The 576,716-nt window shown below is 43.7% G+C and overlaps 4 protein-coding genes across 22 annotated transcripts; 2 read left to right on the top strand and 2 right to left on the bottom strand.

Moving 5' to 3' along the window:
* Nucleotides 1-190,982: 190,982 nt before the first annotated feature.
* Nucleotides 190,983-261,035, bottom strand: MAP2K6 (mitogen-activated protein kinase kinase 6). Of its 2 annotated transcripts, XM_056550202.1 has the most exons (13): nucleotides 260,647-261,035; nucleotides 243,866-243,907; nucleotides 238,800-238,863; nucleotides 235,758-235,806; nucleotides 220,393-220,506; nucleotides 209,692-209,811; nucleotides 207,872-207,988; nucleotides 207,708-207,759; nucleotides 206,081-206,208; nucleotides 201,808-201,885; nucleotides 200,193-200,332; nucleotides 195,817-195,862; nucleotides 190,983-192,607 (listed from the first exon to the last, which is right to left on the bottom strand). In XM_056550202.1, the coding sequence occupies exons 1-13, from the start codon at nucleotides 260,666-260,668 to the stop codon at nucleotides 192,530-192,532; spliced, it is 1,050 nt and encodes a 349-aa protein (XP_056406177.1). In that variant the 5' UTR covers nucleotides 260,669-261,035; the 3' UTR covers nucleotides 190,983-192,529. The 2 variants fall into 2 exon arrangements, with proteins under 2 accessions (XP_056406177.1, XP_056406178.1); XM_056550203.1 differs by lacking the exon at nucleotides 243,866-243,907 and having other exon boundaries at nucleotides 190,984-192,607.
* Nucleotides 239,677-442,981, top strand: ABCA5 (ATP binding cassette subfamily A member 5). Its single transcript, XM_056550216.1, has 41 exons — nucleotides 239,677-240,335; nucleotides 241,752-241,886; nucleotides 282,348-282,460; nucleotides 331,363-331,475; nucleotides 335,612-335,810; nucleotides 352,406-352,558; nucleotides 353,286-353,374; nucleotides 363,228-363,457; nucleotides 365,357-365,498; nucleotides 367,797-367,985; nucleotides 378,209-378,356; nucleotides 386,181-386,349; nucleotides 389,195-389,253; nucleotides 391,103-391,213; nucleotides 394,234-394,409; nucleotides 395,226-395,345; nucleotides 396,444-396,582; nucleotides 406,628-406,718; nucleotides 406,797-406,936; nucleotides 407,556-407,675; nucleotides 408,917-409,115; nucleotides 411,885-412,054; nucleotides 413,679-413,806; nucleotides 414,119-414,256; nucleotides 416,380-416,493; nucleotides 416,948-417,118; nucleotides 420,052-420,165; nucleotides 428,397-428,534; nucleotides 429,632-429,703; nucleotides 430,412-430,503; nucleotides 430,600-430,717; nucleotides 431,215-431,332; nucleotides 431,423-431,514; nucleotides 433,004-433,176; nucleotides 434,283-434,358; nucleotides 434,448-434,542; nucleotides 434,708-434,827; nucleotides 436,345-436,494; nucleotides 437,700-437,779; nucleotides 438,197-438,252; nucleotides 441,121-442,981. The coding sequence occupies exons 4-41, from the start codon at nucleotides 331,374-331,376 to the stop codon at nucleotides 441,223-441,225; spliced, it is 4,896 nt and encodes a 1,631-aa protein (XP_056406191.1). The 5' UTR covers nucleotides 239,677-240,335; nucleotides 241,752-241,886; nucleotides 282,348-282,460; nucleotides 331,363-331,373; the 3' UTR covers nucleotides 441,226-442,981.
* Nucleotides 442,982-488,440: 45,459 nt separating this feature from the next.
* PGS1 (phosphatidylglycerophosphate synthase 1) lies at nucleotides 488,441-558,577 on the bottom strand. 9 transcript variants are annotated; one of them, XR_008849597.1, is made up of 12 exons: nucleotides 558,452-558,544; nucleotides 556,125-556,293; nucleotides 517,463-517,658; nucleotides 515,522-515,599; nucleotides 514,752-514,839; nucleotides 513,690-513,879; nucleotides 512,076-512,254; nucleotides 510,314-510,808; nucleotides 507,375-507,523; nucleotides 501,375-501,501; nucleotides 495,089-495,255; nucleotides 488,442-488,580 (listed from the first exon to the last, which is right to left on the bottom strand). XR_008849597.1 is itself a non-coding variant. In XM_056550189.1 (11 exons), the coding sequence occupies exons 2-10, from the start codon at nucleotides 556,220-556,222 to the stop codon at nucleotides 501,382-501,384; spliced, it is 1,593 nt and encodes a 530-aa protein (XP_056406164.1). In that variant the 5' UTR covers nucleotides 556,223-556,293; nucleotides 558,452-558,544; the 3' UTR covers nucleotides 488,441-488,580; nucleotides 501,375-501,381. The 9 variants fall into 9 exon arrangements, 8 of the variants coding, with proteins under 8 accessions (XP_056406164.1, XP_056406162.1, XP_056406168.1 ...); XM_056550189.1 differs by lacking the exon at nucleotides 495,089-495,255 and having other exon boundaries at nucleotides 488,441-488,580; XM_056550187.1 differs by lacking the exon at nucleotides 488,442-488,580 and having other exon boundaries at nucleotides 494,979-495,255.
* A 361-nt stretch (nucleotides 558,578-558,938) lies between these two features.
* Nucleotides 558,939-573,210, top strand: SOCS3 (suppressor of cytokine signaling 3). 10 transcript variants are annotated; one of them, XM_056550205.1, is made up of 5 exons: nucleotides 558,939-559,150; nucleotides 560,441-560,531; nucleotides 561,322-561,417; nucleotides 570,388-570,816; nucleotides 571,693-573,210. In XM_056550205.1, exon 5 carries the CDS (start codon nucleotides 571,767-571,769, stop codon nucleotides 572,361-572,363), a length of 597 nt encoding a protein of 198 aa, XP_056406180.1. In that variant the 5' UTR covers nucleotides 558,939-559,150; nucleotides 560,441-560,531; nucleotides 561,322-561,417; nucleotides 570,388-570,816; nucleotides 571,693-571,766; the 3' UTR covers nucleotides 572,364-573,210. The 10 variants fall into 10 exon arrangements, with proteins under 10 accessions (XP_056406180.1, XP_056406184.1, XP_056406187.1 ...); XM_056550209.1 differs by lacking the exon at nucleotides 560,441-560,531 and having other exon boundaries at nucleotides 558,939-559,105; XM_056550212.1 differs by lacking the exon at nucleotides 560,441-560,531 and having other exon boundaries at nucleotides 570,691-570,816.
* The last annotated feature ends 3,506 nt before the right edge of the window (nucleotides 573,211-576,716 follow it).

The raw sequence follows: 576,716 nt of genomic DNA, 5'->3' as shown, positions 1-576,716 counted from the left end.
CATGGGCAGTAGGGGCAGTGGAGGAGGAGTGCGTCCGCAACCAGCATGTCTGACCGCGGCGCGACTCCTAACAGTACCCCTCCCCCTTTAGGTCTCCCCCTCTTTTTAGGCTGGAGAAACCTGAGCACCAGATCCTGGTCTAAGATGTTCTCCTCAGGTTCCCAGGACCTCTCCTCCAACATGAAGATGTTTTTGCTGTTCCGGCCTCTTGCAGGGGTAGAGGGAGTGGAGCAAGAGAGAAGACCCTGATGTTTCCTAATGGAAAGCCATTGCAAGCTGGCTGCATAGCTTGCCCCTATAAAAATCCAATTTAGTCTCTTTCTCAGAAGGTGAAAAAAAATTCCTCCATTCTGGCTTTATGCTGAGGGTCTAAGAGTTTGGCTTCCAGTACTCATCTCTTTCTTCATGCACCTAATACACCTGTCAGTTTCAGCAGGGAGTGGTGGACTAGTGGTAGAGATAGCCAAAGGACAGCTGGCTTTGGAGGGCTAGTGGACAGCAGGCAGTAGCATAAAAGGGCTAGTCAAATTTCACTCTTACAGCTAAAAATGCTGCTTTTTATTAAAAAAAATAAACAGATGAACCCAAACAGATGAACCCAAACTGACACTCCCAATATTTACCTCTCATTATATAATATGAGTTTGTATCATGAACCTATAAATGAACCTACAGTGGAAACTCCCTCAAAATATCACATACAACCAAAAGAAAAAAATGTAGTTATAGATACTACTTGTGTTAATATCATGAATCTTTATTGAAAATATACGTTACATGTTAAAAATCACTCTCAACATATGGATAAGGTGAATACAAGAACAATGCCTGGACTTCTGCAGAGGTACAGTATTGACCAAATTTGAGCTGAACAAAAAGCTGAACTCTTACTAGCATGTATTTGTCAAATATACAGAATAGATGTCTCATGCACTATGAACCATGTAACAATAGTACTCAATCATACACTCCCCTTACTTTCTCAAGGGGCTGCCATCTCCTTAGATGGAGGCCCTTTGAGAAAGTGAGGTACGAAATGGCGTTGGGACACAGAGGCACGCTGACAATATGGGTAAGCACTTAGGCACTTTCTGACATGTTTATATATAGCACCTTGACCAGTCCTATGTTAACATGGTATTTGATAAGCAAGGCATACAGATACTAGCAGGATTCATTTTATAATATTGAGCATTGTAGCTCTCATTCTTACCTGAAATTTTCCTGCCCTATATTTATTGCCGGGCTCTTATTATTTCAACATGGGAAGTGTATGATTGAGTTCTATTGTTACATGGTTCATAGTGCATGAAACATCTATTTTGTGCATTTGACAAATACATGCTAGTAAGAGTGTTTGTTCAGCTCAAATTTGGTCAATACTGTACCTCTGCAGAAGTCCAGGCATTGTTCTTGTATTCACCTTATCCATACGTTGAGAGTGGTTTTTTACATGCAATGTATATTTTCAATAAAGATTCATGATATTAACACAAGTGGTATCTATAACTCCATCCTTTTTCTTTTGGTTGTATGCTTTTCATTAAACCGAGTTAGAGATGCTCTTTTTCTGATAAAACCCAGAAAATACGAGTAACAATGCGTAAAAAGCCTAGTCAGATTCCATTCTCTTAGCTAGAAATGCATTTTTGTGTTTTTTATTTTTGTGAATCCCAGCAAGAAATACTCTATTTTTGTTTTAACGCAAAAAAATACAGGTACTGTGGCATAACAGGCACAGTGAACTTTGACTCTTCCCTGCTACAAATACATTTTCTTTTTTTTGTTGTTTTGTTTTTGTTCAACCCATCTAGAAATGCTCTATATTTACTCAAACCCAGAAAATACAGGTAACATGGTGCAACTGTCCATGGCTCTGTGATTGATAGAGCCTGGCTAGACCAGGCTTAAAGGACATCCTCAGGCATCATCCTGAACTCTGTCCTCCCTCAGGCAAAACTCCATCCATTCTCCTCCCTCATCCAAAGCTCCCTCCTCCCTCAGCCCAAACTCTTTCATCCCTCAGGCCAACTTCTTTCCTCCCTCAGACAAAACTCCGTCCTGCCTCACACCTGGGAGTTGTAGTTTTGCAACAGCTGGAGGCACTTTAGGGCTGCCTGCACTGCCAAAAACTGAGGGAGGTGTATGTGGCCTCTTTCACACTCTGCAGACCCCTTTGACTGAAGGAGGAGGGAGTTTGGCCTGAGAGAGGAGGGGGTTTTGTTTTAGGAAGTCTTCTCATTTTCATCCTTTTAGCCTTTTTAGCTTTTGTATTACCTGTGCAGAGACAGCACCACTCTTGTCTATAGTTTGTGTGTGGTATCATCAATATCAAAGGCTTTTCTGCCACAATATATCAAGATCCTAAATTGTAGTAGTGATTCTGTTTTAGTGAATCCAAACGTTTGTAGATGGATACAGATGAATACACTGTGACATATATCTGGATACAGTGGATAGATATAGTTTTTGTAATCCATGTCTTTACTAGAAGGAAAGGAGCCCCATCTCTTCTTCCATCTGTTAGAAGGTCATGTAATGTTTCCAAGTAACACAGACAAAAATAACATTTGGATTGAAGGAAGTTTTGTAGTCTGATAGACTCCAGATTCACATATGTCTTGTTGTGTCATTATAATCAAAGGGATAATTCTTCACATATTATCATATTAGTTATTAAGTCATATTCATGAGCTGCCCAAGTTAAAAGAACTTACTGCAGCGGTAGAAGACAAAGTTGGTGATGCATCCAAACATATGTCCTCATAAGATATATATACCTCAGGCAAGGAAACATCACTAAATATTTCTTGTAGACACAAAGCCCTCCAAGATTAAAGTGTATTTCAAAAGATTTACAGGCAACCCTACCATATTACCTACTAAACTTAATTTTCTATGAAAGAAAAGCAATGGATAAAAAGAAGCAATGTGCAATGCCTATATATCTATGCGTAAAGGATGCGTAGGTCGGTTGGGGAAAAGTAGGTCGTTGGATAGATAGGTTAGATAGGATAGATAGGTTTTTGCAGTAGGCAGTTTTTACACATTAGGTGGGTGCCCCGTCCCCGTGTGACGTCACGCTCCGCCCCTCAATGCAAGCCTACGGTAGGGGGCGTGATAGCTGTCACGCCCTCTCCCGTAGCCTTGCATTGAGGGGCGGAGCGGGATGTCACACGGGGGCGGAGGCGTGACGTCACACGCCGCCGGCCCTGTGGTCGTCGGTAATCAGACCCGGAGCGAACATGCTCCGGGGACTGATTACAAACGGGGTGCCGCGTGCAAGATCCCGGGGGTCCCCAGCGGCGGGACTCCCGCAATCAGGCATCTTATCCCCTATTCTTTGGATAGGGGATAAGATGTCTAAGCACCGGAGAACCCCTTTAAAGAAAAACTGTCAGCAAAGTCACATACACTTGCATACTTGGCTTGTCAATGTGGACATTTGTTTTGAATAGAAAGAATGAGCTGCTGCCAGATTGGCTGGTGGCTCATCTTCCATGAGTACAAAAAGATTGGGTATGTTGAAGTCCCGATCTTTCGCTGCCATTATATCTTCCGTCAGATGTATGGAGGCCCCCATGCACACTAGATGGTTTAGCGATCCTGATGAAAATGTCGGGTTTGGTCAACGTTAAAGGGGTTCTCCTGTGGAAAGCATTTGTTATTTAAATCAACTGGTGCCAGTAAGTTAAACAGATTTGTAAATTACTTCTATTAAAACATCTTTATCCTTCCTGTACTTATTAGCTGCTGAATACTACAGAGGAAATGATTTTCTTTTTGGAACACAGCTCTCTCTGCTGACATCTCTGTCCATTTTAGGAACTGTCCAGAGCAGCATATGTTTTCTATGGGGATTTTCTCCTACTCCTGACAGTTCTTAAAATGGACAGAGATATCAGCAGAGAGCACTGTGCTCGTGATTCAGCAAAGAGATCTGTGTTCAAAAAAGAAAAGAATTACCTCTGTAGTATTCAGTAGCTAATAAGTACTAGAAGGATTAAGATTTTTTAATAAAAGTAATTTTCAAATCTGCTTAACTTTCTGGCACCAGTTGATTTAAAAAATAAAAGTTTTCCACCGGAGTACCCCTTTAACCTGAGGTAATCTTTAGCCTACATAATAAGCTGCCTTTTTAGCTGACAGCTATTTTTCCCAACCGTCTTTTACAGCTAAGACTCCATGGCTTTTCATTGAAGAAGGGGGAATAAACTGCTACCGAATGCCTCTGAATTATCTTATGTAATGTAGCAAAAAAGGTATAGGCATGTTTTTTTGCAGTTGGGGAAGCTTAAAGAAGAATGGGGCAGAATCTATTTGGTAGGAGTACCTTTACATTAAGTAATTTAGATCTGGAACACAAACTATTGCTTGAGCATGACATTTTGTATAATAGTTGGGGGTCTGGGCCAGAGGCCCACCAGCAATGACATGCAGGATGTGATGTTCACAAGAATTCATTCTTCCTCTAAGTGTGATCTGATACCTATACATTGGTTACGTAATTAAATCCACTTCTCTACTTAATACAGAACAACTGTGCGGTCGCAGTCTTGAAAATTCATCCACAGCATGTTGAACAGCCTCCTGTTGCCATAGAAGTTTCAGCTTCCAAGTCTGTTGAGCAAAATGTTCCCTCAGGGCCAGTTACTGCTTCCATATAGCTTTTTATTATAGACACATAATGTATATGGAAAATAGGACTCTTAGCATTTCCACTGATAACTAATCTTCTTGAAAATGACTCTCATATCCCTTATAACCTGGATATTGACTGTATTCCAGATGTGCCATTTTATTTTTAGAATGTGCTAGCCAAGTTTTTTTCCCTTATTCCCATAAAGAATATTTTCCATGTTCTTCCCTCCACCTCTTTTTCCATTGACATATGTATAGCTTGAACTTCTCTCATGTGTGATTCTATATCCATATGATACGGATACAAGGCATATTGCTGCCTGGCTTTCATGCTAGTCGAATTTCCAATCCAGTATTTGCTATGAGTTAAATGCCATTAGCATTAGCATGCCTCCTTCTTCATTTCCATCCTGACCCCCTTTCAAATGCTGCCACCCCTTATTATGTTACAAGACATAATTCTTACATACTCTAAATTAGATAGGGAAGATTCCTCTGCGAAAATAGAAATAGCCACAGCCTTTCTTGTCTACTTCATCCAGGGAAAAAGATATTTGCAGAGTAAAAATAGAATTGTGATTTACTCAGAATACTATATCTGAAGAGTGGGTTTTGTGATAAAGTTATTCATATAACAGTTAGGGTATGTTCACACAATGGAATTTCCGCACAGAATTACGCATTAGAATTCTGCACGGATATTTCGCAGCAGCAGAGTCCCATTGAAATGAGTTTCCGCTGTGCTGTGCACAAATGTTTCTACTGGGGAAATCCCGATTTCGGAGTCCGCATAAAGAATAGACATGTCTGCTCTTTCTGCGGAGTCCACACAGAAATGCGTTGCTGTCTAGCATGTTCTGTGGCGCTCCGCTGTCGGTGAAATGTCTGCATGTAAATTTACTGTGCAGGCATTTCACCAAAAACAAGCACAGATTGTGTGGCTAGGTGTTAAATGTTGTTAGTGGGCAAACCCCTTTAACAGATGGGAGGTATAAGGTGTTTCCAGGATTAGAAATAAAAATGGTTGCTTTTTTTACAAAAAAAAAAGTGCCACTCTTGTCTACAGGTTGTGTGTTATAATTCACTTTAATGGAGTTGAACTGTAATTCCAGACCCAATCTATGAACAGGTGTGGTGCAGTTGTATGGAATAAAGAAGCTATGTAATATAAGTACTGTAAGATGATATTGAATAAGTGTACATGTGTTCAATGCGCTGCCCATTGTGTTGGATTGTCAATGCAACCCTCTTCTCCCACTCTTCACACACTGATAGCAACACCGCAGGAGAAATGCTAGCACAGGCTTCCAGTATCCATAGTTTCAGGTGCTGCACATCTCGTATCTTCACACCATAGACAATTGCCTTCAGATGACCCCAAAGATAAAAGTCTAAGGGGGTCAGATTGGGAGACCTCAAGGCTACTGGATATGCGAAATTGCTACATGATGATGTGTTTCCCTCTTTATGCACTGAAGCTGGCACGTTCCCTGAGTTTTTCCAGCAAGATGGTGACCACCACAATATGGGTGTCAGGTCCGAGCATTCCTAGATGAACAGTTTCCTGGAAAGTGGATTGGTCGTAGTTGGCCAGTTGAATGGCCCCCAAGGACTCCCTATCTGACCCCCTTTGACTTTAATCTTTGGCGTCATTTGAAGGCAATTGTCTATGCTGTGAAGATACAAGATGTGCAGCACCTGAAACTACAGATACTGGAAGCCTGGCTAGCATTTCTCCTGCGGTGTTGCCATCAGTGTGTGAAGAGTGGGAGAAGAGGGTTGCATTGACAATCCAACACAATGGGCAGCACATTGAACACATTTTATAAGTGGTTAGAAACTTGTAAATAACTCATGAAAGAATAAAGTTATGTTAAAACCAAGCACATCATTGTTTTTCTTGTGAAATTCCAAATCAGTTTGATTTGTCACATGACCCTCTTCCTATTAAAAAAAAACAAAAGTTGAATTAAAAATGGCCGACTTCAAAATGGCCGACATGGTCACCACCCGTCTTGAAAAATGTCTCCCCTCACATATACTAATGTGCCACAAACAGGAAGTTAATATCACCAACCATTCCCATTTTATTAAGGTGTATCCATATAAATGGCTGTTACGCCGAGCGCTCCGGGTCCCCGCTCCTCCCCGGAGCGCTCGCTACATCCTCGCTACTGCAGCGCCCCGGTCAGATCCACTGACCGGGTGCGCTGCGATACCGCCTCCAGCCGGGATGCGATTCGCGATGCGGGTGGCGCCCGCTCGCGATGCGCTCCCCGGCTCCCGTACCTGACTCGCTCTCCGTCGGTCCTGTCCCGGCGCGCGCGGCCCCGCTCCCTAGGGCACGCGCGCGCCGGGTCTCTGCGATTTAAAGGGCCACTGCGCCACTGATTGGCGCAGTGGTTCTAATTAGTGTGTTCACCTGTGCACTCCCTATGTATACCTCACTTCCCCTGCACTCCCTCGCCGGATCTTGTTGCCATCGTACCAGTGAAAGCGTTTCCTTGTGTGTTCCTAGCCTGTGTTCCAGACCTCCTGCCGTTGCCCCTGACTACGATCCTTGCTGCCTGCCCCGACCTTCTGCTACGTCCGACCTTGCCTTTGTCTACTCCCTTGTATCGCGCCTATCTTCAGCAGTCAGAGAGGTTGAGCCGTTGCTAGTGGATACGACCTGGTTACTACCGCCGCAGCAAGACCATCCCGCTTTGCGGCGGGCTCTGGTGACTTAGAACCGGTCCACTAGCACGGTCCACGCCAATCCCTCTCTGGCACAGAGGATCCACCTCCTGCCAGCCGGCATCGTGACAATGGCCCACCCTGTAGATTTGTCTTGTAGATTTCCCTGCAGATTTCTGCTGATTTGCCGTGAATTAGAATTTCTACATGATATCTACATGTAAACTTATCTTATTTGTTTAGTTGAGTTTATTTTGCAATACTCCCTGTAAGATTGAAAGTTCACTAGAGATAAGTTAGGTAACCTTATTTTTCCTACAGTGCTCTTGCAGGCAAGTTAAAACGTTATCTGGATTCTTTACTTAAAAAAAAAAAAAACTTGGGGTCTCAGTGCACAGATCTTAGCAATCAGGAGAACAAGTGGTAAGAAGCGTACTCCTCTGCTCAACCTGATCTCCAGCCCATTATGGAAGTCTATGGAACGCTCCAGAAAAGCTGAAAGGAGATCACTGTGAGCCATGGAGTACTTTTTGCTCCTTGACATGTCTCTGCGACAGTTTATTTTGTTTTTTTTAAATGACAGGGATGCTTTAACCCAACTCTATAACTCAACATGCCCCATAATAGTGATTTTTAACCCCTTGAAGCTATCAACTATTTTTTGCTCTTGATTGACACATTTTCATAAATGTTACATTTTCTCTGCATTCACTTTCTTTTTAATTAACTTTTTTCTTTTTTATAATAATTTAATTTAGAAACTTCCACGTCCACATTACTTTTCCATTAACATGAACCAACTATCATGTTGTCTTGCATGTAAAGTATATACGCACTTCTTACCCTTTTGAGGTTAGGTTATTCAGATGGGTGGGTCCGGCACAAATACCAAGCCGAGATCAATGGAAAGAAATAACTTGTTTTTGTGTGTGCGCAACATAACATCTGAATTTTTGACGTTTGGAGAACGTGGAAAGTAAGGAAATGAAATGAGAACTAAATGTAATTATCCCTTAATACAGCGACCCATAGAAATGGGATGCTTGGCGGAGCCTTGCTCACGGCAAAATGCATAAACCATATTCAAGACACTCGAAGCCAGATGTACATTCAGGTCACTTAAGTCTGAAACATAAGAGTTGACATGGGAATGTTGTGCCCCGTTGACCATTGCCAGCATTGTGTGTGATCAACTAAACTGCCTAGTTTTTTGCATAGTAAAGTCGATGGAAAGGGAGGCAAAATTATTATTTTTTTGTATGGTTATGGTTATAAACTGATACTAGATGATGTTGACTTACTGTAAAGGGAGTCTTGAATGTGTTTAGGTTAAATTTAAATTTGTGATAATAGACAATGCTATACACTTCTATGCAAATAGTAAGCCTCAAATCATAAGTGTCAGGACAGCTTACGTAATCTTAGACATACAAATGCATCAGCCTGCAAATTAGGACTTTAAATTGGATAATGCCATGCGTGATAGCTAGAGTAGGCATGTATTTATGCAGTGTACATAATACTCCTTAAACATGCTAAAAAGAATATTTAGTGCAACCTCTTTCAACACATACTAATTTAATAAAAGTGCAACTACTATAGTATATTAATATTAACCCTTTAAAGTGTACCTGTCGTTTACAATTTTTTTTAATCTAATGTAGATAATACCATTATATGTATATTTGTAATATACATTGGTTAAAAAATGTGTATATTTTTGGGTGAAAAAATGCTGTCTCTGCAGCAATTGCCTGTGTGTCTCTGTTAAGAGACTAGTAGTAAGTAAGGCTCTGTGACGGTGTGAGGTGCAGAACTGCGTCCTATGAAGTTCTGCGTTCGCTCCTCCCCTCAGCTGTCCGAGGAGTGACGAAGATACAGCGAGGGAGGGGAAGGCAGAGCAGGCCAGGACGCAACTCGGCACCTCCCTCAGCTCTGTACACAGCTCCCTCAGCTCCTTTCTTGTGAGCGGTCATGACAGGAGGGAAGCACAGTGGTGTTCATAAATGCGTCCTCCTGACATGAACACTACTGTTCATATCCACATCCCTACCTCCCTCAGCTCTGACCAGCTTCATCATACAACTTTCATGACAGGAGGGGTGTAGATGTGCACAGTAGTGTTCATATATACGTCAGCTCACCAGCTTCATTGTGCAGCCCCGATCCTGTCAGCGGTCATTGTGTAGTTCTTGTCAGGAGGACGTATATATGAACACTACTGTGCATATCTACGTCCCTCCTGTCATGAACTACACAATGGCCGCTGACATGAGCGGAGCTGAGGGAGGTGCAGAGTTGTGTCCTGCGCTGCCTTTGCCTCCCCTCGCTGTATCTTCAGCAATCTCTGGACAGCTTAGGGGAGGAGCGAAAGCAGAACTGCATAGGACACAGTTGTGCACCTCACACCGGCTCCTGGCTTGTCAATCATCCTGCTGTGTGAGTCGAGAGCATGTCAAAAAGCCTCTCCGCACAGAGCCCTGCTTGTCCACCCACAATTTCTGTATTTGGTCTCCTCACAGAGACACACAGGCAATAGCTGCAGAAACAAAATTATAAGTTTTTTTTAACCCATGTATATTACAAATATACATATAATGTTATTTTCTACATTATATAAAAAGTTTTGCTAATGACAGGTACACTTTAAGGACACAGCCCATTTTGACCTTAACCTCTTAAGGACCCTTGACGTACGCGTACGTCATGACACCCTGGTACTTACGCGTACATCATGGAGAATTCCGGCCCCCGCCGCACGCCTGGAAATCATTCAGCAGGCATCCCGTGCAAACGCCCAGGGGGGTCATCAAACTCCCCCATGTCGGCGATCGCGGCAAATCGCAAGTGAATTCACACTTGCGATTTGCGCAATTCCGGGTCATTACGAGTCTATGGTGACCCGAAATATAAGGGGGATCGCGGTTGTCTAAGACACCTACGATCCCCCTAAAGGGATAGGAGTGAGGTGCCACCCCTCCTATCCCTGCTATTGGTGCCCAGAAGCGACGACCAATAGCAGATCGGGGGTGGGGGGTTAACTTTCCTTTTCCCAGTCCTGCCCACCCACAATAGGCGGGGCAGGACGGGAAAACGACGGGGACGGGCGCCAAAGATCCACTTACCCTTCCTGGCGACGACGGAGATCGGCGGGCGGCGATGTCGTGCGGCTTGATCGTACGGAAGCCGGTGAGTTGCCTAGCAACATCTGGAGGGTACAGTTTGAGACCACTATACAGTGGTCTCTAACTGTAGACCTCCAGATGTTACAAAACTACAACTCCCAGCATGCCCAGACAGCTGTTTGGGCATGCTGGAATATGTCGTTTTGTAACAGCTGGAGGGCTACAGTTAGAGACCACTATACAGTGGTCTCAAAATTGTAGCCCTCCAGATCTTGCAAAACTACAACTCCTAGCATGCCCAAACAGCTGTTTGTTGTCTGGGCATGCTGGGATTTGTAGTTTTGCCACAGCTAGAGGACCACAGTTTACACGCGCACCAATAACAAATGGGGGAGATTTGCCCACATTTTTCACAGACATCTTTAACAATTAAATAAGCAATCTGATTGGTTGTTATTGGCAACTCAGCAACTTTTCCTCTGGACAGGTTTTAATAAATCTCCCCCAATATGTTTATAATTTTTTTTACGCTTTGTGGCGTAAAATAGGAAAAAGGGGCCATTTCATTTTTTATTGGGGGAGGGATTTTTTTAAACTATATTTTTACACTTTTTATTTCTCCATTAGGAACTATTTAAAGGGGTACTCCGGAGGAAAACTTTTTTTTTTTTTAATCAACTGGTGCCAGAAAGTTAAACAGGTTTGTAAATTACTTACTATTAAAAAAAATATTAATCCTTCTAGTACTTTTTAGCTGCTGAATACTACAGAGGAAATTTTTTTCTGTTTGGAACACAGAGCTCTCTGCTGACATCATGACTACAGTGCTCTCTGCTGACATATCTGTCCATTTTAAGAACTGTCCAGAGTAGAAGAAAATCCCCATAGCAAACATATGCTGTTCCTAAAATGGACAGAGATGTCAGCAGAGAGCACTGTGATCATGATGTCAGTAGAGAGCTCTTTGTTCCAAAAAGAAAATAATTTCCTCTGTAGTATTCAGCAGCTAATAAGTACTAGAAGGCTTAAGATTTTTTACAAATCTGATATAAAATTAATTTATTTGTAACATTGATTTATTAGTGTACAATTGATAGAAAAAATGATATTAATAAATAGTAAATATTATAGTGGTCTGTGACCTACAGGGCCCTTGTAGGTCAGCTAGACTACAATTAGTGTAATATAAAATCAGTGTATATATATATATATATATAATGGGGATATACAATGGTATAAATTAGTATACATTAGTATACATAAGTGCATATAAGTGTCCACAATAATACAAGTGACTTCAGAATTGTACTCCTGGTATAATTAATTGTAGTCCAAGTGAATACACTCTTCTCTCATTGCATGTAATAAACATAAGTGCCAATTCTTACAAATACCAATATACTGTAAACCAAGTGTGGGTATAGATCAGCAAAGTACTTTCTTTTTATATGCAGAGCGCAACAACACAAGTTGCAATTGTATCCAACTTATAGTAGTTTGTTTCAACTTTCAAGATAAGTGTAAAGTGAGCTTTCAAAAATTGATCCTGGCTCCTAGGCAGAGAGCCCGCTGCCGGAGACTCAGCCGTCTCACAGTGTAGCAGCGGTAAGTGTAATAGACAGTAGTCACGGATCGATGTGCAAATGTTTAAGATAGAATTTGTACCTTGTTTACATGTGTACTGGTCTCGGTGCGATCCCGACTCTAGCACTTGTAGTGGTAGTTAAGACTGGATGCGTTTCAGGTCCTCCTTAGGACCTTTCTTCAGCAGCTAAAAGTGATAGTGGAATGATCATTTCTTAGGATATATATATAGTTCTTACTCCTCCCTTTTTTTTGTGTGGGGGGGGCGTCACATTCAATTAGTTGGAAAAGGGTGTGGAAAATGTGGAATTGATTAGGCAAACTGAGTGAATGAAAGTGTAGATGTTTAATGAAAGGTCAATGTTTAGAGAAAAAAATATAGACTGAACATAGGGAACTAATATTTTGAATGATATAAAAGTACAAATTGTGGCAAGAATGGAGACAGAAATGGGAAAGTAAAGTTGGCTCTATTGCACATGAGCGCCAACATCAATAATTGAAATGTTATAATTGTATGCTGCAATATGGCAATAAATGAGCAATAATAATAATAAAAGCAAACAATAAAAAATAAATAAATAAAAACTAGATATAAAATGGATAAATAAAATATGAAAAATGTAAAAAATGGAAGCATATATAAAAATGTATGTACTCAATTTGATTGCAAGAATAGTGTAAGAATAGTTGGATTGCTTGTGAATATGGGCTTAATGAAAAATAAATGTGCATAGAAGACAAGCTCAAAGGCAAAATATCCGCGCTCACCATTAGGTTAACGGCAATCGGCTCCAGATATGTGGTAATTAGACCAGAGGAACTGGGACCATGCTGTACAGGCGCTCAGGAGTGAGGCGATAACCGGTTATTTCGCGCTATATGCGCTTCATCTGGCCTCTGAGGCCGGATGAAGCGCAGAATAAAGAGAAGCTGTAATTTTTGCCAAAAAATGTATTGCGTAGAAACAGAAGCCCTGAAAAGTTACAAAATTGTGTTTTTTCTTCAATTTTGTCACATAATAATCTTTTTTCACCGTTTCGCCATAAATTTTTATGTAAAATGACTGATGTAATTACAAAGTAGAATTGGTGGCGCAAAAAATAAGCCATCATATGGATTTTTAGGTACAAAATGTAAAGGGTTATGATCTTTAAAAGGTAAGGAGGAAATAAATGAAAGTGCAAAAACTGAAAGACATTTGGTTCTTAAGGTGTTAAGGAGTTAAACAAGTGAACAACTACTGATAAAAAAGCGTCACATTCCTTTGTGCCTAAAAGATTGTATTATATTTTGAATCACAGCGGTACGTTAAAGTTTCCAAGTTGTTTTCATGTTACTCAAGTGTCTGGAGTACTAATTTTTGCTTTTCACATTATGGAGAAAACTTATTTGACAGAAGTGTTGTTGGGCCTATAAGGTTTGTTACACCCTACCGTGTGACATCCCCACCATTTGGCCTCCGGAGACTATTACTCCCAACTAGCCTGTACCACAGCACCTAACATCTCTGTCACGGCTGCGCTCCGGCCATGAGCACAGTGTCCCGGGGTCCCCGTCTGTCGGCGGGGCTGGGATTAGCATCATGGGACGTGCCCGCAGGCGAGTCCCAACCTGTCATTTACCCCGCTCTGCTGCCTCTGTAACTCAGCTCATCCCCATCCCCTAGGGCGCGCATGCGGCAGAGCTCTGAAATTTAAATGACCAGTGTGCCCATAATCAGTCTTGCACCTGTCACCACATTATAAGTTCCTACACCTCCCACACACCCCTGCCGGATCTTCAGTGAGTATTGCCTGAGAGAAAGCGATCCCTATTGCCTGTTGCCATACCCATGTACCCAGACCTTCCTGCTATGGTTTTTGACTACAAACCTTTGCCACCTGCCTTGACCTTCTGCTATGTTGACTACGCTACAGCCTCATCCTTCTGTACCTCGCCTTGCCCAGTTACCTGTGTGGTTGAGTCCTGTCGGGGGTAGCGACCTGGGTGTCGTCTGCCGCAGCAAGCCCATCCTGCCTTGCGGCGGGCTCTGGTGAAGACCAGGGGCACCTTAGACTCTGCTCCCCGATACGGTCCGAGTCATCAGCCACACAGGTAGAGGATCCACATCCTGTTCCAGACTGCCCGCATTCAGGTGCGTGACAGCAAGATCCGGCCATGGATCCAACTGGGGTTCCTCTGCCTGATTCGGATCTTGCATCTGTCGTGGCACTCCAGTCCCAGCAGTTGGCCCTGCAGGCACAGCAGCTTAACTCCTTCAGGACGAAGGGCGTACCTGTACGCCCCTCGCCTGGTCCTTGTGTTATAAACGGGATTCACACCGTGACCCTGCATCACACCGGGTCGGTCGGTAGCCGGGACCCTGGGCTAATATCGTGCGTTACCGATCGTTCTGCCGCGCACTATTAACCCCTAGACGCGACGATCAAAGTTGATCGCCGCGTCTAAGAATGAAAGTAAACGCTTCCCGGCAGCCCTATTCCCATAAAAAAAACTGTGTAAATAAAAATAAACATATGTGGTATCGGCACGTGCGGAAATGTCCAAACTATGAAAATATATTGTTATTTAAACCGCACGGTCAATGTCGTACGCGCAAAAAAATTCCAAAGTCCAAAATAACGTATTTTTGCTCACTTTTTATATCCCGAAAAAATGAAAAGAAAAACGATTAAAAAGTCCAATCATTACAAACATGGTACCAATAAAAACTTCAGAACACTGCGCAAAAAATGAGTCCTCATACCGGCCCGTACCCGGAAAAATAAAAAATTATAGGGGTTAGAAGATGAGAATTTTTAACGTATACATTTTCTTGCATGTAGTTATGATTTTTTTCCGAAGTATGACAATATCCAACCTATATAATTTGGGTATTATTTTAACCTTATGGACCTACAGAATAAAGATAAGGTGTTAGTTTTACCAAAAAATGCACTGCGTAGAAACTGAAGCCCCCAAAAGTTACAAAATGAAATTTTTTCTTCAATTGTGTCGCACAATTAATTTTTTATCAGTTTTGCCCTGGATTTTTTGGCAAAATGACTAATGTCACTGCAAAGTAGAATTGGTGGGGCAAAAAATAAGCCATCATATGGAATTTTATGTGCAAAATTGAAAGCGTTATGATTTTTAGAAGGTGATGAGGAAAAAATGAAAATGCAAAAACGGAAAAAGCCTGCGTCCTTAAGTTGTTAACCAGCTATCCACCATGATGCAGCAGCTGCTATCTGCCCAGCAGAACCCGCCACAGCCGCAGCCTCCTCCAGCTCCAGTACAGCCTCCCGATGCTGCAGTTTCCTCCAGATCAAAACTCCGTTTGTCGCTTCCTGAGAAGTTTGAGGGGGATCCCAAGTGCTGTCGGGATTTCATGACGCAATGCTCCATGCACATAGAACTCATGGCAGACCAGTTCTCCACAGAACGAGCAAAGGTGGCCTTCGTCATCAGTCTCCTGTCTGGTAGGGCCTTTGCCTGGGCTACTCCACTATGGGATCGCAGTGATGCTATCACTACTAACCTCCAGGCATTCCTGATGGAATTTCGCACAGTCTTTGAAGAACCCGCCCGAGCTTCCACCGCTGATACGTCTTTGCTGAGTCTTTCCCAAGGAAACTCCACTGTGGGGGAATATGCCATCCGGTTCCGGACCCTGGCTTCGGAGTTGTCTTGGAATAATGAAGCTCTCTGCGCTACTTTCAAGAGAGGATAATCAAGCCAAATAAAGGATGTCCTCGCTGCCTGGGAATTGCCATCTAATCTGAATGAACTGATACAATTGGCATCCCGGATTGATATCCGTTTCTCTGAGAGACGTGAGGAACAACGTAAAGAAAGAGAATCAGCACAACCTAGTCGCTTTCCTCGCTTGGCACCAGTCTTCCAGCAACCACTGCAACCTTCTACTTTGCCTCACGCAGTGAAGGCTATGCAGGTGGATCTGTCTCGCCTGACTCTGCAGGAAAGAACTGGCCGACGAGCTGAGAATCTGTGTCTCTACTGCGCCAGTGCCAATCATTTCCTCAAAGATTGTCCTGTACGCCCACAGCCACAGGAAAACTCTCGCACCTAGGGTTTGTAGGAGAGGCCTCGGTAGGTGTGAATTTCTCCTCTCCACGCTTAAATATGACGATTCAGCTTCTTCCTTCTAAAGTGAACCTCTCAGTTTTGGCCTTCCTGGACTATGGCTCCGCTGGTAACTTCATTAATGCCTCTCTAGTGCACAAGTATCTTCTGTCAGTTCTACGCCTCCCGAAACCGCTGTTCATCTCCACGGTCAATGGAGAAAAACTGGACTGTACCGTGCTATACCGCACAGAACCTCTGTTGATGCAGGTCCTTCAACGTGCTTCCACACTGTACTTTTCCTCTCTTGCTAGGTCTACCTTGGTTGCAGCTCCATGCCCCACAGCTGTATTGGAAAACCATAGAAGTCCTTCGCTGGGGTCCGCACTGCAACAATCATTGCATTCATGGGTGACAAAGTTGGAACCATCATCTCGTCCACTGCCCGGTTTGCCTTCCTTTCTTCTGGATTATGCTGATGTCTTCAGTGAAAAGCAAGCCGAAGTGTTACCTCCACATCGCCCCTACGATTGTCCTATAGACCTGCTGCCCGGCACCACACCTCCCCGGTCAGAATCTACCCTTTATCTGTTCCCGAAACTCAGGCCATGTCTAATTATATCCAGGAAAACCTACAGAAGGGATTCATCAGGAAGTCCTCCTCCCCTGCCGGTGCTGGTTTCTTCTTCGTAGAAAAGAAAGACGGGTCTCTATGACCTTGCATCGACTAACGTGACCTGAATAAAATCACTGTAAAGAACCGCTACTCTCTTCCTTTGATCACAGAGTTGTTTGATTGTCTGCGAGGGGCCAAAATCTTTTCTAAGTTAGATGGTGCCTTCGTGGTGCCTATAATTTGATACGTATACAAGAAGGGGACGAATGGAAGACTGCATTTAATACTCATGACGGAGATTTTGAATATCTGGTCATGCCTTTTGGACTCTGTAATGCTCTGGCAGTCTTCCAGGAGTTTGTGAATGACATTGTTCGTGATCTCGTATAATCCTGTGTAGTTGTCTACCTAGATGACATTCTCATCTACTCGCCCGACCTCCATACCAATCGTTCTCACCTCCGCCAAGTCTTACAGTGCCTCTGAGACAATCATCTCTATGCAAAACGTGAAAAATGTAATTTTCAGAAGACCAGCCTTCCGTTTCTGAGGTATATTGTCACCAGTCAAGGTCTGTAAATGGATCCTAACAAGTTATACGCAGTACTGGATTGGCCTCGACCTTCTGGCTTGAAAGCGATTCAGCGCTTCCTCGGCTTTGCCAATTACTATCGGCAATTTATTCCGCATTATTCCACCCTGGTACCCCCCATCGTCTCTCTTACAAAAAAAAACGCTAATCGGAAGGTCTGGACTCCAGAGGCCGAAGAAGCCTTTAAACAGTTAAAATTTGCCTTTGCTTCTGCTCCTGTGTTGTAAAGACAAGATCCAGTCAAGCCATTTATTTTGGAAGTGGACACTTCTTCTGTTGGTGCAGGTGCTATTTTGACACAAAAATCATCCAAAGGAAAAACTGTAACCTGCGGTTTCTTCTCTGCAGAGAGAAATTATACAATAGGAGATTGTGAGCTTTTGGCTATTAAGTTGGCCTTGGAAGAATGGCGCCATCTCTTGGAGGGCTCTGCACATCCACTTATTGCTTTATCTACAAACTGCTCATCGTCTCAACCCTCGACAGGCCCGTTGGTCCCTGTTTTTCTCCAGATTTGACTTTTTTATTCATTTCCGGCCAGCAGAGAAGAATTGTCGTGCTGACGCGCTCTAGATCCTCTGAAGTACTAGATCAAGATTCACATCATCAGCATATTATTCCTCCCGATCGTCTCATTTCTGCAGCTCCAGCAACTCTTCAGCACCTGCCTCCTGGGAAGACCTACGTTACTCACCGCCTAAGACTTTGAATCTTGAAATGGGGTCATTCCTCTCTTTTGGCCGGCCATGCCAGTATACGTAAGTCCTTGCAACTCATCTCCCGAATGTATTGGTGGCCAACTCTGAGAAAAGATGTCGTTGACTTTGTCCGCTCTTGATCGGTCTGTGCCCGGGACAAGACCTCTCGTGCCAAGCCTGCTGGGCTACTACAACCTTTAGGTACACTACTGTGGTAGATGTAACAATGACATTGGCTAACCCTCAACACTGATGTTAAAATTGAGACATTAGCCAGTATATCCTTATATGAAGGACATACCTGAGCCCGCAGACCAACGCCAAGGTTTCTCAAGTGGCACGGGACCTAGCACTAACCTACCTGTGCCTGATAAGCAAAACCAGGGGCCAGTGGGCAATCACGGCAGCATTAGGTCCAAATAACAGCTTGATCCCAGTTACCTCCAGTGTGAACTGGGCACACAAACAATGGGAGGAGGGAGGCAGGCTATAAGCCTCACCCAAGTGGCTGAGTATGTATGCCGACCTCACAGGCTAGAGTGGTAATAAAGGTGCATAAAATGTTGAGTTTTACATCTCCAAGTATAAGACTTAAATAACGACAAAGAGTGATAGTCTCAACTGGCAGGCAGGAGGTGCTCATATAAGTCTTATACTTGTAGATGTAAAACTCCACATTTTATGCACCTTTATTACCACTCTAGGCTGCATTCAGGTTCACCTGTGAGGCCGGCATGCATACTCAGCCACTTGGGTAGGGCTTATAGCCTGCCTCCCTCCTCCCATTGTATGTGTGCCCAGTTCACACTGGAGGTAACTGGGAGCAAGCTGTGAGTCGGACCTAATGCTGCCGTAATTGCCCACTGGCCCCTGGTTTTGCTTATCAGGCACAGGTAGGTTAGTGCTAGGTCCCGTGCCACTTGAGAAACCTTGGCGTTGGTGTGCGGGCTCAGGTATGTCCTTCATATAAGGATATACTGGATAATGTCTCAATTTTAACATCAGTGTTGAGGGTTAGCCAATGTCATTGTTACATCTACCACAGTAGTGTACCTAATCCCTGTATGTTATTATTCTAATTGTTACACATCTGCACCGCTTATTTGGTGTTGGATGTTAATGTGGCGCTTGTAGTCTGTTGCAGGCATCCCCCACCATATGCATTTTTATGCTGGGGATCACCCTTAGCAACAGACTACAAGGATAGGATCTGCTCCCCCCTGTATATATGCACAACCGCATGTGGGGTTGAGCACCTCCTGCCTGCCAGTTGAGACTATCTCTCTTTGTCGTTATTTAAGTCTACTACAACCTTTGCCAGTTCCTGAGTTGTCCTGGACCAACATAGCAATGGACTTCATCACCGACCTTCCTTCTTCCAGCGGCAACACGGTCATCTGGGTTGTGGTTGACCGTTTTTTTTAAATGGCTCATTTTGTGCCCTTGCCAGGTTTGCCATCTGCACCGCAGCTTGCCAAGCTATTCTTCGCTCACATCTTCCGTCTCCATGGATTGCCTACCCATATTGTCTCCGATCGGGGGGTCCAGTTCGTCTCCAAGTTCTGGAGGGCCCTCTGTTCCCGTTTCCAAATTAAACTGGACTTCTCCTCGGCTTACCACCCTCAATCCAATGGTCAAGTCGAAAGGGTGAATCAGGTCCTGGGAGACTATCTTCGCCATTTTGTCTCAGCTCGTCAAGATGACTGGACCGATTTACTACCCTGGGCCGAATTTTCTTATAACCATAGGAATTCTGAATCCACTGGCACTTCCCCCTTCTTCGGCCTTCATCCTCGTCCACCTCTTCCCTTGTCTTCCTCCGGATTACCTATGGCTGACGAACTGGTTCGGAATTTCGCCTTCATCTGGCAGAAGACTAGTCACTCCCTCCTTCTTGCTACGAACCTTATGAAGTCACAAGTGGACAGGAAAAGATGTCCTCCACCCGAGTTCTCTCCTGGTGACAAGGTGTGGTTGTCCTCCAAGTACATCCGCTTTAAGGCACCTTCTTATCAACTAGGTCCATGTTTTTTGGGTCCCTATAAAGTCAAAAAATGACTTAATCCCATGGCTTATTCCCTCCATCTGCCCTCCTCTCTCCGGATCCCGAATTCCTTCCATGTCTCCCTCTTGATGCCTGTCATCCACAACCAATTTTCTCAAAAGGACATAACACCTTCCTCCATCTCTGGTACCTCCGATGTTTTTGCTGTAATGGAAATTCCTGGCTCCAAGCTGGTCAGAGGGAAACGCTACTTCCTTGTGAATTGGGAAGGATTCGGTCCTGAGGAGAGGTCTTGGGAGCCTCAGGTCAATATTCTGGACCAAGATCTTCTTTCTGAGTTTCTGAGCCTTAAGAAGAAAGGTAGACCAAAGGGGTACTGTCACGCGCTGCGCTCCGGCCACAAGCTCTGGCCGTGAGCGCAGTTTCCCGGGGTCTCGGTCTGTCATCGGGGCTGGGATTCGCATTGCGGGACGCGCCCGTAACTTACCCCGCTCTGCTGCCTCTGTAACTCAGCTCCACCGCGCTCGTTTCCTAGGGCGTGCACGCGGCGGAGCTCTGAAATTTAAAGGGCCAGTGCGCCCCCATAATCAGTCTTGCACCTGTCACCACATTATAAGTTCCTGCAACTCCCACACCCCCCTGCCGGATCTTCAGTGCCTATTGCCTGAGAGAAAGAGTTCCCTATTGCCTGTTACCATACCCGTGTACCCAGACCTTCCTGCTACGTTTTTTGACTACGAACCTTTGCTGCCTGCCTTGACCTTCTGCTACGTTGATTACGCTACAGCCTCATCCTTCTGTACCTTGCCTTGCCCAGTGACCTGTGTGGTCGAGCCGTGTCGGGGGTAGCGACCTGGGTGTCGCCTGCCGCAGAAAGACCATCCTGCCTTGCGGTGGACTCTGGTGAAGACCAGCGGCACCTTAGACTCCGCTCCCCGATACGGTCCGAGTCATCAGCCACACAGGTAGGTCCGCATCCTGTTCCAGACCGCCCTCATTCAGGTGTGTGACAATCTCTACACCTAAATAGGTGAAAGCTGTTTTGTGGCACCAGAGGTACCTGCACAATATTTGGTGGGTGGTTGTAAATGTTTTATCAGAACGGTGTATACCTCTGTATATAATTAGTGGTATAAGTTGAGCATGCACCAGATGACCAAGGGTTAATGTACTTGGATTTTACCTGTGACCATGTCACCAGTTACAGCAAAAAAATGCAGCTTTAGTTCACAAACGGCTACTAGAAAAATGAAAAAGAATAAAAACAAGAACATCAGAATAAGAACACAAAACCATCCATAAGCACATGAAAGTTGTATTATTTTGACACAACTTCTGATATATCATTAATATGCTTCCTTTCAGCAGGGGCTACAGACACATTTTGAAGCTTTATTGTAAAATAAATCTACAGGGTGGGCCATTTATATGGATACACCTTAATAAAATGGGAATGGTTGGTGATATTAATTTCCTGTTTGTGGCACATTAGTTAATGTGAGGGGGGAAACTTTTCAAGATGGGTGGTGACCATGGCGGCCATTTTGAAGTCGGCCATTTTGAATCCAACTTTTGCTTTTTCAATAGGAAGAGGGTCGTGTGACACATCAAACTTATAGGGAATTTCACAAGAAAAACAATGATGTGCTTGGTTTTAACGTAACTTTATTCTTTCATTAGTTATTTACAAGTTTCTGACCACTTATAAAATGTGTTCAATGTGCTGCCCATTGTGTTGGATTGTCAATGCAACCCTCTTCTCCCACTCTTCACACACCGATACCAACACCGCAGGAGAAATGCTAGCACAGGCTTCCAGTATCCGTAGTTTCAGGTGCTGCACATCTTGTATGTTCATAGCATAGACAATTGCCTTCAGAAGACCCCAATAATAAGTCTAAGGGGGTCAGATCGGGAGACCTTGGGGGCCATTCAACTGGCCCACGATGACCAATCCACTTTCCAGGAAACTGTTCATCTAGGAATGCTCGGACCTGACACCCATAATGTGGTGGTGCACCATCTTGCTGGAAAAACTCAGGGAATGTGCCAGCTTCAGTGCATAAAGAGGGAAACACATCATCATGTAGCAATTTCGCATATCCAGTGGCCTTGAGGTTTCCATTGATGAAGAATGGCCCCTTTATCTTTGTACCCCATATACCACACCATACCGTCAATTTTTGTGTTCCAACAGTCTTGGAGGGATCTATCCAATGTGGGTTAGTGTCAGACCAATAGCGGTGGTTTTGTTTGTTAACTTCATCATTCACATAAAAGTTTGCCTCATCATTGAACAAAATCTTCTGCGTAAAGTGAGGTGCCTGTTCCAATTTTTGTTTTGCCCATTCTGCAGCACCGGAAACTACGGACTACTGGAAGCCTGTGCTAGCATTTCTCCTGCGGTGTTGCTATCAGTGTGTGAAGAGTGGGAGAAGAGGGTTGCATTGACAATCCAACACAATGGGCAGCACATTGAACACATTTTATAAGTGGTCAGAAACTTGTAAATATCGTATTTATCGGGGTATACCACGCACCGGCCTATAACACGCACCCTCATTTTACCAAGGATATTTGGGTAAAAAAAGTTTTTTACCCAAATATCCATGATAAAATGAGGGTGCGTGTGTGCGCGTGTATACCCCGATATACCCCCAGGAAAGGCAGGGGGAAGAGAGGCCGTTGCTGCCGGCTTCTCTCCCCCTGCCTTTCCTGGGGTCTAGAGCGCTGCTGTCGGCCCTTTTCACCCCCTGGTTATCGGCGCCGCTGCCCGTTCTGTCCCCCTGACTATCGGTGCCGGCGCCGATAGCCAGGGGGAGAGAAGCGGCGCCGACAGCCAGGGGGAGAGAAGGGGCAGCGGCACCCATTGCCGGCGCCGCTGCCCCGTTGCCTCCCCCCATCCCCGGTGGCATAATTACCTGAGTCGGGTCCGCGCTGCTCCAGGCCTCCATCGTGCGTCCCCAGCGTCGTTGCTATGCACGGCGCGGCGCTCTGACGTCATGCGCCGCGCCCTTCAGCGCATAGCAATGACGCCAGGGACGCACGACGGAGGTCTGGAGCAGCGCGGACCCGACTCAGGTAATTATGCCACCGGGGATGGGGGGAAGCAACGGGGCAGCGGCGCCGGCAATGGGTGCCGCTGCCCCTTCTCTCCCCCTGGCTGTCGGCGCCGCTTCTCTCTCCCTGGCTATCGGCGCTGGCACCGATAGTCAGGGGGACAGAACGGGCAGCGGCGCCGATAACCAGGGGGTGAAAAGGGCCGACAGCAGCGCTCTAGACCCCAGGAAAGGCAGGGGGAGAGAAGCGGGCAGCGACGGCCTCTCTCCCCCTGCCTTTCCTGGGGGTGTATCGGCGTATAACACGCACACAGACTTTAGGCTAAAAATTTTAGCCTAAAAAGTGCGTGTTATACGCCGATAAATACGGTAACTCATGAAAGAATAAAGTTACATTAAAACCAAGCACTTCATTGTTTTTCTTATGAAATTCCCAATAAATTTGATGTGTCACATGACCCTCTTCCTATTGAAAAAACAAAAGTTGGATTCAAAATGGCCGACTTCAAAATGGCTGCCATGGTCACCACCCATCTTGAAAAGTTTTCCTCCTCACATATACTAATGTGCCACAAACAGGAAGTTAATATCACTAACCATTCACATTGTATTAAGGTGTATCCATATAAATGGCCCACCCTGTATTTACTGCAGCTGACAACTCTTCCTACCCCCTATTTACAGCCCTGACTGGTTCATGAGCACCAACCTATCACATGACATTTATGATACTGCGCTCATTTTGTTTTTTAGAGGGGGTTTGTCCCCCATAAAACCCAGGAGGGACTGCAGCCACTCCACAATTACACAGTTTCCCTTCTATGGTTCAACTGTAATGGAACTACAAAACAGATTTGTTTATGCAGATGCTTTACTATTACGATTTATGCACTATTTGTGGAAGTATCGGTTGCCAAACCAGGATAATTTTACTGAAATTATGAGCATTATCTCCAAATATTTTTGACATATTATTATTTATTTTTTTTCAAAATCCAGACATTTCACAAGAAATAGCATTTTGAAAATAGAAGTGGTAATATAGAAGAACAAACAGTTGATCCATTTACCACACGATGAAAGAATCTTCTGTGGCCTGTGAGAATGATCCTCGCTCACTTGCAGTCATCCTTGTTCTAATTAAAGCTTAGTCATCGGCATAGTTGGGGTTTCTAAATATTGTTTCTTTGTCTTTTGGTGCCAGTATGAGTGTACAATTAAAATGTAAAATATGTAGGAATTTTGCCAATTTGTCAGATCTAGCACATTACAATTTTCCAACAACACCCATGGATTTGCATGTTTAGGTTCAGAGAAGCTCGATCAACAGGAAAAGGTGGTTGAGACGAGTGAGTAATCCAAATTTTAGAGTGGCTTTGAAATTGTTACTTCATTGGTAAAATACGATTATTATTATCATTATTATTACTACCAGAAATTGGCAGAGTGTCTTTTATGAAAGAATGTGCATTAAGATGTGCCAGATTCAATTGTGAATACCATCATGATTTTCTTAGTCATAGCATTATTATATTATTAGTCCTTGTTTCTTTGCAAGGGAAAAGCACCTCCTTGTTGACTCTATATTACTTCCTCATGGGTTTCCTGAACTTGGATAGAAACCTTTTCATAGAAACCATATTACCAAAGAAGTTGATGCATTTGAACCTGCATAGGGCTCCTTCTTTTCACAGGCATTACATTAGCATAGAAGTGTGGGGTAGGGAGGATTGTTAGAGGGCCCCACCAAGAATTAAAGGAAGAAATTCACAAACACCAGATCTAGCTATCCTGCTGTGATAGTAGAAGCGCTGGTGTAAACTGGCACCAGGAAAAAGCCCTGTTCATTTGCTATGTATTCCCTTAAATAACCACTGTCATTTGGAAAAATTATGACATATCCTAGCGACATGTCAAAAGTTTGGATTGGTGGGGGTCTGAGTGTAGAGTCATGTTGGTTCCTCACTTCAAAGAGCAACTGGTTCCAGGCCTGCTGATAAACCAAACTTGCCTGACACACCCAACAATTGATCTACATGTTTCAGGAGACCGGAGATGACTTAGGCCTTTTTCTGTTACTTGTTACTTGCTCCAAGCTGGTTATATGGGTAGAAACCTACTTCCAGTGGCGTAGCATGGGTTGTCAGCACCCGGGGCAAGGCAAGTAATTTGCGCCCCCTAACCCGTGGATTTTAGCACTCGAGTCTCTTCCACTGGATTAGTTAAAGAAACCCTTACCCCCTAAGCACATGTATTGTTTGTTATGAAAATACTGATGTAATTAAAGTAAACATAATATTTATTCACCTTCATGCCTATTGCCTTACTCTTTCAGCAAAAAAAAAAAAATTAATTAAAGGTTGCTAGACCCACTGGCTTACATCAATTTATGTTGAGCTGGAGCAGCTACACATGGTTCCAAATCTGTCTCGTCACTGTTGAACTAACCAAACTTCAATCCATCAGGTCAGCTCAACATGCCAGTCTTGACCTGCAGACCGGGAACATCCCAAACAAAGTTTTGGAGATGCTCTGCTAGCACTACACAGCCAGCCCACTGAGCCCAGTACTACTCCAGTCAGTCCTGACTCCTGTCACTCGTGACTCCTACCGTATATGCCGGCATATAAGACAACTGGGCGTATAAGACGACCCCCAACTTTTACAGTTAAAATGTAGAGTTTAGGATATACTCCCCGTATAAGACTACCCCTCCTACCGTGATGTACGGTACCTTGTAGTTCCCCCCACATTAGGTAGGCAGTATAGTTCCCCCCACATTAGGAAGGCAGTATAGTTCCCCACATTAGGTAGGCAGTAAAGTTCCCCCACATTAGGTAGGCAGTATAGTTCCCCACATTAGGTAGGCAGTATAGTTCCCCCCACATTAGGTAGGCAGTATAGTTCCCCCACATTAGGTTGCAGTTCCCCCACATTAAGATTTCAGTTCCCCCACATTAGATTGCCAGCTCCCCCACATTAGGTCGGGAGTTCCCCCACATTAATAGGCAGTTCCCCCACAATAGTAGGCAGCTCCCCCACATTAGGTCAGCATTTCCCCCACAATAGTAGGCAGGTTCCCCACAATAGTAGGCAGTTCCCCCACAATATTAGGCAGCTCCCCCCCACAATATTAGGCCGCTCCCCCCACATTTGTAGGAAGCTCCCCCCCCACATTAGGTCAGCAGTTCCCCCAAAATAGTAGGCAGCTTCCCCCCACCCCACAGACATACAGCTTCCAGCCATATACAGTGTATGGCTGGAGGCTGTATGACTTTACTGCTGCCCCCAGTGGCGTTGCGACCCGGGTGCGGGGGGTGCGGCCCGCACCGGGTGACACCAACCTAATGGGGTGACACCAAGACGCTCCGCAGCACCCACACCCCCTCCCCAGCTACACTGACACCCCCCTATGTGCCCGACCGGCCTCCCATCCGTCAGCACACCCCCCTGTGCTGTGTGTGCGGTGCACCCGTCCATTAGCAACCCCCCCCTTTCAGTGCGCCCGTCCGTCATCACGCCCCCCCTCTCACCTTCACCAGTACTGTGCCCGGCCTCCGCTCCCACGTCTGCGCCGGCCTGACGTCATACCGCATGGCCGCGCAGGGGGACGTCAGTTACGTCACTCGCATTGCGCCCGGTGAGAAGGATCACTGCGCTGGATGGGTGAGTGTGTGTGTCTGTCTCTATCTATGTTTGTGTGTGTGACTCTGTGTGTGTGTGTGTGTGACTCTGTGTATTTGTGTGACTCTGTGTGTGTTTGTGTGACTCTCTGAGTGTGTGTGTGACTCTGTGTATTTGTGTGACTCTGTGTGTGACTGTGTGTTTGTGTGACTCTGTGTGACTGTGTGTCTGTCTGTGAGTGTGTGTCTCTCTGTGTGTGTGTGTGACTCTGTGTATTTGTGTGACTCTGTGTGTGACTGTGTGTTTGTGTGACTGTGTGTTTGTGTGACTGTGTGTGTGACTCTGTGTGACTCTGTGTGTCTGTCTGTGAGTGTGTGTCTCTCTGACTGTGTGTGTTTGTGTGTGTGTCTCTCTGTGTTGTATGTGTTTTTTTTTTTTTTTTGTGTGTGCGTGTGTGGGGAGACTTTGACGCATTGTGGGGAACCTGCAAGGGAACCTGCGGCCTAATGTGGGGAGTCTATGCTACCTAATGTGGGGAGTCTATGCTACCTAATGTGGGGAGTCTATGCTACCTAATGTGCGGAGTCTATGATACCTAATGTGCGGAGTCTATGATACCTAATGTGCGGAGTCTATGCTACCTAATGTGGGGAGTCTATGCTAGCTAATGTGGGGAATCTGTGCTACCGAATGTGGGGAAACTGATACCTAATGTGGGGAATCTGTGCTACCTAATATGGGGAAATTGCTACCTAATGTGGGGTAACTGGTACCTACCTAATGTGGGGAAACTGGTACCAAATGTGGGGAATCTATGCTGCCTAATGTGGGGAAAAGATGCTACCTAATGTGGGGAAACTGCTACCTACCTAATGTGGGGGAACTGCTGCCTACCTAATGCTCCCCCCCCCTGGCAGTAGCACCCTCATCATCCGCCAGCAACTAACCCCCCCCAGCGGCACCTCCATCAGCAGATCCTGATGGTGGATGATGGCGGTGCTCCTGCCAGGAGGATGATCCTGCCGATGGATGATGGGGGTGATACTGCCAGGGGGGATGGCCATTAGCACCCTCATCATCCTTCAGCAACACCCCCCCCCAGTAGTAGCACCCCGATCATCCACTAGCAACACCACCAATACCCCCCTCCCGTGGTAATAGCATCAGCTAACGGATGTTGAGGGGTGTTACTGCGGTTGTGGTATTATATTCAGAGGGTGCACTGTATGGCAACGTTATATTCAGAGGGCGCAGTTTGTGGTAGTATTATATTCAGAGGGCACAGTGGGTGGTAGTGTTATATTCAGAGGGCACAGTGGGTGGTAGTATTATATTCAGAGGGCGCAGTTTGTGGTAGTATTATTAGAGATGAGCGAACTTACAGTAAATTCGATTTGTCACGAACTTGTCGGCTCAGCAGTTGATGACTTATCCTGCGTAAATTAGTTCAGCCTTCAGGTGCTCCGGTGGGCTGGAAAAGGTGGATACATTCATAGGAAAGATTCTCCTAGGACAATATCCACCTTTTCCAGCCCACGGGAGCACCTGAAAGCTGAACTAATTTATGCAGGAAAAGCCATCAACTGTCGAGCCGAGAAGTTTGTGACGAGTTGAATTTACTGTAGTTTGCTCATCTCTAAGTATTATATTCAGAGGGCGCAGTGGGTGGTAGTAATATATTCAGAGTGTACAGTATGTGTTGGTATTATATTCAGAGTGTACAGTATGTGATAGTATTATATTCAGGGGTACAGTATGTGATAGTATTATATTCAGGGGTACAGTATGTGGCAGATTTATATTCAGAGGGTACAGTATATGGTAGTATTATATTCAGAGGGTACAGTATGTGATAGTATTATATTCAGGGGCACAGTATGTGGCAGATTTATATTCAGAGTGTACAGTATGTGTTGGTATTATATTCAGAATGTACAGTGTGTGGTAGTATTATATTCAGAGGGTACAGTATGTGGCAGATTTATATTCAGAGGGTACAGTATGTGTTGGTATTATATTCAGAATGTACAGTGTGTGGTAGTATTATATTCAGACGGTACAGTATGTGGTAGTATTATATTCAGTGGATACGGTGTGTGTATATTCAGAATGTACAGTGTGTGGTAGTATTATATTCAGGGGTACAGTATGTGGCAGATTTATATTCAGGGGTACAGTATGTGGCAGATTTATATTCAGAATGTACAGTGTGTGGTAGTATTATATTCAGTGGGTATGGTGTATGGAAGGTTTATTATCAAAGAGTATAGTGTATAGTAGTATTATATTTAGAGGATACAGTGTCTGGCAGGTTTATAATAATAATAATTGTTTTCATATAGAGGATGAGAATGCGCTGACATAGTGAGGAGACGTCTGGGCGTCACATTCTACAGACAAAAGTTTTAGCTGGACCAGGCGGTATGTACCATCTGATTTAGATAAGGGAAGACTGTAGAGAAGACGTCACCTGTAGTCACTGATATCATTGTGTATTCTCCTCACTATAGAGAAGACGTCACCTGTAGTCACTGATATCATTGTGTATTCTCCTCACTATAGAGAAGTCACCTGTAGTCACTGATATCATTGTGTATTCTCCTTACTATAGAGAAGACGTCACCTGTAATCACTGATATCATTGTCCTCTCTATGTCCTATCAGAGCTGTAGTCGCTTGTCAGTTCTACAGTTATGGTCAGTGAAACTACAACTCCCAGCATAACCTCACCATTGCATAAAGGGGTACTCTACTGGAAAACATTTTTTTTAATCAACTGGTGCTACAAAGTTAAACAGATTTGTAAATTACTTCTATTTAAAAATCTTAATCCTTCCAGTACTTATTAGCTGCTGTATAAGCGATTCACAGGAAGTTATTTTCTTTTTAATTTCTTTTCTGTCTGACCACAGTGCTCTGTGCTGACACCTCTGTCCATGTCAAGAACTGTCCATAGTAGGAGCAAATCCCCATAGCAAACCTATCCTGCTCTGGACAGTTCCTGACATGGACAGAGGTGTCAGCAAATAGCACTGTGGTCAGATTGGAAAGAACTACGCAACTTCCTGTGGAGCATACACCAGCTTATAAGTACTGTAAGTATTAAGATTTTAAATAGAAGTAATTTAAAAATCTGTTTAACTTTCTGGCACCAGTTGATATAAAAGTAAATGTTTTCCAGTGGAGTACCCCTTTAAGTAATTCTGGGAGCTGTATATTTAAATGGTGAAAACTTCTTTAACACTTTCCCATTCTGTGGCAACTGGTATATCTGATTATTATACTGCAATTTCTCACAATGCCCTACAACAGTGGTGTCTGTCACAACAGGCTAAAAACTTACTGGGGGGAGGGGGGAGGTATGGGGGTGACACCATTTTCTACCGCACCGGGTGACACCAACCCTAGCAACGCCACTGGCTGCCCCCACAGTGATCCGGTCACCACTCCTCCGGCCCGGGGTCACATCTACTGCTATGGCCTATGGACCATAGCAGTAGGTGCCGTGACCAGGGGAGCGGTGACCGGAACACTGAAGAAGATGACGCGCCGCCGGTCACTTACCAGGCCCCGGCCAGCGCGCATCCTCCTGCGAGGATCCTGCGGTCCTCCTGCGTCTCTATGGTTGTACACACGGGACGTCAGTGACGTCCCGTGCGTACAACCATAGAGGCGAAGAAGAGAAAGACCGAAGGAGGACGCGCTGGCTGGGGAATGGTGAGTGACCGGCGGACATCCTAATGTCCCAAAAAGATTTTTCCGGTCTGGGCATGCTGGGAGTTGTAGTTTCACAACAGCTGGAGGCCCCCTGGTTTTTAGTACACAGTATTAGTTTTTATAAGCTCTCGCCGCCCCTGCAGCCACACACAGGAGCCGGCCCGGGCACATAAAAAGAAGTATTCCTATCCCAGAGAGCGCGCCCCCCCAGATGTTGCGCCCGATGCGGCCGGCCCCCCCTGCACCCCCCACGCTACGCCTCGGCCTATTTCAGCTTTGCTCATCCAACTTGCCTGATTTTTTCTTGCCTGATTTTCTCCTCCTGACACCTATACACATTAGATGATTGGTTAAAGTCAGAGGGTTAGGCCTCTAACATGTATATGATGTGCACATGTCCAAAGGGGCACTGTGACATATCTGACTCACTGACATGCTTACTACCGTCAGACTACCAGAAGCAAGTTAGCATTGCTTTTCAGCTGTTTCCTGAGAAATGAAACAGCATCCAGAACACTGGAGGCAGCAACTATCTTAAGCACCTTGCACCATTTTGACTCACCTACTTAATATTGAATGCACTTGCACTTTACTTATATGTTTCAAGTGCTCATTTGTTTAACCCCTTAAGGACACAGCCCATTTTGACCTTAACCACGCAGGACGTATATTTACGTCCGACGCCGGCTCCCACGATATAACGCGGGGTCTCGCGGTGACCCCACGTCATATCGGGTCGGTCCCGGCGGCCATAAATGGCCGCGACCCGCGGCTAATACAGGACATCACCGGTCGCGGTGATGCCCTGTATTAACCCTTCAGACGCAGCGATCAAAGTTGTCCGCCGTGTCTGAAGTGAAACTGAAAGTATCCCGGCAGCTCAGTTGGGCTGTTCGGGACCGCCGCGATGAAATCACGGCGGCCCAAATAGCTTACAGGACACCGGTAGGATCCCTACCTGCCTCCTCGTTCCGATCGCCGAATGACTGCTCCTCACCTCAGACCCAGGCAGGAGCAGTCAAGTGCTGATAACACTGATCAATGGCATGTTAATGCATGCCAGTGATCAGTGTAAAAGATCAGTATGTGCAGTGTTATAGCCCCCTATGGGAGCTATAAGATTGCAAAAAAAAAAGTGAAAAAAAGTGTTAATAAATGTGATTTAACCCCTTCCCTAATAAAAGTTTGAATCAACCCCCTTTTCCCATAAAAAAAAACTGTAAATAAAAATAAACATATGTGGTATCCGAACTATAAAAATATATTGTTAATTAACCCCTTAAGGACTCAGCCCATTTTGGCCTTAAGGACTCAGACAATTAAATTTTTACGTTTTCATTTTTTCCTCCTCGCCTTCTAAAAATCATAACTCTTTTATATTTTCATCCACAGACTAGTATGAGGGCTTGTTTTTTGCGCCACCAGTTGTCCTTTGTAATGACATAACTCATTATATCATAAAATGTATGGCGCAACCAAAAAACACTATTTTTGTGGGGAAATTAAAACGAAAAACGCAATTTTGCTAATTTTGGAAGGTTTCGTTTTCACGCCGTACAATTTATGGTAAAAATGACGTGTGTTCTTTATTCTAAGGGTCAATACGATTAAAATGATACCCATTATTACATACTTTTCTATTATTGTTGCGCTTAAAAAAAATCACAAACTTTTTAACCAAATTAGTACGTTTATAATCCCTTTATTTTGATGACCTCTAACTTTTTTTATTTTTCCGTATAAGCGGCGGTATGGGGGCTCATTTTTTGCGCCATGATCTGTACTTTTTTTTGATACCACATTTGCATATAAAAAACTTTTAATGAATTTTTTTTAAAAATTTTTTTTATAAAATGTATTAAAAAAGTAGCAATTTTGGACTTATTTTTTTTTTTCGTTCACGCCGTTCACCATACGGGATCATTAACATTTTATTTTAATAGTTCGGACATTTACGCACGCGGCGATACCAAATATGTCTATAAAATTTATTTTTGATGCTTTTTGATGTATAGGACATAGAACAGATCAGTGTTATCGGCGATCTTCTGCTCTGGTCTGCTCGATCTCAGACCAGAGCAGGAGACGCCGGGAGCCGACGGAGGAAGGTGAGGGGACCTCCGTGCGGCGTTCTGAATGATCGGATCCCCGCAGCAGCGCTGCGGGCGAGCCAATCATTCATTCAAATCGCGCACTGCCGCAGATGCCGGGATCTGTATTGATCAATGGCGGGATTAATGGCGGACGCCAGCGAGTTCGCGGGCGTCGGCCATTGCCGGCGGGTCCCTGGCTGCGATCAGCAGCTGGGATCAGCCGCGCATGACACGGGCATCGCTCCGATGCCCGCGATTATGCACAGGACGTAAATGTACGTCCTGGTGCGTTAAGTACCACCACACCAGGACGTACATTTACGTCCTGCGTCCTTAAGGGGTTAAACCACACGGTGAAAGGCGTACTCGTAAAAAAAATTCAAAAGTCAAAGTCATTTTTGACCATTAAAAATGAATAAAAAGCGATCAAAAAGTCTAATCTAAACAAAAATGGTACCGATAAAAACTTCAGATCACAGCGCAAAAAATGAGCCCACAAACTGCCCAGTATGCGGAAAAATAAAAAGTTATAGGGGTCAGAAGAGGACATTTTTTAACGTATAAATTTTCCTGCATGTAGTTATGATTTTTTCCAGAAGTACGACAAAATCAAACCTATATAAGTAGGGTATCATTTTAACCGTATGGACCTATAGAATAAAGATAATGTATCATTTTTCCAAAAAATGCACTGCGTAGAAACGGAAGACCCCAAAAGTTACAAAATGGATTTTTTTCTTCAATTTTCTCACACAATGATTTTTTTTCCGTTTCACTGCAAAGTAGAATCGGTGGCGGGAAAAATAAGCCATAATATGGATTTTTAGGTGGAAAATTGAAAGGGTTATGATTTTTAAAAGGCAAGAAAATGCAAAAACTGAAAAACGCTGAGTCCTTAAGGGGTTAAAGGTGTACTCCGGCCCTAATACATCTAATCCCCTTTTCAAAGGATAGGGGATAAGATGTATGATCGTGGGGGTCCTGCCACTGGGGACCCCCGCAATCTGTCATTACGTACCCACCTTTGTGACAGCCATCACTCCCCCTCCCATAGACATGCATTGAGGGGGCGGGGAGTGATGTCACACGGGGCGGAGTCATGACATCACAACACTCTGTCCCGTGGTCGTCACACTTCACACTCTGAGCCTCCAGCGCTGCGGAGAGCTCGCAAAGGTGGGTGCGTAATGACAGATTGTGGGGGTCCCCAGCGGCGGGACCCCCGTGATCATACATCTTATCCCCTATCCTTTGGATAGGGATAAGATGTATTAGGGCCGGAGTACCCCTTTAAGGACGCAGTCAATTTTATTTTAGCATTTTGTTTTTTTTCCTCCCCGCCTTCTAAAAATCATAACTCTTTTAAATTTTCATCCACAGACTAGTATGAGGGCTTGTTTTTTGTGTGGCCAGTTGTCCTTTGTAATGACATCGGTCACTTTACCATAAAAATGTATGTCAAAATTAAAAAAATACTATTTGTGTGGGGAAGTTGAAAAGAAAACCGCAATTGAGCTAACTTTGGAAGGTTTTGTTTTCACACTGCATAAATTATGTTTTCTTTATTCTGTGGGTCAATACGATTAAAATGATACCCATGATTGCATACTTTTCTATTATTGTACCGCTTTCAAAAAAAATTCAAACCATTTAACCAAATTAGTGCGTTTAAAATCCCCCTATTTTGACGACCTATAACTTTTAAATTTTTCCGTAAAAGCGGTGGTGTGAGGGCTCATTTTTTGTGCCGTGATTTGCACTTTTTTTATACTCTATTTGCATATATGAAACTTTTAATTAATTTAGTTTTTGTTTGGGAATATTATGTGATAAAAAAGCATAAATTTGGGACTTTTTTTAAAATATTTACATTAACGCCGTTCACCTTTCGGGAATATTAACATTATATTTTGATAGTTCGGACATATACGCACGCGGCGATAACAACTATGTGTATAATTTTTTTTTTACACTTTCTGGAGTAAAATCGGAAAATGTGATGATTTACATTTTTATTGGGGGAGGGGATTTTCCTTTTTTACTTTTATTGTAACTTTGTTTCAAATTTTTTTTTTTTACACTTTAATAGTCCCCATAGGGTACCATCAAGCAATCACATGATTACTAATACTGTTCAGTGCTATGCATAGGGCATAGCACTGATCAGCACTATCGGCGATCTTCTGCTCTGGTTTGCTCGGTCTCAGACCATAGCAGAAGACCCCAGGAGACAGACAGAGGCAGGATGGATGATCAGATCCCCGCGGCAGTGCTGCGGGCGATCCGATCATCCATTTTAGTGACCGCACTGCCGCAGATGCCATGATCTGTATTGATCATAGTATCTCAGGGGTTAATGGCACCCATCAGCTCAATCGCTGATGTGCGCCATTACCGGCGGGTTCCTGGCTGCAGATAGTAGCCGGGACCTGCCGCACATGACACGAGCACCACTCTGGTGCTCGCAGTCATGTACAGGACGTAAATGTATGCCCTGGTGCGTTAAGTACCAGGGCACCAGGATGTACATTTACATCCTATGTCGTTAAGGGGTTAACTATGTCATTTATTTTGTACATATCATGTTGGTACTTATATACCTGCCCTCGGTAACTACTATTACTTATCATTGTTAGGTGTTGAGTACAGAGCACCTATATATGTTTACTTTTCAGTGCCGTAATCATCTACCTCTATGTTTATATGTATTTTTCAATGTATACCCAATTGAATGTTATATTTTTATTTGATAACTGCTGCAATGTGTGTGTTTTTGTAGGTTTAAAACAAATATCAAGTTATACAAAATCTTTTGGCTATATCAATTTGTTCATTCCCTCGTGTTATATAGCATGTTACCTTTAGATTATACTGCATTTTCAACATGACAGGTTCCCTAACAATAGGATGATGACTTGTGAGCACATTTTTGGTGGATCTATCTACATTTTAGGATAATACCCTAGTAATAAACATAGCCTATACTTTATATTATGTACATTGGAAGGGCTGAAGGGAAAGAACGTAGTACTAGTCCTGTCTTGCTCATATTTGCACCGTCACATGCCAAGGACATCTTACAAGCGTTTAAATATTTTTCATACTGAGAACATCCCGCAGACTTGAACGACATCTAGACCACTATTAAGAATCTTTGTTTTGGCAAGAAAGCTGTAAAACAGGGAAAAAAATCTATCAGACGGAAAATGTGCGCTCTTTCCTGCTAATTGTCCCAGTCTGATGAACTCTACTACCTCTTCAGAGTGTAAAAATCCTCCATGGGAGGCCATAGACTTTCTAGCTATTAGCCCAGACTTAACCACCTCTTAAACAACTTCCGAAAGGAACTAACCGCTTTATTGTCCGTCCAGAAACTTTTCCAAGGAAGGGGAGACTATACACACCCAAATTCCTGCAGGTTAGAGGACGGAAAATTCATCTTTCATTGCTCATTTTGGAAAAAGTTATTTTACTGCCTACAAAAATAGATGCTTTTCTTGCTTGAAGGCGCTGCAACTTCTTTGCTAGGAGCTGGGGATGGTGGAAATATTTAGAAGGCAAAAAGACACAATTTTCATCAAAGAGCTTGATAATAATCAAATGAACATAGCAGATAAAAACGACCGCTCCCATTCATTCCAGCTTTTTTCCTATCTGTATTAAAGACCTCAGAAGTTGTTTGATGTTTTATTTTGTATTACTAGCTCATGGCAGCAGCAGCACTATCATAGGTATGTGCATAATGCTTTATAACAGAACAAATAGAAGTCTCTCCAGATTATTGTATCACGCAAGAGTCATACTAGTATATTTCAATGAGCTCTGACAATGAAGGGGCCATCATTGCAAAAATCATAAACAGAGCATGCCCTCTCAACCCACCATCCCAGAATGACCTAGTTCTGCTTGCAAGAGTCTCTGGTCATTGGGAGAATTTTTCTAAGGATTTACTTTGCACAGCATATAGGAAAGCGACATAAGGATTACCTGAGTTAGGTCCTCTTCTCTTGGGAACCAAAGCAGCAGTCTTTATGTACAAAGGTTCCCATGAGCAAAATTGTGCTTGTTATAATGTCCTTTGATGCGCCTTTTTGATACCAAGTATATATGTGTGCTTTTAATCTTTATACTGTGTGACCTGTTAACAAATTGTACTAAAGGGGTTTTTCACATTATTACCTATTCTGCCTCTTGAAGGTTGGGTCTTGCCTTAGTGGCTGCCTCCATTGTGGTTGTGCATTCCACCCATTCCCCTCTGTGCTTTTAAGGAGGGAATAGCTGGATCCTATGTGCCTAAAGTTTGTAGTCTTATTGCTAAACCAGAAGTAGGATTTCTATAGTGTAGTGACCATACCAAAATGAGATCACCTTACCATTGGGGTATGGTACACACTATGTGGCCAAATGGTAGGCTAAGAACCTCTTTTTTTTCTTTATATTAGTTATTTTTCTGTTTGCAGGCTTCTGTTTGAGACTGTGGTATAAATCAACATAATTACCGGTATGTCAGTTATCTCGGGTGCAGTAGTTCTTGATATATGTCACGTGGCAGGGTGGTGTAGTTAACCCATTCTTTCCTATGACCATGCTATACTCTTTGTCAATGAAACTGTTCCCATGTGTAAAGTGAAGTAATGAGACCTGTGGACACTAGGATTCTGTCAAACAACCTGTAGAGTTGACTTCTGGTGCAATTCCAATTAAATGCAGTTGCTTTGGTATGAATTGGAATGTTACAGCTTTACAGCTAGAAGAATGGATGTTTGGTTACTGCCCCTTTTATTTAGTGCTTTTGCAATAGCTTTACTGAACTTAGAAATCAGGATGAATATGTAGGAAATCAGCTCACCCAAGGTCACGCCACTGTGCAGGTGGTCAATCGAAATTAAGAAAGTAGTCCAGCGCTAGCAGTAGTGTTATAAAAACTTCATCTTTATTCCAAATGCTGTAAAATCAGCCAAATAGCAAATACAGGTACCAAGTGCAGGAATATAGCTTGACATGTTTTGTGGTAGCCCACTTTATCAAAAGCATACTGCACAAGTGAGTATAGCTCCTAAAATAGTGCTGACACACCTGCAAAATTTGCAAGCGGAGAGACACCAACTAAAACCAGTACCACAAGTGCACCAAACCTGATGAACACAGATTAAGGACTGTAAGTATTTTTTGACAGTAAGCATAAAAATAAATACAGAAAAAAAAATATATAAAAGGGAATTATTTAAATATATACAAGAAATCTAACCTAACACAGTGGACAAAAATATACTACTGAAGAACCTAATATATTTTTAAAAGTATAAAAATATAACATATGCACTGGGTACTATGTATATGTACAGTCATGGCCGTAAATGTTGGCACCCCTGAAATTTTTCTAGAAAATGAAATATTTCTCACAGAAAAGGATTGGAGTAACACATATTTTGCTATACACGTTTATTCCCTTTGTGTGTATTGGAACTAAACCAAAAAAGGGAGGAAAAAAAGCTAATTGGACATAATGTCACACCAAACTCCAAAAATGGGCTGGACAAAATTATTGGCACCCTTAACTTAATATTTGGTTGCACACCTTTTGAAAAAAATAACTAAATCAGTTGCTTCCCATAACCATCAATAAGCTTCCTACACCTCTCAGCCGGAATGTTGGACCACTCTTCCTTTGCAAACTGCTCCAGGTCTCTCTTATTGGAGGGGCGCCTTTTCCCGACAGCAATTTTGAGATCTCTCCACAGGTGTTCAATGAGATTTAGATCTGGACTCATTGCTGGCCACTTCAGAACTCTCCAGCGCTTCGTTGCCACCCATTTCTGGGTGCTTTTTGACGTATGTTTGGGGTCATTGTCCTGCTGAAAGACCCAAGATCTCGGACGCAAACCCATCTTTCTGACACTGGGCTGTACAGTGCGACCCAAAATCCATTGGTAATCCTCAGATTTCATGATGCCTTGCACACATCCAAGGCACCCAGTGCCAGAGGCAGCAAAATAACCCCAAAACATCATTGAACCTCCACCATATTTCACTATAGGGACTGTGTTCTTTTCTTTGTAGGCCTCATTCTGTTTTCGGTAAACAGTAGAATGATGTGCTTTACCAAAAAGCTCTAACTTGGTCTCATCTGTCTACAAGGCATTTTCCCAGAAGGATTTTGGCTTAAGTTCATTTTGGCAAAATGTAGTCTTAGTTTTTTTATGTCTCTGTGTCAGCAGTGGGGTCCTCCTGGGTCTCCTGCCATAGTGTTTAATTTAAATGTCGACGGATAGTTCACGCTGACACTGATGCTCACTGAGCCTGCAGGACAGCTTGAATATCTTTGGAACTTGTTTGGGGCTGCTTATCCACCATCCGGACTATCCTGCATTGACACCTTTCATCAAACAGTGCTTGATAATATTTCGCACTGTGGACAAAGGCAAATCTAGATCTCTGGAGATGGGCTTGTAAGCTTGAGACTGTTGATATTTTTCCACAATTTTGGTTCTCAAGTCCTCAGACAGTTCCCTTCTCCTCTTTCTGTTGTCCATGCTTAGTGGGGCACACAGACACACAATGCAAAGACTAAGTGAACTTTTCTCCTTTTTATTTGCTTTCAGGTGTGATTTTTATATAGCCCACACCTGTTACTTGCCCCAGGTGAGTTTAAGGGAGCATCACATGCTTGAAACAATCTTATTTTTCCACAAATTTTAAAGGATGGCAATCATTTTGTCCAGACCATTTTTGGAGTTTGGTGTGACATTATGTCCAATTTGCTTTATTTCCAATGTGTTATTGCAATCCATTTCTGTGAGAAATACTTCATTGTCTAGAAAAATTTCAGGGGTGCCAACATTTACGGCCATGACTGTATGTATGTATATATATATATATATTTATATATATATATATATACTGATCTAATATTCCCAAAGGCCCCACATATATCAGTTGTACACTGAACACTGAATGAACACTAAATCATACTCTAAACACTGATCTTGTATGTGTAAGATAACCATAATGTAAAGTCCTAACTATCACTATTTATAAACGTGCCACAACAAAAAATCTAATGTAAACAGGACTCTATCCAGGGATGACATCTCACATATGTATTTTACATATCTTCTTCAGGTGTGTCAGCACTATTTTAGGAGCAATACTTACTTGTGTGGCAGGCTTTTGATAAAGTGGTCTACCGCGAAACGCATCAAGCTATATTCCTGCAACTGGTACCTGTATTTGCTACTTTGCTGATTTTACTGCATATGAAATAAAGATGAAGCTTTTATGCCACTACTCCTGCTAGCGCCGGTCTACTTACTTAATTTAGAAATCATGAGGTGCTTCTTAGCACATGTATATGTAATGACTATTGCAGATGTATGTGCTCTCTAGTTATTACATTCTCAGTTCAAAGTTACTGAAACTACTGATGAGTATCTATCTACAGGTTGGTTCACAGTGCAAGGTGCAAAATGTAGACTTCATTCACTCTGTGATACAATACTTTCTGATATGACAGGCAACACTTACTCTGATTGTAGGCCAACAAAGAGATTAGTGTCATTTGGAGAGGCCTTTTTCAGCATTCTCCTCTCTTAGAGACAAGAATTTTGTAGAGCAATATCCCGACAATGTGATCGGAACAGGAGCAGGAAGATTGGCTTGATTACAGACAAGGAGTATATAGGTTAAGACATGTGGCCTGGGTGTACGCATACCTAGCAATAGCATAACTAGCATAACTAGGAGAGACACATATGATAGTGGCTAAGCCCAGAGCCAGACTGGTTCTAACAGATTTAGGTCCACCCCTTTTCCTGAGATAGAGATGTTGGACTAGGGACTTTCTCCTACAATGATTGGCAAGGATTAGCATGTGACCAAAATATAATTTTTCTATGTACAATAAATGCAAGAAATGTTAACTCTTTACACTTTGGGTTGCTTCAGTGTATGCAATAATGTAATACATTAATACATTTGGAAAACTCTCCAGTACCTGATAAACATGTTATGCACAAAGCAAACTTTTAGGCACTCTGCCACCCAACAACCATCTTAGGAGGTAGCTGGAACAGTCCTACTGTGACACTGCACAACCTTACCCTGAATCAATTTATTTCTACAGGCTGTGGCTGTCATGTTAGTCTATATATTATTATTATGGACATGCAACTATTACATAAGTCAGTGAATTCCTATGTACTGTGATCTGTTTCATATGATTTGTACCTTCTTGTTTGGATCTAGAAGGTGGTTTATGCTGTCTGTGGCGCTATTTGTCATACTTTAACACACATTTAACAGACCTGACCATTCATCCACATGTTGTATTCATACTTTAAAGGGTTACTCCGCTCCCATTGAGTTCCTTAACGCTTTGTGCGGGCTTCCGTGTTCATGCCCGCCCCCTTGTGACGTCTGGCTATAAAGTAATCCATGATTAAAGGCATGCCAATTTCTCCAGGAAATAATATAACTACCATTCTTTTATAATTATATGTCAAGGTACATATGCCTCTCAGGGCCCTGGAAAAGCTGGGTGACAATCCAGATGTCATGATGGTCATTGAAACAGGTGTTTCCATGTTTGTTTTATTTTATTTTTCTCTGTAAATTATATATACCATGCTCATAAAGCTGGATTCTGCCCACACCTGAACTCATGTTATCCGTTTTTTTTTTCTTTTTACATGTGATGCTCATAAAGTTGACGCTGTTGACACCTGAACTCGTGTCATCTGGTTATTTTCCTTAACTTGCCTCTGGGTAACCTTGGCACTCTTAATCCAGAAGGGAAGAAAAGGCTTCACAGAATAAACTATCAAGGAGAAGGTTAAAGAAATAAGTCTTTTCCTAGTGGAAATACATGAAATTCCTCATCAAAAACCATAAGAAACTAATCTTCAGTTTTATCGTATTTTCCTAGCAGATTTTATGCCGCCTTTCATGTTATTCCAAGACAGGGAAGGAAGCTTGTCTGCTGCGGTAGAAATGGCAGGGCATGAAAACAGCTTGTTTCACTTCGAGATCTGCTCCGTGATTGTCTTGTCAGTAGTCACCTTTTAGCGGAACGCTTTAATAGGATATTCTGGTTTCAGCAAACAAATTCTATATATTCTTTTTTTATAATGAAGAGGGTATACAATTTTTTTAAGTTTGCTTTACAGTTTACCTGTATCAGTTTTCAAGATCTCTGCCTGCTGTAGTTAAATGGAAATCTTTCTTGGTCATGTGACAGACACACTGGTGTTCAGCTTTTATTAAGACACGGTTCTGATAAGTGTAAGGATATGTTCACAAGATTTGTTCTGACAAGATTTGTGACACGTGAGTACGCTTTATTTGTGAGCGATGGACATTGATTTTAGACCATAGGTCTGCATGCTGTGCGAGAGCTTATTTTAACCATTTTGGTTTAGATACATTTTTCTGAAATATGATGTGACTGAAAATGTTTTTTTTTTTTTGTTTGGTGTTTTTTTTTAACTTTTTTTTTAAAGGAAAAACAAAAAAACTGAAAAAAAAGTTTAGCATTTTTCTTAGTTTGTTTTTATATTTTTAGAAACCTTTTTTTTAGTCCCACTATTATGATATGTATATCACTATAGTATTACATTGATCCATTAGATCGGTGCTCAGATTGGTAACTGCAGTCACAGGGGCCTAGTGCTAACCACTACTCCCCCTATGATTCGTGCCAGTAATGTTTAAGTGAGCAGTGCACTCCAGTGTCTTTTTTGCTCCCATAGAGAATGCAAGGAGCACATGATGACCTGACTTTCCCCATGCAGCTGGGAGATTCTGGACCCCGTTCTAAAGATTGGGGGGGAAAGACACTTATTCCCTTTCCTGTGGATATGGGATAAGTTGTTTAACCCTGGAGCAGCCCTTTGTGACTTTAGCTGCAGGAAGATTCATGCAGGATGGAGGCGTGGTGCCAATATTTCTAAAACAGCTGCACTTGTTGGCTGTTCCCAAACCATGGTATGGAAAGTGTACCAAGACTGGATGAATTATGGACAAACATCAAATAGAAGATAAAGCAACAACATGCCACAGTGAACAGGCTGATGCAGCAGTATAATATAAGGAAAGACAAATTTCAGCAATAACCATACAGCATACCTTGTGTTAATTCAGTGGTCAATAGACAAAGACCCCACATCATTACAAATAACGCCTAACATGGGCCAAGGAAAGTTGTCAATGGACCTTGGACACATGGCGGAAGGTTGTCTGCAGTGATGTCCATAGCTGGCATAAACGGCATGAGACTGTATCCTGTGAGTGCACCATTGGGGTTATACACTGTCGTGGTCTGGGGATTGTTTTTTCAGCATGCCCTAGGACTGTTGGTCATCATACTGCTATTTTTTATGGTGAATGCTATTAATTGACCATCTGAACCAATATCTTCAGATCTTCAATAACAACAGTGCCATCTTTTAACAGGACAATGCTCCATGTCCTTGGGCTCAAATCACAAAGAAGCGGTTGGCCCCCAAACTCATTGGACTGTGACCCCATGCTGAAACAGGCTGCAAGATCTACTCCCACTCTTTAAAAAAATGTGGACCAATGTGAGCTGATGTAGCAGGCATGGGTCAGGTTGAATTTAAAGGATGTTCACAACGGTATGGAATCTGTTCCCCAATGTCTGCAAGCTCTGACCACTTAAAAAAGGTGGACCCACCCGTTATTGCGTAGGTGTTCCAAATGCAGTGGTCGTTCATTGTAATATTTTCTTACAGCCTGTAGGTAAGTTTTTATTTATCTGGTATATACCCTAGTAAAGGGGTTGTCAGGTTTAGGCTATGTTCACACAATGGAATTTCCGTGCAGAATTCCGCAATGGAATTCCGTACAGAGATTCCGCAACAGCATTGATTGCAGTGGGATTCTGCTGCGCTTTTCACAGAGTTTCTGCAGACACCGGAATTTCATTTTCCGTGCCAGAGGTTTCTTGTGCCGAAAATCAAATACCAGTGTCTGCAGAATGGATAGACATGTCTATTCTTTCTGCAGACTCCAGGCTGAAATGCATTACCTTCTATGAGACAGCCTCTTTCCAAGCAGTCCTAGCTGCCAGGGGAATGTCCTCACAGAGATTTTCCGTGTGTGAATAAAGCCTTAGAATACAGAGCAGCTACAAGCAGCAGCTTTAAAAAGCTATGTACCATACCTTTCCCCTTGCTCACATTGTGTGAGCTCATGGTGTGAGGTGCAGAACTGCATTCGCTTCTCCCCTTAGCTGTCAGAGGATTGCCGAAGATACAGAAAGGGGAAGGGAAGGCAGAGCAGGGCAGGACACAACTTCAGCTCTGCTCCTGTCAGCGGTCATTGAGTACTTTATGACAGGAGGGACGTAGATATGCACAGTAGTGTTCATAACTATGTCCTTTTGACATGAACACTACTGTGCATATCTACGTTCCTTCTGTCATGAACACTACTGTGCAACTCTGCATCTCCCTCAGCTTCGCTCCTTGCACCTCCCTTAGCTCCGTACATGCAACCCTCAGCTCCATCTCCTGTCAGCGGTCATTGTGTAGTTCATGACAGGAGGGATGTAGATATGCACAGTAGTGTTCATAAATATGTCCTTCTGATATGAGGGAGGTGCAGAGTTGCGTCCTGCCTGGCTGTGCCTTCCCCTCCCCTTGATGTATCTTCAGCAATCCTTGGACAGCTGAGGGGAGGAGCGAATGCAGAACTGCATAGGACACAGTTCTGCACCTCACACCGGCAGGAGAAAGTGGGGGTTCCCCAGCAGGCGCGACCTCACTAAAGTCTGCAAGAGCTGTGCCTCGCCATGCCCCGCATGTACTTCCTGAGTTTGATCTCATGCCAGGCCAGGAGGAGACCAAATTAGCTATTTGACTTGTGGCAGGAAATAGTACAGAGTCACCTATTGGCCATTTTTGTCAATCACATTAAAAACATTTAAAGGTTGAACATTTTAACAGCAAGTAAATAACAAAGTGTCTTATAATTACATAAGGAACAATATATTGAATGATTAGTTTAGTGACAGGTACTATTTAAAGACTTTTCTGTTGTGTTTGAAAAAATTCTTGGAAAATTCACCAAGTCCACCAATATCTTTTAAACTAGATCCAAATGTAACACCAATACGCATGAAACCATGACCAAATCAATCGCTTGGTGGCACAAGGTTCATTAATTGGAGTTACACACCCTACTTGGACGACACCTATTGTCCCTTTTTTAAAACCAAATGGTGAAGTCAGAATTTGTGCTGATTATAAATGTACAATTAACAAAGCAATACAAGATCATCCGTATCAGATGCCTATTGTCAGTCAAATACTTCGTACCTTAGCTAAAGGAATAATTTTTGCTAAATTGGATCTAGCAAAGCTTACCAGCAACTAGTTGTCGATGATGCGGCTACTGATGCCCAAACAATTATTACATACAAAAGAGCCTTTGAGGCCACTCATTTGAAGTTTGGAGTTTGAATTGCTCCAGGACTTTTTTAAAGTTTCATAGATAACCTACTAGCTGGACTTCTAGGAGTTGTTCCCTATTTTGATGATGTTCTTATTGTTGCTGACTCAATAGAAGTATTGGCTGATCAGCTAGGGACAATATTTGAGAAATTTAAAGATGCTGGATTGAAACTTAAAAAAAGAAAAAATTTTGTTTGAGGTGCCTAGTGTTGAATTCCAAGGCAGGGTTGATGCATTCGGAATTCATCCAACAGACAAAAAAAGTCAAAGCAATTGGTGAAGCCCCAATTCCCAGAAATAAAATAGAATTACAATCATTTTTGGGTCTTTTTTATCATTCATTTCTAAAAGATAAAGCAACTGTTGCTGAACCTCTTCACAGATTGCTGAATAAGAATGGAGTTTGGAAGTTTACTCAAATCCATGACAAAGCCTTCGAGGATGCCAAGAAATGATTGTCATCTGAGTGTATTGGTGCATTTTGATATACACTTACTCTAACCTGTGATGCATGCCAATAGGGAATTGGGGAAGTTTTGAGTCACACTATTAACGGAGGACAAGAATCACTAATTGCTTAATATTCAAGAACAATGAATACTACAGAAAGAACTATGCACAAATTGATAAGGAAGCTTTAGACATTGTGACAGGAATAAATAAATTTCATGAGTACTTATATGGAAGACATTTCACTATTATAAGGAACCACAAGCCTCTTTTGAGTCTGTTCAAAAATAATTGGCCCACCCCTCAGATGGTATTGCCATGTATGCTTTGATAGTCTTTAATGCTAAATAAATATGATGCTGAGCTCCAGTACTGGCCAGGGAAAGGAAAAGTCATCAACAATGCTGATGCTCTTAGCTGATTTTGTGGTACCTGCTAAATTCTTATGCTGGAATAACTATCAAATCCTCCATAACAAGCTACTGATATTGCTTTCATGACTTCTAAAGATCCAATTTTGGCAAGAGTATTGAATTGGGTTTCTAAAGGGTGGCCACATTCAAATTTAGCAAATGAATTTAAACCTTTTGAACAAAAGCAACACAAACTCTCTGCCTACAATGGTTGTCTGGGGTAAAAGAGTGATCATTCTCAGAGCTGGTCAAACCCAAGTGCTTAAAGCTCTGCACGAAGGACATCCTGGAATTGTTAACATGAAAGCTCTTGCTAGAAGTTATGTATGGTGGCCTAAAATTTATGAGCATATAGAGCAATGGGTAAAGAAATGTACTCCTTTTCAAGCCACACGCCATTCTCCAACAAAAGCTGTGTCACGTTCTTGTGAAGTGGCCAGAAACCCATGGTCTAGATTGCAGGTCCACTTCAAGTACAGACATTTTTCCTTGTTGGTAATTCCTTTTCCAAGTAGCTAGAAGTTGTACCAGTGTCCTCTGACACCACAGGTACTGTCATGCAAGTTTTAAGAAGGCTGTTCGCAACACTTGGATTACCTGATAAAATGGTGTCAAACAATAGGCCACAATTTACATCCTCAGTGTTCAAAGTATTCATGGAAAACAATCTTATTCACTAGGTTACAAAAGCTCCATTTCATTCATCTTCAAATGGACAAGCAGAGCACATGGTTCAGACTATTAAAGATGCTTTAAAAATAATTGTTGTTGGAGATTCTTGGAATCAAGGACTGACAAATTTTCTACTACAACATGTGACTCCATTCTCCAGTACATGATGCAGCCCTGCAGAACTGAAGATGAACACAAGGATCAAAACCTGTATGGACAGATTTCATCCTGATCTCAAATCTAAACTGCAAAACAAGCAGGATGTCAGACTGTCTAAAAAATGCAACTCCTCATCCATGTGTTTTTTTCAGGAGGGGGATAGTGTCTATGTTAGAAACTATGCATTGGGACCAAGATGGATACTAGCAACTGTAGTGGAAAATGAAGGATCTGTGACTTATTATGTAAGAACTACTGATGGCCATATTCTAAGGTGGCACATACACCAACTAAGAAGCAGAGTGGATGAGTGTGTCTCATCTGCTACTGGAGGGGAGCCAGCACTTAGGGCACCAGTAGTTCGAAGTGATGACCTACATTCCACTGACCCTCCTCTTGTCCAACAAGTGGAATGGGCGAAGCAGTCTTCTCCACCATCAGATGTGACACTTCAAAAGAGACCTCTTCCTCATGTTCATCGGACCGTCCAAAACGGGTTTTTCATTGCCCCCGTTATTTAGATAGTTATGTTATCTAAGAAGGGAGGATTGTTATATATTGCCTGTATTGTCTGTTATATATGTCTGGTACCACAGAATGGCTCTGTGGCTGAGAATTTCTGAATTAGTATAGCAGTGACAGTTATTTTTGTCTTGTTTGTCATATGTAAAAGTCTCTTGGTTTCTGGCTCAGTCTGCATTTTATTTGACCAGACATAAACCAGTGCTGTCACATCTTAATCATTAATTATCAACAAACAGTTGACATAACAGAAACATTGTAGCAAACAATGATTACAGTGTAAAAGTTGTTAAGCTTTTTATTGCACTGTGTTTAATCTTTATCTAAAGACAACTCAGACTACACTTTTAATTCCAATTAATTATTATGCATAGAAGAAACAAGGAAATGGAAATTCAACTCTTCTACATCTGTATCCTTCCAATTTTGTGGGACTTTGCTGCAGCAGCTCTGTTGGACTCAAGAGTAACTTCAAAAAGTGCTACATCACTGAGCCGTGTACATCTCATCCCCTGTCCATGGTACTGACTGGAACTACAGGACATGCCATGCCTGAGCAATTATACCCTAGTAACAGGTTGTTTCATCTCCATAGTCAGAAGAGACCCTTTACATGAAGAGCATCACCTGATAAAGTGAAAAATCAGACAACTATGTACTGCAGTTTTGTGGATCTCATTTGAAAACCATCTAATAAAATGAATGATGACTTGATGTGTAATTCCAGTGTATCCTCTGCAGTGATATCAAATAAAGGCCATATGTCTAATGCAAGCAATTCAGACTGAGAAATGGTTAAATGTTGATTTCCATGCCCCTCAGTCAGAATAAAGTTCTTATTTGTCCTTTGTTCACCATTACAACTATTTTTGTATTGTCCTAATGCATCTAAATTAAGAAATGAACAGACATTTGATTAGGTTATATATATATATATATATATATATATATATATATATAAAACATACTAACCTTTTTGTTGCCGAAACTCCTATACAGAACAATCTCCATAGTAACAGACAACAAACAAAACCATGTGTAGTCTGATCCTGCAGTTATACTCCCTTCTATCTGTCTTATACTTCTTGCTAACTTACAAAACATACATTAGACAAAAGTATGAGACCAATGGAAGGAACTACTGTATGACAGCAGGATTAAACTAAACAGGGTTTGAATTTATTATGTTACCATGGAGACACATAGGTATTAATAATAGCTCCAGATACAAAATAATAGGACAAGAACCATTAAACTATTAAATAACTATTTTTCATTGTAGAGCCACAGTAAGCATGTAAAGCTGACTTTTCCTTTTTATTTCTCTTCATTTTTAAGATATCTGCTTGCTATTAGAGAATGATCAAATTTATTATTTAGATGTAGGGGTGAAAACTAGTCCTTATAATGACACAGAACAAGTAGAGAGCTGTGATACTTTGTAAACAGCTATATTTGACATTCTCAAAAGTCTGGTCCTTATTGATTACTAATTAGTGTTTTTTTTTTATTGCCATATAACATTTCTAGTTTGTTTTCTCTCATATTCATAAACATAATTTTCAGATGTTGGGAACTTTTAGCGCATTGGACATGCCCTAAAAGTGCAACCAATTGACCAAACGAAAAATGTTTTTTATTTTTATTTTTTTACCTCTCTCTCTTAGAAGTAAATGCCAAAAACAGGTCAGAAAAATGTAATAAAGGACTCGTGAAATGAAAAAAAGTAGAAAGCTATGCCCACATTTAGGATAAATAGTTGAAAGTGATGACTCCTTCAGAAATACCCAAGTCCATATTTTAAATAGGAACTGTCTTATTTTATGTGCAAATAACTTTGAAGAGCTTTAACCCCTTAAGGACGAAGGCCCTTTGGCCTTAAAGGGGAACTCCACCACAAACATCTTATCCCCTATCCAAAGGGGATATCCCCTACCCACTGGGGACCCCTGCTTGCAGCTTCCACGTTCGTGACGCCACGCCCCCTCCATTCATGTTAACGGGAGGAGGCTTGACGGCTATGACGTAACCATCACGTCCCCTCCCATAGAAGTGAATGAAGGGGGTGTGGCGGGCACATCGCCAGTCATCGGGCATTGAGTGGAGTTCACTCTGTGCGCCGAATGATGGGGTGCCGCGATCTAACATCATATCCCCTATCCTTTAGATAGGGTATAAGATGTTTGCGGCGGAGTACCCCTTTAAGGACCAGGCGATTTTTTGCAATTTAGTTTTTTCTCCACCTCTTCTAAAAATCATAACGCTTTCAATTTTGCACCTACAGAGCCATATGAGGGCTTGTTTTTTGTGTCACCAATTGTATTTTGTAAGTACTTCACTTATTTAATAACAAAATCTGCAGTGAAACAAAAAATACTTATTAGTGGGGTGAAATAAAAAAAACAACAACATAATTTTCAAAATTTTGGGGGCTTCGGTTTCTATGCAGTGCACTTTTCGGTAAAAATTACATCTTATTTTGAATCTGTAGGTCCATACAATTACAAGGATAGACAAATTTATGTACGTTTTATTTTATTTTACTTTAAAAAAAATCCTAACTACAGGCACCAAAATTATACAAACATAGAGTGTGTTGGCAGAAAAGAACCATTTGGCCCATCTTGTCTGCCCAATAATCTGAATCCTATCATTAGTCCCTAGCCCTATCTTATATGAAGGATAGCCTTATGCTTATCCCATACATGTTTAAACTCCTTCACTGTATTTGCAGCGACCACTTCTGCAGGAAGGCTATTCCACTACTGTCTCCTGATATTACTTTTAAACCTTTGCCCCACTAATTTAAAACTATGTCCTCTTGTGGTAGTTTTTCTTCTTTTAAATATGCTCTCCTCCTTTATCGTGTTGATTCCCTTTATGTATTTAAAAGTTTCTATCATATCCCCTCTGTCTCTTCTTTCTTCCAAGCTATACATGTTAAGGTCCTTTAACCCTATAACTTTATAATTTTTTACCATTCAGGGCTATATGAGGGCAAATTTTTTGTGCCGTGGTCTGTAGTTTTTATTAGTACCACTTTTGTTTTGATGGGACATTTTGATCGCTTTTTATACATTTTTTTTTATAGAATATGAAATGATCAAAAATGCACAATTTTGGACTTAAAGAGCTATTCCGGCGCTTAGACATCTTATCCCCTATCCAAAGGATAGGGGATAAGATGCCTGATCGCGGGGGTCCTGCCGCTGGGGACCCCCGTGATCTTGCATTGAGGGGGCGGAGCGTGACATCACATGGGGCGGAGCCGTGACTTCACAATGCTCCGTCCCCGTGATCGACAGCAATCAAACCCGGAGCGAACACGCTCCGGGGACTGATTCTAATGGGTCACGGCGTGCAAGATCATGTGGGTCCCCAGCGGCGGGACCCCCGCGATCAGGCATCTTATCCCCTATCCTTTGGATAGGGGATAAGATGTCTAAGCGCCGGATTACCCCGTTAATTTTGGGGGTATTTTTTTACCTGTTCACCATCGACCATGTGGTTTAACTAACCTTATATTTTAATAGTTCGGCCATGTACGCATGCGACGATAACACATATGTTTATTTTTGATTACATTATTTTATTTAACAAATGGGATAAGGGGGTGATTCAAACTTTTATTAGGGGAGGAGCTTATTCACATTTATTAAGGTTTCTCCAGCCTGCGGAGGCTGGAGGCAGCAGAGGATCACTGATTGGAATGCCGAGGAGGCAGGTAAGGGTCTTCCTGCTGTCCTCTCAGCTGATCAGGATGTCGCGATGGTCCTGATCAGCTCCACTGAGCTGCCGGGATTGTCTTACTTTCATTTTAGCCACCACAATAAACATTGATTGCGGCATCTAAAGGGTTAATGCCAGGCATCATCCCAATCAGTGATGCCCGGCATTAACTCTGGGTCCTGGCTGCAGATACCGGGTTTAAAGCACACTCAGTCCGTGAGCATACTTTAAACAATGGTAACGGGACCAGGGTGTACAGGTACGCCATTGGTCCTTAAATACAAGGACGCAAGGACGTACCCATACACCTTTCGTCCTGAACAGGTTAAATAACATAAGGACTTGAGTACTTACCTGCCACACAGTAATGGACATGCTTATGAAGGATTCATGCTTGTCTTGGGGCTAAATGGCTTTTTGTTGTGAGTCCACTATAACGCTGCTGCTTTCTTTTTGTGAAATGGTTATTTTCTGTTGGAGTTCCCTCCCTCCAACTACAAGTCCCAGGATCCCTTGTTTGTAAGTGTGAGGTCACTTTTCTACCTCCCATACATCAGTCACCCCACCCTTTGCATTACAGCTGAGCTATGCATGCTTTTAATGAAACTACAATTCCCTTCAGCCCTTTGAAGAATGATTTCCCTCACTCCCAGCGGTCGCTCCACCCATTGAAGCAGGCAGGCTCCCTTTATTTACTTGACAAGTAACCTGAAACAACACTAATTTGGTATGCTACTAAAAATGAACATCAGGGTATGGATCAAATAAAAATTGCAAGACCAGCCATCAAACACAGGTACAGACACTCTATTATAAACTACACTAATGCTACAGTCTTTTTAAGGATGTTAGAGGGCTCAGAAGTTTAGCAGAAAATTTTCATGACAATTTCTAAAAACTATTCTTTTAAGGGACCAGTTCATTCTTGAAATGGATTTGAGAGGCATGAAACCCCACTGGACCAATTTTCATTTTTACATTTTAATTTTTTCCTTCCTCATCTAAAGGGTTAAATGCTGGGCAGGGCCAAGATCACTGTCCGTCACTGATAGTAGCCGACACTCACTGCTCTTAAGTGAGTGCACCTTCTGCGCTTGCTTCAAAGCCACTTAAGGATTAGGGGCTTACAGGTACACCCTTGGTCCTTAACCCCTTAAGGACTCAGCCCATTTTCACCTTAAGGACTCAAAACAATCTTCGTTTTTGCACTTTCGTTTTTTCCTCCTCATCTTCTAAAAATCATATTGCGTTAAATTTTGCACCTACAGACCCATATGAGGGCTTATTTTTTGCGTCAGCAATTGTACTTTGTAATGACATTACTTATTTTATAACATAATCTGCGAAACAAAACAAAAAAATACGTATTTGTGGTGTGGAATGAAAAAAAAAAAGCCATTTTGCAACTTTTTAGGGCTTCCGTTTCTGTGCAGTGCACTTTTTGTTAAAAATTACACATTATCTTTATTCTGTAGGTCCATACAGTTACAGAAATACCCAGTTTATGTAGGTTTAATAAATTTTACTACTTTTAAAAAATGATAACCTCATGCACCAAAATTAGTATGTTTAAAATTGTCATCTTCTGACCCCTATAACTTTTTTATTTTTCCGCGTACGGGACTGACTATATGAGGGGCTATATACCATTTTTGTTTTGGTGAAACTTTTTGATTGCTTTTTATTCATATTTTTATGGTATATGAAGTGACCAAAAATTCACAATTTTGGACTCTGGTATTTTTTTTACATGTACGCCATCGACCGTGCTGTTTAGCTAACCTTATTTTAATAGTTTGGACATTTACGCATATGATTATTTTTTTTATTACATAATTTTTTTTTTAAATAGGAAAAGGGGGATGATTCAAACTTTTATTTGGGGGGCTTATTCACATTTATTCTCTTATATTTTTTTTACCACTTTTTATTTAATTTTTTTTAGCACCCTTAGGAGGCTATACCATGCAATCTTTCGATTGCATACACTTTCAATGCTATGCCATAGCATTGATCATTGTTACCGGCGCTCGTCTGCTCTAGCCTGCTCTACAGGCATGGAGCAGTAGATCGCCAATCAGATGACGAGGAGGCAGGTGAGGACCCTCCCATCGTCCAGTAAGCTGATCGGGACATCGCGATTCTGTTGGGCTAGTCCCGATCAGCTCTGCTGAGCTGCCAGGATAGTTTTACTTTCAGTTTAGACGCTGCAATCAACTTTGATTGCGGCGTCTAAAGGGTTAATGCCGGGCATTGGCCCCATCAGCGGTGCCCGGCATTAGACGTGGGTCCGGGCTGCCCGTAGCAACCGGGACCCTCGGGGTTTAACCGATTCTCCGCTTGTGAGAACGGTTTACACCCCGTTAGCAGGATCAGGGCGTACAGGTATGCCCTGAGTCCTTAAGGACTCGGGAACTGGGGTGTACCTGTAAAGTGTTAAAAGGGTACTCCGGCCCCTAGACATCTTATCCCCATGGGAGGGACCGTCACGTCCCCTCCCATAGATTTACATTGAGGGGGCAGGGTGTGATGTCACGAGGAGGAGGAGCAGTGACGTCACTATACTCTGGCCCCGTGATCGTGAGTCATCAGACAAGGAGTGATCTTCGCTCCTTGAGGCTGATGATAGGGGGTGCTGCATGAGAGATTGTGGGAGTCCCCAGCGGCGGGACCCCCATGATCAGACATCCTATTCCCTATCCTTTGAGGTACTCCGCTGATAGACATGTTATCCCCTATCCAAAGGATAGGGGATAGCATGTCTGATCATGTGGATTCGGCCACTGGGGATCCCTATGATCTCTGCCACAGTACCCCAGTCATCTGGTGCAGTGTGAACTCTGTGCAGTGCCGGATGACTGGCGAACACAGCCGCCACACCCCCTCTAGTCATGTCTATGGGAGGAGGCGTGACGCATTGTACTAGCCATCATTCCCCTCCCATACACATGAATGAAGGGGGCATGGCGTGACTTCAAAATCATGGAATGCCCCAGGGTTTCGTGACCATAACGCTGCAGCGCCGGCCTGGAGATCGCGGGGGATTCCCGCAGCCTGACCCCTCACGATCAGACATGTTATCCCTTATCCTTCGGATAGAGGATAACATGTATAGGGGTGGAGTACCCCTTTAAGTACTGCGACACAAGGGCGTACCTGTATGCCCTTGGTCCTTAACAGGGTAAAACTGTACCCCTCAAAGAATTTACAATGGGATTTTAAAACTTGTTAACTCTTTAGGTGGTTCCATTTTATCAGGTATTAACAGAAAAAATTTACTGAAAATGTATAACCTTAAAAATGCAGTTGATAGAAATATCCCATAATACATAGAAAGAGAGGGGAGGGGTAGTGAGATTTTGACCAAAACAGTTGTTTCATAGAATTTATTGAAATTAGGCCATAAAAATGAAAATTACTCCAATATTATGTAATTGCAGGGGAATAACTACCCCAAAATCTTTACGGTAATACCAGATATGTGATCATAGGCACCTCCCCTGTCAAATCCTATGGATGCAGTGGTCAGTACTGACCACAACATATGTAAGGTAAACTGCTGAGGCCGGCGAAGAGCATGCCTTTGATTGACAGCCAGCTCCTGTGCGCTCTGCTTCTGGGCACACAGGAACCCCATGACTTAAATATATGTCATGGTACGTAAAGTTACTGCTCACCATGACATATATTTATGTCATGGTGCGTGAAGGGATTATAATGGATTTATATTAAACTGATTTGAGCAAGTTTTTTATGGAAAAAGAAATGAACTTCTGAACCACTTCTAACCCTCCCCCTGAAGTAATTTTCTTAGAAAGCTGATTTATTAGGAAATATTGCTTTTTCCAAGTTTATATATAAAAAAGTGCATATTGGTGAAAGGTTGTAAAATCTAATGGCAACCAGATTACATAGTTAGCAATAGACTAAGCACAATTAAGCATCACATTCCTTTGGAGCTATAAATAACCTCCAGTTTCCTATTCGTGTCTGTGAATTTCATTAAAAGAGGCTACAGAGAGCAGACTCCATCACTCAATCAGAAACTTTGTTCTGCTTGGGGGGTGCAGAACCTAAATGCTCCTTAGTCCTCAAACCATCACCTCCCTCCCTTCTCACAGCCATGTGCGTTCTCCACCAAGTGCAAATCTCCAACAGATGACTGTGGAATTCACCTGCTGAAAAAAAAACAACACTCGACTATGCACGCCATCCTGGCCGAGTTAACCTGTTAATAGCTGCCAGGGAACCGAGGAAACAGAACAGTGTGTATACAAATACAGAAGTCGGCCATAAATTTAAAAACACCTACCTAATATTATGCAGTGGCCCCAAGATGTTACCAGCAGTTCCATTTAAGTGTACCTGTCAATTAAAACATTTTTTAAAGGAGAACTCCAGAATATAAAAATTGTCCCCCATACTGCCGGCAGTAAAAATATAAAAATGTACATACCTTCCTTTTGCTCCCCCGGGGCCTCTGGTAACTGGCTCCAGTCCCCTGCGCGATCCTCTTCCTGGTTGCTGGTGGTTGGCGAGTCATACTGCGCTCAGCCAATCACCGGCCGCAGTGAAGTCCCGACTTGGCCGGCGATAGGCTGAGCGGCAGTGTGAGAACACTTCAGGACACACAATTCTTCACTACATCGGCACCTGCTGCCGGGGCTGAAAACGTCACACTGCCGCTAAGCCTATCGCCGGTCGAGTCGGGACTTCGCTGCGGCCGGTGTTTGGCTGAGTACAGTATGACTCCATGACCACTGGCAACCAGGAAGAGCTTATAAGAGATATATTTTTTCACTCATATTTTTATTTTAAATCAGTTTGTGATAAGAGCAGCATTTACTACGTCCTACAGCCAAATGTAGCACACTGATAGTATAAGGAGGCAGAGCATCTCTTCCTGGGAGAGCTTACCTCTCAAGGCCCTGTATCTACGTCAGACATCAGTGCACACACCATATCCGAGCAGCCAGGGAGGGATATTCTAGGGCAGTGGAGTCACTGTCTTCAGGAGGAGCAATGGTGGATCAGAGGTGCATTTAATGATCTGAAATGTAAAGGCATACTACCTATACAACAGTTACAGTATATAAAACCATCATTGGAATCACCTCTAATGATGATTTTATGTAATAAAATTGTTACTTGCTATGTGTGAGGCAAGGGGGCAGAGCAAACAGTGTGAAGGAAAGGTGGAAGGGAAACAGCCAGTGCTACAGACGTGGCAGTCGGCGTGAGATAGAGGGGCAGGACAAACAGTCATTTTTACAGAGGGGGTAGTCAGTGGGAGGAGTCTAAGGTGTAAGCCACCTTTAGAAAGGTATAGTCTCAAGACAACAACCAAGTTTATTTTGGAGGTAGGGCCAGAATGATATTGGCTATTATCCATACCTTCACACCTCTAGGATTAAGGCTTCTCAAAAACATCATAGCCATTATTGTTGCTTTCAAAAAGCAGCATACTTACTGACAAATGTGACATCTGCTCTAGCTAGTCTTCACCTCCTATGGCCAGGAAGCCAGACATTAATTTTTATGACAGTTATTTTTTTTTTTTTAAATACGTTTTATTGAAGATTAAACAAACATCAGACAAATCGCCTCACAGAGCAAAATGGATAAAGCGGAGTACACAATTAAAAAAAAGGCACTGAGAACATATACAAGTAAGCAGGATGTAAACGACATAATATCATATAAAGATCCGGCAGTAATTAGTGCAGTGAGGGCACAATCTGAGGGGAACCAAGAACAACCAGTTGAGAAACCTTAACACAAAAAGAGGGTGAACAAGGTGAACGAAAAAAAAGGGAAAAGAAAAGGGGGATGGTATTTAACATAAAATCGGCAAAATAATATTGAATAGAGGCCGTAGTGTAGAATTCAGCAGATATCGCCACATCTAGTCACGAGTGCCAAGCATAGCGTTTCTAATGTTAATGTTAAAGCAGACCCATGCGTCCACAGAGGGGAGGGAGCACACACATCCAGCACAACATCTTAACACACATAAATCAAAGGGGTACATACAACCACATCTAGAAAGGGAAGGGCAGTCATGACCTTAAGTCCCCACAGGGGTTGCAGAGTATGAACATTGGGTCAATGGTGAGGAGCACCAGGGACCCCACACAGAAAGAAATTTACCAGGGCATTTTCTATTCTTATAAACAAGATGGGAGAAGGGTATCATAGCATTAACCAAAGCTTTCCACTGAGACAGGGAAGGCGGGCCAGGGTCCATCCATTTGAGGGCAATCGCCTTCCTAGCAAAAAATAAGGATTCTCGCAGTAAAGTGCGCACGTAATGTGGCCACACTTCCTCATCCAGAACTCCAAATAAACAAATCAGAGGGTCACACCCCGGGGAAGGTTGGATAATTGTGGCAAGAAGACCAAGGACATCCTGCCAGAAGGATCTTATATCAGGGCAAGCCCAGATAAGATGCCAGAAATCAGCTTTAGCCGCACCACATCGATGGCAGGCGTCCGAGTCAGAACGACCCATTCTATGCAAACGAACGGGGGTGATGTAACTATAATGTATAATATTCAATTGAATCAGTTTATTATTAGCAGAAGGAGACACCACCATATGTGAGGAAAGCATCTCCTCCCAATCATCTTTAGTCAAATTGGGAATATGAGATTCCCAGTGTCGGACAGCCGGCAACCGGGAACGGGAGTTCTTGGCCTGAATGAGGTACGTATATAGGATGGACACCAGTCCCCTAGGACCCTGCGATTTTAAAACACCAATAAGCGGGAATGTCGATATGGGTGCACGTCCAGCAGGGAACTGTGTTGACAATGCATGACGGAGCTGTAGGTATTTAAAGAAGCAGTGTCGGGGTAAATCATATTCTGATTGCAATTGCTCGAAGGAACACAAAACATTATCCCTATACACATCGCCCAGAGTGAGCACACCAGCATTCATCCAAAAAACCGAGTCTAGAGTCTCACCCACATGGATGAGAAAGGGGTTGTGCCATATGACAGTTATTTTAGTAAGGAAATGTTACTGATGGCTATTTTGTGGGGTCAGTCAGGTACTTTCACAAAGATGGGTCATTTCTAAAAGGGTATTCCTATTGCATTTACAGCATTTATAACACATGCACAATATAAGCCAAAAATGCATAATAAGAGAAACAGCCATCTCTGGGGCCTTTAACTACCAAGACCCTTGTTACTGTGATGGATATGACACAATGATTTTAACTTGCACCTTTCAGGCATTTATTACATGTATTGTGAATGTGCCATACACACTTTGGATGGGAATACCTGTTTAATGTTATTATTTTGGATCTCATTAACAACTTAACCTCAATTGCTGCTTGTCCATACTTGCACTGTTATAAGGCATACTACAAAGTCACACATTACTCAGTTTCCTCATGAAGTTGAAAAAATAACCCATATGGCTTACTTCTATAAATCACCCAAAAACAGATTAATAAAGCGGAAATTAAGAGAAAGCGCTGCGTGGCTTTATAAAAACTCAATCCAAGACACTTAAGGTGTCAAGATACAGAAAGCAAAGGACAAATTGGAAAAAAAAGGTCTCTAGCAGAAACCTGAGCCAACAGCAGATCATCGCACAAGAGCCCCAATAACGCCAGATCTGATGGAGAAAGTAGATTTAATTTCCGTAGGCTTAGTACTGAAGAAATGTCTGTCACTCACCACCAACCTCCCTTTACCAGATGCAAAAGGCTCCCAAAACTCAGCACAATATTGGTTTACTTCATAAGAAAGACAAACTGCTTTATATCTGTCAGCAGCTTTCCAGTGGTGGTTTTACTCTGAGACACCATTCACTTCTAATAAACAAGGGAGGCGCTGTCAGTACATGGTGACATGGCTCAGAAATACTGTACACCCTTGCACGAACCACATGGATACACACTGGAACGTTCATGAGGCCCTCCCGGCATGATAGAGCCCTTGTACAACATATTGGCTAAGATGGCCTTGATCCACAGGTAATCCCCAACATTAGTATTTAATTAAAGATTTTCACTTCCTTGTTGGGAAGCTTTGCAACAAATCAGTTGTTTTTTTCCACGTGAGAAGTTGATATTCTACATACTTAAAAATTCAATAACGTCACTCAGCTTCTGTACAGAAATATTCAGTAGTGTTGCTCGCGAATATTCGCAATTCGAATTTCGCGAATATAGCGCTATATATTCGTAATTACGAATATTCGTTTTTTTTTTTGTTTTTTTTCTTCACAGTACACATCACAGTGATCACCCCTCTCTGCTTCCAGCTTGTGTGGTGTAAAGAAAGCTGTAATACTACTGTGTGAGACTGGCGTGCGAAAATTAGCATATGCGAAAATTAGCATATGCTAATATTCGCATATGCGCATTTTCGCGCGTGTTAATTTTGTATGGGCCGATATTCGCTTATGTTAATTTTCGCATACGCGAAGTTTCGCATATGCGAAAATAAAACGAGAATATGCGAATATTCGCGAATATATGACGAATATTCGTCCATATATTCGCGAATATTCGCGAATTCAAATATGGCCTATGCCGCTCAACACTAATATTCAGCCATATGTGGAAGGGATTTGTTAAAAGTGACATGCTCAGTGCCCCTTTTAGCATGAAATACAGCCCCTAAATGCATCGGCAGCAGGAGCTGATCTACTCACTCAGAAGATAATGGGGGACATTTACTAATCTAGTCTATTCTGGGTATGCTTATAGACCAGCGTATGTGGTAGTCTCCTGTCTATTGTGCTCCTAATTTATCAAAGGTCTCACAGCCCTTGATAAATTCTGTGCTCAGACTTCAGGGTCTACAGCTTAAACTGCATTTAGACCTGCTCCAACATGGTCTGACATTTCAGCGTATTTTGGGCAGATGCGACTTGTCGCACAAAAGTCGCACTTCATAAATTCAGCACCAATGCATTTTCCAATGCATTTCCGTCTAAAATAGACTTGCATGCATCATGTTCTAAAAATCCTCTACAGCAAAAGTCGCAGAAAAGTCGCACATATTTAGACTGCGACTTTCTGTGCGACAAATTTAGACAGGAAAAACCAGTCTAAATCCTTTGATAAATCTCCCCCAATGACTTTTATGCATTAGAAAGTGTACCAGTGAAAACTGTCAACAAGATGCTGTTGATAGTACAAAAAGAGAAAAAGATGTGTAGTTCACTTAGGGCTAAGGAATATGTACCCAAGGTTACTGGTGATACCTTCACCCAAAAAGGCCAGAACTGTGTAGGAATTGGATATAAAATTAATTATATAGACCAGTCCTCAAAGGTGCATAGAAAAATAGAATAAAAATAGAAGATGGATCCAGTAATATTGAAATAACAATTTATTATGGTATATAATGACAACAAATAAATTAGCCTCTTGTCGCCCAAGCAGGGCCCTTGCATCGGGCGAAGGGGCTCAGCAAGTGGATATGTTAGAGATCAAAGATATAATGTAATCAAAATGTTGGATAAAAACAAAAATAAAATCAAAGTTCTGGCGTGCATACCAACTGGAATGATTAGCAGCTGAATTAATGTAGAATAATATGCAATAATAAAGTGCACTAGTTTATGGAATAGTTCATTGATGGTACCATGCAAAGTTCAGCAATTATGTGGCAAAGGCAAGTTCCATTAGTGATGCACAATTGTTGGTGATATAATCGCACTTGATTAGCAGCTGAATTAATGTGCAATGATAAGAAAAAATAAAGTGCACTAATTCATATAGTTCATTGGTGGTACAGTGCAAAATTCAGCAATAATGTGGTAAAGGCAAGTTCTATTGATGATGCATAATCGTTGGTGATATAATGACACTTGAATGACACAGGGTTGGTGCACGGCAGCACTCACCGACCAAATGGAGTATGATGGGGTATGCAGTCCGGGCTGGAACGGTAGCGTCCAGCACTAGGGATTGTGCCTGTCTGCGTGATGTCACAGAATCTCAGAAGCTCCAAGTCGTTCAGCAGTCTTTGGCTGGCACGGGATAACGTCCGTCCTGATGGAGGGTGAAAGGATGATAGCCGTAGCTGACACGTGGAGACAGTGGTGAGTCCTGTGCTGGTACTGGAGTGCAGACCGGCGTCCGTGTGTCGGTGATGCGCTGCAAGCGCACGTGTGATAGTGGTCCTAAAATAGGGGGCATCCAGCTGCTGCAAGTGTAAAGTCCGACTTATCAGTTGGTAAACAAGCTGTAGGATTGCAGGGTTACGTGGCTATAGATGCTAGACACGTTTCAAGGCCACAGGCCTTTTCTTCAGTAGCGAAGTAAGAGTTGATGGATGAAAATTATGTACAGTACAGACCAAAAGTTTGGACACACCTTCTCATTCAGAGTTTTCTTTATTTTCATAACTATGAAAATTGTAGATTCACATTGAAGGCATTAAAACTATGAATTAACACATGTGGAATTATAGACATAACAAAAAAGTGGGAAACAACTGAAAATATGTCATATTCTAGGTTCTTTAAAGTAGTCACCTTTTGCTTTGATTACTGCTTTGCACACACTTGTCATTCTCTTGTTGAGATTCAAGAGGTAGTCACCTGAAATGGTTTTCACTTCACATGTGTGCTGGTGTGGAGGAGGAGGTGTGATGGTGTGGGGGTGCTTTGCTGGTGACACTGTTGGGGATTTATTCAAAATTGAAGGCATACTGAACAAGCATGGCTACCACAGCATCTAGCAGCGGCATGCTACTCCATCCGATTTGCGTTTAGTTGGACCATCATTTATTTTTCAACAGGACAATGACCCCAAACACACCTCCAGGCTGTGTAAGGGCTATTTGACCAAGAAGGAGAGTGATGGGGTGCTGCGCCAGATGACCTGGCCTCCACAGTCACTGGACCTTAACCCAATCGAGATGGTTTGGGGTGTGCTGGACAGAGTGAAAGCAAAAAGGGCCAACAAGTGCTAAGCATCTCTGGGAACTCCTTCAAGACTGTTGGAAGAACATTTCAGGTGACTACCTCTTGAAGCTCATCAAGAGAATGCCAAGAGTGTGCAAAGCAGTAATCAAAGCAAAAGGTGGCTAGAACCTAGAATATTACATACTTTCACACTTTTTTGTTACGTCTATAATTCCACATGTGTTAATTCATAGTTTTGATGCCTTTAGTGTTAATCTACAATTTTCATAGTTATGAAAATAAAGAAAACTCTGAATGAGAAGGTGTGTCCAAACTTTTGGTCTGTACTGTACTTTATATAGTCTCAGTATGATGATGCGTTAAGTGGAAAGTTGCGAAAAAAATGGAAGGGAACATCGGAATGGCACATGTAATGATGATGCTACTGGATCCAATAAAGAAGGGGGGGGGGGAAGGGAAAGGAAAAAAGGGGTAGAATGGAATATGGCGGGTTGGATGGTGAGGAAATATGAGGTATATTATAGACGCTAAATTCATAATAATGATATATTCAAAATTATGTATAAATATATAACTCCAACTTTTAATAAGCTGGGAAAAGATGCTGGAGAGGTGGTAACTTTATTACTCGTATGTCCAAGGCTGAATCCAGGAAGTTTTTCGAGTTCGACTCACCGATACCAAGAGGACTCATGTTACTGAGCTGGATGTGGATCCTCTAACCTGTGTGGCTGATGACTCGGGGAGCGGAGTTTAAGGTGTCGCTGGTCTTCACGGAAGCCCGTCGCAAGGCAGGATGGGCTTGCTGCGGCAGGTGACACCCAGGTTGCTGGTCAAGGCGCGGTACAGAAGGAAAAGGCAGTAGAGTAGTCTGAGGTAGCAGAAGGTCAGGGCAGGCGGCAAAGGTGCAAAGTCAAATAACATAGCGGGAAGGTCTGGAACACGGATAAGGCAAACAGGCAAAATGGAACGCTTATTCTCAGGCTAGTGGCACTGAAGATCCAGCAGGGAAGAGAGGGAGGTGCAAGAACTTATAGACAAGTGTCAGGTGTGTAACATAATTATCGGCGCACTGGCCCTTTAAATTCCAGAGCTCTGGCGCGCGTGCGCCCTAGGGGATGGGGACACGTGTGCCGGAGCTGAGAAGCAGCAGCGGAGGAGTCAGAGTAGCATGGTAAATTGATGGGCTGGGACTCGCATATGAATCCCAGCCCCGCCAACAGCAGGGACAAATCGCTTACGGCCGGCGTGTGCGGCAGGAGCGCAATGCTTAAAGGGGTTATCCACCATAAGGTGATTTTAGAATGCACCTGGCAGACAGTAATGAACATGCTAAGGAAGAATCTGCGTTTGTCTTGGGGCTAAATGCCTATGTTGTGAGATTACCATAAAGCAGTGGCTAGCTTTTTGTGAACTGGTATTTACTGTTTTAGTTTTCTTTTTTTGACTATAAATATCATAATTCCATTTTCCTCCCTCCAAGACATCAGCCACCCCCCCCCCCCCCCCACTGAAACATAAATGAGCTGCATCCATTCAAAAGACCTGTGGTCTACAGCTGTTGCATTAGTTGCAGATTGATCTCTCTCCCACCAAGCGATCCCTCCACCCATTGCAGCAGACAGGCTCCCTGTCATCAGCTGACTAGTGAGTCAGGTCTCGGCTGCATTGCAACCTGGGAAAAATCTGAGACAACAGTCATTTTGTATGCTGTTAAAAATAAATGTTGGGGTGAAATTCACAGAAGAATTGTGAGAAAACCATCACACACAGGTACAGACACTATATTATGAACTACACTAACTTATCAGCCCCTGTAGCAAAGTCAAATAAAAAAAATCCTGGGATACCCCTTTAACAACTCAATGCAGAACTCAAAATCTTCGGGTTTCTTTAAAACCAATCTTGTCTTGGGGTTTGGCTCTGCTCCACGGCCCGTCACTGGCTGGTCGAATAGCAACACAGTGACGGTCCCTTGAGCTTAGCCGACCCAAGTCCATCTCCGGACATTTTAGGGATCCAGCTTATTACAAGTTGGAGTTATATATTTATACATAATTTTGTATGTTTCATTATTATGAATTTTGCGTCTATAATATACCTCATATTTCCTCACCATCCAACTTGCCATATTCCATTCGCTCCCTTTTTTCCTTTTCCCTTTCTTTCTTTTTCCCCCCTTCTTTATTGGATCCAGTAACAGCATCATTAAATGTGCCATTCCAATGTTCCCTTCAATTTTTTCCAATTTTCCACTTACCGCATCATCATATTGAGACTATATAAAGTATATCATTTTCATCCATCAATTCTTATATCGCTACTGAAGAAAAGGCCCGCTGCCTTGAAACGCGTCTAGCATCTATATCCACGTACCCCGGATATCCTACTGCTTGTATACCAACTGATAGGTCAGACTTTACACTTGGAACAGCTGGATGCCCCCTATTTTGGGACCACTGTCACACGCACGCTTGCAGCGCATCACCAACACGCGGACTCTGGTCTCCACTCCCGTACCAGCACAGGACTCACCAATGTCTACACGTGTCAGCTACGGCTATCATCCTTTCACCCTCCATCAGGCCGGACACTATCCCGTGCCAGCCGAAGACTGCTGAACGACTTGGAGCTTCTGAGATTCTGTGACATCGCGCAGACGGGCACAATCCCTAGTGCTGGACGCTACTGTGCCAGCCCACACTGCATACCCCATCATACTCCATTTGGTCAGTGATTGGGGCCGTGCACAAACCGTGTCATTAAAGTGCCATTATATCACCAACGATTATGCATCATCAATAGAACTTGCCTTTCCCACATTATTGCTGAATTTTGCACTGTGCCACCAATTAACTATATGAATTAGTGCACTTTATTATTGTTTATCATTGCACATTAATTCAGCTGCTAATCAAGTGCCATTATATAACCAACGATTATGCATCATTAATGGAACTTGCCTTTGCCACATAATTGCTGAACTTTGCACTGTGCCATCAATGAACTTTTCCATAAACGTGTACACTTTATTATTGCATATTATTCCACATTAATTCAGCTGCTAATCATTCCAGTTGGTATACACGCCTGAACTTGTATTTAATTTTTGTTTTTATCCAACATTTTTATTACATTATATCTTTGATATCTAACATATCCATTTGCTGAGCCCCTTCGCTCGATACAAGGGCCCTGCAGGGGCGACAGGAGGCTAATTTATTTGTTGTCATTATATACCATAATAAATTGTTATTTTAATATTACTGGATCTATCTTCTATTTCTATTCTATTTTTCTATGCACCTTCGAGGACTGGTCTATATAATTAAGATGCTGTTGATGTATCTGTTATTTTATTTTTCAAGTTAGTTCACACGGATCCAGTTTTAGCTGGATTTCATTGCCCTTCTCTATTAAGTATCTTCAGTGCATAATGGGGAACTAATAAGAGTGGCCTGTGGGTCGATGATGCATTATTTATGCCTGCCGCATTCGATATGCACATAAGGTATTTATATTGTACGTAAATCAGACTATTGGAATGATAAAAAGTTAAAAATCATCAGGTATGCAAAAGTCAAATGTGTTTTTGAGTCAGGACAACTCCCACCTCTTTGCCGTCCTTGCACATATGGACAATATGAAGGAAGCTTTCCTGCTTGGTACCCCCTCAATATTGTACTTATAGTGACCATTAAATATGGAAAGCTACTCCCACTTCCCACTTACACTGGAGATCAAACTGAGAGAACAACACACAATTTCCTAAATGTCAAGGTCATTGTGTAGTCATATGTGAATATATCCTAATATACGTAAAATAGCACTATTTAAGCTTATTTCATTATCTATATTTATTCTAAAGCACAAAATAAACCTTTAAATGAGATAATTGAGAAAGAACACTGATTAAAATTAGATAACACTTTCAGATACCTGCAAGTTATTGGTGTTAATCTGACAATTTGTGCTAATTTCCTTAATAATCTGACAAACTGGCAGCCTAACTTTCCAGTTTTCACTGACTTTGCCAAAATGGTGTGCCGTTCCAAAGTGACTTAAACCCTCCAGCAGGTTGTCTAGATGAAGGCCAAAGGGGTGATCCTATCATTCATAGCAAGAGAAGTTGGTCGTTCCAAGTCTGTGATTTCTAGAATATTGCATCTTTACAACATCACAAACTCATTTAAGTCCTCCAAGAAGGCTGGTCGCCCTCAAAAGGCAAATGCAAGAGAGGACAGGATAATGCAGAGAATCTCCATGGGTTATCGTTTCAACACTGCAGCTGGAATTGCTCGCCAGTTCAGCACTGAACAGGGTGAGGATCTGTCTTGTCATACAGTGTCTTGACGTTTAAGAGCATTTGAACTGAATGCCCACTCTGCAGTGACCAAACCTCTCATTAGCAGAAATAATCAAAAGACTAGACTCACATTTGCTGAGGAGCATGTTGTGTGGATAGAGGAGAAGTGGTCGAGAGTTAATTTTAGTGATGAAAGCAGGTTTCATTTATTTAGATTCAACCTGAGAAAAAACAGACATGGTCGCACATCCACAACATGCTCCTTGATCTAATGCTTCTCAGCAACATTTATTAAACTAACAGGTTGTTAGTGTACTTTATGATCATGAAGTGCAAGCCCCTTAGCCACGTCACGGCCACATGTAAGTAGTGGGTCCCTAGCATCCCTAGCATAAAATGGCGCAGCACTAAGTGGTGACCACCGCCCCAACACCAGTGCCCACAGGGGGAACAACCCAACTGGCAGAGCAGCCCCAATGCCACTCAAACCAGTCCCTGGGCCGTGCCACCCCACAGACACAGCGCCGGGGCAGCAACGGACGCCAAACAGCACCGCACCAGGGGGAACAGATGTAAAAAGCTCACTCTCCATGTGCTCCCAGTATGAGACTGGGAGGCAGCCAGGAGGAATAGGGCCCTAATACAGCTTCCTGCCAATTATATAGGCCTGGGCTGAGGGGGAGGGGCAGAGTGCAGACCAAGCAAAAAAAAATTTATTTAGGTCTGATGGGAAACATTATGTTCATCGACAAATTGTGGAAAGACTGAACCCAAAGTGTGTAAAGAAGTCAGTGAAAGGTGGAGGAGGAAGTGTCATGGTTTGGGGAATGTTTTCTGCAGCAGGAGTTGGACCTCTCATAATGCTACATGGCAGAGTAAATGCAAGTGTGTAACAGAACCTTCTTCAACAACACATGGTTCCTTCCTTCATTCAATCAGCCAGCAATTTTCATGCAGGACAATGCCCCCTGTCACACAGCAAAACAGGTAAAGCAGCTCCTTGAAACTGAAAGCATTGAAACAATGAAATGGCCAGCCCAGAGTCCTGATCTAAACCCATTAGAAAACCTCTGGAAAATCCTTGGTGACAAAGTTATGGCCAAGTAACCCACAACAGCCACAGAACTGTAGAAGTGACTGGAGGAAGAGTGGACCAAAATTACACCAGAGCAGTGAGAGACTAGTGATGTCCTGTGGGCGCAGATGTGCTGAAGTCATTCGAAGCAAAGGCCTGTACACTTCCTACTGATTGGTGACTGTTGTAACCTTCAGAAAATTTAGTTAGAATCTTTCTCTGTGCTACAGTCATTGCTGTTCTCTAATTATGATCATCAAATTTTTTGAAAAATAAGGGTTTTAAGTTGATATACTTTGGTTATTTTGTAAAACACTGTTCTAATGGCATGGCGTAAAAATCCTTCAAATGATGATCAATGTAGATTACATTATTTCTGAAAAAATCAAGTGTTCATAAATTATTCTCTAATTTTGATCTCCAGTGTATATGTGTTCTAACTATTCACACAAGCCATATTAAGAGCTGCAGAAAGCAGATTGTTGGTGGTTTTTAGTCGAATAATTGGCTATTTGGCAATGCTATCATGTCTGTTATAGTAAATACTTGTATTACAATTACACATGGCAGGTTTACTCGCCCCTCCAAGCTCCTGCACCCTTATGTCTTATGTCACATTTTGTTGCTAGGCAGTGCTCCCTGCAAATATTTTAATTGTATTCCTATTACATGTGACCACACCATTCTTCCTTTTTGCTAGTGTTGTTAAAGGGGTATTCCAGTATTAAAACATTTTTATATTCTGCTGGGGTATGATAAAAATAAAAAAATAAATTATACTTACCTCGGTGCTCTGTAGCTCCCATTCCAGGAAAATCCATGACCAAATGTTGCTACTACAAATATTCTCAGCAGCTATGCCAATTACAGTGGTTCCTCAACTTACAATATTAATTGGTTCCAGGATGACCATTGAATGTTAAAACCATTGTATGTTGAGACCATAACTCTATGGAAACCTGGTAATTGTTTCTGAAGCCACCAAAATGTTATCCAAAAAATAGGAAAAAGTGAGGATTAAAGAAAAATAAGTATATAATACAGATAAAGCAAATCCTTACATATAAAAGTAAGAAAGAGCAGCTGGAAGCTGTAAATCAATGTCTATGTAGAGGACAGGAGCTTCTTCAGGGTCCTGTACAGTACAGGCAATGTCCTAAAAAAGTCAAATGGAGCTGCCCTTACCTGGTGTCCAAAGGAGCAACTAACCGTGGCACAGGTAAAGAGTAGTACAGAACATGTAGTACCACCCTGTACTGTAGGGAGGCACTACCAGACAGCCAGTCAGTGCATGCACTTCGGTAATACAGGTGTTTTACCAGTAAAATGCCCATTCTGATTGGTGAATCTGGATTGTCTGTAGCATTGTATTTTGAGTCTGGTTTCAAGTTACAATGGTCCAGAAAAGACCATTGTATGTTGGAACTATTGTATGTTGAGACCATTGTAAGGTGGGACATTGCTGAAAAAGTACTGTAGAAGCAAGAAGTAGGAAGTGGGTGGTGATCTGAAGTCACCGACTGCTGCTGTGGACCGGGGTAAATGAGTGTCATTTATTTTTTATTTTTACTTCATCTCCAGCAACACATGAAAATTGTTTTGCATATTAAAACATCCCTTTAATTTCTGCTGTGCAGTTGTCTTGCAGTCTCTCTTAAATTGGCTAATTCTGTGTGAGGTCATCTCAGGTTGCTATATATAAGTTAAGCATGTCTATATTTATTTCCCTAAATGTCAAACCTTTACCTCTAGCCTGCTATTCTCTGATATTGGTGGCCTAAGCTTGGACTCTGCTTCTGTATTTTCTGCCCAGTACCTATTGTTGTATACCCATATTTTGACTTTGGTTTACTCCTGTGGCCATGTTGTCTACATTGTATGTGCCTCTTGACTTGGACCTAAGTTGGTCACTTGCAAGGTGTATGGTTTCCAGTGCTGCCTCTTTACTTTCCTTTAATGGGGCAGATGGAAACTAACGTATATATATATATATATATATATATATATATAACGCAACGTGTGTGTGTGTATGTATGCATGTATGTGTGTATGTTCCACAAAAACTTCCAAACGGCTAAAGATATTAACATGAAACTTGGCACACATGTTACTTATCTGTCAACAACAAACATATGATAGGTGATTTAACCCTTACTCACCCCCATTTGCCAGGGGCGGGGTTTATGTTTAAAGTCCCATACAAGTCAATGGGAAATATATGTGACTGCATAACTTCCAAACGGCTGGAGATATTTCGATAATACTTGGTCACATGTTACTTATATGTCCACTTAAAATATAGGATAGTTAACTTAACCCTTAACTACCCCCATTTGTGAGGGTCGGGGTTTTTGTTTAAAGTCCCATGCAAATCAATGGGAAATGTATGTTCCCACACAACTTCTGTATGGCTGGAGATATTTCAGTACCTTGTACTCATCTTACAGGTCGGGATATGAGGACGGGATGGGAGGTCGAGATAGGAGGTCAACATAGGAGGACGGAATGGTCGGGATAGGAGGTCGAGATAGGAGGTTGAGATAGGAGGACGGGATAGGAGGACGGGATAGGAGGTCGGGATAGGAGGTCGGGATATGAGAACAAGAAAGGAGGACGGGATAGGAGGTCGGAATAGGAGGACGGGATAGGAGGTCTGGATAGGAGGACGAGATAGGAGGACGAGATAGGAGGACGGGATAGGAGGTCGGGGTAGAAGGTCGGGATAGGAGGACAAGAAAGGAGGACAGGATAGGAGGTCGGCATAGGAGGACGGGATAGGAGGTAGGGGTAGAAGGTCGGGATAGGAGGACAAGAAAGGAGGACAGGATAGGAGGTCGGGATAGGAGGTCGGGATATGAGGACGAGAAAGGAGGACGGGATAGGAGGTCGGAATAGGAGGACGGGATAGGAGGTCGGGATAGGAGGACGGGATAGGAGGACAGGATAGGAGGTCGGGATAGGAGGACGGGATGGACTGGATGAGGATGTGATAGGAGGTCGAGATAGGAGGACGAGATAGGAGGACTGGATGAAGACGGGATAGGAGGTCTGGATAGGAGGTCGGGATATGAGGACGAGAAAGGAGGACGGGATAGGAGGACGGGATAGGAGGTCGGGATAGGAGGTCGGGATAGGAGGACGGGATAGGAGGACGGGATAGAAGGTTGGGATAGGAGGACGGGATAGGTGGTCAGGATAGGAGGTCGGGATAGGAGGTTGGGGTATGAGGACGGGATATGGGGTTGGGATATGACAACAATATATGAGGACGGGATATGAAGTCAAAAGCTTTCTCCTTTGTTGATCCGGGCAACGCTGGGTATTCAGCTAGTATATATATATATATAAAACTCAATGGGGGACATGTATCATTTCAAGTGTATAATAGAAGTTTTTTACCCCACTGCCTGTTGTCTAAATTTGGCGCAGCTGCGTTAAATTTATCATTCTTGCGCAGCTACTTTCTTGAATTGCGTTTAAATGTAGAATTCTCCTCAGAGCATAAATTTACACCGCAGCTCTATTTAGTAGGAGCTTTGTCTGCAGCGTATCTGCACCTAAACAGTAAATGTGTCCTCGTTATTAGTTTTAGAATTTTTTTTCTTCATTATGTAGAGTTTTAATCTCACAATAATACCACTTTTTGCACCCAATTATAACACATCAATAATACCAATGTCCTTATTCTTCATTTAACATCTGTGACACCCCTGTGCAAATCACCTCAAATGTACATGGTGCACTCTACCTTATGGGCCTTGTGCGCCCGCAGAGCATTTTGCGCCCACATATGTGGTATCTCCGTACTCCGGCTAAATTGTGTCCCAAAAAATGGGGATCTTTTTTCCCATTTACCTCTTGTGAAAATGTAAAGTATGCGGCAACACCAGCATGTCAGTGTAAATAATTTTATTTTTATACACTAACATACTGGTGTAGACTCCAACTGTTCCTTTTCATAATGGGTAAAAGGAGAAAAAGCCCCCCAAAATCTGTAAGGCAATTTCTCCCGAGTACGGCGATACCCCATATGTGTCCCTAAACTGTTGCCTTGAAATACGACAGGTCTCCAAAGTGAGAGAGCGCCATGTGCATTTGAGGCCCAAATTAGGGTTTTGCATAGGGGGGGAACATAGGGGTATTCTATGCCAGTGTTTCCCAAACAGGGTGCCTCCAGCTGTTGCAAAACTCCCAACATGCCTGGACAGTCAATGGCTGTCCGGCAATACTGGGAGTTGTTGTTTTGCAACAGCTGGAGGCTCCATTTTGGAAACAGTGCCGTACCAGACGTTGTTCATATTTATTGGGAAGGGGAGGGGGGCTGTGTAGCAGTATGTGTATATGTAGTGTTTTTTACTTATTTTATTTAAGAGTAGTGTAGTGTAGTGTTTTTAGGGTACAGTCACACGGGCGGGGGTTCACAGCGAGTTTGCTGCATCTCAATCTTGCAGCACTCCCTGTAAACCTCCGCCCATGTGAGTGTACCCTGTCCATTCACATTGGGGGGAGGGGGGTGGCAACATCTAGCTGTTGCAAAACTACAACTCTGAGCATGCCCTTTGGCTGTCCGTGCATGTTGGGAGTTGTAGTTTTGCAACAGCTGGAGGCACACTGGTTGCGAAACACGGAAACAGACTCAGTGTTTCGCAACCAGTGTGCCTTCAGCTGTTGCAAAAACTTAAAATCTCAGCATGCAGGGACAGCAGAAGGACATGCTGGAACTTTGGCAGTCCGTGCATGCTGAGGGTTGTAGTTATGCAACAGCTGAAGGCACGCTGGTTGCAAAACACTTGAAAGTTTTTTACTTAACTTAGTGTTTCCAAACCAGTGTGCCTCCAGCTGTTGCACAACTTCAATTCCCAGCATGCATGGTCAGTGCATGCTGGGCGTTATAGTTTGTAGGCACAGCTGGAGGCACACGGGTTGGGAAAAAGAGTTAGGAAACGAACAATGTTTCCCAACTAGTGTGCCTCCAGCTGTTGCAAAACTATAATTCCCAGCATGGCCAGACATGCTGGAAGTTGTATTTCGGCAACATCTGAAGGGTCAGATGTTGACGAACTACAACTCCCAGCATGCTTGGGCAGTCTGGGCATGCTGAGAGTTGTAGTTTTGCAACAGCTGGAGGTCCACAGTTTGTAGACCACTGTATAATGGTCTCCAATCTGTGGTCTTCCAGATGTTACAGAACTACAACTCCCAGCATGCCTCGACAGAGTGGGCATGCTGAGATTTGTAATTTTGGAACATCTGGAAGAGCACAAATTGGAGACCATTATACAGTGGTCTCCAAACTGTGGCCCTCCAGATGTTGCAAAACTACAACTCCCAGCATGCCCAGAAAGCCAAAGTTTGCAGTTATGAAACTCCCACAGGCAGCAGTGAGATCGCTTTATACGGCGATCTCACTGCTGCCAATGAAGATGCCACCCTGCTGCTGCAAACTCACCGCGGGGACGAACCACCCCCGGGACCGCCTGGAGGACGCCGCTCGCGCCGGGACTGCTCGGGGCACCGCATAGCCGGGTAAGTGACGCCGGGGGACGGGTAAGGGACACTTAGCAGAGCGGTGTGTGTCCCGATCCCCGTGATCCGGACTCACACACCGAGCTGCTAAGTATTCTCATAGCGAAACGCTTGACTAGCTGATAGCAGCGATCGCTGGGGGGGGGGGGGGGGGGGATGAAACCCCCCGTGGTCACATGGTAAGATAGCCAGCATCTTACCGGGCGCTGGGGAAAAGTATAACGGAAAGCTGTAAATATTAAAAATAAAAGGAGAATGATCTACAGTGTTAAGTGGATTACAAAGCTATTTTAATGTGATGGAGCTTGTTCAATGATAAGTAAGCTATCAAACATTTCCTATGTAAATGTATTAAATTGTTGGATCATAAAATAACAAAACCAATATACAAGTGATCTACTGAATAACTGAACTGTAAACAAATATTCTATATGCAAATTATTTTAAAAGTGCTTTGGAATAACCAAGGAGTAAAAAGCAATATAAAGCAAACCAAATGAGGAATTGAGATAGGAAAGTTAAAACATTCTGGTGGTTCCTTAGTAGAACTTTCCTTCAGAAATAGAAAGGATTGCTACGTGCAGTTAAAGTTGGCTTATATTTACGGGGAAAAAGACGCACTTGCGTCAAAATTTTTGGTGCAAAGGAAAAGTACGCAGGTAATAAATCCATGTGTACTATATATGCAGCTCCAAAGTACCCCGTTTCGGCCACATCTGGACGACATGCTCTACCAAAACGTGCGCAAAAATTTTGCGCAAAAAAATACCCACAAAACAGGGGTAAAATCTTTGATACATGTCCCCCAATGTGTGTGTGTATGTATGTATGTATGTGTGTATGTTCCAGCATCACGTCAAAACCGCTGAAGATATTAACATGAAACTTGGCACACATGTTACTTATATGTCAACAGCAAACATAGGATCAGTGATTTAACCCTTACTCACCCCCATTTGCCAGGGGCGGGGTTTATGTTTAAAGTCCCATACAAGTCAATGGGAAATATATGTTACTGCATAACTTCCAAACGGCTGGAGATATTTCGATAATACTTGGTCACATATTACTTATATGTTCACTTAAAATATAGGATAGTTAATGTAACCCTTAACTACCCCCATTTGTGAGGGTTGGGGTTTTTGTTTAAAGTCCTATGCAAATCAATGGGAAATGTATGTTCCCACATAACTTCCGTACGTACACATATTACGGTTCGGGATATGAGGCTGGGATAGGAGGTCGAGATAGGTGGTCGGAATAGGAGGTCGAGATAGGAAGACGTGATATGAGGACGGGATTGGAGGTCGGGATAGGAGGTCGGGATAGGAGGTCAGGATAGGAGGTCGGGATAGCAGGACGGGATAGGAGGTCAAGATAGGAAGACGTGATATGAGGACGGCATAGGAGGTCGGGATAGGATGTCGAGATAGGAGGTCAGGTTAGGAGGTCGAGATAGGAGGTTCATATAGGAGGTCAGGATAGGAGGTCGGGATAGGAGGACGGGATAGGAGGACGGGATAGAAGGACGGGATAGGAGGTCAAGATAGGAGGTCAAAAAAGGAGGACGGGATAGGAGGTCGGGATAGGAGGACGGTATATGAGGACGGGATAGGAGGTCGGGATATGAGGACGGGATATGGGGTTGGGATAGGACAACAATATATGAGGACGGGATATGAAGTCAAAAGCGTCCTCCTTTGTTTATTTTCCTCCCCTTCAAGGATTGGGAAGGAAAAACCGGGCAACGCCAGGTACTCAGCTAGTATATATATATATATATATATATATATATATATATATATATATAAAGTTGTATTTCATTTTCTGAAACCAGGTTTCTAGCACAGTGAGTCACCTCTCAGGGTACGTTTACACATACTGGATCCTGCGCAGATTTGATGTGCAGGATTTGTAACTGCCGATTAGAAGCTGTGCTCAGTCATTTAGTTTACATTGAAATCTGCAGCAGAAAATCCTGTGCATCAAATCTGAGTACGTGTGAACGTACCCTCAAACCTAGCTATTAAATTACAGATCACCTACAAGCACTGCAGTTGTGTGTGTGAAAGAAAATACAGCACCACCGCCTACCCCGAACTCACTCATTACGTCATGATATTATTTAGACTTCAGCAGCCTATTCATGCCATTTTGACTCATTTTACATTACAGTAGCTCTTCAAGGCTAACCTGTAGAGCCAGGGCTAGATTAAGGCTGCCTGGAAGATGGAGTACTTCAGTATGATGGGGCCCCCAAACAATCCCCCCAAGACAGTCCTCCCCTCCCACTGAGACTTGTTCCCCTCCCGCTGAGACTTGTTTCCGGCTAGCAGTGGTGGACTGACAACCCATGGGGCCCCCCTTGCACTCACACCCACATAGATGCCCTGCCCACAAACAATAAATAAATGTTTCAATTCATAAAGAAAATATAGCAAAATAACACAATTTTGCAAAGTTTTTGGGGGTGTGGGTTAGTTTCTACGCAATATATTTTACGGTTAAAATTATACATTATCTTCATTCTGTAGGTCCACAGATTACAATGATTAATGTAGGTTTTGTTATATTTTTCTTTTTGTGAGAAAATTAACATTAACAAAATTTTCCCATTCTGAACCCTATAACACTTTCATTTTTCCGTATACAAGGCTATATGAGGGACCATTTTTTATGCCATGATCTGTAGTTTTTATTGGTATCATTTTTTTTAGGGCATTTCTGATCGCTTTTTATACATTTTTTTTATGGTATATGATGTGACCAAAAAGCAGCAATTATAGACTTTTTTTTTTTTTTTTTTTTTTTACATATACGCCATTTACTGTCATCTCCTAATCTCACCACTGAATGCTGACTGACATCACCCCTGATATCACCACTAAGTACTCACTGACATCAACCCCCAACAAGTAATGTAATGTATGTACACAGTGACCCCACCAGCAGAATAGTGAGTGCAGCTCTGGAGTATAGTACAGGATATAACTCAGGATCAGTACAGGATAAGTAATGTAATGTATGTACACAGTGACCCCACCAGCAGAATAGTGAGTACAGCTCTGGAGTATAACACAGGATATAACTAAAGATCAGTACAGGATAAGTAATTAATGTATGTACACAGTGACCTCACCAGCCTCCAGATGTGGCAAAACTACAACTCCCAGCATGCCTAAACAGCCTTTGGCTGTCCAGGCATGCTGGGAGTTGTAGTTGTGCAACACTTGGAGGCACCCTGGTTGCAAAACACTGATATACACAGTGACCCCACCAGCAGAATAGTGAGTGCAGCTTTGGAGCTCACATGTATATACTGTATATTAGTGTCTTCCAACCAGGGTGCCTCTAGCATGCTGGGAGTTGTAGTTCTGCAAAAGCTGAAGGCACCCTGGTGAGGAAACACTGCTGTATACAGTGACTTCACACCAACAGATTGCAGGAATAACTCACCACATACACTCTGCTCTCCTGGCTGTTTCCTGGAACTTTAGCTCCGCCCCCTTCACATGATTGTGACATCACCACGGGTCCTCAAAGATACCATCCCCTCCAGCATTCAGAAGGTACAAAGCAGGTCCTGTTGGGGCAGTCACTGCCATTATGTTCTATGTTGAGATCCCTGTTTGTAAGTGACTGCCGACCAGGACCTGCATGATGCAGAGGGAGTGAGGCCCCCTTTCTTTCCTGGCCTTGCAGGGCCCGGAGCATGTGCTCCAAAAGCTCCAATGATAATCCGGCCCTGTTTAGCGCTTATTGCAGTAAATACTCTAAGTCACACTTCATCTATTGTCAGCCTTGTTGTTGTGGAGTATATAAGGATTAAAAACATGCAATTGATTTAAATATACACCAGGGGCATATAAATCATACAGGAAGACCAGACCCTCTGCTTTTTCCAATCCTTTCGCTACACAGAGATCAGAATTGTGCAGAATACCTCTTTCCAATGGAAAAGAGGAATTGTCTCGTGTTATGGAAACCCATGCCCATAAATCTTTGGTGGCAAGTTCTGCTTCTACTGTAGTGGCTGCTGCAGTTGAAGTATGTGCATATATTCAGCCTCTTTTTTTTTTTTGATTGCCAAAGAAGGGAGAAGCTGGGCCCATGGTGATTAGCTGATATTAGAGGTATACTCTGGTGGAAAAACATTTTTTTTTTAAATCAACTGGTGCTGGAAAGTAAAACAGATTTGTAAATTACTTCCATTTAAAAATCTTAACCCTTCCAGTACTTATCAGCTGCTTTATGTTCCACAGGAAGTTATTTTCTTTTTTTAATATCTTTTCTGTCTGATAGGTTTGCTATGGGGATTTGCTCCATCTCTGGACAGTTCCTGCCTGCTTATTAGATGATTAAAAAAATTATGTTTTCCTCCCAAGCTCAGTTGTCAAAAAGAGCCAATGCTGAGCTGCAGCATGCAAGCATCCTCCTTCTCCCACCCCTCCCTGTCTTGCATGATTGATGTTTATGGATCAATGCTGGAACCCAAGCAGGTGGATGGGGGAGGGATAAGGCTTGCATGCTACAGATCAGAATGGCCTATCAGCTATCTGTCCACGTCTGCAGCTCTGAACAAGACAGATTTCCTTTTAATCAGGAATGTTCGGGCTTCATCCAGTTCGAGTCCCCCCCCCCCTACCTAAATCTGTAAAAAGGACCTGGCAATGGGCCTTTTCTATATCTCATGTGGCCCAGGCCCCTGACTAGTACTGCCTGATGGTAGCTCTGCATGGAACCTCAGGTACTGACAGGGCCGGTTCTGCCAATAGGCAAAGTAGGAAGTCACCTAGAGTGCCCTCTTGATGGGGGCGCCGCTCTGCCCAGTGCAATAAAGTTAGTAGCCAGCCAGCACAACTGTCGCACACACCACCCCCAACCACCTCTCACCCCGGTTACCGTAAAAATCTGCATTCTTCATCCTTCTGTTGGAGCCCATTGCCACCTCCGAGGCAGACAGGCGGGTCAGGTTCGTCCAGCATCCTGACTTTTCACACGCCTCCATGCATCCGACCGATCCCCCCCCCCCCCCCTCTGCTCCTGTGCGATCACGTCTGTCTGCCTAGGAGGAGTACTCCTTTCAGCGGCGACATCCTCCTCAGAGGCAGACAGGTATGACCGCTGATGTTCTCCGTCTCAAGACATCCCAACTCCGTCTCCTCCCCTCTGCCACTGCTCGGGCTATAGAGGACAATAATGGCACTACTGACAGCCCATGGGGGCTTGTGTGTGGATTCTTGTGGAGGTTTTTTATAGTGTGTCACCCCAGTAGTAAGGAGATTATATGAGGAGTGTGTTTGTTACAGTATGTCACCCCAGTAGTAAGGAGATTATATGAGGAGTGGGTTTGTTACAGTATGTCACCCCAGTAGTAAGATAATTACATATAGAGGAGGGTTGTTACAGTGTGTCATCCCAATAGTAAGTAGTTTACATGAGGAGTGGGTTTGTTAGAAAATGTCACCCCAGTAGTAAGGTAATTACATGAGGAGAGGGTTTCTCACAGTGTGTCACCCCAGTAGTATGGTGGGGCGTGTCAAAATGCAGAGTCAAGGGAAGGCAAAATTAGCTTTCACATAGGGTGGCAAAAATCCTTGCACCAGCCCTGGGTACTGACATCCCAGCAATAATAATATTCTTATTTTACCTTATGTTTCTCAAAATGTGTTGCCTTTTTTTACTGTAGGTCACATTGAGCACTGCAGGAAACACTGTAATATCAGTTAAAGGTTTCTGGTAAGAACAGAACAAAATTACAGCTCTTCATGTTTTGTAATGTAGTATAAAACTAGACCATAAAAAATACCAGAGCACAGGATTTTATAGCACTATAAATTAATACGCCCCATTCTCTAGGGGGGATACATGTGGAATCTATAATATACCTGCAGTTACCCCAGGCACGCAAACTGGCAGCTGGAGAGAGAGGATTGCAGGAGATTTAAGGTGAAGCCTGAGAATCAGAGAACACCTCCTGATGAGGTACTGGTGAGTCACATCAGAGCTGATGTTACATCCGTGCCCTTTTAGCATATCCCTGCGATCTTTCATCTATCACATAGCACTCGCAGATTAATTGGTAATCATTGAAGAGCATTGGAGGCCATTTATGAGATTCACAGTATGAGGGTACAGGGGAATTTTTATTTTGTGATAATGCATCCAGTTGACTGCTCTCGCACATAAAAAGAGCTTGTTCTTCACATTCCAGTTTTGCTATGTACGACTTTTTTTTATTTTTATAAAGGTAATAAGAAAATAAGTTGCATTTTTTTAAATTCCATGCACGGATTCTGGATTTTAAATTATATTATTTATGGGGGATTTTCCTCTTATATTGTTATTGACACTAAAACCTGGTAAGTTATTCACTAAAGGAAGTCTCTTTGCAGAAGGTTAAATTGCTGTCACGATTCGGCTTACAGGTTGTGGATCCACTGTGTCAGCGAGGGATTGGCATGGACCGTGCTGGTGGACCGGTTCTAAGAGGCTACTGGTGTTCACCAGAGCCCGCCGCAAAGCGGGATGGTCTTGCTGCGGCAGTAGCAACCAGGTCGTATCCACTAGCAACGGCTCAACCTCGCTGACTGCTGAGAAGGCGTGGGACAGAAGGACTAGGCAGAGGCAAGGTCAGACGTAGCAGAAGGTCGGGGCAGGCGGCAAGGTTCGTAGTCAAGATGGATAGCAGGAGTTCAGGTAACACAGGCTTTGGACAACACTAAACGCTTTCACTGGCACAAGGCAACAAGATCCGGCAAGGGAGTGCAGGGGAAGTGATGTGATATAGCCAGGGAGCAGGTGGAAGCCAATTAAGCTAATTGGGCCAGGCACCAATCATTGGTGCACTGGCCCTTTAAGTCTCAGAGAGCTGGCTCGCGCGCGCCCTAGAGAGCGGAGCCGCGCGCGCCAGCACATGACAGCAGGGGACCGGGACGGGTAAGTGACTTGGGATGCGATTCGCGAGCGGGCGCGTCCCGCTGTGTGAATCGCATCCCCGACGGCCATGTCAGTGCAGCGCTCCCGGTCAGCGGGACTGACCGGGGCGCTGCAGGGAGAGAGACGCCATGAGCGCTCCGGGGAGGAGCAGGGACCCGGAGCGCTCGGCGTAACAATTGCTCTATGTAACTGTAAAATAAGTGCAAATAAATTGAAATATGCATTGACCATCTGCCATGTCCAGGCATTAAAATAGGCAGCATGTGTTATGCTGCTAAGAATAAACATTTGGGTGTACATAAATGCCAAGCAACCACCTAAGAGAATGTATCAATATATTTCACCCATGTTGCTGCCTTCCCTAATACTGTATGCTATGCCAACTTTGTATCTGGTCGGCAAATAAGAGGTTAACTAGGGAGTAGCATATTTTTAATTAGTGATATTGCATAAAGGGGCACCAAATGTTTTTGGCAACCCAGAGGGAACACAGCATAGGGGACAAAGTCTGTAGCCTGGCTGGACCGTGTGGTGCCAAAGACAGTTACAGAATGGCCAGAGGATGTCCACATGATAATCCTATGCTCTGTAGGGTGGTCCAGTGTAGTGGGAGAGGTACATTCAGTGATGTATGTGATAATTCTCCTGGGTGTACTGACAGTCTAAGCTAGACTAGACTGAACTTCCTGTCCCTATTGGAAGTGAAGCTAAACCAGGCAGACTCTTCTGCTTTCCGTAAAATTTTTCATATTGAGCATGGGACAGTGTAGTGGTTCCTTTTTCTCACAGAAAGTATGGTGTAACACAGTATGTTACAGCATAATATAACAAAATGCATAGGCATTAAAAACATTATAACACAGTATAGATTATAATTAGAAAAGGCAACTCAGCTCACTCACCACAGGGTCCAAATGTAGAAAGACTTGCTCCAGGTAAGAAGTGCTGGAGCTCGGAAGTGGAGGACCGCCTGCCCGTATTCACATGGACACAATGGAGGGTAAATCCGGCTTCACCTCAAAAACTGCTAAAATCCAAACTTTATGTAGTTCATTTAAAACATGGAAAATAGAGAAAAAATTTAATGTAGAAGACATGCCGAAGCATTTCGGGCTGGATGCTAGCCATTAGTCATGACTAAGAGCTAGCATCCAGCCCAAAACACGTCGGCGTGTCTTCCACATTTAAATTTTTCTCTATTTTCCATGTTTTAAATGAACGAAATAAAGTTTGGATTTTAGCAGTTTTTGCTGTGAAGCCGGATTTACCCTCCATTGTGTCCATTATAACACTGTAAAATGATAAAATGTGCAATAAAGCTTAATACTTTAAAGTTTTGGAAATGTTGAGGGCAGTGTCCTCCAACCAGGAATAATATGCAGTGGGTGACCACAAAGCACTGACACAATGAACCATAAGGCATAATAGGCCATTAAGCTACTGGATAAGAGGAACCAGGAGAACCTTATCATAGATGGTGCCTTATGCAGTATATTGCTGTTCTTCAGTGTAAGAATAACTACGATTAATGCTTAATTATAAGCACCATATAACTATCAAAGAAAACCAACATACAATGACCAAATAATAGCTCCACAGATGTCTGAGGTGCAAGGTCGTCTGTGATGCCTCGTTCAGCAGGATGCATACCTCTAAGGATGTTGCTATGAACTGGGCCACTAAACCACTGGACACCACCCATCATTAAACACCAGGAATTAGAGCATAGATTAATATACCTCAATCACATCACACTAAGGATGGCAACTTCTGGACACCACGGACTGTGGCAGTAGACCAGTGAATATTAGGACCTGGTTCATGTAGTCTCTGGATACCAGGAAGTTTTGCATTAAACATCAGAATATCTAAAATTGCAGAAGCTAACCAGTGCCAACAATCACTGGCACACTGGACACTGAAGTCAAGAACATGGGCACCAGACCACTAAACATTAAAGGGGTACTCTGGTGGAAAACATTTAAAAAAAAATCAACTGGTGCCAGAAAGTTAAACATATTTGTAAAATACTTCTATTAAAAAATCTTAATCCTTCCAGTACTTATCAGTACTATGCTACAGAGGAATTTCTTTTCTGTTTGACCACAGTGCTCTCTGCTGACACCTCTGTCCATGTCAGGAACTGTCCAGAGCAGGAGAGGTTTTCTATGGGGATTTGCTCTAGGCAGTTCCTGACAGGAACAGAGGTGTCAGCAGAGAGCACTGTGGTCAGACGGAAAAGAAATGTAAAAAGAAAAGAACTTCCTCTGGAGCATACAGCAGCTGATAAGTACTGGAAGGATTATGGAGAAGATTTATCAAAACCTGTGCAAAGGAAAAGTTGCCCATAGCAACCAATCAGGTTGCTTCTTTAATTTTGCAGAGGCCATGTTAAAAATGAAAGAAGCGAGCTTATTGGTTACTATGGGCAACTCAGCAACTTTTCCTCTGGGCAGGTTTTGATAAATCTCCCCCCTAAGATTTTTAATAGAAGTAATTTACAAATCTGTTTGACTTTCTGGCATTAGTAGATTTAAAAAAAAAAAAAAAAAAAGAAAGTTTTCCACCGCTTGGGAATGCTGCCTGGGGCACTTTTGCAGTGCTAAGGACAGGATCCTTAAACCACCACCAAAAATAAATGGCAATAACCCTTTCAAAATGGATGCAAGGGCAATAGAAACTACTGTAAGTTTACTCCTGCAGCACTCCAGAGTAGTGATGTATGCTGCTGTGTGCTCATCCATTGCAGGCCATTGCAACTCTGTTTTTCACATGTAACAATTTTCAGGAGACCTATTGTAGGTTTATTTTAGTTTTATATTAAATGGCATATCGGCACCAATTATATAATTTTTGTTTAAATCCCAAAATATCCATTCCTAGCATAAGAAGGTTTATTATAACATGAAATTGTCACACATCACCACCTGCTTTCAATATCTAAACAGATGGTCGGATGGGTCACAACACCTAAAAAGAGAATGATGTCATGTACCATCTTACATGCGATGACATCACATACAGCATTTATTTGTACTGAGCACTTCTGCTACCAAGCTGCTCCCTTCTTACTCAATTGCATTGTGATAGGAGACAGAGCATCAGCTCCAAATTCCATCTTTAGAAGCTTTTTAGAAACAAAGATTCAGGGAAAATGCTATTTTAGGTAAGGATTTCATTTAGCGAAATCATATATCTCAGTACATGTGTTGTATAATAGTTTATTGGGTTGTGCAACACCACCTTAATTGAAGTGACGTACATAGAAGAGGGAGATTCAATTATAAAGTATCCCGGTGTTTGTTTCACCCTGCTTGGACTTTCCATGACCCTCGGGTCCCTTTCTTTGGTAACAATGAAGCTAGTCAAGAAAAGTGTATCAGACCAAAAAAGGCTGCTCTTTATGCATCCCATAGAGACTGTATGGGCTTTCTTTATGGCATGTATTGGTATACTAATCATGAACACAAGCTCAACTGGCTGGTGATTGGGTGCAGATTGTCACTAGCTTTTTTCATACATTGCTCTTGCTAGCCCCATTGGAAGGCAAACCTAGGTTGGTCACAGCTTCACTTCAGTGTCACCCCCCCCCCCCCCCCCCCCAACATCATTGTACTATGTTTAAAATAGAGGTGGACAAAATTCAGCTTTTTAGAGCCAGGTTTACAATTACTTGAACCATTTTTGGTTGTATAGAATCCATATAAACAAGATAAAAATAATAGAAAACAATCCAAATAGTAAGAACAGGTTTATCAATCACATGGCTTCAGCCATGATTTAGAACAATAATATGAACACTTTTAGAACATTTTCTAACAAAGAGATGATGACTGATTACTCATGCTTTCCCATTGCCATTTTATGATCCTGATCTCTGCTAGTGAGTCAGAGGTGTTGAGATTCAATGCATGGAGAAAAGGTCAACATGAGATAAGCCTACACAACCTCTGTGGAGCCAACTCACCAGCATTATGTTGGTGCTTTGGAAAGACTGAGAGAAGTCATCAGTCTGACTCCGGCACCCATCCGTCGGAACTTGCTTCAAAAGTTTTTTCTGTCAAAATTTTTGCAAAAACAAATACCATATGGTCTGAGCAAAACACTGCAGTATGTTTGCACTGACTAAGCTCCATTCCTACCAGTGCTTCGGTGCATGACATTTTTTCCTTGTTCTTTCAGTTGTAAAAATCCTCTACAATCTTATATCCATGTTCGATGATTTTAACAATTTATCAGTATAACCCAAACCATGTCTTCTATGTTCCTACTACATGTAATGAAATGCAGTGTGTTTCAATTAAATTTGGGAAAAAAACATGTCCTGTATTTTTTGCACGGTTTACTTCACATGAGGAACGTTCCAACTTTTTGAGAAAATGATCTGTAAAGCAGTATATAAAACATTTACAGTCCTAGAGAAGTAAACCACAGCGAGTTTATAAAGTGATGTGTTATATACAATCCCCCCCACTACTTCCACATTAGAGGCATCTTGTCAAACAGTCCCCCTCTCCTGTGTATTGTGACTGGAAATATAATTTTATCAAGAGAGAAAAAAACTAACATTTTCCATTTTTACAGTAGGAATTTTATTTTGTGGCTAGAGATGGAAAGTAGGAGATTAATTTGTGCAGCCATAGGAAAACCTAAAGTCGTATGAGGACAGTTTAAATGCTAATCTCATAAGATACAAAGGTCACCCACCCAGAAAAGAGATTCGTCCTTAAAAACATGAACATTTGGAAGCTGGTTTCCATAACCTGTGGTTATATTATTGCATGCTCCTGCAGAGAAGCCAAAAAGGAAAACAAGATTGAAGCGTTTGATGTATCACGCTTTGCGCTCCGTCTGGGATCTCTCTCTCATGCCCCCCTCTGTTCCTGGCAGTGCCGCGGTTCGCATCACGGGACGTGCCCACATGCAAACCCCGGACTGCCGCTCACCTTCCACTGCCTTCTCCTCTTCCTCCGGCCGTTTCCCTCCTTCCATTGCGGGGTGCGCTCGCTTGAGAGCCCCGCTCCGTTCTCCTCCTGCCCATTTCTGCTGGGGTGCGCGTCCCGCCTCCTAGGGCACACGCACACCAGCTCTTGTAAATTTACAGGGCCAGTGCACCAATAATTGGTTCTTATGTGAAACAGTCCCTATTTAGTTCCGGCACTTCCTGCGGCTTGCTGCCGGAACTTTGTGCCTAGTGCTTCTGAGAAAGCCTACCTAGTGTTTGCCTACTGTGTTCCTGACCTCCTTGCTAGTGACCTTACCTTGCTCCTTTGCCGCCTGCCTCCTGACCTCCTTGCTAGTGACCTGACCTTACTTCTTTGCTGCCTATCTCCTGACCTCCTTGCTAGTGACCTGACCTTGTTCCTTTGCCTCCAGCCTGCTGACCAATGCTACGTCCTGACTTACATTTATCTCCAGTCCCAAGTTTCATCTGGGTAACCCGTGTGGACAGATCATGCCAGGGGTAGCAACCTGGGTGTTGCCTACCGCAGCAAATCCATCCCGCTTTGCGGCAGGCTCTGGTGAAGACCAGCGGCACCTTAGACTCCGCTCCCTGGTATGGTTCAGTTATTTTCCACACAGGTCAACGGATCCACTACTCAGCCGCTTACAGTAATATCTGGCCATGGATCCAGCCCAGGTTCCTCTGCCGAGTGCTGTCGACCTCTCTACCATTGATGCACGGCAGTCTGTGCAGATTGAACAACAAGCACATCAGTTGTCGGAGATTTCTACACTTATGCAGCAGTTCCTCGCTACTCAACAGCCTCACCTCCCCGGGGAAGAGTCTACCCGCTGTCTGTACATGAGATGCAATAAATATATTCAAGAAAACCTACAAAAGGGTTTTATCCGGAAGTCCACCTCTCCTGCTGGGGCTGGATTCTTCTTTGTAGGAAAGAAGGATGGATCCCTTGATCCTTGTATTGACTACAGAGGTCTTAACAAGATTACGATCAAAAATCGCTACCCTCTGCCATTGATTTCTGAGCTTTTTGATCGGTTTTGGGGAGCCAGAATTTTCTCTAAATTGGATCTGCGGGGAGCATACAATTTAATTCTAATTCATAAAGAAGATGAATGGAAGACGGCCTTTAATACCCGAGACAGTCATTTTGAGTACCTAGTAATGCCTTTTGGTCTCTGCAACACTCCCGCAGTCTTTCAGGACTTGGTTAATGACATCTTCCAAGATCTGTTGTATACCTGTGTGGTGGTCTATCTGGATGATATTCTGATCGTCTCTCCCAATTTGGAGGTCTATCTGTCAGAACCTATAGTGTTAAAAGGTTCTGACAGGTTCTTTGTTTGTTTTGTTGCCTGGTTACACCTAGCTGTCTAGCTGGTCAGCTGACCGCTTGATGAAAGCACCTGTGAAAGCACCTGTGAGGAACTGTCTTCGTGGTTACGGACCTGTCGTTTAGGGTAGGGATAGGGGACACCATATTTTCCATGTCTGGCAGGTCCTGCAGTGTCTCCGAGAGAATCATCTGTATGCCAAGCTTGAAAAATGCCTCTTTGAGAAAACAAGCCTTCCTTGTCTCTCATCAAGGTCTACAGATGGATCCTGCCAAGCTTTCTGCGGTTTTAGACTGGCCACGTCCTTCTGGTCTACGGGCTATCAAATGATATTGGGAATTGCCAATTACTACCATCAATTCATTCCTCACTATTCTTCCTTGGTTGCCCCAATAGTAGCCCTTACCAAAAAGAACTGTAACTCCCAAGAACTGGACCCGTGAGGCTGAAGAGGCCTTCTCCCGATTAAAATTTGCCTCTGCTTCTGCACCCATCTCTCAAGACCAGACCCTGAAAGGCCGTTCTTTTTGGAGGTTGACGCATCGCCCGTAGAAGCTGGCGCAGTTTTAATTCAGAAAACTCCAAAGGGCAAGAATATTACCGGTGGCTTCTTTTCCAAGACCTTTTCTCCTGCATAAAGGAATTCTATTGGCGACCGAGAACTCCTCGCTATAAAACTGGCCTTGGAAAAATGGTGTCATCTTTTGGAAGGTTCTACTCATCCAGTTAGCATCTTAACAGATCACAAGAAACTCTTATATCTTCAGTCTACGCAACATCTGAATCCCCGGCAGGCAAGATGGTCGCTTTTCTTCTCCAGGTTCAACTTCTTATTTCATTTCCGTCCTGCCGATAAGAATATCAGAGCCAATGCACTTTCCAGGTCCTCAGATGTGGTCGGGCAAGATTTCACTCGTCATATTATTCCACCTGATTGTCTGGTCCCTATAGCTCCTGCGGTCATCCAGCAAGCTCCTTCTGGAAGATCTTTCGTACCTCCTCAATTGAGACTCAAAGTACTGAGCTGGGGTCATTCCTCCCTGGTAGCAGACCATTCTGGTGTACAGAAATCTTTTCAATTAATTTCTCAGCATTACTGGTGGCCACACATCAAACAGGATGTTCCAGACTTTATCAGCTCCGGTGCTATTTGTGCTCAAGAGACCTGCTGGCCTCTTACAGCCTCTTGCCTTTACGGACACTCCTTGGACTCAAATCGCTATGGATTTATCACCGATCTTAACCCATCCTATAACAATACGGTCATCTGGGTGGTTGTTGATCAGTTTTCCAAGATGGCTCATTTCATTCCGTTGCCCGGTTTACCATCTGCTCCACAATTAGCCAAACATTTTCTCCAGCATGTCTTCCGCTTACATGGAATCCCGTCTCACATCGTCTCAGACCACGAGGTGCAATTTGTTTCTAAATTCTGGCAAGCTTTATGCGCCTGTCTAAAAATAAAGTTGGATTTCTCTTCCTCCTATCACCCGCAATCTAATGGGCAAATAGAGAGAATAAATCAAATTCTGGGAGAATACCTTCTTCACTTTGTTTCTGCCTGACAGGTCGATCTCTTGCCCTGGGCGGAGTTCTCCTACAACATAGAGACTCTGAGGCCACAAAGTCTTCTCCATTTTTTGTCATCTACGGTCTTCATCCTCGCCCTCCTCTCCCTCTTCCAGTCACCTTGGGTGTCCCAGCTTTTGATTAACTAGTTTGGGATTTCACGTCCTTCTGGCAACAGACTCAGCGCTCCCTACTTCAAGCCTCCTCCTTATGAAATTCCAAGCAGATAAGAAAAGAAGACCTCCTCCATTTTTCTCTCCTGGTCATAAGGTCTGATTATCCTCCAAATGTATCCATTTCAAGATTCCCAGCTACAAGTTGGGCCCTCATTTCCTGGGTCCGTTTGAGGTTATAAACTTTGTCTACCTTCTTCTCTTCGCATTCTGAATTATTCCCATGTCTCCCTTCTCAAGCCAGTTGTGATCAATCGGTTCTCTCAAAAAAATGTTGTTTCCACTCCTGAACTCCAAAGAGTTCTTTGCTTCGAAAACTGTAAGAGGGAGACGTTATTTTTTGGTGGACTGGAGAGAATTCGGTCCCGAGGAGAGATCTTGGGAGCCGGAGGAGAATATCTTGGATCATGACTTACTTCGGGAGACCCAAGGGGGGGGTTACTGTCACGCTTTGTGCATCGTCTGGGCACTGTGGTCGGGAGCGCTCTCTTATGTCCCCCTCTGTTCCTGGCAGTGCCGCGGTTCGCATGGTGGGATGTGCCCACATGCAAACCCCGGACTGCCGCTGACCTTCCATTGCCTTCTCTTTTTCCTCCGGCTGTTTCTCTCCTTCCATTGCGGGGCGTGCTCGCTTGCGAACCCCGCTCTGTTCTCCTCCTGCCCGTTTCTACCATCACGCGCGTCCCTGCCTCCTATGGCTCGCACGCCAGACTCTTCTAAATTTAAAGGGCCGGTGCACCAGTAATTGGTGCTTGTCTGAAACAGTCCCTATTTAGTTCCAGCACTCCCTGCGGCTCACTGCCAGATGTTTGTGCCTAGTGCCTCTGAGAAAGTGTTCCTAGTGTTTGCCTACTGTGTTCCTGACCTTGCTAGTGACCTGACCTTGCTCCTTTGCCCCCTGCCTCCTGAACTCCTGGCTAGTGACCTGACCTTGCTCCTACCTACCTGCTGACCACTGCTACGTCCTGACTTAATTTATCTCCAGTTCTAAGTTTCATCTGGGCAACCTGTGTGGACATATCGTGCCAGAGGTAGTGACCTGGGTGCGGCCTGCCGCAGCAAATCCATCCCCCTTTGCGGTGGGCTCTGGTGAAGACCAGCGGCACCTTAGACTCTGCTCCCTAGTACGGTTCAGTCATTTTCCACACAGGTCAGCAGATACACTACTCAGTCGCTTACATGATGTAATGGAAGGACTTAAATATCCTGAAGAGAAGTCAAAGAGACAAGGCTGGAAGTAGACATTGACAAGTAGACAACTACGGTCTTTGGCATTATTCATCATTTACTTCTCATTATAATACATCTCTGGTCCACTTTAAGTGTGCATCAAAGGTAAGGACTATTATGGCAAGTACCCCTTGTGCAGCATGGTTAAGCTTAGGCCCACCATTGAACATCAAATATTGCTTATTTGATCTTGGATAGTAAATTTCCTCTGACCTCTGCTCTGTGCCCCCCCAAAAAGAAAAAAAAATAGCATCATAAATTGAGTTTCTGTCTTCTACCACCCTGGGGACGTATAATTCATAGAAAAGTTATTTTGTGGTTAGTGCTAGAGATCTGCTTATTCAGGTTCGGTTCATCCTTCGTTTATATTACACTCCGGTTAGGCTGTTCTGTATGGTTGTCTCTTCTTCAAATGTTTGTTTTCGTTGTCATGCGAATGTGGGCTCTCTTCTACATGCTATGTGGAATTGTCCTTGTGTGGAACCCTTCTGGAGGGAGTTGCTGCAGTTCTTGGCGGACCACTTGGAATTTCCCTATGTGTTTTCCCCTGTTTGTCTGTTGGGTGTTATTGATGACTTAGCCTCAGGCTCTCCTAGGAGCCTTCTTATTTTGTTCCTGTTGTTCTGTGCTCGGAAAGTTCTGATTATGGCCTGGAAGGATACTTCCCCTCCCCCCATTGCATGGTGGTTCAACTTAGTTAACAAATATGTTCCGCTGTACAGGATGCAAAAGTATTCACTCTCACGTCACTAGAACATGAGAGCCTGTTGGCGCTTGCGCCCTGCTCTCCTGCCTAAAATCTGTTGTCTGCTGAGCTTTCAGTCCAGCAACAAAACCAGTTACGGCCCAAAAGTGAGCATGCTGGAGTCACTAGCTCACTCCATCTGGCTCTTTCAAATGAATGGGGTGTGGCACAGGACCACCAGTTTTCAAATTCTCCCACCACATCCGGTTGCTGTATCCCTAAAACATGATGTGAATGCATCAAAGGAGAAATTATGTGTTTTTTTTTTGCAAAGTGTGAGTTTATTTATTCATTTATTTTAAATTCCCTGTGGGCGGCAATATTGAAGGCATACTTTGTACATTCTTTTTACAGACAGAGCAGGAAGGAGTGTGTGCTTAATAGCAAGTGCAATGAATGCAGGTTAATAGTCATGGCAGTGTCAGTAAGCTAATACAGTTTATAGGAAATGATGGAGTACATAGGAGTTACTTTAGAGCTGTAAGCAAAGCCTTATCAGTCTGTACGGTTTAGGGTGCTGCCATAGGCCTTCAGCAGTACAACAGAGCTGTCATTACCTTTTCCAAGTTGTAATGACAATGAGATGACTCTGTGCATACTGATCCAATCTGTACAGCAAAGCTGCAGAAAATAAGACACGTCAAATGTGTAAGCTTGAACTAATCTGGCGTATGTTTAAACTGTATATTCCATCTATTAGTTTGCAAACTTTTACACCAAAAATAAGCCATGTTCACTTTTGGAAATAGATATAGAGGCTCAGGGTCTTGCATTCAAGAACCTGAGCCTCAATATCTATTTCCATTATTTCTTTTCAATTGACACCGTGGGTATCAGGTGCCATTTGGGCTGCTCGGGTCATTGGGAACTAGGTGATTTAGAGCCTCTCCTATACTTTGTATTATCCATGTTCACTTTTACCAAAGCTGCACTCACTTTAAGTAGGCCAGGTCCCCTTGTCTAAAATTTGGCTAAGACATATTGAAATTTTGTGCTAGTTTAGTAAGAAAGCCTTTTGGTGCAATTTGCATAAACATTTTGGGTGCAGGCAGTTTTGATTATTTCCCCTAAAATTTACATAGATGATACAATCCCTTGATGAATAAGGCCTACTGAATATTGATGTCATTCACTCCATTGTTTAAGGAAATTAACTCTCACTAAATTCTCACTCACAAAATCTCACTAAAGATATAACTGATTATTCGTATATGGAGAATTCCTTTGATGCGCTTTTCTGAATCACTGTGGCACAACTTCAGTAAATGGTCACACACTTAACAACTTGTTAGGAATTCTTGTAAACAGTTTCACTTACTGCCCTAAATACCAAATCACAGCATGTGTCAGGCTAGGAAAACGCTGGGGTGAAAATAAACTTGCATTAAATATAGCTATATTGTTTACAGCACATGCATCACATGGGAAGTAATATACAGTATACAGCACATACATCATATGGGTAATAGTATGCAGTATTATTTTGATTATTTTAACAATATTATCAGAATACAACCAAACACCATATTTATGGACCTCCTGCTCCATTTATAACAGATAATGTACATAGGGTTTTAGAGTCTAGAGTCATGTTGAGTGTTTTAAAACAAAGGAAGAGTCATTAATGGGTCGTGCCCTTGGAAAGAGAGATTTAACCCCTTAAGGACTCAGCGTTTTTCCGTTTTTGCATTTTCCTTTTTTCCTCATCACCTTCCAAAAATCATAACGCTTTCAATTTTGCACCTAATAATCCATATTATGGCTTATTTTTTGCGGTGACATTAGTCATTTTACCAAAAAATCCATGGCAAAACGGAAAAAAAAATCATTGTGCGACAAAATTGAAGAAAAAAATTAATTTTGTAACTTTTGGGGGCTTCCGTTTCTACGCAGTGCATTTTTCGGTAAAAATAACACCTTATCTTTATTCTGTAGGTCCATGTAGGTTAAAATGATACCCTACTTATATAGGTTGAATATTGTCGTACTTCGTAAAAAAATCATAACTACATGCAGGAAAATTTATATGTTAAAAATTCTCATTCTCCGGTATGAGGACTCATATTTTGCGCCGTGTTGTGAAGTTTTTATCGGTACCATTTTTGTATTGATCGGACTTTTTGATCGCTTTTTATTAATTTTTTCATGATATAAAAAGGGACCAAAAATACACTATTTTGGACTTTGGAATGTTTTTGCGCACACGCCATTGACTGTGCGATTTAATTAACGCTATATTTTTATAGTTCGGACATTTTCGCACGCGGCGATACCACATATGTTTATTTTTATGTACACAGTTTTTTTATGGGAAAAGGGGGGTGATTCAAACTTTTAATAGGTAAGGGGTTAAATGACCTTTGTTAACTTTTTTTTTCACTTTTTTTTTGCAGTGTTATAGCTCCCATAGGGACCTATAACACTGCACACACTGATCTCCTATGCTGATCCCTGCAAAGCCATAGCTTTGCAGGGATCAGTCAGATAGGCGGTCAATTGCTCAAGCCTGTAGCTCAGGTTTGGAGCAATCAATCGACGATCGGACGCTGCGGAGAGAGGTAAGGAGACCTCCACCTGCGTCCCAGCTGATCGGAACATCACGATTTTATCACGATGTCCCGATCAGCCAGACTGAGCTGCCGGGAACGGTTTACTTTCGTTTTCAGACGCGGCGATCAAATTTGATCACCGCGTCTGAAGGGTTAATACGATCAGTGCCGCGCGCTATTAGCCACGGGTCCCGGCTGTTGTTAGAGGCCGGGCCCGACCCACTATGACGCGGGGCCACTCATCGAGAGCAGACTTAAGGGGTAAAGGGGTATTCCAGGATTTGTTTTATTTGATTACGCTACAGAGGCTGTAAAGTTAGTGTAATTCATAATATAGTGTCTGTACCTGTGTTTCATGGTGGTTTCACAATTTTTCTGTGATTTGTGCCCCAATATTTTTTTTTAACAGCATACAAAATGACTGTTGTCTCAGGTTTTCCCAGGTTGCAGTGCGGCCCGAGACATTACATCACTAGTCAGGGGTTTAGAGGGAGCCTGTCTTTGCTTCAGTGGGTGGAGAAACCGCTGGGTGGGAAGGAGATAATTCTGCAAGTAATTGTACTTTTGCAACAGCAGGAGGCACCCTGGTCAGAAAACACTGACGCATTGAAAGGATCACAGGTGTGGTTCAATGGGTGGGGTGGCTGACATGTGGGAGGGAGAAAAGTGACTTAAAACTTACAAACAAGGAATCATGGGATTTGTAGTTTAAGAGAACAAACTCCAACAGGAAATAGCCAGGTCACAAATATAAAAAGCAAAAATTGGTCAGCACTTCCTGATACACAACTATTGTATGAAAAAAGTATACAGGTGCATGCCTCTGCTGCTGAACTACAAATAAGAACAAGAGGATAACAGCAGCACACTGTTGGCACTAAGCTATATGTGAAAAATAGGACATGTTTTATTTTGCAATAATGCTATGGTTCTTAGCTTACCATTTGGCCAAATAGTGTGTACCATCCCACCACGAAGGTGATCTCTTTTGGGAGGAACCTTACACTATGAATATGCCAATCCTAGGCTAGCACTGAACCTCCAATTTCTGGGCATGTAAGATCTAGCACATCCCTTATTTACAAACCATTTTTTTATATAATACCCATAAGATTTTAATAAACTATATACATTAATAATAAATGTAAACTCCCTGGCCCAGTTGCAATATCAAAAATGAAATAATTGTGCAAAAACCAAATACCAGGATGAATAATATATAAATCAAGACAAACTAAATAGCACCACTTCTTTTTTTGTTCTTGTTTCATTTTAACCCATTAGCAACCTACTAGTAAACCCCAACCCAAACAATACATACAATCTGACCCTAAGCTGGTCCCGCATCCCATGACCCAAATACATAATGACATTATGTCCATGAAACAGCCCTTTAGCCCACCACCCAACATTTTAGCTGGATAGTGCGTGCAGCTCTGGAGTCTCACCACTAGAGGGAGCATCTTCCTGTCAGACTGCTGAGTGTGGAATGTGTTGTTTGGTGTTTGTGCTCTGAGCTCATGCAAAAACATCTATGCCAGGCACCGTTCTTCCTTCCTCAGAGGGAGAGCGTGTGTTTTGGTATGATCGAGGAGAGGAGACCTCCAACACCTGCCCCTGAACTAGATACATGGGGGCAGGGGGGGGGGGGGCAGTGAACAGCTACAGAGGCAATGCCATCTGAAAGCACATGAGAGGTCTCTGGGCCAGGCGGTGCAGCGATGCAGCTCCAGCCCTCCCTGAACCCATGGTGACTAAGAGGATAGGGGATAAGATGCCTGATCGCGGGAGTTCCGCCCCCTCCCATAGGCTTGCATTGAGGGGTGGAGCGTGACATCACACGGGGCGGAGGCGTGACGTCACACGCCGTCGGCCCTGTGGTCGCCGGTAATCAGACCCGGAGCGAACACGCTCCAGGGACTGATTATAAACGGGGTGCCGCGTGCAAGATCATGGGGGTCCCCAGCGGCGGGACTTCCGCGATCAGGCATCTTATCCCCTATCCTTTGGATAGGGGATAAGATGTCTAAGCACCAGAGTACCCCTTTAAGCAGCTGAAAAATGTAATAAAGAAGCTAGAGAAAAAGAGAACTTTTATTTTGGATAATAGTATAACCAATAATGAATAACCATTCAGAGAAAAACTGTTAAATGACGATCGATTTATGAAAATAAAGAATGAAAAGGAGAGAAAGCTGAAGGGGCTTCAGCCACGGGTGGAAGAGGAAGGAGATGCTGTGGAGGCTGCTAATGGTGAACCAAATCCACCCGGGGTCTGCAACATCCGACCCCATACAGTGGGCTCCCTGCTGGGCAAGTGGCCATGTCATCTAGCAACACCAGTCACCAGGAAGCCAGGGAGGGGAGCTGATGACCCAGATACAGCTCCTTGAGTCCCCATGTCGCCTCCAGGAGTTCACATTTGGGGATGAGTTGTCAGAGGAGGCACATTGGGGAAGGAGAAAGAAGAAGGCACAGAAGATCAACCTCTAGGAGCAGGTAACATTTGTATATGAGCTGGTAAAAAAACGAGCCTGGCTGGCGAGACTTTGACATTCAGACAATGTCTTTCTATAGGTTGGTATATAGAGGTGGTGGAGGTCCCAAAAAAGAACACGGATGAATATGGCATCTGGTCAGGGGCCTGGACGTTTATGGTCAAGCTTAGGCATGGCGGGGATGAGGGGGTGCAGGAGCCAGGGAAGAAAAGTAAGCTTAAGACGCCTACCCAACAGAGGCATCTCAAGAAGCGCCAAAGGGATAGGAAGTTAAGGGAGTCATGGGCGTGTCAGACAACTGAGATGACTGAGGTCAGTCTTACTGCTGAGGCCCTGAGGGATAGTGAACTGGATGAAGAGATTTAGAGGATCCACAAAGAGGATGATGCCGTCTCCACTCTGTCCTAACATGGTGAGAGCACAGATGAGGACAGTAGATGATGGGCAGAATCAAAGCGGGATACTCTGAAAAATTTGAATAGGAGAGATATTAGATTTTCTGCCAGATGCCAAAGGAAGGTATAACTGACCTCCCTCTAATTGACCTCTCTATCTGGTTCCCGAGCCCTCTGTGACATTTCCTCTTCGGAGGAGGAGGAGGCTGAGCGTAAGGTTCAAAAAAAGCATTACGAGATTCTTCTGCCAGCTCTCAGAGCCTAAACAGGACCACTTGTACCAGGTCCTGAGGAAGAAACTTGAGCATCTTGTCTCGACTGGAGATAGTCGGGATAATATACGACGGACACGCATCTTTGGTTTTTGAGAGGGATTATGGGAAGTACCGCTTGCCTGACCCTTACAGAAACTGTCAGTGAATAGTAAAGTAGTCTCAGGACTGGTTAATAGTATGGGATTCTTGAAAAGGTCCAGATCAGGGATCCTGGAGGTCGTCAGATCCTTTTACTTGCACCTCTTAGGAAGAAATGATCTAGATCAGGGGTCCTCAAACTTTTTAAATGGGGGGCTGGTTCACGGTCCCTCAGACCGTTGGAGGGCCGGACTATAGATAACAACATGAATAAATTCCTATGCACACTTATATATCTTATTAGTGGACTACCACTTTAAGTACACAGCACAGTTCCCCCCACATTAGGTTGGCAGTATAGATCCCCCCACATTAGGTTGTAGTTCCCCCACATTAGGGTTGGCAGTACAGTTCCCCCACATTAGGGTTGGCAGTACAGTTCCCCCACATTAGGGTTGGCAGTACAGTTCCCCCACATTAGGGTTGGCAGTACAGTTCCCCCACATTAGGGTTGGCAGTACAGTTTCCCCACATTAGGGTCCGCAGTACAGTTCCCCCACATTAGGGTTGGCAGTACAATTCCCCCACATTAGGCGCAGTACAATTCCCCCACATTAGGTGCAGTACAATTCCCCCACATTAAGTGCAGTACAATTCCCCCACATTAGGTGCAGTACAATTCCCCCACATTAGGTTGGCTGTATAGTTCCCCCACATAAGGTAGTAGTTCCCCTACATTAGGTTGTAGTTCCCCCCCACATTAGGTGCAGTATAGTTCACCCACATTAGGTTGTAGTTCCCCCACTTGAGGGGCAGTATAGTTCCCCCACATTAGGTGCAATATAGTCCCCCACATTAGGCTTGCAGTATGTTCCCCCACATTAGGTGCAATATATTCCCCCACATTAGGGGCAATATAGTCCCCCACATTATGTTGGCAGTATGTTCCCCCACATTAGGTGCAATATAGTCCCCCACATTACGTTGGCAGTATGTTCCCCCACATTAGATGCAATATAGTCCCCCACATTAGGCTGGCAGTATAGTTCCCCCACATTAGGTGCAATATAGTCCCCCACATTAGGCTGGCAGTATAATTCCCTCACATTAGGTGCAATATAGTCCCCCACATTGCGTTGGCAGTATGTTCCCCCACATTAGGTGCAATATAGTCCCCCACATTACGTTTGCAGTATGTTCCCCCACATTAGGTGCAATATAGTCCCCCACATTACGTTGGCAGTATAGTCCCCCTACATTAGGTGCAATATAGTCCCCCACATTAGGCTGGCAGTATAGTTCCCCCACATTAGGTGCAATATAGTCCCCCACATTAGGCTGGCAGTATAGTTTCCTCACATTAGGTACAATATTGTCCCCCACATTACGTTGGCAGTATGTTCCCCCACATTAGGTGCAATATAGTCCCCCACATTACGTCGGCAGTATAGTCCCCCCACATTAGGTGCAATATAGTCCCCCACATTAGGCTGGCAGTATAGTTCCCCCACATTAGGTGCAATAGTCCCCCACATTAGGCTTGCAGTATGTTTCCCCACATTAGGTGCAATATAGTCCCCCACATTAGGCTGGCAGTATAGTCCCCCAAATTACGTTGGCAGTATAGTTCCCCCACATTAGGCTGGCAGTATAGTCCCCCAAATCACATTGGCAGTATGTTCCCCCACAGGCATACAGCCTCCAGCCATACAGTATGGCTGGAGCCTGTATGCCTGTGTACTGCCCCATTTCAGTGTTCCGACCACCGCTCCGGCCATAGCAGTATAGTTCCCCTACATTAGGGTTGGCAGTACAGTTCCCCCACATTAGGGTTGGCAGTACAGTTCCCCCACATTAGGGTTGGCAGTACAGTTCCCCCACATTAGGGTTGGCAGTACAGTTCCCCCACATTAGGGTTGGCAGTACAATTCCCCCACATTAGGTTCAGTACAATTCCCCCACATTAGGTGCAGTACAATTCCCCCACATTAGGTGCAGTACAATTCCCCCACATTAGGTAGTAGTTCCCCTACATTAGGTTGTAGTTCCCCCCCACATTAGGTGCAGTATAGTTCACCCACATTAGGTTGTAGTTCCCCCACTTGAAGGGCAGTATAGTTCCCCCACATTAGGTGCAATATAGTCCCCCACATTAGGCTTGCAGTATGTTCCCCCACATTAGGTGCAATATAGTCCCCCACATTAGGCTGGCAGTATAGTTCCCCCACATTAGGTGCAATATAGTCCCCCACATTAGGTGCAATATAGTCCCCCACATTAGGCTGGCAGTATAGTTCCCCCACATTAGGTGCAATATAGTCCCCCACATTAGGCTGGCAGTATAGTTCCCTCACATTAGGTGCAATATAGTCCCCCACATTACGTTGGCAGTATGTTCCCCCACATTAGGTGCAATATAGTCCCCCACATTAGGCTTGTAGTATAGTTCCCCCACATTAGGTGCAATAGTCCCCCACATTAGTGAATTCGGGTAGAAAAACAGACATGGTGCACATGTACAATCTTGTATAATGATCTGATTGCTTCTCAGCATAATATCAAAAACTAACAGGTTGTTAGTATACATTTTTGATCAAAAAGTACAAGCCCACTCGCCACGTCAAGGCCACCTATTTAGAGTGTGTCCCTAACGTCCCTAGCATAAAATGGCGCAGCACCGGGCGGCGACCACCACCGCCGCGACACCAGTGCCCACAGGGGGGAAACGACCCACTGGCAGAGCAGCCCCAATGCCACTCAAACCAGTCTATGGGCCGCACCCCCCCCCCCGCCGCAGACACGGCACCACGGCAGCAGCGGACGCCGCACAGCACCACACCAGTGTGAACAAGGTGTAATAGCTCACTAACCATGCTCTCCCAGTCAGACTGGGAGGCTGCTAGGAAAGAAATGGCCCATGTGTAGCTAACTACTACTTATATAGGGTTGGGCTGAGGGGGTGGGGAAGAGTGCAGCACATGTTAAAACAAAAAAAAAGGAGGGGATAGAAATCACAGTGTGAATTCGGGTAGAAAAACAGACGTGCACATCTACAATCTTAAGTGATGGTAAGTGAGCTATTACTCCTTGTTCACACTGGTGTGGTGCTGTGCGGTGTCCGTTGCTGCCGTGGCGCCGTGTCTGCGGGGGGGTGCGGCCCATAGACTGGTTTGAGTGGCATTGGGGCTGCTCTGCCGGTGGGTCGTTCCCCCCCTGTGGGCATTGGTGTCGCGGCGGTGGTGGTCGCCGCCCGGTGCTGCGCCATTCTATGCTAGGGATGTTAGGGACTCACTCTGGATAGGTGGCCTTGACGTGGCGAGTGGGCTTGTACTTTTTGATCAAAAATGTATACTAACAACCTGTTAGTTTTTGATATTATGCTGAGAAGCAATTAGATCATTATACAAGATTGTAGATGTGCACGTCTGTTTTTCTACCCGAATTCACACTGTGATTTCTATCCCCTCCTTTTTTTTTGTTTTAACATGTGCTGCACTCTTCCCCACCCCCTCAGCCCAACCCTATATAAGTAGTAGTTAGCTACACATGGGCCATTTCTTTCCTAGCAGCCTCCCAGTCTGACTAAGAGAGCATGGTAAGTGAGCTATTACACCTTGTTCACACTGGTGTGGTGCTGTGCGGTGTCCGTTGCTGCCGTGGCGCCGTTTCTGCGGGGGGTGCGGCCCATAGACTGGTTTGAGTGGCATTGGGGCTGCTCTGCCAGTGGGTCGTTCCCCCCCTGTGGGCATTGGTGTCGCGGTGGTGGTGGTCGCAGCCCGGTGCTGCGCCATTTTATGCTAGGGACATTAGGGACCCACTCTGGATAGGTGGCCTTGACGTGGCGAGTGGGCTTGTACTTTTTGATCAAAAATGTATACTAACAACCTGTTAGTTTTTGATATTATGCTGAGAAGCAATCAGATCATTATACAAGATTGTAGATGTGCACCATGTCTGTTTTTCTACCCGAAGTCCCCCACATTAGGCTTGCAGTATGTTCCCCCACATTAGGTGCAATATAGTCCCCCACATTAGGCTGGCAGTATAGTCCCCCAAATTACGTTGGCAGTATAGTTCCCCCACATTAGGCTGGCAGCATAGTCCCCCAAATTACGTTGGCAGTATGTTCCCCCACAGGCATACAGCCTCCAGCCATACAGTATGGCTGGAGGCTCTATGCCTGTGTACTGCCCCATTTCAGTGTTCCAACCACCGCTCTGGCCATGGGAGGACCGGTGGTCAGAACACCGAAGGGACGCGCCGCTGGTAAACACTTACCTACTACCAGCGCGCGTCCTTGCTTCTTTGCTTCTTCTCCGCTGCTCCGTGCTCGGTTGCCATGGGCGCACGCATGGGACGTCAGTGACGTCGCTGCGTGCGCCTGCACCTGGCGGTCCTGCGTGCGCCTGCACCTGGCGTCCCCCTGATCTTTGAAGCCCTCTGATGTCTTCCAAAAGTAACATAACGCGGATGCCGGCCATTACCAGCGGGTCCCTGGCTGCTGATAGCAGCCGGAACCTGCCGTGTATGACACGAGCACCGCTCCGATGCTCGCGGTCATACACAGGACGTAAATGTACGTCCTGGTGCGCTAAGTTTAGCCAAACCAGGATGTACATTTATGTCCGTGGTCGCTAAGGGGTTAAACAACACAATGTAATTCCAAGTCAGTCCCACTTCTGTGAAATCACACTGTCCACTCAGGAAGCAACACTGATTGACAATCAATTTCACATGCGGTTGTGCAAATGGAACAGACAACAGGTGGAAATTATAGGCAATTAGCAAGACACCCGCAATAAAGGATTGGTTCTGCAGGTGGTGACCACTTCTCAGTTCCTATGCTTCCTGGTTGATGTTTTGGTCACTTTGAATGCTGGTGGTGCTTTCACTCTAGTGGTAGCATGAGACTACAACCCACACAAGTGGCTCAGGTAGTGCAGCTCATCCAGGATGGCACATCAATGTGAGCTGTGGCAAGAAGGTTTGCTGTGTCTGTCAGCGTAGTGTCCAGAGCATGGAGGTGCTACCAGGAGACTGGCCAGTACATCAGGAGATGTGGGGAGGCCGTAGGAGGGCAAAAACCCTGCAGCAGGACCGCTACCTCCGCCTTTGTGCAAGGAGGAGCACTGCAAAATTACCTCCAGCAGGCCACAAATGTGCATGTGTCCACTCAAACGGTCAGAAACAGACTCCATGAGGGTGGTATGAGAGCCCGACGTCCAGAGGTGGGGGTTGTGCTTACAGCCCAACATAGTGCAGGACATTTGGCATTTGCCAGAGAACACCAAGATATGAGGAGGAGGCAACACACACTACCGAGCCTCATTGTGACTTGTTTTAAGGACATTACATAAAGTTTGATCAGCCTGTAGTGTGGTTTTCCACTTGGATTTTGAGTGTGACTCCATATCCAGACCTCCATGGGTTGATAAATTTGATTTCCATTGATAATTTTTGTGTGATTTTGTTGTCATAACATTCAACTATGTAAAGACGAAAGTATTTCATATGATTAGTTCATTCATTCAGATCTAGGCTGTGTTATCTTAGTGTTCCCTTTATATTTTTTGAGCAGTGTACATTAAGTGAGGGCAGAAAAAGCAGGGCTCTGTTCAGGCTCCTGGCTTGTCAATCATCCTGATGTGTGAGCTGGGAGTGTGTCATAGCTCCTCAATGCACAGAGCCCTGCTTGTCCACCCACACTTCCTGTATTTGGACTTCTCACAGAGACATACAAGCAATAGCTGTAGGGACAAAATTATATACATTTTTAATCAATGTATATTACAAATATACATATAATGATATTATCTACATTATATAAAAAGTTTTTGTTAACGACAGGTACACTTTAAGACTAGCGTGTGAAACGCCAGTTATAGAAAATTCCCCCATTGTATATTGGAAATAGGTAAAGGATAAATTGAGCTCTGCTTAATCCGTATGTATGCAATTCCTATAAATAGAAATAACAATGCTTTCTCTTCATAAATTGCTCCCAGTTGTCTGTACCAGATTATCAAATATGTGCTCACAATACAGTGCTTACGTTAGAGCTGTCAGAACATTTTATTTGACAGAACTTCTCCACATCTCATCATTTACAGGGCAGAATCGTAAAAAGGGAAAGTTCAGGACAATTTTAATGTTATTGAAGGGAAGCAGCTCATTTCATAACCCGAGCTGCAATGTCGTATTTTCAAGAAAGTCACATGACTCCCGGTTTCATAACCACATGTGATGGGATTGTGGACTTAATGAAAGCAAGAAATGATAGTGGGAAAAGAAAAGTCAAAACATACAGCCAAATCTGGATTTGGAAAGTAAATATTAAAAGTTAAAGGGGCACTGTCACAATTTTAGTCTTATTTCTCAGTGTAGGGAGGAAAGGTAAGTTGGTCAGTTGACTAAGGCAACCATGTGACCATACCTTGAGCCACTCTTGCAAAGCAGCACCATTACCACACCGTTAGAGCTACTGATCGCCATTTGTAAACTATTAAAATCTTCCTGCTTTGACCAGTTGACCTACAAGGCTCAGTGCTGCAATCCAAACCCCTGTATGTCAATCAAGCCGGGCGGGAAAGGAGAGAGGATGCATGCTGCTGTGGCTTGGCACTGTCCTTATGACACTTCAGTTAGTAACCAAAAGGCAGTTTTTAAGAATGTATCAGCACTAAAGGTACTGTCATTTTTACTGTAGCTCTCCCGCACCTGTCTATCGGGATCTGCAGTGCCATAACTGATACTGACAGTTTCCCTTTTACCTGTCTGTCTCTGCCTACCATGCAAACATGGTTTAGGTAAATAAGCTTTAAAACATTAAAAGACAAAAGCTGGTTTTGTTTTAATGTTGGGATTACACACTTATCTGTGTCTCATATTTATCTCATAACTATTTATCTGTCTATCTATCTCATATCCATTCATCTTTCGATCTTTCTCTCTCATCTATCTGTTTATCCATCTGGCATGTTCTAGCAGATGTGCCAAGCGTAAAGCATGTTTGCTAGTTGCAGGCTACAGCAGTGTTCAGCAGTGTTAACATGGGTAAGACACTTTTGTATGCAAGATACCACTGTATAACTCTGTATACTATACTGTTACTAAATAAAATTCATTATACAAAGACCAATATTCCTCAATACAGTGATACCAGCCCTACACAGGCTCTGTGCATTTAGTTGTGCTACCATATAGCATTAGGCCCCTCTGTGCCCCCACATGGTATTTTAGAACAAAACAAAACATAGAAACATAGAATGTGTCGGCAGATAAGAACCATTTGGCCCATCTAGTCTGCCCAATAATCTGAATCCTATCAATAGCCCGAGCAAGCAACTTCCGGTCTCCCGCTGCTCCCCACTTTAGCTGCGGATAGGTCCTGTTCTGACACATTGGCTCACAAGCAGCTACAAGCGGGAAGCAGCGGGGGACTGAAAGTGTCTAGGCCAGGAGCTGTGAGGGACCAGGTAGGTAAGTATTGTACATTTTTTATTTTTAACAGCCCCTAACATGATTATATCGTGTATGCTGTGTCACTAGATGATGGTGTAATGTTCCAGTACAGGACATGATCCTGCACTACACTTAGGCCCTGTCAGGTTGAGTCCCTCAGTGATCTGGGGGCTCTCCTGCAGTATCTCCCCTGCTGTTACTTTAATGTTATTTATTGTACTAAATGTATAGTCAGTATACTAATGTATAGACAGTATAAAGGACTTTTGGAGGACTACCGTATATACTCGAGTATAAGCCGACCCGAGTATAAGCCGAGACCCCTAATTTCAACCCAAAATCCCAGGAAAAGTTATTGACTCGAGTATAAGCCTAGGGTGGGAAATACCTCATCCCCCCCTGTCATCATCCAGACCCGTCATTAACATCCTCATCATCATCCCCTTGTCATCATCCCACACATCCCCCCTTCATCATCCCCTTATCCCACACATCCCCCCTTCATCATCCCCTTGTCATCATCCCACACATCCCCCCTTCATCATCCCCTTATCATCCCGCACATCCCCCCTTCATCATCCCCTTATCATCCCACACATCCCCCCTTCATCATCCCCTTATCATCCCACACATCCCCCCTTCATCATCCCCTTGTAATCATCCCACACCCCCCCCCTTCATCATCCCCACCCCCCTTCATCATCCCCACACCCCCCCCCCTTCATCATCCTCTTCTCATCATTCGCCCTCAGTGGTCTTCAACCTGCGGACCTCCAGAGGTTTCAAAACTACAACTCCCAGCAAGCCCGGGCAGCCATCGGCTGTCCGGGCTTGCTGGGAGTTGTAGTTTTGAAACCTCCGGAGGTCCGCAGGTTGAAGACCACTGCGGCCTTCAACATCATCCAGCCCCCTCTCACCCCCTTTAGTTCTGAGTACTCACCTCCGCTCGGCGCTGGTCCGGTCCTGCAGGGCTGTCCGGTGAGGAGGTGGTCCGGTGAGGAGGTGGTCCGGGCTGCTATCTTCACCGGGGGCGCCTCTTCTCCGCGCTTCCGGCCCGGAATAGAGGCGTTGCCTTGACAATGACGCAGAAGTACGTTGGCAATGAACGCACCTCTGCGTCGTTGTCACGGCAACGTGACTATTCTGAGGCCGGGCCCGAAGCGCTTAGAAGAGGCCTCCCCGGTGAAGATAGCAGCCCGGAACACTATCCCACCGGACCACCTCCTCACCGGACAGTCCTGCAGGACCGGACCAGCGCCGAGCGGAGGTGAGTACTCAGAACTAAAGGGGGTGAGAGGGGGCTGGATGATGTTGAAGGCCGCAGTGGTCTTCAACCTGCGGACCTCCGGAGGTTTCAAAACTACAACTCCCAGCAAGCCCGGACAGCCGATGGCTGCCCGGGCTTGCTGGGAGTTGTAGTTTTGAAACCTCTGGAGGTCCGCAGGTTGAAGACCACTGCGGGTGGGGGAGTTCACTCGAGTATAAGCCGAGGGGGGTGTTTTCAGCACGAAAAATCGTGCTGAAAAACTCGGCTTATACTCGAGTATATACGGTAATTTAATTGTCTAAAGGACCTGTGAGATGATACATGATATGTTAGCATGATGTTATCACATGTTACCCAGAGAGCACCAGCTTAACACATGACCCGCCGCTTGACCTATGGGTGGGCTTCTAGTACAGCCCCCCTTTATAAGGAAGGGAGGTGCTGCAATCTGCCTCTTTTGGCTCTCTCTCTCTCTTCTACCATCACTCTTGCTGAGGAACAGTGGAGACCAGATGTCTCAGTGCTAGTGTCCAGCTACCTGGAAGGCCTCAAATCTACAGTCACTTCCAGTAAGTCAAGTCTATGTCTGCTGTCACTGCCTACAGTCTAGTCAAGCCTAAAGTCAACTATCTAAAGTCTATTACAAGTACAACTAGTCCCAGCAAGCTGTGAGGTCCTTCTGTGTTCCTGGCCACCTCTCTGGGATTCTGGCCGAGCTGTAGAGACTATAAAAACTGTCTGACTTCAGTAAAGCCTCCGTTAAAGGAGTAGTCCAGTGGTGAACAACTTATCCCCTATCCTAAGGATAGGGGATAAATTTGAGATCGCGGGGGGTCCGACTGCTGGGGCCCCCTGCGATCTCCTGTATGGAGCCCAGACAGCCCGCGGGAAGGGGGCGTGTCGACCTCAGCACGAAGCGGCGGCCGACACGCCCCCTCAATACAACTCTATGGCAGAGCTGAAGCGCTGCCTTCGGCAATCTCCGGCTCTGCCATAGAGATGTATTGAGGGGGCGTGTCGGCCGCCGCTTCGTGCGGAGGTCGACACCCGCTATCTGGCCAGAAAGAGCCTGGCCCCCGTACAGAGAGATCGCAGGAGGCCCCAGCGGTCGGACCCCCCGCGATCTCAAACTTATCCCCTATCCTTAGGGCTACCCCTTATCCCCTATCCTGGACTACCCCTTTAAAACCATAACCTGGTCGTGGATTCTCATTTCACTGCCTAGCCATTGGGATAGCTGAGATATCGTTTGGGTGGTTCTTGATACCCAAAAAACCCTCTGGCGTCACGAACATTAGGGGTTAATACCACCTTGCCCTGGGGGTTAATACCATCTGCCCCATCCACCTACATAGCTACACCCCGTGGTCCCGCCATCCACCATGGCTCACCACAATGGTGCCAATGCATTTGTGTGTACATATGATGGAATTATGTGACCACTTGGAGGAGACTACGGGTTCCTAGTAATGAAACATCAATTCCTTTCTCTTGTTTTATCCATACAGGACTCTTGTTTGTAATGTGAACTGCTAATAAGCCTCACGACTGAAGAGGTTGCGTTGTAAGACTAAGTTTCTACTTGGTTTTTTTGTCCTGCGTTTTTTTGGTTTGAAAAAAAAGCCTGAAAAAATGCCAGTGCAATTTCCTGCGTCTGGAGTTTTTTCTGGCGTTTTTTCATTTGTGTGGAAATTGCACCTTGGCAGTTTTTTTTGCTACCCAAAATTTGTTGGGTACCAAAAAAAAAAAAAGGATGCAGTAGTGATGGATAGTGCAGAGATGCGAGCGCAGGAGAAAGCCGCTCCATCTCTGCAATAGACAGGAAGATTGCATCGGGTGTCAATATTGATACCCGCTCTAATCTGTTCTTACCTGCAGGTACTACTACTGCCAACATGGAGCGCACTCTGCTCCATGCTGGGAGCTGTAGTATCTGCATTAATAGACAGATTGTAGCGAGTGTAACTTCTGAAACCTGCTGCGATCTGTCTATTAATGCAGGTACTACAGCTCCCAGCATGGAACAGAGTGTGCTCCATGTTGGGAGCAGTAGTACTTGCAGTTAAGGAAAGATCACAGCGGATGTCACAACTGACACCCGCTGTGATCCTCCTGTATAATATATAGATGCGGGCGGCCGCTCTTCTATGGTCCCCTGCACTGACGTATATATACACATTTTCCTATTTCCTACAGAGAGCTGTGATTGGCTGGAACCATCTGGCCAATCACAGCTCTCTGCGGGAAATATGAATAGGTGTATATATACGTCAGTGCAGGGGACCATAGAAGAGCGGCCGGCCGCATCTATACATTATACAGGAGGATCGCAATGGGCGATCTGTCAATTAGTACAGGTACTACTACTCCGATCATGGAACAGTGTGTTCCATGCTGGGAGTAGTAGTACTACCTAAAAAAAATAAAGAAAAAAAGTGAAAAACACACACACTACATTTTTATTATTGTCGGCTACATTTGTAGGTCCCCGCCCACCCACATAAATTGATCCCTGTTTTAAAAATTAATAAACATTTTATTATAAAAAAACATAAATTTCGTTAGATACAATTTTTTCCGTCACTACTGTATCTTTTTTTTTTTATTGTACCCTCCGAAATTTTATTAAAAAAGGTATCTCCATCACTTTTTTTTGATCGTTAAAGTCCAAAAAAGAATAAAAACCGCCAACAAAAACGCCAAAGTTAAAATATCGTTTTTGTTGGCATTTTTTCACTCCCAAAAACGCCCAAAAAGAGTGAAAAAACACCAAAAGGATAAAAAAAAAAAACGCCAAAGTGAAAGACGCCAAGTGGAATAAGAATTTTGTGATTTATCATTGATTTACAGGTAATATCTGGCTGCAGGGTTTTTTGGACGAAAAAACGCCATGCAGCTGAATTGGAAGTGGAAACTTAGCCTTAGTCTCCTCCTCTTGTGGTCATTTTCACCTTCTCAATGCCATATGCTCTAAAACTGTCTGTATGGCCGCTATGTACCTCTGAAAAATGTACAGAAGCGCCAGATTTGTTTCAGGCACCGTCTGTTTTAGTGTATTCACACCCTACGATTCTGAGACTACTAGGCTAGGGGACAAGCTATCTCTCAATGTATTGGCTCTTTTGGGTACTATCGCTACCCCTTGTGCCAATATGTTTGCTCCCATTTGCACCTAACAGGACACACACCTGTACCAAGACACAACCACTATAGAGTGCTCCAGGGTCCACGCCTACCCTTCTATATACAGGACTGTATATTCAGGGCTGCTTTACTCATGAATAAGATTTTTTCTAGATCTTTTAAACCTCTGCTACAAAAACAATTTTAAAGTCTATTCTGAGATATAGAAAACCTTATGTATAAACTCTTATTTGCAGACTTTCTGGGGTTTGTAATATTTTTTTTATTATTAATTATTATTATTATTATTTTTTAAATACTGCAGCATTTTTGGGGGCTTTTCCCCTTAGGCTGCTCTAGAAGACACTAGAAACATATAAGACTGATAATGGAAAAAAAAACACATGTACAAATTGAAAAAAATAAGCTTGCTATGGGAACACAATAGAAATTTCTGATGTTTTTTCTTACAAGCACATTTAAAACTTCCTCATATGACCATTTCCAACATTCATAGTAATTTGATGATATAGAAATTGATGTATAAATACAACAAATGATACAATAAAAGATTACAGATTTAATTATGGGTACAGTATTTATTATGTTCTACTGTATGTATCATTTTTACATATTATTTGGTTCTTTATTTTTCTACTTTTTTACTCTAACTGCCCCCGAGTGGTAGAAAAGAAAATTGCAGTTATCTATCTATCACAATACTTACATGTCAGATCCACAATTTTTGTTCTTTTTTATTTAACTTTTTGTAACCGAATATACTTTGTGATGCTTTTCACAAATTCGCAATCAGTTGTAAATAAAAGTAGTAGTAGACTCATGTAAAATGCAACATTCTAAACTGACTATATCAACACAAAACTTAAATTTTGTCCTGTTTCTATTTGTTATACAGTTAAATGGAGACTTTTTTGTTTTCTGTTATCTGTCATTTGAAGATGGGGAGAGTCTCAATGAATTATTCTTCAATGGTAAGACTGACAACATATTCCTGTCTTATGAATTACTATTTTATGCCACGTTTCCTGTTCTGAGCACCAACTACAGTGGTCCCTCAAGTTACAATATTAATTAGTTCCTGGACGACCATTGTATGTTAAAACTGTTGTATGTTGAGACCATAACACTAAAAACCTGGTAATTGGTACTAAAGCCCCCAAAATGTCATCCAAAAATAGTGAGGACTAAAGAAAAATAAGTAGATAACTATTACTTACCTTGCGCTCCCGTATCCCTGCCGTATGCCGTCCGTATGTAATTCATTTCAATTTTGCCCCGTATGCAGTTTTCCACCGCACCTCAAACCGTGGTCGACCACGATTTTAGATGCGGTGGGAAAACCGCATATGGGGCAAAAATGAGCAGACCGGATTCAGCGTTTCACTTCGGCCGGCTCATTGAAATCAATTTACATACGGGCGGCATACGGCAGGGATACGGGAGCGCAAGGTATTAGCTCCCCCCGGCCGGATGTGGTCCCGTATTGGTAAAAACGTGATGTGAACTCAACCTAACAGTGGCACAGGTAAAGAGTAGTGCAGAACATGTAGCACCTCCCTTTTCTGTAGGGAGGCGCTACCAGACAGACAGACAATGCATGCACTTCAGTAATACAGGGGTTTTACCAGTGAAATGCCCGTTCTGATTGGCCAGCTCTTTCAGCCACTGACACAATTTGCAGATCTGGACTGTTCGTAGCATTGGATGTTGAGTCTGGTTTCAAGTTACAATGGTCCAAAAAAGACCATTGTATGTTAAAAAATATTGTATGTTGAGGCTATTTTAAGCTGAGGAACCACTGTATTAACTTCAGGTTTAGTGCTACTTGAGAGGCTCATGCACATGTATATACACTGTATGAAGATTTCTTACATTTCTGTCTTATGGAGCCATAGGCTTGCTGTGTGCTGCCATATGGGGCCACAACATACCATCATATTCTCTTGGTAAAGCTTAGTAGAGGTCATAACCAACTATGAGTTTATTGTACATTACTGCTTCCTCTGTAAATGTGGCTGCCATGTAATCCTCCATTCGAAGTAAGAAAAGATCTCTTGGTGGCCAGTATTCACAATATTTTCTACAGAGGGCATACAGTGGGGATCAAAAGTTTGGGCACCTGAGGTAAAAATTTGAATTAATGTGCATAAAGAAGCCAAGGAAAGATGGAAAAAGCTCCAAAAGAAATGGGCACACTGCAGAGTTAATATCTTGTACTGCCCCCTTTGGCAAGTATCACAGCTTGTAAACACTTTTTGTAGCCAGCCAAGAGTCTTTCAATTCTTGTTTGAGGTATCTTTGCCCATTCTTCCTTGCAAAAGTCTTCCAGTTCTTTGAGATTTCTGGGCTGTCTGTCACGCACTGCTCTTTTAAGGTCTATCCATAGATTTTCAATTATTTTGAGGTCAGGAGATTGTGAAGGCCATGGCAAAACCTTCAGTTTACGCCTCTTGATGTAATCCCCCGTGGATTTTGAGGTGTGTTTAGGATCATAATCCATTTGTAGAAGCCATCCTCTCTTTAACTTCAGCTTTTTCACAGATGGCATCAAGGTAGCATCCAAAATTTGCGGAAATTTTATTGAATCCATTTTTCCTTCTACTCGTGAGATGTTCCCTGTGCCCTTGTCTGCAATACAACCACAAACCATGATTGATCCACCCCCATGCTTAAAGAGTACCTATCATCAAAAAAAATTGATATGTTAGAGCTGATTGTATATAGAACAATTTTGTAATTAGATTTAATTTAAAAAAAAAATGCTTCCTTTTATGTGTTTTTTAGTTTTGAAAATGTGGCCACTAGGGGTCTCCCTAGCCGCAAGCTTTTCATTGATTTCAGACTCACGCCGGCCTGGCAGTGAGTCCGAAATCGCAGTGCTGGCTGAGCACGTGACCAGCTCAGCGCAGCTCCCCGCCTGTCAATCAGACAGGCGGGAGCGCTGTGCTTACATGCAGGGCACTGAACACCGAGGATAAGCGGCATTCTGAACACTGGGGACAAGCAGGCATCTGGGCAGTGAGGACAAGCGGCGCTCCATACACTGAGGACAATCGGCGCCCCATACACTGAGGACAAGTGGCGCTCCATACACTGAGGACAAGTGGCGCTCCATTCACTGGGCACAAGCAGGCATCTGGGCAGTGAGGACAAGCGGTGCTCCATTCACTGCGGACAATCAGGCATCTGGGCAGTGAGGACAAGCGGGGCTCCATACACTGAGGACAAGCGGCGCCCCGTACACTGAGGACAAGCGGCACTCCATTCACTGAGGACAAACAGGCATCTGGGCAGTGAGGACAAGTGACGCCCCTTACACTGAGAGGATAAGCAGGTACTATTCCCATGCCCCCCCCCCCCCCAAAGTGAGGGCGGAAGCAGTCCCCCCCAGCAGGCTTCAGTGACGCAGCGCCTGCATCCTCCTGCCGGGTGCTCACACTAAGTGAGCAAGAAGATAGGTAAGTTACAGAGCTTTTTAAAGCTCTTTAAAAAGTTTTTAAGGGCAGGGAAGGTGTTAGATGTAGTTAGGGAACATAGCTTAAGTTAGTGTAGAAAAGTTTATTTAGTGATAGGTACTCTTTAACAGTTGGACAGAGGTTCCTTTCATTAAATTCTGTTCCCCTACTTCTCCAAACATACCTTTGTTCATTCCGGCCAAAAAGATCAATTTTAACCTCATCGGTCCACAGAACTTGTTTCCAAAATGCATCAGGCTTGTCTATATGTTCATTTGCAAAGTTCAAACGCTGATTTTTGTGGTGAGGATGTAGAAGAGGTTTTCTTCTGATGACTCTTCCATGAAGACCATATTTGTACAAGTATCTCTTTATAGTGGAATAGTATACCACAACTCCAGTGTCTGCCAGATCTTTCTGGAGGGATTGTGTAGTCTAACGTGGGTTTTGAATTGTTTTTCTCACAATCCTGCGAGCTGTTCTGTCTGATATTTTTCTTGGTCTTCCAGATCTTGCTTTAACTTCCACTGTTCCTGATGACTGCCATTTCTTAATTACATTCCGAACAGAGGATATTGACATCTGAAAATGTTTTGCTATCTTCTTATAGCCTTCTCCAGAACCCATGGTGCTGATTGTTGGGGCAAGGTCAGATGAGTCTGGGCATTTAAAACCTTTGAGATTGACATCACCTGGTCTTCCCAGATGATGATTGAGAACAATCCATGACACTGGCAGGTCTCAGCTTTGCAAAGGGGGCAGTGCATGCTTTAACCCCTTAAGGAGTTTTTTCCGTTTTTGCATTTTCGTTTTTTGCTCCTTGCCTTTAAAAAATCATAACTCTTTCAATCTTGCACCTAAAAATCCATATGATGGCTTATTTTTTGCGCCACCAATTCTACTTTGTAATGACATCAGTCATTTTGCCCAAAAAACTACGGTGAAACGGAAAACAAAGTCATTGTGCGACAAAATTGAAAAAAAAATGCTGTTTTGTAACTTTTGGGGGCTTCCGTTTCTACGTAGTAAATTTTTCGGTAAAAAATGACACCTTATCTTTATTCTGTAGGTCCATACGATTAAAATGATACCCTACTTATATAGGTTTGATTTTGTCGGACTTCTGGAAAAAATCATAACTACATGCAGGAAAATTAATACGTTTAAAATTGTCATCTTCTGACCCCTATAACTTTTTTATTTTTCCGTGTATGGGGTGTTATGAGGGCTCATTTTTTGCGCCGTGATCTGAAGTTTTTAACAGTATCATTTTTGCATTGATAGGACTTATTGATCGCTTTTTATTCATTTTTAAATGATATAAAAAGTGACCAAAAATGCACTATTTTGGACTTTGGAATTTGTTTGCGCGCACGCCATTGACCGAGCGGTTTAATTAATGATATATTTTTATAATTCGGACATTTCCGCACGCGGTGATACGATATATGTTTATTTTTTTTATTTACACTGTTTTTTTTTATTGGAAAAGGGGGGTGATTCAAACTTTTAATAGGGGAGGAGTTAAATGATCTTTATTCACTTTTTTTTTTCACTTTTTTTTTGCAGTGTTATAGGTCCCATAGGGACCTATAACACTGCACACACTGATCTTTCACATTGATCACTGGTTTCTCATAAGAAACCAGTGATCAACGATTCTGCCGCATGACTGCTCATGCCTGGATCTCAGGCACTGAGCAGTCATTCGGCGATCGGACGGCGAGGAGGCAGGTAGGGGCCCTCCCGCTGTCCTGTCAGCTGTTCGGGATGCCGCAATTAGCCGCGGCTATCCCGAACAGCCCGACTGAGCTAGCCGGCAACTTTCACTTTCGCTTTTAGCCGTGCGGCTCAGCCGGCTAAAGGGTTAATAGCACGTGGCGCCGCGATCGGCGCTGCGCGCTATTAGAGGCGGGTCCCAGCTTCACTATGACGCCGGGCCCGCCGTGATATGAGGCAGGGTTACTGTGTAACCCCACGTTATATCAGGAGAGCAGGACCAAGGACATACCGGTACGTCCTTGGTCCTTAAGGGGTTAAATTCTGCAGGGTGCCCAAACTTTTGCAGATGCTATTTTTTTGTTTTCTGTTATTTTGAAAATGTAAATGATGGAAATAAAATCTAACTTTTGTTGACATATTATAAGAATGTCTAATCTGTAATTTGATGCCTTTTGGAGATTTTTCCATCTTTCTTTGGCTTCTTTATGCACATTAATACAAATTTTTACCTGGGGTGCCCAAACTTTTGATCCCCACTGTATTGGCTAACTGAAAAAAAAGACTCTTTACGCAATATTATTTTATTGCTTTGTAAATGAGACATATATATTTTGCCTTTTGTGTGGTGCCCAGCCCTTACTCAGCCTAACATATGATCTCATATTGTTATCACCACCAATTTAACTGACCTGTTCTTCACTGGAAAATGTAATGTCTGCAGTTTCAAAGTGATTGGGTTAAATTTAGGCAAGACAGAGAGGAAAGCCACACGCAGTTTTCGCGTGACTGTAATTCCTCCTGGGTCTCCCTTATTTTCCATTGCATAAGCATCTTAGCATGCCCCCCCCCCCCCCCCCCCAAAAAGTAAAAAAAAGATAAAATAAAAAGCAGAACACCTGCACACAAGATTATGTGACCTGATGAACTTTTTTGACGTTTTAATGTGGTATTTCAGACCCAGACAGTGGGTAAGAGGGAGGGGTGCAGCTCACATCAGGCCCCAGGATTCTGGGAAAATAAGTGGGAGTGCTGGCAGGAAGAATAATATATATAGGTCTTACAGGCCGGTATTTCTGCAGTAAAGCATAGAGTATATACATTGACAGACACATCAACAGATTAGATTGGTTTACTCTGCCAACAACAACAGGGTAAATTAAAGGGGTACTCCGTTGAAAAATATTTTTTTTTATCAACTGGTGCCTGAAAGTTAAACAGATTTGTAAATTACTTCTTCTTTACTGCAGAAATACTGGCCTGTAAGACCTAAATATATTATTGAAACATATATATTAGTCTTTATCCTTCCAGAACTTATTAGTGGCTGTATATTACAGAGAAAGTTCTGTTGTTTTTTAATTTCTTTTTTTCTGTCCACAGTGCTCTCTGCTGACACCTCAGTCTGTATCAGGAACTGTCCAGAGCAGCATATGTTTGCTATGGGGATTTGCTCCTGTTCTGGACTACTTTCTCTGTAGTATATAGCCGATAATAAGTACTGGAAGGATAAAGATTTTTAATATAAGTCATTTACAAATATGTTTAACTTTATGGCACCAGTTGATAAAAAAAATAAAAAAAAGTACCCCTTTAATGCAAAGAATAAGATATTTAAGGAATAGTTAACCTGAAATGAAAAGCTGTGCCAACATTGTTCCTCCTAAATCACTGTACCCTCTGAGCTAGGAGATTTGAAACAGAACCAGATAAAAATTGCATTCAGTTAAATCACTTTATAAAGATTACTATTGTAGACAGCATCCAGATAAATTATTTTATATCATGTCCAGATAAATTAGTGCATACAAACTTTGCATATAATGCCCAAATAAACTGTATTATACAATATTTTGATGCATATAGCATCCAGGGAAATCATTTTATACATTTACTAGCTGAGTTTCCGGCGTTGCACGGTTTTTCCTTCCTAATCCTTGTTGGGGAGGGAAAGCAATGAAGAAGAAATCCTCCCTCATATCCCTACCTTATATTTCGTCCTCATATCCTCTCCACAAATCCTGTTCTCATATCCCGTCATTATATCCTGACCCCATATCCCGTCCTCATATCCAGACCTCACATCCCGACCTCATATCCCATCCTCACATCCCAACCTTATATCCTGACCTTCTATCCCGACCATACATACTGACCTCGTATCCTGACCTTATATCCTGACCTCATATCTCGTCCTCTTTTATCCCGTTGATTTGCAAGCCAGACCGATGCTCAAAAAGGGTAGAAAACAAAAGGGGTGTGGCTTAAATGGTGGGTGTGTCTTTGCATGATGAGGCGTGGCATGCATATGCATGGAGAGTGCAGCTTGCAAGCCAGATTGATACATTCACCAGGAGATGCAAAGCTGAGCTTGTTGAGTAAGGTACCGCAAGTCCCATGTACTTGCATGGGACTTGAAACAAAAACTCCATCCTTCACATAAGGGGTAGGTTAGGGTTAATTTAACTATCCTATATTTTTATTTGACATATAAGTAATATGCGTACCAAGTATTATCGAAATATACATTCATTTCCCATAGATTTGCAATGGTCTTTAAGCAAAAACCCTGACCCTCGCAAATGGGAGTAATTAAGGGTTAATTTACCTATCCTATATTTGTAGTTGACATATTAGTAACATGTGTGCCAAGTTTCATGTTAAGATTGGGGGGGATTTATCAAGACATTTAGAAAGCTTTTTAACCCCTTAAGGACTTAGCCCTTTTTCACCTTATATGGGGGTGAAAAGTGCTCTGCTGGTGCACTACAGGTCTCAGAAGTGAAGGAGTCACATTTGGCTTTTTGGAAGCAAACTTTGCTCTGGGGGCATGCCGCATTTAGGAAGCCCCTATGGTGCCAGGACAGCAAAAAAAAAAACACATGGCATTACATTTTGGAAACTAGACCCCTCGGGGAACGTAACAGTGTTACAGTGAGTACTTACACCTCACAGGTTTTTTGAACAGTGGGCTGTAAAAGGGAAACATTTTATTTTTTTGCACTATATTGATAGTGTTACCCCAAATGTTTCATTTTCACATTGGGTAATAGGGCAAAAGGCCCCCAAAATTTGTAGAACAACTTCGTCTGAGAAAAAAAAATACCCCATATGTGGATGTAAATTGCTCTGTGGACGCACTACAATGCTCAGAATAGAAGGAGTGAAATTTTGTTGAAATTGAAGCGGGGGTCATGTGCACTTATAAAGCCCCCATTGTGCAATAACAGCAAAAAAAAAACACAAGTGACACCATTTTAGAAACTACACCCCTCAATGAACGTAACAAGGGGTACAGTGGGAAATAACACCTCACAGGTTTTTTGCAAAATTGGCCATAAATTGAAAAATTTGATTTTTTTACACTAAAATGCTGGGGTTACCCAATTTTTTACATTTTCACAAGGGGTAATATGAGATATTGGGATACAAATTTTTGAGGACTTTTTCCCCTGACTATAAAAATACATCCACATATGGGGTAACGTGCTGGGCGGGCGCACAACAAGGCTCAGAAGTCATAGAGGTCACTTTGTATTTGTGGTCTATGGCATATCAGTAGCTGACGATTACATACATTCCGAGGAAAATATAAAAAAATGAAACACCCACATGTGACACCATTACAGAAAGTACCCACCCTGAGGAATGGGTATAGGGGTAAAGAGGACATTTTTAACGCACAGGTGTTTCCTAAATTTATTTTCCAGGAATGGATGAAGGGTAGCTTTTGAAAATTGCAATTTTCAACTTATGCTCTGCTTCATCTTTCTGGGAACAACTAACATGTGACTCTGAATTGTTGCCTGGAAATACAACAGAGCTCAGCGAGAACTCTTCGCATTTGAGGCGGATGTTTGTTACGGACCTAACAGTTACATACATTCAGAGGAAAATACAAGAAAGGAACACCCACATGTGAACCTACTACAAACAGTACACCCCCTAGGGAAGGTGTATAGGGTGAAGTGGAGATTTGGAACAGACGGGTGTTCCCTTCATTTATTTTCCAGGAATGGATGAAGAGTACTATGGGGGGGAGAAAATTGCAATTTTAGTACTGATATGCCAATTATTTTCCCAGAATGATGACCCAGAGTCTGTACCAAAAGTAAAAATGATGTCCGCCCCAAACCCTATACTCTGAATCATCATTCTGGGAAGGGGATGTGTGGGGCCGTCCTTATTCTGTAACCTCAAATGCGCAACCCGCTCAGGTGGGGAGAGAGAGCGTTGCGCATTTGAGGCAACTGCAAACCTCCAATGCTGTTCATTCTGTGTCCCATGACGAATTTTTTAGGGGGAAGAAAAAAAAAGATATTGGGGTATTGGGAAAAAGGTTTTTTTTTTTTTTTTTTGGGGGGGGGGGGGGGGTAGTGTATTATGGTATAAAATTTGGAAGTCAATGTACCCTGGACTGGTACATTGGAGCCGAATTCTGGGGAATGAAAATTAAGGCAAAGGATGGAAAATTTAGTACTCCATGGAAGTGTGATGCTCCCTGAAGCAGCCTATGCAGAGGCCCGGATTATCTGGGCAAGTGTCACACTGAATGGTAGTGTCCCTCCGTCTCCCCTTCCTGTGACACAGTCTGCATTTCTTCTGGGTTCGTCCCGACCTTCTAGTGTTGGGGATCACACCTGGAAAGTTTTGGCCTGGGACGATCCGGGGACCTAAAGTTCCAGAGGTACTCTGACCCGCTCCTTGGCTGTCACCAAAGATGAGGGCCCTTAGAACTACCTCTTGGAACTGCAGGTATGTCCCTGTGTTGCCAGCGTACTTGTACAGTATAAAAGAGTTGTACATGGCAACCTGTACCATGTAGACAGCAACCTTTGTATACCATACACGTGTTTTCCGCATGGCATTATATGGCTTGAGGACTTGATCAGAAAGATCAACTCCCCCTATAAACCGATTGTAGTCCAGAATACAATCGGGCTTGAGGACCGGTCCCGGGGTACCTCGCACAGGGACAGGGGTGCTGCCGTTCCCATGAATAGTGGTGAGCATAAGGACATCCCTCTTGTCCTTATACCGGACCAACAACAGGTTCTCATGGGAAAAGGCACGGGACTCACCCCGGGGGATAGGAGCATGTAGGGGATGGGGCGGAAGGCCTCTTTGATTCTTCCCGACTGTCCCACAAGCGACCATGGATCTGGCGGCGAGGGATGTGAAGAGAGGGATACTAGTATAAAAGTTATCCACGTAAAGGTGGTAACCTTTATCTAGCAATGGGTGCAAAAGGCCCCAAACGATTTTCCCGCTAACACCCAGAGTGGGGGGACATTCTGGGGGTTCAAAACGGGAATCTCGTCCCTCATACACTATAAACTTTCAAGTGTACCCGGAAGTACTCTCGCAAAGTTTATACATCTTCACGCCATACCGCGCTCGCTTGGAATGTATTGCCGGAAGCTGAGTCTCCCCTTAAAGCTGATGAGAGACTCATCAATAGATGATTTCCCGCCACGGGACATAGGCCTCCCAAAATCTGGCCCCGAAGTGATTGATGACCGGCCTGATTTTATACTGGCGGTCATACGCAGGATCAGTTCGGGGGGGACATGCCGCATTATCAGAATAATGCACACATCTCCGAATGGCCTCGAACCGGGGACGTGTCATGGCCATACTGTAGAGGCGTGTCTGGTAAAGGATGTTCCCACTCCAGTATTGCCTGACACAGTTTTTTTTTAACTAGACCCATATGCATCACAAGGCCCCAAAAGGTCCTCATTTCGGCTGCACCGACTGGAGTCCAGCCGCCGGGTCTAGCTAAAAATGAGCCCGGGTTAGCGGCGACGAACTGTTGGGCATACAGATTCGTCTGTGTAACCATCAAATTAACAAAGTCGTCACTGAAAAAATGACCGAAAAAGTCCATTTCAGTGAACCCGACAATGTTAATTTTGATTCCTGAGTCGCCAACAAACTCAGGAGTCACAAGTTCGCCGGTACGATGTACCAGTGAACGTGGCTGGGGGGCTTCACTAGTATGAGCGCCAGGGGGACTCATACTAGCATGGGGCACATGGTCAAGGGCAGAGGAGGTTTGCGGCACCGCACGGCGGCGAGTTCGCCGCCTTTGTGGCTCATCATCTGAACTAGATGATGAGGAGGACGATGAAATAAGGAAGGTGGGGTCTTCATCGTCCTCTGAGATTCTTTCAGAGTCGGAGGCAAGTATGGCTAATGCCTCCTCCGCCGAAAACACTCTGCGGGCCATTTCCACTCTAATGTGGATACCGGTGTGTGTGTGTGTGGGGGGGGAAAAACTTTATTTGTGTATGTGCTGCGATACTACCTCCCTAACCCGCCCTAACCTAACTAAACTAACCCGCCCAAACAGAAAATAAAATAAAAAGAGGACTCTAAAAAAAAAAAAAAAAAAAAAAAAAAGATACTTCTAGCACAAAAAAAGCCCTACGCCCCAAAAAAAAAGCGTTTATCTAATCAGTGGCACTGATTAGCGCTTGTGGCGGCAGGGGGCGCAGAAGTCAGTGGGGGGTCCGCTTAACCCTGAAAAAATGCACCCACCTGAACCCCAAAAAAACGCTGATCAGTGATAAATCACTGACAGCGGTGGGACAGGCTGCACACACAGGTACGGTCCATCCACACAGTACTCGCCTGCTACTGGTGGCACGGACCGCCTATGTGTGCAAAAAAGCGCTAGAAAACATGAAAAAAAAAAGCATCGGCACCACAAAAAAAAAAACGCTGATCAGTACTACGGGACTGATCAGCGGCGGGTGGGCTTTAACAAACGGTGGCAGACCGCTCTTTTATAACTAAGAGGGTCCGCACACACGCTTAGGAAAAAAAAAAAAAAAGATCTGCGCCAAAAAAAAAAAACGCTGGCGGCAGACCGCAGCGACCCAGCAGGGCCGGGGTCACGCAGCTAAAGGTGCTACGGACCCACGGACACCCACTGAGGTACGCTGGAAAAAAAACTAAAACTATTTTTGTAACCCTAACCTGTCCCTACCTAATCTAAAGCTAACCCTGGGGATTTCTGTGCCAAGGGGCCACAGAAAGGGGGCAAAGGGCACTTTTTTTAACTGAGGGGATGGTGGGCAGCACGGGGCTTCGTCCTGCTCGCCAGATCTCTGTGGAATGGCGGGCAGAACGGAGCAACATGCTCCTAGCCCCCACCATCCCCTCCCATTACTATGTGATTGGTGGTGGTCACTTTGGCCACCCAATCACACTGTAGTGGGGGCGGTGGCAACAATGCCAGCCCCCAGTACAGCACTGATGATGATTGGTGGTGTATATTACACCACCATTCATCATCTATATCCGGGTCACAGGATTACACGTGACCCTGATGACCCGGAACCGCTGCAGAACACCGGTAAGTAGTACCCGGCGCCATGCAGCGATTGCCGGTGTAGGAGGTCCTCCGGCACACTGCCGGGATGTCTGCTGAATGAAATCAGCAGACATCCGGCTCTGATCTGGCGAGCGGCGGGGAACGTAATCGCAGCGCACCGCTCGTCTGAATTGACGAGCGATGCGCTGCAATCGCCGACATGGGGGGTCATCATGACCCCCCTGGGCGATATGCCGCAATGCCTGCTGAACGATTTCAGCAGGCATCGGCACTGGCTCCCCTCCAGCTAGCGGCGGGGGCCGAGATTTGACATGACATACTCAAACGTCCTGAGTCCTTAAGGACTCGGAAAAGAGGCCGTGTGAGTACATCCTGCGTCCTTAAGGGGTTAAACGGCTTTTTTTATCTATGTTTGGCACACAAAATGTCGTATAATGGGTCCGTGCGACTTTTTGTGCGACAATTGCTTTAGAAACGTTTCCATGATTTTTACCCATTTAGAGCACTTTGTGCAGAATGTCGTAAAATTGTCGCACGATCCCAGAAATAGATAGTTTCTCAGGTCAGTTCAGCCCTGCCCTACATTTTCTGTGCGACTTTTGAGTCAGGGTGGGTATATGCGACTTTTCACTCAAAAGTCGCATGTCCGCACAAAATCTGCATCTTTTTTAGAAGTTGCATCAGCGAAATTTATGAAAGCCTGTGTGCCGTATGATAAATTTGGCACGTCTGCAACTATTACAGCAACTTTTGTGCTCTAAAATAGTTAAGAATTCACACCACTCTTTATGAATGCCCCCCATTGAGTTTTTTTATATATAGATTGTTATATATTTATACGGCTAAATAATGAATACAGTGGTTTAATAAATTATTTTACAGTAAACTTCATTCAGATAAATTAGTTTATACATCATCCATAAAAATCTTTTATACATTGCCCTGAAAAAATTATTGGTATATACAGATAAATGTTACATACAGCTTCTAGATAAATAAATGTTATGTGGCGTACAGATGTATATAAAATATAGCTTTCAGATAAAACATTTCTATGCATAATCCAGATAAGTACAGTGATCCCTCAACTTACAATGGCCTCAACATACAATAGTTTCAACATACAATGTTTTTTTCTGGACCATTGTAACTTGAAACCAGACTCAACATACAATGTACAGACAGTCCAGATCTGCGAAACGTGCCACAACTGGAGGAACTGACCAATCAGAATGGGCATTTTACTGGTAAATCATCTCTATTACTGAAGTGCATGCACTGACTGGCAGCGCCCCCTACAGTACAGGGAGGAACTACAAGTCCGGTACTACTCCTTACCTGTGCCAGGGTTAGCTGCTCCTTTGGACACCAAGTAAGGGTGGCTCCATTTGGGACACTGTGTGTACTGTATAGGACCCTGAAGAAGCTCCTGTCCTCTACATAAGCCATTGTTTCCCAACCAGGGTGCCTCCAGTTGTTGCAAAACTACAACTCCCAGCACGCCCGGACAGCCAACGGCTGTCCGGGCATGCTGGAAGTTGTAGTTTTGCAACATCTGGAGGCATCCTGGTTGGGAAGCACTGACATAGACAGTGATTTACAGCTCCCAGCAGATCTTTCTTACTTTTATATGTAAGGATTTTCTTTATCTATATTAGTTATCTACTTATTTTTCTTTAATCCTCACTTTTCCTATTTTTGGATGACATTTTGGGGCTTCAGAACCAATTACCAGGTTTCCATAGATTTATGATCTCAACATACAATGGTTTCAACATACAATGGTCGTCCTGGAACCAATTAATATTGTAACTTGAGGGACCACTGTACTACATAAAGCCTCCAGATAAATCAGGTCTGCCCATTAAATTTCTAGACCCTGTGACAAACAGGATGTTCATTATTAATGATTATGTTGTCTTTGAGGATACTAGTTATATCCCTGGTGGTCTAAGTGAAGAAGTTAAAGGGGTATTCCAGGCAAAACCTTTTTTTATATATATCAACTGGCTCCGGAAAGTTAAACAGATTTGTAAATTACTTCTATTAAAAAATTTTAATCCTTCCAATAGTTATTAGCTTCTGAAGTTGTCTGTCTAACTGCTCAATGATGATGTCACGTCCCGGGAGCTGTGCATGATGGGAGAATATCCCCATAGGAACTGCATCAGAGTCATTAGAGAGCAGTTAGACAGAAAACAACAACTCAACTTCAGAAGCTAATTACTATTGGAAGGATTAAGATTTTTTAATAGAAGTAATTTACAAATCTGTTTAACTTTCCGGAGCCAGTTGATATATAAAAAAAAGTTTTGGCCTGGAATACCCCTTTAAGAACAACATTCTGGGAGTTTTAGTTTCTCTATTCTGGGAGTCCTACTCATAGACTGGGAACAACATTCTGGGAGTCCTACTCATAGACTGCTGTTTTAAAGCCTAAGCACTTGGATGGAAATTTGCGTGACAATTGCCACACTGAAATTTGTAGCATATAAGGTATGCCATGAATTGTGGTGATCATTTGTCTGTACTGGGAGTTGTGGTGGTATTCTACACATAGGTGCTGTAGTTTTAAAGGCTTGAGAAAGCCACAGGTTGTAGACTAATGCACTAGAGTCTAGCACTTGGTAGAAACTAAGGGTGAAAATTAGTATTGGATACAATATGTTACCACAGAGGTGGTAATGCCTACTGGCATGGACCCAAAAAAATGCTCATGTTGGTATAATTGGTAAGTTTTAAAGCTGCACTCCCAGCAGCTTCACATCTAAACAGCGTGCACATGTTGTAGTTAAACCCTCTCTGGGCACCTCATATGCGCTCCTGGATATTATTACTACAATGATAGCATACCTCTGGAATGGAAGCTATTACGTAATACTGTCTTTTAAAATACAGCAAAATCTGTTCATTACACCGCAGGACTGAAGCAGCAGACATTATCCTACACACATGTCTCAACCTGCAGCTGAGTGCATCCATAACAACCAGAAACTTGCTTACTTCAAGCAGAGGCAGACCAGCCATAGGGGCAATGCCTGAGGACCCTTGGCCTTAGTAAAATGTATCATTTATTAAATAAGTTAGGGTGTCTGTTATGGCACATTGGCTGTTATGAAATGTTGAAAGTTGTGATACTTTACAGCCATGCTGGCAGTTGGTGACTTGACAAGGCATGCTAGGATTGGCATGTTGCTAGTTATGGTTACCATCAGGATATGGCAAGCATTGTGATGGCTGTCAGTCGCTTATCCCCTACTCTGTTAAGCAATAGTGCGCATGCTCATTCATTAGTTTTGTATCCTGAAATGCTGACAAGGGTCTAGACTGTCAACTGGGTGGTCAACATCACTCAGTTCTAAATGAGGACTGTGTTCAGACTCACACCACACTAAAAACCGTGAATGGGTAACTGGCCACCACTTAATACCTCATAGAGTGCAATTATATTCTTAGGCTTTCAAAGGGGGTGGTCACCACTGCTCAATTGTCAAAGGGGCATGAGCCTAAGTGCTCTCCATATTGAGAAAATAGGGTCCACCCAGTTTACATTTTAGGCTTGCAAATGAACCATATGGCTAGTAAAAATGGTGGAGATAGAAAAAATAAAGCACCCGAATTACAAGAGCCAGTTAAAAATGTAGAATGATGACTTAAGATTTTTGAAGGAGCCACAGGTCCTCTTTAAACTTACTTAAACTCCCTACTTGATTGACAGTGGTATTACACTGTATAACATATTGGCCCTCATTTACTAAGAGTGTTGTGTAGGTTTATTTGTGGGTTTTAATTCCCTACAATTAATTTTCCACGGTATTTACTAAGGTTTCCCTACATTTTCCACTTTCCCTACACTTTGCTTTTTTTTACACATTCTCTGATCTGTAGGGGTTTCCTCAGCTGAAATCCACCACATTTTGTGTGGAAACCTTAGTAGATATGTTGGGTTTTTTGTGAAAATGTCTGAAACACGCCCCTTTTCGGAGACCATGCCCCCTTTTTCCTGGCGACCACGCCCCTTTCCGTGTTTTCTTAGCAAAATGGAGAGTTAGTTGGGGTTTTTTCAATTCTGGCACAAATTCTGGCGCAAAATCTGGCACGGACAGAATTTCTGGCGCACAACCCGACAAAACATGTCGGGTTTGCAATAGTAAATGAGGGCCATTGTGTAGATTACTGCTCACCAATAGGGGCATTTCCAGACTGTATTGCCTATAGTCACATTCTTCTCTTTTCACTTCTATGTTATTAGACCCCCCCCCCAACAATACTTGCAATTACTTTTGACTCTGTCTTTCATACTTAGGTTGCTTTCACACTATAAAATTCATCCGTCTTAAAGATCCATTTGATGTTCCGTTATGAAAACCCTGAAAATCGGCCATTAAATGTCTGTTAGAAAATCCCATTATAGTCTATGGGATTTTTACATTATCCATTATAATCCGTTATAGTCCGTTATTAATAACGGATTTTATTTTGTGATGGGAGAATGAACGGATAAAATAGTGCATGCACTATTTCTCCCGTTACTATCTTCCGTCACAAAATAACGTCCGTTATTAATAACGGACTATAATGGATTATAACGGATAATGTAAAAAACCCATAGACTATAATGGGATTTTCTAACAGACGTTTAATGGCCGATTTTCAGGATTTTCATAATGGAACATGAAACGGATCTTTGAATTTTATAGTGTGAAAGCAGCCTAAGCATCCAATTTCTTACCACTTTCTGCCACCTACACTTCAAAAACATTTCTCAAATTCACTCTTTCCTCAACCTCAAGTCAATCAAAATTCTGATGCATACAAGGAGTGAGCAGATAGCACACAGTAGTAAAATCGGCGCTTCTCCAAATGATGTACACAAAGAGGTAGAAAAACTGCTTTATTAAGTAAAAGTTGCTACGCACAAATAGAGTTTCTAGCCCAGACAGGGCTCTTCATCAGGCACGACAAAGTACAAAATAGCAAAGCATTATACATGAAAGTAAAATGCTTCCAGGTGATCTTAGTGACATCTCACAGACATACTGTCAATAACAAAATTCTGCATAAAAAGTGGTAACATACTATGCAGCTAATAAAACATAATGACATACTATGCAGCTAATAATATAAGAATATAAAAAAACAAAATAATTATAAAAATAGCATATCACTATTACCTTTTACAACTTGATAAACTAATTGCAGGGAGTAAATGGTAACTGCATCAGCAATAAAAACTTACCACGACAGGAGCACATAAAAACAGTGGTACAGGGGATACGGGAAACACCCTGCACAGGGGATACAGGAAATACTCGTCAAAGTATTGTTAACATATAATAGACATAAGGTGCATTCATAAACCAAGATTACACCTCACATTGCACAGTTATATAACTTTATCATGTGCAGTTATATAAAGGTTATTTCATTTAGCTGGAGTTCTCCTTTAATAATGGCATGTAAGCCTTTACGTAATTTCCAGTCTATACTTTGTCCTTTCCATAGAACCCCCCCCCCCCCCCCCAAAAAAAAATAAAAAAATAAAAAATAAACTATAAAACTAAGTCCTCAATACTGATGCAAAATGGACATATATATGGTATATTATTGGGAGTACTTTACTCCCAATAATACTATTGTGTCATCCTGTAATAGTAATACTATTACTATTGTGTCATCCTGTATTTTATAATTAAATGCCACTTGTTTTAAATGGTTGCAGTATTAGTCTAACTACAGGGCCCTTGAGACTTCAGAACAAATTATAAACCTATTATGATAATATAACACACCTTCAACTATTTGCAACTTTTAATAATGCAGCAATGCTACTAAAAACTTGTCACAACAATGTATCGAACACCGAGGTTGTGATATTTATATTGGATAGTGCTAGAAACATCACTTTGTGCAAAAGGAAGAACCAATCTTTCCTTCCAGTGTAAAAGAATGTGTACACACAAGGACTGCTGAATGAGGCGCTGTTGGAGACACTGCTCACATCGATGCTAGAGAAAGTGGCATTTCAATTTTTTGCGCTATTTGCTCATCAGTCGTGGTGATAAGCTGAGGGAAATAAATACATTTCTGAACAAATCTTTTAATTCATGTAATCCTCGACCTATTGGAAATTGTGAGCCCTAGTGAGCAAGATCTTTGTCTCTCTATATAAGTCAGTCACATATTTATTTCACATTTATTGTGCTTTTTATTGTCTTCTGTTAAGTACTAAAAGCCCATTTTTTACCCTGGAACTAATAGTGCTTTATATTAAACAATAATAATGATAATTTCCAGGAACATACATTTACCAGTAACAAGGCTTCAATCCTAGAGACTGTCCCTGGAACTAAGTGTAGTTGGCAGCCATAGGGAAAAGTAGCTGAATATGTCTAATACATTTCCTAATCTGCCACTTCCACTTTTAAATTGCTGGGTTTTGGCGTCTACAAAAATTCACCAAGTGTGGAAAAAGTCTGAATTAAAATGTGTGTCTGAAAATACATCGAAGTTGTTCTTGGAAGCGCTGAGCAAGCGACTGTAATTATTATTACTAGTTCTGTCCAAACTCACCCAAGAAAGCTGAAGAAAGTAGGGAAATATTATATAGCTAAAAACAAACTCATAGGAACCTGCAGAATTTAGTTGTTTATGGTAACAAATAATAATAGGAACAATAACAATAAAATATAAAACAATGTAGTAGTAAAAATCAAAACTCTAAAAAAATATATAAATAAAATAAGACTTAAAAGAAAAAACATTTAAAAACATTAAGAGAAATAATAATAATAATAATAATAATAAAACATATTATTATTACTGTCAGGATCCGGACTAGCGGCTGGTGAAGACACTGGAGGTGGATCCCCTGTACCAGAGAGGCGATGACGCGGGCCTTACTGGGGAATCGGTTCTAAGCAGTTACTGGTGTTCACCAGAGCCCGCCGCAAAGCAGGATGGACTTGCTGCGGCAGTAGCTACCAGGTCGTGTTCCCCAGTAGCGACTCGACCTCTCTGGCAGCTGAGACTGGCGCGGTACACAAGGACTAGACAGAGGCGAGGTCAGATGTAGCAGAAGGTCAGGGCAGGCAGCGAGGTTCGTAGTCAGGGGCAACAGCAGAAGGTCAAAGTACACAGGCTTGGGAGACACTAAAACGCTTTCTCAGGGCACAAGGCAACAAGATCCGGCGAGGAGACGAAGGGGAAGTGGGTTTTTATAGGTTAGGGAGTGATTGGGCCAGGCACCAATTAGTGGTGCACTGGCCCTTTAAATTTAAGCAAGTCGGCGCGCGCGCGCCCTAGGGAGCGGGGCCGCGCGCGCCGGGAGGAAGCAGACGGGGGCGAGAGGTGAGTGAGACGGGGCGCAATCCGAGGGCGGACACGAGCCGTGCCTCGGATCGCGTCCCCTCCGGGGACCAGAGAGCAGCGCTCGCGGTCAGCAATGTCGACCGGAGCGCTGCAGCCAGAGGAACGCCGTGAGCGCTCCGGGTCCCCCTGCCAATTACTATATTAAATATTAAAACTAATACTGCTGGAAGCTCTTCTATTACAACCTATTACTTGGTCCATGATCCTTTGGACCTTAAATTTATGCCTCCTAGGCATTGAAGACATGTCCCATTTTATTACTATGACATTGTTCTATGAAGGAGTACCTGGTTTATGTCTTCTCTATTTCCAATGCATTGAACTCCCAATCATTTAGTTGGTGGAGATCACAAAGTTAACTAAGGCTTAAAGATTTCATGGTACATGAGAAACTAATGATGCATATTTTACTTAAACATACATGCCACCCCCAGCAGAATTCTTAAGGAAACAACAAATTATAAATTTTCTTAGCAAAACTGTATCACAAGCTATTAAATTGGAACAGGCCCAATGTAGTCTCTTTGTTTATATAGAGCTGATTTACATGGCTTGTTAACTTTTCTGAATGTTCCCTTGAAAGATGCTCCTTCAGAACTTAATTCCCATTTATGTTCCAGTGGGAATCCGATGTGGGGATTGATCTGGCTGAGTGGAGAGAAAGGCATCCACACAATTTACCCTGATGTATCAGAGTCTTGCTTTAGGGGTTATTTGGACAGGGGCTTCAACCTCCAATCATAGTGGACCTGTAGGCCATTAGCACTTAAGACTGATTGTGCAGCAGGTGAAACTCTCAGGAAGAGCATCCTGGTGCCCTAACCCCCCCCCCCCCCCCCCGCCCCAAACCACCTACTATCTCTCCCCTGCCCCCCCCCCCCCCTCCAGAATCTCTCATCTCCCCCCACAGGAGTCCTAAACCCCTGTGCCCACACTCCACTCAAAAAATCTATGCTATATTCTTTGCCTTTGTATTATGTCCCACGTCAGACCGTGCTTTGGCGCAAATACTACCCAGCATTCAATTATATCAAGGGAACAAAATTATAAAAGTGTTCAGTGTAGTGCCTAAAATCTAACTTTTATTGGGATCATTAAAAATCACCCGTAAATGTGTTTGATTCCAGCACCATTAAAATGAATATGTACAGACCGCAGGGAGCAGGATCCTGCTTAAAGCAAAGGAAACGCTCGACCTGTGCCACAGATAAATAGTAACTATTTGTTACCAATATTGAATAGCAATGTATTATACCACCAATGTATTATACCACCGACGCGTTTCTGCCATGCGTTTCAATGGCGTCCTCAGGGAGGCATATATAATTTACAAAATCGGTATAGAAAATATACTAGATCAATATAAAAGATCTTTTATAGGTCCTTGGCATAGGTGACAGATCATCCAGCTGCAAAAGAAGTTATACTATACCTATGTTTCCTGTAGGGAACAAATAGCAGCAGATATACATAGATAGTAATAGTCTGTCCCTATGTTGTATGCCGGGACTCTGTCCGTTGGTCAACGGAACCCTGGTTATCGGGGCGGGCGCGACAACCTGCTGTGGCGCAGGGAGCTGGCTCCGTGCAGCTCTATTCACTCCGGTGAGTGAACTGTCGGCGTCTGTCCCCGATAAGACTGCTGCTCAGCCTATCGCCGGTCGAGGCGGGACTTCGCTGCGGCTGGTGATTGGCTAAGTGCAGTATGACTCACCGACCACCGGCAACCAGGAAGAGGATTGCGGCTGAGGCCGGAGCGAGTTACCGGAAGCATCGGGGGAGCAGTGGCAAGTATGTATCCCTTTATTTTTTTTACTGCCGGCAATCTGAAAGACAATTTCGACATCCCAGGATACTCCTTTAAAGAATGTTAAAAGTCTGTTATACCTCCTTACTTTGGAAGAAGTTAAATAGTTTCATACATTTACAGATTTACATTGAAAACCTTGACTCCTGCTGTCTTGGCTTTATCTGCACATGTAATATTCAGGTCACCCCAGCTGCCTTGAGCCGTGATATTGTATCAAGGTGTGCCCAAGTAAAACCTCATCATCATCAACACCTGTGCAGCCCCCTCACCTAAGCACTGGCCTTTGAGCCTCATGCTTTCCTCTGGATAGTTGTAACCTAAAAGAGCCCCTGCCACTTCATGTACCATCCTCCTTTGTCCATGCCTCACTTCACAGTGCCTTTGGGATTTTCTGCTCCTTCTAGTAACATAATCTCAGTGTAGTGGAAAATTAGTCCGGTATATGGCTCCCCTAGTACATGGCACAGTATGGCTCTATCTTTCACACCATATGTTTGTATACTGTATTTTCAGAACTGAAACAAGGCCTACAACAGATGATTTCCATGTATTATAGCTGCTGTATATGTTGGCCCCTGGATGCAATTAAACTAATGGGTTCTAGATACCTTAGTCCAACATTGGCAGGAGGTCAGACTTATAGTACACTGCTCAAAAAAATAATGGGAACACAAACTACACAATGTAACTCCAAGTCAATGAAACTTCTATGAAATCACACTGTCCACTCAGGAAGCAACACTGATTGACAATCAATTTCACATGCTGGTGTGCAAATGGAACAGACAACAAGTGGAAATTATAGGCAATTAGCAAGGCACCCCCAATAAAGGAGTGGTTCTTCAGGTGGTGACCTCAGACCACTCCTCAGTTCCTTTGCTTCCTGGCTGATGTTTTGGTCACTTTTGGATGCTGGTGGTGCTTTTACTCTAGTGGTAGCATGAGATGGAGTCTACAACCCACACAAGTGGCTCAAGTAGTGCAGTTTATCCAGGATGGCACATCAATGCGAGCTGTAACAAGAAGGTTTGCTGTGTCTGTCAGCGTAGTGTCCAGAGCATGGAGGTGCTACTAGGAGACAGGCCAGTACATCAGGAGATGTGGATGAGGCCATAGGAGGGAGACAACCCAGCAGCAGGACTGCTACCTCTGCCTTTGTGCAAGGAGGAGCACTGCCAGTGCCCTGAAAATGACCTCCAGCAGGCCACAAATGTGCATGTGTCCACTCAAACGGTCAGAAATAGACTCCATGAGGGTGGTAAGAGGGCCCGACGTCCACAGGTGGGGGTTGTGCTTACAGCCGAACACTGTGCAGGACGTTTGGCATTTGCCAGAGAACACCAAGATTGGCAAATTTGCTACTGGCGCCCTGTGCTCTTCACAGATGAAAGCAGGTTCACACTGAGCACATATGACAGATGTGACAGAGTCTGGAGACGCCGTGGAGAACGTTATGCTGCCTGCAACATCCTCCAGCATGACCGGTGTGACGGTGGGTCAGTAATGGTGTGGGGTGGCATTTCTTTGGGGGGCCGCACAGCCCTTCATGTGCTTGCCAGAGGTAGCCTGACTGCCATTAGGTACCGAGATGAGATCCTCAGACCCCTTGTGAGACCATATGCTGGTGTGGTTGGCCCTGGGTTCCTCCTATTGCAAGACAATGCTAGACCTCATGTGGCTGGAGTGTGTCAGCAGTTCCTGCAAGAGGAAGGCATTGATGCTATGGACTGGCCCGCCCGTTCCCCAGACCTGAATCCGATTGAGCACATCTGGGACATCATGTCTCGCTCCATCCACCAACGACACGTTGCATCACAGACTGTCCAGGAGCATGCCCAGGCATTGTAGGGAGGTCATACGGGCACGTAGAGGCCACATACACTACTGAGCCTCATTTTGACTTGTTTTAACCCCTTCAGGACCAAGCCCATTTTGGCCTTAAGGACCAGAGCGTTTTTTGCACATCTGACCACTGTCACTTTAAACATTAATAACTCTGGAATGCTTTTAGTTATCATTCTGATTCCGAGATTGTTTTTTCGTGACATATTCTACTTTAACATGGTAGTAAATTTTTGTGGTAACTTGCATCCTTTCCTTGTGAAAAATCCTAAAATTTGATGAAAAATTTTAAAATTTTGCATTTTTCTAACTTTGAAGCTCTCTGCTTGTAAGGAAAATGGATATTACAAATAAAAAAAATTTTTATTCACATATACAATATGTCTACTTTATGTTTGCATCATAAAAGTGACGAGTTTTTACTTTTGGAAGACACCAGAGGGCTTCAAAGTTCAGCAGCAATTTTCCAATTTTTCACAAAATTTTCAAACTCACTATTTTTCAGGGACCAGTTCAGGTTTGAAGTGGATTTGAAGGGTCTTCTCATTAGAAATACCCCACAAAAGACCCCATTATAAAAACTGCACCCCCCAAAGTATTCAAAATGACATTCAGTCATCATTTTAACCCTTTAGGTGTTTCACAGGAATAGAAGCAAAGTGAAGGAGAAAATTCACAATCTTCATTTTTTACACTCGCATGTTCTTGTAGACCCAATTTTTTAATTTTTACAAGGGGTAAAAGGAGAAAATGTATACTTGTATTTGTAGCCCAATTTCTCTCGAGTAAGCACATACCTCATATGTCTATGTAAAGTGTTCGGCGGGCGCAGTAGAGGGCTCAGAAGGGAAAGAGCGACAAGGGGATTTTGGAGAGTACGTTTTTCTGAAATGGTTTTTGGGGGCATGTTGCATTTAGGAAGCCCTTATGGTGCCAGAACAGCAAAAAACCCTCAAATGGCATACCATTTTGGAAACTAGACCCCTTGAGGTACGTAACAAGGAATAAAGTGAGCCTTAATACCCCACAGGTGTTTCACGACTTTTGCATATGTAAAAAAAAAATATTTTTTTTTCACTAAAATGTGTGTTTCCCCCCAAATTTCACATTTTTCCAAGGGTTAATAGCAGGAAATACCCCCCAATATTTGTAACCCCTTCTCTTCTGAGTATGGAGGTACCCCATAAGTTGACCTGAAGTGCACTATGGGTGAACTACAATGCTCAGAAGAGAAGGAGTCATATTTGGCTTTTTGAGAGCAAATTTTGCTCGGGGGGCATGTCGCATTTAGGAAGCCCCTATGGTGCCAGAACAGCAAAAAATACCCACATGGCATACCATTTTGGAAACTAGACCCCTTGAGGAATGTAATAAGGAATAAAGTGAGCCTTATTACCCCACAGGTGTTTCATGACTTTTGCATATGTAAAAAAAAAAAAAAAAATTTCCACTAAAATGTGTGTTTCCCCCCTAATTTCACCTTTTTGCAAGGGTTAATAGCAGAAAATACTCCCCAAAATTTGTAACCCCATCTCTTCTGAGTATGGAGGTACCCCATAAGTTGACCTGAAGTGCACTATGGGCGAACTACAATGCTCAGAAGAGAAGGAGTCATATTTGGCTTTTTGAGAGCAAATTTTGCTCGGGGAGCATGTCGCATTTAGGAAGCCCCTAAGGTGCCAGAACAGCAAAAAAAACCACACATGGCATACCATTTTGGAAACTAGACCCCCTTGAGGAACGTAACAAGGGGTACAGTGAGCATTTACCCCCCACTGGTGTCTGACAGATCTTTGGAACAGTGGGCTGTACAAGTTTTCATTTTCATGGACCACTGTTCCAAAGATCCGTCAGACACCTGTGGGGTGTAAATTCTCACTGCACCCCTCATTACATTCCGTGAGGGGTGTCGTTTCCGAAATGGGGTCACATGTGGGGTTTTTTTTTTTTTGCGTTTGTCAAAACCGCTGTAACAATCAGCCACCCCTGTGCAAATCACCTCAAATGTACATGGTGCACTCTCCCTTCTGGGCCTTGTTGTGCGCCCCCAGAGCACTTTGCGCTCACATATGGGGTATCTCTGTAGTCGGGAGAAATTGCGTTACAAATTTTGGGGGACTTTTTTCCCTTTTACCTCTTGTGAAAATTTAAAGTATAGGGCAACATCAGCATGTTAGTGTAAAAAATAAAAAAATTTTACACTAACATTCTGGTGTAGACCCCAACATTTCCTTTTCATGAAGGGTTAAAGAAGAAAAAGCCCCCCACACCTTGTAACGCAATTTCTCCCGATTACAGCGATACCCCATATGTCGCCCTAAACTGTTGCCCTGAAATACGACAGGGCTCCAAAGTGAGAGCGCCATGTGCATTTGAGGCCTAAATTAGGGATTTGCATAGGGGTGGACATAGGGGTATTCTACGCCAGTGATTCCCAAACAGGGTGCCTCCAGCTGTTGCAAAACTCCCAGCATGCCTGGACAGTCAACGGCTGTCCGACAATACTGGGAGTTGTTGTTTTTCAACAGCTGGAGGCTCTGCTTTGGAAACAGTGGTGTACCGGACGTTCTTATTGGGGGAGGGGGGCTGTGTAAGGGTATGTGTATATGTAGTGTTTTTAACTTTTTATTTTATTTTGTGTTAGTGTAGTGTAGTGTTTTTAGGGTACAGTCACATGGGCGGGGGATTACAGCGAGTTTCCCAGCGCAAAATTTGCTGCATCTCAAGATGCGAGAAACCCACTGTAAAAGCCTCGCCCATGTGAATGTACCCTGTACATTCACGGGGGTGGCGGGGCGGGGGGGGGGGGGCTTGCATCAGCTGTTGCAAAACCACAACTCCCAGCATGCATGGTCTGTTAGTGCATGCTGGGAGTCATAGTTTTGCAACAGCTGGAGGCACACAGGTTAGGAAACACTGAGTTAGAAACAGACAATGTTTCCCAACCAGTGTGTCTCCAGTTGTTGCAAAACTACAACTCCCAGCATGCCCAGACAGCTGAAGGGCATGCTGGGAGTTGTAGTACGGCAACATCTGAAGGGCCAGATGTTGCTGAACTAAAACTCCCAGCATGCCTGGACAGTCAGTGCATACTGGGAGTTGTAGTTTTGCAACAGCTGGAAGAGCACAGATTGGAGACCATTATACAATGGTCTCCAAACTGGGGCCCTCCAGATGTTGCAAAACTACAACTCCCAGCATGCATGGTCTTTAGTGCATGCTGGGAGTTATAGTTTTGCAACAGCTGGAGGCACACAGGTTAGGAAACACTGAGTTAGAAACAATGTTTCCCAACCTGTGTGTCTCCAGCTGTTGCAAAACTACAACTCCCAGCATGCCCAGACAGCTGAAGGGCATGCTGGGAGTTGTAGTTCGGCAACATCTGAAGGGCCAGATGTTGCTTAACTAAAACTCCCAGCATGCCTGGACAGTCAGTGCATGCTGGGAGTTGTAGTTTTGCAACAGCTGGAAGAGCACAGATTGGAGACCATTATACAATGGTCTCCAAACTGGGGCCCTCCAGATGTTGCAAAACTACAACTCCCAGCATGCCCAGACAGCCAAAGGCTGTCTAGGCATGCTGGGAGTTGTAGTTTTCAGACTCCTAGAAGCAGCAGTGAAGATCTTCACTGCTGCTTCTGAGGACCATATACTCACCCGTCGCTGCTCGTCCACGTGGCCGGTCCTGCCGCTGCTCCTCGGTCCCGCCGCTGGATCAGGTAAGTCCGCCGGTCCCCTCGTGTCCCCCCCCCTATCCTGCAGGTCCCCGCGAGCCCCTGCAGCCTTCGTCCCCCGTTCTGCCCGACTTCCAGGGGCGGGCAGTGCGGGGGATCTGAACTTTCACCCCAGATCACTGTGATTGGTCCACAGGGACCAATCACAGTGATCGCTGACCAGGACCATCAATCGATGGTCCTGGGGGTGAAGCAGAAGTTGTCCCCTGCTGGAAACAGCAGGACTTCTGCCAGTTAACCCGTGCGATGCTGCGCATCGCCGGGTTAACTGAATGTCATTTATAAACGCCGGGATGCGCGAACGCACTGCACAACCCGGCGTTTATATATGACATTCTGCGGGAAGGGGTTAAGGACATTACATCAAAGTTGGATCAGCCTGTAGTGTGGTTTTCCATTTTGATTTTGAGTTTGACTCCATATCCAGACCTCCATGGGTTAATAAATTTGATTTCCATTGATCATTTTTGTATGATTTTGTTGTTAGCACATTCAACTATGTAAAGACAAAAGTATTTCATACAATTAGTTCATTCATTCAGATCTAGGATGTGTTATCTTAGTGTTCCCTTAATTTTTTTGAGCAGTGTATAATTCCCCATAGTAACACCTTGTATTGTTACCATTTGATGCACCTTGCATATAGTAGAGACTGTATGCAAAACATACACCTGTAGATCCTGCTGCTCTTGGCTCACGGTCCTAATTTATTCTTAGCGCTAAAACATCGGAAATAACAAATATGTCAAAGTTTCCTGAAGGAAATGCTGCTCAGTATTGACAGGAATTTGTATAAAATCTGACCTCTGTATCACTTAGTAACCCTGTGATTAACCTGCTTTAAAATGTGGTAAATATACAGAAGCAGCAAAGTTGGGTTTATCACATTGTAATAGGACAGACTGGTTTCATTGGGCAAAATATACCATGCTATCATGTTGGGGACTGCAGGTAACCTACTACATTGTTACCACAATTTATAGAAGAAATGTAATTTAAATGGATTTTTAAATTGGTTGTTCAGTGGGAGCTGACACCTTGGACCATCACCAGAATTAGGAGCCTTTTCATTATTTGCACAGGCACAGTGGCTCACATTTACAGGTGGCTGTGACTGGTACTGCAGTTCCATTCAAGTCATTGAGGCAGCACAGCACTAATCTGCAAGGCATTTTGCATCTCTAATTTCAGGTTTGGGCATGCCCTCTTTAACATCCACTTCTGCCAGTTACTCGTTGAGCATTGTGGGACCCTCCAGCGGGACCCCCAATAATTAGTTAGTTGTCTGGAGAAGAAATTGCTGACTCTATGGAAAGAAAATTATTACATTGGATTCTGTGTTAATCGACTGTCTGCAAAACATAGGTACTCACAGCATGTTCCAGTGAGCTGGACTTTGAAGTGTCTCTTTTATCTGTCTAATAGAGGAGAGTGTCGGTCATGGCCCCTCTTTCTACTCCCAATACCCTAATAGGGTATATGGAAAAAAGAAGTCCAAAGTTAAAGGGGTACTCCGGCGCTAAGACATCTTATCCCCTATCCAAAGGATAGGGGATAAGATGCCTGACCGCGTGGGTCCCGCCGCTGGAGACCCCAGTGATCTTCCACGCCGCACCCCGTTAGAATCAGCCCCCGGAGCGTGCTCGCTCCCGCTCTGATTACTAGCGATCACAGGGACGGAGCATGACGTCACACGGGGGCGGAGCCGTGACATAACTGTGCTCTGTGCCTGTGATCGCTAGTAATCAGACCCGGACCGAGCGCCAGAGTACCCCTTTAATAGCCACTATAAGATCATGGAAAATGACTCAAACGCATGAATTCGAGTATTCAGCAGCTAATAAGTACTGGAAGGATTAAGATTTTTTTATAGAAGTAATTTACAAATTTGTTTAACTTTCTGGCACCAGTTGATTTATAAAAAAATAAATAAATAAAGCTTCCCACCGGAGTACTCCTTTAAAACTCCGCTATGCTACATCAGTATCCTGAATAGAACTGCTATAAAAACTGTAGGCCTGTCCTAGAACTCATGTTGGGGGGTGTTGTTGAGCAGGAAATTCCTGTTTTCTCCCTGTGGAGTTTCCCAGGTGTTTCTGCCGCGAGCTTCCTCTTTTGCATCTTGATGTGGCTTCCTGAACTCTATGTGTGAAAAAATATTCAGTGCCAGAAAATCAAAGAATAAACCAGGCAAACGTCCACAACAAGGGTATGTAAAAAAAAAAAATCACAGAACATTGTAATGATTTTATTCAATTCCAGGAACACTATGCGGAGCAACCAATGATGGTTTAGTGGGAAAAAACATGGCAAGAAAAATCTCAAAGTCCACAATCATCTTATCTATATGAATCTCAATGAGAGAACATTGTTCGGAAATGCTTCATAAAAAAAATTCTAATAATAATATTCCATTCACTGACAGCAAAAGGAGAGCTTAAAAAATTTTTTTTTAGTTTTTTTTTTATAAACTCCAGTATAAGCCCCCCTCGGCTTATACTCGAGTGAACTCTCCACCTATCAATCCCTTCTCATTGGTTTTCAACCTGTGGACCTGCAGATGTTGCAAAACTACAACTAGTGACTAGTGACATTGCCTTGACGACGATGCACAGGGACATTCATGCACAGGGAGGCTGCGCATGAACGTCCCTGTGCGCCGTCGTCAAGGCAACGTCATTAGTCCGGGGCAGGCGCGGAGAAGAGGGCCTCCCCGATGAAAATGGACAGCCCGGAACGACTATCCCTCCCCATCGGACGGTCCCTGCAGCATCCCTTCATCAATGGTCTTCAACCTGCGGACCTCCAGAGGTTTCAAAACTACAACTCCCAGCATGCCCGGACAGCCGATGGATGAAGAGATTGACAGGCGGTGATGATGAAGGGGGGGGGGGGGTGATGACGGGGGTCTGGATGATGACATGGGGAGATGACATGGGGAGATGATGTATTTCCCACCCTAGTCTTATAGTCGAGTCAATAACTTTTCCTGGGTTTTTGGGGTGAAATTAGGGGCCTTGGCTTATATTCGGGTCGGCTTATACTTGAGTATATAGGGTATATATAGGAACTTGTCATGATAGCTCTGTGTTTAGCACTTTTGAGCTGGGGTCCTAGGTTTGAATCCCACCAAGGACTTCAAAGACTTTATATGTTCTCCCCGTGTTTGCTAGGTTTGCTCCCCAATGAGGACAGGGACCAATATGAGTGATGACAAACTCTGCACAGTGCTGCAGAATTTGATGATAAAATATGATTATTATCCATTAATTTGTTTAAACAAATCTAGAATAAACATTTAGGGCAAAAGCTACAGTGCAGGGCTCCATCTTTTTGGAATGGATGGGAGCCCCTACAGTTCCTGGTGGTAAAACAAAAAGTGTTTTTTGTTACTCGGTCAAAGTCTATTGTAATGTTATGAATAGCATTTTATCTCTCTAGGTCCACATAAGACAGCAAGTTCTGCACACCAAGGTACACTTGGCTGAGGTATCTGGAGGATTACTCCAGACACAGATGTAAATTGCAAATAGGGTTAAACTTTACTGATGTCCTCTGTTTAAATCAATCAGCACAGGTTTGTATAGTGACAGTACTTCAGGATAAATATGTGGAAATTGGTCACAGTTCCCTTTAAACGCTTTGTTAGCAGTAATGTCTCTAGATATGCCTTTAGCACTTTAGTGTTGCTACTGAAGATGTATGTACAGTAAAGTTAGGTAAATCTTTACTGAAGAAGGCCTACACAGGTTGGAGTAGATCCTGTGGAGTAGATCCTTGAACAGACTTTACTTATGGTAAATATGACACAATTCCTTATCTCAGGGCATATATTAAAGTTAATACTGTCGTGACACCCACATAGCAACAACATTGGATGAAAGCACACAAAGGGTCAACTGTTTGCAGAAGAGTCCTTGCTGAGCTTTTCCCTCATCTGACTAGATGAATCATCCTCTCGGAGCAGAAACAGGATTTTAGGGATCTGACTCAGGTTAGACACTAGCAACTAAAACTGAATGTGGGGTGACTGGCATATCCAGAGTTTGATTACTTGCTTGTAGCAGGCATTAGCTAAAAACTGGATTCTAACTAGGCATAAAGGGGTACTCATGTTTTCAAATCAACTAGTGGCAGAAAGTTATACAGATTAGTAAAATACCCCTATTAAAAAATCTTAAATGGTTACATCGCCCCTAGACATCTTATCCCCTATTCAAAGGATAGGGGATAAGATGTCTGATCGGGGGGAGGTCCCGCCTCTGGGAACCCCCATGATTTCTCCTGCAGCACCCCCTGTCATCTGGGGCACAGAGCAAGCTTCGCTCTATGCCTGATGATTGGCGATGCAGGGGCCGGAGGATCGTCACGACCCGCCCCCTCATTACGTCATGTCCCGCCTCATTAATGCAAGTCTATGGGAGGGGGCGTTGCAGCCATCACGCCCTCTCCCATAGACTTGCACTGAGGGGGCGGGGTGGGTGTGACATTATGAGGAGGCAGGGCCATGATGTCACGATCCTCTGGCCCCTGCATCGCCAGTCATCAGGCATGGAGCGAAGCTCGCTTCGTGCACCAGATCACAGGGGATGCTGCAGGAGAGATCGCGGGGGTCCCTGCGGTGGGACCCCAGCGATCAGACATCTTATCCCTATCCTTTGGATAGGGGATAAGATGTCTAGGGGTGGAGTATCCCTTTAAGGCTATGTTCACACGGGGGAATGTCCACATGGAAAATCTCAGTGCAGACATTCCCGATAGTGGAGCATCGGCAGAACAGGACCGCTCGGAAGTGCGCCATCTCATTGAATGTCAATGCATTTCTGTGTGGAGTCCACAGAAAGAATAGATGTCTATTCTTTCTGCGGACACCGGAATTTTAATTTCACGCCAGATGTGAACAGCGAAGCAGAATCCTATTGTGGTGTGGAAATTCCATTATGTGAACTTAGCCTAAGCCTTTCAGTACTTATCAGCTGCTGTATACTCCGGAAGAAGTTGTGTAGTTCTTTCCAGTCTGACTAATGTGCTCTCTGCTGCCACCTCTGTCCATGTCAGGAACTGTCCAGAACAGGAGAGGTTCACTATGGGCATCTTCTCCTGCTCTGGACAGTTCCTGACATGGCAGCAGTTCCTGACATGGCAGCAGAGAGCACTGTGGTCAAACTGAAAATAACTACACAACTTCCTCTGGAGCATACAGCAACTGATAAGTAATAGAAAGCTTAAAGGGGTATTCCAGGCAAAAACTTTTTTTATATATCAACTGGCTCCGGAAAGTTAAACAGATTTGTAAATTACTTCTATTAAAAAATCTTAATCCTTCGAATAGTTATTAGCTTCTGAAGTTGAGTTGCTGTTTTCTATCTAACTGCTTTCTGATGACTCACATCCTGGGAGCTGTCCAGCTCCTATGGGGGTATTTTCCCATCATGCACAGCTCCCGGGACGTGACATCATCATTGAGCAGTTAGACAGAAAACTTCAGAAGCTAATAACTATTGGAAGGATTAAGATTTTTTAATAGAAGTAATTTACAAATCTGTTTAACTTTCCGGAGCCAGTTGATGTATAAAAAAAAGTTTTTGCCTGGAATACCCCTTTAAGATTTTTAAATAGAAGTAATATAACTTTATAGCACCAGTTGATTTAAAAAAAATTCCCTGGAGCACCCATTTAATCCTCTTTTTCCTCATGGGACTTAGCAGAGAGCAGACAGGCATTGCACTCTAAGGGTCTATTCACACCGCAGAATTTTAACTTCAAATTAAAGCCCATAGCCCTTTATGGGATATCGCAATTTCAAAATTTCCGCTAGCGGAATTCCGGAGGGGCTGTGGAAGTGCGTAATCTCTGTCCCTAGACATCTTATCCCCTATCCAAAGGATCGCAAGAGATCGTGGACCCCCCATGATCTCCTGGCTGCCACATCATGCCCCCTCCATTCACGTCTATAGACATGAATGGAAGGGGCGTGGCGTGACATCACAAACACAGAAACCCCAAGCTTCCGTTCCATCCGCCGGAACCCGTGATCAGACATCTTATCCCCTATCCTTTGGATAAGGGATAAGATGTCTAGGGGAGGAGTACCCATTTAAAGGAAATGTGTCATCAGAAAATAATCATATTTTTAAAGAATTGTTGGTGATGTTTCCTCTAATTAAAAATTTTACTACCTACAGTATATTATAAAATAATCCTATACCAGTACAATGACAAGACAATAGCAGCTCATGTTACCCCTACTTGTAGAATAACACAGGTCACAGAGATCATAGAGAAGTGTTTTTCAATTTTTTTTTTATAGCTTAGGACACCACTTGGCTATGTAGATTGCAGTGCTGCTATTTGCAGTTACTCACAGGTGACATCATCTCTGATCAGAGCTGTTCACTTTCCTTTTTGCATATCCAGCCCGCCTGGACTGTCATGATGATTTCTTCCAGTCACAATTCATCACTGCAGAACCTGCCAAACAATCTTATTCGGCTCTGCACTTTTACAGAATTCTCCTCCCTCTTTCCCTACCTATAGGGTCCCGAACAGTAATAATTTTGCCATTTAGTGCTAAATCATTGTAGGAAGTTTGTTGTAAGTAGTTAGAAAGTTTATCTAGGTATGACATTTGCTAGGAAGATAGGTAGTAAGTTTTCTAGGTAGGTAGTAAGTTTGCTATGTAGGTATTAAAGAAGTACTCTGGGATAGCAAAACTTATCCCCTATTTACAGGATAGGTGATGAGTTTCAGATTGCTGGGGGCCTGACTGCTGGGACCCCCTGTGATCTCCCATATGGGACCCCAGCAGTCCACAGGAAGGGGGTGTGTTTTCCCACCGCACGCAGCGGTGGCTGACGCCCCCCAAATCAGTCTTTATGGGATAGCCGGAGCGCTGCATTCGGCAGTCTCTGGCTCTGTCATAGTGATGCATTGAGGGGGTGTTGGCCGCGTCTGGTGCGGTGGTCGACACGCGCTATAAAAATTAAGATTTTCGATCCTGGATAACCTCTTTTGCTAGGTTGGTAGGTAGGTAGGCAGTGAGTTTGGTAGATAGTAAGTTTGCTAGCTTGGTAGGTAGTAAGTTTGGTAGATAGGTAGGTGGTAAGCTTGCTAAATAGGTAGGTAATGCGTTTACTAGGTAGGTGGTAAGTTTGTTAGGTAGGTAGTAGGTTTACTAGGTAGGTGATAAGTTTGCTAGGTAGGTAGTACATTTTCTAGGAAGGTAGTAAGTTTCAAAGTAGGTAAGTATATCAAATAGATGGATTTTTCCACCTGAGTGTTGTGCCATCCCTGGCAGAGTCTAACAGCACCCCGAGACGCAGTGTCACATGGGGGGAGTGGCATCACCCTGTTTGGGAATCACTGTTATACAGCATGCTTGTTTATAAGCCTGCCACATACAAATAATTGTATCCATGTCTATTGGGCTTACAGAAAAGCACATTACTTAAAGTTGTTAAAAACATTTCAGACAAAATGACTGTCCCCATAATAATGTATTATGGAAAAAAAATAAAAAACTTAATATAGATACAGATTTCAAAATAGGAATGTTTCAGTGTTGGGCTCTAATCAGTCAGTCAAAAAACTGTAGGTGCAGTACTGCATGACTGCACTGTAAAGCCAGGGGCATTACTATAGGATGAGAAGAAGCAGAAGTTGTACCCAAGCACTGGTACCTGAGAAGGCCCATTGAGAAGGTATCATAAATTGTACTTGGTAGGTGAGGGCCCCTGTAGGACATTTTAGGGAAATTTGCTCACTGGGCAAATATCATAAAAGTAAATGAGAGAAGCAATCTGATTAGTTACTATGGGCAACTTGTCGACTTTTCCTCTGCACAAGTTTTGATGAATCTCCTCTAATGTGTGCACTGCATTGCAGTACAATGACTAAGGATCGCACAGATCCGAAACGCGTCGGCGTTCTTGTCCCTATGCTGTATGTTTTTATGACTCAATAAAGCCGAAGAATTTTGCATCCTAAAGCGCTGGACATCTTCATTTTTCACTTGCTGTTTCTATTGGGCCAGGTGCGCTGCTGGCCTGTCCGCAAGCAGGTGCGGGAGATTGGAGCTGTCGAGAGACTTTACGTGTACAGCCAGACAGCGTGGACGTGCTCCTCTCCAAAGCTATCGAATTGCTTCAAGTCATATCTACCATGAACATACAGACAACTGGGAATGTGGAAGCTGCAGGGGGCAAAAATGGACAGCCCTTAAACATGTCGGATCTTAATAGAGATGATAAGGCACGTCTAGTCTTTCAGAATGCACAAAGACCGACGAAAAAAAGGCCATGACTAAGGATCACACAGATCCGAAACGCGTCTGCGTTCTTGTCCCTATGCTGTATATTTTTATGGCTCGATAAAGCAGAAGAATTTTGCATCCTAAAGCGCTGGACATCTTCATTTTTCACTTAATGTGTGTGCTGCATCCTGACACTTGACAGCATACATGGGAGCCAAAAGGATAAGTATAGCATCATTCTCCAGTAGAGACAGACTGGAAAGATAGGGTAGTATACATAGAATTTCTGACGTATACCAGTGGTTGGAGGGTTTTGACATAGGTCATGTACAAGGCATACATGGACATTTGTTGCCTTTAAGGTCTCATTAATAAATAATATTTACCTTAGAATAGTTGTTTTCTTTCTGTATGGTTCTGAATAGGAAAGAGCAGGATATGAACTATAAACATATTTGCCATCAGGAGAATTTACTAAAACCAGCGTTTCACACAAGTTAATCCCCACCAGAATCGTGAGAGGTGCACACCTGTTCAATCCAAATGCAAGTTAGTCTGCTTGTGCGTCAGCCTCAGAAACCTACATCCCCTCTGCGCTAACTCCCGCTCACTTGGTGATCGTGGTGCAGATTGGCAAAAAGTTATTACATTTTGGGCAAACTATCTGCACCAGGTGCAAAGTTTCAGAAAATTTTCCACTGGAGAAGATGATTCCTGGAAAAGACCCACCTCGCAGCCACATGACTGGTATATATTTCATTGCTTTACTATAGACATCTTAACATGCAGAGCATATTAAGAAAAAATACAGACCCCTGCATGTATTTAGTATTTACCCTCCTGACTCTTCAGCTTTCGATGCTGCTGTATTCGGGGTAATAATGCTGTCCAGTATCAGGACATACCAGTGGAAGGAACAGCCCTTGTGCACTATTTTTAAAGGTTTTGGGAAATTGAGCTCACCCTAAATACTCGGTGCCATATTTCGGTCTGTTCTGAACATTAGCGGGAACAAAGTGATTGCCCAAGTAGGTTGTAGCTTCGTTATAACCAGAATTCGTGGCACTGAAAGGAACAAGGAATCACAGAGCCAGAATACAATCCATCCGATTAAATCGGATGGATTGTATCCTGGCTCTGTGATTCCTTGTTCCGTTCAGCGCCACGAATCCTGGTTATAACGAAGCTTCTCTTTGAATATATTCTACACATGTCCAGGAAGGCTGCAGACGGTTCTTATCCAACTACACACCTTTACCACTGTTGTGTATGTTGTTGCACAACCTCCTCTGGTAAGCGGTATTGAATCTTCCTTTTGCTTTACCCTTACCATCTACGTTACTCCACAAGGAGCGCCTTTTCGCCCTTTTTATTCAAGTAGGTTGTAAAGAAAGGGAAATTGTGTTTTGTTGTCCCCAGCTACGTGGATTATGAAGCACACTGTTTCCTGTTAGTAGAGAGGTTATCTGCTTGTGGTCCAGCTGTCACCAGGGTCACATGTCATATTATTATTCTTTCTTAGAAGTGCGTGCAGAAGGACACACAAGAATGCTTGTTGCTTTCTCCTTTTCCCATTGACATCAGCTTGTCCTGTATTGGGAAACAGCTTACCTCACTTTATAATGAAACATTTAGCAACATACACTTGTGGTGTCGGACCGGGTTATGTGTAATTAACCTTATCATGATGCCAGGGCATGGTTGACCTATACACCACCTGAGGTAGGCCAGCTTCACCTGTGCCAGGCACAGGGCAAATTATCACTCTGACGCAAGGTTACGGTTAACTGGCTTGCTTTACTGAGGTTGAAAAGATGGTACAATCCGTTACAGCTCAGATCAACGTAAAGGAGATGCAGGGTGAACTTAGGGAAGCTTATCTGCTTGCTGGGACTTATAGTTGATTGTGCTGTATATGACTGATTCAACTTGAATGCAGCCCACGCTATACTTTAGGGATTTGGACGTTACTATCTTGCTGACTTGACTTGTATAATATCCCCAAGACTGTAGGCTTACCGTAAGGCTTTGACTTTCACCTTGGTAGTGGGGTTGACTTGTAGTAGATGCGTGGTTGCTGGACTTAGGCCTCCTTTCAGAATCACCTCACATACAGACTTCAACTCAGCTATAAGAACAATCTGAACCCTGAACTCTAACTACAGTATATAAGGGGACAATTTAGAGCCTTCCCATTGGCCGGATAAGTCACATGTTACCACTGCATACTCCCCTTAACAACAAGGTCCTTAGCAACAATAGATTTAAAGGGGTATTGCAGGCAAAAACTTTGTTTTATATATCAACTGGCTCCGGAAAGTTAAACAGATTTGTAAATTACTAAAACATCTTAATCCTTCAAATAGTTATTAGCTTCTGAAGTTTTCTGTCTAACTGCTCAATGATGATGTCACGTCCTGGGAGTTGTGCATGATGGGAGAATATCCCCATAGGAACTGCACAGCTCCCGGGACGTGAGTCATCAGAAAGCAGTTAGACAGAAAACAGCAACTCAACTTCAGAAGCTAATAACTATTGGAAGGATTAAGATTTTTTTAATAGAAGTAATTGACAAATCTGTTTAACTTTCCACAGCCAGTTAATATATAAAAAAAAGTTTTGGCCTGGAATACCCCTTTAAGGCAACAGATGCATAGACAATACAATACATTATATAGTGCATTATAGAGAGCTCTGAGGAGAGGGGACCCATGACGGACATTGAACAGCATCTGCCACACAGGATGGTCAGGAGTAAAGAAGAACATGTGATTCTGTACTGGGTCACCACACATTGTGTAATCAACTTCTCTCAGTTATCAGGATCACAACTAGTCACAGTTACCACAATTTTTATTTTGGCTGCATTGGAAAAACACAAAATTGTTGCAGAATCAGAACAGAACTGATGTGAGCCAGATTCTGAAATAAGTTTCATTGTAATCAGTCTCTTTAATCTGTACTAAATAACTAAATATTTCAGTTTTTGTACATTAATCTGGGAGCAACCATGTTCCATGTTGACTGAGCTTTCTGTACAGTATTTAGATATATGCTTTTCAATAGCCCCATAGACACAAGTAAGAATAGACTGGAGGGGGCTCACTGACTTCTGTGGGAGAGTTTTCTAAGCATGCCCTGTGATCTGTGCTAAGATTATTGTGCAGTTAGGAGGGAGGAGTCTGAGCTCTGTCCATCGGCTATTGTGAATGGCCTGATCTCATCATTTCTATACACTGGTGTCAATTTTCATTGTTATCCTGTACGGTGTCCATTTTAGGACAGCATCAGCCGTCAAGCTGTACCTCGCTCATCCTTCAGCCAAAACAACGTCCCACCTCCTCCCTCCTCCGCCAGGCGTCAGGCAAAACCTTTGTCATCCTTAAGTCTGTCATACCTCAGATGAAAATGAAAGTGCTGAGTCAGCAGAGCTTCGGCAGACCTGCCAGCACAGACAGTGTGTGATTGGCTGCTGCCAGCAAAGATACTGTGATTGGTTGATGGGAGCGTAGGTGTGTGCAGTCCCGCTCCACTGTTTAGACACATTTCTTTACAAACCCTAATCCTCTCATGTACCCAGCTTTCCCCTATTCCTGCAAAACAAACCTGCGCTAATCCTCTCATGTACCCAGCTTTCCCCTATCCCTGCAAAACAAACCTGCGCTCTCAGCTTTTCCCCTGTTCCTGCAAAACCTACAGTAATTTTTAACAATTCCTGATAAACCTACAGCTGACTACATAACTGTAGGTTTTGCAGGAATCGGGGAAAAGCTGAGAGCGCAGGTTTGTTTTGCAGGAATAGGGGAAAACTGGGTACATGAGAAGATTTGGGTTTGTAAAGAAATGTGTCTAAACAGTGGAGCGGGACTGCACACACCTACGCTCCCATCAACCAATCACAGTATCTTTGTGCTCCCATCAACCAATCACAGTATCTTTGCTGCCAGCCATTCACACACTGTCTGTGCTAGCAGTTCTGCCGAAGCTGTGCTGACTCAGCACTTTCATTTTCGTCTGAGGCATGAGAGAGTTTAGGTTGACAAAGGTTTTGCATGACGGAGGAGGGAGGAGGCGGGACGCAGTTTCAGAGGAGGCGGGATGCAGTTTCGGAGGAGGGAGGAGGCTGGACGCAGTTTTCGCTAAAGGATGAGGGAGGTACGGCTTAAAACTGACAGCGATTTGTCTGGGGGAGGAGGCTGGACGCCGTTTTGACTGAAGGATGAGCGAGGTGCGGCTGACGGCTGATGCTGTCTTAAAATGGACACCGTAATCCTGAGAAGCAGTCCTGAGTAGACTGCTGGAAGTTTTTTTTTTCTTCATAACAGGAAGTTAGCAACCACGCATCTTATTGTTAGTGGCCAGAATAAACCCTGCAAAATTTCAGAATTCTTAAAAAAAATATAGTAAAATGGAAAGTTAAAAAGAAATCACCAAATAAATGGTTGAAAATATGGTTAACGTAAAACTTGATTTAAATGATAGGTCATTTTCAGGTGACATAAGGTTAATTTGAAGTGGAAATTTAACAGAGTTCCAAGTCTTCCATCTTTTAATATGGAGACACATAAAAGGCATTTATGATGTTCTTATGTTGTGATCCACCAGTTGTTGGTAAAGCCACTCGAACAGCACCCTAAACTTTCATTTGGGGCACTGCTCAAAGCATGCATTAGGCTAAACATAACCTGTTTGTTTGAAAGCTATCACGGGGGCACTAAAAATCATTGCAGCCACAATCACATGGGGCCTGAGGACTGATCAGTACATGATGTAATAACCATACTGCATTGCATAACACCCATGCCATCACAATACTATGGGCATAGTACATGGAGTCTGTCTGGGGAAGGGGGCCGATGTGGAGATACTCCCTTTAAATAAATTACTATGTGGTATTATTTATAGAAACACTAGGCAGTAGTTGTAGTTATTTTATTAGATTATATTTTGTTATTTTTTCCTACTATTAAACCATCTTCTGTAGGACCTTTTTTTTACCACTGGTGTTAAATTGTGTTGATTTAAGTTTCCTTTAAAACTTATATTTGGAAACTATAAAAAAAATGGACCAGGGGCTATCTGTAGTTATAGCTCCAGGGGGAAACGTGGAAGGAGCCTGTAAGTGTTTTGGTTCTCTGAGGTGTGAAAGGAAATAATCTGACGTCTTCAGGAAGAAAACATAGGTTTAGCCCTGGCTGTGCCTCCCAGGGAGGCCATTTGAGAAAGCTTGAGAGGACACTAAAAATAGTGTTGAAAGATCTGTTTAAAGGATGTCCGGAATGAGAGCAATACTACAGTGCAAACCATTACAGGGCAAGTTTTGTGAACTTATGGGGTTCCACATAACAGACAAAAAAACTTCCAACGAATGTGCATTTCTGAAGACCATATTAACAAACCTTGAATATTCAAAATATCGATAGATAAAGGATAAGTACTATATCCCGGAAAATCTAAATTTCTTCATGCTTAAAACATCGCTTTTATTGATCATTAAAGGGAAATAATATTAAGGTACGCACTAAGGTGCGCAGAGCAACAATATCAGAATCCACAACCTAGGCAAGTGTCTAAATACAGTGCAATGTTGTTAAATACATTTTAATTCTTTAGATTTCTCCTCATGTAGAGACGTAGAAAGCAGGGTAGCACGGAATAGCCTATCCCGGGCAGTCCTCTGGTCCTAGCTTTCGCTTGTCTCCCTGCATAATCCCACAATATTGCCGCCTAATAAGGGCGATCCCGCATTTGGAACCTTATATCTAGTCCTAGCAATGAGGGATAGCCTTACTAACAGTTGAGACCATATTCCTATGCTAGTCTTCCAAAAATAACAACCTAGGATGCAGTGTTGTAATATTAGCATAGTACGGTAGAAAATTGCCACAGTGTTACACTAGAGTAGTCCATACACTTACTCAACACCTCACACTTCACCCAGTGATATAACAAACAAACGTGAAAATATACCCATAAAAAGCAATTCATAACTAACAATTCATAACCAACATGTTTCGCTGCGTTGTGTACACGACAACGCAGCTCCTCAGGGTAGGAAATTGTTGAGGGTTACAGAGGGTAGACTAATGAATAACCTTAGATGACCCTCATACCAAAATAAAGACACTAAGGTAAAGAATCTCTGCATCTACCTACAGATTCTAGTAGGTGTAAAATGAATACTGTCTATAACCTAAGGATAGCCAATACTACCATGTAGACATAAAAAAAAAAGGGCTAAATTAATTCAGGGGTCCCTGGATACCCTGCACAAATATGTTCTTACACAGTGTGATAAAAAGTTATTGCTGATCTGGTCATATATTTTGGCTGGGCTCCAACTCTTATGGTAGATCATTCTGGATCCTTAATATATCAATGTGATTGTCCATCACCATTGTATCACCACAGCTGTATCAGATAAAGTTGTGTTAGCTGCCCATAAAAGCCATCATAACAGTTCTCATAGTTAGAAGGTACTGATACCTTCACCACAGTCAAAAGATTGGGTACCAGCGAAAACTTTCTCTAATATTATCTTGTATGTACACTGTATAGCCCATAGTCTACGAGTCCAGCAACCAAGTATGCTGCAGATGTGGCTTGATAAGTATGAGCTGGGGTCTTTTAGTGCGCCAAGGCCCTGTTATGCCGGAACATCACCTGAAGATCATATTAGAATTAAATGGGTACTCTACCGGAAAACAATTTCTTTTTAAATCAACTGGTGCCAGAAATTTAAACAGATTTGTAAATTAAATATACTTGCAGATGTGTAGGAAAAAGTCGGCCACTCACCGGTCTTCTTGCTTCAGCAAATTTATTTTATTAAGCACATACTCACGAACGTGTTTCCCAGGGAGAAGACATAGATGGTAACGGACGAGGGGGGGGGCATGAGGCCTCTCAGTGGTGAACCCCCCGTCCGTCCGTCCGTCCGTTACCATCTATGTCTTCTCCCTGGGAAACACGTTCGTGAGTATGTGCTTAATAAAAGAAATTTGCTGAAACAAGAAGACCGGTGAGTGGCTGACTTTTTCCTACACATCTGCAAGTATATTTGGATTTACCTTCGTTATGGTCAGAGCACCACCTGCTTCTTATGTGTATGCCGCTATAGTGCTTACTACCCAGGGATCGCAAACTAAGCTGTGCTGAACTGCTTTTCTTTATCTATAGATTTGTAAATTACTTCTATTAAAAAATCCCAATCCTTCCAGTACTTATCAGCTGCTGTATACTACAGAGGAAGTTCTTTTCTCTTTGAATTTCCTTTCTGCCTGATCACAGGTGCTCTCTGCTGACACCTCTGTTCATGTACGGAACTGTCCAGAGAAAAAGAGGTTTGCTATGAGGATTTGCTTCTACTCTGGACAGTTCCAGAAGTGTCAGCAGAGAGCACTGTGATCAGGCAGAAAGGAAATTCAAAAAGAAAAGTGCTTGCTCTGTAGTATACATCAGCTGATAAGTACTGGAAGGATTAAGACTTTTAAATAGAAGTCATTTACAAATCTGTTTAACTTTCTGGCACCACTTGATAAAAAAAACACACATATATATATATACTCCACATACATGCATCTCTATAAATAGAGAAAAAGGTGAGATTAATAGGCTTGGCCATATAGGGAAGCAATAGTCTTATCAGAGTTTTCCTATAATCTACATGCAGTTTTTTTTACATACAAGTATGGACAGTCAAGGATGAGGATTGTAGAAATGAAGAATGTGGCTTACTGTCCATCATCTTCCATCATCTGCTTGTGTAAGCTCAGTGTGGTACTCCATAGGGATCAACTGAGCTTTCCAAGTGTCTGTCTCCTTTTCATAATCCTGTGGAAATATGGATTATGGGGCAGACAAAAGAGAAAAAGTGGGCAGCATGGGGACTTAGTGGGTTGTTAGGCACAGGCGTCAGAGTCAGAGGCTTAGTCTTGCCAGTTGGCTAAAGCTGGTCCCCATGTGAAATTTACTAGTCAGTGCAAAAATCTGTGCCGCCTATTCCCAAAATATATGTACCTTAGTTGGATTAAAAGAGTTAGTAGCAATAATATTACTGGCTGAATTGCTGTCAAGCCAAGTCATATGGATTAATGAAATATATTCCAGACAAGTACTGTGGCCAATACATTATATAAATCTACATAAATTATATAAACATATATATATATATATATTATATAAATATATATTATATACAGTCATGGCCGTAAATGTTGGCACCCCTGAAATTTTTCTAGAAAATGAAGTATTTCTCACAGAAAAGGATTGCAGTAACACATGTTTTGCTATACACATGTTCATTCCCTTTGTGTGTATTGGAACTAAACCAAAAAAAGGAGGGAAAAAAAGCAAATTGGACATAATGTCACACCAAACTCCAATAATGGGCTGAACAAAATTATTGGCACCCTTTCAAAACTGTGGATGAATAAGATTGTATCAAGCATGTGATGTTCCTTTAAACTCACTCTGGGCAAGTAACAGGTATGGGCAATCACACCTTAAAGCAGATAAAAAGGAGAGAAGTTCACTTAGTCTTTGCATTGTGTGTCTGTGTGTGCCACACTAAGCATGGACAACAGAAAGAGGAGAAGAGACATGGCTGAGTACTTGAGAACCAAAATTGTGGAAAAATATCAACAATTTCAAGGTTTCAAGTCCATCTCCAGAGATTTAGATTTGCCTTTGCCCACAGTGAACAACATTATCAAGAACTTTGCAACCCATGACACTGTAGCTAATCTCCCTGGGGATGGACGGAAGAGAAAAATTGGTGAAAGGTGTCAACGCAGGATAGTCCAGATGGTGTATAAGCAGCCCCAAACAAGTTCCAAAGATATTCAAGCTGTCCTGCAGGCTCAGGGAGCATCAGTGTCAGCGCGAACTATCCGTTGATATTTAAATTAAATGAAACGCTATGGCAGGAGACCCAGGAGGAACCCACTGCTGACACAGAGATATAAAAAAGCAAGACTACATTTTGCCAAAATGAACTTGAGTAAGCCAAAATCCTTCAGGGATAATGTCTTGTGAACAGATGAGACCAAGATAGAGCTTTTTGGTAAAGCACATCATTCTACTGTTTACCGAAAACGGAATGAGGCCTACAAAGAAAAGAACACAGTACCTACAGTGGAATATGGTGGAGGTTCAATGATGCTTTGGGGTTGTTTTGCTGCCTCTGGCATTGGGTGCCTTGAATGTGTGTGTGAAGGCATCATGAAATCTGAGGATTACCAACGGATTTTGGGTCGCACTGTACAGAAACGTGTCAGAAAGCCGGGTTTGTGTCCGAGATCTTGGGTCTTCCAGCAGGACAATGACCCCAAACATACGTCACAAAGCCCCCAGAAATGGATGGCAACAAAGCGATGGAGAGTTATGAAGTGGCCAGCAATGAGTCAAGATCTAAATCCCATTGAAAACCTGTGGAGAGATCTTAAAATTGATGTTGGTAAAAGGCGCCTTCCAATAAGAGAGACCGGGAGCAGTTTGTAATGGAAGAGTGGTCCAACATTCCAGCAAAGAGGTGTAAGAAGCTTATTGATGGTTATAGGAAGCCACTGATTTAATTTATTTTTTCCAAAGGGTGTGCAACCAAATATCAAATTAAGGGGGCCAATAATTTTGCCCAGGCCATTTTTGGAGTTTCGTGTGACATTATGTCCAATTACGGTAGATTTTTTTCCTCCTTTTTTTGGTTTAGTTCCAATACGCACAAAGGGAATAAACATGTGTATAGCAAAACATGTGTTACTGCAATCCTTTTCTGTGAGAAATATTTAAATATCTTGAAAAATTTCTGGCGTGCCGTCATTTACGGCCATGACTGTAAATATATAATATATATACAAATGCAAATCAAAAAATGTTGCAGTATCTTGTAATACCTTTTTTATTGGACTAACAGAATTTTGTATAGACAAGCTTTCGGGATTCCTCCCTTTATCAAGTCCAAAGCAAATCTTAGCTCACAATCTGTGTCTGCTTGTGAGCTTAGATTTGCTTTGGACTTGATAAAGGGAGGAATCCCGAAAGCTTGTCTCTACAAAATTCTGTTAGTCCAATAAAAAAAGGTATTACAAGAAACGGCAGCATTTTTTGATTTGCATCTGCATCACTTGACTAATACGGCTACTCAAATTTACTATATATATATATATATATATATATAATGCAAAAAATTTTTGCAGCACTACCTTAGTATCAGGTGCCAGCACTCCAGACCCAGAAAAACAATAGTTCGGCACTCAAAAAATGCAGAAAAAAAATATTGTGAATTTATTGTCTCACACTGGAACCTTTTTCAAGCTTAAAAAAGGTTCCAGTGTGGGACTGAAACGTTGCTGCTATGATGTGAGACAATAAATTCACTATATTTTTTCTGCATTTTTTGAGTGCCGCACTATTGTTATATATATATATATATATATATATATATATATATATATACACAGTAGAAAAAGGCTCAAAATTCTTCCTAAATGACCGAATACTGTACTGTACTCACTCCAGAGTGTAATTACCTGTAAAACATAATAAAAAGCAATATTACAGTAGAATTTCCTAATGCTGTTTAATCACCCCTTATCCCCCCCTTTATACCCTGTTCCACCTTATGCCTTGTGCCAAATTATCCCCCCTTACCCCCTGTGCCACATCATTTCCCCTTGATCTTCCTGTTCCATTTCATTCCCCCCTCTGTGTAAATTCATCACCCCCCTCTTTATGAAATGGCACAGAGGGGGCAGAAATGGCACAGGGGGTGGTTAGGAAGGGGTGATGAATTGGCACAGAGGGTAATAAAGAGGTGTTAAATAGCACGGGGGGGGATCAGGAGGAAATTATGTGGCACAGGGTGATCAGGGAAGGAGGGGGGGAGGGGCGAATGATGTGGCCGGCGTATGTACAGAAGCAGGAGACCACTGTTTAAACAGCGATCTTCTGCTTCTGTGCTGAAGGTTCTGCAGGGGGGTGCCAGTGCCCCCTAGGAGTCTGAGCCCCTTACTGGGGTATTGGCTGTACCCCTTGACGGCGACCCTGTGTACAAGGTAGGGTCGGCACATAAGCCTGGTTGTCCCCTATTGGGTGTGTTTTGTCCCCTATTGGGAGTGTTTTGTCCCATATTGGGTGTTTCCATGTCCACTTTTGGGAGTGTCCCCTATTGGGAGGCTGCAAATACATTAAGTCTTATGAGACTCTGCCATAGAGTTAAAAACTGTCCGCTATTGGGAGGTGTCCCCTATTGGGTAGTGTCCACTAAGGGAGATTTTACTGTGTATATATATATATATATATATATATATATATATATATACACACACACACACACACACACATATATATATATATACATATTATATATAACAATCAATTGTCTTTGTATACCAAGTACCAAGAAACTAATGGGCCTGTTGACAAGCCTGCTTTAAATACAGAGTAATAGGGAAAAACAGGGTTCATTTTATGTGATAGATAGACATCCAGTCTAGAGTCACATGGTTGACTACCTGTTGCAGTCATATGGTGAAATAAAAATGCTTTAAAATAGTATAGGTGTCTTTAGATATGTCACAGAGATAAGTCAAAAGTTTTAGTCAGAATGGTATTTAGGCCCCCACCAATTGTTAAAACGAGTCAGGAGAAGCTTATGGCGCAGCACTTTTTTCCATAGCTTACTGCAAACTATCTCTTTACAGGAGACATACTCCATAGACTTTCAGTCCGGTGCATACGTTTTAGGCAGGTATGGGGAAATAATGCTGCAAAGTTAGAATGTTTTTAATAATAGAAGTGTTTATAGTTTATTTTTATCAATTAAAAAATGGTAAGTGAATGAACAGAAGAGAAAGCTAAATCCGATCATCCTTTGTATCTTGCACAAAGTCAGAGATTTTGTAAGATATAAGTCAGGATTATGATTACCCAATTATACCAAACAGGTTATAATGATCATGATTTTCATATGTAGTCTAAAAAAGTCAGTACATTTTTTTTTAGAAAAAATATGTATATTTAATAGAATAAGCAGTAGTAAAAATATGAAGTCAAAACATTTTATTTATATACATCTCAAAGCCCCCAATCCACCACATATAATACTTTATTTAGATTTGGGACCCTCAGTCTCTGGATACTCACCCTTGGTAACAATTCTCTTACAACTAACTCCATGAAAAAGTCATTAAAATGTTAATGTCATTAAAATTAACTTTTGATGTTGTACAGCCAAAAGTTTTAATCAGCAGGGATCTGAGCATTCAGACCTCTGACGATCAAAAGAACGAGCCAGGAGAAGTCTGCGCTGCTGTGCCCTTCTCTCCCTGCTCTGTGTCTTGTGATAGAGAAATGGAAAAGGGTTGAACTGCAATACCAGACAGAGCACATGAACAAGAGTGGCACTGTTGTTGAAGAAACTATCACATTTCCAACCAATGTCTTTTATATGTGCATTGCAAATAGAGTGGTAATATCACAAGTGCTGCTTTATTCCCTATACAGCTTTCCCTCTAGTGGCACAGACATGGTTAAAGATGAGAATAATCTTCCTCTAAGCAGCAGGAAAACTTGGGATGTAGAAGCTTAGAGTGTCTTCCTCACAGGATATCCAGCCTCGAGCCCATAGCCAAACACCCCCGTTTGATATGACCTCTATTCCATATGAGGGAACAATGCACATCATTTCTGAGAGACTTAACACCTCTTGAGCCCACTCCTAATATCTGCCATCTCAAGCACTATGGCAATAACAGGTGTGCAGTGGAGACTGCGAGATAGACAGTCAGCCTCCAGGGAGCGGAAGGCAGAGGTGGATAGAGCATCACCACACTGAGTGGGTTTTACCCATTGTAAATTGGTATAATGCATTTTAATCTGCGTCTGTCTGGTCGGAAGAGTCTGTCTTAATACTAGAAACCATTTTCAAAAGATTTGGCCTCGGTTTAAGGAAATTTCTTTGTATGGGATGTTGTCTTGCTCAATAGAGTCTGAACAATAAGACTGATGTCTTGGCTTAAAGACCTTCACCACTCTAATGCCAAGATATTCTAAAGTACCAGTAAAAACATTTCTAATGCTTCAGTTAGGCGCAGCCATGTTAGAACAGCTGTTCATATAGAGGTTATGCCATTGGAGCTATAAGAATATGTTCACATCACATTTGGCCATCCTGTTGAAATCCTACAGATTACAGAAAACTTCCAAATCATGGCTTTTGGCTGATGACTTACTGATAACTGCAACTGGATCATTTTAGGAAAATGCTGTGGCACCCAATCTGGCAGCTAGCACATTGAACACATGCCCCAGTAGTCCCCCTACTTACTATGCCTCCCTTTTCTATAAGATTTCAATATCTGTTTGAAGAGAATCTGACACCCTGTTCACCCACGCTAAACCCAATGTACTGGATTATAATGAAGGTGAATAGCTTTACAAAGGGGGTCACTTACTTAAATCTGTTCATGCAGAGTTCTCTGGTGCCTGATGAAGCAGTCTTACTGTGAAACGCGTTGCATCATGGGTGATTAAACTTGAAATGCCTTTAGTCTGTGTGTCCAGCGCCTCTCAATCCCATTGCTACATTGGAGGAAATTTTAGCTTTTATGTTTGAGGTTGGATGTGTAGGGGCTGCAGGCACTCAAATTACTACTCGGTTCCATAGTTACACTTGGTGGAGTGTAATTCTATGTGGTAAGCACCACTTTTACTATACCAATCCTGGTCTTAAACGGTATCACACTACGGAGCCCTGCCTGTGTCTTATTTTAGCATGCAGAGTTCTGGCACTGTAATCTTTAGTTGTATTGTGCTTCAGCACACAATGGAGACAGGGAGCCCACTCACCCAGCCTCCTCCATATTCTCCATCTGCCCCGCCCCCATCATTATTATTATGATAATGGTTGCAGTAGGTGCTCACCTGTGGCATTCATTAGAACATTAATGAAGGGGGTGGGGAAGACATACAAAATGGAGGCAGGGGAGCTGGTTGAGCCGGCTTCTTGCCTCCATTGCACGCTGGAGCGCAACGCAGATGAAGATTACAGTTCCAGAACTTTGCCTGTACTAAACAGACTTTAGTAAGTGACTCTCACACTATATTTAGTAAGTTCACCCACATTATAACCCAGTATACTGGGTTTAGTGCAGTTGAAGAGTGTGTCAGATTCTCTTTAACATTCGCATCTATGTAATTGAATTTACATATTCTATCATACCAACATATATCAGGTATGCATGTAAACTTAAAAAAAACATGCTGCCTTGTGCTGAACAATACCCCAGGCAGAGGAGCAGACAGTCAATGAATTCAGCAGCTATTGCAAACTTGCTGTGTGGATAATCTGCTGTGTAGAGCAATGTTCTACAGCAGTTCTGGGCAGGGACTAGTTCTGATCAGGAAACTTCCAAAGGGGAGTCTTACTCAGAGGAGGCAGTGTTTAAATGTCCAGTTGGTCAGACTATCAAAGTTTAAACCTTTTGTGGGGAACAGATAAGTTTGCAATGAAATTTGTAGATACCAAAACACCACAAAAAAACATAACTATCAGCAATCAAAAAGAAAATTCATATTATTCACCAAATTTGTACAGCAATTTCTTCTTAACTAATCTGTCTTACCAGGGCTTTCATACTGAATGTAAAGTTTTGTAATTTATGAGAATACAATATTTAGCTAGGGGATAATACAAGAGTAATACAATATTGATGCGGGCAGTAGAGATGACTCATAAAACACGCTCCATCAGAACATATCAATAATTATTTGAAATCGAGAATTCTGTAGGGAATTTTCTACAGATTACTGAAAACTTTCAACTCATGACTGTTGGCTGATGACTTACTGATTACTGCTATTGGGTCATCTTAGGAGAATGCTGTCCACTTTATGTGATGAAGCGTAGCAACAGGACCAAACTAGGTCAATGAAGTACATAAAGGGTAGGACAAGCTAAAATATTAGCATTAAATGTAGCTAGGATTTAATAAATGCAGGATATACTTTTTAAATATATTTTATGTTCTCTCATTGTTCGAGAAGACTAATTGAGGCATAGGTGGGCTGGTCAAAAATGTGCCACAGTAGTATTTGTAGATATTTCTGGGCCTGTCCCTAAAAGGGTTAGCGATGTGCAGATGTGGAGTTTGGGTTGCCCAGCAGGGCTAGCCAGATGTCCGGTCGAAATCCGACTTGATGGCTTAGGTTGGCGCACACCCGAGGTAGACGCAGATGCGGTGTGGAGTTTAAAGTATTTATTTCAGGTGTAAAACAACGCGTTTCGAGTGGGCACCCCTCTTCGTTAGGTTCATGAATTCATGCATCAGTGTTGTGCCTGATCGCACCACAGAAAACGGTGAGCATCCTTTGATTTCTCTTAAAATCACCTAATCTCCATATAAACTCGATAAGAGTTTTCCACCAGAGTACCCCTTTAAGTCTAGTCATATTTAGGATCCAGATGAAACAACCTATTGCAGATTCCCTAATGATAAGCTAAGTACTCAGGGCACTAGTGTTGTAAATAATAGAAACAACAAGATAAGTACTTTTCCTGTAGAAACAGTGAAACATTATATTACAAAAGTATTTGCCCCATCTTTCTTCTCTGTGAGTAGTGTGAACCTTCATTGGCCCCCTCTCTGCAAGGACTTAGCAAAATATGTTAGGGGAAAGTAGACGAGGTGGCAGAAGCCCTTAAACTTAGCAACAGATGAGAAGGAAGATAAAAAGGCATGATACCTGCCTGTTAAAGTGCTACATTAATGTTAGAAAGGGGTCTCTATATTCCTGGTGTTTGCCACCCATATGGCTCAGTTCACTATGTAGTGGCCATACCAGGTTACTGCAGCATAGCTCTCATTGAAGTGAACATTAGCTGAGCTTCAGTAAGGGTACATTCACACCACGATTTGTTAATACGGTCACCGCATCCGGCTGGAGGATGTGAAAACCGGGCGCTCCCATACTCTAGCCGCACCCAGCCCGCATCTCATTCATTTAAATGAGCCGACCGGAGTCATCAGATAGGGAATCCGGTCGGCTCATTTTTGCCCCGTATCCGGTTTTGTGGCCGGATTGAAAACCATGGTATACTATGCTTTTCAGTCCAGTCACAAATTCGGATACAGGGTAAAAATGAGCCATTCAAATTAATGAGATGTGGGCCGGGTCCGGCTGAGCGCCCGGCTTTCAAATCCCCCAGCCGGATGCGGTGACCATATTAAAGGAGTACTCCGGAGCGCTGGTACTTAAAAAAAAAAGTTTACCTCATCTGATAGCTCTTTCAAAGACCTTTCCAACGATACCTCATTTGTCAAATTTGGCCCAGCCATTCTCTTGTAATTGCCACCTGTAGCAGTAAGCAGCCATGTCATAAAGACTACATTTCCCATGACTCCCTGCGCCAGCTTCCTGTTAGCTGCTGCTCTCTCCCCCTCCTCTCCCCCCCCCCCCAGGAAATTATAATAAATTATAATAAAGTGACGCCCACAGCTCCTTCCCTCAGCTCCTTCCCTCCTCCCATCCTCCCCCTCCCAGCTCATCAGCCCTCTCCATGTGCCCACTAGCCCACTGATCTACCCATCCATGTGCCCACTAGCCCACTGATCCATGTGCCCACTAGCGCAGTGTTTCCCAACCAGGTTGCCTCCAGCTGTTGCAAAACTACAACTCCCAGCATGCCCGGACAGCCGAAGGCTGTCCGGGCATGCTGGGAGTTGTAGTTTCGCAACAGCTGGAGGCACCCTGGTTGGGAAACACTGCACTAGCGGTGTCACAAGAATGCTGCAGCACTATGCAAATAGCGTAGGGCTAACGTAGGCAGCGATAGGAGCCTAGCGTTAGCCCTACGCTATTTGCGTAGTACTGTGCATGCGCAGAATAAATTAACTTTGGGGGAGTAGCCGACTCCGGGCGGGGAGGCCGGCACAGCCGGCAGTGACTCATGGGAGCGATGAGTCACCGGGCAAAGATGGCAGCGGATCAAGAAGAAATACAGGTCGAGCGTCATCAAAAGACCCAGATTCCGGCTGGAGAGAAAAGCGAGGAGAAGACCGGGAAGAAGACCATATGGAAAACGTGAGTATATTAGAATGTTATATAACTTTGCCTTATGCTCCAATTCCCCCATAAAAGGTTAGCTCCGGAGTACTCCTTTAACAATTCGGGGTGTGAATGCACCCTAACCTTACACCGCCACTACACAGTGAACTGAGCCACCTGCATCCAGCTCCATGCACAGTGTAGATCCAAGCACCATGGCTTTGCAGAACAGCCGAAGAGTGGGATGTCAGATTTCAGCGCCCTGCCGCTCACATGTTGATGATCTGTCCTGAGGATAGACTAGCAATATATGGACCTGCAGAACCCTGGACACAAATGCAGATCACTGGTGAATTTAATAGATGTCTTTCCTTTGAAGAGCTTTTTAGTTCGTCAGGAAAAGAAATAGCTACACAGTTAATACAGTTGAGAAAAGACATGCTGTATGTCCATCAAGTTTAACTAAGGAGGTGAAGGGTAGAGGTATGGGAGGATGAAGGGTAGTAAATGCTATGTTTCTGCATATGCATTAATATTATTTTGTTCTACGAATGTATCTAACCCTGTTTAAAAGCCCTTAACTGTTTTTTCTGTGACCAGTTCCTGAGGCAGACTGTTCCATAAATTCACAGTTCTTATGGTAAAGAAGGCATGTCTCCCCTGAAGACTTAAAGGGGTACTCCGGTGGAAAACTTTATTTATTTAATTTTAAATCAACTGGTGCCAGAAAGTTAAACAGATTAGTAAATTACTTCTATTAAAAAATCTTAATCCTTCCAGTACTTATCAGCTGCTGTATGCTGCAGAGGAAGTTATATAGTTTGTTTTTGTCTGACCACAGTGCTCTCTGCTGACACCTCATGTCAGGAACTGTCCAGAGCAGGAGAAATTTGCTACAGGGATTTGTTCCTGCTCTGGACAGTTCCTGACATGGACAGAGGTGTCAGCAAAGAGCACTGTGGCCAGACAGAAAAGAACTATACAACTTCCTCTAGAGCATACAGAAGATGCTAAGTACTGGAAGGATTAAGACTTAAATAGAAGTAATTTCCAAATCTGTTTAACTTTCTGGCACCAGTTAATTTAAAAAGATTTGTTTTCCACCAGAGTACCCCTTTAACCCCATATAATATATAACATTTAGAGATGAGCGAACTTACAGTAAATTCGATTAGTCACAAACTTCTCGGCTCGGCAGTTGCTGACTTATCCTGCATAAATTAGTTCAGCTTTCAGGTGGCCTATGGGCTGGAAAAGGTGGATACAGTCCTAGGAGACTCTTTCCTAGGACTGTATCCACCTTTTCTAGTCCACCGGAGCACCGGAAAGCTAATTTATGCAGGAAAAGTCATCAACTGCCGAGCCGAGAAGTTCGCGACGAATCGAATTTACTGTAAGTTCGCTCATTTCTAATAACATTATATCCATATAAGGCATATGTTACATGCAGGTTTTTGTTCCCAGATGCATAACTTTACATTTATCCACATTAAACCTCATTTGCCAAGTGGATGCCCAGACACTTAGTCTGTCAAAGTCAGCTTGCAATCTTCTATAAACTGAACTGTGCTACGAAGCTTGGTGTCATCTGCAAAGAGGAAACAGAGCTATTTCCTCTGTAGTATTCAGCAGCTAATAAGTACTGAAAGGATTAAGATTTTTTAATAGAAGTAATTTACAAATCTGTTTAACTTTCCAGCACCAGGCAAGAACATTTGCTGTGTCTGTCAGCGTAGTGTTCAGAGCATGGAGGCGCTATCAGGAGACAGACCAGTACATCAGGACACAGATCAGTACATCAGGAGACGTGGAGGAGGCCGCAGGAGGGCAACAACCCGGCAGCGGGACCGCTACCTCCGCCTTTGCGCAAGGAGGAGCACTGCCAGAGCCCTTCAAAATGACCTCCAGCAGGCCACAAATGTGCATGTGTCCACTCAAACAATCAGAAACAGACTCCATGAGGGTGGTATTAGGGCCTGACGTCCACAGGTGGGGGTTGGGCTTATAACCCAACACCATGCAGGATGTTTGCCAGAGAACACCAAGATTGGCAAATTCACCACTGGCTCCCTGTGCTCTTCACAGATGAAAGCAGGTTCACACTGCACACATGTGACAGACGTGACAGAGTCTGGAGACGCCTTGGAGAACGTTCTGCTGCCTGCAACATCCTCCAGCATGACCGGTTTGGCGATGTGTCAGTAATGGTGTGGGGTGGCATTTCTTTGGGGGGCCATACAGCCATCCATTTGCTTGCCAGAGGTAGCCTGACTGCCATTAGGTACCAAGATGAGATCCTCAAACCCCTCGTGAGACCATATGCTGGTGCGATTGGCCCTGGGTTCCTCCTAATGCAAGACAATGCTAGACATCATGTGGCTGGAGTGTGTCAGCAGTTCCTGCAAGGGGAAAGCATTGATGCTATGGACTGGCCCACCCATTCCACAGACCTGAATCCGATCGAGCACATCTGGGACATCATGTCTCACTCCATCCACCAACGCCATGTTGCATCACAGACTGTCCAGGATTTGGCTGCTACCTCATCAGGAACATGCCCAGGAGTTGTAGGGAGGTCATACGGGCACATGGAGGCCACACACACTATTGAGCCTCATTATGACTTGTTTTAAGGACATTAGTCGAAAACCACACTACATCAGCATGTAGTGTGGTTTTCGACTTGCATTTTGAGTGTGACTCCATATCCAGACCTCCATGGGTTGCTAAATTTGATTTCCATTGATAATGTTTGCGTGATTTTGTTGTCAGCACATTCAACTATGTAAAGATGAAAGTATTTCATACAATTAGTTCATTCATTCAGATCTAGGATGTGTTATCTTGAGCAGTGTACATATGAAACATTGTGCACTGAAGAAAACCTCCAGTCCTGCTATCCATTATCCCTGGTTACAAAACAGTGATAAAGTGTAAAGGAAAAGGTATATTTACAGGGACATTTTACTCCTGCTTTTATCTCCTCTTTTTGACTCAGTAATTAGAGAGGCACGTACTTCAAGATCCAGGCTGCAACAGAGTGGGCGCAACTGAGTCTTAGAGCTACTCTTATTAACGGGGTACTTCGGCGCTTAGATATCTTAGCGCTGGATAGGGGATAAGATGCCTGATCGCGGGGGTCCCGCTGCTGGGGACCCCCGTGATCTTGCATGCAGCACCCCAGTTAAAATCAGTCCCCGGTGCCTCAATGCCTTTATATATTAGAGCACGCCGCTACCCCTGTCCCAACATCCTTCTTTAAATCTCTTCACTCCCTTCTGCCCTCTTTTATCTGGGGTAATTCCCGATCCAAATTACCAATCCAAATTAAAACTGACCACTCTGCAACGCTTGAAGGCCCGGGTCGGTTATGCCCTCCCGCACTTCCAGGTGTAATATTTGGCGGGACAATTGAGACTGGTTCGCTCTTGGGTCAGGAATGAGCCATTGCCCAATTCGGAACATCAGTCCCATATGCGGGCTTGGCTGGATAGGCCTTCTCCTGGTGGAGGCAGGCTTTTGACTCTCCTTCGCCTGGCCTCTCAGGTGTGGAGGATTGTTAAGCAGCTTCATGACTTTAGAGACGTAAGACGTGGAGGCACGTGCAATGTCAGGATGCTGGACGGACCTGACCTGCCTGTCTGGCTTTATAGGTGGCACTGCACTCCTCCAGCAGGCTGAAGGGTGCAGATTATTTTGGTACGGGGGGGGGGGGGGGGGGGGGCTATGGAGTTGCAACGGTGGGGTTGGCTGGGCAGATGCTTCGGATGAGTAGCAGGTGCTTTGTATGCTGGCTGGCTACTAAGCAGCTGCCTATAGGCGGAACCGGCCATGCTTTTAACCAGTGTCAGTCTTAGATTCACACTTCGCATTAACAACTACTCTTTTCAACTCAGTACTTAGAAAGCTGCATAGTTTGAGATCAAAGCTTCAATAGAGCGGTAGTTGGTGACTATGGTACTTTTCTCCTTCCATATTAGAGGCAGGTGAAGAAGACCTCATCAGAAACTCCACATATCTCAGCTTACTGAACCATTGATGTAAACTGTAAAATTTCAAGTTTTGATAAAATGTAGGCTTCAATGCTACTTGGATTGTGAAAATAAACAGGAAATAGAGCAATCTTGTTTTAGATAACTTCTAATCACTTTGCATAATATAAAATGCCTGAACATGTAAGATTTCTTGTTTTTCTATTCTATAATCATCACTGCACAAATCCTACAACAGCCTGTCCAGACAAAAGCGTTCATCCATAATCTTGTTTGGTTTTAATAGATTTTTTTTTTCTTTTAACTGTGCTGAAAAAAAAAGTAATTCTGCCTAAATTCCTCCAAGTCCACTTATTTATTTAAAGAAAAAAAAAGCCCTTTCAGGTAATTACCCATTCACTGCTGAACTGAACTTCTAATAGAAATCAGAACATGTCTCAAGATAAATCCAGCCCAATCCTTCCCACCACAGGTTTCACATTTTCAGTGGCTTTGAGGACATACACTGCTCAAAAAAAAGGGGACACTAAGATAACACATCCTAGATCTGAATGAATGAACTAATCGTATGAAATACTTTCATCTTTACATAGTTGAATGTGCTGACAACAAAATCACACAAAAATTATCAATGGAAATCAACTTTATCAACCCATGGAGGTCTGGATATGGAGTCACGCTCAAAATCAAAGTGGAAAACCACACTACAGGCTGATCCAACTTTATGTAATGTCCTTAAAACAAGTCAAAATGAGGCTCATTAGTGTGTGTGGCCTCCACGTGCCTGTATGACCTCCCTACAATGCCTGGGCATACTCCTGAAAAGGTGGCAGATGGTCTCCTGAGGGATGTCCTCCCAGACCTGGACTAAAGCATCCGCCAACTCCTGGACATTCTGTGGTGCAATGTGGCATTGGTGGTTGGAACGAGACATGATGTCCCAGATGTACTCAATCGGATTCAGGTCTGGGGAACGGGCGAGCCAGTCCATAGCATCAATGTCTTCCTCTTACAGGAACTGCTGACACACTCAAGCCACATGAGGTCTAGCATTGTCTTGCATTAGGAGGAACCCAGGGCCAACCGCTCCAGCATATGGTCTCACAAGGGGTCTGAGGATCTCAGACTCTGTCACATGTGCTCAGTGTGAACCTGTTTTCATCTGTGAAGAGCACAGGGTTCCAGTGGCGAATTTGCCAATCTTGGTGTTCTCTGGAAAATGGCAAATGTCCTGCACGGTGTTGGGTTGTAAGCACAACCCCCACCTGTGGACGTCGGGCCTTTATACCGCCCTCATGGAGTCTGTTTCTGACCATTTGAGTGGACACATGCACATTTGTGGCCTACTGGAGGTAATTTTGAAGGGCTCTGGCAGTGCTCCTCCTTGCACAAAGGCGGAGGTAGCGGCCCTCCTGCGGCCTCCTCCATTTCTCCTGATAGCGCCTCCATACTCTGGACACTACGCTGACAGACACAGCAAACCTTCTTGCCACAGCTCGCACTGATGTGCCATCCTGGATGCACCCCTGAGGAAGTCACCCAGAGTGACGGAATGCATGGGGACCAAGGTTTTTTGGGGGGACACCCGCTCTCTCCATGATTTTGTGATGTATATTCATTTTTTTCCTTTGACAACCTAATGTTCCTTGATACACTCGTCTAGTTACAATTGTGCAGCTCTGTTTACATTGTTTGGGATTCAGGGTCTATCTTTATGCATAGCAATACAGTTTTGTATTGATCTCCCATTATTCTATACATGACCTTGTGATAGTTCAGAGGAGCTGCCTTTCCTGCTCATTATACATTGCACCTTATTCGTGTGGGGCTGGTTGTCTTAGTGATTATATTGCACTTTATATTGTATTGTTTTTATACGGGTGTTCCTGTTCTTGGGGGAGGAGTCCCGGACTAGCTCTGGGGTCCCTCTCCATGGCTCAAGGTGGTCAGTGGTATGGACCTCCTTTTTAAGTGTTTTTAAATGTATGTGGTAGTTTGTATAGTAAAGTATAATTTATTGATGTTTTTTTTGGTGTGCCATCTATTTTCTGCTTTGCTTGCTTCTTTATGTGATATATCCTGGATGATCTGCACTACCTGAGCCACTTGAGCGGGTTGTAGACTCCGTATCATGCTACATCTAGAGTGAAAGCACCGCCAGCATTCAAAAGTGACCAAAACATCAACCAGGAAGCATAGGAACTGAGAAGTGGTCTGTGGTCACCACCTGCAGAACAACTCCTTTATTGGGGGTGTCTTGCTAATTGACTATAATCCCCAGCTGTTGTCTGTTCCATTTGCACAACACCATGTGAAATTGATTGTCAATCAGTGTTGCTTCCTGAGTGGACAGTGTGGTTTTACAGAAGTGTCATTGACTTGGAGTTACATTGTGTTGTTTAAGTTTTCCCTTTATTTTTTTGATTAGTGTATTTTAATTACTGGATAGTGCAGCTAAGTCTGTAGGTCAGACACCAAACAGATCGCAAAACGTCACATCAATGTACAATGATCCTACCCACAGACTGACAGCTGTCTTCATATTTTATTGTTTAGTTAACCCAAAGGAATTGCCGGCATTTCTTCAGGTCAACAAACCATTAATCATGTGGACAATTTCCAAAAGACTCAACTATATCTGTAACCACGGTGTTATATTGTTGAGGTAGATCACCTGTGAAAATCATATTATTGGAAAATTCTTCTTGATTTCTTTTGTGGAGTTAGTCAGGCCAGCAAACCATTTGCTATGTGGACGATTTACATTAGGATTGATATGCGAGCCAAAAAGTATTGAATACATCTGCTATTTTGGTGACATGTTGAAGAGACGTTCTTCTCAAAGTACCCCCTAACACAAAAAGTAGAAAAGTATCATGCCACACTTTAAAAAGCACATATTAGGACAGTGTGTCCAGCAGGTTTATTGTAGCAAAATTGAGAACTTAGGTTGTAGAAGTATGCCACCTTCCCGGTATCCCTCATGAGCATACAGTGATTATGAATTCACTGCAAGATCTCTTTCACAATTCAATATCTTTAATTCTATCAAAAGTCGCAGATTTGGGGGGGGGGGGGCAAGGGCGATCGCTGCCAGCACATTTTTTTTTTTTTTTAAAGTGCTTTCTTGCAGGCACAACCCCTTTTATAAAACAAGGCAGGGCTGGAGAGGCCAGGGGTTGCTGGGAGCAGATGTGCCCCACGCAGGCACATACGTCTGCTTCTAGCCCCTGATGTGTCCCTGCCTCCAACCCCACTACATCCCTCACAGCAATCCGATCTTCAAGATCTCACCTGGTGAGCAGCAATGATCTCCAGGGGGTGAGGAGACAAGGGGGGGGGGGGGAGATAAATGTGTATGTATTATATATATATATATACACACATGTGTATGTATGATGGGCGTATGATAGATGTGTGTATGTATGATTTGTGTATGATAGATGTGTATGTATGATAAATGTGTGTAGGTATGATGTTGGTATGATAGATGTGTGTGTATAATAAATGTGTGTATGATAGATGTGCGTATGTATGATAGATGTGTGTATGTGATAGATTTGTGTATGATAAAAGTATACATCTATCATACATACACACGTCTCTCATGCATACGCACATCTATGATACATACACACATCTTGTGCTCTATTTATGAATGGGCACAGCTATAAGTAGACTATAGTGATTGGATATGATGAGTGCTAAGAACAAGACAATACATAAAGAAGAAAAAGCAAGCAGTCATGGAATACCGCACACCAACTAGGTTACAAAAATGTCTATTTCACAGATAAAACACAGAAATTTTAAATTATTTAAAATAGAATGTACTGGAAGTTCACACATCTCTGTTTTAAATACATTCCATTTTAAATGTCTGTGTTTTTCCTGTGTAAAATAACACATTTTTTTCCATTTTTGTAACCTAGTTGGTGTGCGGTAATCCATGACTGCTTGCTTTTTCTTCTTTATGTATATACACACATCTTTCATACATAGACACATCTATCATACATAAATCTATCATACCTACACACATCTATCACACATACATCTATCATACATACACCTGTCATATACACATCTATCATACATACACCATACCTAGGGGTTTGAGAGGGGGGACAGGGTGCCTGAAGGAGCAGGACAGAGGGGCCGGATTCAGGTCAACTGAGAAGAAATATTGTGTGGCAGGGTTATATTCAGAGGGTACAGTGTGTGGCAGGGTTATATTCAGGAGACAATGTGTGGCAGCATTATATTCAGAGGTTACAATGTGTAGTATGTCCATTGATTACTTTAGCCTGCATGAATTAGTTCAGATTTCTAAGTGCGCTGGTTGCCTGGAAAAGTCTAGGATGACAGTCTTAAGTCTCCTAGGACTGAATCTACCTTTTCCAGGCAACCGGAGCACTTGAAAATCTGAACTTATTCATGCAAACTAAAGTAATCAACGGCCGAGCCGCAAGGTTTGTTACGAACCAATTTACTGTAAGTTCGCTCCTCTCTGTTCAGGAGACAGTGTTTGGCAGTATTATATTCAGAGGGTACATTTTCAGGGACACAGTGGGGGTGGGAGGGTTATATTCAGGGGAGACACAATGTCTGGCAGGGTTATAATGATTATTGTCTTCATACAGAGAATGGGTATCTACTGACAAAGTGAGGATGTCCGGGTGTCAGACACTGCTGTGAGAAGATGTAGCTGGAAAAAGTCCTGGCATCTAGACCAGATGAAGAAGATCGTTGTCACTAATATCATTGTGTATTCTCCTGCCTGTTCCATCAGAGCTGTAATTTATGCAGTGATGATGGGTTACAATGTACCCCAATCAATGGCTCTCCAGCTGTTACAAAATTACAACTCTCATAATGCCTGAGGATTTTCAGATATGATGGGAGTTGTAGCTTTGCAACAGCTGGAGAGCCATTTGTAACCAGGTGATCGGTGGACGTTCCAGCAGACAGACCCCCACAAACAAAATGGGCAACTTATTGTAAAATGCCCAAGCCATTTTTTAGTCCCATTCTGGCCCGGGTGCACCGGGGTCCTTTGGTTTCCAGTTACAGCACTGATAAGTATGGCGCTAGTACACATTTTTATTTACATAACACCAATTTGTATGGTTCCTTCTCTGTGACCTTTTAACCTGTTGCGCCAAAATGTGCGACTTTTTACACATGCTGTCCACAGCCAGCTTTTAAAGCCAAGTCTGGGCAGGTGTAGATTTTCGACAAATTGTGCAAAAATTGCACATCATTAACACTCACAACCACTGCAAAAAGTTAACTAGACTACGGCATAGCTACACAATTGTAGAAAAAGCATCTAAAACTTAAGTAATAATATGTTTTTAAAGGGGTACTCCGGCCCTGAGACATCTTATCCCCTATCCAAAGGATAGGGGATAAGATGTCTCACGCCCCCTCCCATAGACTTGCATAGCGGGGGGTGACGTCACACGGGGGCGGAGTCGTGACGTCACGATACTCCGGCCCCGTGGTCGCCACTCGGCTGTTTGTGAGCTGGCACCGCGGTGAGACATCTTATCCCCCTATCCTTTTCGATAGGTGATAAGATGTCTCAGGGCTTGAGTACCCCTTTAAACATCAACTGTGACAAGTCGCACAAGAAATTAACATCACATGAAAACACAAAACCAGATAAAACCACTTATTAAACCCCCCCATAGATTTGAGGATTTGTTTGAGAATGGTCAAATGTTAAAAAAATTTTAATATTTTCCTATGCATTTAGCAATAGCTTGATGTTAAAAAATAAGCCTGGTAATCCACATCACTATTATCTTTATCGTCATCTATCCAAGGAATTTATATCAGAAATATTTCAAAAAGGTGTACATTGTGTATATATCTAAACAATTTCCAACCTAATAGGAACTTTCGGTATATTACCCCTTGGCTTTTAGTGCTTGACCCACAATAATTCCACATCTCCTCATGTAGCACCAATTTCCAGGTACTGACTGCAGTTTTGAGGTCACTGACAAGCATGATTTCTACCTTGCCATGACAAATCTTAACCTTCTGCCCAAATTCAGTCTTAAACAATGCAACTGACGGCACTGCATAAACACTGCTGCTTAATATTCACAGCTTTTAGCAGATACAACAATACCTGATGTCAGAGATTCATCATTACCTAATCTTTAATAGGAATAAGTCATCAGCGCTTTGTTTTAAGATGAAAAAAACAATAGCATTCGAGCTATGAACTGTTATATAAAGATGACTGTGTTATTTACTTAGTTATAGTTCATTCCTAGAAAATAGCAGCAACTTATAGTGCTCTGTGAACTTCAGACATCTGCATGATACCCCAGTTGCATCAAACTGGACAATAGAGTGGTACAGCAAGAAGGGTTCTGGTCGAATCTTTATGTCAGAGAACTTTCTATTAGATGTTGATGGGAAGATGCGTCTGATAAGTAGGACCAAATAGTGCAAAGTACAAATTGGCCACAAAGTAGCTGGTACTAAGAGCTTTAAAACATAGGTTTAACCCCTTAAAGGGGTACTCCGGCACTAAGACATCTTATCCCCCATCCAAAGGATAGGGGATAAGATGCCTGATCGCGGGGTTCTGCTGCTGGGGACCCCCGGGATCCTCCATGCCGCACCCCGTTAGAATCAGTCCCCGGAGCATGTTCGCTCCGGGTCTGATTGCTGGTGATCACGGGGATGGAGCATAGTGACGTCAGGGCTCCGTTCCCGTGTGACATCACGCTGCGCCCCCTCAATGCAAGCCTATGGGAGGGGACGTGACAGCTGTCATGCCCCCCCAATAGACTTGCATTGAGGGGGCGGAGCATGATGTCACACGGGGGCGGAGCCCAGACGTCACCATGCTCTGTCCTCGTGGTCGAGATGGACTCAGCCTGAGGACCTCCAGCGGTTCCGGAAGCCGCTAAAGGTGGTTGCTGCATGGTAGATCCCGGGGGTCCCCAGCGGCGGGAGCCCCGCGATCTGACATCTTATCCCCTATCCTTTGAATAGGGGATAAGATGTCTAGGGGCGGAGTACCCCTTTAAGGACCAAGCGTTTTTCGTTTTTTTTGCACTTTCGTTTTTTTTCCTCCTTAACTTTTAAAAATCATAACCCTTTCAATTTTGCACCAAAAAATCCATATGATGTCTCATTTTTTTGCGCCACCGATTCTACTTTGTAATGACATCAGTCATTTTACCCAAAAATCTACTGCAAAAAATAAATAAATAAATAAATTATTGTGCGACAAAATTGAAGAAAAAATTCAATTTTTTCACTTTTAGAGGCTTTCATTTCTATACAGTACATTTTTCGGTAAAAATGACACCTTATCTACTTACATAGGTTTCATTTTGTCTTACTTCTGGAAAAAATCATAACTACATGCCCGAAAATGTATACGTTTAAAATTGTAATTTTCGGACCCCTATAACTTTTTTATTTTTCTGCATACGGGGCAGTGTGGGGCTTTTTCTTTGTGCTGTGGTCTGAAGTTTTTATCGGTACCATTTTAGTTTTGATCTGACTTTTTGATGGTTTATTTTTTTTTTTTTTATGGTATAAAAAGTGACCAAAAATACGCTATATTGGACTTTGGAATTTTTTTAAGCTTACGCCATTGACCATGCGGTTTAATTAATGATATATTTTTATAGTTCGGACATTTACACACACGGTGATAACACATATGTTTATTTTTATGTACGCATTTTTTTTTTTATGGGAAAAGGTGATTCCGACTTTTATTAGGGAACGGGTTAAATCATCTTTCTTATTTTATTTTTTTTGCAATGTTATAGCCCCCATAGGGGACTATAGCATGCAGTACATTGATTCAATACACTGATCAATGCCATTGCATTGCATTGATCAGTGTTATTGGCGGTCGATTGCTCAAGCCAGGATTTCAGGCTTGTAAGCAGGTAAGGAACCCTTTTGATGCATCCTAGATGATCGGGACATCGCGTTTTCACCGCTTCACTTTAGATGCGGCGATCAGCTTTGCCGCGTCTAAAGAGTTAATGCCAGACATCTGCCTGAACAGCGATGTCCGGCATTAGCCATGGATCCTGGCTGCTGATAGCAGCCGGGGCCGTGCGGGTATGTTGTGAGCTCAGCTCCTGAGCTCGCTTCATGATCCTGCCGTGCCGCAGTGCCGTTTATAAACGGCGTTTTGCGGCAAGGGGTTAAGAGAACTGTAATCTCCTCATATGAATCAATCATCTGGGCAGTACAGAGGACTGAGCACCCTGCCAGAATTGATTCTTCAAATTGATGTAGATTGTACATAGGCTTTTATAGGCAATCCTCATAGCCTCCACTAGTTTAGTGTCAAGGGCATGGTGGCAGAAGATACTGTGGTTACTGTTTGCATAGTCAGTCGCATACTAAATGCTGAAGGCTTCCATAGCCGAACTCCAAGACAAATATCCCTTCTGACCCCAAAAGAAAAAAAAAATCTGTTCCAATATACTCAAAACTATATAAATAACTTTTTGGGCCTATGGACTTGTAATATCTTTGCGAAAAGAAAACTGAAGCATAAGCTTAAAAGAAATAACTGCCTACGGTGAAGCATGGCAGTGGGTTAGTGTTGTCCTGGGGTTGTTTGCTTCCTCTGGCACTGGAAGCCTGCAGAACGTGAAGGGCAAGATGGAGTCGATCAAGTATCAGGAAATCATAGAATAAAATGTTATGCCTTCTGTGAGAAGGCTAAAGCTTGGGTGTTATTGTACCTTCTAAAAGGAGGAGCATTACAAGCATACCATAAAGTCCAAGAAGAGGAAAAAAAAAACAGACATGGTCGCACATCCACAACATGCACCTTGATCTAAGGCTTCTCAGCAAAATTTCTTAAACAGATCGTTAGTGTACTTTATGAGCATGAAGTGCAAGCCCGCTAGCCACGTCATGGCCAACTTTAAGTAGCAGGTCACTAACATCCCTAGCATAAAATGGCACCGTACTGAACGACCACCACCACAATACCAGTGCCCACAGGGGGTACGACCCACTGTACGAGCAGCCCCAATGCCACTCGAACCAGTCCCTGGGCTGCCCCTCCCCACAGACACGGCACCGCAGCAGCAATGGATGCCACACAGCACCACACCAGTGTGAACAGGTGTAAAAGCTCACCATGTGCTCCTAGTCAAAGACTGGGAGACTGCCAGAAAGAATAGGGCCCTTTGCGGTTTCTCATACTGTGTCCAGAATAAGACATAGCTGTAAAGTGTACCCCCATCAACCAGGAGTACCAGTGGGGATACCCATGTACTTTACAACCTAGCTCTCAGCAATCTTTGTCTAGCTGTTCCATAGATGAACTGGAAGTAAAGTTTGCTGCCACACACACTTATCCCACGCTTTTTATCCTGATCAGGGGTCTCTGCACTATAGCCTTGATCGGTAAAAATGTTTAACATGTCTCTATATGAATGTAAAGAAAAAAAGTCCAACAGCACATAAAAAGGGTACCTGTTCCTTAACTTAAAATCATGAGATGCAGGTCAGCAAGCCATTGGCCCCACCCCACAAATACCATCAAAAAAGTTAAACTGACAGTATCAAAAAAATATTCTCATTTAGTTCATGGTAGAAAAAGATGTCCCAAAAGTTATGTTCCACCTCAGCAAAGGCCTACATGGTTGCAAAAGGCCTATGTCAAGGACAAAATGTAGCACGTACACACTAAAAACATAATTCATAATGGAATGGGGGAAAGTGGAATTTAGTTTATTTACAATTTTTTATTTATTTATTTATATTTGTTTTATTTTTTACTGTCCCACTAGGGAACTTGACACATATAATACATTGCAGTACAAATCTGTACTTCAATGTATTATGCCTGACAATGTTACACTGACACGCAGAGCAGATAAGGCTCCTCCTCGGGCTCCTCCTCTGATCGGCTTCCGTAGCCACATAATCAGAGGCCATTCGGAGGTCTCTGGTTGCCAAGGCTACCATTGAGACCCCATGATCGCATCACATTGTCTCGATGGAGAACAGAGGGAGCACCCTACCTCAGTCATCCCGATTGGTGCTGCAGTCACACTTACCAAAGCACTGACAAGGGCAACTGTCAGAATCAGAGCTCCGCTCCTGACAGTTGCAGCTGGTGCCGGGCAATACACTGCAGCCGGCTTTCCCTGCAATCACTGCCCGCTACAGCTGCAGTGTCGGGAATGAACTGCGGTGTATACACAAATACACATGTCCATTCTGATTCCTGACATCGCAGCTGTAGTGGGTGGTGATTGCAGGGAAAGCCAGCTGCAGTGTATCGCCCGGCACCCGCCGCAACTGTCAGGAGCGGAGCTCCGATTCTGACAGTTAACCACTTCAGTGCTTTAGTCAGCACCGATCGAGCACGGACGTAGGGTGCCCCCTCTGTTCTCCATCGAGACAAAGTGATGCAATCATGGGGTCTTGATGGTAGCCATGGCAACCAGAGACCTCCTGGTTGCCATGATTGTCCATTTGCTGGAAGGGGTTAAAGAGTACCTGTCACCAAACTTAACTTTTAATATATTGTTCCTTATGTGATTAGAAGACACTTTGCTATTTACTTGCTGTTAAAATTCTCAATCTTTATATGTTTTTAATGCGATTGAAAAAATGGCCATTAGGTGGCTCTGTTCTGTTCTCTGCACAAGTCAAAGATCTAAGTTTAGTACCTTCCCAGCCTAGCAGGAGACCAAACTCAGGAAGTGCGTACAGGGCATGGTGAGGCACAGCTCTTGCAGACTTCAGTGACGTTGTGCCTTCTTGGGAATGCCCTCTTTCTTCTGCTGGGAGCTCATACAATGATACGGTATGATACAGAGCTTTTTGAAGGGCAGGAAGGGTGTTAGGAGTAGTTAGGGAATATAATCTGAGTTAGTTTAGAAAATATGGTTTGATGACAGGAACTCTTTAAACACTTATCCTACGCACTCCTACTTTACATTGAAGCAGAGTGTCATTTCTTCAGGGTTGTCACATAAACATAAAATGGAGGGGTGTACTCAAATACTGCATGATCCCTGGAAAACAAGGACGAGGTTTAACAAGAAAAAAAAAGTGACCTATCCTATTTAGAACAGAATATCATCTTTAATATATTGATCACTGTACAAATTTTGGGCCATTTTGTGAATTGTGTGTTCCAAAAGGGGTGGGAAGGAAAAAGAGAAAACTAGATAGGTTTGAGAAATCTTTGCCTCCAGCATGCAGGGTTGCCATGTTTTGGAAGTTCTCCAAAATTCCTTTTCATTACCATCACATAGGAAGTACTAAAGCATCAAAAAATAAATGTCAAAAAGATGACAACAAATCCCAACATAGTATTTTAGGAGACTCTGGAAAATGATTCATAGCATTTTCCATTATAAGTTATACTATACCTCCTTGGTGCTGCTAGGAAGAGATTTTCCTGGTTAGTTATGTTTTTGGGATGTTGTCAGGGTGATTGATGCTGCCTTCCCTATTCACATCAATTGTGAGTTAACAAAAACACAATGAAACACGTTTGAAACAATGAGGTCACTACACATAGGTTTTCACAGAAAATCAAAACAAATGCCCCATCATTTCCCACTACATTACTAGATTTTTTTGTGTGCCAAGAATAGAAAATAAATTGCATACAAGTTCCGTTTGATTGTGTACTACTCTAAATTTTGGAGACAAATAACTTTTACAGCCTTGCCAGTACTTACCTTGAAATTAGCAGGATGTTCATCGAAATATAAATAAGACTGCAAAAAAAAACAAAAAAAACAACCATTGTTTAGATCAGGCATAGGCAACGTTCGGCACTGCAGATGTTTTGGACTACATCTCCCATGATGCTTTGGCAGTATTTTGGCTGTAAGAGCATCATGGGAGGTGTATTCCAAAACATCTGCAGTGCTGAAGGTTGCCTATGCCTGGTTTAGATGCTGCGTTCTTTTTGTAAACAGTTTTATTCCTAATGTGCCCCAGTGCACATAGGAAGTGGGGAGCCAGTTGGCAGAGCTCCCCCAATTCCCCCCGTCAGCCCTGCCCCCTTCATTCATATGCTAATGAAGGCTGTGGACAAGCACTTTGCTCTCTGTGCGCTTACAGCCTTCATTAGCATAATGCAGCCTTCATTAGCATAATAATGAAGGTGGCGGGCCGATGGGGGAATAGGAATGAGACACTGGAGCTCAGCCAGCCGGCTCCCTGCCTCTAATGTGGGCTGGGGCGCATTATGAATTAAACTATTACTTCAGTTTCTGGCATGTGAGGAACACAGGACTGGAGCTCCCGCAACCCAGACCTCATACCCGCGCCGTACCGCCAGGCAGAAGAGGTCCTTAACTGTTCACTGCACAACCAGAGGTCCTGGAGCACCAGGGGAGCGCAGGAGACCCGCAGCTTTCGGCCCGCAGGCAGTGGCAGCTGACATACACTTCCCCAGCCTTGCAGCGCAGAATGGAGACGCCCACGGCTCTTCTCACCGCCAGGTACTCCGTGGGACATAAACAGGGGACAGAACAAGTCCCCCATCGAGCAGCTCCATACTCTATATGCCAACCAGGTCTTCTGCTCCTCTAGATTGCAGGATATATCGAAGGAAGCCCAGACTCACATTTTAGATGACATCATAGGTAGTGAACCCCACTGCATAGCTCATCACTGCAAACCCGGGCTCATTTTTAGCTAGAACCAATGGATGGTACGCCATCATTGCAGCCAAAATGAGTACCTTTTGGGGCCTCGTGCTGCATATGGGTCTAGTTAAAAAAAAAAAACAGTGTGGGGTAATACTGGAGTGAGGACATCCTCTACCAGACCCCGCTCTACGGTATGGCCATGACACATCCCCGGTTCGAGGCCATTCGGAAAGGTTTGCAACATACTGACAATGCGGCATGTCTCCCCGTGATCCCGCGTATGACCGCCTGTATAAAATCAGGCCGGTCATCAACCACTTCGGGGCCAAATTTTGGGAGGCCTATGTCCCTTGGCGGGAGGTCGCTATTGATGAGTCTCTCATCAGCTTTAAGGGGAGACTCAGCTCCCGCGAATACATCCCAACCAAGCAAGCGCGGTATGGCGTGAAGATGTATAAACTCTGCGAGAGTACCTCAGGGTACACTTGCAAGTTTATGGTGTATGAGGGACGAGATTCCCGTATTGAACCTCCAGAATGTCCCCCCACTCTGGGTGTTAGCAGGAAAATCGTTTGGGGGATTTTGCACCAATTACTAGATAAAGGTTACCACCTTTACGTGGATAACTTTTACACTAACATCCCTCTCTTCACATCCCTCGCCACCAGATCCACGGTCGCTTGTGGGACAGTCCGGAAGAATCAAAAGAGGCCTTCCGCCCCATCCCCTACATGCTCCTATCCCGCGGGTGAGTCCCGTGCCTTTTCCCATGAAAACCTGTTGTTGGTCCGGTATAAGGACAAGAGGGATGTCCTTATGCTCACCATAATTCATGGGAATGGCAGCACCACTGTCCCTGTGTGAGGTACCGCAGGACCGGTCCTCAAGCCCGATTGTATTCTGGACTTCAATCAGTATATGGGGGGAGTTGATCTCTCTGATCAAGTCCTCAAGCCATATGATGCCATGCGCAAAGCATGGGTATGGTACAAAAAAGTTACGGTCTACTTGGTACAGGTTGCCATGTATAACTCTTTTGTACTGTTCTAGCACGCTGGCAACACAGGGACATTACTGCAGTTTCAAGAGGAAGTTCTAAAGGCCCTCATCTTTGATGACAGCCAAGGAGCGGGTCAGAGCACCTCTGGAACTTCAGTTCTCCGGATCGTCCCAGGCCAACACTTTCCGGGTGAGGTCCCCCACACTGGAAAAAAGTGTTTCACAGAAAGGGGATTCGGAAGGACACCACCACTCAGTGTGACACTTGCCCCGATCATCCGGGCCTCTGCATTAAAAACTGCTTCAGGGAGTACATTTTTAATCCTTTTCCCCAATTTTAAATCCCTAGAATTATACTCCAATGTACCAGTCCAGAGTACACCCCACCCCCCACCCAAAAAAAAGACCTCTTTCCCAATACTCCTGATAATATCTTTTTTCCCCCCCAAAAAATAAAAAATGGGTCATGGGACACAGAGTCAACAGCATTGGGGGTTTGCAGTTGCCCCAAATGCGCAGCGCTCTTTCCCCACCTGAGTGGGGTGCGCATTTGAGGTAACAGGTTAGGGACGGCCACACACATCACATTCCCAGAATGATGATTCAGAGCATAGGGTCTGAGGCGGGCATCAGTTTCACTTTCGGCCATACTCTGGATCATCATTCTGGGAATTGGCATATCAGTATTAAAATTGCAATTTTCATCCCCCCCCCCCCCATAGTACACTTCATCCATTCCTGGAAAATAAATTTAGGGAACACTCATCTGTTCCAAATCTCCACTTCACCCTTATACACTTTCTCTAGGGGATGTACTGTTTGAGGGTGTTCCTTTCTTGTATCTTCCTCTGAATGTATGTAACAGTTAGGTCCATAACAAACATCGGCATCAAATGCGAAAAGTTCTCGCTCATGAGCTCTGTCGATTTCCAGGCGACAATTCAGAGTCACATGTTAGTTGTTCCCAGAAAGATGAAGCAGAGCATAGGTTGAAAATTGCAATTTTCAAATGCTACCCTTCATCCATTCCAGGAAAATAAATTTAGGAAACACCTGTGCGTTCAAAATGTCCTCTTTACCCCAATACCCATTCCTCAGGGTGGGTACTTTCTGTAATGGTGTCACATGTGGGTGTTTCATTTTTGTATCTTCCTCTGAATGTATGTAACCGTCAGCTACTGATACGCCAAATGCAAACAGACCTCTATGACTTCTGAGCCTTGTTGTGCGCCCGCCCAGCACGTTACCCCATATGTGGATGTGTTTCCATAGTCAGGAGAAAAAGCCCTCCAAAATTTGAAACCCAATTTCTTCAATTACCCCTTGTGACAATGTTAAAAATTGGGTAACCCCCAGAATTTTTGTGTAAAAAAATCTAATTTTTCAATTTACGGCCCACTGTTCAAAAATACCTGTGAGGTGTAAGTACCCACAGTACCCCTTGTTACCTTCCTTGAGGGGTTCTTAAGGTGCTGTCTCACTCCTAAGCCCTGTTTTGCACCCACATAGAGCTTTACCGCCATATATGGAGTATATCCTTATTCTGGAGAAATTGGGCTACAAATTTTGTGCAGCTTTTTTTTCCTCTTACTATTTGGTTACTACCAGCAATTTAGTATTAAAACTCTAATTTTTCACTTTTAAAAAAACCTGTGAGGTGTAAGTACTCACTGTAACCCTTGTTACGTTCCTGGAGTGGTGTCGTTTCCAAAATGGGGTCACGTGGGGGGGGGGGGGGGGGGGGTTCTGCTGTTCTGCCATCATGGGAGGTTTGAAAATGCACATGGCCCACGATTTCAATTTCAGCAAAATTCTCTCTCCAAAAGTACAATGGCGCTCCTTCTGTTCTGAGACCTGTAGTGTAGTATGTGTTTATTTTATTTTTTTTGCTGTTCTGGCACCCTGGGGACTTGCTAAATGCAACATGCCCCCAAAAAAACATTTCAGCTAAATTCTCTTTCAAAAAGCCAAATTTTGCTCCTTCTCTTCTAAGCATTGTAGTGCGCCAGCAGAGCACTTAACGTCCACATATGGGGCGTTTTCTTAATCGGGAGAAATTGGGCTTCAAATTTTGTTGTCCATTTTCTCCTATTACTCCTTGTGAAAAAGAAAAATTTGGGGTAACACACTTTTAGTGTAAAAAAAATCTAATTTTCCATTTTCACGCCCAAATTCAACACATAGTCATCAAACACCTGGGATGTGTTAAGGCTCACTATACCTCTTATTATGTTCCTTGAGGGGTGTAGTTTCCAAAATAGTATGCCATGTGGGGGTTCTTTTGCTGTTCTGGCACCATGGGGGCTTCCTAAATGCAACATGGCCCCCAAAAACCATGACAGCAAAATTCATTTTAAAAAAAACCACAATTTCTATACCCTCTTGAGCCATGTTGTGAGCCCACAGAGCCCTTTATGTCAACATATGAGGTATTTCTATACTCGAGAGAAATTGGGCTACAAATTTGGGGGGCTTTTTCTCCTTATACCACTTTTAAAAATGAAAAAAAAAATGGGGCTACAAAAACATGTTAGTGTAAAAAATGCAGCTTTTGATTTTTATCCTCCACTTTGCGTCTATTCTTGTGAAACACCTAAAGGGTTGCCAAATTTTTTGAATATCATTTTAAATACTTTGAGGGGTGTAGCTTCTATAATGGGATCATTTATGGGGTATTTCTCACACAAAGGCCCCTTAAATCCACTTCAAACTTAACTGGTCCCTAAAAAATTTGTATTTTGAAATTAACGTGAAATTTGCTGCAATATTTTAAGCCCTCTAATGTCTTCAAAAAGTAAAAGCATGTCAACTTTCTGATGCCAACATAAAGTGGACATATTGTATTTGTGAATCAATATAAAACTTATTTGGAATATCCATTTTCCTTACAAGCAGAGCGTTTCATAGTTAGAAAAATGCTACATTTTCAAAATTTTCATTACATTTTGGTATTTTTCCCCCAAGAAAGGATGCAAGTAACGACAAAAATTTACCACTGTGTTAAAGTAGAATATGTCCCGAAAAAACAGTCTCTGAATCAGAATAAACTGTAAAAGCATCTCTGAGTTATTAATGCATAAAGTGACAGTGGTCAGAATTGCAAAAAAGGGTCCTTAACTCCTTCCCGACCTATGACATACCTGTACGTCATGAGTGGCAAGGTGTTCCCGACCCATGACATACAGGTACGTCATGAACATTTTTGCCGCTACTCACGGCATCCCGCAGCGCCCGGTAAGATGGTGGCTATCACTGATAGCCAGCCATCTTACCATGCGACCATGGGGGGTTTCATCCCCCACCCCCCCAGCGATCGCTGCTATCAGCTAGTCAAATCTGACTAGCTGATAGCATCACGGTGTGTGAGTCCCGATCACGGGAATCAGGACACACACCGCTCTGCTCAGTGTCACTTACCCAGCCATGCGGTGTCCCGAGCGGTCCAGGTGCGAGCGGCGTCCTCCAGCCGGTCCCGGAGGTGGTGCGTACCGGCGGCGAGTTTGCAGCAGCAGGGTGGCATCTTCATTGGCAGCAGTGAGATCGCCGTAAAGTGATCTCACCGCTGCCTCTGGGAGTTTCAAAACTGAAACTCCCAGCATGCCCAGACAGCCTTTGGCTTTCTGTGCATGCTGGGAGTTGCAGTTTTGCAACATCTGGAGGTCCACAGTTTGGAGACCACTGTATAATGGTCTCCAATCTGTGCTCTTCCAGATGTTGCAAAACTACAAATCTCAGCATGCTCAGTCTGTCCAGGCATGCTGGGAGTTGTAGTTCTCTAACATCTGGAAGAGCACAGATTGGAGACCATTATACAGTGGTCTCCAAACTGTGGACCTCCAGATGTTGCAAAACTACAACTCCCAGCATACCAGACTGCCCAAGCATGCTGGAAGTTGTAGTTCGGCAACATCTGATCCTTCAGATATTGCCGAACTACAACTTCCAGCATGCCTGGGCAGTCTGGGCATGCTGGGAGTTGTAGTTTTGCAACAACTGGAGGCACACTAGTTGGGAAACATTGTCCGTTTCCTACCTCAGTGCCTCCAGCTGTTGCAAAACTATAACTCCCAGCATGCACTGACAGACCATGCATGCTGGGAGTTGTAGTTTTGCAACAGCTGGAGGCACACTGGTTTGGAAACACTAAGTTTGGTTGCAAAACACTTGAAAGTTTATTACTTAACTTAGTGTTTCAAAACCAGTGTGCCTCCAGCTGTTGCAAAACTAAACTCCCAGCATGCACGGACAGCCGGAGTTTGCAACAGCTGGATGTTTGCCCCCTCCCCCCAATGTGAATGTACAGGGTACACTCACATGGGCGGAGGTTTACAGTGAGTGCTGCAAGTTTGAGATGGCGCAAATTTTGCGCTGCAGCTAAAACTCCCAGCGGCAAACTTGCTGTGAACCTCTGCCCATGTGACTGTACCCTAAAAACACTACACTAACACTAACCTAAAATAAAAAGTAAAAAACACTACATATACACATACCCCTACACAGACCCCCTCCCCCCAAAAAATGAAAAACATCTGGTACGCTACTGTTTCCAAAACGGAGCCTCCAGCTGTTGCAAAACAACTCCCAGTATTGCCGGACAGCCATTGACTGTCCAGGCATGCTGGGAGTTTTGCAACAGCTGGAGGCACCCTGTTTGGGAATCATTGGCATAGAATACCCCTATGTCCACCCCTATGCAAGTCCCTAATCTAGGCCTCAAATGTGCATGGCGCTCTCTCACTTTGGAGCCCTGTCGTATTTCAGGGCAACAGTTTAGGGCCACATATGGGGTATCTCCGTACTCGGGAGAAATTGCCTTACAAATTTTGGGGGGCTTTTTCTTCTTTAACCTTTGAAGTTGGGGTCTACACCAGCATGTTAGTGTAAAAAAAAAAAAAAATTTTTTACACTGACATGCTGGTATTGCCCTATACTTTTCATTTTCACAAGAGGTAAAAGAGAAAAAAGACCCTCTAAATTTGTAATGCAATTTCTCCCATATTTCTCTCAAATGTGGGTGCAAAGTGCTCTGGGGGCGCACAACAAGGCCCAGAAGGGAGAGTGCACCATGTACATTTGAGGTGATTTGCACAGGGGTGGCTGATTGTTACAGCAGTTCTGACAAACGCAAAACAATAAATATCCATATGTGACCCCATTTTGGAAACTACACCCCTCATGGAATTTAATAAGGGGTGCAGTGAGAATTTACACCCCACTGGCGTATGACAGATTTTTGGAACAGTGGTCTGTGGAAATGAAAAATAAAATTTTTGATTTGCACAGTCCACTGTTTAAAATATCTGTCAAACGCCAGTGGGGTGTTAATGCTCACTGCACCCCTTATTAAATTCCATGAGGGGTGTAATTTCCAAAATGGGGTCACATGTGGGGGGGTCCACTGTTCTGGCACCATAGGGGCTTCCTAAATGGGACATGCCCCCCAAAAACCCTTTCAGAAAAACTCACTCTCCAAAATCCCATTGTCGCTCCTTCCCTTCTGAGCCCTCTACTGCGCCCGCCGAACACTTTACATAGACATATGAGGTATTTCCTTACTCGAGAGAAATTGGGTTACAAATTTTTGGGTGATTTCTCTCCTTTTACCCCTTGTAAAAATTCAAAAATTGGGTCTACAAGAACATGCGAGTGTAAAAAATGAAGATTTTGAATTTTCTCCTTTACTTTGCTGCTATTCCTGTGAAACACCTAAAGGGTTAAAACACTTACTGAATGTCATTTTGAATACTTTGGGGGGTGCAGTTTTTATAATGGGGTCATTTATGGGGTATTTCTAATATGAAGACCCTTAAAATCCACTTCCAACCTGAACTGGTCCCTGAAAAAGTACGATTTTGAAAATCTTGATAAAAATTGGAAAATTGCTGCGGAACTTTGAAGCCCTCTGACAATTTTTTTATGCAAACATAAAGTAGACATATTGTATATGTGAATCAATATGTAATTTATTTGGAATATCCATTTTCCTTTCAAGCAGAGACTTTCAAAGTTAGAAAAATGCAAAATTTTCATGAAATTTTTAGATTTTTTACCAAGAAAGGATGCAAATATCAGTGAAATTTTACCAATAACAAAGTAGAATATGTCACGAAAAAACTATCTCGGAATCAGAATGATAAGTAAAAGCATTCCAGAGTTATTAATGTTTAAAGTGACAGTGGTCAGATTTTCAAAAAATGCCCAGGTCCTGAAGGTGAAAATGGGCTGGGTCATGAAGGGGTTAAAGGGGTACTCCGGTGGAAAAACTTTTTTTTAAATCAACTGGTGCCAGAAAGTTAAACAGATTTGTAAATTACTTCTATTAAAAAATCTTAATCCTTCCTGTACTTATTAGCTGCTGAATACTACAGTGGAATCCAAAAATAAAAGAATTTCTGCTGTAGTATTCAGCCGCTAATAAGTACAGGAAGGATTAAGATTTTTTAATAGAAGTGATTTACAAATCTGTTTAACTTTCTGGCACCAGTATATTTAAAAAGAAAAAAAAAAATTCACCGGAGTACCCCTTTAAGGTGAAAATGGGCTGAGTCCTTAAGGGGTTAAACTCCAGGGACTTCACCAACCATACACGACTTGTGTTATACCATTAGAACCAGGTACAATGGCGGGCAAATTGAAGTTTTTTTTTTTTTTTTTTTAACTATTTCTAGAGCCACGGAGCAGTCCTGTACAAGGATATGGGTAATATACATTTTAGGTGGAGTTCTCTTTTAATGAAGCAAAGACAATCTTTGCTATGTACAGAAGACAGGTTAGCAGTGGTTTACTTGGCAAACCTTTATATCAAGATATCAAAAGATGCCTCTTAGCCAAAAAGATCGTGATAAACTGCAGACGTCTGACAAGAAAACCTAAATCCAGACTAGAAAAATAAATATTTACACATTAAAGAAGTCTTTTTAGTCATGAGCAAGAAATGTGCAAACACAAGTTTATTTTATCTGGACAGAGTCGTCGCTGACATTTCTTGTTGCTAACTCTTGTAAAAGGTAATACACATTTTTGTAAGAGCGGAATCTCTAAAAAATGCCAGAAAAGGAGGTGCTCTGCTTACTCACGGAGGAGTCAGAAAGGGCTTTAATAAAAATACACAATGATGGGATCTCTTTGTAAACCATATTTCCAGATACATTACACTATTTTGTACAAATGGAATGTATCGTGTTTCACCGAAAATACACCCTACCCCGAAAATAAGCCCTAGCTGGATTATCGAGGTGGGCTGCAATATAAGCCCTACCCCGAAAATAAGACTTAGGGCCAGGGGTACTCAACTGGCGGACCGCGGCCGCCAGTAATTCTCCTCCACACTTCTACAGCCCCCCATCCTCCACACTGCTACAGCCCCCCATAAATAAATAAGCCCTACCCTGAAAATAATACCTAGTGTGTTTTTTGTGACTAAAATTAAAGTGGTATTCCAGGCAAAAAAAGATTTGATAGATTGATTGATAAAACAACTGGCTCCAGAAAGTTAAACAGATTTGTAAATTACTTCTATTAAAAAATCTTAACTTCAGAAGCTCATAAGTACTGAAAGGATTAAGGTTGTTCTTTTCTGTCTAAGTGCTCTCTGATGACACCTGTCTTGGGAAACGCCCAGTTTAGAAGAGGTTTGCTATGGGGATTTGCTTCTAAACTGGGCGTTTCCCGAGACAGATGTCATCAGAGAGGACTTCGACAGAAAAGAACAACCTTAACTTCAGAAGCTCATAAGTACTGAAAGGATTAAGATTTTTTAATAGAAGTAATTTTCAAATTTGTTTAACTTTCTGGAGCCAGTTGATATATTAAAAAAAGTTTTTTCCTTGATAACCCCTTTAACACAATGGAGGAGATAGACTTGCTGCAGCTCCTGTTCTTCTGCTTCCATCACCCTGCCACACAGACTAGTGCTCAGAGCAGGACCTGCTCCCTTTATCAATCACTGGTCGAGATGGCTCACCGGTTGAGATTGCTACTGCTGTTTGAAAATCTGGCACATCTTAAGGGTACATTCACATGGGCGGATTTAGAAGAGAGTTTGCAGCTGTGGCAGATTTTCCTTAGCATTATTCCGCAGCAGAAAGTCCGACAAGGAAAACCTGCTGCGGTTTAAACTCGCTTCTATATATGTGTGAATGTACCCTTAGACTGTCTAGTCTAGATTTGAACTATTACCTTCACTTTTTACGCCACAAAGAGGCACATTTTTGGTAGAAATGTAAAACTGCACCCACTTTCCGGACTTAAAGGGGTATTCCAGGAAAAAACTTTTTTTTATATCAACTGGCTCCAGAAAGTTAAACAGATTTGTAAATGACTTCTATTAAAAAATCTTAATCCTTTCACTAATTATGAGCTGCTGAAGTTGAGTTGTTGTTTTCTGTCTGGCAACAGTGCTCTCTGCTGACATCTCTGCTTGTCTCGGGAACTGCACAGAGTAGAAGAGGGGGAAGCTATGGGGATTTGTTTCTAAACTGGGCGGTTCCCGAGACACGTCATCAGAGAGCACTTAGACAGAAAACAACAACTCAACTTCAGCAGCTCATAAGTACTGAAAGGATTAAGATTTTTTAATAGAAGTAATCTACAAATCTAAAAGAAAATTGTAGGTGCAGCTCACAACTATACGCTTATCGAGGTGAAATGGGGTACACACCTATACCACGGTGTGTTGGAAATATCAGAGCCTCGTGTTTTCAGCGTCTGACGTCAGAGTTCATGGTCCGCATGAACTCGGACGTCAGACACTGAAAACACGAGGCTCTGCATTCGCTTCCTTGGTTCCATCGGGTGGCATAATCCGGGTCCTGCGCCGTCAGGACCAGCCACCACGAAGCTCTGCATCCATCTCCTCGATTCATCGGGCGGTATAACCCGGGCCCTGTGCTGTCAGGACCAGCCGCCACCTGTGCACGCCACAGCGAGCAATTGCTGACCACATAGAACTGGTAATAGATCTACATTCATTGCATCACTTGTTATAGCTTACAGTTATATTGTCTCTGGTCAGATATTCAATGTAACTACATTATAGCAACTGTTGCTACAAACTAAAGGACAGTTACATCAAGCAAATTTTGTTGTCCACATATTGTTTTTACTGGTTTATATCTTATTTGTATTTTAAATACATTTCTTCTCCCACAAGGGCCCTGTGAGAGTGGAATTTAAATTTATATGATAAATTTTAATGAAATAACAGAATAATTGAAGCACGGTCTTATTGCATTATCTTTGTAATAATTTAAACATGAGCCTTGAGGTGGGGGAAACCATTTTCTCTTTGTAGTAATTTACAAATCTGTATAACTTTCTGGAGCCAGTTGAATATATATATATATTATAATATATATATATATATATATATATATATATATATATATATATATATATATATATATATATATATATATATATATAAGTTTTTTCCTGGATAACCCCTTTGAACAAAAACTGATTCAAATGGATAACATCCATTTTTTTTGTTCTGAGCATGCTCAAGAGTAAAAACGGATAAAAAAAAAAAAACGAATGCAAAAGGATGACATTAAAGGCTCATCCGTTTTCCATAGACTTCAATGTTAAATTTACTGTATCGTTTTTTTCTTCAGTTTTTTGGACGGAAGAAAAAATACTGCATGTACCGTTTTTTCTGCCGTCAAAAAAATGGGATTTTTTTTTTAAACCGTTTGAATCCGTTTACAACCTGCAAAAAAGGAAACAAATTGGGGATAAAAAAAACGCACCCTAAGCCAGACTTTTGGTGCAAAATTAGACCAGAAAGGGAGTTATGATTAACCTCCCCAATGTCCTTCCATTGAGTCCCCCTACTCTTGTTATTTCCTCAGGAGATTAAATGCTGGGCTGCAACAGCCCAAGAATAGCTGCACCGTGATTACATCTTATTTTATTTCCAGAAAATTCAGAATGGCAATGAACCCATAACCTGTATAAACTAGTGACATCTAAATAAATACTCAAGCTGTAATGTCATTACCAATGGCAGGCCACATTGTACATGTCCATTTACTTTCCGAAAAAACTACCATGATTTTTGAACATCTTCTCTTTTAGCTCTGTTTGTGCTGCGCTACTCTTATTACTGATAACTAAATAGGCAACTAGGTGTTACCAAAGCGGGGGCTTGTTTCTATATTATCAAACAAAGCTGATGGTACCAGACTGTGTAGGGACACACAACCAACTGGTAACACCCATTTGTCTATTTAGTGATACATTTCTAGTAAGAACAACAGAGGAACAGCACAGAACTATAAGCAAAGATGCTCCAGAATTTGTTTCACAGAGAAAACAAGGATTTACTAAAACTGATGGGTCAGGAGAGACCACAGGTCCTTATGTGTGACTGACAGATTTTCTCACGGAATTTCCTGCAGCAATCTCTAACCTCCAGAGGCTGCCGTGGCATACGACATACAGCAATGGGAATGCCCAGAAATATAGTCACATCTGGGCCTGCAAGAGAACTCAGTGAATAGAGAGGTGACGTCAGCCATACCCGTGCTGTCAAATCATGCCTGAGTAGGCGTAATTAGAGGATGAATAGGTGTGATTACAGTCCGGGGCATGGCTAATAGTTCGAATAGCTACGAGCCGCAATGCCGAGTTGTGACTAATTTACATGCAGTTTGGGAGTTTTTTTTTTAGATTTTTTTATCTACTTTCTTTGACTGTTTAACACACTTCTGGCAACCGATGAGGTTGCCCATGGCAAAAATAACAAATATGACCAAATTGAAAATTACCAATGAGGCTTAGGTAAAACTAAAACGTAACTTTTACTTCAAAAAATTAATTAATAATAAGGTACACGTAAATTGGGGATATGGAAAGAAACAACGGGTACAGGTGATGCCCTACCTACCAGGCCTAATACAGAGAACATAAGTGTGCAGAGATATAGGAGGCACTCACCAGCGGGGTAACGTGAAAAATGTCTTGGCTTTATTTAGACATACAGGAGCAAAAGCGGACAAGTGTGGACGCAGTCCACCAAGTGCAGGTAACAGCCATTTCACGCCAATTAACAGCGCTTCATCAGTGGTCTGATGAAGCTCTGTTAATCGGCGTGAACTAGCTGTTACCTGCACTTGGTGGACTGCGTCCACACTTGTCCGTTTTTGCTCCTGTATGTCTAAATAAAGCCAAGACATTTTTCACGTTACCCCGCTGGTGAGTGCCTCCTATATCTCTGCACATTTATTTTCTGTATGGCCTTTGTCTTGGAGGACTGAGCACCCGACATGGGATGAACGTTTGGGGTTTGCAGATTGATACACCAGCACCTTACCTGCCAGTATACTGCATGGAACTGTTTTAATTGGGCCAAGCTGTGCCGGCTTTTCCCCATCTCTCTGTCTTTCTAATACAGAGAATCACTCCTAAATCCTAAGTGTGGAGGGGGGGGGGGGGGGGGGGTGGAGAGGAAACATTTTTGAAAAGGCATAACAATGAAAACAACAAGTGGCAGACCTCTCTTGCCAACACATTTCACCCCTTAGATCCTAGGGGCTCATCAGGGATAACAGGAAACCACATAGATCATGATAAATAGAGATGTAGTGTACCACAAAGATAAAATAAGTATAGGTAGATAGACGTCCAGAATAATGAATAAATGTCAATAGGGTAGAGGAGCCTGTTTTTTTTGTCAAAGTCAGATGAGGTCACACAAAGAAGAAGCAAAATTGAGGTATAGATCTCACATATACAATAACTGACATTAACATTAATCCATACTGTGGCATATAGCCTTTTGAAGCAGTAGATGAGCTTCGCTGGAATGAGACAATTAAAGGGGTTATCCAGGAAAAAAACTTTTTATTTTTTTTAATATATATATATATATATATATATATATATATATATATATATATATATATATATATATATATATATATATATCTCAACTGGCTCCAGCAAGTTAAACAGATTTGTACATTACTTCTATTAAAAAAATCTTAATCCTTTCAGTACTTATGAGCTTCTGAAGTTAAGGTTGTTCTTTTCTAAGTGATCTCTAATGACACGTGTCTCGGGAACAACCCAGTTTAGAAGCAAATCCCCATAGCAAACCTCTTCTACTCTGTGCAGTTCCCGAGACAAGCAGAGATGTCAGCAGAGAGCACTGTTGCCAGACAGAAAAGAACAACTCAACTTCAGCAGCTGATAATTATTGAAAGGATTAAGATTTTTTAATAGAAGTAATTTACAAATCTGTTTAACTTACTGGAGCCAGTTGATAAAAAAGTATTTTCCTGGAATACCCCTTTAACCACCCCAATATGACAATGATCTCACAGTTATTCAGGATATCATAGTTTCCTTAGTGTGATCTCAATTGTGTATAGACATCCTCAGACTCCTAATAATAAGATGCAAATAATAATGCAGATAATGATTAACGGCATATGGTATATATGCAAATGTGAGTGACCATGGCCTTTTTGAAAGGAGGATCCCTCCCTGATAGCAATTCAATAGCACATCAGCAGGTAGATGTCACAGAACACCAAGTAGGCTGGATCTGTAAGATGACAGTATCCCAACTCTGGTGCTGTCAGGCGGTGATGTGAATCAAAGGCCACGAGGATGCCGTCCTTTGACTGGCAAGATTTTGTCTCTTTTGTCAGATTAAAACACTGTCTTTATATTCTGGTTATGGCTAGAAACCAAAGAATTACACAAACACACACAAAAAAAAAAAAAACACTAACACAGACTTAGTTTGACATTAAAAAATATAATTGATATGCAAGACATTTCATTGAATTGGAAATAAAAAGGAAATTATTTCCTGTTTTGTATACTTTTTTTTTTTCTGACATGGCACAACCCTGCAGTATTCACCACTATAAGATCCATACAGCATTTCATGGCCAGAATGATCATGACCTATCTATACAAGCCCTTCAGTAATAGAAAACATTACTATTTGTCATGGATACCATGACCCCGGATACCCCTTGCAATGCATTATATGGTGCTGATAGGAAAATAAAACCAAAAAAAAAAAATTACAGTTAACTGGAAGGGCTCAGAGTAATACAGTAATTGCGTGTTTTACGAGGGGGAAAAACTGCATTGGGAAAAATTGCACTCAAAGTAACACGGTAAATAAGAAAAATATTTGTTAGCTATTATGGGCCAGAGAATAAAAATAAATAACTAAAGTGGATTTCATGTATTTATTTTTTAAAACACATCCACTGCTTTTAGGGTATGAACACATGACAGATGTGTAGCATAAATTTGTATGATTCAAAGGGGTTATCCAGGAAAAAACTTTTTTTTATATATCAACTGGCTCCAGAAAGTTAAACAGATTTGTAAATTACTTCTATTAAAAAATCTTAATCCTTTCAGTACTTATGAGCTTCTTAAGTTAAGGTTGTTCTTTTCTGTCTAAGTGCTCTCTGATGACATGTGTCTCGGGAACTGTCCAGTTTAGAAGCAAATCCCCATAGCAAACCTCTTCTAAACTGGGCGGTTCCCGAGACACGTGTCATCAGAGAGCACTTAGACAGAAAAGAACAACCTTAACTTCAGAATAACTAGTTTTAGAGACTTTATAGGACGAATTTGCTTTTTACACTGATGGGCTGAATGACATCTGCCCATTCACTGGTGGATCCAAATTGAGCAAATTAAGCGTATTTCTTATGGCTCCTGAATACACACACGTAAGCCCTGGTTTCCTGGCACCTCTATGATCTTCAGAAGCTCATAAGTACTGAAAGGATTAAGATTTTTTTTAATAGAAGTAATTTACAAATCTGTTTAACTTTCTGGAGCCAGTTGATCTATGTAAAAAAAAGAATTTTCCTGGATAACCCCTTTAAGATCATCTGTTTTGGGTACTTTTGGCAGCAAGCACATGGATCTTTGCAAACCTTATTTAAGTTAATGGGCTAAATTCACACTAATGGCCCTTACTGGTGACCAAATGCATTGCAAGTCCCTTTGTCCATACGAGGGCTCCTTTAGCAACACCCAGACTATTTAATGCATCCTGAGGAGTAAATTATACAGAGAGGATGGTTTGGCCTTTAGTACCAGTCAAACGCCAATACAAAAAAATAAACCTGCCCCAGTATGATTCTATGAGACAGGTTTCCTCTGAAGTAGTATATATATATATGCAATAATTCATCTTTAAATTACGTCCTCCATAGACTGGGTTACAATAACCTCAGACAACATGATTCTAGTGTATTTTTAGCTTCCAGGCATTAAGAAGTCAACAGTGACTATCTCACCTCGGCCAACATAAAATCATCATTATGTCAATCTAACTACTTGGCTTTAAAATGAAACACATTAGATAAAAAAGTAATATATATTATATAAGATGATGACATTTATCACACAGTCACTCCAAATTCATTGTTTAAAAAATAAATGTGGGGGAAAATTAAATATTAAAAGAAAAGAAAAAAAGAAAAAAAAAAAGAAAAAAAGTTTTCACCCTTTCACCAGCAAAACCCTATAAATATTTGCCACCGTACTTTATCCAGATCACACACTTCCTCTCAAAACGCAGACTTAAATCAGAATACAGAACATAAATATTTTAAACAAAAAGACAAAAAAAATAAACAGAAAAACATCTAGTAGCACCTAGAACCAAAACGAAAAAAAAAAAAATAATAATTTTGTCTAGAAAAAGAAACCTAAATTGCTTAAAACCCATACAGTAGCAAATGGGTGAAAAAAAATTAAAAAAATATCCCATTTCCGTAAGACGCGTCGGTGAAACTCCTGCACTGCCAGAGAGGCAGCTGTGGCAGCACAGGGGTTAGACGTTTGCATGTAAAGGCTAAAAGAAACAATATGGAGTCCAGTTTTCCCAGTCCCATAATGTGTTTCTATAGGTATTCAAGCAGCCACGTTAAGCCGCCCCACGTCCTGTAGGAAGAGAAGTCCGTGTGTAGGATGAGAGAAGGGTCACTCGCGTCCATTTATTCTCCCAGAATGAGTTTGACGAAGGACGCCACATCAGTGTTCTTAGATGCATGTAGCGTAAAAAATGGGTGTTGCTGCAGGGGAGATAATAAAAAAGGTTTTTATTTTCTTTATTTTTGCACTTTTGCTTTTTCTTTCTCGCTTTCTAATAGCTATAACGCCTTCAATTTTCCACCTAAAGACCAATACTTCATATTATCACTCATAATATCACTCAATTTACCAGAAAACCTACAAAACCCTCAAAAAATTATTTGTGGGGCCAAATAGAAAAAAATAAACACTTTGCAACTTTTGGGGGCTTCAATGGGCACCGTCAGATACAAAAACTTTTGATATGTTGTAAAGCATGCAAAACGTTTAGCAATTGCTTTCAATAGAACATTTTCAGTATTTCATACTGAAAAAGCCAGTCAAACAACTGCCCCCTCTTGGACATATACTAGTCCTGCTGTGTCCATGCATCATGGACACACTTCCTTGATTGACAGCTGTGAGTGCAGGGCTCACACCTGGGAGGAAAAATCCTCCCACTGTCAGCTTGTGTCCGGCTACTGTCAGTGAGGACAAGCTGGGAGTTGTAGTTTTGCTAATGGTAAAGGAGATGTGAGCAGACAGCATACTGAGGGAGGGGGCGGAGACCTGCACAGTGAGGCCACGCCCCCTCCCTTTGAGAGGAATTCAGACTTGTGAGCTAAATTAAAAGTGTAATAAAATAAATAAAGATGACACATAAAAATTTGATGTACATGGTCAGAATTCGGTAACGAGTGATATATTTAAAAAAAAATGTGTAATTTAGTTGGATCTGACGGGTACGATTTCAGTTTCTGTGCAGTGCAGTTTTTGGTAAAAAGGACACCATCTTTATTCTGTAGGTCCATGCAATTAAAATGATACATGATTTATATAGATTACATTTTATTTTGCTACTTGTAAAAAAACTTTTTGAAAAAAAAAAAAAAAAAAAAAAAGTATGCTTAAAATTGTTCTCTTCTGACTCCCTTAACGCTTATAATTTTTTTGGTATGCAGATGTGAGGGCTCATTTTTTTTTGCGCCGTTATCTGTAAAATTCTATTGGTACCATTTTTGATTTGATGGGACTTTTTGAACGCTTTTTATTCATTTTTTTTCCGGTATATGAAGCAACCAAAAATATGCAACCGGGAACCACTGGGTATGATGTGCGCTCAGCTCCTAAACTCGCTTCATATAACTGGAGCAGGACTAGGGCATACAGGTATGCCCAATGTTCTTAAGGTGTTAAAATTATAATAATACTAATAATTAAAAACAGCACAAGAATGTGTCATATGGCACATGGACCTAAAATAAAACAAAGAAAATGTCAGGGGCTTTGATCCTAAGATGATCAGTTAGTTCTCCTGACATAAAACTCTCAATTCTTTTTTCTTCAAACTTTGTATTGGGCCATTGCTCTGTTATTCCTCCTGGAAACACAACTAAATTGAAAACTGTGCGTTACTATTCCCCCTTCTCAATGAGGCCTGTCCCTACATACTAAAACATGGTTAAAATAGTGTGCAAGGACTCACAGAGTGGTTACAACTAGAGATGAGCGAACTTACAGTAAATTCGATTTGTCACGAACTTCTCGGCTCGGCAGTTGATGACTTTTCCTGCATAAATTAGTTCAGCTTTCCGGTGCTCCGGTGGGCTGGAAAAGGTGGATACAGTCCTAGGAGACTCTTTCCTAGGAATGTATCCACCTTTTCCAGCCCACCGGAGCACCTGAAGGCTGAACTAATTTACGCAGGAAAAGTCACCAACTGCCGAGCCGAGAAGTTCGTGACGAATCAAATTTACTGTAAGTTCGCTCATCTTTAGTTACAACCAATTCAGTCATACATTTCAAGTAACAACAGGGGAATAGAGAGTCTTAATAAAAGATACACCATATTTCTCCTTTTTAGTAAATACCTGGCTCTCCTGACATTTAGGGGTTTATTGGTTTTAGAAAATTGTATGTGTATTTTTGCAACAAATAGTTTTATAGTACAACAGACTACAAAGAAAATCCTCCGGAGTACTAAAATTATACTGGCAAGAAGTAGGGAATCAAGAAAAACGAGGATGACTGCAGGAACTTCATTCTGTAACCCTGGGGACACTTTGTTCTGTAAAGGAGCTGTAGACTGTAAGAGTAGATTATTGCTATATTAGATTGTTTGCATTTTTTGCTCTTAACCCCTTAAGGATCAGGGGCTTTTCAGTTTTTGCACTTTCCTTTTTTCCATATTAAGTCTTATTTTTTGCGCCACCAATTCTAATTTTTATTTACATTTTTTTTTTTATGGGAAAAGGGGGGTGATTCTTACTTTTATTAGGGAAGGGGTGAAATCATCTTTATTAACTTTTCAGTCAAACTTTTTTTCTGCAGTGTTATAGTCCCCTCTAGTGGCTATAGTACTGCACACACTGATCTGCTACACAGATCATTGCCGTGCATTAACATGGCAATGATCAGTGTTCTTGGCGGCCAATCGCTCAAGCCAGGATTTCAGGCTTGGAGCAATCAATCGCCGATAGGACGCGCAGGAGGCAGGTAAGGCACCCTTCTGCTGCATCCTAACTGATCGGGACATCGTGATTTCACCGCAATGGTCCCGATCAGCCCGACTGTGCTGCCAGGAGTGTATTTTTTATTACTTTAGACGCGGCGATCAAATTTGAACACCGCATCTAAAGGGTTAATATCACGCGGCACAACGTTTGGTGCCACACGCTATTAGCCCAGGGTCCCGTCTTTCATTAGCCGACGGGACCGAACCGCTATGACAGGTATTACAGTTTACTACACTTTTGTCCAAATCAATTGATAGCCGTGCCTTGTAAACAAAAGGATTCAATGTTTGGAGTGGAGTGCTGTGACCTGATTGTGAAGGGGGGGTGGGGGGGGGTAAGGAAGGACCGTGCATTGCCAGCCATCCAAAATGCACATACAGACACTCCCATGATCATGAAAGGTCCAGCAACATGACTAATCTGACTTAGCTTATTAAAAAACTTAATTTGGGGAAAATGCCTTTAGAATAGGTTCACATGTACCTTACTTACTGCAGATTTCATGGATTTAAGTGTGTGTTATCAGCAAGTTTGTGTGTGCGTGAAATCTGCACATTAAGCAGTGTATTTACTTGCAGATTTCACACAAAGAACCCGCTATTTGCATACTAAGAGATTACTGTGGATTTTCCGAAGTAATGTTCATGATAACGTACCTTAAAAGATCTCTGTAAACAGTTATCACCTATACCTACCATAAGCTCTGCGTAAGTTGGACGCTCTTTGGAATTCTTCTTCAAGCTGCAAATAGAGCAAAGTTTATGTAAGACTCACAAACAGAAAAATTATATTAGGACATTTACAATGGAGACACGGCCCAAGGTCATAACCACCAGGCCGGGTTCTTCTGACGCTGTAAGGGTGCGTTCCCACATGGCGTATATGCAGCGTATTTCACGCTGTGCAAAATTTACGGCAGCAGCGGGAAATACGCTGCGTATTCCTTGCTCACAATACACACAGGGCTTTCCGGCAGCAGCCCTATGTGTGCAGTGAGTTTTGGAGGGGAGCCGCGCGTCACAGTCCCGCCTGCACACGGCCCCGCCTCTAAAACTCACTACACACATTGGGCTGCCACCGGAAAGCCCTGTGTACATAGTGAGCAAGGAATATGCAGCGTATTTACCGCTGCTGCCGTAAATTTTGCGCAGCATGAAATACGCTGCGTATACGCCATGTGGGAACGCACCCTAAAGAGGGTTTTCTGTCCGTTTTCAAAAAAGGATCAGGTGCAAAACCACAAACATTTTCTCACTTCTGGCCCTACGTCACTGCTGCTCTGAAATGCCTGACAAAGGTGTCCGGGATACGCCACCATAGACCCTGAACACAATTCCGCAGCCACAAGCAAATGTAGGGTGAGGTTACTGGATAACGTCTGCTGGGAAGTCTAGAGAATCTAGGCCAGGGAACAAGCAGAGGAATATATATTTTTGACATATCCAGCTAACTAGCCCTTTTTTGGGAGAGAGAATTGTCCATGGGATGCAATGGGGTTTTCAGCTTCCTCATCAGGATCATTTCAGTCAGTGACCTAGTAGTTGCCATTCTTCCATCCCGGCTAGAGCTGCAGATAGGCCAGGTAACTTGCATGAAAATCCACCTCTACAATAAGTGACTGCAATAAGGTCAGGTGGGTTTCTGGAGCCAAAAAGAGCAATAGGAGGACCTCACCCAGTGCCCAGAATACAGAGACTGATTTTTAATCCAATCACCAAGATTTACTTTTCTCTTAATCATTAATATGCAGAAATTTCCCTTAATGGTTGTAAATGGGTTTGAAAACAAATACAAAAGCAGAATACTTAAAGGGGTTATCCAGGAAAAATGGTTTTTATATATATCAACTGGCTCCAGAAAGTTAAACAGATTTGTAAATTAATTCTATTAAAAAATCTTAATCCTTTCAGTACTTATAAGCTTCTGAAGTTAAGGTTGTTCTTTTCTGTCTAAGTGCTCTCTGATGACACGTCTCGGGAAACGCCCAGTTTAGAAGCAAATCCCCATAGCAAACCTCTTCTAAACTGGGCGTTTCCCGATACACTTGTCATCAGAGAGCACTTAGACAGAAAAGAACAACCTCAACTTCAGAAGCTCATAAGTACTGAAAGGATTAAAAAAAATTAATAGAAGTCATTTACAAATCTGTAACTTTCTGGAGCCAGTTGATATATATAAAAAAGTTTTTTCCTGGATAACCCCTTTAAGTATTCACACCCAATGGGTGGACATAACAGCAGCTGGACAGCAACAAGGGTCAGTGTCACAGTCACATCCGTCACAACGCGGCCTCGCCACTTCTCACTTCTGGAATAAAGTTACCCATCCTTAGTCAGGATGTTTCCTGTGATTGCTTCCGGTCCAGTGATCTTGGGGAAACTTTCCAGACAGACAATAGCAAGACAGGTTGCATCAGGCATGACCAGTAAAACGTGAGCTGTTACACTAATAATGGCCAGGCCTAAGGGTTTCCTGAAATCTATGGGGAAACTGCAGGATATACTTTTCCTGTTTCTGCTTAGTGGTAAACACATTGCTCATATTTACTAAATTAACTAGGTTAAGTTCCTACGGTATTATTAATATGTTAAGAGTACAGACCCCCCTAGTAGTGACGAATAAGGAGCCAATAATGCAACCACATCTTAGCCCCTATGCTGCTAAAGCTCTACCATCTAAATAAAAATGAATAATAATAAAATTAAAATTAGTGTATGGCATAGTTTGTTTGCTGAACAGCTGAACCACCATCACCACATCTATAAATTAAACAGGTACCTGGGGATAAACTAACCAAAAATTACATACTTATGTTGGTTTGTCAGGCAGCAAGAATGGGCATAAGACTATGGGAGCACAAAAGGGGCACAGAGCTCTCTACACCACTAATGCATTATTAATCAGATTTTCATTATCATTACTGTAGATGGAGCAGCTGCTAGACTGTGTCCATGTTAGGGGTTTACTTCTCCATTCATTCTTAAGATAGATTCCCCCAAATTCAGTGTCTTGCAGTGAATTGAAACCAATCAGCAGATTTTAGCATATATAATGCTTGGCAATGTGTTCTATACAGTGGTCCCTCAACATACGATGGTAATCCGTTCCAAATGGACCATCGTTTGTTGAAACCATCGTATGTTGAGGGATCCGTGCAATGTAAAGTATAGGACAGTGGTCTACAACCTGCGGACCTCCAGATGTTACAAAACTACAACACCCAGCATGCCCGGACAGCCGTTGGCTGTCCGAGCATGCTGGGAGTTGTAGTTTCTCAACATCTGGAGGTCTGCAGGTTGAAGACCACTGGTAGAGGAAGTTGTCCCTGGGCGGGGACTTACACTCACCAGCTCCGGTCGCTGTGGCTCCGCCCCGATGGCTTGAATGACGCCTCGCGTCATTAAGTTATATAAAGTTAACCTTATAGCTTAATATCTTCATCATCCCTGGGGGAACAAAATGTCCCCCGGGGATGGGGAGGATAATGATTTTAGCATATATAATACATTGCCAAGTGTTATATATGCTAAGATCTGCTGATTGGTTCCCTTTAAGCTTATACAGATTGTTAATTCCCAGGAGCCATTTAGTAGGACCAAACTGCAGTTTTACCCCTTGTGGACATCTTACATACAGCCTCTACAATTTCCTGTACTTTGCAGATCCTGATCCAGCATAAAAGAAATTACTACAGGATAAAAAAGGTATGGCAGTCATCGGTTGAGGTAAGACTTGATATCCTAAAGCCAAATGTACTCAAAAAGTAAACTGAAACTCCAGCATTTAAAGACATATCCCTTAACCAAAGGATAGGGGGTAGGTGTCTGATCACGAAGGGGAAATGTGGCCCGAATCATTCTGCTGCATGGGATCGGCAAATACACTCCATATATTCTCTATGGGAGCTCCAGGAATACTCAGGCGTTGTACTCTGGTATCTCCGGAGCACACATAGAAAATGCAGGAGCATTTGTCAACCCCGAGCTCCATACAGCAGGGTGATTAAGGGCATAAGGTTTTTAAACGCTGGAGCTTTAAACTGTAGCACCATATTGGGCTTACTCGTTTCTACCCCTTTCCACTCAATGACCCATCCTTTGCCCCTGGGAGTAGAGTATGGGTAGTCTTCCGTTAATGTGGCTTCTGGCCATGTCACAAAATTACAGGATTTAAATAAATAAATCATGGGTTCTTTCTTCCAAAACTGGGCCATATCTGTCTACAGGTTGTATGTGGTATTGCAGCTCAGCACAACAGAAATGAATATGGCTGAACTGCATCATAATAAACTACCAGTGGACAGCTGTGGCGCAGTTTCTGGAAAAAAGTGGGCCATGTTTTCTCCTAATCGCAAACAACCGCTTTAATTATGGCATACATAGTAAGGCAGATTGAGGTCCCCTAATTTCGAAAATTGCTGAGACTACCTCTTCTCATTTGATATGGCTCAAGACCAATCCTGCTAAAACAAATTACTATGAAGGAGTAGTAGAAACCACAGCACTGAGGGTCCCCAAGTACTGAAAAGCCCCGATCTACTAATCATGTGCAGCTTCCAATCCAGTGACATGACATTAGAAACACTATTTTCGACCAGCAGAGGGCGACTCTACAAAGATACGGTAATTTTTCCTTTAAATTGTATGAAGAGACATAAAAACTCTTATTGATAATGTCACAAGGAAAATAGTGGTAACAAATGAAATATTTTACAACACAAAATATATTAATATTTCAAATAAATATATTAAATATATTACAAATATTTCACCTCCAGAGGGAAGGAAACACAAAGCTCTATGACAGGCAGAGTCAACCTTCGGCACTGCTGATATTTTGGACTACATTTCCCATGATGCTCTTGCAGCATTTTGGCTGGACATTGACTTACAGGATGGATACCTATACATGGCAGCAGAGAGACAGTTTTTCCTTCTGGAGGAGAGCTGATCTGCCTGATAAACTACAAACACCAGCTGGATCTCCTCAAGGAGAAACTGCACCATCTACAAGATACAGACATTGCAAAAGTTTAACACCATGCAAATATAATTCAACTATTGTCACTCACCACTGTGAGGTAAAGTCAACAAAATCTGCAGAAAACTTGTCCGCAGGCAGCTGTGGAGATGGCTCCTCCACTACCTGTTTGAGTTGCTGGAAAGGAGTTCCCCAGGAGTCGTAGGGAAACCGCAGGATGGCCAGCTCAATCTAAAAAGACACAAGAGAATGACATCACAGATAGGAGTCGCATCATGGAGAAGTTCTGATGTAATAGCACTGGCTGACATATTTATACATAGATTTCTTGAAACCCCCCCCCCCCCCCCCCCCCCCCGACCTACGATGGCCCCGACATACGATGGCCTCTCAGAGGCCATCACATGTTGAAGGCAGCATCAACATACGATGCTTTTGTATGTCGGGGCCATCGCATGAACGGCTATCCGGCAGCGCAAACTGCTTCAGCTGCTACCGGATAGCCTGCATCGGCGGCGCTCTCCATCGTCGTCATCACGTCGCTGCGCACGCCGTCCTGTCATCCAATAGGAGCGGGGTGCGTAGCGACGTGATGGCGGTGATGGAGAGCGAGGATGCCATGGAAGCATGGGTCTAGCCGGAGCGTCGGGGACGCGGCGACAACGATGGAAGGCGACATCCAGGGCAGCGGTGACGTTCTGGAGCGGCGGGGACAGGAGAGTATAACCTCCAATACCAGTGGTCTTCAACCTGCGGACCTCCAGATGTTGCAAAACTACAACTCCCAGCATGCCCGGACAGCCAACAGCTGTGTAGATCACTGTCCTATACTTTACATTGCAAGGATCCCTCAACATACTTTGATTTCAACAAATGATGGTCCATTTGGAACGGAGTACCATCGTATGTTGAGGGACTACTGTATTTACTTATGCCCCTTATGTGGTATACATAGATTCTAGAAGTAAAATTATCAGCACCAAAAGCAAAGACTGTGGTTAACCTACAGTAATAACCGTCAAGAATATATAGAACTGTATGACTCTGCTGCCACCATGAGATGAAAAGTTCTAACTGCACCCTAATACTCTAAACAGCATTTCTATGGTTTCTACATCCCCAGCACCAAAGAGCAAAATTCTTTATATGCAAGTTACCAAAAAATGACACCAACGTACTTGTTGAGCGACAAGGAATGGCCAATTCCTATACTCCTATAGGTCTTAGCAGCCTAGAAAGTGGTTGCATATTACTAGCACAGTAAACTCCAACTTGTGGCTCAACTGCTGTTGGAAAACTTTACTACTCTAAGCATGCTGGGAGTTGTAGTTTTGCAGTAACTACACAGGCTGGAACACACTGGGGTAGTGATTAGAGATGAGCGAACTTACAGTAAATTCGATTCGTCACAAACTTCTCAGCTTGGCAGTTGATGACTTATCCTGCATAAATTAGTTCAGCTTTCAGGTGCTCCCGTTGGCTGGAAAAGGTGGATACAGTCCTAGGAGACTTTTTCCTAGTACCGTATCCACCTTTTCCAGCCCACCGGAGCACCTGAAAGCTGAACTAATTTATGCAGGATAGGTGCCGAGCCGAGAAGTTCGTGACGAATCGAATTTACTGTAAGTTCGCTCATCTCTAGTAGTGATATATCTACACTGTCTGGCTGCCGGGGAGATTTTGATCTAAGGAAAATCAACACTTACCATAGTAATTCCCAAACTCCAAATGTCAGACTTAACGCTGTATCCTTTCTGATTCAGCTCGGGGTTTATCCTTTCAGGCTACATAAAAGTGAAAGAAAGGTTTTTCATTATGCAGAACTTCAGGACTTCGCATAGAGAGTCTATTTTCCTATTGTATTCAGTCTCTTTCTCGTTTATTTGCTACTGTGAAAGTTAGGTAACAGCAAGTATGGCAGACAATACACCAACTATGAAGGTTATCACCCAGCTTGTCTAGACTTCTAAAAGACATACAGTCATGGCCGTAAATGTTGGCACCCATGAAAATGAAGTATTTCTCACAGAAAAGGATTGCAGTAACACATGTTTTGCTATACACATGTTTATTCCCTTTGTGTGTATTGTAACTAAACCAAAGAAAAGAAGGGGGAAAAAAAAGCAAATTGGACATAATGTTACACCAAACTCCAAACATGGTCTGGACAAAATTATTGGCACCCTTTCAAAATTGTGGAAAAATAATATTGTTTCAAGCATGTGATGCTCCTTTAAACTCACCTGAGGCAAGTAACAGGTTTTTGGCAATATAAAAATCACACATGAAAGCAGATAAAATGGAGAGAAGTTCACTTAGTCTTTGCATTGTGTGTCTGTGTGCCACACTAAGCATGGACAACAGAAAGAGGAGAAGAGACATGGCTGAGGACTTGATAACCAAAATTGTGGAAACATATCAACAATCACAATGTTACAAGTCCATCTCCAGAGATCTAGATTTGCCTTTGTCCAAATAATTTTTTTTATTCACATATACAATAGGTCTACTTTATGTTTGCATCATAAAATTGACGAGTTTTTACTTTTGGAAGACACCAGAGGGCTTCAAAGTTCAGCAGCAATTTTCCAATTTTTCACAAAATTTACAACCTCACAATTTTTAGGGGACCAGTTCAGGTTTGAAGTAGATTTGAAGGGTCTTCATCTTAGAAATACCCCACAAATGACCCCATTATAAAAACTGCACCCCCCAAAGTATTCAAAATGACATTCAGTAAGTGTTTTAACCCTTTAGGTGTTTCACAGGAATAGCAGCAAAGTGAAGGAGAAAATTCCCAATCTTCATTTTTTACACTCGAATGTTCTTGTAGACCCAATTTTAGAATTTTTACAAGGGGTAAAAGGAGAAAATTTATACTTATGTTTGTAGCCCAATTTCTCTCGAGTAAGCACATACCTCATATGTCTATGTAAAGTGTTCGGCGGGAGCAGTAGAGGGCTCAGAAGCGAAGGAGCGACAAGGGGATTTTGGAGAGTAAGTTTTTCTGAAATGGTTTTTGGGGGGCATGTTGCATTTAGGAAGCCCCTATGGTGCCAGAACAGCAAAAAAAAAAAAAAAAACACATGGCATACCATTTTGGAAACTAGACCCCTTGAGGAACGTAACAAGGAATAAAGTGAGCCTTAATACCCCACAGGTGTTTCACGATTTTTGCATATGTAAAAAAAAAATAATAATAATTTCACAAAAATGTGTGTTTCCCCCCAAATTTCACATTTTTACAAGGGTTAATAGCAGAAAATACCCCCAAAAATTTGTAACCCCATCTCTTCTGAGTATGGAGGTACCCCATAAGTTGACCTGAAGTGCACTACAGGCGAACTACAATGCTCAGAAGAGGAGTCATATTTGGCTTTTTGAGAGCAAATTTTGCTCGGGGGCATGTCGCATTTAGGGAGCCCCTATGGTGCCAGGACAGCAAAATAACCCCCACACGGCATACCATTTTGGAAACTAGACCCCTTGAGGAACGTAAAAAGGGGTACAGTGAGCATCCCCCCCACTGGTGTCTGTCAGATCTTTGGAACAGTGGGCTGTACAACATTTTTAATTTGCACAGCCCACTGTTCCAAAGATCTATCAGACACTAGTGGGGGGTAAATTCTCACTGCACCCCTCATTACATTCCGTGAGGGGTGTAGTTTCCGAAATGGGGTCACATGTGGGGTTTTGTGTTTTTGCGTTTGTCAAAACCGCTGTAACAATCAGCCACCCCTGTGCAAATCACCTCAAATGTACATGGTGCACTCTCCCTTCTGGGCCTTGTTGTGCGCCCGCAGAGCACTTTGCGCCCACATATGGGGTATCTCAGTAGTCGGGAGAAATTGTATTACAAATTTTGGGGGGCTTTCTTCCCTTTTAACACTTTTCAAAATGAAAAGTATAGGGCAATACCAGCATGTTAGTGTAGACCCCAACTTCACCTTTTCATAAGGGGTGAAAGGAGAAAAAGCCCCCCAAAATTTGTAGTGCAATTTCTCCCGAGTACGGCGATACCCCATATGTGGCCCTAAGCTGTTGCCTTGAAATACGACAGGGCTCCGAAGTAAGAGAGCGCCATGCGCATTTGAGGCCTGAATTAGGGATTTGCATAGGGGTGGACATTGGGAATCACTGGCATAAAATACCCCTAACAGGGTGCCTCCAGCTGTTGCAAAACTCCCAGCATGCTTGGACAATCAACGGCTGTCCGGCAATACTGGGAGTTGTTGTTTTGCAACAGCTGGAGGCTCCATTTTGGAAACAGTGCCGTACCAGACGTTTTCCATATTTATTGGGGAGGGGGGCTGTGTAGGGGTATGTGTATATGTAGTGTTTTTTACTTTTTTTTGTGTTAGTGTAGTGTAGTGTTTTTGGGGTACAGTCACAAGGGCGGGGGATTACAGCGAGTTTCCTGCTGCGAGTTTGAGCTGCCGCGCAAAATTTGCTACATCGCAAACTTGCAGCCTGATACTCACTGTAAGCCTCCTGCCCATGTGAATGTACCCTGTACATTCACAAGGGGGGGGGGACCTCCAGCTGTTGCAAAACTACAACTCCCAGCATGCACAGTATCAGTGCATGCTGGTAGTTATTGTTTTGTAACAGCTGGAGGCACACGGGTTGGGAAACACTGAGTTAGGAAACAGACAATGTTTCCCAACCAGTGTGCCTCCAGTTGTTGCAAAACCACAACTCCCAAACATTCTCAGTCATGCTGGAAGTAGTAGTTTGGCAACATCTTTAGAGCCAGATGTTGCCAAACTACAACTCCCAGCATGCTTGGAGTTGTAGTTTTGCAACATCTGGAGGACTACAGTTTGCAGACCATTAATACAGTGGTTCCCAATCTGTGCCCTTCCAGATGTTGCAAAACTACAACTCCCAGTATGCCCTTACTGTCCAGGCATGCTGGGAGTTGTAGTTCTGAAACATCTGAAGGGCCAGATGTTACAGAACTACAACTCCCAGCATGCCTGGACAGTAAAGGCATGCTGAGGATGTATAGTTCTGCAACATCTGGAAGGGCAAAGTGGTCTCCAAACAGTGGACCTCCAGATGTTGCAAAACTGCAACTCCCAGCGTGCCCAGATGCCAAGGGCTGTCTATGCATGCTGGGAGTTGTAGTGTAAGGGGACCAGATGGAGCAGTCCAGATCGTTTTACGGCGGTCTGGACTGCTGCAAAGGTCCCGTGCCGCCGAAGATCCACTCACCTGTCGCCACCGCCGCCGGGATCCGGGTCTTCAGGGACGAGGAAAGTACCGGGGCCGGGCCCCAGCACTCCCCCGCCGCGTCCACCGGTCTTCCTCTCGTTCTCTCCGGACTTCCAGGGGCCGGGCAGGGCGGGAGGAGGTAACTGCCCCCCCCCCCACCTGCGATTGGTCAATTAGCTAACCGAGGAATCGCAGGGGATAGGAGGAGGTGGCAACGATCGCCGACATGGGGGGGCAGACATGGCCCCCCTCGGCGTTTGCCCTGGATGCCTGCTGAAGCATTTCAGCAGGCATCCGCTTCCGATCTCTGCCCGGCAGGGACTGGAAAACACCAGGACGTACGGGGACATCCTGGGTCCTTAAAGCCCAGGGTGCGGGGACGTCCCTGTACGTCCTGTGTCCTTAAGAGGTTAAAGCACTGTTTTCCCATCATGTGACCATAAAGCTGTTGCAAAACTAGCATGCCCTAAGAGCATGTCATTTACAGACAAGGCAGAGAGTAAGTCACCCTTTAAAGTTTGTGATGCCTCCGTAAATCCTCAATCAGCAGACCTAACAAATCAAATAATTACACAATACAGCACTACCATGTCTGTGTACAGTACAGTAAGCTCAGCTGTATTCAGGTGGGTAGGGACGACGTGCACAGCTGTATGGGACAAAAGCAGCATTATGTAGCAGTGAAGGGAGTAGGATTATTTATGAATAATTTTCCCTTATATATTTACATGCCCATATTTCACCAGTCAGGGCAGCACTTACAGCCATGTACGGTTTGCAGCCAGCGTCCATCGTTTTGGCAACAGAATCTACTAAGTATCCACTGATTCCGAAGTCACACATCTTCACCTGGCCCTGCTTATTGATGAGAACATTGGAAGGTTTCACATCTACAAACAAAAAGAAAATGTTTTTAGTGAAAGGAAACATAAAAAAAAAAAAAAATACAGAGTTGCATATACCATTTAAAAAATTAATTCTAAAAAAAAAGTGATCAAAAAGTCCCATCAAAACAAAAATGGTACTGATAACTACTTTTCAGGATAAGGAGAAGAACAAGCAAACTTGCTTTTTCTGCACACTACAGAGATGATCAATTGGATTGAGATCTTAAGAATTTGGAGGCCAAATCATCCTCATTCTTGAGCAATGTTTGCAGGGTGGCTGGGGGAATTAACCTGCTACCCACTGCCCTTAGGGGATCCTGCTGCCATGAAGTCTGTACAATGTTTACATAGGTGGTCTTTGCCACCATAACGTTCACATTACACCCGCCCACCTATATGATGCAGATCGCGATTGATCATACCAAATCACCTTCTTTGATTGTTCCATGGTCCAGTTCTGATGCTCACATGTCCATTATAGGTGCTTTTGGAACCTTGGCTCAACAGCAAGCTGCAATGCCCTGTGTGTTCTGACACCTCTACCTCACGGTGAGCATTTTTCAGCAGTTTGCAGTTTTTCTGTAGGATCAGATCAGATGGGCCTGCCTTTACTTATTACACACCAGTAACCACTGGGCGCCCATGACCCTGTCACCTGTCCCTGGTTGTCTTCCTAGGATGCCTTTGGTAGGTGCTGGCCACTACCTAACAGGAACACCCCTCAAGACCTGCTGTTTTGGAGATAGTGTGTCCAGTTGTCTAGTAACCACAACTTGGCACTTGTCACAGTCATTCTGACACTTACACGTGCCCATTTTTCCTGTTTATAAAAATCTAATTCAAGGACAAACAAATTGTTTCTTTCTGCCCATTACATCCTATTCCTTAGCGAGCGCCATTATCACAATATAACAAAATGGAGGAGATGGACAACAGGAATTCCTTTGCGCACTGCTGGGACATATATAGTTAAATATGGAGATTATTCATACAAAAAATAAAAACAATAAAACCACTTTATTTGTACAAAGAATCTCCGAATTGAATTATATAGGTCCCGGCAGTGCGCAAAGGAATTTCCGTTGACATCGTTCACATTTATTTGAGTGTTCTGCCTCCATTTGCACAACACCACAAGGTGAGAGAGTTACTCATCATTCCTTCGTTCATAGATATGGATTGGTACTTGTTTATTCCGCACATGGGAGCGCTCTATATCTTTTATTATCACATTATTCATTTTACCTGACAGTGAATTTATTGTTCTAGAAGATCGGTGGAAGTTTTCTTTTGGATGGAACAGAGTTCCACTGGTTAAGTCTTACCACCAATGCTACCAGTGCACATGAAACTTTCAGAATGAGTCAGGACTTACTAGATTGTCCTGTGTCATGTGACGTAAGAATAGGAAGTTGGAAAGCAAATAACAATGGACATGTCCAGTAAGTGCAGTAAACCAGACATACCTGACACCACACGTACATGGCAAGGGGGGTACTTACCTCTATGGATCACAGAGAGTTTACTATGTAGATGTTCTAATGCTCTAACAATCTGTCAAGAGATAAAGATATTAAATTAGGACATGTAACGTATTCACTAGTAAAGTAAAGTAGAGGAAACCATGTATGCTCAGTCAATCACTAAGATGTGCCTAGCTACTTACAGAAACTGCTATTTTCCCCAGTATATCTTCTGGGATAGTCAAGCCTTTGTCTATGACATTCTTGTAGAATTTGTCCAGTGATGTGTCCATAAGCTCCATGCAGATCCACACATCTCCCTGCAAAGAAATTAACAAAAATGCATATAAAACCCCCACACCATGACAATTGTGTCACTGTGGCTAGAAAAAAAGATCTGTAATAAACTACCCTTATATAGGCCTAAATGTTAAACTGACGGGTGCTTTAAAGAGGTTATCCACCATAAGGAGAGTTTAGTACTTACCTGCCAGACAGTAATGGACAGGCTTAGGAAGGATCTGTGCTTGTCTTGGAGCTAAATGGCTACGTTCTAAGTCAACTATAAAGCTGTGGCTATCTTTTTGTGAACTTGCTATTTCCTGTTGGAGTTCCCTCCCTCAAACTATATGTCCCATAATTCCTTGTGTGTATGTGTGAGGTCCTCCTACACATCAGCCACCCCACCCACCCATTGAAACACACCTGTGCTCCCTTCAATGCAATAGACCAGTGTTTTCTAACCAGGGTGCCAAAAGTGTTGCAAACCTACAATTCACTGCAGAATGATCTACCTCCCACCCAACAGTCGCTCCACCCATTGATGCAAAGACAGGCTCTATATGAACATCTAACTAATGATGTAATGTCTTGGGCTGCACTGCAACCTGGGAAAACCTGAGACAACACATTTTGTATGCTGTTAAAGATAAACATTAGGCCAAAAAAAATAAATCACAGAAAATTGTGGGATCACCATGAAGCACTGGTAAAGATACTATATTATGAACTACACTAACTTTACAGCCCCTGTAGCATAGTCAAATAAAAAATGGAACACCCCTTTAGGTGTGTATTCACTTGTGCGGATATATAGTGTTAGTTCCATTTATACAGTATACCGAATTACACATGAAAGCACCCGAATACTTATACTGCCTATTACCGTTTACCTTTACTGTCTGTGGATCTACCTGTACTTCTACCTCATTCTACTTCGATACTAACATAAAAAATAACAGACTTTCTTTCTCTTTTGAGTGAAGGGGCAAGCACTGCCAGGCTTAAAGATGAGCTGTCAGTTTCAAAATTTAATTAAAAATAGTTTCCCTAACATAAAGCTAGGAAACTTTCCAACGTGACATATTGCGTATGAAGAGTGAATGTCGCTACAGCGAGCAGCTAGCAACTTAATACGTGAATGTGCACATGCAGCTTAATACGTCAGTGGAGAACTGAGTAATTCACACTGCAACAGCTGCTAGGGAGCATCTTCAACAGAGTCAGACGGCAATACCAGTGAAAACTAGTCATAGCAGTTCAATATACATTTACATAGGAGGTTGTATTGTAGTAGTTATGTTCTTGTACTTAAGAGGCTGTTTTATACTAGTTATATTATTGTACATAGGAGGCAGTATTATAATAACTTGCATACTAAACTGCTATGATTAACTTGTATCATATTATTGTATAAAGGATGCAGTATTATAATACTATACAAGTTATCTCTTTGTACTTAGGGGGCAGTATTATTGTAGTTATATTTTGTACATGAAGGCAATATTATAGCAGTTATATTACTGGTTAACATCAGAATGAGCCTAAAAAGTAATAACCAAAATATGCTTACTTCCACTTTTACCATGTAACCCTCAGTATAATCACTGATATTAATAACAGCTAGACCTGAAATTGTTCCTTAGGTTAATAAAGTATTCACTCAGTTATTTCCCAACTACAGGTTGTGTTCCAGCAAAAGCAAAGTTAAGATCCTTAAATCCCCTCAAATCAAGAGAAATACCTCTCTAAATAAAGCTCCGTAAAATGTGACAGTGAAATCACAGTCAACTGTGCGCATAGATATATCGAGGTCCATCAGCAGTCTCTTTTGTTCCTGGCTGTTCACGGTTGCCCTAATACGCTGCAAGATACAGAAACATTTTTTTAATAAATAAGAAAAAGAAGACAGAGCAGAGTTAAAAATCAGAAAAGTGTGTCCCCCTAAGCCTTAACATTAGTGGTGCACTGAAATGAAAATGTTGGTTGTGCTTGACAGAAAAACTAAACCAAATATGTATTGCCCCGATCACTTTTTTTTTTTTAAACCACTTAAAAAGGACCGAGGGCATACAGGTACGCCCTGACGTCCCGGAATTTAAGGAACAAGGGGGTACCTTTACGCCCGTGGGAATTCCGATCCCCATCGCTCGCTGGGCGGTGAACGGACCGGGATGCCTGCTGAAATCATTCAGCAGGCACCCTGTGCAAACCGCTGGGGGGGGGGGATCCTGAGACCCCCCCATGTCGGCAAAAAAAAAAGGGTGAATGGGGCTGCCCGAAACAGCCCCATTCACCCTTACCCAGCAGGAGTGAGGTGGCACAGGTGCCACCTCACGATCACGTGATTGATCGGTCGGAACTACTGACCAATCACCACCCTGCTGGGCGTCGATCGGCGCTGTGATCAGGGCCAGCAGGGGTCTCCTACCTTTGCCTGGCCCGGTGGGGGTCCCCTCATGAGCGGAGGCGGGACAGGAGCAGCAGGAGTAGCGGAAGCAGCAGTCCCAGCAGCAGGATAGAGTAGGAGGCGAGGCCTGTTCACCTCCTGCTGTTGCTTAGTAATAACTCTCAGCACGCACAGCCAAAGGGCATGCTGGGAGTTGTAGCTTTGAAACAGATAGAGTTCCAACAACTCCCAGCATGCCCTTCGGCTGTTGTGCGTGCTGGGGGTTGTAGTTATGCAAAAGCTGGAGGCACATTTTTTCTATAAAAAAGTATGCCTCCAGCTGTTGCACAACCACAACTCCCAGCATGCATGGACAGCCGAAGTGTATGCTCGGAGTTGTAGCAGTGTGCCTCCAGCTGTTGCAAAACTACAACTCTCTGTATGCCCTTCGGCTGTCAATGCATGCTAAGAGTTGCAGTTTTGCAACAGCTGAAGGCACACTGGTTGTGAAAAAGTTTGTGTCGTAACTCAGTGTGTCGCAACCAGTGTGCCTCCAGCTGTTGCAAAAAATACACCTCCCAGCATGCACTGAGAGACCGTACATGCTGGGAGTTCTAGTTTTGCAACAGCTGGAGGCACACTGGTTGCAAAACTCTGAGTTAAAAAGGTCACTGTCATGAAAACTAATTTTTGCTATTGCACTCCTTATGGTAAATGAAAAATATTTCTAATATACCTTGTTTAAAAAAAAATGACGTTCTATGTTTTATTTGTGCTTAAAAAAGCTCAAGACACATCTCATACACAGACTTTGGACCAAAGTCCGAACACAGCAAGTGCCGCCTGGAGTGCTGAGGGGGGGGGGGGGGGGGGGGGGAAGAGTCCAGCCTCATCCAATCAAAGCTCCTCTCACACATAACTGCCATATGCTGTTGGCTGGACACCCCCCTACCCCTCAGCACTCCAGGCGGCACTTCCTGTGTTCGGACTTTGGTCCAAAGTCTGTGTATGAGTTGGGGGAAAATGTGCTCGAGTTTATAAGCACAAATTAAAAACATAGAACACTTCATTTTTTTTAAACAAAGTATATTAGAAATATTTTTCATTTACCATAAGGAGTGCAATAGCAAAAATTAGTTTTAATGAGAGTGCCCAATTAAGTAACAAACTCTCAGTGTTTCATAACCAATGTGCCACCAGCTGTTGCATAACTACAACTTCCAGCATGTATGGTCTGCCAGTGCATGCTGGGAGTTGTAGTTTTGCAACAGTTGAAGGTTTGTCCCGTCCCGCCCCCCCCCCCCCCCCCCCCACACACACACACACAGGCAAGGGTGTACAGTGAGTTTTCTGCTGCAAGTTTGAGATGCGGCAAATTTTCCGCTGCAGTTTAAACTCCCAGCGAGAAACTCGCTGTAAACCCCTGCCGGAGTGAATGTATCCTAAAAATTTTTACACTAACATCCTGGTGTTGCCCCATACTTTTAATTTTCACAAGCGGTAAAAGGAAAGAAAAGACCCCTCTAAAAATTTGTAACGCAATTTCTCCTGTGTACGGAAATACCCCATATGTGGATGCAAAGTGATCAGCGGGCACACTACATGGCTCAGAAGTGGGAACTCACCATGTACATTTGAGGCCTAAATTGGTGATTTGCACAGGGGTGGCTGATTTTACAGTGGTTCTGACATAAAGGCAAAACAATAAATACCCAGATGTGACCACATTTTGGAAACTACACCCCTCACGGAAAGTAACAAGAGGTATAGTGAGCCTTAACACCACACAGGTGTTTGACAAATTTTTGTTAAAGTTGGATGTCACTATAATGCTGGTGTTACCCTACATTTTTCATTAACGCACATGGCCCCTGACTTCTATTCCAACCAAATACGCTCTCCAAAAGCTCAATGGCACTCCTCTTCTGAGCATTGTTGTTTGCCCACAGAGCACTTTACATCCAGATATGGGGTATTTCCATACTCAGAAGAGATAGGGTTACAAATTTTGGGAGGCTTTGCCTCCTATTACCCCTCGTGAAAATGAAAAAGTTGGAGTAACACCAACATTTTAGTAAAAAAAAAATCTAAATTTTTCATTTTCAAGTCCAACTTAAGCGGGAACTTGTCATACACCTGTGGGGTGTAAAGGCACACTGTACTCCTTGTTACGTTCCATGAGGGGTGTAGTTTCCAAAATAGTGTGCCATGCGTTTTTTTTTTTTTTTTTTTTTTGCTGTTCTGGCACCATAGGGGCTTCCTAAATGCGACATGCCCCAAAAAAACATTTCAGCTAAATTTGCTTTCAAAAAGCTCAATGGCGCTCCTTCTCTGAGCTTTGTAGTCTGCAGAGCACTTTACGTCCGCACATTGGGTATTTCCATACTCAGAAGAAATTGGGTTACAAAATTTGGGGGGCATTTTCTCCTATTACCGCTTGTAAAAATGGTAAAATTTGGGAAAAAAGCATTTTAGTTAAAAAAAATAATAATAATTTAACCATCCAATTTTACCGAAAAGTCGTCAAACACCTGTGGAGTGTTAAGCCTCACTGTACCCCTTGTTACATTCCTTGAGGGCTGTAGTTTCCCCAAATAGTATGCCATTTGTTGTTTGTTTTTTGTTTTTTTATTAATTATATTTTTTTGCGCTGTTCTGGCACCATACAGGCTCATTAAATGAGACATGCCCCCCAAAAACCATTTCTGCACAATTCACTCTCCAAAATTCTATTGTCGCTCCTTCCCTTCTGAGCCCTCTAGTGCACCCACAGAGCAATTGACATCCACATATGAGGTATTTCCTTACTTGAGAGAAATTGGGTTACAAATTTTTTTTTATTTTTATTTTTTTTTTGGGGGGGGGGGGGGGGGGGGGCTTTTTCTCCTTTTACCCTTTCTAAAAATTCAGAAACTGGTTTTACAAGAACATGAGTGTAAAAAATGAAGATTTTGAATTTTCTCCTTCACTTTGCTGCTATTCCTGTGAAACTCCTAAAAGGGTAACACAATTTCTGAATGGCATTTTGAATACTTTGAGGGGTGCTGTTTTTATAATGGGGTAATTTATGGGGTAATTCTAATATGAAGAATGCACTTCAAAATTTGAAATCCACTTAAAAAATGAATTGGTCCCTGAAAAACTCAGATTTTGAAAATTTTGGGAAAAACTGGAAAATTGCTGCTGAACTTTGAAGCCCTCTGATGTCTTCCAAAAGAAAAAACATGTCAACTTTATGATGCAAACATAAAGTAGACATATTGTATATGTGAATCAATATATAATTTATTTGGGATGTCCATTTTTCTTTTAAGCAGAGAGTTTCAAAGTAAAAAAAAATGCAAAATTTTAAAAGTTTTCATCAAATTTTGGAATTTTTCACCAAGAAATGCCGAGACAGCCATTTGCTGTTCCTGAATGCTGGGAGTTGTAGTTTTGCAAGATTTAGAGGGGGTTCAGGCTGGAGATCACTGACAGTGGTCTCTAAACTGTGGCCCTCCAGATGTTGCAAAACTACAAATCTCAGCATGCTAAGACAGCAAACTGCTGTCTGGGCATGCTGGGAGTTGTAGTTTTGTAATATCTGGAGGGCTACAGTTTAGAGACCACTGTCAGTGATCTCCAGCCTGAACCCCTCTAAATCTTGCAAAACTACAACTCCCAGCATGCCAACACAGCAAACAGCTGTCAAGGCATGGTGGGAGTTGTAGTTTTGCAACATCTGGAGGGCGACAGTTTAGAGACCACTCTCTAAACTGTCGCCCTGCAGATGTTGCTAGGCAACAGACTCTGCACACGCGGCGTCATACTTACCTCCACCGCCGCCATGATCACAGCCGCCGCCGCCGGGTAAGTGACCGCCGCTGCCGCCGCTATTACACGGTTCCCCCCGCTGTGCCCGGACACCGATGGGTGGGCATAGCGGGGGGAACCGAACTTTAACCCCTCCGCCCCCAGTCTGCTATTGGTCGGCCGCTCCGCCGATCAATAGCAGGGATAGGAGGGGTGGCAACCCTGCCACCTCACTCCTATCTCTTCAAGGGGGATCGAGGGTGTCTTGGACACCCCCGATCCCCCTTATTTTATCGCGGCGCCGCGATTGATGGGCAGGGGGAGAGCGCTCCCCCTGCAAACACCGTAGATGCTGTGATCAGAACTGATCACGGCATCTATGGGGTTAATGCTGCCGGGACCGGCGCGATCGCGGCCCCGGCAGCTGCGGTGGGACTCCGGCTGTGATTGACAGCTGAGTCCCACCCGCGATCTCCTGCGCTGCCCGCGGCAGAGCAGGAGATCGCTTGGACGTATGCATACGTCCATTTGCGCGAACGTGTAATTCGCCTGGACGTATGCATACGTCCAATAGCGGGAAGGGGTTAAGGACCCAGCCATTTTACACCTTAGGACCCGGCCATTTTTTGAACATCTGACCACTGTCACTTTAAACATTAATAACTCTGGAATGCTTTTAGTTATCATTCTGATTCCGAGATAGTTTTTTCGTGACATATTCTACTTTAACATAGTGGTAAAAAAAATTTGTAACTTGCATCCTTTCTTAGTGAAAAATTTGAAAATTTTATGAAAAATTTGAAAATTTTGCATTTTTCTAACTTTGAAGCTCTCTGTTTGTAAGGAAAATGGATATTCAAAATATTTAAAAAATTTTTTCACATATACAATATGTCCACTTTATGTTTGCATCATAAAATTTACAAGTTTTTACTTTTGGAAGACACCAGAGGGCTTCAAAGTTCAGCAGCAATTTTCCAATTTTTCACAAAATTTCCAAACTCACTATTTTTCAGGGACCAGTTCAGGTTTGAAGTGGATTTGAAGGGTCTTCATCTTAGAAATACCCCACAAATGACCCCATTATAAAAACTGCACCCCCCAAAGTATACAAAATGATATTCGGTCAGCCTTTTCACCCTTTAGGTGTTTCACAGGAATAGCAGGAAAGTGAAGGAGAAAATTCACAATCTTCATTTTTTACACTCGCATGTTCTTGTAGACCCAATTTTTGAATTTTTACGAGGGGTAAAAGGAGAAAATGTATACTTATATTTGTAGCCCAATTTCTCTCGAGTAAGCACATACCTCATATGTCTATGTAAAGTGTTCGGTGGGCGCAGTAGAGGGCTCAGAACCGAAGGAGTTACAAGGGGATTTTGGAGAGTACGTTTTTCTGAAGTGGTTTTTGGGGGGCATGTTGCATTTAGGAAGCCCCTATGGTGCCAGAACAGCAAAAAAAAAAAAAAAAAACACATGCCATACCATTTTGGAAACAAGACCCCTTGAGGAACGTAACAAGGAATAAAGTGAGCCTTAATACCCCACATGTGTTTCACGACTTTTGCATATGTAAAAAAATAAAATAAAATTTCACTAAAATGTGTGATTCCCCCCAAATTTCACATTTTTGCAAGGGTTAATAGCAGAAAATACCCCCCAAAATTTGTAACCCCATCTCTTCTGAGTATGGAGGTACCCCATAAGATGACCTGAAGTGCACTACGAGCGAACTACAATGCTCAGAAGAGAAAGAGTCATATTTGGCTTTTTGAGAGCAAATTTGGCTCGAGGGTATGTCGCATTTAGGAAGCCCCTATGGTGCCAGGACAGCAAAAAATACCCACATGGCATACCATTTTGGAAACTAGACCCCTTGAGGAACGTAACAAGGGGTACAGTGAGCATTTACCCCCCACTGGTGTCTGTCAGATCTTTGGAACAGTGGTCTGTACATCATTTTTAATTTGCACAGCCCACTGTTCCAAAGATCTGTCAGACACCAGTGGGGGGTAAATTCTCACTGCACCCCTCATTACATTCCGTGAGGGGTGTAGTTTCCAAAATGGGGTCACATGTGGGGTTTAGTTTTTTTTGCATTTGTCAAAACCGCTGTAACAATCTGCCACCCCTGTGCAAATCACCTCAAATGTACATGGTGCACTCTTCCTTCTGGGCCTTGTTGTGCGCCCCCAGAGCACTTTGCGCCCACATATGGGGTATCTCCGTAGTCGGGAGAAATTGCATTACAAATTTTGGGGGGCTTTTTTCCCTTTTACCTCTTGTCAAAATGAAAAGTATAGGGCAACACCAGCATGTTAGTGTAAAAAATTTATTTTTTTACACTAACATGCTGGTGTAGACCCCAACTTCACATTTTCATAAGGGGTGAAAGGAGAAAAAGCCCCCCAAAATTTGTAAGGCAATTTCTCCCGAGTACGGCGATACCCCATATGTGACCCTAAACTGTTGCCTTGAAATACGACAGGGCTCCGAAGTGAGAGCGCCATGCGCATTTGAGGCCTAAATTAGGGATTTGCATAGGGGTGGACATAGGGGTATTCTACGCCAGTGATTCCCAAACAGGGTGCATCCAGCTGTTGCAAAACTCCCAGCATGCTTGGACAGTCAACGGCTGTCCAGCAATACTGGGAGTTGTTGTTTTGCAACAGCTGGAGGCTCCATTTTGGAAGCAGTGGCGTACCAGACGTTTTTCATTTTTATTGGGGAGGGGGGCTGTGTAGGGGTATGTGTATATGTAGTGTTTTTTACTTTTTATTTTATTTTGTGTTAGTGTAGTGTAGTGTTTTTAGGGTACAGTCACATGGGCGGGGGGTTACAGCGAGTTTGAGCTGCCGCGCAAAATTTGCTGCATCGCAAACTTGCAGCCTGATACTCACTGTAAGCCCCCTGCCCATGTGAATGTATCCTGTACATTCACAGGGGGGGGACCTCCAGCTGTTGCAAAACTACAACTCCCAGCATGCACAGTATATCAGTGCATGCTGGTAGTTATAGTTTTGCAACAGCTGGAGGCACACGGGTTGGGAAACACTGAGTTAGGAAACAGACAATGTTTCCCAACCAGTGTGCCTCCAGTTGTTGCAAAACCACAACTCTCAGCATTCTCAAGCATGCTGGGAGTAGTAGTTCGGCAACATCTTTAGAGCCAGATGTTGCCGAGCTACAACTCCCAGCATGCTTGGAGTTGTAGTTTTGCAACATCTGGAGGACTACAGTTTGCAGACCAATAATACAGTGGTTCCCAATCTGTGCCCTTCCAGATGTTGCAAAACTACAACTTCCAGTATGCCAAAACTGTCCAGGCATGCTGGGAGTTATAGTTCTGCAACATCTGAAGGGCCAGATGTTACAGAACTACAACTCCCAGCATGCCTGGACAGTAAAGGCATGCTGAGGATGTGTAGTTTTGCAACATCTGGAAGGGCACAGTGGTCTCCAAACTGTGGACCTCCAGATGTTGCAAAACTGCAACTCCCAGCATGCCCAGATGCAAAGGGCTGTCTGGGCATGCTGGGAGTTGTAGTTTACAGGGTCCCAATACAGCAATGCATGTCGCTTTACGGCGACGTGCATTGCTGTAAAGGGCCTGACCGCGGCTGAAGATCCACTCACCTGTCGCCGCCGCCGCCTTCATCGCCTGGATCCGGGTCTTCAGGGACGAGGTAAGTACCGGGGCCGGTCCCCAGCACTCCCCCGTCGCGTCCTCCGGTCTTCCTCCCGTCCTCTCCGGACTTTCAGGGGCCGGGCAGGACGGGAGGAAGTAACCCCCCCCCCTGCAATTGGTCGGTTAACTAACCGACAGATCGCAGGGTATAGGAGGAGGTGGCCGGCTTGCCACCTCGCTCCTATATGTTAGCATGGCCCTGGCTGTCTGTGACAGCCGGGATCATGCGAAATTACCGGGCGGTCGGGTCCCAGAGACCCGATCAGCCCGGTATCGCCGCAGATCGCAAGGGCGATTTCCCTTGCGATTTTCGGCAATCGCCGACATGGGGGGGCTACATGGCCCCCCTCGGCGTTTGCCCTGGATGCCTGCTGAAGGATTTCAGCAGGCATCCAGTTCCGATCTCTGCCCGGCACGCGGCAGAGACCGGAAAACGCCAGGGCGTATGGATACGCCCTGGGTCCTTAAGGCCCAGGTTGTGAGGGCGTATCCATACAGCCCTGGGTCCTTAAGAGGTTAAGGTGAAAATGGGCTTGGTCCTTGAGGGGTTAAACCTTTTGTAGAGGATTTTATTTTACTACACCTAGTTTTGGGTCAGCTGCAGAGCTGACCCGTTTCAGAGCATGCTGGGAGTCTTCGTTCTAGTTTTAGTTCAGTTGCAGAGCCGTAGGGTTTTAGCATGTCCTGACACAGCCTATGGCTCTACAGCTCACCCAAACCAAAACTACAACTCCAAGCATGGAACATGGCTCTTGGACCAGAAACTATTGTGCACTCCTGGTCTATGATCCCCTTTGTGCTGACTAATGCCTGTTTACCAATATTTTTGTTGTACACACAGTATTTACATGTGGGTACATTACATTATTTAATGTAATACACACACATTACAGTATAATTAGCTTTCAGAAACCAGCAGGGATGGCACACAATGTCATTTTCTGGCAGGGCAGGGACAGGAGGTGACTGGGCAGAGCGGCCACCTAAGTGGTGTCCGTGTCATGGGCCCCAAGACAGAAATGATATGGATCCCTAGGCTGTAGTGTTCTGAGGTCAGTGCAGGAAGAGGCCGGAGGGGGAGACACAGCTGATTCAAAAGGTTTGCGCTATGTCCTCCTACCCGGCTCCTCCCCAACTGAAAGCCAAACCTGCTGTACACATAAGACCTGTTAACCACATAATACCTGTTAACCATAGTGACGCAATCTTGTGCTAGAAATAGCAGTTATGGCTTAATGTATACACAGACCTTAAAATAATATATAGGCAAGAGTCCAGTTTGACCATTTCCAAGCCTCCCTGTCTCAGCCTGAAGACCTAAGCAATCTGTAAAACGTGTTACTAGGAGCTTTCTGCATAAAATTTTTTTTTATTTTTTTTTTTATATACAGCAAGTATTAGCAACCTGCCTGCCAAGATAAGAGTGTTCTTAAAGGAGCTATACAGTATCAGAAAAACATGGCTTTTTTCTTCAAAAAGAGCATCACCCCCTGTCTCCAGATAGTGAACCCCGTTTAAAGGGGAACTCTAGACTTTGAAAACTTATCCATGCATTGTATATGGAAGCTCCGAAGATATCAGAGTGCTGCACTCCTATAGAGAATGCATAGAACATGTGCCGATCCACCGCTCCATGCAGTGTGGAGAGCAAAGGGCCCTGTTCTGGAGATTGCAGGGGGTCCCAACAGTCAGACTGCTCACGATTAGAGATGAGCGCAGTTACAGTGATTCGATTCGTCACGACCTTCTTGGCTCGGCATTTGCTTACTTTAGCCTGCATAAATTAGTTCAGCTTTCAGGTGCTCCGGTGGGCTCAAAAAGGTGGATACAGTCCTAGGAAAGAGTCTCCAGCCCACCGGAGCACCTGAAAGCTGAAATAATTTATGCAGGATAAAGTCCGCAAACGCCGAGCCGAGAAGTTCGTCACGAATCGAATCACTGTAACTTCGCTCATCTCTACTCACGATCAGACACTTATTCTTTATCTTGTGGATAAAGGCTACGTTTTTAAAGGAATATCTCTCATGGAGGAATTTTTTTTTTTAAATGCCCAGGCTGCAAGAAAATAAAACAATGCCGTGGCTCAATGCATCACCCTGCTTCTCGGCCTATCGCCGGCCAAGGCCAGACATTGCTGCGGCTGGCGATTTGCTGACCGGCAGCATGACGCACTGACCACGGCCAGACCAGGAAGAAGACGGCGAAGCAGAGCAATATACCGGGACAAGGTTCTGGCAGGAAAGTCCCCTTTTTTTTTTTTTTTTTTTTTTCTTGCAGCCCAGGCATTTTGGAAAAAAATATTCCTCACTAAGTCTTTTTTAAGTGCTAGATTACCTCTTTAGATTAGGTAAGGTTAGGTTCACACCTGCATTGGCAGGCAATTTTACAAAAGTATGCACATTTATGAGCACAAAAAAAAGATATTCCGCAGGGTGCACATACATAATAAAAATTGGTGCATATATGTTGAGAGAGGTATACACTATTGCCTGTAATCAAAATTTCTACCTCTGGTAACAAATTTCTAGTAATGCAATGCTATAAATATAAGTAAGGGTAAAAAAAAAGCACCTTACCTTTACTGCCATTATCTGCTCACTAGGTACATGTCGCATCTTCTCTACCACTCCATAGGCTCCTCGGCCCAGTTCTTCAATCGGTAGTAAGTCATCAGCTTTTACCTCAAAGTTCTAAGCACAAAAATATAGGAGAACATTATAAATGACCAATTGCCCATTATACAATCACTATGACTGGAATACAGTGGCATGTGTGCACTAACAGCATACACAGCGCCGCAGTCACTGTGTCGGCCAAGCTGAAGGCCCGCAGTGCCGGAGTGATTATATGGCCTGGAGGGCTGCCAATAGGGTCATTCCCATTTGAATGGCACCTCCTTCCCTCGCAGGCCAGCTGAGAATGTGCTGCGTAATTAGAAAGCCCTTGGCACAAGGCATCATCGCATGCAGCTCATGGAATGGACTTAACTAACTGCTTACGAGCAGAGCCAAGAGCAAGCGGAGTTGTGCTGTGCATGTCATTACTGTGCCAGGGCAAAAGTTTCTGCAGATACCAGTTTTTGACAGCACGTAAAGAAAAAAGAAGCCATTCGCACTTATGCTTCCTATGGCATCACACAGAAGGGTTTTAAGTCAGACTGTCGTGGTATGCTATCAAAGTTAAGCCCGTCAGGAGGATTGTACATATTTTGGCAGCTCCAGGAAAAAATGCTCCACTGGGAACACAATGTTCCATTCTTATGCCATGGGCATATCAGAAGTGACAGGTACACAGAATCAGACTTAAAATAAAGAACAGCTCATTCGCCACCAACTTTGAAAAGTTTCCACCAAGCTCTGCCGCCTGGCTCCTGTAAACTCAGCAGGTCTCCTCTAGTCGACAGATGGGATTAAGAGTGAACAGCGTACAAGCTTTTGTTGGTTACAGGTCCCATGTAGTATATTAATGAAAATTAAAAATTTCATAAGAGAATTTCTTAAATAGCAATTCCATACAATGTTATTACAGGAAATTTTCATGGTGCAGATCTGTAAATGGACACAAGTTTGTAGGCAAATGTGTGTGCCGACTGGTCTATGGATCGTAAGAAATAAAATTAAAAAAAAGGCATCAAGGAAAAAAAAAAAAAAGAACACAACTGCGAATACAACATTAAAAAAAAAAGCATTAACAAAAATGTTTTAGCCTTCATTTTGAAATACATCAAAAGCACAAGACCAGACAAAAAATAAAAGCAAATAAAAACACAAACCAGCACATGAATATAGCAAGCATAAGCTATATGAAACCCTTCTAGAAACAATAACTCCAGGGCTGAATAGGCAAAAATTTAACAAACCTGTCATAAATATCCAAATAATAGTATGTCAGTTGAATATGAGCACACAGTATAAATACTAGGTAGATCGTAAGTATAAAAAGTAACAATGATAACTGCTACTAAAGTGCCAGGTAGTAAGAGAAATAAAGAGAGCTTATACCTGTATAATACAAAAATAAACAATTACACATAAGTGCTCAAGTAAGATCCAATAGGTAAAGCTCAGTCACCAAACTGTACAAAAAAAGTCAGCCGAAAGTGACACGTTATTTCACCATAGAGCTGTCAAGTCAATACAGCCAACATGTTAAAACATAATACTTTGAAATGACAATAGCCATCTAAGTAACAAAAACATCCCCTCCAATTTATAGCTTCTTACAATTTTTTTTCAGAGGATCAGCACTGTACATAAGGATAAGATAAATCAAGGCTTCCCTCTCATTTGAACAGCAGCACTTACTGTAACCATTTCAGTGCTGTCCTTTGATTGGCTAGGCAAGTATGAAAAAGGAAGTAACTGTGTGTGTACAACTGGCAAACATCCCAGTCCTGTTACCACTCCCTAAAATGGAGATAATTAGATATATGTGCATCATTAATCAATGTACAGTAAAATGCTTGACAACTTTCTTCTGTATGTTGTATTTCAATTATTCACATTCTCCAACGCATCTGCTTGCTGGGGTGAATGAGTAAATTCATGTTAACAGCCACAGGTAAATAATCCCAAGGGCCTAATATTACTCACAATATTTGTGAACTAAATACATCAGCAACTCATATTTCTACTGTGCTGGTTGTTACAAAGTAACAATATAAAATGTATGTAAAAAAGTCTGCAGTTCAAACTGTACAGAGAGGATATATTCGTGACATGGCAACACACTGAGTAAAGGCGTCCATACACAAGAGAAAAGTCAGCTGGACTGGCCGAATGTCTAATGTGTATGTATAGGCACCTACAGGCCAGGACACCGATCGGCTGAAGGCACTGCCCACCACTGTGGCAGTGCACCTAGGGATACCGCCACTGCGGCAGCGTTGGTAACCGTGAGTAGCCACCTGAGGGCAACATTGTCACCAGGTTAATATAAGCATAAGAGTTAGCACCATTATTGCATAATCCGCATAGGTGCTCCTACTATTTACATCTTTCTATCTTTGTAATTAGTTTAATTATTGATAACATTTATCCTTGTACTGTATCTTGCCTGGTTAACCCCTGATGAACCCACCGATGTGGTTGAAACGCGTCGGGTACCACGGAACAAGGGCTATTTTTTACTACTAGGGATTTCTAGGGTGTAGTCCAAGGGGTAGATCGGGGCAGGGGTCACCCTTTCTAGGGCGAGTGCTCCGACGGTCCCTGTGGGAGCAGGGGTAGACCTCACCACATCTCCCCAACAGGGATTACTAGGGTGAACAATTATTTGTGTACCCTGCTCTTCTAGACCCTATCCCTCTATACAATACACACCTCATCTATACACGGTCTGTATTGCTTATCACAGATCTGGTGTCCAATTACCATACTGGCTTAATTTTGTTGTGGGGCCTATGCTTTTAGAACGTGTCTGATTATAAGTTATATTTTAAGTGTGTACCCCCCTGTGATTTCCATTAATTTGTTGAACTTAGACCTACAAATTTGGGCTAAACTCCTTTCTATCTGAATAAAGAAAGTTCTCCCACATTTGAGAAGTCTGGAAGAGTCTGGTTTCGTGTCGAAAGAGAGGGCCGTTTTAATATGGACAGACTCCTCACATCTAACTTGCCCACACCACCCCACTACCATTGGTCCTTCTCAGTGTAAATGCCGAGAAGGCATTTGATAAGAGTAAATTGGTCTTTCATGAAAGCAACTCTGTAAATTCGGATTCCCAAATGCCTTCCTTTCTGCAATCTTTTCCCTATATGCCCAACCATACGTTTCCTTTTAATAAAATGATTCACTTTCCCTCCTTCTCAAATAACTGATAGTACTAGGTAGAGCTGCCCGCTCCTTGCCCACCTTATGTGCTGGTAATTGAAACTTTATTACAAAAAGTCAGCCAGCTCGTGGACATAATTTCTCCTGAAGTTGTGCAGAAGCCTTTGAAGACATTAGCTTCTGCAGATGATCTCCTTTTCCTCCTCACTAAATCTGCCCTGCCTGGTGCGCCTGTTCGAAGAATTTGGCAAATATCAACAAAATCAGAACTCCTAAACCCTTCCTCCTACCATGGGCCTAGTCAACACTAAAGTATCTAGGGGTCTCAATTCCTAATGCAATCCATAAGATCTATCACTACAATTTCAAATCCCACCTCCTTGAAATTTAGTCACCTCTGGCAGTATACGAAAACCCACTCATTTCCTATCTGGGATGCCGAAATGTTCTCCAGTGCTTTGTGGTCCCAAAAATTTACTAATTACAAATACTCCCCGATGCACTTCCCTGATCTTTCTTTAAGTCTATTAGCACACTTTTCTCTAGATATGTGTGGAAGCAAAAAACACCCCAGGCTAATTGTTTACTTGTAAGGTCCAGCAAACAAAGGAGGCATTGGCCTTCCGGATATTCACGTGATTTATAAAGCAATTCAGGTGCTGAGGTGGGCTGTCTAGCCATCTTCTCCTTTCTCTGCTCTCACATGGGCCTCCAGGGCATATGGTGATGACCTACTTAGGGACTTATGGATAACCCTCACCAAGAAATATATCCAAACCAACCCTGTTCTCTTCTTACGGGCTATCATTGCTGTCTTTCCTCTCTCTTTCCTGTCCTGCCCCAATTTCCCCCTTGCTACCTTCCAGCCTTTAACCTGTAATTATGAATTGTACCTCTACTACATTCTCTCCTATGGGGTCTAAGTTGTGCCAAGTGCCTATATTCCAACTATTCCAGGATGGAAGGGTTCCCACCGAGTGAGAGCTGAAGCTCTTATTACCCTCAGAATCTATTCGTCCTACACATCGCTCATTACAAATTGTTGCTCCGATTTCCTCAAACTCCATGGAAATATACACAGCCAGATGGACTTTGAAGCTTCGCTTCTCTCTCCACCACCTAGTGCCTTCAAATTGTACTCTGATGTGACTCTGTTCGACTATTCCTACAGACTGGGTAGTATTGTTATGTGGGAGATGGAACTGGTTATCTCTCAGGGATTCTCAAGATGTGTCCACCTCAGGGAATCGCACTGTAACATTTTGTATAGATGGTACAAGACCCCCGAGTTCCTATTTGTCCATGGCCTCTCTACCTCAAATCTGTGCTGGAGATGTATGATACAAGTTGGGAATCTCACACACATCTGGAGTACTTGCCTGACCCTCAAGCCATATTGGGAAATATAAAGCAGTCTATTCATTCCATCACAGGTTACTCCTTGCCCCTCACACATGCTCTGGTCCTTCTGGGTCACTGACCGCCCATCTTTTAGCTGCAGCTAAATCACGGATTCCTCTTAAAGGTCTTCAATCCCATCTGCCAACTCTGGATGAATGGATATCCAAAGTCCACCAGATCAGTAGGTTTGAGGAAATGTCTAGAAGATCAGACAGACTGCATGATTCCTACCGAGCATGGTCACCCTGGTTAAACCCATAATTCAATGTCACGCTACATAATCTCCTCTCCAGCCCTTATCACTCTAGGTCTAGACTCATGTGCCTCAATTGTGGTTATAATGTTTCTTTTAGGCATGCACCGAAAGGGAAATTTTGGGCCAAAACCGAAAACAGAAACTGAAAATGCATTGCCCCCCCTTTTTTAACCCCTTAAGGACATAGCGTTTTTCCACTTTCATTTTTTCCTCCTTACATTTAAAAAATCATAACTCTCAATTTTGCACCTAAAAATCCATATGATGGCTTATTTTTTGCGCCACCAATTCTAATTTGTAATGACATCAGTCATTTTACCCCAAAATCTATGGCAAAACGGAAAAGAAAATCATTGTGCGACAAAATGGTAGAAAAACAATAAAAAAAATTTTTTCACTTTTGGAGGCTTCCGTTTCTACGCAGTAAATTTTTCGGTAAAAATCACACCTCTTTATTCTGTAGGTCCATACCATCAGCTGTGTCCTAGCTGATCGGGACATCGCGATTTTATCGCGATGGTCCCGATCAGCCCGACTGAGCAGCTGGGAAGCTTTCACATTCACTTTAGATCCAAGTTGATAGCCACATCTAAAGAGTTAATGCCGGACATCTGCCGGAACAGTGATGTCGGGCATTAGCCACGGGTCCTGGCTGCTGACTGCAGCAGGGACTGTGCGGGTATGATGCGAGCTCAGCTCCTGAGCTCGCTTCATAACCCTCCCTTGCCGCAGCGCCGTATAAACACGGTGTTTTGCGGCAAGGGGTTAAATATAGTTTTTGTTACATTTTATTTATTTATTTTTGGGATGTGAGGAGACCAAAATCAGAAAATATTTTTGTGTTGACGTCGTTGACAGTGCAGGATCAAAAACATAATTTAATAGTTGGGACAATTACGCACGTGGCGATACCAAATATGTTTATTTTTATAATTTTTTTATATGGAAAATGGGAAAAAGGAGGGTGATTTAAACTTTAAATATTGAAGGGGTTAATGGATTTTTTTTTTAAACTTTTATTTAACCCGCTTAAGGACCTATTTTCACCTTAAAAGGGGTACTCCTGCCCTATCCAAAGGAGGGGGATAAGATGTATGATCGCACCCACCTTTGTGAGCTCTGGAGGCTCAGAGTGTGAAGCGTGACGACCATGGGGCCGGAGTATCGTGACGTCACAACCCCATCCCTCCCCCGACCCCCTCAATGCAAGTCTATGGAGAGGTCGTGACTGCGGAGAGCTCACAAAGGTGGGTGCGGAATGACAGATTGCTTGGGGGCCCCAGTGACGGGACCTCCGCGATCATACTTCTTATCCCCTATCCTTTGTATAGGGGATAAGTTGTATTAGGAACCCCTTTAAGGGGACTTGTTTTTTCCTCCTTCCCTTCTAAAAATCATAGCTCTTTCAATTTTGTACCTACAGACCCATGTAAGGGCTTGTTTTTTGCGGCACCAATTGTACTTTGTAATGGCATCACTTATTTAATAATATAACATTCAGCAAAACTCCCCCCAAAAAAAATAAATATTATTTGTGGGGTGAAATAAAAAAAGAAACACCATTTAGTAACTTCCATTTCTATGCAGTGAACTTTTCGGTAAAAATTACACTATCTTTATTCTGTAGATCCATACGGTTACAAGGATACTCAATTTATACAGGTTTAATTTTATTACTTTAAAAATTATAAACTACAATTTGAATGTTTAAAATTGGCATCTTCTGACCCCTATAACTTATTTTTCTGTGTAAGGGGCATTTTTTGTGCAGTTGACTGTAGTTTTTATCGGTACCATTTTTGTTTTGATGGGACTTTTTGACCGCTCTTTATTAATATTTTTATGGTATATGAAGTGACCAAAAATTAAATTTTTTAAAATTTGGTATTTTTTTTAACATGTGCGTCATCGACCGTGTGGTTTAGCTAACCTTATATTTTAATAGTTTGGACATTCACGCATGCAGCGGTACCACATATGATTTTTATTCTTTATTATTTTAAAAAAAATGGGAAAAGAGGGGTGATTAACATTTTTAATAGGGAAGGGGTTAATAAATTTTTAAAGCCCCCATAGGGCTGGAGCAGTAGATCGCTGATCGGATGAGGGAGAGGCAGGGGAGGATCCTTGCCGTCGTATGGTTAGCTGATCGGGACATTGTGATTTTGTCGCAATAGATCAGCTACGCTGAGCTGCCGGGATTCTTTTACTTTTCGCTTTAGATGCCGCAATCAACTATGATCACGGCGGCTAAAGTGTTAATGCTGGGCATCGGCCCGATCAGCCATGCCCGGCATTAGCAGTGGGTCCTGGCTGCCCGTAGCAACCGGGACCCACCAGGTGTAACCCATTCTCAGTCCGTGAGAACGGTTTAAACCCGTTAAACTGGACCGGAACGTACAAATTCGCCCGAGTCCTTAAGGATTGGGGATGCAGGGCGTACAAGAGGTTAAAGGGGTACTCCGATGAATATCTTATTTTATTTTTTAATCAACTGGTGCCAGAAAGTTATACATATTTGTAAATTACTTCTATAAAAAAATAAACTTAATCCTTCAAGTACTTCTTAGCAGCTGTATACTACAGAGGAAATTGTTTTCTTTTTGTATTTCTTTTCTGTCTGTCCACAGTGCTCTCTGCTGACACCTCTGTCCATGTCAGTAACTGTCCAGAGCAGGAGAAAATCCCCATAGCAAACCTATGCTGTGCTGGACAGTTCCTGACACTGTGGAGCACTGTGGACAGACAGAAAAGAAATCCCAAAAGAAAATAATTTTCTCTGTAGTATACAGCAGCTAACAAGTACTGGAAGGATTAAGATTTTTTAATAGAAGTAATTTACAAATCTGGCACCAGTTCATTAAACTTTCTGGCACCAGTTCATTAAAAAAAATAAAAATTTCCACCCGAGTACCCCTCCAGAGTGGATTGTCCCACTGGACCACCAGCCACTGTCAGCTTTGACAGCAGCAATCTAAAGTTTTTTTTTTCTAGTCTATGAAGTGACCAAAAATACACATTTCTGGACTTTTTTTTTTTTTTTTTTTACGTTTATGCCATTGACCATGTAGTTTACTTAAAGGACAACTGTAGTGGTACACATTTATATATGCCCGTGCCTCAAAAATAAACAAACTAAACTTACCTTAACCCCTTCCCGCAGAATGTCATATATAAACGCCGGGTTGTGCAGTGCGTTCGCGCATCCCGGCGTTTATAAATGACATGCAGTTAACCCGGCGATGCGCAGCATCGCACGGGTTAACTGGCAGAAGTCCCGCTGTTTCCAGCAGGGGACAACTTCTGCTTCACCCCCAGGACCATCAATTGATGGTCCTGGTCAGCGATCACTGTGATTGGTCCCTGTGGACCAATCACAGTGATCTGGGGTGAAAGTTCAGATCCCCCGCACTGCCCGCCCCTGGAAGTCGGGCAGAACGGGGGACGAAGGCTGCGGGGGCTCGCGGGGACTCGCGGGGACCTGCGGCACACGGGGGGGAACAGGAGGGGACCGGCGGACTTACCTGATCCAGCGGCGGGACCGAGGAGCAGCGCGGGACCGGCCACGTGGACGAGCAGCGACGGGACCGGCAGGTGAGTATATGGTCCTCAGAAGCAGCAGTGAAGATCTTCACTGCTGCTTCTAGGAGTCTGAAAACTACAACTCCCAGCATGCCTAGACAGCCTTTGGCTGTCTGGGCATGCTGGGAGTTGTAGTTTTGCAACATCTGGAGGGCCTCAGTTTGGAGACCATTGTATAATGGTCTCCAATCTGTGCTCTTCCAGCTGTTGCAAAACTACAACTCCCAGCATGCACTGACTGTCCAGGCATGCTGGGAGTTTTAGTTAAGCAACATCTGGCCCTTCAGATGTTGCCGAACTACAACTCCCAGCATGCCCTTCAGCTGTCTGGGCATGCTGGGAGTTGTAGTTTTGCAACAGCTGGAGACACACTGGTTGGGAAACATTGTTTCTAACTCAGTGTTTCCTAACCTGTGTGCCTCCAGCTGTTGCAAAACTATAACTCCCAGCATGCACTAAAGACCATGCATGCTGGGAGTTGTAGTTTTGCAACATCTGGAGGGCCCCAGTTTGGAGACCATTGTATAATGGTCTCCAATCTGTGCTCTTCCAGCTGTTGCAAAACTACAACTCCCAGTATGCACTGACTGTCCAGGCATGCTGGGAGTTTTAGTTCAGCAACATCTGGCCCTTCAGATGTTGCCGTACTACAACTCCCAGCATGCCCTTCAGCTGTCTGGGCATGCTGGGAGTTGTAGTTTTGCAACAACTGGAGACACACTGGTTGGGAAACATTGTCTGTTTCTAACTCAGTGTTTCCTAACCTGTGTGCCTCCAGCTGTTGCAAAACTATGACTCCCAGCATGCACTAACAGACCATGCATGCTGGGAGTTGTGGTTTTGCAACAGCTGATGCAAGCCCCCCCCGCCCCGCCACCCCCGTGAATGTACAGGGCACATTCACATGGGCGAGGCTTTTACAGTGGGTTTCTCGCATCTTGAGATGCAGCAAATTTTGCGCTGGGAAACTCGCTGTAATCCCCCGCCCATGTGACTGTACCCTAAAAACACTACACTACACTAACACAAAATAAAATAAAAAGTTAAAAACACTACATATACACATACCCCTACACAGCCCCCCTCCCCCAATAAGAACGTCCGGTACGCCACTGTTTCCAAAGCAGAGCCTCCAGCTGTTGAAAAACAACAACTCCCAGTATTGTCGGACAGCCGTTGACTGTCCAGGCATGCTGGGAGTTTTGCAACAGCTGGAGGCACCCTGTTTGGGAATCACTGGCGTAGAATACCCCTATGTCCACCCCTATGCAAATCCCTAATTTAGGCCTCAAATGCACATGGCGCTCTCACTTTGGAGCCCTGTCGTATTTCAGGGCAACAGTTTAGGGTCACATATGGGGTATCGCTGTACTCGGGAGAAATTGCGTTACAAGGTGTGGGGGGCTTTTTCTTCTTTAACCCTTCATGAAAAGGAAATGTTGGGGTCTACACCAGAATGTTAGTGTAAACATTTTTTATTTTTTACACTAACATGCTGATGTTGCCCTATACTTTAAATTTTCACAAGAGGTAAAAGGGAAAAAAGCCCCCCAAAATTTGTAACGCAATTTCTCCCGACTACAGAGATACCCCATATGTGAGCGCAAAGTGCTCTGGGGGTGCACAACAAGGCCCAGAAGGGAGAGCGCACCATGTACATTTGAGGTGATTTGCACAGGGGTGGCTGATTGTTACAGCGGTTTTGACAAACGCAAAAAAAACAAAACCCCACATGTGACCCCATTTCGGAAACGACACCCCTCACGGAATGTAATGAGGGGTGCAGTGAGAATTTACACCCCACAGGTGTCTGACGGATCTTTGGAACAGTGGTCCATAAAATGAAAACTTGTACAGCCCACTGTTCCAAAGATCTGTCAGACACCAGTGGGGGGTAAATGCTCACTGTACCCCTTGTTACGTTCCTCAAGGGGTCTAGTTTCCAAAATGGTATGCCATGTGTTTTTTTTTTTGCTGTTCTGGCACCTTAGGGGCTTCCTAAATGCGACATGCTCCCCGAGCAAAATTTGCTCTCAAAAAGCCAAATATGACTCCTTCTCTTCTGAGCATTGTAGTTCGCCCATAGTGCACTTCAGGTCAACTTATGGGGTACCTACATACTCAGAAGAGATGGGGTTACAAATTTTGGGGAGTATTTTCTGCTATTAACCCTTGCAAAAAGGTGAAATTAGGGGGGAAACACACATTTTAGTGGAAATTATTATTTTTTTTTTTACATATGCAAAAGTCATGAAACACCTGTGGGGTAATAAGGCTCACTTTATTCCTTATTACATTCCTCAAGGGGTCTAGTTTCCAAAATGGTATGCCATGTGGGTATTTTTTGCTGTTCTGGCACCATAGGGGCTTCCTAAATGCGACATGCCCCCCGAGCAAAATTTGCTCTCAAAAAGCCAAATGTGACTCCTTCTCTTCTGAGCATTGTAGTTCACCCATAGTGCACTTCAGGTCAACTTATGGGGTACCTCCATACTCAGAAGAGAAGGGGTTACAAATATTGGGGGGTATTTCCTGCTATTAACCCTTGGAAAAATGTGAAATTTGGGGGGAAACACACATTTTAGTGAAAAAAAAATATTTTTTTTTACATATGCAAAAGTCGTGAAACACCTGTGGGGTATTAAGGCTCACTTTATTCCTTGTTACGTACCTCAAGGGGTCTAGTTTCCAAAATGGTATGCCATGTGAGGGTTTTTTGCTGTTCTGGCACCATAAGGGCTTCCTAAATGCAACATGCCCCCAAAAACCATTTCAGAAAAACGTACTCTCCAAAATCCCCTTGTCGCTCTTTCCCTTCTGAGCCCTCTACTGCGCCCGCCGAACACTTTACATAGACATATGAGGTATGTGCTTACTCGAGAGAAATTGGGCTACAAATATAAGTATACATTTTCTCCTTTTACCCCTTGTAAAAATTTAAAAATTGGGTCTACAAGAACATGCGAGTGTAAAAAATGAAGATTGTGAATTTTCTCCTTCACTTTGCTTCTATTCCTGTGAAACACCTAAAGGGTTAAAATGATGACTGAATGTCATTTTGAATACTTTGGGGGGTGCAGTTTTTATAATGGGGTCTTTTGTGGGGTATTTCTAATAAGAAGACCCTTCAAATCCACTTCAAACCTGAACTGGTCCCTGAAAAATAGTGAGTTTGAAAATTTTGTGAAAAATTGGAAAATTGCTGCTGAACTTTGAAGCCCTCTGGTGTCTTCCAAAAGTAAAAACTCGTCACTTTTATGATGCAAACATAAAGTAGACATATTGTATATGTGAATAAAATTTTTTTTTTATTTGTAATATACATTTTCCTTACAAGCAGAGAGCTTCAAAGTTAGAAAAATGCAAAATTTTCAAATTTTTCATCAAATTTTTGGATTTTTCACAAGGAAAGGATGCAAGTTACCACAAAAATTTACCACTATGTTAAAGTAGAATATGTCACGAAAAAACAATCTCGGAATCAGAATGATAACTAAAAGCATTCCAGAGTTATTAATGTTTAAAGTGACAGTGGTCAGATGTGCAAAAAACGCTCTGGTCATTAAGGCCAAAATGGGCTTGGTCCTGAAGGGGTTAAATACATACCTTCCAACGAGCCCCCGTTGGTCCGGGACAGGCCTCACGGTCCGGCAGTGCTGACGTCATTCCAGTTCCTGGGAACGGGGACGCCGCAGAGCCGCCGGCTGTAGTGATGTCCTGCCCCGGTCGGTGATAGGCTGAGCCCACTGTTATGTAAGAAGCCGGCCAGAGCTCCTTACATGACAGTGGGCTCAGCCTATCACGGGCCGGGGCGGGACATCGCTACGGTCGGTGATATGCCGACTGCTCTGCACGCCCCCGTCCCCAGGAAGTGGAATGACGTCAGCACTGCCGGACCCTGAGGCCTGTGCCGGACCAACAGGGATTCGTAGGAAGGTATTTTGTTTATTTTTGAGGCCCGGGCATATATAAATGTGTACCACTACAGTTGTCCTTTAACATTATATTTTAAATAGTTCGGGCATTTGCACACCATGTGTTTATGTACATTACTTTATTTTAAAAATGCCCAAAAGGGAGGAGATTCAAAAGGAAAGGGGGTAAAATCACATGTATTAATTTTTTTTTCACTATTTTTATCATGATCTCTTCAGATTGCAAAAGCTGTTTAATGCCGTGCTACAGCACAGCATTGATCAGTGTTATTGGCGCTCCATTGCTTCAGGCTCTCATGGCTTCCTGCAGCATTGGAGTGGTGATCAGACAGTGAGGAGCCAGATAAGGGACCTACCGCTGTCCGCTCAGCTAATTGGAAACTCCTGATTTCGTTGCGGTGCTCCAGATCAGCTCCTTGAACAAGCTAGGAACACAATTTACAGCATTTAGCACAGAATTGTTTTATTGTGGCATCTGTGTCTAAAGGGTTAATGTCTGACATTGGCCAGATCAGCTATGTCCGACATTAACCCTGTGTGACCAACAACTTTTGTCAGTTCTGATCGACATGCCAAATGTAGTTTTTAATGACCGTAACATTTTAGGTGTTGCTAGAATTTTTTTTTTTACTGGTCATCAGAATTGAGCATAAATTTTGGAATATTGGAGACTTATGTGCTACAAGAAATTCCTCCTGACAGGATTGCCGGTCGGGGCTTACCCAGAGGGTGTAGCATCAAGTATGAAGTCAGGAAGGAGTGGTCCCATGCATTACAATCAGGTTACAACAGAGAACCAGAAATCTTTACTATGTAGGCGACAAGCTGGATCAACCTTAGCTTCCAAGAAAAACGAGCACGCAATCCAGAGCAGTGTGCCAACCCCATTCCCCTTGGTTTTACCTGGTTATAATGTATACAGTCACATGCTACAGAAGTGGTCTTCAACCTGCGTACCTCCAGATGTTGCAAAACTATAACTCCCAGCATGCCCGGACAGCCAACTGTGCTACAGGTTTATGCACCCCCTGCAAAGCTTCTTGTAACCTGATATTAAACAACACTAAACCTTGTACATCATAAAGGGGATTCATGAATACCTATGAGCATTGCCAAAGGGGTTTGGCACTGCACAGAGCACATGGAATGACTGATGTGCAGAAGCTATTCCTGACTACATTTTTTTGCTGATGTTTAATGGAGAAAAAACTAAAGTGCTGTAATCAGGTCAAACATAAAGAATGTTGTCCTAAGCTCCGGGCAAAAATCTAGACAGACACCTCTATAGCTGCTTAATGGTTTTTTTTATTAATTATTGGGACGTTCAGCTGATAACGTGGTTATCGAATTTTCAAGAATTTTTTGCCCTATATATTACATCCTATATTATACTTTAGAGCTGCACTCATTCTCCTGTTTAGGTCACTCTGTACATACATTGCTTATCCTGTACTGATCCTGAGTTATATCCTGTATTATACTCCAGAACTGTACACACTATTCTGCTGGTGAGGTCACTGTGTACTTACATTACATTACTTATCCTGTACTGATCCTGAGGTATATCCTGTATTATACTCCAGAGCTGTACTCACTATTCTGCTGGTGAGGTCACTGTGCACATACATTACATTACTTATCCTGTACTGATCCTGAGTTATATCCTGTATTATACTCCAGAGCTGCACTCACTATTCTGCTGGTGGAGTCTCTGTTTACATACAGTACATTACTTTATACTGACTTACTGCTGGATGGAATTAATGGCCCCGATTAAAGAAAAACTGGATTTTTCCCACAATAACCAATCACAGCTCAGCTTTCACTTTAACTGAGCTCATTCAGATAAGAAAGCTGAGATGTGATTGGCTGTTGTGGAAAAATCTCTCCAATTTTTCCTCACAAAGACTGATAAGTCAGGGTCAAGGTCAATGTGTACCCACATTACATTTCTAATCTTGCAGTATTAGACTCAAAAGCTGGATTTACTAATCCTCAGGTTGCTTCTGGGAATAGACTTGTGGTCAGACATCCTCTGAGCCTTAGAGCAATGGTACCTGTATGTAGCATCTACTTTGGTGCAATAGTGGGGATATTTTTTTTTTTTTTTTAATAAAAAATAGTATTTTATTACTGGGCTGGGGAATCAAAGAAGCTTGGCCAGTGGTACCCTGGGCAGCCTCACCTCTCTAGCTTGCTTTCCCCACTCACACTAAGGCTGGGTTCACACCACGTTTTTGCAACACAGTTACTGTATCAGGGTTCCTCAAAACCTGACTAAACTGTATCAAAACGTGTGTACAAATTTGAAAGATGATGTCCGATTGCATCCGTCTTTTAAGAAAAAAAAAACATATTTTTTTACTTTTCACTACATTTTAAATAAAGTTTCTCTTGGTTGAAATTACAAGAAAAAAAACTGTGCAAAGTCAAAAACTGTATGGCACCATAAGACATTCGGTTCTGTACGGTACCCATTGACTCCCATGTTAAAAAAAAACAAAAAAAAAAACACCTATATGGTTTAATAAGTTTTTTCACCCGGAACAAAAAAAAAAAAATGTGGTAGACCATGGTTTTGGGTACGGGTAAAAATACGGACAAAACTGGATAAGACGCAAAAGGAACTAAAACTGATGATGCGTTTGACATATGGTTTACAATTTTAAGTCAGTCAATGCATACGGTTTTGAATACAGTTCTGTACGGTTTTTAACTTGAAACCGTATACAGGAACTGTATAGCAAAAAAAGTGGTGTGCATGCAACCTAACACTAACAAATTCAGTGGAAACGAGAAGCCTAGAGGCTAAAACTTTAGACACATTTTTAGTAGGTGACCAAGCAACACTTAAGTTTGGTGGTAAATTAGAGATTTTCCTGTGAGCATGGCTGCTGGCAGATGAACACAAATTGTGTGAAAAGTTAGTGCCCATTTAAGCTTTTGTTGATTTCCTCTATGTACAAACTAGACATTTCATAGACAACACCTACCTTCTCTCCTATCAGGATGCATGCTTTTGAGTCCAAGTCACGTGGTGGCCTAAGGAAAAGAAAGTATCTTCTATTAATACATGGTGCCACAGATCACATACTACAGACTGGTCATATACAACCCCTACTCCCCGCACAGTGATAAGCCTCACTACTGCAAACAACAAATGCACACTATAGAAATTCAGAAGGGAATTTCCACTCTGAATTCAGTCAGCGGATCCGCTAGGTTAAAGGGAAACGCCAATACATAAGTCCTTACCCCCTGCATCTCAGGCTCTCCCATAGAGAAACATGGGGGAGCATGTAAGCCACTGCATGAAGCGGTGGTCGTCAGTAATCTGAGCACAGAGCGAAGGTCACTCCGTGATTGAGGAGAGCCAGGGTGTCGGGCAGAAGATCGAAGAGGGTGCCAGGAGTCGGACAAACCGTGATCAGACACTTATCCTGTAGATAGGGGATAAGAACTTATGTAACAGAGTTTCCCTTTGTTTTCATACATAATTTGCAATGGGCTTTTCCAGGAAAAAACATTAATTCTTTTGGAGGAATAAAGTTCCACTACAGAGCTTTGAGCAGCCATTAAATGGGCACTGTCACCAACTTTTTTTTTTTTGATATGTTGTAGTACTTATGTACTACAACATATCTCTAACATAGTTTCATTAATATTATTTTTTTATTAAAATTGTTTATTTTACATGTTAAAACCACAGCCTTGCGTGACGTCATGCCTGAGTTCAGACCGATGCCGGCTGGGCAATCGGTCCGAATTCATTCAGGCTGCACTCGCTCCCTGCCTGTCAATCAGACAGGCGGGAGCGAGCACTGAGAATACAGAGGAGTGCATTGGCTCGCACGCCGGCCTCGCCTCCCTGCATACACACGCCGCCGCTGAAGTCCTGCACTCTACTCTACTACTTCGGTATGTCTTTTTTGGGGTGGGGGGAGCGCAGTGGGGAGCGGGTTACGCGGCTGTAACTCAGATACTGTTTGCACCACAGGGTGCCTCCAGTTGTTTCACAATTACAACTCCCAGCTTGCCCTGATAGACAATAGATGTAAGGGCAAGCTGGGAGTTGTAGTGGTGAAACAGGTGGAGGCTGTTTGTATAGGTAAACTAAGGGCAGAAGTCGGCCCCCCAGCAGGCATTAGTGACATTGTGCCTGTTGGGGAAATCTGCCTGGTAGTGAGAACACTACCAGGCAGACAAAATGCCATTTCTAAGATAATAAAAACATTTAAAGGCAGAAAATGGGTTAGGAATAGATGGGCAAGAGGCAGGGACAGAAGAGAAAGAAAAAAAAAGGATGGTGGGAGCTACTCTTTAAGGTTAGCAAATTAATTCTGAGCTGAAAGTCTGTAGTGTGCATGAGCCCTAATAACAAAAGATCTATGGTCTGCTGCTGTTGTCAGGGGCAGATTGGCCATATATTTTACCGGATGGGTATCTTTTTTTGTGGGCTACCAGTCCCACTGACACTGCTAAAGTAGTGTTTCTCAACCTAAAGCTGTTTCAAAACTACAACTTCCAGCAGGCCTGAAAAGCCTTTGGGGTCACTCATTTAATTTTTTAAGTGGAATCACCTATAATATTGTCTAAAACCATAAAAGTTCAAAAAAAAAAAAAAAATATGTAAGATCATATATATATATATATATATATATATATATATATATATATATGTGTAAAATGGTGAAAATCCGCCTATGGAGCACTTTGCTGAATTCTGATAAATGTGTATATTTTGAAGCAATAAATTGTAGAGGAGTCCCATAAATTGGGTCACTCTCTTGGATTATTGGTATGATCTCTAGTTTCTGGCCAATATGTAGGTGCATCTCGTGCCTACATTCAGTCAGGGGTCCCACGTACACAGTGGAGAAAGCTGCAAGAGGCCAGAGAGTAGCCCGAGCTGGCAATAATGCACAAGCAGGGGGCAACAGTGAGACATGACCAATACACAGAGAAAGTCTATTCAATCAACGGTGCTCACTTCCATTCGGTCAGCAGCTGGAATTTCAGGAATGCAACAGCTGGGGATTCTTTCAGCGGCAACTCAACTGTGATGTAAGCTCTGTGGCACCTCTGATATTCTCTAGGACAGTGGTCTCCAACCTGTGGACCTCCAGATGTTGCAAAACTACAGCTCCCAGCATGCCTGGACAGCCAACGGCTGTCCGGGCATGCTGGGAGCTGTAGTTTTGCAACATCTGGAGGTTCGCAGGTTGGAGACCACTGCTCTAGGAAGTCCCTATTGCTGCCCGGAGATAACAGCGAGCAACAAACAAACCCCACCCTCATGCACAGCAAAGACTACACTATGCAACCCTATCCACAACCACAATATGCCCAATAAATATTGGATCCTTGCATCATACTCTTCTGCCATATACAGGGTGTGCCATTTATATGGATACACCTTAATAAAATGGGAATTGTTGGTGATATTAACTTCCCTTTTGTGGCACATTAGTATATGTGAGGGGGGAAACTTTTCAAGATGGGTGGTGACTATGGCGGCCATTTTGAATCCAACTTTTGTTTTTTCAATAGGAAGAGGGTCACGTGACACATCAAACGTATTGGGAATTTCACAAGAAAAACAATGATGTGCTTGGTTTTAACATAACTTTATTCTTTCATGAGTTATTTACAAGTTTCTGACCACTTTTAAAATGTGTTCAATGTGCTGCCCATTGCGTTGGATTGTCAATGCAACCCTCTAATCCCACTCTTCACACACTGATAGCAACACCGCAGGAGAAATGCTAGCACAGGCTTCCAGTATCTTGGAACACAAGAGGATGGTTCCCCGCCCAGGGGACTACTTGTGGGCCTGCTGGGGACACCTTTCAAAGTTAATATCATCACTGTCGGCAGAAGCATCACCTGGGCCTGGTAAGGAAGAAGATTTTACCATACCCTTTAACATACTGTGTTCCAAGATGGATTGTGTCCAAAAGTAGTGAACCCCTTTTACAGAAAATTAATTAATAAAAAACTGTATATATTTTATGCATGTATTTTTTTAGGCTTACGTTGGTGGAGTGGGTTCCGGATGCTCAATCGGGAGCTTAGGCAACTTTGGGTTTTTCCTCTTCCCTTAAAATGTGAAAAAGAAACACATGAGATTAAAAAAGAGGTATACAGGTACAACATTCACATGATTATAAAGAATGCAGAAAGCAAACAAAAGCCATGAAAAGTCACAGCACACATGACAATGGAAGGACAACGTCACATAATAAAACTGTAGTGGACAGACCAAGCCCTGTGTTAATAGGCATTGTTGAATGGTTGGTCATGTGTGGGAGAGGTCTGACTACAGAAAGATGTGTCGAGGTGCAACGACTATTACAACACCATTACTCATCACTCCTGACTTGACCTCATTCCACAAAACATGTATATAGGGAGCATGCAGTACAGCCTGCACACAAAGCCTCACGTCCATAAACCGCACCACACCTGTCAATAGGTTGTGTATGGCAATGAAACTCACTTCATTGGAGACGAGCCACAATATTCCACTTTGGAAGAAACTGCTGGCTGTAATACCTGCAAGGCTGTAGTCACATAATATTGATGGCCTGCATTTGTACACATTACAGAGGCCATACAGTGGAATCTGTCACCAGCAGGATCCCATTGTAAAAAAAAATAATAATAATAATATGATAAACCAAAGATGCCAAAAGGACACTGGTATGGCCTTAATTGGGTTATATAGGCCCTATGCATCCTTGGAAAGATCTATTAACATGTTTTTGTTTCCACTTCTACCAGTAAACATCACATCCCTAGCAGGAAACAGTTTATTTTATTTAGTTCCAAAATTGTTGTAAATGGCCTCTGAAGCAAGTTAAAATATTAAAAACGGGTTGTATTTTTCTGCAGCCTCAGTGATTGGCTTCAGAAAGTCATCAGAAGACAGAGAATCATTGAAGTAAGTAAACCAAAGCACTGGAGCAGAAAGGACAACAGATGCTGGATCTGGATAGGTAAGTATTGAATAGTTAGTTATTTTACAGCTCTAGCTGCTTGACGCACCAAATAAGACAACCTCAGGAGCCGAGCTCGCTTCATATCCGGTCCTGGCTTCTATCAGCAGCAAGGAACTGGGCTTATGCCGGACATCGGAGATCAGGCTGCTATCAGGTATTTACTCTTTAGACAGCACTATCATAAGTTGCTTGTGGCGTATAAAATGCCAAAAATCTACTGCCTGTAGCTCGAAAGAGCTAATCGGGCACCCGCGGCAAAATCATAAGGTCCCTATCAGCTGATGAGTATATCCTGAACACACCTCTGAGCAACGATATATCTGATTTTCATGAAGATCAGTCTCTGAATGTAAAGTGAAAGCACCAAGGGAGATGAAAACTGAGGAATATGGGTGAGAAAAAAATAAATAAATAAAAGTATAAAACTTGGATTACCCTTTGCTTATATGAAACAACACAATTTTACCCTTTTCTCATATATGTCTTGGTTTATAATGTGTCGCACCTGTCTGTACAGCATGTCAGCTCAAAGATTGACAAGCAAACATAAATACATAAAGGGCTATACCAGTAAGTACCAAACACAGATGCTATATAGCAGTGATGGGTTAAAATATAGAAAATATAGGTGGTGCACAGCTTAAAGGGGTTGTCTAGGATTAAAGGATTACTGCAGCCATAGAACACTTCTCCCCTATCAGCAGGTCCCAGCATCCGAACCCCCAGCGATCTCCCGTATGGCGCCCCGCACCTGCCGCGGCCCTGCTCGGCTAATCTTCGTGTCCGGGACCTCACTAAGGTGTCGACAGACACGATCCCTCCATTTGACTCTATGGGAGAGGCGAGGATGCACAAATGCTGCATCTCTGCCGTAGAGATACATGGAGGGATAGTGTCTGTTACGGCATCATGCTGCGGCCGATACGCCTCCTGCATGGGGAGAGCCGCAGCAGAGCTGGGGCCTCGTACAGGAGATTGTGGGGTTCCCAGCGGTCGGACCCCCCATGATCAGGCACTTATCCTGCGGATGGGGGATAAGTGTCCTATGGCAACAGTACTTCTTTAAAAATATTCTGCTTATTTTCTGCAAAAACAGCATCACTCCTGTGCACAAAGTGTGTAGTACTGCAGCTCCGTCCTATAAACTTCAATAGAATCGGGCTGCAATACCAGACCCAACCGGTGGAGAAGTGGAGCAGTGGAAAGAAACAGTGTTTTTCTTACTCCTTACCCACAATGCAAACCACTTCAGTTAATCCATTGAAATCTGACAGAGCATTCATGAGACACTGCGCCCAATGATAGAGCTGTGTGACCATGGAGGTACAGCTGTAGAATCCTCTATCCCCTCCCTGCATTCATCCCCCATGAGCACAGAAAAAAAAATATAGAAAAAATACTTTGCGGGGCACACACTTACAGCTGCACAGTCCTCTCTATTTCCTCCCTGCACATTAACATGATCATAGAGAACTGTGCATCCATACAGATATAGTTTCACATTTGAGAGAGGACCGAGAAAGACAGAGACATGTCTATACAGTCACAACTGCTTCACTGCATTCGCCCTAGACTGGTAAGTAACCACTGTTTCACTGTGCTAGACCACCACAAGAGCTGGAATAAAAAGGTTCTGCCCTAAATGGCTATTATCTATTGCCATAGATCCTAGGCCACGCAGCAGCATCAGGATCCATTGTGCTATAGAGCAGTTATCTACCACCAGTGGCTCTGTAGCAGGCAAAGACTACTACCAGCAATGCACAAGGGGCAGTAACACAATGCATGCATGTACTGCTACAGTACAGCCTTTGGCTGTCAGGACATGCTGGGAGTTGTAGTTCTGCACCAGCTGCAGATCACTACTCTACAACAGTACATGCAAAGTTTATAAATGCGTTACTCTGAGTAACTATAGAGCAGTGATCTGTAACCTATAATACTGACTCCTTTGTACAAATCCTCATACGTTTGTTTATTTTACAGCCCCCTCCAGCTCGGACCACCTACCCCGTGACATCATTGCAGGTCCTTCAGCCACAAACTCATCACAGCTCAACTCCACCTTGACCCCTCTCCAAGGCAGCGTAGGATAAAATATTTATGGCACCTTATGATCAGGTAAGTGTGCCCATCCGTCTGGCCTCACCCTTCCTCCTTACATTTTTTTCCCTTTCACCACAATGCTGATAACCAAAAATGGAAGGGCAAAAATGGGGTTGTCTTCACCCCCCGAGTCATCACTTGGTTGAACCACCATTTACTGCAATAGTGGACTGTCTTCAGAGCTCGGATTGACTGGGCCCTTTTAAAGAATTAAAGGGGTACTCTGCCCCTAGACATCTTATCCCCTATCCATCCCATAGACTTACATTGAGGAGGCATGTCCGTGACGTCATGAGCTTCCTCCCCTCATCGCCATTCGTCCGGCATGGAGCAAAGTTCACTCCGGATGTCTGAGGTGCCACAGCAGAGATTGCGGGGGTCCTGATAGGGGATAATATGTCTATGGGCAGAGTACCCCTTTAAGACTGGGTTCATACTATTAAAATTCCTAGCGGAATTCCAATTTGAGATTCTGGTGCAGCAGAGTCCCATTACTGCTAGTAGGCTTCCAATGCTGTGTGCATGACAAAATTCCGTAACATGAACCCAGCCTCACAAGCTTTCATTTAAACCATTCCATTGGAGCTCTGGCTGTAGGTCTTGGGTCATTATCCTGCTGAAAGATGATCCTCCACAACTTTATCCCTGACCTGTTTGGACAGATCCTAGGTCTTAATGCTACTTTTTGTTCAGTAATACTCTTCAAAAACTCTGAGGCCTTCACAAAACAGATATTAGGCCATGTTCACACGTCCGAAATTTCCGTTATATTCAATGGGATTCTGCTGCACAGTGCACACGACAGAATTTCCGCACCAGATGTTTCTGCTGTGGAAATTCCAATTTCTGTGTCCACAAAACGAATCAAAGGGGTACTCCTGTGGAAAACAATTCATTTTTAAAATCAACTGGTGTCAGAAAGTTATACAGATTTGTAAATTACTTCTATTAAAAAAAATCTTAATCCTTCCAGTACTTATCAGCTGCTCTGTCCTGACATGGACAGAGGTGTCAGCAGAGAGCATTGTGGTCAGATAGAAAAGAAATTCATAAAGAAAATCACTTTCTCTGTAGTAAACAGCAGCTGATAATCCTTCCAGTACTTAAGTTTTTTTTTTTTATCAAAGTAATTTACAAATCTGTTTAACTTTCTTGCACCAGTTGATTTAAAATAAGTTGTTTTCCACCGAAGTACCCCTTTAACCTGTTCATTTTGTTTGCAGAATCCATTGCCAGCTATGAGATAGCGCATGCCCGTCGTCCTTGCACTGGAATGTTATGCCGGTGCCCGCAGTCTGTGAAATGTCCACACAGAGATTTTCCGTGTGGACATTCTGGACGTGTAAACATAGTATTTGTACCGAGATTACATATATGGCTGCTTTCACACTATGAAAATTACCCGTTATATAACGCCTGTTATAAAATAGCGGGCATTTGCGGGGTTAAAGGGCAATAAAAAATCCCTACGGACGTTAGAAAATCCCATTATAGTCTATGGGATTTTTCTAATAGACGTTTCAACCCATTATCGCCCATTATTAATAACAGCCATTATTTTGCAACGGGCTATAGTGCATGCACTATTTCTTCCGTTCAATCGCCCCTCTCAAAAATACGTCCGTTACTAATAACGGGCAATAACGGGTTAAAACTGTAGTGAGTACAGCTGTAAAGTATAATACAGGATATAACTCAGGATCAGTACAGGATAAGTGATGTAATGTATGTACACAGTGATCTCACCAGCAGAATAGTGAGTACAGCTCTGGAGTATAATACAGGATATAACTCAGGATAAGTAAGGTAATATTTTTGCAAAGTCACTTTTTATGGAAATTAAATTATGTAAACTATGAAATGATGTCCAAAAGGTGGAGATACTGTACACTAAGCATGTTTACAATGGATATGGATATGAAGAAAGCAGCTCATGTGCCATATGACATCCGTGCTCATGCACACAACATGGACAGATCACTCGCCAGACTCACCAACTCCTTTGCTTGTGGGGGCCTTCTTCATGTACCCAGGAGCTGTGTGACAAATTAAAGGAACACCTACAAATGAAAAGTGTTCAAACACCATTTCAACAAATGCTGTCCACAAACTTGTCTTTGTGCCAATCTTGGGGTAGGACATCTATGCAACCCTAAACCATGCAATTTAAACCCATATGGAAATCACATTTGCTATGCTATGGACCTATAGACTCTGAAAATATATTTGCAGCACCATTTTCTACCACTGCCAGAGCCATTATTGCAATACTGCCTCCATTCATTATCTAGCTCAGATTTCTATTGAAAAGCATTGCCAGCTCCTCCAATAGAAAACTGCTGCCTGTACAGGACTCTAAAATGCGAAGTCCATGAATCTGATAGACCAGTTTCCGCACAGAGTTGGTTTTACTCCCGTAGCTGGTTTGGAGGAAGCTATACATCCCAGGGCCCCGCTTGTCCCCAGTGCACAGAGCCCCGCTTGTCCCCAGTGCACAGAGCCCCGCTTGTCCCCAGTGCACAGAGCCCCGCTTGTCCCCAGTGCACAGAGCCCCGCTTGTCCCCAGTGCACAGAGCCCCGCTTGTCCCCAGTGCACAGAAGCCCGCTTTTCTTCAAACAGCTATTAAAAAGGTGTCCAAAAAAATGTCACAAGGGTATGATATCCAATAGAACCGACATCTATTTATAGCCAAGAAATCAATAGACAGAAATTAAACTTTTAACCCACTCACTGCCATGTATGTGTAAATTTACTATCTACAAATGACAAATTTTATCAGTACAGGAAGTCAATACACTGGTGATTAAAAAGCAGGTTTCTTTTGTGATTTTGATTTCCTGGTTGGCTCCTATACCAAGTATCTCAGAGATCCCCCTCTGCTCTGTCATAGCCTGCAACACAGGGAAATCCTAGTTTTAAAAGTTACCAGAATTCCCATGTGTTTTAGTTTTGTCTTTTTTTATTTTATTTCCTAGATTAACTAAATCAACTAGAACAAGACCAAATAGTTATTAAGAAACATAAAACCTAAAACGGAATAAAATATATAAAGCAAAAGGGTAAACTGCTGCAACACAACCGCCGCACCCGTGAGCCTGCCGGAGGGCACATGGGGACGGAGGACAGGTAAAAGCAGGGGGAGGGGGTTTGGTGAATCATTGAATGATATGGCAAAGGAGGGGGGGGGTTGAGAATGGCACAGGGGGGAGGGAAGGGAATATAATGGCACGGGGAGAATCAAAGAAAGGGAATATAATGGCCCAGGGTGTGATACAGAGGGGGGGGTGAACTGGCACAGGATGATCGCAGCTTTTCTAATGCTGATACTGGTACTACAACGTGATGCATGCAATTGGCAGTATAGCAAGGAGTGCGTCACCAAACTATGTAAGGGCGCCACCATGAAAAGTTTGGAAAGCTCTGACTTAGGTAGTATAATTGTTTAAATGGGAGCCCTACCTGTTGGGGGTGATATCTGGGGGCCTGTCTACCTACTGGGGGAGCTCTACCTAATTGGGTCATTTTTATCTGGTGCTGTCTGGGAGCCCTACCTTTTTACCAGCTGGGATATAGAGATATATATATATATATATATATATATATATATATATATATATATATATATACATATATATACATATATATATATATATGGCCCTATTTACATACTAGTGGAGCCCTACATGCCTGCCTACCTGATAAGGGGACGTACCTACCTGAAATGGGGGGTGGGGGGGTACTACCTATTTATTTGGGCAAACTTACTTATCAGGGGCCCTATCCACCTATTGGGGTGATATACTGATCTACCTATTAAAAAACTCCTGAAAATTTGCCGTTAGAAAATACTGATTGTCCAAGAAAAAGGTATTACGAGATTCTGCAATATTCTATGATTTAGCATCTGCTTCACTGGACTAATATGGCTGCTCCAAACTACTACAGTGACCCCCCGACCTACGATGGCCCCGACATATGATGAAATCGACATACGATGGCCTCTCAGAGGACATCGCATGTCGATGTCAGCATCGACATACGATGCTTTTTTATGTCGGGGCCATCGCATTAAGTGCTATCCGACAGCGCCAAATGCTTAAGATGCTGCCGGATAGCAGCTTAATGTTCCCCGTGTGGTGCGGTAAGTATTACTTACCCCTCCACGATGCTCCGGGGTGCCCTCCGGGTCCAGTGCTGGTCTTCCGGTGTCTCCTCGGCCCTCTCCGATGACGTCAATACGCTGCTGCGCACGTCATCCAATAGGAATGGCGTACGCAGCGGCGTAATGACGTCGCTACGCAGGCCCAGTAAGGCCTTGCGGAAGATAGAAGAGGACCGGAGAAGGCAGCGGAGGACCGGAGAAGGCAGCGGAGGACCGGAGAAGGCAGCGGAGGACCGGAGAAGGCAGCGGAGGACCGGAGAAGGCAGCGGAGGACCGGAGAAGGCAGCGGAGGACCGGAGAAGGCAGCGGAGGACCGGAGAAGGCAGCGGAGGACCGGAGAAGGCAGCGGAGGACCGGAGAAGGCAGCGGAGGACCGGAGAAGACAGCAGAGGACCGGAGAAGACAGCAGAGGACCGGAGAAGACAGCAGAGGACCGGAGAAGACAGCAGAGGACCGGAGAAGACAGCAGAGGACCGGAGAAGACAGCAGAGGACCGGAGAAGACAGCAGAGGACCGGAGAAGACAGCAGAGGACCGGAGAAGACAGCAGAGGACCGGAGAAGACAGCAGAGGACCGGAGAAGACAGCAGAGGACCGGAGAAGACAGCAGAGGACCGGAGAAGACAGCAGAGGACCGGAGAAGACAGCAGAGGACCGGAGAAGACAGCAGAGGACCGGAGAAGACAGCAGAGGACCGGAGAAGACAGCAGAGGACCGGAGAAGACAGCAGAGGACCGGAGAAGACAGCAGAGGACCGGAGAAGACAGCAGAGGACCGGAGAAGACAGCAGAGGACCGGAGAAGACAGCAGAGGACCGGAGAAGACAGCAGAGGACCGGAGAAGACAGCAGAGGACCGGAGAAGACAGCAGAGGACCGGAGAAGACAGCAGAGGACCGGAGAAGACAGCAGAGGACCGGAGAAGACAGCAGAGGACCGGAGAAGACAGCAGAGGACCGGAGAAGACAGCAGAGGACCGGAGAAGACAGCAGAGGACCGGAGAAGACAGCAGAGGACCGGAGAAGACAGCAGAGGACCGGAGAAGACAGCAGAGGACCGGAGAAGACAGCAGAGGACCGGAGAAGACAGCAGAGGACCGGAGAAGACAGCAGAGGACCGGAGAAGACAGCAGAGGACCGGAGAAGACAGCAGAGGACCGGAGAAGACAGCAGAGGACCGGAGAAGACAGCAGAGGACCGGAGAAGACAGCAGAGGACCGGAGAAGACAGCAGAGGACCGGAGAAGACAGCAGAGGACCGGAGAAGACAGCAGAGGACCGGAGAAGACAGCAGAGGACCGGAGAAGACAGCAGAGGACCGGAGAAGACAGCAGAGGACCGGAGAAGACAGCAGAGGACCGGAGAAGACAGCAGAGGACCGGAGAAGACAGCAGAGGACCGGAGAAGACAGCAGAGGACCGGAGAAGACAGCAGAGGACCGGAGAAGACAGCAGAGGACCGGAGAAGACAGCAGAGGACCGGAGAAGACAGCAGAGGACCGGAGAAGACAGCGGAGGACCGGAGAAGACAGCGGAGGACCGGAGAAGACAGCGGAGGACCGGAGAAGACAGCGGAGGACCGGAGAAGACAGCGGAGGACCGGAGAAGACAGCGGAGGACCGGAGAAGACAGCGGAGGACCGGAGAAGACAGCGGAGGACCGGAGAAGACAGCGGAGGACCGGAGAAGACAGCGGAGGACCGGAGAAGACAGCGGAGGACCGGAGAAGACAGCGGAGGACCGGAGAAGACAGCGGAGGACCGGAGAAGACAGCGGAGGACCGGAGAAGACAGCGGAGGACCGGAGAAGACAGCGGAGGACCGGAGAAGACAGCGGAGGACCGGAGAAGACAGCGGAGAGCCCAGCGGAGGCCCGGGGTCACCATCGGGAGCGGCGGGGACACCATCTCGACCGGCGGGGACAGGTGAGTACAGCTTCCTATACTTTACATTGCACGAATCCCTCAACATACGATGGATTCGACAAACGATGGCTCGTTTGGAACGAATTACCATCGTATGTTGAGGGACCACTGTATATTAAATATGCAAATCCAAGACCTCTGATAAAAGATCTTTAAAGGGGGTACAACAGTGGAATACATATTTTTTTTTATTAAATCAACTGGTGCCAGAAAGTTAAACAGATTTGTAAATGACTTCTATTAAAAAATCTTTACCCTTCCAGTACTTCATAGCAGCTGTATGCTACAGAGGAAATTCTTTTCTTTTTGAATTTCTTTTTTGTCTTGTCCACAGTGCTCTCTGCTGACACCTGATGCCCGTATCAGGAACTGTCCAGAGCAGCATAGGTTTGCTATGGGGATTTTCTCCTGCTCTGGACAGTTCCTGATACGGGCATCAGGTGTCAGCAGAGAGCACTGTGGACAAGACAAAAAAGAAATTCAAAAATAATTTCCTCTGTAGCGTACAGCTGCTAAAAAGTACTGGAAGGGTAAAGATTTTTTAATAGAAGTCATTTACAAATCTGTTTAACTTTCTGGCACCAGTTGATTTAAAAAAAAAAAAAAAAAAATTAAAATGTTTTCCACCGGAGTACCCCTTTAACAACTCAAACACTGGAAACCCACTGTGATCATATTTACAGATGTTATCTGATGGTTACAACCCCTCATCTAGGTACCCATTTTGGGTATAGGGACTTCATGGAAGATACAGACTCCCTGTTAGAGGGTTCCTTTGATTTTCTCCAGAAGCAGAACAGAGACTCGGCTGTCAAAATTGGCAGCAGCTACAATTACAGCAAAAAGGTTACACTTCCCATTCAAGCATCTGCCAGCATTTTCACTTTCAATTTTTAACCCATGTCAGGGAACTTCCACTACATATCGTAACACATTATAAGGGTCCCTAAACAATAAGCTGAACATAGCTAATTGCAGAGGGTCCAAATACATGAAGTCCCTGCAGCGCCACCAAAGGAGAAATTAAGCATTGCACAGTACTCAATCAAATAAATGATTATTTAAGTAATGCAGCACGGCCAAAACAGTATTTCCAGAGCCGCTTTTCACTCTGACTAAACGGAGCATTCCCTTTTATTGACTCAAAATGATCTAGGTGTATGAAAATGGGTTTTTTAAGCTGTAGATCCCCTTTTAACAGGCTCTATACTTTTGCAGTGGGGAAACCTGAATATCAACTTAGTTCTGGTTCTCAATATTAAACTTTACAGTAGGGGAGAAGTATGAGATCCTGGGCATCTCCTGCATTTACTAGACAAAACCTCTAGCACGTGCGGTTTTAATTTCACCTCTAATGTCACATAGGGAGGTTGGAATAGATTGCATCTTGTTCTGATAGAGACTTAGGTTATATTCACACAGCAGAATTTCCAAACATTTGCACCAATTCCGCATCTGCTACTATTAGGGTGGATTCCAACTTGTGCGGATTTCGTGTGGAATCGATGCAGATTCTGTGCAGAATCCACATGCAGAAATTCCGAAGTGGGAGCGAGGAATCCCATTTAAGTCTATTGGGCTATAATTTGACGCGGAATCTTGCATGCAGGAATTTCTGTCGTGTGAATATAGCCTTACAGGTCTGCATTTAAAAAGGCTTTTTCAGGGAGGTCCTTGTTGACTATTGATGCATTATTTCAATAGAGGTTTTCCCTGTCCTTTTGGGGCATCCCTCATGACACCTTCACTACTCCTAACAGTAATAGCCTGGTATTCTGATATTACACAAAAAGTCCCCAACCCCAGTGGTTTCAGCTATCTCCTTACTGACTAGCGCAGTGTTCTCCAAACAGTGCGTCTCCAGCTGTTGCAAAACTACAACTTCTAACATGTCCAGACAGCCTGGACTAGTCAGAAAGGGGATAGACAAGGGAGTCCTGTCTATTTTTTTATTTTTCTATACAGACAGCCCAGGAATTATACAAAGAAAAAAAACTTCTCCTTTAGACACTTTACCTCCCTGAGATGTTTGACAAGTGTTCTTCAGGGATTAAAGGCAAATGGTGACTTCTCTCCTTTTCCCAGGATTTTTATAATCTTCAACCTTATCCCTAATTCAACTGCAGCTTCCAAATCCAAATGTGGCATTATCGTGTAGGTCAACCTTCGCCAATGTTGCACAATGTCTGACACTTATTAATGTCACTAACCCCTTAAGGTCTCAGCCCATTTGGGCCTTAAAGGACTCAGACAATTTTATTTTTACGTTTTTTCCTCCTCACCTTCAAAAAAATCATAGCTTTTATATTTTCATCCACAGACTAGTATGAGGGCTTGTATTTTTGTGCAACCAGTTGTCCGTTGTAATGCCATCACTCACTTTACCATAAAATGTATGGCGCAACCCCAAAAATACTATTTGTGTGGGGGAAATTAAAAAGAAAACCGCAAATTTTGCAATGTTTTGTTTTCATGTCGTACAATTTAAGGTAAAAATGACATGTGTTCTTTATTCTTTGGGTCAATACGATAAAAATGATACCCGTGATAACGTACTTTTCTATTACAGTTGCGCTAAAAAAAATAAAAAATAAAAAAAGCAAACTTTTTAACCAAATTAGTACGTTTAAAATCCCCCTATTTTGAAGACCTATAACTTTTTAATTTTTCAGAGAGAGAGAGATAGAGATATTTTTTTTTTTTTTTTTTTTTACACTTTTTGGGGGTGAAATAGGGAAAAATGGGACAATTAAGTTTTTATTGGGGGGGGGGGAGGGGTTTTTCACATTTTTCTCACTTTTTTTTTTACACTTTAATAGTCCCCATAGGGGACTATTTATAGCAATCATTTGATTGCTAATACCGTTCAGTGCTATGCATAAGACATAGCACTGATCAGTATTATTGGTTATCTTCTGCCCTGGTCTGCTCGATCGCAGACCAGAGCAGAAGACCCGTGGAAGGCAGCGGAGGCAGGTGAGGGTACCTCCGTCTGCCGTTCTGGATGATCAAATTGCTGCGGCAGTGCTGCAGGCAATCTAATCATCCATTTTAGTGACCGCGATGCTGCAGATGTCGTGATCTGTATTGATCACGGCATCTAAGGGGTTAATGGCGGACATCCACGTGATTGCGGATTTCCGCCATTACCGGCGGGTCCTTGGCTGCTATCAGCAGCCGGGACCTGCCACGCATGACCCGAGCATCGTTCCGATGCTCGCAGTTATGCATAGGACGTAAATGTACGTCCAGGTGAGTTAAGCACCAGCTCACCAGGACGTACATTTATGTCCGGCGTCTTTAAGGGGTTAAGTAGGAACTGTCATTTCAACCATCTGTGCATAGATCAATAGTAGAAGCAATTATAAAAAGAAACTTTGTAATATATATCTTATAATTATATCAATTATATCTTGTGTTGCTCAATTTTATTCTCTGAAAATCAGCTCAGCTTTCCTGTGTCTGCAAGACAAGCAATACAAGTCTATGGAGGGATGGAGAAGTGGACTCTGCTCACCAGCTCTGTGAGAACTGCAGATTAGTGATGAAGCTTACAGAGTAGACATCTGCTTAAAAAAAAAAAAAAATTCTGAATACAAAATATATATTGACCAGAAATAGCGCTGCTCCTCATGCACACAAACGGCAGCTTATCCTGATAAGTTACCTGAAATGAAAGTGTATGCTTCAAAAAGTAATCCATGCTTTCCTGTTTCACCTCCTTTTTGAGGGAATTAGTCAGTGGTGTTCTGTACCCTTTGCTAAGGGCAATTGTATAGTGTTACAGGAGAAGCTGCCCACCCACTTCCTCAGTAGTCACTCTAAGGCCTTTTATGACTCCCACCCATGCACTGATCTCCCAAAACTCCCATAATATAAGCAGCCTACTGTCGGCTACTGTATGTAGCTTTGTGCACATGTCTCTGCTGCTGAGTCCTTTATCTGATAGGCAGAAGCTATCACATTATCAGATAATAATAATAATGCAACTAAATCACAACCCAAGTTCTGTTCTAACCTGCTTTAGAACAGTAAATTGTTTTTGATTTCTCCTTTAAGGAAGTATTCGCCTGTTGAAGATTTGTTGCAGGAATTCCAAAAATTGTCCCTGCCAGACGGCATCTCTGATCGGAATTCCATAGTGTGAACATACCTTTATACTTCTAGGGCAGATTATAAAACAACCCAGCTCCTGTCATGGTAAATTTTATTGCCCGATTCTTTTGTGCTCCCAAGAGATAAGACTTCATTCACATCTGCATCGGAGATTCCTGTTTGGGGCCTCAGTCATTTATACTGTTTAAATAACGGGCCAATAAAAAATAAAAAAACTTTAGCAGGAAGCATTTTTTTCCCTGTTGGAATTCTATGACAGACACCAGACGTAAATTTAACAGAACCCATTAAAGTCAAAGGAGTCTTTCAGGATCTGTTTGTGTCGAACATACTCTGTTCACTTCACTTGTTTGGAACCTATGACAGCCTTTGACACAAATGTGATCCTAGCCTAATCTGCCGCCAATGGAGTCTGGTAGGGGTTCTCTCTTCTCCTAATGCATGCTTGCTCAGACTAGCTGAGTGTGCATGTGCAAGGATTTGGTGGAAGGGGCAGGAGGAATTACTGTTGGCCAAAACAAGCAGGGGTTAAAACAAAAGCGTAAAATCACCACTGTAAGGTTCAGGCTAGTGTAGTAAGAAACTCTTACCAGAGGTCAGCTTGGGTGAGTGGATAAGCCTGGTCTGCAGCCTCCCCGACCTTAGTGAGACACGGCAGGTAAAGACTTCCACAGGGTGGTGGTGGGGGGGGGATAACGGCGCTGACCAAGATAGGACACGTCTGGTGAGTAAAAGAATTTATTCAAATGCAACGCGTTTCACCGTGCTTGCGCTGCGAAACGCGTTGCGTTTGAATAAATCCTTTTACTCACAAAACGAGCAGGCGGCAGAGTGTGAAGACTTCACAAACGTGTGCCCGCATTGGGAAGTAAAGAAGCACTGGGTAAGAGAGACTTGATTTACTGAACACTAAAGCACTGGAGGGACATAAATGGATTATTTAGTTAAAGGGCAACCAACATATAAAGAAAACTTATGTAACAGTGAAGTCAGAAGTTTTCCTTGGTGGGGTTCTGACTCCCAAGGTGCCCACTGGTGGAGACGTAGAAGCACTCTGCTAAGCACTGTACCCTTCTCGCTTTGTGAAGCTCTGTTTGGCTTATCCTTTGAGAGGCAAGTATAGCACACTATGGATTCATAGACTTTGAATTCATACACTGCTCTAATCACGTCTCAGAGTATCTGCCGGGCAGAGTCATACACAGTTGAAGGAGCACAGTGATCAGCCAAGTGCTTCTGCCTTCTCGTCCCAGCACCTAGCTCGGATCTCAGGACCGCAACAGTTTTTTTTCCTCCAAAAGTTAAACCCCTAAAAGTAGTTATAAATAAATAAGCACAACAAAACCAAAAGTTTTATTCTGCTACTCACTTTCCCACAATCCTCTTGTAGACCTCAACAGGAGCCTGGAAGAATTAAGTGCTGCCTGGGGGGCTGTATAGGGAAAAACTCCATTTGCACACTAATCAGTCAGGCTGTATTTGCTGTACGCAGTCACAGAAAGGCATTGTATGTATACAGAGGGGCGGGGAAGAATACCAAAGGCTTTCGGAGCCAATTTAACTTTTTTTTGTGTCTGGGAAAAAGAGGTAATAAACATCTCAATCCCCCACCCCAAATTAAAACATAGTAAGCCCCCCCCCCCCCCCCCCCATGTGCATTGGCTACATCAGAAGAATACATGTGCACTGCTCAAAAAAGCTACACTGCTCAAACAAAATTAAAGGGAACACTTAAAACAACACAATGTAACTCCAAGTCAACCCACTCAGAAAGCAACACTGATTGACAATCAATTTCACAGGCTGTTCTGTAAATGGAACAGACAACAGGTGGAAATTATAGGCAATTAGCAAGACACTCCCAATAAAGGAGTGGTCCTGCAGTGGATGACCACAGACCACTTCTCAGTTCCTATGCTTCCTGGCTGATGTTTTGGTCACTTTTGAATGCTGGCAGTGCTGTCATTCTAGCATGAGAGGGAGTCTACAACCCACAAAAGTGGCTCTGGTAGTGCAGCTCATCCAGGATGGCACATCAATGCGAGCTGTAGCAAGAAGGATTGCTGTGTCTGTCAGTGTAGTGTCCAAAGCATGGAGGCGCTACCAGGAGACAGGCCAGTACATCAGGAGACGTGGAGGAGGCCGTAGGAGGGCAACAACCCAGCAGCAGGACCGCTACCTCCGCCTTTGTGCAAGGAGGAGCACTGCCAGGGCCCTGCAAAATGACCTCCAGCAGGCCACAAATGTGCATATGTCCACTCAGACTCCATGAGGGTGGTATGAGGGCCCGACATCCACAGGTGGGGGTTGTGATTACAGCCCAACACCGTGTAGGACGTTTGGCATTTGCCAGAGAACATCAAGATTGGCAAATTCGCCACTGGCGCCCTGTGCTCTTCACAGATGAAAGCAGGTTCACACTGAGCACATGCGACAGACGTGACAGAGTCTGGAGACGCCGTGGAGAACGTTCCGCTGCCTGCAACATCCTCCAGCATGACCAGTTTGGCGGTGGGTCAGTAATGGTGTGGGGTTGCATTACTGTGGGGGGGGGGGGGGGGCGCACAGCCCTCCATGTGCTTGCCAGATGTAGCCTGACTGCCATTAGGTACCGAGATGAGATCCTCAGACCCCAGGCATTGTTGGGAGGTCATACAGGCACATGGAGGCCACCCACACACACTACTGATCCTCATTTTGACTTGTTTTAAAAAGGACATTAGATGAAACTTGGATCAGCCTGTACTGTGGTTTTCCACTTTGATTTTGAGTGCGACTCCATACCAAATCCAGACCTCCATGGTTTGATAAATTTGATTTCCATTGATACATTTTGTGTAATTTTGTTGTCAGCACATTCAACTATGTAAAGACGAAAGTATTTCAGACGATTAGTTCATTCATTCAGATCTAGGATGTGTTATCTTAGTGTTCCCTTTATTTTTTTGAGCAGTGTATATACCGTGATATACAGGGTGGGCCATTTATATGGATACACCTTAATAAAATGGGAATAGTTGGTGAAATCAACTTCCTGTTTGTGGCACATTAGTATATGTGAGGGGGGGAAACTTTTGTTTTTTCAATAGGAAGAGGGTCATGTGACACATCAAACTTATTGGGAATTTCACTAGAAAAACAATGATGTGCTTTGTTTTAACGTAATTTAATTCTTTCATGAGTTATTTACAAGTTTCTGACCACTTATATAATGTTACAATACAGAAATTTAGGTGCACTACTGTGGTAGATGTATACAATGACATTGGCTATCCCTCAACACAGATGTTAAAATTGAGACATTCGCCAGTGTATCCTTATAGGAAGGACACACCAGAGCCCGCACACCAACACCAAGGTTTCTCAAATGGCACAGGACCCAACGTAGTGCACCTAAATTTCTGTATTGTATTATTCTAATTGTTACACATCCACACTGTATCTGGTGTAGGATTCTATTGTGGCACTTGTAGTCCGCTGCAGGCATCCTCCATTGTATGCATTTTTATGCTGGGGATTGCCCCTAGCAACGGACTACAAGGGCAGGATCTGCTCCCCCAGTATAAATGCACAACTGCATTTGAGGTTGAGCACCTCCAGCCATTTGAGACCACGTTTTTTGTTGTTGTTTAAACACTTATAAAATGTGTTCAATGTGCTGCCCATTGTGTTGGATTGTCAATGCAACCCTCTTCTCCCACTCCCTTTGGGGTCATCTGAAGGCAACTGTTTATGCTGTGAAGATACAAGGTGTGCAGCACCTGAAACTACGGATACTGGAAGCCTGTGCTAGCATTTCTCCTGCGGTGTATATAGTAGTATATAGCAGTGTATATGGATACTAGAAGCCTGTGCTAGCATTTCTCCTGCGGTGTATATAGTAGTATATAGCAGTGTATACAGATACTGGAAGCCTGTGCTAGCATTTCTCCTGCAGTGTTGCTATCAGTGTGTGAAGAGTGGGAGAAGAGGCTTGCATTGACAATCCAACACAATGGGCAGCACATTGAACACATTTTATAAGTGGTCAGAAACTTGTAAATAACTCATGAAACAATATAGTTATGTTAAAACTAAGCACATCATTGTTTTTCTTGTGAAATTCCCGATAAGTTTGACGTGTCACATGACCCTCTTCATATTGAAAAAACAAAAGTTGGATTCAAAATGGCCGCCATGGTAACCACCCATCTTGAAAAGTTTCGCCACCCTCACATATACTAATGTGCCACAAACAGGAAGTTAATATAACCAAACATTCCCATTTTATTAAGGCGCATCCATATAAATGGCCCACCCTGTACTCATAGCTACCTATAGGTCAAAGTAGAGCTGCATACACATTGAACTATTTATTTATGTATAGTATCAGCAGTAAAAGGGCAGTTAAAGAGGTACTTTTGACCATGGCTGTATCTAAAGGTGTTGTCCCCACACTAAACCAACAGAGAAATAATGGTGTCATGATCCATCACCTGATGTATTAGGCAATGTTTACATTACGGAATTCCGCTGTGTGAATGGGCCTTCCGCAAACACACATTCTCATGATGGAATTGGAGAATTCCTCCGCTGAAATTGATCTGCCAAAAGAATGAACAGGTTCATTCTTTTGGAGGAATTACGCACATACTGCTTCACCGCCAATTGTGGCGCCACAGGTTCATCCTACTGCCAGAAGCCGCCAGGTGGAATCTAAGCAGAATTCTGCAAGCAGAGGTTCCAGTGTCAACATACCCTTATACTTCTAGGGCAGATTACCGAACAAGCCCGGAAGACCATAATATGGCTGCGCAAAGAGCTCCTGTCATGTGCCTCAGATTAGCCCCCCCCCCCCCACACCAAATTATAAAAAAAAAATAATTCCCTGTTAGAATCCTGCAAAATGACAGACACAGGACAGAAATCCAATCCATTAAAGTCAAAGGGATCTCTCAGGATCCGTTGGCGTCGATCAGGCAATGGACCATCCGGCTCTGTTCACTCCATTTGTTTGGAAACTATGACGGAGCCTTTGACATAGATGTGGTCCTAGCCTAAACTGCAGCCAATGGAGTCTGGTAGTGGCTTTCTCTTCTCCCAAATGACAGTGCATGCTTGCTCACCCTAGCTGAGTGTGCAATGGGGGGGGGGAGTAGTGGGGCCCATTGAAGTTTGTAAGGCCTCTAATGTACCTCTGTATATCTCAAATGTCATAAAGAGGCTTCTTTTGTTGAATACTGTACCAATCACACAAGAAAAAATAAAAAAGACTACAGAAATATTTTTCCCTCGAAGCACTGCTTCTAGGAAAGAATATGTCTGCTTGTACTACACTTGACAGGGCATATACTGCAGCACATAGACGCTGTGCAGCTCTATAATAGGCCCCAGGTCTCGACCCCAAAGCTCAATTCACACATTGCAATTTCCAAAATTCTGCAGGTCCCGGATTGTATAGAAAAAGCTGGTGCTACGACCATTCAGAAATGCACAGTCTCCATAGACGGCAATGCATTTCTGAGCAGATTCTGCAGAAACAACTGACATGTTCATCCTTTCTGTGGAGTCCAGAATTAAAATTTCCGCATCGGAAATTCTGCCGTGTGCATGATGCTGCAGAATCCCATTGAAAACAATGGGAGTCTGCTGCCACAGCATTTCCAAATTGAATTTTCCCACCAGATTCCACTGGGAAATTCCTCTGTGTGAATGGGGCCTGAGTGAGTGTTATGGTAAAACAAAATACATTGAGGCTGCATCGTAGCCGTGGATGCCGATTTGCCACATTCAATATAACATCCTGCATTTCAAACCCTTTTTTGCTTAGAATTAGTAATGTCACTTTAGCCACCATATTTGAAATGCATGTTGATAAAAAAAAAAAAAAAAAAAAACACATGCCATAGTTTACGGTAGGGCTGGGCGGTATGACCAAATATGTGTATCACAGTATTTTTTTTTAACTTTTGGCGGTTCCACGGTATATAACGGTATTTCCTTCTCCTCCCCTCTATCTCTCCCCCCCCCTCCTCCTCCCCAAATTAATTATCAGCCCAGCGCTGCCCCCATCGAGGTAAAGACTCACATGTCACCCGCAAGCGCTGCCCTCCTCGTCCTGTTTGTTGCGGCCGCCGGCGCTGACACTCTATACTGTGCGTTAAACCAACGCATGTTCCTACGTCGGCCTCATGCTGTGGGCGGCAACGTTGGACAGCCGTCAGCCTATCACTGTCCGCAGCGATGTTCCGCCTCATGTAGCCCACTGTCATGTAAGGAGCTTTGGCCGGCTTCTTACATGACAGTGGGCTCAGCCTATCACCAGCCGGGGTGACATGTGAGTATTTACCCCGCTGGGGACAGCACTGGGCTGATAATGAATTGGGGGGCAGAACGGCGCTCGCGGGTCACATACGATTAGTTCCCCGATGTGGGGACAGCGCAACACTGATTCATTCATTCCCGAGGGGGAGGGGCCAAACCGGTATTGCGGTATGGGTTAAAATTCATATCGTGCAGCACAAAAATTTTGGTATTCGGTATGAACCGGTCTACTGCCCAGCCCTAGTTTACGGTGTGAACTGCAGCACATATTGCCATGAAAAACATGGTTTTTGCATTGCATAAACTTTTCATCGCATATCTTGGCATATGATTTGTAACAAACAACGCTGTGTGAACCCGGCCTTATAAAATACGTTTTTTGTTATTTTTTTCTTTAGACTATCCCCTTCCAACACATTTAGATACAAGTTAACACCCCTTAACTCCAACCATTTATCCATAAATAAGCCTAGAAAAACACTTGACGGATCCCATCAGCAGTAAGACAGGACTTCGAAAGAATCCGCAAACAGAGTTCATGTTTAATCCCTCTATTAACCCGCAGCACTAGTTCTCCCATTTCCCCCCCAGTGCGTTATTTCATTGGCTTCTTCAGCCCCCGGCAAGGCCTTAGGGGCTGGACTGCTAAAATAGTCTTCACTAAAGAACGTTTTAAATAGCTCAGTGTATATCATCAACACTGCGCCAATCAATACCGGGCCTGACTGTGCAAAAGGCATAAGAAAAAGAGGGCAGTGAGTAATTCCAGTCTGAAGAAGGTATATGAGGGGAGGGGGAGGCTGTGCACAGCTGAATGAACTGCAACCACACAAACTGCAGCAACTCAAACCTCAAATACGGTACTATAAAATGCAAAAAATATACAGTGATCCCTCAGCTTACAATGGCCTCAACATACCATAGTCTTTTCTGGACCATTGTAACTTGAAACCAGACTCAACATACAATGCTACAGACAATCCAGATCTGCGAAATGTGTCAATAACCGGAAGAACTGACCAATCAGAATGGGCATTTTACTGGTAAATCCTCTGTATTACTGAAGTGCATGCACTGACTGGTGTGTGGTAGCGCCCCCTACAGTACAGGGAGGTATTACATGTTCTGTACTACTATTTACCTGTACCATGTTACTTTTTTAGGACATTGCGTGTTCTGTACAGGACCCTGAAGAAGCTCCTGTCCTCTACATAGACCAGTATTTCCCAACCAGGGTGCCTCCAGCTGTTGCAAAACTACAACTCCCAGCATGCCCAGACAGCCGAAGGCTGTCTGGGCATGCTGAGAGTTGTAGTCTTGCAACAGCTGGAGGCACCCTGGTTGGGAAACACTGCCAGACAGTGATTTACAGCTCCCAGCAACTCTTTCTTACTTTTATATGTAAGGATTTGCTTTATCTATATTAGTTATCCACTTATTTTTCTTTAATCCTCACATTTTCCTATTTTTGGATGACATTTTGGTGGCTTCAGAACCAATTACCAGATTTCCATAGAGCCATGGTCTCAACATACAATGGTTTCAACATACAATGGTCGTCCTGGAACCAATTAATATTGTAACGTGAGGGCCCACTGTACCTATGCAAAGATTCTACTAAATGCATTAAAAAACTAAAATGCTAAATAAAATAAAAATATATATAAAAAAAACTATTTCACAATTGCTATTTTTTCCCTGCACCCTCCCCCCCCCCCCCCCCTGCACTAGACAATGCAATCCTGCACAACAAGTAAAAAGACAATGCAACCTAAAAGTGAGAACCAAGTCACCTGGAAACAGAATTCATGCAACATAAATAAATCAATAAATAAAGTGCATTCATGGCCTGCTAAATAAAAATCAAAATTTAGCTAAATCATTCCCAACATTCCCTGCAAAATAATATAAAGCAACAGAGCAAAACAATAATAATTATAATAATAATAAATAAAATGCATGCACTTTAAACCTGTGCATGCAGGGGCTGGTGCAGAAAGTACATTCCACTGTGTGAGAAGTGAAATGTGCAGCCATGTAAATGGCTGGGATGAGGATTGCACTAGGAGTGGTGATCTACAGACATGTTGCATGGAAGCCCTGCCTTGCAGGAACTCTGCAGAAGGGCAGCTAGCAAACAGGAAATGCAACTGCACCAGGGAAAGCTCAAACTTGCTAATGCACTTGCAGCCAGCTCCCTGCACCCATGCACTCTCATATGCACACTGGAGATTTTGCATTTGCACCGTGCAAACTCCACAATGTTGATCCCTTACCTCCTTTACCAGGCTGAGACATTCTCCCCTTTGCTTTGATGGGAGGGGGGAGGGGAGGGGTGCACAAAGACTTTGCCTCTCTCTTCTCTCTCTCTATGTGTAGTTTTACAACAAAGATGCAAACTGCAGCTCCAGATCTTCCTGCAGAGCAGCTGGGGTTGCAGGATGTGCTTGCACAGGCTCTTCTTACTGGATTGCACAGCAGATTTCCCCCTCTTACACCTTTGTCTTAACGTGCAGAGATGGCCGTCCTCTCCGCTCCGTCAAAATAGATTTCCAGCACTTGCAAGCTGCAGCCGAGATCCCGGGGCTCTGCACCTACATGATGGGCCAAGGGCTGCCAGCTGAAAAGCTCCAAACTTGGAATCAAGAAGGGGGGGGGAGGGAGAGAGAGAGAAGAGAGAGAGAGAGAAAGGAGTACTGCGCCTGCGCTGTTTCTTGAGCGCGCGCGGCGCACGACGGGACGTGTAGTTCTAGAGTAAGGCGCTGGAGGACGCCCCTTTTTTTTTTTTGTCCGTCCCCCATTTCTAGAACAAGGGTGAACCCACTGACCTGACGCTACGGGTTATGTTTCAGGTAATGTTGCAGTTTGAGGTTTTTAGGTTTTGTATTTTTTTAACCGCCCTCCTTCCGAGATGAGACTTTGTCCGGCGCGGCGTTGTGCAATAAAGTTTTCAATAATGACGCGCCAGAGTAGTTGTGAAAAAAAAAAAAAAAAATCTCTGACTGGAAATTGTGCGGTCAGTGAGGTAAAGTGTGAGGCCAGGACTGCCAGGGGCCCCTGGGGGTTTACTACAGGTATATCCACTTCTAGCACGGAGAAAGTTTTACAAGATTCCCCAACCAGGGTGCCTCCAGCTGTGGCAAAACCACAACTCCCAGCATGCCCGGGTTTTGCCACAGCTGGAGGCGCCCTGGTTGGGAAACGCTGCTGGCAAATTGTATGTACATTCACACTGAGAAAATACATTGAAAATTTCCGCGCTAAAATCTTCCTGCTCCTTTAGGGTCTATTCACACGGCGGAATTTCAGTTTGCGTAATTCCGCCTCAAATTACTGCCCATAGACTTCTATGGGATTCCGCACTCCCATTCACGCTTCTGAAATTCCGCAAGCGGAATTTCAGAAGCGTGTATGGGAGTGCGGAATCCCATAGAAGTCCATGAGCTTTAACTTGAGGCGGAAATTCTTCCCGTGTGAATTTGTGGTTTCAACCCGATTTTCCTCAGTATGAGTTAGCCCTTTCACAGGACAGAATTTCTTAGTGTAATCCAGTTTTAGGATACGTCGACACGGGCGGATTTATTTGCGGGATTCCCGCTGCTTATTTGAAAGTGGGCGGGCTCTTCTCGGCTGTCTGCAGCAGATTTTCCGCTGCGGAAAATCTGACACAGACCCTGTTGACTTTAATGGGGCTTGAGGGGGATTTTCCGCAGCAGAAAATCTGCTGCGGACCGCCGAGAAGAGCCAACCCCCTTTCAAATAAACAGCGGGAAACCCAAAAATAAATCCGCCAGCGTGAACGTACCCTTAGACTATGTTCACACGGATATTCCGCCAGAATTTACTGCCCGTTTACTTCAATAGGATTCCGCTGTCCCATTCACACAGCGGAAATTCTGCATTCTGCTAAATTTAAAGTGGTACTCCGGCGCTTAGACATCTTATCCCCTATCTAAAGGATAGGGGATAAGATGTCTGATCGCGGGGGTCCCGCCACTGAAATTGCACACCCGGTTAAAATCAGTCCCCGGAGCGTGTTCGCTCCGGGAATGATTACTGTCGATCACGGGGCCAGAGCGTTGTGACGTCAAGGCTCTGCCCCTGTGTGACATCATGCTCTGCCCCTCAATGCAAGCCTATGGGAGGGGGCGTGACAGCTGTCACGCCCCCTCCCATATGCTTTATTTGAGGGGGGCGGAGCGTGATGTCACACGGGGCGGAGCCTTGATGTCACAATGCTCCGGCCCCATGATCGACAGTAATCAGACCCAGAGCGAACACGCTTTGGTTTGGGGATAAGATGTCTAAGCGCCAGAGTACCCCTTTAAAGACCATCCCATTGAACTCAATGGGGCTTGAATTTGCAGAATTCTGTGTTTAAAGAGCACAGAATTCCGGCAAAATTTTGCGGAATTGCAGATATTTCGCTCTCTAAACATAGCCGTAGGAATTTCAGAGCTGAATTCCACGGTAAGATTCCTCTGCAGCAAAGTCCCATTGACTTCAATAGTATTCTGCTGCATTGTGCACACGACAAAATCTGCTGCCGAAGTGCTGGTGTCTGCGGAAACATTGAACCTGTCCAATGTTTCTGCATATTCCGCTTGAAAATGCATTGGCGTCTATAGAGACGGCAAATTTCCGATCGGTTTTGGCGCTGCCAAAACAAGCAAATGAGCAAAATGTCCACCAGTGTTTTCAGGGCGGCCATTCTGTGCAATTTTGGTTGCAATAACATGGCCTTAAATGGGCACTGTCACCAACTTTATTTTTTGATATGTTGTAGTACTTATGTACTACAACATATCTCTAATATACTTTTATTATTTTTTTTTCATTAAAAAGGGTTTAATTTACACTTAAAAACCGGCTACTGAAAAAGGACTGATTTTGGCCTGGCAATCAGTCCTTTTTCAGTTAGGCTGCACTAGCTCCCTGCCTGTCAATCAGACAGGCAGGAGCGAGCGCATTGGCTCCCCGGCCACTGGCTGGGAGGCCACTTCTCCCGAACATCGCCGCCGCCGCTTTGTTGCCGCCGCTGTCCCTGCACGCCCGCTGCTGGACTCTGCAGTAACTGCAAGTGTAATGGGGGAACGGGGTATGCAGGGGGAGGGGGGGGTGGAGGAGGGAACGGGCTAGTGCCGTAGCGGGGGGGGGGGGGGGGGAACGGGCTATCAAAAAAAAAATAGGATAGTGGGAGCTACCCTTTAAGCTATGTTCGTATGGCGGAAAATGTGGTTCGCCTGAAAACACGGGTGGCAATGTCAGCCCTAGGACCACTCAGAAATGCACAGTCTCCATAGACGGCAATGCATTTCCAAGCAAATTCCGCCGAACGAACGGACATTTCACATTGTTCTCAATGCAGCAGAGTCCCATAGCAAACAATGGGATTCCCCTGGAAAATTTCGTTGTGTGAACATAGCCCTAAAAATTCAGCATGGAAATTCTGCTATGTGAAGTAAACATTGTGGTCAATGGGATTTCCGCTGTCCCGTTAACACAACAGATTTTCGCTGTGGAATTCCGAATTAAAATGTCAAGTCTTTTAGCAGAATCTACTCGGAAATGCATAGCTGTCCTAGTGCAGATTTTCTGCTGACATAATTGGTAGGAAAATCAAAAGTATAATCTGCAGCCAAATAAGCATGTGTAAACCTATATTTGCAGAATTTCTGAGCAGTCCTATATGCAGAAAAATCCACCTGTGTTTTCCGGCAGACATTTTGCAAATGGGACCGCTCAAAAATTAGCTGTCTCCATAGATGGCTATGCATTTCTGAGCAGATTCCTGCAAAAGAATTGACATGTCAATTCTTTCGGCGGAGGCTGGAATCAGGATTTCCATGGCAGATATTTTTGCTGCGGAAATTCCTCTGTGTACACGTTGCAGCAGAATCCCATTGAAAGCAGTGGGATTCTACTGCAACAGAATTTCTGAGTAGAATTTCTCCACCAGATTCTATTTGGAAATTCCTTAAAGGGGTACTACGCCCCTAGACATCTTATCCCCTGGTTAGGGGATAAGATGTCTGATTGCGGTGGCTCGCTGGCCCCCCCCCCCCCCCCCCCCAGCGAACACGAGACTGATGCGTGGTCTCGGACTGCTATACCTACTTGCAGTCCGGAACCCCGATCCTCCAAAGTTCCCCCTTCTTCCTGCGCTCATTTGCACACTGAGGCGGTCCTGCTGGCTAGATTTAAATATTCAGTACCCCCTTCATTAGGCATGAGCGCTCATCACGTGAGCGCTCGTGCCTACTGAAGGGGGTAGGCCTACTGCCTTTGGAGGATCTGGTTCCGGACTGATAGCAGTCCAAGACCCTGCATCGGTCTCCTGTTCACCCGCACTATAACCCGGTGTATCAGATTATTGTGCGGGTGAACAGGTGACTGTTTTCCTTTACGCTGGATTCCACTGGGAATCCTTGCACCCTGAGCAAATTCCATGAGGAAAATTTTTTCTCTGATCCTGCAGCAGAAATAAATGCCTCGCTTCCAATTGGGTCTTCTGCTGGCAGATTACTCAGATAAAATGAACATCGGAAATTCCACCATGAAACTTCTTACGTGTGCACAGAGCAACAGAGTCCCAAACCCCTGAAAGCGGATTCCACTTAGAATTTCCTCTTCGAAATTCAGAGCGGAATGTGCTCACTGCATGGGCCATAGTAATTTTCCTTTGAAGGAATGGCAGATTTTTGGTCATATCTGTTCCTGGGAAAGCTGGGTGACCCTGACAACACTTGGGCCTTATTTACACTATGGAGATCCGCATGGAATATCCTCTCAAGTGAATGGGACGGTGCATATGTGCACAGCAAATTGTAGTAGTGTAAACACCGCCTGATCTGAATTAGAACCCATTCACACTACAGATTTTCTGAGCGGAATTCTGCTTAGAAAATATGATGCAGCAGCCTCTCATTGTTCACAGTGGGATTCTGCTGCACCATTCACACTAGGAAATTGTGAACCCCAGACTCCACTGAAAGAGTGAACGTGTTCATTGTTCTATCGGAATCTGAAATGCATTGCTGTCTACTTAAACAGTGCAAGCGGAGATTCCGTAGTGTGATTGAGCCCAAATAATCCGCTGTCATTCCTTCACTAAAGCATTGTTAGGGCGCGTGTACACTAGAAATGAGCGAACTTACAGTAAATTTGATTCGTCACGAACTTCTCGGCTCGACGGTTGCTAACTTTTCCTGCATAAATTAGTTCAGCTTTACGGTGCTCCGGTGGGCTGGAAAAGGTGGAAAGAGTCTCCTAGGACTGTATCCACCTTTTCCAGAGCACCTGAAAGCTGAACTAATTTATGCAGGAAAAGTCATCAACTGCCGAGCCGAGAAGTTCGTGAAGAATCAAATTTACTGTAAGTTCGCTCATCTCTAGTGTACACTAAGCAAATTCTGCTCTGAATTTCTGTGCGTAATGTGCCTGCAGCAGCATTCCTTTGTCTTCAATGGGAGTCTGCTGCTCCGTGCAGAACTTCCAAAACAGATCCGGATTCTGCGGATTCCTTTGATTAAATCTGCTACAGGAAGCCCATGTGTCTAATGGGACTTTGAATTTCAGCATTTATTTCCACTGGAAATAAGCCCTAATTCCAGATTATTTTGAATGGTGCAAATCCAATAAGAAATTTAGCATAAAAATTATCCTTACTGAACAAGCCCTTATAGTTATTATTACATGTCTGTCACCCAGCTCTTCTAGTGTCCTGAACAGCAGTCCTATATTGTGGTATGACCAGACAGCTGGATTAGTCACTGTTCACGAGATGTTTTGAGTGTACACTGCCGTTATATGTCGATATACCTTCAGAAAGTTATTTCATTGTATTCCACGGTGTAGCCATAGACTTTAACCCCTTAAGGACTCAGCCCATTTTGGCCTTAAGGACTCAGACAATTTAATTTTTACGTTTTCATTTTTTCCTCCTCGCCTTCTAAAAATCATAACTCTTTTATATTTTCATCCACAGACTAGTATGAGGGCTTGTTTTTTGCGCGACCAGTTGTCCTTTGTAATGACATCACTCATTATATCATAAAATGAATGGCGCAACCAAAAAACACTATTTTTGTGGGGAAATGAAAACGAAAAACGCAATTTTGCTAATTTTGGAAGGTTTTGTTTTCACGCCGTACAATTTATGGTAAAAATGACGTGTGTTCTTTATTCTGAGGGTCAATACGATTAAAATGATACCCATTATTATATACTTTTATATTATTGTTGCGCTTAAAAAAAATCACAAACTTTTTAACCAAATTAGTACGTTTATAATCCCTTTATTTTGATGACCTCTAACTTTTTTATTTTTCCGTATAAGTGGCGGTATGGGGGCTCATTTTTTGCGCCATGGTCTGTACTTTTTTTTGATACCACATTTGCATATAAAAAACTTGTAATACATTTTTTATAATTTTTTTTTTAATAAAATGTATTAAAAAAGTAGGAATTTTGGACTTTTTTTTTTTTTTTCGTTCACGCCGTTCACCGTACGGGATCATTAACATTTTATTTTAATAGTTCGGACATTTACGCACGCGGCGATACCAAATATGTCTATAAAAAATGTTTTTTACGCTTTTTGGGGGTAAAATAGGAAAAAACGGACGTTTTACTTTTTTATTGGGGGAAGGGATTTTTCACTTTTTTTTTACTTTTACTTTTACATTTTTTTACATTTTTTTTTACACTTGAATAGTCCCCATAGGGGACTATTCATAGCAATACCATGATTGCTAATACTGATCTGTTCTATGTATAGGACATAGAACAGATGAGTATTATCGGTCATCTTATGCTCTGGTCTGCTCGATCACAGACCAGAGCAGGAGACGCCGGGAGCCGCACGGAGGAAGGAGAGGGGACCTCCGTCCGGCATTCTGAATGATCGGATCCCCGCAGCAGCGCTGCGGGCGATCCGATCGTTCATTTAAATCGCGAACTGCCGCAGATGCCGGGATCTGTATTGATCCCGGCACCTGAGGGGTTAATGGCGGACGCCCGCGAGATCGCGGGCGTCGGCCATTGCCGGCGGGTCCCTGGCTGCGATCAGCAGCCGGGATCAGCCGCGCATGACACGGGCATCGCTCCGATGCTCGCGGTTATGCTTAGGACGTAAATGTACGTCCTGGTGTGTTAAGTACCACCTCACCAGGACGTACATTTACGTCCTGCGTCCTTAAGGGGTTAATAAGTCCAGATGTCGTTGATGTGAGATAAAGTGTGGTCTGCTTCGCTTCTATTTATGTTTTATTTGCAGGTTGCAAAAGCACAGTATACGCTTTTTATATGCTGCAAATAAACACATGCAATCATGAAGCAGACTACACCGTCACAAGTCAAGTACGTTCAGTCCATTGCAGGGGTTATCCCAAGATCAAAAGTTATCCCCTATACACAGAATAGGGGATAACAACCTGATCAGTGGGGGTCTGACTGCTGGGACCCCTGCCGATCATCAGTTGTGCTCTGAATGAATGGAGTAGCAGGGCGCATGAATGGCCAGTGCTGTATCCATTCACTACGGGGCTTCCGAATATTGTTGAGCTTTCTTAACAATATTGTTGAGTACATTTGAAGGTCAATTGTTCTCCCTCTTTGTGATTGGTGGGGGTCCAAGCAGTCGAACCCCCCACAGTCAGTTGGATAGCCCCTATCCTGTGCATAACTTTTGATGTTGGGGTAACCCCTGTAATAGACCAGACGGGAGTACATGTTGTGAGTACATGTGGTCCATATGCATTCACGACCATATGCGGTTTATTTGCTAGATGTAAAAGTGTTTGCAGGTTTTTGGTTTTTTTTGTGTCCCACAAATAAAATGTATACAGTTGGATAGCAAACCATATATACTCACAAGCTGACTACTTCTAGTTTATCAAAGTGTATAAAACTTTGCTTCCAATATATAAGAAAAGTGCCTAACCTAGCAGTCCATTCTTTCCCAGTATATAAAATTGGCAGCTTTTAGAAGAGACATTAAAGGGGTACTCCACCTCCCCAGTGTCCAGAACATTTTGTTCCTAACGCTGGGTGCAGGCTATGGGATCATGACATCTTTCAAACGGCCCCTAGTGACGTTACGGCCACGCCCCCTCAATGCAAGTCTGTGGAAGGGGGCGTGGCAGCTGCCACGCCCCCTCCCATAGACTTGCATTGAGGGGATGTGGCCGTAACGTCACGACCCCCGTTGCCCGCACCCAGTGTTCGGAACAAAATGTTTTGGATGCTGGGGCAGTGGAGTACCCCTTTAAAAGGGTACTCCCATGGAAAACTTTTTTTTTTTACATCAACTGGTGCCAGAAAGTTAAATATATTTGTAAATCACTTCTATTATAAAATCTTAATCCTTCCAGTACTTTTTTGGGGCTGTATACTAAAGAGAAATCCAAAAAAGAAATGCATTTCCTCTGGTGTCATGACCACAGTGCTCTCTGCTGACCTCTGCTGTCCATTTGAGGAACTGTCCAGAGCAGGAGAAAATTCCCACTGCAAACATATGCTGCTCTAGACAGTTCCGAAAATTGCACACTTCAAGGCAAAGTTTATGGCCTCATGCTCAGCCTTACACACACACGCGCACACACACACACACACACACACACACACACACACACATATATACACTCTCACACACATACATGAGAAGCTGTTTCAGAAGAATATGTAAGAAGACGACTCATTTTCCTAAGTGTTTTTGTCCTTTATAAATGATAGAGTAAAAACAACGAATCAGACCGGCAGACTCACCACGTTTCTCTTCTTCTTTATTTGCGTAAGCAAGGCATAGACAAATACTCACAAACTTGGGGGATAGGACGTGCAGTAGGGGGACAAACTGGCAACAGACTCCGTTTCGCACGGACCACCGTGCTTCCTCCGGCCATGAGGTCCTTTATACAAGATAGTGGCGGAAGTTATCATTGTATTTAGGCTATTTTTTTTGCTCTATATTTGTCTCTATGTCACAGCTATTTTTTGTGACTTTTCATATAATTATGCAGGGATCTTTAAAATTAAGTTGTTTATTATATGCGACTTTTGGGAAAAGGCGCACATTTTGTCGCAAACTCCTCCAGAAAGTCTGCAATATACACCAACCCAGACATGTCTTACCTTTTTTTGCTGTGTTCATAAGTCACAAAATTGGTTGTAACAGGGAAACTGTAGAAAATGCTGTACTGAAGTGAAATCCAAGTAAATGTGTACCTGCTCAAAAATGATCAAATGCTGTGCAACCATTTTAATAAATTTGGTGCACATACACGTTACCAACACACACAATAATGCTCAATAAAAAAAATTCAACTATAACAACAATGATATATTCTCCCCAATATGTCTTCTTCGCTTACTGGAGGAAAATTCCCTTTCTGTCCTATAATTAGTTATATAACAAACAAAAAGTTCACACCTTGGTCAAAATTAGGGAGCATAAGGGTAAGGCCATATATTTGTCTGAATTATAGTAAAATCACATGAACAACAGCTTCTACCTATGATTTCTACCTGTGATCTTACATGCATTAGGTGGCGCCAAAATACTGACTTTGGATCATCCCTAAAAGAGAACAGAACAAAAAAATATAGATTTTTTTTTTTACTTTCTGTTTTAACAGAGATAACAGATCTGTCACACAACACACACATCAGTATCTGTTGGTTCCCATCAATAGCCAGTGCAGCAGTATCACTCCTCAGCGTTATTGACGATTTCCACCATAAGCGGTGAGTGCCGTCTGGCTACTGCAGTCGGTACTCACATGCAGCTCCTGTGCTTGCTTTAGAGACAGTAAACATGCTCCAAGAACCAGGCGGCAGGTTGGTACATTTACGGCAAGTGTCCCCTAGGGATAAGAGGAACATGAAGCCTTAAACCAGAGGCTTTGTAGTGGACCAGGTTGGACACCGCACAAAGTATATGTATATTTATATGTATAAAAAACTGAAAATGTATCGTTGTTTTACACTGGTTGGGTGGACAACAGTTTTTCCCAAACTACCTCTATAGTGAGGTCAAGATCCACAATAAATCCACATGGTTGCAGAGTTTGCTGTAGGCTCTGTGAATCTGTAGCTATAGTTTGGTTTTATTTGCACAAGCTGTTCCCAAATTTACAGCAGTAATTCTGCATAAAATTCACCCCTAAGATCCAAACAACTTGGGGCAGATTTTCTTGTGCGTATTTACATGTTAAAATTCTGTAGATTTTCCACTACAGCATTTCTAACCCATGTAAAAGTACCGGAAAAAAGGCTTGTAGTGCAGGTGACGCTGATGAATATGATACTTCCCACAGGCTGATCGGTGGCCCTGTTCGCCTGTTATGCTACTAATTTGGGCAGCCACCATGACACACAGGCGGCGCTCCAGGAACACCCTCTTGTCAGTCACGGCTGCTGCTTCCTTACTCGGCCCGGCTGCGAGCAGGCTAAAAAAGCAGCAGTGAAGTCAGCGTGATTCTCAAGTGCTGCCCGTGCACCAAGCCTGCCATCTGACTAAGGAGGATAACGGGCGAATGTGTCCACGGATCGGCCCGTGGTAAGTATCAACAAGCCTGTATCAACAGGTTAGTGCGCTTGACACTGATGACAGATTCCTTTTAAGAGTAGTGATTCGTTGATCCATGTGGCAGCCTCAGAAATCTACTCCAATTCTAAGCTGACTTAGACTACAACTACAATTTACATAGTTTGTAGAAATAAATTGTAATACATTTGTCCTATGGGAAGGACTCACCAAATGGATGCTAGACAGGTGCCTGGGTGGTGGCATGTTGGAACACCTCACAGACACCTGTCTCGTGTCTATTTTAGGGGAATTGCACCCTTTCTATGCAGTATGTAAGTTGGTACTTTTTATATGTGCATATTTGTGCTTTATAGTAATATTGGGGGAATTTATAATTGGGTTTACCATTTTTTTCTGGTGTTAAAAAGTCACAAGTTTTTGGACAGTGGGTGAAAAGTCACAATATTTTTGTGCAACTCTTTTAGTCTTTCAAGATAACAACTTGAATGTAGTGTGGCATGGTTAGCTATTTGCTGTGGTTGGTGATTTATCAACTCAGACTTAAATTATAATTTTTTTAAATAAATGTTTTATTGATAATTATAAAATTGAACCATATACAGTGTAAGATGCAAAATTTGGGTTACAAAAATACCATACATTAGCAAATACCCCCAGACGAGAATGAATGGAAACACTGGTATCAAAATAATATTGTAAAGAATTTTTTTTTTTAAATGTCTTGTTTGTGTATGGGAATACACCCTAAAACACAGTCCGATTAAAAGTGAAAAGAAAACTTGTGGTCCCTTGTCAAGCAGAAACAGTGCAGTTTCCTATTTTCGACTGTGTTTCAAACTTGAATAAACCTAATAGCCCTAAACAGCTAGGCCAAAAATGTAAGATAACATGAAACATGCTTACCAAAGTCTCCTGGCGAGAAGTATCTTATACCATTTCCTATATTCATCCCCAGGGGAAATCTGAGTAATGTATACCAGTGCCCAACGGATTACTCTTGTACGTGAGAGTAGGAGGGGAGTCCTAACTCAGAAGTAGCCTCTCACACTCTGCAGAAATCAAAAACAATGAAGGACAAGTCATATAATGTGGGAGGGGAATTAGATTTGTAGAAGGTTTAAAGGGTTACTCCACCCATAGTCATCTAATCCTCTATACAAAGGATAAGGGATACAATGTCTGATCATGGTGGGTCCGGCCACTGGGACCCCCGCCATCTCCGGCCTGGCACCCCGGCGTTCTGAACATTTATTTTCAGAACTCCGGCTTTCAGACCTCCTTTAATGTCTATGAGAGGGGGCGTGACGGCTGTGCTCGAGCGGCAGGCCTCCTCCCATAGACATGAATTGAGGGGCCGGGGCATCCTGACCATCCCCTGCCGAAGCCAGCATTCTGAACAGAAATGTTCAGAACGCTGGGGGACTGGGCTGGAGATCGCGTGGGTTCCCAGCGGCCGGACCTCTCGTGATCAGACATCTTATCCCCTATACTTTGGATAGGGCATAAGATGTCAAGGGGGCGGAGTACCCCTTTAATGTACCCTTCAGGGCTTCAAGGAGGTAGGTACCATGTAGTAGAGGCAAAATATCCCATAATTTGGCTTCTTCCCTCTGCATCAGGCATATAGTTAATGTAAGTAGACCACTTTTAGATGAAGGACTTGTTAGATTGTTCTTTGTGTACTATACCGAAGTTAACCCCTTAAGGACCAGACCAATTTTATTTTTGCATTTTCGTTTTTTCCTCCTCGCCTTCTAAAAATCATAACTCTCATATTTCCATCCTCAGACCCGTATGAGGGCTTGTTTTTTGCGTCACCATTTGTACTTTGTAATTACATCACTTATTTTACCATAAAATGTACGGCGCAAGCAAACAAATATTATTTATGAGGGAAAATTGAAAAGAAAACTGCAATTTAGCAAATTTTGGAAGGTTTTGTTTTCACGCTGTACACTTTCCGGTAAAAATGACATATTTTCTTTATTCTGTGGGTCAATGCGATTAAAATGATACCCATGTTATATGCTTTTCTATAATTGTACCACTTAAAAAAAAATCTCAAACCATTTAAACAAAATTAGTATGTTTGAAATTGCCCTATTTTGACCACCTATAACTTTCTCATTTTTCCGTATATGGGGCGATATGAGGGCTAATTTTTTGCGCCATGATCTGTAGTTTTTATCAGTATCACTTTTTTGTTTAGGTTGAACTTTTTATTAATATTTTATAAAAATTTTTGGGAATAAAATGTGACAAAAAAGCTAAAATTTTTGACTTTTAAAATTTTTTTTACGTTTACGCCGTTCACCGTACGGGATGATTAACAATATATTTTAATAGTTCAGACTTTTACGCTCGCGGCAATACCAAATATGTGTATTAATTAATTTGCAAAGTACCGCAGTGCTGCAGATGCCGTGATCTGAGTTGATCACGGCATCGGAGGGGTTAATGGCGGACATCCGCGCGATCGCGGACATCCACCATTACCGGCGGGTCCCTGGCTGCTGATCGCAGCCGGGACCTGCCGGGCATGACGCGAGCACCGCTCCGGTGCTCGCGACCATGTCGGCGCGTAAATGTACGTCATGGTGCGTTAAGTACCACCAGTCCATTGTCGTTAAAGGGATACTCCGGTGGAATTTTTTTTTTTTTTTTTTTTTTTTAATTAACTGGTTCCAGAAAGTTAAACAGATTTGTAAATTACTTCAGTTAAACAATCGTAATCCTTCCAGTACTTATCAGCTGCTGTATGCTCCAGAGGAAGTTGAGTCTTTTCAGTCTGACCACAGTGCTCTCTGCTGACACCTCTGTCCATGTCAGGAACTGTCCAGAGCAGGAGAGGTTTGCTATGGGGATTTCTTCCTGCTCTGAACAGTTTCTTACATGGACAGAGGTGACAGCAGAGAGCACTGTGGTCAGACAGAAAAGAACTGTACAACTTCTTCTGGAGCATACAGCAGCTGACAAGTACTGGAAGGATTAAGATTTTAATAGAAGTACTTTACAATTCTTTTTAACTTTTTGGCACCAGTTGATTTAAAAAAAATAGTTTTCCACCGGAGTACCCCTTTAAGGACGCCAGAGAGAGAGAAAGGCAGCCTAAGAATCTGTCTGTCCACTTTCAGGTTCCAATAGTGTTGGAAAGCAAGATATCGTTTTTTGAGTGGAGAAGGGATCAGATAATATTTAGCGTAAAGGAGGGCAGCCAATAACCAAGGACTGACCAGGTTTGATTGCAGTCTGTAGTTTATAATAAGTATAACAGACCAGTAATGTTAGCTTTGTCAAGCACTAGTCCCAGCCAGCCCCAGCTCATGTCAAGCTTTTTCAGAATCTAGAGTAAGTAGAGCTGGGGTCTGGCTGCAGTAGGGGACGACGCCATATGAGGGCTTGTTTTTTGCGCAACCAATTGTAATTTGTACAACGTAGAATAGACACAGAGTCCGGCACTGCTGTAGTCACGGGGTGTGCGCAGACACAGGTGAGTTCCAAAATAGCATGTAGAAAGAATTATAGACGGCACTCACCAGGTAGTTGCTTCAAATTTCTTTAATGTGCAGACAGGAGTGTGGTGTCAGGCAGGTATCATGGCAGGAACTAGGGATCGACCGATATCATTTTTTTAGGGCCAATACCGATAATCGGTGCAGGTTAGGGCCGATAGGCGATAACTTATACCGATATTCCGGTATAAGTTATCGGCTATTTAACCCCCTGCGACACCACTGCAGATCATTGATTTAAAGCGGGCGCTTTAAATCAATGATCTGCAGTGGCTTTTGCGGGGCCATAGGCCGCCGCCGCCACCCGCTTCTCTCCCCCTACCTGTCAGGGTGGTCCGAGCCATCCATCCTTCCTTCCTGTAGTGTCCGGGGGCGTTCTGGGTGAAGAGTGAACCGGGCCGGGCTGTCCTTCTTCTCCGGCGGTCATCTTCTCCACTCCGGGCAGGCTCCGGCCTAGTACGCTGCATAGACGCCGCTGCGCAGTGACGCCCGTGCGCAGCGACTCACCTGACGTCACGGCGTAGCGGCGTCTATGCAGCGTACTAGGCCGGAGCCTGCCCGGAGTGGAGAAGAGGACCCCCTGGAGAAGGACAGCCCGGACCGGTTCACTCTTCACCCGGAACGCCCCCGGACACTACAGGAAGGAAGGATGGATGGATGGCCCGGACCACCCCCATTACGGGTAAGTTTAATTTTTTTATTGACTCGGAGGGTGGGGGAGGGGCCTGGCCGGTATAGCGGTATGGGCAAAAATCCATTACGGTATACCGCCCAGCATCACGGTGGGGGGTGCGACGCGGTGCGGTGGGTCGGGGATGCGGTGCAGCGGGTCGGGGGGGGTGGCGGGGCGGGGCATTATCGGCTTATCGGCAAGGTAATTGCCGATACCGATAATGCCCAAAATCGTGATTATCGGCCGATAATATCGGCCATACCGATAATCGGTCGATCCCTAGCAGGAACGCCGAGTACCTCAGCATAGAGGTAACAGCTGTGTCTTACTTCCGTCAAGTACGACACAGCTGTTACCTCTACACTGAGGTCCTCGGCGTTCCTGCCATGATACCTGCCTGACACTGCACTCCTGTCTGCCCTTAAAAAATTTCCAAACTTTAAAAAGCTCTGTATCATACCTTTCCCCTTGCTCACATTGTGTGAGCTCCCGGCAAGAGAAAGTAGGCATTCCCCAGCAGGTGCGATGTCACAGAAGCCTATGAGAGCTGTGCCTCGCCATGCCCCGCACCCACTTCCTGAATTTGGTCTCCTGCTAGCCCGGAAGGAGACCATACTGTTTGACTTGTGGCAGGGAACAGGACAGAGCCATCTAGTGGTTTCAATCACATTAAAAACAAATAAAGGTTGAGTATCTTATAATTACATAAGGAACAATAAATTTAAAGTTTAGTTTGGTGAAAGGTACTCTTTAATGGAACATTTTTAAGAGTATCCTGAATAGATCTTGTGAATGACATATACCCTACGAGAATAAACATGTTAGAAATAGGAGAAAACCAATTTGTAAATTACTTCTGTTAAAAAATCCCAATCCTTCTAGTTCTTATCAGCTGCTGTATAATACAGAGGAAGTTCTTTTCTTTTTGAATTTCATTTCTGCCTGACTGCAACTGCAGTTCCTGACATAGACAGAGGTGTCAGCAGAGAGCACTTGTGGTCATGCAGAAAGGAAATTCAAAAAGAAAAGAACTTTCTGTGTATTATACAACAGCTGATAAGTACTGGAAGGATGGGGATTTTTGTAATAGAAGTAATTTACAAATCTGTTTAACTTTCTGGCATCAGTTGATTTAAAAGAAAATGTTTTCCAGTGGAGTACCCCTTTAAGGACTCAGGGTTTTTCAGTTTTTGCACATTTTAAAAATTCTAACCCTTTCAATTTTGCACCTAAAATTCAGCATTTCTGGCTTATTGGTATTTCTTTACATTTACGCTTTTCACCGTGCATCATAAACATAAAATTTTAATGGGTTGGACATTTTGCCATGTGGTGATAGCATGTATGCTGTGTTTTTCTCTTTATTTAGTTTTGTTATATATATTTTTTACAAGATCAGCCATCCTGCAAGCCATTTGTGCTCATCAGACCCTGTGATTGCACTATGGGGGTCCGATGGGCCCACCCGAACAGACTCCAATTTCACTAAAGATGCTGTGATCAGCATTGATCATGGCATTTATAGGCTTAATGGCAGACATCAACATGATTGCTGATGTTTGCCATTATCTGTGCGTCCCGGCTGCTGTAGGTATCCTGAATTTACCTGCTATATAGCGAATGCAGTGTTGCACGCAGCACTACACATTTATGATGCATGTCCTTAAGTTAAACGGTACCTGATTATATGCTGTGGTGTACTGGAGGGGGAAATTTATCATTGGTTTTAGCCTCATTTTGTGGTGTTGATTTGTCACAGATGCTTTTTAGAGACTTTTCATTGCAACTTTTCTTTTAGATGCTTTTTCTAAAATCGTGTAGCTATGCCATAGTCTGGTTAACTTTTTGAAGTGGTCATGGATTTATCATGTGCAATTTGCAGCAGAGCTCTTAATTTGTCACTGATCTACGCCAGCCTAGACCTGGTTTACACAGCATGTGTGAAAAATTACACATTTTGGAGCAACCGGGTAAAAAATTGCAGAGACAGAACCATACAAAGGAGTGCACTAAAGTGTAATTTAAACATGCAACCATAAAAAAAAAAAAAAAATGTAAAAAAGTACATATTAACATTATACAAATTGAAGGGGTTGTCCAGAAATCGAAATACAGACCTATTTTCTTTTAAAGGGGTATTCCAGGAATTTTTTTATTTGACTGTGCTACAGGGGCTGTAAAGTTAGTGTAGTCCATAATATAGTGTCTGTACCTGTGTGTGACGGTTTTCTCACAATTCTTCTGTTATTTTCACCCCACTATTTATTTTACCAGAATACAAAATTACTGTTGTCTTGGATTTTTCCCAGCTTGCAATGCGGCCGAGACCTGACTCACTAGTCAGCTGATGACAGGGAGCCTGTCTGCTTCAAAGGGTGGAGGGATCAATCTGCAACTAATGCAACAGCTGAAGGCACCCTCAGGTCTTTTGTTTCAATGGGTGGGGTGGCTGATGTGTGGGAGGGAGGAAAATGGCATTTTGGGATTTGCAGTAAAAAAAAAACATAAGTCAAACAGGAAATACAAGTTCACAAAAAGCTAGCCACAGCTGTAATGGTAATCTCACAGCATAGCCATTTAGCCCCAAGACAAGTGCAGATCCTTCCTAAGCATGTCCATTACTGTCTGCCAGGTACATGCTAAAATCACCTTATGGTGGAGAACCCCTTTAACCCCTTAAGGACTCATGACGTACTGCTACGTCATGAGTCCGCTCCCGATCTATAACGCGGGGCCACGGCCTAACAGCCAGGACCTGTGGCTAATAGCGCGCGGTACTGATCGCAGTGCGGCATGCTATTAACCCTTCAGAAAACAAAAGTAAACCGTTTCTGGCAGCTCAGTTGCGCTGATCGGGACATCGCGATAAAATCTCTCCGCGGCGTCCGATCGTCGATTGATTGCTCCAAGTCTGAGCTACAGGCTTGAGCAATCGACCGCCTATCTGACTGATCCCTGCAAAGCTATGGCTTTGCAGGGATGAGTATAGCAGATCAGTGTGTGCAGTGTTATAGGTCCCTATGGGAGCTATAAAACTGCAAAAAAAAAGTGAAAAAAAAAGAAGTTAACAAAGGTCATTTAACCCCTTCCCTATTAAAAGTTTGAATCACCCCCCTTTTCCCATTAAAAAACATAACAGTGTAAATAAAAATAAACATATGTGGTATCGCCGCATGCGAAAATGTCCAAACTTTAAAAATATATTGTTAATTAAATTGCACGGTCAATGGCGTGTGCGCAAAAAAATTCCAAAGTCCAAAATAGTGTATTTTTGGTTGCTTTTTATATCATGAAAAAATGAATAAATAGCGATCAAAATGTCCGATCAATACAAAAATGGTACCGATAAAAACTTCAGAACACGGCGCAAAAAATGAGTTCTCATACCGGCCCGTACACAGAAAAAAAGAAAAGTTATATGGGTTAGAAGATGAGAATTTTTAACATATAAATTTTCCTGCATGTAGTTATGATTTTTTCCGAAGTACGACAATATCCAACCTATATAAGTAGGGTATCATTTTAACCGTATGGACCTACAGAATAAAGATAATGTGTTATTTTTACGGAAAAATGCACTGCGTAGAAACGGAAGCCCCCAAAAGTTACAAAATTAAATTTTTTCTTCAATTTTGTCGCACAATGATTTTGTTTTCCGTTTCGCCATGGATTTTTTGGTAAAATGACTAATGTCACTGCAAAGTAGAATTGGTGGCGCAAAAAATAAGCCATAATATAAATTTTTAGGTGCAAAATTTAAAGAGTTATGATTTTTGGAAGGTGATGAGGAAAAAATGAAAATGCAAAAACGGAAAAACGCTGAGTCCTTAAGGGGTTAAAGACCGCTCTCTGTCTGTCTCCAGGTTAGGTGTGGTTTTGCAGCTCAGTTCCATTGAAATGAATGGAGCGAAGTTGTAATTCCTGGACAACCTCTTTAAAGATGCAGAAAAATAGTTCATCTACACGACCCTTGATAATTTCCACCCTGGAATTCCAGTATTCTACCTAGTCAAAAGTATGTAACTTATGGCTCTGTTTTGGTGTCACCACATGCAGAAATATCAGAATCATTAAAACATAGCGTTTCAGAATGTTAAAAGAATCACTTCATGTACCAGAAAAAGATGAATGAAAAAACGATCAGAAGGTTTCATTAAGGGTAGGGTGACATGTAGAACATCTGCTGCGTATTTGATGCTGCAAATGTGGTACTGCGCTTCCCTAGAGTGTGTCGCCAGCTGTGCCCGTGTCTGGCTCGCAGCAGCAATCCGCCACTACAAGCAGACACAGAGGGAGCTGCGAGTCGTGCATGCACAGTGTACTCCAGACATTGCGGCCGCTCTCGGCCTTGCTCAGGGAGCAGGGGAAGTGGCAGCGATGTCTGGAGAGCTGCTCATCTGTGTGGGACTTGCAGCTCCCTCTGTGTCTGCTCGTAGTGGCGGATTGCTGCTGCAAGCAGGACACGGGCACAGCTGGAGGCACACTCTAGGGATGGGCAGTAGCGCATCCACAGGATCAAATATGCAGCGAATGCGCTACTTGTGACCCTACCATGAAAGAAAAATGGTACAGATAAAAAACTACAGATTACATTGCAAAAAAATAAGCCCTCATACTTCCCTGTATACTGAAAAATTTAAAAGGAATAGTGGTCAGAATAAAGTAATTTTAATCATACAAAAAAAAAAAGGCAAATAAAATTTAAAGTAGTAAAATAAAACAAGCTATATAACAGGGGTATCTTTATAATTGTATTGACCTACAGAATAAAGATAATGTTTTATTTTTACCATAAAGCACACTTCGTAAAAACAACCCCTCCCACACAAATTATTATTTATTTTTTTGCTGTACATTTTATGGTAAAATGAGGAATATCATTACAAAGTACAATTTGTCCTGGAGGAGAGAAAAAAAATTAAAACTCAAAAGTGAAAAGTAAATCCCTTTATTTTGATGGAAGCGAAGATACATCACCCTTGACACTTATAGGAAATTGAACAGATTTGATTATTCAGGCCTGTTTTTTAGTACTTTCTATAGTTTGTACTTTTAAGTATTTGAGAAGAAATGTAGCTTCGATTTTATCCAGTTTATATCTTGATTATTATAAGAGTACGTTCTAATGTTGCTGTATGCCGATGAAACCACAACTGCGTGCAAAAACCGCAAAATTAGAACGTCCCCTAAGTAAGAAAAAAAAAAACACTGATTAAACAGACTTGTACATGGTGTGCCGCATTCAGCTCAAAAATGAAGAGACAATAAACTTGGAAAAACAAGAGATCATGAATGAGCAAACGTTCTGATCTGAATTTGATACTAGTATTATATTCTAACTGGCATTGTTTGGTTGTTAGAATGTGTCTGCAATAATGTGACAACAATGTTGTAAACTTTCACCATTTACCCGTCCATGCCAGAAAATTAGGGTTAGCAAGCTCTGGACACTGCTGTTGAAAATGTTGAAGCTATATAAATAAAGAAATGAGCCTCAATAAGTTAGCTTTAGGGTCTATTCACAAGTACAGTATTAATTGATGCAAAGGATTTGAAGCTGCAGATTTTATGCTGCAGAGTTCAATGTAAACTAAATGACTGGAGACAGCTTCAGATCCTACATGTTAACTATGTGCAGGATACTATACATGTGAATAGACCCTAAAAGGATATTTTCGATCTTGTGAGGTGATAGTATATTGTTAGGGTATGCCATTAATTGATCTGTAGGAATCTAGCCACAGTGAAGGAAGGCACCATTGCTCTGATTTAGCGATGTGATGCTGTGGAATTGCTAAATCTCAAGTAGCCACAGTCAATTTGTCTTTCCTAGAAAAAGTAGTTTCACTTTGCAAGTGCTCCGATTCCCTGGAATAGTCACACCAAACTTTTCCAGGGAGTTGGAGCACTTTGAAAAAAGGAACTGCTACTACTTAAATCAATCATCCACAGCTGCTTAAGATTCGGTTTCATTCATTCGTACTGTCAGTTCACTCATCCTTACATAGAATGGGATGCAGCATTACACTAATGCTGCAACCCCGAAATTAGAACCAAAAAATGGTGCAGTGGACAAATCACATAAAGGCAAATATATCTTTATTGAGACCAATACATATATATACAATAGGACACAATGTTAAAAACACCAAAACACACACAAAAGATAGGTATGAAGGACCCATAAGATATGGATATAGGATGAAATTATATATATATATGTAAGGACAGCACAGCTAAAAACAGCATACAAAAATATAAACGAAAAACACTGTGTTAACAAACTCCTACATTAGAAAGAAGAATAATCCATAAAGGGTGCCAGACCATACCTACCCATCCCCAACGATTGTTTCACTACAGACGAGCTTCCTCAGGGGGCGTGACTAACCAAACTGTCTCCTCGCTATATATGTATACACCTGAGCAATAAGATACTAGTATATGTGATAGACACACAGTCACCAATCATTATACATAGTCCGGCCTTCAAACATGTGCGCCAACGTCTATAATTGGGTCACACTGACCTTCCGGATCATCCATATAGGCCATGTACACTATTATGCACGTAGTGGGGTTAGTTTATTTGATTATTCAAGTTTTTGCCTTTATGTGATTTGTCCTGTGCACCATCATTTGTGTTGCATATTTATCGGTGCACTTTTACCTACGGTTTGGGTATAGTATTTGTTTATCGGTGACTATTACACTAACACTACAGTGTATTTATTCTCTGGATTAGTAGCATCCCGGAGGTCAGAACTCCCCCAAAACCCAACTTACTGATCTGCCACCTCTTTCAGAAAATAGGAAAATGCTTTTAAAGAGGGACTGCATCATGGCCAAGCAAATTGCATTTCGCAGCATTGATTATTTTTTTTTTTTTAAAGCGGCTATGTCAGGTCTTTTAAGCAACCATACCTGAGGGCAGTGCAAGAATGTATATTTCTCTGTATTTTATGCTGCCCTCAGATGTGGTAGTCAAGGAGAACTGTCAGAGCTTCTTTAAAATCATCTCACTTTCCCTGCTTCTATATTGATCCTGACTGCATCCCAGTTATTACATTACACTTACAGTGATATAATACTGCAGTATGTGCACAGTTACCAGAGAATGTATAGAGATCAGTGATGAGAAGTGCACCTAGTATTGTATGAGTCTCATTGTGAACATTCAGTCATTCATGCAGATCTAGCTACAATGTTTTTCACTAATATATTGTTATATTCATTTTTCAGATGGTGCCCAGCAAAGCCTACACCCGTGCCTCTCTGTATCAAAATACATTTAAAAAAATGTTGTCAGATTTAGCAACAATTCTTCTGAGGGATCTGCATGGCATAGGTCGCAGGTGGGTTTATATTTACTGTCTCTTCCTGTAACCCTATGATGCATGAGGTGTTTCTCATACACCTCATCACACTTTACATTTTGGAGAAGGGGCAGCTTGCCCATGTAGAAAGGAGAATGGAACCAGCATTAGCCTAGCCCCTCTGCTGCCACAGGGCAGCTGCTATATTAGGCACCTTATAGTTACCTTAAAGGAAAACTGTCAGCTTGCTCTCCCCGCACTAACCAACGGTACTGGCTGGTAGTGCGGGGGACCCTGATCAGTTTGATACCTAGTGTGCCCAGATCCGCCCAGCCGTTCGGCCAAAATCTTTGTTTTTCCTTTTATGCTAATTAACTGCTAACTGGCACAGGCAGCGTTAACTGGCACTCTGACGCCACAGCCCAGCTCATCAATATTCCTCTCCTCCATCCTCCTCTCCCTCTTCTACCTGCTCTGTAATGAAGAGGGAGGGGAGGAATATTGATGAGCTGGTCGGCGCTGCAGCTGGCGGCGGTGAAGTCAGAGTGCCAGTTAGCCCGTCTGTGCCAGTTAGCACTTAATTGGCATATAGGGAAAAACTAAGATATCAGCCAGTACCGCTGGTTATTGTGGGGGGAGCAAGCTGACAGTTTTCCTTTAAAGTGTACCTGTAGTTAACAAAAACTTTTCATAAAATGTAGATGATACCATTATATGTTTATTTATAATATACGTTGATTAAAAAATGTGTATTTTTTTTAAATAAAAAAATGCTATCACTGTAGCTATTACATGTTTAGTTTCTGTGAGGAGTGTAAATACAGGCAGGACAAGTAGGGCTCTGTGCAGGATCCTGGCTTGTCAATCAGCCTGCTGTGTGAGCCGGGAGCTTGTTACAAAGTCTCCCTGCACCGAGCTCTGCTTTTCCATCCACACATCCTGTATTTGGTCTCCTCACAGAGACACACAGGCAATAGCTGCAGGGACAAAAAATATACACTTTTTTTTTTTACCAATATATATTACAAATATACATACAATGTTATTTTCTACATTATATAAAAAGTTTTTGCTAATGACAGGTACACTTTAAGATGCTTAAACAAATAATTTTTTTCTCTTGCGGAACCTCAAAACCAGAGTACATCTTCTTCAAGATGATTTCAATTCATTACACTGCAAGGTTATCTTTTTATTTTAAGAAAAATTGACTTTACAACCTCGGCAGAAGCTAATCTGGAGCCAGACATATAAGTGTGTTAATCAGGTAAAATCACAGTGGAGATTGACACTTTAGTGACTGACCCCACTTAATAGTTAGTAAGGTCTGGCTGAAAAGTTTGCTTCTAACAATGTTCATGTGGCTTGGACAGGGCCCAGTCAGTGAAAGGTAGATGTGCAAGCAAATTGCCAAAAATAAATAATGGCTATAATCGGTGAATGAATGAATAAAATCCAGTTTTGGTACCTCCTAAGGAGAAGTGGGGTGCGACGACAACAGAAGCTGTTTAAGTATAAAGGGAATGTGTCATCAAAAAATTACCTACTGTTAATATCCTGTTATGTGAAGCAAATTTTTAAAGAATTTTTGGTAGTGTTTTTTCTAATTTAGCATTTTACTATCAATACTAAGAAATAGTCCTGAAATCTTGTAGTCTTCAATCTGGCAGGAGTGTGGAAATAAAAAAAAAATAAAAAACTACTTGTCCAAGGGAATAAAACCGGAGCACAATCTACTTGTCCCTCATGACAATCCACTTGTCCTGGTACAGAAAATAATTTCTAAACTAAAATAGTATGTAAGGTCTTTATTAATTAAAACTTAAATAACACCTGTGTAGAGTGGTTCTTTCATTCTTGAAAAGGCCTCTGAAAAATGAAAGAAGCGATCTGATTGATTGCTATGGGCAACTGGTCAACTTTTCCTCTACACAGGGTTTGATAAATCTCCCCTTTTATCTTTATTCTGTATGCCCATACTATTAGAATGATACCCAATTTGTATACAGGTTTTATTTTATTTTACTAGTTTAAAAAAAATTATAACTTTTTGTTTGAAAATAAAATTGTCCTTTTCTGATCCCTATAACTTTTTTTCCCCCGTATACAGTAATGTATGAGCCGTGATTTGTAGTTTTTATCAGTACCCTTATATTTTCATTAAGTTTATGCCGCTTACTGTATGGGATAAACAGAGTCAGCAGGGTCATGGATGCTTAAGGCTTATTGGTGTATGTGGGGTATATATATAATTTTCTGATTGTGTCAGATTATATATTTTCTATTAACAGATTACTAGCACTGTAATTAAAGTGCTTGTCTAACATAATATTAGATAACTACCTCACCTGCAATCCATGATGCATGCAAGGAGCTTCACTGCAGCTTTAATTATAGTATATTCATGTAAAAACTGTTCTCATGGGGGGTACCAAGCGTACAATTTTTTATTTTCTTTCGGATGTGAATTTTTAATTGATAGTATCTTGCTTTGGGAATGTAAAGCAGGATATGTATAATCTGACTGAATATTTCATGTGAGTACGAAACAGTGCCAAAACATGAGAGCCAGTTGTTGTCAGACAGGAAAACACATTATTAATTGTTATACCAACAAGCAGAAGCAAATGAATGCAGGAAGTAACAAATCAAACCAGACATCATGGCTGCCATATGAATAAGTTTATTGCTAGGACTGTGTATTGGAAAAATGTCATGATTATTCAAGTGTTTCATTCAGTCCTGTTTCCACTAGTGTATAAAATCCAGCCCCTACCAGTGTCGTCTACCTTTACAAACATTGGTCATAGAATGGGTGATAGAACTCACTGAATTCCAGAGTAGTACTGTAATAGGATGTCACTCTTGCTACAAGTCCGTTACTGAAATTTCTTCCATGGTCAATTGTAAGTGGTATTATTGAAAAGTTAAATCAGAGCAATTCAGCCGTGAAGTGTAGACCATGTAAAGTTACAGATTAGGGTCATCGAGTGCTGAGGCGCACAGTGCATAAAAATTACCAACACTCTGCTGACTCAATAACTGCGACAACACCTCATCTCACACAAAATAACTGAATTACTCACCTGCCTGTGCTCCTGCGTCGAACCCGGATTCTTTGCTTCGGTGCCTGCAGTGTGGCTTCCTCACTATGGCAACCATCCCTACTGATAACAGGGTTGGTTGGCCTATCAGGTAACATGTATTCCAGACCAATCAGGCTTAGCACCAGTGTCCCATTCTTCCTGACCGTGGCACATTTAAACAGGCAGCTGCTGGCCACATCCGACTGTGACGGGTCTTTTGTGCCTCAAATATGTTCTTGCTGTGTTTAGTATTGCTGTGTTTCTTTGCTTGCAACCCAGATTACCCCTTCTGCTTTTGTTATTTTGACCTTGACAAACTCTCCTCGATTAGGCCTTTGGACTATCTGCATACTGAATTGGACATTGACGTGACATCCTGGAACTGATCCTGATTTGTTGACTTTGAGCTTACTGTCCTCCTTATCCCTCTTCCTTTGCACTTAGTCAGGAAAGGGACCATCACCAAGTTCTGGGTTGCTACCTAGGGCAGATTGTCCAAGTAGGCAGGGACAGGGGTGCATGTAAAGAACAGGGCTGCTTGTTCTTAACCCTGTGACAGAGCTTCACCGGGAACTTTATGGCTCTGGTTTTCAAGGCATTCATTTTTGGGGATGTTTTTCTAATATTGCTGTCTTTATTAAACTTTCCTGTAGGTGCAACATATAGGTGTCCCAATCCTTTTGCCCATTTTGTGTCCATGTAATGCACAGATGTTTCAATCTCTCCAGTTGTTTTTTGTAGCAGCACAACCTACACTTTTGAAAACACTCGGAGTGTTTTTTTTTTAACTCTGAAATGGGCATGGTTAAAGGACATCTGCAGCGTGATTAACACTTAGGGGATAAGTGTTTGATCGCGGGGGGTCCGACCGCTGGGACCCCCTGTGATCTCCTGTACGGGGCCGCGGCTGTCCCGTGCAGGGGTCGTTCCAGCTGCAGCATAACGTTGCATCCGGCACGCCTCCTCCATACATCTCTATGGGGGAGGCAGCGTTCGTGCCTCCCCGTCTCCCCCATAGAACTGTATGGGGACGGGGAGGAGACGGGGCGTCACCGTCGACCTCTAGGTCGACGCTATGCGCCTTAGCGCTCACCATGAGCGCTAATGGCGGCGCCCCGTTAGGGAGATCGCGGGGGGGTCCCAGCTGTTGGACCCCCCGCGATCAAACACTTATCCCCTATCCAGTGGATAGGGGATAAGTGTCATACCGCTGCAGTTGTCCTTTAAACCAAAAATGGGCGTGTTCACGACAAAAAGCTGAAAATACTCAGAGTACTTCAAAAATAACTCCAGAAAAAGCGTGAGTTTGGCTCACAGAATAACTGACAGCCAAGAGGACGAGTGAAAATCAAAAAATGGAGGGATTTGTAACAAGGGACTGTTCACCATTGTGGTGTGTTAAAGTAATGTGTTTTCTATCCTGACAACATTTTGTACAGTTCAACACTTTTATAAATAAAATATTGAATGCTTTTGTGATAGTTAATGTATAATTTTTCTTTTCTTTTTAACACATTTGCAATATTAGGTTTAAATCAATTTAACACCCAAGCTGATAAACAAGGATAATTGTTGTAATGTTTGAAAAATTATAACTCATGAATACTTTTGATTCATGAAAACATTTTTAAACAAACAAGTCTAAACCATTTTGACTCACACAACCAATTTCTTTACCTCTGATTTTGTGCGACACAATTGACTAGTGCGACATAAAAAAACGTGCAACACAAAAAAAATGAAATGTGCGAAAGAATAGTAAATAAGCCAGAAAAAAAAAAAAGAGTGATATTGAAATCACTCCAGAATAAACACTCCACTCTTAGTAAATCAGGGCCAATGAGTAAAAAAAACTTAGTCCAGTCCAGTTCTATTGTGAACAATTTGGGGCAATCATATATAAACCTTCCAATAAAAATGACAGTGACTGGACTATTACTGCACTAAGTAAAAGTGTGCTATGTCTGCAATTAATATCAGATCAAGAAATAGAAAATTCCAGTATAACACAAATGGACAAGGATAACATTACTTCTACAAATCTGAATATCCAAACGAGACAGACAGCACTAGAAGAACAATAGCTGACATAAAAGGAAAAGTACTACATTGGCTATTTTGTAAGCATAGCTACTTGTCTTTGTATTTACTTGATTAACTGCTAAGTGGAAAAAAAAAAGGGGGGGGGGGAGTTTTCAGCTTTGTTAGATGAGTACTCAATGCTTTGATTACTGATATTAAATACCACTTTGAAGACAGCATTGGAATACTAAAATGGCAGAAACAGTAGCTGATGCACTTCTAATCTTATCCTCTATCCAAGGGAGGGGGTGTGGTGGCCTCCACGCCCCCTCCCATAGACTTGCATTAAGGAGGCGGGTCGTGATGTCACGAGGGGGCTGGGTCGTGACATCACGATCCTCTGGCCCCTGCATCGCCAGTCATTAGGCACGGAGCGAAGCTCGCTCCATGCACCAGATGACAGGGGTGCTGCAGGAGAGATCGCGGGAGTTTCCAGCGGCGGCACCCCCCTTTTCAGACATCTTATCCCCTATGCTTTGGATAAGGGGATAAGATGTCTAGGGGCGGAGTACCCCTTTAATGTTGTTGAGCCCTATCTTAGTCTTGCTTTGAACATTTCTCACTCTGCATGCATTTTTTAAATTGCCATACTTGGCAAGCCTAAACTGCATTATATTTGGTTTATACCAAAAATTATTGTGATATGTGCAAATCTTACAGCATTTTATGTAAACTGTTGTTTTATACATTGTGGATTTAATAACTATACTAACAAGTTTCTTAAAACTAATATATAGGTAGGTGCAAAAATATTTGGACAGTAGCTCAGTTTTAAATATTTTGCCTCGGTACACCATCACAATGTGGAATGCCAATGGGTGGCTCCCTCCGGTGTCTTTCATCAGGTTCCCTGTTAGGGACGGCGCTTCCACTAGGCAAACTAGGCAGCTGCAGATTACCCCAACCAGGAATCCAAAGATGAAGGAGGGTGCCATGCAGTCACTTTTAAACTGAAAATTAGCGCTATTAATAACAGTGCTCATTTGCAGTTTTAAAGCGCTGTTTGGCGCAGCAAAGAGTTTTTGTTCTCTATAAGAAAGCTCAGCAGTTTAGTTGTCTAATTATTTCATCCCATAGTAAGGAGATACATGGCCTGAAACTGATTCCAAGTGTTAGATCTTGCATTCGGTGCGTGTTCATGGGAATGTTCAATGGCCCTGAATTACTATTGTAAACCAGACCTGTTTTGTCGATTTGTGTGCCAGAATTTGGCCCATTGCGCCACAAATTGTGTCTGTGTCAGAATCTAAAAAACCTGACCAACTCTCCATTTTACGTGGAAAAAGGGGCATGACTGCCTAAAAGGGGTGTATTCCCGTCAATTTTGAAAACATTTGGTGGATTTGAGCTGTGGAAAACCCTACAGCTCAGAGCAGTTGTTAAAAAAACGTAGGGAAACATTAGTAATTACCTTGGAAAAATACCTTTTGGGAATCAAAACCCACAAATAAAACTACACTCCAATCTTACTAAATCAGGGGCAAAATGTGATGTAACAAGGCAAATGAAGGAGACAAATGTAAGGCTGCAAAAGACAAAAGCAATAGATGGCAGAAACTTGAGGCAAGTAATAAACATTACAAAATGCTGCTCTTACAATAGCCCCAATCCTAATGCACAGCACTTTCGGGATTGGGTTTGGCATGCATCATTGCCCATGTAGCTACCAGCAACTGGGGCCTGACATTGCTAAACCCGTAGATTGGCTAAGCAAGCAATGTTTCGTTCCGATCTTAATCCCAGAGGTTCTGTGCATTTGGGTTGGGGCTCCATAACAGCAATGGTGGAAGAGTGAGGCAGGTAAGTATAGCTGTTTTTATGTTTATTACCCGCCTATGTACATTAAAAAAAAAATCCACGGACAACCCGTTAAGGGAGTATTCAACTCAACAAAATGCTCCACCTGGAAGTGGACAAATGACAACTAAACTTGATGACTACAGAATTCTTTCCTTGGTAAAGTAAACCTCTTTACAACATTTAGACAACTCCAGTAGTAGCTGCTTAGTAACTATCTACATCCCCTATTTAGTAGGTAGTTAAATAGACCCCAAAATATAGTAGGTATATACCAGGTAGATAGATCACCCTATATACACTGCTCAAAAATAAATAAATGGAAAACTTAAACAATACAATGTAACTCTAAGTCAATTACACTTCTGTGAAATCACACTGTCCACTCAGGAAGAATATGTAAAAAGAAAAAAACACAGAGATGGCGCCTTGATGGTGCCTTTACCCTTTTAATTCTAGGGGGTAAAGGGGGGGTAGGTCGGGAGAGGAAGGGGGGGGGGGGGTTATTCTGCTCACCTTTCAGAGTTGTGCTGCAACCAGGCACAACTCTGTGAAGCGTTTTTGCTGGTGTGCGGCAAGGTTCCGGGGCCACTAACCGGTGGAACAGCTGGCCGATGTTCCGGCTGGTCTCCGGTGCTGCGGGGTGCCAGCCGGTGTCGGCGTTCTGGAGCGTTGCTTCTGTGGGATGGGTACCGTCGGCTGGTGTGTCCCAGATGTCCGCTGGCAGATGTTGCAGCTGCTGTCAGTGATACTGGTCCCTTGCCGTCAGAGCGCAGTTGGAGTCACGGTGAGCAGAAGGGTGCCGCTGTCCTCGAGAACCCGGTGGGATAAAGTTCTTTTCGGTTGGTGATCGGGAGCAGCTTTCTTGCCGAGATCGCTGGCAGGCGGTGGCAATAATGTAGGAGAAAATGGCAGGAGTCCCCACGCGGTCTGAAGAAGAAAGGATTCCACTTTTGAAACGCGTTGTCCACCTTCTGAAATTCATTTCTTATTCTTTATTTTTGTAACCCATTTGTACAATAAATCCCCCCTTCTAATCAAGAAGTTTCAGCCATTTATTGTCGCAATGTAGAAGCGCTTTCACAGCAAACGCCGAGGAATTTTTTCCAGGGGATACCCCCGCGTGGGGACTCCTGCCATTTTCTCCTACACTGTCCACTCAGGAAGCAACACTGACAATCAATTTCATATGCTGTTGTGCAAATGGTACAGACAACAGGTGTAAATTAGCAAGACACTCCCAGTAAAGGAGTGGTTCTTCAGGTGGTGACCACAGACCACTTCTTAGTTCCTATGCTTCCTGGCTGATGTTTTGGTCACTTTTGAATGTTGGCAGTGCTTTCAATCTAGTGGTAGCATGAGATGGAGTCTACAACCCACACAAGTGGCTCAGGTAGTGCAGCTCATCCAGGATGGCACATCATGGCGAGCTGTGGTAAGAAGGTTTGCTGTGTCTGTCAGCGTAGTGTCCAGAGCATGAAGGCACTACCAGGAGACGTGGAGGAGGCCGTAGGAGGGCAACAACCCAGTAGCAGGACCACTAACACCGCCTTTGTGCAAGGAGAAGCAGGAGGTGCACTGCCAGAGCTCTACAAAATGACCTCCAGCAGGCCACAAATGTGCATGTGTCCACTGAAATGGTCAGAAACAGACTCCATGAGGGGGGTATGAGGGCCCAACATCCGCAGGTGGGGGTTGTGCTTACAGCCCAACACCATGCAGGAAGTTTGGCATTTGCCAGAGAACACCAAGATTGGCAAATTCGCCACTGGCGACCTGTGCTCTTCACAGAAGAAAGCAGGTTCACACTGAGCACATGTGACAGACGTGACAGAGTCTGGAGACGCTATGGAGAACGTTCTGCTGCCTGCAACATCCTGCAGCATGACCAGTTTGGCGGTGGGTCAGTAATTGTGTGGGGTGGTATTTCTTTGGGGGGGGGGGGCGCACAGCCCTCCATGTGCTTGCCAGAGGTAGCCTGACTGCCATTAGGTACCGAGATGAGATAATCAGACCTCTTGTGAGACCATATGCTGGTGCAGTTGGCCCTGGGTTCCTCACAATGCTAGACCTCATGTGGCTGGAGTGTGTTAGCAGTTCCTGCAAGAGGAAGGCATTGATGCTATGGACTGGCCGCCCATTCCCCAGACCTGAATCGGATTGAACATATCTGGGACATCATGTCTTGCTCCATCTACCAACATCACGTTGCACCACAGACTGTCCAGGAGTTGGCGGATGCTTTAGGTCTGGGTGGACATCCCTCAGGAGACCGTCTGCCACCTCATCAGGACCATGCCCAGGCATTGTAGGGAGGTCATACGGGCACGTGGAGGCCACACACACTACTGTGCCTCATTGTGACTTGTTTTGAGAATATTATATCAAAGTTGGATCAGCCTGTAGTGGGGTTTTCCATTTTGATTTTAAGTGTGACTCCATATCCAGACCTTCATGGGTTGATAAATTTGATTTCCATTGATAATTTTTGTTTGATTTTGTTGTCAGCACATTCAACTATGTAAAGACGAAAGTTTTTTCATACTATTATTTAATTCATTCAGATCTAGGATGTGTTATCTTAGTGTTCCCTTTATTTTTTTGAACAGTGTAGTATGTAGGTAGATACTCCCTACCCCTTAATAATGCTCCCTTTGCACTAGCAAGAAAAAAAACTCCTCTTCTCGCAAATCCCACACTGAACAACTGAGTCCTCTTCCTCCAGTTTGGTTAAAGCAGTATGATGTAGTGATTTCATTGCTCTGCCTGCACCTGAACACTGACATTTTAACATTACTCACAACCTCTTGTACACTGCAGCCTGTGGCTTACAAGAGTAAGTGGCAGGATAGAGAACCAAAAGCTCTGATCCGCAGCAGTTTTCAACTCCATGTATGTTACAACGACAGAGATGCAGTTAAAAGCAGTGTTTGCCCGGGGATCTGGGATACCTGTTCTTTATATCGAATGCTGGCAACCTCCAAATGTTGTGCCCTCCACCTCTAATATGGGTTGGTGCCCTAGGTGGGTGCCTTCCCCCCGCGTACTTCTCAACCAGGCCTTTTTGTAAAGTTATGTAAATAGGATATTCTTTAGTGAATGGGTCAGCCATTTGACCTCAGACTGAGCATTCTTCTTACTTACTGAACTCGTGACAAACCAATTAATTTAGTCAGCGCTCACTGCTAACAGAATCTTCATCCGCAATATCTCCATAATGAATGAATATCTCCATAGTGAAAAAATAACTTCTCCCTTATCCAAAGTTCAGATATCGGACCCCTGCGATCTCCTGAACGGGGGCCTCGGTAGCCTGCTGTAAGGGGGCGTGCCAACCCCCTGCATGGAGCGGCGGTCGACACGCCCCCTCCATTTATACCTTAGGAGATAAGTTATTTTTCACTGCACTTCTCCTTTAAATTCATTGTGGTGGTGCACAGGATGAAAGATAAAAACTGTCACTGTGCAAATACTTCTGAACCTTACCATATGTTCATACAAATGGGGCTTCACATCTGTCATTATAATCCTTCAGAGGAAAATATAAGGTAATTCACATCTATAAATAAAGAGTCATTTACTTCAAATTCCTATTGTTTTAAGGGTTTGTTGTTTCATTTCCTAGGAGGATATGACCTCCGGATAGTAAGGCAGGTGTTTCAGGTCTGAGGGATATATGTGTGTTTTGTCACTTCTTGTGTATGCCATCATGGCCACAACAGAATGGACTGTAAGCATTACACAGCAGATGCTGAGTGTGTCCTTCACTACGGTACACTGACACTGAGACTGTGAAAAAGCAGTTGTCCTTCTTGCATATTTTCTTATTATGCAAGTAAAAAAAACAAGACCGTGTACAAGAAGCCAGAAACGAAACTATTGTTATGTTTCTGGAAGTGATAAACTACAATGTGCCAAACTAATAAAGAAAAGGAAATGTAAAACAACTTAACTTTGTGTCTGTTTTCCCAAGTTATTAATATCCAATATATTTCAGAGCTTCATTCACAATTCTAGTGGTTGTTGTAGGAAACTGTCAGTAAGCTTACCATTAGATGTTCCCCTAACAGCTTAGCTGAGCTCCTATAATATAGTGATTATATATTATATACTAGAAAAGAGTGCTGGGAGATTTCAGCTCTGCTCAAAAAGTAATGTAATGTTTGTACACAGTGACTACACCAGAATAGTGAGTACAGCTCTGGAGTATAATACAGAATGTAACTCTGGATCAGTGCAGGATAAGTAATGTATGTATACAGTGACTCCACCAGTGGAATAGTGCAGCTCTGGAGTAAAATACACATACCTTCCAACTTTTGCTGAGAGCAAAATGGGACAAGCCATGTCCCTTACTACACCCTCACATCCACGGCCTAACCATGCCCGCATATGAGAAATAGGAATTCTTCTTTAGGGTGTATTCAAATGTACAGTATCCTGCGCATATTTGATGCACAGTATTTGATGCTGCAGAATTAAAGCTGTGTTCAGTTATTTTTAATGCAGCTGCCGGGCACGAGTGCTCTTGACCCTGTAAAACTTCCTACCCAGCGCCTCATTTATCTGTAGTGCCTCAGTAGGAGGCATTTACAGTTTAGTGCAGGACATGTGCCATTAAGGGACGACGGGGCATCACCCTAAAATCTGAAATATTCTGCCAGATCAGGGATGATTGGGAGGTATGTAATTCCAGATGTAACTCATGATCAGTACGAGTTAAGTAATGTAATTTAATGTACAGTCATGGCCGTAAATGTTGGCACCCCTGAACTTTTTCAGTATTTCTCGCAGAAAAGGATTTCAGGAACACATGTTTTGCTATACACATGTTTATTCCCTTTGTGTGTATTGGAACTAAACCAAAAAAGGGAGGAAAAAAAGCAAATTGGATATAATGTCACACCAAACTCCAAAAATGGGCTGAACAAAATGATTGGCACCCTTAACTTAATATTTGGTTGCACACCCTTTGGAAAAAATAACTGAAATCAGTCGCTTCCTATAACCATCAATAAGCTTCTTACACTCTCAGCCGGAATGTTGGACCACTCTTCCTTTGCAAACTGCTCTTGGTCTCTCTTATTGGAAGGGCACCTTTTCAGAACAGCAATTTTTAGATCTCTCCACAGGTGTTCAATGGGATTTAGATCTGGACTCATTGCTGGCCACTTCAGAACTCTCCAGCGCTTTGTTGCCATCCATTTCTGGGGGCTTTTTGATCTATGTTTGGGGTCATTGTCCTGCCCCAAGATCTTGGACGCAAACCCAGCTTTCTGACACTGAGCTGTACAGTGCAAACCAAAATCCATTGGTAATCCTCAGATTTCATGATGCCTTGTACACATTCAAGGCACCCAGTGCCAGAGGCAGCAAAACAACCCCAGACATCACTGAAGCTCCACCATATTTCACTGTAGGTACTGTGTTCTTTTCTTTGTAGGTCTCATTCTGTTTTCGGTAAACAGTAGAATGATGTGCTTTACCAAAAAGCTCTATCTTGGTCTCATTTGTCCACAATACGTTTTCCCAGAAGGATTTTGGCTTACTCATGTTCATTTTGGAAAAATGTAGTCTTGCTTTTTTATGTCTCTGTGTGAGCAGTGAGGTCCTCCTGGGTCTCCTGCCATAGCGTTTCATTTCATTTAAATGTCGACGGATAGTTCGTGCTGACACTGATGCTCCCTGAGCCTGCAGGACAGCTTGAATATCTTTGGAGCTTGTTTGGGGCTGCTTATCCACCATCCGGACTATCCTGCATTGACACCTTTCATCAATTTATCTCTTCTGTCCACGCCCAGGGAGATTAGCTCTCTTCTCCTCTTTCTGTTGTCCATGCTTAGTGGGGCACACACAGACACACAAATCAAAGACTAAATTAACTTCTCTCCTTTTTATCTGCTTTCAGGTGTGATTTTTTTTTATATTGCCCACACCTGTTACTTGCCCCAGGTGAGTTTAAGGGTGCGTTCCCACAGGGCGTATACGCAGCGTATTTGACAGCAGCGGGAAATTCGCTGCGTATCCCTTGCTCACTATACACACAGGGCTTTCCGCCGGCAGCCCTATGTGTGCAGTGAGTTTTGGAGGCGGGGCCGCGCGTCAGACACGCCGGCACACAGCCCCGCCTCCAAAATTCACTACACACATAGGGCTGTCGCCGGAAAACCCTGTGTGTATAGTGAGCAAGGGATACACAGTGTATTTCCCGCTGCTGCCGTAAAATTTGCACAGCGTCAAATACGCTGCATATACGCCCTGTGGGAACGCACCCTAAAGGAGCATCACATGCTTGAAACAATCTTATTTTTCCACAAATTTTAAACGGTGGCAATAATTTTGTCCAATCCATTTTTGGAGTTTGATGTGACATTATGTCCAATTTTCTTTTTTTTCCTCCCTTTTTTGGTTTACTTCCAATACACACAAAGTGAATAAACATGTGTATAGCAAAACATGTGTTACTGAAATCCTTTTCTGTGAGAAATACTTAATTTTCTTGAAAAATGGCAGGGGTGCCAACATTTACGGGCATGACTGTATGTACACAGTGACCCCACTAGCAGAATAGCGAGTACAGTTCTGGAGTATAATACAGGATATAACTCAGGATGAGTACAGGATAAGTAATGTATATACACAGTGACTCCACCAGCAGAATAGTGATTGCAGCTCTGGTGTATAATGTAAGCCGTAATTTAGGATTAGTACAGGTTCATTAGTTCAGGACCCAAGTGTCTGATATGCCTAGTCAGCTCCATAGAAATCAGCCTTCATCTGTATAATTGTGGTGTCCCAGTACAGAATATGGCCCTGTCAGGTAAAAGCTGCCTCAGGTGCTTCACGAAATGTCTGTTTTGGGCCCCAGTACTCCAGGTTCAAAAGTGTGTAATGATGTATTCCACTGTAACATGTATTGTCAAATGCACTTTTATGCTTTATTGTTCCCATAAGGGTCAAATTGTTTGTGCAGGAGGATGCTTATGGATGACATGTCTGCTTCAGCCTATCAGGGCTGCTGCCCTTCTCCCCCAGGTCTGGCTAGACAGGGCGGAGTTAGTCGGTTCTGAGGAGAGTGGAGGTCACCTTCAGACCTCTGCTGTGGACCTGTATTTCACCATATGGGGAAAGGCCTAGGAGATTCAGTTGCTGCACTAATCTGTTCCTTAGCGACAACACCCTTCACATCAAATGGAAAATGAAAAAGAACCTCAATCATCCAGGCGCTTCCGGTTAGGTCATCAGGTGGTGCACAAAATGATGCAATGTATACCTTGGAATTTTGTATACATGAAAGTTTATTTAAAAATAATAAACATACAGATTACGCGTTTCGAGGGTGACTCCCCTCTTCCTCAGATCAGGTGTGCACACCTGATCTGAGGAAGAGGGGAGTCACCCTCGAAACGCGTAATCTGTATGTTTATTATTTTTAAATAAACTTTCATGTATACAAAAATTCCAAGGTATACATTGCATCATTTTGTGCACCACCTGATGACCTAACCGGCAGCGCCTGGATGATTGAGGTTCTTTTTCATTTTCCGTTTGATGACTACGTCAGGACGTATGTGCCTGTGACCTCCGGCTTGCAGCCCTCCCTTGGACATCAGTGAGTACCCCTATATGGGGTGATATGCGCTACTTCTATTTACATCTGGTGAGCAGCCACCTATAAGTGCCGTGGGTTTTTCCCACATTTACACTTGCTGTTTGTGTTTAAGGGTAATACACGAAGCGCCGTTCCCCGGTCTTCTTTCTTTCTATTTATTTCAACACCCTTCACAGGATCCCGCCGACCAGACCTTGCACTTTCCAAATCAAGTTCCAAAAGGATAGCAGGAAATAGAATGCCTCAGGCAACTCCGGTCCAAATAGGTCCAGTCTGTCGGTAAGCCCTAACTTAGGATTCCCAAGTGAAGAGCAAAGTCAATGTTTGTAAGCTCCAAAGTCTTCTGCAAGCTACTCAGTCAAGTTCCAGTGAACGTTGCACTAAATATTGAACTGTTCCTGTTTAACCTTCAAGGTCCTGAGTAAAGTAAATTCAGTTTCCATAACCCTGTATCTGTGGTCGTTATTGCCTCAGTGCTTGGCCCAGAAATCTGCTACCCTTGGAGTGTGGAGGTTAACACTACCCTGGTGTCACGAACGGTACTTGTTACCCACAACCACTGCCAGCACACTTCACACCAGTGGTCCCCACAAAATATCCTCTTGAGTGAGAACTGGTTGGCAATTTGGGAGATGTAAGGACAGCCATAGCAGTTGTCAACCATGTTTTCCAGATAACTAAAAAGTTGCTGGATAGAATTTTTAACAACCTGTAAATGCTTTTTTTTAGTATTAGAAAAGTTGTTCTAAGTTTAAATTTGTAAGGAATTTTGTACACTTAAAGGAGTACCCCTCTGCTCAGCTTTTGGAACAAACTGTTCCGAACCCTGGAACTGCCGCTGGGCGCTCGTGATGTCATAGCTCTGCCCCCTCATGACATCATGCCCTGCCCCCTCAATGCAAGTCTATGGGAGGGGTGTGACATCATGAGGGGGGGGGGGGCTATGATGTCACGAGCTCCTGGCACCGGCTCCAGCATTTGGAACAGTTTGTTCCAAACGATGAGCAGCGGAGTACCGCTTTTAACTTTTTACTCTCAATGCTACTGTGAAGAAATGAACACAGTTACTATTTATATGATTCATCTTTAATTGGGTTATAATTATTGAAAACATTATCCCTGCATGACTCTACAAATAAAATTACATTACATTGCTTTAGCATGGATCATTTTATGGTAGGGGTCTATGATTTCATAGAAGAATCTGCCAAAAAAGCACTGTAGGAAAAAAAAGTAGTATTGGATGGAGTGCATAAATGCATGGTAGCCCCAAGTTTTCCTTAGTGAGTTTACAGTGATTTCAAAGCTGTGAAATAGTGGGGTTTTAGGGTGGGAAACTCCCCCTTTCCCAGAAGCCCATTGATTTCAATAAGCAGAGTGTAATGCTTTATTACTCCTGTGATGGTGCTGCAGGAGGCAAACCTATGATCTGCTTATCATCGGGAGACCCAAAAAAGAACTTGTCCAAAGCAGACATCCTCTTCATATTCTTTTATGTCTTTGTAAAGCAATGGATGTCAGTGGTTTTGAGTTTTTTTTTTGTTAATATTTAGTATTTCCTCAGTAAAATCTAATGATTGTGCTGCTGCACAAGTTATACTGGTGTGGACTCCAGTATTCAGAATATTGTATATATTTACAGTGTTCGGCTTTCATTACTTAGTGTGACTTATGAAACAGCCGCAGACATGTTTTCTGGGTAATGTAATCTGCCTCAAAACTGCTAAATCGCTCTAATCTTCTTACCTCCTGCAAAGTAAGGTCTTTCTTTGGCATCAATCTTCAGGAGTGTTCACATACTCCTATGATAACAAGTAGCTGCCTGGACTGGATCAGAACATTATAGAGAAACCACCCTCAACTACAATTCTGTCATCTGCAGCAATAGCGGCCTCAACATGCAGTGAATATACACCTCTGTGAAGAACAATGGAGAAAAAAGGGGTGCAGTGTTAAAATGTGGAATTTTGGTGCTGACCCCCTCTCCTGCAACCAGCTCTGCATGGTCATGTGAAGTTATTGGCACTTAAGATAACGAAGGAAGGGTGCCCTGTCCAAGACACTCAAGGCATGCTGAGAGTTGCAATGACAGATGGATAGCCTAGGGGGATGGGAGATATCCCGCTACCATTTACGAGTACCAATACTTCAATTCTAGTACTCGCCGCTACCAAGTACGAGTACTTTTATTTTAAAGGGAATCTGACACCAGGGTGACCCGGTTTCTGGCACTGCTTACCGTATGATATGTGGGTTCCTTGTTGTGTACAATGGAGGTGGCTGCTGTAGTATGAATAAAGATTTCTCTCTTCTCCATTAGACAAAACAGGGAATTTGCATTGGCGGCGAGACCGATGTCTCCGGAGCGATTGCGCTGATAGTCACATGGTGAGCAGCGGTAGAAACCGGGTCACCTACTCTATCTACTTATAAATTCAAGTTAATGCAGGTGACTAGGCTGTAAGATTGCATTTAATAGTATGTAGTATCCCCTTGTAGGTAGTATAGATAGTTGCAGACATTAGACAATAGGCCCCCCCCCTTGTAGCCAGCAGGCCCCTCCCCCCCTTGTAGTCAGCAGGTCTCCCCTTGTAGTCAGCAGGACTCACCTTGTAGGAAGCAGGACCCCCCCCCCCCCCCGTGTAGACAGCAGCTCCCCTTTGTAGCCAGCAGTCACCTTTGAAGCCAGCAGTCCCCCTTCGTAGACAGTAGGACCACCCCTTTTTAGACAGCAGGACCCCCCTGTAGACAGCAGTCCCACTTTGTAGCCAGAAGGACCCCCCTCTGTAGGCAGCTCCCCCTTCCTTTGTAGCCAGCAGGACCCCCCCCTGTAGACAGCAGTCCCCCTTTGTAGCCAGCAGGACTCCCCCTCTAGACAGTAGCCCTCCTGTAGCCAGCAGCCCCCCTTTGTAGCCAGCAGGACCCCCCCTGTAGACAGCAGCCCCATTTGTAGCCAGCAGGACCCCCCCCCTTTGTAGCCAGGAGGACCCCCCCCCCTTTGTAGCCAGCAGTCCCCCTTTGTAGCCAGCAAACCCCCCTGTAGCCAGCAGTCCCCCCTTTGTAGCCAGCAGTCCCCCTTTGTAGCCAGCAGGACTCCCCCTGTAGACAGCAGTCCCCCTTTGTAGCCAGCAGGACCCCCCCTTTGTAGCCAGCAGCCCCCCTTTGTAGTTGCTCACTGTCTGGTGTCACCGCTCCACAGCCCCGTTCTCATCACTGCTGCCGCCCCGTTCTGCCATCCGCATTATGGCGTCTTATGGAGGAGCATGTGACATACACATCACTCTACTTCCACCATAGCGTTACGCTGGGCGCAGTGGAGTGACGTGTATGTCACATGCTCCTCCTTAAGACGCCATAATGCGGACGGCAGAAAGGGGCAGCAGCAGTGATGAGAACGGGGCTGCGGCAGTGATGCGAACCAGAGAACAGGGCAGCGGAGCACCCAACCAGGTATAGGATTTGGTATCGGGGACATTAGACGAGTCCCCGATACCATGCATATACCTGGTATAGGCCCTGATACTAGTATCGGGCCATCCCTAATCACGACCTTTGGCTGAAGGTGGTCTCTCCGTATTGCCGTAGATAAAGGATTTTTCATGGCATTAATTTAACCTTCCCAGACAGCTTCCCAGGCACAATCTGTTATTTATATGATAATTATTGTGAAAGTGAGTGTAATTGAGAATTCTTAAAGAACTAAAGATTCTTAAATAACAGTTGTACTTGTACTATTCTAGATGACAACATACCAACATGAGACGTCCGTAAAAATGGCCAAGTGCATATAGTGGGCACAGTAAAGACCTCTTCTACATATGAATGAAACTATGCATTGCTTTATTAGATTTTGCTTCGCTATTATATATAGTCTAATCAGGAATTTTTCTGATTATAAAAGTCATATCCTGGATTATCTCTGTGTGAGACAAGGACATGTTCAAACGGTGTCCTGGGAGGGTGCACTGGTGGAACCCCTGTGTGATCAGCTGAGATTTCCACATTTCCACCTTCCTAAGCATTACATGGTCACCATTGAAATGATTGGATTGTCCATGTAATGAATTGGTGAACCTTCCAGAGGGAGATCTTTTCTTTGTTGCTGCTCTTGACTGATCAAGAGGATTTCTGAACAGATGCTACAGCATTTTAGAGATAATTTCCTAATTGGACAACCTCTTTAAATCAATAGTGGAGGTCTCCCTAACCAGGGGCAGTTTTCTGCTCTGGAGCTCTGCAACCATCTATTGCATTGCATAAATTCTGCAGTTCCGCCGCTGAAGGACCCTCTGTATTCTGCCTTCACATGTGCCTGCTTGGAGCAGAAATACGGTGCTACGTGCAGACACACTGAAACGATGTGTGAGTCGCCGTGCATGCGCCTATCCGTCTATTAGGAACCGCAATATCCACGTGGCTGCACTCGGAATCTCTAGACAGAATTTTTCCGTCTGGAGTTTCCGTAGTGTGAACCTAGCCTAACAGACAAAGGGACTTGCAGGTCTGAGACTCAATGGTTGACTTCTTGTAAGCTAAGATCAGCGGGATAAAAATAATGTGCAATAATCCTATGAATGACATGCTTACCAGCTATGGACAGATGTTTAGGACTAACTGATTTAAATACAAACACTGGGTTCAAGTGCTTTTATCTGATGTTTACTTTCTCTATTTCATCCCAGCATGGCAGGGATTAAACATGAGATTATAATGATCTATGTACGTCATATATATTTCCCCCTATAAAGCTTCTGTCTGAGATGTATGCATGCCTGGTTTATGTTCTAGGTAACTAAATGAAAGCATGATTCCCTGGGAGAATGGACATCCTCTGCTTTAGATATTTGTTATTCAAAAGCCCTCTTCTTTGCATTTGAATATGGTGGCAGATGTCTTAAGGGCAAGGGGGTCAGAGGGACTAAAGTGTCTTCTGCCTGTACCACAGGTCACAAATGCCTTGTATGCTGGCTTTTATAGGGGAACAGAATTCCTTATTCATTGTAAAAAAGCAGAGCTATACTAAATGTTGGTACATGGTACAATAGCAATTCTAACAATATTTTAAAAGTCTATGTTTGGCGTTTGTACTGGAAAAGGCTCATGGCCTATATGCCAAACATATCCATCCATAGGGTCCCATTCACCAGATAGAGGCCAATAAAGTGTCCCTTAATTCAAAAAAAGAAACCACTGATCCAAGCTTAAGGTATTCTTGCATTATTGGTGCATCAAGTCAATAGTATAAAAGTAAAAAAAACATTCGCTAGACAAGTTTCGATCTCTGGTACTTGTGGTCATAGCTAAGCAATGTAAAAAGTGCAAAGTGCAGTCAAATGTGAGATTCACTACAGTCCTGCTCCTTCTTATCATAATTACACACATCTGAAGAATAGACAAGGTAGGGGCTTCATTAAATAAATACAAATAATGTAATTTAACCCCTTAGGAAGAAGCCCATTTTGACCTTAAAGGGGTACTCCGGTTCTAAGACATCTTATCCCCTATCCAAAGGATAGGGGATAAGATGCCTGATCGCGGGGGTCCCACCGCTGGGGACCCCCGCGATCTTCCACGCCGCACCACGTTAGAATCAGCCCCAGGAGCGTGCTCGCTCCGGGTCTGATTACTAGCGATCACGGGGACGGAGCATAGTGACGTCACGGCTCCGCCCCCGTGTGATGTCACGCTCGCCCCCTCAATGCAAGCCTATGGAGGGGGCATGACAGCATCCCGTTCCGATCACCGCCCGAAGCCCCTGGACCTTAAGTACCAGGATGCAAGGGCGCACCTGTACGCCCTCTGTCCTGGAGGGGTTAAAACTATAAAGACCCTACATGTATAGAATACAATGGTCAGTTGGAATCAATATATATATATATATATATATATATATATATATATATATATATATATATAATATTCTATATAACAAACCACTGCAATGGTAAAACCAGTTGAATAACAAAAATTTGGCTTGAGGATCCAATAGGTTTCTTGATTCCTTAATAACGCTTAATTTCCTCCTGTTGGTAAGCTTTATTTGCTCATATCCAAAGAAAACAATATTTTATTTCTCCTTTATGGCTTTATATTAAATGTCTGGCTGCTCCAGATACATTACTACCACGTCTTTTGATATCCTACTCATGTTTGGCAATCCTTTCTTTCAGTTTTTAGAGATTATTTCAAGCTTCTATAAAGCTTGTATTTTGGCATATTTCTTTTTTTTACTGTATAGAAAAGCATAGTCTTAGTGCCACATAATAATATGATAGGTGTCTTGCATTGGTGCCCCATCTTAGTTACATTGATCATCCGTACATGATGATGATTTGTACAAACCCTGTTAAAAACCAAGGTTGTCAGTGGTGCAGGTGCACTTTATAGTTCCTGGCAGAGATAGAATTAAGATATAATGGTTGTAGTGAGTGAAAGAGAAACAATCTAATAACTAGTGGACCGGACCTATCAATCACAAAGCCGGCTGGGAGGTGATCGAGCAAGTCGGGGGGTCCCTTACCTGTCAATCGGGGCAGGCGGGGTTCCCTGGCATCGATGTGGATGGCCCCTGGAGTCTACGGAGATCCCCGGGCGGGGGTGGCAGCGGTGTCCTTAGTGGTGGCAGCAGGATACAGCAGTGGGTGAGTTGTTCGCCTCCTGCTGTTGCTAAGCAACAACTTCCAGCATGCACAGCCAAAGGGCATGCTGGGAGTTGTAGATTTGCAACAGCTGGTGGCAAAACTATAACTCTCAGCATGCCCTTTTGGCTGTTTGTGCATGCTGGGGCTTATAGTTATTCAACAGCTGGAGGCACTTTTTTTTCTATGAAAAAGTGTGCCTCCATTTGTTGCATAACTGTAACAACCAGCATGCACAAACAGCCAAAGGGCATGCTGGGCGATGTAGTAGTGTGCCTCCAGCTGTTGTATAACTACAACTCCCAGCATGCCCTTCAGCTGTCAATTCATGCTGAGAGTTGTAGTTTTGCAACAGCTGAAGGCACACTAGTTGTGAAACACTGAGTTAAGTAACAAACTGTGTTTTGCAACCAGTGTGCCTCCAGCTGTTGCATGACTGCAACTCCCAGCATGCATGGACAATTGTACTTTTGCAACCTCTGGCGGTTTGCCCCCCCCATGTGAATGTACATTCACACGGGCGGGGGTTTACAGTGAGTTTCCCATGCTGCAAGTTTGAGCTGTGGCAAATTTTCCGCTGCAGCTCAAACTCCCAGCAGGAAACGCACTGTAAACCACCGCCAGTGTGAATGTACCCTAAAAACACTACACTACACCTGCACAAAATAAAAAGTAAAACACTACATATACCCCTACACAGTCACCCCAGCGCTGTTTCCAAAACGAAGCCCCCAGCTGTTGAAAATCAACAACTCCCAGTATTGCCGGACAGTCACTGACTATCAAGGCATGCTGGGAGTTTTGCAACAGCTGGAGACACCCTGTTTGGGAAACACTTCCGTAGGGTATTTTGGTGGCAGATGCAAATCCCCAATTTAGGCCTCAAACGCGCATGGCGCTCTCTCGCTTTGGAGCCCTGTCGTATTTCAAGGCAACAGTTTAGTGCCACATATGGGGTATTTCCATACTCGAGAGAAATTGTGTTACAAATTTTGGGGGGCTTTTTCTCCTTTTACCCCTTATGAAAAGGTAAAGTTGGGGTCTACACCAGCCTGTTAGTGTAATTTTTTTATTTTTTTTGTACACTAACATGCTGATGTTGCCCCATACTTTAAATTTTCACAAGCGATAAAAGGAAAAAAAGACCCCCAGAATTTGTAATGCAATTTCTCCTGAGTATGGAAATACCCCATATGTGGACGCAAATTGCTCTGCGGACGCACAACAAGGCTCAGGAGTGAGAGCGCACTATCTACATTTGAGGTCTAAATTGGTGATTTGCACAGGGGTGGCTGCTGGTTACAGCAGTTCTGACATAAATGCAAAACAATAAATACCCACATGTGACCCCATTTTGGAAACTACCCCCCTCATGGAACGTAACAAGGGGTATAGTGAGCCTTGACACCTCACAGGTGTTTGACAAATTTTCGTTAAATTTGGATGTGAAAATGAAAAAAAAAAAAAAAAAATTCACAGAAATGCTGGTATTACGCTACATTTTTTCATTTTCACAAGAGAAAATAGGAAAACAAGCCCCCCAAAATTTGTAGCCCCATTTCTTCTGAATATGGAAATACCCCATATGTGAATGTAAAGTGCTCTGTGGGCGAACTACAATGCTCAGAAGAGAAGGAGCGCCATTGGGCTTTTGGTGAGAGAATGTGTCCGAAATTGAAGGCCATGTGTGTTTACAAAGCCCCCATGGTGCCAGAACAGTGGACTCCCCCCACATGTGACCCTATTTTGAAAACTACACCCCACACGTAATGTAATAAGGGGTGCAGTGAGCATTTACACCCCACTGGTGTCTGACAGATTTTTGGAACAGTGGTCCATGAAAATGAAATATTAAATTTTTTATATAGGACGTAAATAGACATTTGAATCATTCAGCTGGCGATAAGCTTCATTCATGTAGAGGTCCCGATTCATTACTACTATTCCCTTATCGGCTTTTTTAATTACAGGGAAGGGGTTATTGGCGAGAGAATCGAAAGCCTTGCGTTCCTGTTTGGAAAAGTTAGATTCCACAAAATTCACGCTAGACCCCATTAGAGGCTATCGCACATACAACAGTACCAATGTGATTTATTTATTGAAGTGTCCGTGCGGTTTTGTCTATGTAGGACAGACCACACGGATGATTAATACTAGAGTTGGTGAAAATAAGTCTGCAGTAAGACGTTATACACATGAAGAATCTGTGGCATGTGCGGTACTGCATTACGAAGAGACAACTGTGACCAGGCATTTTAACCCCTTAAGGACCCTTGACGTACGCGTACGTCATGACAACCTGGTACTTAAGGACCCATGACGTACGCGTACGTCATGGACAATTCACTAGTTGTGAAACACTGAGTTAAGTAACAAACTGTGTTTTGCAACCAGTTTGCCTCCAGCTGTTGCATGACTGCAACTCCCAGCATGCATGGACAATTGTACTTTTGCAACCGCTGGCGGTTTGCCCCCTCCATGGGAATGTACATTCACACGGGCCGGGGTTTACAGTGAGTTTCCCATGCTGCAAGTTTGAGCTGTGGCAAATTTTCCGCCGCAGCTCACACTGCGGCGATACCGGGCTGATTGGGTCTCTGGGACCCGACCGCCCGGTAATTTTGCATGATCCCGGTTGTCACAGACAGCCAGGACCATGCTGAAGGCTAGGAGCGAGGTGGCAAGCCTGCCACCTTCTCCTATCCCCTGCGATCCGTCGGTTAGCTAATCGACCAATCGCAGGGGGGGGGGGGGCGGTTACTTCCTCCCGTCCTGCCCGGCCCCTGGAAGTCCGGAGAGGACGGGAGGAAGACCGGAGAACGCGGCGGGGGACGGGGGAGTGCTGGGGCCCGGCCCCGGTACTTACCTCCACCCTGAAGACCCGGATCCCGGCGATAAAGGCGGCGGCAACGGGTTAGTTCCTCTTCAGCCGCGGTCGGGCCCTTTACAGCAATGCACGTCGCCGTAAAGCGACATGCATTGCTGTAATGGGACCCTGTATACTACAACTCCCAGCATCCCCAGACAGCCCTTTGCATCCGGGCATGCTGGAAGTTGCAGTTTTGCAACATCTGGAGGTCCACAGTTTGGAGACCACTGTGCCCTTCCAGATGTTGCAAAACTACACATCCTCAGCATGCCCTTACTGTCCAGGCATGCTGGGAGTTGTAGTTCTGTAACATCTGGCCCTTCAGATGTTGCCGAATTACAACTCCCAGCATGCCTGGACAGTTTTGGCATACTGGGAGTTGTAGTTTTGCAACATCTGGAAGGGCACAGATTGGGAACCACTGTATTAGTGGTCTGCAAACTGTAGTCCTCCAGATGTTCCAAAACTACAACTCCAAGCATGCTGGGAGTTGTAGTTCGGCAACATCTGGATCTAAAGATGTTGCCGAACTACTACTTCCAGCATGCCTGAGAATGTTTGGGAGTAGTGGATGTGCAACAACTGGAGGCACACTGGTTGGGAAACATTGTCTGTTTCCTAACTCAGTGTTTCCCAACCCGTGTGCCTCCAGCTGTTGCTAAACTATAACTACCAGCATGCACTGATAGACTGTGCATGCTGGGAGTTGTAGTTTTGCAACAGCTGAAGGTCCCCCCCCCCCCCCCCGTGAATGTACAGGGTACATTCACATGGGCAGGGGGCTTACAGTGAGTATCAGGCTGCAAGTTTGCGATGCAGCAAATTTTGCGCGGCAGCTCAAACTCGCAGCGGGAAACTCGCTGTAACCCCCCGCCCGTGTGACTGTACCCTAAAAACACTACACTACACTACACTAACACAAAATAAAATAAAAAGTAAAAAACACTACATATACACATCCCCCTACACATCCCCCCTCCCCTCCCCAATAAAAATGAAAAACGTCTGGTACGCCACTGTTTCCAAAATGGAGCCTCCAGCTGTTGCAAAACAACAACTCCCAGTACTGCCAGACAGCCGTTGACTGTCCAAGTATTATGGGAGTTTTGCAACAGCTGGAGGCACCCTCTTTGGGAATCACTGGCATAGAATACCCCTATGTCCACCCCTATGCAAATCCCTAATTCAGGCCTCAAATACGCATGGCGCTCTCACTCTGGAGCCCTGTCGTATTTCAAGGCAACAGTTTAGGGTCACATATGGGGTATCGCCGTACTCGGGAGAAATTGCCTTACAAATTTTGGGGGGCTTTTTCTCCTTTAACCCCTTATGAAAAGGTGAAGTTGGGGTCTACACCAGCATGTTAGTGTAAAAAAAAATTTTTTTTTTACACTAACATGCTGGTGTTGCCCTATACTTTTCATTTTGACAAGAGGTAAAAGGGAAAAAAGCCCCCCAAAATTTGTAATGCAATTTCTCCCGACTACGGAGATACCCCATATGTGGGCGCAAAATGCTCTGGGGACGCACAACAAGGCCCAGAAGGGAGAGTGCGCCATGTACATTTGAGGTGATTTGCATAGGGGTGTCTGATTGTTACAGCGGTTTTGACAAACGCAAAAAAAACAAAACCCCACATGTGACTCCATTTCGGAAACTGCACCCCTCACGGAATGTAATGAGGGGTGCAGTGAGAATTTACCCCCCACTAGTGTCTGACAGATCTCTGGAACAGTGGGCTGTACAAATTAAAAAATTTCATACAGCCCACTGTTCCAAAGATCTGACAGACACCAGTGGCGGTTAAATGCTCACTGTACCCCTTGTTACGTTCCTCAAGGGGTCTAGTTTCCAAAATGGTATGCCATGTTGGGGTTATTTTGCTGTCCTGGCACCATAGGGGCTTCCTAAATGCGACATGCCCCCCGACCAAAATTTGCTCTCAAAAAGCAAAAAATGTGACTCCTTCTCTTCTGAGCATTGTAGTTCGCCCGTAGTGCTCTTCAGGTCAACTTATGGGGTACCTCCATACTCAGAAGAGATGGGGTTACAAATTTTGGGGGGTATTTTCTGCTATTAACCCTTGCAAAAATGTGAAATTTGGGGGGAAACGCACATTTTAGTGAAATTTTTTATTTTTTTTTACATATGCAAAAGTCGTGAAACACCTGTGGGGTATTAAGGCTCACTTTATTCCTTGTTACGTTCCTCAAGGGGTCTAGTTTCCAAAATGTTATGCCATGTTTTTTTTTTTTTTTTTTTGCTGTTCTGGCACCATAGGGGCTTCCTAAATGCAACATGCCCCCCAAAAACCATTTCAGAAAAACGTACTCTCCAAAATCCCCTTGTTGCTCCTTTGCTTCTGAGCCCTCTGCTGCGCCTACCGAACAATTTACATAGACATATGAGGTATGTGCTTACTCGAGAGAAATTGGGCTACAAATATAAGTATAAATTTTCTCCTTTTACCCCTTGTAAAAATAAAAAAATTGGGTCTACAAGAACATGCGATGAAGATTGTGAATTTTCTCCTTCACTTTGCTGCTATTCCTGTGAAACACCTAAAGGGTTAAAACACTTACTGAATGTCATTTTGAATACTTTGGGGGGAGTAGTTTTTATAATGGGGTCATTTGTGGGGTATTTCTAAGATGAAGACCCTTCAAATCCATTTCAAACCTGAACTGGTCCCTGAAAAATTGTGAGTTTGGAAATTTTGTGAAAAATTGGAAAATTGCTGCTGAACTTTGAAGCCCTCTGGTGTCTTCCAAAAGTAAAAACATGTCAACTTTATGATGCAAACATAAAGTGGACATATTGTATATGTGAATAAAAATCTAAATTATTTGGAATATCCATTTTCCTTACAAGCAGAGAGCTTCATAGTTAGAAAAATGCTAAATTTTCAAATTTTTCATCAAATTTTGGGATTTTTCACCAAGAAAGGATGCAAGTATCGACAAAATTTGACCACTATGTTAAAGTAGAATATGTCACGAAAAAACTGTCTCTAAATCAGAATGATAAGTAAAAGCATTCCAGAGTTATTAATGTTTAAAGTGACGGTGGTCAGATGTGCAAAAAATGGCCGTGTCCTAAAGTGTAAAATGGCTGGGTCCTTAAGGGGTTAAAGAACAAGGACATGTAGCGTCTGATCTAAGATGGCAAGTTATTGAGGAGGTAAAGGTGAATATGGATGTGAATAGAAAGAATTTGCTGAAGAGGGAAACTTTTTGGATTGTAGAGCTAGAGTCTTTGGAACCGAAAGGGCTGAATGAAAATTGTAATTTCAAGGTCTACTTGTAACAGTGGATTTGAGCATGCTAGCATTTACTGGATGGTTAATGAAGTATCGTGATATGCGCTTGTCTGAAAGAGTTAACTACTCACCTGGGTCCAGCCATTACCTTTCCTAAACCCACTTTTATCAAACCTGTACGCATGACTAAGGGGCATGCCCCTGAAATGTTGCACGTCACATTTGTACTCTCCATCTCACCGAGGTAGGCTGTTTTACACCTTGCACAGTGAATATTGTCACTTATATGTCTGAACATATGCATACATGAATATATCGTGAAGGATAATATATCTCAACATCAGTATGGACATTATGCTTTATCAACCTGTCTACAGTAAGAATGCCATGATCTATTGAGTATATACATGTCCACGCATCTGCCCATCACTGGATATTGTCTCTTCTTTAGACCAGCCTCTGTAAACCCTTTAGAAGCCTGTGTGGTGCAAATAACCATCCTATTTTCAAAGTCACTGAAATTCGCTTTCTTCCCAATGCTGCCATGACATTGGCTGATTAGCTATTTGTCTTAACAAGCAGTTGAACAGGTGTTACCTAATAATAACGTGGCCAGTAAGTAAATCTATCCAAGCAGTTTCTCTGAATACTTTTTCATGAGATATTTTACTGTCACATGTGGGCAGGGAACAGGTCAAAGGTGTTTTGGCTATTTTGGCTTTAGGAATTTTTTTTACAGTGTTTTATTTGAAAAATTGAAAAAGAGGGGTGATTTAAAATTTTATTGGGGGGAGTATTTTTTTTAGGTATTTAAAAATATTTTTTTTTATCTTTTTCTTAAAAAAAATAGGCCCCCGTAGGGCCTATTATATGCCATCAGTAGATGGCTTCCATAGATCACTGTAACGCTATTGCATTACATTGATCTATGTTATAGGCTTTTTTTTTTTTTTTTTGCAAAAAGGCAAAGAAAAACACCAAATCTGCCCCATGGCGTTTTTTCAGTGAAAAAAACGCTGAGGCCAGATGTTAGCTGTAAATCAATTTCCGGGCTTGTCTGAAGTTTGCTAGAGAGTATTTGTATGGTCCAGAAGAGTATTGGGAGAATGTCATATGGTCAGATGAAACCAAAGTAGAACTTTTTGGTAAAAACTCAATTTGTTGTGTTTGGAGGAGAAAGAATGCTGAGTTGCATCCAAAGAACACCATACCTACTGTGAAGCATGGGGGTGGAAACATCATGCTTTGGGGCTGTTTTTCTGACAAGGGACCAGGACGACTGATCCTTGTAAAGGAAAAACACGAATGGGGCCATGTATCTTGAGGTATTCCCATATTTATTTTAATTTGACTATGCTACAGGGATGTAAAGTTAGTGTAGTGCATAATATAGTGTCTATACAGCATACAAAATGAGCAATTGTCCCAGATTTTCACATGTTGCAGTTAGGACAGAGACATAACATCACTAGTCAGGTGTTAAAAACAAGCCTGTCAAGCAGGTATAGATAGCTTGACCACTACCTAGTTGTTCCTTTTCTTTTTTCTTTTATACATTACTTTGTGATGTGGTTCTGTGATGATGTGATATGTTCTTATTACTTCTCTCGACCTCTCACGGGGTATATGGCTTATCTCAGCTGTATTATTGTATTGTTTTTTTCTTATATTGTCAATAAATTTCTCCTTTTGACCCTAAAAACAAGCCTGTCTGCTTCAATGGGTGGAGAGATCGCTGTGTGGGGGAAGATCATTCTACCAGGGTTGCAGACATTTGTCCAAGGTGATCTTCAATTGGTGGAGTGGCTGATGTATGGGAGAGAGGAAAGTGATCTCACACTAACACTCACTCACACAAACTAGGAGTCCTGAGACTTGTAGTTGAAGGGAGGGAACTCCAACATGAAATAGCCATTTCACAAAAAGAAGGCATTATGGTGGACTCACAACATATCTAAGACAAGTACGGATCTTTCCTAATCATGTTCATTACTGTCTGGCTGGTACGTACTAAAGTCACCTTATGGTGAATAACCACTTTATGCAATTGCCGATCCACTGAGCACCTGGAAGGATGGGTAAGTCCCAGTTCTTCCACAGCAGTGTTTCTCTAGTGCGGTCCTCAAGTACCCCCAACAGGTCATGTTTTCAGGATTTCCTTAGGTTAAGTTTCCACTTGGTTTTTTTCTGGCAGTTTTTGGATATCTGCCACTGCAGTTTTTGAGCCAAAGTCAGAAGTGGATCCATAAGGGAGGAGAAGTATAAGTCCTTCCTTTTATATGTCCTATTCCTTTTGAGTACATTCCTGGCTTTGGCTCAAAAACTCCAGTGGCAGTTTTCAAAAAACTGCTAGAAAAAAAAAAGTGTAAACTTAGCCTTAGTCTTTCACAGGTAATATAATTATGGTCAGTGACTCAGGCATCACCACAGTTATATCACCTATGAAAGACTAAGGAAATCCTGAAAACATGACCTGTTGGGGGTACTTGAGGACTGCACTTGAGAAACACTGTTCCACAGCAACCCATCACAACATGCAGAGTTGCCAATGGGTCCCCTAGACCAGGGATTACCGGCATTTAAAGGGGTACTCCACTGGAAACCTTTTTTTTTTTTTTTTTTTAAATCAACTGGTGCCAGAAAGGTAAACAGATTTGTAAATTACTTCTGTTAAAAAATCTTAATTCTTCCAGGACTTATCAGCAGCTATATGCGCAGTAGGAAGTTCTTTTATTTTTTTATTTCCTTTCTGTCTGACCACAGTGCTCTCTGCTGACACCTCTGTCCATGTCAGGAACTGTCCAGAGCAGGATAGGTTTGCTATGGGGATTGACTTGTACTCTGGACAGTTGCTAAAATGGACAGAGATGTCAGCAGAGAACACTGTGGTCAGACAGAAAGGAAATTCAAAATGGAAAGAACTTCCTATGTAGTATTCAGCAGCTGATAAGTACTGGAAGGATTAAGATTTTTAAATAGAAGTAATTTACAAATCTGTTTAACTTTCTGGCACCTATTGATTTAAAAATAAAAAAGTCTTCCACCAGAGTACCCCTTTAATCTTTAAATTCCATGACCGCTATTAATCACTGCATTTAACCATTTAAATGACGGACAACGGAGCCTACTACGATGTCCTTCATTACTGGAAGATGTCTGTTGCTGATAGCAGCTGGGATCTGCCATTTATGACGCAGACCCGTCACCCGACCCATGATGTACCGGTACGTGATGGGTCGGGAAGGGGTTAAAGTGATCAAAAAGTCCCACCTAAATATAAAAGGTACCGGTAAAAACTACAGATCAGGGCACAAAAAATTTGTGCTCATACGTATGAAAAATGAGTCCTCACATGTATATGGAAAAATAAGTGTTATAGAGGTCAGAATATGGCAATTTTAGGCAGCCTACTTTCGTAAAATATTCGTTCAAATATATAAAAAAAAAAACTAAATTTCTCTAACATATATATATATATATATATATATATATATATATATATATATGTGTGTGTGTGTGTGTGTGTGTGTGTTTTTTTTGCCATTTCAAAGAACAGTTTGTAGGTGAAAATTTTAAGGTGCTAAAATGAAAATTAACATATGCCAGTTTTTTTTCCCGCTGCCAATATCCCTACTAATCCAAAATAATTTTCAGCAAAATGTTTCTGCAAATTGTACTGTAAATTCACCCTATACATGCATTTGCATTTTCATGGTGGTGGTCAAATTTCTGCAGTTTTTTTTCCTGCTACATGTGGATAAGGTCTATCCATATGTCGGAAAAAACCTCTACTGTAAGGTAAATTGCAGACGATCTGCGGTGTGGAATGTGGAGATTCATTTAGATTTGTTTAGAAGCTCCAGTGCACAGTGCAGGAATTACCATGCATGTGGATTAGGTTTGCCAACCTACTTCTATGCTTTGTGTGGCTTTTGCTGTGGAATCACCACTGATGTGCAGGAAGATTTGCAGGAACATGTGGTCTCTTTCTGTACCACTAGCCAGGCAGATTTGGGCATGAGGCCTCCATAGAATAATGTGCCGTGTATCTCTACAACAGAAATGAGAAAGATTGTTCTTATTTTAATTCTACCTGTAATATCTCTCTTTAATTAAAGCTAAACAAATAATAATTTGAGAAATTACCTGAAATCTAATTACAGAAATTATAAAAGGAGGGATAGAAGTGGATGTCCTCTGCGGCTGGTGTAAGATGTCATTAGCGATTGTGCTCGCTTATAAAGGACGCCATTCTCTGCGTGGACGCCTCTCATTAAAGCGCAAATTAATCATTTTTAATTTATGCAAAACTCACCATAATGGAGGCATCAAAGGTTATTCCTCAAACCACAGGATAAACAAGTCAGACACTCATTGTGATTTTATCCTTTAACCTGTTACTGGCGTCTGCCATGAGGCCATACATGGATGGATCACATCTGACCCATTTTTTAGGCCAAAGAGACACAAGACTTCTCCGCTGTTGTGATGGTTATGTTGGACTCTGGACACAGTGCACAGCAGAGTGACTCACTTGTAAAGATACACATAGAACTCCAGAGGAAAACCCAAAGAAGAGATTTATCAAAATCTGGCCAGAGGAAAAGTTGCCCATAGCAACCAATCAGATTGCCTCTTTGGTTTTTAACAAGGTCTCTGAAAAATAAAGAAGAGATCTGATTGGTTGCTATGAGCAACTTTTCCTCTAGACAGGTTTTGATAAATCTCCCCCCAAAGTGCAGCCATACTAGACATCCCCCATCCAGAGCAGTGCTTAAGTAATGTAATGTATGTACACTGTGACTCCACCAGCAGAATAGTGAGTACAGCTCTGAAGTATAATACAGGATATAACTCAGGATCAGTACAGGGTCAGTACAGGATAAGTAATGTAATGTATGTACACAGTGACCCCACCAGCAGAATAGTGAGTACAGCTCTGGAGTATAATACAGGATCAGTACAGGATAAGTAATGTATGTACAGTGGTCCCTCAAGTTACAATATTAATTGGTTCCAGGACGACCATTGTATGTTGAAACCATTGTATGTTGAGACCAGAACTCTATGGAAACCTGGTAATTGGTTCTAAAGGCACCAAAATGTCATCCAAAAATAGGAAAAAGTAATGATTAAAGAAAAATAAGTAGATAACTAATATAGATAAAGCAAATCCTTACATATAAAAGTAATAAAGATCTGCTGGGAGCTGTAAATCACTATGTCAGTGTTTCCCAAGCAGGAAGCCTCCAGCTGTTGCAACACTACAACTCCCAGCATGCCCGGACAGCCAAAGGCTGTCCCGGCATGCTGGGAGTTGTAGTGTTGCAACAGCTGGGGGCACCCTGCTTGGGAAACACCGGCCTATGTAGAGGACAGGATCTTCTTCAGGGTCCTGTACATTACACGCAATGTCCTAAAAAAGTAACATGGAGTCGCCCTCACCTGGTATCCAAAGGAGCAGGTAACCCTGGTACCTCCCTGTACTGTAGGGGGCGCTACCAGACACCAGTCAGTGCATGCACTTCAGTAATACAGGTGTTTTACCAGTGAATGCCCATTCTGATTGGTCGGTTCTTCCGGCCATTGACACGTTTCACAGATCTGGACTGTCTGTAGCATTGTATGTTGAGTCTGGTTTCAACTTACGATGGTCCAGAAAAGACCATTGTATGTTGAAACTATTGTATGTTGAGGCCATTGTAAGTTGAGGGATCACTGTACACAGTGACCCCACCAGCAGAATAGTGAGTACAGCTCTGGGATATATAATACAGGATATAACTGAGGATATGTACAGGATAAGTAATGTAATGTATGTACACAGTGACCCCACCAGCAGAATAGTGAGTACAGCTCTGGGATATATAATACGGGATATAACTGAGGATATGTACAGGATAAGTAATGTAATGTATGTACACAGTGGCCCCACCAGCAGAATAGTGAGTACAGCTCTGGGATATATAATACGGGATATAACTGAGGATATGTACAGGATAAGTAATGTAATGTATATACACAGTGACCCCACCAGCAGAATAGTGAGTACAGCTCTGGGATATATAATACAGGATATAACTGAGGATATGTACAGGATAAGTAATGTAATGTATGTACACAGTGACCCCACCAGCAGAATAGTGAGTACAGCTCTGGGATATATAATACGGGATATAACTGAGGATATGTACAGGATAAGTAATGTAATGTATGTACAAACTTTAGTATTAAGTAGAATACTATGTATAATACATATACTGGGGTCTATTGATGATGATGGTGATGAGTCACCGCCATGTCTCCAGGCCTCCTTGCAGTGCCTCCTGATGACCAGCAGGTGTCGCCTGTGGCCGCCGTTGATCCCTCCTCCCCGGTGTGTCAGTGAGATCGCTGCCCCGGGTTGCTGTGCTCCGGCGGCGGCTGTACGTGCTATCAGTGCCGGGCGGCCTGGGAGCCGTCACCAGGGTAACCGGCCTGCGGGAGCAGCATCCTCGTCCTGGAGCATCGCAGCCTGCAGGTACCGTGTGCATTGTGTGTGTGTGTGTGTGTGCGGGGGGTCATTGTGCAGTGTACACAGCCCGTGTCCATTGTGTGCCCGGGCTCAGTGCCCAGTGTGGTGCCCGGTCACCCTGCAGCCTCACTGTGATAACTTTGCACTGAATTCCTGCACTCTTATGTGCTGACACTTGTGTGGATTCAGTATGACAAGGCTAAACATGGGGGGGTCCTATTATCAGATTCGTGCCCATTATTCCATGTATATGACAATTATATATATGGCATGGGCCACATGGTGTTTTTAGCCTCCACTATGCCAACTACATGCAGCATGGTGATATTCTGCAGCATTGCATTCAATGGCATCCTTCTTATGCCTGCAATGTGTTTTTTTCCCCCCCCTATGCAGTTTGCTTTCCATCATAGACATAGGATAGTGGTCAGACTGTTGTTCCTAAATACTGTGGTGTCCAGTGCTGCAGTCATGACCAAGAGATGGCCTATCTCTATTAAAGTGAACTGGAAATATGGAGACACTTGTGGAGCGTATGGAGCACGTTAGTTTTCCTTTCCCTGTGCCAGTGTTCCGAATCAGCTGTCAGATGCATATGGCGCATTCTTGGCCATGATGGGAAATCCGGTTTAGGCTCTCTAGCCAGTGTTTCCCAACCAGGGTGCTTCCAGCTGTTGTAAAACTACAACTCCCAGCATGCCCGGACAGCCGAAGGCTGTCCGGGCATGCTGGGAGTTGTAGTTTTGCAACAGCTGGAGGCACCCTGGTTGGGAAACACAGCTCTAGCCTTTAGAGGAAACATTGCACCCATTAGACTGAGGCTTCAGAAAATCAGCAGGTCATGCCACTGTAGGACTCAACTTCTGGCAACTTCAGTCACAATGGGGGAGATTTATCAAAGGATTTAGACTGGTTTTTCCCATCTAAATTTGTCGCACAGAAAGTCGCAGTCTAAATATGTGCGACTTTTTTTGCGACTTTTGCTCTAGAGGATTTTTAGAACATTATGCATTGGTGCTGAATTTATCAAAAGCGACTTTTCAGCGTCAAGTCGCATCGGCTGAAAGTACGCTGAAATGTCAGACCATGTTGGAGCAGGTTTAAATACAGTCTAAAGCATAGAGCACGAAGTCTGAATTTATCAAGAGTGCGACTTTTGATAAATTAGGCGCACAATAGACTAGCCTAACCCTCTTTAGTTTGGTCTATATTGATGCGGGACATAGACATCTTTGATAAATATCCCCCAATGTCTCTTTGCCAGTGATCTCAACCTGTGGTTTTCCAGCCTTGGCAAAACGACAACTTCTATAATACCCTGGCAGCCTTAAAGGGTTACTCCGGTGGAAAACATTTTTATTTTTATTTTTTTAAATGAACTCGTGCCAGAAAGTTAAATTACTTCTATTAAAAAAAATCTTTACCCTTCCAGTACTTTCTAGCAGCTGTATGCTTCAGAGAAAATTCTTTTCTTTTTGAATTTCTTTTTTGTCTTGTCCACAGTGCTCTCTGCTGACACCTCTGTCCATGTCAGGAACTGTCCACAGTAGGAGAAAATTCCTCATAGCAAGCCTATGCTACTCTGGACAGTTCCTGACACGGACAGAGGTGTCAGCAGAGAGCACTGTGGACAAGACAAAAAATAAATTAAAAAAGCAAAGAATTTCCTCTGCAGAATACAGCTGCGAATAAGTACTGGAAGGATTAAGATTTTTAAATAGAAGTAATTTATAAATCTGTTTAACTTTCTGGCACCAGTTCATAAAAACGTTTTCCACCAGAGTACCCACTTAGGGCTCGTTCACACTGCGGAATCTCCGCTCGCTGAATTCAGCGAGCGGAGATTCTGCCTTGCCGAATACTTTGGCGCTAGGGCCGTGGGGGGCACTGGGCCGTCATCATTGACGGCTATGGTCCGCTCGCGGATTCCGCACAAAGAATGAACCTGTTCTTTCTTTGCGCGGAACACTTTCAGCGGCGGAAATGTCCGCCGCTGAAATTCCGCAGTGTGAACGGGTCTCGCGGAGACCCATTCACACTAATGTTAAAGTTCACACTGCGGAATTCCGCCCGGAAATTCTGTGGCAATTCCATAGTGTGAACGTACCCTTAAGCTCCCTCTAGAGTAGGGTTTTCTAACCAATCACTCTCTAGCTGTTGCAAAACTACAATGCTTAGCATGCCCTGGAAGCCTCCAGCCCGTCTAGAGTAGTGTTCTTCAACCTGTGACTGTCCAGCCATTGCAAAACTACAACTACCAGCATTCCCTGACAGATTTTTGCTACCAGGACATACTGGGAGGTGTAGGTTGGCAACAGCTGGAGAGCCACAGGTTGAAGGCTCACAGCCCTGTGCTATAATGTGTCTTATGAACTCCTATCTGTATGTTGGGAGTTGTAGTTTTGCAACGACTGGAGAGCTGCAGGTTGAGGCATCATAGCTCCGTGCTATAATTTGTCTTATGGACTTTGGGTTGCCAAGTTTTCAGAAGGTAAATTGCACTTAACCACTGATAATGAATATATTATGTAATTTCTGTAGCTTTCCAATATATTTAGGCTAAGTTTCCACTTGTTTTTTTTCTGGCAGTCATTGGATATCTGCCACTGCAGTTTTTGAGCCAAAGCCAGAAGTGTATTCAAAAGGAATAGGACATATAAAGGAAGGACTTACACTTCTCCTCCCTTATGGATCCACTTCTGACTTTGGCTCAAAAACTGCAGTGAAAGTTATCCAAAAACTGCCAGAAAAAAAAAACAAGTGGAAACTTAGCCTTAGTCTAGGTTCCTTGTGGTTTCCAGGATCCCTGCTTGCAGTCCATTGACTGCAAGAAGGGATCCTAGAAACCACAAAGAATATTTGGGGACATTTCTGATGACATGCAGAGGCTAACAATTTGTCCCAATCATCACCCATGAGAGTAGTCCATTTTCAGAACAGGTGTGAAACAACTTCAATTATTCAATAATCGGGTGATGCTATCATAAAAATAAAAAATAATATATATATATATATATATATATATGGTATATATATAGATTAAATGCTCATAGACTATGCTACTATACTATTGAAAGGCCGATGACCATGAGAACCAAGGCTGCAGGGAGGGAGACGCTTAGTTTCTATGTATGCCATGTATGCATCTGTATAGATCCCAAAGGAGTGATCTGATGTCTGTCAACAAACATGTCTCACAACCCTCCCCCATTTTAATTTTCTTCCCCAAAAATCAATCGTATAAGCCTAGGTCAGAAACCATGTGATAGATCTTATTACCGAGAAATGCTTCTTTCTCCACTAGTCAGATGGCGCACTATTTGTAACTGTTCATTCTCTGGCTCTATTCACACTGGCATTACAGCTTCCAAAGCCATCGGACTGTGAGAGATGCATAATGTGACAAATTGAAACAGTGACAGACAATGACTAACAATGGGATTCGCCAAAGATTCTGTCATTTTGACATTAAAGGGGTACTCCGGTGTAAAACTGTTTTTTTTTTTATTTTTTTTTTAAATCAACTGGTGCCAGAAAGTTAAACAGATTTGTAAATTACTTCTATTTAAAAATCTGCAGTAAGTGGAATCTTCTCAGATAATTCTGGGTGGAATTTCAATGATGTAAACTAGCCTGAGGGCCTGCTCGATATGAAGCCTATTACATGGCACGGTATTGAGCTGGCTGGGCCACACAGAGTATTGCAGGATTGTTTGTATGGCCCTTCTGTCATTCATTGGCCATACATGCCTTATTACACAGGGCGATTTGTGGCCAATGAACAACAATTTTTAACCTGTCAAAAGCGTGCGACTAGCCGAGGAACAAGGGTTTGTTTATTTATCAGCTGATTGCTGGCCCTGTTATATAGGGCGATTATGGATGACTTTTTGTCGTCAATTTTACGAAAAAAAAAAAAAAAACTATGCCCATAGCAACCAGTCTCGGCTCAGCTTTCATTTTTCCAGACCTCTTTATTAATGTTGAGCTGTGATTGGTTGCTATGAGCAAGTCACACCAGTATTTGTCTCCAGGAGACTGATACGTATGGATCAATATTTTTATAATTTGCACTATTTAAAAAAAATGTTTCAAATATTACTAATAAACAGGTATGGGAAAGCTAGGCATCAAGGAAAAAAAATTGAGTTGTAAAAAACACCTCATGAGCTAAAGGTGTCTGATCATTTAGGAGCCAGGCAGCTGGGATGTTAAGGGGATAATTTACTGGAAGAAAAAATATTGAGTATGGCTGTGCTAACATCAGTGTTATGGAGCTTCATTCAGGATCTTCATTTTAGATGCTAATAACGGGACTGGATGGAGGGTGTTACAGTGGACACCAACAGATCCCAACAGGCCACATTGACTTTGAATTGGGTTTCCGTTTGATGCCTGTTTTTTTTTTTTTCTTGCAGGATCTTAGCGGAGAAAAACACCTGACCTTCAGGATTTTTTTTCTCTGCTAAAGTATCATCATTATAATGGTTGGAGTGAACAGAGCCTTCTACAGTCATGGCCGTAAATGTTGGCACCGTTGACATTTTTCTAGAAAATTAAGTATTTCTCACAGAAAAGGATTGCGGTAACACATGTTTTGCTATATACATTTATTCCCTTTGTTTGTATTGGAACTAAACAAAAAAAAAAGGGAGGAAAAAATGCAAATTGGACGTATTGTCACACCAAACTCCAAAAATTGTCTGGACATAATTATTGGCACCCTTTCAAAATTGTGGAAAAATAAGATTGTTTCAAGCATGAGATGCTCCTTTAAACTCACCTGGGGCAAGTAACAGGTGTGGGCAATATAAAAATCACACCTGAAAGCAGATAAAAAGGAGAGAAGTTCACTTAGTCTTTGCATTGTTTGTCTGTGTGTTCCACACTAAGCATGGAAAACAGAAAGAGGAGAAGAGAACTGTCTGAGTACTTGAGAACCAAAATTGTGGAAAAATATCAACAATCCCAAGGTTACAAGTCCATCTCCAGAGATCTAGATTTGCCTTTGTCCACAGAGGGCAACATTATCAAGAAGTTTGCAACCCATGGCACTATGGCTAATCTCCCTGGGCATGAACGGAAGAAAAAAATTGATGAAAGTTGTCAATGCAGGATAGTCCGGATGGTGAATAAGCAGCCCCAAACAAGTTCCAAAGATATTCATGCTGTCCTGCAGGCTCAGGGAGCCTCAATGTCAGCGCGAACTATCTGTCGAAGTTTAAATGAAATGAAACGCTATGGCAAAAGACCCAGGAGGACCCCACTGCTGACACAGAGACATAAAAAAGCAAGACTACATTTTGCCAAAATGAACTTGAGTAAGCCATAAGCCTTCTGGGAAAATGTCTTTTGTGGACAGATGAGACCAAGATAGAGCTTTTTGGTAAAGCACATGATTCTACTGTTTACCGAAAATGGAATGAAGCCTACAAAGAAAAGAACTCAGTACTTACAGTGAAATATGGTGGAGGGTCAATGATGCTTTGGGGTTGTTTTGCTGCCTTTGGCACTGGGTGCCTTGAATGTGTGCAAGGCATCATGAAATCTGAGGATTACCAATGAATTTTGGGTTGCATTGTAGAGCCCAGTGTCAGAAAGCTGGGTTTGCATCCAAGATCTTGGGTCTTCCAGCAGGACAATGACCCCAAACATACGTCAAAAAGCCCCAGAAATGGATGGCAACAAAGCGCTGGAGAGTTCTGAAGTGGCCAGAAATGAGACCAAATCTAAATCCCATTGAACACCTGTGGAGAGATCTTAAAATTGCTGTTGGGAAAAGGCGCCCGTCCAATAAGAGACCTGGAGCAGTTTGCAAAGGAAGAGTGGTCCAACATTCCGGCTGAGAAGTGTAAGAAGCTTATTGATGGTTATAGGAAGCGACTGATTTCAGTTATTTTTTCCAAAGGGTGTGCAACCAAATATTAAGTTAAGGGTGCCAATAATTTTTCCAGCCCATTTTTGGAGTTTGGTGACATTATGTCCAATTTGCTTTTTTCCTCCCATTTTTTGTTTAGTTCCAATACAAACAAAGGGAATAAACATGTGTATAGCAAAACATGTGTTACTGCAATCCTTTTCTGTGAGAAATACTTAATTTTCTGGAAAAATTTCAATGGTGCCAACATTTACGGCCATGACTGTAACAGAGCTCCAAACCCTGATGTGAAAAGGGCCTAGTGCACACAAATACAGAAGGGACTCACTCTGAGACAGAGGGCGCACATAGAGACATGTCGTGAGCATATCCATCTGAAATAAGTGTCATGGTATGTGCACATGGTGGAATTTCTGCAATTCCGCAGAAATTCATTTCAGCAAAGCTTGCTGAACGGAATTCCAGAATTCCGGAGGAATGTATGTGTTCTAATTTAGCTGAGAATTCCCCCACGGAATTCCGCAGATATTAGACTGATCTTATAATTCTGCAGAATGCGGAAAGCAGAATTTCTCCGTTGTAATGTCCGCCACAGAAATTCTGAATGGTACAGCGGAATCCCATTGATATTAAAGTACAGTAAACCATGGTGGAATTTTCAGTGGGATTCAGTCATGTGAACATACTCTTAATGCATTTTATTTCAGATTTTTTGTCAGATATTTTTTCTGTGGTGAAAATCTGATTACTCAGGGGTCTGGATCTTGCAGCCATTATACAGTTGCTAAAGTTTGGCTCATAAGGTATGGCTGACATCAGCCTAAAGGTGATTCTTTTCTTAAACATAACACAGGGATTTCTTTCCGTCATTGCAGCTAATGTTTTCTAATTTTATAGGTTGTGTACATGGAAGATGGCCATCTTTCTCATAATGTTTTCCTGTTTTTGTTTAAAGATATTTTGGGTCAGTCAGTAATGTTTACTCAAGAAAGGATTCCTCTCATATTCTAGTACATAGCAATGAGAAATGTGTTCAGCTGGGCTACAATCCAAGGCGATGGGACCGGCTGTACGGCTGATGGAGTGCCGCTGTTCAGGGAAACACTGAAAGGCGGACCCACAGCCATCATGTGTGTGCTACTATATGTCTGACTACAATATGACTTGTATACTCCTATTGAGCAGTTTTCCTAAGCCCGGACAATAAATGGCCAAAGCAAGCTCTGTGTGTTCTCCATAATACAGGGTGGGCCATTTATATGGTTACACCTTAATAAAATGGGAATGTTGGTGATATTAACTTCCTGTTTGTGGCACATTAGTATATGTGAGGGGGGGAAACTTTTCAAGATGGGTGGTGAACCATGGCGGCCATTTTGAAGTCGGCCATTTTGAATCCAACTTTTGTTTTTTCAATAGGAAGATGGTCATGTGACACATCAAACTTATTTGGAATTTCACAAGAAAAACAATGATGTGCTTGGTTTTAACGTAACTTTATTCTTTCAAGAGTTATTTACAAGTTTCTGACCACTTATAAAATGTGTTCAATGTGCTGCCCATTGTGTTGGATTGTCAATGCAACCCTCTTCTCCCACTCTTCACACACTGATAGCAACACCGCAGGAGAAATGCTAGTTCATTGATTTAAAGCGCCCGGGTTAAATCAATGATCTGCAGCGGTCTCGTGGGGGAGGGGGGGGGACGACGACTAAATAGCCGATAATTTATACCGGAATATCGGTATAAGTTATCGGCTATCGGCCCTAACCTCCACCGATTATCGGTATCGGCCCTAAAAAAACGATATCGGTCGATCCCTACTTCACAGCATAGACAATTGCCTTCAGATGACCCCAAAGATAAAAGTCTAAGAGGGTCAGATCGGGAGACCTCGGGGGCCATTCAACTGCATATGCAAAATTGCTACATGATGATGTGTTTCCCTCTTTATGCACTGAAGCTGGCGCGTTCCCTGCGTTTTTCCAGCAAGATGGTGACCACCACATTATAGGTGTCAGGTCCGAGCATTCCTAGATGAACAGTTTCCTGGAAAGTGGATTGGTCGTCAATGGCCCCTAAGGTCTCCCGATCTGACCCCCTTAGACTTTTATCTTTGGGGTCATCTGAAGGCAATTGTCTATGCTGTGAAGATACGAGATGTGCAGTACCTGAAACTACGGATACTGGAAGCCTGTGCTAGCATTTCTCCTGCGGTGTATATAGTAGTATATAGCAGTGTATACGGATACTGAAGCCTGTGCTAGCATTTCTCCTGCGGTGTTTCTATCAGTGTGTGAAGAGTGGGAGAAGAGTGTGGCATTGACAATCCAACACAATGGGCAGCACATTGAACACATTTTATAAGTGGCCAGAAACTTGTAAATAACTCATGAAAGAATAAAGTTACGTTAAAACCAAGCACATCATTATTTTTCTTGTGAAATTTTCAATAAGTTTGATGTGTCACATGACCCTCTTCCTATTGAAAAAGCAAAAGTTGGATTCAAAATGTCCGACTTCAAAATGGCCACCATGGTTTACCACCCATCTTGAAAAGTTTCCCCCCTCACATATACTAATGTGCCACAAACAGGAAGTTAATATCACCAACCATTCCCATTTTATTAAGGTGTATCCATATAAATGGCCCACCCTGTAGTTAATTCATTGTGGTTTCTTGGCACTGGTCAAAGTTAAAGGAGAAGAAGCTCTGGAGCACAAGCTGCTATCTATAAATGATCCAACCCCTATACTAACAGGAACAGGAATATTTTAGACATCTTATTAAAGTAATAGAAATGCCCTTTAATACAATTCCCAATGTGGGAGAGGATGATAATGTATTATTGAACTAATCCACATTTGATTGGAAGGAAGAATAGACAAATAGTTGGGTTAGCAGCAGGAGAATAAATTACAGCTTGGAAACCCTTCAGCTACTAATAAGATAATTTTCTATTGATTGTAAGCGGAGTAATGCAGCGCAGCATCTTTATATGAAGACTGTGCACATCACTTGCACCGCCATAAACATATTTTATAGGTGCGCTCCCTGGACTTGTGACAAGCTTGCTGAAAAGGAAATAAAGAAATGAGGCTGGCAGTACTTCTGAAATCAGACGCACAGGCAGGATCTAGACAATGATATACAATTCTGTTAAGCTAATTACTATGTCTTTGTGTCTGTACACACAACACATTTCTATAGAATCATCCGAGAAATCAGTAATTTAAAGGAGTACTCCCATGGAAAACTTTTTTTTTAAATCAACTGGTGCCAGAAAGTTAAAGGAGTAGTCCAGTGGTGACTCAGTGGTTTACAACTTATCCCCTATCTTAAGGATAGGGGATAATTTGCAGATCGCGGGGGGTCCGACCCCTAGGGCCCGCCGCGATCTCCTGTACGGAGCCCCGACAGCCCGCGGGAAGGGGGCGTGTCGACCTCCGCACGAAGCGGCGGCCGACACGCCCCCTCAATACAACTCTATGGCAGAGCCGAAGCGCTGCCTTCGGCAATCTCCGGCTCTGCCATAGAGATGTATTGAGGGGGCGTGTCGGCCGTCGCCTCGTGCGGGGGTCGACACCCGCTATCTCGGCGGAGAGTCGGGGCCCCGTACAAAGAGATCGCGGGGGGCCCCAGCGGTTGAACGCCCTCGATCTCAAACTTATCCCCTATACTTAGGATAGGGGATAAGTTTTTCACCACTGGACTACCCCTTTAAACAGATTTGTAAATTACTTCTATTAAAAAAAATCTTAATCCTTCCAGTACTTTTAAGGGGCTGTATACTAAAGAGGAAATGCTATTCTTTTTGGATTTCTCTGATGTCATGACCACAGTGCTCTCTGCTGACCTCTGCTGTCAATTTTAGGAACTGTCCAGAGCAGGAGAAAATCCCCATAGCAAACATATGCTGCTTTGGACAGTTCCTAAAATGGACAGCAGAGGTCAGCAGAGAACACTGTGGCCATGACATCAGAGAAATCTCAAAAGAAAATAATTTCCTAGAAGTAATTTACAAATCTGTTTAACTTTCTGGCACCAATTAATAAAAAAATTAAAAAAAGTTTTCCACGGGAGTACCCCTTTAGGTTGCAGAGCCTGCAATAATATGGCAGACTGCTGCTGAAGAGAAGACACCCTTGGATCACAGGAATCTTATGAAATGGGACCCATAGGTGGGGAAAGGCTTAGACAGGGATATGTGACCCACTTTGTTTTCCACATTGCCAAATAAAAATTAACTAGTGATTCATCCTCCTTGCTGCCTGTGTCCAAGAGACCTATTCATCTGTATACAGATCAGACATCTTGTGGTGGTAACAGAGCTGTATAAGATCAGACCCTTCGTGATGGTACCAAATAGTTGTAAGGAATAATAATTGCTTATGGACTGTTGTCTGGAGTAAAGGGAGCCTCCAGCTGTGCACAAATCACCCATTGTGCTTTTAAATGTATCTCTTGCCATGTATTTTGTTTATACAGATCAAACACTTGTGATGGTACCAGACAGCTGCATACAGATCAGACCCTTTGTCTCTGTGTTATGTGCAGGACAGTGTCTGGACTTCAGGGGGTCCACACTGTGTCTAAAAGGGTAAATCAAGGCTTCCCTCCAATCTCTGACCACCCATAAAGTTTAGGGCAGCTGGTCCTTGTGTAGCTTGTAATCAGCAGATCATTGCTCAGACCAGCGCTGTTTTTGTGATTAAACCCCTACCTTGCTTTACTCCTCTCTATACCCTACCTTTGGCTTGTTGCCGTTAGCAAAAACAGTTCACTGCTTTGACCAGGGATGCTTATATGGCTTAACCTCTGCCTTTCTCTGACACTGTTGCTGTTTTCCTTCTTGCTAACATAATAACTTGCAAAGTCCATGCATCAATAGTATTTTTCTCCAAACAAAGAGCCGACAGTGGAAAGATTTGTGCCTTTTTCTGTGTTGGTTCCACTTCTGGTTTTGGTATAAATATTGACCAAAATACTAAGTATAAACTCGACCTTAGAGGGAAACGAAGTTGCACAGATTGTCAAGTGCTTATCAAGATGAAGGCATCGAGCTGTGGTTAAATGCCATTTCCTAAATTCTGTCAGATATAATCCTCATCTGTATATCGGCTTTTAAAAAAAGCTGACTAACAATGTTAGAGAAGGCTGTAGAAATCTAGAAATCCCCTTAGGCGTCTTTCGGTCGTCCTGTTAGATTTCATTTAGCAGGTTCTCAATGATAGGTGGAGCATTTCATTTATATTCATCACATGCAGCCTTTCAGCCCCCTGGAAAAGGGCCATTAATAGTGGGTGCCGTTCCCCATGATCGGACAAAAATTTTATTGGACTTTTTTTTTAGCAGTTTTAATAAACCTAGTAAATTCTAATTTTATTTATAACATTTTTAATTTAATTTGAATTTAATATATCCAGGGAGAGAACAAAATTTGACTTATGTATAAAGAATGTTAGTATTTTTCCAATGTGCTTTTTGTATTAATCCCTCCCTGATTTTCAAGGTCTCTGCTTGCTGTCATGGAATGGAAACCTTACTTCCTGGTCAGCAGCAGAAATTGCATTTTATGTTGCGATTGAGAGAGACAGACAGGTGCTTGGTAATGCTATCAGCTATACCAAAAAAATGGGGCTAGTTCTCATGTCCTGCTTAAAGGGGTACTCCGCTGGCCCAGAATCTGTAACATTGTGTTCCAAACGCTGGGTGCGGGCTGCGGGGGTCGTGACGTCACGGCCACACCCCTTGTGACGTCACATCACACCCCCTCAATGCAAGTCTATGGGAGGGGGCGTGGCAGTAGCCACGCCCCCTCCCATAGACTTGAATTGAGGGGGTTGACGTCACAACCCTCCGCAGCCCGCACCCAGCGTTTGTAACAAAATGTTTTGGATGCTGAGCCAGTGAAGTACCCCTTTAAGTATCAGTCACTAGTATTAGGGGTCCCTGCTTTGACTTTTGCTATGAACTTACCCATAACTACTATTACCTATAGATGTGCTGTTCTACAAATGTATTGAATATGTAAATATATGGGAGACGCATAGTTCTTCCCCTTGACGTGGTTAAACGTAATGCTTGGCAGTGACAGTCGCTCTGTATTCTTGTTTTCTGTCTACATGTAGTAGGGGAAGAAGGAGCTGTGTATAAACACTACGATACTGAGATAAACAGCTTTCTCGCTGCCAGAAAATGGTACTGCCAGAAGCGACACATTTGGACAAAATTAAACCCCCCAACTGTACCCGAAGAAACATCAGCAGCTGTTATTTATGTATTATTGTTGCTCTGTGCAGAAAGCTTAGAGGACCAATTTGTATTAATAATTTATATGGCGTCAGTGTATTCTGCAGCACTTACAATACAGAGGGAACATGTAAAGACAAAATCAGACATTGTAACAAACTGTGCTTACAATCTATGAGAAAATAAAGGGGGACACTAGAGAAGGGAAGACCCTTCTCACAAGAGCTTAGAATTTATGAGGAAATAGGGGACATGAGAAGGGAAGGGTTTACAAGAGCTTAAAGGGGCACTCCGCCCCTAGACATATTATCCCCTATCCAAAGGGTAGGGGATAAGATGTCAGATCGCGGGGGTCCCGCCGCTGGGGACCCCCGGGATCTCAGCTGCAGCACCCACCTGTTGCGGCTTCCGGAAACGCTGGAGGCTTCGGCTCCCGACCACGGTGACGTGAGTTCGTGACGTCACGACTCCGCCCCCATGTGATGTAACACCCCGCCGCCCAATGCAAGTCTATGGGAGGGGGCGTGACAGCAGTCACGCCCCCTCCCATAGACTTGCACTGAGGAGGTGAGGCGTGACATCAAACAGGGGCGGAGTCATTACATCACGATCTCCCGTCACCGTAGTCGTGAGGCGTTAGGATGAGAGCCTCCAGTGCTGCCGGAAGCTGCAACAGGTGGGTGCTGCAGCCGAGATCTCGGGGGTCCCCAGAGGCGGGACCCCCGCTATCTGACATCTTATCCCCTATCCTTTGGATAAGATCTAAAGGGGCGGAGTACCCCTTTAAAGGCCCTGCTCACAAGAGCTTACGATGAATGACGAAATGGAGGGGACACAAGTGGTGAAGACCCTGCCACAAGAGAGTTTGTGGGTCTCCATGCTAAATGAAACGATCAGTTTCTACGGAGTAAGGCTGGGTTCACACTACGTTTTCTCCCATACGGGAGCGCATACGGCAGGGGGGAGCTAAAAGCTCGCGCTCCCGTATGTCACCGTATGCGCTCCCGTATGTCATTCATTTCAATGAGCCGACCGGAGTGAAACGTTCGGTCCGGTCGGCTCATTTTTGCGCTGTATGCGCTTTTACAACCGGACCTAAAACTGTGGTCAACCACGGTTTTAGGTCCGGTTGTAAAAGCGCATACGGCGCAAAAATGAGCCGACCGGACCGAACGTTTCACTCCGGTCGGCTCATTGAAATGAATGACATACGGGAGCGCATACGGTGACATACGGGAGCGTGAGCTTTTAGCTCCCCCCTGCCGTATGCGCTCCCGTATGGGAGAAAACGTAGTGTGAACCCAGCCTAAGTGTGATTAAAGGGCAGGGGTCCGTTCATGAAACATAAACGTCTTTCTTAAATATATGCGCAATTACAGCTATAGATTTGGGGAATTAATCTGACAACCCAGAGATCTGGTGCAGCATGAGAAAAGTCCTGGAGATGGGAGTGAGAGGTTCATATTTTGGAGAATGTCTTAGATCATTGCCAAAATGTAGAGCCCAGGTAGGTCAGTGAGCTTTGTGGGTGAAATTAATAAGTGTAAATTGTATTCAACAGTAAATGGGCAACCAGGGCAGTGACTGGCACATGGGGAGATATTAGCGTAGCAGCTGTACAGGAGGATGAGTCTGACTGCTGCATTCAGAATAGGCTGGAGAGGGGAGAGTTTAGATTAGAGATCAATTAATAATGAGTTTATTGAAGAGAAATGTATGAGCAGAACAAGAGATTATTGGCTGTATCCATATGTATTTTATCCCTTTAACATACGTACAGCTCCCTGGAATCGAGGGTGCTCTAAAAATTTATAATAATGTTAATAGTAAACAAAGGGCAGTCATGAGCGTTCAAGTGATGGAGCATTGGATGTGAAGGATCCATCGAGTCTATTAGGACTCCAAGACAGTGAGTGTTGCTGCTTAGGAGATGCCATGGTACCAGATACTAAGATGGAATTGTCAAGTTAAGTAAGTAGATAGTGGAAACACATGGGGGAATATATCAATGCCTTTTCCATGACGCTCTCAATTCCTTTGCGCAGAAGTAAGGCGAGCACAATATGCATCTTTTATACACTAGTATTCTGGAGTCAAACATTGATAATTCCCCCCCTCTCAAGAATGAATGGAACGTCAGACAGCCGTCAGTCTATCACCAGCCGCAGCGATGTTCTGCCTCGGCCGCTGATAGGCTGAGCCCACTTTCATGTAAGAAGCCGTCCAGGGCTCCTTACATGACAGTGGGCTCAGCCTATCAGCAGCCGAGGCGGAACATCGCTGTGGCTGGTGATAGGCTGACCACTGTCCGATGTTCCCGTCCCCAGCGTAATGCCGACGTTGGAACATGCGTTAGTTTATTTTGTTTACCTTGTGTTCGCACCGGCGGCCGCAATAAACACCGAGTATTTAGCCCGTTGGGGGCAGCGCTGGGCTGATAATTTATTGGGGGAGTAGGGCAGAACAGTGCAGCGCTGGGCTGATAATACATTTTTTTTTTTTTGGGGGGGGGGGGGAGAGGAGGAAATACTGTTATCTACCGTGGGACCGCCGAAAGTTACAAAAATACCGTGATACACACATTTGGTCATACCGCCCAGCCCTAGTGAAAGGACGTGATGTTAGAGACAGCAGACTGCCAGTCACTGGTGTCTTGTAGGAGTGTGAGGGTGATGTCACAGGAAGTGGTATATAGCTGGAGATGTTGTTGAAAGCAAAATCTTTCCATTGGGGTTGTGAGAGGAGAGGGACCAGGACTAAATTCTGAGGAACCCTAACAGAAAGAAGAAGAGGGAAAGAAGTAGAAACGAAAAATGATACACTTAAGGAACAGTAAGAGAGGAAGAAGGAATACCAAGAGACAGCAGATTCCTTGAGGGTGAATCTGCGTCTGAATTAATACCCTCACTAGACTCATATGTATTTAGAACATGTCTTCTTTTTCTGTTTGCAGGTTTTTAGAAGATGTCCTCAGATATGAAAGACGTTGGTGTGTGGGCGCAGACGAGAACGCTTCTGTACAAAAATTACCTTGTAAAATGTAGGACAAAGAAGGACACATTACAGGTATGACTGGGAGGTTTTCTCTGCAGCTCAGCTCTCTATTTGTTTCACATTCTCTGGGAAACACAGGGGAATCTGGGCATGCTGCCATAGATGGAAAATGCTGCGTAATAATAATATAACGGGGGAAAAAACACTAATATTTCTTACAAGCCTATAACATAGTTGTCACATTGACCACTTTTTGGTGTACAGCTATTTTTCCTGACAATCCATGTGGCTAGCACTTCTTGGCATTACACAATTGGCCTATTGATTTAACTGGGCATCATGTAATACTTAGATGCAGGAGAGGTGAACTCTATCTGTCTACTGTCATAATAGCAGCTGATAACAGTGCAGGGGTCATGACTGTCAAACCCCCTGTTAGATTAATCACCTAAGCATGTCCATGTCTGTCGTGAGGTAACTCTTGATACCAAAATGAAATATGTAACAATTGGCATCAACTAATCACAATGTGCCCAGCTCCGCAAGGTCCAGCTGAGTATCTAATTTCACCTAATCCACCTCACCTATGCCAGCTTTGTATTTACTGTTCACTTCTATGATAATAGCATTAGGGAAGCCGTAATTGAATTGCTGAACTCTTCTTGCCCCTGTCTTTTGACAGGGAGGTTACTGTTTGGTGAGCGCCCCCCTCCCTATGCAGCTGCACTCTAGTACAGGCCCTCCAGCTGGATTACCCATTTGCTCGGAGGACATTTTTAGCTTTACACTGTCCGCTCCCCCTTACTCCGAGCCTAGTATCAGTTGTCTCCTCATAGTAACTGAGGTATAAGCCAAACACTTGTTCAGGTTACACGGACTACAGGCAGATTGAAGTTTTCTGTTTACGTGAGCTATGTACAGCAAGTATAGCAAAAGGGCTTAGTGCACAACATGATCTTTAAATATGCTGTTGCTTTATTTGTAGTAGTTATGTAGTCCAAAGGCCAAAGAATAGCAAGACAAATAAAAAAAATAAAAAACTGTACTCAACTGTCCGCTCACTCCCAGTGCAATGCTGTCCAATAGTCAAGTGCAAGAACAAATGCTCAAGACTGCTGAGGCCAGTGATTGGCTGCAGTGTCCCGCACTCAGTGTATGGGCATGTCATCAGGACTATCAAGCAGCTATGGTGCTGTACCAGAAGCGAGTTGAAGGGATGAGTAAAGCTTTTTTTTTTTTTGCCCTCCTATTCATGCACCTTGGCAATTTTTTATGAAGACTAAAAAAACCTTTAAAAAACCTTAACGACCAAGTACGTAAATGTATGTCCTGATGCGGTGGTACTTTGCGCACCAGGACATACATTTACGTCCTGTACATGGCCGCGAGCATTGGAACGATGCTCAGGTCATGCGCGGCAGGTCACGGCTGCTGATAGCAGCCAGGGACCCGCCAGTAATGCCTGACATCCATGATCGCTTGAATATGGAGAAAAACTGTTCCAGGTTAAACCCCCCCAAAGGACGAGGGGGCACTCCCTCCGTCTGGAGAAGAAAAGGTTTAGTCTAAACCCCCGCTGTTCAAGTCTATGGTAGGGAGCGTGATAGCGGGACCCCCGCGGTCAGACATCTTATCCCCTATCCTTTGGATAGGGGATAAGATGTCTTAGGGCCGGAGTACCCCTTTAATGTCAAAATGGGCTTGGTCCTTAAGGGGTTAAGGTCATTGGGCGACCATGTAATACATGAATGATCAAAATTCTTTAGGGAAAAGCTGCTTATGCAAAGAGACGGGGGCATTCAAGTCACATGACATAAAAACCTGATGCAGCATGTGATCCCAAACCTGGGACTGCACCATGTTGCCTTAGTCCCTGGAGATGCATTAGTTCTTACATACTATGTATCCTTGTGTGACCTAGCTTTACATTTCTGTGTTTATATTCTCCACAGACCACTCTATAATGTTTCACTTATTTGCATGTTGCATTTAGAGTATACTTATGACAGTATTTTACCACCGTAGCTGAAACAAATAGCGGCCTCCAACCTCAGGCACAGTAGTTGTTTAATGCAGAGAGACTTGTGAAAGCGTTGCCTTTGGGATGTTACAGGTCAACATTAGGCAGTGGCATTATTCCACATAGTAGCTTGTCAGTGTTATTGGCGGTTATTTCCTCCCACTTTAATGTATTTTTTACTTGAAAAAAAGTAAATGACAACTTTTCAACACTATTTTATAGCTTCACATTTGCATATTATTTAAATGAAAAGTTGAGGCATTTATGTACATAAATTATCCTATACTGTTCATGCTTTGCATCCTGTATTATACTTCAGAGCTGCACTCGCTATTCTACTGGTTGAGTTACTATGTATATGCATTACTTATACTGATCCTGAGGAATATCCTGTATTATACTCTAGAACTGTACTGTATTATACTCTAGAACTGCACTTCTTAAAGGGGTTATCCAGGTAGAAACATTTTTTATATATCAACTGGCTCCAGAAAGTTAAACAGATTTGTAAATTACTTCTATTAAAAAATCTTAATCCTTTCAGTACGTATGAGCTGATGAAGTTGAGTTGTTCTTTTCTGTCTAAGTGCTCTCTGATGACACCTGTCTCGGGAACTGTCCGGAGTAGAAGCAAATCCCCATAGAAAACCTCTTCTGAGTTATATCCTGTATTATACTCCAGAGCTGCACTCACTATTACATTACTTATCCTGTACTGATCCTGAGTTATATCCTGTATTATGCTCCAGAGCTGCACTCACTATTCTGCTGGTGAGGTCACTGTGTATATACATTACATTACTTACCCTGTACTGATCCTGAGTTATATCCTGTATTATACTCCAGAACTGTACTCACTATTCTGCTGGTGAGGTCACTGTGTACATACATTACATTACTTATCCTGTACTGATCCTGAGTTATATCCTGTATTATGCTCCAGAGCTGCACTCACTATTCTGCTGGTGAGGTCACTGTGTACATACATTACATTACTTATCCTGTACTGATCCTGAGTTATATCCTGTATTATACTCCAGAGCTGTACTCACTATTCTGCTGGTGGGGTCACTGTGTACATACATTACTTATCCTGTACTGATCCTGAGTTATATCCTGTATTATACTCCAGAGCTGTACTCACTATTCTGCTGGTGAGGTCACTGTGTACATACATTACTTACTGTGTACTGATCCTGAGTTATATCCTGCATTATACTCCAGAGCTGTACTCACTATTCTGCTGGTGAGGTCACTGTGTACATACATTACATTACTTATCCTGTACTGATCCTGAGTTATATCCTGTATTATACTCCAGAGGTGTACTTACTATTCTGCTGGTGGGGTCACTGTGTACATACATTACATTACTTATCCTGTACTGATCCTGAGTTATATCCTGTATTATACTCCAGAGCTGTACTCACTATTCTGCTGGTGGAGTCGCTGTGTACATACATTACATTACTTCTCCTGTACTGATCCTGATTTATATCCTGTATTATACTCCAGAGCTGTACTCACTATTCTGCTGGTGAGGTCACTGTGTACATACATTACATTACTATTCCTGTACTGATCCTGAGTTATATCCTGTATTATTCTCCAGAGCTGTACTCACTATTCTGCTGGTGGGATCACTGTGAACATACATTACATTACTTATCCTGTACTGATCCTGAGTTATATGCTGTATTATACCCCAGAGCTGTACTCACTATTCTGCTGGTGAGGTCACTGTGTACATACATTACATTACTTATCCTGTACTGATCCTGAGTTATATCCTGTATTATACTCCAGATCTGCACTCACTATTCTGCTGATGAGGTCACTGTGTACATACATTACATTACTTATCCTGTACTGATCCTAAATTAGTTACATCCTGAAGTATACTTCAGAGCTGTACTCACTATTCTCCAAGTTATAGAGCTAAAATCTCCAAATCCCCTTATGTCACATTCAGATGTGTCCAGAAAGCGTATATATAAGGACCTACATGTTGTTTCCTCTGACTAAAGAGCTTCACCTTTACCTTTTCTCTACTTTTGGCATAAAGGAAGCAAGGTAGGCTTTTCGAATCCATGATAACCACATTCCCCTCAGATCAGATTTTTGTTTGGTGTTTTTTATTTTATTTTATTCTGTTAATTTCTAACCACATTTATCTGTCTTTGAACAGGAAATCTTCTATCCTGTAATCTGGTCACTGATATGGCTGCTGCTAGTCTTGGTCATGCCGAACAAACATTATGAAGGAACACCAAATGATCATCTTAATGACTTTGACATTAGCCAGGTTTTCACTATTGGAATCACCCCAGCCACCAATGGGACGGAGAACATCATGAGGTTGGCATCCCTACACTGTCTTAGCTCAGGTAACTTAATGTTTGCTATATTACAGTTTGTTCTTTTTGTTCAGGAGCCTAAGGCTATGTTCACACTCTAGAATATCCGCACAGAGACTGCGGGCGCCGACATAACATGCACTGCTAATCTATGAGACGTCGCATTCCCATGCGGAGTCCGCAGAAAGAATGGACAGGTTCATTCTTTCTGCGGACACTGGAATCGTAATTTCCACACCAGAAACATCTGGTGCGGAATTTCCACTGGGTGCTCAGTGCAGCAGAATCCCATTGAATTCAACAGGACTCTGCTGCTATGGAATCTCCATGCAGAATTTCAATGTGGAATTCTTCATGGAAATTCTGATGTGTGAACATGGCCTAAGTCAGAGTAATTTCACCTGATGCCTGATATGGTCTGGTTACAAGTATGTAAACAAGGGGGCTAACAAAAGGTGGGATAAATAGCTATACATTGGTCTCAACATTATTACTGTAGTGAAATCCTAAGAAAGCCCCTGTGAAGGTGTAGAGCAGTGGTCTTCAACCTGCGTACCTCCAGATTTAGCAAAACTACAACTCCCAGCATGCCCGGACAGCCAATGGCTGTCCGGGCATGCTGGGAGTTGTAGTTTTGCAACATCTGGAGGTCCGCAGGCTGGAGACCACTGGTGTAGAATGAAGTAAGGATATAGCTCCAAGATTTTTTCTTATTGAAAAACAGTGCATGACACTTTCTCTAGTAGGACAATGGTGAAGATTTATCAAAACCTGTCCAGAGGAAAAGTTGCCCATAGCAACCAATCAGAACGCTTCTTCCACTTTACAGAGGCCTTGTTAAAAATGAAAGAAGTGATCTGATTGGTTGCTATGGGCAACTTTTCCTCTGGACAGGTTTTGATAAATCTCCCCCCCAATGCCTTTTGACTTTTTTTTTTTTTTTTTTACATTTTGTTAGATTGAGGCCTTATGTTGAATTAATAAAAAAAAAAAATCAAATGCATAATTAAAATGTGTCAGGTTTTTATTAGTGTAGAATGTTGTTTCAGACTGGCACAGTTCCAATCTATTTACTATTGGCATTCACAAATCGAGAAAGTTATGACCAGCTTTTTGTTGGTGGGAATTTCCAGCCATTTAATCACAGGATTGTGTGTGAATTCAATAATAAATAGGTCGTATTGTGAAAACATGCACCTTTTTCTGGCCGGTCACACCCCTTTCCCAGGTTTTTAGGTTTATTTTTGTGCAATGTTCCACAAAATCTTTCGCCGAAACACATTGCACTAAATTGTGGTGTACAATCCAACAAAACCAGGTGGGTTTGGTAATAGTAAATCTGGGCCAGAGTTTAAGAATTTTTTTTCAAATGTATTAGGGCTCGTTCACACAGCTGCCTGCTCCCGTCAAAAAATGCCCGTTATGCAACCCGTTTGATAACGGGTTGTAAAGGGCTGTAAACAGATCCCATTGATCTCAATGGGATTTTTTTACAATCCTTTTTCACCCGTTTTCACCCGTTTCCTTCCTGTTTGGTTTTTTATGACGGGGAAAAAACGTTGCATGCAGTATTTTTCCTCAAAAAATTTAACATTAAAGTCTATGGCAAACGGATGAGCATATAATGTCATCCGTTTGCACCCAGTTTTTAATATCCATTTTTCAAGCCGTTATTACTTCTGAGCATGCTCAGAAGGAGTGAAATCAGCAAACTCTTGCTGTGCTGTGGGACTACTACTACTCCCATCATGGAACAGACTTGTTTCCTTGATGGGAGTAGAAGTTTCCAGGTTTCGGGAGTCTGGGGAGGCTAGATTAGTGCTTGTACTACTACCCCCATCATGGAACAGGGTCTGTTCCATGTTGGGGGTAGTAGTACAGGGGCTGAGGGGTTGATCGCACTGGGTCTCATGTCTAAGACCCCATGCGATCAAAAGTTATTAACCAGGGGAGTGGGCGGCATGGTCCGCGCACTGCAACCCTGCGATGTAGATCGTGTGTATGTTCTACTTTCATTTTCAAATACCCCGCCTGGAGTCCTGAATGGCCATTCAGGGCTCCTGCTGGGTTTTTAAGGTCATTATTACAGGATTGTAATGTTGCACTCCGTTCCCCGGCTGCCCTGATGCACTGCAGGAGGGCAAGATCTATAGGTAGCACAGCAGTGGGCAATATACATAGCTAGTGCAGTGGGGGGCCAGACATATAGCGCAATATGTATAATGCCCCCCGGCTGCGCTAGCTATGTATAATGCCCCCCGCTGCGCTAGCTATGTATAATGCCCCCCGCTGCGCTTATATATGTCCCCCCGCGATTGCATACATAAATCCCTCACAACACTATCTGTGAACAGTATACTACCAGCAGCACATCATGCTGCTGGCCGCGAAAGGCAGCGCAATGCCGCCCACATCCAGGCCAGCAGATGTGCTGCTGATAGCATGCTATTCACAGATACCGTTGTGAGGGACATATGTGCATAAAAGCGCTGCAGGGGGGCAGTTATATATCACTGTATATCTGTCCCCCTGCAGCGCTTCTATACACATATGTCCCTCAAAACCCTATCTGTGAATAGCATGCTATCAGCAGCACATCTGCTGGCCGGGATGCGGGCGGCATTGCGCTGCCTTTCCCGGCCAGCAGCATGATGTGCTGCTGATAGTATACTGTTCACAGATAGCGTTGTGAGGGATTTATGTATGCGTTCGCGGGGGGACATATATAAGTGCAGCGGGGGGTATTATACATAGCTAGCGCAGCAGGGGGCATTATACATAGCTAGCGCAGCCGGGGGCATTATACATAGCTAGCGCAGCCATGGGCATTATACATAGCTAGCGCAGCCGGGGGCATTATACATAGCTAGCGCAGCCGGGGGCATTATACATAGCTAGCGCAGCGGGGGGCATTATACATAGCTAGCGCAGCGGGGGGCATTATACATAGCTAGCGCAGCCGGGGGCATTATACATAGCTAGCGCAGCCGGGGGCATTATACATAGCTAGCGCAGCCGGAGGCATTATACATAGCTAGCGCAGCGGGGGGCATTATACATAGCTAGCGCAGCGGGGGGGCATTATACATAGCTAGCGCAGCGGGGGGGGGGCATTATGGGGCATTATACATAGCTAGCGCAGCCGGAGGCATTATACATAGCTAGCGCAGCGGGGGGCATTATACATAGCTAGCGCAGCGTGGGGCATTATACATAGCTAGCGCAGCCGGGGGCATTATACATAGCTAGCGCAGCCGGGGGTATTATACATAGCTAGCGCAGCCGGGGGCATTATACATAGCTAGCGCAGCGGGGGGCATTATACATAGCTAGCGCAGCCGGGGGCATTATACATAGCTAGCGCAGCGGGGGGCATTATACATAGCTAGCGCAGCCGGGGGCATTATACATAGCTAGCGCAGCCGGGGGCATTATACATAGCTAGCGCAGCGGGGGGCATTATACATAGCTAGCGCAGCCGGGAGCATTATACATAGCTAGCGCAGCCGGGGGCATTATACATAGCTAGCGCAGCCGGGGGCATTATACATAGCTAGCGCAGCCGGATGCATTATACATAGCTAGCGCAGCGGGGGGCATTATACATAGCTAGCGCAGCGTGGGGCATTATACATAGCTAGCGCAGCCGGGGGCATTATACATAGCTAGCGCAGCCGGGGGTATTATACATAGCTAGCGCAGCCGGGGGCATTATACATAGCTAGCGCAGCCGGGGGCATTATACATAGCTAGCGCAGCGGGGGGCATTATACATAGCTAGCGCAGCAAGGGGCATTATACATAGCTAGCGCAGCCGGGGGCATTATACATAGCTAGCGCAGCCGGGGGCATTATACATAGCTAGCGCAGCGGGGGGCATTATACATAGCTAGCGCAGCCGGGGGCATTATACATAGCTAGCGCAGCCGGGGGCATTATACATAGCTAGCGCAGCCGGGGGCATTATACATAGCTAGCGCAGCCGGGGGCATTATACATAGCTAGCGCAGCAGGGGGCATTATACATAGCTAGCGCAGCGGGGGGCATTATACATAGCTAGCGCAGCCGGAGGCATTATACATAGCTAGCGCAGCCGGAGGCATTATACATAGCTAGCGCAGCGTGGGGCATTATACATAGCTAGCGCAGCCGGGGGCATTATACATAGCTAGCGCAGCCGGGGGCATTATACATAGCTAGCGCAGCCGGGGGCATTATACATAGCTAGCGCAGCCGGGGGCATTATACATAGCTAGCGCAGCGGGGGGCATTATACATAGCTAGCGCAGCGGGGGGCATTATACATAGCTAGCGCAGCCGGGGGCATTATACATAGCTAGCGCAGCCGGGGGCATTATACATAGCTAGCGCAGCCGGGGGCATTATACATAGCTAGCGCAGCCGGGGGCATTATACATAGCTAGCGCAGCCGGGGGCATTATACATAGCTAGCGCAGCCGGGAGCATTATACATAGCTAGCGCAGCAGGGGGCATTATACATAGCTAGCGCAGCGGGGGGCATTATACATAGCTAGCGCAGCGGGGGGCATTATACATAGCTAGCGCAGCCGGGGGCATTATACATAACTAGCGCAGCCGGGGGCATTATACATAGCTAGCGCAGCGGGGGGCATTATACATAGCTAGCGCAGCGGGGGGCATTATACATAGCTAGCGCAGCGGGAGGCATTAACACTAATGTAGCCTCCCAGCCGCCTGCAGACTCCCCGGTTGGGGAATTACTACTCCCATTATGAAAAGAAGTCTGTTCCATGATGGGAGTAGTAGTAGTCCTGGCTGCAGGAGTCTGTAGACAGCTGATACTAACGGATGAAAAACTGATGCAAACGGATGCCACTAAATAGCATCCCTTTGCATCAGTTTGCACCCGTTAATAGAATGGTCCTTTTAGGAGGCAATAACGGACAAAATCTAGACGGGGGACAACGGCTTTGTGAACTTAGCCTTAAAAAGAAAAAACTAAAATATAACGTAGACATAAGTATTCAGACCCTTTACCATGGCACTTGAAAGTTTTACTCTGGGGACTCCCATTTCTTTTATCATCTCTGAGATGTTTCCTACTACTTGCTTGGAGTCACCTGTGAGAAATTCAGACTAGACAGGATTTGGAAAGATGCAGCCCTGTCTGTATAAGGTCTCACAGCTTACAATACATATTAGAGCAAAATCCAAGCCAAAACAGTTTCTTTATAATAACTTGATGTTTATTGTGTTGTTCTTTGAAAATTGTATACATTACATAGATAAATCATAGTAAAAGCTGGGACAATGAAAGAAAGAGTTTTTGGGCTCAAGATATTAGGATAAAATATCATATATTTATTCAAATATTTAGTACACAATAGTGTGTGTGTGTGTGTGTGTGTGTATATATATATATATATATATATATATATATATATTAATAATAAAATATATTAAAATAAAGTAAAAGTTGACTGTCCTTAACCCCTTAAGGACGGACCCATTTTTTACCTTAATGACCAGGCTCTTTTTGTTTTTTATTTGATATGTATCTCTTTAAATCGTAATAACTTTAGAACGCTTTTTCTGAGCGGAGCGATTCTGATATTGTTTTTTCGTGACATAATATACTTTATATAAATTGTCCATTTTTGCTGACATATGCAGCATTTTTTGTGAAAAACTGGAAAATGTCTGGCATTTTTTTATTATTTTTTATGGTGTACACTGTGCAGTAAAAGTGATGTTATATTTATTCTCTCGGTCAGTACGATTAAGGTGCTGCCCATTTTATATAGCTTTCTATGTTCTCTTTCCTTTTCTGAGCAAAATTCTTTTTCTTCCATTCTTTTTCCAACAGCCATAACTTTTTTCTTTTTCGTCCGAACCATTGAGTAAGGGCTTATTTTATGCTGGATGAGCTGTACTTTTCATTGGTATAATTTTTGCGATATGTGCTACTTGTTTATCTTTTGTTATTCTGCTATTTGTTCCCAAATTGGCATATTTTGTGCTTTTTTGTTGTTGTTTTTATGGCATTCACCGTGCATGGTAATTTACATTTATAGTTTTATAGTACATGTCATTACGGATGTGGAAATACCTATTATGAATAGGATTTATGTTTTGATCTTTTTTGGTGAGAATACAGGGCTTTTGTTGGGAAAGGGGCATTTTTTTTTTTCACTTCATACTTTTATTTAAGAACTTTTTATTTAATTTTTCACGCTTTTTACAGGTTATACTATACTGCAGTACATTTGTACTGCAGCACAGTACAGCCAGTGGCTGGATCTCACAGGCTTCCGTAGCAGGCACACAGGAGATCATGATCTGACCTCCTGCTGCTATAGCATCCAACAGCGACCCTCGATCGTATCGTGGCACCACCATTGGTGAACAGGGGGAGTGCGCTCCCCCTGTCAACACCATAGATGTGTGATCCGGATTGATCACAGCATCTATAAGGTTAATGCTGCTGGAACCGGCGTGACCGCGGCCCCGGCGGGACTCTGGTTGTGATTGGCAGCCAGATCCTGCCGCCAATCTCCTGCACTGCCAGCGTCAGTGCAGGAGAACGCTAGGACGTATGCATACATACCAGCACGGGAACGTGTCGGGTGCTGGGACGTATGCATACATCCTATAGTGGGAAGGGGTTAAAGGGGTACTCTGCCCCAGACATCTTATCCCCTATCCAATCTTTGCAGCGCCATCCCGCCGTCATCACTACTTAGCACACTGCCTCTGTGCGTGATGACTGGGCGATGCAGGGGACGGCGTTCATTTATTTATTACACTTTTGTTTGTAAAATGGAAAAAGGTGGGAATTTAAAATTTTTATTGTGGGAGGGCCTTATTCACATTTTATTAAAACTTTTTCTTTATATTTACTTTACTTGCTATGCATAGGGGACTGTACATAGCAATCCATAGCACTGATCAGTAGTATGGACAATCTTTTTCTCTGGTCTGCTAGAAGGCAATCCAGAGCAGCAAATCGCCGGAGCTGGCGAGAGGCATGTGAGGGTACCATAGCGATTTCACTGCAGGTGGTTCGATCAGTCACCTGCAGAACCGTTTATACCACAGTTGCCATGATCAGTATCGATCACAGCTTCTGAGGGGTTAATGGCTGACATCACTGTGATCACTGATGTTGATAGCAGCCGGGACCTGCCGTGCATGAAATGAGGGCAGCTCCTGTGCTCGCTTCATTACAGGACGTAGATATACCTCCTGATGCACTAAGTACCAGTGCTCCAGGACGTACATTTACATCCATTGTCCCTAAGGGGTCAAAGAATATCATATTTCATCATATTTAACAATTACCTCAAAGCATAAAGATTTTTTAAGGCTGGGTTCACATCACGCTTTTCCCAATACGGGACCGCATACGGCTGGGGGGAGCTAAAACCTTGCACTCCCGTATCCCTGCCGTATGCCGGGATGCAGGGATTTAGAGCCTTTCTTTTTTTTTTTTTTTGCATACAAAAGTCCCAAATTTTTGGGCGACTTTTGGTTGTAAGCAAAAAGCTACAAACGTGCTTCCAGAAGTGAATTTCAGTTTTTACTTTGCAGTGGTCAGGGATTTATCATGTTTGAAAGTCGCACAAAAAGTCACAAACTCTCCAAAACACCTTAAATGTAAGCCAGCCCGGACACCTGATTATGTCCCAAGCAGCCATCTCCTCTGGAGCGCAGTAGGGGACCGCATCTTCCATCCTCCACAGTGTTGAGGCCGCATATATGAATAATCAATGTAATCAAGTAGATTTATGAAATTATTCTTATGTTATGCTATGATATGTCATGTTATGATAAACTGTGATTCGGTTCACATTAAAAGATCAAATAATAGTTAAACCTTATCTAGATGAATTGTCTTCCTTGCATCTTTTTCATCTTTGGAGTCAGTACAGTTCAGAAGACTATAAAAATCCTTGATATTTATCTATATTAGGAAGAAGTTAATATAATGGCCATGTCTATACAGTGATGCTTTTGTATGTCGGGGCCATCGCATAAACTGCTATCCGGCAGCACAGACTGCTTCAGCTGCCACCAGATAGCTGTTTACGGTGCCCCGTGTGGTCCGGTGATGATCACTTACCTGTCCTCGGGGCTCCGGCACGTCCTCTTCGGGATCCCCTGCATCGTCGGCGCTCTCCATCGTCGTCATCACGTCGCTGCGCACGCCGTCCCGTCATCCAATAGGAGAGGCGTGCGTAGTGACGTGATGGCGGAGACGGAGAGCGAGGATGCAGGGGAAGCAGAGGCCTTGCTGGAGCGTCGGGGGACACCTCGGGGACGCAGCGACCGCGATGGAGGGCGACATCCCGGGCAGCAGTGACGGTCCGGAGTGGCGGGGAGACGTGAGTACAACCTCTAATACCAGTGGTCTTAAACCTGCGGACCTCCAGATGTTGCAAAACTACAACTGTCCGGGCATGCTGGGTGTTGTAGTTTTGCAACATCTGGAGGTCTGCAGGTTGTAGACCACTGTCCTATACTTAACTTTGCACGGATCCCTCAACATACGATGGTTTCAACAAACGATGGTTCATTTGGAACGGATTACCATCGTATGTTGAGGGACCACTGTATATTGCTCTTTATGTAGTAAAGCATTTTCAATTCTTTAAACTCTACTGTTCACTCTATACATTGTGCTGAGCTGAGGTCCCACCTGCATTTCCTGACTTTTGTCTCTGCCAGGTTGCTGCAGGAGACTATCTGCACGAAGGACTGCAGGCAGCACCAAACTTATAAAAGTTAATTTAACACATAAAGTTACAAAGTTTTATTAAGAAGTATATTAGAAAGGTAATTCAAATAGGCTAATCTTTAACATACTGTATTTATCGGCGTATAACACGCACTTTTTAGGCTAAAATTTTTAGCCTAAAGTCTATGTGCGTGTTATACGCCGATACACCCCCAGGAAAGGCAGGGGGAGAGAGGCCGTCGCTGCCCGCTTCTCTCCCCCTGCCTTTCCTGGGGTCTAGAGCCCTGCTGCCGGCCCTTCTCTCCCCCTGGCTATCGGCGCCGCTGCCCGTTCTGTCCCCCTGACTATCGGTGCCGGCGCCCCATTGCCGGCGCCGATAGCCAGGGGGAGAGAAGCGGCGCCGACAGCCAGGGGGAGAGAAGGGGCAGCGGCACCCATTGCCGGCGCCGCTGCCCCGTTGCCTCCCTCCATCCCCGGTGGCATAATTACCTGGGTCGGGTCCGCGCTGCTGCAGGCCTCCGGCGTGCGTCCCCGGCGTTTTTGCTATGCGCTGCACGGCGCGGCGCATGACGTCGTTGCTATGCGCCGTGCATAGCAACGACGCAGGGGACGCGTGCCGGGGATGAAGGGAGGCAACGGCAATGGGTGCCGCTGCCCCTTCTCTCCCCCTGGCTGTCGGCGCCGCTTCTCTCCCCCTGGCTATCGGCGCCGGCACCGATAGTCAGGGGGACAGAACGGGCAGTGGCGCCGATAGCCAGGGGGAGAGAAGGGCCGGCAGCAGGGCTCTAGACCCCAGGAAAGGCAGGGGGAGAGAAGCGGGCAGCAACGGCCTCTCTCCCCCTGCCTTTCCTGGGGCTGTATCGGGGTATACACGCGCACACACGCACCCTCATTTTACCATGGATATTTGGGTAAAATACTTTTTTTACCCAAATATCCTTGGTAAAATGAGGGTGCGTGTTATAGGCCGGTGCGTGGTATACCCCGATAAATACGGTATTTATTTTTTTGCTGATGACAGCTGTTTATGTAAGGACCATTTAAGGTTTATCATGTGAAAGAAATGATTCACACACCGAATAAAAATATAAAAAGCAAAACCTTATGCTCATCCTCCCACCCTGCAAACTCATACCAGAAGGCACAAAGCTTTCTTTTGCATCAATAACTCAGTAAATTCCTTTGAAAAGGATGCTCAAATGCACAAAATATATTTTTTTAACAGAAAATCATTAAAAATGATCTACGGCTCTGGAAATAAGACCGTTGCGAGAACGGTTTGTTTTACCCTACGTGTTGTCGCAATAGTAATCCTGCTCAGTACGAGAGGCTCTGGAAATAGAGTAGGAGCTTTCAGGTAACAGGAAGCCATTGCTTTCCCTTATGGCAGAATATCAACAAACCATGAATGAAACTTCCACAAGTGCTGAGAAACTGAGGCAGTGTATTTGTAGGTTGACACTTTGGCTGCTAATTTTAGCTACTTAAAATTGTGCGAGTCACAAGAAATTCACAGTGTTTTTGAATTTTCTTGTGACAAAGGCTTTGGTGGCGTCACATACCATGAGTTATTCAGCCTACCCAGGTACAGTGATCCCTCAACTTACAATGGCCCCAACATACAATAGTTTCAACATACAATGGTCTTTTCTGGATCATTGTAAGTTTAAACCAGACTCAACATACAATGTTACAGACAGTCCAGATCTGTGAAATGTGTCAATGGCCGGAAGAACTGACCAATCAGAATGGGCAATTTACTGGTAAAGCCCCTGTATTACTGAAGTGTATGCACTGACTGGTGTCTGGTAGTGCCCCCTACAGTACAGAGAGGTATTACATGTTCTGTACTCTTTACCTGTATTACTGAAGTGTATGCACTGACTGGTGTCTGGTAGCACCCCCTACAGTACAGGGAGGTATTATATGTTCTGTACTCTTTACCTGCACCAGGATTATCTGCTCCTTTGGACACCAGGTGAGGGCGGCTCCATTACTTTTTTAGGACACTGTGTGTACTGTATAGGACCCTGAAGAAGCTTCTGTCCTCTACATAGACCAGTGTTTCCCAAGCAGGGAGCCTCCAGCTGTTGCAAAACTACAACTCCCAGCATGCCTGGACAGCCTTTCACTGTCCGGGCATGCTGGGAGTTGTAGTTTTGCAACAGCTGGAGGCTCCCTGCTTGGAAAACCCTGACATAGACAGTGATTACAGCTCCCAGCAGATATTTCTTACTTTTATATGTAAGGATTTGCTTTATCTGTATTAGTTATCTACTTATTTTTCTTTAATTCTCAATTTGCCTTGTGTTAAGGCCTCATTAACAGAGGAAGATTATTGGCTGAACCTTATCCACTTTTAAAGGGGTTGCCTCTTCAAAACATTTGTTCATATGCCCTGTAAGACTATAGAGAATAGTCCCCTCTCTTGGGACAAGTAGCATCTGACACTCTGGTGGACTCATCTGAATTGTAGCCATATAGTACTACCTTTTCAAGGAAAATGCATTGTTGCAGAATTTTCTTCTAGTAAAATAAGCTCTTTGCCAGCATCTTGGGAACTAGGACTACTTCAGTCTACAGATCACCATGGTGGCTTGGGAAATGTGAAAACTCTTGAGCCAGTTGTAGAATCACTTCCCTCCCTTTACAGTGTCCCTCTTAGGCTGGGTTCACACCACGTTTTGCTAAATACGGCTCCCGTATACGGCTGGGAGGAGGGGGGGCGGGGCTTAATCGCTGCGCCCGCACTCAGCCGTATTCGGGAACCGTATTTAATGTATGTCTATGAGCCGACCGGAGTGAACCGCAGCCTCCGGTCGGCTTCGTTTTCTTCCGTATGGGGGTTCCCGACCGCAGGCAAAAACGTGGTTGACCACGTTTTTGCCTGCGGTCGGGAAACCGCATACGGCCGAAATAGCAGCCGACTGGAGGCTGCGGTTCACTCCGGTCGACTCATAGACATACATTAAATACGGTTCCCGAATACGGCTGAGTGCGGGCGCAGCGATTAAGCCCCGCCCCCCTCCTCCCAGCCGTATACGGGAACTGTATTTAACAAAACATGGTGTGAACCCAGCCTTATAGAGCCAGTGCGGCCCCCTTAATATTGTCGCCCATGTGGTGAATAAGAAGGTAGTTGGGGTAGATGCAGTCATTCTTTTCAGGACCTGATCTGTAAAGTCACCTTCGCAGGTACAGAGCTCTCACCAGAGATGTGGTTTATTTCAGCTGTGTAAAATAGAGCCAAATTTCATTAACATAATCCATTTCTCCTACCTCTATATAATAGTGATTCAGTAACACTGTCTGTTGGCCATATGCCACCCATCTTTTGTATAAGCCCAATTCAGAAAGCGTCCAGACAAACGTGTGTAATATTTTATACAATAGATAAGAAGCTCAGGCAGTACTGAAGCACGACTTCCTCCGATACAGACACTTGTACTGTGTCCAGTATGTAATGCGATCCTGTCAACCATTACACTGTGTGATGTTTCTTAATAATATGATGAGGACTTTGCCAGCTGTAAGTGGCTTGAGAACGGATATAGCACCAGTTATATACCCCAGATGACACTATGACTAATGCATTATGGCAGCCGTATACTTCACATTGAAATGATTCGTTCTTATTCAATAAGATTTACAGAAATGCAACACAGGGCTGCTGACTGAAGTGTATACCTCCGCTGCTATGTGATTCCACTGCTCTCTGCTAAAGGCTTCTTTCCAGTTAACTTCATCCTGAGCTTTGTGATACATTCAGTTGTCCATGGCTCTGGTTCCCAGTCCTGTAAAATAGTGAACGTAAGCCGCCACTAATGCGTCACTGCTCAGAGTACAGTCTGCCAATGTATTAATATTGTTTGGAATTAACTATGGATTATTTCCAATAAAATATTTGCTTTCTACCTTTGACCACCTTTATCTGCAGTATGGACATAACAGAGAGGGGGTCCTTGCTCAGGACCCCCTTCACCAGAGTGCCTGTGTCCATACATTTAAAGTACTGACAAGAGATGTACAGTGATCCCTCAATTTACAATGGCCTCAACATACCATAGTTTCAACATACAATGGTCTTTTCTGGACCATTGTAAGTTGAAACCAGACTCAACATACAATTTACAGACAGTCCAGATCTGTGAAACGTGTCAATGGCTGGAAGAACCGACCAATCAGAATGGGCATTCACTGGTAAAACCCCTGTATTACTTAAGTGCATGCACTAACTGGTGTCTGGTAGCGCCCCCTACAGTACAGGGAGATATTACATGTTCTGTACTCTTTACCTGTGCCAGGGTTACCTGCTCCTTTGGACACCAGGTGAGGGAGACTCCATGTTACTTTTTTAGGACATTGCGTGTACTGTACAGGACCCCGAAGAAGCTCCTGTCCTCTACATAGACCATTGTTTCTCAAGAAGGGTGCCCCCAGCTGTTGCAAAACTACAACTCCCAGCATGCCCGGACAGCCAAAGGCTGTCCTGGCATTCTGGGAGTTGTACTTTTGCAACAGCTGGAGGCTCCCTGCTTGGGAAACACTGACATAGACAGTGATTTACAGCTCCCAGCAGATCTTTCTTATTTTTATATGTAAGGATTTGCTTTATCTGTATTAGTTTTCTTTAATCCTGATTTTTTCCTATTTTTGGATGACATTTTGGTACCTTTAGAACCATTTACCAAGTTTCCATAGAGTTATGGTCTCAACATACAATGGTTGTCCTGGAACCAATTAATATTGTAACTTGAGGGACCACTGTATCCTCGTCCAATAGATCTTTTATTATAAGCTCAGTAGGAGTACAGACCAGGCATGCAGAGACCGAACATGCGACTGATGTTTTACAAGTAAATCCTGCTTCTATTGGCCATACATGTTTATGTGGGGCTGTCTCTATCCTTCCTGGAGGTAGAGTTGGAATCTTGTTTAGGAGAGTTGGCGACCTTAGGATTTAAGAAAACTACCTCGGTGAACCCTCTACTTTGTGACTCTAATTATTGTCCCAACTATGTAAAACTGTCACTTCCTCAAAGGCGATTAGTAAGGTTCTGTCGCATTAATGGCGGCATTTCGTCTTTTGGTTTACAGGCCCAAGAACTCTCTGAACACCTTCTTAACAGAGTTTATTCTGAGGAATTAGTTAATTATGGCCGTGAATGTGCACAGGCATTAAACCAATGACCTTGTGAGAGAGGGACATTCGTGCAAACAAAAAAAATCATGTTCAAAATGCCAATAAATCTATTGACAAGCGTTTTAGTTTTTTTTCCAGTTTAACCTTACAGAGTCAATAACAAAAAGCCATTTTTAACTTATTAAAGGAATACAGGTACGCCCTTGATATCGTGACTTAAAGGCCTACTCCGGTGAAAAACATTTTTTTTTATCAACTGGTGCCAGAAAGTTAAACAGATTTGTAAATTACTTCTATTGAAAAAATCTTTATCCTTCCAGTACTTTTTAGCAGCTTTATGCTACAGAGAAAATTCTTTGCTCTTTGAATTTCTTTTTTGTCTTTTCCACAGTGCTCTCTGCTGACATCTGACGCCCGTATCAGGAACTGTCCAGAGTAGGAGAAAATCCTCATAGGAAACCTATGCTACTCTGGACAGTTCCTGACACGGACTGAGGTGTCAGCAGAGAGCACTGTGGATAAAGGATAAAGATTTTTTTAATAAAAAGTAATTTACAAATCTGTTTAACTTTCTGGCACCAGTTAAAAAAAAAAACAAGTTTTGCACCGGAGTACCCCTTTAAAGTACCAGGGCGAACATGTACGCCATGAAGCGTTTAATGACTTTGAAGCAAGTGCAGAATCTGCGTTCGCTTCATAGTGATCAGTGTCGGCTACTTCCATTAGCCGGACACTCACCACTAATGACAGGGAGCAGCGATCCCGCCACTCCCCGTTATTAACCCTTTAGACGGTGTAATCCATGCTGATCATGGTGTCTAAAGGATTAAATCAAGGTTTACATCCTGGCTAGTTCAGGGAGCTCATTGGAACCCTGTGAGGTGATTGCAGGGGTCTGATGAGCTAAAATGGCGGGGGAAGATCCCCTTACCTGCCAGATTGCCGATTCACTGATATAGCTGTGCTAAGCCAATAGGCATAGCCTTATACAGTGAATGCAATCTAATTATGGCATATAAAAAAAAGTGTAAAATAAAGAATAAAAAATTTTTATTATATAAAAGCCCCTCCCCTAAAAAAATTAAACTACCCTTCTTTTCCCATTTTACGCTCCTCCCCAAATACATAAAAACAGTAAACATATTTGATATCAGCGCGTGCGTAGTTGTCCAAACTGTATAAACATAAAAAATATTTTGGTTGCCTAATAATTGGTAAAAAGCAATCAAAAAGTCCCACCCAAAAAAAATTGGACCAATAAAAACTACAGATCACTGCACAAAAAATGAGCCCTCATACAGTCCCGTAGGGGGGGAGAATCAAAGTGATCAGAAAAGAAAAATTTTTACAATAATATACAAATGATTTAAATCGGATATCATTTTAATTAGGGATGCACCGAAATTTTCGTCCAAAAATGCCTCTTTGAGCATTTAGGATCGCAGATGTGCAGCGCAGACTGGTAATGGATCTGCCCTGGCTACACTAGGAAATATAGTGTGAACTGGTGCTGGCTACACTAGGGTGCATATTGTGGACTGGAACCGTCTACGCTAGGTTGCACAGTGTGGACTGGTGGTGGCTAGACTGAGGTGCAGAGTTAGAACTGACACAGGTTACACTAGCGGGCATAGTTTGCATTGGTGCAGATTACACTGGGTTGCGGTGTGTGCGCCAGCACAGGCTAGGCTGGGGTATGGTGTCTAGACTGGTGCTTGATAGACTGGGGTGTGGTTGAAAAACAGGGGGTCACTATTTTCAACCGTTGTTCCCCACAAGGAGCTATGGACATTGTTGCAGGGAGATCAGCAGGTTGCAGTAGCACCTGGACAGTAGTAATGTGGTCAGAAGTGTAGACAATTGTAATCAGTGGAACAGCATTTAGGATGCATCAGGGCAGGAGATAAGATGTGAGCATAATCAACAACTTGCCCTCTTTAAGTAGGCCACTAGACGTCATCTTCTGGTGATGGAATATATTATACATTTTATGAGAAAATCATGCACAGTCTGCACCATTAATGCTGGTGTTTTGCATTTCAGCAGAGTTTTTTTTTTTTTTGCTCCATTTTTATTTAGTCCTATAACTTTTTTTCTTCAAATTTTGCCGGATGTTGTTGTATCACTTCACATGTTGATAACTGGCTGTGAGTTTCTGATTATCAGCTGATGTTAAGTACACTGGAGCATTCACAATACAACTGATAAAAGTAGTTATGTATTTTAAGCACTGCATAATTCATGGTACTTGTACTTGCGTCATTGACCTCCTAAAGAGTTATGTAAGGAAGACATCTCTTCAGCTCAGGCTCCATAAAAATCTGAATAATCAGACCTGTGGCTCTCCAGCTGTTGCAAAACTACAACTCTCAGCATGCTAGTAGTTAGAAACTTAGAATGCGTTGGCAGATATGAACCATTCAGCCCATCTTGTCTCCTCAGTATCTGTGTGAGGCTGAATAACTGGGTGCTGGTCATGTCCTAAGATTATGGTAACAGATTGCAGTTTATGAACCTCTATTTTACAATGGCAAAATGTTAATTTTGGGGGTACTTTCCAGTTTGCATTTCAAGTGGGACCCAGGAGTGTAGAACTCGCTTTTTAGAAGAAAAAAAAAAGTGTGTGTGAATGGTTGTTGTGTATTGCTGTTATCAGAAAAAAAAGGACTGAGGACCATACCTTTCAGGTCTCATTCCGCGGGTGTGGGATTGACCCCCTAACACCATAGACCAAGATTTACGGCTTCCCACTGTTTTTCAGATCTAGATATTGTTTACTATGATAATGAAGATGAAATGAAAGCTGCCAGTGCCTCCTATTTACATTTCGTTGGTGTCAAATTTGAAGACTTCATGTCCTACAAGCTTATGTTCTTTCCTTTCTACTTCCCAAAACCAGCTCCATACATACAAGGTAAGACCCAGTATTAGTATATTGTTAAAGGGGGTATTCCAAACATGCAAAATTATTCTCTATCAACGACAAAGGTGATGCCAAGCCAATCGATGAGGAACCTACTGCTGGGACCCCCTCCTGTCACAAGAACATAGGAAAATAGTCCCTCCAATCAATGAAGTGTGGCAGGCAAGCTAGTGCACCATTCACCCTCTATGGGACTTCCAAACATTGCTGAGTGACGAGTTTGGCACTGTTCAGAAGCCCCATAGTGAATGAGTGAAGAACCAGACATGGAAGCATGCTGCACTTCATTTGAGGGATATTTTCACTCCTCGTTGTGATCAGTGGGGGTCCCAGCAGTTGGACCCCCCTGATCAACTTATGATCCTCTTTTCTGTTGATGGGGGATAACGTTGTGAGTTGGGAATGCCTCTTCACTATGTGAATCTCCATATTTTTCTTGTAGCATGTTACTGATGCATCTTTATGTCCACCACTCCCGTTGATAACTAACTCTGAGGGGCAGCCCTTTTCAATCATAGTTTGGCAAATTTTGTATTTTTAAACTTGATACATAGTAGATACATCAGTATTGCCTGGAGATGTAGAACTCATGTGATCCAAAGTGGAGTGTCACTGAATTGTTAAAATTTTATCGTGGATGTGAATATTGTTGTGCCATGACTACTGTTAAGAATGGTTATATTTTTTCTTTTTCACCTTTATTTTATTCTTCCATCAGACTGTCATTCTTCCAAGTGTGACTCTGTACAGTATCACTATTCAGGATTCACGCGGTTGCAAGCATGTATAGATTCTGCCATTATAAAGGTATGGTGAAGAATATAAAGGGAATCTGCTTTTGATTTTGGGTAAAAAAAATTAAAATTGTCTCTGGAAATGCAAAGTGGTACGGCTACATGGTGCAGATTTGCCACATCAGGAAATTAACAGCATTTCTGCAGTGAATCTGTACTGGCATATCTGCACCAAATCCTGCATATTTGAGTATAAGAATGCTAATATTAAGAAAAATTCAGTTTATTTTAAATGCGCAGTTGCAGATTGTGTAGCAAATGCTCAATATATTTGAAGAAGAATCCACAACTACTGCTGATTTATTGTGAAATTGTGAACTTTGACTTTGCTGTTAAACTTGGGAAAATCCACATAAATTATTTTTCTGCAGAATTTGGTGAAAAGTTTGGAAAGCTCATCCACTTTGCTAATACTGTGAATGCTGCAGATTTTCTTCCCTCTAAATTCTTTACAGAAAATATGTATCCAATTTCTCTATCGGCTCCATTGGGGGACACAGACACAGTGGGTGTATCTTACTGTCTCTAGGAGGTGTGACACTATGGTGATAAAAAAAAAGTCAGCTCCTCCCACCAGGATACACCCTCCTTCAGGCTCCGAGCTAGTCAGACTAAGCTTAGTGTCTGAAGTAGGTGCATGTGGTCTGGGTTGCTCCAGACCAGGTCTTCTAATTTTTTTGTTTTCCTAGTTAGGGATGTGTTAGTTTTTTATTCCTTTTCTTTTCTGCTTTCAGGTGGGGACTCAGGGACTGCGGTTCCCCGTTTCCCCATTGCGAATGAGGGGGCACAGACATTGCGTATATGCGCTGTTAACCCCCCCTCGCCAACGGTCAGCGCTTGGATGGTACCTCACATGTCCGGGTCCCCCTATTTCCCTGCTCGCCTCGCTCGCGCATAGCAGCCAGGTGTGATGCAGGCAACTAATGCTGACTGAAGACTCCAGTAGGTGAGTTCTTCTGACTGAGGTAAGTACTTCTCCCTTTTTTCTCCACAGGTACGGACTCGCAGCAGCTGGAGACCCCCCCTGTTTTGGCCCACCCTTTAGTTTTTGGGGCTAACTTACAGGGGCTGCACTTTATTTTTGGGGGAGCAGCGGCACCTGAAGGGGCATCATATAGGGGGCACTTCTCTTGTGTGTGTGTGTGCTTGGGTGTCTACTGCCGGCGCTGGCCGCCCGCCCTATTCCCCCGAGTGCACAAACGAGCGACAGGTGCGCTCGGGGCAAGGAGCGGGCACCATGACAGTTCTCCCAGCCGGTCTGTGGCTCCACCCACGGGGCTGCGAGAGCTCAGAAGCAGCCTCCAATCAACGCTGTGGGCGCAAATTTTAGTAGGAAGGGGTAATTTACTTAGTGCCTTCCTTCAGGCACGCCCCTCTCTTCCTATTGGCTGGCCAGTTTTTCTCTCTAGCTGCACAAAGCAAGTCTCCTCAATGCAGCTGACAGGGGACACTGACTAGGGTGAGAAAGTTCCTATCTCCCTTCTTTTCCCTCATTATGTCCATACCTAGAGCTGTTCCTCCCTCTAAACAGAAACCTGGAACCTCAGTGACTTACTATCTCTGTAAGCACTGTAATACCAAAATGTCTGGCTCTGCTGAGCCCACTTGTCCTGCCTGCTCCACTGCTCCCCTGGTACCCCCTGATGCCCCTATGGTCCCAGTGGATCCAGCCGCTCCCCCAGCCTAGGTTTCTTCCCTGACCCAGTATATGGCTCACTTGAACAAAGTCTCCCGCTTGGTGGCTGAGGCCTCCTGGGAAGTGGTGTCCACCTTGAAGGGGTCTTCCCTGCGCAGGACCTCTGGAAGGGCTCGCTCCTCGTCCCCACATTCTTCGCGCTCTCACAAGCGTCCTAGGGGTGCCTCGTCTGACTCTTCCAATGAGTCTTCAAGTAGACTTGAGCGTTCCCCTCGTGGGTCCTCCCCCCTGTCATCTGGGTACAAACGTCGCTCCTCCAGAGGACGTTCTCGGAGTCGCCGCTCTGCCACGCCAGAGCCGCGTTCTCGGTCAGAGTCGCCCCCCTCCAGGACTGCCTCTACCCATTCTCATTCCCCTGGCGAACTGGTGGACAAGGCTTCCGAGCCGGCATCTGACTCTGAGGACCGCCCGGACTCAGTTGCAACGGTTAACTCTTTGGTTACAGCCCTGAGAGACACCTTTCACTTAAGAGGACCCAGGATCTTCGGATGTCAATCCAGGATGTCAATCCAGCTCTCACGCTGACTTTGACGACATTCTGGAGACCGCATGGAAACATCCAGACAAGAGGTTCCCGGGAATCAAGACAATTCAAGATCGTTATCCATTTGACAAGGTCTTTGTCACTAAAGTAGTTTCTCCTCCCTCAGTGGACCCACCAGTTTCCCAGATCAATAAGGCGACCACACTGCCTCTGGCAGATGCCGCTGCCTTCAAGGATCCCACGGACAAGAAGGTAGAATCCTTAGCTAAGTTTGCCACTGAAGCTGCTGGCTCAACATGGGTGTCTAAGGGTCTGTCGGAGTGGTGCCAAAAGCTCTGTCAGGATATCTTAGCGGGATCCCCCCCGGAGGACCTATCTGCTTTGGCTCTCCAATGCTCTAAAGCTGGGGATTTTCTGTGCGCAGCTTCCATGCAGGCAGCCCGTTGTTCTGCCTATGCTGTGGGTCATCTAGCGGCTCTTCGCCGCTCTATGTGGCTTAAGGCTTGGAATGCGAATGCTGCTTCCAAAAGATCTCTCACTGACCTTCCCTTTACGGATGGCTGTCTTTTTGGCAAACGCCTTGATGAGATTATCTCTGCGGCAACAAGAGGTAAGAGTTCCTTGTTACCTCAAAATAAGGCTCGCCCTACTTCCCAATGGAAGGCCTTTTCCTTTCAGTCCTTTCGGACCTCCAGCTCCAACAAGGGATCCGGGCAGGCGCCCTCACGGGACAAGAAGGCTCCCTCGTTACGGGCTCCCCCGTCTTGGAAGTCGAACTCCAACCGGTCCGGCCGTTTTGCGCCCAAATCAGGCAACCGCAAGCCCACTTCTGCATGAAGTGAGGCCCCCACCCGTGGTTTCGTCTCGAGTGGGAGGTCGTCTCTTACTTTTTCGAGACATTTGGACCTCTCACATTCAAGACTCTTTTCTGCTTTCAGGTGGGGACTCAGGGACTGCGGTTCCCCGTTTCCCCATTGCGAATGAGGGGGCACAGACATTGCGTATATGCGCTGTTAACCCCCCCTCGCCAACGGTCAGCGCTTGGATGGTACCTCACATGTCCGGGTCCCCCTATTTCCCTGCTCGCCTCGCTCGCGCATAGCAGCCAGGTGTGATGCAGGCAACTAATGCTGACTGAAGACTCCAGTAGGTGAGTTCTTCTGACTGAGGTAAGTACTTCTCCCTTTTTTCTCCACAGGTACGGACTCGCAGCAGCTGGAGACCCCCCCTGTTTTGGCCCACCCTTTAGTTTTTGGGGCTAACTTACAGGGGCTGCACTTTATTTTTGGGGGAGCAGCGGCACCTGAAGGGGCATCATATAGGGGGCACTTCTCTTGTGTGTGTGTGTGCTTGGGTGTCTACTGCCGGCGCTGGCCGCCCGCCCTATTCCCCCGAGTGCACAAACGAGCGACAGGTGCGCTCGGGGCAAGGAGCGGGCACCATGACAGTTCTCCCAGCCGGTCTGTGGCTCCACCCACGGGGCTGCGAGAGCTCAGAAGCAGCCTCCAATCAACGCTGTGGGCGCAAATTTTAGTAGGAAGGGGTAATTTACTTAGTGCCTTCCTTCAGGCACGCCCCTCTCTTCCTATTGGCTGGCCAGTTTTTCTCTCTAGCTGCACAAAGCAAGTCTCCTCAATGCAGCTGACAGGGGACACTGACTAGGGTGAGAAAGTTCCTATCTCCCTTCTTTTCCCTCATTATGTCCATACCTAGAGCTGTTCCTCCCTCTAAACAGAAACCTGGAACCTCAGTGACTTACTATCTCTGTAAGCACTGTAATACCAAAATGTCTGGCTCTGCTGAGCCCACTTGTCCTGCCTGCTCCACTGCTCCCCTGGTACCCCCTGATGCCCCTATGGTCCCAGTGGATCCAGCCGCTCCCCCAGCCTAGGTTTCTTCCCTGACCCAGTATATGGCTCACTTGAACAAAGTCTCCCGCTTGGTGGCTGAGGCCTCCTGGGAAGTGGTGTCCACCTTGAAGGGGTCTTCCCTGCGCAGGACCTCTGGAAGGGCTCGCTCCTCGTCCCCACATTCTTCGCGCTCTCACAAGCGTCCTAGGGGTGCCTCGTCTGACTCTTCCAATGAGTCTTCAAGTAGACTTGAGCGTTCCCCTCGTGGGTCCTCCCCCCTGTCATCTGGGTACAAACGTCGCTCCTCCAGAGGACGTTCTCGGAGTCGCCGCTCTGCCACGCCAGAGCCGCGTTCTCGGTCAGAGTCGCCCCCCTCCAGGACTGCCTCTACCCATTCTCATTCCCCTGGCGAACTGGTGGACAAGGCTTCCGAGCCGGCATCTGACTCTGAGGACCGCCCGGACTCAGTTGCAACGGTTAACTCTTTGGTTACAGCCCTGAGAGACACCTTTCACTTAAGAGGACCCAGGATCTTCGGATGTCAATCCAGGATGTCAATCCAGCTCTCACGCTGACTTTGACGACATTCTGGAGACCGCATGGAAACATCCAGACAAGAGGTTCCCGGGAATCAAGACAATTCAAGATCGTTATCCATTTGACAAGGTCTTTGTCACTAAAGTAGTTTCTCCTCCCTCAGTGGACCCACCAGTTTCCCAGATCAATAAGGCGACCACACTGCCTCTGGCAGATGCCGCTGCCTTCAAGGATCCCACGGACAAGAAGGTAGAATCCTTAGCTAAGTTTGCCACTGAAGCTGCTGGCTCAACATGGGTGTCTAAGGGTCTGTCGGAGTGGTGCCAAAAGCTCTGTCAGGATATCTTAGCGGGATCCCCCCCGGAGGACCTATCTGCTTTGGCTCTCCAATGCTCTAAAGCTGGGGATTTTCTGTGCGCAGCTTCCATGCAGGCAGCCCGTTGTTCTGCCTATGCTGTGGGTCATCTAGCGGCTCTTCGCCGCTCTATGTGGCTTAAGGCTTGGAATGCGAATGCTGCTTCCAAAAGATCTCTCACTGACCTTCCCTTTACGGATGGCTGTCTTTTTGGCAAACGCCTTGATGAGATTATCTCTGCGGCAACAAGAGGTAAGAGTTCCTTGTTACCTCAAAATAAGGCTCGCCCTACTTCCCAATGGAAGGCCTTTTCCTTTCAGTCCTTTCGGACCTCCAGCTCCAACAAGGGATCCGGGCAGGCGCCCTCACGGGACAAGAAGGCTCCCTCGTTACGGGCTCCCCCGTCTTGGAAGTCGAACTCCAACCGGTCCGGCCGTTTTGCGCCCAAATCAGGCAACCGCAAGCCCACTTCTGCATGAAGTGAGGCCCCCACCCGTGGTTTCGTCTCGAGTGGGAGGTCGTCTCTTACTTTTTCGAGACATTTGGACCTCTCACATTCAAGACTCTTGGGTCAGGGACCTTCCGAGGGATCGCTTTTTTCGATCCCGGGCCCCCCGGTCTCCCCCTCTGGCGAAGCAGTTTCGAGCGGCTCTCCAGTCTCTGCTTCTCCAGGGGGTTATCGTTCCTGTTCCTTCAGGAGAACGTTTTCGGGGTTTCTATTCAAATCTTTTTGTGGTCCCCAAGAAGGACGGTTCTGTGCGTCCAATTTTGGACCTCAAGCGTCTCAATCTTCATCTTCTCATCCGCCACTTCCGAATGGAATCTCTCCGTTCGGTAGTGGCGTCCCTGGAACAAGGGGAGTTCCTTTCATTGGTGGACATCTAGGATGCCTACCTCCATGTGCCAATATATCCGGGCCATCATCGGTACCTCCGCTTTGCGGTTCCGGAGGTGCATTTTCAATTTGTAGCCCTCCTTTTCGGTCTAGCCACGGCTCCTCGAGTCTTTACAAAGGTCCGTGCACCGGTGATGGTCCTGCGTCGGATGGTGGCAACTATGGAGGCCGTACCTTTTGCCCAGTTTCATTACCGTCCACTCCAACTGGCGATTCTCTCTCGGTGGAACAGGTCTCCACTGTCCCTCGATCGTCAGATTGTTCTCCCGCTCAGGGTCCGTCAGTCTCTGCTCTGGTGGCTCCGCTCCCCCCTTCTTCTCCAAGGGCGGTTGTTTCTTCCCCTTTACTGGCAGGTTGTTACAACGGATGCCAGCCTGTTGGGGTGGGGCGGCGTGTTCAGAGATTGGACGGTTCAGGGACTCTGGTCTCCCCAGGAGACCCTTCTTCCGATAAACATATTGGAATTACGGGCGATTCTTCTTGTCTTCTTCATTGGGAGTCCCATCTTCAGTCCCTTCCTGTCCGCGTTCAGTCGGACAATGCCACGGCCGTGGCGTACATAAATTGTCAGGGCGGCACTCGCAGCTCGGCAGCCATGGCCGAGGTGACCAAGATTCTCTCCTGGGCGGAGAGCAAGGTTCCGGCCATTTCGGCGATTCACATCCCGGGGGTGCTCCACTGGGAAGCAGACTTCCTCAGTCGGTCCTCACCCGCCCCCCGGCGAGTGGTCTCTACATCCAGAGGTCTTCACGCACCTCTGCGACCTCTGGGGCATTCCGGACGGGGACCTCTTCGCGTCCCGGCACAATCGGAAGATCCTTCCGTTTGTGTCCAAGTCCCGTGACCCTCAGGCTCTGGCCGTGGATGCCCTAGTGATTCCTTGGGCAGGGTTTGCCCTACCCTATCTGTTCCCTCCTCTTCCGCTTCTTCCCAGGGTGCTGAGGAAGCTCAAGGCAGAGGGCGTCCCCGCCATTCTGGTAGCTCCAGATTGGCCCCGAAGGTCGTGGTACGCCAACGTAGTCAGGCTCCTGGACGACGCTCCACTGCGCCTTCCGCTCCGTCCGAACCTGCTCTCTCAGGGTCTTCTTTGCCACCCCAATTTACAGTCGCTGCATTTGACGGCGTGGCGGTTGAGACCGCGGTTTTGAGGGCCCGCGGGTTCTCTTCCCAAGTCATTCGCACCATGCTCAAGGCTCGTAAGCCCTCCTTTGCAAGGATTTACCACCGTACTTGGAGGTCTTATTTTCGTTGGTGTGAAGTACAAGACTTCTCCCCGGTGACCTTCTCTGTTCCCCGTCTTCTCTCCTTTTTGCAGTCTGGGTTGGAACTGGGGTTGTCTCTCGGTTCACTTAAGGGTCAGGTTTCGGCCATTACTGTTCTTTTCCAGCGGTCCCTGGCTTCTAATCCGCATATCCGGACCTTTCTGCAAGGAGTGGCGCACGCTGTTCCTCCTTATCTGTCACCCACTCCACCTTGGAACTTGAATTTTTTTCTGAGTGTCCTCCAGGGTGCACCCTTTGAGCCCCTTAGAGAAGTGTCTCTCCGCCTCCTTTCTTTGAAAGTGGCGTTTCTGGTGGCTATCACCTCCATCCGGAGGGTATCTGAATTGGCAGACCTTTCCTGCCGTTCTCCGTTTCTGGTGATCCACCAGGACAAGGTCATTTTCCGGCCAGACCCTTCCTTTTTACCCAAGGTGGTCTCTGCCTTTCATCTCAATGAGGATATTGTCCTCCCGTCATTTTGCCCGGCTCCTTCTCATCCTAGGGAGCGCTTACTGCACAAGCTGGACGTGGTTCGCGCTGTTCGGTCTTATCTCTCCATCACTTCTTCCTTTCGTCAGTGTGATTCCTTTTTGGTCCTGACGGAAGGTCGTCGCAAGGGACAACCTGCTTCCAAGGCCACCATTTCTAGGTGGATTCGGTCTGCCATTTCGGAAGCCTATCGCTGTAAGGGGAAGATTCCTCCTTTCAGGGTTGTGGCTCATTCCACTCGTTATGTTGGGGCATCCTCGGCTCTCCAGAAGCCTCGGCCTCGCAGATTTGCAAGGCGGCTACCTGGTCGTCTTTGCACACTTTCTCGAGGTTTTATCGGGTTCATACTTTCGCATCGGCTGATGCTAGTCTGGGGCGTAAAGTGTTGCAGGCGGCAGTGGATCAGCCGTCTGCCTGATTACTTATCTGCCCACTCAAGGGACGGCTTTGGTACGTCCCACTGTCTGTGTCCCCCAATGGAGCCGATAGAGAAAAGGAGATTTTTTAACACTTACCGTAAAATCTCTTTCTCGAAGGATCCATTAGGGGACACAGCTCCTGCCCTTTTTTGGGGTTTTTCCTTGCTTCTCTGTCCGAGGGTGTGTTCAGTTATGTTTTTTCTTCTGGTTCTCGGACAGTCTGGGGTTTTTTCCTTGACCTATTGGTCTCCTCCTATTGCTCTGGAACTTAAACTGACTAGCTCAGATCCTGAAGGTGGGTGTATCCTGCTGGGAGGAGCTGACTTTTTTTTTTTATCACCATAGTGTCACACCTCCTAGAGACAGCAAGATACACCCACTGTCTGTGTCCCCCAATGGATCCTTCGAGAAAGAGATTTTACGGCAAGTGTTAAAAAATCTCCTTTTTCCACTTTTGCCTGTAAATTCAGAATTCTGTTACTTTCCTCTTACCAGTGCAGTGAAGGAGATGTGGTGTTGCTAGGTCATGTGACTAACAGCAGTGTTTAATAAACTGCTGTCTTTTGCTTAGAGAAACCGCTAGAAAGGAGATTAAAATCTGTACAGAAACAATAAAATATCTGCCTAGTTTCTTACTTCTCCAAATATTGTAAGGGTATGTACACACAATGCAATATCTGCCCAGAGATGTGCACATTAAAGAATATCTGTCCTTAGAAATTCCAGGCGGACATTCCCTGTGTAGCAGTCATCTCTGTAATAAATCGGCACTATGATTGTGTAGACAAGCGCAGCCTCCTTTGACATCAATGCAGGTTTGCGCGGTATTCCACAGAAAGAACATGTTAATTTTTTTGGGCAGAGTCTGTAATTTGATCTTCCACAGCCGAATATGAAAATGCCATGGAAATTCAGCAGTGTGTACAGTGCTGCATTGAAGACAATGGGTGGCTGCTCCACAGGAATCTCCTCACGGAATTTCTCTGAGCAGTTATTCTGTTAGGCCCTTAGAGTACCTTTCTTGTGGTGGAAAAAAAGGACTGAATCTGCGACATAATCCACAATTGTAACAGATCAGATTTGGATTTTATGGTGCTGCTTTTAAAGGTTAGAAATCCACAACAGAAATTGATATTCTGCAGATTTTAAAGGGATATTCCCATCACAGGATAGGTCATCACAAGTTGACAAAGTTATCATCACTTTTATGCTGCCCAAACTGCGGGCAGCATAAAACTGGTGCAGACATCTCCAGTCCTGGACACTATGAATTACTCTGATGCGCTCAGGCGTATCAGAGTAATCGTAGTTTAAAGATGCCGCCGGGGCTCGGTAACTAGTCACGGGGAGCAGGTCCACTTAGTCGGCTTTAGTGATGAGTCTCTCCCTAGATGATGTGCTGCGCCAGCTGCCGGCTGGAAGTCTGCCCTACAAGTGGACACACAGATCTATTGCAGCAGCAGAGAGCTTCCTCTGCCATGGTTATTTGACTGCCGGCAGCGCATCCGCAGCGTTAATTACTCCCGTGTGAACCTACCCTTAAAATGCAGGCTAATTTCCATACAGAAAAAAATCATCCAGAGATATTGTCCTGCAAACTGCTGCAAATTTTAACTGGACAGATCCGCAGGTAAAATCCATAGCTTTCCATCCTATGTGAATCCTAACCATTTGTTTCTGGGATATTACTAGTAACCTTTAGTGAACTGAAAATTACTATGTTAAAATTACTAGACAAATATGTGAGCATATTACTGCTCAGTTCAATGTATTCTTGTACCAGGGGTGGGCTGACTATTTGGGCTGTGTTATGGCTAAACTGGATTAATAATTACAATAATAATGTGATGTTCACATGTTATTTTCTCTCTTTTGTTAGTTAAAAACCAATTATTCAGCCTGGGAGGATCTGATGAAGACAAAAGCTACGGTTATGGAGAAGAAACCAGTGGTTGAAGTGGATGGCTTTTACCATGCGCTGATGTCCATATGCCTTGTCATGGCATTCTCACCATTTGGATGTTCTCCGGCAGCTTATATTGTTGCTGAAAAAGAGAAAAAGCTAAAAGAGTTTATGAAGATACTGGGGCTTCACGACACTGCCTTCTGGTACTGACAGGTTTTACTTTTAATATTTTTATACTATACTAGCATAACTTTAAAGGGGTTCATAAAAAGGTCTGTTGGGCAAAAAAAATAAAAAAAATAAAATGTAATACTTACTTGGCAACTCCAGTTATCATATATTGATCCTGAGTTACAATCTGTATTGTACTTTACGATTTACTTACTATTCTGATGGAGTAGTCACTGTGTACATACATTATATTACTTATCCTGTACTGATCCTGAGTTATATCCTGTATTATACTCCAGAGCTTTACTCACTATTCTGCTGGTAGGGTCACTGTGTACATACATTACATTACTTATCCTGTACTGTTTCTGAGTTATATCATGTATTATACTCCAGAGCTGCACTCACTATTCTGCTGGTGGGATCATTGTGTACATACATTACATTAGTTATGCTGTACTGATCCTGAGTTATATCCTGCATTATACTCCAGAGCTGTACTCACTATTCTGCTGGTGGGGTCACTGTATACATACATTACATTACTTATCCTGTACTGATCCTGAGTTATATCCTGTATTATACTCCAGAGCTGTACTTACTATTCTGCTGGCTGGGTCACCATGTACATTACTTATCCTTTACTGATCCTGATGCTGGTGAGGTCACTGTGTACATACATTACATTACTTATCCTGTACTGACCCTGAGTTATATCCTGTATTATACTACAGAGCTGTACTCACTATTCTGCTGTTGGAGTCACTGGGTATATACATTACATTACTTATCCTGTAATGACCCTGAGTTATATCCTGTATTATACTCCAGAGCTGTACTCATTATTCTGCTGCTGGGGTCACTGTGTACATACATTACTTATCCTGTACTGATCCTGAGTTATATCCTGTATTATATTCCAGAGCTGTACTCACTATTCTGCTGGTGAGGTCACTGTGTACATACATTACATTACTTATCCTGTACTGACCCTGAGTTATATCCTGTATTATACTACAGAGCTGTACTCACTATTCTGCTGTTGGAGTCACTGGGTATATACATTACATTACTTCTCCTGTAATGACCCTGAGTTATATCCTGTATTATACTCCAGAGCTGTACTCATTATTCTGCTGCTGGGGTCACTGTGTACATACATTACTTATCCTGTACTGATCCTGAGTTATATCCTGTATTATACGCCAGAGCTGTACTCACTATTCTGCTGGTGAGGTCACTGTGTACATACATTGCATTACTTAACCTGTACTGATTCTGAGTTATATCCTGTATTATACTCCAGAGCTGTACTCACTATTCTGCTCATGGGGTCACTGTGTCCATACATTACATTACTTATCCTGTACTGATCCTGAGTTATATCCTGCATTATACTCCAGAGCTGTACTCGCTATTCTGCTGGTGAGGTCACTGTGTACATACATTACATTACTTATCCTGTACTGATCCTGAGTTATATCCTGTATTATATATCAGAGCTGTACTCACTATTCTGCTGGTGAGGTCACTGTGTACATACATTACATTAATTATCCTGTACTGATCCTGCGTTATATCCTGTATTATACTCCAGAACAGTACTCACTATTCTGCTGATGGGGTCACTGTGTACATACATTACATTACTTATCCTGTACTGATCCTGAGTTATATCCTTCAGTTTTTATTGGAAATCACTAATATTTATTGGGAATAGGCAACAAACTAGTCATCATATTCATCCCTGACAGGCAGGTTCCTATACTACACAGAACATCAGTTTCTCCATATTGCTATAGAGTTCTTTGTGTGAATTAGATATTTTCCACAATCACCAGGTTTTTGAAGATTTCTAGTTTAGTTTTTAGCTATAACAGTTTCAGAAAATATAAAGTTTGAAAATCCTGAATTTTTCTGTTTTTTTTCAGGCTTCCCTGGGTTCTGCTGTACATCATTTTGATTCTCCTGATCTCTTTATTGATGGCCTTTATAACTACGGTCTTCACCCCATTTAAGCACAGCAGTTGGTTCCTGATCTTCCTGCTGTATGCACTTTATGGGATCTCTTTGGTGAGTACGGGGTATGTTTATTATACTCCTGGACAGTCGGCTTCACCACTGACACTGTAATATTTTATAGCTGTGCTTTTCCTTTAAAGCATAATAATATAGCATAATAATAAAGGAAAACTGTCACATGTTCACTCCCGTACTAACCACAGGTACTGACGGATAGTACGGGGGACGCTGATTCATATGATCCCTACGTTGCCTGGTTTCGTCCAGTCGTTTGCCCGCAATCTTAGTTTTTCTATATATGCAAATGTGGCTGCAACTGGCACGGGCGGGGTTTTCAGGAGCCTAGTGGCACGAGCGTCCGCAGCACCGCCCACTTATGAATATTCATCCCTCCCCCCTCCCGGCTCTCCCTCTCCCTGCTGCTCCTAACTGGTGTTCACTGCACATGTGCCGCTTCCTGATATGCGCAGTTAAGACCAGTTGGGAGAGGGAGGGATGAATATTCATAAGCTCGCAGCACTGACGTCACAGTGCCACTAGGCTCCTGAAAACCCTGCCCGTGCCCGTTACAGCCACATTTTCATATTTAGAAAAACTAAGATTGCGGGCGAACGGCCATACGGATCCGGGCAAGGTAGGGATCATATGAATCAGTGTCCCCTGTACTATCCGTCAGTACCTGAGGTTAGTGCGGAGTGAACGTGACAGTTTTCCTTTAAGTGGCTTTGCGGCCTGCAGGACTGGCAAAGTAAAATATTTCAGCTGAATCAAAAGAGGATTTTTATAGCATAATAAAATTGTATACTGCAGCCATGAAAAATAGCAGCAAACAAGCCTTAGCTGAACCCATTTCCTCCTAATGGCACAAGTCCTAAGTTACCACAGTAATATCCCACTTAAGTCTGCTCTCTTTATGGCATCTCCACAGAGCTGGGACACTTCCTCCTTTAGTTTCTGTGTCTCCTACAAAAACTACCAGATTAATCATTGTGTGTTCTGCAAGTTTTCAATTTACTATGTATATAATGTTCTCACTGATTTCTATTTCTCTGCTTTTTGTTAGTGAATGAGAACATTTTTGCTTATCCATGTGCTAAAAACAATGATCATTCATTGACTGCAGAGATGCTGACAATTGTAGAGATTTTAAATATGTTATGTTAGACATATGTGTGATATTTCATTTCACAACGCCTAAAGGGTTATTCTTAACAGCAACATTTATCATCATCAACAGGAGAGGTGATAACATTTGATTGCTGAGGATCTGACTGCTGGAATAGCCACCTATCAGAACCGGATTAAAAGTTATTCACTTGCCACAAGATAGGGAATAAATAAGTGATCACAAGGGTCCAATCACTGCGATCACTACAAATCACAAAAATTAAAGTCCGTTGTCTCCTCAATGAATGGAGTGGCATGCTTGGCAACTGCTTTATTCACTTTCTTTGGTACTTCTGCAAAGTTCAACACTTGCAATGTTTGGGAGTCCCATAAAGAATGAATGGAGTGCGGCCAAGCATTTTCACTCGGGACAAGGAACCTCCATCTGACCAACCACTGGGACCTCCATTGATCAGCTATCGTGTTGACAAGGGACAATGTTTAATCTTGGGCTAACCCTTTAAAGATTAAAAATGTAATCCCTTACATACTGTTAGGATATGCCATCACCTTGTAATCGGTGGTGGTCTGGCTGCCAGGACTCATCTGCACCAAACCTAAGAAACAGCGAACCTCATGGCTAGTTAAGAACTAGATTTCCCTCCTATCTTTTCCCAAAACAGCAGCACCCCAGGCCACCTTCTATGGAGAGGTTAATGCTTTATTGTTTTTTTTTCATATGGGGTTATCATTAACCCTTGGTCCCCCAGTCATACTACGGAATCTCCGCCTGGGGATATTCCAGGTGGAGACTGTCTACTGCAAGTTCTGCTGAAATTCTTCAGCACTAGAACCTCGTGGACATGCGCTGTCACTGATGGTAAGGTATTCCTCACAAAATTCTACCAAAACATGTAAATTCTTTTGTTAGAGTCTCAAATTTGAATTTCCACAGTGGAATTTTCTGCTGCAGAAATTCTGCATTCTGCACAGTGCAGCAGCATCCCACTGAAAACAACTGGAGGCTGCTGCATCGGACTGTCTGGGCAGAATTTCTATGGTCTAGAAATTTTTTTATATTCTATGACAATTCATTGTATGCTGGGAGCTGTATGCTCTGCAGATGGAGAACCACACTTTGCAGACCACACTTTTGATAGTATTTACAGCATGTTGAGTATTATATCATCCACTACTTCATCTTCTCTTTATTTATAATTTTTTTTTCTGTTCTCTACGCAGATCTTGTTTGCACTGATGCTTACACCACTTTTTAAAAAAGCCAAGCAGGCTGGCGGTATCGCATTTCTGGCCACACTTGTCCTCGGTGCTCTGGGCATTTTCATTGTGTTGAAGGGTGACTTTCCGAAGTCCTTTGTCTGGTTCTTTAGTCCCTTCTGTCAGTGCACCTTCATGATTGGTATTGCCCAGGTAAGTGTCACATTTCAAGACAGTAGTGATCAAACTTGGCTACATTTACATTATTTGTGTTACACGCTGTTATTGGTTTTGGATTTCCCATGTTTATTTTTTTTAGCTTCTGCTGCTTGGTATGAAAAGTGATGTGAGAATAGTGGCACAGATGGTGAGATTGAAAGTTATTTCATTGATGAAAATTAGCATTGGATCTGTTGAGGTAACCAAGGCAGAGAACAGAAGGTTTGCCCTATAATGTAATGTGTATCTATAGATGTTAAAGGGGTTCTCTGCTTTGGACAATCCCTACTTGTTAGAAGGGTCCTCTGACAATATTTTGATCACAAATCGCCACCGCAGAGGAAATTAAGCATTGCACAGTGCCCACACTGTTTCACACAGGGCTGTGGAGTCGGTAGATAAATGTTCCGACTCAGCAGTTTTTTGTACTTCCGACTCCAACTCCTCTGTATTAATATGCAAATGTATTTTATACATTCCTTGAAGGAAAGAAAGGCAACATACATGTCATTACCACAGGACTACTGGCTGGGAAGCCAACAGTCTACTATATTGAACCGTTTGTGTGCTGATCTGTTGCTGAAGATAGGGCAGTGGGAGGATCCAGGAAGGGGCATTTATCATAAAACATGATTTCCCTAGTAGAATCCCATAGTCATGTTTAAAGTTTAAGCTAACAATCGAGTTTACAAGTTTTTATAGCCTTAGCTGAATGGCAGCAGCTTTTTCCAATGGTTTACAGCTTCAGTCTTGAACTATTGACCCTCCATTCCATTCACTTATACAAGTGTCTCTAGTCCTGCAAAAAACATATTTACTTAATCCCTTATCAATGAGAGGCTATGGGTTCCCTGTAACAGCAGAACACAACACTATGGAAAGTATAAGTATTGCCGCTCCTAATTGTGTGTTGCGTGCCATATAGTGAAGCACATGAAAAGCATTTTTCATGGTCACTTAACGTGTTCGTTTTGCGGTTACGTGAGGCACTAAATGCATTGGTCTTTATTCTTACAGTAGAGAAGTCATTAATTATAACTTTTTGTGAATTGGGACATTTAAACTTGCTTTTTTTTAAATTCTAATCTAAATTTAGTAGGATTCGGAGTCGGTGCATTGTTTGCCGACTCCGACTCCAGGTACCCAAAATTTTGTCCGCCTCCTCGATTCTGACTCCACAGCCCTGGTTAGCTATAGAATGCACGACAGGTCCTCCAGAGTGAGAGACACTCTCCATCCTGGTCAAGAGATGAGAATCCTGAATATAAGGAAAAGAAAGCAATATTAAAGGATAGGCTATAAAATGCAATATATAATTTACATCACTATGTATAAAGAGGCACAAAACACTGGCTGCTATAACCAGCATGTGCCTTTCAGTTCCTTACCTTTTTTTTACTCTCTGTCAGTGAAATGAAACATCTGTGTCTACATCTAGTGCCTGAAAAACCCGTTTTAGCAAAGTTTACATCTAAGGAATTGTTGCAATGCTCTGCAAGCCAAAGAGGCTGATCTTTAGAATGCTACAATTTAACTATACTGATACATTGCAGCAAATTATCTGGATTTGAAAGAGATTCATACTGTTATTTTGTTGCCAACATATACTATAGACAGAATAAATTGTACAAAACCCTCAGCTGTGAGAAGTGTTAGGTCTGTGCAGGTTTTTCACACTCTGAATGTAAGCAGTACTATTCATTAACAGCAAGCAGAGTTGTTAAAAATCTGTTTTATTTGAATCCCCCATTCAAGTCCTGCAATCTACTCTTTACACTTTTTGCAGCCACTTAGTGGCATCTCTCATAGACTTTCTTGTTGAAAAAAAAAAAAACTTGTAATACAGTTAGTTTTATTGGCTCCTGCTCTATGGAATAGCACAGAGGCTTGTGGTATTCCATCCTGCAAAAAATCATACCCGACAGAAACCACATGAACAGAGGCCAAAATTATTATTATCATAGCACAACTCCAGTGTTGGGGGCAGGATCTTTGCTTAAATTTTTGTGCTGCTGCCCAAGCCCTGAATGTTCAGTGTACAGATTTAGCAGAAGTCCCATCCAAGTCTATTGGACTTCTGCCAAATCCGTAGTTTGAACGCTGTAAACAGGTACTAGTACTAGTCTCGGGCACCTGCAGATTTCCTTTAGCTCCACTCTTTTTTTTTTTTTTCACTGCAACAGGAGGTTTCATTGAGCTTATCTTCACTGTACCGAAAATAAAAAGCTGCTCAGTATGAACATGAAACCTCACGGATTTACTGCATGTCATTATTTCATTAGATGTCATCTATTATTCAGTATCTGACAGGATTTTCTCTGCCTCCACTGCAGGCAGCTAAATCATTCTCATGTCTTCTCTTAATGTTTTATTTTCTAAGTGTAATCTGTGTAATGCAGCAATTTTTTATGACAGCCTTACGTATGAAAGCCTGTGATATATGATATTGTCACAGGCATGGTTGTATGTATTTCTGTAATGGGCATACTGTAGTACTCAACCAGACTAATAATACAGTGTATTCTTCAGACCTTTTAACTCTATTCACATTTTGTTATGTTTCGGCCTTCTGCTAAAATAAAAAAATAAAATATTCTCCATCATTCTGCATTCAATACCTCTATAATGAGAATGTAAAACAGAATTTCTCGATCGGCTCCATAAGGGGACACAGAAGCTGCGGGTATATGCTGCTGCCACTAGGAGGCTTGACACTAGGCCACAAGAAAAGTCAGCCTTTCCCAGCAGGATATACCTGCCCAAAGGCACAGAGCTAATCAGTTTTAGCTTAGTGTAAGCAGGAGGCAGACACACGTCTGGAGCTCTTTTTTAATTTTATAGTTAGGGCCTGTTTTAGGTTCTATTCTCCTTTTTATTTTCTTGTTTTTTTAGGTGGGGGTTCAGGAGCATGGCGTTACCTGTTCACCCATATGTGGCTAAGGGGCACGGGGCATAAAGTATGCACCATTAACCCCTTCCTGCCAACAGCCAGCGCCTGGGGTTGCACCTTGGGTTCAGGTCCCCCTATCTTCCCTGCTCGTCCCACTGTCTCAGCCTGATGCAGGTGACTATAGCTGGCTGAAGAAATCTTAGGTGAGTATGACTGTTTACAGGGTGAGTATATCCTCCGCACCCTCTCCACTTTCCCACCACCACTTTTTATCTGTTATGCCTGGGTCCTTGCTTGGGGAGCCCCTTATCCTTGGGGCCTCCTGAGGGCGAATTTTCGCCTCTTTTATCTGGATTCGCAACCTCTGTAGCCCCCATCAACATCCCCCCCCCTCCTGCTTTGGGCCCACTCCACTTTATTCATTCTGGGGACAGTTCCTGCTCTACCATTCTGATGGTTGGGACATAATCAGTGGTGTAGGCTTTGTTTCACATTATTCAGGGGCAATTTCACAGCCCTTCTGTTCCAATGCCACATGCGACCGGCATTTTACTTTCGCTTCGGCCGCCTCCACACGTGAGGTGACCGTAGTGCCTGGGATTCTGTTAGCTGTAGGCTGCGCTGCTTGCCCACTGCCGGCAGCTTTTTCTCTCCCCGGCCGCACCTCAGTTGAAGTTGCTGAAGCACAGGGGGCTTTCATAATGGCCAAGGTCCTCTCACGGCACTTAGCTCCGCCCACTCCCTGCCAGCCGGCATTTCGGCGGGGATCCTTGCACTATGGCTTTTCAGCGTGTGCACTGGGGTGGGAGGTTCACTGTCTTCCTATCAGTGTGGTGCGCGCGCTGCAGGGGTGGTCAATTTTCGCCAATGAGGTTGAGTCTGGTGCTGGCCCTGCCCCCCTTCTCCTTAATTTAGTCCCCCTCTCCCTCTCTCTCTCTCTTTGCTCTGAGGAACATTCAAGGGACATAGACACCAGGTGAGACTGCTCCATCATTTTCTCTTGGTCTTACAATGTCCGGAACCAGACCCGACCTACCCCCCCCCCCCCGGCCAGACAGGTCACTGCAGCCCTGGTCACTCCATATGCTTGTGTGGGTCTGCGGAACCCAACTGTCCGCACCACTGCTTTCAAGGGACTAAGAAGGTTCAGTCACAGTTTCATTTTGCCCAGGACCAACCCTGCTTCCTTCGGTTTTCCGCCTGTCAAAGGCGACTACTCTGCCTTTGGCGGATGCAGCGTCCTTTAAGGAACCGGCGGACAAGAGGATTGAAAATCTGGCAATATTCGCCTTTGAAGCAGCAGGTTTATCTTTACTTCCTTCGCTTCTTCTTGGGTGTCAAAAGCCCTTTCTGTCTGGGCTTCCCAACTCCACCAGGGCATTTTGTCCACGGCCCCTTGGGAAGATTTGGCGGATCTTGCATTTCAACACTCCAATGCTGGAGACTTTTTGTGCTCTACTTCTCTGCTGTCGGCCCGTTGTAAGGCTTTTGCCACAGGTAATCTAATGGCACTTTGTCGTTCCATGTGGATCAAGGTCTGGGACGCTGAGGCCGCTTTCAAGAAATCTCTCACTGAGCTGCCATTTACTGGGTCTCGATTTTTTGGGAAACGCCTGGATGAGATTATCTCAGAGGCGCACTGGAGGTTATTACCATAGAATAAGTCTCGCCGTGCCGGTCCTATGGCTCGATTAGGGCGACCAGTCCGGCACCCTCACAGGATAAGAAGGCTCCTTCTTTCAAGACCCGTCCTTCCTTGAAATCGGATAACCGTTCCGGCCATTTTGCGGCCAAGTCAGGCATCCGTAAGCCTCCCTCTGCCTGAAGGGACGCCCCTCCTGATTCTTCTTGGGTGGGAGGGCCTTTGTCGCTTTTCCGGGATGTTTGGTCCGACCATGTGCAGGACTCTTGGGTCTGAGATGTCGTTTCCAACGGCTATCGGATCGAGTTTACTTCTTTTCCAAGGGATCACTTTTTTCATTCCCGCCCCACTTCCTTTGCTGCGGCCTTTTGAATCGCGCTTCAGACCCTTCTCACTCAGGGAGTGATTGTACCAGTTCCTCCCAACAAGCTTTTTTCGGGCTTCTATTTGAACCTGTTTGTGGTTCCCAAAAAGGGGGTTCCGTCCGCCCGACCCTGGATCTGAAGCTCCTCAACCCTCACCACCTCCTATGTCATTTCCATATAGAGTTTCTCCGTTCTGTAGGGGCATCCATGGATCAAGGGGAGTTTTCTGTCATCTGGATATCCGAGACACCTACCTCCACATCCCCATTTTTCCAGCACATCAGCAATATCTTCGCTTCGCCATTCCAGAGGTCCATTTTCAGTTTTTGGCCTTTCCCTTTGGTCTGGCCACAGCTCCAAGGGTCTTCACCAAGGTCCTGGCGGCAGTGATCACCATCCTGCGGGCACAGGGTGTGTCTGTAATTCCCTACCTGGACAACCTCCTGGTCAAAGCTCCAACCAGGGCCCAGAATCAAGAGAGTCTCCATCTCACTCTTCAGACCTTGTCCCGTTTCGGCTGGGTGGTCAATCAGGACAAGTCCAACCTGACTCCCACCCAGTCTCTAATCTTCCTGGGACTCCAGTTCGACAGGGCGACTGCCAGGATTCTGCTTCAGCTGGACAAGCACCTTGCTCTATTATCAGGAGTTTGGATTCTTCGGCATCCTGTTCCGGTTTCCATTCGGTTCTGCATCGAATTCCTGGGTCGGATGGTGGCGGCCATGAAAGATGTTCCTTTTGCCCAGTTTCATTTATGCCCTCTTCAAATTTCTCTTCTTCTGTGGGACAAGTCTCTGCTATCCCTCGATCACAGGATCATTCTTCCGTCCGGGACTCGCCAGTCCTTCCTGTGGTGGCTTTTGTCCCCTCTTCTTCGTCATGAGCGATCATTTCTGCCCCTCCACTGGCAGGTCATTGGGAGCGCCTTCCCCAAGACCATCCTGTTCGTGTCCAGTCTGACAACTCCACAGCTGTGGCGTATGTCAATCGCCAGGCGGCACACGCAGCTCAGCGGTGACGGCTGATGTCTCCAAGATCCTTCCCTGGATGGAGCTCTGAGTTCCCTCCATCTCGGCGATTCACATACCAGGGGTGAAAAATTGGGCAGTGGACTTACTCAGCCGCTCCTCAGCCAACTCGGGCAAGTGGTCTCTTCATCCAGAGGAGTTTGTGGAAATCTGCAACCTCTGGGGCTCCCTGGACGTGGACCTGTTTGCTTCCCGCCACAACCAGAAAGTTCCTCGCTTTGTGGCGAAGTCCCAGGATCCCTTGGCCCTAGCCGTGGACACCCTGGTGCTTCCCTGGTCGCACTTTGCCCTCCCCTATCTCTTCCCTCCTCTTCCTATCCTTCCCAGGGTTCTGAGGAGGCTCAAAGCGGAGGGCGTTCCCTCCATTCTCATGGCTACGGACTGGCCCAGGCGAACTCAGGGAGGAGGGCGTTCCCTCCACGGACTGGCCCAGACGTACACCAACGTGGTTCATGCCACTGCGCCTCCCAGTTCGTCCCGACCTTCTCTCTCAGGGTCCCCTTTGCCACCCCAATGTACAGTCGCTGCATTTGATGACAGCGTGGCGGTTGAGACCGCGGTTCTGAGGGCCAGGAGGTTCTCTCCCCAAGTAGATTGCACTATGATCAAGGCACTCAAGACCTCCTCTATTTACCACCGTACTTGGCGGTCTTATTTTCGTTGGTGTGAATCTCACTCCTTTTCTCTAGTTACATTCTCTCTCCAAGACTTCTTTCCCTTTTACAGTCGGGGCTGGAAGAACATTTGGCTCTCAGTTCCCTTAAGGGACAAGTTTCGGCTCTCTCCATCCTATTTGAGCGTCCCCTGGCGTACGATCCTCACAATCGGACTTTTCTGCAGGGTGTTGCTCATGAAGCTCCGCCTTACAGATCCCCTACTCCACCTTGGGTTCTAAATTTGGTTTTTAGTGCCCTACTGGGTACTCCCTTCGAACCTCTCCGGGATGTTCCTCTTTGTATCCTTTCCTGGAACGTGGCAATCTTCATTGCGGTCACTTCCATTAGGAGAGATTCGGAGCTGGCAGCTCTCTCCTTCCGTTCTCCCTACCTGGCCTTACACCAGGACAAGGTTGTTTTTCGTCCGGTCTCGTACTTTTTGCCTAAAGTGGTCTCCAGCTTTCACCTAAATGAGAACATTGTCCTTTTGTCCTGCTCCATCTCTTTACAGGGAACGTTTGCTTCATGGTCTTGATGCGGTACGGGCTGTTCAGATTTAGCTTTCAGTCACTTCTTCCTTTTGCCAGAGTGACTCCTTCTTTGCTTATGGAGAGTCGTCGTAAGGGGCTTCCTGCTTCGTAGTCATCCTTTTCACAGCGGATCCGTTCTGCCATTTCGTAAGCTTACTGCTGCAAGGGGAAGACTCCTCCTTTCAGGGTCTCAGCTCATTCCACTCGTTCTGTCAGGGCAAATTTGCAAGGTGGCCACATGGTCATCCTTACACACGTTTACAAAGTTTTAAAGGTACTTAAACCTTTGCATCTGCTGTTGCTGGTCTGGGCCGCAAGGTGTTGCAGGCGTCTGGGGTCCAGCCTTCCACCTAAGTTGCTTACATTTTTTGCCCACCCTGGGGACTGCTTTGGTACATTCCACGGTTTCTGTGTCCCCCAATGGAGCCAATCGAGAAAAGTTTCATCGATTGGCTCCACTGGGGGACACAACACCCACCCATCTGTTCTGGTGTTCCTGCTTTGGTTACCTGTCCGAGGATGGTTTAAGTACATTTTTATTCTGTGGTTTCCTCGTACAGGTACTGTTTTTTCTTTACCTGTCATTCCTCTCCTACTGCTCTGGGACTAAACTGATTAGCTCAGGTGCCTATGGGCGGTTATATCCTGCTGGGAGGGGCTGACTTTTCTTGTTGTCTAGTGTCAAGCCTCCTAGTGGCAGTAGCATATACCCGCGGTTTCTGTGTCCCCCAATGGATCCTCCGAGAAAGAGATTTTACGGTAAGCATAAAAATCTACTTTTTAGACATTATTGCAAATTTAATAATAAGAAAACACTAAAATTCTCATGGACATAAGTATTCAGACACTTGAAATCAGTCGCCCCACAAATAAGTTTTTATTTTTGTTTTGCTTTACCACAGATTTTGTGGTAAAACTATTGATGTCATTCCAAATTCCAATTGGTGGGGAAAAATGAAGCCCTCATATCAGTCTGTAGGTGGAAAATTGAAAATGTTATGGGTATTCAAAGGCAAGGAGGAAAAAACAAAAGGGCAAAAACAAAACCTGCATCTTATAGTGGTACTTTGGAGGGAAAAAAAAATGTTTTCAAATAAACTGGTGCCAAAAAGTTATACAGATTTGTAAATTACTTTTATTGAAAAATCTTAAAGGAAATCTGTCACTAGTTTCACCAGCACTAACCAGAGGTACTGGCTGGTAGTGCGGATGACACTGAATAACTTCATTCCCTGCTCCTTCTTAGTGCCTACTGCACAAAGCAAAACTACAACTCCCTGCATCACAACTGCCAAGAATTCTGGAAGTTGTAGTTTTGCAAATATTATTGCGAATATAACTGAACGAACAGTGCTGACGTCACAGTGCCTGAGGCCGCGATCGTACGACCGCCCTGTGCCCCAGGCTACTCATTTACATATTCAGAAGAATAAGGATATTACTGGAATGAAGCGGCTTTAGAGTAACTTGTGTAGTTTTTTCTAGTCTGACCACAGTGCTCTCTGCAGCCACCTTTGTCTGTGTCAGGAACTGTCCAGAGCAGGAGCTAATCCCCATATCAAATCTCTACTGCTCTGGACAGTTCCTAACATGGACAGAGATGGCAGCAGAGAGCACTGTGGTCAGACTGGAAATAACTACACAACTTTCTGTGGAGCATACAGCAGCTGATAAGTATTTGAAGGCTAAAGATTTTTTAATAGAAGTTCAACTCTCTATAACTTTCTGACACCAGATGATTTGAAAACATGTTTTTTTTTCCCTGCTGAGTTTCCCTTTAAGGGCATAAGGTCTCACAGCTGAGCAAAAACCAAGCTATGAGGTGGAATGAACTGCCTGCAGAGCTCAGAGACAGGATTGTGTAGAGAGACAAATCTGAAAAAGAACAAAAACATTCCTGCTGCACTGAAAGTTCCCAAGAACACAGTGGCCTCCATAATTCTTAAATTTAATTAGATTGACACAACCAGGACTCCACCTAAAGCTAGCTGCCCCACCAAACTAGGTAATTGGGAGGAAAAGAGTCTTGGTAAGAGAGGTGACCAAAAACCCAAAGGTCACTCTAACTGTGTGCAGATGAAGAAAGAAATTTCCAGAAAATAAACAATCACTTCTGCCTCCATCAGCTGCTTTATAGCAGCAACCAGAAAGAAGCCTCTCCTCAGTAAAAGCCACTTGGAGTCTAGGACTTCAGGCAGGATATGCTTTACCTAAACTGACACATTCTTGCAAATGTTTATACTGTACATTCTTTCCGCTCACAGAGGATTGTGTAGACTGCATGCTATTGTTGCAAAGAGCGAAAAGCGCTATATCTGTCTTAGGTATCATTCTCCAGATGCAAACAAGAATGACATCAAAAAGAAATATCGGTGTAAAATCTCTGATTACCAAGTAGCAATACTGTATGTTCACCTGTTTGATAGAACACCATCGGCCAGTGTTCCTCAACCTGTGACTTTCAACAGGTGATTTTTGTAGTTTAAATAGGCCCCAAATTGGTAGTTTATTGTTTAAAAAAATGTACCCAAAAGGTTTTTTTGGGCTATGGTTTTTGCTGCAACCCCAAAAAATCATCAAAAATATTCTACAAAAAGTAATTTTTTTTTTTTTTTAAACATCGCAAAAAAAGTTCTACAAGCAAAAAAGGTTAAAAAAAAGTTCAAAAAGGCAGAAAAAGTCTGAAAATGTCAGTGTTTTTATTGCCTGTAATACAGGCAAAGCGCCAGATCGATCCTACATGTTGCAATGAAATCACATATTTGCTTCAATTTGCAAAATTGTAGCAAAAAAGACATGATTTTGTGGTACTTTCTGCAAAAATGTATTTGACTGCAGCCTGTGAACTCAGAAGACATTCTCAGTATCATGTAATGCTCTTATTAAAAACCTGGTCTTACTTCAGAAGTTACAGCTTTGTACTCAAGAATGATGAGTTTCATTAGTGGCAAGCTATACTTGTGGTGCATTGTGTTCTCAGTGATAAACCACCAAATAAACCAAATTTTGTCCAGAGGTTTCATACTTTGCTATAGTCTGTTATGTGTATAGTCTGGGTTATGTGAAAAAAATACAGACTTATAGTGCCTTATATCCTGTTTTGCAGGTCATGTTTCTAGAGGCCCATGGAAAAGGTGCCCAGCTGTTTAACCTTAAGGATGGACCGTACCCCCTTATAATCACATTCATCTTCCTAGTTGTGGACAGCGTGATGTATCTACTTCTGGCCTCCTATCTTGATCAGATTCTTCCTAGTAAGACATCTCTGTTATTTACTAAATAGAGCTAAATGGTAAAATTCTGTAAGTGGACAGCAGGTCTTGGAGAGCTAATGGGGTACTTAAATTTATGACTTGAATTGCACCAGAATTCTAGCACAGTTGCAGTAGAAAATCAGCCCTAATAACTTTAGACCAAAGTCATCAAAGAAAAGATGAAAGAGGGTTCAGCCATGGTCTGACAGGTGTAAGTTTGGAAAGAGACAAGGGGTAGAAAAACATAAGATGAACATCCATATTGTCAGCTGTGATCTTAAATTCTGTGAGGGAAGATTAGCCAGTTTAAAATATGCTATTGTGTATTTAAGGGAACATTTCTGCAGAGAGCTAGAAGCAGTATAGAAAACAGTTCAGGCCCATGGGTATCTATGTACCTGGTCGAACTGTAAACAAGGGGCAATGAAGCTGAAAAGGCCCAGTATGGAAGAGATCATATAAAAGTCCTACCATTTAATAAGGACCAGGGCCTGGAAACAGATCTTTAAAGTGTAACTCCAGTTGAAAATTAATAAATCCAAGCACTTAAAGAGGTTATCCAGGATTAGAAAAACAGCTACTTTATTTCAAAAACAGCTTCATGCCGATACCCAGATTGTGTGTGCTATTACAGCTTGGCTCCATTCACTTTAATGGAACTGAGCTGTAGAACCACACCCAACCTGGAGACAGACAGGGAGCAGTTTTTGAACGAAATTGGCTCTGTTTTTCTATTCCTGGAGAACCCCTTTAAAAGCTTACGCACTGCCTTCTGCAGGTGTTTTGATATTTTTTACATTTCTTGATAATGCAGCATGAACTGTGTGATGACCCGGTTGCATGTTCTGCATATAAAACACAAATGCTCTGGCCTTTAGGCTTTAGTAGACATGATGCTTTGCTTCTCTTATTGATTTCCATGGGAGACACAGAGCTTGTTGTGTTTTATGAACAGCATGAAGAACAGGACATTAATTATTCCATACAGCATCATCTAGAAATGGCGGAAAAGAACAATATTAGGAAATTAGTGGTCTTAGCGGGAGCTGGCTCTGTTAGAAGAACACTTTTGAAGTGTTTTGGCTTGCAGTCTGTCGCTATTGCTTACTATATTTTGATACGTGAGATGTCCCATCAGGAAGCAAAGTCCCTAATAATAAATGTAGGTATTTTTAATAGGTAGCTCCATTTATCTTCTGCATGCAGGTCAGCCTAGGGACAGTGTAGTCAGTATGCAGCTCACTAATCCTCTGACTCTAGTGACTGCCTCCATGGTGTTCCTTGCACTGAACCTCTCCAGAAGCTCTCTTACAGCTGCTCTACTGTGGTTTTGTCATAATTGCAGGCAATGTTGCTGGTGGGGTCCTTTTGTGAAGCTTCCTTTGATTGCATTGAGGTCTTAGGGTGCGTTCAAACTGAGGAATTCAGGAGGAATAATTTCGGTCAGGAAATTGTTGCCTTCTGTCATTTTATCCATCAAGCGGAATCCAAACGGAATTACCATGCGGAAATGAAGAGAAATGAATGAGTAGTCTTTTTAATCTACTTTTCTGAATTCCGCTCAAATTCTGCTTAAATTCTGCTCAAATTCCGCTTGAAAACGATATCGGGCAGAATTTTATTTTTTTTACCATTAACTTCTATTGGATTCTGCTCATGGATTCTGCTTGAAGAATGAACATATTCTTTCTTCAAGCGGAAAGGAATTCAGTGTCAGAATTCCACTAGCGGAATTTCCCCAGTGTGAACAGGACATCGGAAAAATAAATTTAAGTCAATGGGCAGAGGAGATGTGCATTAATTTGGAGCGGAGAATTCAAGAGGAATTACTCGAGTAAATTCCTCTTGAATTACTCAGTGTGAACGGGTTCTTAGAATTAAACCATGCAGAAAAAAATGGGTTTCATCAAAATCAAAGGTTTCTTTCTTTTCTTTAGGGGAAAACCACCGTTTTTTTCTACCCAAAATCCACATGGTGTTTGCCCATCTGAACAAGGCCCTAGTTTGTTCAGGAAGAAGTGTGTGTGGATATGCTTGAGCACATCAGCTAGTTCAGCACTATTTATATTACAAGTACTGACACTTGTCAGGGATATTTGCCATTGTAAGCATGTTTGTTCAGTACTCTTTTTGGTAGGCTTTGTATATTATATTAAGAAAAGCCCACATTTGATTGCTGAAAACATTCCTCCAAAGAGTTAGTTGCTATATCTACTAACAAAAAAGTCAGCCCTGAATTTTTATATTGGGTCAGTAACAGGTTGATCTCTTTATAGAACTAGAATTTTACTGCACCTTAAAGAGTACCACTCATCTTGTTAAATGTTATCATCCTTCCAGTTCACTGCCCCCATCAAGATAAACCACCCCCTGCCTTTATCCATATATATATATATATATATATATATATATATATATATATATATATATATATAGATATATATATAAAACTCAATGTGTGTGTGTGTATGTTTCAGCATCATGTCCAAACGGCTAAAGATATTAACATTAATCCCTTAAGGACCGGGGTTTTTTCCGTTTTTGCATTTTCGTTTTTTGCTCCTTGCCTTTAAAAAATCATAACTCTTTCAATTTTGCACCTAAAAATCCATATGATGGCTTATTGTTTGCGCCACCAATTCTACTTTGTAATGACGTCAGTCATTTTGCCCAAAAATCTACGGTGAAACGGAAAAAAAAATCATTGTGCGACAAAATCGGAAAAAAACGCCATTTTGTAATTTTTGGGGCTTCCGTTTCTACGTAGTACATTTTTCGGTAAAAATGACACCTTATCTTTATTCTGTAGGTCCATACGATTAAAATAATACCCTACTTATATAGGTTGGATTTTGTCGTACTTCTGGAAAAAATCATAACTACATGCAGGAAAATTAATACGTTTAAAATTGTCATATTCTGACCCCTATAACTTTTTTATTTTTCCGTGTATGGGGCGGTATGAGGGCTAATTTTTTGCGCCGTGATCTGAAGTTGTTAACTTTACCATTTTTGCATTGATAGGACTTATTGATCGCTTTTTATTAATTTTTAAATGATATAAAAAGTGACCAAAAATGCACAATTTTTGACTTTGGAATTTTTTTGCGCGCACGCCATTGACCGAGCGGTTTAATTAATGATATATTTTTATAATTCGGACATTTCCGCACGCGGTGATACCATATATGTTTATTTTTATTTTTATTTACACTGTGTTTTTTTTTTTTAGATTGGAAAAGGGGGGTGATTCAAACTTTTAATAGGGGAGGAGTTAAATGATCTTTATTCACTTTTTTTTCCACTTTTTTTTTTTTGCAGTGTTATAGGTCCCATAGGGACCTATAACACTGCACACACTGATCATTGTTATCCCATAGGGACCTATAACACTGCACACACTGATCATTGTTATCCCATAGGGACCTATAACACTGCACACACTGATCTTCATCATTGATCACTGGTTTCTCATAGGAAACCAGTGATCGACGATTCTGCCGCATGACTGCTCATGCCTGGATCTCAGGCACTGAGCAGTCATTCGGCAATCGGACAGCGAGGAGGCAGGTAGGGGCCCTCCCGCTGTCCTGTAAGCTGTTCGGGATGCCGCGATTAGCCGCGGCTATCCCGAACAGCCCGACTGAGCTAGCCAGCAACTTTCACTTTCGCTTTTAGCCGCCCGGCTCAGCTCTGAGCGCGCGGCTAAAGGGTTAATAGCGTGCGGCGCCGCGCGCTATTAGAGGCGGGTCCCGGCTTCACTATGACGCCGGGCCCGCCGTGATATGACGGGGGGTTACTGTATAACCCCGCATTATATCAGAAGAGCAGGACCAAGGACGTACCGGTACGTCCTTGGTCCTTAAGGGGTTAAACTTGGCACACGTTACTTATATGTCAACAACAAACATAGGATAGGTAATTTAACCCTTACTCATCCCCATTTGCCAGGGTCAGGGTTTTTGTTTAAAGTCCCATACAAGTCTATGGGAAAAATATATTACTGTATAACTTCCAAATGGTTGGAGATATTTCGATAATACTTGATCACATGTTACTTATATGTCCACTTAAAATATAGGATAGTTAATTTAACCCTTAACTACCCCCATTTGTGGGGGTCTGGATTTTTGTTTAAAGTCCCATGCAAATCAATGGGAAATGTATGTTCCCATATAATTTCCGTACGGCTGGAGATATTTCAATACCTCGTACACATATTACGGGTTGGGATATGAGGACGTGCTATGAGGTCGGGATACTAGGACGGGATAGGAGGTCGAGATAGGAGGACGGGGATAGGAGGTCGAGATGTGACAACAATATATGAGGACGGGATATGAAGTCAAAAGCTTCCTCTGTTGATTTTCCTCCACAACAAGGAATAGGAAGGAAAAACCGGGCAACGCCAGGTACTTAGCTAGTTTTTATTATTTGTTAGTTTTCTACCTTGATATTGCTCTGTAATTTCTGCTTAGTCTCAGTCAGATTCACAGACTGGGAAGCGGCGTTACCCAGCAGGTGTGACATCATCTGAAGCCATACAGGGGAGAACTTCCTCCCTCACTCTGCTACAGCCCATAACAGTTCAGTGTGTGAGGTGAGCTCTGATTGGACAAGGCTGCACAAACACCCCCCTCAGCATTTCCTGCTTTTGGACTTCTGCTAGGCCTGCAGGAGTCAAAAGTCTGCGCAAGAGATGGAGGGAAATGTGATCTGGAGAAGTAGGGGGACACCTAGTGGCAACTTTTTAAACATAATAGATAAGAAAGATTTTTTATTTACCATAAGGAGTGCAATAGCAAAAATTTGTTTTAATAAGAGTGCCCATTTAATGCAATCCTCCACCCATTCACACCAGAGTCCAGTTAGACCAAGGACCCATTTTGCCACAGTAATGTATAAAACTTAGCTTTTACTGAACCTCTTCTTAATAAAATCCATCACAATGTACAGCATAGCAGCAATGTTTCGGCCAGTTTATGACATTTATCAAGCCAAAATAAAATGGCTGCTGCTTTGTTTGCTATTTGGGCTTGATAATGACCATAAAGTGTTTTGATGGATTTTATGTAAGAAGATAGGTTGATCTTTTCCTTCATGCTCAAACAAATTCTAAATCAGGAATTTTTCTTAAGCACAGGCTGCACAGTGTAATTCTTAAACAGTTTATTGGCTGCCCTTTAAAGAAGTTTTCTCTTCACAACATATTAATTACTTATCCTCAGGATAGCAATATACAGTACGAGAACTGGCGCTCTCTTATTGGATATATGTATGTAAAACTAGAAATATGCATTAAATCAAATAAAATCTTTATTCTAATCATGGGGATAGCTATAGTAGAACAAATAAATCATAATATGAAATAAAGTAAAATGTAACAATAGGAGAGAAAAATATCAGTTGATAGCAATATATTATTTAGTTATAAAAGTTATAAAAAATTAATAAAGTTGTCTGTTGGTGCTATTTTGCCTTGTACTGCCACTTTATACCTTTCTGTCACAGAAAGGCACTAATCGGACAGCAATGGGGCACTGAATTCCAATGACTATGCCCCTTTAGGCCCCTTGAGTGCCTCCATGTAATCAATAAATTTCCGAATCAATTCCTGACCTGCTGTCTGTTTGGCTGTTATTTTATTTGGTCACTTAATGTGCAGACTGGTTTTCGTTTTGCACCACTCCCAGCCTAGTATGGTTCAAGAAACAAACAATATTTTCCGTGCCCCCAACCCGTCTTGTGTTCTGACTTCTCAAACAGACCGGTATGATGGCGTCCATGCAATGGGCTGTATGAAATCAAGACAAAAAGGTGAGGGCTGCCTGAGCAGAAGGTTTCCATCCCTACATTGGCTGGTGCTCTTATGTATTGGGGGTGGGTGCCCCGTGGTATCACCCCCTCATTGCCTGGCCCTCCGGCACCCTGTGTGACCACACCTGTTGCACATATCCAAGACTGCCATGCATAAGGTTTTGGGTTGCGTTTGTCTCTTCTTAACTGGGGATTCCCTTAATAATCATTCATGGCATATTTAGCTGTATCATCAGTGTCGGCTCCTGACAGTCTAAAAACCACTTGGGTTTGGAAAAAAAAAAAAAACATGTACAGTCCTGCATGTATTTGGGCTGTGTGTTAGTAGTGGTGCCTATTTTCTTAGCATCAGTTAGATCACGGATATTGATAGCATATGTAATCTAAAATTCTGCCACATTTACTGATGATTCAGTGCATGAAATAAAGGCAGAGAGACAACTGTTTAGTATGACTAAACACCAAATAAAATCCAGCCTTGTTGGCACATGTCATAAGAGGCTGCTGATCCATCCACTACATAAATGCAAGAATAACAATGATCTTATAAAGAATACAGCACATGCCCAAAGACATCAATAAATTGTTGATTGGAATGTTTTGCATATTACAGGCCTTTTTTTCTGTGATTTTTTTTTTTTTTTGTGATTTATATCACAAACCTACTACAAAGAACAATGCATTAGGAACTAAACTCTGCCCAAAAGAGCTTACAATTTGTTCATAACAGTCAAGATAAGTCCAGCACTTTCCTTGTATGTTACCTGGATTGCATTACTGATTCTGAGTTACATCCTGTAATGCTTTTATTAAAATCACAAGTAGAAACAGCAATGCTGAGCACTAGCGGCACATATGCTCAATCAGTATCGATAACTATTGTGAATGGACCTCAATCACGGTATACATATACTCCTGGGGGGTGCTCTCTTGAAATGCATATAGTGCGGTACAACATTGATGTCCAAGTCGAAGAAAAGTTGCACTCACCCCGTATTGTGGAAAAACTTATTTTTATTTTGCAGTGAAGATCAAATCAAGACCCATACAGTTCGTGTAGGGAGTAGGTGCAGGACACTGCAAACGTCTAAGGTGTGACAGCCGTTTCACCCGCGCATGTGGGCTTCGTCAGACCACTGGTGGTCTGACGAAGCCCGCATACGCGGGTGAAACGGCTGTCACACCTTAGATGTTTGCAGTGTCCTGCACCTACTCCCTACACGAACTGTATGGGTCTTGCTTTGATCTTCACTGCAAAATAAAAATAATTTTTTCCACAATACGGGGTGAGTGCATCTTTTCTTCTACTTGGACATCGCTTTTATTAAAATGTTAAACATAATAAATCAATAATTTCAAAAATAATCCTATCTTAGCAGAACATAACAAAATAATAAATCACAATATAAGACAAATTACAATGCTCTTTAAGAAATCTCTGTATTTATTGTACATATATTTTATATATGCGTAGAATACAATCATAAAATCAAGGTACGAATCAAGCAATAGTAAGGCTTTCCATCCACACACACAGCCTTTAAAGCCCAAGTTCAGAACCCTGCAAACCCTATATTTCTGTATGTTTACCAGCACAAAACAAAAAGACTGTATCAGCCTCAGCCAACCACTACGAAAGGAGACTGCAAGCTAGGGCACTTTAAAGGAATAACCCCCTCACAGACAAGAGGCACTAGCTGTATGTCTGGCAAGAGGCTCTAGCTACATGGAGGGGTGTGTCGACCACCACTTTTTGCCGTGGTCGACAGTAATCCGTCGGGGCAATGTGAGAACCGGGGTGCTTGGCAGCAGATTCCCAGCAGTTGTTGGGAACCCGCGATCAGACACTTATCCCCTATTATGTGGATAGGGGATAAGATGTTCTGCCTCGGAGTACTCCTTTAATGCTATATATACATGCTTTGTATAAACTGAAGTTTTTGTAAATATAATGAATGCCCTATATCTGTATCAGGTGTAACATGATATCTTATTCATTGTAAACAGGCGAATACGGTCTAAAGCGGCAGCCTCTTTACTTCCTAAAACCATCCTACTGGTCAAAGAAGAGGAGAAACTATGGAGTGCTCAGCGAAAGCTTTTTCAGCACAAATACAGATCTCAGTGATATTGTAGAACCTGTGACCTTAGGATTGCATGGAAAAGAAGCCATCAGGTATTTACTTGCAATATATTTTATTGTTTAGATTAAGTACATGCACCATAATTTTGTATTCTTTGGTCCTAGAGTGAGTAATTAGATCCTGTGTGGGCACCTACTGATAATATATAATATAATATTACATACACTGCTCAATAAAATAAAGGGAACACTAAGATAACACATCCTAGATCTGAATGAGTAAACTAATCGTATGAAATACTTTCGTCTTTACATAGTTGAATGTGCTGACAACAAAATCACACAAAAATTATCAATGGAAATCAAATTTATCAACCCATGGAGGTCTGGATATGGAGTCACACTTAAAATCAAAGTGGAAAACCACACTACAGGCTGATCCAACTTTTATGTAATGTCCTTAAAACAAGTCAAAATGAGGCTCAGTAGTCTGTGTGGCCTCCACATGCCCGTATGACCTCCCTACAATGCCTGGGCATAATCCTGATGAGGTGGCTGATGGTCTCCTGAGAGATGTCCTCCCAGACCTGGACTAAAGCATCCGCCAACTCCTGGACAGTCTGTGGTGCAATGTGGCATTGGTGGATGGAGCGAGACATGTCCCAGTTGTGCTCAATCGAATTCAGGTCTGGGGAACGGGCGGGCCAGTCCATAGCATCAATGCCTTCCTCTTGCAGGAACTGCTGACACACTCCAGCCACATGAAGTCTATCATTGTCTTGCATTAGGAGGAACCCAGGGTCAACCGCACCAGCATATGGTCTCACAAGGGGTCTGAGGATCTCATCTCGGTACCTAATGGAAGTCAGGTTACCTCTGGCAAGCACATGGAGGGCATTGCGGCCCCCCAAAGTAATTCCACCCCGCACCATTACTGACCTACCGCCAAACCGGTCATGCTGGAAGATGTTGTAGGCAGCAGAACGTTATCCACGGCGTCTCCAGACTCATGTGCTCAGTGTGAACCTGCTTTCTTCTGTGAAGAACACAGGGCGCCAGTGGCGAATTTGCCAATCTTGGTGTTCTCTGGCAAATGCCAAACGTCCTGCACGATGTTGGGCTGTAAGCACAACCCCCACCTGTGGATGTCGGGCCCTCATACCACCCTCATGGAGTCTGTTTCTGACTGAGTGGACAGATGCACATTTGTGGCCTGCTGGAGGTCATTTTGCAGGGTTCTGGCAGTGCTCCCCTTGCTCCTCCTTGCACAAAGGCAGAGGTAGCGGTTCTGCTGCTGGGTTGTTGCCCCCCTACGGCCTCCTCCACGTCTCCTGATGTACTGACCTGTCTCCTGGTAGCGCCTCCATGCTCTGGACACTATGCTGACATACACAGCAAACCTTCTTGCCACTCCTCGCGTTGATGTGCCTTCCTGGATGAGCTGCACTACCTGAGCCACTTGTGGGTTGTAAACTCCATCCCATGCTACCAATAGAGTGAAAGCACCGCCAGCATTCAAAAGTGACCAAGGGTGTCTTGCTAATTGCCTATAATTTCCACCTGTTGTCTGTTCCATTTGCACAACAGCATGTGAAATTGATTGTCAATCAGTGTTCTTCCTGAGTGGACAGTGTGATTTCACAAAAGTGTCATTGACTTGGAGTTACATTGTGTTGTTTAAGTGTTCCCTTTATTTTTTGAGCAGTGTAGTATTGCATAGTATTGTGTCTATTAAAGGGAGGGAAAAAAGTTTTGAAATAAACTGGTGGCAAAAAATGTTACAGATTTGTACATTATGTCTATATAAAAATCTTAAAGGATAAATATCATGAAGAAAAACGTATCCCCTATCAGAAGATTGCGGGGGTATGAGTGCTGGGGCCCCCCACAATCTCCTATTTGGAGCCCCAATTCTCCAGCACAGGAGCACGTCACGATTCCCGGCCAAAGAGGAGGCTGCCGTGCCCCCTTCATAAAGCTCTATGGGAGAGCCGTTCGGCAATCTTCGGCTCTCCCATAGAGCTTTATGGAGGGGGCGTAGCGGCCTCCGCTTCGAGCGGGGGGCATGACGCGTTCCTGTGCTGGAGTACCGGGGCTCCAAACAGGAGGTTACGGGGAGCCCCAGCTCTCGGACCCCCACAAATACAAAATTATGGTGGTGACCTTCGGATGGGGGATAAGTTTTTCTTAGTGATATTTATGCTTTAAGCCTTCCAGTACTTATTAGCTGCTCTATACTACAGAGGAGCCAAACTACTTCTGCTCTGAACAGTTCCTGACATAGACAGAGGTGGCAACATAGAGCACTGTGGTCAAACTGGAAAGAACTACACAACTTTCATACATACAGCAGCTGGGAAGTACTAGGAGGCTTAAGGTTTTTTTTTTTAAATAGAAGCAATTTTCAAATCTGTATAATTTTCAGGCACCATTCGATTTGAAAACTTTTTTTTCTACTCCGGAATACCCCTTTAAGTGAATTAACAGTCCTATAATACATGGTCACAAGTCTTTCTGACCAAGGGGACCTACCTTATGAGTTCCATATGCAATAGGACATATAGACTGCGATCCAGAGCTGTTGTGCTAGTATATGTACACCTATTAGCTCTCAGGTTGTATGACCTCACTTTCTATATGGATTGCATATAGAGGAAGGCAGTGGTTACACCAAGCACAGTGTAGTACGGTAGTGCTTTATTAACTTGTTAGGAGCAAATCTGTCCATTAGTATTTAAGGTGGGAGGCAGCCATATTTTGAGTGCAGCTGCGGATGTCCCTGGAGAAGAGAACTCCATGCTGCAAAAGATCACTGCAGGTTTGCACTAAATATCTGTACATGACCACAATATAGGGTAGAGATAAGTGAATCCTATGTCATTTAAATTGCAATGTGTACTATTGTAATAAGATTTGTTTTTAATTATCTAACCCCTAGAATTAAAAATATTCATAAATCTTTCAAGAAGGAAAACCAGCAAGTAGAAACCTTACAAGGTAAGACTTGTCTGCTCTGTGGGTAGTGGATTGTGTACTGAGAAGCCTACAAAGTGACCATTTACAATGCTTTATAAATTAGCAAAGGCTTTTCAAAATGCAAATAATCCCATTTCTTTCTTAAGTGCAGAAAATGCTCTTTTACTGCTGATCTGATGACGCATATAGACTATATATTTTGTTTTAAAGCGGTATTCCAGGCAAAACCTTTTTTTATATATATATATCAACTGGCTCCGGAAAGTTAAACAGATTTGTAAATTACTTCTATTAAAAAATCTTAATCCTTCCAATAGTTATTAGCTTCTGAAGTTTTCTGTCTAACTGCTCAATGATGATGTCACGTCCCGGGAGCTGTGCATGATGGGAGAATATCCCCATAGGAACTGCACAGCTCCCGGGACGTGAGTCATCAGAAAGCAGTTAGACAGAAAACAACAACTCAACTTCAGAAGCTAATAACTATTGGAAGGATGAAAACATTTTAATAGAAGTGATTTACAAATCTGTTTAACTTTCCGAAGCCAGTTGATAAATAAAAAAAAAAGTTTTGGCCTGGAATACCCCTTTAAGTGAGGCTTTACCATAGGTGCAACATAATGTTGGTTCTGCTTGACGTAGTAAATTATACTTAACACTGCTGAACATATGACAGGCTTACAGATTTCAAATGTAAACAATTGATGTTTCCATTCACTAAAAGAAAGCAAAGATATAAGAATGGCGAAAAACATAGGTAAAAGCAGGAGCCTTTTACGTTATACAGTGGTCCCTCAAGTTACAATATTAATTGGTTCCAGGATGACCATTGTATGTTGAAACCATTGTATGTTGAGACCAGAACTCTATGGAAACCTGGTAATTGGTTCCAAAGTCCCAAAATGTCATTCAAAAATAGGAAAAAATGAGAATGAAAGAAAAATAAGTAGATAACTAATATAGATAAAGCAAATCCTTACATATAAAAGGAAGAAAGATCTGCTGGGAGCTGTAAATCACTGTCTATGTCAGTGTTTCCCAACCAGGGTGCCTCCAGCTGTTGCAAAACTACAACTCCCAGCATGCCCGGACAGCCTTTGGCTGTCCGGGCATGCTGGGAGTTGTAGTTCTGCAACAGCTGAGGGCACCCTGCTTGGGAAGCAATGGTCTATGTAGAGGACAGGAGCTTCTTCGGGGTCCTGTACAGTACACGCAATGTCCTAAAAAAGTAACATGGAGTCTCCCTCACCTGGTGTCAAAAGGAGCAGGTAATCCTGGTACAGGTAGAGTGTACAGAACATGTAATACCTCTCTGTACTCTAGGAGGCACTACCAGACATCAGTCAGTGCATACGCTTCAGTAATACAGGTAATACAGTAATTTGCCCATTCTGATTGGTCAGTTCTCTCAGCTATTGACAAGTTTCACAGATCTGGACTGTGTTTGTCGAGATTGTCATTGTATGTTGAGTCTGGTTTCAACTTACAATGGTCCAGAAAAGACCATTGTATGTTGAAACTATTGTATGTTGAGGCCATTGTAAGTTGAGGGATCACTGTAGTCATAAATAAGTTGTTTTGCAATTCCTGTCTATCGGTTGTATTATGGCATATCTACATGATCCCCATTCTGGACTCCTCTTAGTAAGCCAGAAGAAAGCCTCTTTGTAAGTGGCTCCCTGTCTTTCCCTGGCAATATCAGCTGTTTGCTTGGGGGGGAGTCTTGAGTGGGAAAAGGATGATAGGCTGATCACCTCAGGGATACCCTCTTTACGAATACTTTCAGAATGACCTGCACACATAGTTGGAAGTAAAGGAATTGTGTATAGTGCTCTTTTAATGCCTATGGAAATATTATTTCTAACACTAGGGTTAACCTTGGATATATATGAAGGTCAGATAACCGCTCTGCTTGGCCACAGTGGCACCGGGAAAACAACACTGATGAATATTTTATGTGGACTGTGCCCTCCATCGGAAGGTGAGACATTCAAGATCAATGCAGCATGATGTGGTATCGATGTCACAGCAGACAGGAGCGTCTGTGTTTTCCTTCTCTGTAAATACTTGTTCTCTTTTCTATACACCATATCGCTAACTATATTTATGCATTAGGTTGTAGGATCTGTAACCTTGAGCGTTCTTGTAAATATCAGTTTTGATTAATACATGAGTAAATAATGGATAAAGGCCCACTCAGTCTTCTTTCCTCTTCCCTGCACCCATTTTAGGGTCAGCTCAGTGATCAGTGGCTAGAGACTGTTGCTTGCATGCAGCAACCCCATGTAAAGCTGTGGTTGTTAGGTGGTGTATCCATAGTAACCAGGCTGTCAAATCTAATCTAGTTGTCAGTATCACAGTGATCCCTATAACAGCTTCAGTGATAGAATTACATCTAGATTAGAATTCATATAATGTCCACATCTCTAAGAGCATATACCTTGTTCTTGTCAGTGTTCACACCTTCAGAGCCAGATTAAGACTTTCTAGAAGATGAAGCACTTTAGTATACACATATACTTTCTGCAACTTCATGCAAGTAATTATTTTTCTATGGAAGTTTATCCGTGCAAAAACTTGACATTTTGCTTGAATTACTGCTTGAAACTTGAATTATTTTGATATTTTTTCCTATTCCAGAGGACACCCATTTTTTTTGTCCACAGACAAGATGCCTGTTTTTATTTCAAGATAATAATTATTTAATGTCTTTACTTTTTTGAGTTTTAGCAAATCCTTGTAAACTCAACCAGCAAAGCGGGAAAGGGGTTTTCCAGGACTGAATATCAATTGGCTGTTCTTATAATAGGCTATCAATATCAGATCGGAGGATGGCCAGCTCTGCATCCGGCACCTCCACTGACTAGCTGTTTGCTCCTTTCATAAGACTGGGGCTACAGAGTGATTTTGGTCTTGACAATGGTCACACAACCAAAGATTGCATTGTTGCACTGTGTGGATTATGCTTGGTTAAATTTAAGATACCGTATTTTTCACCCTATAGGACGCACCGGCATATAAGACGCACCTAATTTTAAAGGTGCAAAATCTAGAACAAAAAGATTCTGAACCCAACAGTTATCTTCAACCTGCGGACCTTCAGATGTTGCAAAACTACAACTCCGTTGGCTGTCCGGGCATGCTGGGAGTTGTAGTTTTTTTGCAACATCTGGAGGTTTGCAGGTTGAAGACCACTGGTATAGGAGGTAATACTCACGTATCCCTGCCGCTCCGGACCCGTCACCGCTGCCCTGGATGACACTCCGGATGTCTTCTTCCCCGGGATCCACGCTCTCCGTCGCCGTCATCACATCGCTACGCAAGCCGCTCCTATTGGATGACGGGACGGCGCGCGACGACGTGATGACGTCGAAGGAGAGCGCCGACCATGCAGGGGATCCCGGCACAGAGCAGACACTGAGGAGGCAGGTAAGGTCCCTCCCGGTGTCCTGTAAGCTGTTCGGGACGAACAGCCCGACTGAGTAGCCGGGTTAGTGTCACTTTTGCTTCAGACACAGCGATCAGCTTTGATCCCGGCCGTTGATGGCCGCAGGGACCGCTGCAATAGGTGTCTATTCGCCATATAAGACACACCAACTTTCCCCACCCCCAGTTTTGGGGAAGAAAAAGTGCGTCTTATATGGCGGAAAATACGGTAAGTAAATGGGGATGCATTGCAAGCCAAAAGTGGCAGACATCACAACCCGGCAGTCACAAGAAATGCATTTACTCACCTTAGATGGGATGCAGCAAGATCCACACAGTACAACATGGCAATCTTTGGTTACACAACCCCTGTCATGGCCAAAATTCAGGTACGGTCCCAGACTACCAGGCACAGCTTCCTATATTTTGTAGCAGCTCTGCCTGGAATTACCCATAACTCAGTCTCATTTGCTTGAATGAGACTGAGCCGTGATAAGGTGCTGTATTGGGCACAGCCACTATTCAATGTATGGTACTTTGCCTGGAAATAAAGAGTCCACAGAACTTGTCTGATCGACATGGCCTCTTCAATTAAGTGGTCAGTGGAGTCGGACACACAGTTTAATGGATTCCAAAAGACAGCCAATTAATATCAATAAAGTCCCAGAAAACCAGTGCAATGGGATTTTTCTATAGGACATTTATCATCAATTCACAGGATAAAGGTGATAAGTATCTGTTCCCTGTCAGCCATGCTTTTGGGACTCCAACTATTCTCTAGCTAGTCCTTAAAATTTATTGGACTGCAATGGATATTACTCAGGGTGAGGCTCCACTAATCAAACATTTATCAACTGTCCTATTCTGTGTTAATGCTGCGCCAAATTGTTAATTTTTTTTACATGATTTTATTTGGAAGTAATCAAATAAAAGCAGTTTAATTTTAGGCAGTGTTCATACAGTGCAGTCATGTAGCAACACTGTAGTACCATCACAGTTTTGCCTCGATTTTCCGGAATCACAGTAAAACTGCCAATTTTTTTTAGAGAATAGTGGTAAAACTGCAGCTGTACCGCTATACATCTGCATCATGTGAACAAAGCCTTATACTTCTCTGCCTGACCATGGCCCCTTGCTTTCTTGGTAGTATCAATTAAAATAGTACCAGTATAGGTGACTGGGCTCACATTAACATAATACAGATCTATGTGTAACATCTGACTAAGGGTCTAATGTCACCTGTCAGTTTGGACATCAGACCCACAGTGGGGCCAGAACTTGTGGCTGTAATATAGAATTATGCTAGTGTGAACCCAGCCTAAGTGTGTGTTCCAAAGTAGATGCATATCGTGACATAATTTTTCTGATATGGTGGTGCCCCACAACCTTAGATTTATTTGGTGTGTGTAGACATCAGTAATAGCAGTCTTAGTATTGTGTTGCTCCTGAAGAATTAAGATGTCAATTCTCAGCAGGTCGCTTTGTACACACATTATCTAAAATGACTGAAATTGCGAGAGAAAAAACAATATCCTTGTCTCAGAGTCTGACTATACCATTGTTGTCTTCTTGTAGGTATAGCTTCGATCTATGGTCACAGAGTTACAGATATCGATGAGATTCTAGACATCAGGAAGGTAATTGGGGTTTGCCAGCAGTGCGATATCCATTTTGACGTTCTTACCGTGGAGGAGAATCTGTCGATCTTCGCTTCTCTTAAGGGAATAAGTGAAACTACAAAGGAGCAGGAGGTAGAGACCAACTTATACATGGACCTTGTTCATATTGTGAAGATCCTTGCTTGTTAAAGGGACACTGTCATCAGTTTCACACACACTAACCTGTTGGTACAGGTGTGTAGTGCGGGTGACACTGATGATACCCATACTTACCTGTCCCCAATCCGTAGTCTCCTTGGCCCTTTATCTTCCTCGGTCAGGTGGCAGACTTGGTGCGCGGGTGGAGCATTAGGAGCACGCTGATATCACCTCTACTGGTTCTTCTCTATGTCCTGCTGCGAGCAGGCTTGGGGGAAGCACCAGGGAGGATGTCAGCATGCTCCATTCATTGGATGATTGAGGAGTTTTGACAAGTTTAAAAATCATTGTTTGTCAGCATGTGTGTGGATGACACATGACAGAAGAAAGTGATAAACGGACGATCCAGTGGTTGCTCGTGCAGTGCGGCACTTAAGATACTGAGATATGTAATAAACTAAGTAAACAAATGTTGATTAGGAAGATCATTGCATGTATTGGGCTGTGTAATAGAGCCCTTAAGATACAGTCATACATCACATTATTGCTGCAGATTTTCTGCACAGTATTTCCATGCAAAAAATCTGCAGGGCTTTAAAGTAGCAGTGAAGTGGTGGAGACAAAAATTTTGTTGAAGATTTTACCCATGGAAAGTGGGAAAGTCAAAACCCTCAACAAATCATCAAAATATTTGCAGATTTTAGAACAAGTTTTTTTTAATTTTTTTATCAGCATAATCCAGACCAAATCTGCAGTAAAATTTGAGGATTTTCTGTAATTGTAATATAACCAATTATGTATGTATTTTAGATAAATAAAGTTATACATGATCTGGATATGGATGCAGTAAAGCACAACCAAGTCAAGAGACTCAGTGTAGGACAGAGGAGAAAACTGGCTGTGGCTATTGCTATTTTAGGTAACCCCAAGGTAATGTTCATGCATTCATTAATGTTTCATTGTGTCTTATAGAGATATTGACTTTGAATGGCTTTGTTCTGCACTTTTGTTTTGGTTTGTTTGTTTTTTATCAATACTACAGAATATAAGAAACAGCGTCATTAAAGGAATAAGATAATGCACCCTAGTATGTGGAAGTAACTGAAAATGTGATGCTGGGAACAGTGTGTGTCAATTAGCTATCAGACACATCCCAGACAACTAAGCTGACCCTGTAAGGCTGCATTCACACTACGTTTGCAGCCTATGGCTGCTGGGTCCCACTAGGAAATTTCAAAACCTGGAGCTCCCATATCCCAGCCAGACCGGCGCCGAAACCCATTCACTTTAATGAGCCGACCGGAGTCAGACAATGACTCTGGTCGGCTAATTTTTGCCCCATATCCGGTATTGTGACCTGATCTAAAACAGTAGTATACCATGGTTTTAAGTCCGGTCACAAAACCAGATACAGGGAAAAAATTAGCCGACCGGAGTCACTGTCTGACTCCGGTTGACTCATTAAAGTGAATGAGAAGCAGTTTCGAAATTTCCCAGCCAGACCCAGCAGCCATAGGCTGCAAAAAAGTAGTATGAATGCAGCCTAATGAAGTGGGGCAAAGTGGGTTACAGATTACTGTAAAATTTCTGGTGTAAAGACTTACTAAAATAAACTGAGAGTTCAACTTTGAAGCCTGCAGAATTGTGAATGCAGCTCTGGAGTATAAAATAAATTATACAACATGTTATCTCCTTTAACTGAAGCTGGTAATTACAAGTGAAGTTTGGCCTAAATGTAAATAAAATTTTAGAGATATTTGTCAATGAACTATTAATCTGAACATTAGATTAGATATAGTGCTCCCCCTTCCACAGCTTTATCATGGAAGATCTGCTCTTAAAGCACATAATAAAACACCAAGCAGCTATAAGAAAATGATTCTGCTGCTTGGCTACAAGGTAAATAAAGCATATTTTCACACCCTATTCTATTAATAAAAAGCTCGACTGCAGATGCCTAACATAACTAAGATATTCCATTATGATCATTGTACATTGTGTCTGAGAAACCTTTCTTGCTTCCTGCAGGTGCTGCTCCTGGATGAGCCCACTGCCGGCATGGACTCCTGCTCACGCTGTACTGTCTGGAATGTGTTAAAGAAGAGGAAAACAAACAGTGTGATTGTGTTCAGCACTCACTGTATGGAGGAGGCAGACATCCTGGCAGGTAGGCGAGCAGCCCATAATACAAAGTAAGAAGATGTTCACATTCATCATACATTTGACTTCAATTACTTCTGGGCATGAGAAACATAAACATCTGTCCTCATTGCACCTCAGCCAGTTATCTCTCCTGTTTTATTTGATCATTCGGATCACACTTCAATGTTGCATATGTGAGTATGCTACCACAATCTTCAGCTCGCTCTCACTTTCCTACCACATCTGAACTATACAGACATACTTGCATCTAGTGGCTTATCCACTTGCAAGGGCTTCCAGTCATATGTTAATAGAGCTTTATGAATGAAAAGTTCTGCTGTTTTCTATTATTCTTTTTGTTTTGTTTTTCAGTTCCTTTCTGTATTCAGCATGTATAATTTGCTGTCAGTGAGTGGATTTTTCTTCTTACAACTTGGAACAGAAAACTAGGATCTAATGTTTTAAAATAGTTTCACTTCCTAATCATTTAAATGAATATTCTCATCTGCCCTTTTCAGCTCATAGCAGAGCTCAACTTCCTTTCTATTCTTGCTTTCAGTAGCGAGGGCTCTTCCTCTGTGATTGACACTTAAGACACACAGGATTTGCTGTTTTTGTGCAATCAACCAGCACTTTGCATGACTCACTGACACAGTATAACTTGCACACAAGCAGAAGAGCCTATGTGTCTGAAGTGTCAGTGATAACATAAAAATAAATTTCCCGCCAGATAACATCCCTTTCCTGCTCTGTGCAGAGAGTGTGATGTCAACAGCAGCCCATCCACTGCTTCCAGAATAAGGAGAGGTGGTCTGTAGCTTAGGCAATAAGCAGTAAACAAGAGGCAGAGAAAAGCAGCTGTAACATGAAAAAAGAGTTTCAAAATTATATGTATTTACAGTAGTGTATAACATTACATGTCCTACAATATGAAAACTGATTATAAAGATGGTAAGACCCTTTTAAGGCTGCATAATAAACACATGTTTGGAAAGTAGAACAAACATAGTTATTAGTTATTTTTATTCCTTCCATTAAGCTCATTGTCAGTATGGGCGCATGCGCGCAGCTCACTGAAGAAGACGCAACTGATGGGAGCTTCGCCCTAGCCGCACAGATTTTAGCTGCTCTTAGTGCCGTAATTGGCATTTAGCAAGTGAGACCGGGCTTACCTGATGTTGGAGGATGCCCCGATCCAGCAAGAAGGAGTTTAAAGCTGACTCGCAGCGGCTTTCTCAGTCAATCCCTGAACTCTTCCGGGTGGCCCTTGTTTCCAACATGGCGGCGCCCGCTAGGGGTCATTAAGGAAGACTCTGAGGAGGCGGAGGACTCGCTGGCCCCTGAGTCCCTCTCCCCAGTGGTGATGTACCGCAATATCCAGCAACTCTTTAGGACAGAACTGGGAGACCGGTAACCGACTTCACTGTCCATATCCAAGCACTGGGTCAGCAGGTCTCTGATGCAGAGACCAAGATGGAGGAGCTTGCAGATGCACTAGAGACTGACCGCAGGAACATTACTGACCACTCTGACAAGCTTGAGCTGCTGGAGCTGAAGTTAGAGGACCTAGAGAATAGGTCCATGAGAGCTAACCTGACAGTCTGTGGCCTACCTGAGCAGGTGACCGACCTGAAATCATCTCTCACTACACTTTTCCAGGCCCTGCTTCCAACTTTGGCTCTGGAGTTACTCCACATGGACCGGGTGCATCAGGCTCGGACAAAACCTCGCAAACCCCTACATATCTAGAGATGTCATCCTTAATTTACACCATGCTGAGGTAGGTGATCAATTGTCAACTTCTTGCTGCAGCACGTAATTTGGACATGCTCACAGATATGCCACCTACGCTTCGGCTGTTCTCTGACTTGGCGCCTTCTACACTGGAGCGACACCGGGCAGTTCAGCCTATTACCCTGGCCCTACAGAGGTACAATGTGATGTACTGTGGGGTTTTCCTTTTTAGTTGGCATTCCAGATAAGCAATCGTCAGTATATGGTATGCACTCTGCTTGAAGCACAGGACTTAAAGAAAATATTGCATGGTCACAGAATCCCCACCACGTCACCTCCTGTCTTGGCACCCAAGTACACCTGCCAAACATCTGGACCCTCCACGCTGATGGTGACTGTATTATTCTCTGTTACTTTTCAGTTGCTCCTGATGGATGCTGATCCTGCCTCGTCCAGGTGGAGATTACTCTGCTACAGTGCTACTAAGTGATTTTTTTAGGGGTGAAGCCTTTAGTCCCATTCTTCATTAATGAGGACCTTTATTGTGTATGTGGGAATGTTTTTTGGATTTCTTCTCAGGTGTCATATTTTTTCTTCCCCTCTGGAGGGCGCCTCATTCCTTCTATTGCTATTTTGTTTTCAGTTTGCTCTCCAATATGGGGTTTATTGATGCCTCTTACTGTTTACTTTTTTACCCTCCTCCTCCCCTTTACGTTTTCTTTTTTGTCTATATACGGTCTCTCTTTTAGTCTTGCAGCTGTGTGGTCCGGATTACCATGTGCACCTAACCCCCTTTTGGAGTTCTGGAAGTATGTCGGCCCTGCTTAATTTGGGAGCAGATCTTCCAGCTAAGCTGGTGTTTTTCTTTCTTTTGTTTATTTGATTAGTTTCTACGTGCCTCTGATGTCATTCCATCTTGGTTTGTCATGTTATGCAGGGAACTAAGGAGCTTCCCCCTTCTTTCTCTCTTTCTCTGCCCCTGTCGCCTCTATCACTTTTCCGGTTTCTTCTTTTCTTTACCTTTCTCTATTGTTGGTACCATGTGTAGGATCCTTTCACATAATGTGCAGAAATGTAATTCCCTGGTAAAGCAGAAGAATGCCTTTAGGGAATATATTAAACATAAGCCTGATGTGATTTGTATTCAGGAGATGCATTTAACCACTAGTTTGTTTCCAAGATACCTGCATAGATTATATTCTAGAGTTTATATGGCCTCATATGTGAGTAAGGGGGTTATTGTTTGTCTCCGTAATGATTTTCCGTTGGAGATCTCTACTACAATATCTGATCCTGAGGGTTGTTTTGTTATTATTTTAGGTTCCATGTATGAAAAGAGAGTATGTTTGATAATTTCCTATGTACCGAATGATGACCCTATAACCGTTTGTAATGCTCTTTGTCAATGTATATCCTTTTTGGATTATGACTCGCTGCTCTAGACCAGTGATTTTTTTTTTCCAATAAATGGCAAACTTTATCGCTCAAGTACGGCTATGTTTCGCCACTCTGGCACGCAGCAGCGACTCATCACTTCCCTGTCCCTAGCAGATACGTGGAGGGAACATAATGGTGTAGCTCGTGGATACACCTATTACTCCCCGGCCCATAGTCTTTACACTAGAATAGACTGGTTACTTACTAATACTGCTTCTCTCCCCTATCTCCTATTTGCGAGAAGTGTTATTGTGCCTTGGTCAGATCATGATTTTGTTTTAACTGAACTAGACTTTGTGGGTGGCGTCTTAATGAGGCATTTTTGATGAACCCTACAGTTGTGTATCAGGTATCTGTCTTTGTTTTCTGACCATGCTGGTTCTAATTCACAGCCGATCTGGGTTTGGTCGGCCCACAAGGCCTTTATCTGGGAGTGTTTGATCACTATTGTCTCGGGTCTTCGTAAAGCACGGGATAAACGGCAATCTATGTTGGAACATAAGCTAGCTAAATTGTCCCTTGAGCATCAGCATCACCCAGATGTTTTTTTATAAGGCAATGCAGGATAAGAGGACACAGCTGGATGCCATTCTCTCTGTAAAAATTGAGAAAGCTATATGTTGGACTAAAGTGACGTACTGCTGTCTTGCCAACAAGCCTGACAAACTATTTGCTTGTATGCTTCGCTAAAAGCAGTCTGAATGGAATTCATGGGATCCAGCTTCTCCCTGGACTGCTAACCTCCCATACACATCGCATATACTCAGCATTCCATGACTGCTATGCTAAACTATACAGTGAATGTCAATTACTTATGTAGAAAGACTTTTTAGAAAGATCAGTTTTCTCGGTACAGTCCCACTATTCTCTCTTTTGGATGAGGTGAGAGACGTCCTAAATGCCCTGATTATGGCAGAGGGTGTTTTGGAGACTATAGCTGACTTGAAGCTGGGTGAATCTCCAGGACCTGATGGACTGTCACAGCATATTACAAATAGTTCGCTAAGCTCCTAGCTCCTCATTTGACTCGGATGTGTAATTCTCTGTTTGATCTGCAGGTGCTTCCTTCTGAGTATTTTGATGCCCTAATAACGGTCATTCCTAAACTCACAAAGATCCTTTGCAGGTTATCAATTACCGGCCTATATCCTTAATCAATGTGGACACAAAGATTCTAACCTCTATCCTAGCTTACTGCCTTAACCAGTTCTTGCCCCAACTGATCCATTTGGACCAGGTGGGTTTTGTGTCGAGCAGGCAGCCCCCGGACAAGGTCCAGAAGGACCTTAATCTGGTGGCCCACTCGAATGCCTCCTTGATTGCGTTAACGCTTTTGGTGTTGGATATCAGGAAAGCATTTGACTGTGTCTCCTGGCCGTTTCTGATCCTGGAGAGGATGGTTTTTCGGGCCCTTTTGTGCAGATCCTTAGATTATTATATTCAAATCCTTCGGCCTTTATTAAAGGGGTACTCCACTGCTAGACATCTTATCCCCTCTTCAAAGGGGACCCTCCCCCCCATGTCACGGCCACACCCCTTGTAACGTAATGCCACGCCTTGGCTTGACGTCACAATGGGGTGGCTGTGACGTCACGATCACGCAGCCCACTCCAAGCGTTCTGAACACAATTTTCAGAATGCTGTGGCACAGGAGTAACCCTTTAAACTGCCGATGGACAGTCCACACCCCATCTACATTTCTCGGGGGACTTGCCAAGGTTGCCCTGTTTCCTGCACTTTTTGCCCTGGTCATAGAGCCCCTGGCGACTCTCCTTCAAATTAATCCATATGTGCGGGGTTTCATGGTGGGATCTCAAGATTATAAATTGAGTTTATTTGCTGATGACCTATTGCTCACTCTCACTGCCCCTCTTGTCTCCCTCCCTAACTTGTTCCGCATTTTGTCAGAGTTCTCTGACTTTTCTGGTCTGAGAGTCAATTACACAAAGTTGGAGGTGTTGTATTGTGGAGGACCTTCTGCTACCCAGAAATTAAACTAAATTCGGGTTCCAAAAGGTCAGAGGTGATGACAACACACGGGGGTGGGGCTAATGCTCAGAAACAAGATTCAGCCACACTTTCTGAGCCAGCAGAGGATGGTGCATCATCTCAGTAGTGAGGAAAGAGTCAGGGAGCTGCTGAGACAACACCACACTGACAATGGAGGTACTACACAACTTCCTTTCGGGTATTTCATACAAAACATGCTGAAGCAAGTTCAACTTGTGACAACACTTTATTAGTAAACTATACATCTTGGCTATAGTTTATATAATCTTCTGATACCGACTTTAATGTAAAAGAAGCCTTAGTTTGACCTAAACACCAGCTAAGGTTTAGCTACAAGCTATTAGTTTAGATAAAATGTATCATGCTGCTCTTTTTTATACTGTTACTTTTTTGCAGCAGTTTTGAAGCCAAAAACAGACGTGGACTATAATGAATTAGACAATACAAAGAACAAATGGTACTATTTCTCTTTTTTTTGTACTTTTGGAATTCATTCCACACCAGGAGGGAATTCAAACAAGAGTAGAAGTAGCATAAGTTCACTATAATATTTAATTGAATATGATCCCTATCTGGTTTTGGCTTTAAAGCTGCTGCAAAAAAAACTGCAACAAAACTGCATTGTGTAAAAACAACATCTGCACCTACATAGGAATTCATAGAATTGATACATTTGTAGCATATGTCAGCTAAGAGATGAGTAGACCTGATCAACACATTTTTATTTTTTTGTTTAGTTTTTTTTCCAGGAAGGGGGTTGTATGTTTTCTTCTTGTTTTTATTGTGTTAAGAATTGCAGCATAAATGATGTATACCTTGTACCAGTTTTGCAGATTATGTGAAAGAACAAATGAAAGCCGTATTGTCTTTGTGTATTTTATTATTTGTGAATTTAATAAAAACAATTTTTTATTATATTCACAAATAATAAAATACACAAAGACAATATCTAATCATTTAGGATCTACAATTATTGTCAATGAACAAAGATTATTGTTCCTATCCAGATGCTGAAAACTCATACAGAGCTCATACTGGGTTCACATGGTGCACTTTAGTTCAAAATTTTTTATCTGTGATTCTCCTGCGTTTTGACATGCAGCATTTGAAAAAATACATGTTTAACTGAGAATCGTCATTTATAGGTGAAAGATGGTGAAAATATGTCTTTCTCAGGGTAATTGTTTGTTTGCACTGAATGTATAACTGCTATTCTAATGCTTTATGTACAATGCCCTTCCATGCTACTCATTTATGTTTTCAAATTATGGTGCCCTGTGGTGCCCTTTCTTGCTGTTATTGATTTATATTATGTAGTGAAACATGAAACGCTTGCACACAAAAAACTTTTTACATAACTGTAAAGCGATTTACCTTTCATAAAACCTAAAAATCACCATTACTCACAGCTATTCTCCTTTATTATAATGTCATGTTATGTCAGGTCATTCACTACATGGAAGTCTGCTTTGAAATAAACCTGAACATTCACATACATAATAAACCACATCATAAGTTTTAAACAGCGCTTGAAATACTTAATAAATACAAATATTTTACACCTTGTTATTATTGCCACCTTTATAATTGTCTTCCTTATTATACCCTAGCTCTCTACTGTAGTAATGTAATAGGAGCAAACACATAATTTCCTCTTTTTGTAGGGTAGATGGGGAGGGGGCATAGGCTAATGTAAATAAATGAGTGACAATGTATCATTCAAAACACTGTTGATACCAGAATGTCTATACAATTGCCCAGGCTAATCAGTCTGTCTGGTTTTCCAGACAAATGTTTGCCTTGCTTTTCTCGGTCGCTCATCATTAGGGGACACCTATACTGATGGGTATATGCTCTTGCCACTAGGAGGTGCTGACACTAGGAAAAAAAGGTCGGCTCCTCCCTGGCAGGATATACTAGCGCACTGGAAGTGAGGTAATCAGTTTTAGCTAGTGTCAGTAAGAGGCAAGACACAGGTCTGGGAGCTCCCCCAGACCTTGTCTTTTTTTAATAATTTTCTAGTAAGGGCTGTACTGTTAACCCCTTCTCGCCAACGGCCAGCGCCTGGAGGTTGTACCCTGGGCCCGGGACCTCCACTTGCCCCTGCTCGCCTCGCTATATTAGCCTGATATGATGCAGCGTGGCCATAAGCTGGTTGAAAACTTCAGGGTGAGTATGAGAAGACAGAGCCTGTGGGTGAGTGTGTACTACGACCCCCTCCTTTCCCCCCTCCCTCCTTCCCTTCCGCTCATCTGGGGGACCCCTTTCTCTGCTGTGCCCAGCTCCTCAGCTGCCATTACATGTGGCTGTGCTGGGCTGGACACCTCATGGCCTCAGGTGCCTTCCCTGGAGGGGGCAGATCCTCTTCGGGTCCCACATGTATTGTTGCCAGGCACACTCCGATGGCCGCGTTTTCCTCTCTGTCGGCCAGAGACTCTATCCTGCTGCCCCAGTTTGTCTTCTGGGGCAGCAGGCCTCTGGTTCCATGTGGCTGTCTGCTTCCCCAGTGGGGGGGGGGGGGGGGGGGGGCGGAGGGGAGGGCGTAACCAGCCCGCTTGCTACCTTTTTTGTGCGGCCAGGCACTGTAACCTATAGCTGCAGGCAGTGGGTCTCCGGTCCCAAGTGGCTGCTCGTTTCCTCAGTGCGGGCACACCAGCCAGCTCACTACTATCTTGCTGTGGCCAGATGGAATGTCCTGGCTGCATTCTTTATAGGCTGACCAGAGACCTTCAGCTGCAGGCAGCGGGTCTCTGGTGCTACGTGGCCAACCATTCCTCAGTTCAACCAGTCCCCCAGCCCTTTTACTGTAAATGACCGCAGAGCATGCGGCCGGGTGACGAAGGGGGCAGCTTGTCTTTCTACAAGTTCCCTGGCTTCCCCCGTGCTCCTTACTGTATGAGGCTGGCTCCGGGGACAGTGTTCCTCCAGCACGCCCTCCCTGCTCGGAGGGCTGTGCCATCTGTCCATGTTAAAAGTAAATAAATAAAAATAAATAAAAAAAAACACTGCTGGATTCTGACCATTTGGTGGTGGTTGGCGCCCTCTTGTGGCCATCAATTATATTGCACCATGGATTTTTTCATTGATAGTTGTGGGCTCCCCCTTGTGGCAGCCCAGCACTATTACAGCCTTGGTCTGTCACATCTGGTTTTATCAGTTTAATATCTGAAGAGTCTCTTTTCTTGGGACAGTATTGGGGGCCGCTTTATTTCTTCAGTCGCCCTGTACATAGTTAGTTGAGGTATGCCTCTGGCGTATCTACTTTCTGCACGATCCCTTGGAAATTGTCGGGGATATATTCTGTGATTGTTCCCCCTAACACTGAGTGCCATGCTGTGCCTGTCGCACCCACGGCCCAATTCCAGTCCCTCCCTACCAAGGCAAGACACTGGTTGGGCGCCCTTGCAAGAGTTTTTTGCATTCCTGGCAGACGCTAAGGACGCTCTGTCAGGTCCACCGGTCACCAATCAAGAGGGTGTTCTGGCATGTCATACAATATGATTCCTTCCTCCACAGGCTGCTGCATCTGCGGCTAGTGCTCCGGATCCTCACGTCTAGTGCAAGGTCTCTGTGGAAGTGAATGCAGTACCCGCTGTGGCCATGGTCCCTATGCCAGATAGCAGACTGTGTCTGCATGGTTTTCTATTCCACCAGGTCACCTTCCCCATTTTGGCTGCTCCCGCGGCTACAGTCCAGTGATTCATTTTCCAGGTGAAGTTCCAAAGAGACTTTCCCACAGCTAATAAGCTCTGGTAAAGTGAAATCTGAGCTGTGATTGGCTGCTGGGAGAAAATCTCTTCATTTTTTCTCTCACACAGTTCGAGAAGACAGCCTTTCAGTTTTGCAATTGGCGAGAACACAGCCTTTCAGTTTTGCAATTGGTGAGATTATAAAGGGTTGTGGCACTGCAATGAAAATGAAAACTTACTTTCAGATTGCAGCTAATCACAGGGGGTCCGAGCAGTGGATGCTTTGGACAATACGCACTTGTTTCCCTGTCAACAAGCTGATCACAAAGTGGAAACCCCCTTTAAAGTTACCAGCAGATTCATAGGCTTGCCTCATCCAGAGACAGAGCCCCCTCTTGGTGTCCTGCTGACACATCTGCAGTGCTCTACACAAGAGAGTGTTGTCATTCACTGTACTGTAACCATGTGTGAATGAGCACATACAACACATTATTAGAATAGGTTTTTTCTCTGGTAATGTTCTCTATCCACAGGCAGCCAGCACTTTGAGGAAATATGAAGTATAAAAATTGCTCTGCCTACTTCAAGTATGTTTTTTAAACAGTGTGGGGAGAGTGGTTCTCCTCTCCGTCCACGCAATGCTCATACTCTATGTCTCCTCGTGGGCCTCCATCTCTGATTCCTGGAGACCGTGTGTGATTGCATGGTGCGCTTGTCGTCTTCTCTCTTTTATGTGACATGTTAGCTGGTCCTCTCTGTTCTCTTTTCTTGCACGGGTCTGCTTTCTTTCATTTCTCTCCCTTCCCACCTTCCCCCTTCTCTCTCTCCATCTCTTACCTTTTCTCTTAACTATGATGGTACACAACTTTACCCAGGGTATGCTCCGTGGGGGTGCTCCAATTACTAGTTTCTAGAGTATCCCGGGTTTTCCCGGTTTGAGGTTGCCTGTTTAGTGTTCTTTATTTTGCATTCTAAGATAAGTAACCCTGTCGTTTACATTCTGTCAGACTGTACTTTGCTCAGGCGCCCTTGAATTAATGTAACGTGTACTACCATGTTGTCACTTTATTGGGCCTGCGAGCCGATTGTTTCTTACTTTTCAATAAAACGTGTTTAAAAAAAGTATGTTTTTTAAAGAACTGAACAGATTACTTAACCAGGAACTGGAGGTTAACCTTCTCTCTTTTTTTTCTGTTACAGACCGAAAGGCCGTCATATCACAAGGAACACTGAAATGTGTTGGCTCATCCCTTTTTCTTAAGAGCAAATGGGGTGTAGGCTACCGTCTAAGGTACTTTAGTGTCTTTGAATCTTTTTATGTGACTTTTTCTTTAGTCTTTGTGACCATAACAAGTATGTCTCTCCTCAGCATAGACATAAAGCCATCTAGTAATGTAGAAGCAATTTCTTCATTGATCTCACAACATATCCCAAGAGCAACATTAATGCTGCAGACTGAGAATTCCCTCATCTTCTCCTTACCATTGAAAGATGTGGACATATTCCCAGGTACTCTAAGGAATGCATGAGTTAAAATATATTAGGCCGTTTTCCGTAGTGTGCCAATTTTCCGGAACAACCCCTTTTTATTGAGTAGGGCTCCCCATGGACTGCTGTTTACTAGGGGTTCTGCCATTAGAACTCTCCATAATCTGGGAGATGTGTTTTTTTTTTAGCAGTGATGTTGATGTATTATATGGAATTTATTTAAATTATTGTATTATACAGATGCCAAGTAATTAAGCATTACTCATTAAGCAATGACATTTTGTAATAAAGGGCAGTCCGGATGAGATTCACCTTAAGATTCCTATTCAGAGGGGGTTTTCAAAAGGGGACACAAAAGAATTGTATGTAAAAGGTGGATTTCGAGTATTAAGGCACTATGTACTTTTAATTGTTTTTGGCATTTCTCCCTACTTGGGACATGGTCTGGTAGAGACACATGTAAGGTGTGATGCAAGTTATTGTTTGCATTAGGAAGTGATAGAAAGTTTAGCATACACATTACAGTAGGGACCCAGACCAGTAATAGAATAAAATATTATATATACACCTTCATTTATATGTTTTTTGCAAGATGCCTCTTCTTATTAACTCAATAACATCATATATTTTTGTGTTTTAGGATTATTTTCTGCACTGGACAATGACTGCAGCTTAGGTGTCATGACTTATGGAGTTTCTATAACTACGCTAGAAGATGTCTTTTTCAAACTGGAGTCAGAGACTGATGTTGATCAGATAGGTAAAGATGGGCTTTTTGCTTTAGCCATATTTTCTTCTGTAGGAAGAGAGAGTAGGTGGATGTCAGGCATATCTGGGAACATAGAACTGGGCCTGTAAAAATCCTACAATAACCACATACAGTATCTGCCTTGTATTGTTTAAAGCAGTGTCTAATGGTCTGCAAACTCATAAATGCTCAGATCAGCAGGTCCATATTTACACTGATCTACATCTCCAGAAGCCATCAACCTCATAGTCTACAGCTCCACACCCGTTTATTCTGTAGTTATTATTTTCATGCTGCCTAATCTACAAGTTATCAGGGTGGTTCCCAGTGCCTTCTACCTGCCCCAACAGTCTTGATCAATAGTTCTGTCCTAAAACTTAAACATGTGGAGATCCATCAGTCAAGGTTGGTGGCATAGGCTATGTTCACATGGTTGATTCCGTGCAGAATGTCCACCCGGAAAACATGTATGGACATTCCGCACATTAAAATGTTCTGGGGGGGAGCTAGGACTGCTCGTAAATGTGCCATCTCATAGACGGCAATGCATTTCCAAGAGGAATCCGCAGAAAGAATAGACTGCTGGGACTGCCTCAGCGACTTGTGGTTAAAGCAGCATAAAAGTGATGTTGGGTTCCCTTTCTGGTGACCATACACTTTAAGTATTCATTCAGCTGGTGAGCTGTCTCTCCCAATCTCCCTAAACAAGGCCAAGCATTAATGTGTTCTCTATGGAGAGAAGAGTATGTTACTGCAAGACCAGCTCTGGGAGCAGCTTTTCTAAAAACAATAGGGTCTGGCAGTTGAAATCCAACATGCCCGACTCTTCTTTTTCCCTGATGTCATCTATCAAGGGAGAATCAGGAAGCTACCATACACTTTAGGCAGTCAACTGGTGCTGTCGAAGTCAGTGGGTTCAACTTATTTGTATAAAGTAAATGGGGACCTTTTACTGGTGAAAGCTCCACCATCATTTTTATAGTCTCACTTGTCTAGAACTCCAGCCAGCTACCAGCTACTTCCATCATCTCAATGGTTCACAGCTCCAACACACATTAGTTTCATATTTCTGGTTGACAGCATGGTAGTTGACATTTTGTACTATAATTTACACCTTCTCATAAAGTGATAGATTACTAGGATATCGCCTCACTTACTGTAGAGAACTGCAGTAGCCACATTTAAGTCAGTTGGGTCAGGCCGCAGTTCCCTGCACCTCCGGGAGTCTTCCCTAACACTTTTACTTTACACAGATCACAGCATTTTCACTCAAAGAATAGAAGATGATGGTAAATGGAAATCCACAGAAGAGATTGATCAAGGATTACTGACCATGCCTGAAATCCACCCCTGCACGGTCAGTGGCAAAGCATTATGGAGGCATCAAGCTGCCACCATAGCCAAGTTACACTTCCGTAATCTGCGTCGAGAAACTAAGTCTGTGCGATATGTGTGAGTACTTGCATAGTTTATTACATAGTTTGTTTGTTTTTATGAAAAAAAAGCTTTATTTATCATTTAACATTACAATAAACTATAGAAAAACAATAAAAACCACTCCTGTGTCATTTATTAACAGAATATACCATGCACACGAGGACAACACTCCAACCACATAGACGAACTCATATCAAGGGCGGCACAGATTGTGCTTAACAGTAGACACCCCCTTTTAATACATTGTTAAATGAAAGGTGTCAGGGAAAATGGCCCAGATTTATCAAACTGTGTGAGAGAATTTTTATTTTTCCACAGCAGCCAATCACAGCTCAGCTTTCACTTTACCACAGCTCGTTAGCTGAGCTGTGATTGGTTGCTGTAGAAAAATCACTCACTTTTCAATTTTGATAAATCTGGGCCAATATTCTTTTGTATGTTAATATACATCAAGATTTTACTTAGTGATGGGGGATGAATACAGCAGCTTTCAGTCATGCTTGCTGTGCCCTTCTCCTGTCCAGACCAGTCTAATGGACAGCCTAAGTACAGATAGAAGCCTTAAACTCAGGCTGCCAATCAAGCCCAGCAGGAGGAGGGCGCAGTTAACATGCACGGAAGCCTCCATGTTTACTTCTCCGGTACATCATTTTTTGTTTGTTTGCAGAAGCTGTTCTCAGCTGGGGGTCTGGATGTAATGTACCAGGAATCTGACAGGCTTACTTTAAAATTGCTTTTGGATGACAGTAGATAGCTTAGCTGATGGTCTCCTTTACCTCATCAGTCTCCAGTGATGTGTCCTGTCAGGAAGCTGAACACAATGTGCACTTCAAGTTCAGCTTCCTGTCCTGTCCTGCACTGCGCACATCATACAAGTCAATGTAAGCACAGGGTAGAGAACTATAGAGCTATTCATCTGCACGGTACTTTAGAAGCACTCTGCCTGATCATTAAGGAAGCCGTCAGGAACTTTTTTGTTGTAGTTTTATAGTTACGGATTAAAACAAAACAAATATTAGAAATTCTCTCAACTCTTTATCATAAATAGATACGCTTATATGAAAATGGAATACCCCTTCATATCTTTGCTTTCTATGCCCAGCCATTTTTCTCATGTAAATTGTGCATCCTATACTCTGTACAAGACTGCTTGTATGTCTTGTTTAATTTAAACTTTTGGTTTGAAGGGAGCTCAGAGCTGCAGGCATTGGCAGGTAGTTAATAGGAGATAAAACAAATGATATCTGTCTCCTAGCTGATGGTTGTTTACAGAGGTTTCAATTACATTTTAATAATAATTAAATAATTAATATTAAGTGTCAAAGAGGCTGGCCTGAGCTGCAGAATGCATGCACAATCCCTTCCCTACCCCTGCAGCTCAGTATAGCCTTTACAGCACTTGAGCTTGGAAGGAAAACATGATTTTATATCTTTAAAAAGAGCCATCAGCTGAGAGACAGATATAATTTTTTTTATTTTCCTACCAGCTATCTGCCCATGTCTGCAGCTTTGAGTATGGTATTGAGGTATTCTCTTTAACCCCTTAACGTGCAAGGACATATATTTACGTCCTTGGCCGGCTCCCGTGATATAACGCGGGGTCATACGGGTCGGCTCATATTGGGTCGGTCCGATGCTGGGACCCGGGGCTAATATCCCCTCATGCCGGGGACCCGGGGCTAACCCTTTAACCGAAAATTAAAGTAAAAGCTTCCCGGCTGCTCAGTGGGGCTGATCAGGACCACCGCAGTGAAAATGCGGTGTCCCGGTCAGCTAGGACGCGAGCGGAGGTCCTCTTACCTTCCTCCGGCGTGTCCATTTGGCGATTGATTGCTACAAGCCTGAGATGCAGGCCTGAGCAATCGACCGCCGATAACACTGATCAATGCAAAGCAGTGGCTTTGCAGTGATTAGTGTATAAGATCAGTGTATGCAGTGTTATAGCCCCCTATGGGAGCTATAACACTGTAAAAAAAAGTGTAAAAAAAAGTTAATAAATGTGATTTAACCCTTTCCCTAATAAAAGTCCAAATCATCCCCCTTTTCCCATTGAAAAAAAACATGTAAATAAATATAAACATATCTGGTATCGCCGCGTGCATAAATGTCCGAACTATAAAAATATATCATTAATTAAACCATATGGTCAATGGCGTACGCGCAAAAAAATTCCAAAGTCCAAAATAACATATTTTTGGTCACTTTTTATATCATGAAAAAATGAATAAAAAGCAATCAAAAAGTCTGATCAATACAAAAATACGCCACAAAAAATGAGCCCTCATACTGCCCCATACGCGATAAAATAAAAAAGTTATTATTTTAGTTATGATTTTTTCCAGATGTACGACAAAATCAAACCTATATAAGTAGGGTATCATTTTTATCGTATGGACCTAGAGAATAAAGATCTAAAAGTTGCAAAACTGTGTTTTTTCTTAAATTTCGTTGCACAATTATTTTTTTTCCCGTTTCGCCGTAGATTTTTGGGTAAAATGACTTATGTCACTACAAAGTAGAATTGGTGGCGCAAAAAATAAGCCATAATATGGATTTTTAGGTGCAAAATTGAAAGGGTTATGATTTTTAAAAAGTGAGGAGGAAAAAACTGAAAAACCAGTGGTCCTTAAGGGGTTAAATTGTGTTGAGAAAAATGCATAAAAAATAATACAAATAAAAATTACAGGTATTGTTTACTATGGACATCACTAGTTTACACATATTTGTCCATTTATTGTAATGTAGACAGATGTACAAACTTTTACTTAAATTTTTTTCTTTCAGGTCCCTCTTTCTCTTTTTGTTCTTAGCTGTCCAAGCAGCGATAAATATTATACACTGGTACTACCACAAATCATCTGTGGATATCAGACTCTCCCCTGACCTGTATTTTCTTCGGCCAGGACAGAAGAGTCAAAAGTTCCTCACCAGTCTATTGGTACAAAGCTCTACAGGTAATGTAGGGTATCATCAAATGTCTGTATTGACAAGAGATGGCAGCATTGTGTCAATTATGACCTACATGTTAGTCCAAGATTTGGACCAATATTAGATCCTATTAATTTCTTAGCTATTTATATATTTTTAAGACAAATCCTTTAAAAAGATCCATTTCAATCTATTGTTTTTATCATTGGAGATAATGATTGAGATTTAAAGGTATATTCTTATTTAGTAAAGTAATGGTATATTTTTTGCATATATCATCACAATGTGATTGCTGGGATCTGACCTCTTGGACCCCTACCAATCCTAAAATTAAAGGACTACAGTGCTGAAGTGCAGTCTTCACAGTGTAATCTGTTCAAGTGAAGTGGACCTGTTGCAGTTCCTTGGGCTAAGGGCACCACTGTGCAGCGAGAACGTAAGGGTTGGGTGCAGCTTTACACTATCACTGCAGGCCGCTTATTCTTAGGATCTTTGGGGGTCCTAGATGTCAGAACTCCACCAATCATAAAGGGATGGCATATCATATTGAAAAGTTGTCTCTTTGTAAAATTAGGATATCCCATTAATAGTTGCTAAATAAAATTAGACTACATTTTAATCAGTTAAAGGGGTTTTCAGGACTCCGTTATTTAATGACCTATCCTTGAAATAGACCAATCGGTGTCTGATCAGTGGGGGTCCGACACCTAGCACCAGTCAGCGGTTTGCCATGAGCTGCATTACTCAACACAGCCACTATTCTATGTATGAAGCCATCTCTACTTCTGGCTCTTTTTACTGTATGTGTAGGCGACACAGCTCTGGCAAACAGCCTAACAGTGGGGGTGCCAGGTGTTGGACCCTAACTAATCACATATTGATCGTCTATTCTTAAACGGCAACTGTCGTTTGAAATCATTTTTATATATGTAATAGTAAATATTAATGTAAGTATAATTAATGTAAGTATATTTGTAATTTATTGTAATAAAAAAAAATGAATGGGAAAAATCGATACTCTAGTTACGGCCACTAGGAGACCCTTATAGGGCTGTCCTGGCCATATTTACTGTTTGTCTTGGCTGCCGCCCGTGCCAAAACAAAGTGCGTGTGGGACTAGTATGGGCTGTCAGTCATTATTCTCGCAGGGAGTGCCAAAAGCTTGTCAGAGAGCCCACTTCAATGTGCGTCACAGAACCAGCAGTCTGTGTTGATTGGCTGTGGATCTATCCTGATCAAAGTGATGTTGTGAGAAAGAAGGGCGGAAGTATCTCCATGAGATGTCAGGGCAAACATTGACTTACCCAAGGGAATGCCCCTTCCTTCTTTAATAATGGCAGGGACAGTGATCAGCAAAAAGGGGCGCCTTTGAAGCAGAAAAGGGACCAAAATATGAGGAAAACCATTTGTACATGCTTGTCAAAAACGGATGACCCTTAAACCATGGAGGAGAAATGAATTATGAGTGATCCATTGTGTTGTCTCACTCTGACTTTATTAAAACCTTTTTTTTTTTTTGTCACACTACTAGAAAAATTAATGTGAAATTCTGCATATTACGTTAGTTATTTGGAAAGAAAGTGCTGACACCAGTTTGTCATTTGTTATAAATTAGATATAAAACAATATATATGTACATTTATACCATAGGTGATGATATAGACAACTTAATAGATGTCCTGAGAAGCCAGAGGATAAAGGTGGATCTGATGAATGGAAGTGACTACTTTTCCGTGGCACCGCACAATGGGGCCCTTGATGTCTCCAGTTCAGGAAAGGTATGAGGGTGTAAGTAGCGAGCCGCGTCTAGTTATATGAGCCAAACAACTACAGAAACTAATAAAACAGGACATGTTCTTATTGTGCATATATTTGCCATGTAGTGGTATGATGTGTATTATAGTTGTTGTTTTTAATACAGAGGAGACAAAATACATATACTAAACACTGGCTCTAATAGCAATGGATATCACAGCATCCTCCTTTCCTGTCCGTCTCAAGTATCTATCCATCATGTGTTATGTGTAAAACCTTTCTTGTGAACATTTGCAACTGTCCCTAAAGGTTATTTGTGTGTCTGTTTCTTCTAGTATTTCACCTATGAAGCAGTGTTCAATAGCAGTATGGTCCACTCTCTACCCGTCCTTATTAATACCATTAGTAACACTTTGCTAAGACAGCTGCATGTAAATGAGAGCATCCAGGTGTGGAGCTGTCCATTTCCCCAGGTAAGCAGATCATCCATGTAAAGCATATGTGGGACCTGGTGCACCCTGCTGCTCTGGTTATAGCAGTTAAACATCTCTGTTGGCAAAATGATCCAATAGTTGAGTAACTGGGTAAACAAGCTCAGGTTTTCCATATAAGTTACTTTTATATGGATTGAAGTTCTTAGAATTCCTACTTGTGCAGCGAGCAATGTATGTTGCAGTAAATGTTGAAATGTTTTTGTTTAAATTATATGTATAAAAAAAGATTGGAGGTGTGCCTAGATACCTGATCCGAGGAAGTCCCAACGAGGTCATCATTAAGACTTGCTATATAAAGGTTGACCTTTGGGTATATTAAAGTTGCTTGTACACATTGTAGTAGCTTATGACGGAATGTTCACTCAGCTTACAGCTATGTCACCTATTGCCATCCCCCATACGTATAGACATGAGTGTTCATGTATTCTTAATGGAAACAGGAGCAGCATGCCGATGCCAAACACCTCTGTTGTGGTCGCTTATCATCCCAAAAACAAAAGAGATGGACAGTTAACACAAGGCCATCACACATTTTAGATGGTCAGACAGTTAACACAAGGCCATCACACATTTTAGATGGTCAGACAGTTAACACAAGGCCATCACACATTTTAGATGGTCAGACAGTGAACACAAGGCCATCACACATTTTAGATGGTCAGACAGTTAACACAAGGCCATCACACATTTTAGATGGTCAGACAGTGAACACAAGGCCATCACACATTTTAGATGGTCGGCCAGTCCAGCTAAAAACAGCAGTCACTGATTGGCTGAGCAAGAAGATCCTTATGCCGACACAAGGAAGTGCTAAGAAAAAGGGACAGACACCATGGTGGTAGGGGAGCAAGAATGTTTAGTATACAATAAACACAGTCCACCAAGAGATATGAGCCTGGCAGTACTGGCTCTCCATACAAATCCACTAGTTGTCTGCACACGTGTCCCCTAGATGATGAATAGATGATGATTCTCCTTTTTTTGCCTTGTGTCTTATTTTTTATTCCATAACTAAGAAGAAATCCATAGCATATTACAGGTGAGAAACAGACGAGTGCATGAGGAGGGGGGGGGAGCGTTCTCTGGTCTATTTTGACCTACTTAGCATTTTATTGGGTCCATAAACAGGTATGGACCCGATGAAATGATAAGTGCGTGAAACAGACAGTTGTCCAGAGAATGCCCCCCTCCCCATACACTCATCTGTCTCTCACTTGTTACATGCTATGGATTTCTTCTAAGTTATTGTATAAAGAAGAAGACACAAGTTAACGAACAGTGTTTGTATTGCTCCTTCTTCTTTTGTGTGTGAAGTGTAGTATAGTTTGTTTCTTCTATTTAACTATATCCTGAGTATGGTTACAAAAAAAGTCTACAGAATACTGCTTTGAGCTTGGAGGGCACTTCTTACAGCACCCTATACTGGCTGAGGATGCATAAGTATATTATACTAAAATGCTTGTATATGTTGGACATCCCGTCACATAGTTTGAGAAAGCATGCCACAAAGATTTTAATAAAAAATAAAATTTTGAAAGTTGAAATAAAAACAAAGGCATTATCCAGGTACATATAGCTTCCTCATTATCCTTAAGGGGGTCATCCAGTTTAGAACACCAATTTTTCTATACCATATTAAAGCATTAGGACCTTGTAGAGGAGTGTCCTCTTCAAATTATTGTCATTTCTTAGGCCAGAATGGAGAGAAGCTACCAAGAGCGTCTCTTGCTCTAAATGACTAGTCGTGTCCTTCATTACACAGAAAACACACTGATGTGATTGGGCACACTGTAATCCTTCACTTCTCCTGTGGTGCTGGAAGGAAATTGAGCCCTTACTACCAGGTCTCCACGCAGATTACAGCTGATCTCTGGGGGTCCCAACAGGTGGTTATCAATTTATTGTCAAGGGATCATTCTAACAAGTAGGGATTGTGGAGAACCCATAACAATATTGGCCACATACAGAATGTATCTTTGTAATAAGGACTGGATATATATTGTACCCACCCATCAGTCACCAATTCCTAGACTCTAAAAAACACTGCTGTACGTCAAACCCGTAATGTGTGTAATTTTTATTGGCTATGTTTGTACCTACAGGAATATTTGGAGATTACATTCAAAACTACTTTATATTTTCTAATAATTTACCTGGGAATTATAGCTGCGGGAATGCTTCCTTATTTTGCAATGGAAAACACATACAACCATAAGGTAAGAATTCCATTCATAGCACTGAATGGTTATAATCCCATCATAAGTGGATCATTAATCGCTATGATGAGCACTAAGTGCATGCAAATGTATGACCACAACATAAACTGAATGGAAGATAGCAAAACCATTGACAATAAGGATGGTCCCAATCATACAGAGGTAATCAGATTTCCTTTGTATGCTGAGGATTAGCAAAATCACAGTGAGAGGAACACTGTGGTCCTGGTTTATTTTTATTTGGGAAGCTATTGTTATTACAGTTGAATTGTTTGTCTTTAGAAATAAGCATGATGATTTCCATTCACTGACAGCAAGCGGCTATTTTAAAAATAGGGAGAATAGTTTACTTAACACTAGAAATCCTCTTTAAGGTATATTGCCGTTACTGTGTACTCTGGCTCTTGCAGATTGTACAGAATGAGTGTAAAACATGTTCTTATTTCTTTACAAGGTGAAAGCCTACACCCAGCTGAAGATGTCAGGCCTCTACCAGTCTGCCTACTGGGTCGGCCAAGCTGCAGTTGATTTGCCTTTGTATTTTATCATCCTTGTCATAATGCTGGGAACGTTGTTCATCTTCAATAAAGGAATCCACCTGTATGTCGGGACGTTTATCACGTTGGTAAGCACATGTCTTTGTACATTGTACTGTGTACATATTCTGTACGTTGTGGTGTGATTTGATCTGTCACTAATGTTTCATCTGTTAGGAATTGACTACTTGACGATAAAAACAAATTGGGGCAAATAATGCAGCCTTTAACCAAAGCACTGCTGCTCTCATCTTGATTTTGTTGCCTGCTGCGACACAGCCATTACGCAGGTTGTAGCCCCAAAGTGTAGCTGGCAGTGCATATAGGGACAGCAGCTTTTATGGACAGATAAACAGTCAGAAGCTGGACCATGTTAGACTTGAGAGTGTTGGAAGAAGCTTGGTAGCAAGGCAGAGGACACTGGCATTAAACTGAGTTGCTTAGTCTAAGACAGGGGTCTGCAACCTTTAAGACAAAAAGAGCCACTTGGACCCGTTTTCGAAGAAGAAAAAAAAAACTGGGAGCCGCAAAACCATTGCGACATTTAAAACAAATATAACACTGCATATATTGTTTCTTACCTTAATGCTATATATACAGGATCGTGCAGTCAGCTGTCAATCTTAAGGAAAAAAGGACTTTCACTTAACAATGTAAAATATATTTTTGCAAATTAATAGCTATAGGCCTGGGGTGGGCTTTTTTTTGGGGGGCCAAGGCCTGGGCTTTTTTTTTTGGGCCCAGGTCTGGGGTGGGCTTTTTTTGTGGCCCAGGCCTGGGGTGGACTTTTTTTTTGGGCCCAGGCCTGGGGTGGGCTGGGGAGAGGGGGGTTAATGCACTGGGGAGAGGGGGGTTAATGCTGCCGCGGGGTGAGGGGTTAACGCTACCGCTGCCATGGGGTGAAGGGTAACTTAACCCCATGGCAGCGGCAGCGTTAACCTCTCACCCCGCAGCAGCGATAACGCTGCCATGGGGTGAGGGTTTAAGTTACCCCTCACCCCATGGCAGCGGTAGCGTTAACCCCTCACCCCGCGGCAGCATTAACGCTGCCGCGGGGTGAGGGGTTAACGCCCCGCTGTCAAGTGAGTAATGTACTTTACATACTCACCAGCTCCTCGCATGGCGTCTTCCTCTCCCAGCGGCGCTCCTCGACTGAGGTGCAGGCCGGCGACGTCACTGTCATGTGACGTTACATTGTCACATGACAGTGAGGATCCGCGCGGCCCCGGAAGAAGAGACTCCGCTCCGATGGCACCAGGGCAGGTAAGTAAAACAGACGATGCCGTGACGGCGGCTCACGGGCTCAGATCATTCCGGGATACTGCATTTTCTCGGAATGAGGGTGACGGAGCCGCGGCAAAGGTGTAAAAGAGCCGCATGCGGTTGCCGACCCCTGGTCTAAGACAATTTTCCACAACCTGTGGCTCTCCAGCTGTTGCAAATCTACAACACCCATTGTGCCTCAACATCTAAATGATGTCAGGGCATTCTGAGAGTTGTAGTTTTGTAGTTTAGCACCAGCTGGAGTTCCACAGGTCGGGGTACATTGTCTAAGGTATATGCTGTTCTCCATCTTTAAAGGGGGTTATCCAGGAAAAAACTTTTTTTTTAAATATATCAACTGGCTCCAGAAAGTAAAACAGATTTGTAAATTAGAGGTACAAAATGACAAAACGTAGATGCACTCACCGCTCGGTGGAGACTGTAGCGTGTAGGAGTCCGGTTCACCGGGAGCTGGAGGCTGAGGCCGGACAAAGCACCCACTCACGTGCGAAACTGCCGGCGTAGCCTCTGAGCGCCATACTTCCTGTGCCGTCGCTGAGATCCAGCCCCCGGTGACCCGGACCCCTACATGCTACAGTCTCCGCCGAGCGGTGAGTGCACCTAAGTTTTGTCTTTTTGTACCTCTTTTGATGCTGTACACTTGTGTGTGTGCACCCCGCAGGAGACACGAAGACAGTTCAGGTGATATATGCCCTTAGTGTGCTCTCCCCTTTCTTGCCTGTTTTTATATACCAGATTTGTAAATGACTTCTATTAAAAAAATCTTAATCCTTTCAGTACTTATGAGCTTCTGAAGTTAAGGTTGTTCTTTTCTGTCTAAGTGCTCTCTGATGACACGCGTCTCGGGAACCACCCAGTTTAGAAGAAAATACCCATACATAGCAAACCTCTTCTAAACTGGGAGGTTCCTGAGACACGTGTCATCAGAGAGCTCTTAGACAGAAAACAACAACCCTAACTTCAGAAGCTCATAAGTACTGAAAGTATTAAGATTTTTTTATAGAAGTAATTTACAAATCTGTTTAACTTTCTGGAGCCAGTTGATATATAAAAAAAGTCATGGGACAGACAAGGGACAGATCCAAACCAGCAGCAGGCAAGTGAACATCAAGTCCAGGACCAATATCGAAAAAGGCAGGGTGAGATGGTCAGAACAGGGGTCAGTACATTGAGTCATTCAAAGTCAGGCAGATTTGGTCATAAAGGAAATCACAGAATACACAAACTGAATTAGCTATGAAATTTACTACAGAGATCAACGACCAAGAACTGGAAGATCAGAGTGATTTCCCCATCAAGGGTCTAGTAGAGTGATGTCACACGCTGTGCTAGGTCGTGAACCTGTAGCTGCAGTCAGTCCTCACTAGCAGTGGAGAGCCATAGAGCCCCATCATGATCACAACAACACAACACACTGTCCACTGACCAGAGGAAATGCTACGAAAACTCACAGCGCCACATGGCTGACAACAGCCTCATTCATGTTATAGAGCAGATTAGGAAGTGTCACTGTACAGCATAAATCCAATATATACTAAGGCTTTTCCACTATGCATTTAAAGTCCAGCCCTATATGGAGATATTGTAGAATGGGAATGTGTAGCTGTCCTGGACCTGGTCTTACTAGGACTGTAACTCAGATTAATCTTTCTGCACAAATATCTCTATAATGTCTTTAATTTCAGGTATATTGCTTTGTTTCCATGACATAATGTGTGACTTTTTGTTCTGATTTCAGACATTTTGCTTAATCGGCTTTGTTCCTGCGTCTGTTCTCCTGACCTATGTTGTTTCTTTCACCTATAAACAAATCAGCGACACTAGGCAGTGGTGGTCAATATTATTTTCAATGGTATGTACTGTGCTTATATATTGACTGTCAATCATAAATACATATAATGCTGAGATGATTTTATTTTTATTTTTTACCTCTCTTGAGCTGCTGCATTTTTTGGGTTAATATAATATCAGAAGTTATACATGCAGTTCTGTTAAAAGCTCCAATAACAGTGATATAATTAGCGATGCCAAGTCAACTTTAGGAGTTACACAAACAGCGTAACGTAGTCAATGGAAATTGCTCAAATTGCATAACCGCCTCCCTTTGGCTACTTTCGACTTTTCGTCTTTGGTGGCCACAAATAGGACAGAGGGGGCCAGGAGCCATGTTTTAAGCAGGTGGGAACCCGTTTAAAGCTGTGTCTTTGGCAATTTACTATTAGTGATATTCACAGCAGTCATTATATCACATAAGGGAAATACAGAAAAATAGCAATATTCCTTGTGTTCATTATACATTTAATTTGATTGGAATCCTTTCCCCTACAAGAAAAGGTTCAAAAGACAAGATAAAACTATGACACAACTCTGATGTATGATCCTAGGGTAGGTAAATCCTAAAAGTGTGGACTGTCACAAATTTATTAGGAGATAACCTAAATAGCAACTTTTTATGGGTTGTCGCTAAACGTCAAAAACTTTTTTATATACCGTACTTACTATTAAAATTCATTGCACTACCTAGTGCTAGATCAGGGGTGTGGAATAAAAAAAATTCTTGTCCAAGGGACTAAAACAGAGCACAATCTACTTGTCCCTCATGACGATCCACTTGTCCTTGTACACAAAATAATTTTAACCAAAATAGCATGTAAGTCGTTATTAGTTTATTTATTTAGTTTTTACACTTTAGTTTTTTCCTCCTTGCCCTATTTAGCCATATCTGTTTTATTTTTCCAATAACAGACCCATATGAGGGTTTGTTTTTGTTTGGACAGATTGTACTTTGTAATAACACCTTTCATTTTTCCATAAAATATTTCCATAAAATATGATTTGTGAAATTAATATATTATGAAATATTATTAAAATATATTATTTTGCAACATTTTTTTAAATACATTTTTTTTAGCACCATTCACCTTGTGGTCAAACTTACATGTTATTTTGATACTCAAGCTCAGCCTGCTTACAGCAATACCAGATTTGTTTAGTTTCCGTTATGTTTTACTAATAAATAAATAAAAACGTTAAATTGCCATTTTCTGACCCCTATAACATTTGAATTTTTCCATGTACTGAGCTGTATGAGGGCTAATTTTTTGCGCTGTAACCTGCTGTTTGTATTGGTACCATTTTGGTATTGATCTGACTTTTTGATCGCTTTTTGAACGCAATTCTAAGTTTGGTATATTTTTTACATGAATGTCATTGACTGTATGGGATATTTAATGTTATATTTCTCTATCGGCTCCATTGGGGGACACAGACCGTGGGTGTATGCTTCTGTCTCTAGGAGGTGTGACACTATGGTAATAAAAAAAGTCGGCTCCTCCCAGCAGGATATAACCGCCTTTAGGCTCTGAGCTAATCAGTTTAAGCTTAGTGTCTGAAGGAGGTGGACATGGTCTGTATTTCTCCAGACCAGGTCTTCTGATTTTTTGTTTTCCTAGTATAGGGACGTGTTAGTTTTTTATTCCTTTTTCTTTTCTGTTTTCAGGTGGGGACTCAGGGACTCCGGCTCCCTGTTTCCCCATTGCGCGTAAGGGGGCACAGACATTGCGTATATGCGCTGTTCACCCCCCCTCACCAACGGTCAGCGCTTGGGTTGGTACCTCATGGGTACGGGCCCCCCTATTTCCCTGCTCGCCTCGCTCACGCATAGCAGCCAGGCGTGATGCAGGTAACTAAAGCTGACTGAAGACTCCATTAGGTAAGTTCTTCTGACTGAGGTAAGTACCCCCCTTTTTCTCCATAGGTATGGACTCGCAACCTCTGGAGGCCCCCTGTTTTTGTCCCACTTCAGGTTATGGGGCTGGCTTATACAGGGGCTGCACTTTATTCTGGGGGAGCAGTGGCACCTGAGGGGGCATGAAATATGGGGCACTTCACTTTGTGTGTGTGTGTGCTTGGTGCAACTACGTCCACGGCGCCTTATATGCGGCTGTCAGCCGCAGCGCTGTTCGGGCCGGGCGCACTCAGCGCCGGCTTGCTTTGGCTTTGCCGACAGCGCCTTATACGCGGCTGACAGCCCCGGCGCTGCTATGAGCCGGGCGCTTTAGCGCCGGCTTACTTTTACTTTCGCCAGCAGTCTCTGCCGGCGCTTAGGCCGCCCGCTCTATTCCCCCGAGCGCATATGCGACTTACATGTGCGCTCGGGAAAAGGAGCGGGCGCCATGACAGTTCTTTTTGGACGGTCTGTAGCTCCGCCCACAGGGCTGGGAGCTCTCAGAGGCGCGAAGCAGCCTCCAATCAGCGACGTGGGCGCGATTTTCAGTGAGAAGGGGTCAGTTAGTTACTGCCTTGCTTCAGGCACGCCCCTCTCTTCCTATTGGCTCGCCTGTTCATTCACTCGGAGCGAGTTCTCCTCACTGCAGCTGACAGGGGACACAGTCTAGGGTGAGAAAGTTCCTGTCTCCTTTTCCCACATTATGTCCGTACCCAGAGCTGTTCCTCCCTCTAAACAGAAACCTGGAACTTCAGTGACTTACTTTGTCTGTAAGCACTGTAATACCAAGATGTCTGGCTCTGCTGAGCCCACTTGCCTGCCTGCTCCACTGCTCCCCCAGACCCCCTGGTATGCCCTGATGCCCCTTCGGTCCGGTGGGTTCAGACGCTCCACCAGCCTGGGTCTCTTCCCTGACCCAGTATATGGCTGACTTGACCCAAGTCTTCCGTTCGGTGACTGTGGCCTCCCGGGAAGTGGTGTCCGCCTTGAAGGGGTCTTCCCTGCGCAGGACCTCTGAGAGGGCCCACTCCTCGTCTCCACATACTTGACGCTCCCACAAGCGTACTACGGGTGCCTCGTCTGACTCTTCCATTAGGTCTTCAGATAGACGTGGGCGTTCCCCTCATGGGTCCCGCCCCCCTGTTATCTGGGCACAAACGTCGCTCCTCCAGAGGACGTTCTCGGAGTCGCCGCTCTGCCACGCCAGAACTGCGTACCTGGTCAGGGTCGCCCCCCTCCAGGACTGCCTCTACTCATTCACATTCCCCTGGTGAACTGGTGGACGAGGCTTCTGAGCCAGCATCTGACTCAGAGGACCGCTCGGACTCAATTGCAACGGTGAACTCATTGGTGACAGCCATAAGAGACACCTTTCACTTGGAGGACCCAGGATCTTCGGATGTCAATCCAGGAGTATCCTTTCATCGTGCTAAGCCAGCACCTCAAAGGTTCAGCTCTCACGCTGACTTTGACGACATTCTGGAATCTGCATGGAAACATCCAAACAAGAGGTTCCTGGGAATCAAGCCAATTCAAGAACGTTATCCATTTGACAAGGACTTTGTTACTAAGGTGGTTTCCCCTCCCTCAGTGGATCCACCAATCTCCCGGATCTCTAAGGCGACTACACTGCCTCTGGCAGATGCCGCTGCCTTCAAGGATCCCACGGACAAGAAGGTAGAATCCTTAGCGAAGTTTGCTTCTGAAGCAGCTGGCTCTTCTCTTCTTCCCATCTTCGCCTCGACATGGGTGTCCAAGGCCCTGTCAGAGTGGTGCCAAAAGCTCCATCAGGATATCTTAGCGAAATCCCCCCAGAGGATCTATCTGCTCTGGCTCTCCAATGCTCTAAAGCTGGGGACTTTCTGTGCGCAGCTTCCATGCAGTCAGCCCGTTGTTCTGCCTTTGCTGTGGGTCACTAGCGGCTCTCCGCCGGTCTAAGTGGCTTAAAGCTTGGAACGCGGATGCCGCTTCCAAGCTCTCACTGAGCTTCCCTTTACGGGTGGCCGTCTTTTTGGCAAACGCCTTGATGAGATTATCTCTGTGGCAACGGGAGGTAAGAGTTCCTTGTTACCTCAAAATAAGGCTCGCCCTACTTCCCAAAGGAAGTCCTTTTCCTTTCGGTCCTTTCGGACCTCTGGCTCCAGCAAAGGGTCCGGGCAGGTGCCCTCGCCGGACAAGAAGGCTCCCTCGTTCCGGGCACGCCCGTCTTGGAAGTCGGTCCCCAACTGGTCCGGCCGTTTTGCACCCTAATCAGGCAACCGCAAACCCACTTCTGCATGAAGTGAGGCGCCCACCCGTGGTTTCTTCTCGGTGGGAGGTCGTCTCTTGCTTTTTCGAGACATCTGGACCTCACACATTCAGGACTCTTGGGTCAGGGACGTGGTGTCCAACGGTTACCGAATCGAATTCGCCTCCCTTCTGAGGGATCACTTTTTTCGATCCCACGCCCCCCTGTCTCCTCCTCTGGCGAAGCAATTTCGAGCGGCTCTCCAGTCTCTGCTTCTCCAGGGTGTTATCGTTCCCGTTCCTCCAGGGGAATGTTTTCGGGGTTTCTATTCAAATCTTTTCTGTGGTCCCCAAGAAGGACGGTTCTGTGCGACCAATCCTAGACCACAAGCGTCTCAACCGTCACCTTCTCATCCGCCACTTCCGAATGGAATCTCTCCGTTCGGTGGTGGCGTCCCTGGAACAAGGGGAGTTCCTTTCATCGGTGGACATCAAGGATGCCTACCTCCATGTGACAATATTTCCAGGCCATCATCGGTACCTCCGCTTTGAGGTTCCGGAGGGGCACTTTCAATTCGTAGCCCTCCCCTTCGGTCTAGCCACGGCTCCTCGGGTCTTTACAAAGATCCTTGCACCAATGATTGGCCTGTTACGGCCGAGGGGAATCTCGGTGATACCCTATCTGGACGACCTTCTCATCAAGGCTCCAACCAGAGCCCAGACTCTGGAGAATCTGGACATCACTCTCCACACTCTGACTCGCTTCGGGTGGATGGTCAACCGGGACTATTCAGTCCTCCGTCCTACCCAGTCTCTAACCTTCCTGGGACTTCGATTCGACACGGCCTCTGCCCGAATTTCTCTACCGCCGGACAAACGTCTGGCGCTCCGGTCGGGGGTCCGCTCCCTTCGGACCCAGGTATCAGTCTCCATCCGCACTTGTATGGAAGTCCTGGGTCGGATTGTGGCAACTATGGAGGCCGTACCCTTTGCCCAGTTTCATTACCGCCCTCTTCAACTGGCGATTCTCTCTCGATGGAACAGGTCTCCTCTGTCTCTCGATCGTCAGATTGTTCTACCTTGCAGGGTCCGTCAGGGCGGTTGTTACAACGGATGCCAGCCTGTCGGGCTGGGGCAGTGTGTTCAGGGATTGGACAGTTCAGGGACTCTGGTCTCCCCAGGAGACCTTTCTTCCGATAAACATATTGGAATTACGGGCAATTCTTCTTTGTCTTCCTCATTGGGAGTCCCGTATTCAGTCCCGTCCTGTCCGCGTCCAGTCAGACAACGCCATGGCGTACATAAATCGACAGGGCGGCACTCGCAGCTCGGCAGCCATGGCCGAGGTGACCAAGATTCTCACCTGGGCGGAGAGCAAGGTTCCCGCCATTTTGGCGATTCACATTCCGGGAGTGCTCAGCTGGGAAGCGGACTTCCTCAGTCGGTCCTCACCCGACCCCGGAGAGTGGTCTCTACATTCGGAGGTCTTCGCGCAGCTCTGCGACCTCTGGGGCATTCCGGAAGTGGACCTCTTCGCGTCCCGGCACAATCGGAAGATCCTTCCTTTTGTGTCCAAGTCCCGGGACCCTCAAGCTCTGGCCGTGGACGCCCTAGTGATTCCTTGGGCGGGGTTTGCCCTACCCTATCTGTTCCCTCCTCTTCCGCTCCTTCCCAGGGTGCTGAGGAAGCTCAAGGCAGAGGACGTCCCCGCCATTCTGGTAGCTCCAGATTGGCCCCGAAGGTCGTGGTACGCCGACGTAGTCAGGCTCCTGGACGACGCTCCACTGTGCCTTCCGCTCCGCCCGGACCTGCACTCTCAGGGTCCTCTTTGCCACCCCAATTTACAGTCGCTGCATTTGACGGCGTGGCGGTTGAGACCGCGGTTTTAAGGGACCGTGGTTCTCTTCCCAAGTCATTCACACCATGCTCAAGGCTCGTAAGTCCTCCTCCGCAAGAATTTACCACCGTACTTGGCAGTCTTATTTTCGTTGGTGTGAAGCTCAGGACTTCTCCCCGGTAACCTTCTCGGTTCCCCGTATTCTCTCCTTTTTGCAGTCTGGGTTGGAACTGGGGTTATCTCTCAGTTCGCTTATAGGTCAGGTTTCGGCCCTTGCTGTTCTTTTCCAGCGGCCCCTGGCTTCTAATTCTCATGTCCGGACCTTCCTTCAAGGAGTGGCGCACGCTGTTCCTCCTTATCGGTCACCCTCTCCCCCTTGGGACTTGAATTTGGTTCTGAGTGCCCTCCAGGGTGCACCCTTTGAGCCCCTTAGAGAGGTGTCTCTCCGCCTCCTTTCTTGGAAAGTGGTGTTTCTTGTTGCTATCACCTCAATCCGGAGGGTGTCTGAATTGGCAGCTCTTTCCTGCCGTTCTCCTTTTCTGGTGATCCACCAGGACAAGGTTGTTTTCCGGCCAGATCCTTCCTTTTTGCCTAAGGTGGTCTCGGCCTTTCATCTCAATGACGTCCTTTTGTCCTGCTCCTTCTCATCCTAAGGAGCGCTTACTACACAAGCTGGATGTAGTTCGGGCTGATCGGTCTTATCTCTCCATCACTACTTTGTTTCGTCAGTGTGATTCCTTTTTCGTTCTTACGGAAGGTCGTCGCAGGGGACAACCTGCTTCCAAGGCCACCATTTCTCGGTGGATTTGGTCCCCATTTCGGAAGCCTATCGCTGTAAGGGGAAGATTCCTCCTTTCAGGGTTGTGGCTCATTCTACCCGTTCTGTTGGGGCATCCTGGGCTCTCCAGAATAGAGCCTCGGCCTTGCAGATTTGCAAGGCGGCTACCTGGTCGTCTTTGCACACTTTCTGAAGGTTTTACAGAGTTCATACTTTCGCATCGGCTGATGCTAGTATGGGTCGTAAAGTGTTGCAGGCGGCAGTGGATCGGCCGTCTGCCTGACTGGTTATCTGCCCACCCAAGGGACTGCTTTGGTACGTCCCACGGTCTGTGTCCTCCAATGGAGCGGATAGAGAAAAGGAGATTTTTGTTTACTTACCGGAAAATCTCTTTCTCGAAGGATCCATTGGGGGACACAGCTCCCGCCCTTTTTGGGATTTTCCTTTGGTTCTCTGTCCGAGGGCGTGTTCAGTTATGTTTTTTCTTCTGGTTCTCGGACAGTTTTGGGTTTTTATTTGACCTGTTGGTCTCCTCCTATTGCTCTGGAACTTAAACTGATTAGCTCAGAGCCTGAAGGCGGGTATATCCTTCTGGGAGGAGCCGACTTTTTTTATTACCATAGTGTGACACCTCCTAGAGACAGCAGCATACACCCACGGTCTGTGTCCCCCAATGGATCCTTCGAGAAAGAGATTTTACGGTAAGTAAACAAAAATCTCCTTTTTAATAGTTTGAACAATTACGCATGTGCCAATACCAAATGTGTTTATTTTTATCATATTAACATGTTTCTTATATGGAAAAGGGGGGGGGGGGGGGTGATGTGATTATTTTTTTTTAAATGGAAGGCTAATGTATGTGTTTTTTTTACTTTTATTTTTATTTTATTTTTTTACACTTTATTAATCCTTTAGGAGACTTTAAAAAGGAATCAGTAGATTCCTCATACAGATCAATGGAGTTCCATAGAACTCCATTGATCTGTGTGATCTGTGCTCATTTGTTTGAGCCTGCTCAAAGCAGACTCAATCAAATGCAGCTCCACAGTGGCAGAGCTTACCTCCATAGTGGATCGCCCCCGCGATTGTACTGCTGGGGAACGATACACCCCACTAGATCACCAGGGATGGTTAAAAGGTCCCTTTAAATCGCCACTGTCAAATCTGACAGTGGCGATCTAAAGGGTATTAGCGGCTGCTCCCAGCTACTGAAATCAGCTAAGGGCTTCCCCGGTATGGAGTGGGCACAAGCAAGGAGCCCGCTCCATACACCCTGAGCACTGCCGCCTTAAAATTAGAGGTTTGTTCTGCACCTCATTATGGCTCTGCTTGCCCAAAGCGGGGCTAAACACATGAAAAATATACCTGCCCGGAACGTCATGTCCTGGGCGTCGGATGATAGGATTTCCACATCCCTGTAGATGGACATGTGTGTTCCTCAGGACTCAGTGAAATTGTGTCCATAATAAAGTAACGTTACTGATGTATTCTTGTTTCTTCTTTTATGTCTTTTAGACGGGCTTAATCACCATCACTGTAATCGAGTTAGCTTCTGTCATAGGCAACGATCTGATCTCTACAATTTGTCATGATCTTTTTTCCATATTTATTCCCATTTATCCACTTATTGGGGTCCTGATCTGTTTTTCTCGGGTAAGCTATAATTGTTATTGTGTTTAGTCTTTGCAATATATCTACATGCATGTAAGCACAGAACTCTGGGAAGAACATAGGAAGAAACAACACACAATGTCGCTGATGCATTTACAGAAACATCTGAGTAACGCAGTTCCCTCTCAGCTCCGCAACAGTGCAGCTGAGAAGTTATACCCACTAAGGGAAAAATGCTCCCACTCGGGCCCCCAGAGCGCCTCCTAGTTGTTGGGCAGAGCACTCCTTAATTCCCTCCGTGCACTCATATTATGAACTATTTGTCCCTACAGTTACAGCTTCACAGTCCTATCTATCTTCCCCTGCATCCATCCCTATGATCATAAATAAAAGTGTATTACCATTCAGTTACAGCTACACTATCCTCTCCCTAAGCTCATCTATTAGCTTATATAGAGAATTTTGTGGCCCTACAGTTACAGCGGCATAGTCCAGTTAAGCCATAGTATTTGGCCTCTTTTTACAGCTCGGATGTAAGTATTTTGTCACAGTCCTGTTAGCAATATGAGGCTATTTAAATAGTGGTAACATGTGTCTATATCCATCCAATAAATAGAATTCTGATTATAATATTGTGTTTACAACAGAGTACTTCTGTTTTGTCATGCAGTTATAGCTATACTGTTGCCAAGCTCATCCATTTGATGGGGTTTGTATTAGCAATGAAAACTTGTAAAACTTGTATTGTATTTTCTGGAGAAGAAAAGGTTTAGTCTAAAGGGGCGACACGCCTTCTTTACCGTGAGGACTGTGAACTTATGGAACGGTCTACCTCAGGAACTGGTCACAGTAGGAACAATTAACAGCTTTAAAACAGGGTTAGATACATTCCTGGAACAAAATAACATTAATGCTTATGCAGAATTGTAAAACTACATCCCTTCCCCTTATCCCCTTACACCCTTCACTTCAATTCCCTGGTTGGACTTGATGGACGTATGTCTTTTTTCAACCATACTAACTATGTAACTATGTAAAGGGCATGTGTACAAATCATAACAAGTCTGATAAATATGTGTTTTATTGTTGCCAAACGCCTACATATCATCTATATTCATATTCTTATTTTCGTGTTGTAGATGTCCTGGAAAGTTTCAGGTGATGAAAACAGCTACACACAATTGGGAAGGGTTTTGGTGTCTGTTATATCTGTAAGTAATGCTGACTTATATCCAACAATTCTCCTGCACTGTCTGCACCTCACAATTATCTATAGCTTGCAGAGTGATTGTTACACATATACAGGCCATATGTGCATAATGATATTGAAAATGAAAATGCAAACTTATACCAGAAAATGGAATTAGATACTTAAAATCACATACTGTACTGCTTCCTGGTATAGGGCAGGTTAATAACAAATTCCCACCATGATATAAGACACAATGCTATATAGGGAGGCTACACTGAAGCAAAGTATTGATGAACAGCAACTCCTACTACTCATGAGCAGGGTAGATGCTTAGTACCATATTTGCACATAGATACTTTAAAGCATTTATAGGGTGCCAGTCACATGGTTATGTGTAGTGCATCATGCTTACTCATGTATATTAGTTACATCCATACTATTTAATCACGTGGGCTGCCCAGAACCTTCTAAGTGTGCCAATAAAGTACAGACACCCCATGCTTCCCCAGCATCACTAGCTAAACTGCATCCTAAAAAATATATTTGACTAATTGACCAATCATCTATTTATTTCCTATCCTATAAATAGTGGATAACTATTAATTGGATGTTAACCCCTTTGAGATTTTTGCGCAGCTCACAAAGTCTCATCATTGTAAATTTAGAACCATTCCTGCATCCAATGAGCTCATGAAACTGATATGACTCTCATGCTGTTTCTTTGCAGCCTTTGCTGCAGTGTGTAGTTTTACTCCTTATCCTGCGATACTTGGAGGTACAGAATGGTGGCAAATCCATTAGAAAAGATCCAGTATTCAGGTATGCTATTGTTTTGTATTACAGCCACACCTAAAACAACTGTAGCTGAAAAGTTTCTACTAGTTGCTTATTTATACTCCATTCACGTTCTAACAGGACTAAAGAGAAAAAAAACAAGATGTGGAAATTCACTGAAGTCCCCGAAGATGAAGATGAGGATGTGCGGGTAGAAAGAGCTAGAGTTGGCGAATATATGGCATCAAATTGTTACGAGGTATGGACTATATCGGTCGTCAAAAGGGCAATAAAACATGTAGTTTATAAAAAATAAAAAGCTGGAAACCTAACAGAATGTATAAAGCCAGAAGAACATCCCAGATTTAAGGTGTTGTTCATTCTCCAGATACACCATCAATAATAGATAGTTGGAGGTCCAACTCCCCCACACCTGCCGATCAGTTGTTTGAAGGAGCAGTGGCAAGCATGGAAGGCACCACTGCAACTTCATTGTTCACCTGCGCTCATCCTTCCTGTTGGTGGATTAGTAGCAGTGGTTCAAAGAACTTCAACATAGGTCCCATTCGCTTGTACAGTGCTAAAGGTTTTTTATAAATGGGCACCATGAAAAAGTCAGTCTGCTTCTCAGCATGGTTGAGGGCAGATTACATATTATTGTGTACTTTAAGAGTTGCCTAGTGTCCTAGAAATGTCATACCATAAAATCAATCTAATGTGGTACCAAAAGCATAATCTGTTTTGTTTCCATTTCAGAAACCTGCAGTCTTGGTTACTGGTTTACACAAAGAATATCAAGAAAGGGGCAAAACCATTATTGGAAAGGCGTTACGAAAACTAGTTGCAAATAATATATCATTTTGTGTAAGAAAAGGTGATTATCTTAACTACTAAGAATGCATGTAGATATATGGGAATAATCATCTGTGGTCTTTTACAGATAAACTTCTCTAATTTATTTCAGGAGAGATTCTCGGATTGGTGGGGCCAAATGGATCAGGGAAAAGCACATTACTGGATATGATGGTGGGTCAGACAGAGCCAAATGCCGGACAGGTTAGTAAGATATTAATATGAAACTATTGATATCGCAGGCAGGAAAATGTTAAAAGACAAGAGAGTAGGGGACAGCTTGAAGGTCTCACTGTTTTGAACGTGTATTAAAGTGGTTGTCTAATCATACAGTATTTTTCCACTTGATCTAACATCGGTCATAGCCGGAAGTAACTATGTGCTGGATGGTCGGCTTGCTGAGGCCATTCTCCAGCACCCAGCAAGTATTGTGCACGGGTCCTTTTCTGACTTAATAAGCAAAAGACCTCAGCAACCCAAACGTTCATCATGAAGTTGTGTTTCTCTTTGCACATTGTCAGATAGAGCAGAAGAGTGTGTTTGGCCAACCCCTTTAAGATTTCAGAGCTTGCCCTTTTTTTTATTTATTTATTTTTTTTAAAACAAAAATAGAGAAAAAGAAACACATCCGCACATCCACCATTTGCATTTTGATATATTTGATTTTTAGCATAAATTCAAACACTAACAGGTTGTTAGTATACATCTTGATCAAAAAGTACAAGCTAACTCGCCACGTCAAGGCCACCTATTTAGAGTTGGTCCCTAACCCAACATTGGCGTAGCGCCGGGCGGCGGCCACCGCAACACCATGCCCACAGGGGGAGTGACCCAGTGGCCAGGCAGCCCCACTGCTGCCCGACCAAGCCCCCTGTGGGCTTGGTGTCTCAGAGGCAGTGGTCACTGCCCGGCGCTATGCCAGTGTCCGGTTAGGGACCGACTCTAAATAGGTGGCCTTGATGTGGCGAGTGGGCTTGTACTTTTTGATCAAAATGTATACTAACAACCTGTTAGTTTTTGAAATTATGCTGAGAAGCAAATATATCAAAATACAAATGGTGAATGTGCGGCTATGTTTCTCTATTTTTGTTGTACATTTGTAGTCTCTCCCTTCTTCCATGGTTAGCACTCCACTCCACCCATTTGGTCCAGGCGGTTTAAGTTAGCAGGAGACTGCATATGGGTTTCCTCCTAACATTCTCCCAGCCCTCTGCCAGTGAGCACATGGTAGGTTTCATACTGGTGTGGTTCTCTGTGGTGGCCATTGTTTCTGTGATGCTTTGTCTGTGGGGTGGTGTGGCCCAGAGCCAGGGGCTTGGTCAGGCAGCAGTGGGGCTGCCTGACCACTGGGTCATTCCCCCTGTGGGCTTGGTGTTGTGGAGGTAGTGGTCGCTGCCCGGCGCTACGCCAGTGTTAGGTTAGGCACCCACTCTGACTAGGTGGCCTTGACGTGGCGAGTGGGCTTGTACTTTTTGATCAAAATGTATAATAACAACCTGTTAAGTTTTTTAATTTATGCTGGGAAGCAAGTAGATCAAAATACAAATGGGGGATGTGCAGCTATGTTTCTCTATTTGTGTTGTACTTTTCTTTTTTTAAGTCACTATCTAAGGTGTTGACAGTGTTAGAGTATGCTCAAATAGAAGCATAGTTGGATGACTAATAGGAAACCTGCTTGATATTATGTTTATAGATTTTGATAGGTGATACAGACTCTTCAAATCAAGGAAATGCTCCAGTACGATTTATGGGATATTCTCCTCAAGTAAACCATCTGTGGCCGGAGATAAAGTTAGAAGAACACCTTGAGATGTATGGATCCATCAAAGGCATGAGCAAAAGTCATCTAAAAGAAGTAATAAAAAGGTACCTGGTTTGATATTATCTAATAATAACTAGATTATATTATATGTCTGTAAATATAACTTTATTTATCCTTAAAGGGGTACTCCGGTGCTTACACATCTTATCCCCTATCCAAAGGATAGGGGATAAGATGCCTGATTGCGGGAGTCCCGCAGCTGGGGACGCCCGTGATCATGCACGCGGCACCCCGTTTGTAATCAGCCCCCGGAGCGTGTTCCCTCCGGGTCTGATTATGGTCGACCGCAGGGCCGGCGGCGTGTGACGTCACGCCCCAGCCCCCGTGCGACGTCACGCTCCGCCCCTCAATGCAAGCCTACGGGAGGGGGCATGATAGCTATCACGCCCCCTCCCTTAGGCTTGCATTGAGGGGCGGAGCGTGACATCACACGGGGGTGGAGGCGTGACGTCACACGCCGCCGGCCCTGCGGTCGACCTTAATCAGACCCGGAGCGAACACGCTCCGGGGGCTGATTACAAACGGGGTGCCGCGTGCATAATCACGGGCGTCCCCAGCTGCGGGACTCCCGCGATCAGGCATCTTATCCCCTATCCTTTGGATAGGGGATAAGATGTGTAAGCACCGGAATACCCCTTTAACACCTACACTAGTATTTTCCTGCCCAATCTGAGATAGGGAGCAGAATACACATCTGCACAGTGGGAGGGTTCTGTAATTACTACTCTTGGCAAGTAACATCTACAGTTCCAATTTTATTTATTAGGACCCATATGTGATTCTCACTAGGTGCTGTAATTTTGCATGCCCAGTGTTCACCAGCATCTCACATTAACCTTGATGCTGAATTTAAAATAAAAATAACACTTCCAGGTAGAAACTATGCTGCCTGGTGACTAACTTTAACCTATAGGAAACACCTGAACTCAATAATGAGTTCCTTTAGCCATATATTTTATCTTTAGGTGTGAATTGTGATGTGTCCATCCTCAATTCTGCTTTATGGTGTTTTCACAGGTACAGCTTTCTCAGCATATTTGATGCTGCAGATTTCAATGTAAACTAAATGATTAAATCTGCAGCATCTAATATGCGTGTGATGCTGTACGTGTGAATAGATCCTTAATGGTCATTGCTGCATTGGTTACAGGATTGTAGAAACTCTAGACATGAAAGAAGATCTCCATAAACCTGCTAAGAAGCTGTCAATAGGAACTCAGCGAAAGGTGATTTTAACCCTATTAGAATTTACCTGTGGATAAATTGGCCTGTTGTGATAGGTCTGTCAATATTCTAAACTCTGCTTGTTCCACAGTTGTGCTTTGCGCTCAGCATGTTGGGGAATCCTGATGTAGTTTTACTGGATGAACCTTCCAATGGCATGGACTCCAAGGCTAAGCAGCGCATGTGGTGAGAAGAGCTGTGCTTTTGTATACCTTTCCCAGAATCAATGTCATTTTTTTTACTTATTATTAGTGTTTTATACATTTAAAATATGGTCGGCACCCTAAAATACTACACATTGATATTATTAGTGTTTTATTTAGGATTCTCTTACATTTAATGTATCTTTAGGAAAGTGATACGGTCTACATTCAAAGGCAAAGAGCAGGCAGCGGTGCTTACCACACATTTCATGGAGGAGGCAGAAGCTGTGTGCGACCGTGTGGCAATTATGGTATCTGGGCAGCTAAGGTGGGTACAGTCTATCATTCCATTGTATGCCCCACACCCATGGGATTTTTCTGAACCTGTTGCTATAGTTGTGTAACCATTAGAGTGTACCATCATTATAGTCTTTTATTGACCATGGTCAAGTCTCCTCTGGAATGGGTTGCACTGCAGTTGGTGAGGGTCACAGCAATATAACTTCCTCCAAACTGATTTCATTTCGTACCAAGTGGATTGAATTTGTCAAACAATATAATGTATGTGGTGGTAAGCAGGAGTGGGATTACAATTTTTACCAGGTTCCCTACTTGGCGTTACAGATGTCCATGGTGTAGCTAGCATGCTGCAGAAATTTTTTCTCCTCTAATAATCAAATATACCAATTGCCAAGTCAGGTAATGTACTATAAAAGTTTTTACAATGTATAACTACTCCTCATGATATGGCATTAAAGGGGTACTCCGCTGCCCTGCTTCCGGAGCTCCGCTTCCCAGCGTCCGGAAGTTTATTGTTCCGAATGCTGTGTACGGGCTTCCGTGTTCAGGGCCGCCCCTTGTGACATCACGCCCGCTCCCTCAACGAAAGTCTATGGGAAGGGGGCGCGACGGTCGTCACGAGGGGGCGGGCGTGAACACGGAAGCCCGCACACAGCGTTTGGAACAATAAATTTCAGGACGCTGGAGAGCGGCGCTCCGGAAGCAGGGCAGCGGAGTACCCCTTTAACTATAGTAAAGGTTTGCTGGGAGTTACTGTTTAACCCAGCATGGCTGCAGACCTTACAAGTGAACACAATGCTGATGGGGCACAGTAGTAGAAGACATAAAAATGTCAGTAATTCACAGGTGACGTCTTCACTAGAATTGTTCCATTTTTTCTTCATCTGGTCCATACTGCAATTACTTCTTTCACATATGTTATACACTGTGCCTCCTCTATTTTAATATACTGTGCCCCCCTTAATATAGCGGTTTAAGATTCTTACCAGTCCCTGTGCCTGCGCTGTCCTCACAAGATTCCGCTATGGCCTCTTCTAGCCAGGTGTGTAATGTGGGAAGCAGTGCAGAAGGTGTGTAATGTAATCACGCCACCTGTTTTTCCTATGGGACACCAAGCCGTGGAGCAGGAAGTTATGGGTGTCTTCACATAAGCCAGCCGCTGATCTTTAACTGTAAGTGTAGTTAAAATTGACTTTGTTGGTTCTCGCTATTCCCTGGTTCACTGAATCAGCTGTTATTTTAACAACCGATTAGAGAACCAGCTGAGTCCACCCCTGGTATCAGATTGACTTCCAACAGTGTCTTCTGTTTTACTAAACAAGGTTTGTACAGGTTGGATTTTGACCCATCTATTCTTACATATGCTCAGAGATAAGACATCAAACACAAACTTAAATATATTGTGACGGTTTCTTCAGTGCTATTCCCTGCAGGCTGTTACATTGGGCATTATGGGGGTTTCATGCAGTTCTATGTATGTTGTAATAGGTTGATGAGTATTAAAATATTAAATGTAATAACGCTTGTTCCTGCATTTCCTTTCAGGTATATTGGGTCTGTTCAGCACCTGAAAAGTAAGTTTGGGAGGCATTTCTCTCTAGATTTGAAGCTTGATGCTGACTCTGGGATGCAGCAGATGGAGCTCTTACACCGGGAGATCGTAAAACACTTCCCAAATGCCTACCGCCAAGAGAGGTATGTATTTTAGAAGTTTAGCAACCAAGAAAGAACAAAGGCAGGAAAAAAGAGGAATTGGCACTGGGGACGACACTGTTTAAAAAGTAGCAATGTTTGTACAGCAGGAAGAGTATGCCTGCTGCTAGCCGGAGTGGAGTAAATAAGGAGTCCCGATATTGGTGTCAGTAGTGGTGCGTCTAGTGTGTGTGTGTGTGTGTGTGTATGTGTGTATATATATATATATATATATATATATATATAATATCGAAGAGAATAGTACGGCCTGACGAAGCGCCCATTGACACGATACAGACCGTGGCCGCCGTCTGAGCTCCCCCAATACCATCTACCGCCCCCCTGCTGAATATCCCGATGGCTCTTCTGTTTGAAGCATCCCGCTTAAGTCTGACCATGTGAGTGCTCCGTCTCTATTCTCTTCGTTATTATTTTAGAAGTTTCATACAGCACCCAAAGAACTAGCATGTGTAAAAAGCACACTGGCTCCTGGTTGTTTTTTGCATTGTGTGTTATGCGTGCAGTGTACCTCCAGGGATACTCACCAGCAGTATCTGACACAGATATGGGAAGATAACTGTACTTCCAACTACCCAGGGAATATCGTTCATATATTCTGTTCTAATTAATCGGACATATTCATGATAAAGAGCATCAGCAACTGTACCGGCCATCAGTCTCTCCGCACCTGGTGTTAGAATGGATGGAAGAGTGTCCCTGTACAGTGCTGTAGAACTGTGTTAATCTGAAATGCCCTTACTATGTTGCCCTTTATTATTCTGCTTTTTTAAGTGTTACTATCAATTAAAAAAAACTTGACATGTTACCCAGACATGTCAAAGTTTTGATCACGCCGCGTCTCACCTGAGACCCGTTGCAATAGCTAGTTATAAGCCAGGGAGGTTTGCAGCAGCACACACCTCACTTTTAAGCAGTCGATCAAGTTTGACCTTTTTGCTATGCAACTAAAAGGTCCAATCTGGAGACCGGACGGGAAGTTGAGCACGATATAAGGCACACTTCCCAGAATTTTGACTAGTGATCGCAGCAGAATTAAGGAGTGAGACCTGTTGTGATCAAAACTTTTGACATGTCTGGGCAACATGTCAAAAGTTTAGTTTTTTTTAAATAGAAACTCTTTAAAGTTTACCCATATGTAAAAAACTTGTCAGCACTCTTAACTAAAAATAATTATGTCCATACTTCAGCTTTGCTTCGCTGATGTCCTACAAAGTTCCTAAAAGTGACGTTCAGTCCCTCTCACAGGCATTCTTCAATCTGGAGCAAGGTAAGATTTAATTTTTTTAGATAGTACCTGTATATGCATTTGTGGGGCAGCAGCACTGAAAAGGACAGACAAGTTTTCATTCTAATGTTCCCCAAACTTTGGTTCTCCAGCTGTTGAAGAACTACAATTCCGATTGTGGGACATGATAGCTTTTCAGACAGAGGATTGAAGTTGTTCGGCGTTGTTCTGCAGTTGCTAGAAAGCTCCGTCTGTCAGGCATAATGGGAGTTGTAGTTTTGCAACAGCTAGAGAGCCACAGGTTGGGGAATGCTGACGTATAGCATACATTTTCATCAAAAGAGTTCAAGGGTGCCTGGAGGCAGATCCCTCTGATCCTAAATGTTGATGGCCTATCCTAATAATCAGCACCGTCTGTAATGTGCATTAAACTGACATTATTTTCTATCTTTTCCTTAGTGAAGCGTTCTTTTAATGTTGAAGAGTACAGCTTTTCCCAGTCAACACTTGGACAGGTAACATTGACTTAAATCATATATAGGGGGAGTATTCCAGCTTGCGTAATGCATATTGATAGGTAGTCTTCCAGGTATAGCTGGTCGCAGTTTAATGAAGTGGCACGGCGCTGGAAAAATATTTGCAGCCCCATTGTTTAAATGGTACCTGTCATTAGTATTAAAATTAATATGTTATAGATTAGCTTATTTGAATAACTTTTTTAATATACAGTGGTCCCTCAAGATACGATAGTAATTTGTTCCAAATGAACCATCGTTAGTTGAAACCATCGTATGTTGAGGGATCTGTGCAATGAAAAGAATAGGTTATACTCACCTGTCCCCGCCGTTCCAGACCATCACCGCTGCCCTGGATGTCGCCGTCCATCCCTGTCGCCGCGTCCCCGACGCTCCGGACCGTCTCTGCTGCCTGGGATCATCGCTCTTCATCGCCGCCATCACGTCGCAGCGCACGCTGCTCCTATTGGATGATGGGACGGCGTGCGCGGCGACGTAATGATGACGATGGAGAGCGACGGCGATGCAGGGGATCTCGAAGAGGATGGTTCGGAACGTCGGGGACAGGTGAGTGATAGTCACCGGACCACACGGGGAACCTTAAACGGCTTTCCGGCGGCCTGCGCTCCCGGATAGCCGTTTATGCGATGGCCTCGACATTCAAAAGCATCGTATGTTGATGCTGCCTTCAACATGCAATGGCCTCTGAGAGGCCATCGTATGTTGAAATTATCGGATGTCGGGGCCATCGTAGGTCTGGGGGTTACTGTATCTGTTCATAAAAATTTTTGTTACTTTGTGTTAAATTAACTCCTAAAAAGTCAGGAAATGCAGGTAGGACCTCAGATTTGCTCAGTGTATAGCGTGTATAGTAGAGTACAGAGAGCCCGGTGGGGGGGGGGTGCAGTCTCAGCTAAGTTTTGTTTGCAGGGAATAATACAAGTCTCTTCGCCACTTTTGGAAAGAATTTCATTCTTCTTTCTTTACTGATATGTAGTCAAGTCACATCATGCATTCTATTATATTTACAGTCAGTTCTACTGCTTTACTTTAATGAAACAGTAGAAACGTGAGGCACTCACCAAGCACTGTGTTCAGCAGCAGATACATTTTTCTTAGTGCAGATTAAAACGCAGCAAGACCGCAAAGGTACGCCACTAGCGGGGCTGTAGTGACAGCGGCTGTTTCACACCCGTTTGGTGTTTCATCAGACTACTGCACTACACTTGTCCAGTGGGAGGTATAAACTCATGTGACACAGGTGAATGGGCGTATACAAGATTCAAAAATACAGAAATACACATTAAAAACAAAAACCACTAATAGAAACATTATGTAGATATCTAATATACCAACGTTGATTAATATCTTTAATTTTAGAGGCCATGGGTCTGAAACGAAATGTGAAAGAAAAAAGATAACCTTTAGTTTGCTGCTGATCGTTCCTACATCTTTTGCAAAGCAACGACAAGCAACTTTTAGATTAAGCTATTGCAAAGATTTGGTTCAAGACTTCGGGTGGATTTCCCCGGGGAAAAATACTATTGTACAACTCTTTTGCTTCATTACAATGTTCTTCATCGCTGTCGTTGATTCGCCCAAGACGCATGAACTGACTGTAGTGAACTGAAGTCTTCATGTGCATGAGAGAATTACAGTGGTCCCTCAAGTTACAATATTATTTGGTTCTAGGATGACCATTGTATGTTGAAACCATTGTATGTTGAGACCATAACTCTCTGGAAACCTGGTAATTGGTTCTGAAGCCCCAAAATGTCATCCAAAAATAGGAAAAAGTGAGGATTAAAGAAAAATGGGTAGATAACTAATACATATAAATTAAGTCCTAACATATAAGTGTTAAATATACCGGTCCTTATGACACAGTCACCATGGAGACCAAACGAGTTCTTGCTTGTATAAAAAAACATACATTTATTGTAGTCTTCTTGACATCATGGCAGACAGTACATAAAACAAGAAATCTTCAGGTAAAGACAGTCCTTAGCATACAGTAGGAAGGTTATGTAGGCATGTCCTTAGACTTGTCTCACCAGCTGGGGTTCCTGTATGTTGGATGCTTCTTGGAAAGTCCTTCTAAGATGTCCGCCTCTGTTAGCATCCTTCATCAGGCTGGCTTGGTCTGGTCTGGCTTGGCCCCGCCTTCCTTCCTTTGTTCATTAGCTTTGAAGCCCCAACCTTATATACCATAACTATGGGTGTGTTTACTATGATTGAAGTGTGTACCTATATAGTATATATCAACTCCTAGTGGGTTGGCTGAATGTATGTATATATATATATATATATATATATATATCTCATGGGTGTATACATTATGTCATGGTTACACTGTTATCTGATTGGATACTACTAACCTTACATGTCAGGAAGCGGCGCATGCACAGTGAAGACCAGTTAGGAGCGTCAAAGAGACAGCCACATAATAAAACTAACATTGCGGTTGAAAGGCCAGACGGATCCGGCCAACGTAGAGATCATAGGAATCAGCGTCTCCCGCACTATCCATCAGTATCTGTGGTTAGTGCGGGAGCAAACATGTGACAGTTTTCCTTTAAAGGCTTGCATGAATTAGGGTCTGTTGCTTTGCTGTTAGCCATCAGTCCGCATGACATCTCCCTGTGTGAAGCAGAAATAAGCACATGTTGTCCAGAATGCATTGTACTGCTCTGTTAGGAATGTGTCTATCAGCACAGTAACCACTGATTCCATAAATGCAGCTCTAGGGTGAATGGCAATAAATGATGAGTACAAGATAGGGAAATCAAAGTAGTTGCATTGTTGAGCTATACGTAGGTATGAGTTTGGATTGTAAAGATCTCAATGTCCTGTATTTGCAATTCACAGGTGTTTATTGAACTTGCCAAGGAGCAGGAAGAAGACGATAATTTTGGCACCATGAACAGCACACTCTGCTGGAACAGAGGACAGGAGGACAGCGTTGCCTTCTGAGCACTGCCTGAAAGCCTACACCCTTGTAATTGTATTAAGCAGTGTGACTTTAACCCCTCGCCCGAGGGACCAGCGGTTTGGTGCGGTGTTACCACCCCCCTTCGGCTTAGGAGATCTTTGAGAACTGTGCTGTGTCTGTATACCCTGACTTCTGAAATTACTTGAAAACAGGAGGATCCTAAGAACTGGCTCATGTACTGATATTCTGCAATTCAGGTTTCTAAGGGTTCACAAGCACCTCAGTAATGTGGTGCTTTAACATGGTGCAGGCATTTCAGCACTGTGACTACTCCATTGTCTTGTAATTCTGTGGGCTAACTTAAATTATGTTGCATTACCTCAAGTCTTCCTTTCTTAACATTGAGTTGAGAATCAGACCTGTTGAAGTCTCTATGAACATTTCCCTCATGTAGAGACATCTTATGAACATATGCAATGCTCCCTTCCTCTTTCAGCTGTAGTCCATGGTTTTTCCTCTTGAGAACCAATTTTGGACATTCTGCCCTCTAATCAGTTACTTTATTTTAGTAAAACTTATGTAACCCCCTTCTAAAGCAATGGTTGACTACTAGATATGATCCCTCCTTACTTAAACACTGTTTAAAGGGTACTCCCAACTCACATTGTGATCTGTGGCCCCTTTGCAGTCTTTTGTTCACATTGGCACCAGAGTCACCTAGTGTGCAAAGGGAATCGCAACACAGATCTAATCAGGAGAATGGGGGATGTTGCAATTCTTCCACGACTGAGGCGACAGGAGTGCAGCTCTTGAAGGAAATACAATGCAGCACTGTGGCTCTTAAATTTTCTGGGTAGTGGTCGGATCCAAACCAATTGTAAAGTAATGGCATATTTTATTGATATGTCATTGCTTTCTAAGGTAGGAATACCCCTTTGGGTAAGGGGATCTTCTGGAACTATGAGAATCATCAAATCTCTGTAGACACTAGGATTAAATCATACTGCCCATAATGCTTTCACCACTTCGCCACTAGTTGGCAGTAATGTGCAGCCTTTTTGCCCCCTTCCCCTCAGTTCTGCATTGTGGGTTCACACAACAACCACTAATCTAACCCTATATGTGCATCTCTTAGATGTTTATACATAAAGTGCACATGCAGCACTTTAAAAAGTCTCGAATGTCTAAGTGTTTCATGGCTGAAACACAGTATCTGCACTGAAAATGTATGACGGTATTTTTTTTTCTTTAATAAATGGAGTGTATACTGTGATAACCAGTGATAGGAGGCAAGGGGGAGAGGGGGGGGTCATTCGAGATCTTCATTGTACAGTACCTTTCTTTTGTATCTCTTAGTTGCTGCATTAGAATGTCAGACCTTCACACATCTGTGCCTGCAAGACTTTGCTATGCAAGAATTTAAGCAAAGAAATGTTAGCAAAGAATGATCCCTCTGGCATGATCTCCCGCTGTAGATGGTAAGAATAGAATAGATGGATAATTGAGAAGCACATTTATTTAAGGACATATCCAAAATAACTACATAACACAACGTTGCTTGAAAGGGGATTTTCCTGGTTTATGTAAATGAAGCTTAGTCATTGTATAATTTTTGCAACTTAGAGGGGGAAAAAGTCCTCAGTACCTGTGCATGCTGTCTGTGAATGAAAAACATTCTTATTTATATCCAAAGGATGAAAGACTACTGTAACCATGTCCTTAAAGGGGTTATCCAGGAAAAAAACTTTTTTTTTATATATCAATTGGCTCCAGAAAGTTAAACAGATTTGTAAATTTCTTCTATTAAAAAAATCTTAATCCTTTCAGTACTTATGAGCTTCTGAAGTTAAGGTTGTTCTTTTCTGTCTAAGTGCTCTCTGATGACACTTGTCTCGGGAACCGCCCAGTTTAGAAGAGGTTTGCTATGGGGATTTGCTTCTAAACATCAGAGAGCACTTAGACAGAAAAGAACAACCTTAACTTCAGAAGCTCATAAGTACTGAAAGGATTAAGATTTTTTAATAGAAGTAATTTACAAATCTGTTTAACTTTCTGGAGCCAGTTGATATATATAAAAAAGTTTTTTCCTGGAATACCCCTTTAATAGTAAAACACACATCCCTGTGAGCAGGATGAGTTATCAGTCTTTAACTGCAAGTAAAAATGCATCCATTCACTTAGAACAAGCCACGAAAACACAACCATGAAGGGAAACAGGCACCAATTTGTGCAGTGTGTAAAACTAATCTAACACACACTGAATTATTTAGCAACAAATATATTATGGCATTGGCATTTTCATACATATCTGCTTATAATATTCACACTGGAACTTTTTCTACCCCAGAATCTGTGTGGGGTAGAGATGTAACTACCCCACAGGAGTCCAAACTTGAAGCGCCGGCAGACCAGGAATGCGGCGGGACCTCAAGGGGAGACCGCTAGTGGCCCAGAAAAACCATCTAAGGATTAAAGGGGTATTCCGGGATAGGGGACAATATGTCTGATCGCGGGGGGCCCGCTGCTGAGACCCCTGCGATGTCCCTGCAGGACCCGCATTCTATGCGGGTGCTGACTCTCCAGTTTCGGAAATCTTCCGGAGGTTTCCGAAACTGGAGACACAATCCCCACATAGAATGTGGGTGCTGCAGGGAGATCGCAGGGGGTCTCAGCAGCAGGACTCCCACAATCAGACACCTTATCCCCTATCCTTTGGATAGGGGATAAAATGTTTTTGCCCGAAATACCTCTTTAATTCTTTTAAAAACATATACATAACAAAGTGTTTTGTTTTTAAAAGAACTAAAACATAAAAAATAAATTACGGTATATGACAGTGCCCATTTAAAAGGTTACATTCCAGAAATGTTTTCCACTCTTGACCAATAACTAATTAATGTCCTTTTTATTCTATTTTTAGAATGTTTTTAAACTACAACAAATTATGTTACTTTACCCTGAAGCACATTGTTGTTTTTCTGGTAAAATTCTCTACCAGTCTGATGTGTCTTCCTGTTTGAAAAACTGAATTAAAATCCAAGATGGTGGCAAACAAGGTGGCCGCCATGTTGGTGACGCGGCCTAACAAGTTTCTCCCTTCTCCCACAGCTTGTGTCTAAAGTTGAATTTTTATCTGCCAGTTTTAATTTTATAGGCAAGTTTCCCAACTTTTAAGGTGCCCCATGTATTAGAAAGTTGCTGAACTATTTATTATAGGGTGAGTATGATTTACTTACATAAAACCAGAAACCTCTTCAGTGTAAACTTTACTTTGAAGAATGTACAAATTTTATTTTACTACCAGACGATGTTATTGATCGACCAGGCAGCTTTCTTTTACAAGTACCGTGCAGTTCTGTGAAAGTATTAATTTTTTTAGCGAATGAGCCTCAAAGACTGTAGGTATATGTCAGGATATAGTGAGCAAATTTATATGTATATATTGCTGTTTTTTTTTTTTTGTAATATTGAAATAAATTATAATGAAAATCTATTAATATTAGATTGATGTTGATTGAAATACCTACGTTAGCTTTTGGACAGAAAAGTAAATAGGTTGAGGTCACATAACAATAAATGAATAAGTTTGACATGGACACCTGTAATTGTATGGCGGTAAGAGACTCCATACAAAAAAAAAGTTTGCCAATGTGTTGCACCCATATAGCGGCTAATAGGAAGCAATTTTAGCTTTTGGTCTTGGTGTGGGTGGAATACATCGGTATACCTTTTTCTTCTGCATAGAAAAGTGCAACAGAGAGATTTACTATACAATGGGCCACCACAAAAAATATATACAATATGGTATACTTTTTTCTGTAATTGTAACCAGCGGCATATGTCAATGTACCTCCAATGCAAACACAGAGTGTAATGTGAACAGAACCCTAGGTCTTTGCTGGCCGCACTCATGTATTCCGTCACATCTAATTTTGTTGGTGTTAAAGGGGTACTCCGGTGGAAAACGTTTTTTTTTTTTTTTTTAATCAACTGTTGCCAGAAAGTGAAACAGATTGGTAAATTACTTGTATTAAAAAATCTTAATCCTTCCAGTACTTATTAGCTGCTGAATACTACAGAGGAAATTATTTTCTTTTTAGAACACAGTGCTCTCTGCTGACATCATGACCACAGTGCTCTCTGCTGACATCTCTGTCCATTTTAAGAACTGTCCAGAGCAGCATATGTTTTCTATTGGGATTTTCTTCTACTCTGGACAGTTCTTAAAATGGACAGAGATGTCAGCAGAGAGCACTGTGTTCCAAAATGAAAAGAATTTCCTCTGTAGTATTCAGCAGCTAATAAGTACTGGAAGGGTTAAGATTTTTAATAGAAGTAATTTACAAATCTGTTTAACTTTCTGGCACCAGTTGATTAAAAAAAAAAAAATCCACCAGAGTACCCCTTTAAAACAAAGGGATGAAGACAGTATATCATTTATACAACTGTTAAGTGCAATATAGTTTTACATGTTGCCCATAGTACATTAGGTTGAGGCCAGGTCAGCCAACCAAAGGTCTAATGAAATGAACTGAGAGCATTGTATGGCACTATTTCCCTCGAACCATGGTCCATCCAGGATTTGCAATGTAGCAGAGTATCCAGGCACATGCAGTATTTTCTTCTCTAAACACAACAAACTTGATCCGTTTTTGTTCATCCTAAAACAGACCTGTCAGCAGGAAAACAGTGGTGTAAATGACCACATGGTTAAATAGGGTAATCTTCATGATTCCGGGAATACACTTTTTCTCCTCTTTTTCACTACCCTCAGCTGGTTTACATCCCTCTACCCTGTTTGACTGATTGCCCCCAGATAAAAAGGACAGTGGCTGGATTTATCTGGGCTCTTGCCTTGCATGGGGAATGCAGAAAGAAAAAGGATTATACCACTGCGATTGAGAAGACAACTAATATAAAAAAATAAAAGTTATGCTCAGATTTCTAATGAGAATCTATCCAGCCATTTGCTTATCTACACCCCTGCTGACAGGTCCACTCTAAGCCTTTCTCACTTGCAGCTTAAAAAGCATTTCTGCCTGTGTTGAGTGCTTCTTCACTGCTTAGAAAGGCTTAGGACAGGATGACATACCCTTCAAGCTGTAGGTGAGAAAGGCTAAGGATGCACCTAAATTTTGTGTTTAAATAATCTTTAAGAAGCAAATAACACATGCCGAAATTCTCTGCTCTTGTAAATTACAAAGGCAGAAGTAAAAAAGGAGGGGCGCTCTCTGTGATGATGGTAGAAGGAACGGGGTGAGTGGAATGTATGCGGCTCACTTTCCCCTTTTCCGTATCTCCAAGGGTACGAAAATGTGGATGCGAAGTAGACAGGAAAAAGAGGGGAATTGGGTGGAGCGCTTCTGCTTGTAAAGAACAGGACTCAACAGCCACGGTTGCACAGGACAAAAAATGTATTGAAATATAAATAATAGGACAAAGCGTTTCAGCGCTAACAAGCGCCTTCCTCAGGTCCACAGAGATCAAGCAAGTGCGTCCTGGAGGTGTTTGCTGTGCAGCGGTGGTGGATGCCACCGCTGCACAGCAAACATCTCCAGGACGCACTTGCTTGATCTCTGTGGACCTGAGGAAGGCGCTTGTTAGCGCCAAAACGTGTTGTCCTATTTCTATTTCAATACATTTTTTGTCCTGTGCAACCATGGCTGTTGGGTCCTGTTCTTTACAAGCAGAAGCACTCCACCCAATTCCCATATTTTTCCTGTCTACTTCGCTTGTAAATTACAGCAATTGCCCTTCCACATGCACCACCATAGAGACTGTGCTAGTCATTTGCGCATTAAAGGGGTTATCCAGGAAAAAAACTTTTTTTATCTATATCAACTGGTTCCAGAAAGTTAAACAGATTTGTAAATTACTTCTACTAAAAAATCTTAATCCTTTCAGTACTTATGAGCTGCTGAAGTTAAGGTTGTTCTTTTCGGTCTAAGTGCTCTCTAATGACACCTGTCTTGGGAACCGCCCAGTTTAGAAGAGGTTTGCTATGGGGATTTGCTTCTAAACTGGGCGATTCCCAAGACAGGTGTCATCAGAGAGCACTTAGACAGAAAAGAACAACCTTAACTTCCGAAGCTCATAAGTACTGAAAGGATTAAGATTTTTTTTAAAGAAGTAACTTACAAAACTGTTTAACTTTCTGGAGCCAGTTGATATATAAAAAAAAGTTTTTTCCTGGATAACAGGCCAGTATTCATGGCCATAGTGTAAGTACAGAACCATATTACACTTGTATGAAATTGGCCTTATGCTACACAGTAGGATTCTGTTGAACATTAGAATATATTGTCATCCTCCAATATGAATAATTTTTAGCAGTGCTTAGCATTGTGAGTGTAAGAGTTGATAAATCCACAGGCCCTGTGATGTATATGGTGGGAAAACCTAAAGCAGCAACATCCAGCCAGTGCACCAGCTCAAAGGTAAATTCTTTTAAATCTAACACACAAGAATAGGGTTATACTTCATGTACTTCTGAGCAACAGGATATGATGTTACCTATTTATCCCTTGCATTAATCTGTCTGTAAGTGGGTTATAGAGGCAGCAGTGGGTGGTTCATAGAGGGACAACCCAAACAGATAACCTGAGAAGGTCTTTGTGCCTTTGTAAGATTTGATTCCCGTTAACATATCACGTACAAAAATGATGATAAAATAGGACCAGTTAATTGAATGTTTTCTAGTAACTTGCCTTATAGGGAAAATCTCTTTTTATTTTTGCTTTACAATGCATGATTCATGAGCTGACACTTAACCCTAGAATGAGATTAGAATTTGTCTTCAGAAATACTGTGTGAAGGGGTCCGAAATGGAATGAATCCACCAAATACTGGAGATGGCTTTTGTCTTGCTGTTTCATTGCAGCGCATCTGTGTTTCACCTTTGAAATGATGTTATTGAGTAATAAACATTAATTACACTGATATTACAAATACACAAATGTGTCTGTCTTCTCTGAATTACATCTAGAGTATACTGTATCTGCTGCTGCATGTACATAATATTAAGGAGTAGAAGATCCATAGCAAATGTCTAGATCAAAATTTCGGTAGCAGGAGTGACCCCCATAAAGACAACCAAGGCAGCACATACACTGCCAGAGAACAGATTGTGTTACAACTGAGCATGAGAAAGCAAGATTAGACCGGCAAGCCACAGGTATGTAATGCCGATTAATACTAGAGATTACTGGACAGCAGAAGAACTATGTAAATGAAAAGGCACAAAGGAAATGTGGGGGGGGGGGTCACTTACGAGTCGGAGGTGCATATAAAATCCATAACACAGGACGCCAGGGTTCACAGCATGGTGCAGACTACCACTCTTCCATCACCTGGATGCAGGTAAATACCCCTCACTCTCCACGTCATGGAAGGTGGGCGTTTCCATTAAAATCAAAAATAGAAAAAAAGTGAACATAACTTAACCAGAATGCAATGATAGTTCTTATACCTCATAAAAAGACACTTATGTCTAGTCGATCGTTCAATCCGAGACCACCTTGTGCATTAGTTCTCAGAATCCATCTTTTTGCAGGAGGGTTTTCTTAATGTCGCCGCCGCATGTTGCCGCCTATTACTGGATTCCACCAATCTTGGTAGTTACTACTGGATTTAGTATTATTGTCGTTTCTGTCATAACAGTTCCTGCTTTCTTGACTTTGTGCGGGTCAAGCTTCTCCCGGACAAAGTCTAGGTACCATGGGGCCCCTACTGTGTCTGACCTTGGTCTACTCAACTACAAACCTGAGCCTAGACCAGACCTGTTTGCCTATTTTTAACCCCATATGTAGGCTGCAAGTTAGGCCAGTGCCTATATTTGTCTGTCTGACCCCTTAATACCTTACACAGGTGTCTCTAGGCCCTCTATGCCAGCTGTCATCAACAACAGGACCACTCCCAAAGGTAGTCAGTGGTTAGTCCTCTGCAAAGAAGACCAGATCCTTACTTGGAGAGGGTAAAGGGTGAAAACCAAAAGGCTATTTCATCAATGCCGTTAGGAGTGGCACAAAGCCAAACAGGTTATTGCATTATCGCTAACACTTAGCTATGATCTGGAAGGAGTTGACTAAGAAAACACAGGAATCTGGGAATCTCAGGTAAGATTAAAAAGTCATGAGATATACTGTTAAGTATTTGTTTAACTTCAGTGCCACAATTTGGGTATGTTCACACTGCGGAATTCCGCGAGTGAAATTCTGCACAGTGAACGTTAGCATCTGTGTGAATGGGTTTCCGCAAGATCCGTTCACCCTGCGGAATTTCAGCAGTGGACAATTCCACCGCTCCGTTCATTCTTTGCGCGGAAGTCTGCGAGCACTTCATAGCCGTCAATGGTGACGGCGCAGTGCCGCGCGGTCCTACCGCCGCCTGCCAGACTGAATCTCCGCTCACTGAATTCCACGAGCAGAGATTCAGCTACAAATCCTTCTGGAAAAGGGGCTCTAATAAAGTGGCCATTCATTGTTTTACAAGGTGGTCATTGCTTCTGTTATCACCTAGGTGCAAATTTTCTTGATATTTAAGTTATGGCTAGATGCAAAGTAAAAGCTGTAAATAATAACGTGATAAAATTGTAAGTGCTATACAAGTTAAAAACTTCTATACAAACTGCAGTAATATTACATGTCGGGAGAAACCTGAGGAACGAAAGGGACTCCCACTACTAGGACTGTTTCAGAACACATTCCTCTTCCAGGACAATGAAGGTGTTCCGAATCGGTTGGTGGTTGGGCATCTACTTACCAACTTCCTTCCTGGGGTCTGGGCCTCTTCTTCCCCGCCTCTAATGATGATGTCACTCGAGGTGGGGCTACAAAAAAAAGGGCAGGCATGAGGTTGGTAAGTATGAGTCTGTTCTTATGTATGTTTTTAGCATGCCATTTTGCTTTAATAATGCATGTTTAAAATGTGAACAAACCCTTTCTGCCAGTTTGTTTTCAAACAGGGAGCCTCCAGCTGTTGCTTAACTACAACTCCCTTCATTCCCAGCCAACCAAAGACTGTTTGGGAATGATGGGAGTTGAAGTTCAGCAACAGTGAGCGTCCTCAAGGCACACCAACAGTCCAGGATTTTAATTGTTCCCTGTTCTATTCCAATGGAGTAACTGAAAAAACCCGGAATGTTGGTGTGCCTTGAGGACTGGGTTGGGAAACACTGGTCTAGATGTTGCTTAACTAAAACTCTCATCATTCCCAGACAACCAAAGGCTGTCTGGGAATGATGGGAGTTTTAGTATAGCATCAGTGAGCCTCCAGCTGGAGGCTTGCTGTTGATTATCTACAACTCCCATCATTCCCAGACAGCTTAACCACAACTTCCATCAGCCTTTGGTTGGCTGGGAATGATGGGAGTTGTAGTTAAGCAACAGTTTAAGGCTACCTGTTGGAAGGCACTGGCAGAAAGGGTCTGTTCCCATTATACATTTTTAACATGCCTTTAAAACAAAAAAAAGGCATGCTAAAGCACATGTGAACAGACCCATGCTTCCCAACTTCATGTCAAAAGTTGTTTAACTGTGAATAGAAAAAACTTTTGACTTGTCAATCAGACATGTCAAAAGTTGTTGTTCACAGGCTGGGGAAGCGAGTGGCATTGTGCTCAGCTCCCTAGCCAGCAGAGACTTCTATGCCAGCCGGGGAACTGAGCGCTATGCTTCTCTAGCCTGTAGTTAAGGATTGCAGCAGGTCTTAGAAGTGAGATAAACAATGTTTGACTTGTCTTAAGTTGTTTATAGTCACAGTAGCCCTAACTCCTTGCACTCAAAAGATGTTCAGTTGAGTTCAATCCAGGGCTCTGACTGGGCCACTGAAGGACTTTAACAGAGTTGTCCCTAAGCTGCTCCTGTGTTGTCTTGGCTTTGTGCTTAGGGTCACCCTGACCAGTCTTCCTGTTCTAGCTGCTTAAACCTTCCCCCGGCATAATGCTGCCACCACCATGCTTCATTATAGGAATGGTATTGGGCAGGTGATGAGCAGAGCTGGTTTCCTCCAGACATGACACTTAGAATTAAGGCCAAACACTTGAATCTTGGTTTAATTAGACCAGAGAATCTTGTTTCTCACAGCCTAAGAGTCCTATAGGTGTTTTTTTTTTTTTGTGCGCAAACTCCAGGCTGTTGTCATTTGTCTTTCACTGGAAGGCTTCTTTCTGGCCAAAAAGCCCAAATTTGTGGTGTGCTGTTGATGTAGTGATGGTTTATCTTCTGGATATTTATCCTATCTGCATACAGGTTCTTTGGAGCTCAGCCAGAGTGACCATTGCATTCTGGGTCACCTTTCTTACCAAGCTTCTTCTCCCCCAATTACTTTTGGCGGCAAAAGATTCCTGGTTGTACTTTTTATGCCATTCTCCAGATCTGTGGCTCCACACAATCCTGTCTCTGAGCTGTACATGCAGTTCTTTCTTCTCGTGGCTTGGTGTTTACTCTGATATGTATTGTCAGCTGTGAGACAGGGCCCATATGCAATCACTTGATTTTACCACAGGTGACTCTAGTCATGGTGTAGAAACATCTCTAAGATGATCAAGGGAAATGTGAGGCTCCAGAGATAAATTTCAAGTGTTATAGCAAAGGATCTGAATACTTATGTCCATGCTGTTGAGTGCAGAATTATGGGGGGAAATGTATTTATTTTTTCTGTTTTGACACAAGGCCGCAACATAACAAATGTAAAAAAGCAAAAAGATCTGACAACTTTCCGAATGCATTGTATATTGTTATTTTTTCCCAAAGCTCTCGTCTTTTCGTTTTCTCCCCTTACTTTCCCCTCTTTTCTATCCCCTCTCCCTCTTTCCTTACTTTGTCCCTAGACTCTCCTTTTTTAATCGACCCCCCCCCCCTCCCTTCTTCTTTCTCTCTCCCCCTCTTTAACTCTTTCCCCATGATTGTCTATTTCGCTCCTCACTCTTCTACTCCCGGTATCTCAACCTTCCCCTAGCTATCTCCCTCTTCCTTTCACCATGTACTCTCTCACTTCTCTTCTTTCCCTGCTCCCTCCTCCTCACCTTCTCTCTCCCGCTCCCTGACTCTCTCTCTTTTCTCTCTGTCTCCGCTTCCTCCTCCTCACACTGCTCTTTTTATTGGCTTTCCTCTCCTCTCTTCCCATGTTTTTTTTTTCTTTCCCTCATCCACTTTTTGACCTTTGATTTGATTTACTTAGAAGCATCAGCCTAGTTTAGGCTTTCACACATACTTTCCCCCCATATAACCATTTAACTTTTTTATGTTGTTATCATTCATGTTACCATTCACATTGTGCTACTTAAATTTTTCTTCTGTACTGCCTTCTGGACACTAAGGCTAAGTTTCTACTTGTTTTTTTGTCCTGCGTTTTTTTTTGTTGGAAAAAATTAGCATTTTTGGCATTTTTTGCAGTTTTTTTTTTTGTACCATAGACTTGCATTGAGAGGGCGGAGCCATGACGTCACAATCCTTCAGCCCCTGTATTGTGAGTCATCACGCACGCAGCAAACTTAGCTCCGTGCAGTGATGACAGGGGTGCTGCAGGAGAGATTGTGGGGGTCCCCAGCGGCGGGGCCCCCATGATCAGACATCTTATCCCTTATCCTTTGGATAGGTGATGACATGTCTAGGACAGAGTAGCCCTTTAAGCACGAGCCTGCTCTGACTTACTGGGCCCGGCATCTGGTGAAGATGGAGGCTGGGATGGGTGGCGACGAACAGACGGTATTCCAGGGCAGGCTCAGCGGGCTCCACAAAATGACAGCGGGGGGAGGAGACAAGACAGGGAGGAGCAGCATGATGATCTTCTGGAGGTGCATGCCTGCCTGCTTCACTGCTGGTGGTAAACTTGTTTGTCAGTGGAGGGTGGAGTTAACTGGGAATCACTCTGGAGTCTGGACTTATTTTATTGAGGCTGCGATGGCGGTGCAGGATTTGCTGGACCCGTAGGCATAGTGCCTGACCGCCCGTCTGACCTTTTTTGGTTGGGTCCCGCGGGATCCCAGTTCCATTGCAGGGCTCTACACTATACCACACTGTACCAGGTTTTTACTAGTCTTCATAGCAACTTGCGTATGTGTTTTTTTTTTCCCCCACTAGAGGGGGACAAAGCCTTATTTTACAGTAATGTGAGATCATTGACTGACACAAGGGAGAGTTACAGTAGATAATGGTCTTCAATGGTCTGTGCAATATGAGGCAGGACTTTTTATTGTGCAGGGGGAAATTTATCTAAAAATGCGCTTTTGACATGACTAGGAGTCTGTGGGAGATTTATCAAAACTTTTAGAGAGGAAAACTGGTTGTCCATAGCAACCAATCAGATTGCTTCTTACATCTTTAAAAAGGCCTTCTTATTGCGGTCAGTGAATGGAAACATTTCAGGTCCAGAGGCTGTCAACCCATCCCGACATAAATGTACAGCTGGCACCCTGCTTGTCGTCTGTGTACAGAGCCCTGCTTGTCCTGCCCTCACTTCCTGGGTATCAATGCAAATTTTACATATTCAGGAGCTGATGGTGGTTGCCAAACTTTCCAGCAACTTCTTGACTGATGAAAAGATCCTTATACATCAGTAAAGGAGGAGAAGGGAGGTTATGCCAGCCTGTGGAACTTGAGCAGTGTTGCTCTGCCTCCTTGACACCTGGCTGAGAAATAACAAGGCAATTTTATACTCTTGGCAACCACCATCCAGGAAAGGTACTATTTGCTTTTATACCCTGACAGCTATTCAACGGTTTCTGCAGCTCTTATGAACAAATGGTGCTGACAGATTCCCTTTAAAGGCAAGCTTGGGGTCCCCTGTCATGAGCTCCATCTCTTTACATTTCAGGTGTGTTTCGCTATCGGCATGCTGGGTAATCCCACTATTGTTCTCCTCGATGAACCCTCTACTGGTCTGGACCTGAGAGGTCAGCTGCATCTCTGGTAAGAAAAGATGGCTCCAGTGCCAATTATTTACTACTGATTAAAGCTACCTTCAAAATATCTTTAAAGGGGTACTCCGATGCTTAGACATCTTATCCCCTATCCAAAGGATAGGAGATAAGATGCCTGATCGCGGGAGTCCCGCCGCTGGGGACCCCGGGATCTTGCACGCGGCACCCCGTTTGTAATCAGTCCCCGGAGCGTGTTCGCTCCGGGTCCGATTACCGACGACCACACGGCCGGCGGCGTGTGACGTCACGCTCCGCCCCTCAATGCAAGCCTACGGGAGGGGGCGTGACAAACGGGTGCTGTGTGCAAGATCCCGGGGGTCCCCAGCGGCGGGACCCCCGCGATCAGGCATCTTATCCCCTATCCTTTGTCTAAGCACCGGAGAACCCCTTTCATTCCGACTCATCCTCCAGCTCCATGTGGGAGATTTTTTCTAAACCTGTGTAGAGGAAGAGTGGTGAAGTCGGCCATAGCAACCAATCAGATCAGTACTTTTTTTTTTTTAAGTCTCTGAAAAATGATCTGATTGGTTGCTATGGGCAACTGCACCACTCTCCCTCCTTCACAAATTTTGATAAATCTCCTCCATGTTTTGTCTTCTCACACTGAAGGGACAATCAGTGCAGCGTTCAAAAACAATGAACATGGGGCAATACTTACCACCCATTACATGGAGGAGGCAGAGGCCGTGTGTGACCATGTCACCATCATGATTGCCAGTAATCCCAGGTAAATCAAATGTCAAAGGAGTTCTCCAGTCTTGTGTAAATAAAAATCCATCATTATAGAAGGAAAATACATCACTGCACTGCTGTCAAGATCTCTGATCACTGACAGTTAATGAATGTATTCTTGTTTGCATTTCAAGGCTGAGATTTTTGCTGTTGCATTGAAGTAAACGCTACCTGCAGTTCAGTAATGTGCTCCTGAACTGTAATAAACCAGCAGCTGTGAGCAGGACAGGAGAACAGCTTAAAAACACATGACACATATGTGCATCATCACATGCATACTATACTCCTTGTACTGATGGCACAGGTACTGCCACTGTAGCCATGGGCACTGCTGCAGCCCTGTTTATACAGTAAAGATATAAGTTGTTTGAACACTTACAGTGACATGGTCAGTATCGATCCCTCACTCCAAGGAAAGGACAAAGGTAGGACCCCCTATAGATATATGTAACACCTGTGATGCGATGGAGAACTGTATCTTGTCAATGAAGATGACTTCTATTCTGTATTAATATAATTAATTATTATTCCTCTCCAGTTCTGGTATCATTTAATGTGTAATACTTTGCTGGACAGAAAATTGCACATCTGCTGTGTAAAGCTGGCCATTCACCTTTAGTAGCTACAGACTGAAAATGAATGTAGCCAGAAACTCTCTTACCCTGTACATTTGGTATGACAGGATATTCATGTGTTTAGCTTGGAGGAAGAGAGGATGAAAGCCACTATCTAATATCTTATCTCCCTGCGAACAAAAGGGTTTATGCCAAACTCATCCTCCCACCCCTGACATCATATGTTGGGGTAGAGTCGAGAGGCCTCCAAAACACATGAACTCACCAGAGTTTACCAGGGTCTAGCTGATTTTTTTTCTTCCCCAATCTGTATGTGGGCCTTAAATAGGATTTGTCAAAACAGCTAACATTGTTAAATAGTTGTTAGTGCGAGTCACGTGGTGCCTATTCTCTGGAGCAAAGAGTAAAGTTGCCACAGGTCAACAATATGTGTTCTTTGTGGAATCGATGACAATTTCTTGAACATTATATTCATTTTCTCTTTCTTTTTCCTGTGTGGGTATTTAAATTGGTATTTATTTGTATACTATTTTTTGTTACACTTTTCATTGGTTAATTGTAGGATGTGACAGTCTTTTTGTTTCTTTACTCTTATATAGTGCACTCTAGATTGCATGTTGAATCTAGGACTAAGTGCACATCTGCATCAGAGCTCCATCACAGATGGTCCATTGGAAAACAGACACCACTGGATCCCATTGCTTGTAGTATTTTCGAGCTATATGAACGTATTCTATGAGCACAGCTTCCTGAACAGCATTCCGGCGCAGCTGTGAATGTAGCCTTAGGCTTCAGGTATATTTTGGTATACCCAGTACGGGTGGATTTCATTATTGCTTTTATTGGATCATGTGTTTCCTTGAAGGTGTATCTATTTTCATACACAGTGATGGTATGTGTAAGCTCCTTTTGAGTGTCTTCAAATGTTTGTGACTGATAGTTGATTTGTATGTATTATCATCACATGGGTGTGCACTACATATTTTGCATTGTTCTCTGGTCTTTTGTTTTTTCTTTGATATATTAATTGTATGACATTCACACGCATCTCACAAAAGGTGCATATAAGAGGACTGAAGCTATCACTGCAAAAAGTAATTCCAGGACTAGACTATAATCTAATCAGGCCCCTGCCAGAGGTGTCTTGCCCACTGTAATGACACTGTGCAGCTGCCATGCCCTTTGTTGTTTGTATGTAGATCTTGCAATGTGTAACAAAGTAATGGCTGCTTTTCTCTCCAGCTGCATTTGCTCTATAGAGCAACTAAAGAGCAAATTCGGCAAATATTATAAATTTGAGATCAATGTAAAGGTCTCCCAGCAGCTGGAGGCCAGCCACAGGGAAATAAACTGGTTGTTTCCTCATGCAGCAAGACAGAACAGGTAAGTTCACACGGCCGTTATCCCCCCTCCAGATTTTCTCCCGTCACTACCTCCTAAACAGACCATTCTACTACCGGATGCAAACTGATGCTATTTAGTGGCATCCTTTTGCATCAGTTTTCCATCCATTAGTATAAAAATTCAGCCACCTACAGACTCCCGCAGCCGGGACTACTACTTACAACATGGAACAGACTCCTTTCCATGATGGGAATAGTAGTTCCTGGCTGGGGAGGCTACATTAGTGCTTGTATTGTTGGTGAAGTAGTAAAGGGGTTGAGAGATTGATTGCACCGGGTCTCACTTCTGAGACTTGATGCTATCAGAACCTAGGGGTGTGTGTGCGCGCTGGGACTTGTAGTCCCTGTTAAGTGTGTGTGCGCACTGGGAGTTGTAGTCCCTGTTAGGTGTGTGTGTATGCTGGGAGTTGTAGTCCCTGTTAGGGGTGTGGGTGTGTATGCTGGGAGTTGTAGTCCATGTTAGGGGTGTGTGTGTATGCTGGGAGTTGTAGTCCCTGTTAGCTGTGTGTGTATACTGGGAGATGTAGTCCCTGTTGTGTGTGTGCTGGGAGTTGTAGTCCCTATTAGGTGTGTGTGTGTATGCTGGGAGTTGTAGTCCCTGTTAGAGGTGTGGGTGTATACTGGGAGTTGTAGTCCCTGTTAGATGTGTGTATGCTGGGAGTTGTAGTCCCTGTTAGGTGTGTGTGTATGCTGGGAGTTGTAGTCCCTATTAGGTGTGTGTGTGTGTGTATGCTGGGAGTTGTAGTCCCTGTTAGCTGTGTGTGTATACTGGGAGATGTAGTCCCTGTTGTGTGTGTGCTGGGAGTTGTAGACCCTATTAGGTGTGTGTGTGTGTATGTTGGGAGTTGTAGTCCCTGTTAGGTGTGTGTGTATGCTGGGAGTTGTAGTCCCTGTTAGAGGTGTGGGTGTATACTGGGAGTTGTAGTCCCTGTTAGATGTGTGTATGCTGGGAGTTGTAGTCCCTGTTAGGTGCGTGTATGCTGGGAGTTGTAGTCCCTATTAAGTGTGTGTGTATGCTGGGAGTTGTAGTCCCTATTAGAGGGGTGTGTATGCTGGGAGTTGTAGTTCCTATTAGGTGTGTGTGTGTGTATGCTGGGAGTTGTAGTCCCTGTTAGGTGTGTGTGTGTGTGTATGCTGGGAGATGTAGTCCCTATTAGGGGTGTGGGGTGTGTATGCTGGGAGTTGTAGTCCCTGTTAGAGGTGTGGGTGTATGCTGGGAGTTGTAGTCCCTGTTAGGGGTGTGTATGCTGGGAGTTGTAGTTCCTATTAGGGGTGTGTATGCTGGGAGTTGTAGTCCCTGTTAGGTGTGTGTGTGTGTGTGTATGCTGGGAGTTGTAGTCCCTATTAGGGGTGTGGGTGTGTATGCTGGGAGTTGTAGTCCCTGTTAGGTGTGTGTGTATGCTGGGAGTTGTAGTCCCTGTTAGATGTGTGTATGCTGGGAGTTGTAGTCCCTGTTAGGTGCGTGTGTATGCTGGGAGTTGTAGTCCCTATTAGGGGTGTGTGTGTATGCTGGGAGTTGTAGTCCCTGTTAGGTGTGTGTGTGTGTATGCTGGGAGTTGTAGTCCCTGTTAGGGGTGTGTGTGTATGCTGGGAGTTGTCGTCCCTGTTAGGGATGTGGGTGTGTATGCTGGGAGTTGTCGTCCCTGTTATCTGGGTGTGTGTGTGTATGCTGGGAGTTGTAGTCCCTGTTAGGTGTGTGTGTGTGTATGCTGGGAGATGTAGTCCCTGTTAGAGGTGTGGGTGTATGCTGGGAGATGTAGTCCCTATTAGGGGTGTGGGTGTGTATGCTGGGAGATGTAGTCCCTGTTATCTGTGTGTATGCTGGGAGTTGTAGTCCCTGTTAGGGGTGTGAATGCTGGGAGTTGTAGTCCCTATTAGAGGGGTGTGTATGCTGGGAGTTGTAGTCCCTGTTAGGTGTGTGTGTATGCTGGGAGTTGTAGTCCCTGTTAGGTGTGTGTGTATGCTGGGAGTTGTAGTCCCTATTAGGTGTGTGTGTATGCTGGGAGTTGTAGTCCCTGTTAGGTGTGTGTGTGTGTATGCTGGGAGTTGTAGTCCCTATTAGAGGGGTGTGTATGCTGGGAGTTGTAGTCCCTTTTAAGTGTGTGTGTATGCTGGGAGTTGTAGTCCCTATTAAGTGTGTGTATGCTGGGAGTTGTAGTCCCTATTAGAGGGGTGTGTATGCTGGGAATTGTAGTTCCTGTTAGGGGTGTGTGTGCTGGGAGTTGTAGTCCCTGTTAGGGGGTGTGTATGCTGGCAGTTGTAGTCCCTATTAAGTGTGTGTGTACGCTGGGAGTTGTAGTCCCTGTAAGAGGTGTGTGTGTATATGCTGGGAGTTGTAGTCCCTGTTAGGGGTGTGTGTATGCTGGGAGTTGTAGTCCCTGTTAGGTGTGTGTGTATGCTGGGAGTTGTAGTCCCTGTTAGGGGGTGTGTATGCTGGCAGTTGTAGTCCCTATTAAGTGTGTGTGTACGCTGGGAGTTGTAGTCCCTGTTAGGGGTGTGTGTATGCTGGGAATTGTAGTCCCTGTTAGGGGTGTGTATGCTGGGAGTTGTAGTCCCTGTTAGGGGTGTGTGTATGCTGGGAGTTGTAGTCCCTGTTAGGTGTGTGTGTATGCTGGGAGTTGTAGTCCCTATTAGAGGGGTGTGTATGCTGGGAGTTGTAGTCCCTATTAGGTGTGTGTGTGTGTGTGTGTGTGTGCTGGGAGTTGTAGTCCCTGTTAGGGGTGTGGGTGTGTATGCTGGGAGTTGTAGTCCCTGTTAGAGGTGTGTGTATGCTGGGAGTTGTAGTCCCTGTTAGGTGTGGGTGTGTATGCTGGGAGTTGTAGTCCCTGTTAGGGGTGCGTGTATGCTGGGAGTTGTAGTCCCTGTAAGGGGTGTGTGTATGCTGGGAGTTGTAGTCCCTGTAAGGGGTGTGTGTATGCTGGGAGTTGTAGTCCCTGTTAGGGGTGTGTGTGTATGCTGGGAGTTGTCGTCCCTGTTAGGGATGTGTGTGTGTATGCTGGGAGTTGTAGTCCCTGTTAGGGGTGTGTGTGTATGCTGGGAGTTGTCGTCCCTGTTAGGGGTGTGTGTATGCTGGGAATTGTAGTCCCTGTTAGGGGGTGTGTATGCTGGGATTTGTAGTCCCTATTAGGTGTGTGTGTATGCTGGGAGTTGTAGTCCCTATTAGGTGTGTGTGTGTATGCTGGGAGTTGTAGTCCCTGTTAGGTGTGTGTGTATGCTGGGAGTTGTAGTCCCTGTTAGGTGTGTGTGTGTATGCTGGGAGTTGTCGTCCCTGTTAGGGATGTGGGTGTGTATGCTGGGAGTTGTCGTCCCTGTTATCTGGGTGTGTGTGTGTATGCTGGGAGTTGTAGTCCCTGTTAGGTGTGTGTGTGTGGGTGTGTATGCTGGGAGTTAGTCCCTGTTATCTGTGTGTATGCTGGGAGTTGTAGTCCCTGTTAGGGGTGTGAATGCTGGGAGTTGTAGTCCCTGTTAGGTGTGGGTGTGTATGCTGGGAGTTGTAGTCCCTGTTAGGTGTGTGTGTATGCTGGGAGTTGTAGTCCCTATTAGAGGGGTGTGTATGCTGGGAGTTGTAGTCCCTGTTAGGTGTGTGTGTGTATGCTGGGAGTTGTAGTCCCTATTAGGTGTGTGTGTGTGTATGCTGGGAGTTGTCATCCCTGTTAGGGGTGTGTGTATGCTGGGAGTTGTAGTCCCTATTAGAGGGGTGTGTATGCTGGGAGTTGTAGTCCCTGTTAGTGGTGTGTGTATGCTGGGAGTTGTAGTCCCTGTTAGGTGTGGGTGTGTATGCTGGGAGTTGTAGTCCCTGTTAGGGGTGTGTGTGTGTATGCTGGGAATTGTAGTCACTGTTAGGGGGTGTGTATGCTGGGAGTTGTAGTCCCTGTTAGGGGTGTGTGTATGCTGGGAGTTGTAGTCCCTGTAAGAGGTGTGTGTGTGTATGCTGGGAATTGTAGTCCCTGTTAGGGGTGTGTATGCTGGGAGTTGTAGTCCCTATTAGGTGTGTGTGTATGCTGGGAATTGTAGTCCCTGTTAGGGGTGTGTGTATGCTGGGAATTGTAGTCCCTGTTAGGTGTGTGTGTATGCTGGGAGTTGTAGTCCCTATTAGAGGGGTGTGTATGCTGGGAGTTGTAGTTCCTATTAGGTGTGTGTGTGTGTGTGTATGCTGGGAGTTGTAGTCCCTATTAGGTGTGTGTGTGTGTGTGTGTGTATGCTGGGAGTTGTAGTCCCTGTTAGAGGTGTGTGTATGCTGGGAGTTGTAGTCCCTGTTAGGTGTGGGTGTGTATGCTGGGAGTTGTAGTCCCTGTTAGGGGTGCGTGTATGCTGGGAGTTGTAGTCCCTGTTAGGGGTGTGTATGCTGGGAGTTGTAGTCCCTATTAGGTGTGTGTGTATGCTGGGAGTTGTAGTCCCTATTAGGTGTGTGTGTGTATGCTGGGAGTTGTAGTCCCTGTTAGGTGTGTGTGTATGCTGGGAGTTGTAGTCCCTGTTAGGTGTGTGTGTATGCTGGGAGTTGTTGTCCCTGTTAGGGATGTGGGTGTGTATGCTGGGAGTTGTCGTCCCTGTTATCTGGGTGTGTGTGTGTATGCTGGGAGTTGTAGTCCCTGTTAGGGGTGTGTGTATGCTGGGAGTTGTAGTCCCTGTTAGGTGTGTGTGTATGCTGGGAGTTGTAGTCCCTATTAGAGGGGTGTGTATGCTGGGAGTTGTAGTTCCTATTAGGTGTGTGTGTGTGTGTATGCTGGGAGTTGTAGTCCCTATTAGGTGTGTGTGTGTGTGTGTGCTGGGAGTTGTAGTCCCTGTTAGGGGTGTGGGTGTGTATGCTGGGAGTTGTAGTCCCTGTTAGAGGTGTGTGTATGCTGGGAGTTGTAGTCCCTGTTAGGTGTGGGTGTGTATGCTGGGAGTTGTAGTCCCTGTTAGGGGTGCGTGTATGCTGGGAGTTGTAGTCCCTGTAAGGGGTGTGTGTATGCTGGGAGTTGTAGTCCCTGTAAGGGGTGTGTGTATGCTGGGAGTTGTAGTCCCTGTTAGGGGTGTGTGTGTATGCTGGGAGTTGTCGTCCCTGTTAGGGATGTGTGTGTGTATGCTGGGAGTTGTAGTCCCTGTTAGGGGTGTGTGTATGCTGGGAGTTGTCGTCCCTGTTAGGGGTGTGTGTATGCTGGGAGTTGTAGTCCCTATTAGGTGTGTGTATGCTGGGAGTTGTAGTCCCTATTAGGTGTGTGTGTGTATGCTGGGAGTTGTAGTCCCTGTTAGGTGTGTGTGTATGCTGGGAGTTGTAGTCCCTGTTAGGTGTGTGTGTGTATGCTGGGAGTTGTCGTCCCTGTTAGGGATGTGGGTGTGTATGCTGGGAGTTGTCGTCCCTGTTATCTGGGTGTGTGTGTGTATGCTGGGAGTTGTAGTCCCTGTTAGGTGTGTGTGTGTATGCTGGGAGTTGTCGTCCCTGTTAGGGATGTGGGTGTGTATGCTGGGAGTTGTCGTCCCTGTTATCTGGGTGTGTGTGTGTATGCTGGGAGTTGTAGTCCCTGTTAGGTGTGTGTGTGTGGGTGTGTATGCTGGGAGTTAGTCCCTGTTATCTGTGTGTATGCTGGGAGTTGTAGTCCCTGTTAGGGGTGTGAATGCTGGGAGTTGTAGTCCCTGTTAGGTGTGGGTGTGTATGCTGGGAGTTGTAGTCCCTGTTAGGTGTGTGTGTGTATGCTGGGAGTTGTAGTCCCTATTAGGTGTGTGTGTGTGTGTATGCTGGGAGTTGTCATCCCTGTTAGGGGTGTGTGTATGCTGGGAGTTGTAGTCCCTATTAGAGGGGTGTGTATGCTGGGAGTTGTAGTCCCTGTTAGTGGTGTGTGTATGCTGGGAGTTGTAGTCCCTGTTAGGTGTGGGTGTGTATGCTGGGAGTTGTAGTCCCTGTTAGGGGTGTGTGTGTGTATGCTGGGAATTGTAGTCACTGTTAGGGGGGTGTGTATGCTGGGAGTTGTAGTCCCTGTTAGGGGTGTGTGTATGCTGGGAGTTGTAGTCCCTGTAAGGGGTGTGGGGTGTGTATGCTGGGAGTTGTAGTTCCTATTAGGTGTGTGTATGCTGGGAGTTGTAGTCCCTGTTAGGTGTGTGTGTGTGTATGCTGGGAGTTGTCGTCCCTGTTAGGGGTGTGTGTGTATGCTGGGAGTTGTCGTCCCTGTTAGGGATGTGGGTGTGTATGCTGGGAGTTGTAGTCCCTGTTAGGCGTGTGTGTGTGTATGCTGGGAGTTAGTCCCTGTTATCTGTGTGTATGCTGGGAGTTGTAGTCCCTGTTAGGTGTGTGTGTATGCTGGGAGTTGTTGTCCCTGTAAGAGGTGTGTGTGTGTATGCTGGGAGTTGTAGTCCCTATTAGGTGTGTGTGTATGCTGGGAGTTGTAGTCCCTGTTAGGTGTATGCTGGGAGTTGTAGTCCCTGTTAGGTGTGGGGGGTGTGTATGCTGGGAGTTGTAGTCCCTGTTAGGGGTGTGTGTATGCTGGGAGTTGTCGTCCCTGTTAGGGATGTGGGTGTGTATGCTGGGAGTTGTAGTCCCTGTTAGGCGTGTGTGTGTGTATGCTGGGAGTTAGTCCCTGTTATCTGTGTGTATGCTGGGAGTTGTAGTCCCTGTTAGGTGTGTGTGTATGCTGGGAGTTGTAGTCCCTATTAGGTGTGTGTATGCTGGGAGTTGTAGTCCCTATTAGAGGGGTGTGTATGCTGGGAGTTGTAGTCCCTATTAAGTGTGTGTGTATGCTGGGAGTTGTAGTCCCTATTAGGTGTGTGTGTGTGTATGCTGGGAGTTGTCATCCCTGTTAGGGGTGTGTGTATGCTGGGAGTTGTAGTCCCTGTTAGGGGGTGTGTATGCTGGGAGTTGTAGTCCCTGTTAGGTGTGTGTGTATGCTGGGAGTTGTCGTCCCTGTTATCTGGGTGTGTGTGTGTATGCTGGGAGTTGTAGTCCCTGTTAGGTGTGTGTGTGTGTATGCTGGGAGATGTAGTCCCTGTTAGAGGTGTGGGTGTGTATGCTGGGAGTTGTAGTCCCTATTAGGTGTGTGTATGCTGGGAGTTGTAGTCCCTATTAGAGGGGTGTGTATGCTGGGAGTTGTAGTCCCTATTAAGTGTGTGTGTATGCTGGGAGTTGTAGTCCCTATTAGGTGTGTGTGTGTGTATGCTGGGAGTTGTCATCCCTGTTAGGGGGTGTGTATGCTGGGAGTTGTAGTCCCTGTTAGGTGTGTGTGTATGCTGGGAGTTGCAGTCCCTTTTAAGTGTGTGTATATGCTGGGAGTTGTAGTCCCTGTTAGGTGTGTGTGTATGCTGGGAGTTGTAGTCCCTATTAGAGGGGTGTGTATGCTGGGAGTTGTAGTTCCTATTTGGTGTGGGTGTGTATGCTGGGAGTTGTAGTCCCTATTAGGTGTGTGTGTGTGTGTGTATGCTGGGAGTTGTAGTCCCTGTTAGGGGTGTGGATGCTGGGAGTTGTAGTCCCTGTTAGGGGGGGGTGTGTATGCTGGGAATTGTAGTCCCTGTTAGGGGTGTGTATGCTGGGAGTTGTAGTCCCTGTTAGGGGTGTGTGTATGCTGGGAGTTGTAGTCCCTGTAAGGGGTGTGGGGTGTGTATGCTGGGAGTTGTAGTTCCTATTAGGTGTGTGTATGCTGGGAGTTGTAGTCCCTGTTAGGGGTGTGTATGCTGGGAGTTGTAGTCACTGTTAGGGGTGTGTATGTAGGAACTACAACTCCCAGTACACACACACCTAACTGGGACTACAACTCCCAGCATACACACCCCTAACAGGGACTACCACTCCCAGCATACACACACACCTAACAGGGACTACAACTCCCAGCATACACACACCTAACAGGGACTACCACTCCCAGCATACACACACACACCTAACAGGGACCACAACTCCCAGCACACACACACACACCTAACAGGGACCACAACTCCCAGCATACACACCTAACAGGGACCACAACTCCCAGCATACACACCCACACCTAACAGGGACTACGTCTCCCAGAATACACACACCTAACAGGGACTACAACTCCCAGCATACACACACCTAACAGGGACTACAACTCCCAGCATACACCCACACCTAACAGGGACTACAACTCCCAGCATACACCCACACCTAACAGGGACTACAAATTCCAGCATACACACACACAGCTAACAGGGACCACAACTCCCAGCATACACACCTAACAGGGACTACAAATCCCAGCATACACACACCTAACAGGGACTACAACTCCCATCATTCACCCACACCTAACAGGGACTACAACTCCCATCATACACCCACACCTAACAGGGACTACAAATCCCAGCATACACACACCTAACAAGGACTACAACTCCCAGCATACACACACACCTAACAGGGACTACAACTCCCAGCATACACACACACCTAACAGGGACTACAGCTCCCAGCATACACGCACACAGCTAACAGGGACTATCACTCCCAGCATACACGCACACAGCTAACAGGGACTACCACTCCCAGCATACACACACACCTAACAGGGACCACAACTCCCAGCATACACACACCTAACAGGGACTACAACTCCCAGCATACATACACCTTACAGGGACTACAACTCCCAGCATACACACACACCTAACAGGGACTACAAATCCCAGCATACACCCACACACACAAACACTTTACAGGGACTACAACTCCCAGCATACACCTTATAGGGACTACAACTCCCAGCATACACACACCCCTAACAGGGACCACAACTCCCAGCATACACACCCACACCTAACAGGGACTACAACTCCCAGCATACACACACCTAACAGGGACTACCACTCCCAGCATATACACACCTAACAGGGACTACAACTCCCAGCATACACACACCTAACAGGGACTACCACTCCCAGCATATACACACACACAACTCCCAGCATACACACACCTAACAGGGACTACAAATCCCAGCATACACGCACACAGCTAACAGGGACTACCACTCCCAGCATACACGCACACACACACCTAATAGGGACTACAACTCCCAGCATACACACCCCTAACAGGGACTACAATTCCCAGCATACACACACACACACCTAATAGGGACTACAACTCCCAGCATACACACACCCCTAACAGGGACTACAACTCCCAGCATACACACACCTAACAGGGACAACAACTCCCATCATTCACCCACACCTAACAGGGACTACAACTCCCATCATACACCCACACCTAACAGGGACTACAAATCCCAGCATACACACACACACACCTAACAAGGACTACAACTCCCAGCATACACACACACAACTCCCAGCATATACACACCTAACAGGGACTACAACTCCCAGCATACACACACCTAACAGGGACTACAACTCCCAGCATACACCCACACCTAACAGGGACTACAAATCCCAGCATACACACACACACACCTAACAAGGACTACAACTCCCAGCATACACACACACCTAACAGGGACTACAACTCCCAGCATACACACACACCTAACAGGGACTACAACTCCCAGCATACACGCACACCTAACAGGGACCACAACTCCCAGCATACACACACCTAACAGGGACTACAACTCCCAGCATACACACACACCTAACAGGGACTACAACTCCCAGCATACACACACACCTAACAGGGACTACAACTCCCAGCATACACGCACACAGCTAACAGGGACTATCACTCCCAGCATACACGCACACAGCTAACAGGGACTACCACTCCCAGCATACACACACACCTAACAGGGACCACAACTCCCAGCATACACACACACCTAACAGGGACCACAACTCCCAGCATACACACACCTAACAGGGACTACAACTCCCAGCATACACACACACCTAACAGGGACTACCACTCCCAGCATACACCCACACCTAACAGGGACTACCACTCCCAGCATACACCCACGCCTAACAGGGACTACAACTCCCAGCATATACACACCTAACAGGGACTACAACTCCCAGCATACACACACACAGCTAACAGGGACTACAACTCCCAGCATACACACACACCTAACAGGGACTACCACTCCCAGCATACACCCACACCTAACAGGGGCTACAACTCCCAGCATACACACACACCTAACAGGGACTACCACTCCCAGCATGCACACACACCTAACAGGGACAACAACTCCCAGCATACACGCACACAGCTAACAGGGACTACCACTCCCAGCATATACACACACACAACTCCCAGCATATACACACCTAACAGGGACAACAACTCCCAGCATACACACACCTAACAGGGACTACAACTCCCATCATTCACCCACACCTAACGGACTACAACTCCCATCATACACCCACACCTAACAGGGACTACCACTCCCAGCATACACACACCTAACAGGGACCACAACTCCCAGCATACACACACAACAACTCCCAGCATATACACACCTAACAGGGACTACCACTCCCAGCATATACACACACACACAACTCCCAGCAGGGACTACAACTCCCAGCATACACGCACACAGCTAACAGGGACCCACAACTCCCAGCATACACACCTAACAGGGACCACAACTCCCAGCATAAACACACACACCTAACAGGGACCACAATTCCCAGCATATACACACCTAACAGGGACCACAACTCCCAGCATAAACACACACACCTAACAGGGACCACAACTCCCAGCATACACACCCACACCTAACAGGGACCACAACTCCCAGCATACACACCCACACCTAACAGGGACTACAACTCCCAGCATATACACACCTAACAGGGACAACAACTCCCAGCATACACACCCACACCTAACAGGGACTACGTCTCCCAGCATACACACACACCTAACAGGGACTACGTCTCCCAGCATACACACACACCTAACAGGGACTACCACTCCCAGCATACACACACACCTAACAGGGACTACCACTCCCAGCATACACCCACACCTAACAGGGACTACCACTCCCAGCATACACCCACACCTAACAGGGACTACAACTCCCAGCATATACACACCTAACAGGGACTACAACTCCCAGCATACACACACACAGCTAACAGGGACTACAACTCCCAGCATACACACACACACCTAACAGGGACTACAACTCCCAGCATACACCCACACCTAACAGGGACTACAACTCCCAGCATACACGCACACAGCTAACAGGGACTACAACTCCCAGCATACACACACACCTAACAGGGACTACACCTCCCAGCATATACACACCTAACAGGGACTACCACTCCCAGCATACACACACACCTAACAGGGACCACAACTCCCAGCATACACACCTAACAGGGACCACAATTTCCAGCATAAACACACACACCTAACAGGGACCACAACTCCCAGCATACACACCTAACAGGGACCACAACTCCCAGCATAAACACACACCTTACAGGGACTACAACTCCCAGCATACACACACAGCTAACAGGGACTACCACTCCCAGCATGCACACACACCTAACAGGGACCACAAATCCCAGCATATACACACACCTAACAGGGACTACAACTCCCAGCATACACACACCTAACAGGGACAACAACTCCCAGCATACACACACCTAACAGGGGCTACAACTCCCATCATTCACCCACACCTAACAGGGGCTACAAATCCCAGCATACACCCACACCTAACAGGGACTACAAATCCCAGCATACACACACACACCTAACAGGGACTACAACTCCCAGCATACACACACCTAACAGGGACCACAACTCCCAGCATACACACACAACAACTCCCAGCATATACACACCTAACAGGGACTACCACTCCCAGCATGCACACACACCTAACAGGGACCACAAATCCCAGCATATACACACACCTAACAGGGACTACAACTCCCAGCATACACACACCTAACAGGGACTACAACTCCCAGCATACACCCACACCTAACAGGGACTACCACTCCCAGCATACACGCACACAGCTAACAGGGACTACAACTCCCAGCATACACGCACACAGCTAACAGGGACCACAACTCCCAGCATACACACCCACACCTAACAGGGACCACAACTCCCAGCATAAACACACACACCTAACAGGGACCACAATTCCCAGCATATACACACCTAACAGGGACTACAACTCCCAGCATACACACACCTAACAGGGACCACAACTCCCAGCATACACACACCCCTAACAGGGACTACAACTCCCAGCATACACACCCCTAACAGGGACTACAATTCCCAGCATACACACACACACACCCCTAACAGGGACTACAACTCCCAGCATACACACCCACACCTAACAGGGACCACAACTCCCAGCATATACACACACCTAACAGGGACTACAAATCCCAGCATACACACACCTAACAGGGACAACAACTCCCAGCATACACACACCTAACAGGGACTACAACTCCCATCATTCACCCACACCTAACAGGGACTACAACTCCCATCATACACCCACACCTAACAGGGACTACCACTCCCAGCATACACACACCTAACAGGGACCACAACTCCCAGCATACACACACAACAACTCCCAGCATATACACACCTAACAGGGACTACCACTCCCAGCATATACACACACACACAACTCCCAGCAGGGACTACAACTCCCAGCATACACGCACACAGCTAACAGGGACCCACAACTCCCAGCATACACACCTAACAGGGACCACAACTCCCAGCATAAACACACACACCTAACAGGGACCACAATTCCCAGCATATACACACCTAACAGGGACCACAACTCCCAGCATAAACACACACACCTAACAGGGACCACAACTCCCAGCATACACACCCACACCTAACAGGGACCACAACTCCCAGCATACACACCCACACCTAACAGGGACTACAACTCCCAGCATATACACACCTAACAGGGACTACCACTCCCAGCATACACCCACACCTAACAGGGACTACCACTCCCAGCATATACACACACACAACTCCCAGCATATACACACCTAACAGGGACTACAACTCCCAGCATACACGCACACAGCTAACAGGGACCACAACTCCCAGCATACACACCCCACACCTAACAGGGACCACAACTCCCAGCATACACACCTAACAGGGACCACAATTTCCAGCATAAACACACACACCTAACAGGGACCACAACTCCCAGCATACACACCTAACAGGGACCACAACTCCCAGCATAAACACACACACCTTACAGGGACTACCACTCCCAGCATGCACACACACCTAACAGGGACCACAAATCCCAGCATATACACACACCTAACAGGGACTACAACTCCCAGCATTCACCCACACCTAACAGGGACTACAACTCCCATCATTCACCCACACCTAACAGGGACTACCACTCCCAGCATACACACACCTAACAGGGACCACAACTCCCAGCATACACACACAACAACTCCCAGCATATACACACCTAACAGGGACTACCACTCCCAGCATACACACACCTAACAGGGACCACAAATCCCAGCATATACACACACCTAACAGGGACTACAACTCCCAGCATACACACACCTAACAGGGACTACAACTCCCAGCATACACCCACACCTAACAGGGACTACCACTCCCAGCATATACACACACACAACTCCCAGCATATACACACCTAACAGGGACTACAACTCCCAGCATATACACACCTAACAGGGACTACAACTCCCAGCATACACGCACACAGCTAACAGGGACAACAACTCCCAGCATACACACACCTAACAGGGACAACAACTCCCAGCATACACACCCACACCTAACAGGGACTACGTCTCCCAGCATACACACACACCTAACAGGGACTACCACTCCCAGCATACACCCACACCTAACAGGGACTACCACTCCCAGCATACACCCACACCTAACAGGGACTACCACTCCCAGCATACACCCACACCTAACAGGGACTACAACTCCCAGCATATACACACCTAACAGGGACTACAACTCCCAGCATACACACACACAGCTAACAGGGACTACAACTCCCAGCATACACACACACCTAACAGGGACTACAACTCCCAGCATACACCCACACCTAACAGGGACTACAACTCCAAGCATATACACACCTAACAGGGACTACCACTCCCAGCATGCATACACACGTAACAGGGACCACAAATCCCAGCATATACACACACCTAACAGGGACTACCACTCCCAGCATACACCCACACCTAACAGGGACTACCACTCCCAGCATACACCCACACCTAACAGGGACTACAACTCCCAGCATATACACACCTAACAGGGACTACAACTCCCAGCATACACGCACACAGCTAACAGGGACTACAACTCCCAGCATACACACACACCTAACAGGGACTACACCTCCCAGCATATACACACCTAACAGGGACTACCACTCCCAGCATACACACACACCTAACAGGGACTACCACTCCCAGCATGCGCACACACCTAACAGGGACTACAACTCCCAGCATACATGCACACAGCTAACAGGGACTACAACTCCCAGCATACACACACCTAACAGGGACAACAACTCCCAGCATACACCCACACCTAACAGGGACTACAACTCCCAGCATACACGCACACACACACCTAACAGGGACCACAACTCCCAGCATACACACCTAACAGGGACCACAATTTCCAGCATAAACACACACACCTAACAGGGACCACAACTCCCAGCATACACACCTAACAGGGACCACAACTCCCAGCATAAACACACACCTTACAGGGACTACAACTCCCAGCATACACACACAGCTAACAGGGACTACCACTCCCAGCATGCACACACACCTAACAGGGACTACAACTCCCAGCATACACACACCTAACAGGGACAACAACTCCCAGCATACACACACCTAACAGGGGCTACAACTCCCATCATTCACCCACACCTAACAGGGGCTACAACTCCCATCATTCACCCACACCTAACAGGGGCTACAAATCCCAGCATACACCCACACCTAACAAGGACTACAACTCCCAGCATACACCCACACCTAACAGGGACTACAAATCCCAGCATACACACACACACCTAACAGGGACTACAACTCCCAGCATACACACACCTAACAGGGACCACAACTCCCAGCATACACACACAACAACTCCCAGCATATACACACCTAACAGGGACTACCACTCCCAGCATGCACACACACCTAACAGGGACCACAAATCCCAGCATATACACACACCTAACAGGGACTACAACTCCCAGCATACACACACCTAACAGGGACTACAACTCCCAGCATACACCCACACCTAACAGGGACTACCACTCCCAGCATATACACACACAACTCCCAGCATATACACACCTAACAGGGACTACAACTCCCAGCATACACGCACACAGCTAACAGGGACTACAACTCCCAGCATACACGCACACAGCTAACAGGGACCACAACTCCCAGCATACACACCCACACCTAACAGGGACCACAACTCCCAGCATACACACCCACACCTAACAGGGACCACAACTGCCAGCATACACACCCACACCTAACAGGGACTACGTCTCCCAGCATACACACACCTAACAGGGACTACAACTCCCAGCATACACACACCTTACAGGGACTACAACTCCCAGCATACACCCACACCTAACAGGGACTACCACTCCCAGCATATACACACACAACTCCCAGCATATACACACCTAACAGGGACTACAACTCCCAGCATACACGCACACAGCTAACAGGGACTACAACTCCCAGCATACACGCACACAGGGACCACAACTCCCAGCATACACACCCACACCTAACAGGGACCACAACTCCCAGCATACACACCCACACCTAACAGGGACCACAACTGCCAGCATACACACCCACACCTAACAGGGACTACGTCTCCCAGCATACACACACCTAACAGGGACTACAACTCCCAGCATACACACACCTTACAGGGACTACAACTCCCAGCATACACACACACCTAACAGGGACTACAACTCCCAGCATATACACACAACAACTCCCAGCATATACACACCTAACAGGGACTACCACTCCCAGCATGCACACACACCTAACAGGGACCACAAATCCCAGCATATACACACACCTAACAGGGACTACCACTCCCAGCATACACCCACACCTAACAGGGACTACCACTCCCAGCATACACACACACCTAACAGGGACTACAACTCCCAGCATACACCCACACCTAACAGGGACTACCACTCCCAGCATATACACACCTAACAGGGACTACAACTCCCAGCATACACACCCACACCTAACAGGGACTACAACTCTCAGCATACACACACCTAACAGGGACTACAACTCCCAGCATACACACACACCTAACAGGGACTACAACTCCCAGCATACACACACAGCTAACAGGGACTACCACTCCCAGCATACACACACACCTAACAGGGACCACAACTCCCAGCATACACACACACACACCTAACAGGGACTACAACTCCCAGCATACACACACACCTTACAGGGACTACAACTCCCAGCATACACACACCTAACAGGGACTACAACTCCCAGCATACACACACACCTAACAGGGACTACAACTCCCAGCATTCACACACACCTAACAGGGACTACAACTCCCAGCATACACGCACACAGCTAACAGGGACTACCACTCCCAGCATACACGCACACAGCTAACAGGGACTACCACTCCCAGCATACACGCACACAGCTAACAGGGACTACAACTCCCAGCATACACGCACACAGCTAACAGGGACTACAACTCCCAGCATACACACACACCTAACAGGGACAACAACTCCCAGCATACACACACCAAACAGGGACTACAACTCCCAGCATACACACACCTAACAGGGACTACCACTCCCAGCATACACACACCTAACAGGGACCACAACTCCCAGCATACACACACCTAACAGGGACTACAACTCCCAGCATACACACACACACCTAACAGGGACTACTACTCCCAGCATATACACACCTAACAGGGACTACCACTCCCAGCATACACACACACCTAACAGGGACTACCACTCCCAGCATGCACACACACCTAACAGGGACTACCACTCCCAGCATATACGCACACAGCTAACAGGGACAACAACTCCCAGCATACACACACCTAACAGGGACAACAACTCCCAGCATACACCCACACCTAACAGGGACTACAACTCCCAGCATACACACACACCTAACAGGGACTACAACTCCCAGCATACACACACCTAACAGGGACTACAACTCCCAGCATACACACACAGCTAACAGGGACTACCACTCCCAGCATACACACACACCTAACAGGGACCACAACTCCCAGCATACACACACACACACCTAACAGGGACTACAACTCCCAGCATACACACACACCTTACAGGGACTACAACTCCCAGCATACACACACCTAACAGGGACTACAACTCCCAGCATACACACACACCTAACAGGGACTACAACTCCCAGCATTCACACACACCTAACAGGGACTACAACTCCCAGCATACACGCACACAGCTAACAGGGACTAACACTCCCAGCATACACGCACACAGCTAACAGGGACTACAACTCCCAGCATACACACACACCTAACAGGGACAACAACTCCCAGCATACACACACCAAACAGGGACTACAACTCCCAGCATACACACACCTAACAGGGACTACCACTCCCAGCATACACACACCTAACAGGGACCACAACTCCCAGCATACACACACCTAACAGGGACTACAACTCCCAGCATACACACACACACCTAACAGGGACTACTACTCCCAGCATATACACACCTAACAGGGACTACCACTCCCAGCATACACACACACCTAACAGGGACTACCACTCCCAGCATGCACACACACCTAACAGGGACTACCACTCCCAGCATATACGCACACAGCTAACAGGGACAACAACTCCCAGCATGCACACACACCTAACAGGGACTACCACTCCCAGCATATACGCACACAGCTAACAGGGACAACAACTCCCAGCATACACACACCTAACAGGGACAACAACTCCCAGCATACACCCACACCTAACAGGGACTACAACTCCCAGCATACACACACACCTAACAGGGACTACCACTCCCAGCATACACACACACCTAACAGGGACTACCACTCCCAGCATACACACCCACACCTAACAGGGACCACATCTCCCAGCATACACACCCACACCTAACAGGGACTATAACTCACAGCATACACACACACACATAATAGGACCCCCCCCCCCCCCCCCCCTCACATAGAAATCATCCCTAGGCAGAGATTTATTCCCAGTACCTGCAGTGTATGAATCCCCAGCACGTGTACAGTAAACACAGTCAGAACTCAGGCAGGGGAGATGAGGAACAGTGCTCTGGCTTCCCATGGAGATCTGCATCCTCAGCTCGGGGAGAGGAGGGAGGGGGCCTGTACCTCCTCTCTCCCCTTGCTCTGCCCTCCCCCAGAATTCACGGGGGCGCAAAATTTCACCTTACACCGTGTCTCTGAGGTGAGCATGGCAGGTAAGCGATACTCCTGCTCCCTGAATAATACTACACTGATAAACAGGGAGGAGGAGACCCCCGGAGCAGCCTGCCATGCGATTCGCTGCTCATCTATGCGCGCTCCCAATAGGAGCGCAGCATAGATGAAGTGAGGGCGGAAGTCTTCACCCAGCAGGCGTCAGTGACGTTGCGCCTGCTGGGGAAGTCGGCTTCTGGGAGAGCTAGGGAGAAGAGCAGAAGATGAGACATTTATAAGGTAGCAAACATTTTTTTAAAGGCAGGGAGGGGGTTAGGGATAGTTTGGCAATATGTAGGGATAGGAAAAAAAATACAAATGGTGGGAGCTACTCTTTAAGCAAATATGCCATTCGGGATTCTTGGTAGGGTAAGTGGCAACTGCCTAAGGAAGCTATTTCAGGTCATCACTTAAAAATAAGGAGCAAAACAAGGAGAAAACTAAGAAATCAGCAAAGAGAACATTTAGCCACTTGGTAGATGAGTATGGACATACATGTATTAACTTACCAGTATACCACAAATATGCTCTGTGAGTCCCATCACCAACCCTACCCCACGTCAAACATGTAAGAGTCTGGCTGGTGAGACCCCAATAACCACTAGAAGGAAGGTGCTGTCAAGATAGTACAGTCTCTTTGGAATGTCAAGAGTTTCTTAAAATAAGTTATGTAACAATAATCAGGGCTCACAATGACACTTCTGTATGTAATGGAACCGCCTCTTGTAAGGTATGGAGTCTGGGCAGTATTCAGAACGTGAGGCTCTACATTCTGTACTAAGGTATACTACTCTATTTAACAATGTAACAATTACTATGCATTCTATTTTCTTTATCCTGTAACACTAAATGTATATGTCGGATGGTTGACTGGTTGTCCTTTAACCTGATCAGGATATACTGTATAAGGGAAAATAAAGATGTACATATAGTAATTTATCTGGTATTGTGATTTTCCTTATTTGCAGGAGCTCTGCTGCAATGAGCATTTAATTCACAATAAGTAAGTAAATCTATGATATAGAAACCTGGTGAACTGTACCTACATAATCCAGCATATCAACCAGGACCTGGGAACGTCAGTATACTGGTAGCATTTATTAGGCCAGGATTCCACTTGTTTTTTTTGGCAGTCTTTGGATATCTGCCACTGCAGTTTTTGAGCCAAAGCCAGAAGTGTTTTCAAAAGGAATAGGACATATAAAAGGAAGGACTTATACTTCTCCTCCCTTATGGATCCACTTCTGATTTTGGCTCAAAAACTGCAGTGGCAGATATCCAAAAACTGCCAGAAAAAAAATTAGTGGAATCCTAGCCTTAGGTAAGCAAGTTCCCCAACCTGTGGCTTTTTATCTGTTGCCATAGGCTGGAATTTTAGTTTTGCCACAGGTTGGTGAACATAGACGTAAAAATACAACAATAAATTCCAGAAAATGACTATTATACTGGTTATACGTACAGCAGTACTGTCATTTATATAAACTTTTGACATGTTGTACATGCATATGAAAAGTTTTGATCAGTCATGAGATAGTGATTGTTTGAGCGGGAGGTAAAGTGTGCATCACCAAGCTCCGTAGACTTACAGTGGAGCCCATCTACTGCAATTGTATTGAACAGTGACCCAGGGAGTGAGGTGCACTGCCACACGCTTCACCCCAACCATTCTAAATGTTTGCCATGTCTGTGCAACATTGTCTAACCACTAGAGGACATGAGATGTAACTGTAAGTCATGGCTGCCTGCCACCATGATGTACCTTTACGCCCTGCAGTATTTAGATTTTATGAAGCGAGCGCATGAGCAGTACACTTATCAATGAAATGGCAACCAAAGTCCTCCATTTTATCTGAAAAAAAACCTGGATCTTTTATAAGCCGGGTGCACAGGGCATAATAAATCCTCCTCAGACCAGACCTGTAGGATTTCTGCCTCTGGAAGTGAACAAAAAGAGATCTTACAAATGGTGAAGAATTTAAACAAAGTATATTAGCAAGAAGCAGAACAAATAGTAGATGAGTTGTGTTTGACTACAACAGTCCTTTCTGAAATTCCTGCCAATGTTATAGTAATATTCTTAGTGTCCTCAACAATCACCAAAGGCATTCATATAAAACAAAAAAAAACACAGCTACATTTTGGTAGAGACGCTCATTCTCTCTCTCTCTGAGCCAAAAACCTTTATTCTCATAGTCACATAGCACCAGGACAACGCCTCATAAATTCCAAGGTTTGATTTTTGAACCAATGGGAGGATACTATCAACACCGGGGAAAGTAGTGGCAAGCAACAAAAAAAAAAAAAAAAAAATATATATATATATATATATATAGTGTAGTACATGGCGATCAGCCCTATCAATATCTGTCCATGTAATGCACTGATGGGATGGGATGGGTCGACCACATAATGAAGACACAGGACAAACATCCCTCCTGCTACGCACCATAGTCCCACATGGTGGCAGTACTCACCTCTGGCTACAGCTCAATACACTAGAAGAGCTGTACACAGCTGTCCTGTAACATACAGCATGTCCTCATGGCTGCAGCACACATCACAATTGGAGACAATACTAAATACTGACAACAAAGTAAAAGTAGCAGATGATGTCAGAAGGCCTTGAGCCTCAACTATCATATAGACCAGTGGTCTCCAACCTGCGGACCTCCAGATGTTGCAAAACTACAACTCCCAGCATGCCCGGACAGCTGGGAGTTGTAGTTTTGCAACATCTGGAGGTCCGCAGGTTGAAGACCACTGATATAGACAATTATCCACTGTATCAAGAGGATTGTTGTGGGTGTAGTCTGTTTGAGGTCTGTAACCCCCAGCAATTTGCTGTTACCATGGCTGCACGCATGTCCGAAGTGGGGGGACTGTAATACAGGGTGACAATGAGATGTACAGTTTGCAGTCTATGACACTGTTCCTTATCCTGTGACACACAAGCTGTTGCAAACAGTTTTGCAACAGCTGGGAAGCCACATGATGGGGAACACTGCATCTATGACATCCACATGACGATGGACAAAGGTGTCTTGAGTATTAGACTGGACATACAGAGGAGGCTTGTATTGTCTGTGAGCTGTGCTGACAATACTGGGGCCCTGTGTATCATTCTCAGTACTCTGCAAGGAAAGTGGTAGCATTCATTTCATCAAACCCCGTAACCACCTCACCACACCTTTCTACTGTGACGGGAAGTGGTGACACCGGAGGAAGGTGGCCTTGCCTTCACTTTAAGTTCATAGGTTTTCATTGAACTGCTCTTCTCCTGACAGATAACTGAAAGAAGCCATCAGTAACCACAGCATTTACCTAGAATAATCTGTTATTGTTTCTAGGCCACATGAGCTAGCCAAACATCTAAATGGTTATGTATCTGGATATGCAATGATGAGAGATGAGCAAACTTACAGTAACTCGATTCATCATGAACTTCTCGGCTCGGCGGTTGCTGACTTTAGCCTACATAATTAGTTCAGCTTTCAGGTGGATACAGTCCTAGGAGAGAGTCTGAACTAATTTATGTAGGCTAAGAGTCAGCAACCGCCGAGCCGAGAAGTTCGTGATGAATCAAATTACTGGAAGTTCGCTCATCTCCAGCAATGATACATTCCCCACTATTCAAGTGCCAGTGAATGGTGGGTTAATAGGTATCCGGCAGCTTCAATCCATCGCACATTTTCAGATGATATTAGCAAATCCTCTAGTAAAAAATGGGATGGCACTCATGTTTACGGCAGATTGCTGCGGACAATAAGTGCTGCGGACATTGCAAATCTATGTAGGAAATTCCTTGTTGCATTTTTTGAGTGTGAACGAACTCTAATGTTCTATTTAGACAAAGTAGTTTTCTGTATGACAGCAGCAGCACATGATCTGTGCCTCCACATATAACAGCCATGGATTACAGCTGTCATTACATATCTTAGAGCTGAGCCTTTGTATCCAAGCCTGTCCATCTTAGCATTATTTAGATGTTGCTTACAATAACTATATCACCATATAATAGGTAGATAGTTCCTCAGCTCGCCTCTGCAGCCAAAAACCTGACGCACGGCACTGTGTGAACCAACACCGAGGCAATGTAGAGAAGTAGAGGTCCAGCGCAGGATATAGTGCAAATAAAAGCAGTTTTATTCAAGCCACAAGACAGTAGGATACAGGGTAACGTGTTTCAGCCGGTGTGACCAGCCTTACTCATACAAAAGGTACAGAATGATAGAGCCATTCCTTTATGGGAAAGGGGATCAACGGACCGCCCAGGTAAACACCTGGGTCAATTGGAAGTACAAAAGGGAAGTACAAAATACACATAAAATTTCCAGAGATAATTAAAAAAGACAAACTATATGAATGCAATATATAAAAAGTCCCATAAGTTATAGCTGCATATACTAAGGGCATTACAAAAATGATGTATAAATATATGTATATATAGAAGTATATGTAATGCATGCCATAAAGTATATGTGAGAGGAGAGGCTGTGATAGATGGTATATGAGTAGACATACGGTGGAATAATTACAAGTAAGACTGTATACATTTCTTAATAATGTAAAATTACATCTGGTCTACGATTAAAGGAGTACTCCGGTGAAAAACTTTTTTTTTTTTTTTTAAATCAACTGGTGCCTGAAAGTTAAACAGATTTGTAAACGACTTCTATAAAAAAAAATCTTTATCCTTCCTGTACTTATTAGCAGCTGAATACTACAGTGGAAATTCTTTTCCATTTGAAACACAGAGCTGTCTGCTGACATCATGAGCACAGTGCTCTCTGCTGACATCTCTGTCCATTTTAGGAACTGTCCAGAGTAAAAGGAAATCCCCATAGCAAACATATGCTGTTCTGGACAGTTCCTAAAATGGACAGAGAGGTCAGCAGAGAGCACTGTGCTCATGATGTCAGCAGAGAGTTCTGCGTTTCAAAAAGAAAATAATTTCCACTGTAGTATTCAGCAGCTAATAAGTACAGGAAGGATTAAGATTTTTTAATTGAAGTAATTTACAAATCTGTTTAACTTTCTGGCACCAGTTGATAAAAAAAAAAAAAAAGTTTGAGAATCAAGTTCTAAAATCCAATACACTTCACGGTCAAGGATTTTTTGTTTGAAATTTCCACCCCTTGTAATTATTCCACCGTATGTCTACTCATATACCATCTATCACAGCCTTTCCTCTCACATATACTTTATGGCATGCATTACATATACTTGTATAAAGAAAGTATAAATATATGTATATATAGATCATTTTTTGTAATGCTATTAGTATATGCAGCTTGTGGCTTGAATAAACCGGCTTTTATTTGCACTATATCCTGCATTGGACCTCTACTTCTCTACATCACCATATAATAGTAACACTGACTACAGTGCGAGAATTAGAATTAGGAGTCTCCATTTCTATAGCACCCGTGAGACCCAGCGCCATAGAATATCAAACCTACATATTCATTTTAAAAAGTACTTAGAAAGTTATGTGAAAAATTGCACTAGAATTCTGGCACAGCTTAAGCCAGGTAACAGGGAGTGTAAACTTATAGGGGGAGATTTATCAAAAACTGTGCAGAGGAAGAGCGGTGCAGTTGCCCATGGCAACCAATCAGATCACTTCTTTCATTTTTTAGGAGACCTGTGAAAAATTAAATAAACGATCTGATTGGTTGCTATGGGCAACTGCACCGCTCTTCCTCTACACGGGTTTTAATAAATCTCCCCCATTCTTAAAATGTCTTGTCGAAGATTACACTAAGAATAATTTTTTCCATGCTACAACTGATGTTCTATGGCAGTGGTCTTCAACCTGTGGCCCTCCAGATGTTGCAAAACTACAACTCCCAGCATGCCCGGACAGCCGTTGGCTGTCCGGGCATGCTGGGAGTTGTAGTTTTGCAACATCTGGAGGTCTGCAGGTTGAAGACCTCTGTTCTATGGGGAAAAGATCAGAAATGTTTATAGAACAAGTCTATTCTCACATCCAGTACATGACACTGTCTGACTGATGCCACAGATCTTATCAATTCTTTACAGAAGCTAAGGTGAGTTACAGTGAATTATCCAGGTACCCCCTTATGCTCCTCAGCAGTGGGCCGCACACTGTAGTAAGATATCCTTGGTTTTCAAATATGATTCCTCCCTAGATACTCTAATATATAAACTTTAGGTCAGTCTATACCATAACCAGGACCGGCTCCAGTAGTCTGCGGCCCCTCTTTACCCCGCACTCAGCATCTTTTATCAAATCACAATGGTGACCCTCAAACCATGTTTATCTGGTGCTGACACAACGCCCCACAGTTATTATTAAGTGACTATGCACATGTTATACACTCCTGGAATCCAGATTTAACATGTTACTACAATAGAATCTCCTAATACACAGTGGGGTCACAGGGGGCTGCTGTCACATTTCTAAGAACAGAGAAGTGGGTCAGAGTCTGCAAAACTGCAAGATGATGATGATGATGATCATAATATGTGCCCTGTTAATGGGGTACTCCACTGGAAAACTTTTTCTTTTAAATCAACTGGTGCCAGAAAGTCAAACAGATTTGTAAATTACTTCTATTAAAAAAAATCCCAACCCTTCCAGTACTTATCAGCTCCTGTATAATACACAGGAAGTTATTTTATTTTCTAATTTCCTTTCTGCTTGACCACAAGTGCTCTCTGCTGACACCTCTGTCCGTGTTAGGAACTGTCCAGATTAGCATAGGTTTGCTATGGGGATTTTCTCAGAGAGCACTGTGGTCAAACAGAAAGGAAATTCTAAAAGAAAATAACTTCCTGTGTATTATACAGCAGCTGATAAGTACTGGAAGGATTGGGATTTTTTTTAATAGAAGTAATTTACAAATCTGTTGAACTTTTTGGAGCCAGTTGATTTAAAAGAAAATGTTTTCCAGTGGAGTACCTCTTTAAGTGTTTGACCATTCCCCGTACAAGTGAAGCTGCATAGAAAGAACCCCAAAACTAAATTCAGTCCTAAAATTGTTAAACGCTATCAATTGCCTGGAAAGCTGGGTGACAACTAATATGGCCACTATAGGGAATGGTGCATGATAATCTGCCAATGTATGCAACTAGAGATGAGCGAACTTACAGTAAATTTGATTCATCACGAACTTCTCGGCTCGGCAGTTGATGACTTATCCTGTATAAATTAATTCAGCTTTCAGTTGCTCCCATGGGCTGGAAAAGGTGGATACAGTCCTAGGAGACTCTTTCCTAGGACTGTATCCACCTTTTCCAACCCACCGGAGCACCTGAAAACGAAACTAATTTATGCAGGAAAAGTCAGCAACTGCCGAGCCGACAAGTTCGTGATGAATCAAATTTACTGTAAGTTCGCTCATCTCTATATGCAACAATAAAGAAGAGGGGGTTCAAAACTACTCACTCATAATAAAGTTAAAGTTTTGCAATACCTGACATGCCAGAGCTCCCCTCTAATAAAACAAACAAGAAATAAGTCGCACTCACCCGATTGTAGTGAAGTTCAGATTCAATGCTTTATTCAAAGCATGCGTGCAGATGTACAGTAAAGCACATGCAGGGAGGGAGAGGAGACAATCTCAGACACAGGGGTATACCACAGCAGGCTACTAGTTTCACATCATGGAAACGCTTTCTCTGGCCTAGGTATACTGGGCCGGAAGAAGCGTCTCCATGATGTGACACTAGCTCATGGCCTATACTTAAAGCAGTGATTCCCAATGTGGGCAGTAATGATCCAGGGGACCTGCCCGCTCAGCCCATCACTACCTGCAGCAGTGTCCTGGCTACTGATTGAGTGGGTCCAATGTATTGTCTCTTAGAAGATAGATTTCCAGGGGTAAGCCCAAAAAGTTTGTTTTCCACCAGAGTACCCCTTTTAAAGGCAGAGATTTACAATTTTTTTTTTTTTACTTTCTGGCGCCAGTTGATTTAAACAGATTTTTAAATTAATTCTATTTAAAAAATATCTTAATCCTTTCAGTACTTATCAGCTGCTCCACAGGAAGTTCTTTTTGAATTTCATTTCTTGTCTGACCACAGTGCTCTCTGCTGACACCTTTGTCCATGTCAGGAATAGTGAGCAGCAGGGGCCATATTCGAATTCGCGATATTTTGCAAATATATTGACGATTATTCATCCTATGTTCGTGAAATTTGCATGTGAAAAAAAAGGAAAAGAAAAAACGAATTTGTCATTACGAATCTATATCACTATATTCTAAATATTTGCGAAACCGCGAAGTGCCGCTATTCGTGATAAAAATTTGCATTACGAATATTCGTGCTCAACACTAGTCAGGAGCAGTCCAGAGTAGGAGCAAATCCCCACAGCAAACCTCTCCTGCTCTGGACAGTTCCTGACATGGACAGAGGTATCAGCAGAGAGCACTGTGGTCAGACAGATAAGAAATTTAAAAAGAAAAGAACTTCCTCAGTAGTATGGAGAAGCTGATAAGTACTGGAAGGATTAAGATTTTTTTTAAATAGAAGTAAGTTACAAATCTATGTGGCACCAATCTTTGTGGCACCAATTGATTTGAAAAAAATTAATTTCCACCGGAGTACCTCTTTAAAGTAAACCTGAACTATATTTTCATTGTTTGTAACACATGTTGCACATGATCCTTATCTTGAAATCTCAATTTCTATGATACAACGCTCCAAATCCCTTTCATGTACATAGGAGATAAATTATAAAATCCTGTGATAAGAATATTTCGTGCACCACAGGTTAAAGCGAACTGAAGATAACCACAGTATAAAACTGAGAGGTGACTGTGCAGGTGGTAATACAGATACTGATCACAACCCAGCACCTACAGAACAGCCGGCTCTGCCAATGATAAGTGATACATGGGAGGGACACCAACTCTGGGAGGCTTCCCACATATACACACAAGCTCCAGCTGTTGGAAAACTACAACTACCAGCATGCCCTGAATTGTAGTTCGGCAACAGACGTTGTGCCACGGATTGGAGACCACTGCTACAAAGACAGAAAAAAAAAATGTCAGGTAGTGGATTTAGAAAATCAGTGGTCTCCAACTTACAGATCTCCAGCTGTTGGGAAACTAAACCTGAAAGAGACATGCTGGGAGTTGTAGTTTCTCAAAAGCTAGAGACGTGCAGGTTGGAGACCTACAGGAGATATATATACATATATATATATATATATATATATATATATATACATACACACGCACACACACACATTATATGCACCAAGGGCATCATTTTACAATGTATTCCCATTGATCACAAGTGAACAAAGTATAAGTGTCTAACATACTGTATAACCCAAAAACAATAGGGTCTAGGGTTAAATTTGAAGAAAAAAAATACACACACACACACACATATATATATATATATATATATATATATATATATATATATATATATTTATTTATTTATATTTTTCCTTTTTTCCAAATTAAACCCTAGACCAGTGGTCTCCAACCTGCGGACCTCCAGATGTTGCAAAACTACAACTTCCAGCAGCCGTTGGCTGTCCAGGCATGCTGGGAGTTGTAGTTTTGCAACATCTGGAGGTCCGCAGGTTGGAGACCACTGCCCTAGACCCTATTGTTGTGGATTATGCAGTAGGTTAGACACTTCTACTTTGTTCACTATATCACTAAGAACATGAATAACCCATGTAACACTGCCACCAGGTAAAAGAGATCATCAATACTTCGCAGACATCCTCTTTTGGTATACTGCAGAGAGAAACATCTTGCTGGAAACCATCATCAAGCAGGTCAACCCATCAGCAATAGTCACTCTCATATTTGCATGTCCAGAACTGTAAACACTGGTTTCTCCAGGGTGAACATAACCGAGCAAGGAAATCTAATATTATGACCCAGATCTATCAATAAATGCAAAATTGTCTAGTTTTGCCCAAAGCAACCAATCACAGTTCAGCTTTCATTTAAGGGACATAAAGTGCATGGTTTATCTCTGGTTGGATAAGCAGATCATGTGGATAAGAGGAGACAAAAGAGCAGCGTTACATGCAGTTTCCATAAATCTGGCCTGTAGTCTGCTCGTCCTCCCACCCACACAGCATAGTCTTTAACTGGGTTTCCTAAGTAAAGTCAAAGTTGGCCTCTTTAAAGAGGAAATTTAGCAGCATCGGGTTCACAGGTATGTGACTCAACCTGAAATGGCTTTAGTTTCCCTTTAACAAGTAAAGGGAAGAGGCCGTGGTAGATGCAGAGTTCACAGTGTGAAACTGGAGGGTGGAATGAGGTGCAGTAGTACAGAAACCCATCACTTCACAGAAGAGCGTTTAGCAGAGGAGGACCAGCTCTACAGAACAAGGAAACACAAAGAAACAGTGGACAGAGATGACTACACAGCTTATAAATAGCGCCATACAACACCTGGAACCCCTACTATATACTGTACTTCTGTGCACAGGCATGCAGAAGTATTCACACCCCTGACCAATTCTCATGTTTGCTAAACAAATCCTGCTATAGACACTAGTATTCAGCAGTACCACAGTGTATGGTGGTCAAACAATGCTTCGCAAGACTCTACAGAACCCACAGTGTCCCTGTATCCCACACAGAACATGTATTTTTAGGATCAGGGGTCCGGTCTGAGCGCTCCAGTGATCGAAGTGGTCTTCTATTAAATGACTTAGTAAATGAGACCAAACGTCTTGTGACTCATGACAATAGATTTTCCTGAATAGGGCAAAAACACAAAGTTATCTGAAACATCTGCGCCAAAGTAGGAATCATACAAGGTCAGTAATCAGAGCTTAGGTAGGGGGCAGCCAGACAGAGACACCCCCCCCCCCCAGACCTACGATTATCATAACCACTGCAGTCTGCAGCTCCCAAGTACTTTAATGGAAGTGTTCAAAAAAACAGTACGGGAAAAAATGGGACACTAATATTTTGGTCAAGCAACTTTAATGCCATTTGTGGTTGCACGACCAATGTCACTGTGCAGCCCTAGCCTTAAGACAAGAGAGCGCCACATGTCACTGTGCAGTCCTAAAGCCAAGAGAGCGCCACATGTCACTGTGCAGTCCTAAAGCCAAGAGAGCACCACATGTCACTGTGCAGCCCTAAAGACAAGAGAGCGCCACATGTTACTGTGCAGCCCTAGCCTAAAGACAAGAGAGCGCCACATGTCACTGTGCAGCCCTAGCCTAAAGACAAGAGAGTGCCACATGTCACTGTGCAGCCCTAAAGACAAGAGAGCGCCACATGTCACTGTGCACCCCCCCCCCCCCCCCACCAGGGAAGGCCGGGGCAGAAATAAATAAAAAAAGAAAAATTTGACGGCAAAATCCTGCGGCCCCCCGGTTGGGATTCACTGCTGTAGATAAACTGTGCCCAGGCAACACCACTTGTCAGTAATTGTCCGGTACTACTAGGGGATATAATAGTGTCAGACAGTAGCAAAAAACTAACTTTCCATAATCTGACAGTATAATTCTGTAGCACAGACCCGCAGGATACTCTGCTGTAATGTAGTAATTCTTTTATCACTTGACAGTTTTGCATATTTGCTGGGTAGGACTGGGAGGTAACCCCCATACAGAGTCTAACAATGTCACACAGCTCTCAGCCTCTTGAATTGCAGATCTACCTAGTTATACAAGGATATAAGCCAAGCTCATTGGGTGTTGTAGTTTCACTATTTCATGGCCTGTAGCAGTCACATCCACACTAACCCCTCAGCACAGTGAAGACAAAGAAGGTTACAATGACAGAGGAGCAGATGTATACCTCCGGCTAGTAAGATCTCACTAGTAATCTCATCTTCTTGTCATGGTAAGTTCTGGGAAGTGGGAGTTGTTCGACCTTCTCCACCTTCCCTCTAGTAAACAAGTGAAAATTACTTACTGGACGTGAACCCTTTGAGCTGTGTCTCTCATTTACAATATAGGACAGTATTCCCCAACCTGTGGCTCTCCAGCTGTTGCAAACTACAACTCCCATTATGCCATGACAGCTGAAGGCAATCATACCATGATGGGACTTGTAGTTTTTGCAACTACTGAAGAGCTACAAGTTGGGAAACACTGGTTTGCAGAGTGTCGCCTCCTCCTCCCTGTTTTCAGAATCAGCGGCTGTTCCAGCAGTATATATGTATATGGCAGATTGATTAGACCTCTTGTACCAGTCATTTACCAAAACTTGACGTGGCAAGTGTCAGAGACATGTGAAAGGTTCTTATAATTAGGGGTCTGAGAGCTGTTCATAGTATAGAAAATATAAATCACATGGAAACCACCAACAAGCAGCCCGGCTGCAGCTGAAAAATTGTTTTTTTGTCTCTAGGCTCAATTGGATTACCTGAATCATTTCATTATGGGGCTCAAGCTGCAGAGACATGGCTGCTTTCATTCAAGAACAGCATCACACCTGTCCACAGGATGTGTGTGGTATTGCAACCTCAATCTCATCCACTTCAACGCAAATGAGTTGCAGCAATACCAGACATAGCAAGTGTCTAGCTGTCACCAAATAAATCTTTTAATACAGTCTACCTTGTGTAATTAGCAGACACTTTCCCATTCACCTGCTTTTAAAATTATCAACATAAATATGTTTAAAATGTAATAGAAAAAATGACCACTAGGTGGCTTTGTTCTGTTCTCTGCCACAATTAATACAGTGCGTTTGGTCTCCTCCCGGCCTGGCAGGAGACCAAATTCAGGAAGTGTTTCTCTGCACAGAGCATCGCTGAAAGCTGCACAGAGTCTTGCTGAAAGCTGCACAGAGTCTCGCTGAAAGCTGCACTGAGCCTCGCTGAAACATGCAAAGAACCTGAAGTCTTCTATTCATTACAGCAATGCAATGATGTGATGGCGGAAGTGGTCCCCCAGCAGGCTTCATTGATGTCATGCCTGCTGGGGAACACCCCCTTTTTCTTGCTGTGATGTGAGCAAGAATAAAGGTATGATACAGAGCTTTTTAAAGCTCTGACCTTTTTTTTTAATGGTGGGAGGAATGTTAGGAGTAGTTTGGGAACATAACCTGAAATAGTTTAGAAAAGTTTATTTGGCGACAGGTACTTTTTAAAGAATCATGGTCTAAACTGAACACCAAATCCATTAGCACTTGCACTACTGGCAGAAGTTTTCACAAACCATTAAGTCTGGAGCACCTTGTAGATGGTTTCCAGGTGGTCACAGAACCTTTTTTCCATATTCTGAAAAAACAAGGGAAAAAAGGTAATTACCAAGGATGCCAGATTTATTAAAGCCAGTATTCAGCATGGGAACAGTGTGCAACCACATAGTGAGAGATTTAACCATAATTTAGGATTAAATTGTGTTGGCACCCCTGCTTGATAATGGCTTCTTATAGAGAGGATTTAGAGCCCTGTAAGGCTGCATTCACACCACGCTTGACAAAGGCTTGTACGCCGAAACGTTGCACCCCACGCTCTAATGCAATAAAGAATCTTAAAGGGGTACTCCGGTGCTTAGACATCTTATCCCCTATCCAAAGGATAGGGGATAAGATGCCTGATCACGGGAGTCCCGAAGCTGGGGACGCCCATGATCATGCACGCGGCACTCCATTTGTAATCAGTCCCCGGAGCGTGTTTGCTCCGGGTCTGATTACGGTCGACCGCAGGGCCGGCGGCGTGTGACGTCACGCCCCCGCCCCTGTGTGCTGTCACGCTCCGCCCCTCAATGCAAGCCTACTGGAGGGGGCATGATAGTTATCACGCCCCCTCCCGTAGGCTTGCATTGAGGGGCGGAGCGTGACGTCACACGGGGGCGGAGGTGTGACGTCACACGCCGCCAGCCCTGTGGTCGACCGTAATCAGACCCGGAGCGAACACGCTCCAGGGACTGATTACAAACGGGGTGCCGCGTGCATAATCACGGGCGTCCCCAGCTGCGGGACTCCCGCGATCAGGCATATTATCCCCTATCCTTTGGATAGGGGATAAGATGTCTAAGCACCGGAGTACCCCTTTAACCTGCATTTGATCCGGACCCAGTGATTGATGCCGTTTTCTTGAAAGAAGCATTGGCTGCATTCACACCACGTTTTTGCAATACAGTTCCCGTATACATTTTCATTTTGAAAACCGTAAGGAACCATCTTGAAAACCGTATGGAACCATCTTGAAAACCGTATGTCAAACGATGCATCCGGTTGCATCCGTTTTGTGTCTTGTGCGGTTTTGTCAGTTTTTTTCCCGTCCACAATACTATAGTCTACCACAGTTTTTGGTCCGGGTGAAAAACCGAATTGAAACCGTACAGGTTTTTTTTTTTTAACATGGGAGTCAATGGGAACCGTACAGAACCGTATGTGCGAACGATTCCATACAGTTTGCACCATACGGTTTTTGACTTTTCAGTTTTTTTCTTAAAATTTCAAACAAGTGAAACTTTATTCATAATGGAGTGAAAAGTTAAAAACATATACGTTTTATTCTTAAAAAAAACTGATGCAACCGGACATCATTTTTCAAACCATATACGGGTTAAAATTTGTACACACGTTTTGATACAGTTTAATCAGGTTTTGATGAATCTGTATTGCAAAAACGTGGTGTGCATGCAGCCTAACAGAAAAAAATGCTGAAGACTATACACAGACTGCAGTTTTCTATAGGAACAGCTCTACAAACAAGGAGTGGTGGTTACCAATAGTTATGCCCCATGTGTATAGTGCCCTACTAGGCTGCCACCAGTGTTCTCAGCAATCTTACCTGCTCAGCAGTTTCCAGTCTCTTTATTACTAACAATAGGAATTAAAAGGGGTTATCCACCATCAGGTGATTTTAGTAAATACCTGGCAGGCAGTAATGGACATACTTAGGAAGGATCTGCACTTGTCTTGGGGCTAAATGGCTATGTTGTGAGATTACCATAACACTGTGGTTTAGCTCTTTGTGAACTGGTATTTCCTGTTTGAATTTCCTTCTTTGCCTACAAATCCCATAATTCCATTTTACTCCCTCCCACACATCACCCACCCCACCCATTGAAACATAAATGAGCTGCATCCATTCAAAAGACCTGTGGTTTTCAATCAGGGTGCCTACAGCTGTTGCATTAGTTGCAGATTGATCTCTCTCCCACCAAGCGATCGCTCCACCCATTGAAGCAGACAGGCTCCCTGTCATCAGCTGACTAGTGATGTCAGGTCTCGGCTGCATTGCAACCTGGGAAAAATCTGAGACAACAGTCATTCTGTATGCTGTTAAAAATAAATAGTGGGGTTAAAATCACGTAAGAATTGTGAGAAAACCGTCACACACAGGTACAGACACTGTATTATGAACTACACTTTACAGCCCCTGTAGCATAGTCAAATAAAAAAAAATACCCCTTTAAGACCAATATTTGGCCACAAGATGCTGCTTGAGATTGTTGGCGGAGGCTTTGTGTCTACCAGTAAGTAACTCATCCTTTTCTTACAAGTTCCATCTCCTGGCTAAATAGTTTTAGAAGAAGAAGATAGAATTTTATTAACACTAACAGCAGAAAAGCTTGTCGAGCACCTTCCAAAAGGGCAGTGATGTAAACGGCGTTCTATAAAAAGCCTGTGCCTTAAGGGATTTACAGTTACAGGGTTCGCAGCAGCGCCTGATACCGTAAATAGCTGCGTGGCCTCCTCATTCTTCACATGGTCATCTGGAACAAGATGTTTCTCTAATAGTAAGAATGACAGACTGCATTGTCCTATTACAGTAACTGTGTAATTACCGGGCAACGACTTATCTCTCAGATATGTATATGAGGCCAGGCTGGAGGCCTTCAGAGTCGTCTTTACATAAACATACCCTCAGTTAACCTCTTTGAGAAGTAAAAAAAAACCTGTAAAAATATCAAACCAACATGTAAGTTCTTATCTACAATCACATGGTGCAATGTAGCATGTCAGTAAAGAAGGGTCTTAAGATGTGATCATCAATCAGTAAAGGAGGGTACAGGTTCCCATCTATTACGATACACAGGGCTGCAATGCCAAATAGGACAGGACTGAACTGATCAAAGCCATTCATAGGTAAGGACTACATTAGTCGTAGTCCTGAAGAGCAGAAATGCAGGGCTCCACTTTATGTAAAGTTCCACTTTGGGGGAGATGTATTAAAACCTGTGCAGAGGAAAAAGTGGAACAGTTGCCCATAGCAACCAATCATATTGCATCTGTCATTTTTAAAGGGGTACTCCGGTGGAAAACTTTTTATTTTTTAAATCAACTGGTGCCAGAAAGTTAAACAGATTTGTAAATTACTTCTATTAAAAAATCTTAAAGGGGTATTACAAGTTGTTTTTTTATTTGACTATACTACAGGGGCTGTAAAGTTAGTGTAGTTCATAATATAGTGTCTATACCGGTGTGTGACGGTTTTCTTACAATTCTTCTGTGATTTTCACCCCACTATTTATTTTTAACAGCATACAAAATGACTGCTGTCTCGGATTTTTCCCAGCTTGCAATTCGGCCGAGACCTGACTCGCTAGTCAGCTGATGACCGGAAGCCTGTCTGCTTCAATGGGTGGAGGGATCAATCTGCAACTAATGCAACAGCTGTAGGCACCCTGATTGAAAACCACAGGTCTTTTGTTTCAATGGGTGGGGTGGCTGACTTGTGAGAGGGAGGAAAATAGCATTGTAGGATTTGTAGTCAAAAAAAGATCGAACAGGAAATAAAAGTTCACAAAAAGCTAGCCACAGTGTTATGGTAATCTCATGACATCAGCCATTTAGCCCCAAGACAAGCGCAGATCCTTCCTAAGCATGTCCATTACTGCCTGCCAGGTACGTACTAAAAATCACCTTATGGTGGATATCCCCTTTAATCCTTCCAGTACTTATTAGCTGCTGAATACTTCATAGGAAATTCTTTTCTTTTTGGAACACAGTGCTGTCTGCTGACATCATGACCACAGTGCTCTCTGCTGACATCATGACCACAGTGCTCTCTGCTGACACCTCTGTCCATTTTAGGAACTGTCCACAGCAGCATATGTTTGCTTAACTGTCTGGCACCAGTTGATTAAAAAAAATAAAAGGGAGCAATCTGACTGGTTGCTTTGGGCAACTGCTCCACTTTTTCTCTGCACAGGTTTTTCATCTCCCCATGATCCTCTATTCCGGAGAATTCTGGCGATGCTTATGATGATGCTCGGGATTATTATGTCTTTGGAATAACTATTTAACCTTGGATTTTATGACTCACATACCAAGAAGAAGTCTGTACCTACAAGCCATAAACCATATAATCCACATGCATCACCCAACCACAGCCCTTCTCTATATATTACCTCACCAGCTTGAGCTTTCACAGTCTTCTTCATTTTTTTTGTCCCTCTAACAGTGTTTCCCAAGCAATGTGCCTCCAGCTGTTGCAAAACTACAACTCCCTGCATGCCCAGACAGCCTTTGGAATGCTGGGCATTGTAATATTGCAACGTCTGGGAAACCTTGTTCTAACAGAATGAAGATCTAGATCAGAGGTCTCTAACCTGCGGACCTCCAGATGTTGCAAAACTACAACTCCCAGCATGCCCGGACAGCCATTGGAGACCACTGATCTAGATTATGGTATATATACACTGCAGAGGAATTATACGGGCTGGTGTGTATTGTGCACCTCCAATGAGTCCACTCTAGGTGCGGGGACATAGTTGTTTGGCTTATGTGATCACAGCAGGATTCAGGCAGCAACTGGGCTACTGCTGTGACAGCCATGATCGGTGATATCTCCGATCCCAGATGCTGCAGTCAAATGCAACCATGGAATTTAGATTGTTTGGGAAAAGCTAAAATAGGCTTCATTCATAAGGAGTTAAATAGTACTGATGTGCAGAAAAGGCAACTAACATACAAGGCAGATTTATGGAAACTGTCTACGGCTTTGTTTATACACGTATCATATTTTGGGCCTTATTTTCAGATATTTTTTTTTATATTTTTTTTATATTTATGGACATTTTATTCAGCTGTTTACAGACCAAAAAACAGTGCATGAACATAGCCTAATACTTAAGATTGTGTAAACATAGGCTTATTGTGGCTCATGGTGTTTCATAAATATGGTGCATATCTTTAGAAACTTACTTCTTGGTTGCCTAAATTTGCACCAGAATTTTTTACCAACATTTTGGGGCATGAGGTTTTATCTCAGTTCACACTACCTACCATTAGGCCATGGCCCCTCACCAGAAAACCCATAAAAAATACATAAAACAAATGAATGTAGTTCAGGGCATGTAAACCAGCTTTTGGCACAAATTCTAACATATTTGCAATAGCAAATCTTAACAACAGATATTAGATTTCACTGAATAATGGGTAAGGAAAAGAGCAGAACACTGAAGGCAGGGAGAGGAACAACAGGGTGCAGAAACGTGAGGAGATGGTCACTGACCCTAATTTAAGGTTTCTACAATCCTCAGTAGTTACCGTATTTTCTGGCGTATAAGACTACTTTTTAACCCAGGAAAATGTCCTAAAAAGTCGGGGGTTGTCTTATTTGGCAGGTGCTGCAGTCGGCCGGGATGCCCAGGGTATGGATAGAGATAGAGCGGGGCACCCGGGGTATGGATAGAGATAGAGTGGCGCTGTGCCCAGAAAAACACCCATCTTTCAACCGTCCGGCCCGCCCTTGTGTGTATCTTATTACCGTACCTCTTTCTCTGCCTCTCAGATCTCGCTCCTGAGGACTTCAGTGAAGCGGTGCGCATGTGCGAGATCTGAGGTGGAGCAGGCGTGAATGTGCAAGATCTGAGATACGGCGCAGGTGCACATGTGCAAAATCTGACAGGCAGTACTGGTGTGCATTTGCAAGATCAGAGAGGCGGAGAAGGAGGAACGTTAATGGAATACAAGGGTGGTGCATGTGTAAGATCTGAGAGGCAGAGAATAATAGTACAGTAATAGTACAGTAATAGGATACAAGGGCGGGCCAGACGGGTGAAAGAGGCATGTACCACTTTGATAGTCTTGGAGACAGGGAGAGCTGACCAATCCAACCAGGCTTTGTATACAACACCCAGCCAATCACTGGTAAGGTACCGTACATTGTGATAGAGGGCGAGTATAGACCCAAACTATATTTTAACTGTAAAAGTTGGGGGTCATCTAGTACGCCGGAAAATACGCTATATATAGTATGTCTGCTTTAGAGAGAAATGCACATTTTACAAGATCATGAAATAAATATCCATGCTGACCGAGCAAACACAGGCTTGTCTATGGATTGGCTGTACCATTCACAGACAAGTTGTACTGGTCAACTGTGGGTTAAAGCACTGAATCAATGTCATGGGGGGAGGTAAACCCATATTCTGAGAATTGCATTAATTTTATGTTGCTCAGCAATACCTCATCTACTATCAAGCCGTGGCTTCCTGTTTGCCTCCATTATCATGACATATCATGACTCATGTCCCATGCAGATGTGTTGGCACACGCTCTTTGGTAAGTTGTTCACCATCATTTCTGGTAGTGATTTATGCTGTACTGATGATCCCATTTGACCTTCAATATGCTCCCAAACAGCGATACTTACCATAACCGCTATCTGCAATCCTCAGGGTTTCTGGGTAGAGGAGATTCACAGTACATAACTATTGTGTTACGGTTTTATTTACTTCCATGCACAATTCTCAAATTTATATACAAGTCCTATTAAATAGCCTATTAAATTAGTAAGAGTTCTTAGCAGGAAGACACGTTACCAAGATGCCTCGAGAGCTGGCAAGGGGCAGAAGAAGTCGTAAAGATTCTGTAATACTTGAGCAAAAAATGTCCTCAATAAAAAGGCATCTTGGCGAATCCTCAGGAGACGGTGTCCATATTGGAACAACTTCCATCAGTGCAGTGCACGTCCGCTTACACTCGTGACCTGGAAACAACAGGAACATGGGAGGAGGATGTAACTGGAAGAAACCAAGGCACCAAGCATCTAATTCCAGGAACAAGTATATAGAATGGCTTCACTGCAGAATCACTACACATAATAACACAGGAGAGACATAAACAGCAATTATACACACCCTATTACAGGAACCATGACTATCACAGCTTCACCCAACATTCATACTTTCACACGCAGAAAGCAGCATTATAACAATACAAAATAGTAAGTCAAAGTCACCAGCAGCAAGCAGATATTTTGAAAATGGTGATTAATTGAAACAAAACTAGAAAGTTGGAGAACTGTTTGTGATGGAAATGTTCCAAGGTTAAAGGGGTTTTCTCATCACAGGAACTGGCACCAATGTCCGACACCTGCCGCTCAGACCTACATCAGCTGGTGACTGTGTAAAATGGCTGACCTTTGTAGGCCACCCAGAAAAAGACAGATTCACTCTACCAGCAGGTAGGGTTCACAGCCATTGAACATCAGTAACACATGAAAGCTGCCCGGAGTCTGCCAAAAAACTACAGAAAAACACAGCTAAGGACTCTCCGGCTGCAAGAAATAAAATTTCTCTGGTCTGATTAAACCAACATCATGTCTGGAGGAAACCAGGCACTACCCATGACCTGCCCAATATCATCCCTACAGTGATCATGCTAGGGGCAGCATCATGTCTGGAGGAAACCAGGTACTGCCCATCACCTGCCCAATACCATCCCTACAGTGATCATGGTGGGGGCAGCATCATGTCTGGAGGAAACCAGGTACTGCCCATCACCTGCCCAATACCATCCCTACAGTGATCATGGTGGGGGCAGCATCATGTCTGGAGGAAACCAGGTACTGCCCATTACCTGCCCAATACCATCCCTACAATGAAGCATGGTGGGGGCAGCATCATGTCTGGAGGAAACCAGGTACTGCCCATCACCTGCCCAATATGGGGGCAGCATCATGTCTGGAGGAAACCAGGTACTGCCCATCACCTGCCCAATACCATCCCTACAGTGATCATGGTGGGGGCAGCATCATGTCTGGGGGAAACCAGGCACTGTCCATCACCTGCCCAATACCATCCCTACAGTGATCATGGTGGGGGCAGCATCATGTCTGGGAGAGACTAGGCACTGCCCATCACCTGCCCAATACCATCCCTACAGTGATGTATGGTGGGGGCCGAATCATCCTGTGGAGCTGTTTTTAGTGGCTGGGACAAGAAGATTGGTCAGGGTTGAAGAATAGCTGAACAGAGCAAAGTAGAGAGATATTCTTAAAAGGGTACTCTAATAAATTAATTAGTTTTAAATTCTGCTCAGGTAGGGGACAGTAGAAAACAAAAACAACAAAACAAAAAAAAAAAACACAAACATCCTCTTACCTTCCTAGCTCCTGCGCTTCCACAAGAATCATGGAACTTGGTTTCTGGCGCTTCTGGGTTTGGGTGACGAGAGGTCACAGGATCCACCATGGCGATACCATGCCACGAAACCAGGATGTGCCAGACACCAGTAACAGAGTTCCGCGATTCTGGCAGTATTTCAGAAGTGAGGAAAGTAAGATTTTACTGTCCCTCTCCCAAAGGAGATTTTACAAAGGGTTAATTCACTGGAGTACCCCTTTCACGCTCCAACAAGACAATGACCATAAGCACACAGCCAAGACAACACAGGAGCGGCTTGGGAACAATTCTGTGAATCCAATGGAACAATCTCTCTAGAAACCTGAAAAAGGCTTCTACTGTCCCCATCCAAACTAAAAAATATGCAGAAAATCCCCAAATCCAGGTGTGAAAACCTTGTGGCATCATACCCAAGAAGACTATAGGCCGGAATCACTGCCAAAGGGGCTTCAACTAACTACAGAGTAAAGGCTCGTAATACGTATGCCAATGCAATATTCGTTTTTTCTTTTCAATAAGTTAGTTTTACATTCTGCTCCACATTCTCATTATGGGGTATGGAGTGCAAAATGGTTGGGAAAATACTGTTTTTTTATTTTAGCACAATCCACAACATTAGAAAATGTAAAAGGGTCTAAAAACTTTCTGAATACATTATAGACACAGATACAGCAAATATTCTCAATCTGTTAACATGGCAGAAACCTCCTCCTGGAGATAAACAAGTAATGAGCGAGCAAAAGAACCTCAGAGTGGTCCGTGGATAAGTGTGATGAACCGAATCCAGAGAAGAGTAGGTTTAAAAGCTGGAAGGTTTATTGCATATCAATAAAACTGGTGAAGGATAGGATTATGCATTTCGGGGGAGCCCACCCCTTCTTCAGATCAGTGTGCCTAATGATCACTGGGCACACTGATCTGAAGAAGGGGGTAGGCTCCCTCGAAATGCGTAATCCTATCCTGCACTGGTTTTATTGATTTTTTTGATATGCAATAAACCTTTCAATAAAATCGGTGTAGGATAGGATTACGTGTTTCGGGGGAGTCCATCCCTTCTTCAGATCAGTGGGCCTACTGATCACTGGGCACTGATCCAAAGAAGGGGTAGGTTCCCCCGAAACGCATAATCCTATCCTGCACCGGTTTTATAGATTTTTTGGATATGCAATAAACCTTCCAGCTTTTAAACCTACTCTTCTCTGGATTTGGTTCATCACACTAATTATCCATGGAACCAGCAGCACCGCTCAGAGGTTCTTTTTGCTCGACCACTACTTGTTTTCACCTCACCTGCAGCCTCAGGCCAGTGACATGACAGGAGCGGACTTCGGCCCTCCTCACTGGCACTCACCAGCCCATGTAATGGAAGGAATGAATGTTATTAGACTGAATTTACATAGAACGGTAATAGCAGCACTAATGCTCCCCTGGCAGCCCACCCAGACACAGAGAAGTTGTTTTCCAGTAAGACACATTAAGGGAAAGCAGTGCTATATTTAATCTGTAGCTTTTGGTGATGCAAAACTATCAGAACCAGAGGCTGAGAGAGTCCCACAATAAGGCAAAAGTTAACTAACAAGGAATTTGCATAAATTCACTCAAGTGAAACTGTGAGGGAGTTTCTAGAATCCACCCCTTCAGCTCAGAAAACTTCAAATTTCATCTGGATTTCTGCAGCAGTGATGATTATGTTAAAAGGAAGTATGACTTCAGTTTCTGCTGAAAAATTAAAAAAAGACTCACTTCTGTTAAGAGAAGGGACGATGTAAAGAAATCTACTCTGGAGTCATGAAACAGCCGACCGCTGTTTGTCTTCATTACAAAAGTCAAATGAGTCATGACACCCAGAAAAGCAGACACAAGACCTGTGACAGCTTGGTAAAGGCCGGACGTTTTACTTCTTCCGTTTCTGGGTATTGCATTGTGAAATGACTGTGAATGACGATGGTCACAAGTGTAGTAATGCCTCTCCGCGCAGCCCAGGTGACCACATCAACGCAAACACCGTCACACCGTACCACTTCCACAAAAACATCCGCAGCACTGAGGCCCAATGGACTAGATCAGTGGTCTTCAATCTGCGGACGTCCATATGTTGCAAAACTACAACTCCCAGCATGCCCGGACAGCCAACGGCTGTCCGGGCATGCTGGGAGTTGTAGTTTTGCAACATCTGGAGGTCCGCAGGTTGGAGACCACTGGACTAGATGTAGCCAACCTGTACCGCTAGACATAATGGAGTATAAAACTACATGTTTTTTTATTTCCCAGATTATCTCCAGCTTAATAGTATATTAAGTCATATACTTTGTTTAAATTCGTCAACATTTACTAGATATCTGCTTGCTGTCAGAGAATGGAAACATATACCTGTGCTTAAAGGGGTACTCCGGTGAAAAACTTTTATTTTTAAATCAACTGGTGCCAGAAAGTTAAACAGATTTGTAATTTACTTCTATTAAAAAAATCTTAATCCTTCCAGTACTTATTAGCTGCTGAATACTACAGAGGAAATTCTTTTCTTTTTGGAACACAGAGCTCTCTGCTGACATCACGAGCACAGTGCTCTCTGCTGACATCTCTGTCCATTTTAGGAACTGTCCAGAGTAAAAGGAAATCCCCATAGCAAACATATGCTGTTCTGGACAGTTCCTAAAATGGACAGAGATGTCAGCAGAGATGTCAGCAGAGAGCTCTGTGTTTCAAAAAGAAAAGAATTTCCACTGTAGTATTCAGCAGCTAATAAGTACAGGAAGATTTTTTAATAGAAGTAATTTAAAAATCTGTTTAACTTTCTGGCACCAGTTGATTTAAAAAACAAAATAAATAAATAAAAATAAAAGTTTTCACCCAGTACCCCTTTAAAGCCAAACAAAAACTTCTCCTAGCTAAGGGTTTGCTACAATTGCAGTCAGTCTGAACAATGATTTTAGAGCTAAACGCTGCAGCAATTATGTCCCTCCAATCGTGATAGTTTGTTACAATGTATCAGTGTAGGTAACATGTTACTATAGTATCTAGATTATTACACTTCTACAGGTATAAGGGTATGTTCACACTAAGGATTATGAACGGAATCTCTGCTCACACAATTCCGCAAGCGGAGATTCCATTATGGCCGCAATACTTCGGCAGTAGAACCGCGCGGCACTGCGCCATCACCATTGACGGCTATGCAGTGTTCGCGGACTTCTGCGCAAAGAATGAACATGTTCTTTCTTTGCGCGGAACAATTTCAGCGGCGGAATTGTCCCCCGCTGAAATTCCGCAGTGTGACCGGGTCTCGCGGAAACCTATTCACACTGATATTTATGTACACAGCATGGAATTACGTAGTGTGAACATACCCTAAGAATGTAACCATTTTCAGCCTTTGGCTGCAGAGAAGATTGTTTTGATTCCCTCACATGAAGAAGAGATCTTGAAAATAAATAAAACAAACAAATAAGCAAACAAACCATACTTAAAAGGGGTAATCCAATCTGAAGAGGTTATCCACAAGAAATGGACCATGACCAATCCAGAGAATGGAAATTAATTGTCCCCGGAATGAATAGTGTACGCCGCTCCAATCTTTCTCAGTGGTAATTCTGAAGATTGCCGAGCACTTTGCCCAGTTAGGTTCGGAAACACCCATAGAGCAGCTGCTGCAAAACAACTCCCAGCATGCCCACACAGGGTTGTCCGGGGATGCTGGGAGTTGTAGTTTTGAAGCAGCTGCAGGCACACTGTTTGGAAAACACTGCCATAAAGAATGAATGGAGCACCAGCCACACACCATTCAGTCTGGGGGCATTTTTTCCCTGTTTTATAATGGTCAGATAGATTTTCTTGGCTTAAAGTAGTTGTTCAGCTTGAAATGATTGAGGTTAACCTTCAGCACCCCCCACCGATCGGTTGTCTAGCAGCCATGCGCCAATTATTTTAGAGTGGTGGTGGCACATTACTGCAGCTTAGCTACCACCGAATTGGCATTGAATCCGCAGCCTGCCAATCAGCCATTGATCATTTCTGTCTGGAAAAAAAAACAACTTTTATTACAAAAAATAAATGAACATGAAGTTAAAGGGGTTATCCAGGGAAATACTTTTTTTTTTTATATATATATATATATCAACTGGCTTCAGAAAGTTAAACAGATAAAAAAAATCTTAATCCTTCCAGTACTTATGAGCTGCTGAAGTTGAGTTGTTCTTTTCTGTCTAAGTGCTCTCTGATGACACCTGTCTCGGGAACCGCCCAGTTTAGAAGCAAATCCCCATAGCAAACCTCTTCTACTCTGGGCAGTTCCCAAGACAAGCAGAGATGTCAGCAGAGAGCACTGTTGTCAGACAGAAAAGAACAACTCAACTTCAGCAGCTGATAATTATTGGAAGGATTAAGATTTTTTCACTAGAAGTAATTAACAAATCTGTTTAACTTTCTGGAGCCAGTTGACATAAAACAAGTTTTTTACTGGAATACCCCTTTAAAAGTAGTTGTTCAGCATGAAATGATTGAGGTTAACCTTCAGCACCCCTAACCGATCTGTTTGGCAGCCATGCGCCAATTATTTTAGAGTGGTGGTGGCACATTACTGCAGCTTAGCTACCATTGAATTGGCATTGAATCCGCAGCCTGCCAATCAGCCATTGATCATTTCTAACTTTTATTACAAAAAAATAAATGAACATGAAGTTAATTTCTTGCTGCCATCACTCACCAGGACCTCAGAAGAAATTCTTTATCAGAGGTGTAACTAGCTTTACCCAGAGCTTCACATAACGGCTCGGATGCTGGAAGGTGGCCGCGGTGACTTCAGTCGATTGCTCATACAGATGCTGCTGCTCCTGTAGAAGCCAACAGAAATATACATTACAGCACCCTGGACCCCACTTCACATGAGACTTCAGAATTGACTCCATTAAGTCAATGGTTGCAAGATGTGCACTCCAAGTCACTTCACTTGTATTCTGCACATAGTTCAGCTGCATGATAGCAGGCGGAGAACACATCCCCAGAGGACAGCTTAGTGGACTTGTTTTGTAAAAACTCTCAGCTTTGTCATTCTAGCACAAGATGTTGTCAGATCTCTGTATTCTCTAAGCGCATTTCCAGCAAAATAAAAACAATACTCACTCCTCCTCTGTAAAGCTGTCTTATCTCTTTTTGGGTAAATAGGTGACACCTAAGGCTATGTGATGCAAGCCTCCCACTGGGCTTGTGTCACTTCTGACAGCAAGAATAGCGCAGCCTACACAGTTATTCTTGCTATTTTAAGGGGTACTCCAGTGGAATTTTTTTTCTTTTTTTAGATCAACTGGTGCCAGAACGTTAAACAGATTTGTAAATTACTTCTATTAAAAAATCTTAATCCTTTGAGTACTTATTAGCAGCTGTATGCTACAGAGGAAATTCTTTCCTTTTTTAATTTCTTTTTTTTGTTGTCCACAGTGCTCTCTGCTGACACCTCTGTCCGTGTCAGGAACTGTCCAGAACAGCATAGGTTTGCTATGGGGATTTTCTCCTGCTATGGACAGTTCCTGATAGGGGCATCAGGTGTCAGCAGAGAGCACTGTGGACAACACAAAAAATAAATGAAAAAAATAAAGATTTTCCTCTGTAGCAAACCGCTGCTAAAAAGTACTGAAAGGATTAAGATTTTTTTAATAGAAGTAATTTACAAATCTGTTTAACTTTCTGGCACCAATTGATAAAAAAAAAAAAAAAAAGTTTTCCACCGGAGTACCCCTTTAAACATGGTTTGAAATAAATGCATAAAACGGCATTGCCTGCGCTGGGGGCTCTTTCCACTAAGTGAAGCACTAGACCAGTGTTTCCCAACCAGGGTGCCTCCAGATGTTGCAAAACTACAACTCCCAGAATGCGTGGACAGCCGAAGGCGTTGTAGGAGTTGTAGTCTTGCAACATCTGGGTGTACCCTGGTTGGGAAACACTGCTCTAGACAAAGAAACAAAGCCCTATTTTCTTCATCCATGCAGTACAGAAAAATTGCATAATTGTTTGTGAAAGCTCCAGTTTAGCAAATTTTTTATTTGCACAAAGTGTGAGTTTTGTAAATAATTTTTTGCAACAATGTGCATTGTGCAAAACAAAAAAAAATTCTCAATTTCGCCACTCAGCCCAGTAAAGAAAAGGATAAATTGTCCCCAATATATTTAAAATAAGTTGTAGAAAATGTACCGTATAAACTCACTAAACAAAACTTTCATTTAACTGTCTTTTTATTAAAGGGGTACTCCGGTGGAAAAACCTTTATTTTTATTTTTTTTAATCAACTGGTGCCAGAAAGTTAAACAGATTTGTAAATGACTTCTATTAAAAAAATCTTAATCCTTCCAGTACTTATTAGCTGCTGAATACTACAGAAGAAATTATTTTCTTTTTGGAACACACAGCTCTCTGCTGACATTGGGAGCACAGAGCTCTCTGCTGACATCTCTGTCCATTTTAGGAACTGTCCAGAGCAGCATATGTTTGCTATGGGGATTTTCTCCTACTCTGGACAGTTCTTTAAATGGACAGAGGAAATTCTTTTCTTTTTGGAACACAGAGCTCTCTGCTGACATCATGAATACAGTGCTCTCTGCTGACACCTCTGTCCATTTTAAGAACTGTCTAGAGTAGGAGAAAATCCCAATAGAAAACATATGCTTCTCTGGACAGTTCCTAAAATGGACAGAGGTGTCAGCAGAGAGCCCTGTGGTCATGATGTCAGCAGAGAGCTCTGTGTTCAAAAAAAAAAATTCCTCTGTAGTATTCAGCAGTTAATAAGTACTGGAAGGATTGAGATTTTTTTTATAGAAGTAATTTACAAATCTGTTTAACTTTCTGGCACCAGTTGATTTAAATAAATAAATAAATAAATAAATAAAAAGTTTTCCACCGGAGTACCCCTTTAAATGTTTTAATAGTAATTTCTACAAAGTCTCTTAAAGGAGACCAGATGGGACCCTTGCTTCGCATTTCTTTATGGTCACCAGAATGTCAGCACTGATGGGATTTGCTCTGATAAGATGCCAATGCCAGTAAGCTGCACAATGACGGGTGTGTAACAAGGAAGTTTACCCACGTGCACCAGGGACATGGGACTCATGACAAGCACATCCCACAAGCAGAGCAAAAGGGTATTGAGGGATTTCCTGATTTACAGTAAATCTAAGTGAAGAGACGTAAAGGGAAGAGAGGCTTCAGTGCCGGTCACATGGACTCCTATGTAAGAAGCTGATAGACTAAGATTTATGCAAATACAGAAACAATCTTTTCCCTTAATGTCTGCCTCATGGTCATTGTCATTGTTGTAATACATGAAGGAAATGGATCCTCATCCAACAGCTCAACTTACAAGAACCAAGAGCATTTCTTTATATGGAGAAGCTGGTTACAAAACTTCAGCATTGAGGCATACAAACATTATTTCTCAATTTGAGTCATATACGGGAAAAACTGAGAGAAGTTACAGGAAAAGGGAAAATAAATGAACCCCGTGAATAATCTAATCAGGTGGAGAATCGCCCACTAGAATGGTTTATACTCTTTGGTGAACGGTCACCTTACAATAAGATGTTTAGTGTGGTCCTTGCTGCAGGACCCCCACAATCTGCTCTTATCATTGGGGAAAGTGGACGGCTAAGCTCTGTTTTCTGGCATTAAGAAACTATAGCTCATAGAGGTTGTCTCAGAATCAACACGGCGATAAGTATCTGATCGCTGGAGGACACCCCTTTGAACAACCCTTCCATTCAAAAGACTCGGGATCCAGAGTCCCCAACTTTTAATGGAGTGACTGTCGAGCATGCTCCATGTAAATTCTATGGTACTGAACTTGTATATTGAACAGTTGCCTATAGCAACCAAGCACTGGTTCTTTAATTTTTTAATGGCCTTTCTAAAAATAAATTCACCGACACACAGACCAATATAAATACCGGGAGGTCAAGATGCTCAGGATAGGTGTCAGGTGGAAACAAAAACAAGAATTCTCCTCTGATCATATTCAATGTGTTAAAACATAACTTTTATTGCACTGTGTAACATAAATCAATAAGACAACACAGTGTACAGAGTCCCGCTTGTCCTCAGTGTACAGAGCCCCGCTTGTCCTCAGTGTACAGAGCCCCGCTTGTCCTCAGTGTACAGAGCCCCGCTTGTCCTCAGTGTCCAGAGCCCCGCTTGTCCTCAGTGTCCAGAGCCCCGCTTGTCCTCAGTGTACAGAGCCCCGCTTGTCCTCAGTGTCCAGAACCCCCGCTTGTCCTCAGTGTCCAGAGCCCCCGCTTGTCCTCAGTGTCCAGAGCCCCCGCTTGTCCTCAGTGTCCAGAGCCCCCGCTTGTCCTCAGTGTCCAGAGCCCCCGCTTGTCCTCAGTGTCCAGAGCCCCCGCTTGTCCTCAGTGTCCAGAGCCCCCGCTTGTCCTCAGTGTCGAGCCCCCGCTTGTCCTCAGTGTCCAGAGCCCCCGCTTGTCCTCAGTGTCCAGAGCCCCCGCTTGTCCTCAGTGTCCAGAGCCCCCGCTTGTCCTCAGTGTACAGAGCCCCCGCTTGTCCTCAGTGTACAGAGCCCCCGCTTGTCCTCAGTGTACAGAGCCCCCGCTTGTCCTCAGTGTACAGAGCCCCCGCTTGTCCTCAGTGTACAGAGCCCCGCTTGTCCTCAGTGTACAGAGTCCCGCTTGTCCTCAGTGTACAGAGCCCCGCTTGTCCTCAGTGTACAGAGCCCCGCTTGTCCTCAGTGTACAGAGCCCCGCTTGTCCTCAGTGTACAGAGCCCCGCTTGTCCTCAGTGTACAGAGCCCCGCTTGTCCTCAGTGTGCAGAGCCCCGCTTTTCCACTCTTACTTTTTGTATTTGGACTCCTCACAGAGACACACAGACAATAGCTGTAGGAACAAAAATACCCAATGTATATTATAAATATACATATAATGGTATTATCTGTATTATATAATAAAGTTTTTGTTACTGACAGATACATTTTAAACAGTGTGGCCTCAAGCATGGACCCTTACCCTGTCACGGACCCTGACCTCAAAATTAAGTGAGGGATAAAACAACAAACAGAGATAGTAAAAAGAATATACATGGGTCCCCAATACTCCAAGAGGCTGTTGTTGTCACCAATCACCAAAGCAAAAAATACAGTGTATACAGTGTACATACAGTGCAAACAGAATATTTTAGACATAGTAGCCAATAATTAATGGTTCCGGGTTCCATTCATTGTTGTGTAATTGTTGTGCAATAAAAGTTCGATTGTGATCAGGAGAATTACAGTGATTTTCTGCCTTTATAAAAATGAAGGAAGAAATCTAAATGAGATTTCGGAGAGGATGATTGAGGAAGCAGATTCTCCGCTGAACGTGTTGCATTGCATCCTATCTTCGTCTCAGCAGCTGTTCTATCCCGCCGTGTGTTGGCGGAATATTCTTTGTTCTTATGAAAATAAACTGAAATGTTCCCAGGTGCTACATTCATCTGACTCAGGATGTGAGGTGTGATGGTGTAAACCCACAGGCTGTCCTATATACATGTTCCAGGTTTGCATTGCTTGCCCCTCTCTATCTCCTGGTGTGTATGTGCAGTTTCGTCTGAAACTTGTGCCACTAATAACCAAGGGCTGATGAGGAATTCAAACCTGGGATAGTTCTGGATCTCCTGATTTCCTGGCATGAAATACAGTGGTCCCTCAACATACGATGGTAATCCGTTCCAAACGGACCATCGTTTGTTGAAACCATCGTATGTTGAGGTATCCGTGCAAAGTAAAGTATAGGACAGTGGTCTACAACCTGTGGACCTCCAGATGTTGCAAAACTACAATACCCAGCATGCCCGGACTGCCGTTGGCTGTCCGGGCATGCTGGGAGTTGTAGTTTTGCAACATCTGGAGGTCCGCAGGTTGAAGACCACTGGTAGAGGAAGTTGTACTCACCTGTCCCTGCCGGTCTGGACCGTCTCCGCTGCACTGGATGTTGCCCTCCATCGCTTTCGCCGCATCCCCGACGCTCCGGTAAGGCCTCTGCTTCCCCGGCATCTTCTCTCTCCGTCGCCGCCATCACGTCGTTACGCACACCGCTCCTATTGGATGATGGGACGGCATGCGCAGCGACGTGATGACGACGATGGAGAGCGCCGACGATGCAGGGGATCCCGAAGAGGATGCGCCGGAGCCCTGAGGACAGGTAAGTGATAGTCAGCGGACCACACGGGGCACCGTAAATGGTTATCCGGTGGCAGCTGAAGCAGTCTGCGCTGCCGGATAGCCGTTTATACGATGGCCCCGACATAGAAAAGCATTGTATGTTGATGCTGCCTTCAACATGCGATGGCCTCTGAGAGGCCATCGTATGTTGAAATGCTCGTATGTCGGGGCCATCGTAGGTCAGGGGGGTCACTGTATCCCAAAACGTTCTCACCTCTCCGGCAAAGTTATTTCTCATTACAGATAAAGATAAAATAATCTGACAGATACGGATGGTAGCTCAAGAAAGGCCGCTGAGGGGCTGGTTATGTTTCTGAAAGACCAGAAGAGAAACCACCTTGGCAGATGTAGAGGGGATTCTCTATGACAGACACTTTAGTAATGACAAATAAAAACCACAGACGGCTCTTTAAATAGAGCAAGTCCCACAAGGCTGACAGGGGTCATAAAAGAACACATTACACCCACGAGCCCTTGTGTCATCAACATCCTCCCTCTATAGAGACATTGGTCACCTGATGGAGCTGCAGCTGTAAGTCTTGGTTTTCAGTCACTAGGGCGATCTGTGCCTCTAGGTCTCGATGAACAGATCTGTACCCAAAATTTGGCGAGCCAATAAGGGTAAGACACGGCATGCTTTTACCTGCAGGATACAGCCACAGCCCTGTAGGGAGCATCAAAAAATAAAAGGTTTAAGAAAACAAACAAAAAATTAAATTTAGACAAGCAGCATTAACAAATTATTGAATGTTGACTTTTCACTACACAAACAAAATAATAAACAAAACATCCCTGCACATACATGCATTCACTGTGCTGAGGTTTCCTGGCAGTCCCTGAGTAGATCAGGATTTACGGTCAGTGGCTTTTCAGGTTCTGCTTGTTTCTAAGACACAGGATACTTAGGCGAGGTTTCTATTGAGCAGAACTGAGACTGGGAATAAGAGCTGTTTACATATTGTTCCCACTCAAGCAAAGTCCACGACACTTACTTAAGCAGAACGGGTCCGGACTTGACCAGGTTACTCACCCCTTTTCTTACCAAGGCCTGTACAGGCAGAACCCGGACTTAATGCAATCTAAGCTTACATTACAAGGGTGACCGTCATGTCAAGTGACTGCAGGAGGAGGATTGCTAAAAGGGTATAAGGGGCAGAAGATAACTGGTACCTACATGAAATGGTCTGCTGCCCAAAAGTAAATTGGGTGTCCTAATGTGTTTGTGTAGAAATAACATCTATGGGGCCCAGCAGTCAGTCAGTCATTCCATCACCCCCAAACAGCCGACGTGGACAAAATCTAGGACAGGTCGTATTGGCAGGTTAACTCATAAAGAACGCTACCCCTGCACTGTTCACCAACCTGTGGCTTACCAGATGTTGTAAAACCACAACTCCCATTATGCCCTGATAGGAGAATTGGGTTTACAACAGCTGGAGAGCACCGCTTTACAGCATATCTAGAAAAAAGTCTGGAAAAGCTTATGAGAACTCTGTAAGAATTGTAATGACGTGGGTTAGTACCCAAATTTCCATGGAATAGATCTGCCTAATTTGTTCATTCAAATTTTCTGTAGAGAAGTCATCTCAAGAACTTATGGTATTTTTTTTAACATTATGGGAGACTTAACAGAACTGGTGCACTTATCCACAACAACCAATCATAAATTTCCCCAATTTATTTATAGGATGTACAGTGGTCCCTCAACATACAATGGTAATCCGTTCCAAATGGACCATCGTTTGTTGAAACTATCGTATGTTGAGGGATCCGTGCAATGTATTGGACAGTGGTCTACAACCTGCGGACCTCCAGATGTTGCAAAACTACAACACCCAGCATGCCCGGACAGCCAACGGCTGTCCGGGCTTGCTGGGAGTTGTAGTTTTGCAACATCTGGAGGTCCGCAGGTTGAAGACCACTGGTATTGGAGGTTATACTCACGTGTCCCCGCCGCTCCGGACCGTCACCCCTGCCCTGGATGTCGCCTTACATCGCTGTCCCCGGCATCTTCGCTCTCCGTCGCCGCCACCACGTCACTACTCACGCCGCTCCTATTGGATGACGGGACGGCGTGCGCAGCGACGATGCAGGGGATCCCGAAGAAGACGCGCTGGAGCCACGAGGACAGGTAAATGATCGTCAGCGGACCACAAGGGGCACCGTAAACGGCTATCCGGTGACAGCTGAAGCAGTCTGCGCTGCCGGATAGCCGTTTATGCGACGGAGCCATCGCATGTTGAAATGATCGTATGTCGGGACCATCGTAGGTCGCAAGGTCACTGTATATTTATAGGATCAATGTACTATGGGAATTCCCACATACATCCCAATAAAATTAGGCTCCATTTACATCATGATTTTGCAATACAGTTTTGTATAAGTTTTTTTCCTCCAATATGGCAAAACAGTATACAAAATAGTGTATTATAAAAACCATATACGGTTTTTATAACTGTGAAAAAGCCATTACAAAGCCGCCTGCAGACAACCAAATCTGGGGGTACTACTACTGCCATCCATGGAACAAATTCTGTGCCCTGATGGGAGTAGTAGTTCCCCCGGGTGGCTGTAGTAGAGCTTATACTACTACTCCCATCATGGAAGAGTCTGCTCCATGTTGGGGGTAGTAGTACAGAGGTTAAGGGACATATCTCACCGGGTCTCACTCCTGAGACCTGCAGCGATCCTAACTTATACACAGACTCTGTTCCACGATAGGAGTAGTAGAAGGAGCGATGGCTCCTGACGGGGAAGCGGGGGGCATTGCGCGCCATTCCTCGGCCGGCTTCCTGGAAAATTAATTTAGATCACTTTAATTTCAAATTCCCCGCCCGAAGCCGTGATTGACCAGTCGGTGCCGGCCAATCAGGGCTCCTGGCTGTTAATATGAAGTTTCAGCTCAGAGCCCTCTATTCTTAACACCACCTCCAGGCTGAGGAGCGAAGCAGAGCATGCTGCCCACTTTCCTGCTGTATAAGTTTATCTCAGGAGTGAGACCCGATGCAATCGATCCCTCAGCCCCTGTACTATTACCCCCAACATGGAAAACACTCTGTTCCATGATGGGAGTAGTAGTACAAGCACCACTGTAGTCACTACAGCCAGAGGATGTGCAGAAACCGTCCCTCAGCGCTGCAGACTACTACTCCCATCATACTACAGCATCTTGGTTCATGATGGGAGTAGGAGTACCATTGCAGCGGTAAATAAAATTTAGAAAAAAAACAGTACAAAACTGTGCACAAAACTGTGGTTTTTCCCCTCTCTTCAAAAATGTATGGACAATCAGCCACAGCCAAATGTACATGTGAGATCCAAAAGGCCAACAGGCCACGGACAGAAAGAAGCAAAGCTGTTTCCGGAGAGAAACAAATATTATGGAATGGAAATAATGGAATAGATAATGAAACAGAAAGTGGTTGGAGAAAACTTTAACAGAAAATAGTTTTACCTTTAGCATGGAACGTCCAGTGCTCTCTGAAATACTCTCGGAGTTGGACTCGCAGGCGCTGCCCTTGTTTATAGACTTCATTATAAAACTGATGTTCTATATGTACATAAGCTGCTGGTATAGCGCCTGCAATGCCCTTAGCTCCGAAGAAGCCATTAACTTCAGGGGAGGCCAAGAGAATGTTGTAATCGGCCCTTGTGCCCAGCACCAAGTCCATATAACCCTGTGTCAGGTTAAAGTAGCCTGTGGTGAGATGAAGCTTGTCCCCGCGCTCCGCCTCAGTCAGCAATGTCTCTGTGACAAGCTCATCTATCTGTATTCCAAAAGGCTTCATTTGTATCAATGGGTAAATCCAAGTATCCGGTGGCTCGGCGCCCACAGCTGGCTTGCGGCTCTGGAAGCTGGCGCTGTGCAGCTCGCACTGCTTGTGTCTTGCTGTCTCTATCACTTTCATTACTCTTTTCTTGGCAGCTTCACAGTATTTGGCTTTGTCACCTGTAAAATGATTACTTTATTTACTACTGGTCATTTATTACAGATCACATAAAGCCAATCTACACATCAGATTGTTGTTAAAAAATAACTCTCCGCCTGTCAATCCCTTCTCATTGGTCTTCAACCTGCGGACCTCCAGATGTTGCAAAACTACAACTCCCAGCATGCCCGGAGAGCCATTGGCTGTCTGGGCACGCTGGGTGTTGTAGTTTTGAAAACATCTGGAGGTCCGCAGGTTGAAGACCACTGCAGCCTCCGTCATCATCCAGCCCCCCCCCCCTTTTGTTTTGTACTCACCTCCCCTCGGCGGGAAGTTAGGGTGAGCTGGTCTGGGCCATCTATGCTGCAGGGACCGTCCGGTGGGGATGGTTAGTCGTTCTGGGCTGTCCATTTTCACCGGGGGGGGGGGGGCCTCTTCTCCGCTCCGGGCCCGGACTAGTGACGTTGCCTTGACGACGACGCACAGGGACGTTGCGCATGAACGTCCCTGTGCGTCATCGTCAAGGCAACGCCACTAGTCCGGGGCAGGCCCGAAGCGCGGAGAAGAGGGCCCCCCGGTGAAAATGGACAGCCCAGAACGACTTACCATCCCCACCGGACGGTCCCTGCAGCATAGATGGCCCGGACCAGCTCACCCTAACTTCCCGCAGAGGGGTGGCGAGTACAAAACAAAAGGGGGGGGGGGGGGCTGGATGATGACGAAGGCTGCAGTGGTCTTCAACCTGCGGACCTCCAGAGGTTTCAAAACTACAACTCCCAGCATGCCCGGACAGCCATCATGCTGGGAGTTGTAGTTTTGCAACATCTAGAGGTCCGCAGGTTGAAGACCACTGATGAAGGGATTGACAGGCGGTGATGATGAAGGGGGGGGGGGGAGATGATGACGGGGGTCTGGATGATTACATGGGGGGGATGATGAATTTCCCACCCAAGGCTTACAGTCGAGTCAATAACTTTTCCTGGGTTTTTGGAGTGAAATTAGGGGCCTCGGCTTATATTCGGGTCAGCTTATATTTAAGTATATACGGTAGGTGCCCAAAATGAACCTAAATAAACTGCATACAAATGCAGCCATTGTTGGATTTAATCTCAAAGAACCAATCAAATTCCAACAACCAATTTGCAAGTAAAATTTCTAACATAACTCCATTACTTATTTCCCTTGCAGGATTTATACATTGACCCCAATCACAGAACCGGATAAAGTCACTTCTTATATTGTGAATGTTCCTTTTAGGAGCAGATCATGAATGATTTTGCTACTTGCCTTCATACGGGTGCTCCATTCCCTCTTCTATATGAATTGTATCATCTGGCTCAAGCTGAAGGGAAACATCTCCAACAGCCTCCACCAACTCACTGAAGAAATCTGCCACTTCAGAGCAACGCTGAAGCAGAATATAACGGTCCTGGCGATTGGTAAAGTAGGAGTCACTCAGGTTTGCTCTAAAAGTAACCATATAAAACATAAAAGAAAGTGAGTCAAGCAGGAATCTACTGTACAATAATGAAGGGATTTTTCTAATAACAAACATTTATGGCAGATTTATTGGGAATGAATTGAGTGTCTGGCACCCCAGTTTGTGGCGGAGAAGTGGGTGCACATACATTGGCATTTTCCACTACAGTTAATTGTTTTTTTGTGCGACCAATTGTTCTATGTAATTACACCTTTTATCTTACCATAAAATCTACTGCAACTTTTGGTATTGAAGCATCAGTATTGATTATAACATCTGAAGGGTTAATGGCAGACATCAGCATCTGCCTCATATAGGTAGCCCCGGGCAGGGAGCAGTGACTTAAGCGGGTACTCCGGTGGAAACTTTTTTTTTTTTTTTATATATATAACTGGTGCCAGAAAGTTAAACAGATTTGTAAATGACTTTGATTAAAAAATCTTAATCCTTCCAGTACTTATTAGCAGCTGTATACTACAGAGGAAATCATTTTCTTTTTGGATTTCTTTTCTGTCTGACCACAGTGCTCTCTGCTGACACCTCTGTTCATGTTAGGAACTGTCCAGAGCAGGAGAAAATTCCCATAGCAAACACATGTTGCTCTGGACAGTTCCAAAATGGACAGAGGTGTCAGCAGAGAGCACTGTGATCAGACAGAAAAGAAATCCAAAAAGAAAAGAATTTCCTCTGTAGTATACAGCAGCTGATAGAAGTAATATACAAAATACAAATCTGTTTAACTTTTTGGCACCAGTTGATTTAAAAATAATGTTTTCCATCGAACATAGGGAGAGCTGATGCCTTCCTGGCAGTTTCCCTGAATCAACTGGAGGTCCATATGATTGGCAGCAGCAGTTCGGATCAGGCTGATGGTCTGCCAGTTGAATACTGCTGTGCAATTTTATCAAGCAATCTATACTAGTCAAAAGTGGCCTTAAAAGTCTGACAAGGTGTGGAGGTTGTGGCTCCTTTTAGATGAGCCTGAAGATGACATTTATTAGGTTGATTTAAGCGGTTAAGGTGTCTTTTGAAGGATGCACACTCACTTGTGTTACGCGATTGTGCATCCTTCTGTGTGGTGGGCACTTTAGTTGGACCTTTGGTCCTTGTGTTTTCATACTTCTGCTGCTTTCTGGAATGCTGGTGGAGCCCCTGATGATTTTGTATTTTCACTGATCACTTTCTCCTCATGGCAAAATTAAATCCATACAAATCCATATGGCTGAAAGCCCATGCTTACCACATTCACAAGAACCTCTACATTATTCTCTAATATTTGCCTATGCTGTACTATTTATGCAAAAAAAATAAAAAAAAATAAATCATGTAGTGCTTTTTTTTTTTTTAGCTGCAGAGGGACAACTGATGTTCAGATATGTGTATTGTGAGCTTAAGGGAATTGTTCCTATTTTTAGACTTACCCACTAAGAATAACATTGTCATCAAACAGGTAGATCTTCATGTGTTGCAGGCCGATTGTCTCATTAAACCTCTCTGGTGTAAGAAGACGCAAGAGTCCTCGCAGATTTGGAGTGTGAAAGAGAGACACACGTACCCTGTCGGGGTATCTACGCAGCAAGGGGAGTAACATGGTGCGAGAGTTCTTCTTTCCTGTGAAGAGAGGTAAAAAGCGTAAAACAAAAAAAAAAGTTAAAGGGGTGTTCCAGGAAAAATTTTTTTTTTTTTTTTTTTTAGATCAACTGGCTACAGAAAGTTAAACAGATCTGTAAATTACTTCTATTAACTTCTATTAAAAAAGGGGGGGTATATGACAGGGGGGGAGGGGAATGTGATAAGGGGGGGTGTGATAAGCAGGGGGGGGGGGATTGTGACATGGAGGTAGGAAGAATGTGACATGGGGGGAATATAAGGGGGGGAATGTGACATGGGGGGGATGTGACATGGAGGAAGAATGTGACAAGGGAGGGGGGAGAATGTGACAAGGGAAGGGGGAGAATGTGACAAGGGAGGGGGGAGAATGTGACAAGGGAGGGGGGAGAATGTGACAAGGGAGGGGGGAGAATGTGACAAGGGGGGGGAGGAGAATGTGACAAGGGAGGGGGGAGAATGTGACAAGGGGGGGAGGAGAATGTGACAAGGGAGGGGGGAGAATGTGACAAGGGGGGGGATGTGACAAGGGGGGGGGAGGAGAATGTGACAAGGGAGGGGGGAGAATGTGACAAGGGGGGGATGTGACAAGGGGGGGGAGGAGAATGTGACAAGGGGGGGGGAGGAGAATGTGACAAGGGGGGGATGTGAAATGGGCGGTTGGCATAAAATGGGTAGGTACAATACATAATGCCACATTTTCATGCTAAAAATGATACCACTTTTGGTACAAATTTCCTGACATAATCATACCGCCGGGGAGGTTAATACATACAATCTCCATGGACCCCTTGGATGTGATTGAAGTCTATCAGTGATCACTGTAATCACTTCAGAAATGAGAGCCATAACCTGTACAAGAAGCCATCACTGACCCCGCGATCCTCTGGTGTAATCCAGCAAAATGGAGACTTGGAGGTCAGTCTTGCCTGTTCTCTGCAGGGTTTCCTCTATGCAGTCCACCTTAAAAGGCAATACAAATGACATTTTATCTGAGATATACATGGTTAAAATACCAGGTATACACACTCATTAAACAAGCTAACAGCAATCTGTCTGATCTATCCCTCCACCAATATCAGAAGAGGGTCTTGTGAGCTCACAGGTAGCAGGACAGATTTATTTATTTAAACTAATGCAAGGAACAAGAGAAGCTGTTGGATACTTGCAGCTTTCATTCATTTAGCTTAGGAAGTACCTGCTCCACCCTTCCACTACTTTAGATGCATGTCTCTATTATCTTATCAGCAACATATATCTAATGTCTATGAGAGAGTTTGTCTAGACCTTAAAGGGGATTTGCTTCTAAACTGGACAGTTACCGAGACAGGTGTCATCAGAGAGCACTTAGACGGAAAAGAACAACTCAACTTCAGAAGCTCATACATACTGAAAGGATTAAGATTTTTTTAATAGAACTCATTTACAAATCTGTTTAACTTTCTGGAGCCAGTTGATATATTAAAAAATTTTTTTTTTAAAAATAAGTTTTTTCCTGGATAACCCATTTAAATCGGCAAACATTACCTTCACAGTTTTTATTGAAATTATAAAACTTTAAGACAATACAAACATTCTTAGAACAAAAAAAAAAAAAAAAAAAAAGACATTCGCAAATACCCAAAAAAGCTCAAGAGCCTCTCACCAGTTCTTGTTCCAGGACGCCTGTCCCCAGGTAGAGAGATGCCATCACAATTCGCTTATTGGCGGTTTTTACTTGAGCCTGAAGAAAAAGAAAAACAAAATCTTAAAGATTTCAGCCATGTGACTGTCCAGCATAGTGTGCACCATAACCATGGGGCAAACTTACGAATACCAAGGTATACTAGATGACATTCCATGCATTCTGTCTTTACAGAAAAGGGACTCCATTGCAGTATGGAAGCACATTTTTCATTTGCAAAGATACACTTGTATATCTCTTCTATTATTGTTATATGGTTAAAGGGGTACTCCGGTGGAAAACTGTTTTTTTTTTTTTTTTTTTTTAAACCAATTGGTGCCAGAAAGTTGAACAGATTTGTAAATTACTTCTATTAAAAAATCTTAATCCTTCCAGTACTTATTAGCTGCTGAATACTACAGAGGAAATTATTTTCTTTTTGGAACAAAGAGCTCTCTGCTGACATCATGAGCACAGTGCTCTCTGCTGACATCTCTGTCCATTTTAGGAACTGTCCAGAGCAGCATATGTTTGCTATTGGGATTTTCTTCTACTCTGGACAGTTCTTAAAATGGACAGCAGATGTCAGCAGAGAGCACTGTGGTCATGATGTCAGCAGAGAGCTCTGTGTTCCATAAAGAAAAGAACTTCCTCTTTAGTATTCAGCAGCTAAAAAGTACTAGAAGGATTAAGATTTTTTTTTTAATAGAAATAATTTACAAATTTCTGGCACCAGCTGATTTAAAAAACAAAAGTTTTCCGCCCGAGTACCGCTTTAACTTATTTAGCACAAACTTATCCAGACCGAAACCAAATTATCTTTCTGACTGTGGGTACATGAAGGTTAAAGGGGTATTCCGCCCCTAGACATCTTATCCCCTATCCAAAGGATAGGGGATAAGATATCAGATCGCCGCGGTCCCGCTACTGGGGACCCCCGGGATCCCCGCTGAGGCACTGCGCTATCATTACTGCACAGAGCGAGTTCGCTCTGTGCATAATAACGGGCAATACAGGGGACGGAGCAGCGTGACGTCATGGCTCCGCCCCTCGTGACATCACGGCCCGTCCCCTTAATGCAAGTCTATGGCAGGGGCGTGACGACCGCCACACCCCCTCCCATAGACTTGTATTGAGGGGGCGGGACGTGACATCACGAGGGGCGGAGCCGTGACGTAACGATGCTCCGGCCCCTGTATTGCCCGTCATTACGTGCAGAGTGAACTCACTCTGTGCAGTAATTATAGCGCGGTGCCTCAGCGGCGATCCCGGGGGTCCCCAGCAGCGGAACCGCGGCGATCTGACATCTTATCCCCTATCCTTTGGATAGGGGATAAGATGTCTAGGGGCGGAGTACCCCTTAAATTTTAGGCTAGGGCTGCATAATTACTACTCTTCCAGTAGAAGAGGATGGTAAAACTTAAAATGGGTTGTAAAAGCTAATGGTCTAGTTCAGTGGTCTTCAACCTGCGGACCTCCAGATGTTGCAAAACTACAACTCCTAGCATGCCCGGACAGCCAACGGCTGTCAGGGCATGCTGGGAGTTGTAGTTTTGCAACATCTGGAGGTCCGCAGGTTGAAGACCACTGGTCTAGTTATTGTTTTCCACAAACCGCACCACTTTTATCCATGGGTTGGGTAAGGTTGAACTGGTCACAGAAGTAATTTCACAGCAGCCTATGTAAAAGAGTGACACCATTACTGTACTAGGGTAAAAAAAGAATACCTTATTTACATTTTATACAACCCTTTTAAAGGGTTTGTCCGGGAATACAAAACGGATGATCTATGCTTAGGATATCAGATCCGTGAGTGTCTAATCTCCGGTATGGTTCTAAAACAAGATTGATCTATCAATGGCTCTACTATACCGTATAAGTGCGTTACATTGTTACTTAGAATGTCTCTCATCTGTCACTTACTTTCATGACTTGGTAGAACTCCGCCGGACTGGAGAGAATCTTCACATTCAAACTGGAGATTCCAAATTCTGGAACTAGGTTCCCCACCCATTGAAATCGATGTGCGCCCCTTGGACAAACACCTAAAGGAGGGGGCTGAGTAGCAGCTGGTGAAACAGAGGGAGCAACAAGAGGGGCCAGAAGAAATAAAGGTGTCCTAAAAAAATAATAATAATGAACTACACTTAGTATACACTATAGATATGTTACAGTCAAGTCAATTTATAGACAATAAGTTATTATAGCAAAGGATTTCCCAGCAGCATGCCTGGTAACCTGGCCTAGGGTGCTGTGTATAGGCATCTGATGAGTTTTCTAATATTTAAAAGCTGAGGTTGTTTGCCAGGGTCTTAAAGGGGTTCTCCACCATAAGAAGATTTTAGTACATATCTGGCAGGCAGTAATGAACATGCTTAGGAAGGATCCGCGCTTGTCTTGGGGCTAAATGGCTATGTCATGAGATTACCATAACACTGTGGCTAGCTTTTTGTGAACTGGTATTTCCTGTTTGAGTTTCCTTCTTTGCCTACAAATCCCACAATTCCATTTTTTTTTCTCCCTCCCACACATCAGCCACCCCACCCATTGAAACATAAATGAGCTGCATCCATTCAAAAGACCTGTGGTTTTCAGGGTGCATTAGTTGCAGATTGATCTCTCTCCCACCAATCGATCCCTCCACCCATTGAAGCAGACAGGCTCCCTGCCATCAGCTGACTAGATGTCAGGTCTCGGCCGCATTGCAAGCTGGGAAAAATCTGAGACAACAGTCATTTTGTATGTTGTTAAACATAAATATTGGGGTGAAAATCCCCGTCACACACAGGTACAGACACTAGATTATGAACTACACTAACTTTACAGCCCCTGTAGCATAGTCAAATAAAAAAAAAAAAATCCTGGAATACCCCTTTAAATGAGCATATGGACAAGACCCTCTTTATCAGTCAGAGCAAAAAGGAGCCAGGGCAAGCAGCTTTCAATGTGGACCAATAGAAGCATTATGTTCTACACGGTTGTCCACTGTCTTCAACAGGTGTTGTGTAATGCAACATTCCTCCTTAGCTTAAAGGGAACCAATCATCAGATTTTACCTTATATATTGTGTGGCAATGCGTTACATATGGTAAAATCTTCTTCCCCACCATCCCCCGGAGGTGTTCCTGCCCACTGGGATGGTAAGGATATTAAGTTAGAAAGTGTCCCCCACCAACCCTGTAAGTAGTCCCCTGGCCGGGGAGTTATATTCACATAGTCCCATCTGCACGGTGTGCACTGTGCAGCGCAATCCTATTGCCAGCAATAAGACTCCGCTGCACCAGAATTTCAGAACGAAATTGCGAGCACTGGCAGAACATGCTGGCACTATATAACTCATGATGTAACATCCATCAGAACTTCATCCATTTTACTACTGGAAAAGAAAAAAACCTAACTATGCAAACCTAAGGAGAAAAAAAAACAACAACCAAAAAATTGTGTAATACCTCAGTCTACCTGTGGCGGCGCTGCAGCAAAATTGAACATTTACTCGCAGGTTCCCCCACATGCTGCTGCTGATAAATAGGGATTTCGCTTAATTTTGGGGGGAGCTTTGTAAGGTTACTTCTCTGAAGTGGACAATCCCTTCATCACCTTTGACCTGTCAATGACATCAATGAACTTTACTGGGAAATTTTCCATTGAAGGGTTTAGACAGGTCATTGCCACAATATGGAGGTTTTGCAGAATTTTCTATTTCCAACTTTTAAGCAGGAACATGGGAGATACCAAATAAATGTCACATGATAAAAGGAGAAATCTATTAAGATATTGGGAAGTCCCGTAGATTTGTTTTCATCAGCGCGGTCTCTTACAGGATCAGTACCCATTTCACAGAAACACTTTACAAAGGAGGAACCAATAGCTCAGTCTGCATCATTCCTTCCAAGTCAGTTTTTGGTATTCTTCTCTACTGAGGGGGAAACTGATGAGATCATGCAAGGGTAAAAAAATAAAATAAACATTGTAAAACCAAAGAGCAGGGGTCTGCAACCTGTGGCGTTGCAGCTATTCTAAAACAACAACAACTCCCAGCATGACCTAACAGTTGATATAACCGAAGATCATACAGTACTTGTAACCAAAGTTTTTTTTTTATGTTTCCGTGGTAACAGACACACATTCTGTGTAGTCTGATCCTGTAGTCCTATCGTCCTATGTCTATTCCCTGCTTTATACTTACTCACATTTAGTAGGTCATAAAGTAGGGAACAAAATCACTGCAGCATCAGACTACCGGCATGGCTTTGTAGTCTGTTACCAAGGAAACGTAAAAGGCCAACATTAGGACATTATTTATTAGGGCTATATGGAGAATTAGGTCAAACTGCACTACAACAGTCACAACAAATCCACCTTTGATTTTATATATTTTTTTTTTTTTTTTGTCGCATAGGACTAAAACCTGCTCCTTCTCTGCAACTTAGCAATTTTTTTTCTTTTCTTATTCTCGGCAAAATAGCAATTATAATAAAGTCGCATGACAGCAAGTTAGAGGAGATTTGCTGTCATACAACAAGTGTCGCTGTGTTTCCCCAGCTTTAGGCCAGTGTTTCCCTACCAGTAAGGCACGCCACCACAGCACATCATAGGCTTCAGGACACCGGAATCATTTGTTTTATGGACCTGAAGAAGGCACATGCTAGTGCCAAAACGCGTTGTCCGATTGTTCTAAACCACAATAAACTGTCCTGTGCTTTACTCGCGTTCCGAATCCTTTTATTCCAGCAGTAACGCTCGTCTAGAACCCCTGCTTTTTCTACTCTCCTTTTCCTGGTTTCATTATTTCCGTACCCCTTCGCGGTTACGGACAGGAGGTCTCGAGCAGCACAACTGCCGCTACTACCTTCCACTTCACACTCGCCAGGTGAGGTGCTGTCACCATTGATAACCTCAGCGGGACATCACACCACCCAGAGTGCAGTGGTTCCTGACAACTCCACCACGCCCCCATCACCCACGAGAGAGCACCCCAACCTTTTTTACTGCTTCTTTATACCTTTTAATAATGAAGCTTTTCTTCCATTTAATGTTGTCTTACCTATAATTTGAAAATGTTAGATATTTGCCAGCTTAATGTCTGTCTCCCAAATAAAAGTTTATCTGTGGTTTGTCAGAAACAATACTCGTGAGTATGCACCTGGGAGAGACATAATGGCCGACATTTATCGTCTTTTTTAGACTTTTTTTTTTTACCCTTTATTTTCAGTGTGAAGTTTCACTTGCTTGTGCCCTATTTATCAAAAAGGCGCATGCTATGTGGTGAATTTGGCGCAGTGAAGAACTTTATGAAGCCAAAATGGTTGTAGAACTTAAACTCACACCTCCCTGTACCTGGTGTATATTTTTGTTCTAAAACTGCGCCTTTTTGTCAAAAGTAAATTTGTCACCAATGCATCGACAAAAGTGAAAAGAGTGCGCTGCCGGTCAGGAACTGCAGAGTTGTCTATTTGAAAAGGCACCAAAAAGGCACAAAAAAAACCCATTTGTGCCTTTTTTGCACCTTTTCTAGAAAAAAAATTATATAAACATTCTAAAAACCATGATAAATGTCAGCCAATGCTATTCTAGACATAAGGCTCTTTTCACAATAGTGATTTTACCGTTATTGAAGTTCCGCCGCATGTTTCGTCACGATTTTCTGCGAAACCCGCCGTTACAAGACCCCTGACGGCCGAGACTAAATTGCATTGCAGCCTATGGGGTTTTGTAACTGCCCGTTTGCACCCGTATATTCCCGTAATTCATTACGGACGTTATACAGTGACGGGACATAGTGGCGGAAAAATTACTGCATTTATCCATGCATCAGTTACAGTGATTTGCGGCACAAACAAATAGTGTATTTTTTTTCAGCAAATCAAGGGTGCAATATTTCAGAAACCAAAGCGGCACAAATGTTCATTTTTGTGGCACAAACAAATGGTGTAATTTTCTTTTTAAATGTAAAAACATGGGTTTAAAAGTGGGCGGGGCTTCATAAAAATCTAACAAGCAATATCTCAGGAACCAAACCGGCACAAACGCAAATGGAGCACAAAGGCAGCACAAACAAATGGTGCATTTATATTCATCTTTTGCAAACACTTTAAAGTGTACCCGTCAGATCAAACAACATTTTTTTTTTAAATATATCACTCAGTACCTAATCCTGACCATGTACATGTAATTTCTATATGTCTAACACCTTTATTTTTTTATTACACTTTTAATTTAGCTCACTAGTCTGAATTCCTCTCAAAGAGAGGGGGCGTGGCCTCACTGTGCAGGTCTCCGCCCCCTCCCATCTCCCCTAGCATTAGCAAAACTACAACTCCCAGCATGTCCTCACTGACAGTAGCCGGACACAAGCTGACAGTGGGAGGATTTTTCCTCCAGCTCTGAGCCCTGCACTCACAGCTGTCAATCAAGGAAGTGTGTCCATGACATGGGTGATGATGCATGGACACAGCAGGACTAGTATGTGTCCAAGCAGGCAGGGGGGGCAGTTGTTTGACTGGCTTTTTCAGTATGAAATACAAAAAATTTTCTAATGAAAGCAATTACAAAACCTATTGGTTATAAATGCTTTACAACATATCCTAAGTTTTTATATCTGACAGTGCCCATTTAACTATCGGCCACCATCAGGTGTTATCATATCCACATATAGTTGGCAGTTTACATCCACTTTCCAGTGTCGGGTTTTCAAACTATAGTAATTACAGATGTTGCGTTAATCATATCTGTAATATTATCAACATTAGTCCAATATCCATTGCATATTACTTGCATCAGTCACTGGTTTTTGATTTGGAATTTTAAATGAAATAAAGAATATTTTTTTAAGTCCCCACTACTATCAATAAGAATATATCAATCAATACTAGCATGTTGAATCACAGAGTCATATACATACAGGGAGATATAGCTGTGCTCACTGGTTGGGAAACACTTTTTTGAAAGTTGATTCAATTTTTATCTTCGGTGTATTGAAACAATTAAAACAAATGTGTTGCAACACCCAGACAACAACTTGAGTACTTGTAGTTACTAAGGATTTTTTTATTAATTATTATTTATTATTATTATTTATTAATTATTATTTATAATTATTTATTAATTATTATTATTGTTGTTATTACTCTTATTGGGGGGTATTTATCAATTTTGCCTGTTGACAGTTTCTTTTTACCCTTTTTTTTTTTACTTTGGTTATCGTGGACATGCACCAAATTTATCATTTGGTGCAAGTTGTTAGTAATTTTGGCTCAAATGTTGAAATCAGCTGTTCACAGCACCTTTTACACAGAACTTACCGCCACAGAGGACGCGTATTTTACCCTGTGGAGCAGCCATTTCGGAGTCCCTCCTGCAGGATATCAGCAAGCGACGTGAGTTGTTTTCTTTTGTGGGGTTTATAACCACCATGTGAAATGGATTTTATTTTCAACTTGGGTATTTTTTTTTTCTTTTTTTACTTTAGGTCAGTGGTCTTCAACCTGCGGACCTCCAGATGTTGCAAAACTACAATTCCCAGCATGCCCGGACAGCCGTTGGCTGTCCGGGCATGCTGGGAGTTGTAGTTTTGCAACATCTGGAAGTCCGCAGGTTGGAGACCACTGCTTTAGTGCTTACCTTTCCTGAACCTGTGTGGCCATGTCCAATGCTGGCTCAAAGAAGGGTGAAGGTCCCTCAGAGACAACTATGTCGCAGGATAGTATTGAGCAGCCCTGGAGGCGTCGCTGCTTTCACAAAAAAAATGTTTTATGTATTTTGATGCCTTTACATTTTCTGACATTGCTAAGTGTGTTTTCCGTGTGCAAAATTTTTTGGCCGGGAATTTGCGCCAAAGCTCGATTGGCGCAAATGATGAATTTCTGACTAAGGTTGAAATCACACACAGGACCGTGTGATTGAGAAAGTTGTAAAAATGACAGTGGAGAAGATGCGCCAAACTTTGGCGCAAAAAGACACTGCGCAAAAGTCACGTGAAAAAAAACACATTAATCCTTTGATAAATACCCCCCATTATTCTTTATTAAGTGACAAAATGGAAAGTTTTGTTGGACCTGAACCTTCTCCTATCCCTTTGATATAAAAAAAAAAAAAACTTTAATAGCAAAAGGGAAGAAGAAAAAAAATCACTGATACAATTTCTGGAAGATCATTTCATCAGCGTGATTCGTGACAAAAGAAAATCACCATCAGCTAAGAAACAAAGATTCCCAGAAGCAGAATGTTTGGTAATGCCAGGCCGATGTGACACAAGTGACTCATTGCCCAGGAACGGTTTCCCCTAAGAAGTTTACGCAGAATACTACAAAATAGCCTCCTACAACTCGCAGCCCTGAAAGGTTTACTCTGAGGCGAAGCTAAAACACATTCTGGAATACACCCTGCCATATGTTTACCACGAAAAAAAATAAAAAAATATCCTGAGGGAGAACAGGACAACTCCTGGGAGGGGGATACCTGTGTCATACAGCACCCAAACGCCAAGGGGCACAGCATTAACCCCTTAAGGACGCAGGACGTAAATGTACGTCCTGGTGAGGTGGTACTTAACGCACCAGGACGTACATTTACGTCCTAAGCATAACCGCGGGCATCGGAGCGATGCCCGTGTCATGCGCGGCTGATCCCGGCTGCTGATCGCAGCCAGGGACCCGCCGGCAATGGCCGACGCCCGCGATCTCGCGGGCGTCCGCCATTAACCCCTCAGGTGCCGGGATCAATACAGATCCCGGCATCTGCGGCAGTTCGCGATTAAAATGAACGATCGGATCGCCCGCAGCGCTGCTGCAGGGATCCGATCATTCATAACACCGCACGGAGGTCCCCTCTCCTTCCTCCGTGCGGCTCCCGGCGTCTCCTGCTCTGGTCTGTGATCGAGCAGACCAGAGCAGGAGATGACCGATAATACTGATCTGTTCTATGTCCTATACATAGAACAGATCAGTATTAGCAATCATGGTATTGCTATGAATAGTCCCCTATGGGGACTATTCAAGTGTAAAAAAAAATGTAAAAAAATGTAAAAGTTAAAGTTAAAAAAAAGTGAAAAATCCCCTCCCCCAATAAAAAAGTAAAACGTCCGTTTTTTCCTATTTTACCCCCAAAAAGCGTAAAAAACATTTTTTATAGACATATTTGGTATCGCCGCGTGCGTAAATGTCCGAACTATTAAAATAAAATGTTAATGATCCCGTACGGTGAACAGCGTGAACGAAAAAAAATTAAAAAAGTCCAAAATTCCTACTTTTTTAATACATTTTATTAAAAAAAAAAATTATAAAAAATGTATTAAAAGTTTTTTATATGCAAATGTGGTATCAAAAAAAAGTACAGATCATGGCGCAAAAAATGAGCCCCCATACCGCCGCTTATACGGAAAAATAAAAAAGTTATAGGTCATCAAAATAAAGGGATTATAAACGTACTAATTTGGTTAAAAAGTTTGTGATTTTTTTTAAGCGCAACAATAATATAAAAGTATATAATAATGGGTATCATTTTAATCGTATTGACCCTCAGAATAAAGAACACACGTCATTTTTACCAGAAATTGTACGGCGTGAAAACAAAACCTTCCAAAATTAGCAAAATTGCGTTTTTCAATTTAATTTCCCCACAAAAATAGTGTTTTTTGGTTGCGCCATACATTTTATGATATAATGAGTTATGTCATTACAAAGGACAACTGGTCACGCAAAAAACAAGTCCTCATACTAGTCTGTGGATGAAAATATAAAAGAGTTATGATTTTTAGAAGGCGAGGAGGAAAAAATGAAAACGTAAAAATTAAATTGTCTGAGTCCTTAAGGCCAAAATGGGCTGAGTCCTTAAGGGGTTAAAGGGGTATTCCAGGACAAAAAACTTTTTTTTATATATCAACTGACTCCAGAAAGTTAAACAGAATTGTAAATTACTTCTATTAAAAAATCTTAATCCTTTCAGTACTTATGAGCTTCTGAAGTTAAGGTTGTTCTTTTCTGTCTAAGTGCTCTCTGATGACACGTGTCTTGGGAACTGCACAGAGTAGAAGAGGTTTGCTATGGGGATTTGCTTCTAAACTGGGCGGTTCCCGAGACACGTGTCATCAGAGAGCACTTAGACAGAAAAGAACAACCTTAACTTCAGCAGCTCATAAGTACTGAAAGGATTAAGATTTTTTAATAGAAGTAATTTACAAATCTGTTTAACTTTCTGGAGCCAGTTGATATATATAAAAAAAAAAAAAAAAAAAAATTTTCCTGGAATACCCCATGCCTGTAAGGCCTTTTACTCTAAAAACCATGTCTATCTAAACCCCACAATAGCAGGCAAAGGCGACAAAAATTGAACTTTTCAAAGTGCCAGACCCCGTCAGGCAGTCAGTCCGACAACATGCGCGCGCATGTTGTCGGACTGACTGCCTGATGGGGTCTGGCGCTTTGAAAAGTTCAATTTTCTTCGTCTTTGCCTGCTACTCTACTACCGGACCTGAAGATTTCTGGGATTGGGGGGGGGGGGGGGGGGGGACCATGCCGCAGGACCCCACTGCACTTTATATACACTTATAGATCTTGTGTTCTGAGCTCAACATTACAGGGCGAGTGTTTCTATACCGCAATACCACACCTGTGCCCGACATACTTCACCAGGGGCGCTTTTGTGTCTCCTTTTTTTCCCCCCCTTTTCTTTTTCTGTAAACCCCACAATAAGCATGCACATTCAGGTCAGCTGAGCACGCATATTCAGGTTAGCTGAGCATGTCTATTTAGAATGGGAGGAAGATAAAGGGATGGCCGACCATACAGGGCTGTGGAGTCCATAAGCCAAACTTTCCTAACATGCTCCGGGACTCCTGACGCAACTCCAACTCTACCTAAGGGAACAGCCGCATCCGAACCCAGGCTCTGACTGAGGACTTTGCCTTTCTATTAACAAAGAAATCAAACAATATAGCGTTATGTAAAGCTCATACTGTATATAAAATTTACATATGTCGCTTTTCAGACAACAGTGATGTAACGTAAACCTAAACCTGTGTACATATTACACAATGCAAATTTAAACATTAAATCGGATTGCACGAATTTATGTCCCCGGAAACAAGTATATTCCGGCTAAAAATATCTTACACCACAGCCTGTGAAACAAATATGTCAACTGGGTTACATTACAAAAGTTCCTGGTTGGGTAATATGGTTCACACATGTTACTCATGATGTCAGGATACTGGAAGGTTTGCTCACTTTTCCTCAATAAAGGCCTTTACGAAATCACAAGTATTGGCCAAACCACGTAGACAACTTCATAGGCGGCATTACTGGATTATTTGGTTTTATAATCTTAAATCAATGCCGATGGGAATTTAATAATGTTTGCAATGGTAGAAGGGGATCTCCAGGCAGACAATGGGTTCCCGATACGGGGTAGGGCTGCGGGTCTGTACGGGAATTGGTGATCTATCCTACTTCAGGAAGGCTATGAAGTATGAGATTGTATCACAGCTACAGAGGGGTTTATGGCACAATGATAGGTCTCCAATTCCCACACATTTCATATATATCACTATACAATAGCAGAGAGACAGCTGGATAGAGTAAACCCTCCTGCCGCACATGACAACACAGACACCGCTTTTACTGGCAGAAAGCCCTTTTCTCGTACGGAGAGAGCTCTGCTATTCCTCAAAACAGGCAGAGAACGAAAACAAAGTGGAAGATAAGACGCTACTATCACGCAAGCATGAGAGACTACTGCTACCACACAACAGAGAATACTGGACCTCACACACTGTATAACAATCAGATACCAAAGACACAATGTTATAGTGATCAAAGCCTGGATCTCTTGTACCATTTAACAGATTTTATACATTGTGAAACTAATAATAACTTAGCAAAAATATATTACTTAGGCTGGGTTCACATCACGTTTTTATCAATATGGGACCACATACGACTTGGGGGAGCTAAAACCTTGTGCTCATGTATCCCTGCCGTATGCCGCCCGTATGTAATTCATTTCAATGAGCCAACCGGAGTGAAACGCTGACTCCGATCAGCTCATTTTTGCCCCGTATGCGGTTTTCCACCGGACCTAAAACCGTGGTTGACTATGGTTTTAGGTCCGGTGGTAAAAAGCATATGGGGCAAAAATGAGCCGACCGGAGTCAGAGTCTCACTCCAGTGGGCTCATTGAAATGAATTACATATGGGCGGCATACGGCAGGGATACGGGAGTCGTATGTGGTCCCGTATTGGTAAAAACGTGATGTGAACCCAGCCTTATCCTGTACTGATCCTGAGTTATATCCTGTATTATACTCCAGAGCTGTACTCACTATTCTGCTGGTGAGGTCACTTTGTACATACATTACATTACTTATCCTGTACTGATCCTGAGTTATATCCTGTATTATACTCCAGAGCTGTACTCACTATTCTGCTGATGGGGTCACTGTGTACATACATTACATTACTTATCCTGTACTGATCCTGAGTTATATCCTGTATTATACTCCAGAGCTGTACTCACTATTCTGCTGGTGGGGTCACTGTGTACATATATTACTTATCCTGTACTGATCCTGAGTTATATCTTGTATTATACTCCAGAGCTGTACTCACTATTCTGCTGATGGGGTCACTGTGTACATACATTACATTACGTATCCTGTACTGATCCTGAGTTATATCCTGTATTATACTCCAGAGCTGTACTCACTATTCTGCTGGTGGGGTCACTGTGTACATATATTACTTATCCTGTACTGATCCTGAGTTATATCTTGTATTATACTCCAGAGCTGTACTCACTATTCTGCTGATGGGGTCACTGTGTACATACATTACATTACTTATCCTGTACTGATCCTGAGTTATATCCTGTATTATACTCCAGAGCTGGGGGAGATTTATCAAAACCTGTCAAGAGGAAAAGTTGCCTGTCCATAGCAACCAATCAGATCATTTCTTTCATTTTATAGAGGCCTTGTTAAAAATGAAGGAAGTGATCTGATTAATTGCTATGGGCAACTCAGCAACTTTTCCTCTGCACAGGTTTTGATAAATCTTCCCCACTGACTTCAATGAGTAGCAAAATCAGCTGTGGAAAATCTGCAGCAAAACACACACGTTTGAACATAACCTTACAGTACTTCTTACCTTCACACTATAAGCTTGACTACACATGGGTTTGGAGCAATTTATTACTAGTAAATATTAATAAACAGCAATTTGATCGGTTGCTATGGGCAACTGGTCAACATCTCCTCTGCACAGGTTTTCATAAATCTCCCCCTAAATTGGTCCCTAATCTGTCCCTATGGTCTGGTCTATGTGATTTGTGTTTTATAATTAGATGGCAGAGAGTTAATATTACTACATTTCCTGGATATTTGCCCATTTTCAGTGTATTGATATGATTTATACATTTTATTCTTTTATGTAAAAGAAACAATAAACCTTTTAAGCGATTAGCTCAGTGTATTTATTCTGGGACATATAATAGCACAGCAGATGGAGTGCCAAAACTTGTAATAGCATGTGTGGAGAGATGTATCATTTCTTAATGCTGGTAATAGACATGAAAGAAACCTGTCTGCACTTTCATGCTGCCTGAACCACATGTCATCAGTCTCCAGCAGCTTCTACCCTTCCTACAAGCTTTGATTGATAGATTTTCCACACTACACAAACAAGAAGGAATCTATCATTCAAGGCCAGCATGGTGGGCAAAAGCCAATAGGAACCATCCAAACTATTTGGGTTCAGGCAGCATGAAAGTGATGACAAGTTCCCTTTGAGTGATCTACCCATAAAGTTATGCTAGGATCGCTCAGCATGGATCTTTAGTGCTACAAACAGATGGGGAGAGGTGAATGGTAGGAACATTTAGCACTTCTTATCCTCCGAGACCAAAGGGTTGGGAATGCTGGAATCCAACATACTCAATACTTATCCCACCTCTCTGGTCTGCCAGTAGACCCCTAGATATGTCCTCTGCAGGGTAAATGCAGCAGTATATAGGAGCTCTTCTAATGAATGACCATCTAGCCATCTATTTCAGGGACTGATCAAGACCACAAGACCTTCTTTTAGGCAGCAGCTCTCTGATCAGTCTCAAAAGAAGCTATATAAGGAGTTCACATACGTCCGGCATACGGCATAGGTGAACCCAGGCTAAGGCGGCATTCACACCCACGTTTTTGCAACACAGTTCTCATATCAGATTCCTCAAAACCGGACTAAATTATCACAACATGTGTACACATTTTAACCCGTACACCGTTAAAAACCGTATATGGTTTGAAAAATGATGTCCGGTTGCATCTGTTTTTAAAGAAAAATATATATAAGTTTTTAACTTTTCACTGCATTATAAATAAAGTTTCACTTGTTTGATTGAAATTCCAAGAAAAAAACTGTGCAAAGTCAAAAACCGTATGGTGCAAACCGGATGGAACTGTAAGCACATACGGCTCTGTACGGTTCCCATAAACCACCATTTAAAAAAACCTGTATACGGTTTCTATCAGTTTTTTCACCTGGACATAAAACTGTAATAAACTACGGTTTTGTGTACGGGGAAAAAAAACGGATTAAACTGTAAATGATGCAAAACGTACACAACCGGATGCTACGTTTGGCATACGGATTTCAATGACGGCTATACATACGGTTTGCAATACGTTTCCATACGTTTTTTACACTAAAACCGTATACGGGAACCGTATTGCAAAACGTGGTGTGAATGCAGCCTAAATCTTCAGATGTTCAACCATCCGGTGTCCTAATTGATGATTGTGAACTGTCCCATTCAAATGAATGGGATCAGTTCTAGCATCAGTTTCCCTCCAGTGCACGCAGGAGGGAAACTCTGCCGGACAACTGATATATGTGAATGGGGCCTAAGCAGAAGAGCCCCACCCTACAACTATGTCCATGGATATGGAAAATGGTTGTATTGGTGATATGACGTGTGTTTTTGTCCATCTGGTCTATAATGCAGGGATCAACAATTCCCAGGAATTACACTTTGGTGCCTAGATTTGTGTCAGCCCTGCACATGGCAGCCTCAGATTATGCCCAACACTACCTGCTTCATTGCAGCAACCTGTGTCTCCTGCCCGGCAGACAAGAAACACGCTGCTTCAGAAGGAGCTCAGCTTGGGAACAAGAGGAAGTGTTCTAGCACATTGGAAGCTGCATCTCTGCAGTGTGTTGCTGGGAGGGCAGAAAAGGATGTCCTAGTCAGCACGCCCCCATTATACCCGGCAGGTTAAAAAAATAAAGGCATTAAAGGGGTTGTGCGCTGCCCTAATTTTTGCACAGCGTCCGGAAGTTCAGTACTCCGAACGCTGTGTGCAGGCTTCCGTGTTCGCGGCCGCCGGGCGTGACGTCACTCCCGGCCCCTCGCCCGCCCCCTTGTGACGTCTCGCCCGCCCCCTCGTGACGTCACGCCCACCCCCTCTACCAAAGTCTATGGGAAGGGGGCGTGACAGCGGTCGCGCCCCCTTCCCATAGACTTTCGTTGAGGGGGTGGGCGAGGCGCCGCGAGGGGCCGGGCGTGACGTCACAAGGGGGCGGGCGAGGGGCCGGGCGTGACGTCACACCGCGAACACGGAAGCCCGCACACAGCATTCGGAGTAATGAACTTCCGGACGCTGTGAGCGGAGCTCCTAAAGTCAGGGCAGCGCACAACCCATTTAAGAAAAATCCCCCTTCCTAAAAAAAAAAAAAAAATTATCATAAAAAAATCCCTTCCTAAAATAACATTTCTAAATTACCCCCTTTTCCCAAAAAAAAAAAAAAAAAAAATAAAAGAACAATTGTAACAATTGTTTCACCATTTGCCGAACTGTCCAAACTATCATTTTCCTGATTCCTCATGATCAATGATATAAATAGAAAAGCCTGAAAAGCTGATCTCTGCTCAGAGCACTTTACAGAAAAAAATAAAAATGTTATGCTACACAAAACTGGAGCCAATCCAAAAAGGAGCCAAGATGACGCACATCAAGTAACGTTACGCCATTATTCAACGCAACATTATATGACCTAATACAGTTAAGTAATTAGTGTCCCCTCATCTCCCCCCTGTATCACATTCATTAGTGTCCCCTAATTAGTTACCATGGTGACCAAGATTTGTCAAGCTCTGCTGTAGACATTAAAGCAAATTATATTGCAGATTTTAGGATAAAATCTACACCCCCACCTCCCTTTTGCTACTGTAGTCAGTAAATAAACATTACCAATGGGTCTGGATGGCCATGTCCTAATCCCAAATCCAACAAAATGGTAGATTGGGGGCATTACACAGGAGCACTGTTGCCAATTACAACATTTCCGTAAAGGGTGCATTAATGTTATCTATTACTGGAAAAATAGGCAGGACTCTTGGGATGTTGGGCGAGAACCCAGGGGAGCTATATTTGCGGCCGCTGAGCATCCCAAGAGTCCTGCCTAGTTTTGTCAATACTGTGAGGGATATTTCTATTGACAAATCTTGGCAGCTTACTGGCTGTTACTCAGCTTTCCCAGAAAGAGATCTGACATAATAAGCTTTGAATACACAGAAGAAATGTTTCTCCCATGAGCCATGTGGTTTGGTAACATATCTAGGACAATCAGGTGTTGTTCAGGTAGGACCTGGCGATCAGGGATCAGAGGACGGAGGAAACAGCAGTGACCGGACCTTATAATAACACTTCAGGGAATCACCAAACTTCTGAAGCCGCATACACCTACATTTGTGCTTCTTGTGTATCTTGGCACAAGATCTTACAATACAAAACAAACCAGTTTCAGAATGAACAATAAATCCAATTTACTATAAATCTAATACTTTTCTATATGAGAGCAGATTACACAGATAACATACGAGGGAGTAACTACTATCAGATATACATAGCAGATAAAGTGTTTAGGAAAGGGAAACAGCATAACATCAATCTGCATGAGGTTTCCATGACCTTTTGGGCCCATCTGAGCTGCAAACATTCTATCATTTAAGGGGTACTCCGGTGCTTAGACATCTTATCCCCTATCCAAAGGATAGGGGATAAGATGCCTGATCGTGGGAGTCCCGCCGCTGGGGACGCTCGTGATCTTGCACGCGGCACCCCGTTTGTAATCAGTCCGAACACCCTCCGGGTCCGATTACCGGCGACTACAGGGCGAGCGGCGTGTGACGTCACACCTTCGCCCCCATGTGACGTCACGCTCTGCCCCTCAATGCAAGCTTACGGGAGGAGGCGTCATAGCTGTCCCGCCCCCTCCCAAAGACTTGCATTGAGGGGCGGAGCGTGACATCACACAGGGGCGGAGGCGTGATGTCACACGCCGCCCGCCCTGTAGTTGCCGGTAATCAGAACCGGAGCGAACACGCTCTGGGGACTGATTATAAACGGGGTGCCGCGTGCATGATCCCAGGGGTCCCCAGTGGCGGGACTCCCGCGATCAGGCATCTTATCCCCTATCCTTTGGATAGGGGATAAGATGGCTAAGCACCGGAGTACCCCTTTAATCAAGGTCTATAGCAGTGTTCCCCTACCTGTAGCCTTCGGCTGTCAGGGCATGATGGGAATTGTAGTTTTGCAACAGAGGTTAGGGTACACTAGTGTGGGGTCCCAGCACAGGTGGCTGTCCCATGGTCTTGGACTGTCTCGGGCAGTACTAGGTGTTGAGCCCACTACAGTCATACTGTCATAATTAGAGATGAGCGAACTTATAGTAAATTCGATTCGTCATGAACTTCTCGGCTCGGCAGTTGATGACTTATCCTGCATAAATTAGTTCAGCTTTCAGGTGCTCCCGTGGGCTGGAAAAGGTGGATACAGTCCTAGGAAAGAGTCTCCTAGGACTGTATCCACCTTTTCCAGCCCATGGGAGCACCTGAAAGCTGAACTAATTTATGCAGGATAAGTCATCAACTGCCGAGCCGAGAAGTTCGTGACGAATCGAATTTACTGTAAGTTCGCTCATCTCTAGTCATAATAATTATGTGCATAGTGTAATATAAAAAGAATATATTTTTCCTAAATTAATTTTGTTATGGTTCCATGTATGTATGTTTGACATGTTACTGTGCCTTTAAAATGTGAGCAGTGAACACCATGTGACCATGTGAGCCAATGAGACCCCAAAAGTCTCCTCTTTATAGTGAGGTACAGGGGAGGAGTTAGTCCCCAGTTAGTTTCCAACCTAGTGAGACTCCTGAGCATCAGCTGAGTTCAGTTTGGGCTGTGTGTTGTGTCGTGTGTCCTAAGTAGAGGCCTACTTCAGCTTCATGTTTACTACTGGTCATCCTACAAGTGTCACTCACAGGAGGATTACATGCCCCGGCACAATAGTTTACACTGCCTTGGAAGACCCTACCTACCAGAATCACAAAATTCTACAATCCCGTCTGGTGAAAAGCACCACAAGTCTCAGATCGGCAACAAGGCTCGCAAGGGGTACGCTGCACTCTCACACTAAGGCCAGTTGTTTGTGTTATACCAACTTTACCAGCTCAGTAAAGGCAGTTAACCCTAATCTGACGTCTGTGTGTTTATTGGCTCATCGTGTCTGGCCCAGGAAGACTTCCTCCCACCTTCGGGCCGTGGATCGGATAAACAGTGCCCTGGCATCAGGTACATCTAATAACACCCAGTGCTGGACATAAGACTTAAAGGGGTACTCCGGTGGAATTTTTTTTTTTTTTATCAACTGGTGCCAGAAGGTTAAACAGATTTGTAAATTACATCTATTAAAAAATCTTAATGTTTCCAGTACTTATCAGCTGCCGAATACTACAGAGGAAATTCTTTTCCTTTTGGAACACAGAGCTCTCTGCTGACATCATGAGCACAGTGCTCTCTGCTGACATCTCTGTCCATTTTAGGAACTGTCCAGAGCAGCATATGTTTTCTATGGGGATTTTCATCTACTCTGGACAGAGATGTCAGCAGAGAGCTCTGTATTCCAAAAAGAATTTCCTCTGTAATATTCAGCAGCTAATAAGTACTGGAAGGATTAAGATTTTTTAATAGAAGTAATATACAAATCTGTTTAACTTTCTGGCACCAGTTGATTTAAAAAAAACAAAAAAAAGTTTTCCACAGGAGTAACCCTTTAAGGTAGGTACCAACAAAACTGTCTGTATCAACTTTATAAGTCTTTGCTTGGATCCCGCCCCAGCATGCATAACTGACAGAGATAAGTGGCCAACAGAAATATTTGGCACCACTTATCCTCAGAAATCATGATGGAGTCAAAACACTCTTAAAGGGGTTATCCAGGAAAAAACTTTTTTTTATATATCAACTGGCTCCAGAAAGTTAAACAGATTTGTAAATTACTTCTATAAAAAAAATCTTAATCCTTTCAGTACTTATGAGCTTTTGAAGTTGAGTTGTTCTTTTCTGTCTAAGTCCTCTCTGATGACACCTGTCTCGGGAACTGTCCAGTTTAGAAGCAAATCCCCATAGCAAACCTCTTCTAAACTGGACACGTGTCATCAGAGAGGATTTAGACAGAAAAGAACAACTTTAACTTCAGAAGCTCATAAGTACTGAAAGGATTAAGATTTTTTTAATAGAAGTAATTTACAAATCTGTTTAACTTTCTGGAGCCAGTTGATATATATAAAAAAAGTTTTTTCCTGGATAACCCATTTAATCCTTCTCCCATTTTGTAAGCCTGCATCGTAATACACAATGTTAGGACAATCCTGCAATATTATTGGCTGTCTATGGCCGGCCTGATGCAGTATATGGCAGAGGAAGAACACGCTTACTCACGCCATTCTTAGTTACATGTTTTTTCTTTAGTGTTTTCTAAATCTAGTCACTCTTTCCATTCATTGAGTCTCCTAGTAACATTTGCTGATCCTACGGATTTCCCGTTATGTGTAATGAGATACCCAAAGCTTAAAAGAACTGTACAAAAGGCCACAGAATCCAATAATCCAATACAGATGGAGACATCTCCGGCCTCTGCTCTAAAGCATCACCTTGGATACAGCTAAACTCCAGAACGGAGCCAATGTATCAGATAATTACAGATAGAGCAATTCTAGAATACTATTATTTATGGTTACAATTATTGGAAATTCTTATTTTAAAAGGAACAGTATAAGTAATACACACAATATAAAAAATGATTTCTTATGCTGGGTTCACATCACGATTCTTACATTCGGAGACCAGATCCGCCTGGGAGATGTGAAATCTGCCCTGCCGGACCCGACCCCCATCTCATTCATATGAATGAGCCGACCCGCGTCAGATAGTGACCCTTATCCGGTTTTGTGACCAGTCTTAAAACCGTGGTATACTACGGTTTTAAGTCCAGTCACAAAACCAGATACGGGGGCAAAAATGAGCCGACCGGAGTCACTATCTGAGTCCGGTTGGCTCATTCAAATGAATGAGATGGGGGCAGAGTCCGGCTGGGATACGGGAGGTGCCCAGTTTTCACGTCTCCCAGCCGGATCCGGTCCCCATATCAGGGATATGGAATTCCTATCGCCTGACGCCCGGGACATGCAGTTCCGGACACCAGGCAGGTGAATTTTTCTGGCCCTTAGCCCGGCTTCGGGCAAGCAGGGCCGGACCTGACAAGCGCTGCAGCGCTCTGCAGTCTGTATGGAGCGTGCTCCGGAATCGTGCCCGCTCCATACAGACTGCAGAGCGTCCTCTGAAGCAGAGCAGGGGGAGATGGGAAGCTGTCTCTCCCCTGCTCTGAAGACGTGTGAGATGAGGCGGCGTGGCTTCTTTCTCCCCGTGCAGATCTGCATCCTCTGTCTTCGCTCCCCCCAGCTCTAGCTACGGAGAGCTGAGGGGAGGAGCGGACGCACGTCTGCATGGGGAGCAAGTTTCACACCGCAGATAATAGCCCGGCATGTGGCGCTCAGAGGGGTGTATGGAGCAGGCTCCGGACTCGTGCCCGCTCCATACTCTGCAGCCCCGGCTGTTCTCAGTAGCCAGGGGCCACCGCTAATAGCCAGCATGCGGCGATCGCTGCAGCTGGCTATTAACCCTTTAGATCGCTGCTTCCAAAGCTGACAGCGGCGTCTAAAGGGACATGTGAATGCTCCCTGGTGGGCTAGTGGGGTGGATCGCAGAGTGATCGCAGGGGGGCGATCCACTATAGAGATAGCCGGAGGGCTTACCTCTGTTCCCTGCTGTCCCGGCTCTGTCATTGATAGATCCTGGCTGGACCAGGCTCTATCAATGGATTACAGAGCTCACAGGTCAATGAGTTCAATAGAATCTATTCATCTGTATGAGGAATCTAATGATTCCTCCTATAAGTCTAATAAAGTGTAAAAAAAAAAAAAAGTTTTAATAAAAGTTTAAAAAAACACACATTAACCCTTCCATGTTAAAAGTTCAAATCACCCCCTTTTCCTATATAAAAACATGCAAACATAATAAAAATAAACACATTTGGTATCGCTTCCTGCGTAATTGTACCACCTATTAAAATATAACATTATGTATCCTGTACGGTAAATGTAAAAAAAATACCAAACCACAAAATTGCAATTTTTATAATATCCCCCCCCAAAAAATACAGTTAAAAAGTGATTAAAAAGTCAGATCAATACCAAAATGGCACAGATCCAAAAAAACAGATTATGGCGCAAAAAATTAGCCCTTATACAGCCTGGTATGTGGAAAAAAAATAAAGCTACAGTCGTAAAAAAAATGGCAATTAAAACTTTTTTTAAAAAGTTCAGAATTTTTTTTAAATTTGTAAAACATGACGTAAACGATACAAATCTGGTATTGCTGTAATCAGGCGGCCTAAAGTATCAAACTAACATGTTACCTCAACAGGGGATCCCGGCACGGAGCAGACACCGAGGAGGCAGGTAAGGTCCCTCCCGTGTCCTGTAAGCTGTTCAGGACGCCGCGATTTCAACGCAGCGGTCCCAAACAGCCCGACTGAGCAGCCGGGTTAGTGTCACTTTCGCTTCAGATGCGGCGGTCAGCTTTGATCGCCGCGTCTGAAGAGTTAATACAGGGTATCACCGCAATCGGTGATATCCTGTATTAGTCGCGGGTCCCGGCCGTTGATGGCCGCAGGGACCGCCGCGATAGGTGTGAATTCGCCGTATAAGACTTTCCCCCCCCCCCAGTTTTGGGGAAGAAAAAGTGCGTCTTATACGGCGAAAAATACGGTAAGTTCAACCTAGATCCCTATTGTATCGCTACTGTGAGAGAAAGGCAAAAATACTTTTTTTCAATCAGGCTGATGCTGGTATGTGGGAAAATTCCTTCCCAATTCCATATGGTAGTTATACAGCTCCCCTCCAGCTCTATCTGTATACTAATACTGCTGCTATCTCTATGGAATTAGGATATATAGTAGTTATACACTTCCCCTCCAGCTCTATCTGTATACTACTGCTGCTGCTACTGTTGCTATCTCTATGGGATTAGGATATATAGTAGTTATATACCTACCCTGAGGCTGTTGCATTTTTGCTACATTTTTCCTTGCTGTGGTTTTTCCAAAATTGCAGCAAACAATGTGCAATTTTACTGCAAATCACAATAAAAACCAGTCAAAATACTGTAAAAATGTGTATTAGTATAAACAGACAAAGTCACATTCAGACACAGTCTGAAGGCTTAAAATCCTCATAAAACACCTCAGTTGTGATTATAGGTCAAATTACTTTATACTTGTGACAACATTTTTCTTAAAAAAAAAAAAACATGCATCAAATCTGCACATAATGTGAACTGACCTCAACCCACTTAGGAGTCAAATTAGTTCACTTGGGTGACCTCCAGCACAAACAGCCTAATTAGATCAGGTGCAGTGATCAAATGCCACACTCTCAGCCAAAAGATCCATTGAAAATGTAGGCATCATTAGAAAATCCTTTCAGTGATAAAATTGCAACCAGTATAAAGCCAAGCTCATGCCTGCCCCATCTGCTAAAAGAGGTAAGCACAAAGCATACACAAGAACCTCTACTGTATTCTCTAAAAGTCTATGCTGCACTATATAAGCAAAAATAAATGTTCCGAAGTGCATTGTTTAAATACCCTTCGCAGAGAATGGCTACAAACAGCACATTTCTTTCTGGAGGACGTTAGGTGTTCCTTTATTACACAGGCAGCCCATTCATTTCAATCGGAACAGTGTAATGCTACAGTATCTCTGAGGTGGTGCAGCGGGAAAATTAAAGAGAACCTATCATGATCTAAACTCTCCCAAATCCACCCCCCCCCCAACGACACTATCCCTATTTCTTTTCATTCAAAACCCCCTCTTTCTACCTGATTTATTGTCTTCTTGGCTGCTCATTCAGCCATCCTAGTGTGAGAGAGGAAAGGGCTGTGAATACAGTCGGCAGCTCTAAATCTTCTCCTCTCTGTTTACAACTGCATGTGCAGAGAGAAGAAAGATCGGAGCTCAGATAGTAAATTGAATGAGGGCATGCAGTAAGGCAGAGTCAGGAGTATGCCCTGCTGTGCTATGAGAAAAGTGCTGGCTCCTGCCTGTATGATTCACAGGCAGGGAGCAGTGCTGAGCTTGTCTGTGTCCTGGCTGCAGTCTGAAATTTAGGCCTCCAGCATGAGTCTGAAATCTATATAAAAAAAAATAATAATAATTTTAAAAAAGGCTTGTGGCCAGGACTGGTAGGGAGACCCCTAGAGGTCATTTTTTCAAAGTGAAAAATTAAATAGAAAGAAGCATATTTTTTAATAACATGCTATTGGAAAGTTATTCTGCATAAATTAATCTATAATATATCAAAAGTTTTTTTAATGAAAGGTACCCTTTAAAACACCTGCTCCTGCAGATTAGAGGTAGGGGTATGTTCACACAGTGTATTTTTGCAGATGGGGTAAAAAAAAAAAAAAATACATAATGGAATGTTACAGAAACTTGGAGGGAAGCCTCAGATTTTTGCTGCATTACCACATTTTTAAATCAATGTAAATTCTGCCTCTCGAACCACATGCGCACAAATAAAAACATGTGCTGTAATTCAAACTCAGAACTTTGACATGTATTACCATTGAAAACAATGGGTGAGTGTTATTTAAAGGGGTTCTCCGGTGCTTACACATCTTATCCCCTATCCAAAGGATAGGGGATAAGATGCCTGATCGCGGGAGTCTGGGTCTGCATCTGAGCACCGGGCCGGCGGCATGTGACGGCACGCCTCCGCCCCCGTGTGACATCACGCTCCGCCCCTCAATGCAAGCCTACGGGAGGGGGGTGACCACTATCACCCCCCTTCCGTAGGCTTGCATTGAGGGGCGGAGCGTGACGTCACACGCCACCGGCCAGGTGGTCGTCCGTAATCAGACCCGGAGCGAACACGCTCCGGGGACTGATTACAAACGGGCTGCCGCGTGCAAGATCCCGGGCGTCCCCAGCGGCGGGACCCCCGCGATCAGGCATCTTATCCCCTATCCGCTAACCCTCATATGAGTCTGTAGATGGAAAAATAAGAGTTATGGCTATTATATAGGACAAGGAGAAAAAAACAAAGTGCAGAAAATAATAAAGACCTTATTTACGTACTATTTTGGTTGGAATTATTTTGTCTCCTGGGACAAGTGGATTTTCATGGGGGACAAGTAGACTGTGTTCCCTTTTAGTCCCTTGGACAAGTAATTATTTTTTTAATTTTAATACACCTGAAATATCCATTGCCGGCTCCAGCTGTATGAAGCAGTAACCCTTTAGATGCCATGATCTATACTCCAGGAAGCCATGGCAGGCTGATGCAATGGAGCACTGATCACACTGATCAATGCTGTTCTTTGGAACAGCATTGTTCAGTGTATGCTGTCCAGGGTAAGAGCAAATCCCTCCTGCCTTGGACAGTTCCTTACACGGACAGACAGAGGTGTCAACAGAGAGCACTGTGGTCAGACTGAAAAGAACCACTTAACTTCCTCTGTAGTATACAGCAGCTGATAAGTACTGGAAGGATTAAGATTTTTTTAATAGAAGTAATTTACAAATCTGTTTCTGAAAAATTCCACCGGAATAACCCTTTAATGAGCGTGCATACCACACTTGTTCGGCACCAGAATACATGCTAGAAAAAGCACATGTGAAGTGGTAGCTGCAAATACAGTGAAGGAGTTTAAGTATGCATGGGATAGGCAAAAGGTAGGGATGTCCCGAAACCATTTTACTGCACCTCCGTGATACCGTGATACCGTGATACCTGCAGCCAGGAGTCCCACCGGCAGGTATTGGGGACATTTGCACTAGGGATCGACCGATAGTTTTTTTAGGGCCGATACCGATATTCTGTGGAGGTTAGGGTCGATAGCCGTTAACTTATACTGGAATATCGGTATAAGTTAATGGCTTTTTATCCCCCCTGGCGACACCACCGCACCCCCCCCCCCTCCCCACCGCACCGCTCCGGCCAGAGACCGCCGCCGCTGCCCCAATGCCTCCCGCATTCCTGGTTTTATAATTACCTGTTCCAGGGGCCCGGGGTCCATTCTACTTCTGTCTCCAGCGCCGTCCTCCTGAGCTGTCACTCTGCGCAATGACGTTGATGTCGCGTTGAGGATGTCACTCGTCATTGCGCTGCGCAGCGCACAGCTTAACACAGGACGCACAGGAGCCAGAAATAGCGTGGACCCCGGGCCCCGGGAACAGGTAATTATAAAACCGGGGATGGGGGAGGCAATGGGGCAGCGGCCGGGGCGGTGCAACGCGTTGGTGGGGTGGGGGGTGCAGTGCGTTGGTGGGGGGTGCGGCGCGGTGCATTATCGGATTATCGGCAAGGTAATTGCTGATACCGATAATGTCCAAAATCGTGAATATCGGCCGATAATATCGGCCAAACCGATAATCGGTCGATCCCTAATTTGCACGAGTACAAGTACTCATGCAAATGTCCAGTATCGGTATCGGTACATCCCCAGCATAAGGCTATCCTTCTTCATATAAGATAAGGCCAGGGACTATTTATAATATTTTTTATTGGGCAGACTAGCTAGGCCAAATGCTTTTTATCTGCCAACACATTCTATGTTTCTAGATTGCCATTTGTTAACACGATACCCAGCTTGTAGCTGTCCGGGTATGTTGAACGTTGCAATGGTTTGTACCTAGAGTTACTGCACCTCTCCTCTGCATGCCGTATGCCTATATGTTATCTATTCTATGTATATTCTATTCTATGTATATCTGGGTTGATAACCAGGCCTTTGATTGAATTAACACAGTACAGTTTGTCCACAACGAAGAATGGATGACGTCACATCCCAGCATTCAGAGGAAGCGAAGTCTTGGCCTGTTACAATGTAAGGTCACAAGCCGTTCTGAAGTGGCCATAGGCAGCGGATCCAGTCAATGACTGTAAAGCAGCAGAACTTTTTGTTCTTTTCCTGATCAGGTGATACCAGACATGGACGTTTATCTGACAATAACAATCCACATTCCTGAAAGTACAGGGTGGACACAACGTATAAACGTCCAGACATTCTGCACAGAGAGGAAGAAGCTCGATGAGGTATGAAGGGATGGGGTGAGATTTCGTCACTCTAGTCCCCCACATTACTGAGCTGACGTAACCCACCATCATTCCCTAGATTTCATCATTTTGAAGAGCACATAACTAAAAGGTTAGGTCAGCACTAAGAAAGAAAAACAAAAAGAAGCAGGAAACAGATTTACCTTTTTTTTTTCTTAAAGGGGTACTCCACTGCCCCAGCGTTTGGAACATTTTGATCTGAACGCTTGTAGCGGGCAGCAGGGGGGGGGGGATCATGACATCATGGCCACGCCCCTCATGACATCACAGCACACCCCCTCAATGCAAGTCTATGGGAGGGGGCGTGTCAGCCACCACGCCCCCTCCCATAGACTTGCATTGAGGGGGTGTGGTGTGACATCACGAGGGGTGTGGCCATGAGGTCACGGCTGCCCGCTCCAAGCATTCTAAAAGAATGCTGGGTGCTGCACAGAGACGGCGGGACCCCCGTGATCAGACATCCGATCCACTATCCTTTAGATAGGGGATAAGATGTCTAGGGGTGGAGTACCCCTTTAAAGTGTCCCTGGAAGCATCCTCTCCCATCTGACACAGGATATGGAAGGATTCCGCTGCCTGCAGGGTGGTACAGATGCAGAGGCAACCATACAATGCCCAGTAAGTATACAGCAATGGGACCCGTGCATGAAACTTGCAGGGAAAAGTCTTACGACTGCCTTGTACAACCCAAGATGGAGATGCTTCTCTCTGCAGATTGGGCCTCATTTACTAAGAGTGGAGTTTAGGTTTCTTTGTGGGTTTTAATTCCCTACAAAAAAAAATTCCAACGTATCTACTAAGATTTCCCTACAATTTTCTTTCTTTTTATTTATTTTTTTATTTTATACACATGCTATGATCTGTAGGGTTTTCCTCAGCTCAAATCCACCACATTTTCTGTGGAAACCCTAGTAAATATGTTGGGTTTTTGTAAAAATGTCGGGAACACGACCATTTTCTGTGACCATGCCCCCTTTTTCCCCGACAGTCATGCCCCTTTTTCGGGTTTTCTCAGTAAAATGGAGAGTTGGTCAGGTTTTTCAATTCTGGCTCAGACAGAACTCCGGCGCAATGAGACAGAACTCCGGCGCAATGAGACAGAACTCCGGCGCAGACAGAATTTATGGTGCAATGTGTCAGAATCTGATGCACAATCCGACAAAACATGTCGGGTTTACAATAGTAAGGGCCTATTTGTTTCTCCGTTTTAAAGACCAGTTATAATGTCCGGTTAAGAAAACCCTTAAAAACGTCCGTTAAACGGCAGTTACAAAATCCCATTCAAGTCTATAGGATTTTTTGATTATCCGTTATTACCGGTTATAGCCCGTTATGAATAACGGATGTTATTTGTGATGGGAGAAAAACGTTACATGCACTAATTTTTCTCCCGTCACAAATTACGTCCATTATTCATAACAGATAATCAAAAAATCCCATAGACTTGAATGGAATTTTGTAACGGACATTTTTAAGGGTTTTCTTAACGGGACAATATATCGGGTCTTTAAAACGCCATAAATTGGCAGGTGACTGATTTTGGTGAGACTGGCTGACCATACAATGTGTATAGGGGACTCCATACTCCCATGACAGATGATACTGTACATAAGGAGAGATAAGCCAATACCAGAGGTGGCTATGGCAAGCATGTAAATTAATGGGAGAGGATCAAAAGAGAGAGTTGAACCACTACTGAAAGTACATGGCAAGCTTTAGCCTTATAGTGCAAGTCTGTATCCCGAATATGGCCCTCAATGTTGTTATCTTGTGAGGATGCTTGTTAAGAACGTTTAAATAGGGATATCTGGCAGCAGCATAGGCCCCTATCCCCATTTAAAATGCATGCTCAGCCAAGTCGTGCATTCAGTGCATATGTATGAGAAAATTGGGAGAGACGGCTATTGGCCAAATGACCTTTCAGCTGACAACAAAGATCAATGGCCGGCAGTCAATGCCTAGAGGGACACAATAAAAAAAAATCTCAGTGAAACCTAAAAGGGATAATCTTGAATTCAGAGAAGAAAAGAAGTCTCTGTTCACAAGTGTGCTTGGGGCTCAGACTCCTATTCTAATGGTTTTGATGGGAAAAATAGCACTGCCCAGAAAATTATAGATAACACAACAGCCAACTTGTAAACAGTTGTTCCCTTCTGTCCCCTTCCACTGCTATAGGACAATTCACTGTCATGACTAGGCCATATTGGCCACACTGTCCGAAAGATTTTACAGAACACTACTAATGGAAGTATCCTGTAAGATCCATTGGTCAGTGCGAACGTGTGATATATTACCGTATTTTTCGCTCTATAAGACGCACTTTTTCTTCCCCAAAACTGTGGGGGGGGGGGGGGAAGTTAGTGCGTCTTATACGGCAAATACACATTAAAACCCTGTCATATCACGGCGGTCCCTGCGGCCATCAACGGATAGGACCCCCTGCTAATACAGGACATCACCGATTGCGGTTATACCCTGTATTAACCCTTCAGACGCGGCGATCAAAGCTGACCACCGAGTCCGAAGCGGGAGGGGACCTTACCTGCCTCCTCGGTGTCCGATCGGCGAATGACTGCTCCGTGCCGGGATCCCCTGCATGGCCGGCGCTCTCCTTCGTCGTCATCACGTCGTCGCGCACGCCGTCCCGTCATCCAATAGGAGCGGCATGCGTAGCGACGTGATGGCGGCGACGGAGAGTGGGGATCCCGGGCAGCAGAGATGTTCCGGAGCGACGGGGACACCCCGGAGATGCGGCGACAGCGATGGAGGGCGACATCCAGGGCAGCGGTAACGGGTCAGGAGCGTCGGGGACACGTGAGTATTACCTCCTATACCAGTGGTCTTCAACCTGCGGACCTCCAGATGTTGCAAAACTATAACTCCCGGCATGCCCGGACAGCCAACGGCTGTCCGGGCATGCTGGGAGTTGTAGTTTTGCAACATCTGGAGGTCCGCAGGTTGAAGATCACTGTCATATACTTTCCCGGCATAGTAGCAAGCAGCCTGACAAACGCTGCAAACATTTTTTTTTTTATGAAAAACCCCTATGTTACCCCTATGTTTCTACTGCACAGGCACAAGCAAATGTCCATCGGAAATACGCAGAAGGAAACCGCAAAGAATTGCCATGTGAGACCTGGGCCTAAGGCTAATGCATCAGTTCTGGTCTAAGTCTGACTCCCATAATCAGTCCCTGGAGACAGATTAGGCATACTTCATAAGTGAACATTTTAGCAGACTTAAAGTGTACCTGTTGCCAAAAAAACTTTTTATATTTTGTTAATCAATGTATTAGAAACAACTTTCTAATTACATGTGATTTACAAAAATTTATTTTTATAAAAAATTTTTTTTTACTTTTAAAAAACGACCACTGTCCTGGCGCATAGAGTTTGGACTCATGCCGGCCTGGTAGCATGAATCCGAAATCTCAGCTAAGCCGGAAAGGGGTTATCCAGGAAAAAACTTTTTTTTAAATATCAACTGGCTCCAGAAAGTTAAACAGGTTTGTAAATTACTTCTATTAAAAAATCTTAATCCTTTCAGTACTCATGAGCTTCTGAAGTTGAGTTGTTCTTTTCTGTCTAAGTGCTCTCTGATGACACGTGTCTCATGAACCGCCCAGTTTAGAAGCAAATCCCCATAGCAAACCTCTTCTAAACTGGGCAGTTCCCGAGACACGTGTCATCAGAGAGCACTTAGACAAAAAATAACAACTCAACTTTCGAAGCTCATAAGTACTAAAATGATTAAGATATTTTAATAGAAGTAATTTACAAATCTGTTTAACTTTCTGGAGCCAGTTGATATATATAAAAAAAAAAGTTTTTTTCTGGATAACCCCTTGAAGAGCACAGCTCAGCTCCCCGCCTGTCAGACAGGTGGGAGCGAGTGCCGAGCCTGCAGCACGGGCGCTCCAGACATGGCCAGTTACTTCATCTGGCTGGCCAAATGTCAGTGTAGCGTAGGGCTGCACAGAAGAAGATCGGGTCTTGTGCGCTCTGTGTCCCGAAGCAGTCATTCATTGTCCCGTAGTAGCACGGCAGAACGTCGGGACATAGAGCACATCAGACCCAACATGCTGCCGTGCTACTACGAGGCAATGAATGACTGCTTCGGGACACAGTGCGCACAACTCCCGAAATGCTGCTGCGCTAACTCACCTTGCCGGGGAGATCTATTGTGACACACTGTGATGTTGAAGAGGGAGAAGGGCGGAAGAGTGGACTGACAGGCTTCAGATGATGTCGTGCCTGCCATGCCATGCCCGCTTCCTCCCTCGATCATGGCAGGGGCCTGAGAAGCCACAGGGGATTTAAAAAAGGTATTTTTATGGGGCTTTTATATTTAAAAATATAGACATGGATAGAGTCAGCGAGAGTCAGAAACAGATTGGGGGTAGGGGATTAAGGACAGCTTAGTTGATGATAGGTAGTCTTTAATAAAACATATTCCCAATATGCATTATATTTCAAACAGTAACATGATTGGCCCGCTTTATTTCGAGGTCTTTGGCAGAACGCTTACTCATATACTTGACATAATGAGACGTAGTTATTAATCAACGGGGTCCACGCCTTCCCCAATGTACAATTTAGTCATCCAGCATAATCACAAGTATATAGGGCAGTTACTTAGTACCAGGGATGTGCATATAAAACTTAGCTTTTAATTTATCAAAATACTAATAAAATGATATAACAGTGTTTATAGTGATGTATATATGATATTTATAGATCACTAGTATCATTTGTCTACACTGGCCTCTGCAGGGCCCAGCCAGTCCAGTGTGACCAATCACCCTAGGTGGCACATGCACACCATAGGGTGATAATAGTATCAAACCACTTTCATACTTTTGATACTGGTTCACTATTACTATTATCACCCTATGGTGATACTATTATCACCCTATGGTTTGCATGTGCCACCTAGGGTGATTGGTCACACTGGACTGGCTGGGCCCTGCAGAGGCCAGTGTAGACCAATGATACTAGTGATCTAAAAATATCATATATACATCACTAAACACTGTTATATCATTTTATTAGTATTTTGATAAATTAAAAGCTAAGTTTTATATGCACATCCCTGGCACTAAGTAACTGCCCTATATACTCATATACTTTACACTCGGCCTCCAACAAATCCTCCAACGTGCTGTCTTTTTCCAGTGCACAGTAATAAGAAGTGCTGATCTCAGTAACACGATATGACAGCTCTATGAACTACAGACACCTAATATAGTTAACAAAAAAAAACTCCTTCATATACAGAGTCATCAAACAGCCTATCACCAGGATGAGCTTCGAGCACATAAGGCGGTAAGGCAATGAGAGAGTGTCATGTGCGTAGATGTGAGACTGGCACCTTAGGAAGCTGTGATGTGACCTGTTGCCTTGTCATGTGCACTATATGAACACATCACACAAGATGGCTATCTATACCTAGATGGCACGCCACGGCTAAAACATGGTATGACACTTCCCAGAAGACGTCCAGGAGGTAAATGGAAGGATAAGCGTGCGGCCATTGCTCACGCCGCAGGATATGAGGACAACCACACTGATTCAACACATGTTCTCACTGCTGGGAAATATTACTACACTGACCAAGAGGAGAAACCTCAAAGTGTGAGATCACCTGAGCCGCCGCTGACTCCTACCCCCACCCCAAGGACAGGACAGACATCCGAAAACAAAGAGCTGTGTTTGAATATAAATGACTGTGTTAGCCCAGTGCACACATACATAGCATGCCATGTACAGGAAGTCAATAAAACTGGTCTGGAAGGATGTCCATAGACACAAAGGGTAGACCAACAATGCCATATGGATGCATTACTGGAAGTTAAAGGGGTACTCAGGTGGAAAACTTTTTTTTTAATTTAATTTAATTTAAATGAACTAACGCCAGAAAGTTAAACAGATTTGTAAATTACTTCTATTAAAAAATCTTAATCATTTCAGTACTTTTTAGCAGCTGTTTGCTACAGAGGAAAATCTTTAAAAAAAATTAATTTATTTTTTGTCTTGTCCACAGTGCTCTCTGCTGACACCTGATGCCCGTATTAGGAACTGTCTAGAGCAGGAGAAAATCCAAATAGCAAACCTATGCTGCTCTGGACAGTTCCTGACACGGACAGAGGTGTCAGCAGGGAGCACCGTGGACAACATAAAAAAAAAAATATACAAAAAGTAAAGAATTTCCTCTGTAGCATACAGCTGCTAAAAAGTATTAAGATTTTTTTTAATAGAAGTAATTTACAAATCTATTGAAAGGAAAATTGAGGCTCAGGATCTTGAATAGTGGATAGACATTTATTAATTAATTGTTGTTTCAAATATGTAATGTGCTCCGTGACGCACAGGGCCCTTGTGGGTCAGCGGGGGACACAAAATACAATTTAATAAATTATAAAATTACATAGATAGAATACATTATAATATAAAAATATGTAATAAAATGCAATCAATATAAAAGTCACACGTCTGTGGATATTCCAGCCTGTAAGAATAATATAGTGGTGCACGTGTCTTTTGAATGGAAACGAATATGTAAAGTGCAGAATTGTACTGTTCAATGCGCTGTTGGTAGAATGAGTGGTATCCGTTGGCAACAACGTAACAATTATTGCACGGTAACAATGTAGCAATGTCTGGTATACTAGCAGTGTTTATGAGTAAACAGTAGCAATGTTAAGTATATTTGCAGTACTGAAGAGCTGAAGGATAAGTCGCCGCTTAGAGACTCGGCCGTCTCACATGGATAGCGGTGATAGGGGTCTTCAATGATGGGGACTGCAGCGCTTCAATGATGGGGACTGCAGCGCTTCAATGATGGGGACTGCAGCGCTTCAATGAGCCGTGAATTTTTCCAAATCACGTAGAATATGTTCAAATTCACGGTCCTATTATGTGTGGCATATGATGATAGAGACTCCGCTGTCTCAGAGGTGACAGCAATAATGAAAGATCCAGTTTTTTTGAGGCTGTACAGGTAATCCCTGATGCAGTCATAGGGTATGTGGCGTCCTCGTGGCCATGGCAATGCGCATAAGTACCTGGGGCTTATGGGCTCCTATGGAGGACTTGAAACGCGTCCAGCTCCACTACTAACGCCACATATATTCAGCCTCTATATTGGAATATAGCTATTGCGCTTATACGGCATCCGCTAAGCCCCAGGTACTTATGCGCATTGCCACGGCCACGAGGACGCCACATAACCTCTGACCACATCGGGGATTACCTGTACAGCCGCAAAAAAAATGGATCTTTCATTATTGCTGTAACTTCTGAGACGGCTGAGTCTCTATCAGCATATGCCACATATAATAGGACCGTGAGTTTGAACATTCTCTCCGCGCATTCTACGCGATTTGGAAAAATTCACGGCTCATTGAAGCCCTGCAGTCCCCATCATTGAAGCCCACTATCACCGCTATCCATATGAGACGGCCGAGTCTCTAAGCGGTGATCTATCCTTCAGCTCTTCAGTACAGCAAGTACAGTGACCCCTCGACCTACGATGGCCCCAACATACGATAATTTCAACATGCGATGGCCTCTCAGAGGCCATCGCATGTTGAAGGCAGCATACGATGCTTTTGCATGTCGGGGCCATCGCATAAACAGCTATTCGGCAGCGCAGACTGCTTCAGCTGCCACCGGATAGCCGTTTACGGCGCCCCGTGTGGTCCAGTGACGATCACTTACCTGTCCTCGGGACTCCGGCGCGTCCTCTTTGGGATCCCCTGCATCCTCGGCGCTCTCCATCATCATCATCACATCGCTGCGCACGCCGTCCCGTCATCCAATAGGAGTGGCGTGCGTAGCGACGTGATGGTGGCGACGGAGAGAGCGGATGCCGGGGAAGCAGAGGCCTTGCCGGAGCGTCGGGGACACCCCGGGGACGCGGCGACAGCAACATCCAGGGCAGCGGTGACGATCCAGAGCGGCGGGGACAGGCGAGTACAACTTCCTATACCAGTGGTCTACAACCTGCGGACCTCCAGATGTTGCAAAACTACAACTCCCAGCATGCCCCGACAGCCAACGGCTGTCAGGGCATGCTGGGTGTTGTAGTTTTGCAACATCTGGAGGTCTGCAGGTTGTAGACCACTGTCCTATACTTTACATTGCACGAATCGCTCAACATGTGATGGTTTCAACAAATGATGGTCCATTTGGAACGGATTACCATCGTATGTTCAGGGACCACTGTATACTTAACATTGCTACTGTTTACTCATAAACACTGCTAGTATACCAGACATTGCTACATTGTTACTGTGCAATAATTGTTACATTGTTGCCAACGGATACCACTCATTCTACAAACAGCGCATTGAACAGTACAATTCTGCACTTTACATATTAGTTTCTATTCAAAAGACACGGGCACCACTATATTATTCTTACAGGCTGGAATATCCACAGACATGTGGTTTTTATATTGATTGTATTTTATTACATATTTTATATTATAATGTATTCTATGCTATCTATGTAATTTTATAATTTATTAAATTGTATTTTGTGTCCCCGCAGACCCACAACGGCCCTGTGCGTCACGGAGCATATTACATATTTGAAACAATTAATTAAAGGAGTACTCCGGTGAAAAACTTAATTTTTTTATTTTTATCAACTGGTGCCAGAAAGTTAAACAGATTTGTAAATTACTTCTATTAAAAAATCTTAATCCTTCATGCACTTATTAGCTGCTGAATACTACAGTGGAAATTCTTTTCCATTTGAAACACAGAGCTCTCTGCTGACATCATGAGCACAGTGCTCTCTGCTGACATATCTGTCCATTTTAGGAACTGTCCAGGGTAAAAGGAAATCCCCATAGCAAACATATGCTGTTCTGGACAGTTCATAAAATGGACAGAGATGTCAGCAGAGAGCACTGTGCTCGTTATGTCAGCAGACAGTTCTGTGTTTCAAAAAGAAAATAATTTCCGCCGTAGTATTCAGCAGCTAATAAGTCCAGGCAGGATTAAGATTTTTTAATAGAAGTAATTTACAAATCTGTTTAACTTTCTAGCACCAGTTGATTTAAAAAAAAAATTTAAAAAACAATGTTAGGATGGACAAGCCGAGATACCTCCCCCAGTCCTGCATCAATACAGCCAAATTCAATACATTTGACGCACACATGCAAAGCAGTCAACTATCTTGCAGCAACTGGAATAGCTGGGGCACTAAATAGGAAGGATCCCATGACAACACTGATGGGCAAATTCCCGAACATTAGCTAAAAGCATCTTTACACAACATAGACTGTGAGCAAAATAAATTCAGCGTAGATTAAAGGGGTTATCCAGGAAAAAACTTTATATATATATATCTCAACTGGCTCCAGAAAGTTAAACAGATTTGTAAATTACTTCTATTAAAAAATCTTAATCCTTTCAGTACTTATGAGCTTCTGAAGTTAAGGTTGTTCTTTTCTGTCTAAGTGCTCTCTGATGACACGTGTCTCGGGAACTGCCCAGTTTAGAAGAGGTTTGCTATGGGGATTTGCTTCTAAACTGGGTGTTTCCCGAGACAAGTGTCATCAGAGAGGACTTAGACAGAAAAGAACAACCTTAACTTAAGGATTAAGATTTTTTAATAGAAGTAATTTACAACTCTGAATCTCTGTGCCCTTTATGGCCTGTCTTGGCCTTACCTTATACCTGCTTTCTAATTCATTTGTGATAAATGTTTTTGGGTTTTGACTAGGGATCGACCGATTATCGGTTTGGCCGATATTCACGATTTTGGACGTTATCGGTATCGGCAATTACCTTGTCAATAATCCCCTGCCCCCCGCACTGCCCCCCACCGCAGTGCCCCCCCGACCGCACCAAACCCCCTCCCCCCCGACCGCACTGCACCGGCCCGGCCAGAGACCGCGGCTGCCAGAGACGTCCTCAACGCGACATCACCATCAGTGCGCACAGTGACAGCTCAGGACGCCGCCGGAGCCAGAAGTAGCGCGGACCACGCGCCCCGGGATCAGGTAATTATAAAACCGGGGATGGGGGAGGCAATGGGACAGCGGCGGTGGTTGGACTAAGGACAGGCAGGGGGAGAGAAGTGGGTGTCAGTCTCTGGACCCGCAAAAGCCGATGCCGTTCATTGATTTAAAGCGCCCACTTTAAATCAATGATCTGCAGCTGCTTCTTCGGACCCGGGGGTGGAGAAATAGCCGATAACTTATACCGGCTATCGGCCTGAAAGGCCACAGATTATCGTATCGGCCCTAAAAAAAAATCGATATCGGTCGATCCCTTGTTTTGACCCCTGTGATTCCATTGTACTTTGCAGATTGTATTGGGCTACGGCCCCTGTATTGTCACACTCCTGTTTTTCCTGTTTTGGGATTTATGTTGCTGGAAAAACCTTTAATAAACATTACAGTTAAAAAGAAAAAAATAAACAAGTAATTTACAAATCTGTTTAATTTTCTGGAGCCAGTTTATATCTAAAAAAAAAAAATGTCCCTGATAACCCCTTTAACTCCCATGCTAAATAAAAACACAACAAGAACTCTTATTTGACTATCCAGGACCATAACATACGTATAGGATAAAAGATAATGATAGGATGAAAGAGAATGAAATCAATGACTGAAAGCATCTTACAGTACAGCCACTTACGGGATAAAGCCTTTCTGCAAACTATCAAACAATGACTTCTTATACTGAAGCACCACCTATGAAACTACGTAAGAGGATTGCATAGATATCTATTGCCTAATATAACACTTATCAGAATCTCCATCCCAGCCTCGAGAACATTGTGATCATAACTTGCCAAGAAGTAGAGGCTGTGTGATCTATGACCATGTGTAACTTGTCATTAAAGGGGTACTCCACTGGAAAACTTATTTTTTTTTTATCAACTGGTGCCAGAAAGATAAACAGATTTGTAAATCACTTCTATTAAAAAAATCTTAAAGGGGTTCTCCACTATAAGGCGATTTTAGTAAGTACCTGGCAGGCAGTAATGGACATGCTTAGGAAGGATCTGCGCTTGTCTTGGGGCTAAATGGCTATGTTGTGAGATTACCATAACACTGTGCCTAGCTTTTTTTTTGAACTGGTACTTCCTGTTTGAGTTTCCTTCTTTGCCTACAAATCCCACAATTCCATTTTCCTCCCTCCCACACATCACCCACCTCACCCATTGAAACATAAATGAGCTGCATCCATTCAAAAGACCTGTGGTTTTCAATCAGGGTGCCTACAGCTGTTGCATTAGTTGCAGATTGATCTCTCTCCCACCAAGTGATCGCTCCACCCATTGAAGCAGACAGGCTCCCTGTCATCAGCTGACTAGTGAGTCAGGTCTCCGCCGCATTGCAACCTGGGAAAAATCTGAGACAACAGTCATTTTGTATGCTGTTAAAAATAAATATTGGGGTGAAAAAATCACAGAAGAATTGTGATAAAACCATCACACACCGGTATAGACACTATATTATGAACTACACTAACTTTACAGCCCCTGTAGCATAGTCAAATAAAAAAAAATCCTGCAATACCCCTTTAATCCTTCCAGTACTTATCAGCTGATGTATGCTCCACAGGGAGTTCTTTTCGTTTTGAATTTCCTTTCTGCCTGATCACAGTGCTCTCTGCTGACACCTCTTTAAATGTCAGGAATTGTCCAGAGTAGGAGCACATCCCCATAGAAAACCTCTCATGCTCGGGACACTTCCTAAAATGAACAGAGGTGTCAGCAGAGAGCACTCTGGTCAGACAGAAAGGAAATTCAAAAAAAAAAGAACTTCTTGTGGATTATAACAGCAGCTGATAAGTACTGGAAGGATTAAAGGTTTTTTTTATTAAAAAAAAAATATTTACAAATCTGTTTAACTTTCTGCTTTCCAGTACATTACAGCAGTATCCTCTATGACAGTGGTTTCAACCTGCAGCCCTCCAGAAATTGCAAAACTACAACTCCCAGCATGCCCGGACGTTGGCTGTCCGGGCATGTTGGGAGTTGTAGTTTTGCAACATCTGGAGGTCTGTAGGTTGGAGACCACTGTTTTATGATAAAGAGAATGGTGGATGGAACTATAAACATTGGCTCTGTGGATGGGCTGGAGGTGATCACTCACAACACATTTAGTGAAGCAGCTAAGCAATCTTAATATCAAAGAAACATAAAGTCCGTCCCAGGACATCAAGATGATGTATGACCACCGTCACCTTCAACGTGCAATGGAATAAAGTCATTAACTACAGATCTGTGCATGGTGACAGCAATGAGGGACATCGACATCTATGGAGATCTCATTAAACTGCTGCACTTCAATTACTTTTAGGAGTAGAAAGTGACATTATAGCAGGGAGGACGTGACTGGGGTAAAAAGGGAACGGGTATTGAGGTGACCAAAGTGTAGTGGTGACAGGAGTAAGGAGGTGACAGGGGAGTGGCGGTGAGGAGGTGACAGGGGAGTGGCGGTGAGGAGGAGACAGGGGAGGTGACAGGAGAGTAGCGGTGGGGAGGTGACAGGGGAGTGGCCGTGAGGAGGAGATAGGGGAGAAGTGGTGAGGAGGTGACAGGGGAGTAGCGGTGAGGTGTTGACAGGGGAGGTGACAGGGGAGTAGTGGTGGGGAGATGACAGGGGTGTAGCGGTTAGAAGGTGACAGGGGAGTAGCGGTGGGGAGGTGACAGGGGAGTAGAAATGGGGAGGTGACAGGGGAGTAGAAGTGGGGAGGTGACAGGGGAGTAGAAGTGGGGAGGTGACAGGGGAGTAGAAGTGGGGAGGTGACAGGGGAGTAGCGGTGAGAAAGTGACAGGGGTGTAGTGGTTAGAAGGTGACAGGGGAGTAGCGGTGGGTAGGTGACAGGGGAGTAGCGGTGGGGAGGTTACAGGGGTGTAGCGGTGAGGGGAACTAGCGGTAAGGAGGTGACAGGGGTGTAGCAGTGAGGTGACAGGGGAGTAGCGGTGAGGAGGTGCCGGATCAGGTCCCGAGAAAATGACAGGTGAGTAGCGGTGAGGAGGTGACAGGTGTGTAGTGCTGAGGAGGTCACAGGCGTGTAGTGCTGAGAAGGTGACAAGCGTGTAGTGCTGAGGAGATGACAGGCGTGTAGTGCTGAGGTGACAGGCATGTAGTGCTGAGGTGACAGGCGGGTAGTGCTGAGGTGTTGACAGGTGGGTAGTGCTAAAGAGGTGACAGGTAGGTAGTGCTGAGGTGGTGACAGGTGGGTAGAGCTGAGGAGGTGAAAGGTGGGTAGTGCTGAGGAGGTGACAGGTGGGTAGCGCTGAGGAGGTGACAGGTGGGTAGCGTTGAGGAGGTGACAGGCGTGTAGCGCTGAGGAGGTGACAGGCGTGTAGCGCTGAGGAGGGGACAGGAGTGTAGCGCTGAGGAGGGGACAGGAGTGTAGCGCTGAGGAGGGGACAGGAGTGTAGCGCTGAGGAGGGGACAGGAGTGTAGCGCTGAGGAGGGGACAGGAGTGTAGCGCTGAGGAGGGGACAGGAGTGTAGCGCTGAGGAGGGGACAGGAGTGTAGCGCTGAGGAGGGGACAGGAGTGTAGCGCTGAGGAGGGGACAGGAGTGTAGTGCTGAGGAGGTGACAGGAGTGTAGTGCTGAGGAGGTGACAGGAGTGTAGCGCTGAGGAGGGGACAGGAGTGTAGTGCAGAGGAGGTGACAGGAGTGTAGTGCTGAGGAGGTGACAGGCGTGTAGTGCTGAGGAGGGGACAGGAGTGTAGTGCTGAAGTGAAAGGTGTGTAGTGCTGAGGAGGTGACAGGCGTGTAGTGCTGGAGGTGGTGACAGGTGTGTAGTGCTAAGTAATGTTGTTGTGCACTGACCAGTCAGCTCTGTTTGCAGTTACTGAATGGACTTGGCAGTGAAGCCTCCAACGCACATGTAAATGTAGCCTAAAAGTAAAGCAGCCTTTGTTGCCCATAGCAAAGCTGCGTTCTGACAGGTTGTTATGAGCAACAACGACAACTTTTCTTTTGGGCAGTTTTGACTCTCATGTCTGCAGCCTCCACACAGTGATAGAGGTGACAGGACACATGGCGCCTCCTCTGCCGGATGACGCAGTAAATACACGGTTGTCACCCTGGCCCGTACCTGCCCGCTCGGTCCCGGTTCCTGTCACAGAGACGAGCCAAGAGGGCCATGAGCCCCGGACCGCGGAGCCGTCGCCATAACACTGCGGGAGCCGCCATCTTTACCAGGAAGTGGAAGCGGCGAGTCCCGCCCCTTGTGAGGGGACCACAGGGTCAGGAGAGAGGTTGTACTGTGCGAGAGGAGAGACTACAGGGTCAGGAGAGAGGTTGTACTGTGCGAGAGGAGAGACCACAGGGTCAGGAGAGAGGTTGTACTGTGCGAGAGGAGAGACTACAGGGTCAGGAGAGAGGTTGTACTGTGCGAGAGGAGAGACCACAGGGTCAGGAGAGAGGTTGTACTGTGCGAGAGGAGAGACCACAGGGTCAGGAGAGAGGTTGTACTGTGCGAGAGGAGAGACCACAGGGTCAGGAGAGAGGTTGTACTGTGCGAGAGGAGAGACTACAGGGTCAGGAGAGAGGTTGTACTGTGCGAGAGGAGAGACCACAGGGTCAGGAGAGAGGTTGTACTGTGCGAGAGGAGAGACTACAGGGTCAGGAGAGAGGTTGTACTGTGCGAGAGGAGAGACTACAGGGTCAGGAGAGAGGTTGTACTGTGCGAGAGGAGAGACCACAGGGTCAGGAGTCAGGTTATACTGTGCGAGAGGAGAGACCACAGGGTCAGGAGAGAGGTTGTACTGTGCGAGAGGAGAGACTACAGGGTCAGGAGAGAGGTTGTACTGTGCGAGAGGAGAGACCACAGGGTCAGGAGAGAGGTTGTACTGTGCGAGAGGAGAGACCACAGGGTCAGGAGAGAGGTTGTACTGTGCGAGAGGAGAGACCACAGGGTCAGGAGAGAGGTTGTACTGTGCGAGAGGAGAGACTACAGGGTCAGGAGAGAGGTTGTACTGTGCGAGAGGAGAGACCACAGGGTCAGGAGAGAGGTTGTACTGTGCGAGAGGAGAGACCACAGGGTCAGGAGAGAGGTTGTACTGTGCGAGAGGAGAGACCACAGGGTCAGGAGAGAGGTTGTACTGTGCGAGAGGAGAGACCACAGGGTCAGGAGAGAGGTTGTACTGTGCGAGAGGAGAGACCACAGGGTCAGGAGAGAGGTTGTACTGTGCGAGAGGAGAGACCACAGGGTCAGGAGAGAGGTTGTACTGTGCGAGAGGAGAGACCACAGGGTCAGGAGAGAGGTTGTACTGTGCGAGAGGAGAGACCACAGGGTCAGGAGAGAGGTTGTACTGTGCGAGAGGAGAGACCACAGGGTCAGGAGAGAGGTTGTACTGTGCGAGAGGAGAGACTACAGGGTCAGGAGAGAGGTTGTACTGTGCGAGAGGAGAGACCACAGGGTCAGGATAGAGGTTGTACTGTGCGAGAGGAGAGACCACAGGGTCAGGATAGAGGTTGTACTGTGCGAGAGGAGAGACCACAGGGTCAGGATAGAGGTTGTACTGTGCGAGAGGAGAGACCACAGGGTCAGGAGAGAGATTGTACTGTGCGAGAGGAGAGACCACAGGGTCAGGAGAGAGATTTTACTGTGCGAGAGGAGAGACCACAGGGTCAGGAGAGAGGTTGTACTGTGCGAGAGGAGACCACAGGGTCAGGAGAGAGGTTGTACTGTGCGAGAGGAGAGACCACAGGGTCAGGAGAGAGATTGTACTGTGCGAGAGGAGAGACCACAGGGTCAGGAGAGAGGTTGTACTGTGCGAGAGGAGACCACAGGGTCAGGAGAGAGGTTATACTGTGCGAGAGGAGAGACCACAGGGTCAGGAGAGAGGTTGTACTGTGCGAGAGGAGAGACCACAGGGTCAGGAGAGATTGTACTGTGCGAGAGGAGAGACCACAGGGTCAGGAGAGAGGTTGTACTGTGCGAGAGGAGAGACCACAGGGTCAGGAGAGAGGTTGTACTGTGCGAGAGGAGAGACCGCAGGGTTAGGAGAGAGGTTGTACTGTGCGAGAGGAGAAAGTACAGGGTCAGGAGAGAGGTTGTACTGTGCGAGAGGAGAGACTACAGGGTCCGGAGAGAGGTTGTACTGTGCGAGAGGAGAGACCACAGGGTCAGGAGAGGTTATACTGTGCGAGAGGAGAGACCACAGGGTCAGGAGAGAGGTTGTACTGTGCGAGAGGAGAGACCACAGGGTCAGGAGAGAGGTTGTACTGTGCGAGAGGAGAGACTACAGGGTCAGGAGAGAGGTTGTACTGTGCGAGAGGAGAGACCACAGGGTCAGGGGAGAGGTTGTACTGTGCGAGAGGAGAAAGTACAGGGTCAGGAGAGAGGTTATACTGTGCGAGAATAGAGACTACCGTGTCAGGAGAGAGGTTGTACTGTGCATTGTATGAGGAGACTACCGTGTCAGGAGAGAGGTTGTGTGGAGGAGTACTGTTCGTCGTATAACCGTTACCGCATCCCTGTGCCTTGTACAATAGCCAGAGCGGCTGCCCACAGCAGCCAATCAGGACGCTGCGTTTCGCTCCTCAACTGCAAGGTGAACTCTGATTGGTTGCTGGGAGCCTCTGTGCCTCACCTTGTGCCGCGAGTTTCCCATAGCAACCAGTCACGATCCATGTGTCATTGTAACGGCCCTGGTTACAGGATAAAGACAGCCGGGCCCACTGATCCTAATGGGTTGCCGTACACAGTACAGTCCACTTCACCCTGGGGAGGGTGTACATGCCATAGAGGCAGCCCATGTAGCTACTATAGGGCCCCTCCAGGAGGCCAAGAATCGGTTATGGACACGCAGCAAACTTTTTATTCTGAGCCAAAACTCTGAAAATGACCCCAAACATAGGGGGGAGATTCATCGTAACCTGCGGAGAGGAAAAGTTAACCAGTTGCCCATAGCAACCAGATTGTTTCTTTCATTTTTAAAAAGGCCTCTAAAAACAAAAAGGTTGCTATGGGCGACTGGTCAACTGTTCTTCAGCGCAGGTCTTGATAAATCTCCCCCCATAGTCACTAAATCATTGAATTATATGGCGGCCGCGCCGATCTGAGTGCAGGTTCATCAGAATCCGATTAGAAGAATTTGCTGATGTAACTCAGAGGTACAAATTGTAACCTTAGAAATTGAACCTCAAAAAACCGAGGAGCGGCCAACTGTATTGCTTGACAGAACCATGGAGGGGACCCCAGAAGTGTGACAGGGCACCAAAACTGTAGCGGGACCGCACGACTCCCTCATGTATAGCACTGGTTAACTATGGGACAAAGAGATCTTATGGGCCCCTTCAGGGCCACTGTGCCAATGTAACCAGTCTACCCACTCTAGTTACCACCCAGGTGGGCCCTGTTATGTTATGGACCCCCTGGGGGATGTGCCTCTTAGTTGGACGCCCTCCTCTCAGAGGCTAAATCCATTTACTATTTCCCTGGAGATAAACTGTACTTAACAACTTAAAAGGGTACTCCGATGAAAACCTTTTTTCTTTTAAATCAACTGGTTAAACATGTTTGTAAATTACTTTTATTAAAAAATCTTAATCCTTCCAGTACTTATTAGCTGCTGAATGCTACAGAGGAAATTCCTTTCTTTTTGGAACACTGATGACATCACGCGCACAGTGCTCTCTGCTGACATCTCTGTCCATTTTAGCAACCATGCATAGCAGATGTATGTTAAGGGCAGCATGGTGGCTCAGTGGTTAGCACAGCTGCCTTGCAGTGCTGGGGACTTGGGTTCAAATCCCACTAAGGACAACAATAATGTTATTATTATAATAACGTCAGCAGAGAGAACTGTGCTTGTGATGTCATCAGAGAGCATTCCAAAAAGAAAAGAATTTCCTCCTGTAGTATTCAGCAGCTAATAAGTACAGGAAGGATTAAGATTTTTTAATAGAAGTAATTTACAAATATGTTTAACTTTCTGCCACCAGTTGATTTAAAAGAAAAAAGGTTTTCACCGGAGTACCCCTTTAAGAGACCGCACATGGAGAGATTCTGAATATAGGAAGAAAATGTTTTTCATATGCTCCGCCCATTTATATAGGACACACCCTCAACCTACAACAATTTGGCTTTGAGAACACAGTAATATCGTACCAGCTTCAAGGATCGGCAGGATCTACCTGGCGCTGACAAGACCACGGCAAACAGCGGGATCAGATACAATCATGTTTTACTGCGCATGCGCAGTTTTTACAGGCATGCCTCAAAAAGATGCACATGCCCAGTGTGCACAGTGCAGCAGCATCCCATTGAAATCAATGGGACTCTGCTGCAGCGGAATGTCCTTGCTGAATATTACGGCGGAATTCGACAGGGACATTACACAATGTGAACATACCCTTAGAGAATAAAAGCAATTACACCTCAATTACACCTTTTTTTCATAGATCCCCACATTTAGAGACTGCAGACTAAATATTCAGCGAATCTCCTCTCCCCATTCTGTCTGTGGCAGAGGGGAGGGAAGAACAGGGAGAGGTGAGTATGAGGAGCATCCAGGAGATTTTCCATGGTAGCATTTGCCTTTTTCCAGGATTCTTGGTAACTATGTAACAGGTTACACCTGTCTTGTGTCTTCTTCTCAGAAATACACAATCATATTCCTATCAGATATGTCACAACCACAGATTACACAACTGTTGATCTATGTAACATTACTCGTCATGCCCTGAGGGCCTTGTCTAACATACAGTCATGCTGCTCAATATCCTTATAGAGTCTGAGCAATGCATGGTTAGGCTGGGTTCACACTACAGTTTGTATTTACGGTTCCCGTATATGGCTTGGAGGAGGGGGGGCGGGGCTTAATTGCGGAGCCCTCACTCAGCCGTATACGGGAACCATATTTAATGCATGTCTATGAGCCGACACACATTTTTGCCTGCGGTCGGGAAACCGCATACGGCCGAAAAAGCAGCCGACCGGAGGCTGCGGTTCACTCCGGTCGGCTCATAGACATGCATTAAATACGGTTCCCGAATACGGCTGAGTGCGGGCGCCGCGATTAAGCCCCGCCCCCTCCTCCCAGCCGTATACGGGAACTGTAAATACAAACTGTAGTGTGAACCCAGCCTTACTATGCCCGACCTACCATCAAATGATAGGATTCAGCCAAAGAACATTGGGGGGTATTTATCAATTTTGCCTGTTGACAGTTTCTTTTTACCCTTTTTTTTCCACTTTGGTTTTCGTGGACATGCACCAAATTTATCATTTGGTGCAAGTTGTTAGTAATTTTGGCTCAAATGTTGAAATCATCTGTTCACAGCGCCTTTTACCCAGAACTTACCGCCACAGAGGACGCGTATTTTACCCTGTAGAGCAGCCATTTCGGAGTCCCTCCTGCAGTATATCAGCAAGCGACGTGAGTTATTTTCTTTTGTGGGGTTTATAACCACCATGTGAAATGGATTTTATTTCAACTTGGGTAGTTTTTTATTTATTTATTTTTTTGTTACTTTAGTGCAGTGGTCTTCAACCTGCGGACCTCCAGATGTTGCAAAACTACAATTCCCAGCATGCCCGGAGTTGTAGTTTTGCAACATCTGGAGGTCCGCAGGTTGGAGACCACTGCTTTAGTGCTTATCTTTCCTGAACCTGTGTGGCCATGTCCAATGCTGGCTCAACGGAGGGTGAAGGTCCCTCAGAGACAACTATGTCGCAGGATAGTATTGAGCAGCCCTGGAGGCGTCGATGCTTTCACAAATAAAACATTTTTAATGTATTTTTACACCTTTACAATTTCTGACATTGCTAAGTGTGTTTTCCATGTGCAAAATTTCTTGGCGGGGATTTGCGCCCCAAAAAAACGGGATTTGCGCCTAAGATCGATTGGCGCAAATGATGAATTACTGACTAAAGTTAAAATCACACACAGGTCCGTGTGATTTTGAGAAACTTGTAAAAATGACAGTGGAGAAGATGCGCCAAACTTTGGTGCAAAAAGACACTGCGCCAAAGAATTGCGCCAAAGTTACGTGAAAAAAAAACATAAATCCTTTGATAAATACCCCCAATGTACATACTACTGAACATTGTCCAGAGGGCCACAGTTCCTAAATGAGTTTCCCCACACAGGAAATCCATTACCTATCTGACCCCCCTATATGCCCCCCTGGATTATTAACATGATGGTAGGATATACACTCTGCCAATCCATATAGGTCTATGGGGGAGATTTATCAAAACCTGGTGCAGTTGCCCATAGCAACCAATCAGATCGCTTCTTTCAATTCTCAGAGGCCTCTTTAAAAACGAAAGAAGCGATCTGATTGGTTGCTATGGGCAACTGCACCACTTTTCCTCTACACAGGTTTTGATAAATCTCCCCCTATGTATTTAACTTAATGGCAGTGACAAAATAGCTGATAACAGGGTTCAGCTATCCTTGTCCGGTCCATAGAGTTGAATGGTGTGGCATCAAAAATGTCCTACAGCTGTTTTATTCATCCATTGGGGTTATGGGACCATAGTGTGGTGTCCCGATACCGTATTGCATCCAGTACCTAGTGTAGAGGTCCCCAAAGTCAGAGTAACTACGCTCAGGTAGGGTTCCTCAGGTGGGACAGCCCCTAGTCGCCTCTCCTCAAGTCTATCTCTAATGATAATACATGTATATATTTAATAATTATATATGATATAGAAATGTATAGTACTTACCTTGTTCAGCGTCGCAGGACCTTCGGTCATGTGACCATGCTAGTAACCTCTATGGTATGTTGCAGGACCTTAGGAGGTCCTTGGGTCACGTGTTACCCACAAATCTCTGTAATGGTGATTGACATCCGTTTGGACCAATTAGCGTTAGTCCAGCCCCTGCCCATATAACGGAGCTGCGTCCTATTATCGCTCTCTTGGGTTGCTGCTCTCGTGGATGCCGGACTAACAGGACGGTGCTACGCAACTTTCAAAGACATGATAGGCCTCAAAACCTACGGCCTCAGCAGAACCAAAATCGTGAGTTTTACTCTAATTCCTGCTAATACTAGCCTGACTACTGGACCACAACTAATTCCCCTAAATCCAGTGGAATCTTCAGTAAAAGTTAACGCTGTTTACAGAAACTCACCGGTTGTGGACAATCCATTATTATCTACCTCAAACCTATTATCATCTACCTCCCTATCATTCCTGGGAAGGGCGGCGGTAGGAAAAGCTTTATAGAGGAGCCTTCACCCTGGCATTACAAATAGCAAGGGTTAACAAGCACCCTTTGATTACCGCACAGCTACACTCCCCATACCCTACACCCCCCAGGCTATCACACTAGGTTACTACTGATGTGTGCTCTTTAGCTTCTTCTTATCTCAATTGGAAAAGCTGAACCCTTGCTGTCCACATAAGGCTGGGTTCACATCACGTTTTTCCCCATACGGGAGCGCATACGGCAGGGGGGAGCTAAAAACTTGCGCTCCTGTATACCTGCGTATGCGGTCCTGTATGTAATTCATTTCAATGAGCCGACCGGAGTGAACCGGTCGGCTCATTTTTCCCTGTATTTTTCTACTGGACCTAAAACCGTGGTTGACAACAGTTTTAGGTACGGTTATAAAACTTGCGCAGGGATACGGGAGAGCAAATTTTTAGCTCCCCCCTGCCGTATGCGCTCCTGAATGGGGGAAGAACGTGATGTAAACCCAGCCTTACTGCCCACACTACACATCCTATAGTATCTAATGATGTACAGAGGCTATAGACATATAAGAGGGGCTTCTGAGCTGCACTACAGCACAAACGATATCTATATAGTATGGTCTCTAACTAGGAAAAGGGAAGTTGACCTTCACAGGTTTCCAGCCAGAGGCATAACTTGGAGCCAAACATGCAATAGGATCCACAATATACCATGTGCCAATCCCGTCACGGATTCCTCAAAACCTGACTAAACTGTATCAAAACCTGTGCACAAATTTCAACCCGTATACAGTTAAAAAAAATTATACGGTTTGAAAAATTATGTCCGGTTGCATCAGTTTTTTAAGAAAAAAGTAAGTTTTTAACTTTTCACTCCATTTTGAATAACGTTTCACTTGTTTGATTGAAATTCCAAGAACAAAACTGCAAAGTTAAAAACTGTATGGTGAAAACCAGATGAAACCGTACATACATACAGTTCTGTACGGTTCCCATTGACTCCCATGTTTAAAAAAAACGTATACGACTTAATACAGTTTTTCACCCGGACCAAAAACCATGGTAGACTACGGTTTTGGGCACAGGGAAAAAAAAATGACAAACCGTACAGGATGCAAAACGGACACAACCTGATGCATCTTTTGGCCCACAGTTTTCAATGGAGAGTCAATGCATACGGTTTTCAATACGGTTCCGTACGGTTTTCACATAGAAAACGTATACGGGAACTGAATTGCAAAAACGTGGTGTGAATGCACCCTAACACTGGTGTGTTCTTATGGAGCAAAAGCCCCTTGGGGCCCTTTCCGGCACCAGGGCCAAGGTGTGACTGCTGCCATTGTACCTCCTATAGTCATGCCCTTGGTTCCTGCCCTACTGTGCCATTACTGGTCCCTATGCCTCAGCCTGCCCAACAAGTCGTCACTCACAGAAGTGCAGCAGCAACTTTTAAGGGCTATGCCACTTTAAGGGCTATGCCACGCTATGCCACTGTGGATTGTCGTATTCTCTGCCACCACCTGTCCCAGACTTATGCAAATGTACTGAGGGAAACTTCGATAATAAGGGCATAACAAAGCCAAATACAGTGGTCCCTCAACATACGATGGTAATCCGTTCCAAACGGACCATTGTTTGTTGAAACCATCGCATGTTGAGGGATCCGTGCAATGTAAAGTATAGGACAGTGGTCTACAAACTGCAGACCTCCGGATGTTGCAAAACTACAACACCACATGCTGGGTGTTGTAGTTTTGCAACATCTGGAGGTCCGGAGGTTGAAGACCAGTGGTAGAGGAAGTAGTACTCACCTGTCCCCTCCGCTCCGGACCGTCACTGCTGTCTGGGATGTCGCCGTCCATTTACGGTGTCCCCGACGCTCCGGTAAGGCCTCTGCTTCCCCGGCATCCGCGCGCTCCGTCGCCGCCATCACGTCGTTACGCACGCCACTCCTATTGGATGACGGGACGGCGTGCGCAGCGCCGTGATGACGTTGATGGAGAGCGCCGACGATGCAGGGGATCCCGAAGAGGACGTGCCGGAGCCCCGAGGACAGGTAAGTGATCGTCAGCGGAGCACACGGGGCACCGTAAACGGCTATCCGGTGGCAGCTGAAGCAGTCAGCGCCGCCGGATAGCCGTTTATGCGATGGCCCCGACATAAAAAAGGATCGTACGTTGATGCTGCCTTCAACATGCGATGGTCTCTGAGAGGCCATCACATGTTGAATTATCGTAGGTCGGGGCCATCGTAGGTCGAGGGGTCACTGTACAATCGCTCTACCTTCTGATACTCCTAGTTCTGATACTCCCAGTTAACTTACAGCTCCCAGGGCCCCATTAGAATTGTGGCCCCTAACACCCCTATGACTATGAGCAACAACAATATTCCAATTTGGGACTGGGGAAATTCCTCTGGGACTCTCACAGATTCACTCTGGGGAATTGCTAAGGACTTTCTGTCTAAATGTGACTAAAATGTGTCTCACATTAAGCAGCACATCCCCCTTCCGAGGTGTGTCACACTTACTGAGAAAAAAAAAGCGTCTCTTTCTCTGTTACAAGAAAGAGGAACTTTAAAGAGACACAATACTGAAATTACCAACATTGATGTCTACTGGGCTCTGCTTCCAGCTAAGTCTAAATATCAGGTGTTCCCCTTCCCTTGAAGATTGAAGAACCTTTTCTCTGAAAATAAAAAATAAATGTATCTGTTTCTGGGAAAAGCTGGGTGACAATCCAATATGGTTTCCAACACAGTACCCATAAGGGTAATACACTTAATGGCAAATTCTAAGTATAAGGTAAGGGCTACACTGCGACTTTGGGTCTTGTGGGGAGATCGCAATGTCGCACTGCCAAGATCCTGCGGCACCACACCTAATGTAAGTTAATAGGGTAATGTTGCAACATACAAATATCCACAATCACGACCCGACAGTGGGTTGCAGCCACTTGTAAGTAACAATTAGACCTCATTCACTGTGATGCACCCAATCCCTGTGAACATAGCAGAATTTCTGAGCAGAATTCTGCGGGTATATTCTACTCAGACATTATGATGCAGAAGAACTATTTCATTGATTTTAATGGGATTCTGCTGCACTGTGCATCTGCTGCGGAAATCCCTGATTCTAGCGTCCACAGAAACATTGAACCTGTTCAATGTTTCCGTGGATTCCACTCGGAAATGCATTGCTGTCTATGGAGCCGGCACATTTCTGAGCAGTCCTAGTGCCGCCTAATCAGTATCAAAAACTTAAAGTAAAGGACTAGACATGCAGGAGCTCAGAAAAACTTGCGGTCCTTAAGGGTGCGTTCACACGCTCTTTGTTTTTGCGGGTTTTCCACAGCGTATTTGAAAGGCGCGGGCTCCTCTCGGCTGTCCATAGCAGATTGTCCGCAGCGGAATTTACGCTGCGGAAAATCCGCCGCAAGCCCCATTGAAGTCAGTAGGGACTGCGGCGGATTTTCCGCCGCGTAAATTCCGCCGCGGACAATCTGCTATGGACAGCCGAGAGGAGCCCGCGCCTTTCAAATACGTTGCGGAAAACCCGCAAAAACAAAGAGCGTGTGAATGCACCCTTAAGGGGTACTCCGGCCCTGAGACATCTTATCCCCTATCCCTATCCAAAGAGGGGATAAGATGTCTCACCGTGGGGGTCTCCGCCGCTGGGGACCCCCGCAATCTTGTATTTGCCACCTACCTGTTTGAGCTGCACGCCGCAGAGTATCATTCCCCTGCTATGCAAGTCTATGGGAGGGGGCGTGACAGCCGTGACAGGGGGGGTGACGTCACGATACTCCGGCCCCATGGTCACCACCCGTCTGTTTGTGAGCTGGCACCGCGGCGTGCAGCTCAAACAGGTGGGTGGCGAATACAAGATTGCGGGGGTCCCCAGCGGCGGGCCCCCGCGATGAGGCATCTTATCCCCTATCCTTTGGATAGGGGATAAGATGTCTCAGGGCTGGAGTACCCCTTTAAATACATTCAGCAATTTGATGTTTGTCACATGGGTTATATTGTCATAGATGTCACTACATCTCAGGGGTCAAGTCCTGGGGAAAAAAGTGTGGGAACTCACACTCAAGATTTCCACTCAAAAGGTTGGTCCTGCAGGCTAATGGGAATGGTGTTCCTGCAGGACTTGAGCCCTGCTACATCACCCATCATATTGTTGAATGATGGAAGGATCTTTTATCCACATTGGGCACAGAAGAGGAGCATGTTTCTTTTTGCTGGTGGCATCCAATGGCCCAAAAGTGAATGGAACTGAGGCCCCTAATGGTCACAAGATCTACGGGGTTCCATGCCAACTTTAGCCACAGATCCCATTGGCTGTGCAATGTTGACAACTGGTGCCAAGACCTGACTATGGTGCATGCACTTTGCACGTAAAACCGGCAATTGAGCGTCGTCCAAATTCCAAATACACAGCAAAAGCCGAGTGATGTTTTGGATGAGAACTCCGTCAGTGTTTCAACTGCGCCCGAACAAGGAATGCAAAGCTCCCTCGGCGCATTCATACCATGTCAATGTTTTCCTATTCCACATTAACATTTTTTCCTATTGCGAATATGAAGTTTATTCGAGGCCGTGAGCCCTGTCGCTGCCCCCTCCCCCTGGTGCCAGCACACTGAGCCCTATTCACTCCTCTGCAGCAGGGGAATAGGTTTCCCTGTTGTGTGTGTGTGTTTTATTTTATTGAAAGAATTGTCTATACTGTTCCACAATGTAATGCCAAATATGATCTTAAGATGGGCGGCCGCCGCCACCACCACTGCTTTGCCTGCAGCCTAAAACACATGGTTTGCATTTTACCTGAAGAGGCAGCAGCTGTGTTTTCAGAGCTCCAGTTCCCAGAAGTGCAGAGTATGTTTGTGTAGTTACAGTACAGACACACGCACACGAGAGGGAGGCACATCCTGCACACCACATACAAAAACAGCAACACCGCCGGCAACGTGCTGCCAGTAACCTCTTCAATGCCAACCTCTATACCAGTGTTTTACAAAACTACAACTTCCAGCATGCCCAGACAGCCTTTGGGAGTTGTGGTTCTATACTTTAACGGGGTTCAATTATATATCCAAATGATGTAAAACAATACAGTAAAATATTACGGACCAGTGTAATGTACTGTATGCATCATTGTGCTATTTCCTTATTTGTTCTTAAATTTTCTTCACAGTGAATTTTTTTTATATTAAAAAAAAGTGCATTATTTTATGTTGCCCTTTCCTACAGATATTTATTTATAATATTTATTTATAAATGTATTAAGATCTGTTACAAAGAAGAAAAAATTGAATAAAAAAAACCTGCGTAGTTGAAGGGTGCGTTCACACGCTAGTAGCAACAGCGAGTTTACCGCTGTGGGAAACCTGCTGCGAGGTACGGTACCATTGATATAAATGGGTCTGACACTATTGCGGACTGTCTGTGGACCCATTTAGATCAATGGTAGCGTAACTCGCAGCGGGATTCGCGCAGCGGGCAACCTGCTGCTAGTAATTGCGCGTGAACGCACCTGAAGGGTATATTTTTCGGATAAATAAATGCTAGAAATTCCTAAGGTAGCTTCGGATTTCATTATGTTTTTTTGTCACAGTTTTGGATACAGTTTTGGATTCAGTTTAGCCCCAAACAGTTTTTAACAGGTTTTCATGAAATGCATGCCGAAAAAAAAACAGGGGCTGCAGTTCATAGCGAAAACTTTGGCGCATATTCTTATTGAAAGTAATAGGAGGCGCATTCAGCATTTCTCTGGCCATTTTAAGCTAGAAACACATTGGGACAGATTTATCAAAATCTGTGTAGTGGAAGAGCGGTGCAGTCGCCCATAGCAACCAATTTGCTTCTTTCATTTTTCACAGGCCTCATTAAAAATGAAAGAAGCGATCTGATTGGTTGCTATGGGCGACTGGTCAACTTTTCCTCTGCACCGGTTCTGATAAATCTATAACCTGCTGCAGTCCCCCACAGTATAGGTCGGCACCCATTTTCTGGCAGGATGCTGATGATTGCCTCGTACGGAAACCATAAACGCCATGTATTCCTAGTCTTCTATGCCAAGTCCATACCTTAGGACATGCTCATTTGGCGTGCAAAGAAATGCTGCATGAATCTGGCTTATAACTTTTACTTACACCTCAGAGATATAAAGAAATAATAATAACAATGCAGTTTGAGTCATTCTAAAATTTTACCCTATAAAATTAATAAATATAAAAAAAAAATCTGTTGCACCAACTAGAATACAATGAACATTATTCAGAAAATAAAACAGTATACAAATTGTAAATATAACAATAACAACATTTCAAAATAAAAATAAAAAGTAAATGGAGGAAGCATAACACAATGAACATTATTTAAGAGTTCTGCATGGAGATTCTGCTGCAACAGAGTCCCATTCATTTCAATGGGATTCTGCAGCACTGTGCGCACGGCGGAATTTCCACGCTGAATGCCGCTAAAATCCCCATTCCGGAGTCAGCAGAAAGAATAGACCTGTCAAATTTTTCTGCAGAGTCCGCACGGTAATGCATTGCAGTCAAGAGACAGTGCATTTCCAAGCGGTCCAAGCGCTGATGTCAGGGGGATGTCGACATGGAAATTTTCCGTGCACACATTAGCCCGTTTGAACATAAGCTCACCCTAACTTTTAGGGTGAGGCTATGTTTAAACGGGCAAATGTCTGCCGTGCGCACAGTGCAGCAGAATCCTATTGAAATCAATGGGACTCTGCTGCAGCGGACTGTCCGCGCAGAATTCTTCTGCGGAATTCCGCACGGAAATGTTATCGTGTGAACATGGCCTAAGGGTATATAACCCAGTGTGATCAAGATTGCATATTTTCACCACCTTCGCCACAAAACCGCACCACATTTTTTTTTTCTTCAAAATTGCATTAAAAAAGCTGCATTTTTCTGTTTACGCATGTGGTTAAAAATAAATAAAATCATCAAAAATATTTAAAAATAATAAAATTGGACTACTGTTTGACAAAAGTATAATTTTTATAATAAAAAAAAGAAAAGGAAAAAAAATCACACTTAGAAAAAAAGAGGTCTATGGTAGTTTATGCAAAATTATAAAGAAAAAAGAACCTTAACCACAATGACTGATAATCTGTATTTGTAATAATAATTTCCTGTGATTTTTTTTTTTTCCCCCTGTGCTGCAATTTGCCAAAAAGCGACATTTCAGATGAAAGCCTTGAGTGACAATTCGCAGTCTGACTGTCAGTGTGTGTCCGCAGTGATTATTGGAAGGAAACACTAGAGAACGGGAGAAGCCTTTGCTGTGTTCTGCCAGGAATGCTCTGGCCCCCTGCCATTACATTGAGCTGTGTGCATGATACAGACCTGTTCCTGGAAGAGGCTCTTCCTGTAATATGTATATGGAGAAGGGGGGTGGCTGAGGGGTGGAGCGTCACTGTCCCTGTATAAGAGGCGAGTGTGTCTGATCTCATGGAGTTATACTCATTTGTAACTAGAAGCAAGCACAACAGTGGATTATTAGAATATCCCTCGAAGCGGAATTTTCCACTCTGGACATAGGATATTACTGCAAACACCAAGGACACAGTAGCCTTAACTTATCTAGACTGTTGCAAAGTTACCCGGTAAGAAATCTCAAGTTATAGTACATGCATTTCAGATATATATATATATATATATATATATATATATATATATATATATATGTTTATAATTTAAAAAATTATAATATTTCTTAAATATAACTAGAAACAAAATATTTACTTTATCGGTATATTAATGTAAAGTATTTCCTCACTAAGTCTTTGTGTTCACCGACCGGCAAATCTTCAGATGTTGCCAAACTACAATGCCCATCATCTTTTGCAACAGCTGAAGAGCCACCAGTTGGAGAAGACTAATGTATATAATGCTATGGATTCCAGATGTTAGATCTCACTGCTATAGTGATAGCAGAAGTAGCAGAGCTGAGAACGTCATTGAGCATGGTCACCAAGTACTGAATTGCTCAGCATACTCGGCTCTGCTACATCTGGGTATTTGTTCACGAGTGCTATGACGTGTGTTAAGACATTTTTTTTGGTTCACTATACATTACCAATGAGGTGAAGTGAAGCAAGAGCTTGCATTTACTCATAGTCTGTGTGAGTAACAAATACCTGGAAGCTGTGCAAACAATACGCACACATGACACAACTGCATTTACGTAAAGCCTTTCCTTTATTCAAAACCTGGAAATCCAGGTGTGAGTACTGGTAACCACAAGTTTTTATGTCCTGCTTACAAGGTTCCGAGAAGCTGAGATGTGGGTTGCCGTTTTTTGGGGTCATTACCCTTGTGGTCAGCTGTAGTTTTTCATTCCAGACTCCCATATGAGTGTGGCAGACAGCTGGCCATATTTCAGCTTCCTAGAACTTGCCTTTCCAGTAAAAGGGGAGTACATTGTTTTCTCGGCATCACTTTGTATAAAGACCTAACCTTTGTCCTTTTCTTTTATCCAGAACATTGGCTCCGCAACTTCTTAAGAGGCACAAAGGCGCCATCCTGACTTGCAGCAAAGCTGGCTCCCACCGTCATGGTCACTCAGAGCAAATTCCCGAGCATGAGCCGGGGATTAGACTCCAGCCTTCGGCTCAAGACCTTCTCTTCACGAAGCGAGTACAACCTAGTGCTAAGTGCTGTCCATAAGTTGCAGGAGAGTGGGTTCTATTGGAGCACAGTGACGGGCACCCAGGCCAACCTGCTGCTCAGCACTGAACCGGCGGGCACCTTTCTCATCCGGGACAGTTCAGATAACCGACATTTCTTCACCCTTAGTGTCAAAACCGAATCTGGCACCAAGAACTTACGAATCCAATGTGAATCTTGCGGCTTTTCTCTGCAGACTGACCCACGAAGTTCGCAGCCAGTGCCGCGGTTTGACTGTGTCTTAAAGCTTCTTAGGCATTACATGTCCGCCAAGGACCCTAGCAATGCCAAATGGTCTTATTACATCTACTCTGGGGGTGAACGAGTCCCCTTGCTGCTATCTAGACCTTTGTCCTCAAGTGTCTCCTCTCTACAGCATCTCTGCCGGAAGGCTGTGAATGGGCAACTGGAAGAGTATGGCACCAGGGAGCAACTTCCGCTGCCCATTAAGGACTTTTTACAGGAATACGACTCCCCTGTATAATGGAGAAGGTTTATCCATAAGGATAGAGAAAAATGGCCAACTGGAGCCTCAGAGATCAATGTCACTGTGAACCAGAGATGGGTTGAATGAAGGAGCTAAGACTTGGCATTGACACCAACGTTGTTGTATACAAATCACCAAGTGCCTAGTAAAACAGAGAGAGACACTTGGGCCTTGACCTAACCTCCAAGGAGAGACTGTCGAGACCCTCAGCATTGCTGACTATACCCAACTCCACACGTTTACATACCGGGTGCAGGATTATGGAGATTGCAGATCTGGCTCTGGTACCTTTCCATGGCACAACACCAGAGCTGAGCACCCACCTTGCACTGAATGTCCACATTGAATATCTGGAAGAAATATTTATTGTCACCTAAGTAGCCTTAATCTGCTGGAAGGCGTGAGGGTAGAGTGTGTTCACACTGAGGGCATTATCGGAATATGACAGAACTGGCGACAGTGTAAAGGACACGAGCGGGCACCTGGCCAGAAGAACTTTTGCACAGATTTCCAGCAAGTGACTTATGGCCTCTTGTGTTGAGGCAGCTTAACTTAAACTTGATTCCTGATCGTAGAATGAGGATGATGGGGGTGGGGAAAGTCGTAGTGGCGAGATGAAGGACGCCAGCGCAATGTCACCTGACGACTGTGTATGCCAGCAGTGATGATATTGCACAAGAAAAGACTAGAAAAACCCCATCTCCAAGGGCAGAATTTGCCATCCTGACCTCATTTATGTTTACATGGCGCCCTCTAAAGGTGCCAAATATCCAGGACATTTGCACTTATTTATATTTTACACGTGGCCTTCTAATTTATAATAAACAGAACTATTTTTTTTGAAACAAAGAAAATGATCTGTCTACAGCATGTATAAGTATGTATGTTCATGTATGTATATGTGAGTAATATGTGTATGTAAATGTGTATATATGTGTGCATGTATATAGGGGGAGATTTATCATGGTTATTACCCTTGTTTTGTGTAAAATTGTCTCTAAAAAAAGCAGCTGTGCTGCAACTTTTTTGGGGACTTTTCACATAGAGCAATTGGTACACACTACCGTGTAGTAATATATGTACACACAGTAAAAAGTGTGTATACTACACAATAATTCCTGTCCTCATTATCACTGACGCTTCTTCACACAATTCATGAAATGCCGTGCAACCTTTTGCTAAAATTAGTCCAAGCCACCCCAAATACACCACAAGGAAAACAGGATATAAATCACACACATCACACACATGATACATTTTTCCCATATAGTATATTTTTTTGTGTATGTATATTTGTGAGTGAGTATGTAAGTATCAATGTGAGTTTGTGTGTGTGTGTGTATATATATATATATATATATATATATATATATATATATATATATGTTTGTCTATGCTTGTTAGTATGTATGTATATGTCTTGACATGTATTTGTTTGTATGTATGTGTGTAAGTTGGCACGTATGTGTGTGTGTTGGCATGTTATACATCTGTTTGTTGTTCGTTTGTATATGCATATGAGTATGTGTGTTAATGTATGTGTATATGAGTGTTGGCATGTTATGCATGTGTTCCTTGTATGTTTGTATATGCATATATGTGTATGTGTGTTGGTATATGAATGTACATGTGTTCGTTTGAGTTTGTGTGTATGCATATATGAGTGTGTGTTGGTATATGAATATACATGTGTGAGTTGGTTTGTCACTATGTAGGTGTGTAATTTGTACATATGTGTGTTTGTATGTGATGTCACGTTGCATAATTTGCTATTGTTGGAGCATAACATAATCCACTTTGATGACATCTTTTAAGAAGGGGCTTTGGGCCCCCAAGTACCCTGTGGGGGCCCTTATTAGACTGACAATACAAGAACCTTCTATGGTAAACAGTGCATTAAAGGGTTACTACACTGGAAAACATTTTCTTTTAAATCAACTGGTGCCACAAAGTTAAACAGATTTGTAAATTAGTTCTATTAAAACATTTTAACCCTTCAATTACTTATCAGCCACTGTATGCTTCAGAGGAAGTTCCTATATTTTTGAATTTCCTTTCTGTCTGACCACAGTGCTCTCTGCTGACACCTCTGTCCATGTCAGGAACTGTCCAGAGCAGGAGAGGTTTGCTATGGGAATTTTCTCCTACTCTGGACCTCTAAAATGATCAGAGGTGTCAGCAGAGAGAGCACTGTGGTCAGGCTGAAAGGAAATTCAAAAAGAAAAGAACTGTTTTTGGAGCATACAGCAGCTGATAAGTACTGGAAGGATTAAGATTTTTTAATAGAAGTAATTTACAAATATGTTTCACTTTCTGGCACCAGTTGATTTAAGAAAAAAAAAAAAAAAAAGTTTTCCAGCAGAGTTCCCCCTTTAAAGACCAATATACATCAGTATTTTTCTATATCTGATTCTGGAAAAGCTGGGTGACACTTTGCTATTACAGTTCCCAAGCAGGTCGGCACATTCTTCTCTGCCATACAAGAGTCTGGCAAAGTTGAATGACCACTGCCTATGACGCTCAGCTTTCCCAGACTCCAGAATGACAAACCACATGGTGATTCATTCCCAGCTCCTTTTCCCCCTAGATAATGATAATAATAATCCCTCTTTTTATATAGCGCACACACAGATTCCGCAGCCCTGTACACTGTTCACTCAAATTGGCCCCTGTCCCCATTAGGGCTCCTAATCTAAGTTAATTCGTAACATGTTTACATGCCCCACAATGTGTCGGGTTGCCTTTAAAGGGGTACTCCGGAGAAAAACTTTTTTTTTTTTTTTTTAAATCAACTGGTGCCAGAAAGTTAAACAGATTTGTAAATTACTTCTATTAAAAAATCTTAACCCTTCCTGTACTTATTAGCTGCTGAATACTACAGTGGAAATTATTTTCTTTTTGGAACACAGAGCTATTTTAAGAACTGTCCAGAGTAAAAGGAAATCCCCATAGCAAACATATGCTGTTCTGGACAGTTCCTAAAATGGACAGAGATGTCAGCAGAGAGCTCTGTGTTTCAAAAAATAAAATAATTTCCTCTGTAGTATTCAGCAGCTAATAAGTACAGGAAGGATTAAGATTTTTTAATAGAAGTAATTTACAAATCTGTTTAACTTTCTGGCACCAGTTGATTTAAAAAAAAAAAAAAGTTTTTCACCGGAGTACCCCTTTAAGTAAAAAAAAAAAAAAAAAGCACCCTTTCCCATGCCAGGTGAGCTGGAAGGTGTGGCAGGATGAGGAAGGGTTAATCCAGGTGACCCGCCGAGGTGTGGCTTGCACAGGTTGTCTGACATGGGATCGGGAGCGGCCCCGTTTACTGTACACAGCAGGGTTAACTGGCAAAGCCGTCTCCTTCAGGGAAGTCATCCTGTCACAGGAATGCTGGCGTGCGTCATAATCCCCATAATTATATTCCTGTTAGCGCCGCCTCAAACGCACTTCCTTGTTTCCACGACAACATGACCACTGAGGAAACACACAGATTCCTATCTGGGTGCCAGGAAATTTAGAAAGGGGGACGGAGAAAGGGGTGGGGGGGGGGGGTAGCGGTTGGGATCCCGAACACCTGTATGAACAAGTCCTGTAAACCAGAGGTGACGTGCCAGACGCTTCTTTAAGCTCTTTGTCTGGGAGAAAGGTTATCCTTGGGCACGGCCGTCACTCGCCAACCGCAGGCATCACACACAATCGGATCATTGTCACGCGTATCCGTCATGTTACTTACATACAAACGTAGCCCTTTTCTCTATTGTTCTCTGCTATCAGCCAATTCCAGCTCAATGATGTTTCCACAGCGTCGTTCATATATTACTCCAGTGTTTTCCAACCAGGATGCCTCCAGCTGTTGCAAAACTACAACTCCCAGCATGCCCGGACAGCCGAAGGCTGTCCGGGCATGCTGGGAGTTGTAGTTTTGCAACAGCTGGAGGCACCCTGGTTGGGAAACACTGACATAGACAGTGATTACAGCTCCCAGCAGATCTTTCTTACTTTTATATGTAAGGATTTGCTTTATCTGTATTAGTTATCTACTTATTTTTCTTTAATTCTCACATTTTCCCATTTTTGGATGACATTTTGGTGGCTTCAGAACCAATTACCAGGTTTCCATAGAGTTCTGGTCTCAACATACAATGGTTTCAACATACAATGGTCGTCCTGGAACCAAATAATATTGTAACTTGAGAGACCACTGTACCTTGGATTTTCACAGCGTATTTTGTGGTGAATTTTTTTTGGGAGTTGTAGTTTTGCAACAGCTGGAGGCACGCTGCTTGGGAAATACTGTATTATTTGCCTAAATATGTGTCTAAGATTCACTCAATACACGAAGAGTAAGCGCCCTAGTCC

The sequence above is a fragment of the Hyla sarda genome, chromosome 13 (assembly GCF_029499605.1).
Source record: "Hyla sarda isolate aHylSar1 chromosome 13, aHylSar1.hap1, whole genome shotgun sequence".
Lineage (NCBI taxonomy): Eukaryota > Metazoa > Chordata > Amphibia > Anura > Hylidae > Hyla > Hyla sarda.
This window is presented reverse-complemented; position numbering and strand designations above follow the sequence as displayed.

Excerpts from the sequence above, each read along its gene's own strand:
- MAP2K6 (XM_056550202.1), bottom strand. The coding sequence starts at position 260,668 with ATGTCTCAGCCTGGTAAAGGAG. Across the intron at positions 207,989-209,691 it reads ACGGAGCTTTATTTAGAGAG|GGAGATGTGTGGATCTGCAT; the intron begins GTATTTCTCTTG and ends ATTTCTTTGCAG. Across the intron at positions 200,333-201,807 it reads GGAGTTTGGGAATTACTATG|ATTGAGCTGGCCATCCTGCG; the intron begins GTAAGTGTTGAT and ends GTGTCTTTTTAG.
- ABCA5 (XM_056550216.1), top strand. The coding sequence starts at position 331,374 with ATGTCCTCAGATATGAAAGACGTTGGTGTGTGGGCGCAGACGAGAACG. Across the intron at positions 394,410-395,225 it reads AAACTACAAAGGAGCAGGAG|ATAAATAAAGTTATACATGA; the intron begins GTAGAGACCAAC and ends TATGTATTTTAG. Across the intron at positions 429,704-430,411 it reads TTTTGGTGTCTGTTATATCT|CCTTTGCTGCAGTGTGTAGT; the intron begins GTAAGTAATGCT and ends GTTTCTTTGCAG.
- PGS1 (XM_056550189.1), bottom strand. The coding sequence starts at position 556,222 with ATGGCGGCTCCCGCAGTGTTATGGCGACGGCTCCGCGGTCCGGGGCTC. Across the intron at positions 517,659-556,124 it reads AACCGGGACCGAGCGGGCAG|GACACCTTTATTTCTTCTGG; the intron begins GTACGGGCCAGG and ends TTATTTTTTTAG. Across the intron at positions 515,600-517,462 it reads AGTTCTACCAAGTCATGAAA|GCTCAAGTAAAAACCGCCAA; the intron begins GTAAGTGACAGA and ends CTTTTTCTTCAG.
- SOCS3 (XM_056550209.1), top strand. The coding sequence starts at position 571,767 with ATGGTCACTCAGAGCAAATTCCCGAGCATGAGCCGGGGATTAGACTCC.